The sequence below is a fragment of the Pelophylax lessonae genome, assembly GCF_965119305.1.
Source record: "Pelophylax lessonae genome assembly, chromosome: 9".
NCBI lineage: Eukaryota > Metazoa > Chordata > Amphibia > Anura > Ranidae > Pelophylax > Pelophylax lessonae.
Window position 1 is genome coordinate 4,075,768 of NC_138776.1, and position 576,716 is coordinate 4,652,483.

A 576,716-nucleotide genomic window follows, 5' to 3' on the forward strand; every position below is an offset into this window, starting at 1 on the left:
AAAAACTATGGGTTGTTCCTGCCCATTGACTTCTTGGGATAGAACAGCTCCTAAGCCCTCACTGGTGGCAACTGTTTGGGCAATAAACTCTTTCGAAAATTCTGGAGCAACCTACACTGGATACTGGCATAAGGCTGTTCTAAGCTCCAGGAAAGCCTCCTCATCTTTATCATTCCACCTGACCATGACTGACTTCTTACCCTTTGTCAAGTTAGCCAGTGTTGCAGCAACAGGGGCAAAGTTGGGGACACACCGATGGTAGTACCCGATGCCCAAAAAAGCTCAGACCTGTTTATTGGTGATGGAAGACAGCCAAGGCTTGAATAGCCTCACAAAAAGATAATATATTGATATCGTAGCGCTAAAGGATTCCAGAGAAACCATAGGAACAGCCACAATGGCTGGCAATGCTCATCCCGGACTGGATTTTTAGGCTGATGCAGCCCTCTTAAGATCAGGGAATCTTGCAACTCTATAAACAGAATCCAACAAAAAGGGCACAAACGCCTAGTGCATTATCAAAAGCACTTTATTAAAGGATAAAAAGAGTACATAAGAACAAAAGCAAATGTTTTAACAGTGTTATAACTAAACCAAGGAACCTAAGGGCCCGGTATATGATACAACTCTGACTCAAAGTATGTCAATTTATCAGTTGACGTGTTTCGGGGGACATGCCACGTTTTCAGATTGTTGCTCTGAAGAACGGAGCATCTCCCCCGAAACACTTCAACTGAAAATATGACATGCTTTGAACCAAAAGAGTAGTATCGAGTGCCAAACCCTTCAGCTCCTTGGTTTATGCATAACGCTGTTACAACATTTGCTTTTGTGTCCGTGTACTCTTTTTTTATCCTTCAATAAAGTGCTGTTGATAATGCACTAGGCATTTGCACCCTTTATGTTTGATTCTGCTTCTTGAATACCCTCTACCTTGTTCATTTGGGGTTTCACCAAACCCCTACCCACAATGTACCCCAGTTTCTTGGTCTCCCATTGCAATGGCAAACGTTTCTGGATTAAAGGTAAATCCCTCCTTCTTTAGAGAGAGTGCAAGACGGCCTGCACATGGTGAAGATGCAAAATAAAGTAAAGTGCAGCGCCTATAAATTACACATCGAAGGTAATATGAAAAATACATGCAGGCATAAATGTGACTGATGCATGAAAATAAAAATTCAGTCCTGGCATAAACAGTCTCTGGGATGAAACAAGAATGTGATGATAGGAAGCCGCTCCCCACTGCAAGATGATAATCCACCACCGTGTTGTAAACGAGCAAGGTACCCTTACCAACTTTGGTGGACCCTCAACCTAATGACAGGTCAAACAGGCATGTAAAACAGGGATCAGCTCAGAGGATCATCAACATCCATCGGCTCTCCATACCGGACCGAATATGATTGGATCATATGTATAAAATTTCCCCAACTCTTCCACAGGTTGATCATGCCAGAATAAAGGGAACCCAATGGTGCAGTACGTCCAACAAAGTATATTTTATTGATAAAAAAGGCAGGTACTGACATATTGTTAGATGAGAAACAGCATGTAATGACAAAGATGGCCACGGCGGTAGCGTGCTCACGTGTGTCGTGTGTGCCTGATGTGTTTCGTCATCATAGACGTTGTCAAAGGCGTGTCTGACGGCCGCAAGCACGCTATTGATATAATGACATAACCGTCACTCAAGAAGGCTTGAAGATGGGCCACTACTAAAGATGACAATGTCGTCTAAATACACCAAAGTGTATTTCTGATGTGGGTTTAGTAGCTCTGGCTCTGCTAAGTGGCCACAGCTCAAGGAGCAGCTAACAACTGCAGCGCTACCTTGTAGGGGCTACTGATGAATGTGGTCATCTTCCACCCCAGCACAACCAGGCACGCAGATTTTTCACTCACTTCAAAGTCAAAAAAGTCCTTGCAGATTTGTTTATTTGTTTTTTTATTAGGGGAATTGAATTTTGATAGGGAAGGGATGATATGGGATGATATGGGATGCCCATTTGATCAACAGAACTTGTGAGGGACATTTCTCTTCTACTTCCAGCACAATCACAATACAGAACAACAACTCTCAGGACCAGCTAGCACAACATTCAGATCCAGCACAATCTCAGCTGAATATGGACAAAGGACCTCTGCAGGCAGGGACCTCAGGCCCCTATGGTGAAGCAAAAAGATAGAAGTCTTTGGTGATAGCTGCCCTATCTATGGCTACTGCTCCCAGTACCACTTCTACAGGCACTGCCAGCCATCCTAACTGCAGCTGCCCCTTTCTCCTGCCTGTGCCACTACAGTCCTCCTGACTGGCTCTACATCCATCCCAGACTGGTCCTTCCCAGTCCTCTCAGGCATGCCTCCCAGTCCTCATGACTGCATGTCACCCACCAGTCCTCTTGGCTATTCCTTGTCCTCCTGGAGACTTGCCTGGCAGTGTTCTCCCACTGTCCTCTCCTTGCTCCCGTACCTCCTGGCCAGGACACCTCTGTGTGTCTTGTAGACGGTCCTGTCCGCACAAGAGCCCTGGCCCAAGGTCACCCCCCCAGACTAGGATATCTCCCTCAAAGGCCATGACAGCCTAACACTCCCATCTCCAGCTTCCACCTGAACATACTCCTCCCCAGCTGGGCTGACCCAGAGTATTTAAGGGGGCCTTCCCCCTGCCAACCCAGGTTGGGGATTTGTCAGGGCCCTCAGATTACTGCAGGCATCTCAACCTTACCTCCCCTCCCATTCTTCTGGAAGTTTCCAGCACATTCCAGAAGTAGGGGGGAGGTCTCAGTGATGCTGCCTGTGAGTCATTCAGCTCTCCCTGGATCTCTGCCCAACACATGAAAAACACAGACAGGCTGGGCTGTCAGCTGCAAGACTGTACACATTTACCTACACTAAACAAAAAAATCTATCTACACAACCTCTTGAGGAACCCTAGGCTTCCATGGAACCCTAATTGAGAATGGCTGTCCTAAGTTGACGATCCTTGGTGTAGGAACAAACTAATGGTAGTACCCAACGATGACCAAAAAAAGCTCCGACCTGTTTTGTGGTGATGGGGCTGGGCCATGCCTGACCAGCCTCCACCTTATTCATCTGGGGTTTCACCAAAACCCTACCTACAATGTAACCCAGAAACTTGGTCTCCCCATGGCAATGGCACACTTTTCTGGATTAATGGTAAACCCGACTTCTTTAGAGAGTAAAAAAACAGCCTGCACTCGGGGAAGATGGCACTCTCTATAAGTAGACATGGGCCGAACACCCCCCTGTTTGGTATGCAGCAGAACTAACAAACAGGGGAAATGTTGTAACCCAAACATCAAACCCCATTAAAGTCTATAAGAGCCAAACAAGTGCCCATTTTGAAGGCTTATATGCAAGTAATTGGCCATAAAAAGGGTATGGAGGTCTGGGAACTGCCCTGGGGGACTTGTATCTAACTTTTTTTTAAAAACTTCTGAACCATACCAGGCCACCAGCTCTCAGCATAAGGGGGTGGGTGCCATGTTGATGGGGACAAGGGCCTCTTCCCCACAACCATGGCCTGTGGTTTTGGGGGTCTGCGGGTGGGGGGCTTATCGGAATCTGGAAGCCCCCTTTAACATGGGGGCCCCCACTATGTGAATGAGTATCGGGTACATCATACCCCTTCCAATTTACCAAAAAAGTGTCAAAAAGTAATAAATACGGGACAAGTTTTTGATAATTCCTTTATTAAAAAATAAAAACATAGTGTCCCTTGATGTAATTCCATCGTCAACCAGGCCGCCCGCCGACCCGAAAAAGTAAAAAAATCAAAAAGGCCTCCAGGGATGCCTCCCTCCGTATGCCCGTGCTGCTCTTTGACATTTCTCATATAGGTAAGGGGCTGGGCCACCTGGGCAGTTCACCCGGTGGCACGGCCCCTTCTGACATCACAGGCTGGTGCATGCTGGACATGTGACGTCAGAAGGGGCGGTTTGATCAAGAAGAAAGTTACCGCACTCCGAAATGAAAATCAAACAGGAGTGTATTTATTCCACATCAAAAATAGGCATCAAAACTTCAAACTGTGAGACATAGGACAATAGGTAGACGCGTTTCACGACTAGGAATGTCGCTTACTCATTACCAAGTTGCCAGAAGGGGCGGTGCCACTGGGCCCTCTACCCCAAAGCACCCACTCCCCCATGTTGAGGGCATGTGGCCTGGTATGGTTCAGGGGGGGGGGGGTTTGTGCTTACTACCCCCCCTTTTCTGACCCGCCAGGCTTCATGCCCGGATAAGTGTGTTTTTTCTTTTTTGACTTTTGGGCCTTTTTTTTTATTGTTCAGCTGTCAGCAGGGAAACCCATTGACAGCTGATGACTCAGCTTCCCGGCCCCACTCCTTAACAACCAGCTTACACTGCACCCTGATTGGGCAAAGCTTTGCCCAATCAGGGTGCAGAATTCACTGTGCAGCACTCAGTGCATTCCAGGGTGTTTGTGGGGGCAAACACCCTGCAAATTCGAATGTTCGGCGAATGTCCGAACAGGCAAATGTTCGATCCGAACTCATGCTCAGGCCGAACCGTTCGTCCATCCCTACCCATAAGTACTAAAGATGACAAAGCTGTCCGAATACTCCAAGGTGTATTTTCAAGTTGGGCGTAGGAGATCTGGCTCTGCCAAGTAGCCACAGCTCAAGGGGGCAATAGCAACCTCTTGAGGAACCCTAGGATTCCATGGAACCCTAGTTGAGAATGGCTGTCCTAAGTTGAGGCTCCCTCATGTAGGAACAAACCAATGGTAGTATCCAACAATGCTCAAAAAAGCTCTGACCTGTTTCTTGGTGATGGAATGGGGGTCAAGTCTGACCAGCCTCCACCTTGTACATCTGGGGTTTCACCAAACCCCTACCTATAATGTACCCCAGGTACTTGGTCTCCCATTGCAATGGCACACTTTTCTGGATTAATATTAAACCCTTCCTTCTTTAGAGAGTCGGGGACACCCTGCATATGGGGAAGATGGGACTCCCCATAAGTACTAAAGATGACAATGCTGTCCAAATACTCCAAGGTGTATTTCCAATGTGGGCACAGTAGTGTTGGCTCTGCCAAGTGTCCGCAGCTTTAGAAGCCCCTAGCCACCTCTTGAGGAACGCTTGGATTCCACGGAACCTTGGTTGAGAATGGTTATCCTAGGTTGAGGATCCCTGGTGCAGTGCTCTTGGGCGAGGCAGAGGTTAATTTTGTTGTTATTGTGGTTGCTATAATCGGAGATTATATTGCAGCATGGGCCTGACTGTCACATAATGGGGATTACTGGGAACATTAAAGGCAGGCGGAGCGAGAAGAGAGAGATCATTCACTCAGCAGAAGACGATAGGCGTCTACGCGGACACCGTCCATTCTAGAAGATGAGTTAGAGCGCACTGGTGGAAGATACGAAATTATTCAGAAGAAGACAGACTTGCGTCACACCATGGCCGGGGAACTGACCGGAAAGTTCCAGCTGGTAGCCCAGGAAAATATGGAGGGATATCTCAAGGCATTGAGTAAGAATTTTCATTTTCAGCAGCTTAAAGTTCAAGCCGAAACTTTTCACAACAAAAAAAAATTTTGCCCATAAATACAATTGAAAGGAACACGTAAGCCGCCATTGCTGCCTTATTCTTCTAAAAATGCTAGTTGCCTGGCTGGTATCGGGCATCAGGAGTTGAGAATTAACTTCAATCCAACTTGTTACATTGTTGCAAAGAGAGGAAGTATTAAAACCAAAGGCAGCCAGGGCAGTAGGAGGTCAGTATTAGCAGTATATTCATATAGTCAGTAGCCGGGCTTTATTCTCCGCAGAAAATAGGTGCAGGTACCCCCCCCCCCCCTTCTGAGTCACCCTTTGCACCCTACCCACCTCTGAGCACCATCCCATGGTTCCACATTCTACCCACCTCCCAGTACTGCCATTTAGAGAAAACAGAACCAAGTATCATTTTGTAATGCTAAATAATTTGTATGGAATTTTTTAATAACAAGAAAAAACTTAAAATAGATCACCTTCAGCCGCCACAGCAACAATAGATCCAACACAGGAACAAAAGATTCCCGTCTGCAACAATAGAACACCCAGCAGCCAGGAACAACCGATATTTCCCTTAAAAGTAAGGCCCCGTTCACATTGCAGCGACCCGACTTTGCCGGGCGACCTCACAGGTCGCGGCGCGCTGCTCGCCCCGCAACCTCGGAGCGGCCGGCACGGACTTCATAACATTGAAGTCTATGCAGGTCGCTCCGGGTCGCCCCAAAGAAGCTCCGGACCCTTATTCTAAGTCGGAGCGACTTGTGTCGCTCCTATTAGAACGGGTCCATTGCTTCTGTATGGCAGGCGACGTACGGCGACCTGTGAGGCGACCAGGTCGCCTCACAGGTCGCTCCAGTGTGAACGGGGGCTTAATCTCTTTCAGCAACAATTGGACCCATACCCCAACAGCAACAATAGAACCCCTGCAACAAAATACCCCCACAGCAACAATAGAACCCCTGCAACAAAATACCCCCACAGCAACAATAGATTCATCCCAGAAACAATAGTTCCCCACCAGCAATTTATTGGTTGAGCCAGATGGACTTGTGTCTTTTTTCAACCTGACTAACTATGTAACTATGTAGCAACAATAGCTCTCCCAGCAGCCAGGATCAATAAATCCCTCCTTCAAAAGTAGATCCCTCCGGGCAATGATTGGCCCCCCAGCAACATAAGACCCCCCCCCCCCTTAACAACAATAGACCGGATCATCAATAATAGATATTCCCAGCAACAATAAATCCCCCAGCAGCCACCATCAATAGACCCTCCAAAACAAATCAGCACCCCTTGTCATTACATTGATTTAATGCTGGAGGTGCTGGAGGTGCCGGAACTGCGCTCCCGCGCGTTCCTGCTGAAAAAAAAAAAAAAGCCCCGGTCAGGAGTGCTTTAAAATAAATCCGAAAGAAAATAAGAGGGCTGACATTTCCGATTGGCTTCTTAAAATGCTAATTGGTTGGCTTTCCTGATATTTTTGACTACTTGAAATAAGTATGTACAGTAGATAGGAGATGGAGGTGTAAAGCTGAAGAGTAATCTGCTTAAAGTGGTTCTAAAGCCCAAACATGTTTTAATCTGGATACACACTATACAAGTATTGGTGTTAGATTTCCTTTACAGTTACTTTCAACTATGTAGTGCAATGGCCGGCCTGATTCCATACAAACTGAAAGTGTTTAGGTTTCACCTCACTACAGTATCTCACAAAAGTAAGTACACCCCTCACATTTGTGTAAATATTTTATTCTATCTTTTCATGTGACAACACTGAAGAAATGACACTTTGCTACAATGTAAAGTAGTGAGTGTACAGCTTGTATAACAGTGTAAATTTGCTGTCCCCTCAAAATAACTCAACACACAGCCATTAATGTCTAAACCGCTGGCAACAAAAGTCAGTACACCCCTAAGTGACAATGTCCAAATTGGGCCCAAAGTGTCAATATTTTGTGTGGCCACCACTAATTGGGACCAATTAGCCATTTTCCCTCCCCGGTGTCATGTGACTCGTTAGTGTTACAAGGTCTCAGGTGTGAGTGGGGAACAGGTGTGTTAAATTTGGTGTTATCGCTCTCACTCTCTCATACTGGTCACTGGAAGTTCAACATGGCACCCCATGGCAAAGAACTCTCTGAGGATCTGAAAAAAAGGAATTGTTGCTCTACATAAAGATGGCCTAGGCTATAAGAAGATTGCCAAGACCCTGAAACTGAGCTGCAGCACGGTGGCCAAGACCATACAGCGGTTTAACAGGACAGGTTCCACTCAGAACAGGCCTCACCATGGTCCACCAAAGAAGTTGAGTGCCGTGCTCAGCGTCATATCCAGAGGTTGTCTTTGGGAAATAGACGAATGAGTGCTGCCAGCATTGCTGCAGAGGTTGAAGGGGTGGGGGAGGGGTCAGCCTGTCAGTGCTCAGACCATACGCCGCACACTGCATCAAATTGGTCTGCATGGCTCTCATCCCAGAAGGAAGCCTCTTCTAAAGATGATGGACAAGAAAGCCCACAGTTTGCTGAAGACAAGCAGACTAAGGACATGGATTACTGGAACCATCTCCTGTGCTCTGATGAGACCAAGATAAACGTATTTGGTGTCAGATGGTGTCAGGTGTGTGTGGGGGCAACCAGGTGAGGAGAACAAAGACAAGTGTGTCTTCCTACAGTCAGGCATGGTGGTGGGAGTGTCATGGTCTGGGGCTGCATGAGTGCTGCCGGCACTGGGGAGCTACAGATCATTGAGGGAACCATGAATGCCAACATGTACTGTGACATACTGAAGCAGAGCATGATCCCCTCCCTTCAGAGACTGGGGGGCAGGGCAATATTCCAACATAACGACCCCAAACACCTCCAAGACAACCACTGCCTTGCTAAAGAAGCTGAGGGTAAAGGTGATGGACTGGCCAAGCATGTCTCCAGACCTAAACCCTATTGAGCATCTGTGGGGCATCCTCAAATGGAAGGTGGAGGAGGGGAAGGTCTCTAACATCCACCAGCTGTGTGATGTCATCATGGGGGAGGGGAAGAGGACTCCGGTGACAACCTGTGAAGCTCTGGTGAACTCCATGCCCAAGAGGGTTAAGGCAGTGTTGGAAAATAATGGTGGCCACACAAAATATTGACACTTTGGGCCCAATTTGGACATTGTCACTTAGGGGTGTACTCACTTTTGTTGCCAGCGGTTTAGACATTAATGGCTGTGTGTTGAGTTATTTTGAGGGGACAGCAAATTTACACTGTTATACAAGCTGCACAATCACTAGCCTCTCACCCATCACCCCCCCCCCAGACCTAATACTTACCTAAGCCCTCATTCTATCCAGTGCTGTGTACATCTGCAGCTCTTCTCTCCCCTCACTTCCGGGTCTCATTGGCTTCCCATGGGGGCAGTCATGTGTGCTCGCTCCTGAGCCCCGCTGCTGCGTCCATTGACACAGACTCGGCCTGCCCCCCCCCCCCTAGTCACTGGCTTTGATTGACAGCACTGGGAGAAGGAGGCAAGAACGCTGGAGGGGGACCCGAGAAGAGGAGGTTTGGGGTCACTCTATACAATTCCATTACACAGAGCAGGTAAGTATATAGATGTTAGTTATTTCAAAAAATTACCTTTACAACCACTTAAAATTGTGCCTTCCCCCATCAACATGCTGCTGAGATATTTAAATAAAAGATTTAGGTTTGCATTGCATACCTTAATTTTTCAGACCCAGTGAGTTACATCATCCTTGGGTCCATGGGTTATGGACCGCCTAATGCATTAGAGTGTGCACCCCTAGGGTCAAACACATACAGTATGTGTGCATGCGTATATAAACTGATAAGGTCAGTGGACGGTGTCAGTAGGGGAATGGACGGTGTCAGTAGAGCAGTGGACGGTGTCAGTAGAGCAGTGGATGGTGTCAGTAGAGCAGTGGGCGGTGTCAGTAGGGCAGTGGATGGTGTCAGTAGAGCAGTGGACGGTGTCAGTAGGGCAGTTGGTGGTGTCAGTAGGGCAGTGGACGGTGTCAGTAGAGCAGTGGACGGTGTCAGTAGGGCAGTTGGTGGTGTCAGTAGGGCAGTGGACGGTGTCAGTAGAGCAGTGGATGTGTCAGTAGGGCAGTGGATGGTGTCAGTAGGGCAGTGGGCGGTGTCAGTAGGGCCGTGGACGGTGTCAGTAGGGCAGTGGATGGTGGCAGTAGGGCAGTGGACGGTGTCAGTAGAGCAGTAGACAGGGTCAGTAGAGCAGTGGACGGTGTCAGTAGAGCAGTGGACGGTGTCAGTAGAGCAGTGGATGGTGTCAGTAGAGCAGTGGACGGTGTCAGTAGAGCAGTGGATGGTGTCAGTAGGGCAGTGGATGTTGTCAGTAGGGCAGTGGACGGTGTCAGTAGAGCAGTGGACGGTGTCAGTAGAGCAGTAGACAGGGTCAGTAGAGCAGTGGATGGTGTCAGTAGAGCAGTGGACGGTGTCAGTAGAGCAGTGGATGGTGTCAGTAGAGCAGTGGACGGTGTCAGTAGAGCAGTGGAAGGTGTCAGTAGAGCAGTGGATGGTGTCAGTAGGGCAGTGGACGTTGTCAGTAGGGCAGTGGACGGTGTCAGTAGAGCAGTAGACAGGGTCAGTAGAGCAGTGGACGGTGTCAGTAGAGCAGTGGGCGGTGTCAGTAGGGCAGTGGACGGTGTCAGTAGAGCAGTAGACAGGGTCAGTAGAGCAGTGTACGGTGTCAGTAGAGCAGTGGACGGTGTCAGTAGAGCAGTGGACGGTGTCAGTAGAGCAGTGGACGGTGTCAGTAGAGCAGTGGACGGTGTCAGTAGAGCAGTGGGCGGTGTCAGTAGGGCAGTGGACGGTGTCAGTAGAGCAGTGGACAGTGTCAGTAGAGCAGTGGATGGTGTCAGTAGAGCAGTGGACAGTGTCAGTAGAGCAGTGGATGGTGTCAGTAGAGCAGTGGGCGGTGTCAGTAGGGCAGTGGATGGTGTCAGTAGAGCAGTGGACGGTGTCAGTAGAGCAGTGGGCGGTGTCAGTAGAGCAGTGGATGGTGTCAGTAGAGCAGTGGACAGTGTCAGTAGAGCAGTGGATGGTGTCAGTAGAGCAGTGGGCGGTGTCAGTAGGGCAGTGGACGGTGTCAGTAGAGCAGTGGACTGTGTCAGTAGAGCAGTGGATGGTGTCAGTAGAGCAGTGGACAGTGTCAGTAGAGCAGTGGACGGTGTCAGTAGAGCAGTGGGCGGTGTCAGTAGGGCAGTGGATGGTGTCAGTAGAGCAGTGGACGGTGTCAGTAGAGCAGTGGACGGTGTCAGTAGAGCAGTGGGCGGTGTCAGTAGAGCAGTGGATGGTGTCAGTAGAGCAGTAGACAGGGTCAGTAGAGCAGTGTACGGTGTCAGTAGAGCAGTGGACGGTGTCAGTAGAGCAGTGGACGGTGTCAGTAGAGCAGTGGGCGGTGTCAGTAGGGCAGTGGACGGTGTCAGTAGAGCAGTGGACAGTGTCAGTAGAGCAGTGGATGGTGTCAGTAGAGCAGTGGGCGGTGTCAGTAGGGCAGTGGATGGTGTCAGTAGAGCAGTGGACGGTGTCAGTAGAGCAGTGGACGGTGTCAGTAGAGCAGTGGACAGTGTCAGTAGAGCAGTGGACGGTGTCAGTAGAGCAGTGGGCGGTGTCAGTAGGGCAGTGGACGGTGTCAGTAGAGCAGTGGACTGTGTCAGTAGAGCAGTGGATGGTGTCAGTAGAGCAGTGGACAGTGTCAGTAGAGCAGTGGACGGTGTCAGTAGAGCAGTGGGCGGTGTCAGTAGGGCAGTGGATGGTGTCAGTAGAGCAGTGGACGGTGTCAGTAGAGCAGTGGACGGTGTCAGTAGAGCAGTGGGCGGTGTCAGTAGTCAGTAGGGCAGTGGACGGTGTCAGTAGAGCAGTGGACGGTGTCAGTAGAGCAGTGGATGGTGTCAGTAGGGCAGTGGACGGTGTCAGTAGGGCAGTAGACGGTGTCAGTAGGGCAGTAGACGGTGTCAGTAGGGCAGTGGGCGGTGTCAGTAGGGCAGTGGATGGTATCAGTAGGGCAGTGGGCGGTGTCAGTAGAGCAGTGGGCGGTGTCAGTAGAGCAGTGGATGGTGTCAGTAGAGCAGTGGACGGTGTCAGTAGAGCAGTGGGCGGTGTCAGTAGAGCAGTGGGCGGTGTCAGTAGAGTAGTGGATGGTGTCAGTAGAGCAGTGGATGGTGTCAGTAGAGCAGTGGGCAGTGTCAGTAGAGCAGTGGGCGGTGTCAGTAGAGTAGTGGATGGTGTCAGTAGAGCAGTGGGCGGTGTCAGTAGAGTAGTGGATGGTGTCAGTAGAGCAGTGGATGGTGTCAGTAGAGCAGTGGATGGTGTCAGTAGGGCAGTGGGCGGTGTCAGTAGAGCAGTGGATGGTGTCAGTAGAGCAGTGGATGGTGTCAGTAGAGCAGTGGATGGTGTCAGTAGGGCAGTGGACGGTGTCAGTAGAGCAGTGGATGGTGTCAGTAGGGCAGTGGACGGTGTCAGTAGGGCAGTGGATGATGTCAGTAGAGCAGTGGGCGGTGTCAGTAGAGTAGTGGATGGTGTCAGTAGAGCAGTGGACGGTGTCAGTAGAGCAGTGGGCGGTGTCAGTAGAGCAGTGGGCGGTGTCAGTAGAGTAGTGGATGGTGTCAGTAGAGCAGTGGACGGTGTCAGTAGAGCAGTGGGCGGTGTCAGTAGAGCAGTGGGCGGTGTCAGTAGAGTAGTGGATGGTGTCAGTAGTTTTTATTTTTATTATTTTTATTTACTTTTACATTTGTATTTTTTTAATTTTTCACAAAATCTTTTTAGGAGAGAATGTTTTATTTGGTGAACGATCGGGGTCTAAGTAGGGGGAATCTGCGTCTCCACAGAGTGATTGGGGTGTATCAGGCGTGTGCGCCTACGATTGAGTCTCTGCGCTTCTCTACACAATGCAGGCAGATCATGGCTGGTGGGAGGGGCTATAGAAAGCTTCCTGAAATCATCCCAGCACCCGGCCTCTGTACTCCTCCCAGGAGCTGTTGGTACTGTGATGCAAGCAGTGATTTGGCTGTTAAGAGGAGTTATGCAAATATAAAAGCGTGTTGATGGATGGGTGTCAGTCTGGAAGAATCGGCGTTCCTCTGCACCTCCATGATTGGAACCCAATGAAGGAAAGGGACAATCAGGCTGGGGAGGAAATGGTTTAATGATGCCAGGCGTAGGGTTGCCACCTAACCCTTTAACCACTTCTGGACCAGAAGGATTTGCCCCCTTAATGACCAGGTTTGTTTTTTTTTCGGCACTGCGCTAATTTAACTGACAATTGCGCGGTCGTGCGACGCTGTACCCAAATAAAATGGATGTCTTTTTTCCCCCCACAAACAGAGCTTTCTTTTGGTGGCATTTGATCACCTGTGCGATTTTTATTTTTTGCGCTATAAACAACAAAAAAAAAGAGCGATGATTCTGAAAAAAAGAAAACCAATATATTTCACTTCCTGCTATATAACATTCCCAAAAAAGAAAATTTAAAAATCAAATTTGTTTCATCATTTTAGGCCAATTTGTATTCTGCTACATATTTTTGGTAAAAAAAAAAAAAAAAAAAACCCAATAAGCGTAATTTGGTTTGCTCAAAAGTTATCGCGTCTACAAACCAGGGGAAATATTTTTGGCATTTTATTTATTTATGATTTACCAGTAATGGCGGCGATCTGCGATTTTTTGCGGGACTGCGACATTGCGGCGGACAGATCGGACCCCTAACTGACATTTTTTACACTTTTGGGGTTACCAGTGACATTACTACAGTAATCAGTGCTATACATATGCACTGTCACTAAATGACATGGGAATGGCAGAGAAGGGGTTAACATCAGGGGGCAATCAAAGGGTTAAATGTGTCACTAGGGGGTGCTTTCTAACTGTGAGGGGGATGGGTTTGCTGGATGAACACAGAGATCCGTGTTCCTAAATAGGAGGATCCCTGTGTTCATTACTGACAGAACAGCGATCTGCTGGGTTTACATCGACAGACTGCCGTTCTGTCTCCACGGGGAGCCATCGCGGCTGCCGGACCCGCTGATTGGCCCCCTCTGTGGCACATAGGGGGCGCCGTTTCATGGACATGAGCCGACCTGCCGCAGTATTTGTACAGCGACTGGTCGGCCAGTGGTTAATCCAGGACACATATATATTACACAGGTTCTGAGGCAGATATAATGCACATCAGGCACTAAGTGAGATTAACCACTTCTGGACCAGAAGGATTTGGCCCCTTAATGACCAGGCCATTTTTTTTTTTTTGTGATTCGGCACTGCGGTACTTTAACCACTTAAGCCCCGGAGGATTTGGCTGCTAAAGGACCAGGGGTTTTTTTGCGATTTTTTACTGCGTGACTTTAACGGACAATTGCGCGGTCGTGCGACGCTGTACCTAAACGAATTTGACGTCCTTTTTTTCCCACAAACAGAGCTTTCTTTTGGTGGTATTTGATCACCTGTGCGATTTTTTGATCACGCGCTATAAACAAAAAAAGAGCGTAAATTTTGCAAAAATAACAATATTTTTCACATTTTTTTATATGAAATTCCCCCAAAAAAAAAGTAAAAATCAAAATTTTTTAACATTTTTCGGCCAATTTGTTTTATGCTACCTATGTTTGGTAAAAAAAATCGCAAAAAGCGTATTTTGATTGGTTTGCGCAAAAGTTATCGCGTTTACTAACAAAGAGAAAGATTTTTGTCATTTTTGGTGTTTTTTTTTTTAACGCGTAATGGCGGCGATCTGCGATTTTTTTTTCGGTACTGCGACATTGCGGCGGACAGATCGGACCCTTGACTGACATTTTTGACACTTTTGGGGTTACCAGTGACATTACTGCAGTAATCAGTGCTATACATATGCACTGTTACTGCAAAAATGACACTGGCAGGGAAGGGGTTAACTTTATTGGGAAGGGAGGGGTTAAGTGTGTCCTAGGGGCGTGCTTTCTACTGTGTAGGGACATTGCTATTGGTGTAAAAGCAAAGATCAACCGTTCTACATAGTAGAACGGTCAGATCTTTACTTTTACACAGGGAGAACTGACAGGCAGCTTGTTTACACAAGCTGCTCTGTCTTTCTCCCTTCACAGGAGCGATCGTAGTGTGGCCGGCGGACATCGAGTCCGCCGGTCACACGCACTGACTTGCCTGTGAACGAGCCGCGGCGGGCGCGCGCCTCGGCGGGCGCGCGCCCGCTCGCTATAGGCTCGCAAGTCAGTGACAGGCGAGTGACGTACCGATACGTCACTCTGCCTGGCCGGGGCTGACCGCCGCAGTATATAGTCGTGCGGCGGTCGGCAACCGGTTAACTGACAATTGTGCGAAATGAAACTGATGTCATTTTTTTCCCCACAAATAGGGGGGGGGGGTGACACCATGTTTTCCTATCGCTACTCCTAGCACAAATCTCCCCCAAAATCCACTCCCCTAGCACAAATCTCCCCAATCCCCCCTCCTAGCTCGAATACTCCCAATTCCCTCTCCTCGCACAAATCCCCCCCAATCCCCTCTCCTAGCACAAATCCCCCCAATCCCCCCTCCTAGCACAAATCCCCCCAATCCCTCCTCCTAGCACAAATCCCCCCAATCCCTCCTCCTAGCACAAATCCCCCCAATCCCTCCTCCTAGCACAAATCCCCCCAATCCCCTCTCCTAGCACAAATCCCCCCAATCCCTCCTCCTAGCAGAAGTCCCCCCTCCTAGCACGAATACTCCCAATTCCCTCTCCTCGCACAAATCCCCCCAATCCCCTCTCCTAGCCCAAATCTCCCCAATCCCCTCTCCTAGCACAAATCCCCCCAATCCCCTCTCCTAGCAGGAATACTCCCAATTCCCTCTCCTCGCACAAATCCCCCCAATCCCCTCTCCTAGCACAAATCCCCCCTCCTAGCACTGATCCCCCCAATCCCCTCTCCTAGCTTGAATCCCCCCAATCCCCTCTCCTAGCACAAATCCCCCCAATCCCCTCTCCTAGCACAAATCCCCCCAATCCCCTCTCCTAGCACAAATCCCCCCTCCTAGTACAAATCCCCCCAATCCCCTCTCCTAGCACAAATCCCCCAAATCCCCTCTCCTAGCACAAATCCCCCCCAATCCCCTCTCCTAGCACAAATCCCCCCTCCTAGCACTGATCCCCCCAATCCCCTCTCCTAGCTTGAATCCCCCAATCCCCTCTCCTAGCACAAATCCCCCCCAATCCCCTCTCCTAGCAGGAATACTCCCAATTCCCTCTCCTCGCACAAATCCCCCCAATCCCCTCTCCTAGCACAAATCCCCCCCAATCCCCTCTCCTAGCACAAATCCCCCCTCCTAGCACTGATCCCCCCAATCCCCTCTCCTAGCACAAATCCCCCCAATCCCCTCTCCTAGCTCAAATCCCCCCAATCCCCTCTCCTAGCACAAATCCCCCAAATCCCCTCTCCTAGCACAAATCCCCCCAATCCCTCCTCCTAGCACAAATCCCCCCAATCCCTCCTCCTAGCACAAATCCCCCAAATCCCCTCTCCTAGCAGGAATACTCCCAATTCCCTCTCCTTGCACAAATCCCCCCAATCCCCTCTCCTAGCACAAATCCCCCCAATCCCCTCTCCTAGCACAAATCCCTCCTCCTAGCATGAGGGTTGTGCTGTCTCACAGCTGTCAGTGGAGCGCTCTTCCATACAGCAGATGACACAGGATTGGGCTGTAAACAGTTTGATTACCCCTCCCCCTATCTCCTCCAATGACCGCTCATCTCTCGGCAGCAGGGAATGAAGCAAACACTGTAAGATGTAAGAGCGATCGATCAATCCTGTGTCATCTGCTTTATGGAGGAAGGGGAGAACACAGCCCGCACCTCCCCCCTCTCTGATCTCTGTCCTCTCCTTTACGAACCTCACTGCTCCTGGCTGCTCCCTCCTTGTCCCAGCCGTGAGTGCGGAGATAGGGGGAAGGCACTCAGCAGCCAGGAGCAGCATCCATGAAAAGACAACTAAAATCAGCACCCCCTCTAGATCTGGCCATGGTGTCACCCCTCTGGTGGGTGTCCCCCTGCATCCCCCCTATATATATTGTATGATATCTTGTCATGGTCTGTGTGACTAGGGAACCTAGTGGGGGGGTGTGCATTGTCTCCATGCTTTGTACCAACAGGTGCCTCTCGTTTGTATCTCAGAAAGTCGGGGGGGGGGGGTATAGGGGCAAAACGCACTGGCATCTTCACTGGATATGAATGGACATCCAAACCATGAAAAGTTAGCAACAAGGTGAAATAGGACAACCAACACTGACGCGTTTCATGAGCTATGCATAAGGTCTTCATAGACTGAAATGCATCAGTGTTGGTTGTCCTATGAAACATTTTACTCCTTGTATTTAATAAAGAAGATGAATTTTTACTTTCGCCTCGTTGCTGACTTTTCATGGTTTGGATGTCTATACAGATGGAGGCTGCTAGTCTACCATGGTGATGTATAAGCTCTAGCCTGGGAACTCTGGGATCAGGTTGTAGCACCATACTTTGGTCTTGATCAAGTACCAGAGGACTTTGTACCGTCACTGCGTAGGGCTGCATAGGACCACTGTAATGTGGACCGAGCTTCTCGGCCTTTTGGTCAAGATCAAGTGTAGTATCTGTTACTTTCAGTGTCTAGCAGGGGTGCTCCATCATCATTCTGGCCTTTTAGCTGGAATGGCCGTCTGTATAGTACCCCTCTTGGCATGAGGGACCTTCCTCATGGTAAAGAAACTGAATTTGGTTCCCACTTAGTAAGGTGGGGGTGAGCCCAGTGGCTAACCGATTTGAGTGGTGCTATTGACTGGAAAGCAGAGAGCCCACGGAGTCAAGTACCCCCTGGGGGTGGCGATCCAGGGGTGTCAAAGTAAAATGATGGATTTGGGATCCCTCTATGTAAAACTACACCAGGTAATGGCACCACCTAAATACCTTGCTATTCTCCAGCACATTGGCACTTTTTTTTCTTTAGGTGTTTGTCACTGCACTTCTTTATGTGTATTTTTGACTCCACAAGGTAGGGTGTGGGTCTTTAGGTCTCTAGGGGGAGGATGTGTGGTCCTTAGGTTCCTTCCTTCCCTGCCTGGGGGTAGTCCTTCTTCCGGAAACCCCTAACCTAGTATTCAATAGTCAGCTTTGGCTAGCCATGAGAAAGAGGATCCTGCCAGGTCTCTTGGTTAAGTGAATCAGAATGCCTTGCCCTATTGGGAGTAGGGTAGGGCGTGGGTCTTTAGGTCTCTAGGGGGGGATGTGTGGTCCTTAGTTTCCTTCCTCCTCTGCCTGGGGGTAGTCGTTGTTCCAGAAATTCCTAACCTAGTTCTCAATAGTCAGCTTTGGCTAGCCATGAGAAGAGGATCCTGCCAGGTCTCTTGGTTAAGTGAATCAGAATGCCTTGCCCTATCAGGAGTAGGGCAGGGCGTGGGTCTTTAGGTTTCTAGGGGGGGATGTGTGGTCCTTAGTTTCCTTCCTCCCCTGCCTGGGGGTAGTCCTTCTTCCGGAAACCCCTAAATTAGTACTCAATAGTCAGCTTTGGCTAGCCATGAGCAGAGGATCCTGCCAGGTCTCTTGGTTACGTGAATCAGAATGCCTTGCCCTATCAGGAGTAGGGTAGGGTGTGGATCTTTAGGTCTCTAGGGGGAGGATGTGTGGTCCTTAGGTTCCTTTCTCCCCTGCATGGGGGGTAGTCCTTCTTCCGGAAACCCCTAACCTAGTACTCAATAGTCAGCTTTGGCTAGCCATGAGAGGAGGATCCTGCCAGGTCTCTTGGTTACGTGAATCAGAATGCCTTGCCCTATCGGGAGTAGGGTAGGGTGTGGGTCTTGAGGTCTCTAGGAAGAGTATGTGCGGTTCTTAGGTTCCTTCCTCCCCTGTCTGGGGTTAGTCCCTCTTCCGGAAACCCCTAACCTAGTACTCAATGTTCAGCTTCGGCTAGCCATGAGAAAGAGGATCCTACAAGATTCTTTGGTTAGGTGGACCAGAATGCCTTGCCCTATCAGGAGTCTAAGGTCAGGGTCATGGCATTCTTCGGGAGGAGGGGGGGACCAAAATCACACCAAGGGGTTGATTTACTAAACTGGAGGGTGCAAACTTTGGTACAGCTCAGTATAGAAACCATTCAGCTTCCAGATTTTTTTTGTCAAAGCTTAATTGAACAAGCTGAAGGTAGAAGCTGATTGGCTGCCATGCACAGCTGCACCAGATTTTGCGCTCTCCAGTTTTAGTAAATCAACCCCCAAGTGTACTTTTTTGTGTGTGGTCACTGCACTTTTATGGTTCAATTGGTGTGTAGTTATTGTAATGTGGACTGAGCACTACAATTACTGCACCCCAGAGAATCTCAGGTACCCCTAAATTAAGTCAGACTTTGTCTCTCTTTCCAGACGTTAATATGGCCTTGCGGAAAATCGTGATGCTGCTGAAACCGGAGAAAGAGTTTGTGGTGGATGGGAACCACATGATAATCAAGACGCTCAGCACCTTCAAAAACTACATCATGGATTTTACCTTGGGCGAGGAGTTTGAAGAGAACCTGGCCATCATTGATGGGCGAATCTGCAGGGTAAGACAAACAGGAAGGGACCGTTCACACCTTTCACATAGATGATGGTTGGCCAATCTGGCTAAATCTTTAAAGATTAGTCAACGTTCTCATGTCTACAGTAGGTGGTGGAGGATTCTTCCTGGCCAACTCCTCTCAAGTGGACCAATTACTGCTGGAAAGACAGCACACATTTTTGGTTTTGGAGGTGTCCCCAAAAATAATTTAGAGCATAGTGCAGTGGTCTTAAATTACAGCCAAATGAGGCCCTTTGGTGGCCTTTATCCTGCCCTTTGAGGCAATATTCCTCCCACTGACACCAACAATGGGGCACTATTCCCCCCCTCCCACCGCACGAAGGATAGGGCAATATTCCCCCTACCAACACTAAGGATGGGGCACTATTCCCCCAACCAAAACCAATGATGGGGCACCAATCCTCCCACTGACACCAATGATGGGGCACTATTCCTCCACTGACACCAATGATGGGGCACTATTCCTCCCACTGACACCAATGATGGGGCACTATTCCTCCCACTGACACCAATGATGGGGCACTATTCCTCCCACTGACACCAATGATGGGACACTATTCCTCCCACTGACACCAATGATGGGGGACTATTCCTCCCACTGACACCAATGATAGGACTCTATTCCTCCCACTGACACCAATGATGGGGCACTATTCCTCCCACTGACACCAATGATGGGACACTATTCCCCCCACTGACACCAATGATGGGGCACTATTCCTCCCACTGACACCAATGATGGGGCACTATTCCTCCCACTGACACCAATGATGGGACACTATTCCTCCCACTGACACCAATGATGGGGGACTATTCCTCCCACTGACACCAATGATGGGGCACTAATCCTCCCACTGACACAAATGATGGGACACAATTCCTCCCACTGATACCAGTAATGGGAAACTATTCCTCCCACTTCCCATATTCCTACCACAACCATTTCTAAGGACTACATATCCCATGGTACCTTGCTGCCTGCGAGCAGTGATTCCTTTACTGACTCCGCCTCCTGAAACTCCTCCTCTCAGAAGGCGGGCTCTGGTAAATGTGTGTCACAGCAGTGCTTACTCACAGGGCGTAGTGACCAATGCTGGGACAAGATCATCTAGAGCCCAGGATGAACATGCCAAACTGCCCACCCCCCCCCCCCCCAAGATGTGAGAGCATTATGTGTCAACAAAAATTTGCCCCCCCCCCAAAAAAAATGAATGCAAATCTTCTTGCTTACCCCCTAAGCATAAATCCCCCCCCCCAGGACAAATCCGCCCCCCTGCTAAAATCCCCCCTCCCAGGACATATCTCCCCCCTACTGAAATCAGACCTCCTAGGACAAATCTTCCTCCCTGCTGAAATCCCCCCTCCCAGGACAAATCTGCCCCCTGCTGAAATCCCCCTCCCAGGACAAATCAGCCCCCTGCTGAAATCCCCCCTCCCAGGACAAATCAGCCCCCCTGCTGAAATCCCCCCTCCCAGGACAAATCAGCCCCCCTGCTGAAATCCCCCCTCCCAGGACAAATCAGCCCCCCTGCTGAAATCCCCCCTCCCAGGACAAATCAGCCCCCCTGCTGAAATCCCCCCTCCCAGGACAAATCAGCCCCCCTGCTGAAATCCCCACTCCCAGGACAAATCTCTGCCCCTCCAAAAAAATACCCACAACCCCCCCCCAAAAAAAAACCCTGCTAGCACAAATCTTCCAGTCTTCAAATTTCCCCTCCAAGTACACATCCTCCACCCCCACTGCAAATCCCCCCTCCCAGCACAAATGTCCTTTCCTAGCACAAATACTCCCTAGTCATTCTTACTAACACATACCCCCTCCCCCCCAAAACAAAAAATCCCCCCCCCCCCCACCATAGTACCTCTTCTAGCACAAATCCCGTCAGTGCTGGAAAATAATGGTGGCCACACAAAATATCGACACTTTGGGCCCAATTTGGACATTGTCACTTAGGGGTGTACTCACTTTTGTTGCCAGCGGTTTAGACATTAATGGCTGTGTGTTGAGTTATTTTGAAGGGACAGCAAATTTACACTGTTATACAAGCTGTACACTCACTACTTTACATTGTAGCAAAGTGTCATTTCTTCAGTGTTGTCACATGGGAGGGGTGTACTTACTTTTGTCAGATACTGTATACATATATATATATATATATATATATTAAATGTAATTGTGTATACCCAATACACCCTGATAGTGCGAGAATCACAATACATTTACTGATATATATATATATATATATACTGTACATACAACAATACAACTAATTCCATGTTTGAATGTATATAATTGATGAATACTATGAATACGTTGCACCGCGTTCTCTCTGTACAGAGATAGGGAAGATGGCAGAGCTGTGTATAAAAACAACCTTCCTGTGGAATATAAAAATCCATCAATAAAATATCTCCACCCCTCATTATATCCCAGCAGAGCCTGCAATGCAATCATTCCCCTGTACTACACTGACCCCTGCTGGTGATGATCAGAACACAAGAACTTACTGTGTCCTTTAACCACTTCTGGAGCGGAATTCGAATTGCGATTCGGCACCCCGATGCTGTACCCAAATAAAATTGACGTCCTTTTTTTTCCCACAAATAGAGCTTTCTTTTGGTGGTATTTGATCACCTGTGCGATTATTATTTTTTGCGCTATAAACAAACAAAGAGCGAAAATTCTGAAAAAAAAAAAAAAAAAAAAAACAATATTTTTCACATTCTGCTATATAACATTCCCATAAACAAAATGTAAACATCAAAATTTTTTAACATTTTAGGCCAATTTGTTTTTCTGATACATATTTTTGGTAAAAAAAAAAAAATCGCAATAAGAGTATTTTGATTGGTTTGCGCAAAAGTTGTCGCTTCTACAAACTAGGGGAAAGATTGATGTCATTTTTATTGTTTTTTTTTAAATTGTTACTAGTAATGGAGGCGATCTGCGATTTTTTTGCAGGACTGCGACATTGCGGCGGACAGATCGGACCCCTAACTGACATTTTTGGGGGTATCGGTGACATTACTACAGTAATCGGTGCTAAAAATATGCACTGATTACTGTACTAATGACACTGGCAGGGAAGGAGTTAACACTGTGGGTGTTCAAGGGGTTAAATGTGAGCCTAGGGGAGTAATTCTAACTGTGGGGGGGTGTGGCTTGTGAAATGATCATAGAGAGCTGTGTTCCTATATAGAAGGAGCTCTGTGATCATTCCAGGGAGAAGAACGGTCAGCTGTGATTACAACATCCGACCGTCCTCTCTCAGCGAGGAGCGATCGCGGGTGTCGGGCAGCAATCAGAGCCGCCTGACCCGTGCATTGGAGTCTCCGCTGACGAGTGGGGGCGGGAGCGCGCCGGCAGTGGCGCACGTTCGCCCCCTAGCTGCAGGCGTGCGACCGACGTAGACCTATGGCGGGCGGTCGTTAAACGATTAATAAAGGGTGGAATAAATATCTGGCCCGTCCCTCATCGTTCCTGGTTGTCTCATCTACAAATATAGAAGAACGGCAGATAAGAGACTTAATCTCACCACAAACGTTACAATCTCCCATAGATCCACCAACAACGATGTAGTGGAAGGGTCTGCATTGGACATTGATTGGATTAGGTAGGCCCCGCCCTCACAATACATAGTTTTTGAAGATATAAAGTTGGAGGTACAGAGATTGTAACGTGTATGGTGACCCTCCATCGAACACATTGTAAAGTTGAACTCCAGGATTAGTAAATATTGTATAAATCTATTCATTCTGTGGATTCTTCCATCAATCTCGGTGATCTTTGTGTATTTCTCCCAGATCTGTGCAGTAATCCAGTAATGAAGACCGCCCACTGCTGCCCTCTCTCCTTGTGCGGGGGACTGGTCCTGTCTCCGCCTCCTCCTATAGTTTTCTGTAGTGGGTGGAGTTCTTGGGACCCTCCCACGCCTCTGCTCTCTCTCCTTGTGCGGGGGACTGGTCCTGTCTCCGCCTCCTCCTATAGTTTTCTGTAGTGGGCGGAGTTATTGGGCCCCTCCCACGCCTCTGCTCTCTCTCCTTGTGCGGGGGACTGGTCCTGTCTCCGCCTCCTCCTATAGTTTTCTGTAGTGGGTGGAGTTCTTGGGCCCCTCCCACGCCTCTGCTCTCTCTCCTTGTGCGGGGGACTGGTCCTGTCTCCGCCTCCTCCTGTAGTTTTCTGTAGTGGGTGGAGTTCTTGGGCCCCACCCACGCCTCTGCTCTCTCTCCTTGTGCGGGGGACTGGTCTTGTCTCCACCCCTCCTGTAGTTTTTGGTAGTGGGTGGAGTAGCTGGGCCCCTCCCACAGCTCTTCTCTCTCTCTCCTTGTGCGGTGGACTGGTCGCGTCTCCACCCCCCTGTAGTTTTCTGTAGTGGGCGGAGTTATTGGACCCCACCAACAGCTCTGCTCTCTCTGTGTGTGCAGAGGGACTGGTCTTGTCTCCACCCCTCCTGTAGTGGGTGGTGTTATTTGGCCCCTCCCATGGCTCTGCTCTCTCTCCTTGTGCAGGTAGACTGGTCCTGTTACCGCCCCCTAGTTGTTTTCTGTAGTGGGCGGAGTTATTAGGTCCCACCCATGGCTCTCTCTCTCTCCTTGTGCAGGGTGGCTGGTCTTGTCCCTGCCCCCTCCTGTAGTTTTCTGTAGTGGGTGGAGCCTGTTGAGCCCCTCCCACAGCTCTGCTCTTTGGTAATATCTGGGATTCCAAGGCATTTGGTGCGCAAAGAGGATTTATATCTTTATTTATTTATATCCTTTGTGGCTATTGGAGGTTATATTTAACTGCTTCCCGACCGCCCGCCGCAGTTATACTGCGCAAACCGACGTAGGTCAGCAGCGGCTCTGATTGCCCCCTGACACCCGCGATCGTTCCCCGATGAGAGAGGACGGTTGGATGTTGTAAACACAGCCGAACGTTCTTCTCCCTGGAATGATCACAGAGCTCCTTCTATATAGGAACACAGGTCTCTATGATAATTTCACAAGCCACGCCCCCCCACAGTTAGAAAGCACCCCCTAGGCTCACATTTAACCCTTTGATCACCCACAATGTTAACCCCTTCCCTGGCAGTGTCATTAGTACAGTAACAGTGCATATTTATAACACTGATTACTGAAGTAATGTCATTGGTACCCTGTCAGTTAGGGGTCCGATCTGTCCGCCGCAATGTCGCAGTCCCGCAAAAAATCGCAGATCGCCGCCATTACTAGTAAAAAAAAAAAACAATAAAAATGACATAAATATTTCCCGTAGTTAGTAACTGCGATAAATTTTGCGCAAACCAATCAAAATACGCTTATTGCGATTTTTTTTTTACCAAAAATATGTAGCAGAAAACAAATTGGCCTAAAATATTAAAACATTTTGATTTTTAAGTTTTTTTTTTTTAAAAAAAGGTTATATAGCAGAAAGTGAAAAATAGTTTTCAAAATTGTCGCTCTTTTTTTGTTTATAGTACAAAAAATAAAAATCGCACAGGTGGTCAAATACCACCAAAAGAAAGCTCTGATTGTGGGAAAAAAAGGACGTCAATTTCATTTGGGTACAGCGCCGCACGACTGCGCAATTGTCTGTTAAATTTAAAAAAAAATTAAAAAAAAAAAAAACAGTGTAAAAATAAAAAATAAAATAAAAATGACATAAATCTTTCCCTAGTTTGTAGACGCGATAACTTTTGCACAAACCAATCAAAATACGCTTATTTGGATTTTTTTTTTTTTTACCATAAATATGTATCAGAATACAAATTGGCCTAAAAGGATGAAAAAAATTATTATTTTTTTTTTTTTGGGAATGTTATATAGCAGAAAGTAAAAAAATATAGTTTTTTTTCTTTTTCAGAATTGTCGCTCTCTTTTTGTTTATAGCGCAAAAAATAAAAATCGCAGAGGTGTTCAAATGCCACCAAAAGAAATCTCTATTTGTGGGAAAAAATAGGACATCAATTTTATTTGGGTACAGCGTCGCACGACCGCACAATTGTCTGTTAAATAGCACAGTGCCCAATCGCAAAAAAATGGCCTGGTCATTAAGGGGGCAAATCCTTCAGTCCAAAGTGGTTAAAGTGTCACCTATGGGTATTTTTAAGTATTGTAGTTTGTCGCAATTCCACGAGCGTGCGCAATTTTACAGCATGAAATGTTAGGTATCAATTTACTCGGCGTAACCCCATCTTTCACATTTTACAAAAAGATTGGGGTAAATATTGTGTTTTGTTTTTTTTTTCTAATTTTTTAAAGTGTATTTTTTCCCCAAAAAATTGCGTTTGAAAGAACGCTGCACGAATACAATGTGACATAAAATATTGCAATGATACACCGTTCAAACAACCATTGTTGTATGGAAAACTATATTCTATGTTCTACATTTTTTATAGCAATTTACGCTGTAGTTATTGTTGCTATCTGTATTTCTTTTGCTGATAAAAATAAAAACTTTTGGAAATAAAAAAACAGTATTGCAATGATCACCATTTTATTCTACAGGGTCCCTGCTAAATATATACAGTGGGTACGAAAAGTATTCAGACCCCCTTAAATTTTTCACTCTTTGTTATATTGCAGCCATTTGCTAAAATCATTTAAGTTCATTCTTCTTCCTCATGAATGTACACATAGCACCCCATACTGACAGAAAAACACAGAATTGTTGACATTGTTACTGATTTATTAAAAAAGAAAAACTGAAATATCACATGGTCCTAAGTATTCAGACCCTTTGCTGTGACACTCATATATTTAACTCAGGTGCTTTCCGTTTCTTCTGATCATCCTTGAGATGGTTTTACACCTTCATTTGAGTCCAGCTGTGTTTGATTATACTGATTGGACTTGATTAGGAAAGCCACACACCTGTCTATATAAGACCTTCCAGATCACAATGCATGTCAGACCAAATGAGAATCATGAGGTCAAAGGAACTGCCTGAAGAGCTCAGAGACAGAATTTTGGCAAGGCACAGATCTGGCCAAGGTTACAATAAGATTTCTGCTGCACTTAAGGTTCCTAAGAGCACAGTGGCCTCCATAATCCTCAAATGGAAGACGTTTGGGACGACCAGAACCCTTCCTAGAGCTGGCCGTCCGGCGAAACTGAGCTATCGGGGGAGAAGAGCCTTGGTGAGAGAGGTAAAGAAGAACCCAAAGATCACTGTGGCTGAGCTCCAGAGATGCAGTCAGGAGATGGGAGAAAGTTGTAGAAAGTCAACCATCACTGCAGCCCTCCACCAGTCGGGGCTTTATGGCAGAGTGGCCCGACGGAAGCCTCTCCTCAGTGTAAGACACATGAAAGCCCGCATGGAGTTTGCTAAAAAAACACCTGAAGGACTCCAAGATGGTGAGAAATAAGATTCTCTGGTCTGATGAGACCAAAATAGAACTTTTTGGCCTTAATTCTAAGCGGTATGTGTGGAGAAAACCAGGCACTGCTCATCACCTGTCCAATACAGTCCCAACAGTGAAGCATGGTGGTGGCAGCATCATGCTGTGGGGGTGTTTTTCAGCTGCAGGGACAGGACGACTGGTTGCAATCGAGGGAAAGATGAATGCGGCCAAGTACAGGGATATCCTGGACAAAAACCTTCTCCAGAGTGCTCTGGACCTCAGACTGGGCCGAAGGTTTACCTTCCAACAAGACAATGACCCTAAGCACACAGCTAAAATAACGAAGGAGTGGCTTCACAACAACTCCGTGACTGTTCTTGAATGGCCCAGCCAGAGCCCTGACTTAAACCCAACTGAGCATCTCTGGAGAGACCTAAAAATGGCTGTCCACCAACGTTTACCATCCAACCTGACAGAACTGGAGAGGATCTGCAAGGAGGAATGGCAGAGGATCCCCAAATCCAGGTGTGAAAGACTTGTTGCATCTTTCCCAAAAAGACTCCTGGCTGTATTAGATCAAAAGGGGGCTTCTACTAAATATTGAGCAAAGGGTCTGAATACTTAGGACCATGTGATATTTCAGTTTTTCTTTTTTAATAAATCTGCAACAATGTCAACAATTCTGTGTTTTTCTGTCAGTATGGGGTGCTATGTGTACATTCATGAGGAAGAAGAATGGCTGCAATATAACAAAGAGTGAAAAATTTAAGGGGGTCTGAATACTTTTCGTACCCACTGTATATATAATGTTTGGGGGTTCTAATTAATTTATTTTGCAAAAAATACTATATTAAACTTCTAAACAAAAAGTTCCAGAAAAGGTCCGGTCAGCACGTGGGTAGATGGGGAAATGTGAATGTATTGTAGAGTTTTTTAGGTCTCCCCCAGTTCTCCAGCTATCCTTTTTCTCTCCTTCTATTAGACCACTGTGTTTTGGGAAGGTAACAAGCTGGTGTGCGTTCAGAAAGGCGAGGTGCCGAATCGCGGCTGGAAACAGTGGCTGGAAGGCGACTTGCTGCATGTGGTGAGACCAACGTTATCCAAGACATTAAAATATTCCTTTGCTGTTTTTTCTAACTTTGGAATGAAAAAAAAAAAAAGGGAGAGATAAAAGTAATCTTGTACCAAGAGAGTCACTGCTAATCTCTCCTTCTGAAAATGCTATTTGCTTGGCTGTTATTGAGGGCTGAGTGAAAGGTTTTCTATTATTTCATCCCCCGCCATACCAATTCTTACCTTTCCTGTGCTCCCCTGTTGCTCCAGTTAGTCTAATTCCTGTGGGTCAATGGTTGCCTTAAATTAACCTTTTTTTTTTAGTTTTGTATAGGGTAATCCCTATCCTTTTTCACTTCTTCTAATGTAGACGAATCAGAAAGTCAGAGAAAAATCACAGAGAATTGATCTTATAAAGTTGTGCCTATTAACCACTTCAGCCCCGGAAGATTTTACCCCCTTCCTGACCAGGCCCTATTTTGCGATTCGGCACTGCATGATTTTAACGGACAATTGCGCGGTCGTGCGACGCTGTACCCAAATGAAATTGACGTCCTTTTTTCCCCACAAACAGAGATTTCTTTTGGTGGTATTTGATCACCTGTGCGATTTTTACTTTTTGCGCCATAAACAAAAAAAAAAGCGAAAATTTTGAAAAAATAACAATACCGGTATTTTTCACATTTTTTTCTATGAAATTCCCCCCCATAAAAATGTAAAAATCAAAATTTTTTTAACATTTTAGGCCAATTTGTTTTCTGCTACATATTTTTGGTAAAAAAATCGCAATAAGCGTATTTTGATTGATTTGCGCAAAAGTTATTGCGTTTACTAACTACGGGAAAAATTTATGTAATTTTTATTGTTTTTTTTTTAACAAGTAATGGCGGCAATCTGCGATTTTTTTTTGCGGGACTGCGACATTGCGGCGGACAGATCGGACCCCTAACTGACATTTTTGACACTTTTAGGAGTACCAGTGACATTACTGCAGTAATCAGTGCTATAAATATGCACTGTTACTGTAAAAATGACACTGGCAGGGAAGGGGTTCATTTTATTAGAGATGCAGGGGTTAAATGTGTCCCTAGGGGCGTGCTTCTAACTGTAAAGGGGCGTGGCTTTTGATGTAACCACAGAGACATACGATCCTACATAGCAGGATCGTATGATCTCTGCAGTTACATCAGGGAGAATGACAGGCGGCTTTGTTTACATCAGCCGCCTGCCTTTCTCCCTCTCCAGCGGGAGATCGCGAGTGGCCGGCGGACATCGGAGCCACCGATCACACGTGCGGGGATGCAGGGGAAGGAGCGGGGACGGGAGCGTGCCTCCGGCAGTGCGCGCTCGCCCCCTACAGGCTCCTGGGCGAGCGACGTAGTACTACGTCACTTTGCCCAGGAGGGGCTGACTGCCGCAGTAAATATACTGTGGGCGGTCGGCAAGTGGTTAAAAAAAAACAAAAAACACGAATGCCTCAAGATATCACGAAGGCATCACAAAAAATCCCGTAATGTGTCTAATATGTTTATTACCTATCTTCAGCTCCATCTAGAGGCCATAAAGCAGTATTTTCCTCATTACGGTATGATTGTCAGCCCCATCCAGTGGCTATAATGCTGCATTTTCCTCATTAAAGTATTTAATAGACCCCCACTGGAAGATTGTTCTTCTATTCCTGTTACAGTGACAACTCGGGCTTTTAGATGTTTCTGTATCCGTTGTTTTGCTGTTTGTTCCATTTGCAGAAATAACAGTATTGCCCAAGCAAGGGCTGAGATATTTGGTAAAGGTATCAGGTAATAGATATAAAGAATCAGGTTCCTGTAGAAGCAAATTTACAGGGCCCCAATTCCTGTCTCATCTGGGGGCCTTTTTAAGGCTAGATAGTGCAAGATAGCAAAGCAAGCCTTTGTGGAGGCCCATGGATCCAAGATAGTGAAGGGGTTGGGGAGGGTGAGAGTTGGGAAAGTCAGAGAAGAAAGTAGAAGCAATGAGTATCATTGGTTACATAGTTACATAGTTTGTGAGGTTGAAAAATGACATCAGTCAATCCAGTTCGACCTATGATGTGTGTGTGTGTTTGCTGTTAACCGTACATTGTATACCCCCTGTATGTTGTACATTGTATACCCTGTATGTTGTACATTGTATACCCCCTGTATGTTGTACATTGTATACCCCCTGTATGTTGTACATTGTATACTCCTGTATGTTGTACATTGTATACTCATGTATGTTGTACATTGTATACCCCCTGTATGTTGTACATTGTATACCCCTGTATGTTGTACATTGTATACCCCTGTATGTTGTACATTTTATACCCCCTGTATGTTGTACATTGTATACCCCTGTGTGTTGTACATCGTACACCCCCTGTATGTTGTACATTGTATACCCCCTGTATGTTGTACATTGTATACTCCTGTATGTTGTACATTGTATACTCCTGTATGTTGTACATTGTATACCCCTGTATGTTGTACAATGTATACCCCTGTATGTTGTACATTGTATACCCCTGTATGTTGTACATTGTATACCCCTGTATGTTGTACATTGTATACCCCTGTATGTTGTACATTGTATACCCCCTGTATGTTGTACATTGTATACCCCTGTATGTTGTACATTGTATACCCCTGTATGTTGTACATTGTATACCCCCTGTATGTTGTACATTGTATACTCCTGTATGTTGTACATTGTATACTCATGTATGTTGTACATTGTATACCCCCTGTATGTTGTACATTGTATACCCCTGTATGTTGTACATTGTATACCCCTGTATGTTGTACATTTTATACCCCCTGTATGTTGTACATTGTATACCCCTGTGTGTTGTACATCGTACACCCCCTGTATGTTGTACATTGTATACCCCCTGTATGTTGTACATTGTATACTCCTGTATGTTGTACATTGTATACCCCTGTATGTTGTACAATGTATACCCCTGTATGTTGTACATTGTATACCCCTGTATGTTGTACATTGTATACCCCTGTATGTTGTACATTGTATACCCCCTGTATGTTGTACATTGTATACTCCTGTATGTTGTACATTGTATACCCCTGTATGTTGTACATTGTATACCCCTGTATGTTGTACATTGTATACCCCTTGTATGTTGTACATTGTATACCACTGTATGTTGTACATTGTATACCCCTGTATGTTGTACATTGTATACTCCTGTATGTTGTACATTGTATACCCCTGTATGTTGTACATTGTATACCCCTGTATGTTGTACATTGTATACTCCTGTATGTTGTACATTGTATACCCCTGTATGTTGTACATTGTATACCCCTGTATGTTGTACATTGTATACCCCTGTATGTTGTACATTGTATACCCCCTGTATGTTGTACATTGTATACCCCCTGTATGTTGTACATTGTATACCCCCTGTATGTTGTACATTGTATACCCCTGTATGTTGTACATTGTATACCCCTTGTATGTTGTACATTGTATACCCCCGTATGTTGTACATTGTATACCCCCGTATGTTGTACATTGTATACCCCCTGTATGTTGTACATTGTATACCCCCTGTATGTTGTACATTGTATACCCCCTGTATGTTGTACATTGTATACCCCTGTATGTTGTACATTGTATACCCCTGTATGTTGTACATTGTATACCCCTGTATGTTGTACATTGTATACCCCTGTATGTTGTGCATTGTATACCCCTGTATTTTGTGGTCTTTAAGGTGCCCATCTAATCGTTTTTTTAAACTATCGATGCTCCCTGCTGATACCACTGCTTGTGGAAGAGAATTCCACATCCTTACGGCAGTGAAGAACCCCCTACGTATTTTAAGGTTAAACCGTTTTTCCTCTAGTTTTAGTGAGTGGCCACGTGTCTTATTGTATTCCCTTTCCCTAAAGGGTGGTGGTAGGGAAAATCGAGCTTTCAAGATACTAGTTCATCTCTTATTACTGCTGTCATCTCCTCTTCTCCCCCATCACATGCACTGAAACCCTTGGAGATATCCACTACCTTCAGTTATAGTGAAGAATGTAACCTTCTCCTCTTCCTACCAAGATGAAGCATTGGGCTAAGGTCATTAAAGTTTATCTTAAGTCAAATTGTTTATTTTAATTTTAGAGTAGATGAGGGTTATAAACCCTATGAACTATTGGCTGTCTGTGCCCCTGTCTGTGGCCCTTCTGGGTAGAATTATCTCCATTATTAATCATGGTGACCATTCTCACAGGGACTAAATGTCATGAGAGATCCAACAGTTTTGGTCACTACTCTAATGCTTGATCATTACCCGGAATCAAGCTCATCCACTCTTTGACCACTTAAAAACCATCTGTAGGCTTCTTCCAAGCTTTGGCCATCACTTGGGTAGCGGCCACAAATAAGGAAGAGTCCAATTTCTGATGAAGTGCGAAAAGGCACGGGGCTGTATGGTGCAGAATTGCCATCTTTGCACCCTTTGGGACAACTATGTGGAATTAGGTTTGCAGGAGGCCAGAACATTTGGATTTTCCATGACTTTCAATCCCTGTGACAGTGGTCACCATGACTAATAAAGGAATGAGGGGGGGGGGGGGGGGATTCTGTGAACCCTTTGAGAGAAGAGAGTTGGGAAAACTCCTGGTGAAGAAAAGAGAAAAAAGTTAGGAGAGGGAGGTTAGGAAATGTAAATAAGGGGTAAAGACAAGATCGGTGAGGAAGAGGATATGGGGGAAAAAGTGGGGGTCCCCCTCATATTTGGGACTAGGACTCGATACCGTGAGCTACAAGTGATTCAGGCTGGATGGATTCAAGGATGGAAAGGCGAAAGAAGGCCAAGGTTCCCATATTTTTCTAAATTTTGTTTGGGAAATCATTTAAGATTCGAATTCATTTCTCATTAACCAGCATCATCCACTCTTTGACCACGTGAAAACAGTTCATGGGTTTCTTAAAAGCTTTGGCAATTACTTGGGTAGTGACCAAAATTAAGTATGTAAACAGTTTCTGCTGAAGTATGAAAAGGCTCGGGGCTGTATGGTGCAGAATTGCCATCTTTGCACCCTTTGGGACAACGATGTTGAATTAGGTTTGCAGGAGGCCAGAACATTTGGATTTTCCATGACTTTCAATCCCTGTGACAGTGGTCACCATGACTAATAATGGTATGGGATGGGGGGGGGGGGGTTCTAAGAACCCTTTGAGAGAAGAGAGTTGGCAAAACTGGTGAAGAAAAGAAAAAAAAAAGTTAGGAGAGGGAGTTTAGGAAATGTAAATAAGGGGTAAAGACAAGAGCGGTGAGGAAGAGGATATGGGGGAAAACGTGGGGGGTCCCCCTTGTACTTGGGACTAGGACCCAATACTGTGACCTACAAGTGATTTGGGCTGGATGGATTCAAGGATGGAAAGGCGTAAGAAGGCCATGGTTCCCATATTTTTCTAAATTTTGTTTGTGAATCATTTAGGATTCTAATTGATTTCTCATTAACGAGCATTAAGTTCATCCACTCTTTGACCACGAGAAAATGGTTCATGGGCTTCTTAAAAGCTTTGGCAATCACTTGGGTAGTGACCAAAAATAAGTATGTAGACAGTTTCTGTTGAAGTATGAAAAGGCTCGGGGCTGTATGGTGCAGAAGGGCCATCTTTGCCATCTTTGCTCCCTTTGGGACAACCATGTGGAATTAGGTTTGGAATTTGTGGAAGAGGCCAAACTTTTGGATCTTTATTGACCTTCAGTCTCTGTGACAATGGTCACCATGACTAATAACATAAATACTCAATACTTAATATTAATACTTATATTAAATACTTAATGAAATTAAAGGTTTGGCTTTAGATACACTTTAACCTCTTTGTTGACCAGCCGCCGTAGTTTTACTGTGGCAGGTCGGCTCTGTTACGTGAAACGATGTACATGTATGTCACTCTGTGTAGCAGATGGGGGTGGGGCGGGGGGTGCGCCGGAGGCTCACAGACGCGCCACTAAGCCAGAGGGGGAGCCAATCAGTGGATCCTGTGGACATGATGTCTGCCAGGCACTCGCGATCGCTCCCCATGGAGACAGAACGGCGGTCTGCCGATGTACACACGGCAGACCGCTGTTCTATCAGAGATGAACACAGCGATCCTGTGTTCCTCCTATTTAGGAACACAGATCTCTGTGTTCATACAGTGAGTACATCCCCCTCACAGTTAGAAAGCACCCCCTAGGCACACTTTTAACCCTTTGATCGCCCCTGGTGTTAACCCCTTCCCTGCCAGTGTCATTAATACAGTGACAGTGCCTATTTTTAGCACTGATTACTGTAGTAATGTCACTGGTCCCTTCAAAAGTGTCAAAAATGTCAGTTAGTGTCAGATTTGTCTGCCGCAATGTCGCAGTCCCGCTAAAAATCACAGATCGCCGCCATTACTAGTAAAAAAAAAAAAAAAAATTAAAAATGACATAAATTTTTCCCCTAGTTTGTAGACATGATGGGATTTTTTTTTCACCAAAAATATGTAGCAGAATACAAGTTGACCTAAATTTCTAAAAAAAAAAAAAAATGTTTTTTATTGGGAAAGTTATATAGCAGAAAGTAAAAAATATTTTTTTTTTTTTAGAATTGTCACACTTTTTTGTTTATAGCACAAAAAATAAAAATCGCAGAGGTAATCAAATACCACCAAAAGAAAGCTCTGTTTGTGGGGAAAAAAAGGACATCAATTTTATTTGGGTACAGCGTCGCACGACGGCGAAGTTGTGAGTTAAAGTAACGCAGTGCCGAATTGCAAAAAATGGCCTGGTCATTAACCACTTGCCGACCAGTCACGTTGACTGTACTGCAGCAAATTGGCTCGTTCCCATCCAGCGACGTAGACCTACGTCGCTGGACTCCTCCCCTTGTGGGCGGCGCGCCGCCGGAGGCTCGCCGCCGGAGGCTCGCTCCCGCTGTATTCAGTCACGGCGGGAGTCGGGCCAGGGGAGGAGCGGCGGTGATCACCGCCACTCTTCCCCGATCGCCGGGGAATCGAGTGTTCACACAAGCGGGCGGATCTGAACCTGCGATCTGTCCCTGTGTCATTCAGTCACCTCCCCCCACACACGTTAGTAAGCACCAGGCATACATTAACCCCTTGATCACCAATAAAAATTAACCCCTTCCCTGCCAGTGTCATTTTTACAGTAACAGTGCATATGTATAGCACTGATTACTGTAGTAATGTCACTGGTACCCCCAAAAGTGTAAAAAATGTCAGTCAAGGGTCCAATCTGTCTGCCGCAATGTCGCAGTCCCGCAAAAAAAAACGCAGATCACCGCCATTACTCGTTAAAAAAAAAAACACCAAAAATTACAGAAATCTTTCCCTTAGTAAACGCAATAACTTTTGCGCAAACCAATCAAAATACGCTTATTGCGATTTTTTTTTACCAAACATATGTAGCAGAAAACAAATTGGCCAAAAATGATAAAAAATTTAGATTTTTACATTTTTTTTGGGGGGAATTTCATATAAAAAAATGCACGACCGCGCAATTGTCCGTTAAATTCATGCAGTGCCGAATCCCAAAAAGTGGCCTGGACGTAAGACCGCAAAATCCTCCGTTGGTAAATTGGTTAAGGAAGGAAAACCTTCTGGTCCAGATATAGTTAATGGCCTTAGCCCAATACTTCATCTTGGTTGGAAGGGGAGAAGGTTCCATGTTCCACCATACCTGAAGGTAGTGGATATCTCCAAAGGTTTCAATAGATGTGATTTCCACCACCATCTCCTCTGCTTTCCATCACATACATTGAAACCCTTGGAGATATCCCTCACCTCCAAGTATGGTGGGGGATGTAACCTTCTCCCCTTCCTACCAAGATGAAGTACTGAGCTAACTGTGGCATCAGGGTTTGGAGGAGGCCAAAATTTTTGGATTTCTCATGACTTTCAGTTCCTGTCATGGTCACCATGACTAATACCGAGGATAATTCTACCCAGAAAGGGACACAGTCACAGACAGCCAAAAGTTGGCAGTGTTTTTAACCCTTCTCTATTCTACAATTAAAAGGTTTGGCTTTAGTGTAAGCTTTATTGACCTTAGCCCAATGCTTCAGCTTGGTGGGAAGGGGAGGAGATTACATGTTCCACCATACCTGAAGGTAGTGGGTATCCCCAAGGTTTTTAATGGACATTATTTCCCCACCACTGGTACCCCTGTCTTCTACTCTCCATTACATCCATTGAAACCCTTGGAGACATCCCTTACCTCCAAGTATGGTGAAGCATATAACCTTCTCCCCTTCCTACCAAAATGAAGCACTGGGCTAACTATGTGGGAAAAGGTTTGGAGGAGGCCAAAGCTTTTGGATTTCTCATGACTTTCAGCCCCTGTCACAATCGCCATGGGTAATAACAGGGATAACTCTGCACAGAAAGGGGCACAGAGAGCCAACAATTAAGGGGGCGTATAACCCTTCTCTACTCTAAAATTAAAAGATTTGGATTTAGATAGGCTTTAATGATCTTGGCCCAATGCTTCATCTTCTTAGGAAGGGCAGAAGTTTACCTGCTCAACCATACCAGGAGGTAGTGGATATCTCCAAGGGTTTCACTAGACATAATGGAGAGCAGAGGAGATGAGTATCAGTGGTCAACTATGTGGAATAAGGTTTGGAGGAGGCCATAACTTTGAGGTTTTTCATGACTTGGCTTTAGGTTACACTTTAATGACCTTAGCCCAATGCTTAATCTTGGTAGGAAGGGGAGAAGGTTACATGTTCCACTATACCTGAAGGTAGTGGATATCTCCAAGGGTTTCAATGGATGTGATGGAAAGCAGAGGAGATGAGTATCAGTGGTGGGAAAAATGAGCTTTCAAGAGAACCTGTTACTTGGCCTGAATTGGAAAAGTTAGAGATAACCTGTAAGTCTTAAATTATGAGGCGTGCTACCCAATGACATGACGTTGTCTTTACAGGAACTCACAGCTGGAAATGTGGTCAGCACACAGACCTTCCGGAGGGTCTCGTGAAGAAGACCTGAACCGCTGCTCTTTTGTTTTTAATGCATTTATAGATAATTGGCTCTGGAATTGTATAATAAAGTCTAATTTTACTCTATCTGGTGTATCTTCTTTATGATCTGCTAAAGACCTCAAGAATGAATTAGCTCGAGGGACGATCTGCCTTACCCACAACAAGTAGACTTCTAAAGCCCAAATCCAGCCATGAGGTTCTTTTTTTGCAGAGTTCAGGGAAGAGTTATAATGTCGGTCTGTTTTTTTGACCCCATTGGAGAGATATTCCCTCAATTCCTGTCCCTGTGAAGCCAGAACAAAACATAGGAGGTCGCAGTTGTCACCTGGACAGGATGGTGCAGATGTCAAAGAAACATTGACAGATAAAGACTGTCCCTACTCTACTAAAGATGGGTTTTGTGTGAATTTCCAAGCATTTCATGTATACTTACCAAAATTTCAGCTCTGACCATAGTCTGCCTCAGCCTCGCCCCCCACCCACTTGTGGGAGGAACCCACTCACACCCCACCTCTAATTTTGTGGAGGCCACACACTCAACAGTCCTCCATCATAGTCCTACTGAATACTGTTCTGTCCCTGCTTCATGTTCCCCTGTGTGTAGCTCAACATGCAGCTAAACCCTCCTATTCTGCAATAAGCCAGAGTGTTGTTTTAAAACTTTATTTAAAAAAAACAGGGTGGGTGAAACTATTGAGGAAAAACAAAAACATCCACTCACCGGCCACTTTATTAGGTACACCTTGCTAGTAGCGGGTTGGACCCCCTTTATTAGGTAGACCTTGCTAGTAGCGGGTTGCACCCCCTTTATTAGGTAGACCTTGCTAGTACTGGGTTGGAACCCCTTTATTAGGTAGACCTTGCTAGTAGCGGGTTTGACCCCCTTTATTAGGTAGACCTTGCTAGTAGCGGGTTGGACCCCCTTTATTAGGTAGACCTTGCTAGTACTGGGTTGGAACCCCTTTATTAGGTAGACCTTGCTAGTAGCGGGTTGGACCCCCTTTATTAGGTAGACCTTGCTAGTAGCGGGTTGGACCCCCTTTATTAGGTAGACCTTGCTAGTAGCGGGTTGGACCCCCTTTATTAGGTGCACCTTGCTAGTACTGGGTTGGACCCCCTTTATTAGGTAGACCTTGCTAGTAGCGGGTTGGACCCCCTTTATTAGGTGCACCTTGCTAGTAGTGGGTTGGACCCCCTTTATTAGGTGCACCTTGCTAGTAGTGGGTTGGACCCCCTTTATTAGGTAGACCTTGCTAGTAGCGGGTTGGACCCCCTTTATTAGGTGCACCTTGCTAGTAGCGGGTTGGACCCCCTTTATTAGGTGCACCTTGCTAGTAGCGGGTTGGACCCCCTTTATTAGGTGCACCTTGCTAGTAGCGGGTTGGACCCCCTTTATTAGGTGCACCTTGCTAGTAGCGGGTTGCACCCCCTTTATTAGGTACACCTTGCTAGTAGTGGGTTGGACCCCCTTTATTAGGTGCACCTTGCTAGTAGCGGGTTGGACCCCCTTTATTAGGTGCACCTTGCTAGTAGCGGGTTGGACCCCCTTTATTAGGTGCACCTTGCTAGTAGCGGGTTGGACCCCCTTTATTAGGTGCACCTTGCTAGTAGCAGGTTGCACCCCCTTTATTAGGTACACCTTGCTAGTAGTGGGTTGGACCCCCTTTATTAGGTGCACCTTGCTAGTAGCGGGTTGGACCCCCTTTATTAGGTGCACCTTGCTAGTAGCGGGTTGGACCCCCTTTATTAGGTCCTCCTTGCTAATAGCGGGTTGGACCCCCTTTATTAGGTGCCCCTTGCTAGTAGCGGGTTGGACCCCCTTTATTAGGTGCACCTTGCTAGTAGCAGGTTGGACCCCCTTTATTAGGTGCACCTTGCTAATAGCGGGTTGGACCCCTTTTATTAGGTGCACCTTGCTAGTAGCGGGTTGGACCCCCTTTATTAGGTGCACCTTGCTAGTAGCGGGTTGGACCTCCTTTTGCCTTCATTCTAGTTGGCATAGATACAACAAGATGTTGGAAACTTTTCTCAGAGATTTTCCTCCATAGAGACATGATAGCATCACACAGTTGCTGCAGATTTGTCGGCTGCACATCCATGATGCCAATCTCCCGTTCCACCACATCCCAAAGGTGCTCTATTGGATGAGATGTGGGGAGTTTGGAGGTCATTGGAGGACAGTGACCTCATTGTCATGGTGAAGAAACCAGTGGTGAGATGATTGGAGCTTTGTGACATGGGGCATTATCCTGCTGGGAGGAGCCATCAGAAGATGGGGACACTGTAGTCATAAAGGGATGGACATGGTCAGCAATAATACTCAGGTAGGCCGTTGTGTGTAAACCATGCTCGATTGGTACTAAGGGGTCCAAAGTGTGCCAAGAAAATATCCCCCACACCATTACACCACCACCAGCCTGAACTATCTGAAAGATAGAGAAATACAATGAACAAGCTGGGCTGTAGATGGCGATGAGTAATTCTCACCAATGATGCTGCGTTTGGGGGATGCAACTTTTGGTCCAACATCGGCTCTGATAGCTGGCTTCTTCTTTTCAGTCTCTGAGATTGAGTCTGAGCTCCCATGATGCATCTGCTACCTTTCCTTAATCTGACGATTGATGGGAAGTTTTATTAAAGGTGAACGGTTTCTAGATTTTGCAAAAAAAAAAAACCAGTAAATTTACCACTACTCCATCTTGTGGTCAAATCTGATATTGCAGGCAAAACAACTGAAATAATATCTTGCTGGAGGCAGAACAAACACTTTATTGAGTTATTTTGCATGAGCAGAAACTAAAATAAAGGTGACACTGGGATCCCAGGACATGGCCCGCAGACACAGAATCATCAGAGCAGAAGACCAACATACAGGACACTCCTGGCAGATCCAGGCCAGCTGACATTTATGCTTTCTGTCCTGACAGGAAGTGAGGGGAAATCTCTTTTTTAGGGACACAGATGACAGAATCTAACCCTACCCTGCCCATCTATGTCCCCAACGGGAAGGTTTCCCCTCACTTCCTGTTTGAAGAAAAGCTGGCTTTGGGAGAGAAAGGGACAGGAAATACAAAATAAGTCACCAAAGCACTGAGGGAGGGAAAATCACCCAAAAGAGGGAACCCTTTCCAATGACCTCTATCAAACGTTGGATTTCCCATCATCCTGGAGAGATTGGATTAGCGTGGTCAGCGCAGGATTCACCTATGAGTAAGATGAGGTGCACCCCCAGAAGCAGCCACCAGGAGCTAAAGAACCAGGCACATGGCTCTGCATTACATTGTAAGTCTTTCACATACTGGGTTAAAAAATATACACAATTCTATTTATTTTATGTTTAGCTCACTAATATATTAAAAACAGAACTCCAGCTGAAAAAAAAATGCTTATTAAAAAAAACTAACAATAAATTGGAAAGCCAGCTTTTGCTTTAATAGCCAACCTCAAACCAGAGATCTCCCTGCCACTAGATGTCCTCAGTCTGATGGCCAGCATCATTCAACTCACTTCTTCTGAGCCCAGGTCATCCTGGAAGTAACCCCCCCCAGCCTGTGATCGGACAGTGAAAGGAGAAGCAGCACAGCTATGATCTTACAGTACCCTTCCTCCAGCCCCATAAACACTCGAGGCAAAAGAGGTCCATTTAAATGTATCCAAAAAGATCTGTAAAAATTCCAACAACTTTATTGTGCAATTAAAAGAGAAGTATGTGTTGTTTGGTATTTGACCCCCTGCTGATTTTGTACATTTGCCCACTGACAAAGAAATTATCCGTCTATAATTTTATTGGTCGGTTTATTTTACCAGTGAGAGACAGAATAACAACAAAAATATCCAGAGAAACGCATTTCAAAAAAAGTTATAAATTGATTTGCATTTTAATGAGTGAAATAAGTATTTGATCCCCGATCAATCAGCAAGATTTCTGGCTCCCAGGTGTCTTCTATACAGGTAACAAGCTGAGATGAGGAGGACTCTCTTAAAGGGAGTGCTCCTAATCTCAGCTTGTCACCTGTATAAAGGACACCTGTCCACAGAATCAACCAATCAGATTCCAACCTCTCCACCATGGCCAAGACCAAAGAGCTGTCCAAGGATTTCAAGGACAAGATTGTAGACCTACACAAGGCTGGAATGGGCTACAAGACCATTGCCTATATTGTTACCTATACAGGTAATGAGCTGAGATTAGGAGGACTCTCTTAAAGGGAGTGCTCCTAATCTCAGCTTGTTACCTGTATAAAGGACACCTGTCCACAGAAGCAATCAATCAATCAGTTTCAAATCTCTCCACCATGGCCAAGACCCAAAGAGCTGTCCAAGGATGTCAGGGAGAAGATTGTAGATCTAGACAAGGCTGGAATGGACTACAAGACCACCACCTGTATCGTTACCTATACAGATAACAAGCTGAGATTAGGAGGATTCTCTTAAAGGGAGTGCTCCTAATCTCAGCTTGTCACCTGTATAAAAGACACCTGTCCACAGAAGCAATCAATCAGATTCCAATCTCTCCACCATGGCCAAGACCAAAGAGCTGTCCAAGGATGTCAGGGAGAAGATTGTAGACCTACACAAGGCTGGAATGGGCTACAAGAGAAATCGGCCTTTTGTGTACATAGAAAAAGTCTTCGATCTTCGAGTTCAGCTCATGAAAAATGGGGGGCAAAAACAAAAGTGTTTATATTTGTGTTCAGTGTATTGGACAATTCTCCATGCGGGGACATTTCCTGGTGAAGGTGAATGTCCCACAATGGCTGCACCTTCCATGCGTGGTTGGGTGATGTTCGTTCCGTCGTCTCCATAGATTATTATTCGATGTTATCATACAGCGGGACTGTAGAGACATCCAGACTTAATGGAGAGCTCATGGCTCATTGCACATCCCCAGCATTGTCCTATTCTGTAACGGCAAAAAGAAATAAAATAACCATGGAAACCCCCGGGAGCTTTACAAGTCTGGATGAATGCGTTCCGGATCTGTCACTATACACCGCAACATCGTTATTTCTCCAGACAGCTCCACCTTATAACATTAGGAAGATGTCCTTGAGCTCCGGATAGAGACTTGGCCAAGGCTGAGATGATGCCATCAGCGTCCAATCAGAGCGCCAGACCAAGAAATCCAAAGTCTTCTATTATTGGTGTCCATTTATACCTAGAATACAGAAAACAGCCAACGCGTTTGGGGATTTAACCCTTTCGTTGATAAGTTGGCAGCGGCGGGGTGTAAGTCTAATGAGCCGTCTGCTGTCAGGTGGAAGCAATCCGGCGGTTTTCTTATTATCTGCAACCCGTTTTCCTCCAGAATTCCCTGATATTCCCGAGATTTCATTGTGTCCTGCGCAGATTTAACCACTTCAATACCGGGCACTTTCTCCCCCTTCCTGCCCAGGCCAATTTTCAGCTTTTAGCGCTGTTGCATTTTGAATGACAATTGCGCGGTCATACAACACTGTACCTAAACCACATTTATGTCTTTTTTTCCCACTAATAGAGCTTTCTTTTGGTGGTATTTGATCACCGCAAGGTTTTTTTCCTTTTTGCTACACAAATAAAAAAAGACCGAAACGTTTTTTTGTTAATGTTATAACATTTTGTAAATATAAGTTTTTTTCCTGCACTGATGAGCACTGATGAGGCCGCACTGACAGGCACTGATAAGGAGGCACTGATGGGGTGGCACTAATATGCAGCACTGATGGGCACTGATAGGCGGCACTGATGAGCACTGAAAGGTGACACTGATGGGCTGCACTGATGGGCACTGATAGGCAGCACTGATTGGCACTAATAGGTGACACTGATGGGCACTGATAGGCGGCACTGATAGGTGGCACTGGTGGGCAATAATGGGCACTGGTGGGCAGCACTGATAGATTGCAATAATGGGCACTGGTGGGCGGCACTGATAGATTGCAATAATGGGCACTGGTGGAAGGCATTGATAGATTGCAATAATGGGCACTGGGGGGTGGAACTGATAGATGGAAATCATGGGCAACTCTGATGGGGAGGGCACTGAAAGGGTTCCTGAGCCCTGATTGCCATCCCTGGGGGTCATGGGTGGGCATCCCTGGTGGCCATGGGTGGGCATCCCTGGGTGTCATGGGTGGGCATCCCTGGTGGCCATGGGTGGACATTCCTGGTGGCCATGGGTGGGCAATCCCTGGTGGCCATGGGTGGGCATCCCTGTGTGTCATGGGTGGGCATCCCTGGTGGCCATGGGTGGGCATCCCTGGGTGTCATGGGTGGGCATCCCTGGTGGCCATGGGTGGACATTCCTGGTGGCCATGGGTGGGCAATCCCTGGTGGCCATGGGTGGGCATCCCTGTGTGTCATGGGTGGGCATCCCTGGTGGCCATGGGTGGGCATCCCTGGGTGTCATGGGTGGGCATCCCTGGGTGTCATGGGTGGGCATCCCTGGTGGCCATGGGTGGGCAATCCCTGGTGGCTCTAGTGGCAACCTTCAAGGTTCTGCACTGGTAATCAATGCTCTGATTACAAGCACAGACCCCCCCCCCCCCCCTGTCAGGAGAGCCACAGATCGGCTCTCCTCTACTCGTGCCAGTCAACAACCAACTGAGTAAAGCCGATCAACGGCTCTTCCTATTTACTATGGGACAAGCTGTGATTGGACACAGCTGGTCACATGGTAAAGAGCCTACATCAGTAGGCTCTTTACCGGGATCGGAGATGCGGTGAGTCAGAGTGACACCTCGCATTACCGCTCGCCGCTCTATCCTGCTGGACGTTATATGACGGGATTCGCTGCCATCAATCTGCTATAGGGCGGGTGGGAAGTGGTTAAGTAGAGATGTGCACAACGGAAGAATTTTCAATGACAAAAAATCATCCTACCTTTCTGTATTTATTGCAATATGTTTCCATTTAAATTTCAAAGTTGTTTTATTCTATTCTATTCTATTCTATAAAGCTGCCTAAGTAGGAATCATCCTACCTTTCTGTATTTATTGTACCTGCATGCCTGGGACATTTTTTTTACTCCCACGTGTGAGTTGCCACTTTGTTTTAATCCAGTAACGTTTTTGGGCATTGTTACACTCAGCTTGGCGCCCTCTGCTAACCATTAAGCCACCAGTTCTAATAGCAACTAATGCAGGAGACCGCTGTCATTGTGCGCTGCAAATCCTACAAGCTCCACTGATCGAACGTTCGGCTCATTATGTAACACTTGGCATCTCTGATGGATCCACAAATATAGAATTATTGAATTATTTATATGGGGCGGAGCTGTCACTGATCTGGATTCGGTGAGGATAATAAGCGGGAAATCTGGAGAATATTGTATATTAGGTGCCATCGAGGTGAGGTCGGCTAATGGCTGACCTTGCAGTTGTCTTATTGGGGGCCCTTCATTGGGTACCAGACACAGAAGTAGACTGTCAGCCTTTTCTTCCACGCAGGAAATACAGACTGGGGCCCCTATGGAAGACATTAATTAAAGTTGACCTTAAAATAACATCACAAGTCTGAGTTGATGTCATCAGTCTTCTGCAGGCAGGAGGAAGCATTTCCCCAGTCTCCCCCTCCCCCAGTGATCAGACTGCACATTGTAACTCGGTATTAATTCACAGAGTGAAAGGCTGCAGCAAGGGGCTGATCTGTGTCATACATTTGTGAACACAGCCGAGAACTGCACAGCTATCAGGATTTACATGATTGTGTCATCTCTGAGCTGTCATCTGAGCTCATAAGGTAGATGGCGAGATGGATGATGTCTGAACAAAGATGGCGCTGTCCTTCTTGGGAGCAAAGTCATTGTCAGCACTGTATGTATTTCCTGGGATCATCAGCACCATCTAGTGGCTATAATGTGTTTTATTTATTTATTTTCTCCTGTAATGATGGCCAACGGCCACTAAATGGAGCTGATGATCACAGGGAATACACATATTAGACACATTAGGGGATTATTTGTGGCAGCTTTGTGAATGCCGATGGGATTAAATATTTCTGTCATTTTTTTTTTTTTTTTGCCCACTCATGTCATTTCTTGTTATTACAGCAGAGGGCGGCACAGGACAGGCACTGTTGCTGTTATCAGAGCCTTGTGTACATTGCCCTTCTGCCCTCCCTCTACTTTTCCTATCATCTATTAAAATCTGCCGTTTTGGTGATGAACCGTTCATTTCTGGGAATTTACCCGACATAGTGGAAGAGAGCCGAAAATGTAAGTATTAACCACTTCTGGACCAGAAGATTTTCCCCCTTAATGATTCGGCACTGCGTTATTTTTAACTGACAATTGCGCAGTCGTGCGACGCTGTACCCAAATACAATTGATGTCCTTTTTTTCCCCACAAATAGAGATTTCTTTAGTTTCTTTTGGTGGTATTTGGTCACCTGTGCAATTTTTATTTTTTGCGCTTTAAACAAAAAAAAAAAAAAAAAAAAAAAAAACACAATATTTTTCACTTTCTGCTATATAACATAACCAAAAAAAAAAAAAAAAAAATTAAAAATCTAATTTTTTCATAATTTTAGGCCAATTTGTATTCAGCTACATATTTTTGGTAAAGAAAAAAAAAATACCAATAAGTGAATATTGATTGGTTTGCGCAAAAGTTATCGCGTCCACAAACTAGGGGAAAGATTTGTGATTTTTATTTATTTATTTTTTTACTAGTAATGGCGGTGATCTGCGATTTTTAGCGGGACTGCGACATTGCGGAGGACAGATCGGACCCCTAACTGACATTTTTTACACTTTTGGGGGGACCAGTGACATTACTACAGTAATCAGTGCTAAAAATATGCACTGTCACTGTACTAATGACACTGGCAGGGAAGGGGTTAACACCAGGGGCGATCAAAGAGTTAAATGTGAGCCTAGGGGGTGCTTTCTAACTGCGAGGGGGATGGGCTTGTGAAATCAACGCAGAGACCTGTGTTCCTAAATAGGAGGAGCTCTGTGTTGATAGCTGAAATAACAACGGTCTGCTGTGTTTACAACAGCAGACCACCGTTCTCTCTCTATGGGGAGCGATCGCGGGTGCCCGGTGGCAATCATGGCCGCCAGCCCCGTGGATCGGTTTCCCCCGCTGCTGGCGAGTGGGCATGCGTGCTCCCCCAGGAACCTGTCTACCTGCCATCGTATAACTGCGGCTGGCCGGCAAGTGGTTAACCTTCCAAGGGTTAAATATTGGCCCGTCAACCCAGTTAGAATGAGGTGCAACAGTCTGCAGAATAGTATAGGAGGCTCTGCTGAGATATTCTGCTGGTTGCCAACAACTGTAGGATTTGGAGGATTTTTCCTGGAATTTTTTTATTTCTGGAAATTTCCAAAATTTTATATAATGGGTAATTTTCCAGCATTTTCTATATTAACCACTTGCAGACTGCAATACGTACAGTATAAATATATATATATGTTGTGGCTTGCAAGTGGTTTTTCAGGATTATGGATGAAGATATCGGCCATAACCCCGGTATTTTTATTTTTTTTTATAGCCGGTGGCTGGCTTTCTCATGAAAGCGGTCCAAGTGGCTCATTAGCTGCTGGATCGCCTTCAGAAGGGGGGACGTCCCTCTCCCGCCCTTCGCCAGTGTTTCTCGGGCTTACCGTTTTCATCGGCATTCCTGAGAAATGATCCAAAGGTACAGACGGCTGGTCACAGAGGCATTGAGAGACTAGATCCCCTCTATGACCTTAGAGGGCCGACAACATCAGGACGTCACTTGCAGTCTAGGAAACTAATTTTTTCTTTTCTTTTCTTTTTTTTTTTATCAAAAAAAAAAAAATATATATATATATATATATTTATATATTTTTTATCTTTTGCTTTTAAAGGTAAAGAAGAGATTTGGTGTCTTTTTGACCCCCAGATCTCTCCATAAAGAGGACCGGTCGTCCTTATTTCTATCACAAGATATGATTACATTCCTTGAAACAGGAATAAAAGTGATAAAAAAAAATTAAAGTGATAATGTAAGAATTAAAAATAAAATAAATAAGAAAAAAAAAAAGTGAGGCGCCCCCCATCCCTCCGTGCTCGCCCGCAGAAGCGAACGCATACGTAAACGGTGTTCGCACCACACATGTGAGGTATCGCCGCGATCGTTAGAGTAAGAGTAATAATTCTAGCGCTGGATCACCTCTGTTACTCTAAATTGGTAACCTGTAAAAAAATTTTAAAGCGTCGCCTATGGAGATTTTTAAGTACATGTTGTTTTAAGTACATGCTTGACATGTTAGGTATCTATTTACTCGAAGTAACATCATCTTTCACATTTTATAAAAAAATTGAATATATATTGTGTTTTTTTTTTTTTTTTGTTTTTTTTTTTTTTTTTTTAATCAATGTGTGTTTTTTCTAAAAAAAAAAAAAAAAAAAACGAAACTAAACAAAATATTTTAAAAAACCACTGCGCAAATACCGTGTGACTTACAAAAATTGCAATGATCGCCATTTTATTCTCTAGGGTCTCTGCTAAAAAAAATATATATATATATAATGTTTGAGGGTTCTGAGTAATTTTCTAACAAAAAAATACCGATATAAACCGGAAAAAGCCGGGTCTTCCTTAATGGCACCAACATATACAATTCCCATTGCTAACATGGCAGAGGGGTTTACATTCTAGTGATCACCGTATTTTTATGTACACTAAAGGGTTCATTTAAATGGTTTTGTATGCAAGATTCATACAACTTGCACCTATGATGCACAAAGTTTTCTCATTGGATTGTTGGAAAATTTTGTGGGTCTTGGGTAAAAGTGGTGTGAATCTCAGGTGCAAACATGTAAAAAATAGATGCCTAAGTCTAAGACAACACTTTATTTTTAGTCTTGAATGGAGTAAGGAGGGGTTGGAAGCCCTGTAAGTTTCTGATGCTGTCTGTGTCCCTGCAGGGGAGATTTTTACTCATTGGTGTGGGCACAGGAGCGCACACCGGGTGCGCCGGACGTGCCTGGGCACACTCTAATCACCCTGTGCTGTGCAGATTCCCCCTGCTGCTTGGCTGCAGATAAAGGGAACGGGGAATCTGTGTCCTCAGTCCCTTTCTCTGTCTCAAAAGTGAGACGTCAGGGGTCTGTTTAGACCCCTGATAGTTCACCAATGTCCCCCTATGGGGCTCCTAAATAAATAGTAAAAAACAATAATAATTATTGTAAAAAATAATTTAAAAAAATACAATTGTAAAAAATGTATAATATTAAAATAATAAAAATACTGACACCAATCTCTGCCCTACTGCCATGTGTATAGTATATCACAAAATTAAGTACATTTTTGTAAATATTTTATTCTATCTTTTCATGTGACAACACTGAAGAAATGAGACTTTGCTACAATGTAAAGTAGTGAGTGTACAGCTTGTATAACAGTGTAAATTTACTGTCCCCCTCAAAATAACTCAACACACAGCCATTAATGTCTAAACCGCTGGCAACAAAAGTCAGTACACCCCTAAGTGACAATGTCCAAATTGGGCCCAAAGTGTCAATATTTTGTGTGGCCGCCGTTATTTTCCAGCACTTCCTTAACCCTCTTGGGCATGGAGTTCACCAGAGCTTCACAGGTTGTCACTGGAGTCCTCTTCCCCTCCTCCATGATGACATCACAGAGCTGGAGGATGTTAGAGACCTTCCCCTCCTCCACCTTCTGTTTGAGGATGCCCCACAGATGTTCAATAGGGTTTAGGTCTGGAGACATGCTTGGCCAGTCCATCACCTTTACCCTCAGCTTCTTTAGCAAGGCAGTGGTCATCTTGGAGGTGTTTGGGGTCGTTATGTTGGAATATTGCCCTGCGGCCCAGTCTCTGAAGGGAGGGGATCATGCTCTGCTTCAGTATGTCACAGTACATGTTGGCATTCATGGTTCCCTCAATGAACTGTAGCTCCCCAGTGCCGGCAGCACTCATGCAGCCCCAGACCATGACACTCCCACCACCATGCTTGACTGTAGGAAGACACCCTTGTCTTTGTACTCCTCACCTGGGTGCCCCCACACACGCCTGAGACCATCTGAACCAAATAAGTTTATCTTGGTCTCATCAGACTCATCAGAGCACAGGAGATGGTTCCAGTAATCCATGTCCTTAGTCTGCTTGTCCTCAGCAAACTGTTTGTGGGCTTTCTTGTCCATCATCTTTAGAAGAGGCTTCCTTCTGGGATGACAGCCATGCAGACCAATTTGATGCAGTGTGCGGCGTATGGTCTGAGCACTGACAGGCCGACCCCTCCCCCACCCCTTCAACCTCTGCAGCAATGCTGGCAGCACTCATACGTCTATTTCCCAAAGACAACCTCTGGATATGACGCTGAGCACAGCACTCAGCTTCTTTGGTCAACCATGGTGAGGCCTGTTCTGCGTGGAACCTGTCCTATTAAACCACTGTATGGTCTTGGCCAGCATGCTGCAGCTCAGTTTCAGGGTCTTGGCAATCTTCTTATAGCCTAGGCCATCTTTATGTAGAGCAACAATTCTTTTTTCAGATCCTCAGAGAGTTCTTTGCCATGAGGTGCCATGTTGAACTTCCAGTGACCAGTATGAGAGAGTGAGAGCGATAACACCAAATGTAACACACCTGCTCCCCATTCACACCTGAGACCTTGTAACACTAACGAGTCACATGACACCGGGGAGGGAAAATGGCTAATTAGGCCCCATTCGGAGATTGTCACTTAGGGGTGTACTCACTTTTGTTGCCAGCGGTTTAGACATTAATGGCTGTGTGTTGAGTTATTTTGAGGGGACAGTAAATTGACACTGTTATACAAGCTGTACACTCACTACTTTACATTGTAGCAAAGTGTCATTTCTTCAGTGTTGTCACATGAAAAGATAGAATAAAATATTTACAAACATGTGAGGGGTGTACTTACTTTTGTCAGGTACTGTGTGTGTGTGTGTATATATATATACACACACACACACACACATGCGTGTTTGAGCTTTGGGGTGCACATTCTAATGCAATAGGCTGCGCACACCTATGGGTATAGGGAAATCCCCCGAACATCGACACAGACAGCAATCAAAAACCTAAAAGAGGTTCTAACCCTTCCCCACTCCATCCAAAATTCAAACAAAGGTTTGGGTAGACTTTGGCATTGTATGTTTTGGAGTGGTGGAAGGAAATTCACACATAGAAAGACCATGCAGAGGTCATCCCTGGAACTCCAGTTCTGCAGGTCAAGAGTAGGGATGCACTGAAGTGAGTACTGATACTTTTTTTTTTTTTGTGCTCCCCCCCCCTCCCCCGATACCAATAACCAATACCAACTGAAACTGTTTTGTTTACACTGCAACTGTCAGCAATGGTACAAGGCAGAAATTTTTAAATGTTGCTCTTTTTTCAAAGTAAAATATGTAAATATATGGTAAAGGTGGAAAAATATTAACAAACAAAGCAAGCAAAAAAAAAAAGTTTTAATTACTAATAGTTTATATAATAGAAGTGAAAAAAAAAAAAAAAACAGCAGGAAAATAGTAATTTAAAAGAGCAAAATTAAACCCTGGGTGGCTAAACTCCAACATAAAAATGTATATTAGAGCTAAAGAAAAGGCCTTCAAAAAATACAAGACTGAGGGGTCATTAGCAGCATTTAAGCACTACAAAGAGTGTAATAAGAAATGTAAAGATGAAATCAGGGCGGCTAAAATAGAACACGAGAGACATATAGCGGAAGAGAGTAAAAAGAAACCCAAGAAGTTCTTTAAGTATATAAATAGTAGGAAAGCGAGGCCAGAACACATTGGCCCCATAAAAGATGATAAAGGAAATATGGCCACAGAGGACAGAGAAAAGGCGGAAGTGTTAAATAATTTCTTCTCTTCAGTCTTCACAAAGGAATTGGGGGGCTACACGAACCCAGCTTGTAAGGCCGAACTAAATAATATACCTCAGGAAGTTCCGCCATGGCTAACAGAAGATAGACTTAGAGCTAAACTAGAGAAACTTAACATAAATAAATCACCGGGACCGGTTGGCTTGCACCCGAGGGTTCTTAATGAGCTCAGCCAGGTGATTGCCAGACCGTTATTCTTGATCTTTAAGGATAGTCTACAGACGGGTATGGTGCCAGCTGATTGGAAAAAAGCCAACGTGGTACCAATATTTAAAAAGGGGCCGAGATATATCCCGGGTAACTATAGGCCGGTCAGCCTAACATCAGTAGTCTGCAAGATTTTGGAGGGGATGTTAAGGGACCACATACAAGACTTTAGTAATGAAAACGGTATTATAAGTAGTAATCAGCATGGATTTATGAAAAATCGTTCATGCCAAACCAATCTATTAACCTTCTATGATGAAGTGAGCTGCCACCTAGATAAAGGTAAGCCTATGGATGTGGTGTATCTGGACTTTGCAAAGGCCTTTGACACCGTTCCCCACAAACGATTACTGTACAAACTAAGGAAGGTAGGTTGGACCATAAGGTGAGTACCTGGATAGAGAACTGGCTCCAGGGGAGAGTACAGAGGGTGGTGATTAATGGGGAGTACTCGGATTGGGCGGGTGTGGAAAGTGGGTTCCCCCAGGGTTCTGTCCTGGGACCAATCCTGTTTAATTTATTCATAAATGATCTAGAGGAGGGGATATCTAGTACAATCTCAGTATTTGCAGATGATACTAAACTAGGCATGCCAATATCTTCTATGCAGGATGTGGAAACCTTGCAAGCAGACCTGAAAAAAATAACGGGGTGGGCAACTACATGGCAGATGAGGTTTAATGTTGAAAAATGTAAAGTAATGCACCTGGGGGCCAGAAACCAGAAAGCAAGCTACTCACTAGGGGGGGGGGAACCTCTGGGTGAGTCTAGGATGGAAAAAGACTTGGGGGTACTGGTAGACAACAGGCTTGGCAGTGGCATGCAATGCCAAGCCGCCGCAAGCAAAGCCAACGGAATACTGGGATGCATAAAAAAGGGGATTCACTCCAGAAATAAAGATATTATTCTCCCGCTCTACAAGACTCTGGTCCGGTCACATCTGGAGTATGCTGTCCAGTTCTGGGCACCGGTCCTCAGGAAGGATGTGCTGGAACTGGGGAGAGTCCAGAGAAGGGCAACAAAAATAATTAGGGGAATGGAGGACATCAGCTATGAGGAAAGACTACAAGCACTGAACCTTTTCTATCTGGAGAAAAGACGATTGAGGGGGGATATGATATCAATGTACAAATACTGTACTGGCGACCCGAGCATAAGGAACAAACTATTCAGAGAAAGGAGATACAATAAGACACGTGGCCACTCACTAAAACTTGAGGAAAGGCGGTTTAACCTTAAAGTGCGTAAGGGGTTCTTCACTGTAAGAGCGGTAAGGATGTGGAATTCTCTTCCACAAGCAGTAGTATCAGCAGGGAGCATTGATAGTTTCAAAAAACTATTAGATGGACACCTTAGAGACCACAACATACAGGGGTATACAATGTACAACATACAGGGGTATACAATGTACAACATACAGGGGTATACAGTGTACAACATACAGGGGTATACAATGTACAACATACAGGGGTGTACAATGTACAACATACAGGGGGGTATACAATGTACAACATACAGGGGTATACAATGTACAACATACAGGGGTATACAATGTACAACATACAGGGGTATACAATGTACAACATACAGGGGTATACAATGTACAACATACAGGGGTATACAATGTACAACATACAGGGGGGTATACAATGTACAACATACAGGGGTATACAATGTACAACATACAGGGGTATACAATTTACAACATACAGGGGTATACAATGTACAACATACAGGGGTATACAATGTACAACATACAGGGGTATACAGTGTACAACATACAGGGGTATACAATGTACAACATACAGGGGTGTACAATGTACAACATACAGGGGGGTATACAATGTACAACATACAGGGGTATACAATGTACAACATACAGGGGTATACAATGTACAACATACAGGGGTATACAATGTACAACATACAGGGGTATACAATGTACAACATACAGGGGTATACAATGTACAACATACAGGGGGGTATACAATGTACAACATACAGGGGTATACAATGTACAACATACAGGGGTATACAATTTACAACATACAGGGGTATACAATGTACAACATACAGGGGTATACAATGTACGGTTAAAAGCAAACACACACACACATCATAGGTTGAACTGGATGGACTGATGTCTTTTTTCAACCTCACCAACTATGTAAGTAATTAAATGGAGGAGAATAAGGCGTTAATTAACCACTTAAGGACCAGACCTATTTCTGACAGTATTTTTTGCTATACAAATACTTAGAACCCCAAAACATTACATATCTTTTTTTTTTTTTTAGCAGACACCCTAGAAAATAAAATGGAAATCAATGCAATATTTTATGTCACACTGAATTTGCACAGCAGTCTTACAAACGCAATTTTATTTGGAAAAATTACACTTTTTTCAATTTGAAAAATAAGAAAACAAAGAAGTAGGCCCAATTTTTTTGCTATAATGTGAAAGATAATGTTACGCCGAGTAAATAGATACCCAACATGTCATGCTTCAAAATTGCGCACGCTCGTGGAATGGCAACAAACTTCGGTACTTAAAAATCTCCATAGGCGACGCTTTGAAAATTTCTACAGGTTACCAGTTTAGAGTTACAGAGGAGGTCGGGGGATGGAATTATTGCTCTCACTCTAATGATCGTGGTGATACCTCACATGTGTGGTTTGAACACTGTTTACATATGAGGGTGGGACTTGGAAGGACAGGCGCTCTAGATTTTTTTAATTTTTTTTTTACACTGTCCCAAAAAAGAAATTTTGATCACTTTTATTCCTATTACACGTAATGTAAACATCCCTTGTAATAGAAATAAGCAGGACAGGTCCTCTTTATTGTGAGATCCGGGGTCAAATTGACCTCACATCTCACATTTACACTTTAAAGCAAAAAAAGCAAAAAAAAAAAAAAGTCATTTAAAAAAAAAAAAAAAAAAAATTGGACCTTTAAGGCTGTTGGGCAGAAGTGACGTCGCTCCGGTCCTCCAAGGGCATAGAGTGGAGTGGGGGCCATCTTGCCCTCAGTCAACTTCATGCCCAGCAGCACAGGGAATCAGATAGTTTTCCTCGCTACCGACGGCTCCAGTAAGCAGCGAAAATGACCGGGAAGCGGCAGAAGGGGGAGGTGCACCTCCCCGGCCGCCTATAAAAGTGATCCTGTGGCGAATTTGTTGCTGGGATCACTTTTATGTGAAAGAGGACCACCAGCCGTGTAGGAAAATACCGTGGTTATGCCAGCTATCTGCTGTCATAACTCTGGTATTTAACGTTAAATTAGCGACATAAAAACACAGCGGGCGGTCCCGAAGTGGTTAAAGCTGATTAGAGTAAAAAGGGGTAATAAGGAGTTAAACAGAGAAACATTTAATAAAAAACAAAAAACAGAATTATTTTTTTAGTTGACAGGTTACTTTAAACTGACTTCATCTGCAGGTGGAAATGCATCCCTTTGATCTGTAGATGAAGAAAACAGTGAGATACAAAAAGAAACAACGTTTCTTCTTATCTTTCTGTTTCAGTGGCTGAGCAATGTTGTTGATAAACATTGCCCAGTTGCTTTTGTTTTTTTTTTAGTTTTTTGCAGCTCCAATTGCTGGGACTTCAGAGTACACTGACAGCTAAATGAGTAATCAGGTGGTCAGTGGGGAAATCCGGCTGACAGCTAAAACTTCGAGTTGCCAAGTGACAGCCAAAAACTCATAATGATTTAGAGAAGATCTGTAAAGAAGAGTGGAACAAAATCCCTCCTGAGATGTGTGCAAACCTGGTCACCAACTACAAGAAACGTCTGACCTCTGTGCTTCCAACAAGGGTTTATCCACCAACTACTAAGTCATGTTCTGCTTGGGGGATCAAATACTTATTTTACTCACTGAACTGCAACTCCATTTATAACATTTGTATCATGTGTTTTTTTCTCGATTTTTGGTTGATCTTCTGTCTCTGTCATATAAAATACATCTATGATAAAAATTATACACCCCCCATTTCTTTGTAAATGGGCAGGGGAGCAAATCATTTTTTTTCTTCACTGTATGTACTAACCCTCTATACCACAGGTGTCAAACACAAGGCCTGCAGGCCGAATGCAGCCCCCCCTGGGCCATTTCATGCGGCCCTCGCACCTCTCCTGCAGCTGTAGCACCACCCTTGTCTCAGTAGTCAGCAGCAGAGAGGACAGAACTCCTTTGCCAGATACTGCACTCCTCTGTGCAGCTTCAAAAAGGCTTGTCTTTGCCCCCCCCCTTTCCCAGCAGTCCGCAGCAGAGAGGAGGACAGAATTCCTCCTACAGATCCTGCACCTCTGTGTGAAGCCGCAACACCACCTTGCCTCTGCCTCCCCTGGTCTCAGCATTCAGCAGACTCTGCAAGCTGACTCCAGTCCTCCTCTGGTTCTCCTCCAGACCAGGGCTGGGAAAAGGGGTGGGCAGAAGGGCCGGCTGCCCTGGGCACTGTGGTATCCTATGAGGTGGGGGGTGCCACAAGGAGATTGGGGAGAGGGGATATGTGTTAAAAGGAAGAATTTGGGGGGTGGCAGGGAGTAAGTTTTGTTCTAGGAGAGGAAATCTGGGGGTGGGGGGTGTGGTGATCTAGGAGGATCTGTGTTTGGAGGGGGGACAGGGAGAAGAAGATTTGTGCTGGAAGAAATCTGGAGCGGGGGGGGGGATGTGGGGGGTGGGGGGCTCAGTTTAGCATGGTTGCCTTGGGCTCAAAATGACCTTCTCCCGGGTCTGCTCCAGGCCCTGCACTTTCTTCTTCCCAGATCCACCCGCATCTTCTTCCTGGCAGCAGCAGAAGGTAAGGGGGTGCATTGTGATGTAAGGAAGGATGGGTGACTCATGACTTTTGATGATGGGGGGGGGGGCTCTTGACATCTCATGTAAGGGTATAAGGGGGCGTGGGGTGCTCTGGACATCTAATCTTACAGATATAATCATATTGTAAAGCGCTGCGCAAACTGCTGGCACTATACAATCCTGTATAATAATCATTATTATCTATACATATAAAGTACAAGTGTCTCTGCGTCCAGTCCCTGTGTCCGTGGGACTGCGCTACTGTGCATGTGCCCCACGGACAGCCGTTGGGACTTGGAGCGCAGAGACTTCGGGCGGCCGGGCAAAACTGTTGAAGCGGCTGGTGCGTGCTCGCGTGGACTTACTGCTAAGTCTGTTTCTACAAATGTTTGACCACATATGTTCTAGCGCCCATTAATTTAACAGGCTTAATGTCTAGTGATAATAATAATAACTGGCCCTTTGAGGGCAACCATAATGCTGATGAAGCCCAGGATGAAATTAAGTTGGACACCCCTGCTCTATACATTCCCATCTGGTGTTTCGTTCTTCAGGTTCCTCTCGGTTCTCCTGCTTCTTGGAGGAGTCTCCTGCTCTTCAGCCTCTTCACCCCAATATGGATTCATCACATCCCCTAATTTTCCTGAGATGTATCCAACTGAAAAGCACATTACCTGGAATATTGCCGTCCCTGAAGGGTTCCACATTTCACTGAAGTTCCTGGTGTTTAACATTGAACTCTCTGAAGGATGTACCCGAGACTTTGTGACCATATCGGAGCCGCGTAATGCACGCCAAGAAATAATAATTTCTACATCTCAGGTTTGTGTAAATCCCAGTTCAGTATTAGGCCATGTATTCAGCCAATTCCTGATCTAAATAATCGTTTTTGGGTTAACTGCTCAGAAAGTAATGAAACATATGTAATAGTACAAATTATTTTATTGAAAATAAGAGAGGGGTGAGAGAGATGGGGGGGGGGGGAAAGAGAGGGGGTGAGAGAGAGGGGAGAGAGAGAAAGGGGAGATAGAGGGAGTGAGAGAGAAGGGGGAGTGAGAGAGAGACAGGGGTTGAGAGAGGGGAGGTGTGAGAGAGGGGGGGTGTGAGAGAGGTGGGATGGGGAGAGAGAGAGAGAGGGGATGGGGGGGATAGAGAGAGAGAGGGGGTGAGAGAGGGGAGGAGTGAGAAAGAGGGGGTCAGATAGAGGGGGAGAGAGGGAGGGTATGAAGGAGAGAGATAGTAGTGTGATAGAGGGGGGGGGGTGAGAGAGGGGTGAGAGAGATGGGGGGGTGAGAGAGAGAGGGGGGAAAGAGAGGGGGTGAGAGAGAGGGGAGAGAGAGAAAGGGGAGATAGAGGGAGTGAGAGAGAAGGGGGAGTGAGAGAGAGACAGGGGTTGAGAGAGGGGAGGTGTGAGAGAGGGGGGGTGTGAGAGAGGTGGGATGGGGAGAGAGAGAGAGAGGGGATGGGGGGGATAGAGAGAGAGAGGGGGTGAGAGAGGGGAGGAGTGAGAAAGAGGGGGTCAGATAGAGGGGGAGAGAGGGAGGGTATGAAGGAGAGAGATAGGGGTGTGATAGAGGGGGGGTGAGAGAGGGGTGAGAGAGATGGGGGGGTGAGAGAGAGAGGGGGGAAAGAGAGGGGGTGAGAGAGAGAGGGGAGAGAGAGAAAGGGGAGATAGAGGGAGTGAGAGAGAAGGGGGAGTGAGAGAGACAGGGGTTGAGAGAGAGGGGGTGAGAGAGGGGAGAGAGGGATGGGGGTGTGGGAGAGGGGGATGGGGGGGAGAGAGAGAGAGAGGGAGAGTGAGAGAGAAGGGGTGAGAGAGACAGAGAGAGGGGGTGAGAGATAGGGGAGAGATGCCATAGATGTTTATTGATTTACAAACTAAAGATAGCAAAATGGGTTTTAAAACATTTTACAGTTCGATAAACTGATTAGGCCAAATGCAATTTATCAAAAGTTGCCATTCCCTCTTTGTCTAATCTTCGATGTCATGTTTCGGCGCTCACCACCGTCTCTATTGTCTCGGCAGGTTCAGGTTGACAGAAAGGAACTACGGCGATTCTGCGGCCCTATGAATTCCAGTTCTCACCCCGGTCATCAGCTTTTTGTCTCTAAGGGCAACCAAATGACAATTGAATTCTATTCTGATGTTTCCAACAAGGCCAATGACCCCACCATCCTTTACTCTGGATTTAAAGCTCATTACCAGGCAGTGGGTAGGTAGAGTCAACTAGAGGAGGCTAATGGTTTTCTGAAAAAAGATGGGAGGACTCAGAGGAGAGCCTGGTAACATGTTGCTGTGTGTGTGCAACACATTATAAGAATGGCCGCCGTCACTTTCTAGAATGCTGGTTCTCAGCCTGCCGCCCCTTTAATACCTTCTGTGCAGCCATTTGCAAACAATGGTAATGGGAGAATTGGTTTGCAAAGTGGGTTGTAGTGTCAACAATCTCTATCAGTCTTATGTAATTTGTCCCTGGTCTTTGAATATATCCTGCAGTAGGTCTCTCTTTGTGCTTCAATTCGCACCAACTTAATTCACTGGTGTGAATGTATCCTTAGGGACCAATAATATTGGGCAGTGGATAGGAGGTCCTCCCACTTAGGTACCAACAGACAGAGGCCGGGGCAGGAAGCCATAATACCAGGGGACCAATAATAAGAATCAGGGGGAAAGAAGCCCTCACACCGAGGGGCCAATATTAAGAGTCGGGAGGGAGGAAGCACTCATACTGAGGGGCCAACATTAAGAGTCAGGAGGGTGGAAGCACTCATACTGAGGGGCCAACATTAAGAGTCGGGAGGGAGGAAGCACTCATACTGAGGGGCCAACATTAAGAGTCAGGAGGGAGGAAGCACTCATACTGAGCGGCCAACATTAAGAGTCAGGAGGGAGGAAGCACTCATACTGAGGGGCCAACATTAAGAGTCGGGAGGAAGCACTCATACTGAGGGGCCAATATTAAGAGTCAGGAGGGAGGAAGCACTCATACTGAGGGGCCAATATTAAGAGTCGGGAGGTAGGAAGCACTCATACTGAGGGGCCAACATTAAGAGTCGGGAGGGAGGAAGCACTCATACTGAGGGGCCAATATTAAGAGTCGGGAGGTAGGAAGCACTCATACTGAGGGGCCAACATTAAGAGTCGGGAGGGAGGAAGCACTCATACTGAGGGGCCAACATTAAGAGTCGGGAGGGAGGAAGCACTCATACTGAGGGGCCAACATTAAGAGTCGGGAGGGAGGAAGCACTCATACTGAGGGGCCAACATTAAGAGTCGGGAGGGAGGAAGCACTCATACTGAGGGACCAACATTAAGAGTCGGGAGGAAGCACTCATACTGAGGGGCCAACATTAAGAGTCGGGAGGGAGGAAGCACTCATACTGAGGGGCCAACATTAAGAGTCGGGAGGGAGGAAGCACTCATACTGAGGGACCAACATTAAGAGTCGGGAGGGAGGAAGCACTCATACTGAGGGGCCAACATTAAGAGTCGGGAGGAAGCACTCATACTGAGGGACCAACATTAAGAGTCGGGAGGGAGGAAGCACTCATACTGAGGGGCCAACATTAAGAGTGTAGCACCCTACAGGTAGGTGCTAGGCAAATGTATAGTGGGCCTTGTCTGCCTAACAGTAGGGCCATGTTTTCTTTTTGTCAGGGTGTCATGGCTTCCAGGTGTGTCTGCTGAGAGGGGAGTCTCCCCACTGGGTCCTGTGAGAGGCTTCTCATAGGGCAGTGGAGGAAACCCAATCAGGTTACACATTCAGGCTTGTAACTACCCCAGAAGGCAGATTATGCCGCAAGGGATTCTGGGAGTGGGTATAAGTTTGAGGGAAGTGCGTGACACGACGTCTTTGGCGGGAGCAGCGTCCCAGGAGGGAGAGTACGGCTGTCTCTCCTCCTGTTTGAGGAAGCGGATATCTCGGTGTGTCGCCTGAGAGTCCAGAGAGTGCTGAGCTGAGCTGAGGGGATCCGGTGTGCCGAGAACCAGCGGAGAGCAAAAGGGTTCCAGTCCCAGGAAAGCCTACACAGGTCATGAGTACTGAGGATTGCCCCTGGGGCTCTGCCTGAAGTGTTAGAGGGGACCACTCCGGAAGAGATTCTGGGATCCAGTCATCAGCTAGCTGTAAAGGGGGTACCTAGGTTGAGGACCCTGAAGTGACAGAGGGGGTACATAGTTAGTGGACCATGAAGATTTAAAGGTTAAAGGGGGCACCTGCAGTTTGGGCCCTGAAGAGCAAGTGTGTCAGTTAAGAGTTGCAGCCATACAGGAATTCACAACAAGCTACCTCAAGCCAGTGCAAGGCCGGAGGGAGAAGTCAGTGACTCTGCAGTGCAGCAGTGTCAGCATTTCAATGTTCTACAGTCCTGGGTCTTCTGGACTTAAAGTCAAGGATTCAGCACTTCTTTCAAGTTACAGTGTGTTCCGAGCGTCATTGAGCGTCGGCTGGCATCAAGGCAGCATTAACAGACATTTTTCTTAGAAAGTCCCGAGTTGTACTTAGTTGAGCCTAAAGGAGTATCCCACTCATTCCCTTCTCCCATCCCCTTAAATACAATAAAAACCACAAAACAAAGATGGCGGAGTTGTCCATGTCTCAGTTCTCACACCCAGGGTCGCAGGTCACATGGGCTGGAGAGGTAGCAATGACAGACCCACATCCGGCCCAATGCCTGGAAAACCTGCTACAAGAGTCAGTGAGGAAGCACTCATACTGAGGGGCCAATATTAAGAGTCAGGAGGGAGGAAGCACTCATACTGAGGGGCCAATATTAAGAGTCAGGAGGGAGGAAGCACTCATACTGAGGGGCCAACATTAAGAGTCAGGAGGGAGGAAGCACTCATACTGAGGGGCCAACATCAAGAGTCAGGAGGGAGGAAGCATTCATACTGAGGGGCCAACATTAAGAGTCAGGAGGGAGGAAGCACTCATACTGAGGGGCCAATATTAACAGTCAGGAGGGAGGAAGCACTCATACTGAGGGGCCAATATTAAGAATCAGGAGGGAGGAAGCACTCATACTGAGGGGCCAATATTAACAGTCAGGAGGGAGGAAGCACTCATACTGAGGGGCCAACATTAAGAGTCAGGAGGGAGGAAGCATTCATACTGAGGGGCCAACATTAAGAGTCGGGAGGGAGGAAGCACTCATACTGAGGGACCAACATTAAGAGTCAGGAGGGAGGAAGCACTCATACTGAGGAGCCAATATTAAGAGTCAGGAGGGAGGAAGCACTCATACTGAGGGACCAATAGTAAGCAGAAAGAAGCCTACCCTGAGGGACTAATAGTAACAGGCATTGGGAATGAAGACGTTACAGGGACCAATAGTAAGGGTTGGGGAAGGAAGCCCTGGTACTGAGGGATCAGAGAGATCGATAGTAAGGGACAGGGGGCAGATGTCCCTCAGACTGAGGGACCAATAGTAATGAATAGGATCAGGGAAGCCTTCAAACTGAGGGACCAATAGTAAAGGGTAGAAGGCCTTCATATTGGGGGACTAATAATAAGAGGCATTAGTTGGAAGCCCCTCGCACTGAAGGACCAATATTAGGGACAGGAAGAAGAAAGCCCCCACACTGAGAAACCAGTAGAAGGGGACAAGCAGCAGTAAGCCCTCACACAGAGGGACTAATAGTAATGAGCAGGGGGAAGGAATAGGTAAAGGAGAGGGAGCAGGTAGCCCTCATGCTGAAGACCCAATAATAAAGAGCAGGGGTAAGGAAGCCTTCATACTGAGGGACCAATAGTAAGGGGCAGAAGGCCTCCACACTGAGGGACCAATAGTAAGGGGCAGAAGGCCTCCACACTGAGGGACCAATAGTAAGGGGCAGAAGGCCTCCACACTGAGGGACCAATAGTAAGGGGCAAGGGAAAAGAGAAGGGTGGCAATGGGTCTGAGTGTAAGCTCAGAAACACATTTTCTAGTTCTTTCATTTAAGATCCTACATTTCAGGTTTGCTGTTTAATTATGGAAGTTATTGTCCATGCACCTCTAGGTTCTTCCCTTTCACTCCTAGAAACTCAAAACTTAACCAGAAAGCACAGGTTCACTTTGAAGAAAAACTATTTCACATAGTGGTATATATTCTTTATCCTCAATGACCTTTCTGTAGTCACATCTGTCCCATTATATTCCTAATCCTAGATTGTTTGCTATTCCCCTTAGATAATGATGAGTGTGCTTCCTCACCATGCCAGCATTTCTGCCACAACTATATAGGGGGCCACCACTGCTCCTGCTTCCCGGGGTTTGAGCTACAGAGTGACAAGAGATCCTGCAAAGGTAAGTCTTATATCGGGATGTTCAGATTTATCTTGGATGGAAAACCAAGTGTGAGTGTTCTGGGACCCTACGTTTTAGGATGCCATTATTCTGTGACCCTGTCTTACTATGAGCCTTGTGTATGCATCTGTTCTTACTAGGAAAGGGAAAAATTACCCCTCAGCAACCAATGAGATGCAGAATTCAGGGAAGGAGTGATGCTGGATGGTGGCTATTAGGGATGAACTAAGGTTCAGGCTGATCTCAGTTTGACCCAAACTCACGGGGAACCATCAAATGATAGCAGGCCATATGGTCATATTTGGACAATGTCATTGGCCATGCGGTCATATTCAGTCAATGATGTCACCAGCATCTCCACATTCTTCTTACATGTGGATGCAGAATGGAGAATTCCATGGACGCAGCTGATTGGACGGCCTGCTGTCATGTGACAATTTCTCATGGGTTCAGTTCGGCCTGAACTTTAGCTCATCCTTAGTAGCTAAGAGAAGTGTAGGTCCTATAAAACACATTAATACGAAAAAGTCCTTAGTGCCATGGTTTTAAAACCTTGAGGTTTTTTGTTCTGGGACCACAAGTGTTAGCGTGTCCTTCTTTTGGGTCCCCAAGTGTCAGTGTGTCATTGTTCTGGGAACCCCTGATGTCATTGTGACATTGTTCTGGGACCCCCAGATGTCAGTGTGTCATTGTTCTGGGACCCCCAAGTGTCAGTGTGTCCTTGTTCTGGGACCCCCAGATGTCAGTGTGTCATTGTTCTGGGACCCCCAAGTGTCAGTGTGTCATTGTTCTGGGACCCCCAAGTGTCAGTGTGTCCTTGTTCTGGGACCCCCAGATGTCAGTGTGTCATTGTTCTGGGACCCCCAAGTGTCAGTGTGTCATTGTTCTGAGACCCCCAGGTGTCAGGGAGTCATTGTTCTGAGACCCCCAGATGTCAGTGTGTCATTGTTCTGGGACCCCAGGTGTTGGGGTACTATTGTTCCAGGGGCTGAAATATTAGGGTATAATTATTCTTCCTATGATTACCAGTATTACAAATGTCTTCCAGTGATTGCAGGCAAGGATTGTAAGACACCAGAAGATCTGCTGAATGGTCGTTACACCAATCTGACTGAGCCAGACAAGACGATGCCCCTCCCCTCCATCATCTACAGCTGTACCGAGCCGTACTACAGAATGGTGACGGAAAGAGGTGTGCAGACTGAAGTCTATCCTGACAAAGGGCCTTTAAATAGAATGTATGGACTCAGAATAAGTCATTGATTTTAGATGCTGGGGACTGGGAGTAAAACCAGTAACCAATTTCTTCTATTTCTTGAGGGTTATATTACTGAGTGTAGCACAGTGCAGCACAGTGCAGCAAAGAGTATCTCTGTGCAGCACAGCATAGCAAAGAGTATTAGTCTCCATTCACACTAATACGACTTGGTCAGCCTGAGAAGTCACGCACCGTCACGTTCCATAGTGTAGTACAGGACCGGTTCTAATAGGAGTGACACAAGTCACTCCGACTTAGAAAAAGGGTCCTGTACTACTTTGGGGCGACCTCGGAGCGACTTGCATAGACATTCATTTTATGAAGTCCGTGCAAGTCGCGCCGAAGTCACGCTGCACGCGACTTCACAGGTCGCCCCCGAAGTCGGATCCGACATAGTGCGAACGGAGTCTTACAGTGTAGCACAGCACAGCAAAGTGTATCACAGCGTAGCACAGCAAAGTAAAGTGTAGTATAGCACAGTACAGCAAAGTGTACCACAATGTAGCACAGCACAGCAAAGAGTATCACAGTGCAGCACAGCAAAGAGTATCACAGTGCAGCACATCACAGCAGAGCAAAGCAAAGAGTATCACAGTGTAGCATAGCACAAAGTGGAGTTTATAAGAGCACAGCATAGCACAGCGTAGCACAGCAAAGTAAAGTGTAGTATAGTATAGCACAGTACAGCAATGTGTACCACAATGTAGCATAGTGCAGCAAAGAGTTTTACAGTATAGCACAGCAAAGAGTATCACAGTGCAGTACAGCACAGCACAGCAAAGAGTATCACAGTGCAGCACAGCAAAGAGTATCACAGCAAAGAGTATCACAGTGCAGCACAGCACAGCACAGCAAAGAGTTTCACAGTGCAGCACAGCACACCAAATGCAAGTGTATCACAGTGCAGCACAGCAAAGCATAGAGTATCACAGTGTAGCACAGCACAGCACAACAGAGTGAGGTATAGTATAGCACAGTACAGCAAAGAGTACCACAAGGTAGTACAGCACAGCAAAGAGTATCTCAGTTTAGAATAGCACAACAAAAAATATCACAGTGCAGCACAGCACAGAAAAGAGTATCACAGTGCAGCACAGCACAGCAGAGTGAGGTATAGTATAGCCCAGTACAGCAAAGAGTACCACAGTGCAGCACAGCAAAGAGTACCACAGTGCAGCACAGCAAAGAGTATCACCATGTAGCATAGCACAAAGTAGAGTATATTAGAGCACAGCATAGTGTATATAGTATAGCACACTACAGCAAAGTGTAGCATAGTTTAGCGCAGTGTAGCTCAGCACAGAAAAGTGTAGCATGGTGTAGTACAGCTTAGCAAAGTGTAGCACAGTGTAGTACATTAGAGCATAGTGTAGCAGAGTAAAGTGTAGCATAATGTAGTTCAGCACAGAAAAGTGTAGCACAGTATCTCTCTGTACACAGAATTGTAAGCTCTCTCCAATAACTCCAACACACGCTGAAAATATGGCTGCTGTCACCCCACCTTCCAATAACAAGGAGGCTGTGATATTTATCCCTTCATATAATTGTCTCTCCAGACTCAGCTAAATAGAGACAAAGGCTATGCACTGCATTTTGGGTTATTCCATATTTCTGGTGGTGAACCAGCAAAGTTTTTGTTAAAAATTGAACCCATGGCAGTGGCAAACATTCAGTTTTTTTCAATTTGCCTTATGTATGATTGGGTATTCTTTGCTAAGTGAAGCTTTACCTCATTTACTAAGCTCCTGAGCCACTGCACTTTGCAGAGTGCACAGTCTATTTGCTTTTAGTAAATCAACCCCTTTGTGTTCTTTCCCCTGACCCCCAGTTGAATGACCCCGGATTCGCTGGAATATTGCAAAGTTTTCTTCACAGTGGACTTTGTACGGACACGCCATGAGTCAGAAATGTCTTTCCCTGCTTTCTGCTGTCCCCATAGAGACAAATTTCTGTGACTGTTCAGTAAAGCAAAGTGCAATAATCCATTACATTTTACTTCTAATAACAATGTAACATTTTCTTAGGCTCCGCCACTTTCACGTGTTCCAAGTTTGGAGTTTGGATGGATGAAAACGGGGAAGTCCGTATTCCCACCTGTGTTCCAGGTAAAGTGTTTTGGGGACCACTTAGAGGGACATTTCACTCCTATGGGCGCACTGCTGCTGAGCCGGGATGAGCAAAGGTGACCATTTTCACTGAAATTTAAGTTTTAACTTTAGGTAAAATTTTAAAAAATGTCACATATGGCACAGCCTGTCAGCAACCTTAAACCCAATAGAGCTTTCAGTTTACATCGTTACATAGATAGTCTGGTTGAAAAATAAAAGACACAAATCCACCCAGTTCAACCAACAAAAGGGAAAAAAAACATACAATCCCATATACACAATCCTATACCCTCCCCAACCATACAATCCCATATACACAATCCTATACCCACCCCAACCATACAATCCCCTATACACAATCCTATACCCACCCCAACCATACAATCCCATATACACAATCCTATACCCTCCCCAACCATACACTCCCATATACACAATCCTATACCCACCCCAACCATACAATCCCCTATACACAATCCTATACCCACCCCAACCATACAATCCCCTATACACAATCCTATACCCACCCCAACCATACAATCCCCTATACACAATCCTATACCCACCCCAACCATACAATCCCATATACACAATCCTATACCCACCCCAAGCATACAATCCCATATACACAATCCTATACCCACCCCAACCATACAATCCCATATACACAATCCTATACCCACCCCAACCATACAATCCCATATACACAATCCTATACCCACCCCAACCATACAATCCCCTATACACAATCCTATACCCACCCCAACCATACAATCCCATATACACAATTATATTCCCTCCCCAACCATACAATCCCATATACACAATCCTATACCCTCCCCAACCATACAATCCCATATACACAATCCTATACCCTCCCCAACCATACAATCCCATATACACAATCCTATACCCTCCCCAACCATACAATCCCATATACACAATCCTATACCCACCCCCAACCATACAATCCCATATACACAATCCTATACCCTCCCCAACCATACAATCCCATATACACAATCCTATACCCTCCCCAACCATACAATCCCATATACACAATCCTATACCCACCCAACCATACAATCCCATATACACAATCCTATACCCTCCCCAACCATACAATCCCATATACACAATCCTATACCCTCCCCAACCATACACTCCCATATACACAATCCTATACCCGCCCCAACCATACACTCCCATATACACAATCCTATAACCACCCCAACCATACAATCCCATATACACCATCCTATACCCTCCCCAACCATACAATCCCATATACACAATCCTATACCCACCCCAACCATACAATCCCCTATACACCATCCTATACCCTCCCCAACCATACAATCCCATATACACAATCCTATACCCTCCCCAACCATACAATCCCATATACACAATCCTATACCCTCTCCAACCATACAATCCCATATACACAATCCTATAACCACCCCAACCATACAATCCCATATACACAATCCTATAACCACCCCAACCATACAATCCCATATACACAAACCTATACCCTCCCCAACCATACAATCCCATATACACAATCCTATACCCTCTCCAACCATACAATCCCAAATACACAATCCTATACCCACCCCAACCATACAATCCCATATACACTATCCTATACCCACCCCAACCATACAATCCCATATACACAATCCTATACCCTCCCCAACCATACAATCCCATATACACAATCCTATACCCGCCCCAACCATACAATCCCATATACACAATCCTATACCCGCCCCAACCATACAATCCCATATGCACAATCCTATACCCGCCCCAACCATACAATCCCATATACACAATCCTATACCCGCCCCAACCATACAATCCCATATACACAATCCTATACCCGCCCCAACCATACAATCCCATATACACAATCCTATACCCTCCCCAACCATACAATCCCATATACACAATCCTATACCCGCCCAAACCATACAATCCCATATACACAATCCTATACCCGCCCCCACCATACACTCCCATATACACAATCCTATACCCACCCCAACCATACAATCCCATATACACCATCCTATACCCGCCCCAACCATACAATCCCATATACACAATCCTATACCCGCAGTTGATCCAGATGAAGGTGAAAAAACCCCAGCAAAGCATGATCCAATTTGTTGGAGCAGGGGGAAAAATTCCTTCCTGATCCCCCAAGAGGCAATCGGATATTCCCCTGATCAACTTTCCCTTTAAATATTAGTACCCATTTATATTATGTACACCCAGGAAAGAATCCAGGACTTTTTTAAAGCAATCTACTGAGCTGGCCAGAACCACCTCTGGAGGGAGTCTATTCCACATTTTCACAGCTCTTATTGTGAAGAAACCTTTCCGTATTTGGAGATTAAATCTCCTTTCCTCCAGACAAAGTGTGCCCCCTTGTCCTCTGTGATGACCTTAACCACTTAAGCCCCCGAAGGTTTTACCCCCTTCCTGACCAGGGCCTATTTTGCGATTCCGCACTGCGTGACTTTAACGGACAATTGCGCGGTCGTGCGATGCTGTACCTAAACTAATTTGACGTCCTTTTTTTCCCACAAACAGAGCTTTCTTTTGATGGTATTTAATCACCTGTGCGATTTTTTAATCATGCGCTATAAAGAAAACAAGAGCGTCAATTTTGAAAAAATAGCAATATTTTTCACATTTTTTTATATGAAATTCCCCCAAAAAAATGTAAAAATCAAACTTTTTTTTAACATTTTAGGCCAATTTGTTTTCTGCTACTTAAGTTTGGTAAAACAAAAAATCGAAATAAGCGTATTATTATTATTATATAAAGTTATTGCGTTTACTAACTAAGGGAAAGATTTTTGTCATTTTTGTTGTTTTTTTTTTAACGAGTAATGGCGGCGATCTGCGATTTTGTTTTTGTGGGACTGCGACATTGCGGCGGACAGATCGGACCCTTGACTGACATTTTTGACACTTTTGGGGTTATCAGTGACATTTCTACAGTAATCAGTGCTATAAATATGCACTGTTACTGTAAAAATGACACTGGCAGGGAAGGGGTTAACTTTATTTGAGAGGGAGGGGCTGTGTGTGTCCCTAGGGGCGTGATTCTAACTGTGATTGGCTGTGGCTTGAGGTGTAAGAACAGAGATCAACGGTCCTACATAGCAGAACCGTATGATCACTATTCCTACACAGGGGAGAATGACAGGCGGCTTTGTTTACATCAGCCGTCTGGCTTTTTACCACTGTAACGGACAATCGCGAGTGCCCAGCGGACATCGGGTCCACCGGGCACACGCGCGGGGGGGGTCCGTGAGCGAGCGGGAGAGCGCCTCCAGCGGCGCGCGCTCGCTCACTAGAGCCTCACAGGCTAGCGACGTAGCCCTACGTCGCTTTGCCTGTGAGGGGCTGACTATCGACGTAAACCGTCGTTAGGCAGTCGGCAAGTGGTTAAAGTGAACAACTCAACACCAAGTTCACTATATGGACCCCTTATGTATTTATACATGGAGATCATATCCCCCCTTATGTATTTATACATGGTGATCATATCCCCCCTTATGTATTTATACATGGAGATCATATCCCCCCCTTATGTATTTATACATGGAGATCATATCCCCCCCTTATGCATTTATACATGGAGATCATATCCCCCCTTATGTATTTATACATGGAGATCATATCCCCCCTTATGTATTTATACATGGAGATCATATCCCCCCCTTATGTATTTATACATGGAGATCATATCCCCCCCTTATGCATTTATACATGGAGATCATATCCCCCCTTATGTATTTATACATGGAGATCATATCCCCCCTTATGTATTTATACATGGAGATCATATCCCCCCTTATGTATTTATACATGGAGATCATATCCCCCCTTATGTATTTATACATGGAGATCATATCCCCCCTTATGTATTTATACATGGTGATCATATCCCCCCTTATGTATTTATACACAGAGATCATATCCCCCCTTATGTATTTATACATGGAGATCATATCCCCCCTTATGTATCTATACATGGAGATCATATCCCCCCCTTATGTATCTATACATGGAGATCATATCCCCCCTTATGTATTTATACATGGAGATCATATCCCCCCTTATGTATTTATACATGGAGATCATATCCCCCCTTATGTATTTATACATGGAGATCATATCCCCCCTTATGTATTTATACATGGAGATCATATCCCCCCTTATGTATTTATACATGGAGATCATATCCCCCCTTATGTATTTATGCATGGAGATCTTATCCCCCCTTATGTATTTATACATGGAGATCATATCCCCCCCCCTTATGCATTTATACATGGAGACCATATCCCCCTCATGTATTTATACATGGAGATCATATCCCCCCTTATGTATTTATACATGGCGATCATATCCCCCCTTATGTATTTATACATGGAGATCATATCCCCCCCTTGTGTATTTATACATGGTGATCATATCCCCCCTTATGTATTTATACATGGAGATCATATCCCCCCCTTATGTATCTATACATGGAGATCATATCCCCCCTTATGTATTTATACATGGAGATCATATCCCCCCCTTATGTATTTATACATGGAGATCATATCCCCCCTTATGTATTTATACATGGAGATCATATCCCCCCCCCCTTATGTATTTATACATGGAGATCATATCCCCCCTTATGTATTTATACATGGTGATCATATCCCCCCTTATGTATTTATACATGGAGATCATATCCCCCCCCTTATGTATTTATACATGGAGATCATATCCCCCCTTATGTATTTATACATGGAGATCATATCCCCCCCCCTTATGTATTTATACATGGAGATCATATCCCCCCCCTTATGTATTTATACATGGAGATCATATCCCCCCCTTATGTATTTATACATGGGCGTTCTTGTCAAACCAATCTCTTAACATTCTACGAGGAGGTGAGCTGTGAGCTAGATAGGGGGAGACCAGTGGATGTGGTGTACTTGGATTTCGCTAAGGCGTTTGATACAGTTCCCCACAAGCGCTTAATTTATAAAATAAGGTCTGCTGGCATCGACCACAAGGTTTGCTCTTGGATACGGAACTGGTTAAAAGGGCGTGTCCAAAGGGTGGTAATAAATAGCGCATACTCAGACTGGTCTGGGGTAGTAAGCGGGGTCCCCCAAGACTCAGTCCTGGGACCAACCTTGTTCAATTTATTCATAAACAGCATTGAGGACGGGATCAGTAGTTCGATATCAGTTTTTGCAGATGACACAAAATTGGGCAGAACAATAACTGCACAGCATGAAGCAGATATCCTACAGAATGACCTGGACAAAATAACGGAGTGGGCAACGACATGGCAAATGAGGTTTAATGTGGAAAAGTGTAAGGTTTTGCACTTGGAGACTAAAAACATAAAAGCACAATACACTTTAGGGGGGGAACCCTTGGGGGAATCAAAAATGGAGAAAGATCTGGGAGTCTTGGTTGATGATAGACTAGGCAATAGCATGCAATGTCAAGCGGCAGCTGCCAAAGCCAGCAGAATATTAGCATGCATAAAGAAAGGGATGTATTCCAGAGATAAAACTATAATTCTACCACTTTATAAAACTCTGGTCCGACCGCATCTGGAGTATTCTGTCCAGTTCTGGTCGCCAGTCCTCAGGAGGGATGTGTTGGAGCTGGAGAGAGTCCAGAGAAGGGCAACTAAACTAATTAGGGGATTAGAGGACCTTAATTATGAGGAGCGTCTGCAATCGCTTGATTTATTCTCCCTGGAGAAGAGACGCCTGAGAGGGGACATGATAGCAATTTATAAATATCTCAACGGTGATCTCAGCATAGAAAAAAAACGATTCAGTCGAAAGGATTGCATGAGGACTCGGGGGCATACAATGCGATTAGAGGAGAAGCGTTTTAACCTCAGGCAACGCAGGGGGTTCTTTACAGTAAGGGCTACAAGATTGTGGAATTCTCTACCACAAGAGGTGGTTTCTGCGGGAAGAATGGCTACTTTCAAAAGACTCTTGTACGTACATCTCAAGGATCAGAACATTCAGGGGTATGAGAGATGATTACGGCCACACACAGGTTGAACTGGATGGACTATTGTCTTTATTCAGCCTCAACTACTATGTAACTATGTAAAATCATATCCCCCTTATGTATTTATACATGCTGATCATATCCCCCCCTTTATGTATTTATACATGCTGATCATATCCCCCCCCTTTATGTATTTATACATGGAGACAGTGGCAGCCCGTCCATTGGAGGGCACAGGGGCACCGCCCCCCATATCCATGCGTCCGGCCCACTAATCTACACGCAGGGCATCGGACGCATGGATTCCAATAGGGGATTTTTTTTTAGAAGCACGTGATTAGAGCCAGAGGCTCTAATAGGCTTCAAAAAAGGGTGGGCTTGGGGCGCAGAGCACTGCGCCCTGAGCCTACCCATTTGTATGGCAATAGCGAATGAATATTCACTATTGTTAGACTGACTCTCCTCCCAGCCAATCAAGAAGAGGGTTGTGAGACCCCTTTCCCGATTGGCCAAAAGGAGAAGCGATCTTACTGGCCGGTGGCCAGGAAGAGGCAGAAGACACACGGCTGGAGGAGAAGCGCAGCGACTCAGCCATCCAGCACTCCCCGGCTCGGACAGGGGGAAGGAAGAGGTAAAGAGGCAGACCATTCGGGGGGGGGGGGGGGGGGGAGGAATGTGTTGCCTGCCGACTGACTGACTGACCGACCAACCGAAGGGGGAAGGGACTGTGCATTGGTTTGCCCCCCCCTCCCCGAATTACCGAGCACCAGCTGCCACTGCATGGAGATCATATCCCCCCTTATGTATTTATACATGGAGATATCATATCCCCCCTTATATATTTATACATGGAGATCATATCCCCCCTTATGTATTTATACATGGAGATCATATTCCCCCCTTATTATTATTAATATTATACAGGATTTATATAGCACCAGCAAATTGCACAGCGCTTAACAAAATGAAGGCAGACATTACAGTTACAATACAATTTGATACAGTAGGGAATCAGAGGGCCCTGCTCGTTAAAGCTTACAATCTATGAGGGAGGGTCAATTGATACAAAAGGTAATCCCAGCTGTGGGGGATGCGCTGATGGAGAAAGTTAAACAAAGTATTAGTTAGTAGCCGGATAGGCTTCTTTAAAGAGAAGGGTTTTCAGGGATCGTCTAAAGATGGATAGATTAGGAGACAGTCGGACAGATTGGGGTAGAGAGTTCCAAAAGATGGGGGAAGCTCTGGAGAAATCCAGGAGGTGAGCATGGGAGGAGGTGACAAGGGAGAGCAGGAGGTCTTGGGAGGACCGAAGAGAGTGGCTTGGTTGATATTTTGAGATCAGGTTAGTGATGTAGCTGGGGGCAGAGTTTTGGATGGCATTGTAAACTATTGTTAGTACTTTAAATTTTATTTGTTGGGTGAGTGGAAGCCAGTGGAGGAATTGGCAGAGAGGGGTGGAGGACACTGAACGGTTGGTCTTGCAGCAGCATTCATTATGGACTGAAGGGGGGATAGTCTATTTAGAGGTAATCCAAAGAGGAGGGAGTTGCAGTAGTTGAGGCGTGAGATAACCAGGGAGTGAATTAGGAGCTTAGTGGTGTCGTTGGCTAAAAAGGGGCGTATTCTAGAGATGTTGCGGAGGTTAAGGCGGCATGATTTGGAAAGGGATTGGATGTGGGACTGAAAGGACAGTTCAGAGTCCAGAGTTACCCTTAGCACCCTGGCATGTGTAGTTGTGCCATTGATCTTGACAGAGAATTCAGGGGAAGCGGTGCGTGGGGGAGGAAATATTATGAGGTCAGTTTTAGATAGATTCAGATTGAAGAAGTGGTGTGACATCCATGCTGATATGTCTGTTAGTAAATCAGTGATGTGTGAGGAGACTGATGGGGTGATCTGAGGGGTAGAGAGATAGATTTGGGTGTCAGCAGAAAAGAAATGGTAGGGGAAGCCATGGGAGGCTATCAGCTGACCCAGGGAGGAGGTATAGTAGATTGAGAATAGTAGAGGTCCAAGGACAGAACCTTGGGGGACCCAACGGTAAGCGGAGTTGGAGAGGAGTAAGTGGAGTTGTAAGGTGCGGTGAGATAGGTAAGATTCGAACCAACGGAAAGCGCAGCCGCAGAGACCAAGCAAATTGAGTTTTTTGAGGAGGAGGGGGGTGGTCAACTGTATCAAAGGCAGCGGAGAGTTCCAAGAGTAAAAGTACGGAATAGTGACCGTTGGTTTTAGCTGTGATATGTATCTCCAGGCATCCAAGTTCAACAACACAGCACACAGGTTCAGGGACCCTCAGGCCTTCGTAGTAGATGCTCTGTTGATGCCGTGGGATTAGTTAAATCTGATGTATGCCTTTCTGCCCCTCCAGATTCTTCGCAGGGTTGAGAATTAGGGCAGCCCAGTGGTCCTCATTGCACAAAATCAGCCCAGGAGAACATGTTATTTCGACATACTCAAAGTTCTTTCAGATTTCAAATAGTCTGGACCCCCCTTCCCAATGGGCAATGTTGAATCCTGCTTTTCAATTGTTGGTTTTAAGAGCATGACTTTTGACAAGAGCATTTTCAGACGTAGTCATTTCTACCATTTTGAAGGCTAGGAAGTCAACTTCTTGCAAAGTCTATCATCACACCTTGAAGGCCTGTTTTGCTTGGTGCGAGTCAAAGAAAGTTTATACTACAGAGTACTCCATCAGACTTACCTGTCTTTCCTCCAACCTAGTCTGGACCAACTGTTGGCTTTGAGTATTACCATTAGGGACAAATCTTTCCCTCTTATCCCCTTGGGATCTCAGTCTGGTTCTCTCCTCATTTTCAGAAGCTACCTATCAGGGATATTCCCCTGTCTGACCTTACCTGTAAGGTGGCCTTTCTTGTGACTATTACCTCTAAGTAAGTGGTCTTTCTTAGTGTTGCACAAGGACAAGGTTGTCTTGAGGCCTCAGGCCTCTTTTCTACCTAAGGTGGTTTCTGCCTTCCACCTTAAATAGGATGTTCTGCCCTCCTTATATTCCACTCCAACGATTCCTGTGGAAATTTCTCTTCGATGTCTGGACCTGGGGTGCACTGTAAGAGCCGACTTCTTTAGGAAATCAGATTTTCTCTTTGTGCTTTTGGAGGTTCTGGCAATGGTCTTCCTGCTTCTTACTCCACCATTGTTACTAGATCAGACAAGTTACCATTAGAACCTATAGTCTGAAGTATAGGGTTCCTCCCTTCCCCGGTAAAGCATTCTACTAGATATGTTAGATTTTCATGTTTTATTTTAGCATAACTTCTGTTTGTCAGATTGTCAAGATTGCAACCTTCAGTTCACATGCTTGTTAAAGCGGAGCTCCAACCAAAAGGGGAAGTTCTGCTTTAAGGACTCGTCCTGAAGAATTGGCACTTTTGAGGAGTGGGCGGGAGGAGCGTGTACCCGATTTTGACAGGTGACCGCCTAGATCATGGGAGTCAAACTCAACTTCATCGAGGGCCTCATCTGCATTAGAATTGCCCTTAAAGGGCTGGTTGTATGTGTAATACTAGATTTCCAGAGTATACCACCCCTCTTGCATCAGATGTCAAGGATCCTGCCCTACCCTCCCTTACATCAAAGTGCACTCCCTTACCTTGTGTTGCTGCTGGGAAGAAGCTGGGGTCTGAGCTGGGAAGCAGAAAGTGCAGGGTGTGGAGGAGGCCCAAAGGAGGGCTGGAGCTCTAGGAGACGTGCGAGGGCCACATGAAATGGTTCTGGAGGGCCGGATTCGGCCAGTGGGCCTTGTGTTTGACACATATGGGCGGCACAGTGGTGTAGTGGTCGGCACTTTCACCTAGCAGCAAGAGGGTCGCTGGTTCGAATCCCAACCACGACACTACCTGCCTGGAGTTTGCATGTTCTCCCTGTGCCTGCGTGGGTTTCCTCCAGGCACTCCGGTTTCCTCCCACACTCCAAAGACATGCTGGTAGGTTAATTGGATCCTGTATAAGATTGGCCCTACTGTGTATGTATGTGTGGGACCTTAGATTGTAAGCTCCTTGAGGGCAGGGACTGATGTGAATGTGCAATGTATATGTAAAGCGCTGCGTAAATTGACGGCGCTATATAAGAACCTGAAATAAATAAATAAATGTGGCCTAAATGAGCGGAAGCAGAACCTAAATTCTGCAGGTAAAATGTTTCCTTCATTGCCCCTCCCTGTGAGGGTAACAACAATAAAGAGAACCTATTACTCTGTGTTCTATAGGTAAAGCATAAGATCATTTTAATGTTGTAATGACCATGGTGGAGCAACAAATACTAAATGGTGTAGGCAGTGCCACTCTCAGTGGGGGGGGGGGATTTTCATGGGTTGGATGTGGTGTAACACTTTGTTGTTGGAGCCTCATGGAACTTGAATACTTCTAGACATAGGCGTGCGCACAGTGTGTGCTGGTTGTGCCTGGGTGCACCCTAATCACCCTATTTGGTGCCGATTCCCCCTGCTTCCCATCTCCCCTATGTAGTGCTGTCAGCTTCTCTCCTCTCCTCTCAGGGGCGGGGAAGGGACTGGTAAATATTTCATTAACTGTCCTTCCTTTTCTGGATGAACACAGTGAGTGATCTGTACCGATCTCAGTTGTCTTCATTCTTAACTGAAGCATAGTAAACTATATTTACTAAAGGGTGCAGCGAAAGGGACTGGGGAATCTCTGTCCTCAGTTTCTTTCTCTGTCTCAAAAGTGAGACATCAAGGGTCTGTTTGGGCCCATGATATTTCAGCAAAGCCCCATAACAGGACTCTTAAAAAAAATTGCAAAAAATGTAGCACTGCCCCCATGGGAGCTGCTGAGAATGGATTCCCCAGGGTTACCCATAGCAACAGTCCATGAAATCTTAGTACTTTAACACTTGGCTCAGTCAATGAACAGTCCAGGGGATGTTGCTTTTTGTGTTTTTTTATTTGGAACTGTGATGGGAGAAGGGATGAGTGGTGGGATACTCCAACTTAGTAACTATGCACAAACTTGAGGACATTTAGCTGTGGTGTGTGTGCAGCAAGGCCGCTGCTTCACTTTGCCACTGAGGTGAAGGTATAAAGAATGGACTTTACTTTAGTTTTCTCTTCAGGGTCTAAATTGGCACCCCCTTTTCTTACTCGCTGCGTGGGCTGGCCCCTGTCCACTGACTCTCCCCGGAGTGGTCCCCTTCCTGGCAGACCCCTGGCAAGCTCCCTGGTACTCACGGACACTGTTTCTCCTCAGATCGCTCTGCCGCTGACTCCACAGTCAGTATCCTGGACTTTCTGGCTCAGCGCCCCACTTCTGGCCCACTAGGCCGACTACCTGTGGCCACTTTCCACACCTGACAGGAGGAGAGACCGCCGTCACCCTCCTCCTGGGACCTGGCTTCCCGCCCAAAGACAACCTGTCACATGTGCGCCTGGCTTTTATGGTCAATCCCAGGATGCCCTGTGTTTGTGCCTTCCCACTGGGACATCCACAAAAGCCTGTGTGTCACTGGCTGGTTTTCCTCTGCTGTCCAACAGGCTCCCCTATTGGATACAGTGGGGACACTCCCTCAGACCAAGTTACATAGTTACATAGTTAGTGAGGTTGAAAAAAGACACCAGTCCATCCAGTTCAACCTATGATGTGTGTGTTTGTTGTTAACTGTACATTGTATACCCCTGTATGTTGTGCATTGTATACCCCTGTATGTTGTACATTGTATACCCCTGTATGTTGTACACTGTATACCCCTGTATGTTGTGCATTGTATACCCCTGTATGTTGTACATTGTATACCCCCTGTATGTTGTACATTGTATACCCCCTGTATGTTGTGCATTGTATACCCCCTGTATGTTGTACATTGTATACCCCTGTATGTTGTACATTGTATACCCCTGTATGTTGTGCATTGTATACCCCCTGTATGTTGTACATTGTATACCCCTGTATGTTGTGCATTGTATACCCCCTGTATGTTGTACATTGTATACCCCTGTATGTTGTACATTGTATACCCCTGTATGTTGTACATTGTATACCCCTGTATGTTGTGCATTGTATACCCCCTGTATGTTGTACATTGTATACCCCTGTATGTTGTGCATTGTATACCCCCTGTATGTTGTACATTGTATACCCCCTGTATGTTGTACATTGTATACCCCCTGTATGTTGTACATTGTATACCCCTGTATGTTGTACATTGTATACCCCTGTATGTTGTACATTGTATACCCCTGTATGTTGTGGTCTTTAAGGTGCCCATCTAATAGTTTTTTGAAACTATCGATGCTCCCTGCTGATACCACTGTTTGCAGAAGAGAATTCCACATCCTTACTGCTCTGACAGTGAAGAACCCCCTACGTATTTTAAGGTTAAACCGCCTTTCCTCTAGTTTTAGTGAGTGGCCGCGTGTCTTATTGTATTCCCTTTCTCTAAATAGGTTTTTCCATATGCTAGGGTCGCCAGTACAGTATTTGTACATTGATATCATATCCCCCCTCAATCGTCTCTTCTCCAGAGAGAATAGGTTCAGTGCTTGTAGTCTTTCCTCATAGCTGATGTCCTCCATTCCCCTAATTATTTTTGTTGCCCTTCTCTGGACTTTCTCCAGTTCCAGCACATCCTTCCTGAGGACCGGTGCCCAGAACTGGACAGCATACTCCAGATGTGGCCGGACCAGAGTCTTGTAGAGTGGGAGAATAATCTCTTTATTTCTGGAGTGAATCCCCTTTTTTATACATCCCAATATTCTATTGGCTTTTCTTGCAGCGGCTTGGCATTGCATGCCACTGCCAAGCCTGTTGTCTACCAGTACCCCCAGGTCCTTTTCCATCCTAGACTCACCCAGAGGTTCCCTCCCTAGTGAGTAGCTTGCTTTCTGGTTTCTCGCACCCAGGTGCATTACTTTACATTTATCAACATTAAACCCAGTGGCGGCCGGCCCATAGGGGGCGCAGGGGTGCCGCCCCCCCCCCCCAAAAAAAAGAAAAAGAAAAAAAAAAGATTTAAAAAAAAAAAAAAAAAAAAAAAATTTTTGCCCACAAGGGGCGCCCGTCTCATTGGTGCCTATGGGGGTGGGGTTTTCCACCCGCAGAGGCGCCGATAGACGGCCTTCTGGGGCGTAACTGTAGCGCAGAGCTCTGCGCTCCACCACCCCTCTTTCGGCGTCCGCCGCATTGGTGCCGATGGGGGGTGGGGTTTTCCACCAGCAGAGGCGCCAATTGGCGGCCTTCTGGGGCGTAACTGTAGCGCAGAAAAATGCGCTACACCACCCCCTTTTGTGATGTCTTGGATCATGATTGGTCCAGACTCCAGCCTGGACCAATCATGATTCAGGACATCCATGGTGACCTCGTTGGGGGCGGTGCCGGTGCGTGCATCAGTCACTCACCGTCACCGCCCGGTCACTTTCCCGCCGCAGCCCGCGAAGAAGAGGAGTCGCGAGGAGGGGAGAAGCCGCCGCCAGGAGCCGAGCAGAAGAGGACGGACACCAGAGTCGCGAGGAGGGGAGAAGCCGCCGCCGGGAGCCGAGCCGTCGCCAGGTAAGTGCCTATTCCACCACCTGCGCCATGCCTGTGCCATGCCTATTCCACCACCTGCGCCATGCCTGTGCCATCTGTGCCATGCCTATTCCACCACCTGTGCCATGACCTTACCACCACCTGTGCCATGACCTTACCACCACCTGTGCCATGACCTTACCACCACCTGTGCCATGACCTTACCATCACCTGTGCCATGCCTGTACCATCTGTGCCATGCCTATTCCACCACCTGCGCCATGCCTGTGCCATGCCCATTCCACCACCAGCGCCATGCCTGTGCCATGCCTATTCCACCACCTGCGCCATGCCTGTGCCATGCCTATTCCACCACCTGCGCCATGCCTGTGCCATGCCTATTCCACCACCTGCGCCATGCCTGTACCATCTGTGCCATGCCTATTCCACCACCTGTGCCATGACCTTACCATCACCTGTGCCATGACCTTACCATCACCTGTGCCATGCCTGTACCATCTGTGCCATGCCTATTCCACCACCTGCGCCATGCCTGTGCCATGCCTATTCCACCACCTGCGCCATGCCTGTGCCATGCCTATTCCACCACCTGCGCCATGCCTGTACCATCTGTGCCATGCCTATTCCACCACCTGTGCCATGACCTTACCATCACCTGTGCCATGACCTTACCATCACCTGTGCCATGCCTGTACCATCTGTGCCATGCCTATTCCACCACCTGTGCCATGCCTGTACCATCTGTGCCATGCCTATTCCACCACCTGCGCCATGCCTGTGCCATGCCCATTCCACCACCAGCGCCATGCCTGTGCCATGCCTATTCCACCACCTGCGCCATGCCTGTGCCATGCCTATTCCACCACCTGTGCCATGACCTTACCATCACCTGTGCCATGCCTATTCCATCACCTGTGCCATGCCTGTACCATCTGTGCCATGCCTATTCCATCACCTGCGCCATGCCTGTACCATCTGCGCCATGCCTATTCCACCACCTGTGCCATGCCTGTACCATCTGTGCCATGCCTATTCCACCACCTGCGCCATGCCTGTGCCATGCCTATTCCACCACCTGCGCCATGCCTGTACCATCTGTGCCATGCCTATTCCATCACCTGTGCCAAGCCTTTGCCATGCCTATTCCACCACCTGTGCCATGCCTGTACCATCTGTGCCATGCCTATTCCACCACCTGCGCCATGCCTGTGCCATGCCTATTCCACCACCTGCGCCATGCCTGTACCATCTGTGCCATGCCTATTACATCACCTGTGCCATGCCTGTGCCATGCCTATTCCACCACCTGCGCCATGCCTGTACCATCTGTGCCATGCCTATTCCACCACCTGTGCCATGACCTTACCATCACCTGTGCCATGACCTTACCATCACCTGTGCCATGCCTGTACCATCTGTGCCATGCCTATTCCATCACCTGCGCCATGCCTGTACCATCTGCGGCATGCCTATTCCATCACCTGTGCCATGCCTATTCCATCACCTGTGCCATGCCTATTCAATCACCTGCGCCATGCCTGTACCATCTGTGCCATGCCTATTCCACCACCTGTGCCATGACCTTACCATCACCTGTGCCATGCCTATTCCATCACCTGTGCCATGCCTGTAACATCTGTGCCATGCCTATTCCATCACCTGCGCCATGCCTGTACCATCTGCGGCATGCCTATTCCTCCACCTGTGCCATGCCTGTACCATCTGTGCCATGCCTATTCCACCACCTGCGCCATGCCTGTGCCATGCCTATTCCACCACCTGCGCCATGCCTGTACCATCTGTGCCATGCCTATTCCATCACCTGTGCCATGCCTATTCCACCACCTGCGCCATGCCTGTACCATCTGTGCCATGCCTATTCCATCACCTGTGCCATGCCTATTCCACCACCTGCGCCATGCCTGTACCATCTGTGCCATGCCTATTCCACCACCTGTGCCATGACCTTACCATCACCTGTGCCATGCCTGTACCATCTGTGCCATGACTATTCCACCACCTGCGCCATGCCTATTCCACCACCTGTGCCATGGCCTTACCATCACCTGTGCCATGCCTATTCCATCACCTGCCCCATGCCTGTACCATCTGTGCCATGCCTATTCCACCACCTGTGCCATGACCTTACCATCACCTGTGCCATGCCTGTACCATCTGTGCCATGCCTATTCCACCACCTGCGCCATGCCTATTCCACCACCTGTGCCATGACCTTACCATCACCTGTGCCATGCCTATTCCATCACCTGCGCCATGCCTGTACCATCTGTGCCTTGCCTATTCCACCACCTGTGCCATGACCTTACCATCACCTGTGCCATGCCTATTCCATCACCTGTGCCATGCCTATTCCACCACCTGTGCCATGACCTTACCATCACCTGTGCCATGCCTATTCCATCACCTGTGCCATGCCTATTCCATCACCTGCGCCATGCCTGTACCATCTGTGCCATGCCAATTCCACCACCTGTGCCATGACCTTACCATCACCTGTGCCATGCCTATTCCATCACCTGTGCCATGCCTGTACCATCTGTTCCATGCCTATTCCATCACCTGCGCCATGCCTGTACCATCTGTGCCATGCCTATTCCACCACCTGTGCCATGACCTTACCATCACCTGTGCCATGCCTATTCCATCACCTGTGCCATGCCTGTACCATCTGTTCCATGCCTATTCCATCACCTGCGCCATGCCTGTACCATCTGTGCCATGCCTATTCCACCACCTGTGCCATGCCTGTACCATCTGTGCCATGCCTATTCCATCACCTGTGCCATGCCTATACCATCTGTGCCATGCCTATTCCACCACCTGCGCCATGCCTGTGCCATGCCTATTCCACCACCTGCGCCATGCCTGTACCATCTGTGCCATGCCTATTCCACCACCTGTGCCATGCCTGTACCATCTGTGCCATGCCTATTCCATCACCTGTGCCATGCCTATACCATCTGTGCCATGCCTATTCCATCACCTGTGCCATGCCTGTACCATCTGTGCCCTGCCTGTACCATCACCTGTGCCATGCCTGTACCATCACCTGTGCCATGCCTGTACCATCTGTGCCATGCCTATTCCATCACCTGTGCCATGCCTATACCATCTGTGCCATGCCTATTCCATCACCTGTGCCATGCCTGTACCATCACCTGTGCAATGCCTGTACCATCACCTGTGCAATGCCTATTTCATCACCTGTGCCATGCCTGTACCATCACCTGTGCCATGCCTGTACCATCTGTGCCATGCCTATTCCATCACCTGTGCCATGCCTATACCATCTGTGCCATGCCTATTCCATCACCTGTGCCATGCCTGTACCATCACCTGTGCAATGCCTATTCCATCACCTGCGCCATGCCTATACCATCACCTGTGCCATGCCTATACCATCACCTGTGCCATGCCTATACCATCACCTGTGCCATGCCTATTCTACCACCTGTTCCATGCCTATACCATCTGTGCCATGCCTATTCCATCACCTGTGCCATGCCTGTACCATCTGTGCCATGCCTATACCATCACATGTGCCATGCCTGTACCATGACCTCAAAGTCATGCAATTTTTTTACCTCGTTTTTTGCCGCGAAGCAATACCTATTACATTTTTGTTTTTGCGCCCCCCCAAAAATTTTGAGCACCAGCCGCCACTGATTAAACCTCATCTGCGATGTAGTTGCCCACCCCGTTATTTTGTTCAGGTCTGCTTGTAAGATTTCCACATCCTGCATAGAAGATATTGGCATGCTTAGTTTAGTATCATCCGCAAATACTGAGATTTTACTCGATATCCCCTCCTCTAGATCATTTATGAATAAATTAAAACAGGATTGGCCCCAGGACAGAACCCTGGGGGACCCCACTTTCCACACCCGCCCAATCTGAGTACTCCCCATTAATCACCACCCTTTACACTCTCCCCTGGAGCCAGTTCTCTATCCAGGTACTCACCTCATGGTCCATACCTACCTTCCTTAGTTTGAACAGTAAATGTTTGTGGGGAACGGTGTCAAAGGCCTTTGCGAAGTCCAGATACACCACATCCACAGGCTTACCTTTATCTAAGTGGCAGCTCACTTCATCATAGAAGGTTAATAGATTGGTTTGGCAAGAACGATTTTTCATGAATCCATGCTGATTACTACTTATAATACCGTTTTCATTATTAAAGTCTTGTATGTGGTCCCTTATCATCCCCTCCAAAATCTTGCAGACTACAGATGTTAGGCTGACCGGCCTATAGTTACCCAGGATATATCTCGGCCCCTTTTTAAATATTGGTACCACGTTGGCTTTTTTCCAATCAGCTGGCACCATACCCGTCTGTAAACTATGCTTAAAGATCAAGAATAATGGTCTGGCAATCACCTGGCTGAGCTCTTTAATAACCCTCGGGTGCAAGCCATCCGGTCCCGGTGATTTATTTATGTTAAGTTTCTCTAGTTTAGCTCTAAATCTATCTTCTGTTAGCCATGGCGGTATTTCCTGAGGTGTGTTGTTTAGTCTTACAAGCTGGGTTAGTGTAGCCCCCCGATTCTTTTGTGAAGACTGAAGAAAAGAAATTATTTAACACTTCCGCCTTTTCTCTGTCCTCTGTGGCCAAAACTCCCTTATCGTCTTTTATGGGGCCAATGTGTTCTGGCCTCGCTTTCTTACTATTTATATACTTAAAAGATTTCTTGGTTTTTTTTTTACTCTCTTCCGCTATATGTCTCTCGTGTTCTATTTTAGCCGCCCTGATGTGAAGTGAATCACACCTGGACACATGTAACAGGCAGAACTAGAAATCCTGCTCCCCGATAAGCAGAAGAGCAAACAAATGCCTTTAACTAGCACCTGACTAGGAGGGTGCTACATAAAAAAATAAATAAAAACGACACCATCCACTGCTCTACTGACACTGTCCACTGCTCAGCTGACACCGTCCACTGCCCTACTGACACCGTCCACTGCTCTACTGACACCATCCACTGGTCTACTGACACCGTCCACTGCCCTACTGACACCGTCCACTGCCCTACTGACACCGTCCACTGCCCTACTGACACCATCCACTGCTCTACTGACACCGTCCACTGCCCTACTGACACCATCCACTGCTCTACTGACACCGTCCACTGCTCTACTGACACTCCACTGCCCTACTGACACCGTCCACTGCTCTACTGACACCATCCACTGGTCTACTGACACCGTCCACTGCCCTACTGACACCGTCCACTGCCCTACTGACACCGTCCACTGCCCTACTGACACCATCCACTGCTCTACTGAAACCGTCCACTGCCCTACTGACACCATCCACTGCTCTACTGACACCGTCCACTGCCCTACTGACACCATCCACTGCTCTACTGACACCGTCCACTGCTCTACTGACACTCCACTGCCCTACTGACACCGTCCACTGCTCTACTGACACTGTCCACTGCTCAGCTGACACCGTCCACTGCCCTACTGACACCATCCACTGCCCTACTGACACCGTCCACTGCTCTACTGACACCATCCACTGGTCTACTGACACCGTCCACTGCCCTACTGACACCATCCACTGCTCTGCTGACACCATCCACTGCTCTACTGACACCGTCCACTGCCCTACTGACACCATCCACTGCTCTACTGACACCATCCACTGCTCTGCTGATATACACCCAATGTGTGTTTGTGGTCTGGTGTGCACACTCTAATGCAATAGGCTGCGCACACCAATACTTATAGAATGCTACCAAACATTGTACAGCAATGTGTACTGGTGATGTCAGGTGACTAATTGTGAGCTCTTGTGCCCCCCAGTGTGCGGAAAACCTTCAAATCCCGTCATTGGACACGGCCGTATTATTGGAGGTGAAACAGCAGAACCGGGAAACTTCCCTTGGCAAATGCTACTGGAAGGTGCTACACATAGCATTGGTGGTGGTGTTCTGATAGGAGAACATTGGGTGATGACAACTGCCAGCGCAATAGAAGCTGGAGAGTCAGATGACTATGTCCAAGACACGCATATTTTTATCGGCAACACAAATGTGGTGAAGCTGAAGCAACGAGGTCCTTTGGCAGTTCAGGAAATTTATGTGCATCCAAAGTACACCAAGGGCAATTTTGACCACGACATCGCTCTGATTCGCCTGAAGGAGCCCATCGTCATGAACGAGAACATCTCTCCCATCTGCCTCCCCGAAGACGGTGATGAGTCCTTGTATGATGCCGGCAATGCGGGGTATGTAAGTGGATTTGGAATGACAGAGAGGGGACGTCCTTCCATACTTCTGAAATACGTGGCTTTGCCCATGGTTCGGAGGGACAAATGCCAGCAACAACTAGAGGAGATACAGAGGACCAGGTCTAAAAAAATTCAAGAATTCACAGAGAACATGTTCTGCGCTGGTTATCCAGAAGGTGCGCTTCTGCAGAAAGACGCATGTAATGGAGACGCTGGGGGGGCATTTGCCTCCCTAAATGAGGACAAGTGGGTGGTCACGGGTATTGTGTCCTGGGGTTTTGCTTGCGGTACTCACTATGGGTTTTACACCAAAGTCATAAATTACATGGATTGGATTAAAGGCCATCTGCTCTCATAGAAGAATATTTCTAACACCAGTTATCATTCAGAATAGAATAGAATAGAATAGAATAGAATAGAATAGAATGAGATTTATTGTCATTGTAGAAAACAAATTCACAATTAAATTACATTTCTACTCCTTCTTCGTCTACACATTATTCATACATCACAATCATCAACTGTGCATTCACCCAGGGTCGGGACAAGGGGTGGGCAGAAGGGACAGCTGCCCTGGGCAATATGGAATCATGTGAGGTGGGGGGGGGGTTCCATAGGGAGTTTGGGGGGTAAGTAAGGGTCCTCCATAAGCAACTTACATGTAGATGATTGTGCCTGCACTGGCTGCCCCACACTGCGGTGGGGCAGCAATTGCAGGGACAATCATCTACATGTATGTCATGTGCCTGCTCCGGGTTTAAGAGCACTCTGAGCACCCCCTGAGGCATGCAGCGCCCCCACCCCCTCTCCCCATGACCAGTGGATCCTGACACTTGGGGCCTGGTGAATAATAAAGTCATTCATAACAGCTTTCCTGCCTATGCTGTGATTGGCCTACAGATATTACATGATACCTGGTCCAATCACAGCACTCTGTGCTCAGGACCGGGAAAAGGGGTGGGCAGGAGGGGTGGCTGCCCTGCACACTGTGGTATCATATGAGGTGGGTTGGAGCCACAAGGAGATGGGGGGGTAAGGGGAATTCGGGGAGCAGCAGGGGGCAGAGCCGGGACAAGGGATGGGCAGGAGGGGAAGCTGCCCTGGGCACTGTGGAATCATGTGAGATGGGGGGTGCAACAGGGAGTTTGGAGGTTAGGGGGAAATTGGGGGGGTAAGTAAGGGTCCTCCATAAACCACTTGCGGATCCGCCAGAGTACACATACTGCGGTGGGGCAGCAATTGCAGGCACAATCATCTACATGTACGTCATGTGACTGCTCCAGGTTTAGGAGCACGCTGAGCACCCTCTGAGGCATGCAGCGCCCCCCCCCCCACCTCCCATCCCCATGACCAGTGGACACAGTGGATCCCAAAACTTGGAGCCTGGTGAATAATGAAGTCATTCATAACAGCTGTGTTGCCTATGCTGTGATTGGCCTACAGATATCACATGAGACTGTTTCCAATCACAGGCAGCATTCTGTACTCAGGGCCGGGACAAGGGGTGGGCAGAAGGGACAGCGTTGTGATATCATATGAGGTGGGGTGGCGCCAGAAGGAGATTGGGGGGGTAAGGGGAATTTGGGGGGCAGCGGGGGGCAAGGCCGGGACAAGGGGTGGGCAGGAGGGGAAGCTGCCCTGGTCACTGTGGTATCATGTGAGGTGGGGGGCGCCAAAGTGAGTTTGGGGGAATTTGGGGGGCGGCAGGGGGGTAAGTAAGTGTCCTCCATAAACCACTTGTGGACCCGCCACAGTACACATACTGCAGTGAGGCAGCAAGTGCCGGCACAATCATCTACATGTACGTCATGTGCCTGCTCCGGGTTTAAGAGCACGCTGAGCACCCCCTGAGGCATGCAGTGCCCCCCCATCCCCCCTCCCCATGACCAGTGGACACAGTGGATCCTGACACTTGGGGCCTGGTGAATAATGAAGTCATTCATAACCGCTGTGTTGCCTACAGTATGCTGTGATTGGCCTACAGATATCACATGATACCTGGTCCAATCACAGCACTTTGTACTCAGGGCCGGGACAAGGGGTGGGCAGAAGGTGGCTGCTGCCTTGGGCACTGTGGTATCATATGAGGTGGGGTGGCACCACAAGGAGATTGGGAAGATTTGGGAAGATTGGGAGATTTGGAATCTTTGCCGTGGGTGCTGGATGACCTTGCCCTGGCAATGACAGGGGGTAAGTATTGTTCTGGGAGGGGAAATTAGGGGTGAGGAGTTCCAAGAGTGGTAATTTAGGGGGATTTGTGTTGGTATGGAGGGAAGAAGATTCCTGCTAGGAGGGGAAATTTGGGGGGAAATGTGTGCTGGAGGGGGGATTTGAAGTGGGAGGGAGAAAACGTGTAGTCGGAGGAAACGTCACACCTCACAAGTCTTAGATGGGTACTGAGGAGCCCCTAGGGCAAAGGTTTACATTACTCAAAGGTCTGCTTAAAAATGTTTATCAGTAAAGAACATCAAAGCAAACCAAGACATTTCAGAGGAAGAGCCCCCCCCCCTCCTTCTTCAGGGTAGATGTTCTCAGAATCACAATGCTATGCACTAGAGCAATGGTTCTCAACCACTGGGCCATGGCCAACATCCAGGCTGCAGCTTAATGTGTCCTGGGACTCCACCAAGATGAAGATCTCTAAACTCCCACAGTGCCTGCCAGCTCCCATAGTGCTCTCCAACCTCCAGGCCACTTTAGAGCCTTCAGCCTCCACAGTGCCCCCCCCCCCCCAACCTCCCACAGCCTACTGCAGAACTTTCAGTCCTCCATAGCGCCGACAACCTCCAATTGTGTCCCACAATGCCCTTAAAAACTTCCATGGTGCCCTTCAGCCCCCTCCTTAACCCTCATTACCTAAAGGTCCACCACATCTGATGCATGTGAAAAGCAAGAGAAGGGGGGGGGGGGCTGGGAAGGAAGTGAGCCTGAACTGGTTAGTGTGAAGTCCTCTGCCATCCCTGGACGGAGAGGTGACCCATCTGGACCACATCCTTCCCAGCCCTTTGGACGGTTTTGTGAAAGCCTGCAGGATGGCGGGGATCATAAGGACTGATCAGTTTAAAGATGGACATGAATTTCTTCTGCTTCCTGTAAGTGTTTTTAACCTTGTGTAATAAATACTGATATAATAATTCTACACTTAGTTGGCGCCTCCTCTTCTCCTGCTTTCCACATGACTTACAGAGTTCCTGGACACACTCAGAGGATGGCTGCCTCTTTTTAGTATATTTATTCTTCTGATTGGACTAGTAGACTTTTATTACCCCTATCTGCATATTTGAGAGACGTATACCATATGGAGCGCCAGATCCCCACTCTTGTACGTTTTTTGACATCTGCTGCAGAGTCCCGGAATTCACTCAAGAGCCCCCATCCCCGCAGTGACATCCAGTCCCATCCAGAGTCTTCCAACATTCCAATACATGTCTGCATTCCAATCATTTTATTGCGGGAGCATAAACTTTCATTTTGATTGTTGGGGAATAGAAAGTTTTAGAAGAATTTACTGGGCCCTGGACGCGAAAAGATTGGGAACCCCTGTACTACAGGACCTATGTCAAGGCTTGTTAAAGATTATTGTTTCCAAACGGTACTAAGAACTACCCCATAGAGAATCCAAAAGCCCCATTTTTTTTGTCTCCTCCCGAAGGTATGTAAATCACAAACAACCCCCCTGTCAGGGCTATTATTTCAGGGATTGACTCATTGACCTTCATTCTATCCCAGGTCATCGATCATCATCATCAAAAAGTGCCGCCATCCTTGCTGTGGTTTCCGTCTCCTGATCTACACACGCCCTCATTGTGTGTAGTGTTCGGAAATCCCACACATGCAAGTCACATGGGGTAGTGGAGGATTTTCTGAATGGGGACGGTCGGAGTCTCGCGTGAGCACAGGCTGACGTCCATTACAGGAAATGACGCAGCCCCGGCATAGACCCTGCACCAGAAATGAGTATACTACCGCTTTAAGAATCTACCCATCTATCTCAGAAACATCACAAATTTGCTTTTAACTTTGCAAGAGAAGACATGAACCAAGAAGTTACACTGGTTGACTTTGGATGTGGCTTCAATCAATACCAACATGTAGCCACCCTGCCTTGGTCTCGCTGTATGTAGGGATGTAGCCACCCTGCCTTGTTCTCGCTGTATGTAGGGATGTAGCCACCTTGCCTTGGTCTCGCTGTATGTAGGGATGTAGCCACTCTGCCTTGGTCCCGCTGTATGTAGGGATGTAGCCACCCTGCCTTGGTCCCGCTGTATTAGGGACATAGCCACCCTGCCTTGGTCCCGCTGTATGTAGGGATGTAGCCACCCTGCTTTGGTCCCGCTGTATGTAGGGACGTAGCCACCCTGCCTTGGTCCCGCTGTATTAGGGACATAGCCACCCTGCCTTGGTCCCGCTGTATTAGGGACATAGCCACCCTGCCTTGGTCCCGCTGTATGTAGGGATGTAGCCACCCTGCTTTGGTCCCGCTGTATTAGGGACAAAGCCACCTTGCCTTGGTCCCGCTGTATGTAGGGATGTAGCCACCCTGCCTTGGTCCCGCTGTATTAGGGACATAGCCACCCTGCCTTGGTCCCGCTGTATGTAGGGATGTAGCCACCCTGCTTTGGTCCCGCTGTATGTAGGGACATAGCCACCTTGCCTTGGTCCCGCTGTATGTAGGGACGTAGCCACCTTGCCTTGGTCCCGCTGTATGTAGGGATGTAGCCACCTTGCCTTGGTCCCGCTGTATGTAGGGATGTAGCCACCTTGCCTTGGTCCTGCTGTATGTAGGGATGTAGCCATCCTGCCTTGGTCCCGCTGTATGTAGGGATGTAGCCACCCTGCCTTGGTCTCGCTGTATGTAGGGATGAAGCCACCTTGCCTTGGTCCCGCTGTATGTAGCGATGTAGCCACTCTGCCTTGGTCCCGCTGTATGTAGGGATGTAGCCACCCTGCCTTGGTCCCGCTGTATGTAGGGACAAAGCCACCTTGCCTTGGTCCCGCTGTATGTAGGGATGTAGCCACCCTGCCTTGGTCCCGCTGTATTAGGGACATAGCCACCCTGCCTTGGTCCCGCTGTATGTAGGGATGTAGCCACCCTGCTTTGGTCCCGCTGTATGTAGGGACATAGCCACCTTGCCTTGGTCCCGCTGTATGTAGGGACGTAGCCACCTTGCCTTGGTCCCGCTGTATGTAGGGATGTAGCCACCTTGCCTTGGTCCCGCTGTATGTAGGTGTAGCGGTCAGAGGAGTAGGGGACCGCAATGCAGAATTCAAGTACGCTACAGCAGACAGAGAGGCTGAAGCAGATACCGGCTTTATTAACCAACAGAGTATAATGGCCGGAGAATGATGTTAACAGTAAAAACAGATTACATAGGTTTACAGCAAAGTTAACTGCTAAGTGATACTTAAAATGGCGCTCTCGCCAACGCACACACAGAGATACAGGCTACTCTGTTATATGATCCTATCTGATTCCCGCTAACCGGGACACGTTGCTGCAACGCTCTGTCTACAGAAACCTGCTCTATGCCCTACCACAGGTTAGCACCGGTGCAACTCACAGTTCTGTAGGTACAGCTGCTTTATCTCAGTCTCTGTGATGGTGGATGCAGTCAGGTCTCTGGATCTGTCCCTTGCTGTCTGTAGCTGCAGTCTCTTATGCACTGGTCTGGGTTTCTTTGCAAGTAGTTTATCTTGTTCTGTCACTTGGAGGTCACTGCAGTCTGGCCCCTTGCTCTGTAATTTGCTTGAGGTGCTCTGGGATGTTCTCTCTTCTCCTTCTCTGGTTCTCAGCTACTGTCCGTTGTATCACAGTTCAGTTCTGTCTCCTCTGGCAAGATCCTGTTGTTCTGTCCCAGGATTATACAGTCTATATCCCTCTCAAGGCCACAGCATGCAGTACCTTTCCTCAGCTCAGCACAGCCATAGAGACCCGAACACCACACACTTCCTGGAACTTCCTGCTTCCTCCCTTCACCTAAAGCAACAACAGTGACCTCTTGTGGCTGGAAGATGCTTGACAGTCTGTGGGAATTTCTCAATAGAACTACAGTATAATGGAGTTAGTCATTCAAGGGGCTGACCCCCTACATGCCTCCCCACTTAACGATGGTCGTCCTCGGCCATCCTATATAGTCCATGGGGAAGAAAGTGATTATTACAATCTCTAACAGCAGCACAACATTGTCCACAACACATACAGGTGGACCAAACGAACTGATCAGCATTGTACCTGTTTGGTGGAACCCCTGCAGTAGACCTATTGGATCTCCGGAGGTCTTGACTATCTGTGAGGGACTGACTTTCCTCATTGGGAGCTGCCAACCTGGGTTCCTCCTCATTGCGAGCTGGTGGTGGTTCTGTAGCATAAGCTTCATCCCCTGTGGCCTGGGGACCTTCCGTAGTGTCAGGAACAATCCACCAGTCTTCATCATTGTTTTCATTGGAGATAATGAGTTCTGAGGATGGGACAGAAAGTGTTGTCTCTTCAGCAGGTTTGGGATCTTCAGACCGACATGGCCATAACATATTCCTATGTAGGATCCTTGAGTAGACCGGGCCATTGGGGTACACTCTCCTGATCACTTTGTAAGGTTGTACCTCCCAACGCTCACTCAACTTGCCTTTGGGACGTTTCTCCCGCACCAATACCCGGTCTCCAGGTTGCAGCGGAACCTCCTGGAGGGGAGGACGGTCAGTATGAGTTCTCTCTTGCAAACGCTGGCCTGCTAACCGGCGGATGGTCTGGAGCCGCTGACGGTGTTCTTTCACCCATGAGGTGGTCGATCGTTCTATTAAGTCCTGTGGTTGTTCTAAATTCAGTTCAACAATTTCCCGGCCAGCTCTGCCGAACAATAGCATGTACGGAGTATACCCGGTTGTGTTGTGAACCCGATTATTGTAAGCCCAGACTAATTCATGGAGGTAGTCTGGCCAGTGCATCCTTTTGTCTTCCTCTAATGTCCTCAACATCTGAAGCAGGGTCCGGTTGAAGCGCTCACAGGCGCTCACAGGCCCCATTCCCTTGGGGATGATATGGAGTTGTCCTGGATTTTTCAATGCCATACAGTCGATGTAGCTCCTCCATCACTTTCCCTTGAAAGCACGCTCCTTGATCTGAATGGATCCGCTTCGGACACCCGTAGACTCGGATGAAATCTTGACAGATGGCCCGAGCTGCAGACTCAGCCGTCTGGTCTCGAGTTGGGGTGACCACTGCAAATTTAGAGAAGTGGTCAATCATGACCAGGCAGTATTGTGGACCTCTGGCGGATTGTCCCACGAGAAGATAATCTATCATCAATACTTCCAGCGGTTCTTTGGTCTGTATGGGCTGCATGGGTGCCCTCTGTTCGGTGCTTTTGGTGAGTTCACACATTCGACACTGCCGGCAGACTTCCTCAACCGTGGCCTCCAGTCGTGGACAATATACATAGCGTTGCAGCCACTGGAAGGTTTTAACTGGCCCGAAGTGAGCTCCAAATTCATGAGCCTCCTTGGCTACTTCTCGTGCCATGCTTCTGGGTATTACTACCTGCCACCTTGCCTCTATATCAGCAGGCTGCTGCCATTTGCGGTACAAAACAGCTCCATGAATTTCCAGTCTATCCCATTGGTGTAGAATGGACTTCATCTCGGCATCAAGCTCAGTCCTTTCATCTCTGTCAGGTTTTCTTTGCTGGGACACCCAACCTTTCATCTGCCGCAGTCCGACATCTTCATCCTGTATTCGGCCCCATTCTTCATTGGTTCTTCCTAATGCCTTGGGTAGCACTCGGGCCTCCCCACTTGTCTGTGCTGCAACTGCTGGAGGTGTGAACCTGCGGAAGTCTGGAGTTTCATCCTCTTCTTTTTGTTCATCCAGATCCCCTACTGGAGTCTCAAAAGTAACCCTCGACAGACCATCGGCATTAGTGTTCTCTGTAGCAGAGCGGTAGCGGATCGAGAAGTCATACTTGGCAAGGCGAGCTGCCCAACGCTGCTCCAGGGCTCCCAGCTTGGCAGTATCCAGATGGGCCAGGGGGTTGTTATCGGTCTGTATAAAGATCTTAGCCCCTGTCAGGTAGCCCGCAAATTTTTCTGTCATGGCCCACACCAGGGCAAGGAGCTCCAGCCGGAAGGAACTATAGTTATGAGGGTTTCGCTCTGTATCCCGCAACGACCGACTGGCATAAGCGATAACTCTTTCACGTCCTTCTTGTACCTGTGACAGTACCGCCCCAAGTCCATAGAGGCTGCCATCAGTCGATAAGAGGAATGGTTTGTCAAAGTCAGCATAAGCCAAGATGGGGGCCGATGTCAGGGTTTCTTTCAGGGCCTGGAATGCCTCTTCCTGCTTCTGTCCCCAGGGGACACTTTGACCCTTGGGCCTCCCAGCTGTTCCTCTCTGCAGCTCATTCAGAGGGCCCGCTATCTTTGCGTAGTCTTTGATGAATCGCCGGTAATATCCGGTCAGACCGAGGAAAGCCTTCAACTCCCGCAGTGTTCTGGGCGCTGGCCATTGTTGTATCGCAGCCATTTTGTCTTGAGATGGCAGCACCCCATCTTGGGACACCGTATGGCCTAGGTACTCTATCTTCCTCTTGAAGAGATGACACTTCTTTGGCTTTATCTTCAGGCCATGGGATCGCAACCGCTTGAGTACCTGTCCTAGTCGGTCTAGGTGTTCTTGAAAAGTAGCGGAGTATACAATGATATCATCCAAGTATATCAAGGTTGCTTCAAAATTCAGGTCTCCCAGACACTTCTCCATCAGCCGCTGGAAGGTGCTCGGGGCATTGGATAGCCCGAATGGCATTCTGTTAAATTCGAATAGTCCCATGGGGAGTATGAATGCAGTCTTGGCCCGGTCCTTCTCGGCCACCGGTACTTGCCAGTACCCGCTTGCTAGATCCAGGGTGGAGAAGTATTTAGCCCGCCCTAGGGCTGTTAGGGACTCCTCGATGCGTGGCAGAGGGTATGAGTCTCGTGTGGTGCATGCATTCAACCGCCGATAATCCACACAGAATCGAATAGTGCCGTCCTTCTTCTTGACAAGCACCACTGGGGCTGCCCAAGGACTTTGACTACCTCGTACCACTCCTGAATCTATCATCTGTTTCAACAATGTCTTCACTTCCTGGTACAACTTGGGCGGGATCTGTCGATACCTCTCCCGGATTGGGGCAGCGTCCCCGGTCGGTATCTCATGTGTGATAGCATCTGTGCAGCCAAAGTCATCGGCATGGCGGGCAAACGCAGCCTGATTCTCCCACAGCATGGCTTCAACCGCCCGCAAACGGTCTGGACCGAGATTCTTCACATCTATCTCCATTTGGTCTACAATGGTTCTCCCATTCCATTCTGGGGTTGGAGCCTCTTCGGGTCTGGCAGTAACTGCCAGTGTCCATGCAGCATTGCCTGTTGGAGCTAGAGTCACTTCTTCCCGACTTAGCACTTCTCCCCGATGTAAGTACACACGGGCCAGTTCTACTCCAGGTGCCAAAGCGACTTCCAGATGTCCCACATTCACAGCTCTTATGGGTACTCGTCCATTCTGGACCACTGCCAGTGTCCGGGCCACTAGGGCATCCTGACCTAGTTCTCCTAGACCCCCTGGTTCGATGATCACCTCCATACCTTCAAGGTTGCGGAAGGTTCCCACAGGCAGTGTCAGTATAGTCTCCCGACCAGGAGGAAGACTGAGGGTCGCCTTTCCCGGCACTCGGATAGTTCCCACGGACTGGTGTACTGGGACACTCTTCTGTGTCCCACAGAACCGGATCAACCGTTGGAAAGCTTTTTGCGTGGGTTTGTGTGGGGTGGCTTGCTTCCAATAGCCAGGTCCCCGTTTAGTGAACATGATCTGATCCAATTCTCGTAGAATATTCATGCCCATTATCACCGGTACATCCTCCTTGAACGTCTCGGGGACCAGCAGAATGCCTTTTCTTCCCACTTCCTGTCCACACAGCCGTACGTTCATCCACACGACTCCCGTGACCGGAATTTGCTGATGGTTCGCAGCTGTAACTCGGACCAATGTCTCTCGTTCTGGCTTAGCCAGTGCTTGGAAGTAACGATTGAAGTATGACTCAGGCATGGTCGTCACCTGTGATCCGGTATCTACTAAGCAGTTGACTGGAATTCCTTCAAATTCAGCTTGTATGACGGGGCACCCTGCTCGCAGCGCCACTTGTAGCGGTCAGAGGAGTAGGGGACCGCAATGCAGAATTCAAGTACGGTACAGCAGACAGAGAGGCTGAAGCAGATACCGGCTTTATTAACCAACAGAGTATAATGGCCGGAGAATGATGTTAACAGTAAAAACAGATTACATAGGTTTACAGCAAAGTTAACTGCAACGTGATACTTAAAATGGCGCTCCCGCCAACGCACACACAGAGATACAGGCTACTCTGTTATATGATCCTATCTGATTCCCGCTAACCGGGACACGTTGCTGCAACGCTCTGTCTACAGAAACCTGCTCTATGCCCTACCACAGGTTAGCACCGGTGCAACTCACAGTTCTGTAGGTACAGCTGCTTTATCTCAGTCTCTGTGATGGTGGATGCAGTCAGGTCTCTGGATCTGTCCCTCGCTGTCTGTAGCTGCAGTCTCTTATGCACTGGTCTGGGTTTCTTTGCAAGTAGTTTATCTTGTTCTGTCACTTGGAGGTCACTGCAGTCTGGCCCCTTGCTCTGTAATTTGCTTGAGGTGCTCTGGGATGTTCTCTCTTCTCCTTCTCTGGTTCTCAGCTACTGTCCGTTGTATCACAGTTCAGTTCTGTCTCCTCTGGCAAGATCCTGTTGTTCTGTCCCAGGATTATACAGTCTATATCCCTCTCAAGGCCACAGCATGCAGTACCTTTCCTCAGCTCAGCACAGCCATAGAGACCCGAACACCACACACTTCCTGGAACTTCCTGCTTCCTCCCTTCACCTAAAGCAACAACAGTGACCTCTTGTGGCTGGAAGATGCTTGACAGTCTGTGGGAATTTCTCAATAGAACTACAGTGTAATGGAGTTAGTCATTCAAGGGGCTGACCCCCTACATAGGGATGTAGCCACCCTGCCTTGGTCCCGCTGTATGTAGGAATGTAGCCACCTTGCCTTGGTCCCGCTGTATGTAGGGATGTAGCCACCCTGCCTTGGTCCCGCTGTATGTAGGGATGTAGCCACCTTGCCTTGGTTCTGCTGTATGTAGGGATGTAGCCACCCTGCCTTGGTCCCGCTGTATGTAGGGATGTAGCCACCCTTCCTTGGTCCCGCTGTATCTAGGGATGTAGCCACCCTGCCTTGGTCCCGCTGTATGTAGGGATGTAGCCACCCTTCCTTGGTCCCGCTGTATGTAGGGATGAAGCCACCCTCTCTTGCCCACTCCCTAGATGAATTATGGAATTTAGGATTTTTAGTTTGCACAAAGCAGTGTACTTGACCACAACTAACGCACAAAATAGATTTCTGGACCATGAAGTAGTGAATGTGTGATAGAAGTAGTGAAGTTTTTGGAGAATAAGGATATCATTTACTGCCTCTTCAGGTCGAATGTTGTTAAGGCTTCTGCAGTAATGCTCAGACATTCGCAAAGCAAATATTTTATACACAGAATCCTGTTTGCCACATCCGAGATTTTTATTTTTATTCTCATATTGCAATGTACTGTTCATTCATGCTAATGAATTGTGAGCATTTTGTAAAATATTTACAAAAATGTGAGGGATGTACTCACTTTTGTGAGATACTGTATGTGGCTTTACCCACCTTCACAGAGATATACATTTCATAGCTCAGGTAGAAGATTCCCGCCATATTACAGTTCTGACTGAAAATTTTGCGTTCAACCTTCAAAGTGCACTTCCATCTTCATCCCTCTCTCCCCATCTCCTGTGGAGCAGGCCTCACACTTGGATTGAGCATTAGAACAAAGTCCCGGACACAAAAATTGAGATTTTGAAAATTGTCTTCGGTCATTGCCATTAGCAACCAGACCGGTAACCCAGGATGATATCCCGGACGAGCCCCCAAATGTAGCACTACTCCCTTGGGAGCTGCTAAATACGGGTTCCCCTGGGTTGCCATTAGCAAAAGTAGAACATTCTGACATATTTCCAAGTGTTTTTACTTCAGACAAGGACCAGTTCAGTTTCGTTGGTTTTTAGGATTTATTAGGAACTTGGATAGGAGAAGGGATGAGTGGGATACTCCAACTGAACTGAACTATGCACAATAGGCAGGGACGATCTGAAAAATGCTGATTAACGCTGGTTAACGCTGATTAGTGCTGGTTAATGCAGTGTTGAGCTAGTCACGGCTAGGCCGCTATTTCACTTTGCCCTTGGCTTTGAAAAGAGTCACTTAAGCTTCTTGAAGTATTCCTTTTCTGAGGCAGCTATCCTTTAAAATAAATTGTACTGCTGAACTTCAGGGCCCTTCCTGGCAACCCCTTTACTTCCTATTCTTCGGGGCTACACTACTTGGCACCCCCTTTCACTGTAACACTCTGGGTTAGCTGGCTACTTGATCCCCTTGACCTCTCTGGAGTGGTCCCCTCTCCTAGGTAGACCCCTGGGCAAATCCTTAAGTACTCACAACGCTGCTTTTCCAGAAGTCTTCTGCACAGCAGCTCCACTGGTCAGCACACTTGATCCTCTGCAGCACAGCTCAATCCCTGGTCCCTAGGCTTGGACCAACTCCCTCACTTCAGCAGGAGGAGAGACAGCCGCCACTTCCTCCTGGGACTTTGCTCCCGTCAAAATACACTCTGTCACATACCCCCTCAGGATTTATTCCCAATCCCAGGATGCATTGCAGCAATACCCTCCCACTGGGACAGTCGTAAACCCTGGTGTGCTATTGGCTAGGTTTCCTCCACTGTCCAACAAGATCCCTCATTGGATACAGTGGGGAGACTCACACCTGGAAGCATGTGACAGACTAAACTGACAGATCAGGCCCTGCTCATAAGCAGACAGGGCCACTTTATGTTTTACCTAGCACCTACCTAGGAGGGTGCTACACACATGTAATGAAATCTTTGATCTGATAGGACCTCGAGGTGACTCTAGATTTAGAGGATGCAGTTCTGAAGGTTTTAGAATTTCTGCATTCCTTACAATGCCTGCATGTAAAGATGTAAAATAGGGGTGCGCTGATATAAATGATAGCTGCAACCTGAACTGTGCCTTAGTGAAAATTGTGTGTAAAATAGGTGCGCTAACAATGAATGAATAAATGAATATATCAACACAGTGATAAATAACAATCTTAAATATGGTGATATTCCAAGTGAGTAAATAAAATAAATCAAATGTCCAAAAGAAATCAAAAGTGACAAGTGATGAAACGTTGTGATCCTTGACTTATTAAATACAAAGACTCATATGGTGATGTGAATTCAAAAGTCCACAAAAACTCTTCACCAAAATGTTGAAAAGGTAAAGTAAGTTGCCAGTGCTCTGTGATTGAAGATCCCGCCACCACCACACTATCCTTCTTACCAGATGAATGAATTAGGAAGGCAGAGAAAACTCTGATGATAGTGTTGGGGAGAAGAAAATAATCAATTAATCCACCCTGTGATATGGTGCAGGATTAGCCTCTTACCAAATGGCAGATGGAATCAGCACAGAGAATATGGAGCAGACAATGCCTCTTCACTGTATCTGTAACTGGCAGCTGTGTTTCACTTTCACTAAGAATCCGTCCTCCTATTAGCTCTCCAAGATGAGCATTATGGTAATAGAAAATAAACGGACCATAGTGTAATATCCCCGAGGTAAATTTATTCAAAATAAAGTGTTGCACTTACATTAGGGATGGAAACATTTGCGGCAGTACAGAAACGATACACCTGACTCAGCTGCAGACCGAGCGGTGTTGGACGTTCGTGGCGGCGCGACACGCCTCCTCTCTAACGTGCATGTAAAGAACCCCTTCAACTTCCCAAACATCTCAAAGTTGCACACCACAAGGGCAATTGCTCCAATGCTTAGCAAATGAGCAGAAGATCTGCTGATTTCCATCATCCAATGGCATGCAAACAAAAATGCAATTTTTTTAATTTTCCTTGCATGGGATTGGGTATTCTTTGTCAAATTAAGCATTACCTCATTTACTAAGCTCTGGAGCAACTGCATTTTGCAAAGTGCACAGTCTACTCGCCTTTAGTAAATATACCCCATAGTGTGATAATTCACCTTGTGCCACCACAAATATATTTGACTTCCATTCTATTGGTTGGTTAGAAGTCCTTGTGTTATATGCATTGCACCGATGGTAATTGCCTGCTTAGGGTCATAGATATGACATTAATGATTTTATTTGAATTTATTGCTTTTTTTTAACTTTGATTAACCACTTGCTGACCGCTCACATTGCTGCTACTGCGGCACAGTGGTTCGTTATCGTCCAGCAACGTAGACCTACGACGCTGGACTCCTCCCCTTGTGGGCGGCGCGCGCCGCCAGAGGCTCGCTCCCGCTGTATTCAGACACAGCGGGAGTCGGGCCAGGGGAGGAGCGGCGGTGATGACCGCCGCTCTTCCCCGATCGTCGGGGATCGAGTGTGGAGATCCGCCTGCTTGTGTAAACAAAGCGGGCAGATCTCCTATGTGACAGGCAGGGACAGATTGCAGGGTTAGGCATAGCTCAACCTGCGATCTGTGCCACACAGTCCCCTCCCCCCACACACGTCAGTAAGCACCAGGCATACATTTAACCCCTTGATCACCAATAAAAGTTAACCCCTTCCCTGCCAGTGTCATTTTTACAGTAACAGTGCATATTTAAAGGACTGATTACTGCAGTAATGTCACTGGTACCCCCAAAAGTGTCAAAAATGTCAGTCAAGGGTCCGATCTGTCCGCCGCAATGTCGCAGTCCCGCAAAAAAAAAAAAAAAAACGCAGATCGCCGCCATTACTAGTTAAAAAAAAACAAACAATAAAAATGACAGAAATCTTTCCCGTAGTTAGTAGCTGCGATAACTTGTGCGCTAACCAATCAAAATACGCTTATTGCGATTTTTTTTACCAAAAATATGTAGCAGAAAACAAATTGGCCTAAAATGATAAAAAATTTTGGATTTTTACTATTTTTTGGGGGGGAATTTCATATAAAAAAATGTGAAAATATTGTTATTTTTTCAAAATGGTCGCTCTTTTTTTGTTTATAGCGCAAAAAGTAAAAATCGCACAGGTGATCAAATACCGCCAAAAGAAAGCTCTATTTATGGGGAAAAAAAAGGACATAAATTTAATTTAGGTACAGCATAGCACGACTGTGCAATGGTCCGTTAAATTAATGCAGTGCCAAATCACAAAATATGGCCTGGTCAGGAATGGGGTAAAATCTTCCGGTCTTAAAGCGTTTAAAAATACGCTCATTGAGAATTTTTTTGTCACAGACATGTAGCTAAATACATTTTGGCCTAAATATATGACAAAAATTGAATATATTGGATATTTTTTAACTGTCAATGTAGAAAAATATTGTTATTTTTTCAAAATTGTCGCTTTTTTTTATTATTATCGCAAAAAATGAAAAGCGCAGAGGTGATCAAATACCACCAAAAGAAAGCTCTGTTTGTGGGAAAAAAAGGACATAAATTTCGTTTGGGTACGGCGTTGCATGACCGCGCAATTGTCAGTTAAAGTCGCACAGTGCTGAATCGCAGAAAGTGGCCTGGACGTAAAGCAGGAAAATCCTCCGGTGGTAAAGTGGTTAAGAATTCCTTATCTGTCTACTTTTTATTCCCAGTCTGTGGCAAAACCACCTTGCAGCTCCATTCCAGAATATACGGTGGCTCGGCAGCAGAGAATGGGTACTTCCCATGGGTCATCCATTTTCCATCAGGAGACATCGGAGGGGGATCACTCATATCCGATCAATGGGTCCTCACAGCTGCCCATGTGGTCCAAAACCATGACCAACCCAGTTTACTCATCGGTGATGTCTTCCACCGTAGAGGAGTGGAGGTGATGGCCAAGAAGGTCATTATCCACCCCAGATGGATCCCAGGAAATAACGATAAAAGACAGAATTATGACAATGACGTTGCCCTCGTCCAGCTGAGTCGTAGGATTGAAATGGGTCCCTGTATATGTCCGGTATGTCTGCCGGAAAATATAGCGGACTCCTCCCCAGATATAGATGAAGTCGGGTATGTGGCAGGCTGGGGAAAAATACACAATAATTTCAAGAGACTGAAAACCGCAGCTCTGCGGTATGCTCCTGTTTCTGTCCGCAAAACTGAAGACTGCAAGAAATCGGTAGTCACCAACCAAGTCTTTACCGATAACATGATCTGCGCAGGTGGAGGCGGTAAAGATAGCTGTCAAGGTGACAGTGGCGGTCCGCTCATGTTCAAGTATCTGTCCGAAGAAGTTAAGGACAATAGATTATATCTTGGAGGGATTGTCTCCTGGGGCCTTGAATGTGGCAAATTCGGAATGTACACCAGAGTGAGGAATTATCTGGAGTGGATCAAAGAGACAATAAAGCAGACGGAGAAGGAAGACGGCGAGCAGAAGGCCGAACTGCTGAAGATTTGTAAATAGAATAGTATGGTGCACAGGAAGTGACATCATTTCCTGTCTAGATGATGAATATGAAACGGGATATGTGAGCACAAATCCAAAAATATCATCACAATAAAATCAATATATAAATATTTTACTTATTACTCACTTATTCCTGTCACTAATAATTTCCATAGTATTTTACATATTGTACACGTTTTTTTTGTCATTTATAAAATTCGCACACTTTCCTGTAAAAGGCAAAAAGTAACCCGGTGCTGCCGCAACTGCCAGCTGGAGACTGGAACCAAAAGCCACCGACACACCAAGGATCCTTCAAAGTGTAAATCCACTTTCATGGGGAAAAAAATAGCAAATAAAGAAAAAATAACATAGCGTATATAAATGTGACACAAATCATATTGTAATTGGATGTTATTAAAAATGACCTTTCCTTTTCAATCTGCAGCCGCTGTCATTTTCTGAAAATGCAATATGGCCGCCTGGAAGCGCTCTATACACAAAATGTATACTGACCACACCCCCCCAGAAACATAATTTCCTGCTTGTGTGATTGGCTCACCAATTTTCCCAGAAGTCTGCCTAAGATATGAGTCAGATTTCTGGCATCCCCTGCAACAAAAATTTCATTTTGGTGAGATACTCCCAATAGGAACACGTCTAAAGGGATGCAGGCCCAGCAGCTTTCCTCATTTGAGCCCTGCAACTGCACAGCTGATTGATAATTGTGAAAACACTCCCATTAGACCCACTCAGCACAGAGGAACACACAGGGATTTCTTCAGAATAGCAAAAGGTAGGAATCTGCAACAAAGGTTGCTTTAATCGTTGTAATGTACAGAGATCACCCAGAGGAGAATGTTTCTTTTCTCAACAAAACTGTAGAAAACAGAAAACCTGTTCTGAGTGGAACCTGTCCTGTTATACCGCTGTATGGTCTTGGCCACCGTGCTGCAGCTCAGTTTCAGGGTCTTGGCAATCTTCTTATAGCCTAGGCCAGTGATGGAGAACCTTGGCACCCAGATGTTTTGGAACTACATTTCCTATGATGCTCAACTACACTGCAGAGTACATGAGCATCATGGGAAATGTAGTTCCAAAACATCTGGGGTGCCAAGGCTCGCCATCGCTGGCCTTTATGTAGAGCAGCAATTCTTTTTGTCAGATCCTCAGAGAGTTCTTTGCCATGAGGTGCCATGTTGAACTTCCAGTGACCAGTATGAGAGAGTGAGAGCGATAACACCAAATTTACCACACCTGCTCCCCATTCACACCTGAGATCTTGTAACACTAACGAGTCACATGACACCGGGGGAGGGAAAATGGCTAATTGGGCCCAATTTGGAGATTGTCACTTAGGGGTGTACTCACTTTTGTTGCCAGCGGTTTAGACATTAATGGCTGTGTGTTGAGTTATTTTGAGGGGACAGTAAATTGACACTGTTATACAAGCTGTACACTCACTACTTTACATTGTAGCAAAGTGTAAAAAATAGGCGGGGTCTTTAAGTGGCTAAAATGACGGAGCGCTCTCCCCTCCCCCTCTCTGAGTGTCTGCAGACACATGGGGCTCAGCGGGGGTGGAGTCTGCAGACACTCAGAGAGGGGGAGGGGAGAGCGCTCCGTCACTCCACCCCCGCTGAGCCCCATGTGTCTGCAGACACTCCACCCCCGCGGAGCCCCATGTGTCTGCAGACACTCCACCCCCGCGGAGCCCCATGTGTCTGCAGACACTCCACCCCCGCGGAGCCCCATGTGTCTGCAGACACTCCACCCTCGCGGAGCCCCATGTGTCTGCAGACACTCCACCCCCGCGGAGCCCCATGTGTCTGCAGACACTCCACCTCCGCGGAGCCCCATGTGTCTGCAGACACTCCACCCCCGCTGAGCTCCATGTGTCTGCAGACACTCCACCCCCGCTGAGCCCCATGTGTCTGCAGACACTCCACCCCCGCGGAGCCCCATGTTTCTGCAGACACTCCACCCTCGCGGAGCCCCATGTGTCTGCAGACACTCAACCCCCGCTGAGCCCCATGTGTAATATGCTGCACCCTCTTTTCAGACTCCCCATAACCCCCCCCCCCCCACATACAAGTGAAAAATTTAAATAGAACTAAAGTCAAATAATTTTTTCCCCATTTAGAATAGAGTAAGGGAGGGATAGAACCTCAGGTTTTCTTTGCCATCTGTGTCCCCATTGGGGAGATTTCCCTTCACTTCCTGTCCCATAGCCAAACACAGAAGTTATAGAAATCCCCCCCAAAGTGAGATAATCCCAGCGTGTCACCAGAACTAGTGTCCCCATTGGAAGATTTCCCCTCTAATTCTGCTTCTGGTGACAACCCAAATATTGGAATTTTTTCTTTCACTTTTGGTGATAATTGGTAAACATGAAACACAAAGAGGGTGAATATCCCTAATGGGGACGCACACAGCGATAAAAACCTAACAGGTGTTCTAATCCCTCTCCACTCCATCCAAAACTAAGAATAAAAATGTTTTCCTTTATTCATATTTTAACAAATGGGCAAGAAATGAAAAAAAAAAAAAGATTTGGCAGTAAAATGGTTAAAGTGTGTGTGGAGGGGATTACTTGGTTTGGCAGTGAAAGGGTTAATAAACGAAAGGGGGGGGGGGGGGGAAACATTGATTTTACAGTTAAAAGTTTTAAAAAAATGAATTATATAGTTTGGTAGTGAAAGGGTTAACAGCTGAAAGGAGAAAAAAATGGTTTGCCAGTTAACCATTTCTGTACCGGAAGGATTTTCCCAATTAATGACCCGGCCCTATTTTGCGATACGGCACTGCGTTACTTTAACTGACAATTGCACGGTCGTGCGACGCTGTACCCAAATACAATTGATGTCCTTTTTCCCCCACAAACAGAGCTTTCTTTTGGTGGTATTTGATCACCTCTGCGATTTTTATTTTTTGCTCTATAAACAAAAAATGAGCGACAATTCTGGAAAAAAAAAAAAAAAAAACCAATATTTTTCACATTCTGCTAAATAACATTCCCTAAAAAAAAGAATTAAAAATCAAAATTTTTTTTAACGTTTAAGGCCAATTTGTTTTCTGCTACATATTTTTGGTAACAAAAATCGCAATAAGTGTATTTTGATTGGTTTGCGCAAAAGTTATCGCGTTTACTAACTACGGGAAAGATTTATGTAATTTTTATTTATTTATTTTTTTACTAGTAATGGCGGCAATCTGCGATTTTTTGCGGGACTGCGACATTGCGGCGGACAGATCGGATCCCTGACTGACATTTTTGACACTTTTGGGGGGACCGGTGACATTACTACAATAATCAGTGCTATAAATATGCACTGTCACTGTACTAATGACACTGGCAGGGAAGGGGTTAACATTGTTGGCGATCAAGGGGTTAAATGTGAGCCTAGGGGAGTGATTCTAACTGTGGGGGGGGCGTGGCTTGTGAGATGACCATAGAGACCTGTGTTCCTATATAGAAGGATCACATGACATCTGTGATCATCCGAGGGAGAAGGATGGACGGCTGTGTTTCCATCAGCCGACCGTCCTCTGTCAGCGGGGAACGATCGAGAGTGTCAGGCGGCAATCGGAGACACGCATTAGCTTCCCCGCTGACGATCGGGGGGCGGGAGAGCGCCGCGCTCGCCCCCTAGCTCCTCCCAGGCAAATGATGTACCGATACGTGGTTTTGCCTGGGAGAGCCAGCTTGCTGATATATATATACAGTATACGGTCGGCAGGTGCTTAAAGGGTTAAAAATGGAAAAATAATTGGATTGTAAGAATGATGAAATAAAAGAGAAACGGGAAAGAAATGAGAAGATTTGATCTCTAGCCAGTTATCGATCGCCTAGATTTACTGCGGCAGGCAGCCAATCCTAAGCAAAGCCACGTAGGTCTATGTCGCTCGCTCTCAGGAGGCTACAGGGTGAGCGCACGCGCCGCCGCCGGCACGCTCCCGCCCCCAATCGTCAGCGGGGACTCCGATGCACGGGTCAGGTAGCTCCAATTGCTGCCTGACCCCCGCGATCGCTCCCCGCTGAGAGAGAAGGACGGTCGGATGTTGTAATCACAGCTGACCGTTCTTCTCCCTGGAATGATCACAGAGCTCCTTCTATATAGGAACACATGTCTCTATGATCATCTCACAAGCCACGCCCCCCCCACAGTTAGAATCACTCCCCTAGGCTCACATTTAACCCCTTGATCACTCACAGGGTTAAACCCTGTATAGCACTGATTACTGTAGTAATGTCACTGGTCCCCCTAAAAGTATCAAAAATGTCAATTAGGGGTCCGATTTGTCCGCCGCAATGTCGCAGTCCCGCTAAATATCGCAGATCGCCGCCATTACTTGTAAAAAAAAAAAAAATAAATAAAAATGACAAATCTTTCCCGTAGTTTGCAGACGCGATAACTTTTGTGCAAACCAATCAAAATACGCTTATTGCGTTTTGTTTTGTTTTTTACCAAAAATATGTCGCAGAAAACAAATTGGCCTAAAATGTTAAAAAATTTAGAATTTTTTTTTTTTTTTTGGGGGGGGGGGGGGATGTTATATAGCAGAATGTGAAAAATATTGTTTTTTTTTTTTTTTTTTTAAGAATTGCCGCTCTTTTTTTGTTTATAGCACGAAAAATAAAAATCGCACAGGTGATCAAATAATAAATTAATAAATAGGAAGTCCGGAGTCATTATAGAAATCAGTGAAATAATCAGTGGCAGCAAAGAGTCCAAATATCTGATAATAAAGGAGTAATTAATTTTTTTTCTATATATATTGTTATAAAGCAGAATGTGAAAAATATTTTTTTTTCAGAATTATCGCTCTTTTTTTGTTTATAGCACAAAAAATAAAAATCGCAGAGGTGATAAAATACCATAATTATGGGAAAAAAAGGACATCAATTTTATTTGGGTACAGCGTCACACGACCGCGCAATTGTCCGATAAAGTAACGCAGTGCCGAATTTCAAAAAAAGTCCAGAAGTGGGTGAGATATTCGGATTTGTGTTTGCTGCCACTGATTGTAATCATCGGATTATTTCACTGATTTGTATAATAAATAAGAAGTCCGGAGTCATTATAGAAATCAGTGAAATAATCAGTGGCAGCAAACACAAGTCCGAATATCTTATAATAAAGGAGTAATTCGTTTTTTTTTTTTTTTGGGAATGTTATATAGCAGAAGGTTAAAAAAAAAAAAAAAAAAATATATATATATATTTTTTTTTTCGGAATTGTCGCTCTTTTTTTGTTTATAGTGCAAAAAATAAAAATGGCACAGGTGATCAAATACCACCAAAAGAAATCTCTCTTTGTGGGGAAAGATGGACGTCAATTTAGTTTGGGTACAGCGTCGCACAACCGCACAATTGTCCGTTAAAGTAACGCAGTGCCGAATTGCAAAATATGGCCTGGACATTAAGTAGCAAAATCTTCTGGTCCAGAAGTGGTTAACATATGAAAAAAAGATTTGGCAGTGAAAGGGTTAAAGTGTGTGTGGAGGGGGTTACTTGGTTTGGAAGTGAAAGGGTTAATAAATGAAAGGGGGGAAAACATTGATTTTACAGTTAAAAGTAAAAAAAAAAAAAAAATGAAATACATACTTTGGTAGTGAAAGGGTTAAAAGCTGAAAGGGAAAAAAACCTATTTGGCAGTGAAAGGGTTAATAAATAAAAGGAGGGGAAAACATTGGTTTTGCAGTTAAAGGGTTAAAAAAAATGAAATATATAGTTTGGTAGTGAAAGGGTTAAAAGCTGAAAAGAGGGGGAAAAATGGTTTGTCAGTTAAAGGGTTAAAGTGTGTGTGTGGAGGGGGTTATTTGGTTTGGCAGTGAAAGGGTTAATAAAGAAAAAGGGGGGAAAACGTTGGTTTTACAGTTAAAAGGTTAATGAAATATATAGTTTGGTAGTGTAAGGGTTAAAAGGTGAAAGGAAAAAAAAAGGGTTTGTCAGTTAAAGGGTTAAAAATGGTAAAAATAATAGTTTAGTAAGAATGATGAAATAATTGGGAAGATTTGATGTCGGGGGAGGGGTTTATGAGGCTCCATTCACCGTCTTATCATAGGAATACAGATCATTATTTCAGCCATGGGACTGTAAGGGTTAAATGTCAGTGAAAATAACTGTCACTTCCAGAAAAACCGGTTATTACCGGAGCCGTATCCCTATTAGATCCGTATACTGAGCCTACAGCCTGAATTCACACAGCTCACAAACAAGGACGAGGCTCCTTTAAGAAAAAATGTCAGTTATTTTTTTTGCCACCATGAGATTTAAAAAAAACAAAAGGTCACATGACCAGTGGGAGGAGTCAGAGTAGGCTGAGCCTATATAAGGAGCGGCAGCGGCGGGAGATCGGTGAGACAAGTGTTGACGCTGACCAGTGAAGACCTGTCTTTATCTCTGCTCAGAGATTTCCTGCGATTTCATTGGATTTGATTCGATTTGAATTGAATTTCATTGGATTTCATCGTTGGACGTTTAAAGCGTTTTTCATTATTCTTAATAATGAACCAATTTAAATGTAAAAAGATTTTTTCTCTGAAAAACACCAAAGAGAAACCCCCCATAGGAAGATCAGCTATGGAAGGAGGTATCAGTGAGCCGCCTGCAGATACCCCAACCAAGAAGACCCCCAAAATGAAGAGGGGGAGGGCTTTTGTGCGCGGCTGCGTCAGAGCCGTTCTTAGATGTATCGGTTCCGCCCCTAAAGCCAATGGACCGCCCCGAAATACCGACACCGGGATTGGTAAGTGTTGTGGATATTCATAGATAGAAAATAACTGACACCCTTTCATTGGATCCTTCCACCCCATTGATGACAGGTCACCCCTCCCCCCCCATATGGAGACATGTATAGGGGTTACCATGGACATTGATGATATATTGATTGATATATACCGTATTTATCGGCGTATAACACGCACCTAAATTTTAGGTCAGAAATTTCAGGAAAAAAGCTGAAATTTAAAATAAACAGCTTTGAACTCAGAACATTTTTTTAAAAATTAAATGTAGTCTTACTAGTGCCCACGAATGCAGCCTCATCAGCACAGTGCCCATACATGCATCGGAAGTCCCGGTGCCTATGATTGACGTCGGCATAGGAGGCGGGACTTCCGATGACAGCGGTCCTCCCTTCTCCTCGGCGCCGCCCGTCCCCTTCTACCTCTCGGCGCTGCTAGTGCTTTGTGGACATTTTTTTTTCTCATATCAGCGTAAAACACGCACTGCTACTTTTTCCTCCATTTTTAGGAGGAAAGAGTGCGTGTTATACGCCGATAAATACGGTATATATCAATCTGTTCCTCCATCCCCCACCAGAGAGGAACCTGCAGAGATCAGACAGGAAATGGGAACTAAGCCCCACCCCTGCAGACATTCTGCCCAACCTGCCCATCAGAATCCCACCCATGAGGGAAAACGGCGGCCATTTTTTGGTCAGGTTGGGGCTTTTTTCCGCCGTCTGTTCTGTTGGGGAAAAAATAAAAACAAAGCAGTTAGAGATCCAGAAGGTGAAATTTATGATCTATAAAATATACAAACCGAACAAGATCCATTATATTTATATTATATTTATATTATTATTATATTTATATTATTATTATATTTGTATTATATTTATATTATTATTATATTTATATTATTATTATATTATTATTATTATATTTAGATTATATTTATATTATTGTATTATATTTATATTATTATTATATAGGATTTATATAGCGCCGACAGTTTACGCAGCGCTTTACAACATGAGGGTAGACAATACAAATACAATACACTTCAATACAGGAATCAGATTATATTATATTTATATTATTATTATATTTATATTATATTTATATTATATTATATTTATATTATTATTATATTTATATTAGGGTTACATTGTATCTTCTTATTGGTGAACAGAAGATTATTTACCCCACCCCTAATTATACTCCCTATTCCCATTGGTGGCTTATATTACACCCCATCACTGTGTATCCAAAAATATATACAATTCATCTGTGTGCAGTGCTGCATGATGGAGTAATTGTCAGTCAAACAATCCCAGCATTTTATAATGGGAATGAAGGGGGATTCCCGGCTCATCGTCCAGTCATTGAAGTTCATCTATAGACAAAATGTATTTTTATGGTTATGAAAGAGTAATGAGGGGTTAGACCCCCCTGACAGATCTTTATTGTCAGCTGTGTCCCCCCTGGGGGGGTCTCACCCCTAGATTTATCCATTATCCCGGATACAGAAAGTCATCCAGAAATGTAAGAATATCTCGGGGTTTATGAAGGTTTTCGCTCCGAGTCACACATTCCAGCAGCAACCAATCACAGCCTTCCTATAAATGTAAATCCTGCACAGGAGGTGACAGTTGGAAGCACTTTTATATCTCAGGTTTTTTTCTCATGAGACAATCCCATATCTGTATACTGTACACTGCTGCAGCACCTCTTTACATTCAATTCCCAGCATCCTCTGCACACCAGCTGAAATGTCAGATCAGGCTTCTGGAGAGGATGCACTGACTGTCAGAATGAGGAAAGGGGGCACAGAAGGGGTGACTGACAGTGTTCTATCTGCTGCCTTTCATAAATGAAGCTCTGACAGTGTCATATTTCATGTAGCATTGTTGGATTAGGCAGGTTTAGTCTTATTTAGAGCTAAAACTTTTGATTAAGAAAGAATGTTGATGGGTTAGAAGCCCTGTCAGATGATTATTGCTGGGGATTTCACCCGTATATTTGTCCTGATGACCGTTGTCACTGAAACAGGAAGTGATTTGTCACCAGAAGTGGAGATCAGGGGAGGTCTTCCAGCGGGGACACCGGTCCCATAACAACCGCACAACTTTGTATGGATTTCCTCTCACTTCCTGTCACAGTGACAACCGCACAGAGGGGAACTTCTCCTTACTCTGCAGGGAAAGAATGATATAGATTTTATATAACAACATATCCCCCGTGTACATATATAATGACACAGACACCGCCTATTACCATAACTCCGCCTCTACACATCTATGGACAACCCATAATACCAATGCATAGCTCATAGCAACCATTCAGAGCCCATAGCAACAGTGAAATGTCCATAGCAACAGGGTACAACATAGATAATTACACAGATACCAACCCATTACTATAACTCCGCCTCTACACATCTATATACAACCCATAATACCAATGGATAGCCCATAGCAACAGTGAAATGTCCATAGCAACAGGGTACAACATAGATAGTTACAGAGATACCAACCCATTACTATTAACCACTTCTGGACCAGAAGATTTCCCCCTTAATGACCAGGCCCTATTTTGCGATTCGGCACTGCATTACTTTAACGGACAATTGCGCGGTTGTGCGACACTGTACCCAAATAAAACTGACGTCCTTTTTTTCCCACAAACAGAGCTTTCTTTTGGTGGTATTTGATCACCTGTGTGATTTTTATTTTTTGCGCTATATAAAAAAAAAAAAGAGCGACAATTTTGAAAAAAATAACAATATTTTCACATTCTTTTATATGAAATTCTTAAAAAAAAAATGTAAAAATCAAATTTTTTTAACATTTTAGGCCAATTTGTTTTCTGCTATATATTTTTGGTAAAAAAAAAAAAATCGCAATAATCGTATTTTGATTGGTTTGCGCAAAAGTTATTGCGTTTACTAACTAAGGGAAAGATTTCTGTCATTTTTATTGTTTTTTTTTTTTTCCCTAGTAATGGCGGCGATCTGCGATTTGTTTGCGGGACTGCGACATTGCGGTGGACAGATCGGACCCCTAACTGACATTTTTGACACTTTTGGGGGTACCAGTGACATAACTACAGTAATCAGTGCTAAAAATATGCACTGTTACTGTAATAATGACACTGGCAGTGAAGGGGTTAACAGTATAGGTCAATGATGGGGAACCTTGGCACCCCAGATGTTTTGGAACTACATTTCCCATGATGCTCAACTACACTGCAGAGTGCATGAGCATCATGGGAAATGTAGTTCCAAAACATCAGGGGTGCCAAGGTTCGCCATCACTGGTATAGGTGATCAAGGGGTGAAATGTGACCCTAGGGGCGTGATTCTAACTGTCAGGGGGGCGTGGCTTGTGATGTAATCACAGAGACATGCAATCCTATATAGCAGGATCACATATCCTCTGTGATTACTTCAGGGAGAATGACAGTTGGTTGTGTTTACATCATCCGTCCGTCCTTCTCTGTCAGCTGCGGGAGATCGCAAGTGGCCGCCATCGGAGCCGCTGGTCACACGCACCGGCTGACGATCGTGGGCAGGGACGCGCCAGCGGCAGCGTGTGCTCGCCCCCTGGAGTCTCCTGAGCGAACAACATAGTACTATGTCGGTTTGCCCAGGAGCGGCTGCCTGGCGCAGTAAATCTGCGGTGGGCGGTCGTGTAGTGGTTAAATTTTTTTTTTTTTTTTTTCACAGGTACTTCTGTGGAGGGATCTGGGGGATCAAAAAGACCCCAAACCCCTCCTCTGCACCTAAAAGCATTCAAAACGCCAAGTTTGGCTGTTTTGAATGCTGACATTTTTTTTAATTTGGCGCCGAATACCCGGAAGTGACGTCATGACATCACTTCCAGGTTTGTACATGGAGACCCGATCAGAGCCGAATGCGGCTTTGATCGGGTCTTCTCTTTGGCGGCCGTGCAGGTGGGGCGGGAGACCCGGGCGAGCCATGGAAGGCGGTGGGAAGGGGGGGACGTCCCCTCCCGCTCCTTGTAATGACAGCCGAGTGGCTTCTCAGCTGCATCGATTGTCATTACAAGACAGCCGACCGTCGGCTATGGACGCCGATACCGGGGTGATGCCTCTATCTGCAGACATCACTCCGGTACAGCACTTTCCTGGAATATCGGCAATATCGGTAACCTCCGGGGCCGATTCCGATATATCAGGGAAAGTTCATATTGGCCCTCGATATATCAGCATTGCTGATAATCGGTCGATCCCTATTCTAATCCCTCTCCACTCCATCCAAAACTAAAAATAAAATTTTTTTTTCCTTTATTCATATTTTAATATATGGGCAAGAAATGAAAAAAAAAAAAAAAAGATTTGGCAGTGAAAGGGTTAAAGTGTGTGTGTGTGGAGGGGGGTTACTGGGTTTGGCAGTGAAAGGGTTAATAAAGAAAGGGAGGAGGGGGGAAAACATTGGTTTTACAGCTAAAGGTTTAAAAAAATGAAATAAATTGTTTGGTAGTGAAAGGGTTAAAAGCTGAAAGGAGGGGGGAAAAATGGTTTGCCTGTTAACCCCTTTCAGACCGGAAGCTTATTGCGATTTTTTTTTTTACCAAAAATATGTAGCAGAAAACTAATTGGCCTAAAATGTTAATTTTTCTTTTTTTTTTGAGAATCTTATATAGCAGTAAGTGAAAAATATATATTTTTTTTTTCAGAATTGTCGCATTTTTTTCTTTATATTGCAAAAAATAAAAATCGCAGAGGTGATCAAATACCACCAAAAGAAAGCTCTGTTTGTGGGAAAAAAAGGACGTCAATTTTATTTGGGTACAGCGTCGCACGACCGCGCAATTGTCCGTTAAAGTAACGCAGTGCCGAATCGCAAAATATGGCCTGGTCATTAATGCCCCATACACACGTGCAGATTATCTGCAGACTTACCAAAACCATATAATATCAGGTCAAACCTAAACACTTTCAATTTGTATGCAATCTGGCAGGCCCTTGCACTACATAGAAAAGGTAATTCTGCATACAAAAGTCTGCAGATAATCTGCATGTGTGTATGGGGCATTAGCAGCAAAATCTTCAGAAGTGGTTAACATATATATAAAAAAAAAAAAAAAGATTCAACAGTGAAAGGGTTAAAGTGTGTGTGTGTGGAGGGGGTATTTGGTTTGGCAGTGAAAGGGTTAATAAAGAAGGGGGGGGATATTGGTTTTACAGTTAAAAGTTTAAAAAAATGAAATATATAGTTTGGTAGTGAAAGGGTTAAAAGCTGAAAGGAGGGGAAAAAAAGATTTGGCAGTGAAAGGGTTAAAGTGTGCATGAAGGGGGTTATTTTGTTTGGCAGTGAAAGGGTTAATAAATGAAAGGGGGGGAAAACATTGGTTTTACAGTTAAAGGGTTAAAAAAATGAAATCTATAGTTTGGTAGTGAAAGGAGAAAAAAAATGGTTTGTCAGTTAAAGGGTTAAACATGTAAAAATAATAGTTTAGTAAGAATGATGAAATAATTGGGAAGATTTGATGTCGGGGGAGGGGTTTATGAGGCTCCATTCACCGTCTTATCATAGGAATACAGATCTTTATTTCAGCCATGGGACTGTAAGGGTTAAATGTCAGTGAAAATAACTGTCACTTCCAGAAAAACCGGTTATTACCGGAGCCGTATCCCTATTAGATCCGTATACTGAGCCTACAGCCTGAATTCACACAGCTCACAAACAAGGACGAGGCTCCTTTAAGAAAAAAATGTCAGTTATTTTTTGCTGAGTCATCGCCAGATTTAAAAAAAAAAGGTCACATGACCAGTGGGAGGAGTCAGAGCAGGCTGAGCCTATATAAGGAGCGGCAGCGGCGGGAGATCGGTGAGACAAGTGTTGACGCTGACCAGTGAAGACCTGTCTTTATCTCTGCTCAGAGATTTCCTGCGATTTCATTGGATTTGATTCGATTTGAATTGAATTTCATTGGATTTCATCGTTGGACGTTTAAAGCGTTTTTCATTATTCTTAATAATGAACCAATTTAAATGTAAAAAGATTTTTTCTCTGAAAAACACCAAAGAGAAACCCCCCATAGGAAGATCAGCTATGGAAGGAGGTATCAGTGAGCCGCCTGCAGATACCTCAACCAAGAAGACCCCCAAAATGAAGAGGGGGAGGGCTTTTGTGCGCGGCTGCGTCAGAGCCGTTCTTACATGTATTGGTTCCGCCCCTAAAGCCAATGGACCGCCCCGAAATACCGACACCGGGATTGGTAAGTGTTGTGGATATTCATAGATAGAAAATAACTGACACCCTTTCATTGGATCCTCCCACCCCATTGATGACAGGTCACCCCTCCCCCCCATATGTACACATGTATAGGGGTTTTGTGCTGCTCTAGGCAAGACTAAAATCTGGTGCCCTCCCCCCATCTAAATTTGTCCCACCCCTTCCTGTTTAAGATCCACCCCTTCATCTGTTATTATTATTGAAGCCCCGGGTTCTCCTTGCAGGCAGGCAGACTGGTGGACGGCCCCCTGACCCCCCATTTATTATTCACTGTCTCTCCATCACCCCATGTATTATATATATATACACTGACCCCCCATATATTATATATATATATATACACCGACCCCCCATATATTATATATATACATTGACCCCTATGTATTATATATACACTGACCCCCCATATATTATATATATATACATTGACCCCTATTTGTTATATATATACACTGATCCCCCCATCACCCCATGTATTATATATACACTGTCCCCCATATATTATATATATACACTGACCCCCATGTATTATATATACACTGACCCCCATATATTATATATATACACTGACCCCCATGTATTATATATACACTGACCCCCATATATTATATATGCACTGACCCCCCATATATTATATATTGTGACAGGAAGTCAGGTAAATCTGGGAATGTAGTCACTGAGAGGAGACACATTCCCACCTGCTTTGAAAGTTCACTGATACTATAGGGTGTTGGCTGCAGAGAGAGCCAGCAGGAAGTTGAAAACCATTCAGCTGTTCAGAATGAGGAGATCAAGGACTCTATAATTTGTCCAGAGAAAATCTATTGAGTGCTGCCTCCTGTCGCTGTGTGAGCTGGGAAGAGGAGGACAGACATACGTGTACCTCCTCTTCCCAGCTCACACAGCGACAGGAGGCAGCACTCAATAGATTTTCTCTGGACAAATTATAGAGTCCTTGATCTCCTCATTCTGAACAGCTGAATGGTTTTCAACTTCCTGCTGGCTCTCTCTGCAGCCAACACCCTATAGTATCAGTGAACTTTCAAAGCAGGTGGGAATGTGTCTCCTCTCAGTGACTACATTCCCAGATTTACCTGACTTCCTGTCACAATATATACATTGACCCCCCATATATTATATATATACATTGACCCCTATGTTTTATATATATACACTGATCCCCCCATCACCCCATGTATTATATATACACTGACCCCCCATATATTACATGTATATACATTGACCCCCCATATATTATATATATATACATTGACCCCCATGTATTATATATACACTGACCCCCCATATATTATATATATACATTGACCCCTATGTGTTATATATACACTGATCCCCCCATCACCCCATGTATGATATATACACCGACCCCCCATATATTATATATATACATTGACCCCTATGTGTTATATATACACTGATCCCCCATCACCCCATGTATTATATATACACTGACCCCCATATATTATATATATATACATTGACCCCCCATATATTACATATATATACATTGACCCCCCATATATTATATATATACATTGACCCCTATGTTTTATATATACACTGATCCCCCCATCACCCCATGTATTATATATACACTGACCCCCCATATATTACATGTATATACATTGGCCCCCCATATATTATATATATACACTGACCCCCATGTGTTATATATACACTGACCCCCATGTATTATATATACACTGACCCCCCATATATTCTATATATACATTGACCCCTATGTGTTATATATATACTGACCCCCCATCACCCCATGTATTATATATACACTGACCCCCCATATATTATATATATACATTGACCCCTATGTATTATATATACACTGACCCCCCATATATTATGTATATACATTGACCCCTATGTATTATATATACATTGACCCCTATGTATTATATATACACTGATCCCCCCCATCACCTCATATATTATATATACACTGACCCCCATATATTATATATATATACATTGACCCCCCATAAATTATATATATATATACATATATATATATATGTCAGAATGAGGGAAAGGGGGCACAGAGGGGGTGACTGACAGTGTTCTATCTGCTGCCTTTCATAAATGAAGCTCTGACAGTGTCATATTTCATGTAGCATTGTTGGATTAGGCAGGTTTAGTCTTATTTAGAGCTAAAACTTTTGATTAAGAAAGAATGTTGATGGGTTAGAAGCCCTGTCAGATGATTATTGCTGGGGATTTCACCCGTATATTTGTCCTGATGACCGTTGTCACTGAAACAGGAAGTGAGGTGCGATCCAAAATGTTGGATTTGTTACCAGAAGTGGAGATCAGGGGAGGTCTTCCAGCGGGGACACCGGTCCCATAACAACCGCACAACTTTGTATGGATTTCCTCTCACTTCCTGTCACATCGCCAGCACAGGAAGAGAATTAGACATGTGCGGCTCGTTTCGTTCCGAATAAATATTCGGATGAATTTTCCGTTATTTGGAGATTCGGATATATCCGAATACCCACAATGTAAGTATAAACAAAGTTTACCGAATGCTCCGAATAATGAAATGAAATTCGTCCCAATTTCACAAAAATTGGGATTAATTTTTAGTGATTTGTAGATTCGGATATATCCGAATACCCGCATTGCAGTATAAATAATATTAACCAAATGCTCCGAATAACTAAATGAAATTTGTCTACATTTCGTAACTATTTTTTCATTATTTGGACATTCGGATATATCCGAATAGCGGAATTGCAATATAAATAAATTTTACCAAATTCTCAGAATAATGAAATTAAATTCGTCCGAATTTCACAAATATTCGGATGAATTTTTAGTTATTTGGAGATTCGGATATATCCGAATACCCGCATTGCAGTATAAATAAAGTTTACCAAATTCTCTGAATAATGAAATGAAGTTCATCCAAATTTCACAAATATTCGGATGAATTTTTAGTTAGAGATTCGGATATATCTGAATACCCGCATTGCAGTATAAACCAAGTTTACTGAATGCTCCGAATAGGTAAAGGAGATTCATCCGAATTTCGAAAATAGTTGAAATAATTTTTTGTTATTCGGAGTTTCGGATATATCAGAATTCCCGAATTGCAGTATAAACAAAGTTTACTGAATGTTCCGAATAAGAAAATTAAATTTGTCCGAATTTCAGAAATTCAAATTGAAATTCGAATGGAATTTTACATCGAATTTCCTGTCGAATTCGACCTGTAAACATATTTCTGAAATCAAAGACTGTGCGTCTTATTAGAGAACCATTTGGAAATAATGATGTTTTTTTGTTAAGCCAAAGATGATTTAAAGAGTCATTGTAATCATTTGATGAAGATTTTTCTTTTGTTTGTTCGCTTTGCCGCATTCAAATCGAAAAAAAAAATTGAAAGTTTTCGATTCAACCGATTCAAAATTTATTGATTCAAACTTTTCGAATCAAAAAGAATTGGTAAATTGGAAGAAAATTAGAAAAAGACATAAAACGAATTCCGAATACAAATTGAACGAATCAACCAAATTTAACGAAACAATAACTAGATTAACGAAACAAAACCATTTTTTTCGTAATGCACATGTCTAAAGAGTAGGACACAGATGACTAATAATAATAATAACAATAATAATATTAATAACAATAATAATAATAATTTAAAAAAATAATAATATTAATAATAATAATAATAATAATAATAATAATACAAATAATAATAATATTATTAAAAACAATAATAATAATAATAATATTAATAATGATAATACAAATAATAATAATATTATTAAAAACAATAATAATAATAATAATACAAATAATAATAATATTAATAAAAACAATAATAATAATAATAATAGTAATAATAATAATAATAATAATAATAATAATAATAATAATAATAAAAATAATAATAATACAAATAAAAATAATATTAATAAAAATAATATTAATAATAAGGTTTTAACCCTTTCCTACTCTAGTTTCAGCAATAAATACACTTTACAAACAAAACATAGAAACTCATTTTTAAAAACGGCAGCCAGACAATTGGGCTTTATGTCTGTTCAGCCAGTCATGTGATTTATTTGATTCATTTTTTTTCCTAGTTGATAGTCTAGAAAAACAAATATATGAAAGGAAGTTAATCATTTTTTTTTTTCTCCAGACATAAATGTGATCCTTCCTGAGACTTCCAACAACAGAGACCATGTGCCCGCCCCAGAATGGGAGACTCAGACCACAAGCATCTCAGACAGGATCCATGTTCTAGTAGAGGAGTCTGAGTTCCCCCCTTCTATAGGGGATGTGGGTGCACCAATAGATGGGGTACACATCAGCATCCCGTCGGAGACTGTGTCAATTGCAGAGAGTGGGATTGAGACCACCACTACTACGGACAATGAGTCGGACCGAAAAGGCGAGATCCAATCCGCTAATGCCAAAGACATCGTGGAGACTGTGTCAATTCCAGAGAGCGGGATTGAGACCACCACTACTACAGACAATGAGTCGGACTCAGAAGACACAATCCAAGCCATTGATGCCACAGACTATGAGGAGACCGTGCCCACACCGACTCTGCTCACAACCCTCAAGTCTGTGGGTGGGGTAAATTATGAACTAGAGATCTTCAGCTCTACAAAGACTGTGCCTGTAGGAGGGTGCCGAAAATTTTATTGTACTATATACTTAGTAAGCAAGACTGAGACCACAGGCAGCTTAGAGGAGGCCACAACCATTCCCGAGGGCAGCGGTGCCTCAGGAGACGACATCAGTTCCACCACCATGGTAGGCACTGTGCCTGCCTCAATAGATGGTACTGGGTCCACCACCAGTGAGGAGAGTGAGACTGTGTCAATCCCAGAGAGTGGGATTGAGACCACCACTACTACGGACAATGAGTCGGACCACCAAGGCGAGATCAAATCCGCCAACATCAAAGACATTGTGGAGACTGTGTCAATCCCAGAGAGCGGGATTGAGACCACCACTACTACAGACAATGAGTCGGACTCAGAAGACACAATCCAAGCCATTGATGCCACAGACTATGAGGAGACCGTACCCACACCGACTCTGCTCACAACCCTCAAGTCTGTGGGTGAGGTAAATTATGAACTAGAGATCTTCAGCTCTAACAAGACTGTGCCTGTAGGAGGGTGCCGAAAATGTTCTTGTACTATATACTTAGTAAGCAAGACTGAGACCACAGGCAGCTTAGAGGAGGCCACAACCCTTCCCGAGGGTAGCGGTGCCTCAGGAGAGGACATCAGTTCCACCACCATGGTAGGCACTGTGCCTGCCTCAATAGATGGTACTGGGTCCACCACCAGTGAGGAGAGTGAGACGGTGTCAATCCCAGAGAGCGGGATTGAAACCACCACTACTACGGACAATGAGTCGGACCAACAAGGCGAGATCAAATCCGCCAACATCAAAGACATTGTGGAGACTGTGTCAATCCCAGAGAGCGGGATTGAGACCACCACTACTACAGACAATGAGTCGGACTCAGAAGACACAATCCAAGCCATTCATGCCACAGACTATGAGGAGACCGTGCCCACACCGACTCTGCTCACAACCCTCAAGTCTGTGGGTGGGGTAAATTATGAACTAGAGATCTTCAGCTCTACAAAGACTGTGCCTGTAGGAGGGTGCCAAAAATGTTCTTGTACTATATACTTAGTAAGCAAGACTGAGACCACAGGCAGCTTAGAGGAGGCCACAACCATTCCCGAGGGCAGCGGTGCCTCAGGAGAGGACATCAGTTCCACCACCATGGTAGGCACTGTGCCTGCCTCAATAGATGGTACTGGGTCAACCACCAGTGAGGAGAGTGAGACTGTGTCAATCCCAGAGAGCGGGATTGAGACCACCACTACTACGGACAATGAGTCGGACCGACAAGGCGAGATCAAATCCGCCAACATCAAAGACATTGTGGAGACTGTGTCAATCCCAGAGAGCGGGATTGAGACCACCACTACTACAGACAATGAGTCGGACTCAGAAGACACAATCCAAGCCATTGATGCCACAGACTATGAGGAGACCGTGCCCACACCGACTCTGCTCACAACCCTCAAGTCTGTGGGTGAGGTAAATTATGAACTAGAGATCTTCAGCTCTACAAAGACTGTGCCTGTAGGAGGGTGCCGAAAATGTTCTTGTACTATATACTTAGTAAGCAAGACTGAGACCACAGGCAGCTTAGAGGAGGCCACAACCCTTCCCGAGGGTAGCGGTGCCTCAGGAGAGGACATCAGTTCCACCACCATAGTAGGCACTGTGCCTGCCTCAATAGATGGTACTGGGTCCACCACCAGTGAGGAGAGTGAGACTGTGTCAATCCCAGAGAGCGGGATTGAGACCACCACTACTACGGACAATGAGTCGGACCAACAAGGCGAGATCAAATCCGCCAACATCAAAGACATTGTGGAGACTGTGTCAATCCCAGAGAGCGGGATTGAGACCACCACTACTACAGACAATGAGTCGGACTCAGAAGACACAATCCAAGCCATTGATGCCACAGACTATGAGGAGACCGTGCCCACACCGACTCTGCTCACAACCCTCAAGTCTGTGGGTGAGGTAAATTATGAACTAGAGATCTTCAGCTCTACAAAGACTGTGCCTGTAGGAGGGTGCCGAAAATGTTCTTGTACTATATACTTAGTAAGCAAGACTGAGACCACAGGCAGCTTAGAGGAGGCCACAACCCTTCCCGAGGGTAGCGGTGCCTCAGGAGAGGACATCAGTTCCACCACCATGGTAGGCACTGTGCCTGCCTCAATAGATGGTACTGGGCCCACCACCAGTGAGGAGAGTGAGACTGTGTCAATCCCAGAGAGCGGGATTGAGACCACCACTACTACGGACAATGAGTCGGACCAACAAGGCGAGATCAAATCCGCCAACATCAAAGACATTGTGGAGACTGTGTCAATCCCAGAGAGCGGGATTGAGACCACCACTACTACAGACAATGAGTCGGACCAACAAGGCGAGATCAAATCCGCCAACATCAAAGACATTGTGGAGACTGTGTCAATCCCAGAGAGCGGGATTGAGACCACCACTACTACGGACAATGAGTCGGACCAACAAGGCGAGATCCAATCCGCCAACGTCAAAGACATTGTGGAGACTGTGCCCATCCCGGGAGATGGGACTGAATCAACAACCACAACAGAGAGCGACCTCAGCTCAGACGGTTCCTTTGTGTCAGCAGATGACATGGAGACCACCAGAGCTGCAGAGACTGTGGCTGAGCCAAAAGTCAAGATAAAGACCAGCACCTCTACAGAAAGCGGGATTGCGATCACCGCTACTACAAACAATGAGTCTGACACAAGCCAATCCACTGCCACCTTAGACTATGAGGAGACTGTGCCCATTCCGACTCTGTTCTCAATCCTCAAGTCTGTGAGTGAGCTAAAAGGTAACGTAGATGTAGTCAGCTCTACAAAGACTGTGCCTGTAGGAGGAAACCGAAAATTTTCTTGGGCTTTAAGCTTTGCAAGCAATACTCAGACCACAGCCATCTTAGATGAGGTGACAACCATTCCCGAGGGTAGTGGCACCTCAGAAAAGGACATCAGTTCCACCACCATTGTGGGGACTGTGGCTGCTTCAATAGATGGTACTGGATCCACCATCACTGACGAGAGTGAGTCTACAAGCAGCTCAGACAGTCTCTACTATTCAGCAGAGGAGTTTGCGTTTTCCCCCTCTGTAGATGCTGTGGATGCACTATTTGATGGGCTAGAGATCAGAATCCCGACAGAGACTCTGTCAATCCCACAAAGCAGGATTGAGATCACCGCTACCGCAGTAAATTTGTCTGACTCAGAAGACACAATCCAAACCATCAGCACCATAGACATTCTAGAGGCTATGCCAACCACAGCAGATGGGATTGAATCCACCATGGTAGAGATGGTGGCTGAGCTAGAAGTTTGGAAAAAGATCAGCATCCCTAGAGAGACAAGTAAAGAAAGTATGATTGAGATTGCCGCTTCTGCAGAAAATGTGTTTGACTCAGAGGACACAATCCAACCCACCAAGGCTACAGACATTGTGGAGACTGTGCCCACGCCAGCAGATGGGACTGAATTCACAATTGTAGAGATGGTGGCTGAGCCAAAGGATGGGCTGGAGACTGCATCAATCGCAGAAAGCTTGAGTGAGATCATCACTTCTACAGGCAATGTGCCTAGCTCAGATATCAAGGCTGAGGTTACCAGCGGCATAGACAATGCTTCACACTATTCTCGGACCACCCCAGAGCATCCTGCAGAGGACATGTCCCGCCTCCGAGGAGAAAATGTCCAATCTGCAAAGCATACTTTCACCCCTGCGGGAAAACGTCGGTCGTTCTTCAGTAAGATCAGGACTTCCAAAGGTAAGAATTGTGAACAATGTAACATACAAGTTGGCTGAACAAGAATTATTTTATTTAGAGGCGTTTCATATTGGTGGGGGCTCAGTATACATCTGACCAGACCAGAGAAGGTCTACAAATCATAGGCCCCCAAGGAAATTTTTGATGGAGGCTCCTCCCCCTCCAGCCACCTCTCTGCTTCTAATTGATGGACAGAAGTTTATATAGCACACCCCTAATTATAGCCCTTAATACCAGTGGTGGCCAGAGACTTATAGTACCACCAGTCCTAATGGTCACACTGATGTATCTACTGCAATCCTGAATTGCTCATAGATGTTTAGTGGCCCCTACTATGAGTCCTTTCTAATTGGTTCCATCTTCCTTCTTTCATTGGACCATATTGAAAAATTCTCCTATTGGGCGGGCAGTTAGTAAAATAAAAAAAAGTCCATCCTTTAAGGACAAGTCTACTTTTGAAGAACTTGTCCATAATTAAATCACTCGGCCCCATTTAGTGCAGCCCCCATGTTGGCCATCATCCTGCAGAATACGGCTCGCCCATAGGAATGATTGAGTACAGCGACAAGGTCATCTAGAGCCCAGGGCGAGCATGCCAAATTGTGCCCCCCCCCCTCCAAGATGTATGAGCACTATGTGTCAGCAAAAATCCCCCCCCCCCCACCTCAAAAAAATCAAGCACTAATCTGCATGCTTATCCTCTAAGCCAGGGTTTCTCAACCAGGGTTCTGTGGAAACCTAGGGTTCCTCCTGAGGTTGCTAGAGGTTCCTCCTGAGGTTGCTAGAGGTTCCTCCTGAGGTTTCTAGGAGTTCCTCCTGAGGTTTCTAGGAGTTCCTCCTGAGGTTGCTAGGGGTTCCTTGAGAAATGGGCAATTTCTGCCTCTCACATAAGTTCCCAATGACACCATTGTTCCTTTTAGCTATCTGTAAAGGGGGTAATTCTTCCCAATGATGACAAGAGTAAGGAGCATTCTTCCCACTGACTGTCACACCAATGTATCATGAGTTGTAGATTTTGAATCTTTAGCAGGGGTTCCCCGAGACCTGAAATTTATTTCCAGGGTTCCTCTGTGTTGAAAAGGTTGAGAAAGGCTGCTCTAAGCATAATGCCCTTTTCCTCCCAATAAAAACCCAACCCCCCTGCTGAAATCCCCCCCCCCTCCTGGCACAAATCTTTGTCTCTACCACCCCCCCCAACTTAAATTCTCTCTCCCCATATGCCCCAGCAACCACCCCCCCCCCCACACCAAAAGAAAAAGAAAAAAAAAAACTTCCCAGTCCTAGCACAAATCCTCTGCCCCTCAAATTTCCTCTCCTAGCACAACCCCCCCCCCCCCGTAAAAAAAATAAACAATTCCCTAATCATCCCTACAAGAACAAATTACCCCCCCCCCGAAAAAAAAAACACTCCCATCTTAGCACAAATGACCCCCCCCCCCCAAAAAAGAATATCACCTCTGCTAGCACAAGCCCCTCTTCACCCATCTCCCCTCCCAATACAAATCTCCTCAAATCACCACTCCTAACAACACCGCCCCAAATTCCCTTCTCCTAACACAAATTCCCTCCCCCTAATCTCCTTGTGGTGCCCCTCCACCTCACATGAGACCACCAAGCCCAGGGCAAACACCCCCCCTCCCCCGCCCATCCCTTGTCCCAGCCCTGAGTAGAATGTAATTACTTTGCATCTTACACTTGTTCAGCAAACTTTATGTATATTTGGAGAAACACAATAAAAATCATGAAAACAAATGTAGGTGGAGGAAAACTTATACCTTTTTTTTTTCTTTCTCTTTAGGAACCAGCTCCGCCCCTTTGACCGTAAAAAGCTTCAAGTATCATAAACTTGTCGGAGAAGGAGCGTTTGGGAAGGTAAGTGATCGGATTTACAGTTCCTCTGATTTCTATCCATAGAACAGATAGGGAAGAGCGATGACTCACTTTATCCACTTACGGACCCGCCCGCCGCAGTTTTACCGCGCTACTTTGATGCTAAATACCGGGGTTATGGCAGCAGAGAGCAGATAGCTGCCATAACCCCAGTATTTTTTTTAAACTGGGGGCGGTCCGCTTTAACATAAGCGTGGTCCGCTTTAACATAAGGGTGGTCCGCTTTAACATAAGGGTGGTCCCAGCAGCAGATTCGCCACAGGATCACCCTTATGGGCGGCAGGAGAGGTGCCCCCCCCCTCCCCCCGCCACTTCCCGATAATTTTCCCTGCTTACCAGACCCACCTTATGGTCTGCTGTCCCCTCAGGCAGGAAATCGAGTGAGGGCAAGATGGCCCCCACTCCTCTCTATTCCCTTGGAGGACCGGAGTGACGTCATACGTCGCTTCCTAGCAACCGATTTAACCACTTTACCACCGGAGGATTTTCCTGCTTTACGTCCAGGCCACTTTTTGCAACTTGGCACTGTGCGAATTTAACTGACAATTGCGCGGTCATGCAACGCCGTACCCAAACTAAATTTACGTTCTTTTTTCCCCACAAACAGAGCTTTCTTTTGGTGGTATTTGATCACCTCTGCGCTTTTCATTTTTTGTGATATTAATAAAAAAAGAGCGAAAAGTTTGCGAAAAAATTGACATTTTCTACTTTGACAGTTAAAAAATATCCAATATATTCAATGTTTGTCATATATTTAGGCCAAAATGTATTTAGCTACATGTCTTTGACAAGTGGTATTTGATCACCTGTGCGATTTTTAATTTTTAAAAAAAAAAGAGCGACAATTTTGAAAAAAAAAAAAATATATATTTTTTACATTCTGATATATAACATTCCCAAAAAAATTTTAAAAATCTAAATTTTTTAACATTTTACGCCAATTTGTTTTCTGCTACATATTTTTGGTAAAAAAAATCACAATAAGCGTATTTTGATTGGTTTGCGCAAAAGTTATCACGTTTGCTAACTACGGGAAAAATTTATGTCATATTTGTTTATTTTTTTTTACTAGTAATGGCGGCGATCTGCGATTTTTTTTTGCGGAACTGCGACATTGCGGAGGACAGATCGGACCCCTAACTGACATTTTTGACACTTTTGGGGGGGACCAGTGACATTACTACAGTAATCAGTGCTATAAATATGCACTGTCACTGTACTAATGACACTGGCAGGGAAGGGGTTAACACCAGGGGTGATCAAAGGGTTAAATGTGAGACTAGTGGGTGCTTCCTAATTGTGAGGGGGAGGGGCTTGCTGGATGAACACAGAGATCTGTGTTCCTAAATAGGAGGATCTCTGTGTTCATCACTGACAGAACAGCGGTCTGCCGCATTTACAACAGTAGACCGCCGTTCTGTCTTCACGGGGGAGCGATCTCGGTTGCTCGGCGGCAATGGCGGTTCGCAGACCTGCTGATTGACTCCCGGTGTGGCCAATAGGCGCGCGCGTCTCCAGCGGCGGGCGTGCGCCCCCGCTAGCGGTCCGCTGAAGCGCCGTACAGGTACGGAGTTTCGTGGAACAGAGCCGACCTGCCGCAGTAAAACTATGGCGGTTGGTCAGCAAGCGGTTAATCTGATGCAATATAGAGATGGCTGGGAAGGGGTTTCGCTCTCCCTGGTGGATTTTCCATTGAATTTACATTGCAGAGAACTCAGCAAGAAGCAAAGGCTTTCAGAAAAGAGGGAGGGTGGAGATGGGAACTCCAGGGGGTAAATTTTCCCAATGGAGACCATAAGAGATACAAAACAGGCATCGGGTGATTGGCAAATTTACATCTAACCCCAAAAAGTAATAATCACGGGTGGGTCAGCCGTCCTTCAATTAACATTACTAATATCCTATTCTTCTTTCTCCTTCAGGTGTACCTAGCATCTCATCCTGCCATTGAAAAGGTGATGGCAGTAAAAATGGCCAATAAAGGTGCCATGCCCGCTGATCAGTATTTGGTAGAGCGCAAAGTCCTGGAAGCGATGGAGGGTAGCAGGTTCTTCCCACAGTTATATGCTACTTTCCAGACAGAGGTAAGTTACTTTATATCTCACTTGTTCTGGTGAAAATTTAGGGAGTCCAAATCAATTAGAATATCACCTTCTCCTGCCACTAATAGATCTCCGGTCATTAGTGTTGGTAAATGTTAGTCAACTGGACTGGTTCTGTAACCTTGAAGAGCTCTTGATGGTCATCCAAGCAGGTTCTTCAGTTCTTGCTGCTTGGAAAGGGAGCAGAACGTCTTCAATATTGCAGAACAACCCCAGAAAATGTGACTATTACTAGCTATACCATGACCTGAATAAATGAGACCCTTCATATTGCTAATTATTTCACCCAAAGCCTCCGAATGTGAGAAGACGAAGGTGAAGGGCTGAATATGGACTCCCACAGTAAATATTGAATGCATTATAACTTTTATCTGTTTTATCTTCTAGGTCTCCTTTTTCTTTGTCATGGAGTATGTGAATGGTGGCACACTGAGACAATTCATAGCCACCAGGTCTCCTTTGTTTATTGAAACCATAAGGTAAGTACTACAATGGGGCTGGTTGGTAGTGGAGAGGAGGGTAGACCATATAATTGTAGATAGGTCACATAAGCTACAGGGTCTCCATATTTAAGGGGATGATGGGACATGCTTGCTTTACTTACCCCCCTAGGTACATTTGTCAGGTGTCTGAATCATATGTTTGAATTGGTTCAACATTTTTAATTAGAAAATTCGGAGGGAATAGGGAAGGCAGATAGCTGAGACACCAAACATTGCCTATGTCCATTACATGGAGAAGTAACGCTCACTATTGAATTTATACCCTGACCATTGTAAGTCTGCCAATAGCCATAGGAGGGACTCATAGACCTGAGATCGTAGCTCGATCTTTCCAACAATATACTTTAATATCCATGGGTAGTTTTAGACTGACGTTACTTATGGGATTCGGGAAGATCTAACTAATGAGAGATTGGAATAATGAAGACATTCATGGTTGAGCTCTTAGCTGGATAACAGTCATTTCATTATTACTTAGAAACCTTTAGACCGCATTCACACTGCAGCGGCACGACTTCGGGGGCGACCTGTGAAGTCCCGTGCACCGCGACTTCAGCGCAAATTGCACGGACTTGATATAATGAATGTCTATGCAAGTCGCTCCGAAGTCGCCCCAAATTAGTACAGGACCCTTTTTCTAAGTCGGAGCGACTTGTGTTGCTCCTATTAGAACGGGTCCCGTAGCACTGCATGGGCCGCGACTTGTCAGGCTGACAAGTCGCCTGACAAGTCGCGGTAGTGTGAATGGAGCCTCACAGTAATAACTCCATAATGAGAAGACCTCAGGGTTTGTTCAGAGACACAACAAAAAAAAAAAAACAATATACATATATAAAAACTGAATACCCCTATGGTAATATTTTGTTGAAATGATTTAGCAATATACAAAATGTCTTCCAAATGATACCTATTTCCCGTAGCATTAGGATCAGGTAATATTAATAGGGGACGTAGATTACTATAGGAGAAGTTTATCACTAATATATCTTTTCTTCTTTTTCCATCAGATTTATTGCTGCGGAGCTGCTGTGCGGCATACAATTTCTTCATTCGAAAGGCATCACACATAAGTAAGTAATCCAACAATCATATTTTATTGTTCTAGTGCACTGGTCTCCAAACTTTGTCCTGCAGGCCAGATGTGGCCCTATGCTTGCCTCTATCTGGCCCTTGGGAAGCTATTTCTCCCACTGACCCCAATAATGGGATGCTATTCCTCCCACTGACACCAATGATGGGGCACTATTACTCCCACTGACACCAATGATCGGGCACTATTACTCCCACTGATACCAATGATGGGGCACTATTACTCCCACTGGCACCAATGATGGGACACTATTACTCCCACTGACACCAATGATTGGGCACTATTACTCCCACTGGCACCAATGATGGGGCACTATTACTCCCACTGGCACCAATGATGGGGCACTATTACTCCCACTGGCACCAATGATGGGGCACTATTACTCCTATTGACACCAATGATGGGACACTATTCCTCCCACTGACAAAAATGATGGGGCACTATTCCTCCCACTGACACCAATGATGGGGCACTATTCCTCCCACTGATACCAATGATGGGACACTATTCCCCCCACTGATACCAATGATGGGACACTATTCCTCCCACTGACACCAATGATGGGGCACTATTTCTCCCATAGACACAAACGATGGGGCACTATTACTCCCACTAACACCAATGATGGGGCCCTATTGCTCCCACTGACACCAATGATGGGGCACTATTCCTCCCATTGATACCAATGATGGGCACTATTCCTCTCACGGACACCAATGATGGGGCACTATTCCTCCCATTGATATCAATGATGGGCACTATTCCTCTCACGGACACCAATGATGGGGCACTATTCCTCCCACTGACACCAATGATGGGACACTATTCCACCCATTGACACCAATGATGGGCACTATTACTCCCACTGACACCAATGATGGGGCACTATTCCTCCCACTGACACAAATGATGGGGAATTATTCCTCCCACTGACACCAATGATGGGGCGCTATTTCCACCATTGACACCAATGATGGGACACTATTCCTCCTCCCACTGACACCAATGATGGGACACTATTACTCCCACTGACACCAATTATGGGGCCCTATTCCTCCCACTGACACCAATGATGGGGCACTATTCCTCCCACTGACACCAATGATGGGACACTATTACTCCCACTGACACCAATGATGGGACACTATTACTCCCACTGACACCAATGATGGGATACTATTACTCCCACTGACATCAATGATGGGACACCATTCCTCCCTCTGATACCAATGATGGGGCACTATTCCTCCCACTGATACCAATGATGGGACACTATTCCTCCCACTGATACCAATGATGGGACACTATTCCTCCCACTGACACCAATAACAGGACACTATTCCTCCACTGACAACAATGATGGGACACTATTACTCCCACTGACACCAATGATGGGGCCCTATTCCTCCCACTGACACCAATGATGGGACACTATTCCTCCCACTGACACCAATGATGGGGCACTATTCCTCCCACTGACACCAATGATGGGGCCCTATTCCTCACACTGACACCAATGATGGGACACTATTCCTCCCACTGACACCAATGATGGGGCACTATTCCTCCAATTGACACCAATGATGGGACACTATTCCTCCTCCCACTGACCTCCACGCCTGAGACAATTGTCTACATCCACTGATGTGGGGCATTTTCTACTTCCCCTGGCCGCAGTCCATCTCCCCCAAAGTCTGAAGGCTAGCAATCTGGCCCTTTGTTTAGAAAGTTTGGTGACCCTCTAGTCTAGTCTAGTTGTTCTGGCTGATAACGGCCCACTTACCCTTTTCTTCTTCTTCTTTACAGTGACCTACATGCAGAAAACATCCTCTTGGTTAACACCGGACATGTCAAGATTATTGATTTTGGATTGGCAAAGATGATAGGATATCCTTTCTGCCCGGACAATCCGTGTATTATATCCACACAGGTAAGTACATGCTGTCCTTCTATTGGTGGTGTTGTAGCGTTTTTCTGGCCACAAAGAGATTCTTAACCACTTTTCTTTTTTTTTTGCGCACACTCTTAAAAATATTATATTGAACTCTATTGCTATCATAAGGGTGCTTATAAGCCCCCCCTTTGTGGTCGTATTGGGCAGGTGAAAGGCTTTACCAATGAGACATCAGGGGTTTTCCGGGAGGTGCGGGAGAGCCCAGGAACCAATTAGGGAGAGAGCGTTGGCGGGGGTTGGGACACCCGCAAGTCACCTCAATGTTACTGGGCAGGTCTACAGCCGCCTAGATCACTCTTAGGCCCCTTTCACACATGTGCGACTTGTCCTGCGACTTGCGATGGCAAAGTCTTATGGCAAGTCGTACTCCATGATTTCCAATCAGTACCGTTCATATCTGTGCGACTTCAAGTTCCAACGGCAAAATCACATGACTTTTAGGTTGCACAAGTGTGAAAGGGGCGAATAGTAAAACCAGGGTGGTAAAAAACAGAAACAGCCGTGACCTTGTTTGCCTTCCTCAGACTTTAGACGTACCAGATACGTCCAAAGGGCTGACTAGTTGAATAATGTACTATAAAGGTGGTGAAAATGTAAACTTTGCTTAGACCCCCAGAATGGAGTTGGACCTCTGCTTGGTGTTGCACATAGGTGTGCGCAGCCTATTGCATTAGGGTGTGCACCCCAAAAGCTCAACACACGCCCCTTTCTCTGCAGCCTCAGCTGCACTGCACAGTGAATGATTGGGAAGTGCTCAGTGTTGAGTAGCATCCTGTTCATTCACAAATTGACGCATAGTAAACACAGTTTACTATGCTTCAGTTATGAATGAATGCTGTGTTCATTTAGAAAAGGAAGGGGCTGGTAAATTACATTATGACTAGTTCCTTCCCCTGCTCTCCTTCCTGACACCCCTACAGCAGCTGGGGGGCAATCCAGCAGCACTGCCTGGTGGGGGGGGACATACACAGGGGGTAGCCCGGGCAGTAGGGGGATTTGTCACCATGCGTAGTGATTAGGGTGTGCCCAGGCACACCTGGCACCCCCCCCCCCCCGAGCACACCTATTGTATTGCAGAATCATGACACAGCCAACTGCAGTTATAATGTATACATAATAATTGCTATAGGAAGTGAATAAAATGTATCGTATATTTGTATTTATTTTATTATGCATCAGCTCTAAAAATATCCTTTTTTTTTTTTATTTCTCCAGGAATTTACGAAAACATGGAATGAATATAGCGATGACTACATGAGGTATCGCCGTAATGTCCTTCTTATGACACTTTCCTGCCGCGTGCCGGAAAGCAGTGAGAAGGAAAACTTTCTCTGGAGCTTTCAAAAGGAGGTAAGAAAACGCGTTACTCTAGCCAGAGATAGAAAATGTTTACTTATTCCATTTTTTTTTAAATTGGCTAAATTAAATATTTTCATTATTGCTTCTGTGATCTTAATTATCGATCTTTCTAATATAACTTTTTTTTAATCCACAGACGGCATGTTCACTCATAAATGCGCGACAACACCCATTCTTCAGCGAGATAAACTGGGATGAAATGGAAGCTGGGAACGTGTCTCCACCAAACCTCATGCTGCATGTAAGTATATAGGACTAGGAAATAGGATCACGTCTGTAGTTGTGATACGTCTGTAGTTTTACATTTTTTATTCTGCCCCCTACTGGCGGGTATGAGGAGCTGCATTGCCTTTTGGGTTGTGCCGTGACCTATTGCTATCAATAGATTGGCTGGAAAAACAATCCACATTGGACCGTATACAGGTGCATCTCCTAAAATTAGAATATCATCAAAAAGTTAATTTATTTCAGTAATTCAATTCAAAAAGGTAAACGCAGAGTGAGAGATTTCAAGCATTTCTTTCTGTTAATTTTGATGATTATTATTATCAGTAATTCATGCAAAAGGAGCCCTGACCAAGTATTGAGTGCATACTATACTGTACATGGACAGACTCTTCACTAAGACAACATTTTTATATTAAAAATCCTTTTTTTATTGGTCTCATGTAATATTCATATTTTCTGAGATGCTGAATTTTGGGGTGTCACTCGCTGTAAGCCATAATATGATGAGATGCACCTGAATAAGTAGTCTAAAAAACATGAAACCAACATAATACTTCTACCTGCCAATTTCATGCAGAGAATTTAGAATCAGTGCAGAATATAAACATAATCTATAAACATGCCTGCACAGTTATAATAATATAATGAATATTCCTATTAATGCAAATGTCCAATCGTGACTGGTCCTTTGAAATAGAATTTTTTTTTTCATATATTCACTCAAATAACAGAAGTTGCACAACAATAATATTCCATATAGTGATAATTAGGCATTGTGTGAAATCTTTATTTCCTGTCTATAATATATTTTTTCTCTCCACAGAGCCCAAAGATTAACCAATCAAAGAGGATAAACGTGAAACCTTTCAAACGTATAGAATACCGTCATTATTCAGATGTCCCTGAATTTAACTTTGTCAGCGACCGATGGAGACATATGCTGCAACATCAAGAAATTGGGATCAGCCCGGGTTAAGTCCGAATACTGAACCACTATCAGCAAAACAAAAACCCGGGTCATATATTTCAAATAAAACAAAATAGTGATAAAGCCAAACAGACAAAAATGGTCACAAGTCCCTGCCAATCTTACCAAAATTGTAAATGGCATAAGACGCTCACCTGGGGAAATCCGCTGTAGTAGCCCTCTTGCACTGGTTGGTGGGCCCCTCCATGTGGGCCACTACAGCAGATTTCTCCAGATAAACCCCTGAGTGTCCTATGTCACTTACCATTTTGGTAAGATTGGCAGCGACTTGTGACCATTTTTGTCTGTTTTGCTTTACCACTATTTTGTTTTGTTTAAAATATATGACCCGGGTTTTTGTTTTGGTCATAGTGGTTTTTTTTTTTTTTAAATCCCCTTAGGGCAATTACGATGAGTTTTGGAGCAAGTATATTGCACCCCTAATTCCACCTCTAAACACACCATCGTAAATCAGGTGAGATAAAGAGAGAGAGGAAGCTGAAAGATGGTGTGGCTGAGAAAGAGGGGAGCTGAGATAGAGGGGAAGCTGAGAGAGAGAGAGGGGGCTATGAGATGGGGGATGAGAGAGAGGGGGGCTGAGAGAAAGGGGGGCTGAGAGAGAGGGGGGGTGAGAGAGAGAGGGGGGGCTGAAAGAGAGGGGGGGCTGAGAGAGAGGAGGGCTGAGAGAAAGGAGTGCTGAGAGAGAGGGAGGCTTAGATAGGGGGGGCTGAGAGAGAGGGGTAGCTAAGAGAGAGAGAGAGAGAGAGAGGAGGCTATGAGGCTATGAGGCTATGGGGGGGTTGAGTGGGAGGGGGCTGAGAGAGAAGGCTAGCTGAGGGAGAGAGAGGGCGGGCTGAGAGAGGGTGGGCTGAGAGAGGGGGGCTGAGAGAGATGGGAGCTGAGAGATAGGGGTGGTTGAGAGAGAGGGGTGGCTAAAAGAGAGTGGGGCTGAGGGAGGGGGGCTGAGAGAGAGGAGTAGCTGAGAGAGAGAGGGGGCTATGAGACAGAGGACTGAGAGAGGGGGGCTTAGAGAGAGCGGTAGCTGAGAGAGGGGGCTGAGGGAGAGAGAGGGCATTAAGGGCGACAGAGAGGGAACTGAGAGAGAGGAGTAACTAAGAGAGAGAGGGGGCTATGAGATGGGGGGCTGAGAGAGAGGTGTAGCTGAGAGAGGGGGCTGAGAAAGAGAGGGATGGTTGAGAGAGAGGGGGCTGAAAGAGAGGGGGTGGTTTAGAGAGAGGGGGCTGAAAGAGAGGATTAGCTCAGAGAGAGGGGGCTATGAGATGGAGCTGAGAGAGAGAGAGGGGGGTAGCTAAGAGAGAGGTGTAGCTGAGCAAGAGAGAGGTTGGGCTGAGAGAGAGAGGGGGGCTGAGAGAGAGGGGTGGTTGAGAGAGAGGGAGGCTGAGAGAGGGGGGCAGAGAGAGGGGGGGCTGAGAGAGAGGGGGGCTGAGAGAGAGGGGAGCTGAGATAGGGGGGGTCTGAGAGAGAGGGGTAGCTAAGAGAGAGGAGGCTATGAGATGGGGGTTGAGAGGGAGGGGGGCTGAGAGAGAAGGCTAGCTGAGGGAGAGAGAGGGCGGGCTGAGAGAGGGCGGGCTGAGAGAAGGCGGGCTGAGAGAGGGCGGGTGCTGAGAGAGATGGGAGCTGAGAGAGAGGGGTGGTTGAGAGAGAGGGGTGGTTAAGAGAGAGTGGGGGCTACGAGACTGGAGGCTGAGAGAGAGGGGGGCTTAGAGAGAGGGGTAGTTGAGAGAGGGGGCTGAGGGAGAGAGAGGGGGATTGAGGGCGAGAGAGAGGGGTGGTTAAGAGAGAGGGGGGCTGAGAGAGAGGAGTAGCTGAGAGAGAGAGGGGGCTATGAGATGGGGGGCTGAGAGAAAGTGGGGCTGAGAGAGAGGGGTAGCTGAGAGAGGGGGGCTGAGAGACAGAGGGGTGGTTGAGAGAGAGGGGGGTGGTTTAGAGAGAGGGGGCTGAGGTAGAGAGAGGGGGCTGAGAGAGGGGTAGCTGAGGGAGAGAGAGAGGGAGGCTGAGAGAGAGAGAGGCTGAGAGGGGGGGGGCTGAGAGAGGGGGGCTGAGAGAGAGGAGTAGCTGAGAGAGAGCGGGGGCTGAGGGAGAGAGAGAGGGGCAGAGAGAGAGGGGGGCTGAGAGAGAGAGAGGGAATATGGCAGTGGGTAGTATGTGCAGGGAGAGGAGTGCAGAGTGTACGGCGGTGGGTAGTATGTGCAGAGAAGTGCGGAGTGTATGTGCTGCATTATTACAATTACCCTATGTTCCCTTTCATACATGTTTTTGTTTATTTCAAGCCCTAGGGACTTCTGGATGAATGCCCTCTGGGGACATTCAGCCCCATCTAAGACCCTATGTGTATGGGTAATACTGGATGCGAGGCATACCTTTTTGTTTCATGTAACCAGCTCCAGACCACCCACCGCATATATACTGCGGCAGGGCGGCCCGGCTGCGCAAAATCACGAACAGGTACGTGATGCATGCCTGCACGCGTTTACCATCCCCGCGGTATTATGATTTGGTTTAGAAACGATCAGTCATCAGGTCCAGGCCAATGATTTATGTCCTGGACCCGGTGATCGGTTCTGACCAATGGCAGAACCTCCTGTGCCTGTGTAATGTAAACACAGGCACAGGAAATTATGCAATCTCCTCTCCTGGAGCCCTTTCCGGTTCCAGCGTGAGAAGAGAACACAAGCACCACACTGACACCAGTACACATAGGCACATATTTAACCCCCTGATCACCCCCCCAGTTAACCCTTTCACTTCCTGTCAGTGTCACTATATACAGTCAGTATACAGATAATGTACTGATCACTTTATTGGTGTCACTGGCGACACGGAAAGTTAGCGGTAGTTATCGTCAGTCTCAGATAGGTTTAGGGTACCCGCCATATATCGCCTAATATAGGTTTCACCCCTTGATCACCCCAAGTTAACCACTTCATTGCCCTGTCACATTGTCACTATATACAGTGTACAGATAAGATCCTGATCACTGTATTAGTGTCACTGGTGATGATAGTTAGCTAGTTAGCATCAGCATCAGTCTTAGTATAGCGTCAAGGTCCCACCACATATTTTCTAATAACGTTTGAACCCCCTAAATGCTGCCCAGTTAACCCTTTCACTCCCTCTCACAGAGTCACTAATAGAGTGTACAGATCTTTTTTTCTGATCACTTTATTAGTGTCCCATAAGTGCAGTTCAAGCTGGTGCGGTGGCTAGCACAAGTAGTGTCCCACAGCCACCAAAAATTTGAACAAAGGCCGTAGAGCCCATAGTGTCCTTCCTGATGTGCTTGCAAATCCTGATTGGCAGCCCACAGATTCTGCAGTGCCCATACTTCCCCATTCACTGGCCAACCCGGAATTCAGGCCGAAAACAGCCAATTTTACTCCCCTTGATTGTTTTTAGCTGTTCTGTACAGATCTATTGATCTAAGCGTCAGGAAGAAGTGGATCCTTCCTAAAATTCCAGGAAGAGATCATCACGGCCCTTCTGTATCCAGAAGATGCTGTGGCCCAATTTCCCAATCAAGATGCAGTGAGCTGGCTGCATGAGAGGCATTTTCCGGATGTCCTCCCTGGAATCCCTACCCAAAGAACACACCAAAAAAGATGCCGTGTCTGTAGCAAGCATGGATATAGGCGTGACACTCACTTGTTTTGTCCCTCCTGTCCAGGCCAACCTGGTCTCTGCATCGGGGACTGTTTCCGTCACTACCACACACTAGTATTGGTATAGGGTACAGCACGGCACACTCTAGGGCACACTTTCACAAAGGGTCTCAAAAGATGTTAGATGCCTATCACATTTTGTGAGACCCTAACCTGGAACATTTATAGTTACAATAAAAAAGCTGCAGCACTGATTTGCTTATTTTGACAGCAACAGGGTTTGCTCTCACAATACGTAAAATCAGCGACTCCAGCACTGTAGGAGGTGATTTCACCACCACAGTTAAAAGAAAGAGCATATATGGCGATGCATAGGGGCTGGGGTGGACAAAGGGGCGGATTTCCCTTATGCTTCGCCATATAGTTTGTACTCTTGTTTTGGCACATATTGCAAAAAAAAGTTTTTTTATGAACTTATGATTTTATTGACACTGTGCTTTATTATTAACCAATATTTGCTTTGCAGTTACGCCATTCAGCTGCAGCACTAATTTGCTTATTTTGACAGCAACAGGGTTTGCTCTCACAATATGTAATATCAGCAACTCCAGCACTATAAGAGGTGATTTTACCACCACAATTAAAAAAAGAGCTTATATGGCGAAGCATAGGGGCTGGGGTGGACATAGCGGGTGGATTGCCCCTATGCGTTGCCATATATTTTTTACTCTTTTTTTGGCACAGATTGCAATAAATTAAAAGTTTTATTGAGTTAATATTTTCATTGATACTGTGCTTTATCAGTAACCATTGTTTGCTTTGCAGGTATGCCATATAGCTGCAGCACTGATTTACTTATTTCGACAGCAACATGGTTTGCTCTCACAATATGTAAAATCAGCAACTCCAGCGCTGTAGGAGGTGATTTCACCACCACAGCTAAAAAAAGAGCTTATATGATGAAGCATAGGGGCTGGGGTGGACATAGGGGTGGATTACCCCTATGCGTTGCCATATATTTTTTACTCTTTTTTGGCACAGATTGCAAAAAAAAAAGTTGTTTTATTTAGTTAATGTTTTATTGATACTGTGTTTTATTGGTAACCATTGTTTGCTTTGCAGGTATGCCATTCAGCTGCAGCACTGATTTTCTTATTTTAACCACTTTACCACCGGAGGATTTTCCTGCTAAAAGACCAGGGGTTATTTTGCGATTTTTTACTGCGTGACTTTAACGGACAATCGCGCGGTCGTGCGACGCTGTACCTAAACGAATTTCACGTCCTTTTTTTCCCACAAACAGAGCTTTCTTTTGGTGGTATTTGATCACCTGTGCGATTTTTTGATCACGCGCTATAAACAAAAAAAGAGCGTAATTTTTGCAAAAACAACAATATTTTTCACTTTTTTTTATATGAAATTCCCCCAAAAAAAAATGTAAAAATCAAAATTTTTTAAAATTTTCGGCCAATTTGTTTTACGCTACCTATGTTTGGTAAAAAAAATCGCAAAAAGCGTATTTTGATTGGTTTGCGCAAAAGTTATCGCGTTTACTAACAAAGGGAAAGATTTTTGTCATTTTTGGTGTTTTTTTTTTTAACGAGTAATGGCGGCGATCTGCGATTTTTTTTGCGGTACTGCGACATTGCGGCGGACAGATCGGACCCTTGACTGACATTTTTGACACTTTTGGGGGTACCAGTGACATTACTGCAGTAATCAGTGCTATATATATGCACTGTTACTGCAAAAATGACACTGGCAGGGAAGGGGTTAACAGTATTGGACAGGGAGGGGTTAAGTGTGTCCTAGGGGCGTGATTCTAACTGTGTAGGGACATGTCTACTAGTGTAAAAACAAAGATCAACAGTTCTACATAGTAGAACTGTTTGATCTTCACTTTTACACAGGGAGAACTGACAGGTGGCTTGTTTACACAAGCCGCTCTGTCTTTCTCCCGCTGTAGCGGCGATCGTAGTGTGACCGGCGGACATCGGGTCCGCCAGTCACACTCCCGCACTCCTCCGTGAACGAGCCGAGGCGGGCGCGCGCCTCGGATGGCGCGCGCCCGCCCGCTATTGGCTCTGGAAGGAGTGACAGGCGAGCGACGTAGACCTACGTCACTCTGCCTGGCCGGGGCCGACTGCCGCAGTAAATATACTGTGCGCAGTCGGCAAGCGGTTAACAGCAACAGGGTTTGCTCTCTACAATATGTAAAATCAGTGACTCCAGCACTGTAGGAGGTGATTTCACCACCACAGTTAAAAAAAAGAGCTTATATGGCGAAGCATAAGGGCTGGGGTGGACATAGCGGGTGGATTGCCCCTATGCGTTGCCATACATTTTTTACTCTTTTTTGGCACAGATTGCAATAAATTAAAAGTTTTATTGAGTTAATGTTTTATTGATACTGTGTTTTATCGACAACCGTTGTTTGCTTTGCAGGTATGCCATTGAGCTGCAGCACTGATTTGCTTATTTTGACAGCAACATAGTTTGCTCTCACAATATGTAAAATCAGCGACTCCAGCGCTGTAGGAGGTGATTTCACCACCACAGCTAAAAAAAGAGCTTATGTGACGAAGCATAGGGGCTGGGGGGGACATAGGGGTGGATTGCCCCTATGCGTTGCCATATATTTATTACTCTTTTTTGGCACAGATTGCAATAAAAAAGTTGTTTTATTTAGTTATTGGCACAGTTTGCAATAAAAAAAGTTGTTTTATTTAGTTAATGTTTTATTGATACTGTGTTTTATTGGTAACCATTGTTTGCTTTGCAGGTATGCCATTTAGCTACAGCACTGATTTGCTTATTTTGACAGCAACAGGAATTGCTCTCACAATATGTAAAATCAGTGACTCCAGTGCTGTAGGAGGTGATTTCACCACCACAGTTAAAAAAAAAGAGCTTATATGGCGAAGCATAGGGGCTGGGGTGGACATAGCAGGTGGTTTGCCCCTATGCGTTGCCATATATTTTTTACTCTTTTTTGGCACAGATTACAATAAATAAAAAGTTTTATTGAGTTAATTTTTTTATTGATACTGTTCTTTATCAGTAACCATTGTTTGCTTGGCAGGTATGCCATTCAGCTGCAGCACTGATTTTCTTATTTTAACAGCAACAGGGTTTGCTCTCTACAATATGTAAAATCAGTGACTCCAGTGCTGTAGGAGTTGATTCCCCCACCTCAGTTAAAAAAAGAGCTTATATGGCGAAGCATAGGGGCTGTGGTGGACATAGCGGGTGGATTGCCCCTATGCGCTGCCATATATTTTTTACTCTTTTTTGGCACAGATTGCAATAAATTAAAAGTTTTATTGAGTTAATGTTTTATTGATACTGTGCTTTATCGGTAACCATTGTTTGCTTTGCAGGTATGCCATATAGCTGCAGCACTGATTTGCTTATTTCGACAGCAACATGGTTTGCTCTCACAATATGTAAAATCAGCGACTCCAGCGCTGTAGGAGGTGATTTCATCACCACAGCTAAAAAAAGAGCTTATATGACGAAGCATAGGGGCTGGGGTGGACATAGCGGGTGGATTGCCCCTATGCGTTGCCATATATTTTTTACTCTTTTTTGGCACAGATTACAATAAATGAAAAGTTTTATTAAGTTAATTTTTTTTATTGATACTGTGCTTTATCAGTACCCATTGTTTGCTTGGCAGGTATACCATTCAGCTGCAGCACTGATTTTCTTATTTTAACAGCAACAGGGTTTGCTCTCACAATATGTAAAATCAGTGACTCCAGTGCTGTAGGAGGTGATTTCCCCACCTCAGTTAAAAAAAGAGCTTATATGGCGAAGCATAGGGGCTGGGGTGGACATAGCGGGTGGATTTCCCCTATGAGTTGCCATATATTTTTTACTCTTTTTTGGCACAGATTGCAATAAATAAAAGTTTTATTGAGTTAATGTTTTATTGATACTGTGCTTTATCGGTAACCATTGTTTGCTTTGCAGGTATGCCATATAGCTGCAGCACTGATTTGCTTATTTCGACAGCAACATGGTTTGCTCTCACAATATGTAAAATCAGCAACTCCAGCGCTGTAGGAGGTGATTTCACCACCACAGCTAAAAAAAGAGCTTATATGATGAAGCATAGGGGCTGTGGTGGACATAGGGGTGGATTGCCCCTATGCGTTGCCATATATTTTTTACTCTTTTTTGGCACAGATTGCAATAAAAAAAGTTGTTTTATTTAGTTAATGTTTTATTGATACTGTGCTTTATCGGTAACCATTGTTTGCTTTGCAGGTATGCCATATAGCTGCAGCACTGATTTGCTTATTTCGACAGCAACATGGTTTGCTCTCACAATATGTAAAATCAGCGACTCCAGCGCTGTAGGAGGTGATTTCATCACCACAGCTAAAAAAAGAGCTTATATGACGAAGCATAGGGGCTGGGGTGGACATAGCGGGTGGATTGCCCCTATGCGTTGCCATATATTTTTTACTCTTTTTTGGCACAGATTACAATAAATGAAAAGTTTTATTAAGTTAATTTTTTTTATTGATACTGTGCTTTATCAGTACCCATTGTTTGCTTGGCAGGTATACCATTCAGCTGCAGCACTGATTTTCTTATTTTAACAGCAACAGGGTTTGCTCTCACAATATGTAAAATCAGTGACTCCAGTGCTGTAGGAGGTGATTTCCCCACCTCAGTTAAAAAAAGAGCTTATATGGCGAAGCATAGGGGCTGGGGTGGACATAGCGGGTGGATTTCCCCTATGAGTTGCCATATATTTTTTACTCTTTTTTGGCACAGATTGCAATAAATAAAAGTTTTATTGAGTTAATGTTTTATTGATACTGTGCTTTATCGGTAACCATTGTTTGCTTTGCAGGTATGCCATATAGCTGCAGCACTGATTTGCTTATTTCGACAGCAACATGGTTTGCTCTCACAATATGTAAAATCAGCAACTCCAGCGCTGTAGGAGGTGATTTCACCACCACAGCTAAAAAAAAACCTTATATAATGAAGCATAGGGGCTGTGGTGGACATAGGGGTGGATTGCCCCAATGCGTTGCCATATATTTTTTACTCTTTTTTGGCACAGATTGCAATAAAAAAAGTTTTATTTAGTTAATGTTTTATTGATACTGTGTTTTATTGGTAACCATTGTTTGCTTTGCAGGTATGCCATTTAGCTACAGCACTGATTTGCTTATTTTGACAGCAACAGGAATTGCTCTCACAATATGTAAAATCAGTGACTCCAGTGCTGTAGGAGGTGATTTCACCACCACAGTTAAAAAAAGAGCTTATATGGCGAAGCATAGGGGCTGGGGTGGACATTGCAGGTGGATTGCCCCTATGCGTTGCCATATATTTTTTACTCTTTTTTGGCACAGATTACAATAAATGAAAAGTTTTATTGAGTTCATTTTTTTATTGATACTGTGCTTTATCAGTAACCATTGTTTGCTTGGCAGGTATGCCATTCAGCTGCAGCACTGATTTTCTTATTTTAACAGCAACAGGGTTTGCTCTCTACAATATGTAAAATCAGTGACTCCAGCGCTATAGGAGGTGATTTCACCACCACAGTTAAAAAAAAGAGCTTATATGGCGAAGCATAGGGGCTGAGGTGGGCATAGGGGTGGTTTGCCCCTATGCGTTGCCATATATTTTTTACTCGTTTTTGGCACAGATTGCAATAAAAAAAGTTGTTTTATTGAGTTAATGTTTTATTGATACTGTGTTTTATTGGTAACCATTGTTTGCTTTGCAGGTATGCCATTTAGCTGAAGCACTGATTTCCTTATTTTGACAGCAACAGGGTTTGCTCTCACAATATGTAAAATCAGCGACTCCAGTGCTGTAGGAGGTGATTTCACCACCACAGCTAAAAAAAGAGCTTATATGACGAAGCATAGGGGCTGGGGTGGACATAGGGGTGGTTTGCCCCTATGCGTTGCCATATATTTTTTACTCTTTTTTGGCACAGATTGCAATAAAAAAAGTTGTTTTATTGAGTTAATGTTTTATTGATACTGTGTTTTATTGGTAACCATTGTTTGCTTTGCAGGTATGCCATTGAGCTGCAGCACTGATTTGCTTATTTCAACAGCAACATAGTTTGCTCTCACAATATGTAAAATCAGTGACTCCAGTGCTGTAGGAGGTGATTTCACCACCACAGTTAAAAAGAGAGCTTATATGGCGAAGCATAGGGGCTGGGGTGGACATTGCAGGTGGATTGCCCCTATGCGTTGCCATATATTTTTTACTCTTTTTTGGCACAGATTACAATAAATGAAAAGTTTTATTGAGTTCATTTTTTTATTGATACTGTGCTTTATCATTAACCATTGTTTGCTTGGCAGGTATGCCATTCAGCTGCAGCACTGATTTTCTTATTTTAACAGCAACAGGGTTTGCTCTCTACAATATGTAAAATCAGTGACTCCAGCGCTATAGGAGGTGATTTCACCACCACAGTTAAAAAAAAGAGCTTATATGGCGAAGCATAGGGGCTGGGGTGGACATAGCGGGTGGATTGCCCCTATGCGTTGCCATACATTTTTTACTCTTTTTTGGCACAGATTGCAATAAATTAAAAGTTTTATTGAGTTAATGTTTTATTGATACTGTGTTTTATTGATAACCGTTGTTTGCTTTGCAGGTATGCCATTTAGCTGAAGCACTGATTTCCTTATTTTGACAGCAACAAGGTTTGCTCTCACAATATGTAAAAACAGCGACTCCAGCGCTGTAGGAGGTGATTTCACCACCACAGCTAAAAAAAGAGCTTATATGACGAAGCATAGGGGCTGGGGTGGACATAGGGGTGGATTGCCCCTATGCGTTGCCATATATTTTTTACTCTTTTTTGGCACAGATTGCAATAAAAAAAGTTGTTTTATTGAGTTAATGTTTTATTGATACTGTGTTTTATTGGTAACCATTGTTTGCTTTGCAGGTATGCCATTGAGCTGCAGCACTGATTTGCTTATTTCGACAGCAACATAGTTTGCTCTCACAATATGTAAAATCAGTGACTCCAGCGCTGTAGGAGGTGATTTCACCACCACAGCTAAAAAAAGAGCTTATATGGCGAAGCATAGGGGCTGGGGTGGACATAGCGGGTGGATTGCCCCTATGCATTGCCATATATTTTTTACTCTATTTTGGCACAGATTGCAATAAAAAAAGTTGTTTTATTGAGTTAATGTTTTATTGATACTGTTTTTTATTGGTAACCATTATTTGCTTTGCAGGTATGCCATTGAGCTGCAGCACTGATTTGCTTAATTCGACAGCAACATGGTTTGCTCTCACAATATGTAAAATCAGCAACTCCAGCGCTATAGGAGGTGATTTCACCACCACAGCTAAAGAAAGGAGCTCATATGATGAAACATAGGGGCTGGCGTGGACATAGGGGTGGATTGCCCCTATGCGTTGCCATATATTTTTTACTCTTTTTTGGCACAGATTGCAATAAAAAAAGTTGTTTTATTTAGTTAATGTTCTATTGATACTGTGTTTTATTGGTAACCATTGTTTGCTTTGCAGGTATGCCATTGAGCTGCAGCACTGATTTGCTTATTTCGACAGCAACATAGTTTGCTCTCACAATATGTAAAATCAGTGACTCCAGCGCTGTAGGAGGTGATTTCACCACCACAGCTAAAAAAAGAGCTTATATGACGAAGCATAGGGGCTGGGGTGGACATAGGAGTGGATTGCCCCTATGTGTTGCCATATATTTTTTACTCTTTTTTGGCACAGATTGCAATAAAAAAAGTTGTTTTATTGAGTTAATGTTTTATTGATACTGTGTTTTATTGGTAACCATTGTTTGCTTTGCAGGTATGCCATTGAGCTGCAGCACTGATTTGCTTATTTCGACAGCAACATAGTTTGCTCTCACAATATGTAAAATCAGTGACTCCAGCGCTGTAGGAGGTGATTTCACCACCACAGCTAAAAAAAGAGCTTATATGGCGAAGCATAGGGGCTGGGGTGGACATAGCGGGTGGATTGCCCCTATGCATTGCCATATATTTTTTACTCTATTTTGGCACAGATTGCAATAAAAAAAGTTGTTTTATTGAGTTAATGTTTTATTGATACTGTTTTTTATTGGTAACCATTGTTTGCTTTGCAGGTATGCCATTGAGCTGCAGCACTGATTTGCTTATTTCGACAGCAACATGGTTTGCTCTCACAATATGTAAAATCAGCAACTCCAGCGCTGTAGGAGGTGATTTCACCACCACAGCTAAAGAAAAGAGCTCATATGATGAAACATAGGGGCTGGCGTGGACATAGGGGTGGATTGCCCCTATGCGTTGCCATATATTTTTTACTCTATTTTGGCACAGATTGCAATAAAAAAAGTTGTTTTATTTAGTTAATGTTCTATTGATACTGTGTTTTATTGGTAACCATTGTTTGCTTTGCAGGTATGCCATTTAGCTACAGCACTGATTTGCTTATTTTGACAGCAATAGGGATTGCTCTCACAATATGTAAAATCAGTGACTCCAGCACTGTAGGAGGTGATTTCACCACCACAGTTAAAAAAAGAGCTTATATGGCGAAGCATAGGGGCTGGGGTGGACATAGCGGGTGGATTGCCCCTATGTGTTGCCATATATTTTTTAACTCTATTTTGGCACAGATTGCAATAAAAAAAGTTGTTTTATTGAGTTAATGTTTTATTGATACTGTTTTTTATTGGTAACCATTGTTTGCTTTGCAGGTATGCCATTGAGCTGAAGCACTGATTTGCTTATTTCGACAGCAACATGGTTTGCTCTCACAATATGTAAAATCAGCAACTCCAGCGCTGTAGGAGGTGATTTCACCACCACAGCTAAAGAAAAGAGCTCATATGATGAAACATAGGGGCTGGCGTGGACATAGGGGTGGATTGCCCCTATGCGTTGCCATATATTTTTTACTCTTTTTTGGCACAGATTGCAATAAAAAAAGTTGTTTTATTTAGTTAATGTTCTATTGATACTGTGTTTTATTGGTAACCATTGTTTGCTTTGCAGGTATGCCATTTAGCTACAGCACTGATTTGCTTATTTTGACAGCAACAGGGATTGCTCTCACAATATGTAAAATCATTGACTCCAGCACTGTAGGAGGTGATTTCACCACCACAGTTAAAAAAAGAGCTTATATGGCGAAGCATAGGGGCTGGGGTGGACATAGCGGGTGGATTGCCCCTATGTGTTGCCATATATTTTTTACTCTTTTTTGGCACAGATTACAATAAATGAAAAGTTTTATTAAGTTAATTTTTTTATTGATACTGTTCTTTATCAGTAACCATTGTTTGCTTGGCAGGTAGGCCATTCAGCTGCAGCACTGATTTGCTTATTTTAACAGCAACAGGAATTGCTCTCACAATATGTAAAATCAGTGACTCCAGTGCTGTAGTAGGTGATTTAACCACCACAGTTAAAAATAAGAGCTTACATGGCGAAGCATAGGGGCTGGGGTGGACATAGCGGGTGGATTGCCCCTATGCGTTGCCATATATTTTTTACTCTTTTTTGGCACAGATTACAATAAATGAAAAGTTTTATTGAGTTAATTTTTATATTGATACTGTGCTTTATCAGTAACCATTGTTTGCTTGGCAGGTATGCCATTCAGCTGCAGCACTGATTTTCTTATTTTAACAGCAACAGGGTTTGCTCTCTACAATATGTAAAATCAGTGACTCCAGCGCTGTAGGAGGTGATTTCACCACCACAGTTAAAAAAAAGAGCTTATATGGCGAAGCATTGGGGCTGGGGTGGACATAGCGGGTGGATTGCCCCTATGCGTTGCCATACATTTTTTACTCTTTTTTGGCACAGATTGCAATAAATTAAAAGTTTTATTGAGTAAATGTTTTATTGATACTGTGTTTTATCCATAACCGTTGTTTGCTTTGCAGGTATGCCATTTAGCTGAAGCACTGATTTCCTTATTTTGACAGCAACAGGGTTTGCTCTCACAATATGTAAAATCAGCGACTCCAGTGTTGTAGGAGGTGATTTCACCACCACAGCTAAAAAAAAGAGCTTATATGACGCTTATACGACCTGCTCACGGATATAGAAATACGGGACAACTTAGGGAACAGTGACCATAGGTCAATTGGTTTCAGGATTAATTACAGTAATAGGAAACACAAGGGTAATATAAGGACACTGAATTTCAAAAGAGCCAATTTCCCTAAACTGCGCTCGCTGTTAGAAAATATCAAATGGGATAGAACCCTGGGAACAAAGAACACGGAGGAAAAATGGGAGTGCTTCAAGAGCATACTTAACAAGGGGATTGGCCAGTGCATTCCAAAGGGAAATAAATTTAAAAGAGCAAAACTAAACCCTGGGTGGCTAAACTCCAACATAAAAATGTATATTAGTGCTAAAGAAAAGTCCTTCAAAAAATACAAGACTGAGGGGTCATTGGCAGCATTTAAGCATTACAAAGAGTGTAATAAGAAATGTAAAGATGAAATCAGGGCGGCTAAATTAGAACACGAGAGACATATAGCGGAGGAGAGTAAAAAGAAACCCAAGAAGTTCTTTAAGTATATAAATAGTAGGAAAGCAAGGCCAGAACACATTGGCCCCATAAAAGATGATAAAGGAAATATGGCCACTGAGGACAGAGAAAAGGCAGAAGTATTAAATAATTTCTTCTCTTCAGTCTTCACAAAGGAATCGGGGGGCTACACGAACCCAGCTTGTAAGGCCGAACTAAATAATACACCCCAGGAAGTTCCGCCATGGCTAACAGAAGATAAACGTAGAGCTAAACTAGAGAAACTTAACATAAATAAATCCCCGGGACCGGTTGGCTTGCACCCGAGGGTTCTTAATGAGCTCATCCAGGTGATTGCCAGACCATTATTCTTGATCTTTAAGGATAGTTTACAGACGGGTATGGTGCCAGCTGATTGGAAAAAAGCCAACGTGGTACCAATATTTAAAAAGGGGCCGAGATATATCCCGGGTAACTATAGGCCGGTCAGCCTAACATCAGTAGTCTGCAAAATTTTGGAGGGGATGTTAAGGGACCACATACAAGACTTTAGTAATGAAAACGGTATTATAATTAGTAATCAGCATGGATTCATGAAAAATCGTTCGTGCCAAACCAATCTATTAACCTTCTATGATGAAGTGAGCTGCCACCTTGATAAAGGTAAGCCTGTGGATGTGGTGTATCTGGACTTTGCAAAGGCCTTTGACACCGTTCCCCACAAACGATTACTGTACAAACTAAGGAAGGTAGGTATGGACCATAAGGTGAGTACCTGGATAGAGAACTGGCTCCAGGGGAGAGTACAGAAGGTGGTGATTATTGGGGAGTACTCGGATTGGGCGGGTGTGGAAAGTGGGGTCCCCCAGGGTTCTGTCCTGGGACCAATCCTGTTTAATTTATTCATAAATGATCTAGAGGAGGGGATATCTAGTACAATCTCAGTATTTGCAGATGATACTAAACTAGGCATGCCAATATCTTCTATGCAAGATGTGGAAACCTTGCAAGCAGACCTGAACAAAATAACGGGGTGGGAATCTACATGGCAGATGAAGATTAATGTTGAAAAATGTAAAGTAATGCACTTGGGGGCCAGAAACCAGAAAGCAAGCTACTCACTAGGGGGGGGGAACCACTGGGTGAGTCTAGGATGGAAAAGGACTTGGGGGTACTGGTAGACAACAAGCTTGGCAGTGGCATGCAATGCCAAGCCGCCGCAAGCAAAGCCAACAGAATACTGGGATGTATAAAAAAGGGGATTCACTCCAGAAATAAAGAGATTATTCTCCCACTCTACAAGACTCTGGTCCGGCCACATCTGGAGTATGCTGTCCAGTTCTGGGCACCGGTCCTCAGGAAGGATGTGCTGGAACTGGAGAAAGTCCAGAGAAGGGCAACAAAAATAATTAGGGGAATGGAGGACATCAGCTATGAGGAAAGACTACAAGGACTGAACCTTTTCTCTCTGGAGAAAAGACGATTGAGGGGGGATATGATATCAATGTACAAATACTGTACTGGTGACCCGAGCATAAGGAACAAACTATTCAGAGAAAGGAGATACAATAAGACACATGGCCACTCACTAAAACTAGAGGAAAGGCGGTTTAACCTTAAAGTGCGTAAGGGGTTCTTCACTGTAAGAGCGGTAAGGATGTGGAATTCTCTTCCACAAGCAGTAGTATCAGCAGGGAGCATTGATAGTTTCAAAAAACTATTAGATGGACACCTTAGAGACCACAACACACAGGGGTATACAATGTACAGTTAAAAGCAAACACACACACGCATCATGGGTTGAACTGGATGGACTGGTGTCTTTTTTCAACCTCACTAACTATGTAACTATGTAACTATGCATAGGGGCTGGGGTGGACATAGGGGTGGATTGCCCCTATGCGTTGCCATATATTTTTTACTCTTTTTTGGCACAGATTGCAATAAAAAAAGTTGTTTTATTGAGTTAATGTTTTATTGATACTGTGTTTTATTGGTAACCATTGTTTGCTTTGCAGGTATGCCATTGAGCTGCAGCACTGATTTGCTTATTTCGACAGCAACATAGTTTGCTCTCACAATATGTAAAATCAGTGACTCCAGCACTGTAGGAGGTGATTTCACCACCACAGTTAAAAAAAAGAGCTTATATGGCGAAGCATAGGGGCTGGGGTGGACATAGCGGGTGGATTGCCCCTATGCGTTGCCATATATTTTTTACTCTTTTTTGGCACAGATTACAATAAATAAAAAGTTTTATTAAGTTAATTTTTTTATTGATACTGTGCTTTATCAGTAACCATTGTTTGCTTGGCAGGTATGCCATTCAGCTGCAGCACTGATTTTCTTATTTTAACAGCAACAAGGTTTGCTCTCACAATATGTAAAATCAGTGACTCCAGCGCTGTAGGAGGTGATTTCACCACCACAGCTAAAAAAAGAGCTTATATGATGAAGCATAGGGGCTGGGGTGGACATAGGGGTGGATTGCCCCTATGCGTTGCCATATATTTTTTACTCTTTTTTGGCACAGATTGCAATAAAAAAAGTTGTTTTATTGAGTTAATGTTTTATTGATACTGTGTTTTATTGGTAACCATTGTTTGTTTTGCAGGTATGCCATTGAGCTGCAGCACTGATTTGCTTATTTCGACAGCAACATAGTTTGCTCTCACAATATGTAAAATCAGCAACTCCAGCGCTGTAGGAGGTGATTTCACCACCACAGCTAAAGAAAAGAGCTCATATGATGAAGCATAGGGGCTGGCGTGGACATAGGGGTGGATTGCCCCTATGCGTTGCCATATATTTTTTACTCTTTTTTGGCACAGATTGCAATAAAAAAGTTGTTTTATTTAGTTAATGTTTTATTGATACTGTGTTTTATTGGTAACCATTGTTTGCTTTGCAGGTATGCCATTTAGCTAAAGCACTGATTTGCTTATTTTGACAGCAACAGGGATTGTTCTCACAATATGTAAAATCAGTGACTCCAGCACTGTAGGAGGTGATTTCACCACCACAGTTAAAAAAAAGAGCTTATATGGCGAAGCATAGGGGCTGGGGTGGACATAGCGGGTGGATTGCCCCTATGCGTTGCCATATATTTTTTACTCTTTTTTGGCACAGATTACAATAAATAAAAAGTTTTATTAAGTTAATTTTTTTATTGATACTGTGCTTTATCAGTAACCATTGTTTGCTTGGCAGGTATGCCATTCAGCTGCAGCACTGATTTTCTTATTTTAACAGCAACAAGGTTTGCTCTCACAATATGTAAAATCAGTGACTCCAGCGCTGTAGGAGGTGATTTCACCACCACAGCTAAAAAAAGAGCTTATATGATGAAGCATAGGGGCTGGGGTGGACATAGGGGTGGATTGCCCCTATGCGTTGCCATATATTTTTTACTCTTTTTTGGCACAGATTGCAATAAAAAAAGTTGTTTTATTGAGTTAATGTTTTATTGATACTGTGTTTTTTTGGTAACCATTGTTTGTTTTGCAGGTATGCCATTGAGCTGCAGCACTGATTTGCTTATTTCGACAGCAACATGGTTTGCTCTCACAATATGTAAAATCAGCAACTCCAGCGCTGTAGGAGGTGATTTCACCACCACAGCTAAAGAAAAGAGCTCATATGATGAAGCATAGGGGCTGGCGTGGACATAGGGGTGGATTGCCCCTATGCGTTGCCATATATTTTTTACTCTTTTTTGGCACAGATTGCAATTAATTAAACGTTTTATTGAGTTAATATTTTTATTGATACTGTGCTTTATTGGTAACCATTGTTTGCTTTGCAGGCATGCCATATAGCTGCAGCACTGATTTGCTTATTTCGACAGCAACATGGTTTGCTCTCACAATATGTAAAATCAGCAACTCCAGCGCTGTAGGAGGTGATTTTACCACCACAGCTAAAGAAAAGAGCTCATATGATGAAGCATAGGGGCTGGCGTGGACATAGGGGAGGATTGCCCCTATGCGTTGCCATATATTTTTTACTCTTTTTTGGCACAGATTGCAATAAAAAAAGTTGTTTTATTTAGTTAATGTTTTATTGATACTGTGTTTTATTGGTAACCATTGTTTGTTTTGCAGGTATGCCATTGAGCTGCAGCACTGATTTGCTTATTTCGACAGCAACATGGTTTGCTCTCACAATATGTAAAATCAGCAACTCCAGCGCTGTAGGAGGTGATTTCACCACCACAGCTAAAGAAAAGAGCTCATATGATGAAGCATAGGGGCTGGCGTGGACATAGGGGTGGATTGCCCCTATGCGTAGCCATATATATTTTACTCTTTTTTGGCACAGATTGCAATAAAAAAAGTTGTTTTATTTAGTTAATGTTTTATTGATACTTTGTTTTATCGGTAACCATTGTTTGCTTTGCAGGTATGCCATATAGCTACAGCACTGATTTGCTTATTTTGACAGCAACAGGGATTGCTCTCACAATATGTAAAATCAGTGACTCCAGCACTGTAGGAGGTGATTTCACCACCCCAGTTAAAAAAAGAGCTTATATGGCGAAGCATAGGGGCTGGGGTGGACATAGCGGGTGGATTGCCCCTATGCGTTGCCATATATTTTTTACTCTTTTTTGCACAGATTACAATAAATGAAAAGTTTTATTAAGTTAATTTTTTTATTGATACTGTGCTTTATCAGTAACCATTGTTTGCTTGGCAGGTATGCCATTCAACTGCAGCACTGATTTGCTTATTTTGACAGCAACAGGAATTGCTCTCACAATATGTAAAATCAGTGACTCCAGCACTGTAGGAGGTGATTTCAGCACCACAGTTAAAAAAAGAGCTTATATGGCGAAGCATAGGGGCTGGGGTGGACATAGCGGGTGGATTGCTTCTTTGCGTTGCCATATATTTTTTACTCTTTTTTGGCACAGATTGCAATAGATTAAAAGTTTTTTTGAGTTAATGTTTTATTGATACTGTGTTTTATCGGTAACCATTGTTTGCTTTGCAGGTATGCCATTTAGCTGAAGCACTGATTTCCTTATTTTGACAGCAACAGGGTTTGCTCTCACAATATGTAAAATCATCGACTCCAGTGCTGTAGGAGGTGATTTCACCACCACAGCTAAAAAAAGAGCTTATATGACGCTTATACGACCTGCTCACGGATATAGAAATACGGGACAACTTAGGGAACAGTGACCATAGGTCAATTGTTTGCAGGATTAATTACAGTAATAGGAAACACAAGGGTAATATAAGGATACTGAATTTCAAAACAGCCAATTTCCCTAAACTGCGCTCGCTGTTAGAAAATATCAAATGGGATAGAACCCTGGGAACAAAGAACACGGAGGAAAAATGGGAGTGCTTCAAGAGCATACTTAACAAGGGGATTGGCCAGTGCATTCCAAAGGGAAATAAATTTAAAAGAGCAAAACTAAACCCTGGGTGGCTAAACTCCAACATAAAAATGTATATTAGTGCTAAAGAAAAGGCCTTCAAAAAATACAAGACTGAGGGGTCATTGGCAGCATTTAAGCATTACAAAGAGTGTAATAAGAAATGTAAAGATGAAATCAGGGCGGCTAAATTAGAATACGAGAGACATATAGCGGAAGAGAGTAAAAAGAACCCCAAGAAGTTCTTTAAGTATATAAATAGTAGGAAAGCGAGGCCAGAACACATTAGCCCCATAAAAGATGATAAAGGAAATATGGCCACTGAGGACAGAGAAAAGGCGGAAGTGTTAAATAATTTCTACTCTTCAGTCTTCACAAAGGAATCGGGGGGCTACACGAACCCAGCTTGTAAGGCCGAACTAAATAATACACCCCAGGAAGTTCCGCCATGGCTAACAGAAGATAGACTTAGAGCTAAACTAGAGAAACTTAACATAAATAAATCCCCGGGACCGGTTGGCTTCCACCCGAGGGTTCTTAATGAGCTCAGCCAGGTGATTTCAAGACCATTATTCTTGATCTTTAAGGATAGTTTACAGACGGGTATGGTGCCAGCTGATTGGAAAAAAGCCAACGTGGTACCAATATTTAAAAAGGGGCCGAGATATATCCCGGGTAACTATAGGCCGGTCAGCCTAACATCAGTAGTCTGCAAAATTTTGGAGGGGATGTTAAGGGACCACATACAAGACTTTAGTAATGAAAACGGTATTATAAGTAGTAATCAGCATGGATTCATGAAAAATCGTTCGTGCCAAACCAATCTATTAACCTTCTACGATGAAGTGAGCTGCCACCTAGATAAAGGTAAGCCTGTGGATGTGGTGTATCTGGACTTTGCAAAGGCCTTTGACACCGTTCCCCACAAACGATTACTGTACAAACTAAGGAAGGTAGGTATGGACCATAAGGTGAGTACCTGGATAGAGAACTGGCTCCAGGAGAGAGTACAGAGGGTGGTTATTAATGGGGAGTACTCGGATTGGGCGGGTGTGGAAAGTGGGGTCCCCCAGGGTTCTGTCCTGGGACCAATCCTGTTTAATTTATTCATAAATGATCTAGAGGAGGGGATATCTAGTACAATCTCAGTATTTGCAGATGATACTAAACTAGGCATGCCAATATCTTCTATGCAAGATGTGGAAACCTTGCAAGCAGACCTGAACAAAATAACGGGGTGGGCAACTACATGGCAGATGAGGTTTAATGTTGAAAAATGTAAAGTAATGCACTTGGGGGCCAGAAACCAGAAAGCAAGCTACTCACTAGGGGGGGAACCACTAGGTGAGTCTAGGATGGAAAAGGACTTGGGGGTACTGGTAGACAACAAGCTTGGCAGTGGCATGCAATGCCAAGCCGCCGCAAGCAAAGCCAACAGAATACTGGGATGTATAAAAAAGGGGATTCACTCCAGAAATAAAGAGATTATTCTCCCACTCTACAAGACTCTGGTCCGGCCACATCTGGAGTATGCTGTCCAGTTCTGGGCACCGGTCCTCAGGAAGGATGTGCTGGAACTGGAGAAAGTCCAGAGAAGGGCAACAAAAATAATTAGGGGAATGGAGGACATCAGCTATGAGGAAAGACTACAAGCACTGAACCTTTTCTCTCTGGAGAAAAGACGATTGAGGGGGGATATGATATCAATGTACAAATACTGTACTGGTGACCCGAGCATAAGGAACAAACTATTCAGAGAAAGGAGATACAATAAGACACGTGGCCACTCACTAAAACTAGAGGAAAGGCGGTTTAACCTTAAAGTGCGTAAGGGGTTCTTCACTGTAAGAGCGGTAAGGATGTGGAATTCTCTTCCACAAGCAGGAGTATCAGCAGGGAGCATTGATAGTTTCAAAAAACTATTAGATGGACACCTTAGAGACCACAACATACAGGGGTATACAATGTACGGTTAAAAGCAAACACACACACGCATCATGGGTTGAACTGGATGGACTGGTGTCTTTTTTCAACCTCACTAACTATGTAACTATGTAACTATGCATAGGGGCTGGGGTGGACATAGGGGTGGTTTGCCCCTATGCGTTGCCATATATTTTTTACTCTTTTTTGGCACAGATTGCAATAAAAAAAGTTGTTTTATTGAGTTAATGTTTTATTGATACTGTGTTTTATTGGTAACCATTGTTTGCTTTGCAGGTATGCCATTGAGCTGCAGCACTGATTTGCTTATTTCAACAGCAACATAGTTTGCTCTCACAATATGTAAAATCAGGGACTCCAGCGCTGTAGGAGGTGATTTCACCACCACAGTTAAAAAAAAGAGCTTATATGGCGAAGCATAGGGGCTGGGGTGGACATAGCGGGTGGATTGCCCCTATGCGTTGCCATATATTTTTTACTCTTTTTTGGCACAGATTACAATAAATGAAAAGTTTTATTGAGTTAATTTTTTTATTGATACTGTGCTTTATCAGTAACCATTGTTTGCTTGGCAGGTATGCCATTCAGCTGCAGCACTGATTTTCTTATTTTAACAGCAACAAGGTTTGCTCTCTACAATATGTAAAATCAGTGACTCCAGCGCTGTAGGAGATGATTTCACCACCACAGTTAAAAAAGGAACTTATATGGCGAAGCATAGGGGCTGGGGTGGACATAGCGGGTGGATTGCCCCTATACGTTGCCATATATTTTTTACTCTTTTTTGGCACAGATTGCAATAGATTGAAATTTTTTTTGAGTTAATGTTTTATTGATACTGTGTTTTATCGGTAACCATTGTTTGCTTTGCAGGTATGCCATTTAGCTGAAGCACTGATTTCCTTATTTTGACAGCAACAGGGTTTGCTCTCACAATATGTAAAATCAGCGACTCCAGTGCTGTAGGAGGTGATTTCACCACCACAGCTAAAAAAAGAGCTTATATGACGCTTATACGACCTGCTCACGGATATAGAAATACGGGACAACTTAGGGAACAGTGACCATAGGTCAGTTGTTTGCAGGATTAATTACAGTAATAGGAAACACAAGGGTAATATAAGGATACTGAATTTCAAAAGAGCCAATTTCCCTAAACTGTGCTCGCTGTTAGAAAATATCAAATGGGATAGAACCCTGGGAACAAAGAACACGGGGGAAAAATGGGAGTGCTTCAAGAGCATACTTAACAAGGGGATTGGCCAGTGCATTCCAAAGGGAAATAAATTTAAAAGAGCAAAACTAAACCCTGGGTGGCTAAACTCCAACATAAAAATGTATATTAGTGCTAAAGAAAAGGCCTTCAAAAAATACAAGACTGAGGGGTCATTGGCAGCATTTAAGCATTACAAAGAGTGTAATAAGAAATGTAAAGATGAAATCAGGGCGGCTAAATTAGAAAATGAGAGACATATAGCGGAGGAGAGTAAAAAGAACCCCAAGAAGTTCTTTAAGTATATAAATAGTAGGAAAGCGAGGCCAGAACACATTAGCCCCATAAAAGATGATAAAGGAAATATGGCCACTGAGGATTAAGAAAAGGCGGAAGTGTTAAATAATTTCTTCTCTTCAGTCTTCACAAAGGAATCGGGGGGCTACACGAACCCAGCTTGTAAGGCCGAACTAAATAATACACCCCAGGAAGTTCCGCCATGGCTAACAGAAGATAGACTTAGAGCTAAACTAGAGAAACTTAACATAAATAAATCCCCGGGACCGGTTAGCTTGCACCCGAGGGTTCTTAATGAGCTCATCCAGGTGATTTCCAGACCATTATTCTTGATCTTTAAGGATAGTTTACAGACGGGTATGGTGCCAGCTGATTGGAAAAAAGCCAACGTGGTACCAATATTTAAAAAGGGGCCGAGATATATCCCGGGTAACTATAGGCCGGTCAGCCTAACATCAGTAGTCTGCAAAATTTTGGAGGGGATGTTAAGGGACCACATACAAGACTTTAGTAATGAAAATGGTATTATAAGTAGTAATCAGCATGGATTCATGAAAAATCGTTCGTGCCAAACCAATCTATTAACCTTCTACGATGAAGTGAGCTGCCACCTAGATAAAGGTAAGCCTGTGGATGTGGTGTATCTGGACTTTGCAAAGGCCTTTGACACCGTTCCCCACAAACGATTACTGTACAAACTAAGGAAGGTAGGTATGGACCATAAGGTGAGTACCTGGATAGAGAACTGGCTCCAGGGGAGAGTACAGAGGGTGGTGATTAATGGGGAGTACTCGGATTGGGCGGGTGTGGAAAGTGGGGTCCCCCAGGGTTCTGTCCTGGGACCAATCCTGTTTAATTTATTCATAAATGATCTAGAGGAGGGGATATCTAGTACAATCTCAGTATTTGCAGATGATACTAAACTAGGCATGCCAATATCTTCTATGCAAGATGTGGAAACCTTGCAAGCAGACCTGAACAAAATAACGGGGTGGGCAACTACATGGCAGATGAGGTTTAATGTTGAAAAATGTAAAGTAATGCACTTGGGGGCCAGAAACCAGAAAGCAAGCTACTCACTAGGGGGGGACCACTAGGTGAGTCTAGGATGGAAAAGGACTTGGGGGTACTGGTAGACAACAAGCTTGGCAGTGGCATGCAATGCCAAGCCCCCGCAAGCAAAGCCAACAGAATACTGGGATGTATAAAAAAGGGGATTCACTCCAGAAATAAAGAGATTATTCTCCCACTCTACAAGACTCTGGTCCGGCCACATCTGGAGTATGCTGTCCAGTTCTGGGCACCGGTCCTCAGGAAGGATGTGCTGGAACTGGAGAAAGTCCAGAGAAGGGCAACAAAAATAATTAGGGGAATGGAGGACATCAGCTATGAGGAAAGACTACAAGCACTGAACCTTTTCTCTCTGGAGAAAAGACGATTGAGGGGGGATATGATATCAATGTACAAATACTGTACTGGTGACCCGAGCATAAGGAACAAACTATTCAGAGAAAGGAGATACAATAAGACACGTGGCCACTCACTAAAACTAGAGGAAAGGCGGTTTAACCTTAAAGTGCGTAAGGGGTTCTTCACTGTAAGAGCGGTAAGGATGTGGAATTCTCTTCCACAAGCAGTAGTATCAGCAGGGAGCATTGATAGTTTCAAAAAACTATTAGATGGACACCTTAGAGACCACAACATACAGGGGTATACAATGTACGGTTAAAAGCAAACACACACACGCATCATGGGTTGAACTGGATGGACTGGTGTCTTTTTTCAACCTCACTAACTATGTAACTATGTAACTATGCATAGGGGCAGGGGTGGACATAGGGGTGGATTGCCACTATGCGTTGCCATATATTTTTTACTCTTTTTTGGCACAGATTGCAATAAAAAAAGTTGTTTTATTGAGTTAATGATTTATTGATACTGTGTTTTATTGGTAACCATTGTTTGCTTTGCAGGTATGCCATTGAGCTGCAGCACTGATTTGCTTATTTCAACAGCAACATAGTTTGCTCTCACAATATGTAAAATCAGCGACTCCAGCGCTGTAGGAGGTGATTTCACCACCACAGCTAAAAAAAGAGCTTATATGACGAAGCATAGGGGCTGGGGTGGACATAGCGGGTGGATTGCCCCTATGCGTTGCCATATATTTTTTACTCTTTTTTGGCACAGATTGCAATTAATTAAAAGTTTTATTGAGTTAATATTTTTATTGATACTGTGCTTTATTGGTAACCATTGTTTGCTTTGCAGGTATGCCATATAGCTGCAGCACTGATTTGCTTATTTCGACAGCAACATGGTTTGCTCTCACAATATGTAAAATCAGCAACTCCAACGCTGTAGGAGGTGATTTCACCACCACAGCTAAAGAAAAGAGCTCATATGATGAAGCATAGGGGCTGGCGTGGACATAGGGGTGGATTGCCCCTATGCGTTGCCATATATTTTTTACTCTTTTTTGGCACAGATTGCAATTAGGGTTGAGCGAACACCTAGATGTCCGTGTTCGACGGGTTCGGCCGAACTTTAAAAAAAAGTCCGGGTCCGTGTCCCGGACTTTTACCGAACTTTTCCCGGACGCCGAACCCCATTGAAGTCAATGGGGACCCGAACTTTAAGGCACTAAAATGGCTCTAAAACACCAAAGGAAAGGGCTAGAGTGCTGCAAATGGCAGCAAAACGTAATTAAGAGCATGGCAAGTGCTCTGCAAACAAATGTGGATAGGGAAATAACTTAAAACAACAAAAAAAAACAGAAAAATAAAACAATGTTCTTCTTCATCTCTGAAGGACGAGGCCCATATGGAGTAGGAGGGAGGTTAAGGTGGTGGTGGATGTGGCGGTGACATAGGCGTGCGCACAGGGTGTGCTGGGTGTGCCTGGGCACACCCTAATCACCTAGGGCACATAGCATTGCCAGTGAGGAGATGGGACAGATCTCCCTGGGACCTGCTCTGCTCTATTTCTCCTTGCCTACAGGTACATGGCCCCGATACATTACTCTCCCTGCTGGCAAACACATGCATGTGTATTTCAACTTTGGGGTGCACACCTTAATGCAATAGGCTGCGCACACCTATGGGCGGTGTAGGTGGAAGCGGCGGTGGAGGAGGACCAGGGCCGGATTAACAGCATCATGGGCTTGGTGCTGAGGATTTTGAAGGGCCTTAGGGCCGTGCCTTGCCATGCACCCAGAGGAGGAAGGGTGCAGCCATGCATGCCTAATTCAACATGGGATGCTGTCTCTGAAGCCCATAAACACATCCATGCATCGCCAACTGTCCCTCCTTGTCCGGCCTTCACGCTGTGTGGGGAGGTTCTGAGGGTGCTGCCTGGGGAAGCGAGCATAGAAGCCAGACTTCTGTGTTTACAAGTGACAGAAGAGCGGTAACAGTGAATATGGCCAACCCGGGGCCTATATAAAAGGTAGGGGCCTGGAGCTGCAGCTCCAATAGCCCCTACATTAATCTGGCCCTGAGGAGGAGGACGAGGTAGCCAACACTGCTTCTTTTCACAAATTTTAAATGAGGGTACACCCCAAAAGAGTGAGAAAGAGCAAAAATGGAACAATGGGTGGGTAAGGTCGGTATCCATTGCTATTCTGCATAAGGTACGGAAAAGTCCCGTGGGATCCATGCCTGGTTCATTTTAATGAACGTGAGCTTGTCCACATTGTCTCTGGACAGGCGGCTGCGCTTGTCTGTTATAACGCCCCCAGCCGTGCTAAATACCCGTTCAGATAATACACTGGCTGCAGGGCACGCCAGCACCTCCAAGGCGTAAAGGGCAAGCTCAGGCCATGTGCCCAATTTGGAGACCCAGAAGTTGAAGGGGGCAGACCCGTCATTCACTACATGTAGGCGTGTGCACACATACTGCTCCACCATGTTGGTAAAATGCTGCCTCCTGCTAAGACGTTCCATCTGAGCTGCTGGTGCTGCTGTTTGTTGTGGCGTGCTGACAAAGCTTTTCCACATTTCGGCCATGCTAACCCTGCCTTCTGAGGTGCTGGCGGTGCCCTGGTTGCGTTGGCGACCTCCTCCTCCTCCTCCTCTGCCTTGTGCTTCCACTGTGGCCCCGCTGTCAGATGGGAATGCCAGCAGCATGGCGTCTACCAGCGTGCGCTTGTACTCGCGCATCTTGCGATCGCGCTCCAGTGAGTGAATTAAGGACGGTACGTTGTCCTTGTAACGGGGATCCAGCAGCGTGGCCACCCAGTAATCAGCACAAGTTAGAATGTGGGCAACTCGGCGGTCGTTGTGGAGACACTGCAGCATGTAATCGCTCATGTGTGCCAGGCTGCCCAGAGGCAACGAAAGGCTGTCCTCTGTGGGAGGTGTATGGTCCGTGTCCTCTGTATCCCCCCAGCCACGCACCAGTGATGGCCATGAGCTGGCCTGGGTGCCACCCTGCTGTGAACATGGTTCCATCTCCTCCTCCAGCTCCTCCTCCTCCTCATCCTCCTCATCCTCCAGAACTGTGCCCCTGCTGGACAATTGCGTCCCTGGCGTTTGCGTGTGCAGGAACCCACCCTCGGAGCCCCTTGCGAATGACTGCCCTGAAAGCCTTGGAAATGTTACCTCTTCATCCTCCTCCTCCTCCTCATCCTGTGCCACATCCTCTTCCATCATCGCCCGAATTGTTTTTTCAAGGAGGCATAGAAGTGGGATAGTTAAGCTGAGAACGGCGTCATTGCCACTGGCCATGTTGGTGGAGTACTCAAAACAGCGCAACAAGGCACACAGGTCTCGCATGGAGGCCCAGTTAAATTAAATAGCGGAATAGAAAATATGATCCAAAAAAAGTGTATGTATATCACACGTACACAACCACACTAGGCCCCAATTACTATTGTTTGTACCCCTAAAAGGCTAGATGAGGAGTAGGGGGAGTATGGAACAGGCAGCACCCTCAAACCTTCAGAAGTATGAGATGAACCCCAACAACTTGGAAAGGTGGATCTCTCTCACACGTACCGACACAGACTATCCCGCAATTCAATTGATCCTCAAAGGTTTTTATTGAATAGCGGAATAGGAAATATGATCAAAAAAAGTGTATGTATCTCGCACGTACACAACCACACTAGGCCCCAATTACTATTGTTTGTACCCCTAAAAGGCTAGATGAGGAGTAGGGGGGGTATGGAACAGGCAGCACCCTCAAACCTTCAGAAGTATGAGATGAACCCCAACAACTTGGAAAGGTGGATCTCTCTCACACGTACCGACACAGACTATCCCGCAATTCAATTGATCCTCAAAGGTTTTTATTGAATAGCGGAATAGGAAATATGATCAAAAAAAGTGTATGTATCTCGCACGTACACAACCACACTAGGCCCCAATTACTATTGTTTGTACCCCTAAAAGGCTAGATGAGGAGTAGGGGGGGTATGGAACAGGCAGCACCCTCAAACCTTCAGAAGTATGAGATGAACCCCAACAACTTGGAAAGGTGGATCTCTCTCACACGTACCGACACAGACTATCCCGCAATTCAATTGATCCTCAAAGGTTTTTATTGAATAGCGGAATAGGAAATATGATCAAAAAAAGTGTATGTATCTCGCACGTACACAACCACACTAGGCCCCAATTACTATTGTTTGTACCCCTAAAAGGCTAGATGAGGAGTAGGGGGGGTATGGAACAGGCAGCACCCTCAAACCTTCAGAAGTATGAGATGAACCCCAACAACTTGGAAAGGTGGATCTCTCTCACACGTACCAACACAGACTATCCCCCAATTTAACTGATCCCCAAAGGTTTTTGATTAAATAGCGGAATAGAAAATATGATCCCAAAAAAGTGTATGTATATCACACGTACACAACCACACTAGGCCCCAATTACTATTGTTTGTACCCCTAAAAGGCTAGGAGTAGGGGGAGTATGGAACAGGCAGCACCCTCAAACCTTCAGAAGTATGAGATGAACCCCAACAACTTGGAAAGGTGGATCTCTCTCACACGTACCAACACAGACTATCCCCCAATTTAACTGATCCCCAAAGGTTTTTGATTAAATAGCGGAATAGAAAATATGATCCCAAAAAAGTGTATGTATATCACACGTACACAACCACACTAGGCCCCAATTACTATTGTTTGTACCCCTAAAAGGCTAGGAGTAGGGGGAGTATGGAACAGGCAGCACCCTCAAACCTTCAGAAGTATGAGATGAACCTCAACAACTTGGAAAGGTGGATCTCTCTCACACGTACCAACACAGACTATCCCCCAATTTAACTGATCCCCAAAGGTTTTTGATTAAATAGCGGAATAGAAAATATGATCCCAAAAAAGTGTATGTATATCACACGTACACAACCACACTAGGCCCCAATTACTATTGTTTGTACCCCTAAAAGGCTAGGAGTAGGGGGAGTATGGAACAGGCAGCACCCTCAAACCTTCAGAAGTATGAGATGAACCCCAACAACTTGGAAAGGTGGATCTCTCTCACACGTACCAACACAGACTATCCCCCAATTTAACTGATCCCCAAAGGTTTTTGATTAAATAGCGGAATAGAAAATATGATCCCAAAAAAGTGTATGTATATCACACGTACACAACCACACTAGGCCCCAATTACTATTGTTTGTACCCCTAAAAGGCTAGGAGTAGGGGGAGTATGGAACAGGCAGCACCCTCAAACCTTCAGAAGTATGAGATGAACCCCAACAACTTGGAAAGGTGGATCTCTCTCACACGTACCAACACAGACTATCCCCCAATTTAACTGATCCCCAAAGGTTTTTGATTAAATAGCGGAATAGAAAATATGATCCCAAAAAAGTGTATGTATATCACACGTACACAACCACACTAGGCCCCAATTACTATTGTTTGTACCCCTAAAAGGCTAGATGAGGAGTAGGGGGAGTATGGAACAGGCAGCACCCTCAAACCTTCAGTATGAGATTGTGTTCACTGTACCCCACAAAGATTGAGTTCACTGCACCCCACAATGATTGTGTTCACTGCACCCCACAAAGATTGTGTTCACTGCACCTCACAAAGATTGTGTTCACTGTACCCCCCAAAGATTGTGTTCACTGCACCCCACAAAGATTCTGTTCACTGTACCCCACAAAGATTGTGTTCACTGCACCCCAAAAAGATTGTGTTCACTGCACCCCAAAAAGGATGTTGTTCACTGCACCCCAAAAAGGATGTTGTTCACTCCACCCCAAAAAGATTGTGTTCACTGCACCCCACAAAGATTGTGTTCACTGCACCCCAAAAAGATTGTGTTCACTGCACCCCAAAAATGATTTTGTTCACTGCACCCCAAAAAGGATTTTGTTCACTGCACCCCAAAAAGGATGTTGTTCACTCCACCCCAAAAAGATTGTGTTCACTGCACCCCAAAAAGATTGTGTTCACTGCACCCCACAAAGGATTTTGTTCACTGCACCCCAAAAAGATTGTGTTCACTGCACCCCAAAAAGGATGTTGTTCACTGCACCCCAAAAAGGATTTTGTTCACTGCACCCCAAAAAGATTGTGTTCACTGCACCCCACAAAGGATTTTGTTCACTGCACCCCACAAAGATTGTGTTCACTGCACACCAAAAAGGATTGTGTTCACTGCACCCCAAAAAGATTTTGTTCACTGCACCCCAAAAAGATTGTGTTCACTGCAGCCCAAAAAGATTGTGTTCACTGCAGCCCAAAAAGATTGTGTTCACTGCAGCCCAAAAAGATTGTGTTCACTGCAGCCCAAAAAGATTGTGTTCACTGCAGCTCACACACAGAAAAATGGATGTGGATCACTGACACCTGCCTATCTCCAATCCCACACCACACAGCAATATCGATTGTAGTTTGTAGAACACAGTTTCCCTAAAATTCAGCAGACTCTGTCCCTAACAGGATTGAGAAGAGATCGTAGATCAGGATTGAGTGCAGACCCCACCCCCCACACAGCAATATCGATTGTAGTTTGTAGAAGACACTGACCCTATATAATTCAGCAGACTCTATCCCTAAAATGCCTACAACTCGCCCTGCCTAAACACTCCGACCTGTCCCTCAATTCTATCCGGACACAAATGGTTTTTTCCTGCCTATCTTTCCCTAATCAGCAGCCAGCACGTTGATGTGTGCTCTGTCCCTGAATCTAAGCAGCATAATGACGCCGCTGCGGCTGCCTCGAACTTATAAAGACTTGGTCACATGCTTCAGACGGCCAATCACAGCTACTGAGACATTTGCAGGCATGGCTGGGATGGCTTAAGGCACACCAGTTAAACGATTGTTGATTGGCTGTTGAAAGCCCGCCATGAAAAGAGCGCCAAAGCATGCAAAACCCGGAAATAAAACGACCGAACACGGATTTTTACCCGAACATACAGTAAAGTGTCCGTGTCCGTGTTCGGGTACAAAAAATCCAATTATTCGGTACGAACACGAATAATACAGTCCGTGTTCGCTCAACACTAATTGCAATAAAAAAAGTTGTTTTATTTAGTTAATGTTTTATTGATACTGTGTTTTATTGGTAAACATTGTTTGCTTTGCAGGTATGCCATTTAGCTACAGCACTGATTTGCTTACTTTGACAGCAACCGTGATTGCTCTCACAACATGTAAAATCAGTGACTCCAGCGCTATAGGAGGTGATTTCACCACCACAGTTAAAAAAAAGAGCTTATATGGCGAAGCATAGGGGCTGGGGTGGACATAGCGGGTGGATTGCCCCTATGCGTTGCCATATATTTTTTACTCTTTTTTGGCACAGATTACAATAAATGAAAAGTTTTATTGAGTTAATTTTTTTATTGATACCGTGCTTTATCAGTAACCATTGTTTGCTTGGCAGGTATGCCATTCAGCTGCAGCACTGATTTTCTTATTTTAACAGCAACAGGGTTTTCTCTCACAATATGTAAAATCAGTGACTCCAGTGCTGTAGGAGGTGATTTCACCACCACAGTTAAAAAAAGAGCTTATATGGCGAAGCATAGGGGCTGGGGTGGACATAGCTGGTGGATTGCCCCTATGCGTTGCCATATATTTTATATTCTTTTTTGGCACAGATTGCAATAAATTAAAAGTTTTATTGAGTTAATGTTTTATTAATACTGTGTTTTATTGATAACCGTTGATTGCTTTGCAGGTATGCCATTTAGCTGAAGCACTAATTTCCTTATTTTTACAGCAACAGGGTTTGCTCTCACAATATGTAAAATCAGTGACTCCAGTGCTGTAGGAGGTGATTTCACCACCACAGTTTAAAAAAGAGCTTATATGGAGAAGCATAGGGGCTGGGCTGGACATAGCAGGTGGATTGCCCCTATGCGTTGCCATATACTTTTTATTCTTTTTGGCACAGATTGCAATAAATTAAAAGTTTTATTGAGTTAATGTTTTATTGATACTGTGCTTTATCAGTAACCATTGCTTGCTTTGCAGGTATGCCATTCAGCTGCAGCACTGATTTTCTTATTTTAACAGCAACAGGGTTTGCTCTCACAATACGAAAAATCAGAGACTCCAGCGCTGTAGGAGGTGTTTCACCACCACAGTTAGAAAAAAGAGCTTGTATGGCGAAGCATAGGGGCTGGGGTGGACATAGCGGGTGGATTGCCCCTATGCCTTGCCATATATTTTTTTGCTCTTTTTTGGCACAGATTACAATAAATGAAAAGTTTTATTGAGTTAATTTTTTTATTGATACTGTGCTTTATCAGTAACCATTGTTTGCTTGGCAGGTATGCCATTCAGCTGCAGCACTGATTTTCTTATTTTAACAGCAACAGGGTTTGCTCTCACAATATGTAAAATCAGTGACTCCAGTGCTGTAGGAGGTGATTTCACCACCACAGTTAAAAAAAGAGCTTATATGGCGAAGCATAGTGGCTGGGGTGGACATAGCGGGTGGATTGCCCCTATGCGTTTCCATATATTTTTTAATCTTTCTTGGCACAGATTACAATAAATGAAAAGTTTTATTGAGTTAATTTTTTTATTGATACTGTGCTTTATCAGTAACCATTGTTTGCTTGGCTGGTATGCCATTCAGCTGCAGCACTGATTTTCTTATTTTAACAGCAACAGGGTTTGCTCTCACAATATGTAAAATCAGTGACTCCAGCGCTGTAGGAGGTGATTTCACCACCACAGCTAAAGAAAAGAGCTCATATGATGAAACAAAGGGGCTGGCGTGGACATAGGGGTGGATTGCCCCTATGCGTTGCCATATATTTTTTACTCTTTTTTGGCACAGATTGCAATAAAAAAAGTTGTTTTATTGAGTTAATGTTTTATTGATACTGTGTTTTATTGGTAACCATTGTTTGCTTTGCCGTTATGCCATTGAGCTGCAGCACTGATTTGCTTATTTCGACAGCAACATAGTTTGCTCTCACAATATGTAAAATCAGCGACTCCAGCGCTGTAGAAGGTGATTTCACCACCACAGCTAAAAAAAGAGCTTATATGACGAAGCATAGGTGCTGGGGTGGACATAGGGGTGGATTGCCCCTATGCGTTGCCATATATTTTTTACTCTTTTTTGGCACAGATTGCAATAAAAAAGTTATTTTATTTAGTTATTGTTTTATTGATACTGTGTTTTATTGGTAACCATTGTTTGCTTTGCAGGTATGCCATTTAGCTGCCGCACTGATTTGCTTATTTTGACAGCAACAGGGATTGCTCTCACAATATGTAAAATCAGTGACTCCAGTGCTGTAGGAGGTGATTTCACCACCACAGTTAAAAAAAAAGCTTATATGGCGAAGCATAGGGGCTGGGGTGGACATAGCGGGTGGATTGCCCCTATGCATTGCCATATATTTTTTACTCTTTTTTGGCACAGATTGCAATAAAAAAAGTTGTTTTATTGAGTTAATGTTTTATTGATACTGTGTTTTATTGGTAACCATTGTTTGCTTTGCAGGTATGCCATTGAGCTGCAGCACTGATTTGCTTATTTCGACTGCAACATAGTTTGCTCTCACAATATGTAAAATCAGCGACTCCAGCACTGTAGGAGGTGATTTCACCACCACAGCTAAAAAAAGAGCTTATATGATGAAGCATAGGGGCTGGGGTGGACATAGGGGTGGATTGCCCCTATGCGTTGCCATATATTTTTTACTCTTTTTTGGCACAGATTGCAATAAATTAAAAGTTTTATTGAGTTAATATTTTTATTGATACTGTGCTTTATTGGTAACCATTGTTTGCTTTGCAGGTATGCCATATAGCTGCAGCACTGATTTGCTTATTTCGACAGCAACATGGTTTGCTCTCACAATATGTAAAATCAGCAACTCCAGCGCTGTAGGAGGTGATTTCACCACCACAGCTAAAGAAAAGAGCTCATATGATGAAACGTAGGGGCTGGCGTGGAAATAGGGGTGGATTGCCCCTATGCGTTGCCATATATTTTTTACTCTTTTTTGGCACAGATTGCAATAAATTAAAAGTTTTATTGAGTTAATATTTTTATTGATACTGTGTTTTATTGGTAACCATTGTTTGCTTTGCAGGTATGCCATTTAGCTGCAGCACTGATTTGCTTATTTTGACAGCAGCAGGAATTGCTCTAACAATATGTAAAATCAGTGACTCCAGTTCTGTAGGAGGTGATTTCACCACCACAGCTAAAAAAAGAGCTTATATGACGAAGCATAGGGGCTGGGGTGGACATAGGGGTGGATTGCCCCTATGCGTTGCCATATATTTTTTACTCTTTTTTGGCACAGATTGCAATAAAAAAGTTGTTTATTTAGTTATTGTTTTATTGATACTGTGTTTTATTGGTAACCATTGTTTGCTTTGCAGGTATGCCATTTAGCTGCCGCACTGATTTGCTTATTTTAACAGCAACAGGGCTTGCTCTCACAATATGTAAAATCAGTGACTCCAGTGCTGTAGGAGGTGATTTCACCACCACAGTTAAAAAAAGAGCTTATATGGCGAAGCATAGGGGCTGGGGTGGACATAGCGGGTGGATTGCCCCTATGCGTTGCCATATATTTTTTACTCTTTTTTGGCACAGATTGCAATAAATTAAAAGTTTTATTGAGTTAATATTTTTATTGATACTGTGCTTTATTGGTAACCATTGTTTGCTTTGCAGGTATGCCATATAGCTGCAGCACTGATTTGCTTATTTCGACAGCAACATGGTTTGCTCTCACAATATGTAAAATCAGCAACTCCAGCGCTGTAGGAGGTGATTTCACCACCACAGCTAAAGAAAAGAGCTCATATGATGAAGCATAGGGGCTGGCGTGGACATAGGGGTGGATTGCCCCTATGCGTTGCCATATATTTTTTACTCTTTTTTGGCACAGATTGCAATAAAAAAGTTGTTTTATTTAGTTAATGTTTTATTGATACTGTGTTTTATTGGTAACCATTGTTTGCTTTGCAGGTATGCCATTTAGCTGCAGCACTGATTTGCTTATTTTGACAGCAACAGGGATTGCTCTCACAATATGTAAAATCAGTGACTCCAGTTCTGTAGGAGGTGATTTCACCACCACAGTTAAAAAAGAGCTTATATGGCGAAGCATAGGGGCTGGGGTGGACATTGTGGGTGGATTTCCCCTATGCGTTGCCATATATTTTTTACTCTTTTTTGGCACAGATTGCAATAAATTAAAAGTTTTATTGAGTTAATATTTTTATTCTTTATCGGTAACCATTGTTTGCTTTGCAGGTATGCCGTATAGCTGCAGCACTGATTTGCTTATTTTGACAGCAACATGGTTTGCTCTCACAATATGTAAAATCAGCAACTCCAGCGCTGTAGGAGGTGATTTCATCACCACAGCTAAAAAAAAGAGCTTATATGATGAAGCATAGGGGCTGGCATGGACATAGGGGTGGATTTCCCCTATGCGTTGCCATATATTTTTTACTCTTTTTTGGCACAGATTGCTATAAAAAAAGTTGTTTTATTTAGTTAATGTTTTATTGATACTGTGTTTTATTGGTAACCATTGTTTGCTTTGCAGGTATGCCATTTAGCTGCAGCACTGATTTGCTTATTTTGACAGCAACAGGGATTGCTCTCACAATATGTAAAATCAGTGACTCCAGTGCTGTAGGAGGTGATTTCACCACCACAGTTAAAAAAAGAGCTTATATGGCGAAGCATAGGGGCTGGGGTGGACATTGCGGGTGGATTGCCCCAATGCGTTGCCATATTTTTTTTACTCTTTCTTGGCACAGATTACAATAAATGAAAAGTTTTATTGAGTTAATTTTTTTATTGATACTGTGCTTCATCAGTAACCATTGTTTGCTTGGCAGGTATGCCATTCAGCTGCAGCACTGATTTTCTTATTTTAACAGCAACAGGGTTTGCTCTCACAATATGTAAAATCAGTGACTCCAGTGCTGTAGGAGGTGATTTCACCACCACAGTTAAAAAAAGAGCTTATATGGCGAAGCATAGTGGCTGGGGTGGACATAGCGGGTGGATTGCCCGTATGCGTTGCCATATATTTTTTACTCTTTCTTGGCACAGATTAAAATAAATGAAAAGTTTTATTGAGTTAATTTTTTTATTGATACTGTGCTTTATCAGTAACCATTGTTTGCTTGGCTGGTATGCCATTCAGCTGCAGCACTGATTTTCTTATTTTAACAGCAACGGGGTTTCTTCTCACAATATGTAAAATCAGTGACTCCAGCGCTGTAGGAGGTGATTTCACCACCACAGTTAAAAAAAAGAGATTATATGGTGAAGCATAGGGGCTGGGGTGGACATAGCGGGTGAATTGCCCCTATGCGTTGCCATACATTTTTTACTCTTTTTTGGCACAGATTGCAATAAAAAAGTTGTTTTATTGAGTTAATGTTTTATTGATACTGTGTTTTATTGGTAACCATTGTTTGTGGTTGGGACCTTTCAAGAGGACCTAAAATCAGCCTCTTGCGCTGGGGGGCGTGCCCGGAAGTGACCATGTGAGTGAGGGCTGTGAGACTCCCCGCTGAACACCTCTACCGCCGGAGCTCGTGAAAGCGTTGAGAGATGCTGGGAGAGAGAAAACAGAGCCAGCAAACCGAGATCCACTCACCGATCTATTGAGAGCCTACGCTTCGGGGGAGAGAGGAGTGGAGGTGAAGCGGCTGGACATTGGCGGAAGAGCGGAGCGCCGACGGCTGGCGTGCTTTGCCTAGCGGTCACGAGGTGGCGGGGGCCACCTGCTTCAATCTCCATGCTGAAGCGCCCCCTCCATCGGAGGCTGCAGAGGCACCGAGGGACGCTGTGGGACGGCGGAAGCGCCAAGCTGAGACTCGGCCACCGAACTCCTGAAAGCCTATGCTACAGGCGAAGGAGGGGAGGTGACCGGGATACAGAGAGGGAGCCAGGCTTCCGGAGGAGAGTGCAACCCGCTTGGCGTCCCTGAAGCAACGGAGGCCTTAAGGGGCAGCAGACTAAAGGAACGGACAGATCGGATTACCGACTACAGGGAGTGGAGAGAGAGATCGGAGGAGGCAGAAGCCGAACAGCAGAGCTGGAAATTAAGGCATTACTGGACCAGGCGTCCTCTACACCCTGTACATTCAGCAGAGCGAGGTACCTGGAGGTAGTGGGTCATTGATAACAACGGCGGTGCATGAGAAAAGCAGAAGGGAATCCGTTGGATAGACCTTATGAGATTATTTATCCATATTCCCCTCTACAACTATATCTCTAAGGTAAAGAGCATAGTAACCTGACTGGAAGGAGACGGACACGAACGTGGGTGAGATAACATATTTTCCTCTCTGTGTGATGTTTATCTCCATAGTAAGTCCTGGAGCCGGTGACCGTTATATTAAATACTTCTAAGCAGACTGTGAAGGGAGTAGTATTCAAGAAAAATAGGAGGAGAGAGGACTGTATTCTTTTCCTTTTTTCTTTTGTTTCCTCTCTTGTTTATTTTAAAAGAACTTCCTGGAGGGGCTATTTAAAATTTTTAGGGGTTTAAGACAGAGGAAGATGACGTTATCTAAAAAACGCAAAGGAAAGAAGAATGTGACAAAACCCAAGGCAGGTAAAACAGAGGGAGGAATAGATAGATATTTCTCTAATAGTCACAAAACATCAAGAGAAACAAAAATGGCAGGATGTAGTGCATTAACAAGCCCAGAGTCAGGAGATGCACCTAGCCCATTGACTACCTCCTTGACATCAGAAAGTTGTCCTGAAAGTCCGGAGTCAAGACAAAGGGAGAAGGACATACCTTGTACACATGCACAGAGTCCATATCATAACGCTGAACTTAAAGCTATGCTTCAGGCTCTTCCAACCAAATTGGATATTGAACAGATGATCAGCAAAATAGCAGAAGTACATCAAAGAGAAATACAGGAAATAAGGAAAGACATACAAAATATTACAACATGCGTGGTAGAAGAGTCAACAGCCAGAAAAAATATAGAAAAAAGGGTAACATCATTGGAGGCAACAAGAGACATACAGAGAGAAATAGATGAGATGACACAATTACAAATGGAGGAAATAGAAAACAGAAATAGACGTAATAATCTACGTATACGTGGTATTCCTGAAACGGTAGAGAAGGAAAAGTTGGCAGAAGTAGCAGAGGAGATCTTTAAGAAGATTATGAAAGATAAATATCCAGAACAATTGGAGATAGAAAGGATACATAGGACCCTGGGCCCCAGGAGTAAGGATGAGAGAAGACCAAGAGATGTGATCTGTAGGCTATTTCACTATGTGCATAAAGAGACTATCTTAAGGTTGGCATGGGAAGCCCAGGACATAAGGGTGGAAGGTGCGCCAGTCAAGATATACGCAGATATCGCCAGAGGGACATTGAGGAGAAGGGTTCTCCTGAAACCATTATTAGACCTGGCAAGAAAAGCAGGGTGCACATACAGATGGGGGTACCCGTTCTCTGGAACATTTCGTAGGAATGGACAATTTTTCAATCTCAGGACATACCAAGACAGAATAGCTTTCTTCTCGTTCATAGAGATGGAAGCTATTCAAGTGGTGAATTGGTTGAGCCGTTTACCTAACGAAACCCAGTCGGTATATTATCAACAACGTGAGAAAAGATTAGAGACACTACCAAGAGAGGAGAGAAGATAAAGAGATCTAACTATTAAGAGACGGATGTGAGGTCCCCCCAGGGGAACTATGTTTTATTTATTACCATGCTGACCTAGTCTGATATCTATATAGGGGTTTCTTTTTTTTTTTTTTTTTTACACAGTTTGAGATTTAGGATGGAAGTTATTCCTCTTGTCACTAATCACATGGGTGGTATAGGGGAAAGGGAGGGGGGGTTCCCCCCCTTTTTTTTTTTTTTGACACAATTTTGAAATCTAGGATGGAAGTTATTCCTCTCGTCACTAATTATAGGTGGTAGGGGGAAGGGGGAGGGATGAGTGGGGTTTTTTTTTTTTTTTACACAATTTTGAAATCTAGGATGGAAGTTATTCCTCTCGTCACTAATTATAGGTGGTAGGGGGAAGGGGGAGGGATGGGGGGGGGTTCCTCTTTGAGGTATACAAAGGTTAACTTATAATTAAATTTGGTGGATTTACAGACTAAGTGCCTCCCTCCCCGCTATTGGGGAGAGGAAGGAAGATGAGAAGGGGAGGATTGAACTATTGAATATGAAAATGTTGAGATACTTATATTGTGTTGAATGACGTTGGCATGGAGGGGGGAGGGATGGATGGGGAGGTTGGGGAAAAGGGGAGCTTTCCTCGACCATATGCCCTCCCCACCGATCCCAGGGGTTATTGCTTAAGTGTCTCGAATTTTTTTTTTTTTCTCTTTTCTCTCTCTTGGTAATTTAGTGAGAAGGGAAAGCCACTGCCCGCTAAGGGAAGTTGAAGCCTGTGAAAGGAAAGAGAGAAATGCTGGTAGTCCTCAGAATAAGACATGGTCAAAGATGCTTATAAAAAGCGACGGGAAGAGGTGGGGGGGAGTCCACAGAGGATCACTCCGGGGCATGACCCTATTAATAAAGTCACACAAGTGGCACGAAAGTAGCCGTGTGAAAAAAAGGATAAACTTTTTATTATCCGAAACTACGGTAGAAAAGGCCGTTCTCTTGTAGAGACCGACCTTCTCGAACCCGTAGGAAGGGGATAGAGAAGGGAGGGTTGGGGGGGGGGGGGTTCTTTTTTTTTTTTCCTCCTTATCCACGAGCGAATGATGAAAGATTTAAAGGTGGTCTCGTATAACGTCAAGGGACTTAATGTCCCAGAAAAAAGGCATATATTATTATCTGACCTGAAGAAACTACATACTAGTATAGCGCTGATACAAGAAACGCACTTCAGGACAGATAAACTACCTTTCCTCAAAAATAGATATTTCCCATACGTATACCACTCCACTTATACACAAGCGAAAGCAAGAGGGGTATCCATACTTATTGCAAACTCTGTCCCATGGACTTTCCAGGACAAAATGCAAGATCTGGAAGGAAGATTTTTGTTTATTAAGGGGAAAATAGGGGAAATACAAATAACCATAGCAACAATATATGCACCCAATAATAGACAAGATAGATTTTTATCTAAGACAGTAGAGAAACTTATGAGGTTTTCAGAGGGACAGTTAATCATGGGGGGAGACTTTAATTGCCCACTGACACCAGTACTGGATACATCAACAGGGACATCGACTTCCCCAGCAGGAAGGAATAAAAAGATCTTAAAAACATTATATAATGCTCAACTTATAGATGCATGGTGGTTACAACATCCCTCTGAAAAAGAGTACACTTTTTTTCTACACCGCATAAGGCCTATTCTAGAATTGATTTTTTTACCACATGCCCAATTACAATCAGTTCAAAAGACAAGTATAGGCAGTATCACATGGTCAGACCATGCACCTATATCTTTGTCATATAATTTAACAGCGAATTCGGCACAAGGGAGGAGCTTCTGGAGGCTAAATGAAAGCTTACTACAAAGAGAAGAGATACTAAAGGAAGTCGAGAAAGAAATGAAAAGCTTTTTTGAAATAAATGAGCAACCAGACTGTAAGGTGGGAATACTCTGGGAGGCCCATAAGGTAGTGGTGAGAGGGCTACTTATAAAACATGGAGCACGTATCAAAAGAGAAAGAAATGAGCAACTGTCACAACTTCTAGGAAAACTTAAGGAACTTGAGACAGAACATAAACAAAGACCGATAGATGCAATATTGATTGAGCTAAAACTAGTCAGGAAACAGATAACAGATTTGTTGCAGTATAGAGTAAAAGCTGCCTTACAAAGGTGTCGCAAGTTAAATTATGAGGCGGGTAATAAATGTGGGAAAGTATTGGCTAGATCTGTTAGTGAGCAGAGGACAAGATCTTATATACCATATATTACCTCGAGAGAGGGAATTAAAAAAACTTTACCCACACAAATATTGAAGGAATTTCAGATATATTATACTTCGCTGTATGATTTGCAGGAGACTCCCCCCCAACAAAAAGATATGGATCAGTACCTGGTACAATCACAACTACCTAGACTCTCAGAGGAAGATTGAGAAAGTTTGGAAGCTGAGATTACATTAGAGGAAATAAAACAAGCAGTTAAAGCAATGAACCCTGGGAAGGCACCTGGCCCAGACGGTCTAACGGTACAATATTACCAGGTACTGTTCCATATCTTAAGACCGTATATGGTGAAATTGTATAATGCATCGGGTTTGGAAGGGAAACTGACGAGGGATACACCCATATATCATTGATACTAAAAGAGGGTAAAGACCCAGCTGCATGTGGCAGCTATAGGCCAATATCCCTATTAAATGTGGATTTAAAAGTATTGACTAAAATCTTAGCAAGTAGATTAGCAGAATTCCTTCCAAAGTTGATACACTTAGACCAAGTAGGCTTTATGTCATCCAGAGAGGCAAAAGACAATACCACAAGAATTCTCAATTTGATGCAAATAGCAAAAGAAAAAAAGATTCCCTATGTAGTGCTGAGTACGGACGCAGAGAAGGCATTTGATAGGGTGGGATGGCCGTTTCTGTTTTCCGTACTCAGACACATTGGATTGGGAAAAAATATGCTAGAGAAGATTACCAGGGTATATACAGAGCCGATAGCTAGGGTGAAGGCTAACGGATTATTATCAGAAGCATTCCCAATAAGAAACGGTACCAAACAGGGATGTCCCCTGTCACCTTTATTGTTTGCCCTGACGGTGGAACCTTTCCTGTGCAGAATTAGATTGAATCAGGATATTGAAGGGATAGAGGTAAAGGAGAAGCAGTATAAAGTAGCTGCTTATGCAGATGATTTGTTATTTTCCCTGACTAAACCAGGTATTTCACTGCCGAACCTACTACAGGAATTTAAAAAATTTAATGCTATGTCTTATCTAAAAATCAATTATGGAAAATCAGAGGCAATGGGCGTGGGATTATCTGCGGCTCAAATTAACTTATTAAAAACTAGTTTTGGTTTTAGATGGAGGGACGATGCAGTGAAATACCTGGGGACTCACATACCAGCGAAATTAATACAGGTGTTTGACCTCAATTTTTTACCCCTTTTGGCAACGACCAGGAAATTACTTAAACAATGGCATGGCTGGTTACACTCCTGGTTCGGTAAATGTAATTTATTGAATATGATAGTGCTACCAAAATTTTTGTACTTGGTACGGGCATTACCGATTAAGATACCGAGTGTTTTCTTTAAGATAATGCACTCTCTCTTTGTGAAATATATATGGGGCCATAAAAGACCCCGTATAGCACGTAGAACTTTAACTCTACCGAAGAAAAATGGGGGCTTAGCTTTGCCGGACATTCGAACTTATTATTATGCGGCACATTTGAGTAGGATATTGGATTGGTGGAGCCACTCGGAAAACAAACTATGGATACAGATTGAGCAGACTCAAACAGAGATAGACCTAAAGAGGGCGATATGGGTTTACCAGTGGTTTCAAGTGGTTTCAAGGAATTGAAGCACCATCCAATAATAGGAAATACACTACGGATATGCTCGCACCCAAATATATATAGTAAATTAACAAAGAAGGAATCTCCTTTATTCCCAATATTAGGGAACCCACAGTTCACCCCGGGTTTAGACCCTAGAATTCTTAGGCCACTGAGGGAAAAGAAACAGGAACAAGCTTCATCATTTCTTATACAAAATAACTGGGTCTCAATTAGTGAATTATTAGAGAGAGATGGACCATATGGCTTGACTTTTTGGCAAGCAGTGCAATTACACCATTTCCTGGATTCGATACAGAACTCAGAGGGGTATAGTAGAGAATTAACAAAGTTTGAAAAGTACTGCATAGAACCAGGACATTTATCACATACATTATCAATCTCCTATGATCTACTGATGGACCCAGAGGAGCAATTCAAACCCCCGTGGGTATGAAAATGGGAGAGTGACTTGGAGTGTGAATTAACAGAGGTGCAGGTACAGAGGATAGTAAGACTGAGAAGTTACATAATTGGTATCCAAGAGAATCTAGTGAATGTTGGAGGTGTAAAAAAAGTAGGCACGCTGGTCCATATTCTCTGGACCTGTACAGAGGTAAAACCCTTTTGGAGAAGAGTAAAAGATATAATTCAGAAATTTACGGAAAGTAGAATAGAGGAAAAAGCAGCCTTTTTTCTGCTGCATCCGTCAGATATGAAAACTCGATTGTCCCATATCTGGTAAATGCAGCTAAGGCATGTATACCAAGCAATTGGAAAAAAGTACAGCCCCCCTCGATAAAAGAATGGGTAAACAGAGTAGAGGAAATAAGGAGAATGGAAGAATTGATTGCAACCTCTCAGAATAGACAGGGAAAATATTAGAAAGTATGGGACGTATGGGACCAATTTATAGTTTCAGAAGAAGGGAAGCAACTTATAATAGGATAAAAGCAGCCTGGAAGAGCTTACTGAATGTCTTGGTCATTCGCCGTGGAAGAATGAGTAAATTAAGAAAAGGGGGAGGAGAGGGGGGAGGGGTTTTTTTTCTTTTTTTTTTTTCTTTGAAAGGAGGAGGGAGGGAGGGGAGGGAAAAGAAAGGGAAAGAGGGGGGGAAAGAGAAGGAATATAAGAGACAAAAAGTGGAAAATGAAGATTAAATTATGTGTGAAAAAAAATGGTGTAAATTTCACTTGGAATATAAATGTATGTATTTTTATGAGAAATTCCTGAATAAAAGTTTATATTTGGAAAAAAAAAAAAAAAACATTGTTTGCTTTGCAGGTATGCCATTGAGCTGCAGCACTGATTTGCTTATTTCGACAGCAACATAGTTTGCTCTCACAATATGTAAAATCAGCGACTCCAGCGCTGTAGGAGGTGATTTCACCTCCACAGCTAAAAAAAGAGCTTATATGACGAAGCATAGGGGCTGGGTGGACATAGGGGTGGATTGCCCCTATGCGTTGCCATATATTTTTTACTCTTTTTTGGCACAGATTGCAGTAAAAAAAGTTGTTTTATTTAGTTATTGTTTTATTGATACTGTGTTTTATTGGTAACCATTGTTTGCTTTGCAGGTATGCCATTTAGCTGCAGCACTGATTTGCTTATTTTGACAGCAACAGGGATTGCTCTCACAATATGTAAAATCAGTGACTCCAGTGCTGTAGGAGGTGATTTCACCACCACAGTTAAAAAAAGAGCTTATATGGCGAAGCATAGGGGCTGGGGTGGACGTTGCGAATGGATTGCCCCTATGCGTTGCCATATATTTTTTACTCTTTTTTTGGCACAGATTGCAATAAATTAAAAGTTTTATTGAGTTAATATTTTTATTCATACTGTGCTTTATCGGTAACCATTGTTTGCTTTGCAGGTATGCCATATAGCTGCAGCACAGATTTGCTTATTTTGACAGCAACATGGTTTGCTATCACAATATGTAAAATCAGAAACTCCAGCACTGTAGGAGGTGATTTCACCACCACAGCTAAAAAAAAGAGCTTATATGGCGAAGCATAGGGGCTGGGGTGGACATAGGGGTGGATTTCCCCTATGCATTGCCATATATTTTTTACTCTTTTTTGGCACACAGATTGCAATAAAAAAAGTTGTTTTATTTAGTTAATGTTTTATTGATACTGTGTTTTATTGGTAACCATTGTTTGCTTTGCAGGTATGCCATTTAGCTGCAGCACTGATTTGCTTATTTTGACAGCAACAGGGATTGCTCTCACAATATGTAAAATCAGTGACTCCAGTGCTGTAGGAGGTGATTTCACCACCACAGTTAAAAAAAGAGCTTATATGGCGAAGCATAGGGGCTGGGGTGGACATAGCGGGTGGATTGCCCCCATGCGTTGCCATATATTTTTTACTCTTTTTTGGCACAGATTACAATAAATGAAAAGTTTTAATGAGTTAATTTTTTTATTGATACTGTGCTTTATCAGTAACCATTGTTTGCTTGGCATGTATGCCATTCAGCTGCAGCACTGATTTTCTTATTTTAACTGCCACAGGGTTTGCTCTCACAATATGTAAAATCAGTGACTCCAGTGCTGTAGGAGGTGATTTCACCAAAACAGATAAAAATAAAGCTTATATGACGAAGCATAGGGGCTGTGGTGGACATAGGGGTGGATTGCCCCTATGCATTGCCATATATTTTTTATTTTTTTTTGGCACAGATTGCAATAAATTAAAAGTTTTATTGAGTTAATATTTTTATTGATACTGTGTTTTATTGGTAACCATTGTTTGCTTTGCAGGTATGCCATTTAGCTGCAGCACTGATTTGCTTATTTTGACAGCAGCAGGGATTGCGCTAACAATATGTAAAATCAGTGACTCCAGTGCTGTAGGAGGTGATTACATTGTGCAATGTGCTGGGTGTTCAGTGTGTCCCTGCGCCTTTAAGGAGGGCTGGGCTCTCTCCAGTCAACTGTCCTCCATCTATCCATCAGAATACATGTGCTCTCACTGTGGAGACTCTTTAAAAGTAGAGTTAGGGTCTGCAGATATCAGGGTGCCTTGCCGTGGCCTGCAGCTCATGCATGTATTTGCAAATGTGTGCAACTAAATCCCTGTTTTTAATGCAAAGCAACACAAAAAAATCGGGTATGATGGCGCTCCCGGACAAAATGACATGAAAAGAAAGAAAAAACTTGGATGCTGCTCGGGATCTGGATGATAAACTTGTTTATTAAAATCAATAAAATAGGCTCCTGGTCAAGGAAAAACCAATGGTGTGCCAGGGAAGTAATACTGAGCATGTAGACATGGTACCAAAGGAGATAACTCAAAAAGCAAGGAGGACCCAGAGGCAGGAAAACAACGCCTTACCACCAGTAAGGTCTGGACAGTGTGTCACCTGTTGATGGACTGACTGACAGCCTCGATCGGATCGGGAGCCTTCGCTGCGGGTGAGTCTCCGGATGGGGCGATGCCTGGGGGGAGAAGAGGTTGATGGAGGGGTGGTATCCTCAAACCCCGACCTACAGCTCCGGTGGTGGTGCGCGCCCGAGGTGGCAGCGGCCGCTGCTCGTCAGTCCCTGCTGACGCGGCGCCGGGAGATGACGTCACCAGGTGCCTAGCGCCGACATGCGCACCAGGGGCTGGACCCACGATATAGCCGGAAGTGTGGAGGTGGCTCCCCCACGACCCGGCTCTTGCACCACCAAAGGGTCACCTGGCGGAGCTATTGGGGAATGCCACAATTGGAGGGAAATGTTTCCCTCCAATTGTGGCATTCCCCAATAGCTCCGCCAGGTGACCCTTTGGTGGTGCAAGAGCCGGGTCGTTGGTGAGCCACCTCCACACTTCCGGCTACATCGTGGGTCCAGCCCCTGGTGCGCATGTCGGCGCTAGGCACCTGGTGACGTCATCTCCCGGCGCCGCGTCAGCAGGGACTGACGAGCAGCGGCCGCTGCCACCTCGGGCACGCACCACCACCGGAGCTGTAGGTCGGGGTTTGAGGATACCACTCCTCCATCAACCTCTTCTCACCCCAGGCATCGCCCCATCCGGAGACTCACCCGCAGCGAAGGCTCCCGATCCGATCGAGGCTGTCAGTCAGTCCATCAACAGGTGACACACTGTCCAGACCTTACTGGTGGTAAGGCGTTGTTTTCCTGCCTCTGGGTCCTCCTTGCTTTTTGAGTTATCTCCTTTGGTACCATGTCTACATGCTCAGTATTACTTCCCTGGCACACCATTGGTTTTTCCTTGACCAGGAGCCTATTTTATTGATTTTAATAAACAAGTTTATCATTCAGATCCCGAGCAGCATCCAAGTTTTTTCTTTCTTTTCATGTCATTTTGTCCGGGAGCGCCATCATACCCGATTTTTTTGTGTTGCTATTCTCTCCACCCAGTTGGAATCTGGGATAGGGTAGGCAGCAGCCCAGACTTGGACGTGACATTTAAGGTGGACCCCCTTGGGACATTGTCCGACCCCATTATCCCAGCCCCGCCGTCTGATCACCGCAACCACAGCGCCAGGACTTTTTGTTTATACTGTTTTTAATGCATACTGTTAGAAAGGTTAATCTGGTTGGTCACAGGCTGGTTGGTAAGTTGTGACTGGAATCTCCTTGGTTTTTTTTTACATGCTTTTGCCCTTCCAGTGGTCCTTGCTGTAAAGACAAGTTATAGGTGGGGGAAGTGACCATTTTTTTAATTTTGTTGTTATATTGGTCAGGTAACGCACTGACACCTTTGCTGCCATTGTGCAATGTGCTGGGTGTTCAGTGTGACCCTGCGCCTTTTAGGGAGTGGTGGGCTCCTCCAGTCACCTGTCCTTCATCTATCCATCAGAACACATGTGCTGTCACTGTGGAGACTCTTTAATGGTAGAGTTAGGGTCTGCAGATATCAGGGTGCCTTGCCGTGGCCTGCAGCTTATGCATGTATTTGCAAATGTGTGCAACTAAACCCCTGTTTTTAACACATACTATTAGACAGGTTATTTCAGTTGGTCGCTGGCTGGTTGGTAAGTTGTGACTGGAAACTCTTTGGCTTTTTTTGACATGCGTTTGCCCTTTCAGTGCTCCTTGCTGTTAAAACCAGTACATTGGTCAGGTAATTCAACGACACCTTTGCTTCCATTGTGCAATGTGCTGGGTGTTTATTGTGACCCTGTGCCTTTAAGGCGGGGTGGGCTCCCTCCAGTCACCTGTCCTCCATCTATCCATCAGAATACATGTGCTCTCCCTGTGGAGACTCTTTAAAAGTAGAGTTAGGGTCTGCAGATATCAGGGTGCCTTGCCGTGGCCTGCAGCTCATGCATGTATTTGCAAATGTGTGCAACTAAATCCCTGTTTTTAATGCAAAGCAACACAAAAAAATCGGGTATGATGGCGCTCCCGGACAAAATGACATGAAAAGAAAGAAAAAACTTGGATGCTGCTCGGGATCTGGATGATAAACTTGTTTATTAAAATTAATAAAATAGGCTCCTGGTCAAGGAAAAACCAATGGTGTGCCAGGGACGTAAAACTGAGCATGTAGACATGGTACCAAAGGAGATAACTCAAAAAGCAAGGAGGACCCAGAGGCAGGAAAACAACGCCTTACCACCAGTAAGGTCTGGACAGTGTGTCACCTGTTGATGGACTGACTGACAGCCTCGATCGGATCGGGAGCCTTCGCTGCGGGTGAGTCTCCGGATGGGGCGATGCCTGGGGTGAGAAGAGGTTGATGGAGGGGTGGTATCCTCAAACCCCGACCTACAGCTCCGGTGGTGGTGCGCGCCCGAGGTGGCAGCGGCCGCTGCTCGTCAGTCCCTGCTGACGCGGCGCCGGGAGATGATGTCACCAGGTGCCTAGCGCCGACATGCGCACCAGGGGCTGGACACACGATGTAGCCGGAAGTGTGGAGGTGGCTCCCCCACGACCCGGCTCTTGCACCACCAAAGGGTCACCTGGCGGAGCTATTGGGGAATGCCACAATTGGAGGGAAATGTTTCCCTCCAATTGTGGCATTCCCCAATAGCTCCGCCAGGTGACCCTTTGGTGGTGCAAGAGCCGGGTCGTTGGTGAGCCACCTCCACACTTCCGGCTACATCGTGGGTCCAGCCCCTGGTGCGCATGTCGGCGCTAGGCACCTGGTGACGTCATCTCCCGGCGCCGCGTCAGCAGGGACTGACGAGCAGCGGCCGCTGCCACCTCGGGCGCGCACCACCACCGGAGCTGTAGGTCGGGGATTGAGGATACCACCCCTCCATCAACCTCTTCTCACCCCAGGCATCGCCCCATCCGGAGACTCACCCGCAGCGAAGGCTCCCGATCCGATCGAGGCTGTCAGTCAGTCCATCAACAGGTGACACACTGTCCAGACCTTACTGGTGGTAAGGCGTTGTTTTCCTGCCTCTGGGTCCTCCTTGCTTTTTGAGTTATCTCCTTTGGTACCATGTCTACATGCTCAGTATTACTTCCCTGGCACACCATTGGTTTTTCCTTGACCAGGAGCCTATTTTATTGATTTTAATAAACAAGTTTATCATCCAGATCCCGAGCAGCATCCAAGTTTTTTCTTTCTTTTCATGTCATTTTGTCCGGGAGCGCCATCATACCCGATTTTTTTGTGTTGCTATTCTCTCCACCCAGTTGGAATCTGGGATAGGGTAGGCAGCAGCCCAGACTTGGACGTGACATTTAAGGTGGACCCCCTTGGGACATTGTCCGACCCCATTATCCCAGCCCCGCCGTCTGATCACCGCAACCACAGCGCCAGGACTTTTTGTTTATACTGTTTTTAATGCATACTGTTAGAAAGGTTAATCTGGTTGGTCACAGGCTGGTTGGTAAGTTGTGACTGGAATCTCCTTGGTTTTTTTTTACATGCTTTTGCCCTTCCAGTGGTCCTTGCTGTAAAGACAAGTTATAGGTGGGGGAAGTGACCATTTTTTTTAATTTTGTTGTTATATTGGTCAGGTAACGCACTGACACCTTTGCTGCCATTGTGCAATGTGCTGGGTGTTCAGTGTGACCCTGCGCCTTTTAGGGAGTGGTGGGCTCCTCCAGTCACCTGTCCTTCATCTATCCATCAGAACACATGTGCTGTCACTGTGGAGACTCTTTAATGGTAGAGTTAGGGTCTGCAGATATCAGGGTGCCTTGCCGTGGCCTGCAGCTTATGCATGTATTTGCAAATGTGTGCAACTAAACCCCTGTTTTTAACACATACTATTAGACAGGTTATTTCAGTTGGTCGCTGGCTGGTTGGTAAGTTGTGACTGGAAACTCTTTGGCTTTTTTTGACATGCGTTTGCCCTTTCAGTGCTCCTTGCTGTTAAAACCAGTTATAGGTGGGGGAAGTGACCATTTTTTGTATTTTTGTTTTTACATTGGTCAGGTAATTCAACGACACCTTTGCTTCCATTGTGCAATGTGCTGGGTGTTCATTGTGACCCTGTGCCTTTAAGGCGGGGTGGGCTCCCTCCAGTCACCTGTCCTCCATCTATCCATCAGAATACATGTGCTCTCCCTGTGGAGACTCTTTAAAGGTAGTGTTAGGGTCTGCAGATATCAGGGTGCCTTGCCGTGGCCTGCAGCTTATGCATGTATTTGCAAATGTGTGTAACTAAACCCCTGTTTTTAACGCCTACTGTTAGACAGGTTAATTCGGCTGGTCGCAGGCTGGTTGGTAAGTTGTGACTGGAAACTCCTTGGCTTTTTTTGACATGCGTTCCAGTGCTTCTTGCTGTTAAGACCAGTTATAGATGGGGGAAGTGACCATTTTTTGTAATGCCATTCAGCTGCAGCACTGATTTGCTTATTTTGAAAGCAGCAGGGTTTGCTCTTGCAATACATAAAATCAGTGAATCCAGTGCTGTATGAGGTGATTTCACCATCACAGTTAAAAAAAAGAGCATATATGGCGAAGCATAGGGGCTTGGTTGGACATAGCAGTGGATTGTCCCTATGCTTTGCCATATATTTTTATACACTTTTCTTGGCTTTCTTGAGACTTCTTCGTCCACATCGATCAAAGTGATTGGAGGAATCTATTAGGTTCTTTTTTTTTTCATTCAGCCAATAGGCTGAATGAAAAAAAAGAACAGTACATGTATGCCCATCACTAGAAGTGGGTGGATGCAGGGCGGTATTCTAATGTTGGGCATACCACAGATTGATCAATGTGAATAGAGGAATCTGTTAGGTTCTCTTTTTTCATTCCCACAGGCTGCATGAAAAAAGAACATTACAATATATGCCCAACAAGGACAACAAGGAAAAAAGAGAACCTAACAGATTCCTCCATTCGCATTGATCAATCGGTGGTATGCCCACCATTAGAATACTGCCCTGCATCAACCCATTTCTAATGACTTTGAGTGGTTATACCGGAATGATGCCTGCAGGTTTAGGCATCAACTTGGTATCGTTTTTTTTCAGCCGGCGGTCGGCATTCATGCAAAAGCAATCCTAGCAGCTAATATGCTGCTAGACTGCTTTTACAAGCAGTGGGAGGGAATGCCCTCTTCCCCCCGGCTTCCTCGGTTTTGTCTGGCTTTCCTGTCCCACCGGGGGAACCTGAAAATTCAGCCGGTGGTTCCGCCAGCTAACCATAGAGCCGATTGGAGACCAGAATGGCTCAATTCATCTCTATGGCCTAAAAGACTGGAGGCTACGAGCATTTCATAACTTTGATTTTCCCGGATATAAACAGCGCCATTGGGAAATTGTGAAAGCATCTTATCACATCGATCTTGGTGTGTTTAGATGCTTTAAGGGCAGAGGAGAGAGCTAAAGTGTAATAGACCCCAAATTTTTCAAGTCAAGACCAGAGTTGATCGAACATCTGGATGTCCGGGTTCGGCGGGTCGGGCCGAACTTGAAAAAAAAAGTCTGTGTTCGTGACTTGGACTTAACCCGAACTTTACCCCTATCCCGAACTCCATTGAAGTCAATGGTGACCCTAACTTTTGAGCACTAAAATGGCTCTAAAACAAACATGGAAAGGCCTAGTGGGCTGCAAATGGCAGCAAAATCACCTTAAGAGTAGGGATGATCGAACGGTTCAGGTCGACCATCGGTTCGACCCGAACATTGACTGTTCGAGGTTCGGCCGAATTTAGAACTTTTTGGTGAAAAAGTTCGGAATTCGGCCACCAGAACCGACCAAAATGCAATGGGACAGGAAATGGGCTTTAAAAGCCTGTGATTGGACCAAAACCATTAGTAAAAGCCAATTCAGGGGGCAGGAGAATGCTAGGAATGTGATTGGAGTGAGTAGGGGGTCCATAGTCCAATCATTAGTGAATACGCCCCCCCAGTATATAAGATAGCCCCCACCAAATTCCTAGCATTGTTATACAGGGACATGGAAGAGAGTGGAAGCAGTTCTGTTAATTTTACTTTAAAAGTGTCATTTAGCATTTATTAGTGTGAAGAAAGGGATATCTAGTGTAGTTAGGGTGCTCTTTTACACTTTAGTTAGATGCAAAAATTTAGTTTCTGTAGGGAAAGTGTTAAGTGCCAGGGTGACCGTAATGTAGTGTAGGGTGAACTGATAGTGACTGCCATGGCAGGGTGACCAAACCCTTCCATGTCAGGGTGACTGCTATAGAGAAAAGCTAGTTTCTCTGAAGTCACTTTCGCTGCAGTAATATGGCTTCGCCCCTGTTAGCTTGCTTTTTGGCTGCAGGCGTCTATAGGGATTTTTTGAGCACATGTTTGGAGTCAGGCATGACATCTGAACATGTGTATAGGGGGTATATATACACACCCATGTATGTATATATACACCTGCACATATATAGGTGTGAAAGGAGCAGAAAAAACTACTTGCGCTAATGAAATAATTAACACCAATATAGTTACGCTCCTATCACACCTATATATATGTCTAAGTGTAAAATACATATAAGGATGTGTGTATATATACCACTATACACAAGTTCAGATGTTTTGCCTGCCTCCAAAGAACCCAAAAAAATGCCCAAAAAAACGCTAGCGTCAAAAAAAATGCCCAGGTGTGTTGTTGCAGGCATTTTTTGGGGGGTTTTTGGAGGCAGGCAAAACATCTGAACTTGTGTATAGTGGTATATATACACACATACTTATATGTATTTTACACTTAGACATATATAGGTGTTATAGGAGCGTAACCATATTAGTGTAAATGATTTCATTAGCGCAAGCATATATTTCTGCTACTATCACACCTATATATGCCTAGGTGTATATATACAGTGGGTACGGAAAGTATTCAGACCCCCTTAAATTTTTCACTCTTTGTTATATTGAAGCCATTTGCTAAAATCATTTAAGTTCATTCTTCTTCCTCATGAATGTACACATAGCACCCCATACTGACAGAAAAACAGAGAAACTGGACTGATTCTTGTCTGATTCTTGTCTGAGGTAAAAACACTTGGAAAATGCCAGATTCTTCTACTGTTGCTAATGGTAACCCAGAGGGACCTGTAACCAGCAGCTCCCTTGGGAGTAGTGCTACACCACCAAAAGAAATCTCTAATTGTGGGGAAAAAAGGACATCAATTTTATTTGGGTACAGTGTCGCACGACTATGCAATTGTCAGTTAAAATAACGCAGTGCCGAATTGGAAATAATGGCCTGGTCATTAACCACTTCTGGACCTGAAGATTTTCCCCCTTAATGACCAGGCCATATTTTGCGATTCGGCACTGCGTTACTTTTACGGACAATTGCGCGGTCGTGCGACGCTGTACCCAAATAAAAGTGATGTTCTTTTTTTCCCACAAATAGAGCTTTCTTTTGCTGCTATTTGATCCCCTGTGAGATTTTTATTTTTTGCGCTATAAATAAAAAAAGAGCGACAATTCTGAAAACAAAAACAATATTTTTCACTTTCTGCTATATAACATTCTCCAAAAAAAAATTAAAAATCACAATTTTTAACATTTTAGGCCAATTTGTTTTCTGCTACATATTTTTGGTAAAAAAAAATCGCAATAAGCGATATTTTGATTGGTTTGCGCAAAAGTTATCGCGTCTACAAACTACGGGAAAGATTTATGTCATTTTTATTGTTTTTTTTTTTTTACTAGTAAAGGCGGCGATCTGCGATTTTTAGCGGGACTGCGACATTGCGGTGGACAGATCTGACCTCTAACTGACATTTTTGACACTTTTGGGGGGACCAGTGACATTACTACAGTAATCAGTGCTAAAAATACGCACTGTCACTGTACTAATGACACTGGCAGGGAAGGGGTTAACATTGTGGGTGATCAAGGGGTTAAATGTGAGCCTAGGTGAGTGATTCTAACTGTATGGGGGCGTGGCTTGTGAAATGATCATAGAGACCTGTGATCCTATATGGCAGGATCACAGGAGCTCTATGATCATTCAAGAGAGAAGAACAGTCAGCTGCGTTTACAACATCCGACCGTCCTTCTGTCTCAGCGGGGAACGATCGCTGGTTTCAGGCGTCAATCGGAGCCACCTGTGCTGGCATCGGCTTCCCCGATGCCGAGTGGGGGCGGGAACACGCCGCGGGCGGCGCACGCCCGCCCCCTAGCTGCGGGCGCACGACCGACGTAGGTCTTAGTCGGTTTGCACAGGGGGGCAGCACTGCCGCAGTAAAAAGGCGGCAGGCGGTCGGGAAGGGGTTAAGGGGGAAAATATTCTAGGCCAGCAGTGGTTAATGCAAAAGTATTCACCCTTTTGTAATCCTATAAATAATCTTTGGCACAAGCATTTGCCTTCAAAGGTCACATGATAAAGATGAATGGAGACCACCACCTGTGTGCCATTAAAGTGTCAGATGATCCCAAAATCAATACATCTGTATCTGGGGGGACTACAGAGCTTGTAAGGGAATGTGTCTAAAATGAATTGCAAGGGCCAAGGAACTATCAAAATAAATATAGGATAATGTCCTGGAGAAGCACCAATCAGGATCAGGTTATACCTAAATACCCCACAATTTACAATTCCATTTTTTAAAAATTTTGGGAATATTTTTATTTTTTGCATACATTAAAATTTGAATTTTTGGCTTGAAAATGACTTAAAACAATTCTATATTTTCTGAAAGCAGAGGCCCTGTAGAAGAGAAATATGGTAGTTGCAATTTTATTATGTCCCATGATTTTTGCAAAATAATGTTTATCAAATCAATATTTTAAGAAAAAAACCCCCACAAAAATGAATTAAAGTGAAGCAAACACAAAACAATACCCTAAAGGTAAAAGCTGAGGTTGTATCAAGTAAACAGATACCAAACACGTCAAGCTTTAAAATTGCGTGTGCTCATGAAATGGGGAAAAACATTTGACCCAAAATTGCTTGTAGACAACACATTAAAAGCCTTTACAGCGCACATTTAGGGTAACGGCGAAGGATGGCCTTAGAATCATTACTCTCACTCTGCAATATGTAACATGTGTGGAACAGTTGTCGCCTGTTGTTGTTGTTCAGTTGTTTAGTCGTGTCCGACTCTTCGTGACCTCATGGACCATAGCGCTCCAGGCTTTTCTGACCTCCACTGCCTCCCGGAGCTTGCTTAACTTCATATTCATGGTTAGGATGATGCTATCTATCCATCTTGTTTTCTGTTGTCCTCTTCTCCTTTTTCCTTCTATGTTTCCCAGCATCAGGGTCTTTCCTCTCTTCTCATTAGGTGGCCAAAGTATTTAAATTTCAGCTTCAGGATCTGTCCTTCCAGTGAATATTCAGGGTTGATTTCCTTCAGGATTGACTGGTTTATTCTTCTTGCTGTCCAAGGGACTTTCAAGAGACTTCTCCAACACCATAGTTCAAAAGCATCAATTCTTTGCGTTCAGCCTTCCTTATGGTCCAACTTTCACAGCCATAGGTTACTACTGGGAATAGCATAGCTTTGACTATACGGCACTTTGTCGGTAGGGTGATGTCTCTGCTTTATATAATGTTGTCTAGGTTTGCCATTGCTTTCCTTCCAAGAAGCTAATTTCATGGCTACAGTCACCATCTGCCGTGATCTTGGAGCCTAGGAAGATAAAATCTGTCACTGTTTGCATTTCTTCTCCTTCTATTTGTCAGGCAGTGATGGGACCGGTTGCCATGATCTTAGTTTTCCTAATGTTCAATCTCAGGCCAGCTTTTGCGCTCTCATCTTTCACCTTCATTAACTTCTGCATATCCGCGCTATAGCCGAAGTACGGCTACAGCGCGGACTCACATTTCCGGGAGGCCGTCTTTAAACGGCCTACCAGAGACAGGCTCCCCGCGCGCTCCCGCGAGCGCGCATCGGGGAAAATCTGTGTCGGCCGTGTCCCTTGGACACATCCAATCACAGATCGTGGTAAATGGCCAATCACAGCGGCCATTTACCACGTGATCGGCCCATGCAATGAGAGATGATCTCATATGTAAACATATGAGATCATCTCTCATCGCCAGCTCTCCTTTCTCACACAGAGCCTGCAGTATGAGGAAGGAGAGAGGCGATCAGCCGTTCGGGGACAAAGAAAAATGTAATCAGGGCACTGATCACCAGTGCCCTGATTACAACAAAGGTAAATAAAATAAAATGTGCCCACCATCAGTACCCACAGTGCCCTCCATCAGTGCCCACAATCAGTGCCCATAGTGCTGCCAGTCAGTGCCCATCAGTGCCTGCTCATCCAAGCACTGATGAGCACTGACTGGCAGCACTGTGGGCACTGATGGTGCTGCTCATCAGTGCCGCCCATCAGTGCTCATCAGTGCCCCCCGTCAGTGTCCATCAGTACCACCCATCAGTGTCCATCAGTGCCACCCATCAGTGTCCAGCAGTGCCGCCTCTCAGTGCCCATCAGTGCCGCCTCTCAGTGCCCATCAGTGCCACCCGTCAGTGCCGCCTCTCAGTGCCCAGCAGTGCCACCTCTCAGTGCCCAGCAGTGCCGCCTATCGGTGCCGCCTATCAGTGCGGCATATTAGTACCTCCTCATCAGTGCCACCTCATCAGTGCCCATAAGTGCCACCTCATCAGTGCCCATCAGTGCAGCCTATCAGTGCCCATCAGTGCCGCCTCATCAGCGCACATCAGTGAAGGAGAAAAATGTATTTATTTTCAAAATTTACTCGCAGAAAATAAGAAAAACTTTTTTTTTTTCAAAATTTTCTGTCTTTTTTTTTTTTGTAAGAAATAAAAAACCCAGAGGTGATTAAATACCACCAAAAGAAAGCTCTATTTGTGTGAAAAAAATGATAAAAATTTCATATGGGTATAGTGTAGCATGACTGCGCAATTGTCATTCAAAGCGTGAGAGCGCTGAGAGCTGAAAATTGGCCTGGATGAGAAGGGGGTGAAAGTGCCCGGTAGGCAAGTAGTTAAGAGACTCTTTAGTTCCTCTTCACTTTCTGTCATTAGTGTGGTATCGTCTGCATATCTCAGGTTGTTGATATTTCTCCCTGCGATCTTAATCTCGCCTTGTGATTCGTCGATCCTGGCATTTCGCACGATGTACTCTGCACATAAGTTAAATAAGTAGGGTGACAATATCCATCCTTTCTCAATTTTGAACCAGCCAGTTGCTCCATGTCATGTTATAACTGTTGCTTCTTGACTTGCATACAAGTTTCTCAGAAGACAGGTAAGGGGTCGGGTTTTCCCATTTCTTTCAGTATTTGTGTTGTGATTCACACAATTAATGGCTTTTCTGTAGTCAATAAAGCAGAAGTAGAGATTCTTCTGGAACACCCTTGCTTTCTCCATGATCCAGCGAATGTTGGCAATTTGATCTCTGGTTCCTCTGCCTCTTGGAAATCCAGCTTGTACTTGTGGTAGCTCTCGGTTCACACGCTGCTGAAGCCTAGCTTGTAGAATTTTCAGCATAACCTTGCTAGCATGTGAGGTGAGTGCGATCGTATGGTAGTTTGAACATTCTTTGACGCTGCCCTTCTTTGGTATCGGAATGTAATGTTCCAGTCCTGTGGCCATTGTTGAGTTTTCTAAGTTTGTTAGGATATTGAGTGCAGCACTTTTGCAGCATCTTCTTTTAGGGTTTCAAATAACTCGGCTGAGATACCATTACTTCCACTAGCTTTGTTATGAGCAATGCTTTCTAAGGCTCACTTAACTTCACTCTCCAGGATATCCGGTTCAAGGTCAGTAACCACATCATCGTGGTTTAATAGGACATTCAGAGCTTTCTTGTATAGTCCTTCTGTGTATTCGCATGTAGGCTCACCCAAAACGTGTTTGCCTTTGTATGTGTGTATACATAGGGGGGCTTTACCTTTTTTTGTGTTTTTTTTATGTATTATATTTTGCTTTATTTTTTTATACTTTTTTTTTTTTACATTTAACTTTATTGATATTACATAGGGCAGGGGCTTCCAAACTTTCTAAGCAAAGGGCCAATTTACTGTCCTTCAGGCTTTAGGGGGGACAGATTGTGCCTAGTGGGTGTACAAAATGCCCCAGGATCAGTGTCCCATTGTTGGTTTTATGGGGAAAATAGTGCCCCATTGTTAACCACTTCCCGCCCACCCTATAACAGATTAACGGCGGGAATGTGGTTGTATTATCCTGAGCGGCGATCGGTGATGCGAGGTGTCAGCCTGACACCCTGCATCTCCGATCTCGGTAAAGAGTCTACTGACGTAGCTCTTTACCATGTAAACAGGAAGAGCCGTTGATCGGCTTTCCTTAGTTCGTGCCTGACAGGCACGAGTAAAGGAGCGCCGATCGGCGGCTCCCCTGACGGGGGGGGGGGGGTCGGCACTGGTAATCAGATCATTGATTACCAGTGCAGACCCTCCGGGGGGGTGCCAGTAGAACCACCAGGGATGCCCACCCATGACCCCTGGGATGCCCACCTATGACCCCAGGGATGCCCACTATGGCCACCAGGGATGGCAATCAGGGCTCAGGGAGCCCCCCATTGCCCTCCCCATCAGTGCTGCCCGCCAGTGCCCTCCCTATCAGTGCTGCCCACCAGTGCCCATCATTGCCATCTTTCAGTGTCGCCCACCAGTGCCCATTATTGCCCACCAGTGCCGCCTATCAATGCCCATTAGTGCCCATCAGTGCCGCCCATCAGTGCTGATCAGTGCCACCCATCAGTGCCCACCAGTGCCGCTTATCAGTGCCCATTAGTGCCCATTAGTGCCCATCAGTGCCACCTATCAGTGCCCATCAGTGCCACCTATCAGTGCCCATCAATGCCGCCTATCAGTGCCTAGCAGTGCCGCCTATCAGTGCCCACCAATGCTGCATATCTGTGCTACCTATCAGTGCCACATATCAGTGCCTATCAGTGCCGCCCCATCAGTGCCGCCCCATCAGTGCCTCCTCATCAGTGCCTGTCAGTGCAGTCTCATCAGTGCAGGAAAAAACATATTTATTTACAAAATTGTATAACATAAACCAAAAAACTTTTTTTTTTTTTCAAACTTCTCTGTCTTTTTTTATTTGTTTAGCAAAAAGGAAAAACCCAGAGGTGATCAAATACCACCAAAAGAAAGCTCTATTTGTGGAGGGGAAATGACATAAATTTGGTGTAGGTACAGTGTTGTATGACCGCGCAATTGTCATTCAAAATGCAACAGCGCTAAAAGGGGAAAATTGGCCTGGGCAGGAAGGGAGGAAAGTGCCCTGTATTGAAGTGGTTAATATCAATAAGAAGACTAGTGCCCCATCACTGGTGTCAGTTGGTGGAATAGTGCCCTATCATTGGTGTCAGGTGGTGGAATAGTGCCCCATCATTGGTGTCAGTTGGTGGAATAGTGCCCCATCATTGGTGTCAGTTGGTGGAATAGTGCCCCATCATTGGTGTCAGTTGGTGGAATAGTGCCCCAAGGGCCAGATAAAGACAAGCAAAAGGCCACATCTAGCCCTGGGCCACAGTTTGGAGACTACTGACAAAGGGGGATAACACACCCCTATACGATAGCATAATGGAAGTGACAAGTCCTCTTTTTGGAGACATTAGGGGACTTTTAGATCCATGATGTCACCTATGGACCCTATTGAAGCTGATGAAGTGAAGCACAGATTATGCTTCAGAAGCTTCTTTTCTGACCACAGCAGCCAGAGTAATGACAGCCCAAAACCAGAGGTGGTTAAATCCTCGTCACTTCCAGGTTCTTTCACCAGAGGTGAGATTAGTGAATGAAGTTTTTCTGATCTCCCACCCCTCTACCTACAGACTCCCGCCATGCCTGTCACAAGCCCACAAGAGGGACAGCAGAGCCCAGGATACATAGCGAGAGTTTCAGTGGCGCATGGGTTCGGCGGCACATTCTCAGCCCAAATTGTAAGGTAAGAAGGACATTAGAGAAGCAACCAAAAGGCCAATGGTAAGTTTGAAGGCTTTGCGGATCCATCTACGGCACAACTATGACCTAAACACTCCAAAAAGCTACAATTTATTTTGAGCAAGAAGCCGCACCTGTAAAACAAAGTCACTATTGTAGATGGGGATTCTCATGTCAAACAGAGAAGATAAATTGTGAAGAACGCCACAACAGATACCCGAAGATAATTCAGCTCTGCCTTATTGGTTAAAATAAGTTAAAAGCCAACACATTTTGGAGGTCTTAGAATGTCCCCTTCTTCATAGCTACACAACGAGGAACATTCACAAAACTAAGTGGTTAATTTCTTTAAAAATTGCAAAGCTATTCATCCTAAAAGACTGCGTGTACCTTCGTTCTGTGCGAATGGCGGCAAAATGAATTGTTAATAAGCTATATTCTCTCCAGGTTGAATCTTTTTTATTCATACACAGTAGAGTGAATCAGAAAAATACCACATAATGGCCACCACATGGAACCGACTATCATGGTATTATTTATTATAATATTTAAGTATTTATTTTATTATGACCTTTAACTCCATCTAGTGGCCCAAATGCAGTATTATCCTTGTAGGCAGGTGCAGTCTTCTTTCTCCACTGCAGGTGGTGCTCTATGTGCAGCAGCACTGCAATTGGAGAGGAAGTCAAGGGGTACATGGTTCCTCTATGGTTTCCTGGATCACTGGAGAAGCATCCAACTCAATGCTACAATAATAATAAAAAAGTGTAGCGCTAAAAATAACATGAATAAATGTTACATTAAAAAAATCATCATCTAAAGGAATGGAAGAAATGTCCAAGGGAATTATAGTGAATAAAGTCCCAAAAAAGAATATAGTAATGGTGAAAGTCCAAAAAAAAAAATTCAAGTGAAAATAATGTGAAAGCAATCCTTCCCGTGACACCCAGGAATGTGTGGGATGGGGACACCTCGGTGCACAAGTAATAAGAGCAGCTTACCAAAGTGCCATGGCTACTCAAATAAATGAGAGAGCCTCGCCAAGCAAAGGGATGTTTTCACTTAAATTCAATGGATCCAAGGGAAAGTGGATAGCACCATGGAACGATCAATCCCTCTTAGTCACCCCATGATGGTCAAATGAATGTATGGAGGAAAGTAAAACAAAGGACCATAGCGTAATCCCGTAAACACATATGTATAATTTTATTAAAAAACTACTGACAATAGTACGAACATAAGCAGGCACATAGATATGGCAAATAAATGGTAAAAAGGCGCTGGTAATCTTGAGTAGAAATTATAAATATTTAAAATTGTGTGATCTAAAAAACTTTTTTAAACCTTCACATAATTTGGTACAAATATCAATGGTGCAAACATATACAATATATATAAAACTCATTAATATATAAAGTGCAAGTGCCGTACAACAATTTGTGCAAAGATAAAGTGCTTAAATGTGCAACCACGCATAAATTAATTGGTTATCATAAACTCTTGTACCAAAGAAATAGATAAATTATATCTCAAAAAATCATAAACAAATATTGTGACCACTAACGTGGTGTTTTAAGTGATTAAAGTGCTATATGTGCTGTATGGGTAATTAATAGTCCAAGACAATTCATGCAGGGAAACAAACTGAATAAATCAATTGCTTGGATCTTGAGTGCTCCAGGTGATGGGGTGTGTCACTCTTTGCTTCTTACCAGATTGAAGCAGGTCTCAAGGACCTCCAACGCCTGCGATCCCTTTATATAGGTGGATCAGACCTCACATGTGTTCGTTCAAACACCCTTACCTGGATGCTAACCTTGCTTGAAGCTTCCATGCTTGCAAGCTTACTTCGCTGACGGAACCTCGCTGCGCTGATCCCTGTATCCCGCTACTGGATCATCCGTCTCTCCTGAACCACCCTTCGGCTGTATCGCTAATAGTGCTAAGTACCCCACAGGGGAATTCTCTATAAACTTATACTAAGCTTACACTATCTAGCTCTGCATAGTAGAGACTGTTTATCACATCTGCATAAACTAAATTGCTAGCTCTTGAGACTACTGCTACTTTTCTGCACTGGGTTGATCTCTTTTGTATGTCCACCTGCTATTCTATCATCTGCTATCATACAACATTGCTAAACCTTCCTGCATCCATCTGCTACTGTCTCACCTTCAAGTGTCTATCACCTACCACCTCCACTCAACCTTCATCATTGTGTTACCACATGCATAAAGTCACTCTAAGAACCAGCTTGCTAATTGTGTGTATTTACTGGCTGAAATAAGACCTTCCACACATGATGAGTCATTGAGGTTGGGAATGGTGTCTCAGCATATCTTTTACATGACTACTGACGTGGAACTATTTCTGCAGCTGAAAATCCACACCATATAAAAACGCAGGAGCGTTACAGATTGAACGAACCTAAAAATGGATTCAGCAGAAATAGTTCCAGAAATAACCATTCAGGTGACACAATTAAAACAGCAAGTATCTGCGTTAATACACGCACTTGCTGAATTAAAAGAAGACAATCAGGCTCTGTCGCAGCAGGTAATTAGACTGACACAACTTACCTCTGCTCAGTCCCCTGAACCCAAGATAAATCCCCCTTTGGTATTTACAGGCGATCGCAAAAAATTTCGCGAATTTAAAAACGCATGTGAGTTACTTTTTTTGCTAAAACCTCGTACCTACCTTACTGATCACATTAAGGTTTGTACTATTATTTCTTACCTATCAAGCGATCCTCGAGCCTGGGCAGATTCTCTTTTTGAGAAAAACGACCAGCTTCTCAACTCCTATGCCTTGTTCCTGGCAGAGCTCACTAGCCTATATGATGACCCCAATAGGCAGAGTACTGCTGATCTTCAGTTAAGATCCTTGAAACAAGGAAGGAGGCCTGTGGAAGACTTTGTCGCAGAGTTCAAGAGATGGACCCTTGATTCAGAATGGAATGATGCATCTCTGAAAACCCAATTTAGGCTTGGCCTATCAGAAGCCGTTAAGGACGAGCTCGCCCGAGCGGATCTGCCAAAAACCCTGGATGCATTAATACAACTCAGTATTACCATAGATAGAAGACTACGAGAAAGAAAGGCTGAAAAGATGGGAATGCCATTATCCGTTTCCTCTCGGAGTCTGGCCGTTCCTATGGAGGTAGGAACCATACGCCCACCGCTATCAACTATGGAAAAAGCCAAAAGACGAAATGAAAATCTCTGCTTGTACTGTGCATCCCCGGATCACAAGATAAACGTCTGTCCCCTAGTCAACAAAAAGAAGGGTGAGTGTTCACATGTCTCTCTAGGAGGATTGACAACTTCATTCACTAACCCCTACATTTCTGTTTTTTTGACATTACAGTGGGACCAGGGCCGGACTGGCCGACCGGGATACCGGGAAAATTCCCGGTGGGCCGCCGGCCCTGGGGCCGCTTTAAGATTGGGGCCGCCCGCTTTAAGATTCATGGGGCCGCTTTAAGACGCGGCCGCTATTGGGACCGCGCCGCGGCCGCGCTGTGATGGCCGCTGCAGCCCCGAAGTCTTTCCAACGTGACGTCAGCCGCTATGAGCGGCAGGACATCACATCTGGCGGGAGCAGCTGCGCGGCGCCGGCGGTGGATCATGTGACTCAGGCTCAGCAGCAAGACGGACCGTCACGGCGCCGAGAGTCCCACACCACATCCAGTAATGTGTCTGTCAGTACACACACAGACACCAGCAGCATGATCGACGGACCAAGTCAGTAATAAAAATCAGCAGCAGTGCAATTATTGGTCCCATCCTCCGACCTCCACCAGACCACCACTGCCCCCTGGCCCCTGCTGCCCCCTGCTGATCTCACCACCCCCACTGATTCCCCCCCCCACCACCCCTGCCACTAATGCCCCCCACCACCCCTGCCACTGATGCCACCACCCCTGTCACTGATCCCCCACCACCCCTGCCACTGATGCCACCACCCCTGTCACTGATCCCCCCCACCACCCCTGCCACTGATGCCACCACCCCTGTCACTGATCCCCCCCACCACCCCTGCCACTGATGCCACCACCCCTGTCACTGATCCCCCCACCACCCCTGCCACTGATGCCACCACCCCTGTCACTGATCCCCCCCACCACCCCTGCCACTGATGCCACCACCCCTGTCAGTGATCCCCCCACCACCCCTGCCACTGATGCCACCACCCCTGCCACTGATGTCACCACCCCTGCCACTGATCCCCCCCACCAGCCCTGCCACTGATCCCCCCCACCAGCCCTGCCACTGATCCCCCCCCACCACCCCTGCCACTGATCCCACCACCACCCCTGCCACTGATCCCATCCCCCTCACCACCACCACTGCCACCGATCCCATCCCCCCACCACCCCTGCCACTGATCTCACCACCACCACTGCCAGCAATCCCATCAACCTCACCACCACCACCGATCCCACCCCCCTCACCACCACCGCTGCCCCCGACCCCACCCCCCTCATCACCACCACCGCTGCCACCGATCCCACCCCCCTCATCACCGCTGCCACCCCCCTCATCACCACCGCCGCTGCCACCCCCCCTGTTGCCACCCCCTCACCACCACCCCTGCTGCCACCGATCCCACCCCCCTCACCACCACCGCTGCCACCTATCCCACCCCCCTCACCACCACCACCGCTGCCACCGACCCCACCCCCCTCATCACCACCACCGCTGCCACCCCCTCACCACCACCCCCGCTGCCACCAATCCCACCCCCCTCATCACCACCACCGCTGCCACCCCCTCACCACCACCCCTGCTGCCACTTATCCCACCCCCTTCACCATCACCACTGCTTCCACTGATTCCACCCCCCTCACCACCACCCCTGCTGCCACTCATCCCACCCCCCTCATCATGTCTACAACCTCTGACATCTCCTGTTCCATGTCCACACAGCCCCTGACCTCTCCTGTACTATGTCCGCACAGCCCCTGACATCTCCTGTATCATGTCCACACAGCCCCTGACATCTCCTGTACCATGTCCGCACAGCCCCTGACATCTCCTGTACCATGTCCGCACAGCCCCTGACATCTCCTGTATCATGTCCGCACAGCCCCTGACATCTCCTGTATCATGTCCGCACAGCCCCTGACATCTCCTGTACCATGTCCGCACAGCCCCTGACATCTCCTGTATCATGTCCGCACAGCCCCTGACATCTCCTGTACCATGTCCGCACAGCCCCTGACATCTCCTGTACCATGTCCGCACAGCCCCTGACATCTCCTGTACCATGTCCGCACAGCCCCTGACATCTCCTGTATCATGTCCGCACAGCCCCTGACATCTCCTGTATCATGTCTGCACAGCCCCTGACATCTCCTGTACCATGTCCGCACAGCCCCTGACATCTCCTGTATCATGTCCGCACAGCCTCTGACATCTCCTGTACCATGTCCAAACAGCCCCTGACATGTCCTGTACCATGTCCACACAGCCCCTGACATCTCCTGTACCATGTCCTCACATCCTCTGACATCTCCTGTACTATGTCCGCACAGCCCCTGACATCTCCTGTACCATGTCCGCACAGCCCCTGACATCTCCTGTATCATGTTTGCACTTTTACCACTTTTAACTATAATTTGCTCTTTTATATATAAAGCCCTGCTTTTATATCTATCTTATCTATGATAGTACACTCTTCAAATTTGCTTTAAAATGCATGGTTTTCCCTTTTATGAACAAGAAAATAATGGCGTTATGGTGTTGGGCCGGTATAATAATGCTATGGGGCTGGTATGACATTTTTTCCAGGGCTGAATTTTATGCCTAGTCCGGCCCTGAGTGGGACCAGAACAGGATTACTACTAAGGCCATGATTGACACAGGATCTTGTGGAAATTATATGGATATATGTTTTGCTGCTTTAAATAAAATTCCTATTATTTCTAAACTCAAACCTGTCTCAGTAAGTCTTATTACCGGTGTTCCGTTATCCTCTGGTCCGATCACCGATCAGACACAAGCACTTCTAGTCACTATTAACGAGTCTCATAGGGAGACTTCTACCTTCGATTTAATACCATCACCCCACTTTCCCATTGTGTTGGGACTTCCCTGGTTGCACACACACCAACCAACCATAGATTGGAAGAAATGGTCCTTGACCTTCCCTTCTTGTTATTGCGAGGAAACGTGTAACCTCCCGTTTTCCGGGAAGATTCTGTCTGTGGTGACAGATGAGATTGCACCACTATGTTATCAGGATCTTTCTGAGGTTTTTCTTGAGAAAAATGCTCAAGCATTACCTCCTCATCGAGACTATGATTGTAGCATTGATCTACTCCCAAATAGCAAATTGCCGTTCGGTCATGTTTATCCTCTTTCACAGGATGAACTTGCCCATCTCAAAACCTATTTGGATGAGAACTTGGAAAAAGGTTTTATTAGACCTTCCACTTCTTCCACAGCAGCAGGACTCTTTTTTGTTCGCAATAAAGATTCAAGTCTCAGACCTATCATCGACTACAGGAAATTGAATGCTATCACAATAAAAGATCGCTATCCTCTACCACTTATCCCTGAGCTCATTGAGCAGGTGCGTGGAGCTACCTATTTTTCAAAATTAGACCTGAAAGGAGCATACAATCTCATTCGAATCCGTGATGGACACGAGTGGAAGACTGCGTTCAGAACTAGATACGGATTGTTCGAATATCTTGTGATGCCATTCGGCCTATGCAATGCCCCTGCAGTTTTCCAACGATTTATAAACGATATTTTTAAAGACTTACTAGATGTCTGTGTTGTGGTATATCTGGACGATATACTTATATATTCACGGACCCTGTCTGAACACATAAGACATGTAAGACTTGTATTATCGAGATTGCTTGCACATAATCTTTATGTGAAGCTGAAGAAATGCTTGTTTCATAAAGACGAGGTACTCTTTCTAGGCTACATCATATCCAAAACAGGAATCGAGATGGACATAAGTAAAATATCCTGCATTCAGGATTGGCCTACACCAACTACACGCAAGGCGCTACAACGATTCCTGGGATTTTCAAATTTCTACAGGAAGTTCATAAAAAACTTTTCTGCTATTGTGAGACCCCTCACACAGCTCACTAGCATAAAAATACCATTTAAATGGTCAGAAGAAGCAAATAAGGCTTTCCACTTGTTAAAGACAAGGTTTACTTCCGCTCCCATATTACGCCATCCAGACCCATCCCTCCAATACATTCTGGAGGTAGATGCGTCAAACATGGCAGTAGGAGCAATACTCTCCCAACGACCTACCCACACTTCACCACTTCATCCAGTCGCCTTTTTATTCTAAATCCCTGAGCAGTCCCGAGATAAATTACCCCATGGGTGAGAAGGAACTGCTTGCTATAAAATTGGCTCTGGAGAATTGGCGACATTTACTCGAAGGCACCCAATTACCAATAATTATATACACGGACCATAAAAACCTCCAATATCTTCAGACTAGCAAAACTCTCTCGCATCGACAGGTACGATGGTCACTATTCTTTCTAAGGTTTAACTTCCTAGTGACCTACACACCTGCAGATAAGAACAAAAAGGCGGATGCACTATCACGACTAACTGAAGAAAACTACTTTGAAATCCCTTCCGTTCCTATAATACCTCACAAACGCATTATTGGAGTTGTCCGTTCCTTGAAGGAAGAGGTTCTGCATGGTATAAGGTTGGATTCACCCCCACCACAACTAACTACCGATGCAGAAGGCTTCCTCTACTACAACGACAAACTTTACATACCACCTACCCTACGCACCAAGATCTTGGAATTATCGCATGATGTGCCTATGGCAGGACATATGGGTATGACAAAGACTTTCAATTTGATTTCTCGGCAATTCTGGTGGCCTGACATGAAAACATCTATACAAAAATTCGTCTCTTCATGCAATGTCTGTGCCAGGTCCAAAATTGACACTACGAGACCATCCGGTCTACTATGCCGTCTACCAATACCCCAAACTCCATGGGAGGTTCTGTCATTGGACTTCATCGTAAAATTGCCTCCTTCCAAAGGATTTAATACCATCTTGGTGTCAGTGGACCATCTGACAAAGATGGCACATTTCACTGCTATTCGCAGACTACCTTCGTCCAAACAAACGGCAGAACTCCTGATGAAACATGTCTTCAGATTACATGGTATCCCAAAAACTCTTTTGTCTGACCGTGGATCCCAATTTATTTCTAAATTCTGGCAAGAACTATGTCACATACTACGGATTGAGCGGAAGCTCACTTCTCCTTACCATCCGCAGACCAACGGACAGACTGAAAGAGTCAACCAATGCATCGAGCAGTATTTACGTTGTTACACTTCTTACCAACAGGATGATTGGTTGGATCTTCTCCCCCTGGCAGAATTTGCCTACAACAACGCAACTCACAGTACAACCAAGCAGAGTCCGTTCTACTTGAACTATGGGTTCCATCCCTCTATTCTCCCTCCACGCATCCTTCCTTCAAATAACCCAGTAGCCTCAGACTATCTTTCCCAAATAAAGGATTCTCTGGGTTTACTAAATACTACCATTGCACACGCTCACAGTCAACAAAAGAAGTACTATGATCTTCGTAGAAGACCTTCTCCACAGTATACTATCGGGGACCTCGTTTGGCTCTCAACAAAAAACTTGAGACTGAAGATCCCTAGCAAAAAGCTTGGACCTCTGTTCTTGGGACCTTTCCCAATCAAGAAACTTATTGGAAAAGCTGCAGTGCAGCTTACATTGCCAATGGACCTAAAAATCCATCCCATTTTCCATGTGTCGCTACTAAAACCCCATGTTCCGGACCAAGGAATAAGGCCTAATATTCCACCTCCCCCTCCTGTACAAGTTGAAGGTGGAGAAGAATACGAGATAAAAGAGATTCTGGATTCTCGTATCTACAGAAGAAGACTTCAGTACTTGGTTAGATGGAAGAACTATGGGCCCCAAGACGACACCTGGCTAAACACCTCTGACATACATGCCCCTAGATTAATCCGCAATTTTCATGCGAGATACCCAGACAAACCAGCTCCAGAGGCCTTCAGGAGCAGGCCTTAAGGGGGGGGTATTGTAATGTTCCGGTACCTTTGGTACCCTAAATTACACTTTCCACAAGTGTATGCGCCCTACCATTTACTTTTGGAAAGGTGCGCATACACCTTTAAGACTGGAGCTGTCATCACTCAGCGCCGGACTAGATGGCTATTTAAGGCGTCGGTTCTCACTCACATGTGTTCGTTCAAACACCCTTACCTGGATGCTAACCTTGCTTGAAGCTTCCATGCTTGCAAGCTTACTTCGCTGACGGAACCTCGCTGCGCTGATCCCTGTATCCCGCTACTGGATCATCCGCCTCTCCTGAACCACCCTTCGGCTGTATCGCTAATAGTGCTAAGTACCCCGCAGGGGAATTCTCTATAAACTTATACTAAGCTTACACTATCTAGCTCTGCATAGTAGAGACTGTTTATCACATCTGCATAAACTAGATTGCTAGCTCTTGAGACTACTGCTACTTTTCTGCACTGGGTTGATCTCTTTTGTATGTCCACCTGCTATTCTATCATCTGCTATCATACAACATTGCTAAACCTTCCTGCATCCATCTGCTACTGTCTCACCTTCAAGTGTCTATCACCTACCACCTCCACTCAACCTTCATCATTGTGTTACCACATGCATAAAGTCACTCTAAGAACCAGCTTGCTAATTGTGTGTATTTACTGGCTGAAATAAGACTTCCACACATGATGAGTCATTGAGGTTGGGAATGGTGTCTCAGCATATCTCTTACATGACTGCTGACGTGGAACTATTTCTGCAGCTGAAAATCCACACCATATAAAAACGCAGGAGCGTTACAGGAGTGGCTGGGGTCTTACAAGGAAGGTCTCCTAGACACTCCCCCCCTTAGCCCAGGTTACAGTGGGGAAAATAATGATTTGATCGCTTGCAGATTTTGTAAGTTTGCCCACATACAAAGAAATGGCGGGTCTATAATTTTTATCATAGGTGTATTTTATATGATAGAGACAGAATATCAACCAACAATCCAGAAAAAAACACATGATACAAATGTTATAAATTGAGTTGCAGTTCAGTGAGTAATATAAGTATTTGATTCCCCAAGCAAAACATGACTTAGTAGTTGGTGGAGAAACCCTTGTTGGAAGCACAGAGGTCAGACGTTTCTTGTAGTTGGTGGCCAGGTTTGCACACATCTCAGGAGGGATTTTGGTCCGCTCTTCTTTACAGATCTTCTCTAAATCCTTAAGGTTTCTTTCCTGTTGCTTGGCAACTCAAAGTTTCAGCTCCCTCCACAAATGTTCTATAGGATTAGGATCTGGAGACTGGCTAGGCCACTCCGTGGCCTTAATGTGCTTCTTCTTGAGCCACTCCTTTGTTGCCTTGACGATATGTTTTGGGTCATTGTCAAGATGGAAGACCAATCCAGGACCCATCTTCAGTGTTCTGGCTGAGGGAAGAAGGTTCTTATCAAATCCTGTATAATAATAATAATAATAATAATCAAAGATTTTACAATACATGGCCATCTCCATTGGTCCTTGAATGCAACAAAGTCAGCCCGTAACTTTAGCAGAGAAACATCCCCAAAGCATAATGTTTCCACCTCCGTGCTTGAGGCTGTGGACACAGGAGACAGTACAGGAGACAGAGATAGGGGACACAGTACAGGAGACAGAGATAGGGGACACAGTACAGGAGACAGAGATAGGGGACACAGTACAGGAGATGCTCAGAGATGGGGGACACAGTACAGGAGATGGTCAGAGATGGGGGACACAATACAGGAGACACAGATGGGGGACACAGTACAGGAGACAGATTGGGGACACAGTACAAGAGACAGAGATGGGGGACACAGTATAGGAGACAGAGATGGGGACACAGTACAGGAAACAGATTGGGGACACAGTACAAGAGACAGAGATGGGGGACACAGTAAAGGGGAGACAGAGATGGGGACACAGTATTGGAGACAGAGATGGGGGACACAGTACAGGAGACAGAGATGGGGGACACAGTACAGGAGATGGTCAGAGATGGGAGACACAATACAGGAGACAGATTGGGGACACAGTACAAGAGACAGAGATGGGGGACACAGTATAGGAGACAGAGATGGGGACACAGTACAGGAGACAGAGATGGGGGACACAGTACAGGAGACAGAGATGGGGGACACAGTATAGGAGACAGAGATGGGGGACACAGTATAGGAGACAGAGATGGGGGACACAGTACAGGAGACAGAGATGGGGGACACACATGAGACAGAGATGGGGGACACAGTACAGGAGATGGTCAGAGATGGGGGACACACATGAGACAGAGATGGGGGACACAGTACAGGAGATGGTCAGAGATGGGGGACACAGTACAGTAGATGGTCAGAGATGAAGGACACAGTACAGGAGACAGAAATGGGGGACAAAGTACAGAAGATGGTCAGAGACCTTTCAGAAATGCACAGATTTGCACTTGAACAGCGCAGGGTTTCAGGTTAGCAATCATGCTGTCTATAGAGGGAAAAACATACCTGGCCATCAGGCACTTTTAGAGGTCCGGGGGCGGGGCATCCACTCAAATCTTCTCTCCTTCTACTCCATCCAGAGTACATAGGCTGCATGGGGCGGGGTCAGAGCATCAGTGGAGCTCCTGGCCCTGCCCCCTCTTTGCTGGCTGAGCAATGCAGAAGTCCGGGGGCGGGGCTCTCGGCTCCTATTACAATGGTTCAATACCGAGTGCACAGGCTGAAAGGGGTGGAGTCAAAGCATCAGTGGAGCTCCCGGCCCCACCCTCTCTCTGCTGGCTGTGTAATACAGTGCTGCTTCCTGTGTGCTCTGCGGTGCTATTGTCAGGGCCACTTTCAAGGCAAATAGGGAAGCTCCTTTGGATGTCGGGGGGAGGGGCAATTGACCCGTTGCCCCCCCCTTGGATCCACCCCTTACCTGAGAGTGTATTATCCAGTAGTCCTCAAGGGGGCAGTGCTACACAAGTAAATATAATACATCTTCTATCTATTTACTAATGCTAGCAGCATGAGAATTAAAAATTGTTACGCTGAGAATCTGAAAGATTAGTTGATGTGACTTCGCAATTTTTTTTTTAAGAAACCCCCCCCCCCCCCGGGTGGTCTCTGTACATTGCAGGCACGTACAGGGGGGGGGGCTTGAGCACCTGCCTCTTTGCCCCTTAATGCCCAAAGCGCCCTTTTATCAAACCCAAATTTCCGAAGTGGGGCCCATAAACAGTATGGCGGTGGGCTGACAGTGCCTGCATGTGCCTATCGTGAAGCCTGCTGGGCTCGGGAAAGCTCGTACATGCACGGTAGAGGGGGCGCATACGTAGTGACGTAATGGCACCACCTGGTGCCAATTTGTGAAAGTGAAGCCCTTGGTCTCAGCACAGCAACGGTGCCTCGTTGTCACATCAGCAGGTAAGACCAGACCCTGAACCACTCCACAGCCTCTGACCACCCCCTGCACCATGTCCGCAGCCTCTGACCAGACCACCACCTGCACCATGTCCGCAGCCTCTTACCACCCCCTGCACCATGTCCGCAGCCTCTGACCACCCCCTGCACCATGTTCGCAGCCTCTGACTAGACCACCACCTGCACCATGTCCGCAGCCTCTTACCTACCCCTGCACCATGTCCGCAGCCTCTGAACAGACCACCACCTGCACCATGTCCGCAGCCTCTTACCACCCCCTGCACCATGTCCGCAGCCTCTGAGCAGACCACCACCTGCACCATGTCCACAGCCTCTTACCACCCCTTGCACCATGTCCGCAGCCTCTTATCATCCCCTGCACCATGTCTGCAGCCTCTTACCATCCCCTGTACCATGTCCGCAGCCTCTGAACAGACCACCACCTGCACCATGTCCACAGCCTCTTACCACCCCCTGCACCATGTCCACAGCCTCTTACCATCCCCTGTACCATGTCCGCAGCCTCTGACCAGAGCACCATGTCCACAGCCTCTTACCACCCCCTGCACCATGTCTGCTGCCTTTTACCAGACCACCTCCTGCACCATGTCCGCAGCCTCTGACCACCACCTGCACCATGTCCACAGCCGCCAACCACCCCCTGCACCATGTCCACAGCCTCTTACCACCCCCTGCACCATGTCTGCTGCCTCTCACCAGACCACCTCCTGCACCATGTCCGCAGCCTCTGACCACCACCTTGAGCACCTGCCTCTTTGCCCCTTAATGCCCAAAGCGCCCTTTTATCAAACCCAAATTTCCGAAGTGGGGCCCATAAACAGTATGGCGGTGGGCTGACAGTGCCTGCATGTGCCTGCACCATGTTCGCAGCCTCTGACTAGACCACCACCTGCACCATGTCCGCAGCCTCTTACCTACCCCTGCACCATGTCCGCAGCCTCTTATCATCCCCTGCACCATGTCTGCAGCCTCTTACCATCCCCTGTACCATGTCCGCAGCCTCTGAACAGACCACCACCTGCACCATGTCCACAGCCTCTTACCACCCCCTGCACCATGTCCACAGCCTCTTACCATCCCCTGTACCATGTCCGCAGCCTCTGACCAGAGCACCATGTCCACAGCCTCTTACCACCCCCTGCACCATGTCTGCTGCCTTTTACCAGACCACCTCCTGCACCATGTCCGCAGCCTCTGACCACCACCTGCACCATGTCCACAGCCGCCAACCACCCCCTGCACCATGTCCACAGCCTCTTACCACCCCCTGCACCATGTCTGCTGCCTCTCACCAGACCACCTCCTGCACCATGTCCGCAGCCTCTGACCACCACCTGCACCATGTCTACAGCCGCCGACCACCCCCTGCACCATGTCCACAGCCACTGGCCAGACCACCCCCTGCACCATGTCCACAGCCTCTTACCAGACCATCACCTGCACCATGTCAGCAGCCTCTTATCACCCCCTGCACCATGTCCGCAGCCACTGACCACCATCTGCACCATGTCCACAGCCTCTTACCACCCCCTACACCATGTTCGCAGCCTCTGACCACCCCCTGCACCATGTCTGCAGCCTCTGACCACCATCTGCACCATGTCCACAGCCTCTGACCACCCCCTGCACCATGTCCGCAGCCCCTGACCAGACCATCACCTGCACCATGTCTGCAGCCTCTGACCACCCCCCGCACCATTTCCATTGCCTCTAACCAGACCACCACCTGCACCATGTCCACAGCCTCTTATCTCCCCCTGCACCATGTCCACAGCCTCTTATCATACCCTGCACCATGTCCGTAGCCCTTGATCACCCCCCCACACCATATCCGCAGTCACTGATCACCCCCCAAACCTGCCCTATTTAAAGCCCTGTTCCATATGCCCCTTTTATACTCTGACCACCTGCCCCTCCAAAGGTCTCTGCACGGCCCTGCAGGGATTTCAATAAACCTTGTAGCAGATTCCTACCTTTTGTTATCCTGAAGAAATAGTTGTTTGTTTCTTTGTGTCCATGTGCCAAGTGAATGTAAGCCCAGGTTCACACTGAGGCCGTTTTGAAATTATGCGAGTTTAGCTGAACTCGCACGATTTCAAGCCGAGCCGGCATTTCAGTCTGACTTCGGGGGCAATTTCACAGACATCTGTGCAGGTTGCTGCACAGATGTCTATGGAACTCATCCCCCCCCCCCCAAAAGTAGTACAGAAACTACTTTTTTGAATTGGTGCTGCACCACAAACTTGGCGTCGGACCTATTCAGACGGTGCAATTGCCAGAAAATCGCATGTCAAATTGGACCAATGTGAACATGGGCTAAATGGGAGTGACTTTATCATTATCAATCAACTGCTTCACTTGCAGGGCTCTAATGAGGAAAGTGGTAGGGTTTGCATTCCTTTTGATGTGATTTCCCTTTTGAAGTATCTCACCAAAAATGTTGCAGGGGATGCCCAAAATCTGACTTGTATCTTAGTGCAGATTTTATGAAAACCAGTGAGCCAATCACACTAGCAGGTTCTGTATACATTCTGCGTACAGAGCGCCTCCAGGTGCCCATATTTCATTTTACAGAAAATGACAGCTGCTGCAGGCTGAAAAGGAAAAATAATTTTTAATTACTTTCAATTACAATTTGACTTGTGTAGCAATTGGATACGCTAGATTATTTGTGCTATTTGCTATTTTTTCCCCCACAAAAGTGGAGTTACCTTTTAAGTCCCTGTTCACGCCAATGCGACTTGTCATGCGATTTGAGAGTTTCAAAACGCATGACAAGTCACAGCCTATTGTCGGCAATGGAACTGTTCAAAAGTGCGACTCCGACTTTGGGGTGCCACACTGATTTGAAAAAAGTCAAATTGGTGTGGCACCCCAAAAGTCAAATGGGTGTGGCACCCCATGACAAGTCACACCCTATTGTCGGCAATGGAACTGTTCAAATTAGTGCGACTCCGACTTTGGGGCGCCACACCGATTTGAAAAAAAGGATCCTGCACCATTTTTTGCGATTTCACGTGCGAATTGCATAGACGTCTGTTCATGAAGTCGCACCTGAAATCGCATTGATCCGTGGTTTTAAAATCGTGTGACTTAAAGTGAAGTAGCACGATTTCAAAGTCGCATTCAGAGTCTATAATTTCCTTGGCCACACTGTAATTCTCTGTTTGTACAGCAGAGGTCAGCACAGGACAGAGACTGAAACTCCAGCAGAGATTTTGGGTCATTAATGTTCTCTTCAATCTTCTGATCTCCTCCTCTTCTCCACCCTCCCGACCCCCCCCCCCCCCCCCCATCCACCGTTTGCTGCTGAAACTTTCATTTCTAAGGAATTAACTCGCAAGAGGCACAGGGAGAATGTAAGTATTACAGTCGCATGGATCACATTTTTGATATTACCAGCTAAAACTGATTAGATGCAATAGTCTGCAGAATAAGATGAAATGATCTGTTCAGAGGCTGCACCGGTGTAGCTTCTGGCAATTCCAGAATTTATGAAGTCATTGGTCCAGAAATATCCCTGATTTCAAACATTGAACACTCTCCCTGTGTTCAAATGATACAATTGTATCCTGTTGTTTATTTATTTGTTTATTTATTTGTTTATTTATTTGTTTTTTATTGATTGCAGCATTTTATATAGCAACCAACAATTTACATATTGTACGTTCACATCAGTCCCCGCCCCCCAGGAGTTTACATTCTCCTATTTGGTTTGATACTGTATTGGCTTTTAAACTTAAAAGTATCAAGAGTGGCTAATAACAAGAGAAACAAAGTATTTTATAACCCAGTAATTACAACCTAGAGCCATAGCGGATCATGTGAGTGCTATGGGGCCCAGCGACACCGGGGACCCAGTACTGTCTGATGTATACAAATGTATCCTTGTATCAAAAGTATTCAGCTAATAATTGTAGATATGAAATACAAAGTTCTGGCACCTCTAAGATTCCTATAAAATCATGTACAGCTTGTTAACACGTGCAACAATTATTGCCGCACCTCTGAAAAGCGATGTGAGCTCTGTAGCGCAATGAAGTTACAGGGTGCACAGGGGTCAGTAGAGACACAGGATGCTTTGGGGTGCACTGCAGTCATGGGATGCATAGGGGAGCACAGGCTTTACTAAAAGACACTGGATACTCCGGGGTGCACTCAAGTCTTGAGGTGCCTAGGGACCAGTGAAAACACCAGATGCTCTGGGGTGCACTGCAGACATGGGGTGCATAGGAGTCAGTAGAGACACAGGATGTTCTGGGGTGCTCTGCAGTCATGGGGTGCATAGGAGTCAGAAGAGACACAGGATGTTTTGGGGTGCATTGCAGTCATGGGGTGCATAGGGGTGAATAGGGATCATTAGAAGATACTGGGTGCTCTGGGGTGCACTGCAGTCATGGGGTGCATATGAGTCAGTAGAGACACAAAATGCTCAGCAGATGGCACAGGATACTCTGGGGTGGACTGGAATCTTGGGGAACAGTGGTGTCAATAGCTAAAACAGGATACTTCGGAGTGTACTGCAGACATAGAATGCATAGAGATACACAGGGATGCCTGGAAGACACTGGATGCTCTGGGGTGCACTGGAGTCAATGCATGCACAGGGACATGCTGGAGTCAGTAGATGGCACAGGATACTCTGGGGTGGACTGGAATCTCGGGGGATAGTGGTCTCACTTGCTAAAACAGGACACTCTGGGGTGCACTGCAGACATGGGGTGCATAGAGATACACATGGATGCCTAGAATACACTGGATGCTCTGGGGTGTAATGCAGTCATGGGGTACAGTGAAGTAATTAAAGACACAGGATGTTTTGGGATGCCCTGCTACCATGGGGTGAGTATGGATCACTAGAAGACACTAGATGCTCTGGGGTACACACAAGTCATGGGGTGCATAGGGGTCAGTGAAGACACCGGATGCTCTGGAGTGCACTGCAGTCATGGGATGCATAAGAGTCAATAAAGACACAGGATGTTCTGGGATGCCCTGCTGGCATGGGGTGTATATGGGTGAGTAGATATCACTAGAAGACACTGGATGCCCCGGGGTGCACTCAAGTTTTGAGATGCATAGGGACCAGTGAAAATACCAGATGCTCTGGGGTGCACTGCAGTCATGGGGTGCATAGGAGTCAGTAGGGATCACAAGAAGACACTGGATGCTCTGGGGTGCACTCAAGTGATGGGGTGCATAGGGGTCAGTTAAGACACAGGATGTTCTGGGATGCCCTGCTGGCATGGGGTGCCTGGGGGGGGGGCGAATCACTAGAAGACACTGGATGCTCTGGAGTGCACTGCAGTCATGGGGTGCATAGGAGTCAGTAAAGACACAGGAAGTTCTGGGATACCCTGCTGGCATGGGGTGCCTAGGGGGGGAAAGGAATCACTAGAAGACACTGGATGCTCTGGAGTGCACTGCAGTCATGGGGTGCATAGGAGTCAGGAAAGACACAGAATGTTCTTGGATGCCTTGCTGTCATGGGGTGCATAGGGGTGAATACGGATCACTGGAAGACACTGGGGTGCACTCAAGTCATGGGGTGCACGGAGGTCAGCAAAGACACTGGATGCTCTGGGGTGCATTGGAGTCGTGGGGTGCATAAGAGTCAGTAGAGACACAGGATGCTCTGGAGTGCACTGCAGTCATGGGGTGCATAGGAGTCAGGAAAGACACAGAATGTTCTTGGATGCCTTGCTGTCATGGGGTGCATAGGGGTGAATACGGATCACTGGAAGACACTGGGGTGCACTCAAGTCATGGGGTGCACGGAGGTCAGCAAAGACACTGGATGCTCTGGGGTGCATTGGAGTCGTGGGGTGCATAAGAGTCAGTAGAGACACAGGATGCTCTGGGATGCACTGCACTCATGGGATGCATAGGGGTGCACAGGAATCACTAAAAGACACTGGATGCTCTGGGTGCACTGGAATCAGCGGATGGACAGGAACGCACTGAAGTCAGTAGATGAAACAGAATACTGTGGGTTGGACTGGAATCTCAGGGATCACTGTGGTCAGTGTGGACTTGGGGTTGGAGGCAGCCACAGATGAAGCACCCAAACACTGGAGCACAGTGGAACTAAGGAGGTACAAAGACTGAAGTGGCAAGTACCAAAGACACTTGGCACGAGGATACAGTCAAGCCAACACTATGCTGGTTCTTATGTGTAATGGTGCACTGCTTGAACTCTAAGCCACATTTCCCTTACAATTTAAAGCTTCAAATCAGGAGAACTATCTCCTGATTGGCTGTGGTGCCAGCATTCCAGGTAAAATACCCGAAGTGCTAGCGGCTATGCACCAGAAAAAACACAGATGCTGGTTTATGGGTCTTCCTGTCCCGGTGGTGCCTTCCCACTCATTTCATGTCCCGTTGTCATAAAAAGTGAGGGAGATCTTCCTAATGACTGCAATAAATAAGTAACAGAAGTTCTACCTTTGTGGCACCAACCATAGTTTTCCCTGGCATGAAACTTTTGGCTTTGTTGTTTAGGTTATTTTTGGTGCTTCTTCTTCTTCTTGGAGGTGTCTCCTGCTCTCCAGCCAAGAGATCTCAGTATGGGCTCATCACATCCCCCAATTACCTGAAAACATATCCCAACAACAATCACAGCACCTGGAATATTGCCGTCCCCAAAGGATACCACATTTCCCTGAAGTTCCTGGTGTTTGACATCGAGCCATCGGACGGATGTACCTATGACTTTGTTAAGGTATCAAAGGCACATATATATATATATATACTAAGAAATGTATTTTCCTTATTGTTTTTATTAACAATGTTTGCAGTACAGAAAGATAAATTATTTACAGTCTCTTCGGTAATGGGCAGAAACCAGCGTTCTTGTAGGAACCCAAAAACAAGCATGGGGAAAACTCGCCAACTTGCACACAGGCGCTGCTAGGTCAAAGTGTTCATCGTTCCTGACCCCAAATATTCGACTAATTAAGGAAAGTGAAAAGACAGCTCTGGAGCAGCAAGGTTATCTTATTGGGATTACCATACATTTTTAATGTAATGATGTTGATGTAGGTGAGACGTGACAAACTCAAATTCATCACGGGCTGCATCAGAATTATGGTTGCCCTCAAAGGGTCGGTTGGATCTGTAGGACTCGATGTCCAGAGCAACCCCCCCCCCCCCCTCCAGCTTACATTTGAAGTCAAGAATCTCCCACCATCTCTTCCATCTTAGTGCACTCTCTTTTACTTTGGGCTGCTGGGATGAAGCTGGGGGAAAATTTGGGAAGCAGAAAGTGCAGGGTCTAAAGGAGGACCAGCAGAGGGCTGGAATCAGCTGGTCTTCTGAAGGCTGAGACCAGGGGAGAAGAGGGGGTTCTGCAGTTGCTGAGAGAAGCACAGGATCTGTAGGAGGAATCCTGTATTCCTCTCTGCCGCCAACAGCTGAGACAAGTTTGGGGGTTGAGATAAGGAGGGACAAGTTGAGACAAGGTTGGGGGTTGAGACAAGGAGAGATAGGTTGAGACAAGGTTGGGGGTTGAGACAAGGAGGGTTCCACAGCTACAGGAGAGGTGCAACGGCCACATAAATGGCCTGGTGGGCCAGATTTAGTCAGCGGGCCTTGTGTTTTACACATATGATGAAGGTGATCTGGTTCCTGGGTTTCTACAAACAAGAGGATCTGCTTGGTCTCCTCGGCTTGTAGTGGATTGTAAATTGAAGTTCTAGACCAATACTAAAAGGCCCAGATATGACTTTATTCCAGCATGGGTCAGGGGGGCAATGAAAAGAGGAGCCAGTCTGTTTCAAGGGTCCAAAAACATCCATTTCTTTAGGGTTTCAGATAGAAAACAATGTACATGGACTAGATGTTAACTGGACCTTTAGTGGTATTTCTTTAAGTGTGATTATCTGCACAGGTCTTCTCAGCAACTGGTTTAGCAGCTCAAATATTTTACTTTTTATACAAGGACTTCTTGGCTGAACAGCTGCTGAGATAACAGGATAAACCACAGCGACTGTTTCAGTTCAGTAAAGCCCCGTACACACGATTAGAAATTTGGCCGGGAAATTTCGTCCGACGACCGATCTGCCGATTTTCGGCTTGTTAGTATGATGCTTCCGACAACCGACTCCGACTTTTCGGCCAAAAAAATTCTGGTGTGCAGGCTATAAAATTTTTGTCGTCCGTCAACACACGTCCGATTTTCGTCTCATTAGTACAGATTTTGACGGGGAAAAATCTTATGAGCAAGACTAGGCATGCTCAGAGATGAAAAAACACATAGAAAGCAATCCAACACATGACATCACTTCTAAAATAGAATTCTGTCGTACGGGAAAATTTGTGTGCAGTCTAAAACACATTCCAACCAACAAACACCACTCTGGACAAAAGACGGACGACCGGTCGGCGGAAATTCGTTGCGTGTGTACGAGGCTTCAGTCTGTGTGACATAGGATTGCTCAGCATTGCCAGTCCACATGGGGTTGATTTACTAAAACTGCAAAATCTGGTGCAGCTGTGCATGGAAACCAATCAGCTTCCAGGTTGTTTTGTCAAAGCCTAATCAAAGAAGCTGAAGTTAGAAGCTGATTGGGTGCCATGCACAGCTGCACCAGGTTTTCCACTCTCCAGCTTTAGGAAATCTCTGATATGTCTACCTTTTCAATTCTATTGCTGCCAGACAACCTGATGTAAAGTAGAATCATAGGCAAAATAGACTAAGGTAGGAGTTATAACTTTTGTTAAATGTTTTTGTTTTTTTTTGCCATTGGTGTTCCATTGGGGAGAATTCCCCTTCACTTCCTGTCCCATAGCCAAACAGCAAGTGAGAGGAAATTGCTGCAAATTAAGGGAATTCCTTGGGGCCCCCCAGGTCACTAGTGTCCACATTGGAAGATTTCTCCTGTAATACTTTTCTGGGGACAACCCAAAAGTTAGAGTTTTCTTTCACTTTCAATGATAATGGTAAACAGAACAAACAGAGAGGACCAAGACAGCAATAAAAACTGACAGGGGTTCTAATCCCTCACCACTCTATCGAAAACTAAAACAAATGTTGCCTTATGATATACTTTGATAAACTTTCTAACTACAGATTACTATGAATTAAACCCAAACATCAATCAACGGTCCAGATTTCTCCTGCCCAATAAACCTAATGGGCCATACACACTATAAGATTTTCTGAAGACTTTTTCCTTTAGACTTACCAAAACCATATAATATGAGGTCAAACCTAAACACTTTCAATTTGTATGCAATCTGGCCGGCCCTTGCACTACATAGAAAAGGTAAATCTGAAGGAAATCTAACCACAAAAGTTGGATAGTGTGTATCCAGCTTAAGCCCGGATGAAGAGGTATTTGTGGATAACTCCCCAAACGCGTTGGGAGTCAACTCTTGATAGACTCTTTTATTGTAGTAAATAATTATTATATCTGGACCAGTCCCTGTGGCTTGATACCATCATCATTTCACTTCACATACATTGATTCTCCCAGGGAACCTATAGGAGCCCTGTCAACCATACGAGAGCTGCCTCAGTAATCATCTAATTCATTTGGAACGTCCACCAAGCTTGAAGTCCAACACCCTAACTCAATGATAAGTTACATTTAAATAAGTGGGAAAATAAAGAAATTACTTTTCTTTAAGTTTTTACTTTTTTGTGATCAGTTTCATATTTTGCACCCACCAATTTTATCCCAATCTTCTTTCGGCAGGTTTGGGCAGACAACAAGGAACTGGGGCAGTTCTGTGGTCCACCCAAGTCTAAGTCCCACCCTGGTCACCGGCTATTTCTCTCTGAAGGCAACCAAATGAGAATTGAATTCCAGTCTGACTTTTCCAATGAGGAGCATGGCTCCGCCATCCTTTACCCAGGATTCCAAGCCTATTACCAGGCAGTGGGTAGGTATTGGGCTCCTGTTTAGGTTGCTTTGTGTATAATCTGGCTGCGGTCCCTACACCTCTCTGGTTGTGCAGATCAGAATTACAGCTAAAGACGTAGATGATCGGAGTGGTTGGCGATTTTCATTTTGTCATGGCTCTACCTTATCACACTTCCCTAGTACAGGGGTCTCCAAACATTTTAGGTAAAGGGATAGTTTACTGTCCTTCAGGCCTTAAGGGGCAGACAATGGTCAGTGGGAGTAGAATATGCCCCAGCATCAGTGAGAGTAAACAGTGACCCATTATTGGTTTTAGTGGGAGGAATAGTGCCCCTTCGATGGTGTCAGTGAAAGAAAGAAAGCCCCATCAATAATGTCAGTGGGAGGAATAATGCCCCATCAATGGTTTCAGTGGGAGAAATAGTGCCCCATCAGTGGAATCAGTGGGAGGAATAGTGCCCCACCATTGGTATCAGTGGAAGGAATAGTGCCCCATCATTGGTATCAGTGGGAGGAATATTTCCCTATCATTTGTATCAGTGGGAGGAATAGTGTCCCATCATTGGTGTCAGTTAGAGGAATAGTGCCCCATCATTGGTGTCAGTGGGAGGAATAGTGCCCCATCATTGGTATCAGTGGGAGGAATAGTGCCCCATCATTGGTGTCAGTTAGAGGAATAGTGCCCCATTATTGGTATCAATGGGAGGAATAGTGTCCCATCATTGGTGTCAGTTGGAGGAATAGTGCCCCATCAGTGGTGTCAGTGGGAGGAATAGTGCCCCATCGATGGTGTCAGTGGAAAAATTGTGCCCCTATCAAAGGTGTCAGTGGGAGAAATAGTGCCCTATTGATGGTGTCAGTGGAAGAAATAGTGCCTCATCATTGGTGTCAGTTGGAGGAATAGTGTCCCAGTAGCTGGGGAAACTCCAGCAAAGGGCAGCATCTGACCCCTGGGCCGCAGTTTGGCCCATCAATAGTGTCAGCGGGAGGGATTGTGTCCCATCAATGGTGTCAGTGGGAGATAAAGTGCTTCATCAATAGTGTCAGTGGAAGGAATAGTGCCCCATGGATGGTGTCAATGGAAGGGATAGTGCCCCATTGATGGTGTCAGTGAAAGGAATAGTGCCCCATTGATGGTGTCAGTGAAAGGAATAGTGCCCCATTGATGGTGCCAGTGGGAGAAATGGTGCCTCATCACTGTTGTAAATTGGGGGAATAGTGTCCCAGGCACGTAGGGGTGCAGTTTGGAGACCAATGCTCTAGACTAGTGTTGAGGTTGGGTTTAGTCACGTTGGTTTGGTCCCAATGTGGGTTCAGCCAAACCCGGAAGGCAGCTGTCATTCCTGGGCCGATCATTCACTGCCTCGCAGCTGAACATTCACAACAGTAAGGATGCTACAAGGTCATATTAGGTCAATGATGTCATGAACATCCCAACTTCTTTGGCCTCCACTCGCAGCTCATTGGCCCGAAAGCTGACTTCTGAGTTGACCCGAACATGGGTTCTGACTGAACCCAGAGCCAAACCCAACCTCATCCCAACTTTGGACACAATAGAATGATGAGGAACTTGTAGAAGCTCCATTCCTGGTGTCATGTGGTTATTAAAATAAAAACTATTGTTAAAATGCATTTGGAAGCAGTGTGAGGTTTACTTTATATGCAGAGCTCCATTCCAAACAAATAATGGTTTCATCTTTCTGAACCATAGCTCCCAACTGTCCCTGATTTTAAGGGACGACCCCTCATTCAGCACAGAGTCCCTCTGTCCCTCTTTCCTCCTCATCTGTCCCTCGTTTTGGTCTGATCTATATAGTTGTATATAAAATGCACCGCATATACACTATATTGCCAAAAGTATTGGGACGCTTGCCTTTACACACACTTGAACTTTAATGGCATCCCAGTCTTAGTCCGTAGGGTTCAATATTGAGTTGGCTCCGCCCTTTGCAGCTATAACAGTTTCAACTCTTCTGGGAAGGCTGTCCACAAGGTTTAGGAGTGTCTATGGGAATGTTTGACCATTATTCCAGAAGCGCATTTGTGAGGTCAGGCACTGATGTTGGACAAGAAGGCCTGGCTCGCAGTCTCCGCTCTAATTCATCCTAAAGGTGTTCTATCGGGTTGAGGTCGGGACTCTGTGCAGGCCAGTCAAGTTCCTCCACCCCAAACTCGCTCATCCATGTCTTTATGGACCTTGCTTTGTGCACTGGTGCACAGCCATGTTGGAACAGGGAGGGGCCATCCCCAAACTCCTCCCACAAAGTTGGGAGCATGAAATTGTCCAAAATGTCTTGGTATGCTGATGCCTTAAGTGTTCCGTTTACTGGAACTAAGGGGCCCAACCCCTGAAAAACAACCCCACACCATAATCACACCTCAACCAAATGATTTGGACCAGTGCACAAAGCAAGGTCCATAAAGACATGGATGAGCGAGTTTGGGGTAAACAAAATGAGGAAAGTCAATACAATGTGTACATTTCAAGGCACTCCTCTAAACCTCCTGGCCTGGGCACTGGCCTATGGGTGCCATTATGTTAAATATTAACTTTGTGTCTATCAACAAACTCTGATCATTACCTTGAAATGAGATTGTCCAGGGACATGGCAGGAAGAACAGACAGATTTTTAAAACCTTCCCCTTTATTAGACATCGGATGACCGGAAAAATGTGTTTTGTTTTGTTTCGGATAAATTCGTTATGTTACCAATTACGTTTCATTATGGAAGTCGTTTAGTTTGGTTTCAGAATTAGTTTGGTTTAATTTTCCTAAAAGTTTGTTTTATTTATTAATTTTCTAACGAATTCCAGTTTTTTAGAACGATTAGAATTCAGATTGGTCGAAAAACTATCAACCGATTTGAATACTGTGTTAAGCAGCAGTCTGGGAAGCCGGCCGCCCGCGTCCTTAACAACCCTGAGTCATCATCTGTCAGCGGGCTTCCCCACTGACAGATGAATGTATAGAAAACAATGCCGGCAATAGAATAAAGTTTAAAAAAATGCAGCGGAATCTCCCCCCCCAGTCCATACCAGGCCCAAAATTGAAAAAAAAAAATAACGTGCCCCCCCCCCCCCCCCAAAATCCATACCAGACCCTTATCTGAGCATGGAGCCCAGCAGGTCAGGAAAGTCTTCCCGAGAACCCTGTGCTGTGGTTGTCGGTGGTCTGTGGGCGGGGGACTTATCAGAATCTTGAAGCCCCCTTTAACAAGGTGCCCCCAGATCCTGGCCCCTCCCCTATGTGAATGGGTATTGGGTACATCATACCTCCACCCATTCACCAAAAAGTGCCAAAAAGTAAGAACCACAGGAAACAGTTTTTGACAAATCCTTTATTAAAAAAAAAAAAGATTGCCGGAAATTGCCTGGCAATAGAATAATGTTTAAAAAATGGCATAGAATCTCTCCCCCTCCCCCCAAGTCCATACCAGGCCCAAAATTTTTTAAAAAATGGCGTGCCCCCCCCCCCCAAAATCCATACCAGACCCATATCTGAGCATGGAGCCCGGCAGGTCAGGAAATTCTTCCTGAGAACCCTGTGCTGTTGTTGTCGGGGTTCTTCTGGTGGGGGGCTTATCAGAATTTGGAAGCCCCCAGATCCCATCCCCCCCCCCATGTGAATGGGTATTGGGTATATCATACCTCTACCCATTCACCAAAAAAGTGCCAAAAAGTAAGAACCACAGGAAACAGCTTTTTATTTTAAAAAAGTGTCCCTCAATGTAAATCCATCGTCAATCATGACGCCCGCCGGACCCGAAAAATAGAAAAAATAAAAAACGCTCCGTCTCCTATTTTTCGGGTCACCGGGTGTGGTAATTGACAATGGTTTTACATTTAGGGACACTATTTTTAAAAAGGACTACCCATTCCAATCGGGGGGAGGATGGAGTTTCTGATAAGCCCCCAGCCCGCAGACCCTGACAACCACAGCCCAGGTTTATGGGGAAATGGCTCTTGCCCCCCCCACCCCAAAGCACCTACCCCCCATGTTGAGGGCATGTGGCCTGGCATGATTCAGGAGGGGGGCGCTTGCTTGAAGCCACTCTCCCTTTTCCTGACCTACCAGGCTGCATGCTTGGATAAGGGTCTGGTATGGATTTTTTGGGGGGGGGGGGCGCCATTTTTTTTTTTCATGACCCCACGCCGTTTTTTTTTTTTTTCAATTTTGTCGTTACCCCACGCCGTTTTTTCGATTGCGGGGCAATTGCCGCCATTTTTTTCTTTTTTTCTTTACATTCCTCTGTCAGTGGGGAAGACCGCTGACAGCTGATGACTCGTGGTTGTTAAGGACGCGGGCGACCGGCTTCCCGGCCTGCCGCTTAACAACCAGCTATTTCTTCACACAGAATTCGAATCTGGCGATCGTTATTTGACCGACCCGAATTCCAATCTTTTTGAAAAGTTGGAATTTGCTAGAAAACGAATAGACAAAACTAATTTTAATGGATTCCAACAAAATTCGTTACTTTTCGTTACTATTTCATTCCAAATCTCTGAATAATCGAAAATTCATCCAAATTTGTATGCGGAACAAAACGAATTGCACACGTCTGCTCTTTTATGTGAGTAACTAATGATAGGAATTCCCAAATCTCTGCTATGTGAGTACCGCTCCATTCACAGAACAATTCCCACCGTCTCTTCTTATCCTCCATGTGCATTCTTTTTACCTTTTATTTCAATGTTCTAACGTTTATCTTGGACCCTCTGTTGTCCCAATGCAGACAATGACGAGTGCGCCCTCCCCAATGATATCAGTGCTTCATGGACCCCGCCATGCCAGCATGTCTGCCACAACTACATAGGGGGCTACTTCTGCTCCTGTCTGCCGGGATACAAACTACAGAGTGACAAGAGAACCTGCCGAGGTAAGTCTCCAATCTGCGATCTTCCGCTTTCTTTAGATAAGACCCCAAGTGTCAGTGAGTCATTGTTCTGGGACCCCCAAGTGTCATTGTGTCATTGTTCTGGGACCCCCAAGTGCCAGTGTGAGATTGTTCTGTGTCCCCAAGATCCAGTGTGTCATTGTTCTAGGTCCCTAAGTGTCATTGTGTCATTGTTCTGGGGACCCCAAGTGTCAGTGTGTCATTGTTCTAGGTCCCTAAGTGTCATTGTGTCATTGTTCTGGGGACCCCAAGTGTCAGTGAGTCATTGTTCTAGGTCCCTAAGTGTCATTGTGTCATTGTTCTGGGGACCCCAAGTGTCAGTGTGTCATTGTTCTGGGACCCCTGAGTGTCAGTGTGTCATTGTTCTAGGTCCCTAAGTGTCATTGTGTCATTGTTCTAGGTCCCCCAAGTGTCAGTGTGTCACTGTTCTAGGTCCCTAAGTGTCATTGTGTCATTGTTCTAGGTCCCCCAAGTGTCAGTGTGTCACTGTTCTAGGTCCCTAAGTGTCATTGTGTCATTGTTCTGGGGACCCCAAGTGTCAGTGTGTCATTGTTCTGGGACCCCTGAGTGTCAGTGTGTCACTGTTCTAGGTCCCCCGACTGTCAGTGTGTCATTGTTCTGGGACCCCCAAGTGTTAGTGTGTCAATGTCCGGGGACCTCAAGTGTCAGTGTGTCATTGTTCTGGGACCCCCAAGTGTCAGTGTGTCAATGTCCGGGGACCTCAAGTGTCAGTGTGTCATTGTTCTAGGTCCCCAAGTGTCAGTGTGCCATTGTTCTGGGACCCCAAGTGTCAGTGTGTCATTGTTCTGGGACCCCCAAGTGTCAGTGTGTCATTGTTCTGGGACCCCCAAGTGTCAGTGTGTCATTGTTCTGGGACCCCCAAGTGTTAGTGTGTCAATGTCCGGGGACCTCAAGTGTCAGTGTGTCATTGTTCTGGGACCCCCAAGTGTCAGTGTGTCATTGTTCTAGGTCCCCAAGTGTCAGTGTGCCATTGTTCTGGGACCCCCAAGTGTCAGTGTGTCATTGTTCTGGGACCCCCAAGTGTCAGTGTGTCATTGTTCTGGGACCCCCAAGTGTCAGTGTGTCATTGTTCTGGGACCCCAAGTGTCAGTGTGTCATTGTTCTGGGTCCCCCGACTGTCAGTGTGTCATTGTTCTGGGACCCCCAAGTGTCAGTGTGTCAATGTCCGGGGACCTCAAGTGTCAGTGTGTCATTGTTTGGGACCCCAAGTGTCATTGTGTCATTGTTCTAGGTCCCCAAGTGTCAATGTGTCATTGTTCTGGGACCCCAAGTGTCAGTGTGCCATTGTTCTGGGACCCCCGAGTGTCAGTGTGTCATTGTTCTGGGACCCCCAAGTGTCAGTGTGTCATTGTTCTGGGACCCCCAAGTGTCAGTGTGTCATTGTTCTAGGTCCCCAAGTGTTAGTGTGTCATTGTTCTAAGACCGCCGAGTGTCAATATGTCTCTTTTCTAGGACCATAAGTGCTCGTATGTCATTGTTCTGGAACCCTGAGTGTCAGTGAGGACATACAGTGCCTTGAAAAAGTATTCACACCCCTTGACATTTCCCACATGTTGTCATGTTACAACCAAAAATGTAAATGTATTTTATTGGGATTTTATGTGATAGACCGACACAAAGTGGCCATAATTGTGAAGTGGAAGGAAAATGATCAATGATACAAGGGGTGTGAATACTTTTTCAAGGCCCTGTAGATCTGACTATAGAACGTTGTAATAAGGATAACAGATGGACAATTCTGTGTATTGTTTCTCTCAGTGGATTGTAGCAGTCAGCTGTTCACGGAGGACACTGGATATATCTACAGTCCGGGATACCCCAAGCCTTACCCTGCAGACCTCAACTGCAACTACAGCATCCGCGTAGAAGAAGGGTTCCGCATCTCCATCTCCTTTGTGGAAACTTTTGACATAGACTTCCACCCGCGGGCTCCGTGTCCCTACGACACCCTGAAGGTAAATGCTGGCCACACAACTTGCAATCGTATTGTACAAGCTCAGTATTTACTCCTTAAAGAGGATCTTCCCCCTAGAAAGAAAATAACAAAAGGACACTTACCTGTCCAGGGATCCAGCATTGTCCTCAACCGAGCCAGTTTTTCGCTGGTCTTTTGGGTCACCATCATGTTTAATGTGGGAAGCTGGATGTGAGTCCTTGTGGCTTCCCGCTCTGCATCCAGGAGCCATGCTGCACTTTGTGGTTGGTACCACAGCCTTCTGGGACCTGTGACGTGTCCTAGAAGGCTGTAGCCAGAGAGAGGGTGAGGGGGGAGGGGGGCTGAACTTCTGCTAAGTGATCCGGGTGAAAGTGGGAGCAGGAAGCTATCATATCATTTAATGCATAAGGAGCTAAAGAGTAAAGAGTGGAAGTAGCCTCAGCCTAGACTCCCTCCAGACCACGCCACCCAACATGTTTCGCCTCACCCACAGGGCTTAGTCATGAGAAGCCCTGTGGGCGGGGAAAAACTTGTTAAGGGTGTGGCCTGGACACAGTCTAGGCTGACGATGCTTCCACTCTTTACATGAGGGTTTTGTGTGATGTGCCGGCTCCTGGGACTTCTTTTCCTACTTCACAGGCTTACTTGTCAGTATACCTGGGGTAGTCATTTCCCATAACCCTCTACGCTAGGCTCCTCCTGCCCTATAATATATAGAGCTCACTAACTCCACCCACCCAGGGGAGGGGCCTTACTAAAAAGGATACTAACCCCTGGTTACAAAAGGAACATCAATAAAAATAATGAAAATACCAAAAAGAAGGAGCACTTGGTTTAATAGCCTACTTGAATACACCTCAAAAAAACACCATCTAGTCAAAAAAAGTACATTTTGCCCCAGCAGCTCAATAAGCTAAAATGTGGCAATAGGATTTACCTTCTTTTTTTTTTTAAATCATATCCTGCTTGAAACTCGGTTGGTGTCCTTGCATAGTCACATTCAACCAGACTTGTTCTTTAACGTAAAAGACGTTTTGTAGTTTCTCCAAGCCAGTTCTTCAGCCCTAAAGTGAGGCCCGGAGTAAAAAGAGAAGCATAGACGCAGGGCCGGCATGACTGGGTAGAAAGGGTTTTTTGGGAATAGGAGGAGTTGGGGGAGTAATAGTTAACTAAATAGGTAGTTTTACCGTATTGGTGGAAAGTTAGGAGCAGGAGGGGCTTCAGGATTTGGGAGCATAGGAAGTAGTTGGAAGGAGTCAGTCTGGAGAAGAGCCTGGAGGGGACAACTCCCCCCCCTCCTTTACAGTAAATGGTTTAATGGCGTTTTGGTCTTTGCTGTTTTATCAGTCATTGGTTGGCGATTTGTCATAGCGCCTGGCGGGGCACGAGGTCCTTAGATGTGTCATGATTAGGTGAGAAAAGGTAGGTTTTGTAGGGACCTGTCTTGGGTACGGCTCCCGTTATTATGGATGGTGGTACCTGTGATAATGGTTTGTCTCTGAGCCAGTGTTTTCTGCGGCTGGGGGCCTATAATGGTGTTTCACAGGTACTTGAAGTGTATGCATATGAGGACCTTGGGGCCCCTGGGAATACTATTTGTGTGTTAATTAGAGATGTCCCGAACTATTCGCCGGCGAACATCGCTTGTTCGCGTTCGCCTCGGCAGGCGAACATATGCGATGTTCGGTCCGCCCCCTATACATCATCATTGAGCAAACTTTGACCCTGAACCTCACAGTCAGCAGACACATTCCAGCCAATCAGCATACCCTCCCTCCCAGACCCTCCCACCTCCTATAAGAAAGCAAGGACAGCATCCATCTCAGAGTCATTCTGAAGCTGCAGTGTTAGAGCAGGGAGAGTGCTGCTCCTGCTGAATTAATAGGGAATTCATTAGCTAGGCCAGTGTTCTCTGTCCACTCCTGCTGTAAGGACAGCATCCTGACAGCACCCCAAAAAGCCCTTTTTAGGGCTGGTATATCAGTCTGCTTTTTTTTATATTTTATATATATATATATATATATATATATATATATATATACAGACTGTACTGTGTGCACACCACTCATATCGGGTGGCACAGTACCTTGCAGATAAAAAAGTCATTACATTTTTACCCTTTAATATAATTGCAGTTGCCTGCCAGTGTGTGTCAGGTCCACAGACCGTACTGTGCCCACTGCCCACCACTCATATAGGGTGGCACAGCACCTTGCAGATAAAAAATTCATTTAATTTTACCTCTGTAATATAATTGCAGTTGCCTGCCAATGAGTGTCAGGTCCACAGACCGTACTGTGCCCACTGCCCACCACTCATATAGGGTGGCACAGCACCTTGCAGATAAAAAAATCATTTAATTTTTCCTCTGTAATATAATTGCAGTTGCCTGCCAATGAGTGTCAGGTCCACAGACTGTACTGTGCCCACTGCCCACCACTCATATAGGGTGGCACAGCACCTTGCAGATAAAAAATTCATTTAATTTTTCCTATAATAAAAAATAAAATTCATCCAGAAAAAACAGGAACTGGCTTTTTCATTCGAATTTCAGTAGCGCAGGGATAGTGATAACCTCTTACTAAATAAATAGGATGATAACATATATCAAAATATATGAATCAGATGTGATAAATATAAGCATAAAATCATAAATACATAAAAGCATGAAATCCCATCAATAGGAGTCCATAAAGTCCATAGGTATAAAGTGCATAGAGCAATGAAAGTGCAAACATGAAGGATCATAGGTGCGACTTATGGGGACCACCCTTGCTTGCCACCACCCAGGGCCGGTTTTAGACAAAGTGTGGCCCTGGGCAAACCTAAAAGTGGGGCCCCAAATTTTTTTATATTCTACCAAAAATATAGGCGCATTTAATCAATTTAGCCAAATAAAACATACAACTACATGAAAATATGCTTTAATTAAATAACATTAAATAGAATAAATAGGAAATCAAGTGAGCTTTGCACCTTCACAAATCAGATCACCCCAATTCCTGCACCTTCACACCTCAGACAGCCCCAATTCCTGCACCTTCACACCTCAGACCACCCCAATTCCTGCACCTTCACAGCTCAGACCACCCCAATTTCTGCACCTTCACACCTCAGACCACCCCAATTTCTGCACCTTCACACCTCAGACCACCCCAATTTCTGCACCTTCACACCTCAGACCACCCCAATTTCTGCACCTTCACACCTCAGACCACCCCAATTTCTGCACCTTCACACCTCAGACCACCCCAATTTCTGCACCTTCACACCTCAGGCCACCCCAATTTCTGCACCTTCACACCTCAGACCACCCCAATTTCTGCACCTTCACACCACCCCAATTCCTGCACCTTCACACCTCAGGCCACCCCAATTCCTGCACCTTCACACCTCAGATCAGCCCCAATTCCTGCACCTTTACACCTCAGATCAGCTCCAATTCCTGCACCTTCACACCTCAGATCACCCCAATTCCTGCACCTTCACACCTCAGATCAGCCCCTGGTAGGCTGGCACTGGCAGCAAATATTTTATTCAAATGAGGATTTCTTCTGCAAAAAGGCTGGCATCAGAGTCAGACAATTACCAAAACCATCATCAAAAAATGAGGAAAAATAAGGATTTCTTCTGCAAATAGCCTGGCAGTGACATCATCAGATCAGACAAGGCACTGGCAGGCATTGTACTAGACTAGTACTATGCCTGGCTGCCAGTGCCAGGCCAGCCTATTTGCAAAAGAAATCCTGATTTGAATTAAATTGTTGCTGCCAGTGCCAGTATATTTGCAGAAGAAATCCTGATTTCTTTGAATAAAATTGTTGCTGCCAGTGGCAGCCCAGCCTATTTGCAAAATAAATCCCTAAGTAGAAGTCACTCATCTCTCCAGTCCTCCACTTACCTTGGGTGTGCTGTGCGGTGTGGCTGCAGAGTGTTCCCGCTGGACATAGTACAGGAGATGGTCAGAGACTGCAAACATGATACAGGAGATGGTCAGAGACTGAAGACATGATACAGGAGATGGTCAGAGACTGAATACATGATACAGGAGATGGTCAGAGACTGAAGACATGATACAGGAGATGGTCAGAGACTGAAGACATGATACAGGAGATGGTCAGAGACTGAAGACATGATACAGGAGATGGTCAGAGACTGAAGACATGATACAGGAGATGGTCAGACTGAAGACATGATACAGGAGATGGTCAGAGACTGAAGACATGATACAGGAGATGGTCAGAGACTGAAGACATGATACAGGAGATGGTCAGAGACTGAAGACATGATACAGGAGATGGTCAGAGACAGAAGACATGATACAGGAGATGGTCAGAGACTGAGGACATGATACAGGAGATGGTCAGAGACTGAGGACATGATACAGGAGATGGTCAGAGACTGAAGACATGATACAGGAGATGGTCAGAGACTGAAGACATGATACAGGAGATGGTCAGAGACTGAAGACATGATACAGGAGATGGTCAGAGACTGAAGACATGATACAGGAGATGGTCAGAGACTGAGGACATGATACAGGAGATGGTCAGAGACTGAAGACATGATACAGGAGATGGTCAGAGACTGAAGACATGATACAGGAGATGATCAGAGACTGAGGACATGATACAGGAGATGGTCAGAGACTGAGGACATGATACAGGAGATGGTCAGAGACTGAGGACATGATACAGGAGATGGTCAGAGACTGAAGACATGATACAGGAGATGGTCAGAGACTGAAGACATGATACAGGAGATGGTCAGAGACTGAAGACATGATACAGGAGATGGTCAGAGACTGAAGACATGATACAGGAGATGGTCAGAGACTGAAGACATGATACAGGAGATGGTCAGAGACTGAAGACATGATACAGGAGATGGTCAGAGACTGAAGACATGATACAGGAGATGGTCAGAGACTGAAGACATGATACAGGAGATGGTCAGAGACTGAAGACATAATACAGGAGATGGTCAGAGACTGAAGACATGATACAGGAGATGGTCAGAGACTGAAGACATGATACAGGAGATGGTCAGAGACTGAAGACATGATACAGGAGATGGTCAGAGACTGAGGACATGATACAAGAGATGGTCAGAGACTACAGACATGATACAAGAGATGGTCAGAGACTGAAGGCATGATACAGGAGATGGTCAGAGACTGAGGACATGATACAGGAGATGGTCAGAGACTGAAGACATGATACAGGAGATGGTCAGAGACTGAAGACATGATACAGGAGATGGTCAGAGACAGAAGACATGATACAGGAGATGGTCAGAGACCGAAGACATGATACAGGAGATGGTCAGAGACCGAGGACATGATACAGGAGATGGTCAGAGACCGAGGACATGATACAGGAGATGGTCAGAGACCGAGGACATGATACAGGAGATGGTCAGAGACTGAGGACATGATACAGGAGATGGTCAGAGACTGAGGACATGATACAGGAGATGGTCAGAGACTGAGGACATGATACAGGAGATGGTCAGAGACTGAGGACATGATACAGGAGATGGTCAGAGACTGAGGACATGATACAGGAGATGGTCAGAGACTGAGGACATGATACAGGAGATGGTCAGAGACTGAGGACATGATACAAGAGATGGTCAGAGACTAAAGACATGATACAAGAGATGGTCCGAGACTACAGACATGATACAAGAGATGGTCAGAGACTACAGACATGATACAGTAGATGGTCAGAGAGTGCAGACGTGATACAGTAGATGGTCAGAGAGTGCAGACGTGATACAAGATATGGTCAGAGACGATACAAGAGATGGTCAGAGACTGCAGATGTGATACAGTAGATGGTCAGAGAGTGCAGACGTGATACAAGAGATGGTCAGAGACGATACAAGAGATGGTCAGAGACTGCAGACATGATTCAAGAGCTGGTCAGACTGCAGACGTGATACAAGAGCTGGTCAGAGACTGCAGACGTAGTACAGGAGATGGTCCAGAGACTGCGGATGTGATACAAGAGAAGGTCAGAGACTGCAGATATGATAGAAGATAGAAGGACACTAGGGGGGGCCGGAGAGCACAGGGAAAGCAGATAGCACTGGAGGAGCGGAAGGGCAGGGGGGGGGGGACTGGAGAGAATTAAGGGGGGGGGGGAGTTTGGAAAGCATTGCAGAAGGGTTGGAAGGTGCAGGGTGGGGATAGCACTGGGGAGGGGGGGTGGCGGGCAGGGAAAACCAGGGGGATGGAGAGCATGGGGGGGGGACTGGAGAGCACTGGAAATCACATAGGGGGGAGCCAGGGAGCACAGGGGGGTGGAGAGCACTGGGGGAGCCAGAGAGCATAGGGGGAGATGAAAAGCACTGTGGGGACTTGAAGAGCACGGGGGGGCTAAGGAGCACAGGGCGGGGGGCTAAAGAGTACTGGGGGGGCTAAGAACATGGGGGGGGCTAAGAACATGGGGGGGCTAAGAACATGGGGGGGGCTAAGATCACTGGGGGGGCTAAGATCACTGGGGGGACAGTAAAAGAATTTGAATAGGAGGGGGATGGGACAGCTCAGCTGCATATAGAGAAATTGATATTTCCATATTTCTCCTGCAGCCGCAGAATGCCTGCAGAAGGGAGGAGAAGAATCCATCCCTCCATCCAGCGGCATAAGGAAACATCAAATCCTCTATATGCAGCCGAGCCGCCCCACCCCCTCCTATTCAGCACACACGGCCGGGGCTGCACTGCAGGCAGTCTCTTACCTTCCCTCTCCCCGCCGCCGCCCCCCGCGAGCAGCCCGAAGTCGGGCTGAAGGAGCTCCCATCTGCAGCAGCTTCGCCGCGGGAAGGAACACACACGCTGACTACATGACTTCCGGACCGGCTCCGCGGCCAATCAGCCTTCTGCTCAGGGGGGTGTGACTCACACGGTCACACCCCCCCTGAGCAGAAGGCTGATTGGCTGCGGAGCCGGTGTAGCTGGCAAGTACACATCGGCCGGCGGCCGCCCGCACTAACGGAACGTCTGTGAATCTGAGCACCGCGGCCCACCGGGACTCTGACAGTGACACGGGGCCCGGGGCCCCTGGACATTCGGGGCCCTGGGCAGTTGCCCAGTTTGCCCCCCCTAACGCCGGCCCTGCCACCACCACACAGTGCCGGGAGAAGTATCTGAAATTCAGACTCACTATAAATTTACCAGGAAATCTTCCAGAGGAGTCTTTGCAGCACAAATCAGAGATCTGGAGGAAACCTGATTTTACTATATGCTGTTGTTGTCCAGTCCATGAGAGTGGTTAGGCATAGGCGTCTGGTGAGTCTGAATTTCAGATACTTCTCCCGGCACTGTGTGGTGGTGGCAAGCAAGGGTGGTCCCCATAAGTCGCACCTGTGATCCTTCATGTTTGCACTTTCATTGCTCTATGCACTTTATACCTATGGACTTTATGGACTCCTATTGATGGGATTTCATGCTTTTATGTATTTATGATTTTATGCTTAGATTTATCACATCTGATTCATATATTTTGGTATATGTTATCATCCTATTTATTTGGTAAGAGGTTATCACCATCCCTGCGCCACTGAAATTCGAATGAAATAGCCAGTTCCTGTTTTTTCTGGATGAATTTTATTTTTTATTATATTTACTCAATTAAGTAGCAGCAATTTGTGTTATTTGTGTTATTCTGTCAGGTTTGTGTTACCTGTATTTCCTAAAGCGCAGTGGATTACAACATTGTCTATTAATTTAGTACAAGTAGTGATATTTATATATTTAATTTTTCCTCTGTAATTTAATTGCAGTTGCCTGCCAGTGAGTGTCAGGTCCACTGACTGTACTGTGCCCACTGCCCACCATTCATATAGGGTGGCACAGCACCTTGCAGATAAAAAATGAATTTAATTTTACCTCTGTAATATAATTGCAGTTGCCTGCCAGTGAGTGTCAGGCCCACAGACTGTACTGTGCCCACTGCCCACCACTCATATAGGGTGGCACAGCACCTTGCAGATAAAAAAATAATTTAATTTTACCTCTGTAATATAATTGCAGTTGCCTGCCAGTGAGTGTCAGGCCCACAGACTGTACTGTGCCAACTGCCCACCACTCATATAGGGTGGCACAGCACCTTGCAGATGAAAAATTCATTTCATTTTTCCTCTGTAATATAATTGCAGTTGCCTGCCAGTGAGTGTCAGGCCCACAGACTGTACTGTGCCCACTGCCCACCACTCATATAGGGTGGCACAGCACCTTGCAGATGAAAAATTAATTTAATTTTACCTCTGTAATATAATTGCAGTTGCCTGCCAGTGAGTGTCAGGTCCACAGACTGTACTGTGCCCATTGCAAATGGACTATTTGCGGTTGTTTGCGGTGCCTTAAATGGGGAGTTTGGTCTGTCAGAGTTTGGTCTGTCACTGTGAAGCGGGCATAACCCTTACACTACCTGATCAATACAACATCATACCTGATCGTATACACACACTGGATGTTTTAAAGCACGTTATTCCAAACAATTTAGGAATGTTAGGTGATTTATGCCCTTTATGGATTAAAACCCGACTCTGCGTCAACTACGTAATTTTCCATGGGAGTTTTGCCATGGATCCCCCTCCGGCATTCCACAGTCCAGGTGTTTGTCCCCTTGAAACAACTTTTCCATCACTATTGTGGCCAGAAAGAGTCCCTGTGGGTTTTAAAATTCGCCTGCCTATTGAAGTCTATGGCGGTTCGCCCGGTTCGCGAACATTTGCGGAAGTTCGCGTTCGCGAACATAAAATTTTATGTTCGCAACATCTCTAGTGGCCACTAAATGGAGCTGATGATCACAGGGAATACACATATTAGGCACATTAGGGGGATTATTGGTGGCAGTTTTGTGAATGCCGATGGGATTAAATATTTCTGTCACTTTTTTTTTTTTTTGTTTTTTTTTGCCCACTCATGTCATTTCTTGTTATTACAGCAGAGGGCGGCACAGGACAGGCACTGTTGCTGTTATCAGAGCCTTGTGTACATTGCCCTTCTGCCCTCCCTCTACTTATCCTCCCATCTATTAAAATCTGCCGTTTTGGTGATGAACCGTTCATTTCTGGGAATTTACCCGACTTAGTGGAAGAGAGCAGAAAATGTAAGTATTAACCACTTCTGGACCAGAAGATTTTCCCCCTTAATGATTTGGCACTGCGTTATTTTAACTAACAATTGCGCGGTCGTGCGACGCTGTACCCAAATAAAATTGATGTCCTTTTTTTTCCCCACAAACAGAGCTTTCTTTTGGTGGTATTTGATCACCTGTGCGATTTTTATTTTTTGTGCTATAAACAAAAAAAGAGCGACAATTCTGAAAAAAAATATATTTTTCACTTTCTGCTATATAACATTCCCAATAAAAAAAATAAAAAATCTAATTTTTTCATAATTTTAGGCCAATTTGTATTCTGCTACATATTTTTGTTAAAAAAAAATAAATAAATAAATACCAATAAGCGTATTTTGATTGGTTTGCGCAAAAGTTATTGCGTCTACAATCTAGGGGAAAGATTTGTAATTTTTATTCATTTATTTGTAATGGCGGCGATCTGCGATTTTTAGCGGGACTGCGACATTGCGGCGGACAGATCGGACCCCTAACTGACATTTTTGACACTTTGGGGGGACCGGTGACATTACTACAGTAATCAGTGCTAAAAATATGCACTGTCACTGTACTAATGACACTGGCAGGGAAGGGGTTAACCCAGGGGTGATCAAAGAGATACATGTGAGCCTAGGGGGTGTGAGGGGGGGTGGGCTTGTGAAATCAACACAGAGACCTGTGATCCTAAATGGGAGGAGCTCTGCATTGATTGCTGAGACAACAACAGTCTGCTGTTTTTTCAACAGCAGGCCGCCAGCCCCGTGGGTCGGCTTCCCCGCTGGCGAGTGGGCGTGCACGCTCCCCCAGGATCGCTCCTACAAACCGCCAAACAGGTACGGTGAGTCGCAGGTACCTGCCGCTGTATAACTGCGGCTGGTCGGCAAGCGGTTAACCTTCCAAGGGTTAAATATCGGCCCGTCAACCCAGTTAGAATGAGGTGCAACAGTCTGCAGAATAGTATAGGAGGCTCTGCTGAGATATTCTGCTGGTTGCCAACAACTGTAGGATTTGGAGGATTTTTCCTGGAATTTTTTTATTTCTGGAAATTTCCAACATTTTATATAATGGGTAATTTTCCAGCATTTTCTATATTAACCACCTGCTGACTGCAATACGTACAGTATAAATATATGTATATGTTGTGACTTGCAAGTGGTTTATCAGGATTATGGATGAAGATATCGGCCATAACCCCGGTATTTTTTTTTTTTATTTTTAGCCGGTGGCTGGCTTTCTCATGAAAGCGGTCCAAGTGGCTCATTAGCTGCTGGATCGCCTTCAGAAGGGGGGACGTCCCTCTCCCGCCGTTCGCCAGTGTTTCTCGGGCTTACCGTTTTCACCGGCACACCCGAGAAATGATCTAATTGTACAGACGGCTGATCACATGGGCTTTGAGAGACTAGATTGCCTCTATGACCCTGGAGGACAGGGTCTAGGAAACACATTTTTTATTTTTTGTTAAGCAAAAGATCATTTTTATTTTTTTTATTTTTTTTTTGCTTTTAAATGGTAAAGAAGAGATCTGGTGTCTTTTTGACCCCCAGATCTCTCCATAAAGAGGACCGGTCATCCTTATTTCTATCACAAGATATGATTACATTCCTTGAAACAGGAATAAAAGTGATAAAAAAAAAAATTAAAGTGAAAATGTAAAAATAAAAAATAAAATAAATAAGAAAAAAAAAAGTGAGGCGCCCCCCATCCCTCCGTGCTCGCCCGCAGAAGCGAGCGCATACATAAACGGTGTTCGCACCACACATGTGAGGTATCGCCGTGATCGTTAGAGTGAGAGTAATAATTCTAGCGCTGGATCACCTCTGTTACTCTAAATTGGTAACCTGTAAAAAAGTATTAAAGCGTCGCCTATGGAGATTTTTAAGTACCGCAGTTTGTTAAAGTTTAACCGCTTGCCGACTGCTCACAGTATATTTGCTGCGGCAGTCAGCCCCTCACAGGCAGAGCGACGTAGGTCTACGTCGCTAGCCTGTGAGGCTCTGGGGAGCGAGCGCGCGCCGCCGGTGGCGCGCTCCCGCGCGGTCACGGACCCCCCCGCGCGTGTGACCGGCGGACCCGATGTCCGCCGGTCACTCGGCGATTGTCGGGGGAGAGGGAGAAAGTCAGGCGGCTAGTGTAAACAAGCCACCTGTCATTCTCCCCGGTGTAGAAACACTGATCACACGGTTCTACAATGTAGGAGCGTTGATCAGTGTTCCTACAGCTCAAGCCACAGCCAATCACAGTAAGAATCACGCCCCTAGGGACACACACAGCCCCTCCCTCTCAAATAAAGTTAACCCCTTCACTACCAGTGTATTTTTACAGTAACAGTGCATATATATAGCACTGATTACTGTAGAAATGTCACTGGTACCCCCAAAAGTGTCAAAAATGTCAGTCAAGGGTCCGATCTGTCTGCCGAAATGTCGCAGTACCGCAAAAAAATCGCAGATCACCGCCAGCACGCGTTAAAAAAAACAACAAAAATGACAAAAATCTTTCCCTTTGTTAGTAAACACGATAACTTTTGCGCAAACCAATAAAAATACGCTTTTTGCGATTTTTTTTTTTACCAAACATATGTAGCATAAAACAAATTGGCCGGGGGGCGTGGCTTGGCACCGGACCTGAATGGCCGCATGGTAGAGGAGCTCTCTGCACTGGGGGATTAATATTAGCTTTTTGGTGTCTCATCTATCACCCCAACATGGTCAGATCGGGCCGCAGCGCATCAGCCAGCCGAGTACCACCCGACCAGACGATCCAAAACTCTGGCAACATTCCAGCGATCTTTAGAGCTCAGCGGGAAGGCCTACGAGCGGCCTCATCATCTCCAGCACCCCGCTCTCCTGAAGTACAGCCTGCCTCCTCCTCACCGCTCCAACTGGGGACGAACATGGCGACTCCACTACCCAGCCTGGCGGACCTACAAACAGTTGCGGCCGATATAAAACATACCCTGGAATCAGCTATCACGGAGCTTTCAGTCGAGCTGCGTTCTGTAACAGCCCGCCTCACAGAGACAGAGAAGTCATCGATTACCCAGGCGACCGCCATTAAACAGCTTCAGCGATCAACTGATGCCCAAACAACACACCTTATCGAGATCAACAGACACCTGGAAGATCTCGATAATCGGGGTCGGAGGCACAATATTCGCCTGAGAGGTCTCCCTGAATCAGTGGAACCACCCGCTCTGGTGCCTGCACTGACCGCCATCTTCAATGACCTACTCGAGCGCCCTGCAGACACTCCAGTAGAATTTGAAAGAGCACACCGCGCCCTCAGACCGAGAGGAGCGGATAATGATCCCCCGAGAGATGTGGTGGCATGCCTGGTCAGCTATCAAGTTAAGGAGGCTATCCTGAAGAAAGCGAGAGCCCGAGATCGCATCTCCTATGAAGGTTCTGAGGTAAAGCTCTTCCAAGACTTATCTACCATAACCCTGCAAAACCGACGGGCTCTTCGTCCCCTGCTGGAAACCCTGCGTTCAAAAGGCATTACTTACAGATGGCGCTTTCCCTTTTGCCTATCTGCATCATTCCGGGGCAGATCTGCAGCTCTCAGAGTCCCAGATGATTTACCCGCCTTCTGCGATGCCATGGAGGTCCCTATAATAGACTTACCTGACTGGTACAGCACCTTCTACACTCCGGAACCCTGGATCTCAGTGACATCCTCTTCAACTCCGAAGTCCCAACGCCACCGACACAGACGCCGTCAATCACACCCTGGCTCCACACCTAACCGTGGAAGAGATGATCACCGGAACAGCCCTCGTCGTTCCCCAACCCAGCAGAGGGAACATGTAGACCTATAACTTCATTCCTACATGCAGCCTGGATGCCTGCCAATGTGAGTCTCTCCTTTCTCCCTGCTCTACCCTAAGATGCCCTTTCCCCAGATTTATAGACTTCCTAACCACCCCATGCCCTCTATAGTTCCTGGGAATATTACCCCCCCAATTCTCCTCCTCGATCACAAGCTCTGAATACCCTGAACTGGAATTGCAAGCAGACTCTGTCTCGCTCGCTTTTGGCCCTCCCCCCCCTCCCCCCATCGATCTGTCTGTGAGACTGTTTGCATCGCCTGCTGCTTATTTCCCTATACACGATCCATCACCATTCTTCACCTTAGCAATACATACTATCCCTGTCATCCTGAATTACCGATGTCACCGATCCAAGCTGAACTGAACTTTTTGCAGGAACTGTCTGGCACCAGAGAGGATGCTCAAAAATCATTCAAGTTCAGATTACCAATCTGTAACCCTTGACCATCTGGAGAGACAGAGCACTCAGGCTGAAAGATGGTTAACGTTCTCGCAACAGGATCTAATGTAATGTATGACTTAGGAAGATAGTGCAGGCTCGTGAAATCCGGCTTCTACACCTCTCAACTGTTGTTTAGTTGGTGGATGGTGACCTGGGTTTGGTGGTGGGGGGGGGGGGGGGGGGACGGATGTAAGGGGAGTCTGATAATCAGACTTCTAGCTGCAGAAAATGCAATTCTATATGCCTCTTCAGATATCTGTCGGCTGTCACTTCCCTATCTTTTTGCTCAAATCACTCCATCATTCTATTCACCTCCTCTCCCTTTCTTTTCTCCCTTCCCCTTCCCTCCAGTCCCTTCCCTTCCCCCCTCCTTCTCCTACCCCCTCCTCATTCCCCCCCTAATCCTTTCCCCTCAATACCCTCCCCAACTCCTATTTTTCCAACTCCTATTTCCAATTACTATCCCTATATTTTCTATATTCTATTTTTCCAACTCCTATATCTATAATCTATGGGACTGATGATGTATACTTTGTTATGCTATACAATACAAGGTAATATTATGTTACACTAAGTTATATTTTAAGATGGGGATTGTACATATGGCCTATGGGACTTTTATGGACTTCCATGATCCCCTCAGCGATATGTTCTTACTCCTTCCTTACTTAAATCCTGCTTATCTTCATATTGAAATGCAACTATACTTCTAGGCTCAATAGTACTGTATTACTAAACCAGTGGTGTTTTGTTAAATTTTCATATACCGATAATAACCACCACCAGGTTAAAAAGGTATTGCAAACATTAATGTAATATTTGCCTGATGCTCCAACTTGACTTCAGATCACAATCAATAAGCTCCAGTACCGAAATACAAAATCGGCACCCAGCCATGATACGATCTGGAGTTATCGAACCTTGACTCCATAGATTATTTCCCCTCTCCCCATCCCTGCTCCCTCCCACCTTCCTTTCCCCCCCATTTCCCCTCTTCCCTCCTTTCCCCCCCCGTCCCCCCTCCCCCCTTCCCCCTCCACCCCTCTCCTTCTCCCTTCCCTTCCCCTCCTCCCTCCCCCCTTCCCCCCCTCCCTCCCCCCTTCCCCCTCCCCCCTCTCCCCCCCCATCCCTAGCCTCACTCTCTCATCCCTCTTCCCCTATAATCCCCTCATCCCAATTACCCCACATGTCCCCTTCATCTTCATTTCCCTATACCCTCCTCAGTAATCTGGCTCTACTCCCTACCCGTTCAACATTGCCAGACCTCACAGTCAACTACTTCTCGGCATCCAGGCTCACCAAAACTTCTCAGCCAATCTAATACAATTGTTTAAATGTTCATACTCTCTTGTTACTAACTGTCAAGTTGATTTAAATACCTTAGCGGTTATGCAATTTTGTCTATATGTGATGTTACATCCACCCTTAAGGTTTCACTACTCTACATTATTTACCTTTCGCTTGAGCCGGTCACCGTTCCATTTGATCTGGACCAAATATGAACACAGGGACGCTCATAACCCTATACTACATATATCTCTAGGTATACCGGAGACAATTTTCTCCTTTTTGCATTCCATACAGGCTCCCAGAAGAGCCCCTGATGACCCGGGCTCCTGAAGACCATTATCTGCAATTGTTTTTGTACAATTCACTTTCTTTTTTTTTTTATCTACATTTTGAGACACCAAAGATTTTTGTTTCCCTACATTTCCCTGCTATTCCCCCAGTGCCGTGCAGTCCCACGGTTATCTGGTTTTTGTTCTAAGACCCCTCCCCGCACCACAGCGGGTGCCTGTGCTTGACCCCGGGCGCCCGTTGAACCTAGCACCAAGTGCGCATTTCTTCGCCCCCCAGAATAAAATTTTCCTGGTAATCTTGGTGAGCTTTCTGGGGGCGTCTCCTTCTATATCTCTTTTCTGTCACTCTCAATAACTCCTCCACCCTTCCTATCTCTACTCTTCTCCTCTTCCCTCCCCCCCCTTTTTTTTTTTTTTTTCTTTCTCCCAGATTTTACCCCCCTTTCCCTATTCCCCTTCCACCATGACCAACCCCAAGTTGACACAAATTCAAAACCGTGTCAAAATTCTCTCACTGAATGCACATGGCCTAAATGTGCCAGAAAAACGTTCGCAAACGCTATCAGAAGCCCATAGACTACGGGCACAAATTATTTTATTGCAGGAAACCCATTTTCGAACCGGAGACCCAATTTATCTTTCCAACAAACGATACCCTACGGGATTCCACTCCACGACAGAAGGCACCAAATCACGAGGAGTCTCGATTCTATTTGCACGTCAATTAGACTTTAAACTGGTTGACATCAAAAGAGATCCTAATGGTAGATTTCTTTTTGTAAAGGGACTTCTTGCCTCTCGCCCAATTACAATCGCAAACGTATATGCCCCTAACACCAAGCAGGTGGCCTTTTTTCGTTCAACCTTACAGGAACTTCAGGACTTTACAACTGGGCTTCTAATTCTTGGAGGGGATTTCAACGCCCCACTGAACCCCTTAATTGACTCCTCCACAGGTAATTCGGTCCTTCCCTATAAGGCTTTACGACAAATCACTACACAACTTCAATCCCTCCGTCTCCACGACACTTGGAGATTGACCCATCCAGACACCAGAGATTACACCTTTTTTTCTTCACCTCATCAAAAATTCTCTAGGATCGACTACCTTTTCCTATCCCAACCAGATCTTCCTTATCTCTCCTCCTCCTCGATAGAAACCAGTGTGCTATCCGACCACAATCCTATCACCTTAACTTTGAGGTTTCCAGAAGTAGAAACAAGAAGTAAGACTTGGAAACTAAATGCCTCACTCCTAAAAGACACACAGGCAATCACCAGGATCCAAAACACCCTGAAAGATTATTTCAATTTGAATGATACCCCAGATACCACAGCTCTCACCCAATGGGAGGCTCACAAGTGTGTGATCCGGGGAGAATTTTTGGCACTATCTGCAACACTTAAACGGGCCCGACAGAAAGACCTTACGGACCTATACTCTAAACTCGAAGCACTTGAAAAATCCTACAAACGCTCACAGGCACAATCCACTCTATCAGAATTGACAGCGATACGAACTGAACTGCGAAATAAGTTGGGCTTACAAGCCCACCGCAGACTCGTTCTTTCTCGCAAATTATTCTACGAACAGGGGAATAAAAGTGGTCGCCTTCTGGCGTGTTCTATACGCCCACAGCACACGTCCTCCCCAGTACACTTTATTAAGGATGCTTCTGGCAAGGACCACCACTCTAACCCTGACATTGCAAAACAATTTGAGTGTTACTATAGGAAACTATATAATCTCACAGACTCACTTGCCACTAAACCTTCTCCAGAAGCCAGGAAAGCTCAATTAGATAAGTTCTTCCATGATCACGGCATGAGCCCCATTTCCGAGTCCGATGCGATTTCCATGGAAGCTCCCATAACTGGTGAAGAACTACACCGCGCCCTCAAAGAAATGAAGCCGGGGAAATGCCCAGGCCCCGATGGGCTCTCGCTTCAGTACTATCGTTCTTTTGCTGTTACCCTCACACCACATTTTCTCCGTGCATTTGGGAGCTTAGCTACATCCCCTAACCACTCACCTTCTCTCTTGGAGGCACATATCTCTGTTATCCCGAAATCAGGAAAAGACCCCTCCCTAGTCACTAGTTATAGACCAATCTCCCTCCTAAATGTAGATGCCAAGCTATATGCAAAAATTTTGGCCAATAGAATACTCCCCTTTCTGCCATCTCTCGTTTCCCTTGACCAAGTAGGCTTTGTTCCCGGCAGGGAGGCGAGAGATAATACCACAAAGGCCCTAAATATCCACCACTGGTTGACAACAAAGAAAACCCCTGGGTTCTTTCTCTCTTTGGATGCAGAGAAGGCGTTCGACAGGGTGGTCTGGGACTACCTAATTAAGACCCTGGAGTCCATTGGATTCCGTACCAGGATGCTCTCGAACATCCAGGCACTTTACACAGATCAAACTGCTAGAGTCAAGGTCAATGGTCACCTGTCGGATGCCTTCCGACTATCCAACGGCACAAGACAGGGATGCCCACTCTCTCCTATCCTTTTCATTCTATCCCTCGAACCCTTTCTGAACATGCTTCGCCAAAACCCCAACATCCACGGGGTACAGATTAGTAATACCACCCATAAAGTAGCTGCGTTCGCGGACGACATGCTTCTTTTTTTGTCGCAACCGCACATTTCCATTCCGAATTTATTGAAAGACCTGGAATATTATGGTTCTATATCCAACCTCAAAGTTAACCATTCAAAATCAATGGCTCTCAACGTCTCCTTACCTATTACCGAGGTGAATCGTTGTCAATCTAATTTCCCCTTTCTTTGGGCAAACACAACACTCCCATACTTAGGCATACATATTCCCCGTGACCTGTCACATCTTTATGCTTCCAACTATCAACCCCTCCTGTCAGCAATCAATACAGATTTAAAATCTTGGAGGAATATTCAGGTTTCATGGTTTGGAAGGGCTGCCATTCTTAAAATGTCTATTCTCCCCAAATTGTTGTACCTTTTCCAAACAATCCCCATACATATTCCCCCAGCCTTTTTCTCTACCCTACGCATTTCATGGCGGAACTTCATTTGGCAAGATAAACCACCTAGGATTAAGTTTTCTCGTCTTACAGCCCCCAAACACAGAGGAGGTCTCAACTTGCCAGATGTGACCAGTTATTACAAAGCATGCCTTCTCGGCAGAATAGTTGATTGGACCCTTCATGCTGAACATAAAGAGGTGGTTAAGATGGAGAATGTCTGGACATCCACTCCGCTGCATCTTCTACCGTGGCTTCCGTTATCAGACATACCTCAATCTATTAAAATACACCCCTTCATTGGGCCTCCGCTACTCATCCATGATTCATGGCGTAAGAAGTTGAAAATTGATCCCCGCTGTGGCCCACTGACCTCCCTTAGGCTAAATCCAGCCTTTCCACCAGGCATGTCTACCGGCTTTCTGCGTTCCCTTTGGCCCCACAAAGAAATCCTAGCCAAACACTTTTACAAAGATGGAGCATTCATCTCATGGGAAAGTCTTAACTCCTCACTACACCCCTCAAGCATACCATTGTGGACTTTTTTTCAAATACGCCACTTCCTCTCTTCCAAAGGCACCCCGGCTTTATGGTCAAGACCCAGGACACCATTGGAAAACATATGTGAACGTTCCCATCCTCAAAGACACACAATCTCAGACCTATATGGTCACATACTTGATGCCCCATCTGCATCCTCTGCTACTTTTTCCCTTGCCTGGTCGAAAGACTTACAACTGTCCCTTTCTGAAAAAGACTGGGAAGCAATCTGCCGCTCACCCCACCGCACCTCGATTAATGTCACTGCACAAGAAAATGGATACAAAATCCTTACCCGCTGGTACAGGACGCCAGACAAAATTCATAGATTCGCCCCAACAGTTGACAACACCTGCTGGAGATGCAATGAATCTCCGGGCACCATGCTTCACCTATGGTGGACATGCCCAGTGTTGCAAACCTTCTGGGAAAAGGTACAAAAAACCATAAAAAAAGTCACATCCAGTGAAATTCCTCTCACCCCGGAAAAATTCCTTCTTAACTATTCCCCTAGAACCTCCAATTTCTCTCAAACTACACTAGCACGACACATGATGAACGCTGCCAAACTTTGTGTGCCGTGCCACTGGCGCACATCTGACATACCCTCGCTTAAAGAATGGTTTCGCAGACTAAATAGAACTGTAGAAATAGAAGAACTGATAGCTATTTCAAGAGAAGACATATCCAAGTTTTCTACAGAGTGGCTGGATTGGATCTGATACAAAGAGACGAACGAATACAAATCCATTGCCAGCTCTTCATAATCTGAATTCATAGATTTATTATTTTTTTGGAGCCGGCTTCCCTGAAGTAGCAGGAGCTGGGAAGCTGAGCACATTGTCACCATAAGGTCCATTACTTCCGGATATCCCCCCTTGACCCTCATGTACACACCCCCCCCCCCCCCAACCCCTTTTTACTTCCCCTTATTAATTTGGTTTTTTTTTTTTTTCTCTCTCACCTCTCCTCTTAATCTTCTTATCTATTTTTTCTTTCTATCACGCCTCTCTACCTATCCTTTTCTATCTCTTTGACAAGCTATACTTCGGCACTCCCACAGATGGTTACCAAGAAGCCAGCTCCCTTGTTTCAGACACATGAAGGAAGCAGACTCATGAATAAAATAACAAACAAGAACTCCTACCCCACCAGTTGGACACTAATCCAATTTTTTCTTTTTTCTCCTTTTATTTCTCAACACATCTTTTTGCCAGAATACTACTTAAAGCCCCACTTCTATCTTAATAGAGTGCTTCCACTTTATACGTTTTTGATTATGTCTTCTTGTGTCTGTAACCACGCAATCTCATATGTTTTTATGCCATTATGTTTCTTGTTATTACGTGGGATCATTGTCCCTCATTCTATTGTACTGTATACATTTCTTGTTACTTTTTGCTTTTATCAAAATAAAAATTTGTTTATGGAAAAAAAAAAAAAAACAAATTAGCCGAAAATGTTAAAAAATTTTGATTTTTACATTTTTTTGGGGGGAATTTCATATAAAAAAATGTGAAAAATATTGTTATTTTTGCAAAATTTACGCTATTTTTTTGTTTATAGCGCATGATCAAAAAATCGCACAGGTGATCAAATACCACCAAAAGAAAGCTCTGTTTGTGGGAAAAAAAGGACGTCAAATTAGTTTAGGTACAGCGTCGCATGACCGCACAATTGTCCGTTAAAGTCACGCAGTGCCGAATTGCAAAATACCCCCTGGTGTTTTAGCAGCCAAATCCTCCGGGGCTTAAGTGGTTAAGGGGCATGCACAATTTTAAAGCTTGACATGTTAGGTATCTATTTACTCGGAGTAACATCATATTTCACATTTGATAAAAAAAATGGGATATATATATTGTGTTTTTTTTTTTTTTTTTTTTTTTAATCAATGTATGTTTTTTCTAAAAAAAAAAAACTGTACTTGGAAAACCACTGCGCAAATTCCGTGTGACCTACAAAAATTGCAATGATCACCATTTTATTCTCTAGGGTCTCTGCTAAAAATTATATATAATGTTTGGGGGTTCTGAGTAATTTTCTAACAAAAAAATACCGATATAAACCGGAAAAAGCCGGGTCTTCCTTAATGGCACCAACATATACAATTCACATTGCTAACATGGCAGAGGGGTTTACATTCTAGTGATCACCGTATTTTTATGTACACTAAGAGCCGGTTCACATTGCCACGACTTGTCAGGCGACTTGGCTGCCTGATAAGTAGCGCTCCATTCTGTGCAATGGAACCGTTCTAATCAGAGCGACTCAAGTCTTAGAACTTAGAAAAAGGTTCCTGCACTACTTGGGGGTGAAGTGGGAGCGACCTGGATTGACTTCTATTAGAGAAGTCGTTTGCAAGCCGCGATTAAAGTCGTGCTGCACGGGCGGCTTCAAAGTCGGGGTGAACCAGGTCTCAAGGGTTCTTTAAATAGTTGTTTACTCAAGATTCACACAACTTGCACCCATGATGCACAAAGTTTTCTCATTGGATTGTTTGAAAATTTTGTGGGTCTTGGGTAAAAATGGTGTGAATCTCAGGTGAAAACACGTAAAAAATAGATGCCTAAGTCTACACGACACTTTAGTTTTCGTCTTGAATGGAGTAAGGAGGGGTTGGAAGCCCTGTAAGTTTCTGATGCTGTCTGTGTCCCTGCAGGGGAGATTTTAACTCATTGGTGTAGGCATAAGAGCGCGCACCGGGTGTGTCAGGTGTGCCTGGGCACACCCTAATCACCCTGTCCTGTACAGATTCCCCCTGCTGCTTGGCTGCATAGAAAGGGACTGGGGAATATCTGTCCTCAGTCCCTTTCTCTGTCTCAAAAGTGAGACATCAGGGGTCTGTTTAGACCCCTGATAGTTCACCAAAGTCCCCCAATAGGGCTTCTAAATAAAGTGTAAACAATAAGGTCCCTTTCACACGGGCTTTCCGATCCGGTCCTCCATGCAGCCCTATGAAGCAGCGGATGTCAGCGGAGAGACCTCCACTAAAACCCGCTACTGTCCGATCCGATCCTGTCCGTGAATTCCGGATGGATGGAAACCCTATTTTCTATCTGCCTGGAGGATCGGATGAAAATGGACAGGCAGACTGTTCTCATCTGATCTCCCCATAGAGGAGAGCGGGGATCTGACAGCTCCGTCTCTGCACACAAAGAGAGATCGATCCCCGCTGAGCAAAACGGAGTGTGCCGGGTGCACCGCTCATGTGAAAGGGGCTTTTTTAATAAATGTAAAAAATTATAAAAAAATACAATTGTAAAAAAGTAATTAAAAAAAAATACTAACACCAATCTCTGCCCTACTGCTATATATACAGTATCTCAAAATAGTAAGTACACCCCTCACATTTTGGTAAGTATTTGAATATATCTATATGCATGAGTGCTGCCGGCACTGAGGACATGGATGTCCGCAGGTAGGGGCAAGGGGGGGCAAATACCCCCCTCTGGAATCTCAACTTCCCCCTTTAAAGTGGTTGTTAAAGTGGAGTTCCACCCTATTTTTATACTTACCTCCATCTTCTCGCTCCGGGTCACCTGAAAAAGAAATGGATAATCGCATATTTTTTTTTTTTTTACTTACCTCGTAGCGAAGAAAATATACTTACCTTACTTCCTTCTTCCTCCTTCCTCGGCCGCGGCCCGTCGTCACTTCCTGGCTCTGCAATGATTCCTGGGAGCTGAACGTCATAGCTCCCAGGAATCATTGCGTCTGCACCGGCCCCGACGTCAGTTCCGGGTCGCGCGCGTCATCCCCTTCTAAACAGCTTCTGGGCATGCCCAGAAGCTGTGGAGGGATGATGCACGCGACCCGGAAGTGACGTCGGGGCCGGCGCAGAGCATCGTGGGACCAAAGAAGGCGGAAGAAGACGCCGAAGAGGATCTCGCTGGCTTCAAGCTGCCCACATCTGAGATGGCAGCGCTGGACAAGACGTTTGCAAGGTAAGTATTTGTCCTAACAGGTAAGTGCAACCCGGGACAGATCAGAGGCTAGCCATTGTGGAATGCACTAGCCCTGACTGTCCCGGGGGTATTAAAAAAAAAAAAAAAAATCCAGGGTGGAACTCCACTTTAAGCCACTTTATACCATCCTTTCTGGTCTGTTTAATAATCCTGTGTGCCCCTGTGTCTGTGTTTTAAAAAAATAAGGCGTTATTTACCAGTTTTCAGAGCGCTGAGCACGTGACCCGTCGGCTCTCTTCTCTCCCCGTCCTGAGAGCTGCCTGCAGCGGGTGGGGCCAAGGATTCCTTGCTGTCGTCAGTCACTAGGGGAGGGGGAGAGGTGGCAGGTCATGTGAGCGGCAATTGGCGCTCTGAAAACTTGTAAAGAACGGCTTATTTTTAGAAAACACAGACACAGGGGCACACAGGATTATTAAACAGACTGTAGACAAGATATGAAACTTTAAATGAAATTACAGCAGTAGGAGGGGCACCGGCACAGGAGCAGACAGGCAGGGGGGAGGGGGGAGAGAGGACAGAGGAGGAAAGGAGAGCTGCAGATGACGGAGGCACGTAAACTGACCGCGGTGTCAGGGCTCAGCAGCCAAGATATACCGTGGTCAGTTTACAGAGGGGAGGGTAGAAACTGGCAGGATCAGCCAGGTATTTTAGGTGATAGAAGAGGCCAATTACACAGCGCAAGCACTGTGCTTTAAGGGAACAGGGTCCATTTCTTTTTTTTAGGTTAACAAATGCTTTAAAAATAAATGCTGCTGTTTGCCCTCTAAAAAAAAATACTGGAAATCAGTATAATGACTAAGCCCCTCCCCTTCAACACATTGTTAAAAAGGGGCGAAGCATGGGTGACCTTAAGATGATGCCTCCCCCTGAAAAAAGTTCTGCGGATGCCAATGACTGGGGAGCTGCAGTTCATTGAGGGAACCATGAATTCCAACATGTACTGTGACATACTGAAGCAGAGCATGATCCCCTCCCTTCAGAGACTGGGCCGCAGGGCAGTATTCCAACATGATAATGACACCAAACACACCTCCAAGATGACCACTGCCTTGCTAAAGAAGCTGAGGGTAAAGGTGATGGACTGGCCAAGCATGTCTCCAGACCTAAACCCTATTGAGCATCTGTGGGGATCCTCAAACAGAAGGTGGAGGGGCGCAAGGTCTCTAACATCCACCAGCTCTGTGATGTCATCATGGAAGAGGACATCAGTGGCAAACACATAGATGAGTTCTTGCTGGAAAAAAATAGTTAAAGCAACAGACAGCATGGACTCATGAGAGAAAGACGTTGTCAAACAAACCTGATTTCTTTTTATGAGGAGGTAAGTAAAACCTTGGACAGAGGGGTGGCTGTGGGCGTAGTATAATTGGACAGAGGGGTGGCTGTGGATGTGGTATAGTTGGATAGAGGGGTGCCTGTGGACGTGGTATACTTGGACAGAGGGGTGGCTGTGGACGTGGTATACTTGGGCAGAGGGGTGGCTGTGGACGTGGTATACTTGGATAGAGGGGTGGCTGTGGTATACTTGGACAGAGGGGTGGCTGTGGTCGTGGTATACTTGGATAGAGGGGTGGCTGTGGTATACTTGGACAGAGGGGTGGCTGTGGATGTGGTATACTTGGACAGAGGGGTGGCTGTGGGCGTAGTATAATTGGACAGAGGGGTGGCTGTGGGCGTAGTATAATTGGACAGAGGGGTGGCAGTGGATGTGGTATACTTGGACAGAGGGGTGGCTGTGGATGTGGTATACTTGGACAGAGGGGGGGCTGTGGACGTGGTATACTTGGATAGAGGGATGGCTGTGGACGTGGTATACTTGGACAGAGGGGTGGCTGTGGACATGGTATACTTGGACAGAGGGATGGCTGTGGACGTGGTATACTTGGACAGAGGGGGTTGTGGATGCGGTATACTTGGACAGAGGGGTGGCTGTGGACGTGGTATACTTGGACAGAGGGGTGGCTGTGGACGTGGTATACTTGGACAGAGGGGGTTGTGGATGCGGTATACTTGGACAGAGGGGTGGCTGTGGACGTGGTATACTTGGACAGAGGGGGTTGTGGACGTGGTATACTTGGACAGAGGGGTGGCTGTGGACGTGGTATACTTGGATTTTGCAAAAGTGTTTGACAGAGATTCCCCACACATGGCTAATGTGTAAGGTAAAGTCTACTGGCTTGGAAAGATGGGTTTGTAATTGGATAGAAAATTGGCTACAAGATAGAATTCAGAGAGTAGTGGTTAATGATTCTTACTCTGAATGGTGTAAGGTTATCAGTGGTGTACCCCAAGGTTCAGTGTTGGGACCCTTACTTTTTTATACCTTTATAAATGATATTGGGTCTGGGATTAAAAGTAACATTTCAGTCTTTGCAGATGAAACCAAGCTTTGCAGTGGAATAACTTCCTTACCGGATGTCTCCAACGTATAAGCTGATCTCAATGCACTGTTTTATTGGGCAACTATGTGGCAAATGAGGTTTAATGTTGATAAATGTAAAGCTATGCACTTGGGGGCTAAGAATATGCATGCATCATACATACTAGGGGAAGTACAACTGGGGGAATCCATAGCGGAGAAGGATCTGGGGGAATCCATAGCGGAGAAGGATCTGGGGTAATCCATAGCGGAGAAGGATCTAGGGGAATCCATAGCGGAGAAGGATCTGGGGGAATCCATAGCGGAGAAGGATCTGGGGGAATCCATAGCGGAGAAGGATCTGGGGTAATCCATAGCTGAGAAGGATCTAGGGGAATCCATAGCAGAGAAGGATCTGGGGTAATCCATAGCGGAGAAGGATCTGGGGGAATCCATAGCGGAGAAGGATCTGGGGGAAGCCATAGCGGAGAAGGATCTGGGGTAATACATAGGGGAGAAGGATCTGGGGGAATCCATAGCGGAGAAGGATCTGGGGTAATCCATAGCGGAGAAGGATCTGGGGGAATCCATAGCGGAGAAGGATCTGGGGGAATCCATAGCGGAGAAGGATCTGGGGGAATCCATAGCGGAGAAGGATCTGGGGTAATCCATAGCGGAGAAGGATCTGGGGGAATCCATAGCGGAGAAGGATCTGGGGGAATCCATAGCGGAGAAGGATCTGGGGGAATCCATAGCGGAGAAGGATCTGGGGGAAGCCATAGCGGAGAAGGATCTGGGGTAATCCATAGCGGAGAAGGATCTGGGGGAATCCATAGCGGAGAAGGATCTGGGGGAAGCCATAGCGGAGAAGGATCTGGGGGAAGCCATAGTGGAGAAGGATCTGGGGGAATCCATAGCAGAGAAGGATCTGGGGTAATCCATAGCGGAGAAGGATCTGGGGGAATCCATAGCGGAGAAGGATCTGGGGGAAGCCATAGCGGAGAAGGATCTGGGGTAATACATAGGGGAGAAGGATCTGGGGGAATCCATAGCGGAGAAGGATCTGGGGTAATCCATAGCGGAGAAGGATCTGGGGGAATCCATAGCGGAGAAGGATCTGGGGGAATCCATAGCGGAGAAGGATCTGGGGGAAGCCATAGCGGAGAAGGATCTGGGGTAATCCATAGCGGAGAAGGATCTGGGGGAATCCATAGCGGAGAAGGATCTGGGGGAAGCCATAGCGGAGAAGGATCTGGGGGAAGCCATAGTGGAGAAGGATCTGGGGGAATCCATAGTGGAGAAGGATCTGGGGGAATCCATAGCGGAGAAGGATCTGGGGGAATCCATAGCGGAGAAGGATCTGGGGGTTCTGGTAGATCATAAGCTTAATAATAGCATGCGATGCCAAGCTTCGATTTCCAAAACAAGCAAAGTCCTTTCTTGTATTAACAGAGGCATGGACTCCAGAGAGAGAGATATAATTTTGCCCCTGTACAAATCATTAGTAAGACCTCATCTGGAATTTGCAGTTCAGTTTTGGGCTCCAGTTCTTTAAAAGGATATCGGGGAACTGGAGAAAGTGCAGAGAAGGGCAACCAAACTGATAAGAGGCATGGAGGAGCTCAGCTATGAGGAGAGATTAGAGGAACTGAATGTATTCTCTCTTGAGAAGAGAAGATTAAGGGGGGATATGATCTCCATGTATAAAAACATAAGGGGGGATATGATCTCCATGTATAATACATAAGGGGGATATGATCACCATGTATAAATACATAAGGGGGGGGGATATGGTCTCCATGTATAAATACATAAGGGGGGATATGATCTCCATGTATAAATACATAAGGGGGATATGATCTCCATGTATAAATACATAAGGGGGGATATGATCTCCATGTATAATACATAAGGGGGATATGATCACCATGTATAAATACATAAGGGGGGGGATATGGTCTCCATGTATAAATACATAAGGGGGGATATGATCTCCATGTATAAATACATAAGGGGAGATATGATCTCCATGTATAAATACATAAGGGGGATATGATCACCATGTATAAATACATAAGGGGGGATATGATCTCCATGTATAAATACATAAGGGGGATATGATCACCGTGTATAAATACATAAGGGGGGATATGATCACCATGTATAAATACATAAGGGGGGATATGATCTCCATGTATAAATACATAAGGGGGATATGATCGCCATGTATAAATACATAAGGGGGATATGATCTCCATGTATAAATACATAAGGGGGATATGATCACCATGTATAAATACATAAGGGGGGGGGGGATATGATCACCATGTATAAATACATAAGGGGGATATGATCGCCATGTATAAATACATAAGGGGGATATGATCTCCATGTATAAATACATAAGGGGGGATATGATCTCCATGTATAAATACATAAGGGGGGGGGGGGATATGATCACCATGTATAAATACATAAGGGGGGGATATGATCTCCATGTATGAATAAGGGGGATATAATCACCATGTATAAATACATAAGGGGGGGGGATATGATCTCCATGTATAAATACATAAGGGGGGATATGATCTCCATGTATAAATACATAAGGGGGGATATGATCACCATGTATAAATACATAAGGGGGGGTATGATCACCATGTATAAATACATAAGGGGGGGGGGGGATATGATCTCCATGTATAAATACATAAGGGGGGATATGATCACCATGTATAAATACATAAGGGGGGATATGATCACCATATATAAATACATAAGGGGTCCATATAGTGAACTTGGTGTTGAGTTGTTCACTTTAAGGTCATCACAGAGGACAAGGGGGCACTCTTTGTCTAGAGGAAAACAGATTTAGTCTCCAAATACGGAAAGGTTTCTACACAATTAGAGCTGTGAAAATGTGGAATAGACTCCCTCCAGGGGTGGTTCTGGCCAGCTCAGTAGATTGCTTTAAAAAAGTCCTGGATTCTTTCCTGGGTGTACATAATATAACTGGGTATTAATATTTATAGGTAAAGTTGATCCAGGGAATCTGATTGCCTCTCGGGGGATCAAGAAGGAATTTTTTTCCCCTGCTGTAGTAAATTGGATGATGCTTTGCTGGGGTTTTTCGCCTTCCTCTGGATCAACTGCTGGTATAGGATTGTGTGTATGGGATTGTATGGTTGGGTTTTCATTACTTTGTTTTTTTTTGTTTTTTTTGTATAGGTTGAGCCAGATGGACTTGTGTCTGTTTTCAACTTAACTATTTAACCTGTGAAGCTCTGGTGAACTCCATGCCCAAGAGGGTTAAGGCAGTGCTGGAAAATAATGGTGGCCAAAAACAATATTGACACTTTGGGCCCATTTTGGACATTGTCACTTAGGGGTGTACTCAGTTTTGTTGCCAGCGGTTTAGACATTAATGGCTGTATGTTGAGTTATTTATACAAGCTGTACACTCACTACTTTACATTGTAGCAAAGTGTCATTTCTTCAGTGTTGTCACATGAAAAGATAGAATAAAATATTTACAAAAGTGTGAGGGGTGTACTTACTTTTATGAGATACTAACTGTGTATATATATATATATATACTGTATATACATATATACTGTATTTGTATGTACAGTATATATACACCTGCATGCATGTTTGAGCATTGGGGTGCACACCTATGGGTGTACGGAAATCCCCCGAACATCGACACAGCAATCAAAAAATCTAAGGCTCCGTTCACATGTCAGCGTTTGGATCGCGGGCAGAACCGCCGCGGTTCCGCCCGCGATCCGGAGATTTATTGCAAATCGCGGGACGCCTAGCGTTGCCCGTTGATTTGCAATAGCCCCCCAAACGCCGAGCGATGTTGCCGCGATTTCCGCCTGCCGAATCGCGGCAACATCGCGCAAACAAAATCGCGGGACGCAATACGCTCCAAAGAAGCTCTTGTACTTCTTTGGAGCGTATTGCGTCCCGCGATTTTGTTTGCGCGATGTTGCCGCGATTCAGCAGGCGGAAATCGCGGCAACATCGCTCGGCGTTTGGGAGGCTATTGCAAATCAACGGGCAACGCTAGGCGTCCCGCGATTTGCAATAATCTCCGGATCGCGGGCGGAACCGCGGCGGTTCTGCCCGCGATCCAAACGCTGACTTGTGAATGCAGCCTTAAAGAGGGTCTAACCTTTCCCCACTCCATCCAAAACTCAAACAAAGGTTTGGGTAGACTTTGGCATTGTATGTTTAGGAGTGGTGGCAGGAAACTCACACATAGAAAGACCATGCAGAGGTCATCCCTGGAACTCCAGTTCTGCAGGTCAAGAGTAGGGATGGAAAGAAGCGAGTACCAATTTTTTTTTTTTTTTTTTTTTTTAGTACCCCCCCCCCCCCCCGATACCAATAACCGATACCAACTGCAACTGTTTTGTTTACACTGCAACTGCCAGCAATGGTACAAATCAGAATTTAAATGTTGCTCTTTTTTCAATATCAAACATGTAAATATATGCTGTAAAAATATTAACGAACAAAGCAAACGAAAAAAAAAGTTTTAATTAGTAATAGTTTATAAAATAGAAGTGAACAAAAAAAAAAAAAAAGCCAGCAGGAAAATAGTAATTAAATGGAGGAGAATAAGGCATTAATTAACCACTTAAGGACCGGGCCTATTTTAGACACTTGTTGTTTACAAGTTAAAAATCAGTATTTTTTACTTATTTACTTAGAACCCGCAGCGGTCTTACAAACGCAATTTTTGGAGAACGTTACCCTTTTATTTTTCAATTTAAAAAATAAGAAAACAAAAAAGTTAGCCCAATTTTTTTTTTCTATAATGTGAAAGATGATGTTACGCCGGGTAAATTAATACCCAACATGTCATGCTTCAAAATTGCGCACACTCGTGGAATGGCGACAAACATTGGTACTTAAAAATCCCCATAGTCAATGTTTAAAAATTTCTACAGGTTACCAGTTTAGAGTTACAGAGGAGGTCGGGAGATAGAATTATTGCTCTCGCTCTAACGATCGCGGCGATACCTCACATGTGTGGTTTAAACACTGTTTACATATGTGGGCGCGACTTGGAGGAACGGGCGCTCTAAATTTTTTTTTTCTTATTTATTATACTTTTATTTTTACACTGTCCCTTTAAAAAAAAATGGTGATCACTTTTATTCCTATTAGGAATGTAAACATCGCTTGTAATAGAAATAAGCAGGACAAGTCCTCTTTATTGTGACATCTGGGGTCAAAAAGACTGAACTGCGACTCCATTTATAACATTTGTATCATGTGTTTTTTCTGGATTTTTGATTGATATTCTGTCTCTATCCTATAAAATACATCTATGATAAAAATTATACACCGGCCGTTTCTTTGTAAGTGGGCAAACTTACACAACCTGCAGGGGATTAAATCATTATTTTCTTCACTGTATGTACTAACCCTCTATACTCTATATACATTCCCATCTGGTGTTTCGTTCTTCAGGTTCCTCTCGGTTCTCCTGCTTCTTGGAGGAGTCTCCTGCTCTTCAGCCTCTTCACCCCAATATGGATTCATCACATCCCCTAATTTTCCTGAGATGTATCCAACTGAAAAGCACATTACCTGGAATATTGCCGTCCCTGAAGGGTTCCACATTTCACTGAAGTTCCTGGTGTTTAACATTGAACTCTCTGAAGGATGTACCCGAGACTTTGTCACCGTATCGGAGCCACGTAATGCACGGCAAGAAATAATAATTTCTACATCTCAGGTTTGTGCATATCCCAGTTCAGTATTAGGCCATGTATTCAGCCAATTCCTGATCTAAATAATCGTTTTTGGGTTAGTTGCTCAGAAAGTAATAAAATATATGTAATAGTACAAATTATTTTATTGAAACATTTTTACAACTGAACATTGTCTCCTTCAAAGTTTGCACCTTTTCGCTGTTCCAAACTGGCTTGCATTTTTCTTAAAACGAGGCACATGAACAGGGGGTCTGGACTCTGACAGGGCTGCAATGCAGTTGATCAGTGTTCTAACATACACTATATTACCAACAGTATTGGCATGTTTCACAGTGGGGATGGTGTGTTCAGGATGATGTGCAGTGTTAGTTTTCCCCCACACATAGCGTTTTACTTTTAGGCCAACAAGTTCAATTCTGGTCTGATCTGAGCAGAGCTCCTTCTTCCTTCCACATGTTTGCTGTGTCCCCCACATGGCTTCTCCCAAACTGCAAACAGGACTTCTCATGGCTTTCTTCCACCAATGGCTTTCTTCTTCTCACTCTTCCATAAAGGGCAGATTTGTGGCGTACACGACTAATAGTTGTCCTGTGGACAGATTCTCCCACCTGAGCAGTGGCGGCTGGTGCTCAAAATTTTTTTTTGGGGGGGGGGGGGGGCGCAAAAATAAAAATGTAATAGGTATTGCTTCGCGTCAAAAAACTCGGTAAAAAATTGCGTGACTTGAGGTCATGGTACAGGCATGGCACAGGTGATGGTATAGGCATGGCACAGGTGATGGTACAGGAGATGGTATAGGCATGGCACAGGTCATGGTAAGGGCATGGCACAGATCATGGCACAGGTGATGGTATAGGCATGGCACAGATATGGTATAGGCATGGCACAGGTCATGGTACAGGCATGTCACAGGTCATGGTACAGGAGATGGTATATGCCCCCTTTCAATGCAGAGACCAGCGTACATGCCCCCTTTGAATGCAGAGACCAGCGTACATGCCCCCTTCAATGCAGAGACCAGCGTACATGCCCCCTTTCAATGCAGTGACCAGCGTACATGCCCCCTTTCAATGCAGAGACCAGCGTACATGCCCCCTTCAATGCAGAGATCAGCGTGCATGCCCCCTTCAATACAATGAACATTGTGCCGTGCCCCCTTCAATGCAGAGATCAGCGTGTGTGCCCCCTTCAATGCAATGAACACTGTGCTGTGCCCCCTTCAATGCAGAGTTCAGCGTGTGTGCCCCCTTCAATGCAATGAACACTGTGCTGTGCCCCTTTCAATGCAATGAACACTGTGCTGTGCCCCACTTCGATGCAATGAACACTGTGCTGTGCGCCCTTCAATGCAATGAACACTGTGCTGTGCCCCCTTTAATACAATGAACACTGTGTTGTGCCCCCTTCAATGCAATGAACACTGTGCTGTGCCCCCTTCAATGCAATGAACACTGTGCTGTGCCCCCTTCAATGCAGAGTTCAGCGTGCATGCCCCTGTGTATGGCTCCTGCAAGGGCTGTAGTGGTGTACAAAGGCAGGCAGTATATAGATGGAGGGATGATGGTGGGTTGCTGGGCTCTGGCTGTGTATGGCTCCTGCAGGGGCTGTAGCGGTGTACAGAGGCAGGCAGCATATAGATGGTAGGATGATAGTGGGTTGCTGGGCCCTGGCTGTGTATGGCTGCCCCCTGGGCTGTAGCGGTGTACAGAGGCAGGCAGTATATAGATGGAAATGCAGTGTGCCACCCCCCGAGACCAGTGCACTTACCTGGAGCAGGTCCCGGACTCCCGGCGTGCGGCTTCTTCTCACTACGGCGACTGCTTCAGCGGGCGGCTTCTTCTAACTCCGCCGACGGCTTCGGCGGGTGGCTTCTTCTCACTCTGGCGATGGCTTCAGCGACGGCTTCGGCAGGCGGCTTCTTCTCACTCCGGCGGCGCGTCTTCTCTGGTCCTCCCGCTCCTGCCTCCTCCTCGGCCAATGGCATGGGGTTTGCCATGCAGCCAATCAGGAAGCCGGTATTAGACCGGCTTCCTGATTGGCCAGGAGGAGGATCGGTGTGACAATAGCGAATTTTTATTCGCTATTGTCACACAATGGGTGGGCTCGGGACGCACTGCTCTGCGCCCCACGGGACCACCCTTTGCATTGCCCTATTAGAGCCTCTTGCTCTAATCAGGTGATTGAAAAAAAAACCATTGCACTCCATGCGTCTGGCGCCCTGCATGCAGATTAGGGGGCTGGGTGCATGGATGTGGGGGCGGCGCCCCTGCGCCCTCAACACACCAGCCGCTACTGCACCTGAGCTGTGGATCTCTGCGGCTCTTCCAGAGTTCCCATGGGCCTTTTGGCTGCTTCTCTGATGAAGGCTCTCCTTGAGAAAGACGGGTGAGTGAGAGAGAGGGGGTGAGAAAGAGAGGGGATGAGAGAAAAATAGGGGGATAGAGAGAGAGAGAGGGGAGAAAGGGGGGGGAGGGGATGAGAGAGAGAGAGAGAGGGGGTGAGAAAGAGAGGGGATGAGAGAAAAAGAGGGGGATAGAGAGAGAGAGAGGGGAGAAAGGGGGGGGGGATGAGAGAGAGAGAGAGAGGGGGTGGGAGAGAGTGAGGTGAGAGAGAGAGGGGGAGAGAGAGAGAGAAAGCGGGGAAGAGAGAAAGATGGACAGAGAAAGAGGGGGAGAGAGAGAGGGAGTGAGAGGGGTGAGAAAGAGGGGGTGAGAGAGAGAGTATTGTGAGAGAGAGGGGGCGAGAGGGAGCGATAGAGAGAGAGAGAGAAGGGAGAAATAGAGGGAGAGAGAGGGGGTGAGAGAGGGAGAGAGAGAGGAGAGAGAGAGGGGATGAATGAGAGAGAGGGGGTGAGAAAGAGAGGGGATGAGAGAAAAAGAGGGGGGGAGAGAGGGGTGTAAGAGAAAGAAGGGGGAGAGTGAGATGGGAGAAAGGGGGGGGGAGAGGGGATGAGAGAGCGAGGGGGGGGGTGGAAAAGAGTGAGGTGAGAGAGAGGGGGAGAGAGAGAGAAAGCGGGGGGAAGTGAGAAAGAGAGAAAGAGAAAGAGGGGGAGAGAGAGAGGGAGTGAATGGGGGTGAGAAAGAGGGGGAGAGTGTTGAGAGAGAGGGGGGCAAGAGAGAGAGATAGAGAGAGGGAGGAAGAAATAGGGGGAGAGCGAGAGAGGGGTGAGAGAGCGGCGGGTGATAGAGAAAGACTGAGAAGGGGGTGAGAGAAACAGAGTGAGGTGAAAGAGAGGGGGAGAGAAATAAAACGGGATGGAGAGAGAGAGGGAATGAGAGAGAGAGGGGGGAGAGAGGGAGTAAAAGAGAAAGAGAGGGGTGAGAGAGAGAGGGGGGAGTGAGAGAGACGGAGAGAAAGAGGAAGGGGGTGAGACAGGGGGGGAGTGAGAAAGAGGGGGTGAGAGAGAGGGGGGGATAGAGGGGGTGAGAGAGAGGGTATGAGAGAGAGAAAGGGGGAGAGAGGGGGGAGTGAGAGAGAGGGGGTGTGTGTGTGAGAGAGAGAGGGGGGGGTGAGAGAGAGGAGAGAGATGAGAGAGAGAGGGGGGGTGAGAGAGAGGGGGAGAGACAGAGGGGTGTGAGAGAGAGAGGGGAGGAGAGAGAGGGAGAGGGTAAGGGGGTTGACTTCTGTGAGAGAGGTACGGAGAGTTGAGTAAGAGACGAGTGAGAAGTATCACTGGATTTGAACATCTGTCCTTGATCAGTATTAGCTAATGACTAAGTAGAGATGAGAGAGAGAGAGAGGGGAGGAGAGAGAGAGTAGGGGAGAGAGAGAGAGCGAGGGAGAGGGGGGGTGAGAGAGAGGGGGGAGAGAGAGAGAGTGAATGAGAGTGGGGAGGGGCTCCTCTATCCCCCTATAATACAACAAGAGACCCCCCAAAAAACAAATTACACCTATTTATTGTTCGACAGCTTTCAGATACCTGTAAGATACCCAGATCCTTTTAACAGGGTTCCCTGATCACTACATTAGCCCTGGTAAAGGAGTCAGTGTCTTGTCATATCATCTAATATCACGGACTCCTCTAACCTTCCCGCTGCCCGTTGGCGCAATCACCAGCTGCAGTAGCTAGGCACAACAGCCTGGGACCCTGACCCGCTCTGCCACTACTTCATAGGAGGTGAGCTTCTTCCAGTAGGTAGTACAGGTGCCGCCACTGTCTCCACCGCCGATCCCCTCACCATCTCCCGCAGTCCCCGCTCATCTGACCTCCTCGTCCTTTCCCAGCTCGCACTCTCCCCACCTTCCCGCCAGGTCCTGCTCTGAGCCGCATTCCTCTCTAAAAAACCTGTCAGGCAGACCCATTATTTAGACAGACCTAAATATACTGCCCCTGTATGGCATGTGGAGCCTCTCATGGGGCCTCCTACGGACCCCGGGCCCTCAGGTAGTACCTGAGTGCCCAAATGGTCAGTACGCCCCTGGGTATGAATAATTTTCAAGGTACTGTATATACACTGTGATTTTAGTAGTAAACTTACCCTTAATAACAGTCTTCCATTCAGGTATCGGCGGCTGTTGCTGGCCCAGGTGGGGTGCATTGGGTATAGCTCAGCCGGCGCTATACAGGAAGAGTCGGGTTATGCGGCTCTGCTCCAAAGCCTCTTGCTTCCTCTACCACTGGCTTCATTCACAACACTGATGCTCTGGTATGGTGGGTCAGTAACCCCCGTTCTGGGCTTGCTGACCCTCATCACAGAGCAGCAGGGCCACTGGTTGGGCACCCCTGCCATAGATATTTATTGATTTACAGATTAAATATAGCAAAATGGGTTTTCAAAACATTTTACAGTTCGATAAACTGATTAGGCCAAATGCAATTTATCAAAAGTTGCCATTCACTCTTTGTCTAATCTTCGATGTCATGTTTCGGCTCTCACCACGGTCTCTATTGTCTCGGCAGGTTCAGGTTGACAGCAAGGAACTACGGCGATTCTGCGGCCCTATGAATTCCAGTTCTCACCCCGGTCATCAGCTTTTTGTCTCTAAGGGCAACCAAATGACAATTGAATTCTATTCTGATGTTTCCAACAAGGCCAATGACCCCACCATCCTTTACTCTGGATTTAAAGCTCATTACCAGGCAGTGGGTAGGTAGAGTCAACTAGAGGACGCCTAATGGTTTTCTGAAATAAGATGGGAGGACTCAGAGGAGAGACTGGTAACATGTTGCTGTGTGTGTGCAACACATTATAAGAATGGCCGCCGTCACTTTCTAGAATGTTGGTTCTCAGCCTGCCGCCCCTTTACTACCTTCTGTGCAGCCATTTGCAGACCCTGGTAATGGGAGCATTGATTTGCAAAGTGGGTTGCAGTGTCAACAATCTCTATCAGTCTTCTGTAATTTGTCCCTGGTCTTTGAATATATCCTGCAGTAGGTCTCTTTTTGTGCTTGCAGCCGTGAGAAACTGCAGCCGCCAAAGATAGTAAATAGGGCAACCGGCAGCACCTAGCCGCTCAGAGATTCCTGTTGCTTCAATTCGCACCGGCCTAATTCACTGGTGTGAATGTAGCCTTAGGGACCAATAGTATAGGGCAGAGGAGAGGAGGTCCTCCCACTTAGGTACCAACAGACAGAGGCCAGGACAGGAAGCCATCATAGCAGGGGACAAATAATAAGAATCAGGGGGAAAGAAGCCCTCACACTGAGGGGCCAATATTAAGAGTCAGGAGGGAGGAAGCACTCATACTGAGGGGGAAATATTAAGAGTCAGGAGGGAGGAGGCACTCATACTAAGGGGCCAACATTAAGAGTCAGGAGGGAGGAAACACTCATACTGAGGAGCCAATATTAGGAGTCAGGAGGGAGGAAGCACTCATACTGAGGGGCCAACATTAGGAGTCAGGAGGGAGGAAGCACTCATACTGAGGGGCCAACATTAAGAGTCGGGAGGGAGGAAACACTCATACTGAGGAGCCAATATTAGGAGTCAGGAGGGAGGAAGCACTCATACTGAGGGGCCAACATTAGGAGTCAGGAGGGAGGAAGCACTCATACTGAGGGGCCAACATTAAGAGTCGGGAGGGAGGAAGCACTCATACTGAGGGGCCAATATTAGGAGTCAGGAGGGAGGAAGCACTCATACTGAGGGGCCAACATTAAGAGTCGGGAGGGAGAAAGCACTCATACTGAGGGGCCAACATTAAGAGTCAGGAGGGAGGAAGCACTCATACTGAGGGGCCAACATTAAGAGTCAGGAGGGAGGAAGCACTCATACTGAGGAGCCAACATTAAGAGTCAGGAGGGAGGAAACACTCATACTGAGGGGCCAACATTAAGAGTCAGGAGGGAGGAAGCACTCATACTGAGGGGCCAACATTAAGAGTCAGGAGGGAGGAAACACTCATACTGAGGAGCCAATATTAGGAGTCAGGAGGGAGGAAGCACTCATACTGAGGGGCCAACATTAGGAGTCAGGAGGGAGGAAGCACTCATACTGAGGGGCCAACATTAAGAGTCAGGAGGGAGGAAGCACTCACACTGAGGGGCCAACATTAAGAGTCAGGAGGGAGGAAGCACTCATACTGAGGGGCCAATATTGAGAGTCAGGAGGGAGGAAGCACTCATACTAAGGGGCCAATATTAAGAGTCAGGAGGGAGGAAGCACTCATACTGAGGGGCCAACATTAGGAGTCAAGAGGGAGGAAGCACTCAAACTGAAGGGCCAATATTAAGAGTCAGGGGGGAAGCCTACCCTGAGGCACTAATAGCACCAGGCATGGTGAATGAAGACGTTACAGAGGCAGGAATACCTCATTCTAAGGGACCAATGTTAAGGGTTGGAGAATGAAGCCCTCATACTGTGGGACTAATAGTAAGGGGCAGTAAGCCTCCACACTGAGGGACCAATAGTAAGGGGCAAGGGAAAGGAGAAGGGTGGCAATGGGTCTGAGTGTAAGCTCAGAAACACATTTTCTAGTTCTTTAATTTAAGATCCTACATTTCAGGTTCGCTGTTTAATTATGGAAGTTATCTAATTGTCCATCCATGCACCTCTAGGTTCTTCCCTTTCACTCCTAGAAACTCAAAATGTAACCAGAAAGCACAGGTTCACTTTGAAGAAAAACTATTTCACATAGTGGTATATATTCTTATCCTCAATGTCCTTTCTATCGTCACATCTGCCCATTATTTTCCTAATCCTAGATTGTTTGCTATTCCCCTTAGATAATGATGAGTGTGCTTCCTCACCATGCCAGCATTTCTGCCACAACTATATAGGGGGCCACCACTGCTCCTGCTTCCCGGGGTTTGAGCTACAGAGTGACAAGAGATCCTGCAAAGGTAAGTCTTATATCGGGGATGTTCAGATTTATCTTGAGTGGAAAACCAAGTGTGAGTGTTCTGGGACCCTACATTTTAGGATGCCATTATTCTGTGACCCTGTCTTACTATGAGCCTTGTGTATGCATCTGTTCTTACTAGGAAAGGGAAAAATGACCCCTCAGCAACCAATGAGATGCAGAATTCAGGGAAGGAGTGATGCTGGATGGTGGCTATTAGGGATGAACTAAGGTTCAGGCTGATCTCAGTTTGACCCAAACTCACGGGGAACCATCAAATGATAGCAGACCACATGGTCATATTTGGACAATGTCATTGGCCATGCGGTCATATTCAGTCAATGATGTCACCAGCATCTCCACATTCTTCTTACATGTGGATGCAGAACAGAGAATTCCATGGATACAGTTGATTGGGTGACCTGCTATCATGTGACAATTTCTCACGGGTTCAGTTCGGCCTGAACTTTAGCTCATCCTTAATAGCTAAGAGAAGTGTAGGTCCTAGTAAAACACATTAATACCTAAAGTCCTTAGTGCCATGGTTTTAAGACCTTGACTTGTTTTGTTATGGGAACCCAAGTGTTAGTGTGTTATTGTTTTGGGACCCCAAGTGTCAGTGTACAATGGTTCTGGGATCCAAGACTCAATGTGCCCTTAATTTGGGCTCACAATGGGGTACTCAAAATGCCAGTGCGTCATTATTCTGGGATCCCAGGTGTCAGTGTGTCATTGTTTTGGTGCCCCAAGAGTCAGCATGTAATTGTTCTGGGACCCCAAGTGTCAGTGTGTCATTGTTCTGGGACCCCAATTGTCACTGTATCATTGTTCTGGGACCCCAAGTGTCAGGGTATCATTGTGCTGGGACCCCCAAGTGTCAGTGTGTCATTGTTCTGGGACCCCAAGTGTCAATGTGCCATTGTTTTGGGACCCCAGGTGTCAGTATGTCACTGTTCTGGGACCTCATGTGTCAGTGTGTCATTGTTCTGGGACCCCAAGTGGCAGTGTGTCATTGTTCTGGAACCCCAAGTGGCAGTGTGTCATTGTTCTGGGATCCCAAGTGGCAGTGTGTCATTGTTCTGGGATCCCAAGTGTCAGTGTGTCATTGTTCTGGGATCCCAACTGGCAGTGTGTCATTGTCCTGGGACCCCCCAACTGTCAGTGCATCATTGATCTGGGATCCCAAATCTCAGTGTGTCATTGTTCTGGGACCCCAGGTGTCAGTTTGGCCTTTTCCTGGGACCGCTAAGTGTCAGTGTGTCATTGTTCTGGGACCCCCTAGTGTCAGTGTGTCATTGTTCTGGGACCCCCAAGTGTCAGTGTGTCATTGTTCTGGAACCCCCAAGTGGCAGTGTGTCATTGTTCTGGGATCCCAAGTGTGAGTGTGTCATTGTTCTGGGACCCCCAAGTGTCAGTGTGTCATTGTTCTGGGACCTCAAGTGTCAGTGTGTCATTGTTCTGGGACCTCAAGTGTGAGTGTGTCATTGTTCTGGGACCTCAAGGGTCAGTGTGTCATTGTTCTGGGACCCCCAAGTGTCAGTGTGTCATTGTTCTGGGATCCCAAGTGTGAGTGTGTCATTGTTCTGGGACCCCCAAGTGTCAGTGTGTCATTGTTCTGGGACCTCAAGTGTCAGTGTGTCATTGTTCTGGGACCTCAAGTGTCAGTGTGTCATTGTTCTGGGACCCTCAAGTGTCAGTGTGACATTGTTCTGGGACCCCAAGTGTCAGTGTGTCCTTGTCCTGGTACCCCAAGTGTCAGTGTGTCCTTGTTCTGAAATCCAAGAGTCAACATGCCCTTAAATTGGGACCCCAGATGTCAGTGTGTCATTGTTCTGGGACCCCAGATGTCAGTGTGTCATTGTTCTGGGACCCCAGGTGTTGGGGTACTATTGTTCCAGGGGCTGAAATATTAGGGTATAATTATTCTTCCTATGATTACCAGTATTACAAATGTCTTCTAGTTATTGGATTGTAAGACACCAGAAGATCTGCTGAATGGTCGTTACACCAATCTGACTGAGCCAGACAAGACGATGCCCCTCCCCTCCATCATCTACAGCTGTACCGAGCCGTACTACAGAATGGTGACGGAAAGAGGTGTGCAGACTGAAGTCTATCCTGACAAAGGGCCTTTATATAGAATGTATGGACTCAGAATAAGTCATTGATTTTAGATGCTGGGGAGTAAAACCAGTAATCAATTTCTTCTATTTCTTGAGGGTTATATTGCTGAGTGTAGCACAGTGCAGCACAGCGCAGCAAAGGGTATCACAGTGCAGCACAGCGCAGCAAAGACTATCACAATGTAGCAAAGTGCAGCAAAGAGTATCACAGTGTAGCATAGCACAAAGTGGAGTATATTAGAGCTCAGCGTAGCACAGCAAAGTGTAGTATAGTATAGCACAGTACAGCAAAGTGTAGTATAGTTTAGCACAGTGTAGCTCAGCACAGCAAAGTGTAGCACAGTGTAGTACAGCTTAGCAAAGTGTAGCACAGTATAGTACATTAGAGCATAGTGTAGCACAGTAAAGTGTAGCATAATGTAGTTCAGCACAGAAAAGTGTAGCACAGTATCTCTCTGTACACACAATTGTAAGCTCTCTCCAATAACTCCAACAGACGCTGAAAATATGGCTGCTGTCACCCCACCTTCCAATAACAAGGAGGCTGTGATATTTATCCCTTCAGATTATTGGCTCTCGAGACTCAGCTAAATAGAGACAAAGGCTATGCACTGCATTTTGGGTTATTCCATATTTCTGGTGGTGAACCAGCAAAGTTTTTGATAATAATTGAACCCATGGCAGTGGCAAACATTAAGTTTTTTTTTAATTTGCCTTACGCATGATTGGGTATTCTTTGCTAAGTGAAGCTTTACCTCATTTACGAAGCTCCTGAGCCACTGCACTTTGCAGAGTGCACAGTCTATTTGCTTTTTGCAAATCAACTCCTTTGTGTTCTTTCTCCTGACCCCCAGTTGAATGACCCCGGATTCGCTGGAATATTGCGAGGTTTTCTTCACAGTGGACTTTGTACGGACACGCCATGAGTCAGAAATGTTCTGCTGTCCCCATAGAGACAAATTTCTGTGACTGTTCAGTAAAGCAAAGTGCAATAATCCATTACATTTTACTTCTAATAACAATGTAACCTTTTCTTAGGCTCCGCAACTTTCACGTGTTCCGAGTTTGGAGTTTGGATGGATGAAAACGGGGAAGTCCGTATTCCCACCTGTGTTCCAGGTAAAGTGTTTTGGGGACCAATTAGAGGGACATTTCACTCCTATGAGCACACTGCTGCTGAGCAGGGATGAGCAAAGTTGACCATTTTCACTGAAATTTAAGTTTTAACTTAAGGTAAAATCTAAAAAAATGTCCCATATGGCACAGCCTATCAGCAACCTTAAACCCAATAGAGCTTTCAGTTTACATCGTTACATAGATAGTCTGGTTGAAAAAAAAGACACAAATCCACCCAGTTCAACCAACAAAAGGGAAAAAAAACATACAATCCCATATACACAATCCTATACCCTCCCCAACCATACAATCCCCTATACACAATCCTATACCCACCCCAACCATACAATCCCCTATACACAATCCTATACCCACCCCAACCATACAATCCCATATACACAATCCTATACCCACCCCAACCATACAATCCCATATACTCAATCCTATACCCACCCCAACCATACAATTCCATATACACAATCCTATACCCTCCCCAACCATACAATCCCATACACAATCCTATACCCTCCCCAACCATACAATCCCCTATACACAATCCTATACCCACCCCAACCATACAATCCCCTATACACAATCCTATACCCACCCCAACCATACAATCCCATATACACAATCCTATACCCTCCCCAACCATACAATCCCCTATACACAATCTTATACCCACCCCAACCATACAATCCCATATACACAATCCTATACCCACCCCAACCATACAATCCCATATACTCAATCCTATACCCACCCCAACCATACAATCCCATATACACAATCCTATACCCACCCCAACCATGCAATCCCATATACACAATCCTATACCCGCCCCAACCATACAATCCCATATACACAATCCTATACCCACCCCAACCATACAATCCCCTATACACAATCCTATACCCACCCCAACCATACAATCCCATATACACAATCCTATACCCACCCCAACCATACAATCCCATATACACAATCCTATACCCACCCCAACCATACAATCCCATATACACAATCCTATATCCACAGTTGATCCAGCGGAAGGCAAACCCCCCCCAGCAAAGCATGATCCAATTTGCTACAGCAGGGGAAAATATTCCTTCCTGATCCCCCGAGATGCAATCAAATATTCCCTGGATCAACTTTACCTATAAATATTAGTACCCAGTTATATTGTGTACACCTAGGAAAGAATCCAGGACTTTTTTAAAGCAATCTACTGAGCTGGCCAGAACCAACTCTGGAGGGAGTCTATTCCACATTTTCACAGCTCTTACTGTGAAGAAACCTTTCTGAATTTGGAGATGAAATCTCCTTTCCTTCAGATGTAAAGAGCGCCCCCTTGTCCTCTGTGATGACCTTAAAGTGAATAACTCAACACCAACTTCACTATATGGACCCCTTATGTATTTATACATGGTGATCATATCCCCCCTTATATATTTATACATGGAGATCATATCCCCCTTATGTATTTATACATGGTGATCATATCCCCCCTTATATATTTATACATGGAGATCATATCCCCCCTTATGTATTAATACATGGTGATCATATCCCCCCTTATGTATTTATACATGGAGATCATATCCCCCCTTATGTATTTATACATGGTGATCATATCCCCCCTTATGTATTTATACATGGAGATCATATCCCCCTTATGTATTTATACATGGAGATCATATCCCCCCCTTATGTATTTATACATGGAGATCATATCCCCCCTTATGTATTTATACATGGTGATCATATCCCCCCTTATGTATTTATACATGGAGATCATATCCCCCTTATGTATTTATACATGGTGATCATATCCCCCCTTATGTATTAATACATGGTGATCATATCCCCCCTTATGTATTAATACATGGTGATCATATCCCCCCTTATATATTTATACATGGAGATTATATCCCCCCTTATGTATTTATACATGGTGATCATATCCCCCCTTATGTATTAATACATGGTGATCATATCCCCCCTTATATATTTATACATGGAGATTATATCCCCCCTTATGTATTTATACATGGTGATCATATCCCCCCTTATGTATTTATACATGGAGATCATATCCCCCCTTATGTATTAATACATGGTGATCATATCCCCCCTTATATATTTATACATGGAGATTATATCCCCCCTCATGTATTTATACATGGTGATCATATCCCCCTTATGTATTTATACATGGAGATCATATCCCCCTTATGTATTCATACATGGTTATTATATCCCTCCTTATGTTTTTGTAGCACTACCCCCTTGGGCACTGCTGGGTAATAGCACCTCCTCTGCACTCCCTGGACCCTGAGAAACCTCCGACGCGCTGGGCACTACAGGTTCAGACATGTTTAAGCAGTAATACTCTTGACACTTGAATATTCGTGTAACTGTTTACTAGAACAGGTACAATAATACCACACCAGGATATACAACAATGAAACAGGATATTAGTCTTACAAATCCCAATGACCCATATGGGATCTGGGAGACAAATACCAAATTGGATTAAACGAGTAGTGATATATAGATATATATAGATTGGAATATAGTAAGTGAGAGTAACTGCAATATGCTATGATATTACATAGTTACATAGTTACATAGTAGGTGAGGTTGAATAAAGACAATAGTCCATCCAGTTCAACCTGTGTAGGTGTGTGTGGCTGTACTCATCTCACATACCCCTGAATGTTCTGATCCTTGAGATGTAAGTCTAAGAGTCTTTTGAAAGCCACCATACTACCCGCAGAAACCACCTCTTGTGGTAGAGAATTCCACAATCTTGTAGCCCTAACAGTAAAGAACCCCCCACGTTGCCTGTGGTTAAAACGCTTCTCCTCTAATCGCATTGTATGCCCTCGAGTCCTCATGCAATCCCTTCGAATGAACAGCTTTTTTTCTAAGCTGGGATCCCCATTAAGATATTTATAAATTGCTATCATGTCCCCCCTCAGACGTCTCTTCTCCAGGGAGAATAAATCAAGCGATTGTAGACGCTCTTCATAGTCAAGGTCCTCCAATCCCCTAATTAGTTTAGTTGCCCTTCTCTGGACTCTCTCCAGCTCCAACACATCCCTCCTGAGGACTGGCGACCAGAACTGGACAGAATACTCCAGATGCGGTCGGACCAGAGTTTTATAAAGTGGAAGGATTATAGTCTTATCTCTGGAATACATCCCTTTCTTTATGCATGCTAATATTCTGCTGGCTTTGGCAGCTGCCGCTTGACATTGCATGCTGTTGCCTAATCTATCATCAACCAAGACTCCCAGATCCTTCTCCATTTTTGATTCCCCCAAGGGTTCCCCTCCTAACGTGTATTGTGCTTTTATGTTTTTAGTCCCCAAGTGCAAAACCTTACACTTCTCCACATTAAACCTCATTTGCCATGTCCTTGCCCACTCTGTAATTTTGTCCAGGTCATTCTGTAGGATATCTGCTTCATGCTGTGCAGTTATTTATATATTAATATTATTCACCAATGAACAAACTTAGACTTAGGATCTTCAGTAATGAACCGTTCTTCCTGTCTGTCTGCAGATTCAGTCTAACTAACTGGCATAAACACTCTAAAACTGGGGGCCCCCTTTAGGATTAACCAAATATAGTCACTGCGCTAGCAAGGCCTTGCGGTTCTTCACCGGCAGTTGGAGCTCTAATCACTTATTTAAGTGATATTTGTAATCCAGAAAAGGGGTGTAGGCAGTATCCAGATCCTAATGTAAATGTATGCTGTGTACAGTTATAGGTATACTTGCTATTCTCCACAGATAGCCAGGTACTTTACTGTAGCGGCAGTGTCCAGCAGTGATCTTCTCAGCCTTTCACAGGGCTCTCTCTCTCTCTTATGCTGCGTCACAGGTAATCTCAGCACTCTCAGAATGTTGACCTCTCTCTCTCTCTGCACCGCTCTCTATCCTTTCAATCCCCGCACTTGACCGGTCACCTCACCATGACTTCCGCAGTCCTTCTCTCTCAGGATGCGCTCTCTCTGCAATCTAGGCCTTGTCCTCCGGCTTCTCTCCTGGTCAGTCCATTCTGCTGCTCTTCTCCGCACACCCGCACTCCACGAGTTCCCCGAAGCAAGAGAGCGCATATCCGACCCCGTCCCCAATTTATCTCCTCTTCCATGATCCTCCGTGGATCCCTCAAGGCTCCCTGGGAGTGTGGTCCAGTCAATCCTTCAATGCATGGTCCCTGCCTTCTTTCAAACAACATCCCCCATAATCCAGTTCACCGCTCCTTGGGAGAAACCATCTTCTTTCCATAGTTCTTAAAGTAGCAACCGGTCCAGACCTAAATCGCAATTCACTACTATAACGCCATGTTTCCACCTGGCTACATCTTTTTTTCTTCTTTCCTCTTTTTTCTTCTTCTTCCTTCTTTTTATTTATTCTTCTTTCTTCTTCCTTCTTCTGCTTTGTCTTCTTTTCTCTTGTTCTTCCTTCTTTTTCCCCTTTCTTCTCCATCCTCCCTTTCTTCTTTTTTTCTCTTTCTTCTTCCTTCTCCTACTTCTCTTTTTTTCTTTCTTCGCTATCCTTCTTTTTTTTTTTCTTTTTTTTCTTCCTTCCTCTTCCTTCTTCTTTTATCTTTTTCTTCTTTCTTCTTTTTTCTTTCTCCTTCTTCCCCTTTCTTCTCCATCCTTCCTGTTTTTTATTTTTTTTATTTTTATTCTTCATCCTTTTTTTCTTCCTTCTTCTTCTTTCTCCTTCTTCTTCCTTCTTTTTTTTTTCTTTTTCTGTTTACTTCTACTTCCTTTAATCCTACCAGAATAAAGGAAGGTGTGTGGGGGAGGGGATATACCACCTAAGTGCAGTATTTAAAAGTAAGATTTATTAACACAAGTTTAAAAAGACTCACAAGATATCAGTGGGAAAGATCGCCCATCACATAATAAATGTCGGCAGGTCATCTCCATCCTGCAGGCTTCTCTTGGTGGCCAGCCAGAAGATGGTAGGGAAAGGACGGACGCCCTGCAGATGATCAGTAAATTTACAATGGTTCCTATCCTCAAAGAGCTAAGTTCCTAACTTACATACAGTCACAGCGCCAGAAAGTATTCACAGCGCTTTACTTTTTCTACATTTTGGTATGTTACAGCTTTATTCCAAAACGGATTAAATTCATTATTTTCCTCAAAATTCTACAAACAATCCCCCATAATGACAACGTGAAAGAAGTTTGTTTGAAATCTTTGCAAATTTATTCAAAATAAAAAACAATAAAAATCCCATGTACATAAGTATTCACACCCTTTGCTCAATACTTTGGTGAAGCTCCTTTGGCACCAATTCCAGCCTCAAGTATTTTTGAGTATGATGCTACAAGCTTGGCACTCCTATTTTTGGGCAGTTTCTCCCATTCTTCTTTGCAGGACCTCTCAAGCTCCATCAGGTTGGATGGGGGAGGGTTGGTGCACAGCCATTTTCAGATCTCTCCAGAGATGTTCAATCGGGTTCAAGTCTGGGCTCTGGCTGGGCCACTCAAGGACATTCACAGAGTTGTCCCATAGCCACTCCTTTGTTATATTGGCTGTGTGCTTAGGGTCATTGTCCTGTTAGAAGATAACCCTTCACCCCAGCGTGAGGTCCAGAGGGCTCTGGAGCAGGTTTTTGTCAAGGATGTCTCTGTACATTGCTGCATTCATCTTTCCCTCAATCCTGACTAGTCTTCCAGTCTCTGCAACTGAAAAACATCTCCACAGCATGATGCTGCCACCACCATGCTTCACTGTAGGGATGGTATTGGCCAGGTGATGAGCGGTGCCTGGTTTCCTCCAGACATGACGCTTGCCATTCAGGACAAAGAGTTCAATCTTTGTTTCATCAGAGCAGAGAATTTTGTTGCTCATGGTCTGAGAGTCCTTCAGGTGCCTTTTGGTTAACTCCAGCTGGGCTTCTATGTGCCTTTTACTGAGGAGTGGCTTCCGTCTGGCCACTCTTCCATACAGGCCTGATTGGTGGAGGGCTGCAGAGATGATTGTTCTTCTGGAAAGTTCTCCTCTCTCCATAGAGAAATGCTGGAGCTCTGTCAGAGTGACCATTGGGTTCTTGGTCATCTCCATGACTAAGGCCCTTCTATCCCAAGAGCAAGAGTCCTGGTGGTTCCAAACTTCTTCCATTCACGGATGATGGAGGCCACTGTGCTCATTGGGACCTTCAATGATGCAGAAATGTTTCTGTACCCTTCCCCCAATCTGTGCCTCCATACAATCCTGTCTTGGAGGTCTGCAGACAATTCCTTGGACTTCATGGCTTGGTTTGTGCGCTGACATGCACTGTTACCTGGGGGACCTTCTATAGACAGGTGTGTGCCTTTCCAAATCATGTCCAATCAACTGAATTTACCACAGGGGGCCTCCAATCAAGTTATAGAAACATCTCAAGGATGGGATGATCAGTGGAAACAGGGTGCACCTGAGCTAAATTTTGATACTTATGTACATGAGATTTTTTACTTTTTTATTTTTAATACATTTTCAAAGATTTCAAAAAAACGTTTTTCATGTTGTCATTATGGGGGATTGTTTGTAGATGTTTGAGGAAAATAATGAATGTAATCCGTTTTGGAATAAGGCTGTAACATAACAAAACGTGGAAAAAGTGAAGCGCTGTGAATACTTTCCGGATTCACTGTACATACACAGGTCAATTTAGACAGGATTCAATGAACCTATCAGCATGTCTTAGGAGAGAAACCCACACAAGCACAAGGGGAACATGCAAACTCCATGCAGACAGGGTACCTATTAGGATTTGGAACAAGGACCCTAGTGGAAGGCAGGAGTGCTAATCACTAAGCCACTGTGCTGCCTTATAAAGTATAAAGACTAAAGAAATAAAGGCCTGAAACAGCCACCACATCTAAGGACTGGTAGGCTGTGATATATGACATTTTTGTTTTTGGGTATACACCATATTACCAAAAGTATTGGGACGCCTGCCTTTACACACACATCAACTTTATTGGCATCCCAGTCTAAAGCCTCGTACACACGCTACGAATTTCTGCCGACCGGTCGTCCGTCTTTTGTCCAGAGTGGTGTCCGTTGGTTGGAATGTGCTCTAGACTGCACACAAATTTTCCCGTACGACAGAATTCTACTTCAGAAGTGATGTCATGTGTTGGATTGCTTTCTATGTGTTCTTTCATCTCTAAGCATGCCTAGTTTTGCTCATAAGATTTTTCCCCGTCAAAATCTGTACTAATGAGACGAAAATCGGACGTGTGTTGACAGAGGACAAAAATTTTAATGCCTGCACACCAGAATTTTGTCAGCCAAAAAGTCGGAGTCGGCTGTCGAAAGCACCGTACTAAAAATCCGAAAATCGGCAGATCGGTCGGCGGACGAAATTTCCCTTCCGAATTTCTTATCCTGTGTATGGGGCTTTAGTCGGTAGGGTTAAATATTGAGTTGGCCCACCCTTTGTAGCTATAACAGCTTCAACTCTTCTGGGAAGGCTGTCCACAAGGTTTAGGAGTGTCTATGGGAATGTTTGACCATTCTTCCAGAAGCTCATTCGTGAGGTCAGGCACTGATGTTTGACGAGAAGTCTCTGCTCTAATTCATCCCAAAGGTGTTCTATGAGGTTAAGGTTAGGACTCTGTGCAGGCCAGTCAAGTTCCTCCACACCAAACTCGCTCATCCATGTCTTTATGGACCTTGCTTTGTGCTCAGTCATGTTGGAACAGGAAGGGGCCATCCCCAAACTGTTCCCACAAAGTTGGGAGCATGAAATTGTCCAAAATGTCTTGGCAGGCTGACGCCTTAAGAGTTCCCTTAACTGGAACTAAGCTCAACCCCTGAAAAACAACCCCACACCATAATCCCCCCTCCACTAAATGATTTGGACCAGTGCACAAAGCAAGGTCCATAAAGACATGGATGAGCGAGTTTGGGGTGGAGGAACTTGACTGGCCTGCACAGAGTCCTCACCTTTTGGATGAATTCGAGTGGAGACTGCGAGCTAGGCCTTCTTGTCCAACATCAGTGCCTGACCTCACGAATGCACTTCTGGAAGAATGGTCAAACATTCCCATAGACCAGTGATGGTAAACCTTGGCACCCCAGATGTATTGGAACTACATTTCCCATGATGCTCATGAATTCTGCAGTGTAGTTGAGCATCATGGGTAATGTAGTTCCAAAACATCTGGGGTGCCAAGGTTCACCATCACTGCCCATAGACACACCCTTAAACCTTGTGGACAGCCTTCCCAGAATAGTTGGAGGAAAAACAGGCGCCACACTAAGTGCAGTATATCTGGATAAACGTTTAATAAACCAAATAGAAAGGTACTCACAAACGATGATATAAAAACAGCATATCAGTGGTAAAGGAATGGTAATCCCAGTGTCCAAATTCAGGATGGCACAAGCGGTCTCAAAGCATCGGGCTGTAGCGAGTGGAGGATCGTACGTATCCCGGAAGTGACGTCAGAGCGGCCAGCGCTGTGTCCCCAGTAGACGGGAAGTATCGATCCTCCACTCGCTACAGCCCGATGCTTTGAGACCGCTTGTGCCATCCTGAATTTGGACACTGGGATTACCATTTCCTTTACCACTGATATGCTGTTTTTATATCATCGTTTGTGAGTACCTTTCTATTTGGTTTATTAAACGTTTATCCAGATATACTGCACTTAGTGTGGCGCCTGTTTTTCCTCCTACAGTTCGCCACAAGTCTCTTCTACTTGTTTACAGAGCAGCCTGCGGAGTGTAGCATATGGAGTCGTATGTACATGGACTTTTTATGGACTCTTCTAATCCAATTTAATATCTTTAGGCTACTGTGTCATTTAAGTAGCATATGTCCGTATTGGAGCTTGTGGAAGTTTTTGGACACTCATTTCCCCAGTTGTGCGCCAGGTCTAACCCCCCTCTTTCTTTCCCAGAATAGTTGAAGTTGTTAACCTGCAAAGGGTGGGCCAACTCAATATTGAACTCTACGGACTAAGACTGGGATGCCATTAAAGTTCATGTGTGTGTAAAGGCAGGCGTCCCATGGCTGTTTTATGTCTTTTTGACCAACAATCTTGGACTCCTTAATCTGGTTTGGAATTGACACTCCTTTCTGTATTTTTATGGTTTGAGCTACTGTTGGGTGCAAGGGGTGGGCCAACTCAATATTAAACTCTACGGGCTAAGACTGGGATGCCATTAAAGTTCATGTGAGTGAAAAGGCAGGCGTCCCAATACTTTTGGTAATATAGGGTGGTTCGGTGAAGTCACAGTTTTCTATGAGTCCACCCAAATGTATCCAGTATTGAGCCCTAATGACAGGAGAGTGGTGTTGCCCCCAAAACGTGTTGGCTGTTTTATGTTTTTTTGACCACTAATCTTGGACTCCTTAATCTGGCTTTGATTTGACACTCCTTTCTATATTTCTGTGGTTTGATTTACTGTTGGGTGCAAGGGGTGGGCCAACTCAATATTGAACTCTACAGACTAAGACTGAGATTCCATTAAAGTTCATGTGTGTGTAGAGGCAGGCGTAGTGTAGGTACACTTTAACACTGACAAACCCTAAGATATTGACAAATACACTGAAGTGACCCCAATGGACGGAGTTAAATGTGGATGGATATTACAAATTGCAGTCTAGCATATCTTCGGATTGCTACCAACCATTGTTGTAAAATGTTCTTGATGTCAGGTGGTTAATTGTGAGCTCTTTTGCCCACAGTGTGCGGAAAGCCTTCGAATCCCGTCACCGGACATAGCCGCATCATCAATGGTGCAGAGGCAGAAGTGGGGAACTTCCCTTGGCAAGTTTTACTGATTACATCTGGGCGTGGTGGTGGCATTCTGATAGGAGAACATTGGGTGATGACGGCTGCCCACGTGATAAGGGAAAAGGAAAATGAAGAAAATGTAGATGACGCCAATAACCTGCATGTTTTCATCGGTGACACAGATGTAGAGAAGCTAATAAAACGAAGTAACTTAGCAGTTCGGGAAGTTCATGTGCATCCAAGTTATGTCCCCGGCTACCATGACCACGACATCGCTCTGATTCGCCTGCAAGATCCCGTCACCATGGACCAGAACACCTCTCCCATCTGCCTTCCCGAAGACGGTGATGAGTCCTTGTATGAAGCCGGCACTGTGGGGTATGTAAGTGGATTTGGAATGACGGAGAGGAACAGAATTTCCAATCTTCTGAAATACGTGGCTTTGCCCACGGTTCAGAGGGACAAATGCCAGCAACAGCTAACCAAGAAACAAAGCACGCTGTCTTCACAAAGTAGAATCAAAGGGGAGAAATTCACAGAGAACATGTTCTGCGCTGGTTTTCCAGAGGCTGAGAAACGTCAGCAAGACTCATGCCAAACAGACAATGGGGGGCCATATGCCTCTCGAAACGAGGACAAGTGGGTGGCCACCGGTATTGTGTCTTGGGGTATTGGTTGTGGTACTGGCTATGGCTATTACACCAAAGTCAGCAACTACATTGATTGGATAAGAGGCCATCTGAACAGTTAAAGTGTATGGAAACCCAACATTAATACGAGAGAGAAGGGTTGAATGCTTTATAAAGTTAATATTTTCTTTTTTGCTGCCTGTGTCTTCTTGGGGAGATCTCCTCTTACTTCCTGTCCTGGGGATTCAACAGGAAATGAGAGGAAATTACCCAAAACCTTCAATGTCGGCACTTTGCTGGGGGAAACCACTCCAGGCTTGCAAACAATACAGGAACCAGCCTTCATCTAAAATCAACAAGAAGATTTAGGAGATGGACGCATTTTGCCCTTAACAGGAGTTAGTGGTAGAGTTACCTCCACCAATAACCCTTGTTCAGGGTAGACATGGGCAGAACGAAAAAATTTGTTTCGTTTCGATTCATTATTTACATAAATTTGTTTAATTTGTTTTCGGAATTCGTTTTGTTTATTCAAATTCGAATAGATTCAAACTTTCCGAATTCGGTTAAATTGAACTCAATTTGACCAAATTTGGAGAATTTGAATCAATTCGAAATTGAATTTACTATATTTCAAATTAAAATTTTAGAAAAGGGTTATATTCTTTCTATTCCATTCTATTGTTTTTTCTATTCTTTTATTTCCTATTCTATTCTATTTGAAATTAAAATTTTAGAAGTTGTTATATCCTTACTAGTTTATTTTATTCTATTGTTGTTTTAAATTCTTTTCTATTCTTTTATTTTCGTTTCTATTCTAATCTATTATTTTCTATTCTAATCAAATTTTGGAAAATGGTTATATTCTTTCTATTCTATTCTTTTCTATTCTTTTGTTTTTTTCCTATTAAATTATATTCCATTCTGTTCTTTTCAAATTCAAATATATTCAATTTGAAATTCGAATTTCAGAAGAAGTTATATTCTGTTTTATTCTATTCTATTGTTTTTTTTTCTATTCAATTTTTTTTCTATTAAATTCTTTTCCATTCTGTTATTTTCTATTCTTTTCAAATTCCAATTTATTCTATTTGAAATTAAAAATTTCGAAAGAAGGTTATATTCTATTCTATTCTATTCTGTTGTTGTTTTCTATTCTATTCTTTTCTATTCTATTGTAATTTGAATTTACTCTACTTAAAATACAATTTTATTTATTTTATTCTATGCTTTTCTTTTTTTTATTCTGTTTTATTCTATGCTTTTCTTTTATTTATTCTGTTTTATTCTATTCTTTTCTTTTTTTTATTCTATTTTATTCTTCTTTTATTTTCTATTCTATTTTATTCTGTTCTTTTATTTTCTATTTTATTTTGTTCTGTATTTTTCTCTTCTATTCTTTTATTTTCTATTTTATTCCTTTACTTTCTATTCTATTTTTTCTATTCGTTTATTTTGTATTCTGTTCAGTTTTACTCAATTCTATTCTTTTATTTTTTTATTCTGTTCTTTTCTATTTTATTCTTTTCTATTCTATTCCTTTGTTTTCTATTCTATTTTATTCTATTTGGACTACTTAAAACACAATTGTATCTATTTTATTCTATATGTTTCTCTTTTTTCTTCTGTTTTATTCTATTCTTTTTTATTCTATTCTTTTATTTTCTATTCCTTTATTTTCTATTCTATTTTTTCTGTTCTTTTATTTTTTATTCTGTTCTTTTCTATTTTATTATATCCTTTTCTATTCTATTCCTTTGTTTTCTAATCTATTTTTGTTCACTTTGGAAATTTGAATTCTATTCGAAAGCTATTCCAATTCTATCAAAAACAATTCATATTCTATTTGAAAAGGATTCAAATTCTATCAAAAAACGATTCGAATTTGAATTTAGTTTCGTTATTTCAGATTCATTTAAATTAATTTGAATTATATTTGAAAAGGATTCAAATTCTATCCAAAAATGATTTGAATTTGAATTTAGTTTCGTTATTTCAAATTAGTTTAAATTCATTACCATTGTCATTCGGAAATTCTGAATAATTCAAATTTCCAAATAACAAAAAATTTGTCCAGGTCAAGAATGCTATCCGTATCCCCGCTCAGAAGATTCACCTTCACTTCGAAGTACTGATAATACCCAAAACACAGAGTGGTGGGACGTTTCTCCATTGGGGACCTCATGGAGATTCTAACCCTTCCACACTCTATTCAAAACCAAAGAAAAGGCTGGACTTGTATGTATTTCGGAGGGGGAAACCAGTAGAACACGCTTTGCAAAATTCAGTTATAACTGCACGAGATGTAAAACTAATAATCTAGATTTGTATCTTTTACTCGGATGTACTATATGGAAGAAATTAATAAAGTTGAATTAAATGTTGGGATTGAGCCAGGCAATAAGTCCTGTTTTGAACAATGTTTTTCTCTTGCTGGTTCTGGACAATAAAGCAAAAACTAAACCTACAGTATCTGGGAAGTATCTGCTAAATGTAAGAGTGACCGTGTAAGCCAGGCTCCTGATTAAACTTTGCCTGCAGTCGATCGGACTGTGTTGTGTTACACTATTTGGTTTATCATTGCTCTGTGTCTTTAAGCTTTGTTCTGCTGTCTAAGCTGAACTCTTCCTCTCACCGTACTTCTCTACCTCCCCTTCCTTCTCTCTGGAATCATTCCACTGTATCCTGTCATGGTGTAGACGTCTTTCCATGTGGTTACAACATCAACGTTTTTCTACCTATGAGCAGGGATTTTTTTTCTCAGAAAATAGGTGCAGGAACTCAACCATGACCCTGTCAGAACTATTGGGGTTAAAAGGAATCATATAAGGCCCATACATATTATATTATACATATTGTTATATTGGGCATCCTGGCAGCTATTTTGTCATGAGGTGAATGTAAGTTCATTGTCCTTGGGTAAAGATTCTTACAGAAAAGAGTCTCAGCAAAGACCTTCTCAAGCAATAAATTAAAGAGGCCCGGACAACACCCCCAAGATAAGGACTAGCCATGGTGCCAGGCCGGGTTATAATGAGAGTGATGTCATTCTTGTCTGGATTTCAACAATGAACAAGAGATCAGAATGTTTCATTTTTTTTTAGGGCTCATTTAAAAATATGCTTGAGGAAACATTATTATTATTTGTAGTAATTGTATTAGCAACAATATTATTATGTCGTTGTTTTATATGAAGCATATACATAGGCCTACTTAATTGAATAAGTTCTAGGAATGTTTTATATATATATATTACTTTTATAATATTCAACTGATATTCATTTTATATTGGAGGGGAGGTACTCCTTGAATTATATGTGTATTATTATGGATATAATAGGTATAAGCTTCAAATATATAGAATAGGGTGATATGTATACCATTGTTTTTTTTTGTAAAGAACGTATTGGTATACAGAGATTCCACTTTAACCACTTTACCACCGGAGGATTTTGCTGTCTTACGTCCAGGCCACTTTTTGCGATTCGGCGCTGTGCGACTTTAACTGACAATTGCGTGGTCATGCAATGCCGTACCCAAACGAAATTTACGTCCTTTTTTTTCTCACAAACAGAGCTTTCTTTTGGTGGTATTTGATCACCTGCGCAATTTTTACTTTTTGCGCTATAAACAAAAAAAGAGCGACAATTTTGAAAAAATAACAATATTTTCACATTTTTTTATATGAAATTCCCCCCCCCCCCAAAAAAAATTTAAAAATCAAAATTTTTTATCATTTTTGGACAAGTTTTCTGCTACATATTTTTGGTAAAAAAATCAAAATAAGCATATTTTGATTGGTTTGCGCAAAAGTTATTGCGTTTACTAACTAAGGGAAAGATTTCTGTCGTTTTTGGTGTTTTTTTTTTTTTTTAACGAGTAATGGCGGCGATCTGCGATTTTTTTTTGTGGGACTGCGACATTGCGGCGGACAGATAGGACCCTTGACTGACATTTTTGGGGTTACCAGTGACATTGCTACAGTAATCAGTGCTATAAATATGCACTGTTACTTTAAAAATGACACTGGCAGGGAAGGGGTTAATTTTATTGGAGAGGGAGGGGTTAATGTATGCCTGGTGCTTACTGACATGTGTGGGGGGAGGTGACTATGTGACACAAGGACAGATCGCAGGTTCAGCTATGCTGAACCCTGCAATCTGACACTGCCTGTCATTTAGGAGATCCGCCCGCTTTGTTCACACAATCGGGCGGATCTCCAGACTCGATTCCCCGACGATCGGGGAAGAGCAGCGGTGATCGCTGCTGCTCCTCCCCTGGCCCGACTCCCGCTGTGACTGAATACAGTGGGAGCGAGCCTCCGGCGGCGCACACGCGCCGCCGAGAAGGGGGAGTGTCTGGCGACGTAGGTCTACGTCGCCAGAAGATAACGAACCACTTTGCCGCAGTAGAGCTTTAGTGAGCAGCGGTAAAGTGGTTAAATTGCTCACTTACAAGGAATGTTAATTGCGGTGGTTTTAAAATCCTATACTGGCAAAACAAAATCCACGCCCACATTCCCATAGGATAAATGTTTAGTGTAAGTGAGAGACAGGAAGAATTGAAAAGATCAGGAAGGAAGTAAGATGGTCGGATGAGGTTCTGACACACTGATGGGAGAAATTTGAAGCTGAGGCAAACTACTCAATAGTGACATCCCAGGCAACAGACATAGACGTTTTTGGTAAAGTATACATTTCTATATTTTCTATAGGCAATTTATTTGCCATATACATCTGACTGAATCATTATTATTCTTATAGCATCAAGATTTGAATTTAGATCATTCTAACTGCAGTATGATTGGTCTATTTTCCAATCTTGGGGTAATTATACAATTGTATGTGTAGATTCCCTTTAGGCTGATTTCAGTCCATTGTAAAATGGGGCAGTTGTGATGTATTCTTAAAATAAATTAACTTAATAGAAGTTTATTTTTCCAAAAACAATCTTGACTTCTAGCAAGTCTCGGTGCATGGTGTAACAATGTTGTCCATGCAATTTTTTTTAAATATTGAGTTTTGAACATCTGTAGGCTGAGAGAGGTCACGTGTCAAATCTGCCAAATTTTGTTTCCCTATTTCGTGAGCTCATGAGAAGCTATCACTAGTGATGAGCCGAAAACCCTCCCCCCCCCCCCCACCCGGGTCGGTTCGCACAGGAAAACACCTCAAACAGAGGAAAAGTTTGTTCGAATAAACAAACCCCATTGAAGTCTATGGGACTCGAATCTCAAAAATCAAACGGCCTCATTTTGAAGGCTTAAATGCAAGTTATTGCCACAAAATAGTGTATGAGGGTCCGGGTACTGACCTGGGGAACATGTAGCAATGAAAAAAAAGTTTTTTAAAAATGATCATTTTTAAAGGAGCACTGACTTACTGATTTTAATGAGACTTAAAGTGAAACTATAAAAATGAAAAATTCCTTCAAATATCGTGCCTGGGGGGGGGTCCCCTGAATGGGCCTGTAAAGTAGTGCATCTCTACGATGTATGTAGCCTGCTGCAGCAATACTGACATTTCCAAAGCACAAAAAGTCATATACAAATATACATACAAATTTCAAATCACATGTTCTTGTCATATGGGTGCAGAAAAATTGGGCCTTGGTTGTTGGTGGTGCCTGAACACCGTAACCCCTCAAAGTTACTCTTGCTGGATGCCGGGCCCTGCTGCTAAAAAATCCATACAAATTTCAAATTGCATGTACTTGTCATATAGGTGCCAAAAATTGGGCCTTTGCTGTTGGTGGTGCCTGAACACCCTAACCAAGCCCTCAGAGTTACTCTCGCTGGGTGCAGGAACAGGACCTGCTGGTAAGAATTCCATACCAATTTGAAATTGCATGTGCCATACAGGTGCGAAAAATTGGGCCTTTGCTGTAGGTGGTGCCTGAACACCGTAACCAAGCCCTCGCAGTTACTCTTGCTGGATGCAGGAACGGGACCTGCTGGTAAGAATTCCATACAAACTTGAAATTGCATGTACTACACAGGTGTCAAAAAATGGGCCTTTGCTGTTGGTGGTGCCTGCACACCGTAACCAATCCCTCACAGTTACTATTGCTGGGTGCAGTAACGGGACCTGCTGGTAAGAATTCCATACAAATTTGAAATTGCATGTGCTATACAGGTGCCAAAAAATGGGCATTTGCTGAACACCGTAACCCCTCACAGTTAGCAGGGCACAGGGACAGGGCCTGCTGTTAAAAATTCCATATGGCATTTAAATTGTATGCACCTGTCATACAAGTACAGAAAAATTAGGCCTTGGGGGTTGGTATTGACCTAAACCAAAAACATTGTTGGAAGCTAGCAGAATCAAGGTAGAGGAATAGGATGGGCAGCATATGCAGTCTTCAAGGGATGGCAGACCCCTAGCAAATTCAATCAGTTCCATCAGCATCAGGGGCTTGATAGCTCTTGTTGATCCAGGACTGGTTCATTTTGATAAAAGTCAGCTGGTCAACAGAGTCTGTAGACAGACACACTCTTTTTTTTCTGTCACAAAACCTCCAGCAGGACTGAATGTCCGTTTGGAAAGCACGCTGGAAGCAGGACAGGCCAGTAGCTTCATTGCATATTGAGCAAGTTCTGGCTAGTGGTCCATCCTCAAGACTCAATAAGCCAGTGGATGCTAAGCTGGAAAGGTCTCCAAGTCTGCTCTTGAGCCTAGATAATCATGCACCCTATGATGGAGACGCTGCTGATGATTGCCTAAACCTAACAGCCCTGGGTGCTGCTGAGGACTAAAGAACTGTTTAAAGGCATCGGTCAGCCGGCCGCCTTCTCCACTGCTCCTCCTTTGGCTAAATGATGCCTCAGAAACACGTCCAGAGAATGTTGACCTCCCAGTGTCTAGAAAGGAGGTACACAAATTTTTTTTCAAGGCCTCCTCAAGATATTTCATCCTCTGCTCTCTCTGTGAAGGCATGATGAGCTCTGCAACTTTATCCTTGTAACGTGGATCAAGAAGGGTTGCCAACCAGTAATTATCCCTCTCCTTGATAGCACTAATCCTCATTAGTGATGTCGCGAACCTAAAATTCGCCGTTCGCGAACGGCGAACGCGAACATCGGCAAATGTTCGCGAACCGGCGAACCGGGCGAACCGCCATAGACTTCAATAGGCAGGCGAATTTTAAAACACACAGGGACTCTTTCTGGCCACAATAGTGATGGAAAAGTTGTTTCAAGGGGACTAACACCTGGACTGTGGCATGCCGGAGAGGGATCACGCAAAAAAAAGTTCTTAAAAATTATAATTTTTTGATAGAGAGCCAATTATTGGAAAAATTAAAAAAAAATAAAAATAAAAAATTTTGGATTTAGCATCTGGGGGGTCTAAAAAGTGTACCTGTGAAATTTCAGCTCTGTGGCATGTCCAGAACCCCTAAAAAACAGCATTTGTCTTATATTTTCAGGAATATGGCTTCTCTGCGGCTGGCTTTTTCTCTTGCAGGCATTTATCGGGCATTTTTTTAGGCAGGCATGTCATTTTTTGTATTTAGTGTCTGGGGGGTCTAAAAAGTGTACCTGTCAATTTTCAGCTCTGTAGCATGTCCAGAACCCCTAAAAAACAGCATTTTTCTTATATTTTCAGGAATATGGCTTCTCTGCGGCTGGCTTTTTCTCTTGCAGGCATTTAGCGGGCATTTTTTTAGGCAGGCATGTCATTTTTTTGTATTTAGTGTCTGGGGGGTCTAAAAAGTGTACCTGTCAAGTTTCAGCTCTGTAGCATGTCCAGAACCCCTAAAAAACAGCATTTTTCTTATATTTTCAGGAATATGGCTTCTCTGCGGCTGGCTTTTTCTCTTGCAGGCATTTAGCGGGTATTTTTTTAGGCAGGCATGTCATTTTTTGTATTTAGTGTCTGGGGGGTCTAAAAAGTGTACCTGTCAAGTTTCAGCTCTGTAGCATGTCCAGAACCCCTAAAAAACAGCATTTTTCTTATATTTTCAGGAATATGGCTTCTCTGCGGCTGGCTTTTTCTCTTGCAGGCATTTAGCGGGCATTTTTTTAGGCAGGCATGTCATTTTTTGTATTTAGTGTCTGGGGGGTCTAAAAAGTGTACCTGCCAAGTTTCAGCTCTGTAGCATGTCCAGAACCCCTAAAAAACAGCATTTTTCTTATATTTTCAGGAATACGGCTTCTCTGCGGCTGGCTTTTTCTCTTGCAGGCATTTAGCGGGCATTTTTTTAGGCAGGCATGTCATTTTTTGTATTTAGTGTCTGGGGGGTCTAAAAAGTGTACCTGTCAAGTTTCAGCTCTGTAGCATGTCTAGAACCCCTAAAAAACAGCATTTTTATTATATTTTCAGTAAAACGGCTTCTCTGCGGCTGGCTTTTTCTCTTGCAGGCATTTATCGGGCATTTTTTTAGGCAGGCATGTCATTTTTTGTATTTAGTGTCTGGGGGGTCTAAAAAGTGTACCTGTCAAGTTTCAGCTCTGTAGCATGTCCAGAACCCCTAAAAAACAGCATTTTTCTTATATTTTCAGGAATACGGCTTCTCTGCGGCTGGCTTTTTCTCTTGCAGGCATTTAGCGGGCATTTTTTTAGGCAGGCATGTCATTTTTTGGATTTAGCATCTGGGGGGTCTAAAAAGTGTACCTGTGAAATTTCAGCTCTGTGGCATGTCCAGAACCCCTAAAAAACAGCATTTGTCTTATATTTTCAGGAATATGGCTTCTCTGCGGCTGGCTTTTTCTCTTGCAGGCATTTATCGGGCATTTTTTTAGGCAGGCATGTCATTTTTTGTATTTAGTGTCTGGGGGGTCTAAAAAGTGTACCTGTCAATTTTCAGCTCTGTAGCATGTCCAGAACCCCTAAAAAACAGCATTTTTCTTATATTTTCAGGAATATGGCTTCTCTGCGGCTGGCTTTTTCTCTTGCAGGCATTTAGCGGGCATTTTTTTAGGCAGGCATGTCATTTTTTGTATTTAGTGTCTGGGGGGTCTAAAAAGTGTACCTGTCAAGTTTCAGCTCTGTAGCATGTCCAGAACCCCTAAAAAACAGCATTTTTCTTATATTTTCAGGAATATGGCTTCTCTGCGGCTGGCTTTTTCTCTTGCAGGCATTTAGCGGGCATTTTTTTAGGCAGGCATGTCATTTTTTGTATTTAGTGTCTGGGGGGTCTAAAAAGTGTACCTGTCAAGTTTCAGCTCTGTAGCATGTCCAGAACCCCTAAAAAACAGCATTTTTCTTATATTTTCAGGAATATGGCTTCTCTGCGGCTGGCTTTTTCTCTTGCAGGCATTTAGCGGGCATTTTTTTAGGCAGGCATGTCATTTTTTGTATTTAGTGTCTGGGGGGTCTAAAAAGTGTACCTGTCAATTTTCAGCTCTGTAGCATGTCCAGAACCCCTAAAAAACAGCATTTTTCTTATATTTTCAGGAATATGGCTTCTCTGCGGCTGGCTTTTTCTCTTGCAGGCATTTAGCGGGCATTTTTTTAGGCAGGCATGTCATTTTTTGTATTTAGTGTCTGGGGGGTCTAAAAAGTGTACCTGTCAAGTTTCAGCTCTGTAGCATGTCCAGAACCCCTAAAAAACAGCATTTTTCTTATATTTTCAGGAATATGGCTTCTCTGCGGCTGGCTTTTTCTCTTGCAGGCATTTAGCGGGCATTTTTTTAGGCAGGCATGTCATTTTTTGTATTTAGTGTCTGGGGGGTCTAAAAAGTGTACCTGTCAAGTTTCAGCTCTGTAGCATGTCCAGAACCCCTAAAAAACAGCATTTTTCTTATATTTTCAGGAATATGGCTTCTCTGCGGCTGGCTTTTTCTCTTGCAGGCATTTAGCGGGCATTTTTTTAGGCAGGCATGTCATTTTTTGTATTTAGTGTCTGGGGGGTCTAAAAAGTGTACCTGTCAAGTTTCAGCTCTGTAGCATGTCCAGAACCCCTAAAAAACAGCATTTTTCTTATATTTTCAGGAATACGGCTTCTCTGCGGCTGGCTTTTTCTCTTGCAGGCATTTAGCGGGCATTTTTTTAGGCAGGCATGTCATTTTTTGTATTTAGTGTCTGGGGGGTCTAAAAAGTGTACCTGTCAAGTTTCAGCTCTGTAGCATGTCTAGAACCCCTAAAAAACAGCATTTTTATTATATTTTCAGTAATACGGCTTCTCTGCGGCTGGCTTTTTCTCTTGCAGGCATTTATCGGGCATTTTTTTAGGCAGGCATGTCATTTTTTGTATTTAGTGTCTGGGGGGTCTAAAAAGTGTACCTGTCAAGTTTCAGCTCTGTAGCATGTCCAGAACCCCTAAAAAACAGCATTTTTATTATATTTTCAGGAATACGGCTTCTCTGCGGCTGGCTTTTCCTCTTGCAGGCATTTAGCGGGCATTTTTTTAGGCAGGCATGTCATTTTTTGTATTTAGTGTCTGGGGGGTCTAAAAAGTGTACCTGTCAAGTTTCAGCTCTGTAGCATGTCTAGAACCCCTAAAAAACAGCATTTTTATTATATTTTCAGTAAAACGGCTTCTCTGCGGCTGGCTTTTTCTCTTGCAGGCATTTATCGGGCATTTTTTTAGGCAGGCATGTCATTTTTTGTATTTAGTGTCTGGGGGGTCTAAAAAGTGTACCTGTCAAGTTTCAGCTCTGTAGCATGTCCAGAACCCCTAAAAAACAGCATTTTTATTATATTTTCAGGAATACGGCTTCTCTGCGGCTGGCTTTTTCTCTTGCAGGCATTTAGCGGGCATTTTTTTAGGCAGGCATGTCATTTTTTGGATTTAGCATCTGGGGGGTCTAAAAAGTGTACCTGTGAAATTTCAGCTCTGTGGCATGTCCAGAACCCCTAAAAAACAGCATTTGTCTTATATTTTCAGGAATATGGCTTCTCTGCGGCTGGCTTTTTCTCTTGCAGGCATTTATCGGGCATTTTTTTAGGCAGGCATGTCATTTTTTGTATTTAGTGTCTGGGGGGTCTAAAAAGTGTACCTGTCAATTTTCAGCTCTGTAGCATGTCCAGAACCCCTAAAAAACAGCATTTTTCTTATATTTTCAGGAATATGGCTTCTCTGCGGCTGGCTTTTTCTCTTGCAGGCATTTAGCGGGCATTTTTTTAGGCAGGCATGTCATTTTTTGTATTTAGTGTCTGGGGGGTCTAAAAAGTGTACCTGTCAAGTTTCAGCTCTGTAGCATGTCCAGAACCCCTAAAAAACAGCATTTTTCTTATATTTTCAGGAATATGGCTTCTCTGCGGCTGGCTTTTTCTCTTGCAGGCATTTAGCGGGCATTTTTTTAGGCAGGCATGTCATTTTTTGTATTTAGTGTCTGGGGGGTCTAAAAAGTGTACCTGTCAAGTTTCAGCTCTGTAGCATGTCCAGAACCCCTAAAAAACAGCATTTTTCTTATATTTTCAGGAATATGGCTTCTCTGCGGCTGGCTTTTTCTCTTGCAGGCATTTAGCGGGCATTTTTTTAGGCAGGCATGTCATTTTTTGTATTTAGTGTCTGGGGGGTCTAAAAAGTGTACCTGTCAAGTTTCAGCTCTGTAGCATGTCCAGAACCCCTAAAAAACAGCATTTTTCTTATATTTTCAGGAATACGGCTTCTCTGCGGCTGGCTTTTTCTCTTGCAGGCATTTAGCGGGCATTTTTTTAGGCAGGCATGTCATTTTTTGTATTTAGTGTCTGGGGGGTCTAAAAAGTGTACCTGTCAAGTTTCAGCTCTGTAGCATGTCTAGAACCCCTAAAAAACAGCATTTTTATTATATTTTCAGTAATACGGCTTCTCTGCGGCTGGCTTTTTCTCTTGCAGGCATTTATCGGGCATTTTTTTAGGCAGGCATGTCATTTTTTGTATTTAGTGTCTGGGGGGTCTAAAAAGTGTACCTGTCAAGTTTCAGCTCTGTAGCATGTCCAGAACCCCTAAAAAACAGCATTTTTATTATATTTTCAGGAATACGGCTTCTCTGCGGCTGGCTTTTCCTCTTGCAGGCATTTAGCGGGCATTTTTTTAGGCAGGCATGTCATTTTTTGTATTTAGTGTCTGGGGGGTCTAAAAAGTGTACCTGTCAAGTTTCAGCTCTGTAGCATGTCCAGAACCCCTAAAAAACAGCATTTTTCTTATATTTTCAGGAATACGGCTTCTCTGCGGCTGGCTTTTTCTCTTGCAGGCATTTAGCGGGCATTTTTTTAGGCAGGCATGTCATTTTTTGTATTTAGTGTCTGGGGAGTCTAAAAAGTGTACCTGTCAAGTTTCAGCTCTGTAGCATGTCCAGAACCCCTAAAAAACAGCATTTTTATTATATTTTCAGGAATACGGCTTCTCTGCGGCTGGCTTTTTCTCTTGCAGGCATTTATCGGGCATTTTTTTAGGCAGGCATGTCATTTTTTGTATTTAGTGTCTGGGGGGTCTAAAAAGTGTACCTGTCAAGTTTCAGCTCTGTAGCATGTCCAGAACCCCTAAAAAACAGCATTTTTCTTATATTTTCAGGAATACGGCTTCTCTGCGGCTGGCTTTTTCTCTTGCAGGCATTTAGCGGGCATTTTTTTAGGCAGGCATGTCATTTTTTGTATTTAGTGTCTGGGGGGTCTAAAAAGTGTACCTGTCAAGTTTCAGCTCTGTAGCATGTCCAGAACCCCTAAAAAACAGCATTTTTCTTATATTTTCAGGAATATGGCTTCTCTGCGGATGGCTTTTTTTCTTGCAGGCATTTAGCGGGCATTTTTTTAGGCAGGCATGTCATTTTTTGTATTTAGTGTCTGGGGGGTCTAAAAAGTGTACCTGTCAAGTTTCAGCTCTGTAGTATGTCCACAACCCAAAAAAAACAGCATTTTTCTTATGATTTTTAGTAGAAAACTAATGCAGTGTCTTTCCAGCTGTCTTTTTTTCTTTCTGGCAAGCTGAAATATGATATGCCAAGGCAAACATGCCTATCAGTTGAGCTATGACACAGACAACACTGCACACATGGGGAAATATGTAAAACAAAAAACAGGAAAAGGAAATTAGGTGACGGTCACAAAACATGATATTGTGATTGGCCAAATAAAAAGTCGCCTTGCGATGAGGTCGCGCCAAAGTCGCGCTAAGTCGCGCCAAAGTCGCACTGGAAGCGACGCTACTTTAGTGGTAGCGGCAGTGTAAACCAGTACTAAAACATCCAGTGTGTGAATACGATCAGGTATGATGTTTTATCGGTCAAGTAGTGTAAGGGTTACGCCCGTCGCCCGCTTCACAGTGACAGACCAAACTCTGACAGACCAAACTCCCCGTTTAACAGTCAGTCAGTCCATTTGCACAACCGCAAACTCCCCATTTGCACAAGGTTGGATACCAAGCTAGCCATGTCCCGTTCCTTGTCCTCACTGACATCATTGAAGGTCTCTTCCTCCACCCAGCCACATACAACACCAAGGGTCCCCGAAAGGTGAGAACAAGCCCCCTGGGACGCCTGCTGTGGCTGGTATTCCACCTCCTCAAAGCCACCTTCCTCCTCTGACTTCTCTTCTTCAGACTCCTCTCTCTGCGTTGCCACAGGTCCAGCAATTGACAACGACAAGGCTGCTTCTGGTGGTGATGAGGACCACAACTCTTCCTCTTCATGCTCATCTACAGCCTGATCCAGTACTCTTCGCAGGGCACGCTCCAGAAAAAACGCATATGGGATGAGGTCGATGATGTTGCCTTGGGTTCGACTGACCACCAGGGTTGTCATCTCTGCAAAAGGACGCATGAGCCTACAGCCATTGTTCATGAGCATTCAGTAACGCGGCCAAAAAATACCCAGCTCCGCAGAAAGAATGAAAGAAAATGAATGGTTTTTTTATGAAAAATTATCCTGCGGATCGCTTTTGGTCTGTACACAATGAAGCAACGACCTTATCATCTGGGGTGTGCCAACACAATCCTAGAGGTGATCGCTTCATTGTGATACGCAAGCCCCTTCACCACGACAAGGTAACGATCACGAAGGGGAATTGACACATGTATGTGCCTTTTTTTTTTGTTTTTTGTTTTTTTGCAGCCACAGTGTAGCACCAGAGGCCAGAAAAATTAGGCATGTACACATGCATGAAAAAGTAGGTATTGATGCAGCCGCTGCTGTAGCAGCGGCCTGAAAAATTGAGGTTTTAAGGCAGAAAGTGCACTAAAACATTGCGGCTTGAACCGTAGTTGGTGGCGGAGACGTCACGTAAGTCATCCAGCATGCAGAGAATGATTATATACAGCAGCGTGTGGACCATTTTTAGGCCAAGGCATCTCAGTCATCACCAGGCCTTTTTTAGTCAAATGCATCCCCCACTGTCAGTCCCTTCGGGATCCATGCCTCATTCATCTTAATAAACGTGAGGTAATCAAGCCTTTTTTCACCTAGGCGACTTCTCTTCTCAGTGACAATACCTCCTGCTGCGCTGAAGGTCCTTTCTGACAGCACACTTGAAGCGGGGCAGGCCAGAAGTTCAATGGCAAATTGGGATAGCTCAGGCCACAGGTCAAGCCTGCACACCCAGTAGTCAAGGGGTTCATCGCTCCTCAGAGTGTCGATATCTGCAGTTAAGGCAAGGTAGTCTGCTACCTGTCGGTCGAGTCGTTCTCTGAGGGTGGACCCCGAAGGGCTGTGGCGATGCATAGGACTAAAAAAGCTCCGCATGTCCTCCATCAACAAGACGTCTGTAAAGCGTCCTGTCCTTGCCGGCGTGGTTGTGGTGGTAGGAGGAGGATTACTTTCACCTCTTCCCCTGTTGGATTCCCGTTGTGCTGTGACATCACCCTTATACGCTGTGTAAAGCATAGTTTTTAACTTATTTTGTAGCTGCTGCATCCTTTGCGACTGCCGGTAATTGGGTAACATATCACAGACTTTCTGCTTATACCGGGGGTCTAGTAGCGTGGCCACCCAGTACAGGTCGTTCTCCTTCAGCCTTTTTATACGAGGGTCTCTCAACAGGCATGACAGCATGAAAGACCCCATTTGCACAAGGTTGGATGCCGAGCTACTCATGTCCAATTCCTCGTCCTCACTGATGTCATTGAAGGTGTGTTCTTCCCCCCAGCCACGTACAACACCACGGGTACCAGATAGGTGACAACGAGCACCCTGGGATGCCTGCTGTGGTTGGTGTTCCTCCTCCTCAAAGCCACATTCCTCCTCTGACTCCTCTTCCTCACACTCCTCTTCCAGTGTTGCCGCAGGTCCAGCAATCGATGGTAAGGCTGTTTCTGGTGGTGGTGATGGTGACCACAACTCTTCCTCTTCCTCTTCACGCTCATCTACGGCCTGATCCAGCACTCTTCGCAGGGCACGCTCCAGGAAAAAAACATATGGGATGATGTCGCTGATGGTGCCTTCAGTGCGACTCACTAGGTTTGTCACCTCCTCAAAAGGACGCATGAGCCTACAGGCATTGCGCATGAGCGTCCAGTAGCGTGGCAAAAAAATACCCAGCTCCGCAGAGGCTGTCCTAGCACCCCAGTCATACAAATACTCGTTGACCGCTTTTTCTTGTTGGAGCAGGCGGTCGAACATTAGCAGTGTTGAATTCCAACGTGTCGGGCTGTCGCAAATCAAGCGCCTCACCGGCATGTTGTTTCGCCGCTGAATATCTGCAAAGTGCGCCATGGCCGTGTAGGAACGCCTGAAATGGCCACACACCTTCCTGGCCTGCTTGAGGACGTCCTGTAAGCCTGGGTACTTCTGCACAAAACGTTGCACAATCAGATTCAACACATGTGCCATGCACGGCACATGTGTCAACTTGCCCAAATTCAATGCCGCCAACAAATTGCTCCCGTTGTCACACACCACTTTGCCGATCTCCAGTTGGTGCGGGGTCAGCCACTGATCCACCTGTGCATTCAGGGCGGACAGTAGTGCTGGTCCGGTGTGACTCTCTGCTTTCAGGCAAGTCAACCCCAAGACAGCGTGACACTGTCGTATCCGGCATGTGGAATAGCCCCTGGGGAGCTGGGGGGGTGCAGTTGGTGTGGAGCAAGACGCAACAGCAGAAGAGGACTCAGCCGAGGAGGTTAGCAAAGAGGATGGAGTAGGAGGAGTAGAGGAGGTGGCAGCAGGCCTGCCTGCAAGTCGTGGCGGTGTCACCAACTCCTCTGCAGCAGAGCCACGCATTCCATGCTTGGCAGCCGCCAGCAGGTTTACCCAATGCGCAGTGTACGTTATATACCTGCCCTGACCGTGCTTTGCAGACCAGCTATCAGTGGTCAGATGGACCCTTGCCCCAACACTGTGTGCCAGACGTGACATGATTTCCTTTTCCACAATAGAGTACAGGTTGGGGATTGCCTTTTGTGAAAAATAATTTCGGCCGGGTACCTTCCACTGCGGTGTCCCAATAGCGACAAATTTTTTGAAGGCCTCAGACTCCACCAGCTTGTATGGTAAAAGCTGGCGGGCTAAGAGTTCCGACAAGCCAGCTGTCAGACGCCGGGCAAGGGGGTGACTCTGCGAGATTGGCTTTTTACGCTCAAACATTTCCTTGACAGACACCTGACTGTGGGCAGGTGACGAGCAGGAACTGCTGAAGGTGAGAGGCGGAGGGGCGGGTTGTTGATAGGGGGCATGGAGGACAGCAGTGGTTGACGTGGCTGAAGATGCTGGACCAGGAGGAGGATGGTGGCTTTCAGTTTGTGTGCTGCTTTTACTCATGTGTTGATCCCATAGGCGTTTGTGATGTGAGATCATGTGCCTTCGCAAAGCAGTTGTACCTAGGTGGGTGTTGGACTTCCCACGACTCAGTTTCTTTTGGCACAGGTTACAAATGGCATCGCTGATATCAGAGGCAGACACACAAAAAAAATGCCACACTGCTGAGCTTTGCAAGGACGGCATTCTGGTGGTGGCAACAGCTTGCGTTGATTGGCGTGCTGTCTGGCTGATCCCGGGTGCCGAATCTACATGCTGTCTGACTGCGCCACTAGCTCCTTGCGATGACCTCCTCCCCCTGCTTCCAACTCGTCTCCTCCTCCTCTCTGCCTCCCCATCTGAACTTTCCCCCTCTTCTTCTGCTCTTCGAGCAGGCACCCAGGTGACATCCACAGACACATCGTCATCATCAGCCGCTTCACTTGACAACTCAGCAAAGGCAGCAGCAGCAGGTACAACATCATCATCATCACAATGTACGTCCATGTGTATAATGCTGCCTGACTGAGACATATCCCCGTTATCTACATCCTCTGGCACTAATAGTTGCGCATCACTTATTTCTTCAAACTGATGTGAAAATAACTCCTCTGACGGATCAAGTGAAGCGGCTGTGGTGCTAGTGTTGGTGGTGGTGCCGGCGGGCTGGCGAGTGGTAAATTGAGAGGTGCCCGAAGCTGAGCTGGAGGAGGATGGTGCATTAGGGTTCCGAGCGGAAGCTGTAGACGATTGGGTGTCTTGTGTAAGCCAGTCAACTATGGCCTCAGAATTTTTTGAGTTCAGGGTCTGTGGTGGCCTCTGAACACTGGGCATTATTCTAGGGCCTAAGGAAATCACAGCACCACGACCACGACGACCCTTGCGGGGTGGCCTGCCTCTGCCTGTCATTTTCTTTTTTAATGTGTTGTGTACTATGAGTGCAAGGTGCTGTGCCACCCTATAGGAGTGTTGGGCAGTGGGTACAGTACACTCTGTGGACCTGACAGTCACTGGCACTCAGGCACCTGCAATTTAAAAATATATATATTTTTTTTACTTGGCAAGCTGCTGTGCCACCTTATATATCAGTGGTGGGTGGGCAGTGGCACAGTACACTCTCTGTGGACCTGACAGCAGTCACTGGCACCCAGGCAACTGCAATTTTAAAAAATATATATTTTATTTTACTTTGCAAGCTGCTGTGCCACCTTATATATCAGTGGTGGGTGGGCAGTGGCACAGTACACTCTCTGTGGACCTGACAGCAGTCACTGGCACCCAGGCAACTGCAATTTTAAAAAATATATATTTTATTTTACTTTGCAAGCTGCTGTGCCACCTTATATATCAGTGGTGGGTGGGCAGTGGCACAGTACACTCTCTGTGGACCTGACAGCAGTCACTGGCACCCAGGCAACTGCAATTTTAAAAAAATATATTTTATTTTACTTTGCAAGCTGCTGTGCCACCTTATATATCAGTGGTGGGTGGGCAGTGGCACAGTACACTCTCTGTGGACCTGACAGCAGTCACTGGCACCCAGGCAACTGCAATTAAAAAATATATATATTTTTTTTTACTTTGCAAGCTGCTGTGCCACCTTATATATCAGTGGTGGGTGGGCACACAGTGGCACTGCAGTGGGCACAGTACACTCTGTGGACCTGACAGTAACTGGCAGCCCAGGCAACTGCAATAATAAAAAATATTTTTTTTTTTCAATTTATTGCAACAAGATGCTGTGCCACCGTATATATATCAGTGGTGGGCAGTGCACTGCAGTGGGTACAGTGCACTCTGTGGACCTGACACAGCACTCACTGCAATTATGACAGAGGAAAAAAAAAATATTTTTTAAAATGCCAGGTACTGTGCCTGTGCCACCCGAAATGAGTGTGGTGTGCACACAGTACAGTCTGTGGTAGGTCTGTGGCCTCTCACACACAGCGGGCAGGCAACTGCAGTGTACAATAGATATATATAGATATATATATAAAGAAAAAACTCTATTACCTTACCAGCCCTTAAAAGGGCTTTTGGGGACACTATATATATATATATATATATATATATATATATGTATATATATAAATAAAAAAAAAAACCTCAATTACCAGCCCTTAAAAGGGCTTTTGGGGACACTAGATAGATATAGATATATATATATATATATGAAGAAACAACTCAATTACCAGCCCTTAAAAGGGCTTTTGGGGACGCTAGGTATATATATATATATATATATATATATATATATATAAAAAAAAAAAAAAACACAAATACCAGCCCTTAGAAGGGCTTTTTGGGGTGCTGATATTACAGCAGTAGTGGACCAAGAACACTGCAAGACCAGGAACACTGGCTAACTGTCCCTAGCTTAACAGCAGCAGCAGCAGCAGCAGCTCTCTCCCTACTCTCACTACACACACTGCTTCAGAATGATCTAAGATGGATGCTGCCCTTGCTTATTTATAGGAGGTGGGAGGGTGTGGGAGGGAGGTATGCTGATTGGCTGGAAATGTGTCTGCTGACTGTAAAGTTTAGGGTCAAAGTTTGCCTCAATGATGTCTTATGGGGGGCGGACCGAACATCGCATATGTTCGCCGGCAGCGGCGAACGCGAACATGCTAAGTTCGCCGGGAACTGTTCTATACATCTCTAATCCTCATGTCCTTTCGCAGGCTTTGTAGAATCAGGGAGCCCATGCAACGTAAGTTGGAGAAGGCATGAGTTTCTGAGTCCTCTGGGTCACTAAGGATGACATTGTCAGCAGGAGCAACCTCTCCCCAACCACGCACAACTCCTGGGGTTTATGGGGAATCAAAACCATCCCTTGAAGACTGCTTTATGCTATCCTCTACATTAATGCTGCCGAAAATCCTCATCCTCCTCTTCCTGTGTGTTTTGTGGCCATGCAGGAATGATATCTGTTTAAAGGGGGACTTGTGAGGAAAGGAAATCCTCCTCTTCCTGCCGCTGTTCTGCCTCAAGTGCCCTGTCCATAAATCCATGCAGCGTGTGCTCCAGCAGGTAGACTAGCAGGATAGTGTCACTGATGCATGCATCGCCCCGGCTCACCATCCTTGTGGCCTCCTCAAATGGTGACAGGACGATGCATGCATCCTTAATCAAAAGCAACTGGCGTGGCGAAAAAAAAGAAAAGCTCCCCTGACCCTGTCCTTGTGCCATACTCGCACAGGTACTGATTGATGACCCTCTGCTGTGTGTGCAGCCACTGCAGCATTGCCAACATTGAGTTCCACCTGGTGGGCATGTCACAAATGAGGCGGTTGATGGGCAGGTTGAATTCCCGTTGAATGTCAGATAAGTGAGCACTGGCATTGAACGAACGGTAGAAATGGCCACAGACTTTTCTGGCCTACCTCAGGAGATCTTGGAAGCCTGGGTATCTACTCAAGAAATGCTGCACCACCAGATTCAGAACATGTGCCAAGTATGGAACATGTGTCAAGTGTCCCTGTTGGGGGGGCGGAGAGAAGATTGGTGCCATTGTCGCATACAACCATTCTTGGCTCAAGCTGTCGTGGCGTCAACCATCTCTGAGCCTGCACCTGCAGAGCTGACAGAATCTCTGCCCCCGTGTGACTCCTATCCCCTAGACAGACGGATGGCTTGCACCCGAGGGTTCTTAAAGAGCTCAGCCAGGTGATTGCCAGACCATTATTCTTGATCTTTAAGGATAGTTTACAGACGGGTATGGTGCCAGCTGATTGGAAAAAAGCCAACGTGGTACCAATATTTAAAAAGGGGCCGAGATATATCCCGGGTAACTATAGGCCGATCAGCCTAACATCTGTAGTCTGCAAAATATTGGAGGGGATGTTAAGGGACCACATACAAGACTTTAGTAATGAAAACGGTATTATAAGTATTAATCAGCACGGATTCATGAAAAATCGTTCGTGCCAAACCAATCTATTAACCTTCTATGATGAAGTGAGCTGCCACCTAGATAAAGGTAAGCCTGTGGATGTGGTGTATCTGGACTTTGCAAAGGCCTTTGACACCGTTCCCCACAAACGCTTACTGTACAAACTAAGGAAGATAGGTATGGACCATAAGGTGAGTACCTGGATAGAGAACTGGCTCCAGGGGGGAGTACAGAGGGTGGTGATTAATGGGGAGTACTCGGATTGGGCGGGTGTGGAAAGTGGGGTCCCCCAGGGTTCTGTCCTGGGACCAATCCTGTTTAATTTATTCATAAATGATCTAGAGGAGGGGATATCTAGTACAATCTCAGTATTTGCGGATGATACTAAATTAGGCATGCCAATATCTTCTATGCAGGATGTGGAAACCTTGCAAGCGGACCTGAACAAAATAACGGAGTGGGCAACTACATGGCAGATGAGGTTTAATGTTGAAAAATGTAAAGTAATGCACTTGGGGGCCAGAAACCAGAAAGCAAGCTACTCGCTAGGGGGGGAACCTCTGGGTGAGTCTAGGATGGAAAAGGACTTAGGGGTACTGGTAGACAACAGGCTTGGCAGTGGCATGCAATGCCAGGCCGCAGCAAGCAAAGCCAACAGAATACTGGGATGTATAAAAAAGGGGATTCACTCCAGAAATAAAGAGATTATTCTCCTGCTCTACAAGACTCTGGTCCGGCCACATCTGGAGTATGCTGTCCAGTTCTGGGCACCGGTCCTCAGAAAGGATGTGCTGGAACTGGAGAAAGTCCAGAGAAGGGCAACAAAAATAATTAGGGGGATGGAGGACATCAGCTATGAAGAAAGACTACAAGCCCTGAACTTATTCTCTCTGGAGAAGAGACGATTGAGGGGGGATAAGATATCAATGTACAAATACTGTACTGGCGACCCGAGCATAAGGAACAAACTATTCAGAGAAAGGAGATACAATAAGACACGTGGCCACTCACTAAAACTAGAGGAAAGGCGGTTTAACCTTAAAGTGCGTAAGGGGTTCTTCACTGTAAGAGCGGTAAGGATGTGGAATTCTCTTCCACAAGCAGTCGTATCAGCAGGGAGCATTGATAGTTTCAAAAAACTCGTTAGATGGACACCTTAAAGACCACAACATACAGGGGTATACAATGTACGGCTAAAAGCAAACACACACACACATCATAGGTTGAACTGGATGGACTGATGTCTTTTTTCAACCTCACTAACTATGTAACTATGTAACAGACCAACAAAAGCACAGCATGGCATCTTTTTGCCTGACTGCTTGCGTAGCCCCTTGAACGCTTAGGGAGCACGAGTCTACCAGATGAAAAGGCAGCAACTGTAATGCTAGAAATTTGGCCAAGCTAGCATTACGAGGCTGAGCATGTGGATGACTGGGACAGTATTTCTTTCTACGGTTCAAAAACTGGGGTAGTGAAGTTTGCCTGGTGCTCAAATCAAGCGGTGGTGTACTGCTAGGAGATTGGGTGCAAACCTCGGTGCCACTCATTGCTATACCATCACCCCTCTCAATGCTGGTATTTGAGAAGGCATGAGGTATAGTAGGGTTAGAGATCGTAGATGAGGAGCAAGGTGATGTATGCTTGTTTTGATCTGGTGCCTCTTTCAGGTGCTGTTGCCAACGGACTGCATGGCAGATCGTTATATGCCTTGTCAAGCATGTGGCGCCCAAGCGGCTGGTGTTCTGGCCATGCTTGATCCACTTTAGACATATGTTGCAAAAGCAACGCTGCGGTCTACTGCACATGTACTGAAAAAAGCCCACACTAATGAACTTTTTGGAGTCGGTGGGGATTTTGCAGCACCCTGCACCTGTGAAGCTCTGTGCTGTGACGCAATAGGATGGCTACTGCTATGGCGGCCCCTAGAGCACATCCTGCCTCGTTGGAGTTGTGCATCCTCCTCATCCTCCCCTCCTCCTCCTCTATCCTGTCAGGCACCCAAGTACAGTCAGTGACCTCATCATCCCCTCCCTCCTCGTCACTGGAGCAAACTTGGCAATATGCTTCAGCTGTGGCAACATTACTTCTGGTTTCTTGTCCGTCATTGTCACCCCCTCTCTCTAGGCTCACGTTATCCCCTTCATCAAACCTGGGAAACAACATCCCAGCTTTCAAATAGATTGCGCATCCTCCAGCAGTATGTCACTGACACTATGATCGAATAGTTCAGGTGACTCCTCTGTGCATGATTGTGGGGCAACTGAAGGAGTAGCTGTGGAGAAGGAGCCTATGGAATGGGCCGCTTTGGCAGCTGCGGTGGAAGGCAAACTACTGGGAGTGTGGGTGTCAGAGGACGAGGAGGATGAGGACGGCTTTTTGACCCACTCCACCACCCTTCCACATGTTGTGGCTGAATAGCACGGGCAGCACAGGAAATAAAGGATGGGCGTGCCCCGCCTGCAGAGGATGCACTAGTCGACTGTGACCACCACTTTTCACAATGGACACAGAGGCTGCTTGCTCTGTTTTCGTGGCCTGTGAGCATTGGCCTCTCCTTGTCGGCCTTTCGGACATGATGTTGATACAGATCAATATAGGGTATACGCAACTGACCAATAGATACTCAATGATCTGATATGATGTAATCTATAGCCCTATAGATGATCTGTGCTGCATATAGGATGTACGCAAGTGACCGATGAACAATACTCTCACTGATATCTGATGTAATCTATAATCCTATAGATGGATGATCTGTGATGCTTATAGAATTTTCCACAACTGACAAATGAACAATACTCTGACTGATATCTGATGTGGTCGATAATCATATTGGTCTGTGATGCTTATAGAATTTTCCACAACTGACCAATGAACAATACTCTGACTGATATCTGATGTGATCTATAATCCTATAGGTCTGTGATGCTTATAGAATTTTCCACAACTGACCGATGAACAATACTCTGACTGATATCTGATGTGATCTATAATCCTATAGGTCTGTGATGCTTATAGAATTTTCTACCACTGACGAATGAACAAAACTCTGACTGGTATCTGATGTAATCTCTAATCCTATAGGTCTGTGATGCTTATAGAATTTTCCACAACTGACCGATGAACAATGCTCTCACTGATATCTGATGTAAAGAAAGAAATCTCTCCCTGCCTGACACACGTTCCTGGCCCTCCCTACACTGCTAGCAATGTCTCTGCACTGTCTGACAAACTCCAAAAAAAGCTACTCTCTCCCTGCCTCACACGCGTCCCTCTCCCTGCCTCATCGCCTGCACAATGACACTACACGCTGCGGCTGAGCGAGCAGCCTTTATGTAGTGTGGGGCGTGTACTTGGCAATTGATTTACCACAAATAATGGCTTTATTGGACGCAGGTAGCCATGCAACCATTTTATCTCAGAAGTATTTTCCAACAAATCCAGGATTTATCTTCTGAGAAATACAAGCTGAAAATGTTACAGCTAACCTTATAAATGGCACTGCTTTAAAGGTCAGAGGAGAAGCTTGGTCGAATCTCAACTTGGGAAATAAAATAATTTGCCATCCCACACTGATAGTTGATTTGCCCTATGAACGTTTGATTATTGGCATAGATCTCTGTAACGGATCAACTGGCACCCTGACTGAGTCCCTCCATTGACAGATACTCCTAGTGCTTCCCAAGGGCTCCAAGCACTCCACCAGACACCATAGCCACCTCAGACTCCACGAACCGCCGCAGCTTGGTTGGGGTCTCGCCGTCTCCTACCCACCCTGGACCTACGACAAGGCTCCAGGTTCCAGTGGGTGAACCTCTCTTTCCCCAGAGATTGAAGCAGGAACAGGAACAAGCTCATACAAGAGCTTAGTGATTATTCAAGGGAGTATGAAGAGCATAGCAATCCCTTGTAGAAGATTCCCCCAATAAGAGACAGAACTCTAGATTGAGGGTGCAGTAGAACGATTTATTAAACAAACATAATTTATATACAGCATGGACCTCCCCCTCCTGATCATATTACCACACACAGGTCAGGGGTTGCCTGATTACATTATCATATGCAGATAAAATTGTATACAAAACAGAATTAACCTAAACTAATTATCTAGCCATCTAGACAGAACAATGTGAGGTCATTAACATTTAACAATGGAACAGGCGGACTTAACACAATACACATTATCTCAATACACAAACAATAAGGGGGGAGCCTGTCTGACATTGAAGTTCAATACACATTAGCACAAGTGTAAATACAGACCCCATTTGAAGCAATCCAAACCATTAAGTATCTGTCTTTCACTCCCAGTGACGGTTAATACCGTCACAATCTCCTTAAGAGATTCAATCCCATTGTGGATTTTATCAATAAGGTTATTTGGTCGCAAGTAAAAATGCCCATTAACTATGAGCATTCACAGTCCTATTGGAAGGAGAAGGGGGTGCACACCGCTTAGAGGCTGCCTGTAGTGGATAATTCCAATGAAGGACTGCAGTATTCTTCACAGCTGGGTGCTCGCTATGAGGGGGGTAAACCCTTTTATCTGGAGAGTGGTTTTACAAATCTCAGTATCATTGCTGTACTGTGTCTAAAACAAGACAAATTGAACAAGGTCATCGCATATGCCAGCAAGTCCCTGCCACCTGTAGAGGTAAAATTTAATGATGGTGAAAAAGCCCTATTAGCCACAGTCTGGGCCCTTCAAAACTTTAGAAGTTACAGTCAGGGTGAGAAAATCATAATTGAAATGGCACACCAACCATTACAATATTTACAAAGTGACAAAATCAGAGATGGCAATTTGTCCAACAGAAGAATAAATGTGTGGACGTTATCTTTACAAGGTTGGCCATTAGAAGTCCGGTATAAACAAAATAAAGAGTCCAGTAGCTCAAGGACTTGCCGAACTTCATGATTGTGTGGCTCATTCTCATAAAGAGGAGCTGTTAGAGGAATGTCTTTAGAGGAACAAATCTCTTCCCTTTACAAAGCATATGATGAGGATTACTGTCCTTTACTCCCATGTGTATATATTGAGGGTTGTGCTTATCACACCACCGCAGGGGGTGAGAGAAAACTAGTAGCAGGTATTGGAATCACTTGGACAAGTGAATTCCCAAATGTTTCGGTAGGATACAGCATTGGTGCTAAAAGCAGCCAAGTGGCCAAATTAGCAGCTGTATACAAAACTGTTCAAATTGCTATAGAGCATTATATTACCGAATTTGTTATAGTCACCGACTCCAATTATGTACGTAACAGTTTTGTTGGATACCTGCCTACTTGGAAAAGAAATAACATGTTACGGTCTAATAACAAACCTGTAAAACATGCCAAGTTGTTCTGTGCCATTGATGCATTATTCAAAAGTAATGGTCTAACCATTTATTGGAAGAAAACTAAAGGTCATTCTAAAACCCAGAACATGGACAAAGAAGGCAGTGATCTAGTCGATCAACTTGCCAAACAAGGTGCCATCAATGGAGCAAATGTAGACATAGATCATCTACTAGGACTGATACACATTGAAGCTGTCACTAGACAACGAGCTAGAGTGCAGACTACAAATAATGTGGCATCCACAAGTGAGGATCTAATTAAAAGCCAAAAGGAAGATCCTATACTAAAGCCTATACACACGCAACGGTTATCGGCCGACCGGTCGTCCATCTTTTGTCCAGAGTGGTGTTTTGTTGGTTGGAATGTGCCTAGACTGCACACGAATTTTCCCGCACGACAAAATTCTACTTCAGAAGTGATGTCATGTGTTGGATGGCTTTCTTTGTGTTATTTCTTCTCTGAGCATGCCCAGTCTTGCTCATAAGATTTTTCCCTGTCGAAATCTGTACTGACTGCACGAAAATCTAACGTATTTTAACGGAGGACAACAGTTTTATAGCCTGCACACCAGATTTTTTTCGGCCGAAAAGTCGGAGTCGGTTGTCGGAAGCATCATACTGACAAGCCGAAAATCAGCAGATCGGTTGTCGGATGAAAATTCCCTGCCGATTTTCGACGCGTGTGTACGAGGCTTTAGGAACTTTTATAAGCACATTGAAGATCCTAGTAACAACCCCATATCGGAGGAGGATTATGCCCACAAAGAAGACCTCCGATTACTTGTGAAAATGAAATCTCAATTTAATATCCAAGATGGTTTACTAATGAGGACATCTAAGAATGGTCTTCAACATTGGGTAGTTCCCGCTATATTTAGAGGCCTAATGTTACAACATGCTCATGACGCACCCACAGCAGGTCACTGTGGTGAGAAGATTACCTATGAATTACTACGTGATTATGCCTTCTGGCCTCATATGTGTAAAGATGTCCAAACTTACTGTCAGGGTTGTCTGGTCTGTGCTCAGTTCCAACATCAAGCTCCTACACATCGTGCCCCACTTCAGAGAAAGGGTTTCTCATTGCCATGGTCCGATATACAGATTGACTTTATAGGTCCTGTTACAAAGTCATCCAGGGGAAACAAATACATGTTAACAGTCACTTGTGTTTTTACCAAGTGGATTGAGTGTTTACCAGCTCATAATAACACTGCAGAGAAATGTGCCACTTTGCTTATTAACCATGTATTTTCCAGATTTGGCCTACAATTAAGGACCGAGTTGGATCAGGGCCGGCACTTTACAAGTGAGGTAATGTCTAAGCTGTGGAAAATCTTGGGGGTCAAACGGAAACTACACATTGCGTATCATCCAGCATCTAATGGAGCAGTGGAGCGCTATAACCAGTCAATTGTCAACATCATTAAGAAATTCTTTAAAGAATCAGGTAAAGACTGGGACATAAAGTTGCCTTTAGTTCTCATGGCTATTCGAGCCACGCCCAGCGCTGCTACCAAGATGTCACCCTTTGAACTGATGACAGGTAGGAACATAGTCCTTCCACAACATCTGTTGTATCACACATCAGATCATAACCTGATCAATGCAGCCACGACACATCAGTATGTGGAAAACCTACGTCAACAATTTCAGCATGCTTTTGCTTTTGCACAGAAGAATCTCGAGAAAGCAGCCGTAAGTAACAAAGCCTATTATGATCTCAAAAACCACCAAGAAGGAGTACGAGACAGGTGATAACTGATAAGGTGTATTTGTACAATTTTGCACGAGATAGAGTAAAAGAAAATACGTTTCTTCCTTCATGGAAAGGTCCTTACAACAGCATTGACAAGATCTCCCCTGTGGTTTACAAAATAAAAATTGTCAAGACGGATGGTTTTGTAGAAAAATGGATTCAGGTCAATCAATTACGTGCTTGTCATCCTAGGTCTCAACTGAGAATACTGAAGGGTGAAGCCAAAGAAGAAACCTAATAAGTATATCCAGAGGATGTATATATATTGATTTGACATAGCTTTACATGTGAAGCTTCTCCATAGTTGCATTGATCTTTCAAATTATCAATTGATAAGAATATATATATTTATACTGTCTGTTTTATCTAATAGGAGGAAATTGACCTTCCAAACCAGGTCGTTGATTGTTACAGTCCAGACGATGATGAATACCAAAAACGCAGCAATCGGATGGGTCGCCTTAATCCTTGGTGCCCAGTTCAGGACTGAACCTATTATTGAGTCAAGTCCTTCATCAGGAATCATTTTGAAAGATGTCCCAGGATTCCTATTAACGGAAAGGAAGATTTTGCTTCAAAAAGGTCTTTGTGAGTTTGGATCCAAAGGTATCCATTGAGAGGAATTACAATACATCCTATTTTCAGTGGGAGGAGATGCGAGAATGGTATATTGCACGTGAGCAGAGCTCAATCTAGTGTGGGAGACATTCTAGAACATGCAAGGAAACTATTCATTATCCAACCAACATCCAAGATTGAACGTCCAAAGAGATTCCTCGGATTCCTGATTGCTAGCATTGTTTTCACTACGCTTGGGATGGTAGTGTCTACCACCACCTCGGCAGTCAATTCTGTCTCCATAAAGATTTTACAAGCTGAAGTAGGAGATTTGAGGGAAAATATTGAGTATCTATACCAGGAAATTGAAATTCAAAAGACTAATATGGAACAATTGGTTGGCATAGTTAACAATATTATAGCTACTACAAACTTACATTCGGAACTGATTTTGCGTTCTACCAAACTACTTAAAAGTCATGAACAATTCCAATATGAACTCTTATCTTTTAAAAAGAGGACAAGACATTTCTTCTGACCTTTTTTTCCAGATATGTCTAAGGTTGCTCACCTGAATACTGGGAAGAACTATTGGGGCTAAAAGGAATCATATAAGGCCCATACATATTCGTTTTTATACATATTGTTATATTGGGCATCCTGGCAGCCACTTTGTCATGAGGTGAATGTAAGTTCATTGTCCTTGGGTAAAGATTCTTACAGAAAAGAGTCTCAGCAAAAGACCTTCTCAAGCAATAAATTAGAGGCCCAGACAACATCCCCCAAGGTAAGGACTAGCCATGGTGCAAGGCTGGGTTATAATGAGAGTGATGTAACACTGAACAAAAGATCAGAATGTTTCATTTTCTTTTTTTAGGACTCATTTAAAAATATACTTGAGGAAACATTATTATTATTTGTAGTAATTGTATTAGCAACAATATTATTATATTGCATTATATGAAGCATATACATAGGACTACATAATTGAATAAGTTCTAGGAACATTTTATATTATATATATATATATTACTTTTATAATATTCAACCAATATTCATTATATATTGGGGGGGAAGTACTCCTTGAATTATGTGTAATATTATGGATATAATAGGTATAATATTCAAATATATAGAATAGGGTGATATGTATACCATTGTTTTTTTGTTTTTTTTTGTAAAGAACTAATTGGTATACAGAGATTCCACTTTAAATTGCTCACTTACAAGGAATGTTAATTGCAGTGTTTTTTAAATCCTATACTGGCAATATAAATCCTACAAGGTAGACGCTATTCTTGACAGAAAGTGACATGGGGGTAAACATACTAGGATTCAAGTTTTTCTCCAAGGCTAAGGTCAGAAGGTTATCTTTCAGAAAATAGTTGAATTATATAGAAATTCCGGAATGTGCTACACATAGAAGGCAGAGCTCAGGGGTGCTCTATGTGCAGAGTTCCAGAGTGCGCTAAACACAAAGTGTAGAGTTCAGGGGTGTGCTACACATAGAGTGCAGAGCTCAGTCTTCTTCCACAGCTGCTTACCTCTGCATCCCCCATCCACATCTCACTTTCACCCCTCTTCTTCTCTAGTACCTCTATGCACACTGTGGGTGGCTCCGCCTCTCTCATTTGCAGGGAGATCATCCAGTAGGAGTGTCAGCATCCCCACTGCACACTGGGCACCTGCATCTCCCTTGTCCCCTGTGACACTACTCACTGTCACTGGAAGTTAAAGACAGATGATTAATGGTTTGAATTGCTTCAGATGGGACGGTCATATTTGCCAGCCATATCTCCATATAGGAATATAAAGATTTATCCCCATTTACCATGAAATCTGTTCTTCCTAAATGCTGTGTATCTTACATATCTTTCAATGTCAGACAGGTTTTCCTTTTGTTGTGTATGGGGAGGGAATGGTGATTTGTAACGCTCCGGCGTTTGTTTAGTGAACTGGATTTGCAGCTGCAGAATTTCCACTCAGTAGTCGTGTAGAGATGTGTTGAATCACCATATCCAACTCTCCAGACTCATCATTGTGGCCCAGCCTGCTTCAGCATGCAAATATACAGACACTCAGATAGGGTGTTCCTGGAGTGATAGTTTGTATATGATAGTGTAGAGGTGATGTGCTGAAAGGACAGGCGTGAGTAGATAACAATGATAGGCACTAAACAGTAATGTTCAGGAGTGTAGCAGATGGTGATAGATAGTATGCAGATAGGTTAGCAATCATGTACAAGTAACAGGTGGTAGGGGACAGCAGATGAAGTGTACAGGAGATGCTAACTTAGTGCAAGGATATAGATGGTAGTAGACTCAAGAGCTAGCAATCTATGTAACAGTGCAGATGATAGGAATAGTAATGCATAGATAGCAACAGTCTTTAGTATGCAAGAGTAGATAGTGTAAGTTGATAGGAAGGAATCCCCTGTGGGGTACTTATCACTAGTTGGTTAGAAAGATGAAGGGTCCGGTAATGAAATAGTGATCAGGTAGCGAGATACAGGATCAGTAGCGAGGTACAGGATCAAGTAGTGAGACTCCGGTCTATCCAGATATTGGGGAAATAGCTGGAGGCTTCGGCAGCGTCAGACAAGGCTGTATAACATGCGGTTTGAACGAACACCTTGTGAGTGAAAGCCGGCGATTGAAATAGCCGCTCAGAGCGGCGCCTAGTGATGACGTCATGCGGCTTAAAGCGATAGGCAGGTATATGTGTTCCACCTAGCTGAAAAGGTGGGACGCAATTGTAGAAGAAATGGGCTATAAGGGTACCGAAGGTACCAGAATCTTACATGATTGCCCTTTCGCATTGTTAAGTGTTAATGACCTTCCATTGTTCGGTGTCTGGCTATTGTGTACATTGATAGCCCCCTGGGGGCTTCTGTCTCATTACACATAACAGTTCTTCTAATCAAGCTATCGGACCAATCCTTGCTGACTAATTTTCAAGTCCTCATTTGCATGGCTAAGGAGGACCTGAAGGAGGACTACATGTACTTTACAATTGACCAATAGGAAAACGGTTGTTGGGGGTGGGATGTTCCAAATTCTGTATAAAAGTGTGTTGTTTACTTTCAATAAATGTCTTCCTGCTTGAACTTACATACAGCCTGCCTGGTGTTTGTTCTAATGGATTCTGAACGGCACATAGCTGTAGTTCAGATCCCGGAGCCTTGGATGAGCGAACCATCAGATGTTGCGATCTGCAAGCTGACTCACTAGTAGCAGAGGAGTGTCTGGAGAGCGGAAGCGAGCGAGCAAGGGTCTCGTTACATTGGTTGGCAGCGGTGGGATTTGCTCTCCAGGTACTGGGACACTCCAAACCACCACAGACAATGACCAGCTATGCAGCATGCAGGAGAGCCACGCTGAAAGACTTACTTGAGAGCCGTGGAGGGACCGGTGGGACAAAGAAAAAGGCCACCCTGATCAGTGAGCTAGAGATGGATCAGAGGGATGGTGATGCAGGACCCCAGTCAGTTGAAGACTTGTTTCAGCAACGAATTCAAGGTTGGCATTATATGGTGCTAACCCATCAGAGACCGCCATACAGAATGCCATTAGAGACATCCAGCTGCAGGATGAGCGACAAGAGAAAGAACTAGAACGACAAGAGAGAGAACGAGAGCGGCAACATGAGCAGAGAATGGCAGAAATACGGCAATCGGAAAAAACGCCTAAAGATGCAGCGTCCCCATATGAGGAGGAGTTTCTCTGTAGGTTACAGCAAAACACTTGGTCCAACAGGATGGGCCTGTATGAGAGGAATCCATACTGGACTGGAGAGATTTCACTCGAAAGGAAATGTGGTATAAGGCCTTAGAGCAGGGGTGGGGAACCTTTTTTCTGCCAGGGGCCATTTGGGTTTTTATAAAATCATTTGGGGGCCGTACAAAATGATCAACTTAAAAATGTGCCTATTATATTTGGTCAAACATTTAATTAACTCACCCCTAATGTGATGGCTGCAACTGCTTCTCTTTGGTGAGGTGTGTGATGTTAGCTGGTATTGATGATGTTGCTACTCGCAACTGGTTTTCCAGGTTTGTGTCGGTCAGTCTGGAGCTTAGTCGACTCTTTGTGGTGGTAAGTTTTGAAAAGAACTGCTGGCGGGTAATGCTGGTGGGTATAGCTGACTGGTACTGCTGGTGGGTACAGCTGGCTGGTACTGCTGTGGGTACTGCGGGCTCAGGCTGGTACTGCCGGCTTGTATTGTGCTGTGGGTATAGCTGGCTGGTATTGCTCTGGGTACTGCTGGCTCAGACTAGTACTGCTGTGGGTACTTCTGATTCAGGCTGGTACTGTGCTGTAGGTACTGCTGGCTGGTACTGCCTTGGGTACTGCTGGCTCAGGCTGGTACTGCGCTGTGGGTACTGCTGGCTGGTACTGCTGGCTCAGGCTGGTACTACCAGCTAGTACTGCTGGCTGGTACTGCTGGCTCAGGCTGGCACTGCTGTGGGTACTTCTGGCTGGTATTGCTGTGGGTACTGCTGGCTCAGGCTGGTACTGCTGGCTGGTACTGTGCTGTAGGTACTGCTGGCTAGTACTGTTGTGGGTACTGCTGACTCTGGCTGGTACTGCTGTAGGTACTACTGGCTCTGGGTGGTACTGCTGTGGGTACTGCTGGTTCTGTTATGGGTACTACTGGCTCTGGCTGGTACTGTTGTGTGTACTGCTGGTTCTGGCTGGTACTGCTGTGGGTACTGCTGGCTTTGGCTGGTACTGCTGGCTCTGGCTGGTACTGCTGTGAGTACTGCTGGCTCTGGCTGGTACTGCTGTGAGTACTGCTGGTTCTGGTTGGTACTGCTGGCTCTGGCTGGTACTGCTGTGAGTACTGCTGGCTCTGCATGGTACTGCTGGCTCTGGCTGGTACTGCTGTGTGTGCTGCTGGCTCTGGCTGGTACTGCTGTGTGTGCTGCTGGTGGGAAATGCTGGCTAGCAGCGGCGCCGCGCTGGAGGAAGCGGCGATGTTTCCTGTATTGGTCACAGGCAGAGTGCATTTGATATCACTCTCCGCCTGTGACTTACTCAGACTGTCAGAATGGAGTCGGAACAATACAGGAAGCATTGGCTCCGTTCTGACAGATCAGCTGAGAGACATAGACTCAGCTGCATGGGGGGCCGGACCAAATGACTTTGAGGGCCGCATACGGCCCCCGGGCCTTAAGTTCCCCACCCCTGCCTTAGAGGATGTGCAGTGGAGGCGGAGAGAGAACCTTCCCTAGTAAGAACAGTGGTTCCAGGTATACGTTGCCCTGCAGTTACCTTTCCTAGGAGAGCAACCCCTGAAAGAGTGGGTGACAGAGCTGTGGAACCTGATTTGGAAGGAGTTGTGGCTGGATGAAGCTTACCAGGCACTAAAATGGTACGCCACCCGGCACTGGATGGCTGATTACAATATGCCGGAAGGTGAGGACTATAGTGGCCCGAGCTTGCTGTGGGAGGCCTTTGAGGAGAGGGACTTTGGATGTCCAGCAGAGTTTCGGTGCTGGGAAATCCAGGACACCAGGGAAGCCCTACTGGGTCTCCCCAAAGCAGATGACCTGGGGTCAGACCTGATTCATCTGGTCAGAATAGAGTGGGAACTAGAGCAGGACTACCAACGCCTGCTCTGCTCTGTTGCACCCCAATCTACCCTGCAAGCAGAGTCATAGGTGGCAGATCAAGACCCACAACCCTTCAGTTGGAGAGACAGTACAGACTGGTGGTACTTGGAAGACCCACCGATGGCAGGTGGAGATGGGACCGAGGTCTCTCTACCGGCCTAACAGGGAGGCTGGACAGTTGGCTCAGGTCCCCAGCTACAGCAGGAGTTACAGGGAGCCGAAGGTGTCGTCCTTCCTTCTAAGCAGCAGTGTACCTTCCAGGGAGAGGAGACAACTAATCCTTCTCCCTAACCACAGGGAGACAACAGCCCTGACCCCAATGGTACAGATGGGACCGCAGTCTCTGCACAGACCTACAGGGATGCTGGACGGCCGGTCCAGATCCCCAACCTGCCCCGCAGGAATACCAGGAGGAGGAGGTAGGCGATCCTTCCTCTCTACAGCAGACCCCCAACCAGGTCCTGGGGGTAGTATTCGTCAACCTCAACCCAGCAGAAGAGCTGGCAACAGGGCAGAGTGTTACCGACCTCTGCCCAGCACCTGCAAAAGCTACAGTCTTCACTTGTACACCCCAGGGAGACAACAGACCTGATCCCAATGGTGCAGATGGGACCACAGTCTCTGCACCAGACCTACAGGGATGCTGGGCGGCCGGTCCAGTTTCCCAACCTACCCCGCAGGAATACAAGGAGGAGGAGGTAACCGATCCCTCCTCTCTACAGCAGACCCCTAAACAGGTTCTGGGGGTAGTATTCGCCAACCCCAACCCAGCAGAAGAGCTGGCAACAGGCAGAATTCTACCAACCTCTGCCCATCACCCGCAAATTCTGTATAAAAGTGTGTTGTGTACTTCCAATAAATGTCTTCCTGTTTGAACTTACATACAGCCTGCCTGGTGTTTGTTCTAATGGATTTCGAACGGCACATAGCTGTATTTCGGATCCCGGAGCCTTGGATGAGCGAACCATCAGACGTTGCGATTTGCAAGCTGACTCACTAGAAGCAGAGGTGTGTCAGGAGAGCGGAAGCGAGCGAGCAAGGGTCTAGTTACATCCCCATCCTGCACTCAGTGGGAGCCGCTCAGGAGATCAGATCTATGGAAGCGGTTGGGAGACAAGCTGTAACTTGTAAATACAGAAGCCGGACCCCTGTGTTTACAAGTGATAGTGGTGAGCAGGGAGAAGAGGGCCTGAGCAAAAGGTGGTGGAACTGAGTTCCACCAAGTTCCAGCTGAAAAAAAAGCCCTGCATATGAGTATCCTCCATTAAACGGATCATTTGAAATGCTTTATTGTCTGTTTCCTCAACATGTGAGTTTATTCATGGAATTAAACCAGGGATCCTTAAACTACGGCCCTCCAGCTGTTGCGGAACTACACATCCCATGAGGCATTGTAAAACTCTGACATTCACAGACATGACTAGGCATGATGGCAATTGTAGTTCTTGAACAACAGGAGGGCCATAGTTTGAGGACCCCAGAGTTAAACTGTCTGAATTGTTGCAAGGGATAAATAGATCATCGGGTTGTGTAAGCCCTATATGTCGCTGGAGATAAAGCTTATGGCCTTGTAGTTGGGTCAGGACAGACTGAGATATGTTGACCTTCCCCAGGAGAAGATATTTTTTAACCTATTGGAAATTTCCAGTGTAGGCAGGCATTGATAGTACCTTCTACCTTCTACTACCTTTTTTTCAAAAAAATTGAAAAAAGGTACAGTGAGGGAAAAAAGTATTTGATCTCCTGCTGATTTTGTACGTTTGCCCACTGACAAAGAAATGATCAGTCTATCATTTTATTGGTCAGTTAATTTTACCAGTGAGAGACAGAATAACAATAAAAATATTCAGAAAAATGCATTTCAAAAAAGTTATAAATTAATTTGCATTTTAAATGAGTGAAATAATTATTTTATCCCCTATCAATCAGCAAGATTTCTGGCTCCCAGGTGTCTTCTATACAGGTAATGAGCTTAAATTAGGAGGACTCTCTTAAAGGGATGCTCAATAGGGTTTAGGTCTGGAGACATGCTTGGCCAGTCCATCACCTTTACCCTCAGCTTCTTTAGCAAGGCAGTGGCCGTCTTGGAGATGTGTTTGGGGTTGTTATGTTGGAATACTGCCCTGCGGCCCAGTCTCTGAAGGGAGGGGATCATGCTCTGCTTCAGTATGTCACAGTACATATTGGCATTCATGGTTCCCTCAATGAACTGTAGCTCCCCAGTGCCGGCAGCACTCATGCAGCCTCAGACCATGACACCCCCACCACCATGCTTGACTGTAGGAAGACACACTTGTCTTTGTACTCCTCACCTGGTTGCCCCCACACACGCTTGACACCATCTGAACCAAATAATTTTATCTTGGTCTCATCAGAGCACAGGAGACAGTTCCAGTAATCCATGTCCTTAGTCTGCTTGTCTTCAGCAAACTGTTTGCGGGCTTTCTTGTCCATCATCTTTAGAAGTGGCTTCCTTCTGGGATGACAGCCATGCAGAACAATTTGATGCAGTGTGCGGCGTATGGTCTGAGCACTGACAGGCTGACCCCCCACCCCTTCAACCTCTGCAGCAATGCTGGCAGCACTCATACGTCTATTTCCCAAATACAACCTCTGGATATGACGCTGAGCACGGCACTCAACTTCTTTGGTGGACCATGGCGAGGCCTGTTCTGAGTGGAACCTGTCCTGGTAAACCGCTGTATGGTCTTGGCCACCATGCTGCAGCTCAGTTTCAGGGTCTTGACGATCTTCTTATACCCTAGGCCATCTTTATGTAGAGCAACAATTCTTTTTTTCAATACCTCAGAGAGTTCTTTGCCATGAGGTGCCATGTTGTAACGCTCCGGCGTTTGTTTAGTGAACTGGATTTGCAGCTGCAGAATTTCCACTCAGTAGTCGTGTAGATATGTGTTGAATCACCATATCCAACTCTCCAGACTCATCATTGTGGCCCAGCCTGCTTCAGCATGCAAATATACAGACACTCAGATAGGGTGTTCCTGGAGTGATAGTTTGTATATGATAGTGTAGAGGTGATGTGCTGAAAGGACAGGCGTGAGTAGATAACAATGATAGGCACTCAACAGTAATGTTCAGGAGTGTAGCAGATGGTGATAGATAGTATGCAGGTAGGTTAGCAATCATGTACAAGTAACAGGTGGTAGGGGACAGCAGATGAAGTGTACAGGAGATGCTAACTTAGTGCAAGGATATAGATGGTAGTAGACTCAAGAGCTAGCAATCTATGTAACAGTGCAGATGATAGAAATAGTAATGCATAGATAGCAACAGTCTTTAGTATGCAAGAGTAGATAGTGTAAGTTGATAGGAAGGAATCCCCTGTGGGGTACTTATCACTAGTTAGTTAGAAAGATGAAGGGTCCGGTAATGAAATAGTGATCAGGTAGCGAGATACAGGATCAGTAGCGAGGTACAGGATCAAGTAGTGAGACTCCGGTCTATCCAGATATTGGGGAAATAGCTGGAGGCTTCGGCAGCATCAGACAAGGCTGTATAACATGCGGTGAAGATCAGGTAGCGAGATACAAGATCAGAAAGTGAGGCACAGGATCAGGTAGCGAGATACAAGACCAAGTAGCGTCAGGCATAGCTGCATACAGGTGGCTTGAATGAACACCTTGTGAGTGAAAGCCAGCGATTGAAATAGCCGCTCAGAGTGGCACCTAGTGATGACGTCATGCGGCTTAAAGCGATAGGCAGGTATATGCGTTCCACCTAGCTGAAAAGGTGGGACGCAATTGTAGAAGAAATGGGCTATAAGGGTACCGAAGGTACCAGAATCTTACAGTACCCCCCCCTTAAGGCCGGCTCCGGAAGGCCTATAGCACTGGTCTCTCCGGGTATTTGGAGTGGAACCTTCGTATAAGCCTGGGAGCGTGAACGTCAGAAGTATCCAACCAGGTGTCGTCTTGGGGTCCATAATTTTTCCATCTTATGAGATATTGGAGTTTTCCTCTGTGGATACGAGAATCCAAAATCTCCCTAATCTCAAATTCCTCTCCGCCTTCAACTTGTACTGGATGTGGAGGCGAGATGGTAGGTCTTATTCCTTGGTTGGGAACATGTGGTTTCAGTAACGACACGTGAAAGATGGGGTGTATTCTAAGATCTGCCGGTAACGTGAGTTGAACTGCAGCTCTCCCAATGAGCTTCTTAATTGGGAAAGGTCCCAGAAACAAAGGTCCAAGCTTTTTACTGGGGATCTTTAACCTCAAGTTTTTCGTAGATAGCCAAATGAGATCCCCAATAGCATATTGAGGAGAAGGTCTTCTACGAAGGTCGTAGTACCTTTTTTTTTGGCTATGAGCATGTGAGATGGTGTTGTTAAGTAAACCCAGAGAGTCTTTTATTTGGGTAAGATAGTCAGAGGCTACTGGGTTACTTGATGGTAGGATGCGTGGTGGAAGAAGTGTGGGATGAAACCCATAGTTTAGGTAGAACGGACTTTGCTTAGTAGTACTGTGGGTTGCATTGTTATAAGCAAATTCTGCCAGAGGGAGGAGGTCCACCCAATCATCCTGTAGGTATGAGGTGTAGCAACGCAAATATTGTTCAATGCACTGGTTGACTCTTTCAGTTTGTCCATTGGTCTGAGGGTGGTAGGGAGAAGTAAGTTTTCGCTCAATACGTAGTATATGACATAGAGCTTGCCAAAACTTGGAGATGAACTGTGAACCTCGGTCAGATAAAAGAGTCTTTGGAATTCCATGTAGCTTGAACACATGTTTCACTAGTAATTCCGCTGTTTGCTTAGATGAAGGTAGTCTGCGAATAGAAATGAAATGTGCCATCTTTGTCAGATGGTCCACTGACACTAGAATGGTAGTAAATCCTTTGGAAGGTGGTAATTCTACTATAAAGTCTAAGGACACAACTTCCCATGGAACCTTGGGTATTGGTAGACTGCAAAGTAGACCAGATGGTTTTGTAGTGTCAATTTTGGACCTTGCACAGATGTCACATGAGGAGACAAATTTTTGTACAGACGTCTTCATATCAGGCCACCAAAACTGCCTGGTGAGCAAATTAAATGTCTTAGTCATACCCATATGTCCTGCCATAGGTACATCATGTGATAATTCCAAGATCTTGGTACGCATACCAGGAGGTATGTAGAGTTTGTCGTTGAAGTAGAGGAAGCCTTCTGCATCAGCACTTAGTTGTGGTGGTGGTGAATCCAGTCCTATACTGTGCAGAATCTCTTCCTTCAAGGAACGAACAACACCAATAATACGATCATGGGGTATTATAGGAAGTGAAGGGATTTCGGCACAGTTATCTTCGGTTAATCGTGATAGCGGATCCGCTTTTTTGTTTTTGTCTGCAGGCGTGTAGGTCACTAGGAAGTTGAATCTTAGGAAGAATAATGACCAACGTACCTGCCGGTGGGAAAGAGTCTTGTTAGTCTGAAGGTATTTGAGATTCTTATGATCTGTATATACCTGTATGAGTATTGGCAACCGGGTACCTTCAAGTAGATGTCGCCAATTTTCTAGTGCCAGTTTTATGGCAAGCAACTCTTTTTCACCCACTGGGTAGTTCACCTCTGGGCTACTTAGTGATTTAGAGAAGAAAGCAACTGGGTGGAGTGGTGAAATATTTGTTGGTCGTTGGGAAAGAACTGCTCCTACTGCCATATTTGACGCATCTACCTCCAGGATGTATTGGAGGGATGGGTCTGGATGGCGTAGTATGGGAGCAGAAGTGAAGCTTGATTTTAACAAGCGGAAAGCTCCATTTGCTTCTTCAGACCATTTGAATGGTTTCTTTACACTTGTAAGTTGTGTGAGAGGTCTCACAATAGAAGAGAAGTTCTTGATGAACCTTCTATAGAAGTTTGAGAATCCGAGGAATCGTTGTAATGCTTTACGAGTTGTTGGTACAGGCCAATCCAGAATACACGATATCTTGCTCATATCCATCTTGATACCGTTCTTAGATATGATGTATCCTAGGAATAGTACTTCTTCCTTACGAAATAAGCATTTTTTCAATTTTACATATAAATTGTGTGCGAGTAATCTGGACAACACAAGTCTTACATGTCTTACATGTTCAGACAAAGATTGAGAATAAATGAGTATATCATCCAGATATACCACAACACAAACATCAAGTAAGTCTCTGAAGATGTCATTTATGAGTCGCTGAAATGCTGCGGGAGCATTACACAACCCGAAAGGCATCACAAGATATTCGAATAGTCCGTATCTGGTTCTGAATGCTGTCTTCCACTCATCCCCGTTACGGATTCGGATGAGGTTGTATGCCCCTTTTAGGTCCAATTTTGAAAAGTAGGTAGCTCCGCGCACTTGTTCAATGAGTTCAGGAATGAGAGGTAAAGGATAGAGATCCTTTATCGTAATGGTATTTAATTGCCTATAGTCAATAATAGGCCTGAGACTTGAATCCTTATTGCGGACAAAGAAAAGTCCTGCAGCTGTGGAAGAAGTAGAGGGTCTAATAAACCCTTTCGCTAAATTCTCATCCAAGTATTCCTTGAGATGAGAAAGTTCATCCTGAGAAAGAGGATAAACATGACCGAAAGGTAGTTTGCTATTAGGGAGTAGATCAATAGAACAATCATAGTCCCTATGGGGAGGCAATACTTGAGCATTTTTCTCAAGGAAGACTTCTGATAGATCCTGATAGCATGGTGGTGGTGTAATTTCATCTGACACCATGGACAGGATTTTTTTATATGATTGGAGGTTACACGTGGTCTCGCAATAGTGAGAGGGGAAGGTTAGAGTCCGTGTTTTCCAATCAATGGTTGGTTGATGTATGTGTAACCAGGGAAGTCCCAAAATAATGGGAAAATGTGGTGAAGGTAATACATCAAAAGTGGTGGTCTCAGCATGAGACTCGTTAGCAGTAATAAGGAGTGCTTGTGTCTAATTGGTGATTGGACCAGAAGATAACGGAATACCGTTAATAAAACTAACAGCGACAGGTTTAGATTTTGAAATAATAGGTATTTTATTTAAGGCAACAAAACTAGTGTCGATGTAGTTCCCACAAGATCCTGTGTCGATCATAGCCTTGGTGGTGATCCTAATTTGGTCCCACTGTAAGGTCAAATGAATAAAAAGATAGGGATTAGAAAAAGAATTTGTTAATCCGCCTAGCAAGACATGTGAACACTCACCCTCTTTTTTGCGGACAAGGGGACAGACGCTTATCAAATGATCCGGGGATGCGCAGTACATACAGAGATTTTCAGATCTTCTCCTGGCTCGTTCAGTAGACGATAAAGGTGGGCGTATGGTTCCTACCTCCATAGGAGTAGGGTCAACGGGGAAACCCGAGAAGGATTGGATAATGGTATTCCCATTTTCTCAGCCTTTCTCTCTCGCAGTCGCCTGTCAATATTGATGCTGAGTTGTATTAAGGCATCCAAAGTGCCAGGTAAATCCGCTCGGGCGAGCTCGTCTTTAACGGCTTCTGATAACCCGAGTCTGAACTGGGTTCGCAGAGATGTATCATTCCACCCTGAATCAAGGGTCCATCTTTTGAACTCTGCTACGAAGTCTTCAACAGGTCTCCTTCCTTGTTTTAAAGCCCTCAATTGGCTGTCAGCAGTACTCTGCCTATTTGGGTCTTCATATAAGCTAGAGAGTTCTGCTAGGAATAAAGGATAGGAGTTGAGAAGAGGGTCATTTTTCTCAAAGAGAGAGTCTGCCCAAGCCCGTGGATCACCGGACAAATATGAGATAGTGGTACAGACTTTAATTTGGTCTGTAGTGTAAGTACGAGGTTTTAAATTAAAAAGCAATTGACATGCGTTTTTAAATTCACTAAATTTTTTCCGATCACCTGTAAACACTAGAGGAGGGTTTATTTTAGGCTCACGAGGTTGAGCAGCAGTGGGCTGTGAAACACGGGCTATCTGCTGTCTCAAAGTCTGATTTTCATTTTTTACTTCAGTAAGAGCAAGGATTAATGCATCTACCTTTTGTGTTAATTGTATCACTTGAGTGGCTAATTCTGCTGAATCCATTTTTTATGGTTCGTTCAATCTGTAACGCTCCGGCGTTTGTTTAGTGAACTGGATTTGCAGCTGCAGAATTTCCACTCAGTAGTCGTGTAGAGATGTGTTGAATCACCATATCCAACTCTCCAGACTCATCATTGTGGCCCAGCCTGCTTCAGCATGCAAATATACAGACACTCAGATAGGGTGTTCCTGGAGTGATAGTTTGTATATGATAGTGTAGAGGTGATGTGCTGAAAGGACAGGCGTGAGTAGATAACAATGATAGGCACTCAACAGTAATGTTCAGGAGTGTAGCAGATGGTGATAGATAGTATGCAGGTAGGTTAGCAATCATGTACAAGTAACAGGTGGTAGGGGACAGCAGATGAAGTGTACAGGAGATGCTAACTTAGTGCAAGGATATAGATGGTAGTAGACTCAAGAGCTAGCAATCTATGTAACAGTGCAGATGATAGAAATAGTAATGCATAGATAGCAACAGTCTTTAGTATGCAAGAGTAGATAGTGTAAGTTGATAGGAAGGAATCCCCTGTGGGGTACTTATCACTAGTTGGTTAGAAAGATGAAGGGTCTGGTAATGAAATAGTGATCAGGTAGCAAGATACGGGATCAGTAGCGAGGTACAGGATCAAGTAGTGAGACTCCGGTCTATCCAGATATTGGGGAAACAGCTGGAGGCTTCGGCAGCGTCAGACAAGGCTGTATAACATGCGGTGAAGATCAGGTAGCGAGATACAAGATCAGAAAGTGAGGCACAGGATCAGGTAGCGAGATACAAGACCAAGTAGCGTCAGGCATAGCTGCATACAGGTGGCTTGAATGAACACCTTGTGAGTGAAAGCCGGCAATTGAAATAGCCGCTCAGAGTGGCGCCTAGTGATGACGTCATGCGGCTTAAAGCGATAGGCAGGTATATGCGTTCCACCTAGCTGAAAAGGTGGGACGCAATTGTAGAAGAAATGGGCTATAAGGGTACCGAAGGTACCAGAATCTTACACATGTTGAGCTTTCAGTGACCAGTATGAGAGAGTGAGAGCGATAAAACCAAATTTAACATACATGCTTCCTGTTCGCACCTGAGACCTTGTAACACTAACGAGTCACATGACACCGGGGAGGGAAAATGGCTAATTGGGCCCAATTTGGACATTGTCACTTAGGGGTGTACTGACTTTTGTTGCCAGCAGTTTAGACATTAATGGCTGTGTGTTGAGTTATTTTGAGGGGACAGCAAATTTACACTGTTATACAAGCTGTACACTCACTACTTTACATTGTAGCAAAGTCTCATTTCTTCAGTGTTGTCACCTGAAAAGATAGAATAAAATATTTACAACAATGTGAGGGGTGTACTTACTTTTCTGAGATACTGTATCCTCAGCGCCATCTAGTGGCTATAATGTTTGTTTTTTTGTTTTTTTTTCCTGTAATGATGACCACTAAATGGAGCTGATGATCACAGAGAATACACATATTAGGTACATTTGGGGGATTTTTTGGGGCAGTTTTGTGAATGAGATTCAATTTTTTTGTTACTTTTTTTTTTTGCCCACTCATGTAATTTTCTTTCTATTACAGCAGAGGGCGGCACAGGACAGGCACTGTTGCTGTTATCAGAACCTTGTGTACATTGCCCTTCTGCCCTCCCTCTTCTTTTCCTCTCATCTATTAAAATCTGCCGTTTTGGTGATGAACCGTTCATTTCTGGGAATTTACCTGACATAGTGGAAGAGAGCCGAAAATGTAAGTATTAACCACTTCTGGACCAGAAGATTTTCCCTCGTAATGATTTTGCACTGCGTTATTTTAACTGACAATTACGCGGTTGCGCAATGCTTTACCCATATAAAATTGATGTCCTTTTCCCCCACAAATAGAGCTTTCTTTTGATGGTATTTGATCACCTCTGCGATTTTTATTTCTTGCCCTATAAACAAAAAAAAGAGAGATAATTGTGAAAAAAACCCCAATATTTTTCACTTTCTGCTATATAACATTCCCAATTAAAAAAAAATTAAAAATCTAATCATCATTTTAGGCCAATTTGTTTTCTGCTACATATTTTTGGTAAAACAAAAAATCCCTATAAGTGTATTTTGATTGGTTTGTGCAAAAGTTATCGTGTCTACAAACTACGGGAAAGATTTATGTCATTTATACCGTATTTATCGGCGTATAACATGCACTTTTTCCTCCTAAAAATGGAGGGCAAAACACCAGTGCGTGTTATACGCCGATCTCAGGCAGCGCTGAGAGGCAGAGGAGGGGGGCGGGCCGGGCCAAGTAGAAGGAAGGAAGAGCGGTTGCTGTCATAGGAAGTCCCGCCTCCTATAATAGACAGCACAGTGATCCAATGCCGGGATGTGGGACGTGTGACGCCTATCATAGGCTCCGGGACTACTGATGACAGCGGCCGCTCGTCCTCGCTTCTCCTCGGTCCGGCCCGCCCCGCCCCCCTCTGCCTCGCAGCGCGGCCTTTTTAAAATACTGGTATGTCACCGCTCTCTGCAATGGCGCTGGCGAGGCTGCTGTTACTTTGCCCTGCATTGATGGACACTGTGCTGGCGAGGCTGCACTGGGGGACACTGCGCTGGCGAGGCTGCATTAGGGGACACTGCGTTGGCGAGGCTGCATTGATGTACACTGCGCTGGCGAGGCTGCACTGGGGGACACTGCGCTGGCGAGGCTGCATTAGGGGACACTGCACTGGTGAGGCTACACTGGGGGACACTGCACTGGTGAGGCTGCACTGGGGGACACTGCGCTGGCAAGGCTGCATTGATGTACACTGCGCTGGCGAGGCTGCACTGGGGGACACTGCACTGGCGAGGCTACACTGGGGGACACTGCGCTGGCGAGGCTGCATTGATGTACACTGCGCTGGCGAGGCTGCACTGGGGGACACTGCACTGGCGAGGCTACACTGGGGGACACTGCGCTGGCGAGGCTGCATTGATGTACACTGCGCTGGCAAGGCTGCATTTATGTACACTGCGATGGCTAGCTGCATTGATATACACTGCGCTGGCGAGGCTGCACTGGGGGACACTGCACTGGCGAGGCTGCACTGGAGGACACTGCGCTGGTGAGGCTGCATTGATATACACTGCGCTGGTGAGGCTGCATTGATGTACACTGCGCTGGGAAGGCTGCATTGATGTTCACTGCGCTGGCAAAGCTGCATTGATGTACACTGCGCTGGCAAAGCTGCATTGATGGACACTGCGCTGGCAAAGCTGCATTGATATACACTGCGCTGGCGAGGCTGCATTGATGTACACTGCGCTGGCAAGGCTGCATTGATGGACACTGCACTGGCAAGGCTACATTGATGTACACTGCGCTGGCGAGGCTGCATTGATGTACACTGCGCTGGCAAAGCTGCATTGATGGACACTGCACTGGCAAGGCTGCATTGATGAACACTGCGCTGATGAGGCTGCATTGATGTACACTGCGCTGGCGAGGCTGCATTGATGTACACTGCGCTGGCGAGGCTGCATTGATGTACACTGCGCTGGCAAGGCTGCATTGATGTACACTGCGCTGGCAAAGCTGCATTGATGGACACTGCACTGGCAAGGCTGCATTGATGTACACTGCGCTGATGAGGCTGCATTGATGTACACTGCGCTGATGAGGCTGCATTCATGGGCACTGGTAAGACTGCATTTGATTAAAAAAAAAAGTTTTGAGTTCAATGCTGTTTATTTCAAATTTAAGCTTTTTTCCTAAAATTTCCCTCCTAAATTTGAGGTACGTGTTATACGCCGATTGATTCGGTATTTATTTATTTATTTTTACTAGTAATGGCAGTGATCATCGATTTTTAGCGGGACTACGACATTGCGGCGGACAGATGGGACCCCTAACTGACATTTCTGACACTTTTGGGGGGACCAGTGACATTACTACAGTAATCAGTGCTAAAAATGTGCACTGTCACTGTAATAATGACACTGGCAGGGAAGGGGTTAACCTAGGGGGTGATCAAATGGTTAAATGTCAGCCTAGGGGGTGCTTTCTAACTTTGTGGAGGAGGGGCTTATGAAATCAACACGGAGACATTGCTTCCTAAATAGGAGGAGCTCTGCATTGATTGCTGAGACCACAACAGCCTGCTGTGTATACAACAGCAGGCCGCCGTTCTCTCTCCACTGGGCATCACTGATGGGCACTTTTGGGGCTGCATTGTGATCAATGCCATTTACATGTAATCCCTGTGAGGAAATGCCGCTTATCAGCTCTCCTCACCTCACACTCTGTCAGTGTGAGAGAGGAAAGGCCGATAAATGCCACTTCCTTGTATACGTGTGATAGGCTTTGATTGGACACAGTCGATCACATGGGTAAGGAGTTGTGGCCGTCTTTGCTGGAACACAGCACGGGGGTGTGCGATTGCGACCTTTCTGGGCGCCGTCATTTGACATCATCCCAGAATGAGAGCCGCCCCCCCTCCCCCGTCATTGGTAACCAGCGAATGGTTAGGCTTACTGATGCCATCATCATTCAGAATGCACTGAGAGGTGCACTTGACCTGATAAAGGAAAAGGAATTGGCAGCACTCAAGGTTGAGTCAAAATCCAGATTTATTGACTGGACATCCAAATATGACAATCGTGACAAGGTGCTTAAGCACGCAGTCAGTGTGTGAAACGCGTCTACCTTGTCACGATTGTCATATTTGGATGTCCAGTCAATAAATCTGGATTTCGACTCAACCTGGAGTGCTGCCAATTCCTTTTCCTTTATCAAGTTTTCACGGAGGCGAGCCGGGGCATGCACCGGTGTGAGTCATCAGGCAATTACACCACCTTGAGCAGTGAGTTCTTGTCTCTTCAATTGCACTTGACCTGCTTCAAGCGGGTTCTGCACCCCCGTAGACTTACATAGGAATGCAAATCCTGCTTGAGGCGAACAAACATCCTTCAGCAAAAACCCGAGGGGCTGATTTATTTAAAAAGAAAATAAAGCTTGCGGAGCTATTCACCCCGACATGTACATGTGTTCTGGGCAAAATTCAATATTATTGGGCTATGTTCTCTCCAGGCTGAAAGTTCATCATTTATACCGAATAGCGAGAATCAGGAAAATACCTCATTTTGCACACCAGATGAAGAAAAAATACCTATCTACAGTACTATGATCATCAGCGCCATCTAGTGACCATAATGTGATATTTTCCTGACTTCCGTATAAATTAATTACATTGGACAGGGAAAGTATAAATGGAAATAAACCTGGGCACCCTGCTAAGCACCAGCAGCTAGCCTATATACTGGCAAAAAAAATACAATAAAATAAACTCACAAGCAGCGCTAGTTGAAGTAAAACGCAATAGTATGAAAAATGTTCATCAAAGTCCAACATGCATAAAGATAATCCAAGAAGGTTTGGAGCACGAACTTCCACCCAGGTGTTGGAAACTGCAGAGTAGTGAGATAGAGCCGCCACCACACACTGACTCTTATCGACAGGCAGGGCTTTTCTTCAGCGGGAACGCGAGAGAACGCAGTGCCGGCACCTCCAGCACTGAAAGTATTTTATGGCAAGGATTGCTGGGGTGTGCTGGAGGGTCTATTGATGCTGGTGGGGATCTATTTTTGTGTGGGAGTTTATTGTTGCTAGGTAGGTCTATTGTCGCTGGCAGGGGTCTTATGTGGCTAGGAAGGATCTACTGTTGAGGGAGAGGTATATTGTTGCTGGCTGTTGGAGGATCTATTGATGCTGGCTGCTAGGAGATCTGTTGTTGGTGGTGGGGTCTATTGTTGCTGGGGTGGTGATTGTTGTGGGGGGTACATTGTTGCTTGGGGGCAGGTCTGATGTTGTGTGGGGGACCTATTGTTGCTGTGGTGGGGGTCTATGTTTGCTGGGGGGTCTGTTGTTGCTGGGGTGGGGTCTATCAAATTCCATACAAATTACTTAGTGGTACAAAATTATAATTAGTTCTGTATTCTCTAAAAGGGGCGATACTGGAAGGTGGGTGGGCGTGGAGCCAATAGACAGTACTCAGTGGTGGGTAGGGTGCAGAGACGAAGGGTGACTCGAGGGGGGTTCCTGCACCTATTTTCTGAGAAAATAAGCCCTGCCGACAGGTATGGACCTTCAGTGGTCCATCAAAGTCCAACATGCATAAAGATAATCCAAGAAGTTTTGGAGCACGAACTTCCACCCAGGTGTTGGAAACTGCAGAGTAGTGAGATAGAGCCACCACCACACACTGACTCTTACCGACAGGTATGGACCTTCAGTGGTCAAATACAGCAGTGGGTGATTTGAAGGATCACTCAACCTAGCATCTCCTGGATGGTAAATAGGAACATCCGTGATTACAATCGGCCAGCAGATAGGAACCTTCAATAACCAGGTCCAGCATTGGGTGAATTATGAAATCAATCAGCCTTACACCTCCCGTAAAACATCCGTTTTCCAACCGACCTTCTTTGGCGTGTTACAGAACGTCCATAAAAATCTCTTCCTCTGTACACAAAGCATCTCCTGTATGTCCAGGAGACTGCCTGCAGCTTCACCTATCCACTGCTTATTCCTGTGCACAGATCCATGAGATGTGGTGTCTGTAGAAAGAGGAGCTCCCAATCCTAGAAATGTCATAATTCACCCAATGCTGGACCTGGTTACTGAAGGTTCCTACCTGCTGGCTGATTGGAATCATGGATGTTCCTATTTACCATCCAGGAGATGCTAGGTTGAGTGTAGTGATCGACCGATATCGTTTTTTTATTGCCGGTACAGATATTTTGGTCATTGGATATCGGTATCGGACGATATTGGCCGATATTTTCGGACATTTAAAAAACAAATGTTTTTTTTTTTTTTTTACAAGTACTCTTGTGGAGGGATCTGGGGGTCTAATGGCGCTTTTCCACTGCATGGAACCAAACGGTTCGGCTCGCTTTTGTGCTTTTCCACTGCTGGTACCGCATGGTATAGTGTAGGAACGGTTCGGTACGGTACGGCGGCGCTTTTCCACTACATGGAACCGAACGGTACGGCTCGCTTAAACAGTACCACCTCAGTTGTGGTTCCAACAGGGCCGTACCGGTACCATATCCCACAATCCTTTGCATGCAGCCTTGACTGTTTGTCACTACTAGCCACTGATTGGTCAGAGAATCATTGTTATCCCACCCACTTACTTTGGAAAAGCAAACCGTACCAAACCGTACCGAACTGTTCCAACACCGTACCATGCGGTACCATACAGTGGAAAAACCAAACCGGGCCGAGTAGAGCCGAGCCGGTACTTGCAGTGGAAAAGTGCCATAAAAGACCCCAAACCCCTCCTCTGCACTTAAAAGCATTCAAAACGGCAAGTTTGGCTGTTTTGAATACTCGCATTTTTTTGAATTTGGCGCCGAGTACCCAGAAGTGATGTCATGACATCACATCCAGGTTTTTTACATGGAGACCCAATTAGAGCCGAATGCGGCTTTGATCGGTTCTTCTCTTCGGCGGCTATGCAGGTAGGATGCCCGGGTCTCCCGGTGGGACGGGAGACCTGGGCGAGCCACGGAAGGTGGCGGGAGGGGGGACGTCCCCTCCCGCTCCTTGCAATGTCAGCCGAGTGGCTTCTCAGCTGGAGACCCGATCAGAGCCGAATGCTTTGATCGGGTCTTCTCTTCGGCGGCTGTGCAGGTAGGATGCCCGGGTCTCCCGGTGGGACAGGAGACCCGGGTGAGCCACGGGAAAGGCGGGCGGGAGGGGGGGACGTCCCCTCCGGCTCCTTGTAATGACAGCCGAGTGGCTTCTCAGCTGCATCGGTTGTCATTACAAGACAGCCGACCGTCGGCTATGGACGCCGGCACCGGGGTGATGCATTGAAGGAATATATGTAACTCCATTTTGTATATAACTATCTGTCCCCATTTCATGGTGATTGAGTTACACGTAGCAGTGTTTGAAGTTACACGTAGCACCTCTTGACCTATTGAAACCCAAGGTCCATCTTTGAGATAAATGTTCCTTATCTAGTTTCTATATGATCTCAGCTAAATTTCACCCTTTGTACTAGCCTATAGAATGTGTCCATCTCGGCTTGTTTCCTGATAAGGAAACCACATTTCCCCCTGCTTGTGTATATAAAAACCCCTAAGAACAATAAAGAGACAGAGACTGATTTCACCTGTGTTCCTTTGGGTGGAATCCATCTCCGAGACGCCTGCATTACACAGAACTGACTGACTGATTAGCCAAGGGCTATAAAGGGAAGGGTCAAGCCGACCACCAACAGGTATCAAGCACTTTCCCAAAATATCGGCAATATTGGTAACCTCAGGAGCCGATTCCGATATATCAGGGAAAGTGCATATCGGCCCCCCGATATATCGGTGTTGCCAATAATCGGTGGATCCCTAGTTGAGTGATCCTTCAAATCACCCAATGCTGTTATTTGACCACTGAAGGTCCATACCTGTCGGTAAGAGTCAGTGTGTGGTGGTGGTGCACAGGAATAAGCAGTGGATAAGTGAAGCCACAGGCAGTCTTCTGGACATACAGGAGATGCTTTGTGTACAGAGGAAGAGATTTTTATGGACGACTCTGTAACACGCCAAAGGAGGTCGGTTGGAAAACGGATGTTTTACAGGAGGTGTAAGGCTGATTGATTTCATAATTCACCCAATGCTGGACCTGGTTATTGAAGGTTCCTATCTGCTGGCTGATTGGAATCACGGACTATTTACCATCCAGGAGATGCTAAGTTGAGTGATCTTTCAAATTACCCACTGCTGTATTTTACCACTGAAGGTCCATACCTGTCGGTAAGAGTCAGTGTGTGGTGGCGGCTCTATCTCACTACTCTGCAGTTTCCAACACCCGGGTGGAAGTTCTTCTTGGGTTATCTTTATGCATGTTGGACTTTGATGGACCACTGAAGGTCCATACCTGTCGGTAAGAGTCAGTGTGTGGTGGTGTTATAACTGAAGGGTTTCACATGTACTGTCACTTTAAGGCTGGCTCCACCCAGGAGTGATGACAAGGGTCAAGGGGCAGAGTGGCCATCTTAGAGACATGTAAGAGATGCATGGATATACAGAGCTGTCCTGTAATGCATGTTAGAGTGTACAGTGAGTCCTGAATAAACAACTGTTGTTCCAGATCAGAGTCCTGTATCTCTCACACAATATAACAGGTGGCGGCTCTATCTCACTACTCTGCAGTTTCCAACACCCGGGTGGAAGTTCGTGCTCCAAAACATCTTGGGTTATGTTTATGCATGTTGGACTTTGATGAACATTTTTCATACTATTGTGTTTTACCAGGGGTGTATTTTGGTTTTGTGCTGCCCTAGGCAAGACTACAATTGGGCGCCCCCCCATGTAAATTTTCCCCACTCCTTTTTTAACGCATGTGTCTTCCTACAAAATTGAAGGACTACAAGTCCCAGCATGAACCCCTGAGATGGGGGGTGAGAGGGGGTGGGAGAGAGAGAGGGTGGGTGAAGGAGAGAGAGAGAGAGAGAGAGGGGATGAAAGAGAGAGAGAGAGGGATTGGGTGAGGGAGGGAGGGAGAGAGAGAGAGAGAGGGGTTGGGTGAGGGAGGGAAAGAGAGAGGGGGGATGAGAGAGTGGGGGATGAGAGAGAGAGAGGGGGATGAGAGAGAGAGAGTGGGGGATGAGAGAGAGAGAGGGGGAATCGAAAAGAGAGAGAGGGGGAATAAGAGAGAGAGGGGGGATGAGAGAGAGAGTGGGGGATGAGAGAGAGAGAGTGGGGGATGAGAGAGAGAGGGGGGAATCGAAAAGAGAGAGAGGGGGGATGAGAGAGTGGGGGATGAGAGAGAGAGAGGGGGAATCGAAAAGAGAGAGAGGGGGAATAAGAGAGAGAGGGGGGATGATAGAGAGAGAGGGGGGAATCGAAAAGAGAGAGAGGGGGAATAAGAGAGAGAGGGGGATGAGAGAGTGGGGGGATGAGAGAGAGACAGGGGGGATGAGTGAGAGAGGGGGGGTGAGCGAGAGAGAGAGAGGGGGGATGAGAGAGAGAAAGTGAGAGAGAGTGGGGATGAGAGAGAGAGTGAGAGAGGGGGAATGAGAGAGAGAGAGGGAGATGAGAGCAAGAGAGAGAGAGAGAGGGGGATGATAGAGAGAGGGGGGGATGATAGAGAGAGAGGGGGATGATAGAGAGAGGGAGGTGAGAGGGAGGGAGAGAGAGAGAGGAGGGGTGAGAGAGTGAGAAAGTGGGGTGAGTAAGAGAGAGAGGGGGTGAGAGAGGTGGTTCTAGCAACCAGTGGCCAATAGAGTCTCATGTGGTGGGAGGGGGGCTTTTTTGCTGCCCCCCTGCAAAGTGCTGCCCTAGGCCTGGGCCTTGTTGGCCTAGGCCAAAATACAGCACTGTGTTTTACTTCAACTAGCGCTGGTTGTGAGTTTATTTTATTGGACAGGGAAAGAAAACGGCCGAATAACATTCGATTTTGCCCCCATTTGCACAGAACGAATGTACATGCACAGGGTGATTACCTCTGCAAGTTTTTATACACCCAGTACATGATTGCACAAGGCCCACCACAGCTCTAAGACCACATAGTTTTACTAACTTTCTGAAGAACTGTGAAATTTGCGGAGTCAGAAGAGGAAGCGCTGATGCCGCTTTTGTTTTACAAGTGAATCTACAGATTATCCGGATATTACTGAGGAAGCAAAAAATAATCAAATAAATCTGCACAGATCTGTCAGCGGTGTCAGAATATTAGATAACGATCTTCCATGATGATGTACTTTTAATTTTCTAATAATATACAGTGCCTTGCAAAAGTATTCACCCCCTTGACTTTTTTACCTATTTTGTTACATTACAGCCTTAAATTCAATGTTTTGTTAATCTGAATTTTATGTGATGGATCAGAACACAATAGTCTAAGTTGGTGAAGTGAAATGAGAAAGATATATGCAAAAAAAATATTTTTTTAGAAATAGAAAACAGAAAATTGGCGTGTACGTATGTATTCACCCCCCTTTGTTATGAAGCCCATAAAAAGCTCTGGTGCAACCAATTACCTTCAGAAGTCACATCATTAGTGCAATGATGTCCACCTGTGTGAAATCTAAGTGTCACATGATCTGTCATTACATATACACACGTTTTTTGAAACGCCCCCAGAGGCTGCAACACCTAAGAGGCACCGCTAACCAAACACTGCCACGAGGTACCACTAACCAAACACTGCCAAGAGGCACCACTAACCAAACACTGCCAAGAGGCACCACTAACCAAACACTGCCAAGAGGCACCCCTAACCAAACACTGCCAAGAGGCACCACTAACCAAACACTGCCACGAGGTATCACTAACCAAACACTGCCACGAGGTACCACTAACCAAACACTGCCAAGAGGCACCACTAACCAAACACTGCCAAGAGGCACCACTAACCAAACACTGCCACGAGGTACCACTAACCAAACACTGCCAAGAGGCACCACTAACCAAACACTGCCACGAGGTACCACTAACCAAACACTGCCAAGAGGCACCACTAACCAAACACTGCCACGATGTAACACTAACCAAACACTGCCACGAGGTACCACTAACCAAACACTGCCAAGAGGCACCACTAACCAAACACTGCCATTCTCTATTGTCACACAACTGGGTGGGCTCGGGGCGCAGTGGTCTGCGCCCCGAGCCCACCCTTTTTTGAAGCCTATTAGAGCCTATGGCTCTAATCACATGCTTAAAAAAAACCCATTGGAATTCATGCGTCCAGCGCCCTGCATGTGGATTAGGGGGCCGGACGCATGGATAGGGGGGGGGGGCGGCACTCCTGTGCCTCCAATGCACCAGCTGCCACTGCAAGTAAGGGACAATGTTGTTGAGAAGTACAAGTCAGGGTTAGGTTATAAAAAAATATCCAAATCTTTGATGATCCCCAGGAGCACCATCAAATCTATCATAACCAAATAGCCAGAAGAAAGCCATTACTTTCAGCAAAAAAATAAAAAAAATGCCGCGTTTTGAGTTTGCAAAATTCATGCGGGAGACTCCCAAAATGTATGGAGGAAGGTGCTCTGGTCTGATGAGACTAAAAATTCAACTTTTCGGCCATAAAAGAAAACGCTATGTCTGGCGCAAACCCAAAGAACACCATCCCAACTGTGAAACATGGTGGTGGTGGTGGCAGCATCTTGCTGCAGGGAGGTTTTTCAGCAGCCGGAACTGGGAAACTGGTCGGAGTTAAGGGAAAGATGGATGGTGCTAAATTCAGGGATATTCTTGAGCAAAACCTGTACTGTAATAAAGAAAGCACAGTGTCCCCTATATGAGCGCCCCCACATGGGCAGACCGCTATTTCTTCAGAGATATGGCAGAACTGATGGTCCTTGAAGTTTATCCAAACCCAATCTAAAATAATATATGTATTGCATATCACTGTATTATATAGGATTATATGTAATACTATAATAATATATTGTAGTGCACCACAAAACAGATAAAGCGTTATAGTAGAACACCCCTGACTGGCACCGGAATCTCTCACCCGGGGGGTGCCTAGGCACTGTGGTGTGCCATCCGGACTCCTCAGGGGTACTGCACTGCATCTGGTATTTTCGCAAGGCATAAAGCGTTTCTATGGTGCAGGTCAGCCAGCCATCAGCACCATGGCAATGCATGACGCTAATCCGGGGCATTCAGGACTGCCCCAGCATTCAGAAAGGTATGGAAGTCCGCCCCCGCTTAACCTACTGAGCCTCCTGCCCACTGCTGTGCTGCAACAGCTGAAGAATGTGAAGATTGGAAGGTGGGACTCTCCTGTGAAAAAAGGGAGGGGAGGGATCTTAGGACTCTGATGTGGGGGGGGGGACCAAGGATTCTTATGGGAGGGGATAGGAGAGGAACTGAGGACAGAAGTGAAAAGGTGGGGCGGGGTGGGGCTGACAACTATGATAGAAGGGGGGGAGCTGAGAGGAAAGGGGAGGCAATTAGGGCTCTGATGTGTGTGTGTGTGTGGGGGGGGGGGGGGGCTCAGATGTCAGGGTCAGGATAGGGACCCTGATGTGAAAAAAGGAGGGGGGCAATTAGGGCTCTGATGTGTGTGGGGGGGGGGACTCAGATGTGAGGGTCAAGATGGGGACCCTGATGTAAAAAAGGAGGGAGGGGGGCAATTCGGGCTTTGGTGTGTGTGTGTGGGGGTTGGGGGCTCAGATGTGAGGGTCAAGATGGGGACCCTGATGTAAAAAAGGAGGGAGGGGGGCTCAAATGTGAGGGTCAGGATGGGGACCCTGATGTGAAAAAAGGAGGGGGGGCAATTAGGGCTCTGTTGTGTGTGTGTGTGGGGGGGGGGCTCAGATGTCAGGGTCAGGATAGGGACCCTGATGTGAAAAAAGGAGGGGGGGGGCATTTAGGGCTCTGATGTGTGTGGGGGGGGGGACTCAGATGTGAGGGTCAAGATGGGGACCCTGATGTAAAAAAGGAGGGAGGGGGGCAATTCGGGCTTTGGTGTGTGTGTGTGGGGGTGGGGGCTCAGATGTGAGGGCCAGGATGGGGACCCTGATGTAAAAAAGGAGGGGGGGCCATTAGGGATCTAAGGTGTGTGTGTTGGGGGGGGAATCAGATGTGAGGGTCAGGATGAGGACTCTGTTGGGAAAAAAGGAGGGGGGCAATTAGGGCTCTCATGTGTGTGGGTGTGGGGGGGCTCAGATGTGAGGGTCACGATGGGGACCCTGATGTGAAAAAAGGAGAGGGGGCAATTAGGGCTCTGATGTGTGTGTGGGGGGGGGACTCAGATGTGAAGGTCAGGATGGGGGCCCTGATGTAAAAAAGGAGGGAGGGGGCAATTGGGGCTCTGGTGTGTGTGTGTGTGGGGGGGGGGCTCAGATGTGAGGGCCAAGATGTGGACCCTGATGTAAAAAAGGAGGGGGGGCAATTAGGGCTCTAAGGTGTGTGTGTGTGGGGGACTCCGATGTGAGGGTCAGGATGAGGACTCTGTTGGGGAAAAAGGAGGGGGCAATTAGGGCTCTGATGTGTGTGGGGGGACCAGATGTGAGGGTCAGGATGGGGACCCTGATGTAAAAAAGGAGGGGGGGCAATTAGGGCTCTAAGGTGTGTGTGTGGGGGGACTCAGATGTGAGGGTCAGGATGAGGACTCTGTTGGGAAAAAAGGATGGGGGCAATTAGGGCTCTGATGTGTGTGGGTGTGTGGGGGGGGGGCTCAGATGTCAGGGTCAGGATAGGGACACTGATGTAAAAAAGGAGGGGGGGGGCAATTAGGGCTCTGATGTGTGTGTGTGTGTGGGGGGGGGGCTCAGATGTCGGGGTCAGGATGGGGACCCTGATGTGAAAAAAGGAGGGGGGGCAATTAGGGCTCTGATGTGTGTGTGTGGGGGGGGCTCATTTGTGAGGGCCAGGATGAGGACTCTGTTGGGAAAAAAGGAGGGGGGGCAATTAGGGCTCTGATGTGTGTGGGTGTGTGGGGGGGGGCTCAGATGTCAGGGTCAGGATAGGGACACTGATGTAAAAAAGGAGGGGGGGGGGCAATTAGGGCTCTGATGTGTGGGGGGGGGGGGGGGAATCAGATGTGAGGATCAGGATGGGGACTCTGATGTGAAAGAGGGTCTGAGAATTCTGATGGAGGGGACTAAGGACTCTGATGTAGGAAGGGGGGGGAGGCTTAGGACTCTGATGTGGTTCATACACAGGACCCCCATCATACGCTCCGTCCCTCCTCCCCTGCCCCTCCCCCCATCCCAGGTTGCTATTGCCAGTAGCCATGGCTCTGAAAACTAGCAGGTCATTTGCAGGTCATTGAAAAAAAAGAAAAGATTTTCTTATGTATTTGTCTATAGATTACATGGATAACCCATAGCAACCGCACACAGCCCATAGCAACCGCACACAGCCCATAGCAACCGCACACAGCCCATAGCAACCGCACACAGCCCATAGCAACCGCACACAGCCCATAGCAACCGCATACAGCCCATAGCAACCGCATACAGCCCATAGCAACCGCACACAGCCCATAGCAACCGCACACAGCCCATAGCAACCGCACACAGCCCATAGCAACCGCATACAGCCCATAGCAACGGCACACAGCCCATAGCAACCGCACACAGCCCATAGCAACCGCATACAGCCCATAGCAACGGCACACAGCCCATAGCAACCGCATACAGCCCATAGCAACCGCATACAGCCCATAGCAACGGCAGACAGCCCATAGCAACGGCACACAGCACCCATAGCAACCGTGCAGGGCACATACGTTATATGTGTTATAGTACTGTATACAACATATGTATAACATATACCTGTATACTATAAATATACATAAAAAAGTAACAAATATATTTTTATATATACAGACATCTCAAGTCTCCCGCAAGTCGCGGGAAACTCCCGCTTTCCGCCCTGAGCTCACGAACCCCCGCAAGTCACTGACAGTGAGTGTTCAGCAGGCCTGCAGTGAGAATGCCAGAGCCGCTGTAGGTCCGGCTCACAATCCGAGTGATATCACATGCACTCCGCCTGTGGGAGGGGCGGCAGAGAGGAAGCAGCGACTTTGCTCTCTACTTCAGCCGCATGAGTCCACTCCAGGAGGCATTTTGGCGCCATCGATCGGATCGGCCACAACACAGTGAGTGACCTCGCCAGGCATCTGTAGTAACCTCCTCTAACCAACTCTGTGACCTAACCCAGTGACCAATACCCACACCAGTGACCAGTACCAGCACCAGTGACCAGGCCAGCACCAGTGACCAGGCCAGCACCAGTGATCAGTACCCGCACCAGTGACCAGTACCCACACCAGTGACCAGTACCAGCACCAGTGACCAGGCCAGCACCAGTGACCAGTACCAGCACCAGTGACCAGTACCAGCACCAGTGACCAGTACCCACACCAGTGACCAGTACCCACACCAGTGACCAGTACCCACACCAGTGACCAGTACCAGCACCAGTGACCAGGCCAGCACCAGTGACCAGTACCAGCACCAGTGACCAGGCCAGCACCAGTGATCAGTACCAACACCAGTGACTGTACCAGCACCAGTGACCAGGCCATGACCAGTACCAGCACCAGTGACCAGTACCCACACCGGTGACCAGTACCAGCACCAGTGACCAGGCCAGCACCAGTGACTGTACCAGCACCAGTGACCAGGCCATGACCAGTATCAGCACCAGTGAGCAGTACCAGTGACCAGGCCGTGACCACTACCCGCACCAGTGACCAGTACCCACACCAGTGACCAGCACCAGTAACCAGGCCAGCACCAGTGATCAGGCCACCACCAGTGACCAGTAGCAGCACCAATGACTGTACCAGCACCAGTGACCAGGCCATGACCAGTACCAGCACCAATGACCAGTACCAGCACCAGTGATCAGGCCAGCACCATTGACCAGTACCAGTGACTGTACCAGCACCAGTGACCAGTACCAGTGACTGTACCAGCACCAGTGACCAGGCCAGCATCAGTGACCAGCACCAGTGACCAGGCCATGACCAGTACCAACACCAGTGACCAGTACCAACACCAGTGACCAGTACCAACACCAGCTCACAATCCGAGTGATATCACATGCACTCCGCCTGTGGGAGGGGCGGCAGAGAGGAAGCAGCGACTTTGCTCTCTACTTCAGCCGCATGAGTCCACTCCAGGAGGCATTTTGGCGCCATCGATCGGATCGGCCACAACACAGTGAGTGACCTCGCCAGGCATCTGTAGTAACCTCCTCTAACCAACTCTGTGACCTAACCCAGTGACCAATACCCACACCAGTGACCAGTACCAGCACCAGTGACCAGGCCAGCACCAGTGACCAGGCCAGCACCAGTGATCAGTACCCGCACCAGTGACCAGTACCCACACCAGTGACCAGTACCAGCACCAGTGACCAGGCCAGCACCAGTGACCAGTACCAGCACCAGTGACCAGTACCAGCACCAGTGACCAGTACCCACACCAGTGACCAGTACCCACACCAGTGACCAGTACCCACACCAGTGACCAGTACCAGCACCAGTGACCAGGCCAGCACCAGTGACCAGTACCAGCACCAGTGACCAGGCCAGCACCAGTGATCAGTACCAACACCAGTGACTGTACCAGCACCAGTGACCAGGCCATGACCAGTACCAGCACCAGTGACCAGTACCCACACCGGTGACCAGTACCAGCACCAGTGACCAGGCCAGCACCAGTGACTGTACCAGCACCAGTGACCAGGCCATGACCAGTATCAGCACCAGTGAGCAGTACCAGTGACCAGGCCGTGACCAGTACCCGCACCAGTGACCAGTACCCACACCAGTGACCAGCACCAGTAACCAGGCCAGCACCAGTGATCAGGCCACCACCAGTGACCAGTAGCAGCACCAATGACTGTACCAGCACCAGTGACCAGGCCATGACCAGTACCAGCACCAATGACCAGTACCAGCACCAGTGATCAGGCCAGCACCATTGACCAGTACCAGTGACTGTACCAGCACCAGTGACCAGTACCAGTGACTGTACCAGCACCAGTGACCAGGCCAGCATCAGTGACCAGCACCAGTGACCAGGCCATGACCAGTACCAACACCAGTGACCAGTACCAACACCAGTGACCAGTACCAACACCAGTGATCAGGCCATCACCACAGTGACCAGGAACACTGATTACATTTCATTTAATTATTCTCTGGTTGTGTTTATGTAAAGGATTTATTTTGTGTTTTATTTTATTTTGATGTTTTGAGGCTTGCACTTGTGTGAAGACAATTGCATGAATAAACCAAACTGTTGTTTGCAACCACTTCTCGGCTATCTCCCTGTGTAACAAACCCCCCCAAGGGTTCATCCATACCCGCCACCGAGCTAATCTCCCACAATATATATATATACACACACTGTAGATTGATCATATTCCCTACAGGACAGTAAATATAAATATTTGAATCTAAATAAACTTCTTTATGGGAATCTGATTATTATTGGGATCTGTGGAGGACCCCCATGACATGCTCCAACCCCCCCCCCCTCCCCTCAATCCCAGGTTGCTATTGCCAATAGCCATGGTTATGGTTCTGAAAACTAACAGGTCAATATTTGGGAAATATATATATATTTTGATTTTTGTCTATCGATTGCAATAAAAAAAAATAATAATCCCATCCCAATATCCCCCCAGGTAATCCCACTGTTATATTATATAATGGTGAACTTATTACCCAATCCACAGGCTGATGGCAGAAATGTGACGCTTTCTCTGCTCTGTAAGAGAATGTATCCCATTGGCAGACCTGAGCCACAGCTCAGCCAATCAGAGCCTTCCTAGAGATTGGAAGTTGATGACATCACAGTGTAAGCTGTATTTGGTTGCACCAGTGCTGGAATCGGTCATTCTTTGACTTGCAGTGTAAGGAGAAGAAAGCGTTTTTTGTGCTCTCAGAGAAAATTGTATTCTTGGAGAATGAACCGCAAACTTATAAGAAATCAATCTGTTCTCCCATTCCCCACCAGAGAGACATGGCAACTAAGCCCCACCCCTGCAGACATTCTGCCCAGCCTGCCCATCAGAATCCCACCCATGAGGACAAACTGCGGCCATTTTTTGGCCAGGTTGGGGCTCTTTTCCGCCGTCTGTTCTGTTGGGGAAAAAATAAAAACAAAGCAGTTAGAGATCCAGAAGGTAAAATTTATGATCCATAAAACATACAAACCGAACAAGATCCATTATATTTATATTATTATTATATTATATTTATATTATATTTATATTATATTATATTTATATTATTATTATATTATATTTATATTAGATTTATATTATTATTATATTATATTTATATTATTATTATATTATATGTATATTATATTTATATTATATTATATTTATATAGGATTTATATATATTTATATTATATTTATATTGAATTTATATTATATTTATATTATATTTATATAGGATTTATATTATATTTATGTTATTATTATATTATATTTATATTATATTTATATTATTTTATTATATTTATATTATATTTATTTTATTATTATATTATATTTATATTTATATTTATTTTATTATTATATTATATTTATATTATTATTTTATTATATTTATATTATATTTATTTTATTATTATATTATATTTATATTATTATTATATTTATATTAGGGTTACATTGTATCTCCTTATTGGTGAACAGCAGATTATATACCCCACCCCTAATTATACCCCCTATTCCCATTGGTGGCTTATATTACCCCCCATCACTGTGTATCCAAAAAGATTTATACAATTCATCTGTGTGCAGTGCTGCATGATGGAGTAATTGTCAGTCAAACAATCCCAGCATTTTATAATGGCAATGAAGGGGGATTCCCGGCTCATCGTCCAGTCATTGAAGTTCATCTATAAACAAAATGTATTTTTATGGTTATGAAAGAGTAATGAGGGGTTAGACCCCCTGACAGATCTTTATTGTCAGCTGTGTCTCCCCTGGGGGGTCTCACCCCTAGATTTATCCATTATCCCGGATACAGAAAGTCATCCAGAAATGTAAGAATATCTCGGGGGTTATGAAGGTTTTCGCTCCGAGCCACACATTCCAGCAGCAACCAATCACAGCCTTCCTATAAATGTAAATCCTGCACAGGAGGTGACAGTTGGAAGCACTTTTATATCTCAGGTTTTTTTCTCATGAGACAATCCCATATCTGTATACTGTACACTGCTGCAGCACCTCTTTACATTCAATTCCCAGCATCCTCTGCACACCAGCTGAAATGTCAGATCAGGCTTCTGGAGAGGATGCACTGACTGTCAGAATGAGGAAAGGGGGCACAGAAGGGGTGACTGACAGTGTTCTATCTGCTGCCTTTCATAAATGAAGCTCTGACAGTGTCATATTTCATGTAGCATTGTTGGATTAGGCAGGTTTAGTCTTATTTAGAGATAAAACATTAATAAAGAGTGTTGATGGGTTAGAAGCCCTGTCAGATGATTATTGCTGGGGATTTCACCCGTATATTTGTCCTGATGACCGTTGTCACTGAAACAGGAAGTGAGGTGCGATCCAAAATGTTGGATTTGTCACCAGAAGTGGAGATCAGGGGAGGTCTTCCAGCGGGGACACCGGTCCCATAACAACCGCACAACTTTGTATGGATTTCCTCTCACTTCCTGTCACAGTGACAACCGCACAACTTTGTATGGATTTCCTCTCACTTCCTGTCACAGTGACAACCGCACAACTTTGTATGGATTTCCTCTCACTTCTTGTCACAGTGACAACCGAGGGGAACTTCTCCTTACTCTGCAGGGAAAGAATGATATATATTTTATATAACAACATATCCCCCGTGTACATATATAATCACACAGACACCGCTCATTACCATAACTCCGCCTCTACACATCTATGGACAACCCATAATACCAATGCATAGCCCATAGCGAGCTGTTCAGACTGCATAGCAACAGTGCAATGTCCATAGCAACAGGGTACAACACAGATAGCTACAGAGATACCAACCCATTACTATTAACCACTTCTGAACCGGAAGATTTGCCCCCTTCCTGACCAGGCCCTATTTTGCGATTCGGCACTGCTTTACTTTAACGGACAATTGCGCGGTCGTACAACGCTGTACCCAAATAAAATTGATGTCATTTATTTCCCCACAAACAGAGCTTTCTTTTGGTGGTATTTGATCACCTGTGCGATTTTTATTTTTTGTGCTATAAACAAAAAAATGAGCGACAATTCTGAAAAAAATAACAATATTTTCACATTCTTTTATATGAAATTCTCAAAAAAAAATACAAAATAAAAGTATAAATCAAAATTTTTTAACATTTTAGGCCAATTTGTTTTCTGCTACATATTTTTGGTAAAAAAAAATTGCAATAAGCGTATTTTGATTGGTTTGCGCAAAAGTTATTGCGTTTACTAACTACGGGAAAGATTTGTCTTTTTTTTTTTTTACTAGTAATGTCGGCGATCTGCGATTTTTTTTGCAGGACTGCGACATTGCGGCGGACAGATCGGACCCTTGACTGACAATTTTTGACTCTTTTGGGGGGACCAGTGACATTACTGCAGTAATCAGTGCTATAAATATGCACTGTCACTGTACTAATGACACTGGCAGGGAAGGGGTTAACATTGTGGGTGCTAAAAATATGCACTGTTACTGTAAAAATTTAACTGGCATGAAAGGGGTTAACAGTATTGGTGATCAAGGGGTGAAATGTGACCCTAGGGGCGTGATTCTAACTGTCAGGGGGGCGTGGCTTGTGATGTAATCACAGAGACATGCGATCCTATATAGCAGGATCACATATCCTCTGTGATCACTTCAGGGAGAATGACAGACGGTTGTGTGTACATCAGCCGTCCGTCCTTCTCTGTCAGCTGCGGGAGACTGCGATTGGCCAGCAGCCATCGGAGCCGCCAGTCACACGCACTGTCTCCCCGGCTGACGATCGTGGGCAGGAGCGCGCCGGCGGCGTGTGCTCGCCCCCTAGAGTCTCCTGAGCGAACGACGTAGTACTATGTCGGTTTGCCCAGGAGCGGCTGTCTGCCGCGGTAAATCTGCGGTGGGCAGTCGTGTAGGGGTTAAAAACATTTATTTTTTTTATTTTATTTTTTTTTCACAGGTACTTCTGTGGAGGGATCTGGGGATCAAAAAGACCCCAAACCCCTCCTCTGCATCTAAAAGCATTCAAAATGCCAAGTTTGGCTGTTTTAAATTCTCGCATTTATTTGAATTTGGCGCCGAATACCCGGAATTGACGTCATGACATCACTTCCAGGTTTTTACATGGAGACCCAATCAGAGCCGAATGCGGCTTTGATCGGGTCTTCTCTTTGGCGGCCGTGCAGGTGGGGCGGGAGACGCAGGCGAGCCATGGAAGGCGGTGGGAGGGGGGGGGGACGTCCCCTCCCGCTCCTTGTAATGACAGCCGAGTGGCTTCTCAGCTGCATCGATTGTCATTACAAGACAGCCGACCGTCAGCTATGGACGCCGGTACCGGGGTGATGCCTCTAGCTGCAGCCATCACTCCGGTACAGCACTTTCCGGCAATATCGGCAATATCGGTAACCTCCGGGGCTGATTCCGATATATCGGGGAAAGTGCATATTGGCCTTCGATATATCGGCATTGCTGATAATCGGTCGATCCCTATTCTAATCCCTCTCCACTCCATCCAAAACTAAACATAAAAAAATATTTTCCTTTATTCATATTTTAATATATGGGTGAGAAATGAAAAAAAAAAAAAAAAAGATTTGGCAGTGAAAGGGTTAAAGTGTGTGCAAAATAGGGCCTGGTCATTAAGCAGCAAAATCTTCCGGTCCAGAAGTGGTTAACATGAAAAAAGAAAAAGAAAAAAAAAAGATTTGGCAGTGAAAGGGTTAAAGTGTGTGTGTGTGGAGGGGGGTTACTTGGTTTGGCAGTGAAAGGGTTAATAAAGAAAGGGAGGAGGGGGAAAACATTGGTTTTACAGTTTAAAGTTTAAAAAAAAATGAAATATATTGTTTGGTAGTGAAAGGGTTAAAAGCTGAAAGAGAAAAAAAAAATGGTTTGCCAGTTAACCTCTTTCAGACCGGAAGCTTATTGCGATTTTTTTTTTTTTTACCAAAAATATGTAGCAGAAAACTAATTGGCCTAAAATGTAATTTTTTTTTTTTTTTGAGAATCTTATATAGCAGAATGTGAAAAATATATATTTTTTTTCAGAATTGTCACTTTTGTTTGTTTATAGCGCAAAAAATAAAAATTGCACAGGTGATCAAATACCACCAAAAGAAATCTCTGTGGGAAAAAAAAGGACGTCAATTTCTTTGGGGTACAGCGTCGCACAACCGCACAATTGTCCGTTAAAGTAACGCAGTGCCGAATCGCAAAATATAGCCTGGTCATTAAGCAACAAAATCTTCCGGTCCAGAAGTGGTTAACATATGAAAAAAGAAAAAGAAAAAAAAGATTCAGCAGTGAAAGGGTTAAAGTGTGCGTGGAGGGGGAGTTATTTGGTTTGGCAGTGAAAGGGTTAATAAAGAAAAGGGGGGGAAACATTGGTTTTACAGTTAAAAGTTTAAAAAAATGAAATATATAGTTTGGTAGTGAAAGGGTTAAAAGCTGAAAGGAGAAAAAAATGTTTTGTTAGTTAAAGGGTTAAAAATGGTAAAAATAATAGTTTAGTAAGAATGATGAAATAATTGGGAAGATTTGATGTCGGGGGAGGGGTTTATGAGGCTCCATTCACCGTCTTATCATAGGAATACAGATCTTTATTTCAGCCATGGGACTGTAAGGGTTAAATGTCAGTGAAAATAACTGTCACTTCCAGAAAAACCGGTTATTACCGGAGCCGTATCCCTATGAGATCCGTATACTGAGCCTACAGCCTGAATTCACACAGCTCACAAACAAGGACGAGGCTCCTTTAAGAAAAAATGTCAGTTATTTTTTTGCTGAGTCATCGCCAGATTTAAAAAAACAAAAGGTCACATGACCAGTGGGAGGAGTCAGAGTAGGCTGAGCCTATATAAGGAGCGGCAGCGGCGGGAGATCGGTGAGACAAGTGTTGACGCTGACCAGTGAAGACCTGTCTTTATCTCTGCTCAGAGATTTCCTGCGATTTCATTGGATTTGATTCGATTTGAATTGAATTTCATTGGATTTCATCGTTGGACGTTTAAAGCGTTTTTCATTATTCTTAATAATGAACCAATTTAAATGTAAAAAGATTTTTTCTCTGAAAAACACCAAAGAGAAACCCCCCATAGGAAGATCAGCTATGGAAGGAGGTATCAGTGAGCCGCCTGCAGATACCCCAACCAAGAAGACCCCCAAAATGAAGAGGGGGAGGGCTTTTGTGCGCGGCTGCGTCAGAGCCGTTCTTACATGTATCGGTTCCGCCCCTAAAGCCAATGGACCGCCCCGAAATACCGACACCGGGATTGGTAAGTGTTGTGGATATTCATAGATAGAAAATAACTGACACCCTTTCATTGGATCCTCCCACCCCATTGATGACAGGTCACCCCTCCCCCCCCCCATATGTACACATGTATAGGGGTTACCATGGACATTGATGATATATTGATTGATATATATATATATCTCTCTGTTCCTCCAACCCCTACCAGAGAGGAACCTGCAGAGATCAGACAGGACATGGGAACTAAGCCCCACCCCTGCAGACATTCTGCCCAGCCTGCCCATCAGAAGCCCACCCATGAGGGCAAACGGCGGCCATTTTTTGGCCAGGTTGGGGCTCTTTTCCGCCGTTTGTTCTGTTGGGGAAAAAATAAAAACAAAGCAGTTAGAGATCCAGAAGGTGAAATTAATGATCTATAAAATATACAAACCGAACAAGATCCATTATATTTATATTATATTTATATTATTATTATATTATATTATATTTATATTATATTTATATTATTATTATATTATATTATATTTATATTATATTTATATTATTATTATATTTATATTAGGGTTACATTGTATCTCCTTATTGGTGAACAGAAGATTATTTACCCCACCCCTAATGATACCCCCTATTCCCATTGGTGGCTTATATTACCCCCCATCACTGTGTATCCAAAAGTATATATAATTTATCTGTGTGCAGTGCTGCATGATGGAGTAATTGTCAGTCAAACAATCCCAGCATTTTATAATGGGAATGAAGGGGGATTCCCAGCTCATCGTCCAGTCATTGAAGTGCCTCTATAGACAAAATTTATTTTTATGGTTATGAAAGAGTAATGAGGGGTTAGACCCCCTGACAGATCTTTATTGTCAGCTGTGTCCCCCCTGGGGGGTCTCACCCCTAGATTTATCCATTATCCCGGATACAGAAAGTCATCCAGAAATGTAAGAATATCTCGGGGGTTATGAAGGTTTTCGCTCCGAGCCTCACATTCCAGCAGCAACCAATCACAGCCTTCCTATAAATGTAAATCCTGCACAGGAGGTGACAGTTGGAAGCACTTTTATATCTCAAACTGATTTATTTTTTTCTTTTACATGAAACAAACTTTAAACAATCCCATATCTGTATACTGTACACTGCTGCAGCACCTCTTTACATTCAATTCCCAGCATCCTCTGCACACCAGCTGAAATGTCAGATCAGGCTTCTGGAGAGGATGCACTGACTGTCAGAATGAGGAAAGGGGGCACAGAAGGGGTGACTGACAGTGTTCTATCTGCTGCCTTTCATAAATGAATCTCTGACAGTGTCATATTTCATGTAGCATTGTTGGATTAGGCAGGTTTAGTCTTATTTAGAGCTAAAACTTTTGACTAAGAAAGAATGTTGATGGGTTAGAAGCCCTGTCAGATGATTATTGCTGGGGATTTCACCCCTATATTTGTCCCCATGGCCGTTGTCACTGAAACAGGAAGTGATTTGTCACCAGAAGTGGAGATCAGGGGAGGTCTTCCAGCGGGGACACCGGTCCCATAACAACCGCACAACTTTGTATGGATTTCCTCTCACTTCCTGTCACAGTGACAACCGCACAGAGGGGAACTTCTCCTTACTCTGCAGGGAAAAATTATATTTTATATAACAACATATCCCCCGTGTACATATATAATCACACAGATACCGCCCATTACCATAACTCCGCCTCTACACATCTATGGACAACCCATAATACCAATGCATAGCCCATAGCAACCATACAGAGCCCATAGCAACAGCAATATGTCCATAGCAACAGGGTACAACATAGATAATTACACAGATTCCGCCCCATTACTATAACTCCGCCTCTACATATCTATGGACAACCCATAATACCAATGCATAGCCCATAGCAACCATACAGAGTCCATAGCAACAGTGAAATGTCCATAGCAACAGGGTACAACATAGATAGTTACACAAACCCCAACCCATTACTATTAACTACTTCTGGACCAGAAGATTTCCCCCTTCCTGACCAGGCCCTATGTTGCGATTCTGTACTGCATTACTTTAACTGACAATTGCGCGGTCGTGCAACGCTGTACCCAAATAAAACTGACGTCCATTTTTTCCCACAAACAGAGCTTTCTTTTGGTGGTATTTGATCACCTGTGTGATTTTTATTTTTCGCGCTATAAACAAAAAAAAAGAGCGACAATTTTGAAAAAATAACAAATTTTTTAACATTTTAGGCCAATTTGCTTTGTGCTACATATTTTTGGTAAAAAAAAAAAATATCGCAATAAGCGTATTTTGATTGGTTTGCGCAAAAGTTATTGCGTTTACTAACTATGGGAAAGATTTATGTCATTTTAATTGTTTTTTTTTTTCTAGTAATGGCGGTGATCTGCGATTTTTAGCGGGATTGCAGCGGACAGATCGGACCCCTAACTGACATTTTTGACACTTTTGGGGGTACCAGTGACATTAGTACAGTAATCAGTGCTAAAATATGCACTGTCACTGTAATAATGACAGTGGCAGGGAAGGGGTTAACAGTATAGGTCATCAAGGGGTGAAATGTGACCCTAGGGGCGTGATTCTAACTGTCAGGGGGGCGTGGCTTGTGAAGTAATCACAGAGACATACGATCCTATATAGCAGGATCACATATCCTCTGTACTTACATCAGGGAGAATGACAGACGGTTGTGTTTACATCATCCGTCCGTCCTTCTCTGTCTGCTGCGGGAGACTGCGAGTGGCCGGCGGCCATCGGAGCCACCGGTCACACACACTGGCTCCCCAGCTGACGGGCGGGGGCGGGAGCGCGCCGCTGGCAGCGTTTGCTCGCCCCCTAGAGTCTACTGAGCAAACTACTTAGTACTATGTTGGTTTGCCCAGGAGCGGCTGCCTGCCGCGGTAAATCTGCGGTGGACGGTCATGTAGTGGTTAAAATTTTTTTTTTTTTTTATTTATTTTTTTTTTCACAGGTACTTCTGTGGAGGGATCTGGGGGATCAAAAGACCCCAAACCCCTCCTCTGCACCAAAAAGCATTCAAAACGCCAAGTTTGGCTGTTTTATATTCTTGCATTTTTTTTAATTTGGCGCCGAACCTCACTTCCAGGTTTTTACATGGAGACCCAATCAGAGCTGAATGCGGCTTTGATCGGGTCTTCTCTTCGGCGGCCGTGCAGGTGGGATGGGAGACCCGGGCGAGCCATGGAAGGCGGCGGGAGGGGGGGGATGTCCCCTCCCGCTCCTTGTAATGACAGCCGAGTGGCTTCTCAGCTGCATCGATTGTCATTACAAGACAGCCAACCGTTGGCTATGGACGCCGGTACCGGGGTGATGCCTCTATCTGCAGACATCACTCCGGTACAGCACTTTCCTGGAATATCGGCAATATCGGTAACCTCCGGGGCCGATTCCGATATATCGGGGAAAGTGCATATTGGCCCTCGATATATCAGCATTGCTGATAATCGGTCGATCCCTATTCTAATCCCTCTCCACTCCATCCAAAACTAAAAATAAAAAAATATTTTCCTTTATTCATATTTTAATATATGGGCAAGATATGAAAAAAAAAAAAAAAAAAAAGATTTGGCAGTGAAAGGGTTAAAGTGTGTGTGGAGGGGGGGGTTATTTGGGTTGGCAGTGAAAGGGTTAATAAATGAAAGGGGGGAAAACATTGATTTTACAGCTAAAGGTTTAAAAAAATGAAATAAATTGTTTGGTAGTGAAAGGGTTAAAAGCTGAGAGGAGGAAAAAACAAAATGGTTTGCCTGTTAACCTCTTTCAGACCGGAAGATTATTGGGATTTTTTTTTTTTTTTTTTACCAAAAATATGTAGCAGAAAACTAATTGGCCTAAAATGTTAATTTTTTTTTTTTTTTTTTGAGAATCTTATATATCAGAATGTGAAAAATATATATATAGTTTTTTTTTTTTTAGAATTGTCGCTCTTTTTTTGTTTATAGCGCAAAAAAAAAAAAAATCACAAAGGTGATCAAATACCACCAAAAGAAAGTTCTGTTTGTGGGATAAAAAGGACGTCAATTTCGTTGGGGTACGGCGTCCGCTCGACCGCGCAATTGTCTGTTAAAGTAACGCAGTGCCGAATCGCAAAATATGGCCTGGTCATTAAATCTTCCGGTCCAGAAGTGGTTAACATATGAAAAAAGAAAAAGAAAAAACAAGATTTGTCAGTGAAAGGGTTAAAGTGTGTGTGTGGAGGGGGTTACTTGGTTTGGCAGTGAAAGGGTTAATAAAGAAAGGGAGGAGGGGAGAAACATTGGTTTTACAGCTAAAGGTTTAAAAAAATGAAATATATTGTTTGATAGTGAAAGGGTTAAAAGCTGAAAGGGGAAGAAAAAAAGATTTGGCAGTGAAAAGGTTAATAAAGAAAAGGGGGGGGGTATTGGTTTTACAGTTAAAAGTAAAAAAAAAAGAAATATATAGTTTGGTAGTGAAAGGGTATAAAGCTGAAAGAAAAAAAAAAAAGATTCAGCAGTGAAAGGGTTAAAGTGTGTGTGGAGGGGGTTAATTGGTTTGGCAGTGAAGGGGTTAATCAATGAACAGGGGGGGGGCATTGGTTTTACAGCTAAAGGGTTAAAAAAATGAAATACATATTTTGGCATTGAAAGGGTTAATAAAGAAAGGAGGGGGGGGGGGGGTCATTGGTTTTACAGTTTAAAAAAAATGAAATATATAGTTTGGTAGTGAAAGGGATAAAAGCTGAAAGGAAAAAAAATGGTTTGTCAGTTAAAGGGTTAAACATGTAAAAATAATAGTTTAGTAAGAATGATGAAATAATTGGGAAGATTTGATGTCGGGGGAGGGGTTTATGAGGCTCCATTCACCGTCTTATCATAGGAATACAGATCTTTATTTCAGCCATGGGACTGTAAGGGTTAAATGTCAGTGAAAATAACTGTCACTTCCAGAAAAACCGGTTATTACCGGAGCCGTATCCCTATTAGATCCGTATACTGAGCCTACAGCCTGAATTCACACAGCTCACAAACAAGGACGAGGCTCCTTTAAGAAAAAATGTCAGTTATTTTTTTGCTGAGTCATCGCCAGATTTAAAAAAACAAAAGGTCACATGACCAGTGGGAGGAGTCAGAGGAGGCTGAGCTTATATAAGGAGCGGCAGCGGCGGGAGATCGGTGAGACAAGTGTTGACGCTGACCAGTGAAGACCTGTCTTTATCTCTGCTCAGAGATTTCCTGCGATTTCATTGGATTTGATTCGATTTGAATTGAATTTCATTGGATTTCATCGTTGGACGTTTAAAGCGTTTTTCATTATTCTTAATAATGAACCAATTTAAATGTAAAAAGATTTTTTCTCTGAAAAACACCAAAGAGAAACCCCCCATAGGAAGATCAGCTATGGAAGGAGGTATCAGTGAGCCGCCTGCAGATACCCCAACCAAGAAGACCCCCAAAATGAAGAGGGGGAGGGCTTTTGTGCGCGCCTGCGTCAGAGCCGTTCTTACATGTATTGGTTCCGCCCCTAAAGCCAATGGACCGCCCCGAAATACCGACACCGGGATTGGTAAGTGTTGTGGATATTCATAGATAGAAAATAACTGACACCCTTTCATTGGATCCTTCCACCCCATTGATGACAGGTCACCCCTCCCCCCCCCCCATATGTACACATGTATAGGGGTAGCCATGGACATTGATGATATATATATATATCTCTGTTCCTCCAACCCCCACCAGAGAGGAACCTGCAGAGATCAGACAGGACATGGGAACTAAGCCCCACCCCTGCAGACATCAGAATCCCACCCATGAGGGCAAACGGCGGCCATTTTTTGGTCAGGTTGGGGCTTTTTTCCACCGTCTGTTCTGTTGGGGAAAAAATAAAAACAAAGCAGTTAGAGATCCAGAAGGTGAAATTTATGATCTATAAAATATACAAACCGAACAAGATCCATTATATTTATATTATATTTATATTATATTTATATTATTATTATTATATTATATTTATATTATTATATTATATTTATATTATTATTATATTTATATTAGGGTTACATTGTATCTTCTTATTGGTGAACAGAAGATTATTTACCCCACCCCTAATTATACCCCCTATTCCAATTGGTGGCTTATATTACACCCCATCACTGTGTATCCAAAAATATATATAATTTATCTGTGTGCAGTGCTGCATGATGGAGTAATTGTCAGTCAAACAATCCCAGCATTTTATAATGGGAATGAAGGGGGATTCCCGGCTCATCGTCCAGTCATTGAAGTCCATCTATAGACAAAATGTATTTTTATGGTTATGAAAGAGTAATGAGGGGTTAGACCCCCTGACAGATCTTTATTGTCAGCTGTGTCTCCCCTGGGGGGTCTCACCCCTAGATTTATCCATTATCCCGGATACAGAAAGTCATCCAGAAATGTAAGAATATCTCGGGGGTTATGAAGGTTTTCGCTCCGAGCCACACATTCCAGCAGCAACCAATCACAGCCTTCCTATAAATGTAAATCCTGCACAGGAGGTGACAGTTGGAAGCACTTTTATATCTCAGGTTTTTTTCTCATGAAACAATCCCATATCTGTATACTGTACACTGCTGCAGCACCTCTTTACATTCAATTCCCAGCATCCTCTGCACACCAGCTGAAATGTCAGATCAGGCTTCTGGAGAGGATGCACTGACTGTCAGAATGAGGAAAGGGGGCACAGAAGGGGTGACTGACAGTGTTCTATCTGCTGCCTTTCATAAATGAAGCTCTGACAGTGTCATATTTCATGTAGCATTGTTGGATTAGGCAGGTTTAGTCTTATTTAGAGCTAAAACTTTTGACTAAGAAAGAGTGTTGATGGGTTAGAAGCCCTGTCAGATGGTTATTGCTGGGGATTTCACCCCTATATTTGTCCCCATGGCCGTTGTCACTGAAACAGGAAGTGAGGTGCGATCCAAAATGTTGGATTTGTCACCAGAAGTGGAGATCAGGGGAGGTCTTCCAGCGGGGACACCGGTCCCATAACAACCGCACAACTTTGTATGGATTTCCTCTCACTTCCTGTCACAGTGACAACCGCACAACTTTGTATGGATTTCTTCTCACTTCCTGTCACAGTGACAACCGAGGGGAACTTCTCCTTACTCTGCAGGGAAAATTTATATTTTATATAACAACATATCCCCCGTGTACATATATAATCACACAGACACCGCCCATTACCATAACTCCACCTCTACACATCTATGGACAACCCATAATACCAACGCATGGCCCATAGCAACAGTGCAATGTCCATAGCAACAGGGTACAACACAGATAGTTACAGAGATACCAACCCATTACTATTAACCACTTCTGGACCAGAAGATTTTCCCCCCTTAATGACCCGGCCCTATGTTGGGATTGGGCACTGCTTTACTCTAACGGACAATTGCGCGGTCGTGCGACGCTGTACCCAAATAAAATTGACGTCCTTTTTTTCCCACAAACAGAGCTTTCTTTTGGTGGTATTTGATCACCTGTGTGATTTTTATTTTTTGCGCTATATATAAAAAAAAAAAGAGCGACAATTTTGAACAAAATAACAATATTTTCACATTCTTTTATATGAAATTCTCAAAAAAAAAAATGTAAAAATCAAAATTTTTAACATTTTAGGCCAATTTGTTTTCTGCTACATATTTTTGATAAAAAAAAAAAAAAAATCGCAATAAGCGTACTTTGATTGGTTTGCGCAAAAGTTATGGCGTCTACTAACTAAGGGAAATTTATGTCATTTTTTATTGTTTTTTTTTTTCCTAGCAATGGCGGCGATCTGCGATTTTATGCGGGACTGCGACATTGCGGCGGACAGATCGGACCCCTGACTGACATTTTTGACACTCTTGGGGGGACCAGTGACATTACTACAGTAATCAGTGCTATAAATATGCACTGTCACTGTACTAATGACACTGGCAGGGAAGGGGTTAACATTGTGGGTGCTAAATATATGCACTGTTACTGTAAAAATGTAACTGGCATGGAAGGGGTTAACAGTATAGGTGATCAAGGGGTGAAATGTGACCCTAGGGGTGTGATTCTAACTGTCAGGGGGGGCGTGGCTTGTGATGTAATCACAGAGACATGCGATCCTATATAGCAGGATCACATATCCTCTGTGATCACTTCAGGGAGAATGACAGAGGGTTGTGTTTACATCAGCCGTCCGTCCTTCTCTGTCAGCGGCGGGAGATCGCGAGTGACCGGCGGACATCGGAGCCGCCGGTCACATGCACTGGCTCCCCGGCTGATGAGCGGGAACGCGCCGGCGGCAGCGTGTGCTCGCCCCCTGGAGTCTTCTGAGCGAACTACGTAGTACTATGTTGGTTTGCCCAGGAGCGGCTGCCTGCCGCGGTAAATCTGCGGTGGGCGGTCATGTAGTGGTTAAAATTTTTTTTTTTTTTTTTTTTTTTCACAGGTACTTCTGTGGAGGGATCTGGGGATCAAAAAGACCCCAAACCCCTCCTCTGCACCTAAAAGCATTCAAAACGCCAAGTTTGGCTGTTTTGATTGCTCAAATTTTTTTAAATTTTGCGCCGAATACCCGGAAGTGACGTCATGACGTCACTTCCAGGTTTTTACATGAAGACCCAATCAGAGCTGAATGCGGCTTTGATCGGGTCTTCTCTTTGGTGGCCGTGCAGGTGGGACGGGAGACCCGGGCGAGCCATGGAAGGCGGTGGGAGGGGGGGGGGACGTCCCTCCCGCTCCTTGTAATGACAGCCGAGTGGCTTCTCAGCTGCATTGATTGTCATTACAAGGCAGCCGACCGTCAGCTATGGACGCCGGTACCGGGGTGATGCCTCCAGCTGCAGACATCACTCCGGTACAGCACTTTCCGGCAATATCGGTAACCTCCGGGCCGATTCCGATATATCGGGGAAAGTGCATATTGGCCTTCGATATATCGGCATTGCTGATAATCGGTCGATCCCTATAATCCCTCTCCACTCCATCCAAAACTAAACATAAAAAAATATTTTCCTTTATTCATATTTTAATATATGGGTAAGAAATGAAAAAAAAAAAAAAGATTTGGCAGTGAAAGGGTTAAAGTGTGTGTGTGGAGGGGGTTATTTGGTTTGGCAGTGAAAGGGTTAATAAAGAAAGGGAGGAGGGGGGAAACATTGGTTTTACAGTTAAAGGTTTAAAAAAAATGAAATATATTGTTTGGTAGTGAAAGGGTTAAAAGCTTAAAGGAGGGGGGAAAAATGGTTTGCCAGTTAACCTCTTTCAGACCGGAAGCTTATTGCGATTTTTTTTTTTACCAGAAATATGTAGCAGAAAACTGATTGGCCTAAAATGTTAATTTTTTTTTTTTTTTTTGGGAATGTTAAATAGCAGAATGTGAAAAATAGCGCAAAAAATAAAAAATTACAGAGGTGATCAAATACCACCAAAAGAAATCTCTATTTGTGGGAAAAAAGGACGCCAATTTCGTTGGGGTACAGCGTCGCACGACCGCGCAATTGTCTGTTAAAGTAACGCAGTGCCGAATCGCAAAATATAGCCTGGTCATTAAGCAGCAAAATCTTACGGTCCAGAAGTGGTTAACATATGAAAAAAGAAAAAGAAAAAAAAGATTCAGCAGTGAAAGGGTTAAAGTGTGTGTGTGGAGGGGGTTATTTGGTTTGGCAGTGAAAGGGTTAATAAAGAAAAAGGAGGGGCATTGGTTTTACAGTTAAAAGTTTAAAAAAATTGAAATATATAGTTTGGTAGTGAAAGGGTTAAAAGCTGAAAGGAAAAAAAAAAGACTTGGCAGTGAAAGGGTTAAAGTGTGTGTGTGTGTGGGGGGGGGTTATTTGGTTTGGCAGTGAAAGGGTTAATAAATGAAAGGGGGGAAAACATTGGTTTTGCAGTTAAAGGGTTAAAAAAATGAAATCTATAGTTTGGTAGTGAAAGGAGAAAAAAAAAAGGATTTGTCAATTAAAGGGTTAAACATGTAAAAATAATAGTTTAGTAAGAATGATGAAATAATTGGGAAGATTTGATGTCGGGGGAGGGGTTTATGAGGCTCCATTCACCGTCTTATCATAGGAATACAGATCTTTATTTCAGCCATGGGACTGTAAGGGTTAAATGTCAGTGAAAATAACTGTCACTTCCAGAAAAACCGGTTATTACCGGAGCCGTATCCCTATTAGATCCGTATACTGAGCCTACAGCCTGAATTCACACAGCTCACAAACAAGGACGAGGCTCCTTTAAGAAAAAATGTCAGTTATTTTTTGCTGAGTCATCGCCAGATTTAAAAAAAAAAAAGGTCACATGACCAGTGGGAGGAGTCAGAGTAGGCTGAGCCTATATAAGGAGCGGCAGCGGCGGGAGATCGGTGAGACAAGTGTTGACGCTGACCAGTGAAGACCTGTCTTTATCTCTGCTCAGAGATTTCCTGCGATTTCATTGGATTTGATTCGATTTGAATTCAATTTCATTGGATTTCATCGTTGGACGTTTAAAGCGTTTTTCATTATTCTTAATAATGAACCAATTAAAATGTAAAAAGATTTTTTCTCTGAAAAACACCAAAGAGAAACCCCCCATAGGAAGATCAGCTATGGAAGGAGGTATCAGTGAGCCGCCTGCAGATACCTCAACCAAGAAGTCCCCCAAAATGAAGAGGGGGAGGGCTTTTGTGCGCGGCTGCGTCAGAGCCGTTCTTACATGTATCGGTTCCGCCCCTAAAGCCAATGGACCGCCCCGAAATACCGACCCCGGGATTGGTAAGTGTTGTGGATATTCATAGATAGAAAATAACTGACACCCTTTCATTGGATCCTCCCACCCCATTGATGACAGGTCACCCCTCCCCCCCATATGGAGACATGTATAGGGGTTTTGTGCTGCTCTAGGCAAGACTAAAATCTGGTGCCCCCCCATCTAAATTTGTCCCACCCCTTCCTGTTTAAGATCCACCCCTTCATCTGTTATTATTATCGAAGCCCCCGATTCTCCTTGCAGGCAGGCAGACTGGTGGACGGCCCCCTGACCCCCCATTTATTATTCACTGCCTCTCCATCACCCCATGTATTATATATACACCGACCCCCCATATATTATATATATATATATATATACACCGACCCCCCATATATTATATATACATATACACTGACCCCCCATATATTATATATATATACACCGACCCCCCATATATTATATATATATACATTGACCCCCATATATTATATATATACATTGACCCCTATGTATTATATATACACTGACCCCCCATATATTATATATATACACATTGACCCCTATGTTTTATATATATACACTGATCCCCCCATCACCCAATGTATTATATATACACTGACCCCCCCATATATTACATATATATATATATACATTGACCCCCCATATATTATATATATACACTGATCCCCCCATCACCCCATGTATTTTATATACATTGACCCCCCATATATTATATATATACACTGACCCCCATGTATTATATATATACACTGACCCCCCATATATTATATATATACATTGACCCCTATGTTTTATATATATACACTGATCCCCTCATCACCCCATGTATTGTATATACACTGACCCCCCCCATATATTACATATATATATATATATATATATATACATTGACCCCCCATATATTATATATATATACACTGATCCCCCCCCATCACCCCATGTATTATATATACACTGTCCCCCCATATATTATATATATACATTGACCCCTATGTATTATATATACACTGACCCCCCATATATTATATATATACATTGACCCCTATGTATTATATATACACTGATCCCCCCCATCACCTCATGTATTATATATATACACTGACCCCCCATATATTATATATATACATTGACCCCTATGTATTATATATACACTGATCCCCCCCATCACCCCATGTATTATATATATACACTGACCCCCCATATATTATATATATACATTGACCCCTATGTGTTATATATACACCGACCCCCCATATATTATATATATACATTGACCCCTATGTATTATATATACACTGATCCCCCCATCACCTCATGTATTATATATATATATACACTGACCCCCCATATATTATATATATATACATATATATATGTCAGAATGAGGAAAGGGGGCACAGAAGGGGTGACTGACAGTGTTCTATCTGCTGCCTTTCATAAATGAAGCTCTGACAGTGTCATATTTCATGTAGCATTGTTGGATTAGGCAGGTTTAGTCTTATTTAGAGCTAAAACTTTTGATTAAGAAAGAATGTTGATGGGTTAGAAGCCCTGTCAGATGATTATTGCTGGGGATTTCACCCGTATATTTGTCCTGATGACCGTTGTCACTGAAACAGGAAGTGAGGTGCGATCCAAAATGTTGGATTTGTCACCAGAAGTGGAGATCAGGGGAGGTCTTCCAGCGGGGACACCGGTCCCATAACAACCGCACAACTTTGTATGGATTTCCTCTCACTTCCTGTCACATCGCCAGCACAGGAATAGAAGTAGACATGTGCGGCTCGTTTTCGTTCCGAATAAATATTCGGATGAATTTTTCGTTATTTGGAGATTCGGATATATCCGAATACCCACATTGCAGTATAAACAAAGTTTACCGAATGCTCCGAATCATGAAATGAAATTCGTCCCAATTTCACAAATATTGGGATTAATTTTTAGTGATTTGGAGATTCGGATATATCCGAATACCCGCATTGCAGTATAAATAATGTTAACCAAATGCTCCGAATAACTAAATGAGATTTGTCTACATTTCGTAACTATTTTTTCGTTATTTGGAGGTTCGGATATATCCGAATAGCGGAATTGCAATATAAATAAATTTTACCAAATTCTCCGAATAATGAATTTCACAAATATTCGGATGAATTTTTAGTTATTTGGAGATTCGGATATATCCGAATACCCGCATTGCAGTATAAACAAAGTTTACTGAATGCTCCGAATAAGTAAAGGAGATTCATCCGAATTTCGAAAATAGTTGAAATAATTTTTTGTTATTCGGAGTTTCGGATATATCAGAATTCCCGAATTGCAGTATAAACAAAGTTTACCTAATGTTCCGAATAAGTAAATTAAATTTGTCCGAATTTCAGAAATTCAAATTGAAATTCAAATGGAATTTTACATCGAATTTCCTGTCGAATTCGACCTGTAAACATATTTCTGAAATCAAAGACTGTGCGTCTTATTAGAGAACCATTTGGAAATAATGATGTTTTTTTGTTAAGCCAAAGATGATTTAAAGAGTCATTGTAATCATTTCATGAAGATTTTTCTTTTGTTTGTTCGCTTTGCCGCATTCAAATCGAAAAAAAAAATTGAAAGTTTTCGATTCAACCGATTCAAAATTTATTGATTCGAACTTTTCGAATCAAAAAGAATTGGTAAATTGGAAGAAAATTAGAAAAAGACATAAAACGAATTCCGAATACAAATTGAACGAATCAACCGAATTTAACGAAACAATAACTAGATTAACGAAACTAAACCAATTTTTTCGTAACACACATGTCTAAAGAGTAGAGAAATTCTCTCAGTGGGACACAGATGACTAATAATAATAATAATAATAATAATAATAATAATATTAATAACAATAATAATAATAATAATAATAATAATTTAAAAAAATAATAATATTAATACAAATAATAATAATAATAATAATAATAATAATAATAATAATAATACAAATAATAATAATAATAATACAAATAATAATAATATTATTAAAAACAATAATAATAATAATAATACAAATAATAATAATATTAATAAAAACAATAATAATAATAATAGTAATAATAATACTAACAATAATAATAATAATAATAATAAAAATAATAATAATACAAATAAAAATAATATTAATAAAAATAATATTAATAATAAGGTTTTAACCCTTTCCTACTCTAGTTTCAGCAATAAATACACTTTACAAACAAAACATAGAAACTCATTTTTAAAAACGGCAGCCAGACAATTGGGCTTTATGTCTGTTCAGCCAGTCATGTGATTTATTTGATTCATTTTTTTTCCTAGTTGATAGTCTAGAAAAACAAATATATGAAAGGAAGTTAATCATTTTTTTTTCTTTTTTTTCTCCAGATATAAATGTGATCCTTCCCGAGACTTCCAACAACAGAGACCATGTGCCCGCCCCAGAATGGGTGACTCAGACCACAAGCATCTTAGACAGGATCCATGTTCTAGTAGAGGAGTCTGAGTTCCCCCCTTCTATAGGGGATGTGGGTGCACCAATAGATGGGGTACACATCAGCATCCCATCGGAGACTGTGTCAATCCCAGAGAGCGGGATTGAGACCACCACTACTACAGACAATGAGTCGGACTCAGAAGACACAATCCAAGCCATTGATGCCACAGACTATGAGGAGACCGTGCCCACAACGACTCTGCTCACAACCCTCAAGTCTGTGGGTGAGGTAAATTATGAACTAGAGATCTTCAGCTCTACAAAGACTGTGCCTGTAGGAGGGTGCCGAAAATGTTCTTGTACTATATACTTAGTAAGCAAGACTGAGACCACAGGCAGCTTAGAGGAGGCCACAACCCTTCCCGAGGGTAGCGGTGCCTCAGGAGAGGACATCAGTTCCACCACCATGGTAGGCACTGTGCCTGCCTCAATAGATGGTACTGGGTCCGCCACCAGTGAGGAGAGTGAGACTGTGTCAATCCCAGAGAGCGGGATTGAGACCACCACTACTACGGACAATGAGTCGGACCAACAAGGCGAGATCAAATCCGCCAACATCAAAGACATTGTGGAGACTGTGTCAATCCCAGAGAGCGGGATTGAGACCACCACTACTACGGACAATGAGTCGGACTCAGAAGACACAATCCAAGCCATTGATGCCACAGACTATGAGGAGACTGTGCCCACACCGACTCTGCTCACAACCCTCAAGTCTGTGGGTGAGGTAAATTATGAACTAGAGATTTTCAGCTCTACAAAGACTGTGCCTGTAGGAGGGTGCCAAAAATTTTCTTGTACTATATACTTAGTAAGCAAGACTGAGACCACAGGCAGCTCTACAAAGACTGTGCCTGTAGGAGGGTGCCGAAAATTTTCTTGTACTATATACTTAGTAAGCAAGACTGAGACCACAGGCAGCTTAGAGGAGGCCACAACCATTCCCGAGGGAAGCGGTGCCTCAGGAGAGGACATCAGTTCCACCACCATGGTAGGCACTGTGCCTGCCTCAATAGATGGTACTGGGTCCACCACCAGTGAGGAGAGTGAGACTGTGTCAATCCCAGAGAGCGGGATTGAGACCACCACTACTACGGACAATGAGTCGGACCAACAAGGCGAGATCAAATCCGCAAACATCAAAGACATTGTGGAGACTGTTTTAATCCCAGAGAGCGGGATTGAGACCACCACTACTACAGACAATGAGTCGGACCAACAAGGCGAGATCCAATCCGCCAACATCAAAGACATTGTGGAGACTGTGCCCATCCCGGGAGATGGGACTGAAGCAACAACCACAACAGAGAGCGACCTCAGCTCAGACGGTTCCTTTGTGTCAGCATATGACACAAGCCAATCCACCGACACCTCAGACTATGAGGAAGATGTGCCCATTCCGTCTCTGTTCTCAATCCTCAAGTCTGTGAGTGAGCTAAAAGGTAACGTAGATGTAGTCAGCTCTACAAAGACTGTGCCTGTAGGAGGAAACCGAAAATTTTCTTGGGCTTTAAGCTTTGCAAGCAATACTCAGACCACAGCCATCTTAGATGAGGTGACAACCATTCCCGAGGTCAGTGGCACCTCAGAAAAGGACATCAGTTCCACCACCATTGTGGGGACTTTGGCTGCTTCAATAGATGGTACTGGATCCACATTCACTGACGAGAGTCTCTACCATTCAGCAGAGGAGTTTGCGTTTTCCCCCTCTGTAGATGCTGTGGATGCACTATTTGATGGGCTAAAGATCAGAATCCCGACAGAGACTCTGTCAATCCCAGAAAGCAGGATTGAGATCACCGCTACCGCAGTAAATGTGTCTGACTCAGAAGATGCAATCCAAACCATCAGCACCATAGACATTCTAGAGGCTATGCCAACCACAGCAGATGGGATTGAATCCACCAGTGTAGAGACTGTGGCTGAGCTAGAAGATTGGAAAAAGATCAGCATCCCTAGAGAAACAAGTAAAGAAAGCATGATTGAGATTGCCGCTCCTGCAGAAAATGTGTTTGACTCAGAGGACACAATCCAACCCACCAAGGCTACAGACATTGTGGAGACTGTGCCCACGCCAGCAGATGGGACTGAATTCATAATTGTAGAGATGGTGGCTGAGCCAAAGGATGGGCTGGAGACTGCATCAATCGCAGAAAGCTTGAGTGAGATCATCACTTCTACAGGCAATGTGCCTAGCTCAGATACCAAGGCTGAGGCTACCAGCGGCATAGACAATGCTTCACACTGTTCACAGACCACCCCAGAGGATCCTGCAGAGGACATGTCCCACCTCCGAGGAGAATATGTCCAATCTGCAAAACATACTTTCACCCCTGCGGGAAAACGTCAGTCATTCTTCAGTAAGATCAGGGCTTTTTTCCGTAAAAAGAGAAGAGGAGATACTTCTAAAGGTAAGAATTGCGAACAATGTAACATACAAGTTGGCTGAACAAGAATTATTTTATTTAGAGGCGTTTCATATTGGTGGGGGCTCAGTATACATCTGAACAGACCAGAGAAGGTCTACAAATCATAGGCCCCCAAGGACATTTTTGATGGAGGCTCCTCCCCCTCCAGCCACCCCTCTTCTTCTAATTGATGGACCAAAGTTTATATAGCACACCCCTAATTATAGCCCTTAATGCCAGTGGTGGCCAGAGACTTATAGTACCACCAGTCCCAATGGTCACACTGATGTATCTACTGCAATCCTGAATTGCTCATAGATGTTTAGTGGCCCCTACTATGAGTCCTTTCTAATTGGTTCCATCTTCCTTCTTTCATTGGACCATATTGAAAAATTCTCCTATTGGGCGGGCAGTTAGTAAAATAAAAAAAAAGTCCATCCTTTAAGGACAAGTCTACTTTTGAAGAACTTGTCCATAATTAAATCACTCGGCCCCATTTAGTGCAGCCCCCATGTTGGCCATCATCCTGCAGAATACGGCTCGCCCATAGGAATGATTGAGTACAGTGACAAGGTCATCTAGAGCCCAGGGCGAGCATGCCAAATTGCGCCCCCCTCCAAGATGTATGAGCACTATGTGTCAGCAAACATCCCCCCCCCCCACCTCAAAAAAATCAAGCACTAATCTGCATGCTTATCCTCTAAGCCAGGGTTTCTCAACCAGGGTTCTGTGGAATCCTAGGGTTCCTCCTGAGGTTGCTAGAGGTTCCTCCTGAGGTTGCTAGAGGTTCCTCCTGAGGTTGCTAGGGGCTCCTCCTGAGGTTGCTAGGGCTTCCTCCTGAGGTTGCTAGGGGTTCCTTGAGAAATGTGCAATTTCTGCCTCTCACATAAGTTCCCAATGACACCATTGTTCCTTTTAGCTATCTGTAAAGGGGGGTAATTCTTCCCAATGATAAGAGTAAGGAGCATTCTTCCCACTGACTGTCACACCAATGTATCATGAGTTGTAGATTTTGAATCTTTAGCAGGGGTTCCCCGAGACCAGAAATTTATTTCAAGGGTTCATCTGTGTTGAAAAGGTTGAGAAAGGCTGCTCTAAGCATAATGCCCTTTTCCTCCCAATAAAAACCCAACCCCCCTGCTGAAATCCCCCCCCCCTCCTGGCACAAATCTTTGTCTCTACCACCCCCCCAACTTAAATTCTCTCTCCCCATATGCCCCAGCAACCATCCCCCCCCCACCAAAAGAAAAAGAAAAAAAAAACTTCCCAGTCCTAGCACAAATCCTCTGCCCCTCAAATTTCCTCTCCTAGCACAACCCCCCCCCCCCAAAAAAAAATTAACAATTCCCGCACAATTACCCCTAATCATCCCTACAAGAACAAATTACCCCCCCCCCCCCGAAAAAAAAAAAAAAACACTCTCATCTTAGCACAAATTACCCCCCCCCCAAAAATATCACCTCTGCTAGCACAAACCCCTCTTCACCCATCTCCCCTCCCAACACAAATCTCCTCAAATCACCACTCCTAGCAACACCGCCCCAAATTCCCTTCTCCTAACACAGATTCCCTCCCCCTAATCTCCTTGTGGTGCCCCTCCACCTCACATGAGACCACCAAGCCCAGGGCAAACGCCCCCCCTCCCCCGCCCATCCCTTGTCCCGGCCCTGAGTAGAATGTAATTACTTTGCATCTTACACTTGTTCAGCAAACTTTATGTATATTTGGAGAAACACAATAAAAATCATGAAAACAAATGTAGGTGGAGGAAAACTTATACCTTTTTTTTTTCTTTCTTTTTAGGAACCAGCTCCGCCCCTTTGACCGTAAAAAGCTTCAAGTATCATAAACTTGTCGGAGAAGGAGCGTTTGGGAAGGTAAGTGATCGGATTTACAGTTCCTCTGATTTCTATCCATAGAACAGATAGGGAAGAGTGATGACTCACTTTATCCACGTACAGACCGCTCGTCGCCGTTTTACCGCGCTACTTTGATGCTAAATACCGGGGTTATGGCAGCAGATAGCAGAGAGCAGATAGCTGCCATAACCCCGGTATTTTTTTTAAACTGGGGGCGGTCCACTTTAACATAAGGGTGGTCCGCTTTAACATAAGGGTGGTCCGCTTTAACATAAGGGTGGTCCGCTTTAACATAAGGGTGGTCCCAGCAGCAGATTCGCCACAGGATCACCCTTATGGGCGGCAGGAGAGGTGCCCCCCCTCCCCCCGCCACTTTCCGATAATTTTCCCAACTTACCAGACCCGCCTTATGGTCTGCTGTCCCCTCAGGCAGGAAATCGAGTGAGGGCAAGATGGCCCCCACTCCTCTCTATGGCCTCGGAGGACCGGAGTGACGTCATACGTCGCTTCCTAGCAACCGATTTGACCACTTTACCACCGGAGGATTTTCCTGCTTTACGTCCAGGCCACTTTTTGCAACTTGGCACTGTGCGAATTTAACTGTCAATTGCGCGGTCATGCAACGCCGTACCCAAACTAAATTTACGTTCTTTTTTCCCCACAAACAGAGCTTTCTTTTGGTGGCATTTGATCGCCTCTGCGCTTTTCATTTTTTGCGATATTAGTAAAAAAAGAGCGAAAAGTTTGCAAAAAAATTGACATTTTCTACTTTGACAGTTAAAAAATATCCAATATATTCAATGTTTGTCATATATTTAGGCCAAAATGTATTTAGCTACATGTCTTTGACAAAAAATTCTCAATTAGTGTATTTTTAACCGCTTTAAGACCGGAAGATTTTACCCCACTCCTCACCAGGCTATATTTTGCGATTTGGCACTGCGTTACTTTAACTGACAATTGCGCGGTCGTGCGACCCTGTACCCAAATAAAATTTATGTCCTTTTCCCCACAAATAGAGCTTTCTTTTGGTGGTATTTGATCACCTGTGTGATTTTTAATTTTTTAAAAAAAGAGCGACAATTTTGAAAAAAAAAAAGAAAAAATATTTTTTACATTCTGATATATAACATTCCCAAAAAAAATTTAAAAATCTAAATTTTTTAACATTTTACGCCAATTTGTTTTCTGCTACATATTTTTGGTAAACAAAATCACAATAAGCGTATTTTGATTGGTTTGCGCAAAAGTTATCACGTTTGCTAACTACGGGAAAGATTTATGTCAGTTTTATTGTATATTTTTTTTTACTAGTAATGGCGGCGATCTGCGATTTTTTTTTGCGGGACTGCGACATTGCGGCGGACAGATCGGACCCTTAACTGACATTTTTGACACTTTTGGGGGGAGCAGTGACATTACTACAGTAATCAGTGCTATAAATATGCACTGTCACTGTACTAATGACACTGGCAGGGAAGGGGTTAACACCAGGGGTGATCAAAGGGTTAAATGTGAGACTAGTGGGTGCTTCCTAATTGTGAGGGGGAGGGGCTTGGTGGATGAACACAGAGATCTGTGTTCCTAAATAGGAGGATCTCTGTGTTCATCACTGACAGAACAGCGGTCTGCCGCATTTACAACAGTAGACCGCCGTTCTGTCTTCACGGGGGAGCGATCTCGGGGGCTCGGCGGCAATGGCGGTTCGCAGACCTGCTGATTGACTCCCGGTGTGGCCAATAGGCGCGCGTGTCTCCAGCGGCGGGCGTGCGCCCCCGCTAGCGGTCCTGCGAAGCGCCGTACAGGTACGTAGTTTCGCGGGACAGAGCCGACCTGCCGCAGTAAAACTATGGCGGTTGGTCAGCAAGCGGTTAATGTGATGCAATATAGAGATGGCTGGGAAGGGGTTTCGCTCTCCCTGGTGGATTTTCCATTGAATTTACATTGCAGAGAACTCAGCAAGAAGCAAAGGCTTTCAGAAAAGAGGGAGGGTGGAGATGGGAACTCCAGGGGGTAAATTTTCCCACTGGAGACCATAAGAGATACAAACAGCCATCGGGTGATTGGCAAATTTACATCTAACCCCAAAAAGTAATAATCACGGTGGGTCAGCCGTCCTTCAATTAACATTACTAATATCCTATTCTTCTTTCTCCTTCAGGTGTACCTAGCATCTCATCCTGCCATTGAAAAGGTGATGGCAGTAAAAATGGCCAATAAAGGTGCCATGCCCGCTGATCAGTATTTGGTAGAGCGCAAAGTCCTGGAAGCGATGGAGGGTAGCAGGTTCTTCCCACAGTTATATGCTACTTTCCAGACAGAGGTAAGTTACTTTATATCTCATTTGTTCTGTTGAAAATTTAGGGAGTCCAAATCAATTTGAATATCACCTTCTCCTGCCACTAATAGATCTCCGGTCATTTGTCTTGGTAAATGTTAGTCAACTGGACTGGTTCTGTAACCTTGAAGAGCTCTTGATGGTCATCCAAGCAGGTTCTTCGGTTCTTGCTGCTTGGAAAGGGAGCAGAACGTCTTCAATATTGCAGAACAACCCCAGAAAATGTGACTATTACTAGCTATACCATGACCTGAATAAATGAGACCCTTCATATTGCTAATTATTTCACCAAAAGCCTCCGAATGTGAGAAGACGAAGGTGAAGGGCTGAATATGGACTCCCACAGTAAATATTGAATGCATTATAACTTTTATCTGTTTTATCTTCTAGGTCTCCTTTTTCTTTGTCATGGACTATGTGAATGGTGGCACACTGAGACAATTCGTAGCCACCAGGTCTCCTTTGTTTATTGAAACAGTAAGGTAAGTACTACAATGGGGCTGGTTGGTAGTGGAGAGGAGGGTAGACCATATAATTGTAGATAGGTCACATAAGCTACAGGGCCTCCATATTTAAGGGGATGATGGGACATGCTTGCTTTACTTAACCCCCCTAGGTACATTTGTCAGGTGTCTGAATCATATGTTTGAATTGGTTCAACATTTTTAATTAGAAAATTCGGAGGGAATAGGGAAGGCAGATAGCTGAGACACCAAACATTGCCTATGTCCATTACATGGAGAAGTAACGCTCGCTATTGAATTTGTACCCTGACCATTGTAAGTCTGCCAATAGCCATAGGAGGGACCCATAGACCTGAGATCGTAGCTCGATCTTTCCAACAATATACTTTAATATCCATGGGTAGTTTTAGACTGACGTTACTTATGGGATTCGGGAAGATCTAACTAATGAGAGATTGGAATAATGAAGACATTCATGGTTGAGCTCTTAGCTGGATAACAGTCATTTCATTATTACTTAGAAACCTTTAGACCGCATTCACACTGCAGCGGCACGACTTCGGGGGCGACCTGTGAAGTCCCGTGCACCACGACTTGCACGGACTTGATATAATGAATGTCTATGCAAGTCGCTCCGAAGTCGCCCCAAATTAGTACAGGACCCTTTTTCTAAGTCGGAGCGACTTGTGTCGCTTCTATTAGAACGGGTCCCGTAGCACTGCATGGGCCGCGACTTGTCAGGCTGACAAGTCACCTGACAAGTCGCGGTAGTGTGAATGGAGCCTCACAGTAATAACTCCATAATGAGAAGACCTCAGGGTTTGTTCAGAGACACAACAAAAAAAAAAAACAATATACATATATAAAAACTGAATACCCCTATGGTAATATGTTGTTGAAATGATTTAGCAATATACAAAATGTCTTCCAAATGATTCCTATTTCCCGTAGCATTAGGATCAGGTAATATTAATAGGGGACGTAGATTACTATAGGAGAAGTTTATCACTAATATATCTTTTCTTCTTTTTCCATCAGATTTATTGCTGCGGAGCTGCTGTGCGGCATGCAATTTCTTCATTCGAAAGGCATCACACATAAGTAAGTAATCCAACAATCATATTTTATTGTTCTAGTCCACTGGTCTCCAAACTTTGGCCTGCAGGCCAGATGTGGCCCTATGCTTGCCTCTATCTGGCCCTTGGGAAGCTATTTCTTCCACTGACCCCAATAATGGGGTGCTATTCCTCCCACTGACACCAATGATGGGGCACTATTACTCCCACTGACGCCAATGATGGGACACTATTCCTCCCACTGACACCAATGATGGGGCACTATCACTCCCACTGACGCCAATGATGGGGCACTATTCCTCCCACTGACACCAATGATGGGGCACTATTCCTCCCACTGACACCAATGATGGGGCACTATTCCTCCCACTGACACCAATGATGGGGCACTATTCCTCCCACTGACACCAATGATGGGGCACTATTCCACCCACTGACACCAATGATGGGGCACTATTCCTCCCATTGATACCAATGATGGGCACTATTACTCCCACTGACACTAATGATGGGGCACTATTCCTCCCACTGACACCAATGACGGGGCACTATTCCTCCCACTGACACCAATGATCGGGCACTATTACTCCCACTGATACCAATGATGGGGCACTATTACTCCCACTGGCACCAATGATGGGACACTATTCCTCCCACTGATACCAATGATGGGACACTATTCCTCCCACTGACACCAATAACGGGACACTATTCCTCCCACTGACAACAATGATGGGACACTATTACTCCCACTCACACCAATGATGGGGCCCTATTCCTCCCACTGACACCAATGATGGGACACTATTCCTCCCACTGACCTCCACGCCTGAGACAATTGTCTACATCCACTGATGTGGGGCATTTTCTACTTCCCCTGGCCGCGGTCCATCTCCCCCAAAGTCTGAAGGCTAGCAATCTGGCCCTTTGTTTAGAAAGTTTGGTGACCCTCTAGTCTAGTCTAGTTGTTCTGGCTGATAACGGCCCACTTACCCTTTTCTTCTTCTTCTTTACAGTGACCTACATGCAGATAACATCCTCTTGGTTAACACCGGACATGTTAAGATTATCGATTTTGGATTGGCAAAGATGATAGGACATCCTTTATGCCCGGACAATCAGTGTATTACATCCACACAGGTAAGTACATGCTGTCCTTCTATTGGCGGTGTTGTAGCGTTTTTCTGGCCACAAAGAGATTCTTAACCACTTTTCTTTTTTTTTTGCGCACACTCTTAAAAATATTATATTGAACTCTATTGCTATCATAAGGGTGCTTATAAGCCCCCTTTGTGGTCGTATTGGGCAGGTGAAAGGTTCTACCAGTGAGACATAAGGGGGTCTTCCGGGAGGTGCGGGAGAGCCCAGGAACCATTTAGGGAGAGAGCGTTGGCGGGGGTTGGGACACCCGCAAGTCACCTCAATGTTACTGGGCAGGTCTACAGTAGTGATGTCGCGAACATAAAATTCGCCGTTCGCGAACGGCGAACGCGAACATCGGCAAATGTTCGCAAACCGGCGAACATTGCGAACCGCCATAGACTTTAATAGGCAGGCGAATTTTAAAACCCACAGGGACTCTTTCTGGCCACAATAGTAATGGAAAAGTTGTTTCAAGGGGACAAACACCTGGACTGTAGCATGCCGGAGGGCGATCCATGGCAAAACTCCCATGAAAAATTACGTAGTTGACGCAGAGTCGGGTTTTATTCCATAAAGGGCATAAATCACCTAACATTCATAAATTGTTTGGAATAACGTGCTTTAAAACATCCAGTGTGGGTATACGATCAGGTATGATGTTGTATCGATCAGGTAGTGTAAGGGTTACGCCCGCTTCACAGTGACAGACCAAACTCCCCGTTTAACGCACCGCAAACAACCGCAAACAGACCAGAACCGACCAAAATGGGACAGGAACTGGGCTTTAAGGGTTAGGGTTAGGTTTAGTGTTAGGGGCTAGGGTTAGGGTTACGGTGAGATACTTAGGGTTAGAGTTAGTAACCCTACCCCTACGCCTCTAACCCTAACCGTCTAACCCTAAGCACTAAAAATAACCCTAACCCTAGCCCTAACCCTAACCCTAGCCCTAACCCTAATTCTAATTTTTTTTCTGGTTCTGGACATGCTACAGAGCTGAAACTTCACAGGTACACTTTTTAGACCCCCAGACACTGAATCACACAAAAAAAGTTCTTAAAAATTGTAATTTTTTGTTAGAGAGCCAATTGGAAAAATTAAAAAAAAAAAAAAAAATGTCTTTGGATTTAGCATCTGGGGGGTCTAAAAAGTGTACCTGTGAAGTTTCAGCTCTGTAGCATGTCCGGAACAAGAAAAAAATACGAATTAGGGTTAGGGCTAGGGTTAGGCTTAGGGCTAGGGTTAGGGCTAGGGTTAGGGTTAGGGTTATTTTTATGGCTAGGCTTAGAGGGTTAGGGTTAAGGTTAGAGGGTTAGGGTTATGGTTAGAGGGTTAGGGTTAGGTTTAGTGTTAGGGGCTAGGGTTAGGGTTACGATGAGATACTTAGGGTTAGAGTTAGTAGCCCTACCCCTACCCCTCTAACTCTAACCCTCTAACCCTAAGCACTAAGAATAACCCTAACCTTAGCCCTGACCCTAACCCTAGCCCTAGCCCTAACCCTAACCCTAGCCCTAACCCTAATTCTATTTTTTTTCTGGTTCTGGACATGCTACAGAGCTGAAACTTCACAGGTACGCTTTTTAGACCCCCCCAGACACAAATCCAAAAAAAGTCATGCCTGCCACCGTATATATCAGTGGTGGGTGGGCAGTGGCACTGCAGTGGGCACAGTACACTCTGTGGACCTGACAGTCACTGGCACCCAGGCAACTGCAATTATAAAAAAAATATATTTATTTTTACTTTGCAAGCTGCTGTGCCACCGTATATATATCAGTGGTGGGTGGGCACGCAGTGGCACTACAGTGGGCACAGTACACTCTGTGGACCTGACAGTCACTGGCAGCCCAGGCAACTGCAATAATAAAAAATATTTTTTTTTTTCAATTTGCAACAAGATGCTGTGCCACCGTATATATATCAGTGGTGGGCAGTGCACTGCAGTGGGTACAGTACACTCTGTGGACCTGACACAGCACTCACTGCAATTATGACAGAGGAAAAAAAAAATATTTTTTAAAATGCAAGGTACTGTGCCTGTGCCACCCGAAATGAGTGTGGTGTGCACACAGTACAGTCTGTGGTGGGTCTGTGGCCTCTCACACACAGCGGGCAGGCAACTGCAGTGTACAATATATATATATATATATATAAAAAGAAAAAACTCAATTACCAGCCCTTAAAAGGGCTTTTGGGGACACTAGATATATATATATATATATATATATATATATATATATATATATATATATATATAAATAAAAAAAATCCTCAATTACCAGCCCTTAAAGGGGCTTTTGGGGACACTAGATATATATATATATATATATATATATATAAATTACACAAATACCAGCCCTTAGAAGGGCTTTTTGGGGTGCTGTCAGGATGCTGTCCTTACAGCAGTAGTGGACCAAGAACACTGACTAGCAAGACCAGGAACACTGACTAACAACTGTCCCTAGCTATTAACAGCAGCAGCAGCAGCAGCTCTCTCCCTGCTCTCACTACACACACTGCTTCAGAATGATCTAAGATGGATGCTGCCCTTGCTTATTTATAGGAGGTGGGAGGGTGTGGGAGGGAGGTATGCTGATTGGCTGGAAATGTGCCTGCTGACTGTGAAGTTCAGGGTCAAAGTTTGTCTCAATGATGTATTATAGGGGGCGGACCGAACATCGCATATGTTCGCCCGCAGCAGCGATGATAAGTTCGCCCGGAACTGTCCGCCGGCGAACAGTTCAGTACACCTCTAGTCTACAGCTGCCTAGATCACTCTTAGGCCCCTTTCACACATGTGCGACTTGTCCTGCGACTTGCGATGGCAAAGTCTTATGGCAAGTCGTACTCCATGATTTCCAATCAGTACCGTTCATATCTGTGCGACTTCAAGTTCCAACGGCAAAATCACGTGACTTTTAGGTTGCACAAGTGTGAAAGGGGCGAATAGTAAAACCAGGCTGGTAAAAAACAGAAACAGCCGTGACCTTGTTTGCCTTCCTCAGACTTTAGACGTGGTGGTGAAAATGTAAACTTTGCTTAGACCAACAGAATGGAGTTGGACCTCTGATTGGTGCTGCACATAGGTGTGCGCAGCCTATTGCATTAGGGTGTGCACCCCAAAAGCTCAACACACGCCCCTTTCTCTGCAGCCTCAGCTGCACTGCACAGTGAATGAATGGGAAGTGCTCAGTGTTGAGCGGCATCCTGTTCATTCACAAATTGACGCATAGTAAACACAGTTTACTATGCTTCAGTTATGAATGAATGCTGTGTTCATTTAGAAAAGGAAGGGGCTGGTAAATTACATTATGACTAGTTCCTTCCCCTGCTCTCCTTCCTGACACCCCTACAGCAGCTGGGGGGCAATCCAGCAGCACTGCCTGGTGGGGGGGGCATACACAGGGGGTAGCCCGGGCAGTAGGGGGATTTGTCACCATGCGTAGTGATTAGGGTGTGCCCAGGCACACCTGGCACCCCCCCCCCTCGAGCACACCTATGGTATTGCAGAATCATGACACAGCCAACTGCAGTTATAATGTATACATAATAATTGCTATAGGAAGTGAATAAAATGTATCGTATATTTGTATTTATTTTATTATGCATCAGCTCTAAAAATATCCTTTTTTTTTTTATTTCTCCAGGAATTTCCGAAAACATGGAATGAATATAGCGATGACTACATGAGGTATCGCCGTAATGTCCTTCTTATGACACTTTCCTGCCGCGTGCCGGAAAGCAGTGAGGAGGAAAACGTTCTCCGGAGCTTACAAAAGGAGGTAAGAAAACGCGTTACTCTAGCCAGAGATAGAAAATGTTTACTTATTCCATTTTTTTAAAATTGGCTAAATTAAATATTTTCATTATTGCTTCTGTGATCTTAATTATCGATCTTTCTAATATAACTTTTGTTTTATCCACAGACGGCATGTTCACTCATAAATGCGCGACAACACCCATTCTTCAGTGAGATAAACTGGGATGAAATGGAAGCTGGGAACGTGTCTCCACCAAACCTCATGCTGCATGTAAGTATATAGGACTAGGAAATAGGATCACGTCTGTAGTTGTGATACGTCTGTAGTTTTACATTTTTTATTCTGCCCCCTACTGGCGGGTATGAGGAGCTGCATTGCCTTTTGGGTTGTGCCGTGACCTATTGCTATCAATAGATTGGCTGGAAAAACAATCCATTGGACCGTATACAGGTGCATCTCCTAAAATTAGAATATCATCAAAAAGTTAATTTATTTCAGTAATTCAATTCAAAAAGGTAAACGCAGAGTGAGAGATTTCAAGCATTTCTTTCTGTTAATTTTGATGATTATTATTATCAGTAATTCATGCAAAAGGAGCCCTGACGAAGTATTGAGTGCATACTATACTGTACATGGACAGACTCTTCACTAAAACAAAATTTTTATATTAAAAATCCTTTTTTTATTGGTCTCATGTAATATTCATATTTTCTGAGATGCTGAATTTTGGGGTGTCACTCGCTGTAAGCCATAATATGATGAGATGCACCTGAATAAGTAGTCTAAAAAACATGAAACCAACATAATACTTCTACCTGCCAATTTCATGCAGAGAATTTAGAATCAGTGCAGAATATAAACATAATCTATAAACATGCCTGCACAGTTATAATAATATAACGAATATTCCTATTAATGCAAATGTCCAATCGTGACTGGTCCTTTGAAATAGGATTTTTTTTTTCATATATTCACTCAAATAAAAGAAGTTGCACAACAATAATATTCCATATAGTGATAATTAGGCATTGTGTGAAATCTTTATTTCCTGTCTATAATATATTTTTTCTCTCCACAGAGCCCAATGATTGACCAATCAAAGAGGATAAACGTGAAACCTTTCAAACGTATAGAATACCGTGATTATTCAGATGTCCCTGAATTTAACTTTGTCAGCGACCGATGGAGACATATGCTGCAACATCAAGAAATCGGGATCAGCCCAGGTTAAGTCCGAATACTGAACCACTATCAGCAAAACAAAAACCCGGGTCATATATTTCAAATAAAACAAAATAGTGATAAAGCCAAACAGACAAAAATGGTCACAAGTCCCTGCCAATCTTACCAAAATTGTAAATGGCATAAGACGCTCACCTGGGGAAATCCGCTGTAGTAGCCCTCTTGCACTGGTTGGTGGGCCCGTCAATGTGGGCCACTACAGCAGATTTCTCCAGATAAACCCCTGAGTGTCCTATGTCACTTACCATTTTGGTAAGATTGGCAGCGACTTGTGACCATTTTTGTCTGTTTTGCTTTACCACTATTTTGTTTTGTTTAAAATATATGACCCGGGTTTTTGTTTTGGTCATAGTGTTTTTTTTTTTTTTAAATCCCCTTAGGGCAATTACGATGAGTTTTGGAGCAAGTATATTGCACCCCTAATTCCACCTCTAAACACACCATCGTAAATCAGGTGAGATAAAGAGAGAGAGGAAGCTGAAAGATGGTGTGGCTGAGAAAGAGGGGAGCTGAGATAGAGGGGAAGCTGAGAGAGAGAGAGGGGGCTATGAGATGGGGGACTGAGAGAGAGGGGGGCTGAGAGAAAGGGGGGCTGAGAGAGAGGGGGGGTGAGAGAGAGAGGGGGGGCTGAGAGAGAGGGGGGGCTGAGAGAGAGGAGGGCTGAGAGAAAGGAGTGCTGAGAGAGAGGGAGGCTTAGATAGGGGGGCTGAGAGAGAGGGGTAGCTAAGAGAGAGAGAGAGAGGAGGCTATGAGGCTATGGGGGGGTTGAGTGGGATGGGGCTGAGAGAGAAGGCTAGCTGAGGGAGAGAGAGGGCGGGCTGAGAGAGGGTGGGCTGAGAGAGGGGGGGCTGAGAGAGATGGGAGCTGAGAGATAGGGGTGGTTGAGAGAGAGGGGTGGTTAAAAGAGAGGGGGGCTGAGGGAGGGGGGCTGAGAGAGAGGAGTAGCTGAGAGAGAGAATGGGCTATGAGACAGAGGACTGAGAGAGGGGGGCTTAGAGAGAGCGGTAGCTGAGAGAGGGGGCTGAGGGAGAGAGAGGGCATTAAGGGCGACAGAGAGGGAACTGAGAGAGAGGAGTAACTAAGAGAGAGAGGGGGCTATGAGATGGGGGGCTGAGAGAGAGGTGTAGCTGAGAGAGGGGGCTGAGAAAGAGAGGGATGGTTGAGAGAGAGGGGGCTGAAAGAGAGGGGGTGGTTTAGAGAGAGGGGGCTGAGAGAGAGGATTAGCTCAGAGAGAGGGGGCTATGAGATGGAGCTGAGAGAGAGAGAGGGGGGTAGCTAAGAGAGAGGGGTAGCTGAGCAAGAGAGAGGTTGGGCTGAGAGAGAGAGGGGGGCTGAGAGAGAGGGGTGGTTGAGAGAGAGGGAGGCTGAGAGAGGGGGGCAGAGAGAGGGGGGGGCTGAGAGAGAGGGGGGCTGAGAGAGAGGGGAGCTGAGATAGGGGGGGTCTGAGAGAGAGGGGTAGCTAAGAGAGAGGAGGCTATGAGATGGGGGTTGAGAGGGAGGGGGGCTGAGAGAGAAGGCTAGCTGAGGGAGAGAGAGGGCGGGCTGAGAGAGGGCGGGCTGAGAGAGGGCGGGTGCTGAGAGAGATGGGAGCTGAGAGAGAGGGGTGGTTGAGAGAGAGGGGTGGTTAAGAGAGAGGGGGGGCTATGAGACTGGAGGCTGAGAGAGAGGGGGGCTTAGAGAGAGGGGTAGTTGAGAGAGGGGGCTGAGGGAGAGAGAGGGGGATTGAGGGCGAGAGAGAGGGGTGGTTAAGAGAGAGGGGGGCTGAGAGAGAGGAGTAGCTGAGAGAGAGAGGGGGCTATGAGATGGGGGGCTGAGAGAAATTGGGGCTGAGAGAGAGGGGTAGCTGAGAGAGGGGGGCTGAGAGAGAGAGGGGGTGGTTTAGAGAGAGGGGGCTGAGAGAGAGTAGTTGCTGAGAGAGAGAGGGGGGTAGCTGAGAGAGGGGGGCTGAGGTAGAGAGAGGGGGCTGAGAGAGGGGTAGCTGAGGGAGAGAGAGAGGGAGGCTGAGAGAGAGAGAGAGGCTGAGAGAGGGGGGGCTGAGAGAGGGGGGCTGAGAGAGAGGAGTAGCTGAGAGAGAGAGGGGGCTGAGGGAGAGAGAGAGGGGCAGAGAGAGAGGGGGGCTGAGAGAGAGAGAGGGAATATGGCAGTGGGTAGTATGTGCAGGGAGAGGAGTGCAGAGTGTACGGCGGTGGGTAGTATGTGCAGAGAAGTGCGGAGTGTATGTGCTGCATTATTACAATTACCCTATGTTCCCTTTCATACATGTTTTTGTTTATTTCAAGCCCTAGGGACTTCTGGATGAATGCCCTCTGGGGACATTCAGCCCCATCTAAGACCCTATGTGTATGGGTAATACTGGATGCGAGGCATACCTTTTTGTTTCATGTAACCAGCTCCAGACCACCCACCGCATATATACTGCGGCAGGGCGGCCCGGCTGCGCAAAATCACGAACAGGTACGTGATGCATGCCTGCACGCGTTTACCATCCCCGCGGTATTATGATTTGGTTTAGAAACGATCAGTCATCAGGTCCAGGCCAATGATTTATGTCCTGGACCTGGTGATCGGTTCTGACCAATGGCAGAACCTCCTGTGCCTGTGTAATGTAAACACAGGCACAGGAAATTATGCAATCTCCTCTCCTGGAGCCCTTTCCGGTTCCAGCGTGAGAGGAGAACACAAGCACCACACTGACACCAGTACACATAGGCACATATTTAACCCCCTGATCACCCCCCCCCCCAGTTAACCCTTTCACTTCCTGTCAGTGTCACTATATACAGTCAGTATACAGATAATGTACTGATCACTTTATTGGTGTCACTGGCGACACGGAAAGTTAGCGGTAGTTATCGTCAGTCTCAGATAGGTTTAGGGTACCCGCCATATATCCCCTAATATAGGTTTCACCCCTTGATCACCCCAAGTTAACCACTTCATTGCCCTGTCACATTGTCACTATATACAGTGTACAGATAAGATCCTGATCACTGTATTAGTGTCACTGGTGACGATAGTTAGCTAGTTAGCATCAGCATCAGTCTTAGTATAGCGTCAAGGTCCCACCACATATTTTCTAATAAAGTTTGAACCCCCTAAATGCTGCCCAGTTAACCCTTTCACTCCCTCTCACAGAGTCACTAATAGAGTGTACAGATCTTTTTTTCTGATCACTTTATTAGTGTCCCATAAGTACAGTTCAAGCTGGTGCGGTGGCTAGCACAAGTAGTGTCCCACAGCCACCAAAAATTTGAACAAAGGCCCGTAGAGCCCATAGTGTCCTTCCTGATGTGCTTGCAAATCCTGATTGGCAGCCCACAGATTCTGCAGTGCCCATACTTCCCCATTCACTGGCCAACCCGGAATTCAGGCCGAAAACAGCCAATTTTACTCCCCTTGATTGTTTTTAGCTGTTCTGTACAGATCTATTGATCTAAGCGTCAGGAAGAAGTGGATCCTTCCTAAAATTCCAGGAAGAGATCATCACGGCCCTTCTGTATCCAGAAGATGCTGTGGCCCAATTTCCCAATCAAGATGCAGTGAGCTGGCTGCATGAGAGGCATTTTCCGGATGTCCTCCCTGGAATCCCTACCCAAAGAACACACCAAAAAAGATGCCGTGTCGGTAGCAAGCATGGATATAGGCGTGACACTCGCTTGTTTTGTCCCTCCTGTCCAGGCCAACCTGGTCTCTGCATCGGGGACTGTTTCCGTCACTACCACACACTAGTATTGGTATAGGGTACAGCACAGCACACTCTAGGGCACACTTTCACAAAGGGTCTCAAAAGGTGTTAGATGCCTATCACATTTTGTGAGACCCTAACCTGGAACATTTATAGTTACAATAAAAAAGCTGCAGCACTGATTTGCTTATTTTGACAGCAACAGGGTTTGCTCTCACAATACGTAAAATCAGGGACTCCAGCACTGTAGGAGGTGATTTCACCACCACAGTTAAAAGAAAGAGCATATATGGCGATGCATAGGGGCTGGGGTGGACAAAGGGGCGGATTTCCCCTATGCTTCGCCATATAGTTTGTACTCTTGTTTTGGCACATATTGCAAAAAAAAAAGTTTTTTTATGAACTTATAATTTTATTGACACTGTGCTTTATTATTAACCAATATTTGCTTTGCAGTTACGCCATTCAGCTGCAGCACTAATTTGCTTATTTTGACAGCAACAGGGTTTGCTCTCACAATATGTAATATCAGCAACTCCAGCACTATAAGAGGTGATTTTACCACCACAATTAAAAAAAGAGCTTATATGGCGAAGCATAGGGGCTGGGGTGGACATAGCGGGTGGATTGCCCCTATGCGTTGCCATATATTTTTTACTCTTTTTTTGGCACAGATTGCAATAAATTAAAAGTTTTATTGAGTTAATATTTTTATTGATACTGTGCTTTATCAGTAACCATTGTTTGCTTTGCAGGTATGCCATATAGCTGCAGCACTGATTTGCTTATTTCGACAGCAACATGGTTTGCTCTCACAATATGTAAAATCAGCAACTCCAGCGCTGTAGGAGGTGATTTCACCACCACAGCTAAAAAAAGAGCTTATATGATGAAGCATAGGGGCTGGGGTGGACATAGGGGTGGATTACCCCTATGCGTTGCCATATATTTTTTACTCTTTTTTGGCACAGATTGCAATAAAAAAGTTGTTTTATTTAGTTAATGTTTTATTGATACTGTGTTTTATTGGTAACCATTGTTTGCTTTGCAGGTATGCCTTTCAGCTGCAGCACTGATTTTCTTATTTTAACAGCAACAGGGTTTGCTCTCTACAATATGTAAAATCAGTGACTCCAGCACTGTAGGAGGTGATTTCACCACCACAGTTAAAAAAAGAGCTTATATGGCGAAGCATAAGGGCTGGGGTGGACATAGCGGGTGGATTGCCCCTATGCGTCGCCATACATTTTTTACTCTTTTTTGGCACAGATTGCAATAAATTAAAAGTTTTATTGAGTTAATGTTTTATTGATACTGTGTTTTATCGACAACCGTTGTTTGCTTTGCAGGTATGCCATTGAGCTGCAGCACTGATTTGCTTATTTCGACAGCAACATAGTTTGCTCTCACAATATGTAAAATCAGCGACTCCAGCGCTGTAGGAGGTGATTTCACCACCACAGCTAAAAAAAGAGCTTATGTGACAAAGCATAGGGGCTGGGGGGGGACATAGGGGTGGATTGCCCCTATGCGTTGCCATATATTTTTTACTCTTTTTTGGCACAGATTGCAATAAAAAAAGTTGTTTTATTTAGTTATTGGCACAGTTTGCAATAAAAAAGTTGTTTTATTTAGTTAATGTTTTATTGATACTGTGTTTTATTGGTAACCATTGTTTGCTTTGCAGGTACGCCATATAGCTGCAGCACTGATTTGCTTATTTCGACAGCAACATGGTTTGCTCTCACAATATGTAAAATAAGCGACTCCAGCGCTGTAGGAGGTGATTTCATCACCACAGCTAAAAAAAGAGCTTATATGACAAAGCATAGGGGCTGGGGTGGACATAGCGGGTGGATTGCCCCTATGCGTTGCCATATATTTTTTACTCTTTTTTGGCACAGATTACAATAAATGAAAAGTTTTATTAAGTTAATTTTTTTTATTGATACTGTGCTTTATCAGTACCCATTGTTTGCTTGGCAGGTATACCATTCAGCTGCAGCACTGATTTTCTTATTTTAACAGCAACAGGGTTTGCTCTCACAATATGTAAAATCAGTGACTCCAGTGCTGTAGGAGGTGATTTCCCCACCTCAGTTAAAAAAAGAGCTTATATGGCGAAGCATAGGGGCTGGGGTGGACATAGCGGGTGGATTGCCCCTATGCGTTGCCATATATTTTTTACTCTTTTTTGGCACAGATTGCAATAAAAAAAGTTGTTTTATTTAGTTAATGTTTTATTGATACTGTGTTTTATTGGTAACCATTGTTTGCTTTGCAGGTATGCCATTTAGCTACAGCACTGATTTGCTTATTTTGACAGCAACAGGAATTGCTCTCACAATATGTAAAATCAGTGACTCCAGTGCTGTAGGAGGTGATTTCACCACCACAGTTAAAAAAAGAGCTTATATGGCGAAGCATAGGGGCTGGGGTGGACATTGCAGGTGGATTGCCCCTATGCGTTGCCATATATTTTTTACTCTTTGTTGGCACAGATTACAATAAATGAAAAGTTTTATTGAGTTCATTTTTTTATTGATACTGTGCTTTATCAGTAACCATTGTTTGCTTGGCAGGTATGCCATTCAGCTGCAGCACTGATTTTCTTATTTTAACAGCAACAGGGTTTGCTCTCACAATATGTAAAATCAGTGACTCCAGTGCTGTAGGAGGTGATTTCCCCACCTCAGTTAAAAAAAGAGCTTATATGGCGAAGCATAGGGGCTGGGGTGGACATAGCGGGTGGATTGCCCCTATGCGTTGGCATATATTTTTTTACTCTTTTTTGGCACAGATTGCAATAAAAAAAGTTGTTTTATTTAGTTAATGTTTTATTGATACTGTGTTTTATTGGTAACCATTGTTTGCTTTGCAGGTATGCCATTTAGCTACAGCACTGATTTGCTTATTTTGACAGCAACAGGAATTGCTCTCACAATATGTAAAATCAGTGACTCCAGTGCTGTAGGAGGTGATTTCACCACCACAGTTAAAAAAAAGAGCTTATATGGCGAAGCATAGGGGCTGGGGTGGACATAGCGGGTGGATTGCCCCTATGCGTTGCCATACATTTTTTACTCTTTTTTGGCACAGATTGCAATAAATTAAAAGTTTTATTGAGTTAATGTTTTATTGATACTGTGTTTTACCGATAACCGTTGTTTGCTTTGCAGGTATGCCATTTAGCTGAAGCACTGATTTCCTTATTTTGACAGCAACAGGGTTTGCTCTCACAATATGTGAAATCAGCGACTCCAGTGCTGTAGGAGGTGATTTCACCACCACAGCTAAAAAAAGAGCTTATATGACGAAGCTTAGGGGCTGGGGTGGACATAGGGGTGTATTGCCCCTATGCATTGCCATATATTTTTTACTCTTTTTTGGCACAGATTGCAATAAAAAAAGTTGTTTTATTGAGTTAATGTTTTATTGATACTGTGTTTTATTGGTAACCATTGTTTGCTTTGCAGGTATGCCATTGAGCTGCAGCACTGATTTGCTTATTTCGACAGCAACATAGTTTGCTCTCACAATATGTAAAATCAGCGACTCCAGCGCTGTAGGAGGTGATTTCACCACTACAGCTAAAAAAGAGCTTATATGACGAAGCATAGGGGCTGGGGTGGACATAGGGGTGGATTGCCCCTATGCGTTGCCATATATTTTTTACTCTTTTTTGGCACAGATTGCAATAAAAAAGTTGTTTTATTTTGTTATTGTTTTATTGATACTGTGTTTTATTGGTAATCATTGTTTGCTTTGCAGGTATGCCATTTAGCTGCCGCACTGATTTGCTTATTTTGACAGCAACAGGGATTGCTCTCACAATATGTAAAATCAGTGACTCCAGTGCTGTAGGAGGTGATTTCACCACCACAGTTAAAAAAAAGAGCTTATATGGCGAAGCATAGGGGCTGGGGTGGACATAGCGGGTGGATTGCCCCTATGCGTTGCCATACATTTTTTACTCTTTTTTGGCACAGATTGCAATAAATTAAAAGTTTTATTGAGTTAATGTTTTATTGATACTGTGTTTTACCGATAACCGTTGTTTGCTTTGCAGGTATGCCATTTAGCTGAAGCACTGATTTCCTTATTTTGACAGCAACAGGGTTTGCTCTCACAATATGTGAAATCAGCGACTCCAGTGCTGTAGGAGGTGATTTCACCACCACAGCTAAAAAAAGAGCTTATATGACGAAGCTTAGGGGCTGGGGTGGACATAGGGGTGTATTGCCCCTATGCATTGCCATATATTTTTTACTCTTTTTTGGCACAGATTGCAATAAAAAAAGTTGTTTTATTGAGTTAATGTTTTATTGATACTGTGTTTTATTGGTAACCATTGTTTGCTTTGCAGGTATGCCATTGAGCTGCAGCACTGATTTGCTTATTTCGACAGCAACATAGTTTGCTCTCACAATATGTAAAATCAGCGACTCCAGCGCTGTAGGAGGTGATTTCACCACTACAGCTAAAAAAGAGCTTATATGACGAAGCATAGGGGCTGGGGTGGACATAGGGGTGGATTGCCCCTATGCGTTGCCATATATTTTTTACTCTTTTTTGGCACAGATTGCAATAAAAAAGTTGTTTTATTTTGTTATTGTTTTATTGATACTGTGTTTTATTGGTAATCATTGTTTGCTTTGCAGGTATGCCATTTAGCTGCCGCACTGATTTGCTTATTTTGACAGCAACAGGGATTGCTCTCACAATATGTAAAATCAGTGACTCCAGTGCTGTAGGAGGTGATTTCACCACCACAGTGAAAAAAAAGAGCTTATATGGCGAAGCATAGGGGCTGGGGTGGACATAGCGGGTGGATTGCCCCTATGCATTGCCATATATTTTTTTACTCTATTTTGGCACAGATTGCAATAAAAAAAGTTGTTTTATTGAGTTAATGTTTTATTGATACTGTGTTTTATTGGTAACCATTGTTTGCTTTGCAGGTATGCCATTGAGCTGCAGCACTGATTTGCTTATTTCGACAGCAACATGGTTTGCTCTCACAATATGTAAAATCAGCAACTCCAGTGCTGTAGGAGGTGATTTCACCACCACAGCTAAAGAAAAGAGCTCATATGATGAAACATAGGGGCTGGCGTGGACATAGGGGTGGATTGCCCCTATGCATTGCCATATATTTTTTACTCTTTTTTGGCACAGATTGCAATAAAAAAGTTGTTTTATTTAGTTAATGTTCTATTGATACTGTGTTTTATTGGTAACCATTGTTTGCTTTGCAGGTATGCCATTTAGCTACAGCACTGATTTGCTTATTTTGACAGCAACAGGGATTGCTCTCACAATATGTAAAACCAGTGACCCCAGCACTGTAGGAGGTGATTTCACCACCACAGTTAAAAAAAGAGCTTATATGGCGAAGCATAGGGGCTGGGGTGGACATAGCGGGTGGATTGCCCCTATGTGTTGCCATATATTTTTTAACTCTTTTTTGGCACAGATTACAATAAATGAAAAGTTTTATTAAGTTAATTTTTTTATTGATACTGTGCTTTATCAGTAACCATTGTTTGCTTGGCAGGTATGCCATTCAGCTGCAGCACTGATTTTCTTATTTTAACAGCAACAGGGTTTGCTCTCACAATATGTAAAATCAGTGACTCCAGTGCTGTAGAAGGTGATTTCCCCACCTCAGTTAAAAAAAGAGCTTATATGGCGAAGCATAGGGGCTGGGGTGGACATAGCGGGTGGATTGCCCCTATGCGTTGCCATATATTTTTTACTCTTTTTTGGCACAGATTGCAATAAAAAAAAGTTGTTTTATTTAGTTAATGTTTTATTGATACTGTGTTTTATTGGTAACCATTGTTTGCTTTGCAGGTATGCCATTTAGCTACAGCACTGATTTGCTTATTTTGACAGCAACAGGAATTGCTCTCACAATATGTAAAATCAGTGACTCCAGTGCTGTAGGAGGTGATTTCACCACCACAGTTAAAAAAAGAGCTTATATGGCGAAGCATAGGGGCTGGGTGGACATTGCAGGTGGATTGCCCCTATGCGTTGCCATATATTTTTTACTCTTTGTTGGCACAGATTACAATAAATGAAAAGTTTTATTGAGTTCATTTTTTTTATTGATACTGTGCTTTATCAGTAACCATTGTTTGCTTGGCAGGTATGCCATTCAGCTGCAGCACTGATTTTCTTATTTTAACAGCAACAGGGTTTGCTCTCTACAATATGTAAAATCAGTGACTCCAGTGCTATAGGAGGTGATTTCACCACCACAGTTAAAAAAAAGAGCTTATATGGCGAAGCATAGGGGCTGGGGTGGACATAGCGGGTGGATTGCCCCTATGCGTTGCCATACATTTTTTACTCTTTTTTGGCACAGATTGCAATAAATTAAAAGTTTTATTGAGTTAATGTTTTATTGATACTGTGTTTTATCGATAACCGTTGTTTGCTTTGCAGGTATGCCATTTAGCACTGATTTCCTTATTTTGACAGCAACAGGGTTTGCTCTCACAATATGTGAAATCAGCGACTCCAGTGCTGTAGGAGGTGATTTCAATACCACAGCTAAAAAAAGAGCTTATATGACGAAGCATAGGGGCTGGGGTGGACATAGGGGTGGATTGCCCCTATGCGTTGCCATATATTTTTTACTCTTTTTTGGCACAGATTGCAATAAAAAAGTTGTTTTATTTAGCTATTGTTTTATTGATACTGTGTTTTATTGGTAATCATTGTTTGCTTTGCAGGTATGCCATTTAGCTGCCGCACTGATTTGCTTATTTTGACAGCAACAGGGATTGCTCTCACAATATGTAAAATCAGTGACTCCAGTGCTGTAGGAGGTGATTTCACCACCACAGTTAAAAAAAGAGCTTATATGGCGAAGCATAGGGGCTGGGGTGGACATAGCGGGTGGATTGCCCCTATGCATTGCCATATATTTTTTACTCTATTTTGGCACAGATTGCAATAAAAAAAGTTGTTTTATCGAGTTAATGTTTTATTGATACTGTGTTTTATTGGTAACCATTGTTTGCTTTGCAGGTATGCCATTGAGCTGCAGCACTGATTTGCTTATTTTGACAGCAACATGGTTTGCTCTCACAATATGTAAAATCAGCAACTCCAGCGCTGTAGGAGGTGATTTCACCACCACAGCTAAAGAAAAGAGCTCATATGATGAAACATAGGGGCTGGCGTGGACATAGGGGTGGATTGCCCCTATGCATTGCCATATATTTTTTACTCTTTTTTGGCACAGATTGCAATAAAAAAAAGTTGTTTTATTTAGTTAATGTTCTATTGATACTGTGTTTTATTGGTAACCATTGTTTGCTTTGCAGGTATGCCATTTAGCTACAGCACTGATTTGCTTATTTTGACAGCAAAAGGGATTGCTCTCACAATATGTAAAATCAGTGACTCCAGCACTGTGGGAGGTGATTTCACCACCACAGTTAAAAAAAGAGCTTATATGGCGAAGGATAGGGGCTGGGGTGGACATTGCAGGTGGATTGCCCCTATGCGTTGCCATATATTTTTTACTCTTTGTTGGCACAGATTACAATAAATGAAAAGTTTTATTGAGTTCATTTTTTTATTGATACTGTGCTTTATCAGTAACCATTGTTTGCTTGGCAGGTATGCCATTCAGCTGCAGCACTGATTTTCTTATTTTAACAGCAACAGGGTTTGCTCTCTACAATATGTAAAATCAGTGACTCCAGCGCTATAGGAGGTGATTTCACCACCACAGTTAAAAAAAAGAGCTTATATGGCGAAGCATAGGGGCTGGGGTGGACATAGCGGGTGGATTGCCCCTATGCGTTGCCATACATTTTTTACTCTTTTTTGGCACAGATTGCAATAAATTAAAAGTTTTATTGAGTTAATGTTTTATTGATACTGTGTTTTATCGATAACCGTTGTTTGCTTTGCAGGTATGCCATTTAGCTGAAGCACTGATTTCCTTATTTTGACAGCAACAGGGTTTGCTCTCACAATATGTGAAATCAGCGACTCCAGTGCTGTAGGAGGTGATTTCACCACCACAGCTAAAAAAAGAGCTTATATGACGAAGCATAGGGGCTGGGGTGGACATAGGAGTGGATTGCCCCTATGCGTTGCCATATATTTTTTACTCTTTTTTGGCACAGATTGCAATAAAAAAGTTGTTTTATTTAGCTATTGTTTTATTGATACTGTGTTTTATTGGTAATCATTGTTTGCTTTGCAGGTATGCCATTTAGCTGCCGCACTGATTTGCTTATTTTGACAGCAACAGGGATTGCTCTCACAATATGTAAAATCAGTGACTCCAGTGCTGTAGGAGGTGATTTCACCACCACAGTTAAAAAAAGAGCTTATATGGCGAAGCATAGGGGCTGGGGTGGACATAGCGGGTGGATTGCCCCTATGCATTGCCATATATTTTTTACTCTATTTTGGCACAGATTGCAATAAAAAAAGTTGTTTTATTGAGTTAATGTTTTATTGATACTGTGTTTTATTGGTAGCCATTGTTTGCTTTGCAGGTATGCCATTGAGCTGCAGCACTGATTTGCTTATTTCGACAGCAACATGGTTTGCTCTCACAATATGTAAAATCAGCAACTCCAGCGCTGTAGGAGGTGATTTCACCACCACAGCTAAAGAAAAGAGCTCATATGATGAAACATAGGGGCTGGCGTGGACATAGGGGTGGATTGCCCCTATGCATTGCCATATATTTTTTACTCTTTTTTGGCACAGATTGCAATAAAAAAAAGTTGTTATATTTAGTTAATGTTCTATTGATACTGTGTTTTATTGGTAACCATTGTTTGCTTTGCAGGTATGCCATTTAGCTACAGCACTGATTTGCTTATTTTGACAGCAACAGGGATTGCTCTCACAATATGTAAAATCAGTGACTCCAGCACTGTAGGAGGTGATTTCACCACCACAGTTAAAAAAAGAGCTTATATGGCGAAGCATAGGGGCTGGGGTGGACATAGCGGGTGGATTGCCCCTATGTGTTGCCATATATTTTTTACTCGTTTTTGGCACAGATTACAATAAATGAAAAGTTTTATTAAGTTAATTTTTTTATTGATACTGTGCTTTATCAGTAACCATTGTTTGCTTGGCAGGTATGCCATTCAGCTGCAGCACTGATTTGCTTATTTTGACAGCAACAGGAATTGCTCTCACAATATGTAAAATCAGTGACTCCAGCGCTGTAGTAGGTGATTTAACCACCACAGTTAAAAAAAAGAGCTTATATGGCGAAGCATAGGGGCTGGGGTGGACATAGCGGGTGGATTGCCCCTATGCGTTGCCATATATTTTTTACTCTTTTTTGGCACAGATTACAATAAATGAAAAGTTTTATTGAGTTAATTTTTATATTGATACTGTGCTTTATCAGTAACCATTGTTTGCTTGGCAGGTATGCCATTCAGCTGCAGCACTGATTTTCTTATTTTAACAGCAACAGGGTTTGCTCTCTACAATATGTAAAATCAGTGACTCCAGCGCTGTAGGAGGTGATTTCACCACCACAGTTAAAAAAAGAGCTTATATGGCGAAGCATAGGGGCTGGGGTGGACATAGCGGGTGGATTGCCCCTATGCGTTGCCATATATTTTTTACTCTTTTTTGGCACAGATTGCAATAAATTAAAAGTTTTATTGAGTAAATGTTTTATTGATACTGTGTTTTATCGATAACCGTTGTTTGCTTTGCAGGTATGCCATTTAGCTGAAGCACTGATTTCCTTATTTTGACAGCAACAGGGTTTGCTCTCACAATATGTAAAATCAGCGACTGCAGTGTTGTAGGAGGTGATTTCACCACCACAGCTAAAAAAAGAGCTTATATGACGCTTATACGACCTGCTCACGGATATAGAAATAAGGGACAACTTAGGGAACAGTGACCATAGGTCAATTGGTTTCAGGATTAATTACAGTAATAGGAAACACAAGGGTAATATAAGGACACTGAATTTCAAAAGAGCCAATTTCCCTAAACTGCGCTCGCTGTTAGAAAATATCAAATGGGATAGGACCCTGGGAACAAAGAACACGGAGGAAAAATGGGAGTGCTTCAAGAGCATACTTAACAAGGGGATTGGCCAGTGCATTCCAAAGGGAAATAAATTTAAAAGAGCAAAACTAAACCCTGGGTGGCTAAACTCCAACATAAAAATGTATATTAGTGCTAAAGTAAAGGCCTTCAAAAAATACAAGACTGAGGGGTCATTGGCAGCATTTAAGCATTACAAAGAGTGTAATAAGAAATGTAAAGATGAAATCAGGGCGGCTAAATTAGAACACGAGAGACATATAGCGGAGGAGAGTAAAAAGAACCCCAAGAAGTTCTTTAAGTATATAAATAGTAGGAAAGCGAGGCCAGAACACATTGGCCCCATAAAAGATGATAAAGGAAATATGGCCACTGAGGACAGAGAAAAGGCGGAAGTGTTAAATAATTTCTTCTCTTCAGTCTTCACAAAGGAATCGGGGGGCTACACGAACCCAGCTTGTAAGGCCGAACTAAATAATACACCCCAGGAAGTGCTGCCATGACTAACAGAAGATAGACTTAGAGCTAAACTAGAGAAACTTAACATAAATAAATCCCCGGGACCGGTTGGCTTGCACCCGAGGGTTCTTAATGAGCTCATCCAGGTGATTGCCAGACCATTATTCTTGATCTTTAAGGATAGTTTACAGACGGGTATGGTGCCAGCTGATTGGAAAAAAGCCAACGTGGTACCAATATTTAAAAAGGGGCCGAGATATATCCCGGGTAACTATAGGCCGGTCAGCCTAACATCAGTAGTCTGCAAAATGTATTCATAAATGATCTAGAGGAGGGGATATCTAGTACAATCTCAGTATTTGCAGATGATACTAAACTAGGCATGCCAATATCTTCTATGCAAGATGTGGAAACCTTGCAAGCAGACCTGAACAAAATAACGGGGTGGGCAACTACATGGCAGATGAGGTTTAATGTTGAAAAATGTAAAGTAATGCACTTGGGGGCCAGAAACCAGAAAGCAAGCTACTCACTAGGGGGGGAACCACTAGGTGAGTCTAGGATGGAAAAGGACTTGGGGGTACTGGTAGACAACAAGCTTGGCAGTGGCATGCAATGCCAAGCCGCCGCAAGCAAAGCCAACAGAATACTGGGATGTATAAAAAAGGGGATTCACTCCAGAAATAAAGAGATTATTCTCCCACTCTACAAGACTCTGGTCCGGCCACATCTGGAGTATGCTGTCCAGTTCTGAGCACCGGTCCTCAGGAAGGATGTGCTGGAACTGGAGAAAGTCCAGAGAAGGGCAACAAAAATAATTAGGGGAATGGAGGACATCAGCTATGAGGAAAGACTACAAGCACTGAACCTTTTCTCTCTGGAGAAAAGACGATTGAGGGGGGATATGATATCAATGTACAAATACTGTACTGGTGACCCGAGCATAAGGAACAAACTATTCAGAGAAAGGAGATACAATAAGACACGTGGCCATTCACTAAAACTAGAGGAAAGGCGGTTTAACCTTAAAGTGCGTAAGGGGTTCTTCACTGTAAGAGCGGTAAGGATGTGGAATTCTCTTCCACAAGCAGTAGTATCAGCAGGGAGCATTGATAGTTTCAAAAAACTATTAGATGGACACCTTAGAGACCACAACATACAGGGGTATACAATGTACGGTTAAAAGCAAACACACACACGCATCATGGGTTGAACTGGATGGACTGGTGTCTTTTTTCAACCTCACTAACTATGTAACTATGTAACTATGCATAGGGGCTGGGGTGGACATAGGGGTGGATTGCCCCTATGCGTTGCCATATATTTTTTACTCTTTTTTGGCACAGATTGCAATAAAAAAAGTTGTTTTATTGAGTTAATGTTTTATTGATACTGTGTTTTATTGGTAACCATTGTTTGCTTTGCAGGTATGCCATTTAGCTGCAGCACTGATTTGCTTATTTTGACAGCAACAGGGATTGCTCTCACAATATGTAAAATCAGTGACTCCAGCGCTGTAGGAGGTGATTTCACCACCACAGCTAAAAAAAGAGCTTATATGACGAAGCATAGGGGCTGGAGTGGACATAGGGGTGGATTGCCCCTATGCGTTGCCATATATTTTTTACTCTTTTTTGGCACAGATTGCAATAAAAAAGTTGTTTTATTTAGTTATTGTTTTATTGATACTGTGTTTTATTGGTAACCATTGTTTGCTTTGCAGGTATGCCATTTAGCTGCAGCACTGATTTGCTTATTTTGACAGCAACAGGGATTGCTCTCACAATATGTAAAATCAGTGACTCCAGTGCTGTAGGAGGTGATTTCTCCACCACAGTTAAAAAAAGAGCTTATATGGTGAAGCATAGGGGCTGGGGTGGACATAGCAGGTGGATTGCCCCTATGCGTTGCCATATATTTTTTACTCTTTTTTGACACAGATTGCAATTAATTAAAAGTTTTATTGAGTTAATATTTTTATTGATACTGTGCTTTATTGGTAACCATTGTTTGCTTTGCAGGCATGCCATATAGCTGCAGCACTGATTTGCTTATTTCGACAGCAACATGGTTTGCTCTCACAATATGTAAAATCAGCAACTCCAGCACTGTAGGAGGTGATTTCACCACCACAGCTAAAGAAAAGAGCTCATATGATGAAGCATAGGGGCTGGCGTGGACATAGGGGTGGATTGCCCCTATGCGTTGCCATATATTTTTTACTCTTTTTTGGCACAGATTGCAATAAAAAAAGTTGTTTTATTTAGTTAATGTTTTATTGATACTGTGTTTTATTGGTAACCATTGTTTGCTTTGCAGGTATGCCATTTAGCTACAGCACTGATTTGCTTATTTTGACAGCAACAGGGATTGCTATCACAATATGTAAAATCAGTGACTCCAGCACTGTAGGAGGTGGTTTCACCACCACAGTTAAAAAAAAGAGCTTATATGGCGAAGCATAGGGGCTGGGGTGGACATAGCGGGTGGATTGCCCCTATGCGTTGCCATATATTTTTTACTGTTTTTTGGCACAGATTACAATAAATGAAAAAGTTTTATTAAGTTAATTTTTTTATTGATACTGTGCTTTATCAGTTTCCATTGTTTGCTTGGCAGGTATGCCATTCAGCTGCAGCACTGATTTTCTTATTTTAACAGCAACAGGGTTTGCTCTCACAATATGTAAAATCAGTGACTCCAGCGCTGTAGGAGGTGATTTCACCACCACAGTTAAAAAAAGATGCTTATATGGCAAAGCATAGGGGCTGGGGTGGACATAGCGGGTGGATTGCCCCTATGCGTTGCCATACATTTTTTACTCTTTATTGGCACAGATTGCAATAGATTAAAAGTTTTTTTGAGTAAATGTTTTATTGATACTGTGTTTTATCGGTAACCGTTGTTTGCTTTGCAGGTATGCCATTTAGCTGAAGCACTGATTTCCTTATTTTGACAGCAACAGGGTTTGCTCTCACAATATGTAAAATCAGCGACTCCAGTGCTGTAGGAGGTGATTTCACCACCACAGCTAAAAAAAGAGCTTATATGACGCTTATACGACCTGCTCGCGGATATAGAAATACGGGACAACTTAGGGAACAGTGACCATAGGTCAATTGGTTGCAGGATTAATTACAGTAATAGGAAACACAAGGGTAATATAAGGATACTGAATTTCAAAAGAGCCAATTTCCCTAAACTGCGCTCGCTGTTAGAAAATATCAAATGGGATAGAACCCTGGGAACAAAGAACACGGAGGAAAAATGGGAGTGCTTCAAGAGCATACTTAACAAGGGGATTGGCCAGTGCATTCCAAAGGGAAATAAATTTAAAAGAGCAAAACTAAACCCTGGGTGGCTAAACTCCAACATAAAAATGTATATTAGTGCTAAAAAAAAGGCCTTCAAAAAATACAAGACTGAGGGGTCATTGGCAGCATTTAAGCATTACAAAGAGTGTAATAAGAAATGTAAAGATGAAATCAGGGCGGCTAAATTAGAACACAAGAGACATATAGCGGAGGAGAGTAAAAAGAACCCCAAGAAGTTCTTTAAGTATATAAATAGTAGGAAAGCGAGGCCAGAACACATTGGCCCCATAAAAGATGATAAAGGAAATATGGCCACTGAGGACAGAGAAAAGGCGGAAGTGTTAAATAATTTCTTCTCTTCAGTCTTCACAAAGGAATCGGGGGGCTACACGAACCCAGCTTGTAAGGCCGAACTAAATAATACACCCCAGGAAGTGCCGCCATGGCTAACAGAAGATAGACTTAGAGCTAAACTAGAGAAACTTAACATAAATAAATCCCCGGGACCGGATGGCTTGCACCCGAGGGTTCTTAATGAGCTTAGCCAGGTGATTGCCTGACCATTATTCTTGATCTTTAAGGATAGTTTATAGACGGGTATGGTGCCAGCTGATTGGAAAAAAGCCAACGTGGTACCAATATTTAAAAAGGGGCCGAGATATATCCCGAGTAACTATAGGCCGGTCAGCCTAACATCAGTAGTCTGCAAAATTTTGGAGGGGATGTTAAGGGACCACATACAAGACTTTAGTAATTAAAACGGTATTATAAGTAGTAATCAGCATGGATTCATGAAAAATCTTTCGTGCCAAACCAATCTATTAACCTTCTACAATTAAGTAAGCTGCCACCTAGATAAAGGTAAGCCTATGGATGTGGTGTATCTGGACTTTGCAAAGGCCTTGGACACCGTTCCCCACAAACGATTACTGTACAAACTAAGGAAGGTAGGTATGGACCATAAGGTGAGTACCTGGATAGAGAACTGGCTCCAGGGGAGAGTACAGAGGGTGGTGATTAATGGGGAGTACTCAGATTGGGCGGGTGTGGAAAGTGGGGTCCCCCAGGGTTCTGTCCTGGGACCAATCCTGTTTAATTTATTCATAAATGATCCTGAGGAGGGGGATATCTAGTACAATCTCAGTATTTGCAGATGATACTAAACTAGGCATGCCAATATCTTCTATGCAAGATGTGGAAACCTTGCAAGCAGACCTGAACAAAATAACGGGGTGGGCAACTACATGGCAGATGAGGTTTAATGTTGAAAAATGTAAAGTAATGCACTTGAGGGCCAGAAACCAGAAAGCAAGCTACTCACTAGGGGGGGGGGGACCTCTGGGTGAGTCTAGGATGGAAAAGGACTTGGGGGTACTGGAAGACACCAAGCTTGGCAGTTGCATGCAATGCCAAGCCGCCGCAAGCAAAGCCAACAGAATACTGGGATGTATAAAAAAGGGGATTCACTCCAGAAATAAAGAGATTATTCTCCCACTCTACAAGACTCTGGTCCGGCCACATCTGGAGTATGCTGTCCAGTTCTGGGCACCGGTACTCAGGAAGGATGTGCTCGAACTGGAGAAAGTCCAGAGAAGGGCAACAAAAATAATTAGGGGAATGGAGGACATCAGCTATGAGGAAAGACTACAAGGACTGAACCTTTTCTCTCTGGAGAAAAGACGATTGAGGGGGGATATGATATCAATGTACAAATACTGTACTGGTGACCCGAGCATAAGGAACAAACTATTCAGAGAAAGGAGATACAATAAGACACGTGGCCACTCACTAAAACTAGAGGAAAGGCAGTTTAACCTTAAAGTGCGTAAGGGGTTCTTCACTGTAAGAGCGGTAAGGATGTGGAATTCTCTTCCACAAGCAGTAGTATCAGCAGGGAGCATTGATAGTTTCAAAAAACTATTAGATGGACACCTTAGAGACCACAACATACAGGGGTATACAATGTACAGTTAAAAGCAAACACACACACGCATCATGGGTTGAACTGGATGGACTGGTGTCTTTTTTCAACCTCACTAACTATGTAACTATGTAACTATGCATAGGGGCTGGGGTGGACATAGGGGTGGATTGCCCCTATGCGTTGCCATATATTTTTTACTCTTTTTTGGCACAGATTGCAATAAAAAAAGTTGTTTTATTGAGCTACTGTTTTATTGATACTGTGTTTTATTGGTAACCATTGTTTGCTTTGCAGGTATGCCATTGAGCTGCAGCACTGATTTGCTTATTTCGACAGCAACATAGTTTGCTCTCACAATATGTAAAATCAGTGACTCCAGCGCTGTAGGAGGTGATTTCACCACCACAGCTAAAAAAAGAGCTTATATGACGAAAAATAGGGGCTGGGGTGGACATAGCGGGTGGATTGCCCCTATGCGTTGCCATATATTTTTTACTCTTTTTTGGCACAGATTGCAATTAATTAAAAGTTTTATTGAGTTAATATTTTTATTGATACTGTGCTTTATTGGTAACCATTGTTTGCTTTGCAGGTATGCCATATAGCTGCAGCACTGATTTGCTTATTTCGACAGCAACATGGTTTGCTCTCACAATATGTAAAATCAGCAACTCCAGTGCTGTAGGAGGTGATTTCACCACCATAGCTAAAGAAAAGAGCTCATATGATGAAGCATAGGGGCTGGCATGGACATAGGGGTGGATTGCCCCTATGCGTTGCCATATATTTTTTACTCTTTTTTGGCACAGATTGCAATAAAAAAAGTTGTTTTATTTAGTTAATGTTTTATTGATACTGTGTTTTATTGGTAACCATTGTTTGCTTTGCAGGTATGCCATTTAGCTACAGCACTGATTTGCTTACTTTGACAGCAACAGTGATTGCTCTCACAACATGTAAAATCAGTGACTCCAGCGCTATAGGAGGTGATTTCACCACCACAGTTAAAAAAAAGAGCTTATATGGCGAAGCATAGGGGCTGGGGTGGACATAGCGGGTGGATTGCCCCTATGCGTTGCCATATATTTTTTACTCTTTTTTGGCACGGATTACAATAAATTAAAAGTTTTATTGAGATAATTTTTTTATTGATACCGTGCTTTATCAGTAACCATTGTTTGCTTGGCAGGTATGCCATTCAGCTGCAGCACTGATTTTCTTATTTTAACAGCAACAAGGTTTGCTGTCACAATATTTAAAATCAGCAACTCCAGCGCTGTAGGAGGTGATTTCACCACCACAGTTAAAAAAAGAGCTTATATGGCGAAGCATAGGGGCTGGGGTGGACATAGCGGGTGGATTGCCCCTATGCGTTGCCATATATTTTTTATTCTTTTTTGGCACAGATTGCAATAAATTAAAAGTTTTATTGAGTTAATGTTTTATTGATACTGTGTTTTATTGATAACCGTTGACTGCTTTGCAGGTATGCCATTTAGCTGAAGCACTAATTTCCTTATTTTGACAGCAACAGGGTTTGCTCTCACAATATGTAAAATCAGTGACTCCAGTGCTGTAGGAGGTGATTTCACCACCACAGCTAAAAAAAGAGCTTATATGACGAAGCTTAGGGGCTGGGGAGGACATAGGGGAGGATTGCCCCTATGCATTGCCATATATTTTTTACTCTTTTTTGGCACAGATTGCAATAAAAAAAATGTTTTATTTAGTTAATGTTTTATTGATACTGTGTTTTATTGGTAACCATTGTTTGCTTTGCAGTTATGCCATTTAGCTGCAGCACTGATTTGCTTATTTTGACAGCAACAGGGATTGCTCTCACAATATGTAAAATAAGTGACTCCAGTGCTGTAGGAGGTGATTTCACCACCACAGTTTAAAAAAGATCTTATATGGAGAAGCATAGGGGCTGGGCTGGACATAGCAGGTGGATTGCCCCTATGCGTTGCCATATACTTTTTATTCTTTTTGGCACAGATTGCAATAAATTAAAAGTTTTATTAAGTTAATGTTTTATTGATACTGTGCTTTATCAGTAACCATTGCTTGCTTTGCAGGTATGCCATTCAGCTGCAGCACTGATTTTCTTATTTTAACAGCAACAGGGTTTGCTCTCACAATACGAAAAATCAGCGACTCCAGCGCTGTAGGAGGTGATTTCACCACCACAGTTAGAAAAAAGAGCTTGTATGGCGAAGCATAGGGGCTGGGGTGGACATAGCGGGTGGATTGCCCCTATGCCTTGCCATATATTTTTTACTCTTTCTTGGCACAGATTACAATAAATGAAAAGTTTTATTGAGTTAATTTTTTTATTGATACTGTGCATTATCAGTAACCATTGTTTGCTTGGCTGGTATGCCATTCAGCTGCAGCACTGATTTTCTTATTTTAACAGCAACAGGGTTTGCTCTCACAATATGTAAAATCAGTGACTCCAGCGCTGTAGGAGGTGATTTCACCACCACAGCTAAAGAAAAGAGCTCATATGATGAAACATAGGGGCTGGCGTGGACATAGGGGTGGATTGCCCCTATGCGTTGCCATATATTTTTTACTCTTTTTTGGCACAGATTGCAATAAAAAAAGTTGTTTTATTGAGTTAATGTTTTATTGATACTGTGTTTTATTGGTAACCATTGTTTGCTTTGCAGGTATGCCATTGAGCTGCAACACTGATTTGCTTATTTCGACAGCAACATAGTTTGCTCTCACAATATGTAAAATCAGCGACTCCAGCGCTGTATAAGGTGATTTCACCACCACAGCTAAAAAAAGAGCTTATATGACGAAGCATAGGGGCTGGGGTGGACATAGGGGTGGATTGCCCCTATGCGTTGCCATATATTTTTTACTCTTTTTTGGCACAGAATGCAATAAAAAAGTTGTTTTATTTAGTTATTGTTTTATTGATACTGTGTTTTATTGGTAACCATTGTTTGCTTTGCAGGTATGCCATTTAGCTGCCGCACTGATTTGCTTATTTTGACAGCAACAGGGATTGCTCTCACAATATGTAAAATCAGTGACTCCAGTGCTGTAGGAGGTGATTTCACCACCACAGTTAAAAAAAGAGCTTATATGGCGAAGCATAGGGGCTGGGGTGGACATAGCGGGTGGATTTCCCCTATGCATTGCCATATATTTTTTACTCTTTTTTGGCACAGATTGCAATAAAAAAAGTTGTTTTATTGAGTTAATGTTTTATTGATACTGTGTTTTATTGGTAACCATTGTTTGCTTTGCAGGTATGGCATTGAGCTGCAGCACTGATTTGCTTATTTCGACAGCAACATAGTTTGCTCTCACAATATGTAAAATCAGCGACTCCAGCGCTGTAGGAGGTGATTTCACCACCACAGCTAAAAAAAGAGCTTATATGACGAAGCATAGGGGCTGGGGTGGACATAGGGGTGGATTGCCCCTATGCGTTGCCATATATTTTTTACTCTTTTTTGGCACAGATTGCAATAAATTAAAAGTTTTATTGAGTTAATATTTTTATTGATACTGTGCTTTATTGGTAACCATTGTTTGCTTTGCAGGTATGCCATATAGCTGCAGCACTGATTTGCTTATTTCGACAGCAACATGGTTTGCTCTCACAATATGTAAAATCAGCAACTCCAGCGCTGTAGGAAGTGATTTCACCACCATAGCTAAAGAAAAGAGCTCATATGATGAAGCATAGGGGCTGGCGTGGACATAGGGGTGGATTGCCCCTATGCGTTGCCATATATTTTTTACTCTTTTTTGGCACAGATTGCAATAAAAAAAGTTGTTTTATTTAGTTAATGTTTTATTGATACTGTGTTTTATTGGTAACCATTGTTTGCTTTGCAGGTATGCCATTTAGCTACAGCACTGATTTGCTTACTTTGACAGCAACAGTGATTGCTCTCACAACATGTAAAATCAGTGACTCCAGCGCTATAGGAGGTGATTTCACCACCACAGTTAAAAAAAAGAGCTTATATGGCGAAGCATAGGGGCTGGGGTGGACATAGCGGGTGGATTGCCCCTATGCGTTGCCATATATTTTTTACTCTTTTTTGGCACGGATTACAATAAATGAAAAGTTTTATTGAGTTAATGTTTTATTGATACTGTGTTTTATTGATAACCGTTGATTGCTTTGCAGGTATGCCATTTAGCTGAAGCACTAATTTCCTTATTTTGACAGCAACAGGGTTTGCTCTCACAATATGTAAAATCAGTGACTCCAGTGCTGTAGGAGGTGATTTCACCACCACAGCTAAAAAAAGAGCTTATATGACGAAGCTTAGGGGCTGGGGAGGACATAGGGGAGGATTGCCCCTATGCATTGCCATATATTTTTTACTCTTTTTTGGCACAGATTGCAATAAAAAAAATGTTTTATTTAGTTAATGTTTTATTGATACTGTGTTTTATTGGTAACCATTGTTTGCATTGCAGTTATGCCATTTAGCTGCAGCACTGATTTGCTTATTTTGACAGCAACAGGGATTGCTCTCACAATATGTAAAATAAGTGACTCCAGTGCTGTAGGAGGTGATTTCACCACCACAGTTTAAAAAAGAGCTTATATGGAGAAGCATAGGGGCTGGGCTGGACATAGCAGGTGGATTGCCCCTATGCGTTGCCATATACTTTTTATTCTTTTTGGCACAGATTGCAATAAATTAAAAGTTTTATTGAGTTAATGTTTTATTGATACTGTGCTTTATCAGTAACCATTGCTTGCTTTGCAGGTATGCCATTCAGCTGCAGCACTGATTTTCTTATTTTAACAGCAACAGGGTTTGCTCTCACAATACGAAAAATCAACGACTCCAGCGCTGTAGGAGGTGATTTCACCACCACAGTTAGAAAAAAGAGCTTGTATGGCGAAGCATAGGGGCTGGGGTGGACATAGCGGGTGGATTGCCCCTATGCCTTGCCATATATTTTTTACTCTTTCTTGGCACAGATTACAATAAATGAAAAGTTTTATTGAGTTAATTTTTTTATTGATACTGTGCATTATCAGTAACCATTGTTTGCTTGGCTGGTATGCCATTCAGCTGCAGCACTGATTTTCTTATTTTAACAGCAACAGGGTTTGCTCTCACAATATGTAAAATCAGTGACTCCAGCGCTGTAGGAGGTGATTTCACCACCACAGCTAAAAAAAGAGCTTATATGACGAAGCATAGGGGCTGGGGTGGACATAGGGGTGGATTGCCCCTATGCGTTGCCATATATTTTTTACTCTTTTTTGGCACAGAATGCAATAAAAAAGTTGTTTTATTTAGTTATTGTTTTATTGATACTGTGTTTTATTGGTAACCATTGTTTGCTTTGCAGGTATGCCATTTAGCTGCCGCACTGATTTGCTTATTTTGACAGCAACAGGGATTGCTCTCACAATATGTAAAATCAGTGACTCCAGTGCTGTAGGAGGTGATTTCACCACCACAGTTAAAAAAAGAGCTTATATGGCGAAGCATAGGGGCTGGGGTGGACATAGCGGGTGGATTTCCCCTATGCATTGCCATATATTTTTTACTCTTTTTTGGCACAGATTGCAATAAAAAAAGTTGTTTTATTGAGTTAATGTTTTATTAATACTGTGTTTTATTGGTAACCATTGTTTGCTTTGCAGGTATGCCATTGAGCTGCAGCACTGATTTGCTTGTTTCGACAGCAACATAGTTTGCTCTCACAATATGTAAAATCAGCGACTCCAGCGCTGTAGGAGGTGATTTCACCACCACAGCTAAAAAAAGAGCTTATATGACGAAGCATAGGGGCTGGGGTGGACATAGGGGTGGATTGCCCCTATGCGTTGCCATATATTTTTTACTGTTTTTTGGCACAGATTGCAATAAATTAAAAGTTTTATTGAGTTAATATTTTTATTGATACTGTGCTTTATTGGTAACCATTGTTTGCTTTGCAGGTAGGCCATATAGCTGCAGCACTGATTTGCTTATTTCGACAGCAACATGGTTTGCTCTCACAATATGTAAAATCAGCAACTCCAGCGCTGTAGGAGGTGATTTCACCACCACAGCTAAAGAAAAGAGCTCATATGATGAAACATAGGGGCTGGCGTGGACATAGGGGTGGATTGCCCCTATGCGTTGCCATATATTTTTTACTCTTTTTTGGCACAGATTAAAATAAATTAAAAGTTTTATTGAGTTAATATTTTTATTGATACTGTGTTTTATTGGTAACCATTGTTTGCTTTACAGGTATGCCATTTAGCTGCAGCACTGATTTGCTTATTTTGACAGCAGCAGGGATTGCTCTAACAATATGTAAAATCAGTGACTCCAGTGCTGTAGGAGGTGATTTCACCACCACAGTTAAAAAAAGAGCTTATATGGCGAAGCATAGGGGCTGGGGTGGACATAGGGGTGGATTGCCCCTATGCGTTGCCATATATTTTTTACTCTTTTTTGGCACAGATTGCAATAAAAAAGTTGTTTATTTAGTTATTGTTTTATTGATACTGTGTTTTATTGGTAACCATTGTTTGCTTTGCAGGTATGCCATTTAGCTGCCGCACTGATTTGCTTATTTTAACAGCAACAGGGCTTGCTCTCACAATATGTAAAATCAGTGACTCCAGTGCTGTAGGAGGTGATTTCACCACCACAGTTAAAAAAAGAGCTTATATGGCGAAGCATAGGGGCTGGGGTGGACATAGCGGGTGGATTGCCCCTATGCGTTGCCATATATTTTTTACTCTTTTTTGGCACAGATTGCAATAAATTAAAAGTTTTATTGAGTTAATATTTTTATTGATACTGTGCTTTATTGGTAACCATTGTTTGCTTTGCAGGTATGCCATATAGCTGCAGCACTGATTTGCTTATTTCGACAGCAACATGGTTTGCTCTCATAATATGTAAAATCAGCAACTCCAGCGCTGTAGGAGGTGATTTCACCACCAAAGCTAAAGAAAAGAGCTCATATGATGAAACATAGGGGCTGGCGTGGACATAGGGGTGGATTGCCCCTATGCGTTGCCATATATTTTTTACTCTTTTTTGGCACAGATTAAAAAATAAAAAAGTTGTTTTATTTAGTTAATGTTCTATTGATACTGTGTTTTATTGGTAACCATTGTTTGCTTTGCAGGTATGCCATTTAGCTACAGCACTGATTTGCTTATTTTGACAGCAACAGGGATTGCTCTCACAATATGTAAAATCAGTGACTCCAGCACTGTAGGAGGTGATTTCACCACCACAGTTAAAAAAAAGAGCTTATATGACGAAACATAGGGGCTGGGGTGGACATAGGGGTGGATTGCCCCTAAGCGTTGCCATATATTTTTTACTCTTTTTTGGCACAGATTGCAATAAAAAAGTTGTTTTATTTAGTTATTGTTTTATTGATACTGTGTTTTATTGGTAACCATTGTTTGCTTTGCAGGTATGCCATTTAGCTGCAGCACTGATTTGCTTATTTTGACAGCAACAGGGATTGCTCTCACAATATGTAAAATCAGTGACTCCAGTGCTGTAGGAGGTGATTTCACCACCACAGTTAAAAAAGAGCTTATATGGTGAAGCATAGGGGCTGGGGTGGACATAGCGGGTGGATTGCCCCTATGCGTTGCCATATATTTTTTACTCTTTTTTGGCACAGATTGCAATTAATTAAAAGTTTTATTGAGTTAATATTTTTATTGATACTGTGCTTTATTGGTAACCATTGTTTGCTTTGCAGGTATGCCATTGAGCTGCAGCACTTATTTGCTTATTTCGACAGCAACATGGTTTGCTCTCACAATATGTAAAATCAGCAACTCCAGCGCTGTAGGAGGTGATTTCACCACCACAGCTAAAGAAAAGAGCTCATATGATGAAGCATAGGGGCTGGCGTGGACATAGGGGTGGATTGCCCCTATGCGTTGCCATATATTTTTTACTCTTTTTTGGCACAGATTGCAATAAAAAAAGTTGTTTTATTTAGTTAATGTTTTATTGATACTGTGTTTAATTGGTAACCATTGTTTGCTTTGCAGGTATGCCATTTAGCTACAGCACTGATTTGCTCATTTTGACAGCAACAGGGATTGCTCTCACAATATGTAAAATCAGTGACTCCAGCACTGTAGGAGGTTATTTCACCACCACAGTTAAAAAAAAGAGCTTATATGGCGAAGCAAAGGGGCTGGGGTGGACATAGCGAGTGGATTGCCCCAATGTGTTGCCATATATTTTTTACTCTTTTTTGGCACAGATTACAATAAATGAAAAGTTTTATTAAGTAAATTTTTTTATTGATACTGTGCTTTATCAGTAACCATTGTTTGCTTGGCAGGTATGCCATTCAGCTGCAGCACTGATTTGCTTATTTTGACAGCAACAGGAATTGCTTTCACAATATGTAAAATCAGTGACTCCAGCGCTGTAGTAGGTGATTTCACCACCACAGTTAAAAAAAGAGCTTATATGGCGAAGCATAAGGGCTGGGGTGGACATTGTGGGTGGATTGCCCCTATGCGTTGCCATATATTTTTTACTCTTTTTTGGCACAGATTGCAATAAATTAAAAGTTTTATTGAGTTAATGTTTTATTGATACTGTGTTTTATTGGTAACCATTGTTTGCTTTGCAGGTATGCCATTGAGCTGCAGCACTGATTTGCTTATTTCGACAGCAACATAGTTTGCTCTCACAATATGTAAAATCAGCGACTCCAGCGCTGTAGGAGGTGATTTCACCACCACAGCTAAAAAAAGAGCTTATATGGCGAAGCATAGGGGCTGGGGTGGACATAGGGGTGGATTGCCCCTATGCGTTGCCATATATTTTTTACTCTTTTTTGGCACAGATTGCAGTAAAAAAAGTTGTTTTATTTAGTTATTGTTTTATTGATACTGTGTTTTATTGGTAACCATTGTTTGCTTTGCAGGTATGCCATTTAGCTGCAGCACTGATTTGCTTATTTTGACAGCAACAGGGATTGCTCTCACAATATGTAAAATCAGTGACTCCAGTGCTGTAGGAGGTGATTTCACCACCACAGTTAAAAAAGAGCTTATATGGCGAAGCATAGGGGCTGGGGTGGACATTGTGGGTGGATTGCCCCTAGGCGTTGCCATATATTTTTTACTCTTTTTTGGCACAGATTGCAATAAATTAAAAGTTTTATTGAGTTAATATTTTTATTCTTTATCGGTAACCATTGTTTGCTTTGCAGGTATGCCGTATAGCTGCAGCACTGATTTGCTTATTTTGACAGCAACATGGTTTGCTCTCACAATATGTAAAATCAGCAACTCCAGCGCTGTAGGAGGTGATTTCACCACCACAGCTAAAAAAAAGAGCTTATATGATGAAGCATAGGGGCTGGCATGGACATAGGGGTGGATTTCCCCTATGCGTTGCCATATATTTTTTACTCTTTTTTGGCACAGATTGCTATAAAAAAGTTGTTTTATTTAGTTAATGTTTTATTGATACTGTGTTTTATTGGTAACCATTGTTTGCTTTGCAGGTATGCCATTTAGCTGCAGCACTGATTTACTTATTTTGACAGCAACAGGGATTGCTCTCACAATATGTAAAATCAGCGACTCCAGTGCTGTAGGAGGTGATTTCACCACCATAGTTAAAAAAAGAGCTTATATGGCGAAGCATAGGGGCTGGGGTGGACATTGCAGGTGGATTGCCCCAATGCGTTGCCATATATTTTTTACTCTTTCTTGGCACAGATTACAATAAATGAAAAGTTTTATTGAGATAATTTTTTTATTGATACTGTGCTTCATCAGTAACCATTGTTTGCTTGGCAGGTATGCCATTCAGCTGCAGCACTGATTTTCTTATTTTAACAGCAACAGGGTTTGCTCTCACAATATGTAAAATCAGTGACTCCAGTGCTGTAGGAGGTGATTTCACCACCACAGTTAAAAAAAGAGCTTATATGGCGAAGCATAGTGGCTGGGGTGGACATAGCGGGTGGATTGCCCCTATGCGTTGCCATATATTTTTTACTGTTTCTTGGCACAGATTACAATAAATGAAAAGTTTTATTGAGTTAATTTTTTTATTGATACTGTGCTTTATCAGTAACCATTGTTTGCTTGGCTGGTATGCCATTCAGCTGCAGCACTGATTTTCTTATTTTAACAGCAACAGGGTTTCCTCTCACAATATGTAAAATCAGTGACTCCAGCGCTGTAGGAGGTGATTTCACCACCACAGTTAAAAAAAAGAGATTATATGGCGAAGCATAGGGGCTGGGGTGGACATAGCGGGTGGATTGCCCCTATGCGTTGCCATACATTTTTTACTCTTTTTTGGCACAGATTGCAATAAAAAAGTTGTTTTATTGAGTTAATGTTTTATTGATACTGTGTTTTATTGGTAACCATTGTTTGTGGTTGGGATCTTTCAAGAGGACCTAAAATCAGCCTCTTGCGCTGGGGGGCGTGCCCGGAAGTGACCATGTGAGTGAGGGCTGTGAGACTCCCCGCTGAACACCTCTCCCGCCGGAGCTCGTGAAAGCATTGAGAGATGCTGGGAGAGAGAAAACAGAGCCAGCAAACTGAGATCCACTCACCGATCTATTGAGAGCCTACGCTTCGGGGGAGAGAGGAGTGGAGGTGAAGCGGCTGGACATTGGCGGAGGAGCGGAGCGCCGACGGCTGGCGTGCTTTGCCTAGCGGTCACGAGGTGGCGGGGGCCATCTGCTTCAATCTCCACGCTGAAGCGCCCCCTCCGTCGGAGGCTGCAGAGTCACCGAGGGACGCTGTGGGACGGCGGAAGCGCCAAGCTGAGACTCGGCCACCGAACTCCTGAAAGCCTATGCTACAGGCGAAGGAGGGGAGGTGACCGGGATACAGAGAGGGAGCCAGGCTTCCGGAGGAGAGTGCAACCCGCTTGGCGTCCCTGAAGCAACGGAGGCCTTAAGGGGCAGCAGACTAAAGGAATGGACAGATCGGATTACCGACTGCAGGGAGTGGAGAGAGAGATCGGAGGAGGCAGAAGCCGAACAGCAGAGCTGGAAATTAAGGCATTACTGGACCAGGCGTCCTCTACACCCTGTACATTCAGCAGAGCGAGGTACCTGGAGGTAGTGGGTCATTGATAACAACGGCGGTGCATGAGAAAAGCAGAAGGGAATCCGTTGGAGAGACCCTATGAGATTATTTATCCATATTCCCCTCTACAACTATATCTCTAAGGTAAAGAGCATAGTAACCTGACTGGAAGGAGACGGACACGAACGTGAGTGAGATAACATATTTTCCTCTCTGTGTGATGTTTATCTCCATAGTAAGTCCTGGAGCAGGTGACCGTTATATTAAATACTTCTAAGCAGACTGTGAAGGGAGTAGTATTCAAGAAAAATAGGAGGAGAGAGGACTGTATTCTTTTCCTTTTTTCTTTTGTTTCCTCTCTTGTTTATTTTGAAAGAACTTCCTGGAGGGGCTATTTAAAATTTTTAGGGGTTTAAGACAGAGGAAGATGACGTTATCTAAAAAACGCAAAGGAAAGAAGAATGTGACAAAACCCAAGGCAGGTAAAACAGAGGGAGAAATAGATAGATATTTCTCTAATAGTCACAAAACATCAAGAGAAACAAAAATGGCAGGATGTAGTGCATTAACAAGCCCAGAGTCAGGAGATGCACCTAGCCCATTGACTACCTCCTTGACATCAGAAAGTTGTCCTGAAAGTCCGGAGTCAAGACAAAGGGAGAAGGACATACCTTGTACACATGCACAGAGTCCATCTCATAACGCTGAACTTAAAGCTATGCTTCAGGCTCTTCCAACCAAATTGGATATTGAACAGATGATCAGCAAAATAGCAGAAGTACATCAAAGAGAAATACAGGAAATAAGGAAAGACATACAAAATATTACAACATGCGTGGTAGAAGAGTCAACAGCCAGAAAAAATATAGAAAAAAGGGTAACATCATTGGAGGCAACAAGAGACATACAGAGAGAAATAGATGAGATGACACAATTACAATTGGAGGAAATAGAAAACAGAAATAGACGTAATAATCTACGTATACGTGGTATTCCTGAAACGATAGAGAAGGAAAAGTTGGCAGAAGTAGCAGAGGAGATCTTTAAGAAGATTATGAAAGATAAATATCCAGAACAATTGGAGATAGAAATGATACATAGGACCCTGGGCCCCAGGAGTAAGGATGAGAGAAGACCAAGAGATGTGATCTGTAGGCTATTTCACTATGTGCATAAAGAGACTATCTTAAGGTTGGCATGGGAAGCCCAGGACATAAGGGTGGAAGGTGCGCTAGTCAAGATATACGCAGATATCGCCAGAGGGACATTGAGGAGAAGGGTTCTCCTGAAACCATTATTAGACCTGGCAAGAAAAGCAGGGTGCACATACAGATGGGGGTACCCGTTCTCTGTAACATTTCGTAGGAATGGACAATTTTTCAATCTCAGGACATACCAAGACAGAATAGCTTTCTTCTCGTTCATAGAGATGGAAGCTATTCAAGTGGTGAATTGGTTGAGCCGTTTACCTAACGAAACCCAGTCGGTATATTATCAACAACGTGAGAAAAGATTAGAGACACTACCAAGAGAGGAGAGAAGATAAAGAGATCTAACTATTAAGAGACGGATGTGAGGTCCCCCCAGGGGAACTATGTTTTATTTATTACCATGCTGACCTAGTCTGATATCTATATAGGGGTTTCTTTTTTTTTTTTTTTACACAAAAAAAAGGGGAATAGGGGAAGGGGAGGGGGGTTTTCCCCCCCCTTTTTTTTTTTTTTTTTCGACACAATTTTGAAATTTAGGATGGAAGTTATTCCTCTTGTCACTAATTACAGGTGGTATGGGGAAGGGGGAGGGATGGGGGGGGAGGGCCCTTTTTTTTTTTTTTCTTTCACAGTTTGAGATTTAGGATGGAAGTTATTCCTCTTGTCACTAATCACATGGGTGGTATAAGGGAAAGGGAGGGGGGGTTCCCCCCCTTTTTTTTTTTTGACACAATTTTGAAATCTAGGATGGAAGTTATTCCTCTCGTCACTAATTATAGGTGGTAGGGGGAAGGGGGAGGGATAGGTGGGGTTTTTTTTTTTTTTGACACAATTTTGAAATCTAGGATGGAAGTTATTCCTCTCTTCACTAATTATAGGTGTTAGGGGGAAGGGGGAGGGATGGGGGGGGGGGGTTTGAGGTATACAAAGGTTAACTTATAATTAAATTTGGTGGATTTACAGACTAAGTGCCTCCCTCCCCGCTATTGGGGAGAGGAAGGAAGATGAGAAGGGGAGGATTGAACTATTGAATATGAAAATGTTGAGATACTTATATTGTGTTGAATGATGTTGGCATGGAGGGGGGAGGAATGGATGGGGAGGTTGGGGAAAAGGGGAGCTTTCCTCTACCATATGCCCTCCCCACCGATCCCAGGGGTTATTGCTTAAGTGTCTCGAATTTTTTTTTTTTTCTCTTTTCTCTCTCTTGGTAATTTAGTGATAAGGGAAAGCCACTGCCCGCTAAGGGAAGTTGAAGACTGTGAAGGGAAAGAGAGAAATGCTGGTAGTCCTCAGAATAAGACATGGTCAAAGATGCTTATAAAAAGCGACGGGAAGAGGTGGGGGAGAGTCCACAGAGGATCACTCCGGGGCATGACCCTATTAATAAAGTCACACAAGTGGCACGAAAGTAGCCGTGTGAAAAAAAAAGGATAAACTTTTTATTATCCGAAACTACGGTAGAAAAGGCCGTTCTCTTGTAGAGACCGACCTTCTCGAACCCGTAGGAAGGGGATAGAGAAGGGAGGGTTGGGGGGGGGGGTTTCTTTTTTTTTTTTTTTCCTCCTTATCCACGAGCGAATGATGAAAGATTTAAAGGTGGTCTCGTATAACGTCAAGGGACTTAATGTCCCAGAAAAAAGGCATATATTATTATCTGACCTGAAAAATCTACATACTAGTATAGCGCTGATACAAGAAACGCACTTCAGGACAGATAAACTACCTTTCCTCAAAAATAGATATTTCCCATACATATACCACTCCACTTATACACAAGCGAAAGCAAGTGGGGTATCCATACTTATTGCAAACTCTGTCCCATGGACTTTCCAGGACAAAATGCAAGATCTGGAAGGAAGATTTTTGTTTATTAAGGGGAAAATAGGGGAAATACAAATAACCATAGCAACAATATATGCACCCAATAATAGACAAGATAGATTTTTATCTAAGACAGTAGAGAAACTTATGAGGTTTTCAGAGGGACAGTTAATCATGGGGGGAGACTTTAATTGCCCACTGACACCAGTACTGGATACATCAACAGGGACATCGACTTCCCCAGCAGGAAGGAATAAAAAGATCTTAAAAACATTATATAATGCTCAACTCATAGATGCATGGCGGTTACAACATCCCTCTGAAGAAGAGTACACTTTTTTTTCTACACCGCATAAGGCCTATTCTAGAATTGATTTTTTTACCACATGCCCAATTACAATCAGTTCAAAAGACAAGTATAGGCAGTATCACATGGTCAGACCATGCACCTATATCTTTGTCATATAATTTAACAGCGAATTCGGCACAGGGGAGGAGCTTCTGGAGGCTAAATGAAAGCTTACTACAAAGAGAAGAGATACTAAAGGAAGTCGAGAAAGAAATGAAAAGCTTTTTTGAAATAAATCAGCAACCAGACTGTAAGGTGGGAATACTCTGGGAGGCCCATAAGGTAGTGGTGAGAGGGCTACTTATAAAACATGGAGCACGTATCAAAAGAGAAAGAAATGAGCAACTGTCACAACTTCTAGGAAAACTTAAGGAACTTGAGACAGAACATAAACAAAGACCGATAGATGCAATATTGATTGAGCTAAAACTAGTCAGGAAACAGATAACAGATTTGTTGCAGTATAGAGCAAAAGCTGCCTTACAAAGGTGTCGCAAGTTAAATTATGAGGCGGGTAATAAATGTGGGAAAGTATTGGCTAGATCTGTTCGTGAGCAGAGGACAAGATCTTATATACCATATATTACCTCGAGAGAGGGAATTAAAAAAACTTTACCCACACAAATATTGAAGGAATTTCAGATATATTATACTTCGCTGTATGATTTGCAGGAGACTCCCCCCCAACAAAAAGATATGGATCAGTACCTGGTACAATCACAACTACCTAGACTCTCAGAGGAAGATTGAGAAAGTTTGGAAGCTGAGATTACATTAGAGGAAATAAAACAAGCAGTTAAAGCAATGAACCCTGGGAAGGCACCTGGCCCAGACGGTCTAACGGTACAATATTACCAGGTACTGTTCCATATCTTAAGACCGTATATGGTGAAATTGTATAATGCATCGGGTTTGGAAGGGAAACTGACGAGGGATACACCCATATATCATTGATACTAAAAGAGGGTAAAGACCCAGCTGCATGTGGCAGCTATAGGCCAATATCCCTATTAAATGTGGATTTAAAAGTATTGACTAAAATCTTAGCAAGTAGATTAGCAGAATTCCTTCCAAAGTTGATACACTTAGACCAAGTAGGCTTTATGTCATCCAGAGAGGCAAAAGACAATACCACAAGAATTCTCAATTTGATGCAAATAGCAAAAGAAAAAAAGATTCCCTATGTAGTGCTGAGTACGGACGCAGAGAAGGCATTTGATAGGGTGGGATGGCCGTTTCTGTTTTCCGTACTCAGACACATTGGATTGGGAAAAAATATGCTAGAGAAGATTACCAGGGTATATACAGAGCCGATAGCTAGGGTGAAGGCTAACGGATTATTATCAGAAGCATTCCCAATAAGAAACGGTACCAAACAGGGATGTCCCCTGTCACCTTTATTGTTTGCCCTGACGGTGGAACCTTTCCTGTGCAGAATTAGATTGAATCAGGATATTGAAGGGATAGAGGTAAAGGAGAAGCAGTATAAAGTAGCTGCTTATGCAGATGATTTGTTATTTTCCCTGACTAAACCAGGTATTTCACTGCCGAACCTACTACAGGAATTTAAAAAATTTAATGCTATGTCTTATCTAAAAATCAATTATGGAAAATCAGAGGCAATGGGCGTGGGATTATCTGCGGCTCAAATTAACTTATTAAAAACTAGTTTTGGTTTTAGATGGAGGGACGATGCAGTGAAATACCTGGGGACTCACATACCAGCGAAATTAATACAGGTGTTTGACCTCAATTTTTTACCCCTTTTGGCAACGACCAGGAAATTACTTAAACAATGGCATGGCTGGTTACACTCCTGGTTCGGTAAATGTAATTTATTGAATATGATAGTGCTACCAAAATTTTTGTACTTGGTACGGGCATTACCGATTAAGATACCGAGTGTTTTCTTTAAGATAATGCACTCTCTCTTTGTGAAATATATATGGGGCCATAAAAGACCCCGTATAGCACGTAGAACTTTAACTCTACCGAAGAAAAATGGGGGCTTAGCTTTGCCGGACATTCGAACTTATTATTATGCGGCACATTTGAGTAGGATATTGGATTGGTGGAGCCACTCGGAAAACAAACTATGGATACAGATTGAGCAGACTCAAACAGAGATAGACCTAAAGAGGGCGATATGGGTTTACCAGTGGTTTCAAGTGGTTTCAAGGAATTGAAGCACCATCCAATAATAGGAAATACACTACGGATATGCTCGCACCCAAATATATATAGTAAATTAACAAAGAAGGAATCTCCTTTATTCCCAATATTAGGGAACCCACAGTTCACCCCGGGTTTAGACCCTAGAAATCTTAGGCCACTGAGGGAAAAGAAACAGGAACAAGCTTCATCATTTCTTATACAAAATAACTGGGTCTCAATTAGTGAATTATTAGAGAGAGATGGACCATATGGCTTGACTTTTTAGCAAGCAGTGCAATTACACCATTTCCTGGATTTGATACAGAACTCAGAGGGGTATAGTAGAGAATTAACAAAGTTTGAAAAGTACTGCATAGAACCAGGACATTTATCACATACATTATCAATCTCCTATGATCTACTGATGGACCCAGAGGAGCAATTCAAACCCCCGTGGGTATGAAAATGGGAGAGTGACTTGGAGTGTGAATTAACAGAGGTGCAGGTACAGAGGATAGTAAGACTGAGAAGTTACATAATTGGTATCCAAGAGAATCTAGTGAATGTTGGAGGTGTAAAAAAAGTAGGCACGCTGGTCCATATTCTCTGGACCTGTACGGAGGTAAAACCCTTTTGGAGAAGAGTAAAAGATATAATTCAGAAATTTACGGAAAGTAGAATAGAGGAAAAAGCAGCCTTTTTTCTGCTGCATCTGTCAGATATCCCGACAAAGAGATATGAAAACTCGATTGTCCCATATCTGGTAAATGCAGCTAAGGCATGTATACCAAGCAATTGGAAAAAAGTACAGCCCCCCTCGATAAAAGAATGGGTAAACAGAGTAGAGGAAATAAGGAGAATGGAAGAATTGATTGCAACCTCTCAGAATAGACAGGGAAAATATTAGAAAGTATGGGACGTATGGGACCAATTTATAGTTTCAGAAGAAGGGAAGCAACTTATAATAGGATAAAAGCAGCCTGGAAGAGCTTACTGAATGTCTTGGTCATTCGCCGTGGAAGAAGGAGTAAATTAAGAAAAGGGGGAGGAGAGGGGGGAGGGTTTTTTTTTCTTTTTTTTTTTTCTTTGAAAGGAGGAGGGAGGGAGGGGAGGGAAAAGAAAGGGAAAGAGGGGGGGGGAAGAGAAGGAATATAAGAGACAAAAAGTGGAAAATGAAGATTAAATTATGTGTGAAAAAAAATGGTGTAAATTTCACTTGGAATGTAAATGTATGTATTTTTATGAGAAATTCCTGAATAAAAGTTTATATTTGGAAAAAAAAAAACATTGTTTGCTTTGCAGGTATGCCATTGAGCTGCAGCACTGATTTGCTTATTTCGACAGCAACATAGTTTGCTCTCACAATATGTAAAATCAGCGACTCCAGCGCTGTAGGAGGTGATTTCACCTCCACAGCTAAAAAAAGAGCTTATATGACGAAGCATAGGGGCTGGGTGGACATAGGGGTGGATTGCCCCTATGCGTTGCCATATATTTTTTACTCTTTTTTGGCACAGATTGCAGTAAAAAAAGTTGTTGTATTTAGTTATTGTTTTATTGATACTGTGTTTTATTGGTAACCATTGTTTGCTTTGCAGGTATGCCATTTAGCTGCAGCACTGATTTGCTTATTTTGACAGCAACAGGGATTGCTCTCACAATATGTAAAATCAGTGACTCCAGTGCTGTAGGAGGTGATTTCACCACCACAGTTAAAAAAAGAGCTTATATGGCGAAGCATAGGGGCTGGGGTGGACGTTGCGAATGGATTGCCCCTATGCGTTGCCATATATTTTTTACTCTTTTTTGGCACAGATTGCAATAAATTAAAAGTTTTATTGAGTTAATATTTTTATTCATACTGTGCTTTATCGGTAACCATTGTTTGCTTTGCAGGTATGCCATATAGCTGCAGCACAGATTTGCTTATTTTGACAGCAACATGGTTTGCTATCACAATATGTAAAATCAGAAACTCCAGCGCTGTAGGAGGTGATTTCACCACCACAGCTAAAAAAAAGAGCTTATATGGCGAAGCATAGGGGCTGGGGTGGACATAGGGGTGGATTTCCCCTATGCATTGCCATATATTTTTTACTCTTTTTTGGCACACAGATTGCAATAAAAAAAGTTGTTTTATTTAGTTAATGTTTTATTGATACTGTGTTTTATTGGTAACCATTGTTTGCTTTGCAGGTATGCCATTTAGCTGCAGCACTGATTTGCTTATTTTGACAGCAACAGGGATTGCTCTCACAATATGTAAAATCAGTGACTCCAGCGCTGTAGGAGGTGATTTCACCACCACAGTTAAAAAAAGAGCTTATATGGCGAAGCATAGGGGCTGGGGTGGACATAGCGGGTGGATTGCCCCCATGCGTTGCCATATATTTTTTACTCTTTTTTGGCACAGATTACAATAAATGAAAAGTTTTAATGAGTTAATTTTTTTATTGATACTGTGCTTTATCAGTAACCATTGTTTGCTTGGCATGTATGCCATTCAGCTGCAGCACTGATTTTCTTATTTTAACTGCCACAGGGTTTGCTCTCACAATATGTAAAATCAGTGACTCCAGTGCTGTAGGAGGTGATTTCACCAAAACAGCTAAAAATAAAGCTTATATGACGAAGCATAGGGGCTGTGGTGGACATAGGGGTGGATTGCCCCTATGCATTGCCATATATTCTTTATTTTTTTTTTTGGCACAGATTGCAATAAATTACAAGTTTTATTGAGTTAATATTTTTATTGATACTGTGTTTTATTGGTAACCATTGTTTGCTTTGCAGGTATGCCATTTAGCTGCAGCACTGATTTGCTTATTTTGACAGCAGCAGGGATTGCTCTAACAATATGTAAAATCAGTGACTCCAGTGCTGTAGGAGGTGATTACATTGTGCAATGTGCTGGGTGTTCAGTGTGTCCCTGCGCCTTTAAGGAGGGCTGGGCTCTCTCCAGTCAACTGTCCTCCATCTATCCATCAGAATACATGTGCTCTCACTGTGGAGACTCTTTAAAAGTAGAGTTAGGGTCTGCAGATATCAGGGTGCCTTGCCGTGGCCTGCAGCTCATGCATGTATTTGCAAATGTGTGCAACTAAATCCCTGTTTTTAATGCAAAGCAACACAAAAAAATCGGGTATGATGGCGCTCCCGGACAAAATGACATGAAAAGAAAGAAAAAACTTGGATGCTGCTCGGGATCTGGATGATAAACTTGTTTATTAAAATTAATAAAATAGGCTCCTGGTCAAGGAAAAACCAATGGTGTGCCAGGGACGTAATACTGAGCATGTAGACATGGTACCAAAGGAGATAACTCAAAAAGCAAGGAGGACCCAGAGGCAGGAAAACAACGCCTTACCACCAGTAAGGTCTGGACAGTGTGTCACCTGTTGATGGACTGACTGACAGCCTCGATCGGATCGGGAGCCTTCGCTGCGGGTGAGTCTCCGGATGGGGCGATGCCTGGGGTGAGAAGAGGTTGATGGAGGGGTGGTATCCTCAAACCCCGACCTACAGCTCCGGTGGTGGTGCGCGCCCGAGGTGGCAGCGGCCGCTGCTCGTCAGTCCCTGCTGACGCGGCGCCGGGAGATGATGTCACCAGGTGCCTAGCGCCGACATGCGCACCAGGGGCTGGACCCACGATGTAGCCGGAAGTGTGGAGGTGGCTCCCCCACGACCCGGCTCTTGCACCACCAAAGGGTCACCTGGCGGAGCTATTGGGGAATGCCACAATTGGAGGGAAATCCCTCCAATTGTGGCATTCCCCAATAGCTCCGCCAGGTGACCCTTTGGTGGTGCAAGAGCCGGGTCGTATGTGAGCCACCTCCACACTTCCGGCTACATCGTGGGTCCAGCCCCTGGTGCGCATGTCGGCGCTAGGCACCTGGTGACGTCATCTCCCGGCGCCGCGTCAGCAGGGACTGACGAGCAGCGGCCGCTGCCACCTCGGGCGCGCACCACCACCGGAGCTGTAGGTCGGGGATTGAGGATACCACCCCTCCATCAACCTCTTCTCACCCCAGGCATCGCCCCATCCGGAGACTCACCCGCAGCGAAGGCTCCCGATCCGATCGAGGCTGTCAGTCAGTCCATCAACAGGTGACACACTGTCCAGACCTTACTGGTGGTAAGGCGTTGTTTTCCTGCCTCTGGGTCCTCCTTGCTTTTTGAGTTATCTCCTTTGGTACCATGTCTACATGCTCAGTATTACTTCCCTGGCACACCATTGGTTTTTCCTTGACCAGGAGCCTATTTTATTGATTTTAATAAACAAGTTTATCATCCAGATCCCGAGCAGCATCCAAGTTTTTTCTTTCTTTTCATGTCATTTTGTCCGGGAGCGCCATCATACCCGATTTTTTTGTGTTGCTATTCTCTCCACCCAGTTGGAATCTGGGATAGGGTAGGCAGCAGCCCAGACTTGGACGTGACATTTAAGGTGGACCCCCTTGGGACATTGTCCGACCCCATTATCCCAGCCCCGCCGTCTGATCACCGCAACCACAGCGCCAGGACTTTTTGTTTATACTGTTTTTAATGCATACTGTTAGAAAGGTTAATCTGGTTGGTCACAGGCTGGTTGGTAAGTTGTGACTGGAATCTCCTTGGTTTTTTTTTTACATGCTTTTGCCCTTCCAGTGGTCCTTGCTGTAAAGACAAGTTATAGGTGGGGGAAGTGACCATTTTTTTAAATTTTGTTGTTATATTGGTCAGGTAACGCACTGACACCTTTGCTGCCATTGTGCAATGTGCTGGGTGTTCAGTGTGACCCTGCGCCTTTTAGGGAGTGGTGGGCTCCTCCAGTCACCTGTCCTTCATCTATCCATCAGAACACATGTGCTGTCACTGTGGAGACTCTTTAATGGTAGAGTTAGGGTCTGCAGATATCAGGGTGCCTTGCCGTGGCCTGCAGCTTATGCATGTATTTGCAAATGTGTGCAACTAAACCCCTGTTTTTAACACATACTATTAGACAGGTTATTTCAGTTGGTCGCTGGCTGGTTGGTAAGTTGTGACTGGAAACTCTTTGGCTTTTTTTGACATGCGTTTGCCCTTTCAGTGCTCCTTGCTGTTAAAACCAGTTATAGGTGGGGGAAGTGACCATTTTTTGTATTTTTGTTTTTACATTGGTCAGGTAATTCAACGACACCTTTGCTTCCATTGTGCAATGTGCTGGGTGTTCATTGTGACCCTGTGCCTTTAAGGCGGGGTGGGCTCCCTCCAGTCACCTGTCCTCCATCTATCCATCAGAATACATGTGCTCTCCCTGTGGAGACTCTTTAAAGGTAGTGTTAGGGTCTGCAGATATCAGGGTGCCTTGCCGTGGCCTGCAGCTTATGCATGTATTTGCAAATGTGTGTAACTAAACCCCTGTTTTTAACGCCTACTGTTAGACAGGTTAATTCGGCTGGTCGCAGGCTGGTTGGTAAGTTGTGACTGGAAACTCCTTGGCTTTTTTTGACATGCGTTCCAGTGCTTCTTGCTGTTAAGACCAGTTATAGATGGGGGAAGTGACCATTTTTTGTAATGCCATTCAGCTGCAGCACTGATTTGCTTATTTTGAAAGCAGCAGGGTTTGCTCTTGCAATACATAAAATCAGTGAATCCAGTGCTGTATGAGGTGATTTCACCATCACAGTTAAAAAAAAGAGCATATATGGCGAAGCATAGGGGCTTGGTTGGACATAGCAGTGGATTGTCCCTATGCTTTGCCATATATTTTTATTCACTTTTCTTGGCTTTCTTGAGACTTCTTCGTCCACATCGATCAAAGTGATTGGAGGAATCTATTAGGTTCTTTTTTTTTTCATTCAGCCAATAGGCTGAATGAAAAAAAAGAACAGTACATGTATGCCCATCACTAGAAGTGGGTGGATGCAGGGCGGTATTCTAATGTTGGGCATACCACAGATTGATCAATGTGAATAGAGGAATCTGTTAGGTTCTCTTTTTTCATTCCCACAGGCTGCATGAAAAAAGAACATTACAATATATGCCCAACAAGGACAACAAGGAAAAAAGAGAACCTAACAGATTCCTCCATTCGCATTGATCAATCGGTGGTATGCCCACCATTAGAATACTGCCCTGCATCAACCCATTTCTAATGACTTTGAGTGGTTATACCGGAATGATGCCTGCAGGTTTAGGCATCAACTTGGTATCGTTTTTTTTCAGCCGGCGGTCGGCATTCATGCAAAAGCAATCCTAGCAGCTAATATGCTGCTAGACTGCTTTTACAAGCAGTGGGAGGGAATGCCCTCTTCCCCCCGGCTTCCTCGGTTTTGTCTGGCTTTCCTGTCCCACCGGGGGAACCTGAAAATTCAGCCGGTGGTTCCGCCAGCTAACCATAGAGCCGATTGGAGACCAGAATGGCTCAATTCATCTCTATGGCCTAAAAGACTGGAGGCTACGAGCATTTCATAACTTTGATTTTCCCGGATATAAACAGCGCCATTGGGAAATTGTGAAAGCATCTTATCACATCGATCTTGGTGTGTTTAGATGCTTTAAGGGCAGAGGAGAGAGCTAAAGTGTAATAGACCCCAAATTTTTCAAGTCAAGACCAGAGTTGATCGAACATCTGGATGTCCGGGTTCGGCGGGTCGGGCCGAACTTGAAAAAAAAAGTCTGTGTTCGTGACTTGGACTTAACCCGAACTTTACCCCTATCCCGAACTCCATTGAAGTCAATGGTGACCCTAACTTTTGAGCACTAAAATGGCTCTAAAACAAACATGGAAAGGCCTAGTGGGCTGCAAATGGCAGCAAAATCACCTTAAGAGTAGGGATGATCGAACGGTTCAGGTCGACCATCGGTTCGACCCGAACATTGACTGTTCGAGGTTCGGCCGAATTTAGAACTTTTTGGTGAAAAAGTTCGGAATTCGGCCACCAGAACCGACCAAAATGCAATGGGACAGGAAATGGGCTTTAAAAGCCTGTGATTGGACCAAAACCATTAGTAAAAGCCAATTCAGGGGGCAGGAGAATGCTAGGAATGTGATTGGAGTGAGTAGGGGGTCCATAGTCCAATCATTAGTGAATACGCCCCCCCAGTATATAAGATAGCCCCCACCAAATTCCTAGCATTGTTATACAGGGACATGGAAGAGAGTGGAAGCAGTTCTGTTAATTTTACTTTAAAAGTGTCATTTAGCATTTATTAGTGTGAGGAAAGGGATATCTAGTGTAGTTAGGGTGCTCTTTTACACTTTAGTTAGATGCAAAAATTTAGTTTCTGTAGGGAAAGTGTTAAGTGCCAGGGTGACCGTAATGTAGTGTAGGGTGAGCTGATAGTGACTGCCATGGCAGGGTGACCAAACCCTTCCATGTCAGGGTGACTGCTATAGAGAAAAGCTAGTTTCTCTGAAGTCACTTTCGCTGCAGTAATATGGCTTCGCCCCTGTTAGCTTGCTTTTTGGCTGCAGGCGTCTATAGGGATTTTTTGAGCACATGTTTGGAGTCAGGCATGACATCTGAACATGTGTATAGGGGGTATATATACACACCCATGTATGTATATATACACCTGCACATATATAGGTGTGAAAGGAGCAGAAAAAACTACTTGCGCTAATGAAATAATTAACACCAATATACTTACGCTCCTATCACACCTATATATATGTCTAAGTGTAAAATACATATAAGGATGTGTGTATATATACCACTATACACAAGTTCAGATGTTTTGCCTGCCTCCAAAGAACCCAAAAAAATGCCCAAAAAAACGCTAGCGTCAAAAAAAATGCCCAGGTGTGTTGTTGCAGGCATTTTTTTGGGGGTTTTTGGAGGCAGGCAAAACATCTGAACTTGTGTATAGTGGTATATATACACACATACTTATATGTATTTTACACTTAGACATATATAGGTGTTATAGGAGCGTAACCATATTAGTGTAAATGATTTCATTAGCGCAAGCATATATTTCTGCTACTATCACACCTATATATGCCTAGGTGTATATATACAGTGGGTACGGAAAGTATTCAGACCCCCTTAAATTTTTCACTCTTTGTTATATTGAAGCCATTTGCTAAAATCATTTAAGTTCATTCTTCTTCCTCATGAATGTACACATAGCAACCCATACTGACAGAAAAACAGAGAAACTGGACTGATTCTTGCCTGATTCTTGTCTGAGGTAAAAACACTTGGAAAATGCCAGATTCTTCTACTGTTGCTAATGGTAACCCAGAGGGACCTGTAACCAGCAGCTCCCTTGGGAGTAGTGCTACACCACCAAAAGAAATCTCTAATTGTGGGGAAAAAAGGACATCAATTTTTATTTGGGTACAGTGTCGCACGACTATGCAATTGTCAGTTAAAATAACGCAGTGCCGAATTGGAAATAATGGCCTGGTCATTAACCACTTCTGGACCTGAAGATTTTCCCCCTTAATGACCAGGCCATATTTTGCGATTCGGCACTGCGTTACTTTTACGGACAATTGCGCGGTCGTGCGACGCTGTACCCAAATAAAAGTGATGTTCTTTTTTTCCCACAAATAGAGCTTTCTTTTGCTGCTATTTGATCCCCTGTGAGATTTTTATTTTTTGCGCTATAAATAAAAAAAGAGCGACAATTCTGAAAACAAAAACAATATTTTTCACTTTCTGCTATATAACATTCTCCAAAAAAAAATTAAAAATCACAATTTTTAACATTTTAGGCCAATTTGTTTTCTGCTACATATTTTTGGTAAAAAAAAATCGCAATAAGCGATATTTTGATTGGTTTGCGCAAAAGTTATCGCGTCTACAAACTACGGGAAAGATTTATGTCATTTTTATTGTTTTTTTTTTTTTACTAGTAAAGGCGGCGATCTGCGATTTTTAGCGGGACTGCGACATTGCGGTGGACAGATCTGACCTCTAACTGACATTTTTGACACTTTTGGGGGGACCAGTGACATTACTACAGTAATCAGTGCTAAAAATACGCACTGTTACTGTACTAATGACACTGGCAGGGAAGGGGTTAACATTGTGGGTGATCAAGGGGTTAAATGTGAGCCTAGGTGAGTGATTCTAACTGTATGGGGGCGTGGCTTGTGAAATGATCATAGAGACCTGTGATCCTATATGGCAGGATCACAGGAGCTCTATGATCATTCAAGAGAGAAGAACAGTCAGCTGCGTTTACAACATCCGACCGTTCTTCTGTCTCAGCGGGGAATCGGCTTCCCCGATGCCGAGTGGGGGCGGGAACACGCCGCGGGCGGCGCACGCCCGCCCCCTAGCTGCGGGCGCACGACCGACGTAGGTCTTAGTCGGTTTGCACAGGGGGGCAGCACTGCCGCAGTAAAAAGGCGGCAGGCGGTCGGGAAGGGGTTAAGGGGGAAAATATTCTAGGCCAGCAGTGGTTAATGCAAAAGTATTCACCCTTTTGTAATCCTATAAATAATCTTTGGCACAAGCATTTGCCTTCAAAGGTCACATGATAAAGATGAATGGAGACCACCACCTGTGTGCCATTAAAGTGTCAGATGATCCCAAAATCAATACATCTGTATCTGGGGGAACTACAGAGCTTGTAAGGGAATGTGTCTAAAATGAATTGCAAGGGCCAAGGAACTATCAAAATAAATATAGGATAATGTCCTGGAGAAGCACCAATCAGGATCAGGTTATACCTAAATACCCCACAATTTACAATTCCATTTTTTAAAAATTTTGGGAATATTTTTATTTTTTGCATACATTAAAATTTGAATTTTTGGCTTGAAAATGACTTAAAACAATTCTATATTTTCTGAAAGCAGAGGCCCTGTAGAAGAGTAATATGGTAGTTGCAATTTTATTATGTCCCATGATTTTTGCAAAATAATGTTTATCAAATCAATATTTTAAGAAAAAAAACCCCACAAAAATGAATTAAAGTGAAGCAAACACAAAACAATACCCTAAAGGTAAAAGCTGAGGTTGTATCAAGTAAACAGATACCAAACACGTCAAGCTTTAAAATTGCGTGTGCTCATGAAATGGGGAAAAACATTTGACCCAAAATTGCTTGTAGAACACATTAAAAGCCTTTACAGCACACATTTAGGGTAACGGCGAAGGATGGCCTTAGAATCATTACTCTCACTCTGCAATATGTAACATGTGTGGAACAGTTGTCGCCTGTTGTTGTTGTTCAGTTGTTTAGTCGTGTCCGACTCTTCGTGACCTCATGGACCATAGCGCTCCAGGCTTTTCTGACCTCCACTGCCTCCCGGAGCTTGCTTAACTTCATATTCATGGTTAGGATGATGCTATCTATCCATCTTGTTTTCTGTTGTCCTCTTCTCCTTTTTCCTTCTATGTTTCCCAGCATCAGGGTCTTTCCTCTCTTCTCATTAGGTGGCCAAAGTATTTAAATTTCAGCTTCAGGATCTGTCCTTCCAGTGAATATTCAGGGTTGATTTCCTTCAGGATTGACTGGTTTATTCTTCTTGCTGTCCAAGGGACTTTCAAGAGACTTCTCCAACACCATAGTTCAAAAGCATCAATTCTTTGTGTTCAGCCTTCCTTATGGTCCAACTTTCACAGCCATAGGTTACTACTGGGAATAGCATAGCTTTGACTATACGGCACTTTGTCGGTAGGGTGATGTCTCTGCTTTATATAATGTTGTCTAGGTTTGCCATTGCTTTCCTTCCAAGAAGCTAATTTCATGGCTACAGTCACCGTCTCCCGTGATCTTGGAGCCTAGGAAGATAAAATCTGTCACTGTTTGCATTTCTTCTCCTTCTATTTGTCAGGCAGTGATGGGACCGGTTGCCATGATCTTAGTTTTCCTAATGTTCAATCTCAGGCCAGCTTTTGCGCTCTCATCTTTCACCTTCATTAACTTCTGCATATCCGCGCTTTAGCCGAAGTACGGCTACAGCGCGGACTCACATTTCCGGGAGGCCGTCTTTAAACGGCCTACCAGAGACAGGCTCCCCGCGCGCTCCCGCGAGCGCGCATCGGGGAAAATCTGTGTCGGCCGTGTCCCTTGGACACATCCAATCACAGATCGTGGTAAATGGCCAATCACAGCGGCCATTTACCACGTGATCGGCCCATGCAATGAGAGATGATCTCATATGTAAACATATGAGATCATCTCTCATCGCCAGCTCTCCTTTCTCACACAGAGCCTGCAGTATGAGGAAGGAGAGAGGCGATCAGCCGTTCGGGGACAAAGAAAAATGTAATCAGGGCACTGATCACCAGTGCCCTGATTACAACAAAGGTAAATAAAATAAAATGTGCCCACCATCAGTACCCACAGTGCCCTCCATCAGTGCCCACAATCAGTGCCCATAGTGCTGCCAGTCAGTGCCCATCAGTGCCTGCTCATCCAAGCACTGATGAGCACTGACTGGCAGCACTGTGGGCACTGATGGTGCTGCTCATCAGTGCCGCCCATCAGTGCTCATCAGTGCCCCCCGTCAGTGTCCATCAGTACCACCCATCAGTGTCCATCAGTGCCACCCATCAGTGTCCAGCAGTGCCGCCTCTCAGTGCCCATCAGTGCCGCCTCTCAGTGCCCATCAGTGCCACCCGTCAGTGCCGCCTCTCAGTGCCCAGCAGTGCCACCTCTCAGTGCCCAGCAGTGCCGCCTATCGGTGCCGCCTATCAGTGCGGCATATTAGTACCTCCTCATCAGTGCCACCTCATCAGTGCCCATAAGTGCCACCTCATCAGTGCCCATCAGTGCAGCCTATCAGTGCCCATCAGTGCCGCCTCATCAGCGCACATCAGTGAAGGAGAAAAATGTATTTATTTTCAAAATTTACTCGCAGAAAATAAGAAAAACTTTTTTTTTTTCAAAATTTTCTGTCTTTTTTTTTTTTGTAAGAAATAAAAAACCCAGAGGTGATTAAATACCACCAAAAGAAATTGTCATTCAAAGCGTGAGAGCGCTGAGAGCTGAAAATTGGCCTGGATGAGAAGGGGGTGAAAGTGCCCGGTAGGCAAGTAGTGAAGAGACTCTTTAGTTCCTCTTCACTTTCTGTCATTAGTGTGGTATCGTCTGCATATCTCAGGTTGTTGATATTTCTCCCTGCGATCTTAATCTCGCCTTGTGATTCGTCGATCCTGGCATTTCGCACGATGTACTCTGCACATAAGTTAAATAAGTAGGGTGACAATATCCATCCTTTCTCAATTTTGAACCAGCCAGTTGCTCCATGTCATGTTATAACTGTTGCTTCTTGACTTGCATACAAGTTTCTCAGAAGACAGGTAAGGGGGTCGGGTTTTCCCATTTCTTTCAGTATTTGTGTTGTGATTCACACAATTAATGGCTTTTCTGTAGTCAATAAAGCAGAAGTAGAGATTCTTCTGGAACACCCTTGCTTTCTCCATGATCCAGCGAATGTTGGCAATTTCATCTCTGGTTCCTCTGCCTCTTGGAAATCCAGCTTGTACTTGTGGTAACTCTCGGTTCACACGCTGCTGAAGCCTAGCTTGTAGAATTTTCAGCATAACCTTGCTAGCATGTGAGGTGAGTGCGATCGTATGGTAGTTTGAACATTCTTTGACGCTGCCCTTCTTTGGTATCGGAATGTAATGTTCCAGTCCTGTGGCCATTGTTGATTTTTCTAAATTTGTTAGGATATTGAGTGCAGCACTTTTACAGCATCTTCTTTTAGGGTTTCAAATAACTCGGCTGAGATACCATTACTTCCACTAGCTTTGTTATGAGCAATGCTTTCTAAGGCCCACTTGACTTCACTCTCCAGGATATCCGGTTCAAGGTCAGTAACCACATCATCGTGGTTTAATAGGACATTCAGAGCTTTCTTGTATAGTCCTTCTGTGTATTCGCATGTAGGCTCACCCAAAACATGTTTGCCTTTGTATGTGTGTATACATAGGGGGGCTTTACCTTTTTTTTGTGTTTTTTTTATTTATTATATTTTGCTTTATTTTTTTATATTTTTCTTTTTACATTTAATGATATCACATAGGGCAGGGGCTTCCAAACTTTCTAAGCAAAGGGCCAATTTACTGTCCTTCAGGCTTTAGGGGGGACAGATTGTGCCTAGTGCGTGTACAAAATGCCCCAGGATCAGTGTCCCATCGTTGGTTTTATGGGGAAAATAGTGCTCCATTGTTAACCACTTCCCGCCCACCCTATAACAGATTGATGGCGGGAATGTGGTTGTATTATCCTGAGCGGCGATCGGTGATGCGAGGTGTCAGCCTGACACCCTGCATCTCCGATCTCGGTAAAGAGTCTACTGACGTAGCTCTTTACCATGTAAACAGGAACAGCTGTTGATCGGCTTTCCTTAGTTCGTGCCTGACAGGCAAGAGTAAAGGAGCACCGATCGGCGGCTCCCCTGACGGAGGGGGGGGGGGGTCGGCACTGGTAATCAGATCATTGATTACCAGTGCAGACCCTCGGGGGGGGGTGCCAGTAGAACCACCAGGGATGCCCACCCATGACCCCTGGGATGCCCACCTATGACCCCAGGGATGCCCACTATGGCCACCAGGGATGGCAATCAGGGCTCATTGAGCCCCCCATTGCCCTCCCCATCAGTGCTGCCCGCCAGTGCCCTCCCTATCAGTGCTGCCCACCAGTGCCCATCATTGCCATCTTTCAGTGTCGCCCACCAGTGCCCATTAGTGCCCACCAGTGCCGCCTATCAGTGCCCATTAGTGCCCATCAGTGCCGCCCGTCAGTGCTGATCAGTGCCGCCCACCAGTGCCGCTTATCAGTGCCCATTAGTGCCCATCAGTGCCACCTGTCAGTGCCACCTATCAGTGCCCATCAATGCCGCCTATCAGTGCCTAGCAGTGCTGCCTATCAGTGTCCACCAATGCTGCATATCTGTGCTACCTATCAGTGCCGCCCCATCAGTGCCACCCCATCAGTGCCATCCCATCAGTGCCTCCTCATCAGTGCCTGTCAGTGCAGTCTCATCAGTGCTCATCAGTGCAGGAAAAAACTTATTTTTTTAACAAAATTGTATAACAAACAAAAAAACTTTTTTTTTTTTTCAAACTTCTCTGTCTTTTTTTATTTGTTTAGCAAAAAGGAAAAAACCCAGAGGTTATCAAATACCACCAAAAGAAAGCTCTATTTGTGGGGGGGGAAATGACATAAATTTGGTGTAGGTACAGTGTTGTATGACCGCCCAATTGTCATTCAAAATGCAACAGCGCTAAAAGGGGAAAATTGGCCTGGGCAGGAAGGGAGGAAAGTGCCCTGTATTGAAGTGGTTAATATCAATGAGAAGACTAGTGCCCCATCATTGGTTTCAGTAGGGGAAATAGTGCCCCATCATTGGTGTCAGTTGGTGGAATAGTGCCCCATCATTGGTGTCAGTTGGTGAAATAGTGCCCCAAGGGCCAGATAAAGACAAGCAAAAGGCCACATCTAGCCCTGGGCCACAGTTTGGAGACTACTGACAAAGGGGGATAACACACCCCTATACGATAGCATAAAGGAAGTGACAAGTCCTCTTTTTGGAGACATTAGGGGACTTTTAGATCCATGATGTCACCTATGGACCCTATTAAAGCTGATGAAGTGAAGCACAGATTATGCTTCAGAAGCTTCTTTTCTGACCACAGCAGCCAGAGTAATGACAGCCCAAAACCAGAAGTGGTTAAATCCTCGTCACTTCCAGGTTCTTTCACCAGAGGTGAGATTAGTGAATGAAGTTTTTCTGATCTCCCACCCCTCTACCTACAGACTCCCGCCATGCCTGTCACAAGCCCACAAGAGGGACAGCAGAGCCCAGGATACATAGCGAGAGTGGCAGTGGCGCATGGGTTGGGCGGCACATTCTCAGCCCAAGTTGTAAGGTAAGAAGGACATTAGAGAAGCAACCAAAAGGCCAATGGTAAGTTTGAAGGCTTTGCGGATCCATCTACGGCACAACTATGACCTAAACACTCCAAAAAGCTACAATTCATTTTGAGCAAGAAGCCGCACCTGTAAAACAAAGTCACTATTGTAGATGGGGATTCTCATGTCAAACAGAGAAGATAAATTGTGAAGAACGCCACAACAGATACCCAAAGATAATTCAGCTCTGCCTTATTGGTTAAAATAAGTTAAAAGCCAACACATTTTGGAAGTCTTAGAATGTCCCCTTCTTCATAGCTACACAACGAGGAACATTCACAAAACTCAGTGGTTAATTTCTTTAAAAATTGCAAAGCTATTCGTCCTAAAAGACTGCATGTACCTTCGTTCTGTGCGAATAGCGGCAAAATGAATTGTTAATAAGCTATATTCTCTCCAGGTTGAATATTTTTTATTCATACACAGTAGAGTGAATCAGAAAAATACCACATAATGGCCACCACATGGAACTGACTATCATTGTATTATTTATTTATTTATTATAATATTTAAGTATTTCTTTTATTATGACCTTTAACTCCATCTAGTGGCCCAAATGCAGTATTATCCTTGTAGGCAGGTGCAGTCTTCTTTCTCCACTGCAGGTGGTGCTCTCTGCACAGCAGCACTGCAATTGGAGAGGAAGTCAAGGGGTACATGGTTCCTCTAGTCTATGGTTTCCTGGATCACTGGAGAAGCATCCAACTCAATGCTACAATAATAATAAAAAAGTGTAGCGCTAAAAAAACCATGAATAAATGTTACATTAAAAAAATCATCATCTATAGCAGGGATCCTCAAACTACCGCCCTCCAGCTGTTGCGGGACTACATGTCCCATGAGGCATTGTAAAACTATGACATTCATAGACATGAATAGGCATGCTGGGAATTGTAGTTCCTGAACAACTGGAGGGCCATAGTTTGAAGACCCCTGATCTAAAGGAATGGAAGAAATGTCCAAGGGAATTATAGTGAATAAAGTCCCAAAAAAGAATAAAGTAATGGTGAAAGTCCACAAAAAATTCAAGTGAAAATAATGTGAAAGCAATCCTTCCCGTGACACCCAGGAATGTGTGGGATGGGGACACCTCGGTGCACAAGTAATAAGAGCAGCTTACCAAAGTGCCATGGCTACTCAAATAAATGAGAGAGCCTCGCCAAGCAAAGGGATGTTTTCACTTAAATTCAATGGATCCAAGGGAAAGTGGATAGCACCATGGAACGATCAATCCCTCTTAGTCACCCCATGATGGTCAAATGAATGTATGGAGGAAAGTAAAACAAAGGACCATAGCGTAATCCCGTAAACACATATGTATAATTTTATTAAAAAACTACTGACAATAGTACGAACATAAGCAGGCACATAGATATGGCAAATAAATGGTAAAAAGGCGCTGGTAATCTTGAGTAGAAATTATAAATATTTAAAATTGTGTGATCTAAAAAACTTTTTTAAACCTTCACATAATTAGGTACAAATATCAATGGTGCAAACATATACAATATATATAAAACTCATTCATATATAAAGTGCAAGTGCCGTACAACAATTTGTGCAAAGATAAAGTGCTTAAATGTGCAACCACGCATAAATTAATTGGTTATCATAAACTCTTGTACCAAAGAAATAGATAAATTATATCTCAAAAAATCATAAACAAATATTGTGACCACTAACGCGGTGTTTTAAGTGATTAAAGTGCTATATGTGCTGTATGGGTAATTAATAGTCCAAGACAATTCATGCAGGGAAACAAACTGAATAAATCAATTGCTTGGATCTTGAGTGCTCCAGGTGATGGGGTGTGTCACTCTTTGCTTCTTACCAGATTGAAGCAGGTCTCAAGGACCCCCAACGCCTGCGATCCCTTTATATAGGTGGATCAGACCTTACCGACTCCTCTTTCTTTATAGAATATCCTGCTCCTTTTCCTCCTATTTTTCCTTATGTGTTACTCATACAGATAGAGCCCACATAAAGAAAGACACATAAGACAGCCAAACATAGTGTAATACTGCTTGATTTAATAAAAATGCATAATCATTACAGTGATTGGCTCCTTACATTTAGTTGTGCCCTCCTGGCACTGGGCAATTCGCATTGGTTGCTGCGGGTATCAGGGAACAAAGCTCTGCGAGGATCTGCAGTACCTCTTCTTGAGTCTCCTTCCCCCCTGCTAGCGTGCGGCAGCCGGTGTACGTCCTAGCCTGTATCCCAATGCTTCTACTCGCTACTTCTGGGTTTAGCAAGATTTGGCCGGTTAGCTCAGTTGGTTAGAGCGTGGTCCTAATAACGCCAAGGTCGCGGGTTCGATCCCCGTACGGGCCATTTTCTCTGCTAAACCCGGAAGTAGCGAGTAGAAGCATTGGGATACAGGCTAGGACGTACACCGGCCGCCGCACGCTAGCAGGGGGGAAGGAGACTCAAGAAGAGGTACTGCAGATCCTCGCAGAGCTTTGTTCCCTGATACCCGCAGCAACCAATGCGAATTGCCCAGTGCCAGGAGGGCACAACTAAATGTAAGGAGCCAATCACTGTAATGATTATGCATTTTTATTAAATCAAGCAGTATTACACTATGTTTGGCTGTCTTATGTGTCTTTCTTTATGTGGGCTCTATCTGTATGAGTAACACATAAGGAAAAATAGGAGGAAAAGGAGCAGGATATTCTATAAAGAAAGAGGAGTCGGTAAGGTCTGATCCACCTATATAAAGGGATCGCAGGCGTTGGGGGTCCTTGAGACCTGCTTCAATCTGGTAAGAAGCAAAGAGTGACACACCCCATCACCTGGAGCACTCAAGATCCAAGCAATTAATTTATTCAGTTTGTTTCTCTGCATGAATTGTCTTGGACTATTAATTACCCATACAGCACATATAGCACTTTAATCACTTAAAACACCACGTTAGTGGTCACAATATTTGTTTATGATTTTTTGAGATATAATTTATCTATTTCTTTGGTACAAGAGTTTATGATAACCAATTAATTTATGCGTGGTTGCACATTTAAGCACTTTATCTTTGCGCAAATTGTTGTACGGCACTTGCACTTTATATATTAATGAGTTTTATATATATTGTATATGTTTGCACCATTGATATTTGTACCTAATTATGTGAAGGTTTAAAAAAGTTTTTTAGATCACACAATTTTAAATATTTATAATTTCTACTCAAGATTACCAGCGCCTTTTTACCATTTATTTATTGTTATTTAACAATTAAAAGGGCAGCAGGTTTTAACATCTTCAAAAAAGGGCCAGGCGCCTTCGCATTTTTCTCTACATAGATATGGCAGCTGAAGATCCAACAGCGGCGTCACGCATGTATCCAATCAGCGTAGAAAACAGTACAAAAGCAGTAGGCCGGCTCAGTAAGGGGGCGTGTGGACGTTATGTCTGGAGTCACCAACGTTTCGTCATCAAAAGACGTCGTCTGGGCGTTTATTTGCTATTTATTTGCTATTTATCCAATTCAATGCTGCTGCCCTATGGGACTCTGCCGGCCATCATGGGTCAAGCAGAGCCTATTTAAGGCCCTGGCTCCCAGGTTTTGAGTGCATTTGCGAGTTGGGAGAGTAGGGACAGATACCCCCCCTGTTAGGGACAGCACTAGCAGCAGGGAAAGGCTCCTGATGAGAAGGGAAAGTGTAGGGTTCGCAACCTCTCTGGAAACCTGCCTGTCGGGCACAAGATGACCAGGCTGCATTCTTCCTCTCTCTACAGACGCTGACATTCAGCTACAGTCTGCTCTCTACATGCTGTTGGACCTGTGAGTGCTCCCGGTCGGGGTGTCTTCACTGGGTTATTTTTTTAACAGTCTCTACATTATTTCAATCCATGTTCTTTCATTGCACCGGGACTGAGAGTGTTATTCTGCCACACCACGCTGCACCCCACCTACATCCTTATTCATGAAGATTATCCAACCTGGAGAAAATATAGCCTAGCAACATTTGACTTTGCCGGCATTCACACAGAACGAATGTACATTTTTGCAGGACAAATAGCTCTTTCTAGAAACATGGAGATGAGGAGTGGCTGGGGTTTTACAAGAAAGGTCTCCTAGACACTCCCCCCCTTAGCCCTAGTTACAGTGGGGAAAATAATGATTTGATCGCCTGCATATTTTGTAAGTTTGCCCACATACAAAGAAATGGCTGGTCTATAATTTTTATCATAGGTGTATTTTATATGATAGAGACAGAATATCAACCAACAATCCAGAAAAAAACACAATTATACAAATGTTATAAATTGAGTTGCAGTTCAGTGAGTAAAATAAGTATTTGATTCCCCAAGCAAAACATGACTTAGTAGTTGGTGGAGAAACCCTTGTTGGAAGCACAGAGGTCAGACGTTTCTTGTAGTTGGTGGCCAGGTTTGCACACATCTCAGGAGGGATTTTGGTCCACTCCTCTTTACAGATCTTCTCTAAATCCTTAAGGTTTCTTTGCTGTTGCTTGGCAACTCAAAGTTTCAGCTCCCTCCACAAATGTTCTATAGGAGACTGGCTAGGCCACTCCGTGGCCTTAATGTGCTTCTTCTTGAGCCACTCCTTTGTTGCCTTGACGATATGTTTTGGATCATTGTCAAGATGGAAGACCAATCCACGACCCATCTTCAGTGTTCTGGCTGAGGGAAGAAGGTTCTTATCAAATCCTGTATAGTAATAATAATAATAATAATCAAAGATTTTACAATACATGGCCATCTCCATTGGTCCTTGAATGCAACAAAGTCAGCCCGTAACTTTAGCAGAGAAACATCCCCAAAGCATAATGTTTCCACCTCCGTGCTTGAGGCTGTGGACACACTCTAGGAGATGGCCAGAGGCTGTGGACACAGGAGACAGTACAGGAGACAGAGATAGGGGACACAGTACAGGAGACAGAGATAGGGGACACAGTACAGGAGATGCTCAGAGATGGGGGACACAGTACAGGAGATGGTCAGAGATGGGGGACACAATACAGGAGACACAGATGGGGGGCACAGTACAGGAGACAGATGGGGGACACAGTACAGGAGACAGATTGGGGACACAGTACAAGAGACAGAGATGGGGGACACAGTATAGGAGACAGAGATGGGGACACAGTATTGGAGACAGAGATGGGGGACACAGTACAGGAAACAGATGGGGGACACAGTACAAGAGACAGAGATGGGGGACACAGTATAGGAGACAGAGATGGGGACACAGTACAGGAGACAGAGATAGGGGACACAGTACAGGAGACAGAGATGGGGGACACAGTACAGGAGATGGTCAGAGATGGGGGACACAGTACAGGAGACAGAGATGGGGGACACAGTACAGGAGATGGTCAGAGATGGGAGACACAGTACAGGAGACAGATTGGGGACACGGTACAAGAGACAGAGATGGGGGACACAGTATAGGAGACAGAGATGGGGACACAGTATTGGAGACAGAGATGGGGGACACAGTACAGGAGACAGAGATGGGGGACACAGTATAGGAGACAGAGATGGGGGACACAGTACAGGAGACAGAGATGGGGGGACACAGTACAGGAGACAGAGATGGGGGACACAGTACAGGAGATGGTCAGAGATGGGAGACACAGTACAGGAGACAGATTGGGGACACAGTACAAGAGACAGAGATGGGGGACACAGTACAGGAGACAGAGATGGGGGACACAGTACAGGAGACAGAGATGGGGGACACAGTATAGGAGACAGAGATGGGGGACACAGTACAGGAGACAGAGATGGGGACACACATGAGACAGAGATGGGGGACACAGTACAGGAGATGGTCAGAGATGGGGGACACAGTACAGGAGATGGTCAGAGATGGGGGACACAGTACAGGAGACAGAAATGGGGGACACAGTACAGAAGATGGTCAGAGACCTTTCAGAAATGCACAGATTTGCACTTGAACAGCTCAGGGTTTCAGGTTAGCAATCATGCTGTCTATAGAGGGAAAGACATACCTGGCCATCAGGCACTTTTAGAGGTCCGGGGGCGGGGCATCCACTCAAATCTTCTCTCCTTCTACTCCATCCAGAGTACATAGGCTGCATGGGGCGGGGTCAGAGCATCAGTGGAGCTCCTGGCCCTGCCCCCTCTTTGCTGGCTGAGCAATGCAGAAGTCCGGGGGGCGGGGCTGTCAGCTCCTACTACAATGGCTCAATACCGAGTGCACAGGCTGAAAGGGGCGGAGTCAGAGCATCAGTGGAGCTCCCGGCCCCACCCTCTCTCTGCTGGCTGTGTAATACAGCGCTGCTTCCTGTGTCCCCAGTGCGCTCTGCGGTGCTATTGTCAGGGCCACTTTCAGGGCAAATAGGGAAGCTCCTTTGGATGTCGGGGGGAGGGGCAATTGACCCGTTGCCCCCCCCTTGGATCCACCCCTTACCTGAGAGTGTATTATCCAGTAGTCCTCAAGGGGGCAGTGCTACACAAGTAAATATAATACATCTTCCATCTATTTACTAATGCTAGCAGCATAAGAATTAAAAATTGTTACGCTGAGAATCTGAAAGATTAGTTGACGTGACTTCGCAATTTTTTTTTTAAGAAACCCCCCCCCCCGGGTGGTTTCTGTACATTGCAGGCACGTACAGGGGGGGGCTTGAGCACCTGCCTCTTTGCCCCTTAATGCCCAAAGCGCCCTTTTATCAAACCCAAATTTCCGAAGTGGGGCCCATAAACAGTATGGCGGTGGGCTGACAGTGCCTGCATGTGCCTATCGTGAAGCCTGCTGGGCTCGGGAAAGCTCGTACATGCACGGTAGAGGGGGCGCATACGTAGTGACGTAATGGCACCACCTGGTGCCAATTTGTGAAAGTGAAGCCCTTGGTCTCAGCACAGCAACGGTGCCTCGTTGTCACATCAGCAGGTAAGACCAAACCCTGAACCACTCCACAGCCTCTGACCACCCCCTGCACCATGTCCGCAGCCTCTGACCAGACCACCACCTGCACCATGTCCGCAGCCTCTTACCACCCCCTGCACCATGTTCGCAGCCTCTGACCACCACCTGCACCATGTCCGCAGCCTCTGACTAGACCACCACCTGCACCATGTCCGCAGCCTCTTACCTACCCCTGCACCATGTCCGCAGCCTCTGAACAGACCACCACCTGCACCATGTCCGCAGCCTCTTACCACCCCCTGCACCATGTCCGCAGCCTCTGAGCAGACCACCACCTGCACCATGTCCACAGCCTCTTACCACCCCTTGCACCATGTCCGCATCTGCTGCACAGATGTCTATGGAACTCACCCCCCCCCCCCAAAAGTAGTACAGAAACTACTTTTTTGAATTGGTGCTGCACCACAAACTTGGCGTCGGACCTATTCAGACGGTGCAATTGCCAGAAAATCGCATGTCAAATTGGACCAATGTGAACATGGGCTAAATGGGAGTGATTTTATCATTATCAATCAACTGCTTCACTTGCAGGGCTCTAATGAGGAAAGTGGTAGGGTTTGCATTCCTTTTGATGTGATTTCCCTTTTGAAGTATCTCACCAAAAATGTTGCAGGGGATGCCCAAAATCTGACTTGTATCTTAGTGCAGATTTTATGAAAACCAGTGAGCCAATCACACTAGCAGGTTCTGTATACATTCTGCGTATAGAGCGCCTCCAGGTGGCCATATTTCATTTTACAGAAAATGACAGCTGCTGCAGGCTGAAAAGGAAAAATAATTTTTAATTATGCCCCATACACACGTGCAGATTATCTGCAGACTTTTGTCTTCAGATTTACCTTTTCTATGTAGTGCAAGGGCCTGCTGGATTGCATACAAATTGAAAGTGTTTAGGTTTGACCTCATATTATATGGTTTTGGTAAGTCTGCAGACAAAAGTCTGCAGATAATCTGCACGTGTGTATGGGGCATTACTTTCAATTACAATTTGACTTGTGTAGCAATTGGATACGCTAGATTATTTGTGCTATTTGCTATTTTTTCCCCCACAAAAGTGGAGTTACCTTTTAAGTCCCTGTTCACGCCAATGCGACTTGTCATTCGATTTGAGAGTTTCAAAACGCATGAAAAGTCACAGCCTATTGTCAGCAATGGAACTGTTCAAAAGTGCGACTCCGACTTTGGGGTGCCACACTGATTTGAAAAAAAGTCAAATTGGTGTGGCACCCCAAAAGTCAAATCGGTGTGGCACCCCATGACAAGTCACACCCTGTTGTCGGCAATCGAACTGTTCAAATCAGTGCGACTCCGACTTTGGGGCGCCACACCGATTTGAAAAAAAGGATCCTGCACCATTTTTTGCGATTTCATGTGCGAATTGCATGGACGTCTGTTCATGAAGTCGCACCTAAAATCGCATTGATCCGTGGTTTTAAAATTGTGTGACTTAAAGTGAAGTAGCACGATTTCAAAGTCGCATTCAGAGTCTATAATTTCCTTGGCCACACTGTAATTCTCTGTCTGCACAGCAGAGGTCAGCACAGGACAGAGACTGAAACTCCAGCAGAGATTTTGGGTCATTAATGTTCTCTTCAATCTTGTGATCTCCTCCTCTTCTCCACCCTCCCAACCCCCCCCCCCCCCCCCCCCCCCATCCACCGTTTGCTGCTGAAACTTTCATTTCTAAGGAATTAACTCGCAAGAGGCACAGGGAGAATGTAAGTATTACAGTTGCATGGATTATATGTTTGATATTACCAGCTAAAACTGATTAGATGCAATAGTCTGCAGAATAAGATGAAATGATCTGTTCAGAAGCTGCACCGGTGTAGCTTCTGGCAATTCCAGAATTTAGGAAGGCATTGGTTCAGAAATATCCCTGATTTCAAACATTGAACACTCTCCCTGTGTTCAAATGATACAATTGTATCCTGTTGTTTATTTATTTGTTTATTTATTTGTTTTTTATTGATTGCAGCATTTTATATAGCAACCAACAATTTACATATTGTACGTTCACATCAGTCCCCGCCCCCCAGGAGTTTACATTCTTCTATTTGGTTTGGTACTGTATTGGCTTTTAAACTTAAAAGTATCAAGAATGGCTAATAACAAGAGAAACAAAGTATTTTATAACCCAGTAATTACAACCTAGAGCCATAGCGGATCATGTGAGTGCTATGGGGCCCAGCGACACCGGGGACCCAGTACCGTCTGATGTATACAAATGTATCCTTGTATCAAAAGTATTCAGCTAATAATTGTAGATATGAAATACAAAGTTTAGGCGCCTCTAGGATTACTATAAAATCATGTACAGCTTGTTAACATGTGCAACAATTATTGCCGCACCTCTGAAAAGCAATGTGAGCTCTGTAGCGCAATGAAGTTACAGGGTGCACAGGGGTCAGTAGAGACACAGGATGCTTTGGGTGCACTGCAGCCATGGGGTGCATAGGAGTCAGTAGAGACACATAATGCTTTGGGGTGCACTGCAGTCATGGGATGCATAGGGGAGCACAGGCTTTACTAAAAGACACTGGATGCTCCGGGGTGCACTCAAGTCTTGAGGTGCATAGGGACCAGTGAAAACACCAGATGCTCTGGGGTGCACTGCAGTCATGGGGTGCATAGGAGTCAGTAGAGACACAGGATGTTCTGGGGTGCACTGCAGCCATGGGGTGCATAGGGGTGAATAGGGATCATTAGAAGACACTGGATGCTCTGGGGTGCTCTGCAGTCATGGGGTGCATAGGAGTCAGAAGAGACGCAGGATGTTCTGGGGTGCATTTCAGTCATGGGGTGCATAGGGGTGAATAGGGATCATTAGAAGACACTGGATGCTCTGGGGTGCACTGCAGTCATGGGGTGCATATGAGTCAGCAGAGACACAAAATGCTCAGCAGATGGCACAGGATACACTGGGGTGGACTGGAATCTTGGGGAACAGTGGTGTCAATAGCTAAAACAGGATACTTCGGAGTGTACTGCAGACATAGAATGCATAGAGATACACAGGGATGCCTAGAAGACACTGGATGCTCTGGGGTGCACTGGAGTCAACGCATGCACAGGGACATGCTGGAGTCAGTAGATGGCACAGGATGCTCTGGGGTGGACTGGAATCTCGGGGGATAGTGGTCTCACTAGCTCAAACAGGACACTCTGCGGTGCACTGCAGACATGGGGTGCATAGAGATACACATGGATGCCTAGAATACACTGGATACTCTGGGGTGTAATGCAGTCATGGGGTGCAATGGAGTAATTAAAGACACAGGATGTTTTGGGATGCCCTGCTACCATGGGGTGAGTAGGGATCACTAGAAGACACCGGATACTCCGGGGTGCACACAAGTCATGGGGTGCATAGGGGTCAGTGAAGACACCGGATGCTCTGGAGTGCACTGCAGTCATGGGATGCATAAGAGTCAATAAAGACACAGGATGTTCTGGGATGCCCTGCTGGCATGAGGTGTATATGGGTAAGGAGATATCACTAAAAGACACTGGATGCCCCGGGGTGCACTCAAGTTTTGGGATGCATAGGGACCAGTGAAAATACCAGATGCTCTGGGGTGCACTGCAGTCATGGGGTGCATAGGAGTCAGTAGAGACACAGGATGCTCTGGGGTGCACTGCAGTCATGGGGTGCATAGGAGTCAGTAAGGATCACAAGAAGACACTGGATGCTCTGGGGTGCACTCAAGTGATGGGGTGCATAGGGGTCAGTTAAGACACAGGATGTTCTGGGATGCCCTGCTGGCATGGGGTGCCTGGAGGGGGGGGAGGAATCACTAGAAGACACTGGATGCTCTGGGGTGCACTCAAGTGATGGGGTGCATAGGGGTCAGTTAAAACACAGGATGTTCTGGGATGCCCTGCTGGCATGGGGTGCCTGGGGGGGGGGGGTAATCACTAGAAGACACTGGATGCTCTGGGGTGCACTCAAGTGATGGGGTGCATAGGGGTCAGTTAAGACACAGGAAGTTCTGGGATACCCTGCTGGCATGGGGTGCCTAGGGGGGAAAAGGAATCACTAGAAGACACTGGATGCTCTGGAGTGCACTGCAGTCATGGGGTGCATAGGAGTCAGGAAAGACACAGAATGTTCTTGGATGCCTTGCTCTCATGGGGTGCATAGGGGTGAATAGGGATCACTGGAAGACACTGGATGCTCTGGGGTGCACTCAAGTCATGGGGTGCACAGAGGTCAGCAAAGGCACTGTATGCTCTGGGGTGCATTGGAGTCGTGGGGTGCATAAGAGTCAGTAGAGACACAGGATGCTCTGGGGTGCACTGCAGTCATGGGATGCATAGGGGTGCACAGGAATCACTAAAAGGCACAGGATGCTCTAGAGTGGACTGCAGTCATGGGGTGCATAGGAGTCAGGAAAGACACAGAATGTTCTTGGATGCCTTGCTCTCATGGGGTGCATAGGGGTGAATAGGGATCACTGAAAGACACTGGATGCTCTGGGTGCACTCAAGTCATGGGGTGCACAGGGGTCAGCAAAGGCACTGTATGCTCTGGGGTGCATTGGAGTTGTGGGGTGCATAAGAGTCAGTAGAGACACAGGATGCTCTGGGGTGCACTGCAGTCATGGGATGCATAGGGGTGCACAGGAATCACTAAAAGACACCGGATGCTCTGGGGTGCACTGGAATCAGCGGATGGACAGGAACGCACTGAAGTCAGTAGATGAAACAGAATACTGTGGGGTGGACTGGAATCTCAGGGATCACTGTGGTCAGTGTGGACTTGGGGTTGGAGGCAGCCACAGATGAAGCACCCAAACACTGGAGCACAGTGGAACTAAGGAGGTACAAAGACTGAAGTGGCAAGTACCAAAGACACTTGGCACGAGGATACAGTCAAGCCAACACTATGCTGGTTCTTATGTGTAATGGTGCACTGCTTGAACTCTAAGCCACATTTCCCTTACAATTTAAAGCTTCCAATCAGGAGAACTACCTCCTGATTGGCTGTGGTGCCAGCATTCCAGGTAAAACACAAAAGTGCTAGCGGCTATGCACCAGAAAAAACACAGACGCTGGTTTATGGGTCTTCCTGTCCCGGTGGTGCCTTCCCATTCATTTCATGGTCCCGTTGTCATAAAAAGTGAGGGAGATCTTCCTAATGACCGCAATAAATAAGTAACAGAAGTTCTACCTTTGTGGCACCAACCATAGTTTTCCCTGGCATGAAACGTTTGGCTTTGTTGTTTAGGTTCTTTTTGGTTCTTCTTCTTCTTGGAGGTGTCTCCTGCTCTCCAGCCAAGAGATCTCAGTATGGGCTCATCACGTCCCCCAATTACCCGAAAACATATCCCAACAACAATCACAGCACCTGGAATATTGCCGTCCCCAAAGGATACCACATTTCCCTGAAGTTCCTGGTGTTTGACATCGAGCCATCGGACGGATGTACCTATGACTTTGTTAAGGTATCAAAGGCACATATATATATATATATACTAAGAAATGTATTTTCCTTATTGTTTTTATTAACAATGTTTGCAGTCCAGAAAGATAAATTATTTACAGTCTCTTCGGTAATGGGCAGAAACCAGTGTTCTTGTAGGAACCCAAAAACAAACATGGGGAAAACTCGCCAACTTGCACACAGGCGCTGCTAGGTCAAAGTGTTCATCATTCCCGCCCCCAAATATTCGACTAATTAAGGAAAGTGAAAAGACAGCTCTGGAGCAGCAAGGTTATCTTATTGGTATTACTATACATTCTTAACGTAATGATGTTGATGTAGGTCAGAGGTGACAAAGTTTCTTTGTGGGCTGCATCAGAATTATGGTTGCCCTCAAAGGGTCAGTTGAATCTGTAGGACTCGATGTCCAGAGCACCCCCCCCCCCCTCCAGCTTACATTTGAAGACAAGAATCTCCCACCATCTCTTCCATCTTAGTGCACTCTCTTTTACTTTGGGCTGCTGGGATGAAGCTGGGGGAAAATTTGGGAAGCAGAAAGTGCAGGGTCTAAAGGAGGACCAGCAGAGGGCTGGAATCAGCTGGTCTTCTGAAGGCTGAGACCAGGGGAGAAGAGGGGGTTCTGCAGCTGCTGAGAGAAGCACAGGATCTGTAGGAGGAATCCTGTATTCCTCTCTGCCGCCAACAGCTGAGGCAAGTTTGGCGGTTGAGACAAGGAGGGACAAGTTGAGACAAGGTTGGGGGTTGAGACAAGGAGGGACAAGTTGAGACAAGGTTGGGGGTTGAGACAAGGAGGGTTCCACAGCTACAGGAGAAGTGCAACGCCTACATAAATGGCCTGGTGGGCCAGATTTAGTCAGCGGGCCTTGTTTTTTACACATATGATGAAGGTGATCTGGTTCCTGGGTTTCTACACTCAAGAGAATCTGCTTGGTCTCCTCGGCTTGTAGTGGATTGTAAATTGAAGTTCTAGACCAATACTAAAAGGCCCAGATATGACTTTATTCCAGCATGGGTCAGGGGGGCAATGAAAAGAGGAGCCAGTCTGTTTCAAGGGTCCAAAAACATCAATTTCTTTAGGGTTTCAGATAGAAAACGATGTACATGGACTAGATGTTAACTGGACCTTTAGTGGTATTTCTTTCAGTGTGATTATCTGCACAGGTCTTCTCAGCAACTGGTTTAGCAGCTCAAATATTTTTATTTTTTTTCCCAAAAAGCAAAAATTTTACTTTTTATACAATGACTTCTTGGCTGAACAGCTGCTGAGATAACAGGATAAACCACAGCGACTGTTTCAGTTCAGTTAGTCTGTGTGACATAGGATTGCTCAGCATTGCTAGTCCACATGGGGTTAATTTACTAAAACGGCAAAATCTGGTGCAGCTGTGCATGGAAACCAATCAGCTTCCAGGTTGTTTTGTCAAAGCTTAATCAAAGAAGCTGAAGTTAGAAGCTGATTGGGTGCCATGCACAGCTGCACCAGGTTTCCCACTCTCCAGATTTAGGAAATCTCCGATATGTAAGGAAGGTGTTATAACCTCTGTCAAATGTTTTTGTTTTGTTTTTTTGCCATCAGTGTCCCATTGGGGAGATTTCCCCTTCCTTTCCTGTCCCATAGCCAAACAGGAAGTGAGAGGAAATTCCTGCAAATTAATGGAATTCCTTGGGGCCCCCTAGGTCACCAAAACTAGTGTCCACAATGGAAGACTTCCCCTCTGTTACTTTTCTGGAGACAAACCAAGAGTTGGGATTTTCTTTCACTTTCACTTTCAATGATAATGGTAAACAGAACAAACAGAGAAGACCAAGACAGCAATAAAAACTGACAGGGGTTCCAATCCCTCACCACTCTATCAAAAACTAAACAAATGTTGCCTTATGATATACTTTGATACATTTTCTAGCTACAGATTACTATAAATTAAACCCAAACATCAATCAACGGTCCAGATTTCTCCTGCCCAATAAACCTAAGCCCGGATGAAGAGGTATTTGTGGATAACTCCCCAATTGCGTTGGGAGTCAACTCTTGATAGACTCTTTTATTGTAGTAAATAATTATTATATCTGGACCAGTCCCTGTGGCTTGATACCATCGTCATTTCACTTCACATACATTGATTCTCCCAGGGAACCTATAGGAGCCCTGTCAACCATACGAGAGCCGCCTCAGTAATCATCTAATTCATTTGGAACGTCCACCAAGCTTGAAGTCCAACACCCTAACTCAATGATAAGTTACATTTAAATAAGTGAGAAAATACAGAAATTACTTTTACTTTTTTGTGATCAGTTTCATATTTTGCACCCACCACTTTTATCCCAATCTTCTTTCGGCAGGTTTGGGCAGACAACAAGGAACTGGGGCAGTTCTGTGGTCCACCCAAGTCTAAGTCCCACCCTGGTCACCGGCTATTTCTCTCTGAAGGCAACCAAATGAGAATTGAATTCCAGTCTGACTTTTCCAATGAGGAGCATGGCTCCGCCATCCTTTACCCAGGATTCCAAGCCTATTACCAGGCAGTGGGTAGGTATTGGGCTCCTGTTTAGGTTGCTTTGTGTATAATCTGGCTGTGGTACCTACACCTCTCTGGTTGTGCAGATCAGAATTACAGCTAAAGACGTAGATGATCGGAGTGGTTGGCGATTTTCATTTTGTCATGGCTCTACCTTATCACGCTTCTCTAGTACAGGGGTCTCCAAACATTTTAAGTAAAGGGATAGTTTACTGTCCTTCAGGCTTTAGGGGGAAGATAATAGCCAGTGGGAGTAGAAAATGCCCCAGCATCAGTGAGAGTAAACAGTGACCCATTATTGGTTTTAGTGGGAGGAATGGTGCTCCTTTGATGGTGTCAGTAAAAGAAAGAAAGCCCCATCAAAGGTGTCAGTGGGAGTAATAGTGCCCCATCATTGGTATCAGTGGGAGGGATAATACCCCATCATTGGTATCAGTGGGAGGGCTATTGCCCCAATCATTGAGGTCAGTGGGAGGAATAGTGCCCCATCAGTATTGTCAGTTGGAGGAATAGTGCCCCATCATTGGTATCAGTGGAAGGAATAGTTCCCCATCATTGGTATCAGTGGGAGGGATAATACCCCATCATTGGTATCAGTGGGAGGGCTATTGCCCCAATCATTGAGGTCAGTGGGAGGAATAGTGCCCCATCAGTATTGTCAGTTGGAGGAATAGTGCCCCATCATTGGTATCAGTGGAAGGAATAGTTCCCCATCATTGGTATCAGTGGGAGGGATAATACCCCATCATTGGTATCAGTGGGAGGAATAGTGCCCCATCATTGGTATCAGTGGGAGGGATAATACCCCATCATTGGTATCAGTGGGAGGAATAGTGGCCCATCAGTGGTGTCAGTTGGAGGAATAGTGCCCCATCAGTGGTGTCAGTGGGAGGAATAGTGCCCCATCGATGGTGTCAGTGGAAAAATAGTGCCCCTATCAAAGGTGTCAGTGGGAGAAATAGTGCCCCATTGATTGTGTCAGTGGGAGAAATGGTGCCTCATTATTGGTGTCAGTTGGAAGAATAGTGTCCCAAGGGCTGGATAAAATCCAGCAAAGAGCAGCAATCTGACTCCTGGGCCGCAGTTTGGCCCATCAATAGTGTCAGCGGGAGGGATTGTGTCCCATCAATGGTGTCAGTGGGAGATAAAGTGCTTCATCAATGGTGTCAGTGGGAGATAAAGTGCTTCATCAATAGTGTCAGTGGAATGAACAGTGCCCCATTGATGGTGTCAATGGAAGGGATAGTGCCCCATTGATGGTGTCAGTGAAAGGAATAGTGCCCCATTGATGGTGTCAGTGGAAGGAATAGTGCCCCATGGATGGTGTCAGTGGAAGGAATAGTGCCCCATTGATGGTGTCAGTGGAAGGAATAGTGCCCCATTGATGGTGCCAGTGGGAGAAATGGTGCCTCATCACTGTTGTAAATTGGGGGAATAGTGTCCTAGGCAAGTAGGAATGCAGTTTGGAGACCAATGCTCTAGACTAGCGTTGAGGTTGGGTTTAGTCACGTTGGTTTGGTCCCAATGTGGGTTCAGCCAAACCCGGAAGGCATCAGTCATTCCTGGGCCGATCATTCACTGCCTCGTAGCTGAACATTCACAACAGTAAGGATGCTACAAGGCCATATTAGGTCAATGATGTCATGAGCATCCCAACTTCTTTGGGTATATGCGGCCCTCCACTCGCAGCTCATTGGCCCGGTACTGAAAGCTGACTTCTGAGTTGACCCGAACATGGGTTCTGAGTGAACCCAGAGCCAAACCCAACCTCATCCCAACTTTGGACACAATAGAACGATGAGGACCTTGTAGAAGCTCCATTCCTGGTGTCATGTGGTTATTCAAATCAAAATGATTGTTAAATTGTTAAAATGCATTTGGAAGCAGTGTGAGGTTTACTTTATATGCAGAGCTCCATTCCAAACAAATAATGGTTTCATCTTTCTGAACCATAGCTCCCAACTGTCCCTGATTTTAAGGGACGACCCCTCATTTGGCACAGAGTCCCTCTGTCCCTCTTTCCTCCTCATTTGTCCCTCGTTTTGGTCTGATCTATATAGTTGTATATAAAATGCACCGCATATACACTATATTGCCAAAAATATTGGGACGCTTGCCTTTACACACACATGAACTATAATGGCATCCCAGTCTTAGTCCATAGGGTTCAATATTGAGTTGGCTCCGCCCTTTACAGCTATAACAGCTTCAACCCTTCTGGGAAGGCCGTCCACAAGGTTTAGGAGTGTCTATGGGAATGTTTGACCATTCTTCCAGAAGCGCATTTGTGAGGTCAGGCACTCATGTTGGATGAGAAGGTCTGGCTTGCAGTCTCCGCTCTAATTCATCCTAAAGGTGTTCTATCTGGTTGAGGTCAGGACTCTGTGCAGGTCAGTCAAGTTCCTCCACCCCAAACTCGCCCATCCATGTCTTTATGGACCTTGCTTTGTGCACTGGTGCGCAGTCATGTTGGAACAGGAAGGGGCCATCCCCAAACTCCTCCCACAAAGTTGGGAGCATGAAATTGTCCAAAATGTCTTGGTATGCTGATGCCTTAAGAGTTCCTTTCACTGGAACTAAGGGGCCCAACCCCTGAAAAACAACCCCACACCATAATCACCCCTCCACCAAATGATTTGGACCAGTGCACAAAGCAAGGTCCATAAAGACATGGATGAGCGAGTTTGGGGTAAACAAAATGAGGAAAGTCAATACAATGTGTACATTTCAAGGCACTCCTCTAAACCTCCTGGCCTGGGCTCTGGCCTATGGGCGCTATTATGTTAAATATTAACTTTGTGTCTATCAACAAACTCTGATCATTACCTTGAAATGAGATTGTCCAGGGACATGGCAGGAGGAACAGACAGATTTTTAAAACCTTCCCCTTTATTAGACATCGGATGACCGGAAAAATGTGTTTTGTTTCGGATAAATTCGTTATGTTACCAATTACGTTTCATTATGGAATTCGTTTAGTTTGGTTTCAGAATTAGTTTGGTTTAATTTTCCTAAAAGTTTGTTTTATTTATTCATTTTCTAACGAATTCCAACTTTTTAGAACGATTAGAATTCGGATTGGTCGAAAAACCACCAACCGATTTGAATACTGTGTTAAGCAGCAGGCTGGGAAGCCGGCCGCCCGCGTCCTTAACAACCTTGAGTCATCATCTGTCAGCGGGCTTCCCCACTGACAGATGAATGTACAGAAAAGAATGCCGGCAATAGAATAATGTTTAAAAAAAAAGCCGTAGAATCTCCCCCCCCCCAGTCCATACCAGGCCCAAAATGTAAAAAAAAAATAACGTGGCCCCCCCCCCCCCCCCAAAATGCATACCAGACCCTTATCTGAGCATGGAGCCCAGCAGGTCAGGAAAGTCTTCCCGAGAACCCTGTGCTGTGGTTGTCGGTGGTCTGTGGGCGGGGCACTTATCAGAATCTTGAAGCCCCCTTTAACAAGGTGCCCCCAGATCCAGGCCCCTCCCCTATGTGAATGGGTATTGGGTACATCATACCTCCACCCATTCACCAAAAAGTGCCAAAAAGTAAGAACCACAGGAAACAGTTTTTGACAAATCGTTTATTAAAAAAAAAAAACAGAATACCGGCAATTGCCCGTATTGGCATAGAATCTCTCCCCCTCCCCCCAAGTCCATACCAGGCCCAAAATTTTTAAAAAAATGGCGTGGGCCCTCCCCCCCCCCCCCCAAAATCCATACCAGACCCTTATCTGAGCATGGAGCCCGGCAGGTCAGGAATTGTTGTCGGGGGTCTGCGGGTGGGGGGCTTATCAGAATTTGGAAGCCCCCAGATCCCATCCCCCCCCCCCCCCATGTGAATGGGTATTGGGTATATCATACCTCTACCCATTCACCAAAAAAGTGCCAAAAAGTAAGAACCACAGGAAACAGCTTTTTATTTTAAAAAAGTGTCCCTCAATGTAAATCCATCGTCAATCATGACGCCCGCCGGACCCGAAAAATAGAAAAAATAAAAAACGCTCCGCCTCCTATTTTTCGGGTCACCGGGTGTGGTAATTGACAATGGTTTTACATTTAGGGACACTATTTTTAAAAAGGACTACCCATTCCAATCGGGGGGAGGGTGGAGTTTCTGATAAGCCCCCAGCCCGCAGACCCTGACAACCACAGCCCAGGTTTATGGGGAAATGGCTCTTGCCCCCCCCACCCCAAAGCACCTACCCCCCATGTTGAGGGCATGTGGCCTGGCATGATTCAGGAGGGGGGCGCTTGCTTGAAGCCACCCTCCCTTTTCCTGACCTACCAGGCTGCATGCTTGGATAAGGGTCTGCTATGGATTTTGGGGGGGGGCGCCGTTTTTTTTTTTTGTCATGACCCCACGTCGTTTTTTTTTTTTTTCAATTTTGTTGTGACCCCACGCCGTTTTTTCTATTGCGGGGCAATTGCCGCCATTTTTTTTCTTTACATTCATCTGTCAGTGGGGAAGACGGCTGATGACTCATGGTTGTTAAGGACGCGGGCGACCGGCTTCCCGGCCTGCCGCTTAACAACCAGCTATTTCTTCACACAGAATTAGAATCTGGCGATCGTTATTTGACCGACCCGAATTCCAATCTTTTTGAAAAGTTGGAATTTGCTAGAAAACGAATAGACAAAACTAATTTTAATGGATTCCAACAAAATTCGTTACTTTTCGTTACTATTTCATTCCAAATCTCTGAATAACCAAAAATTCATCCAAATTTGTATGCGGAACAAAACGAATTGCACACGTCTGCTCTTTTATGTGAATAACTAATGATAGGAATTCCCAAATCTCTGCTATGTGAGTACCGCTCCATTCACAGAACAATTCCCACCGTCTCTTCTTATCCTCCATGTGCATTCTTTTTACCTTTTATTTCAATGTTCTAACGTTTATCTTGGACCCTCTGTTGTCTCCAGACAATGACGAGTGCGCCCTCCCCAATGATATCAGTGCTTCATGGACCCCGCCATGCCAGCATGTCTGCCACAACTACATAGGGGGCTACTTCTGCTCCTGTCTGCCGGGATACAAACTACAGAGTGACAAGAGAACCTGCCGAGGTAAGTCTCCAATCTGCGATCTTCCGCTTTCTTTAGATAAGACCCCAAGTGTCAGTGAGTCATTGTTCTGGGACCCCCAAGTGTCATTGTGTCATTGTTCTGGGACCCCCAAGTGCCAGTGTGAGATTGTTCTGTGTCCCCAAGATCCAGTGTGTCATTGTTCTAGGTCCCTAAGTGTCATTGTGTCATTGTTCTGGGGACCCCAAGTGTCAGTGTGTCATTGTTCTAGGTCCCTAAGTGTCATTGTGTCATTGTTCTGGGGACCCCAAGTGTCAGTGAGTCATTGTTCTAGGTCCCTAAGTGTCATTGTGTCATTGTTCTGGGGACCCCAAGTGTCAGTGTGTCATTGTTCTGGGACCCCTGAGTGTCAGTGTGTCACTGTTCTAGGTCCCTAAGTGTCATTGTGTCATTGTTCTGGGTCCCCCAAGTGTCATTGTGTCATTGTTCTGGGACCCCCAGTGTCAGTGTGTCATTGTTCTAGGTCCCTAAGTGTCAGTGAGTCATTGTTCTGGGACCCCCAGTGTCAGTGTGTCATTGTTCTGGGTCCCCCAAGTGTCAGTGTGTCACTGTTCTGGGTCCCCCAAGTGTCAGTGTGTCATTGTTCTAGGTCCCCAAGTGTCAGTGTGCCATTGTTCTGGGACCCCAAGTGTCAGTGTGTCATTGTTCTGGGACCTCCAAGTGTCAGTGTGTCATTGTTCTGGGACCCCAAGTGTCAGTGTGTCATTGTTCTGGGTCCCCCGACTGTCAGTGTGTCATTGTTCTGGGACCCCCAAGTGTCAGTGTGTCAATGTCCGGGGACCTCAAGTGTCATTGTGTCATTGTTCTGGGACCCCAAGTGTCAGTGTGTCATTGTTCTGGGACCCCCAAGTGTCAGTGTGTCAATGTCCGGGGACCTCAAGTGTCATTGTGTCATTGTTCTGGGACCCCAAGTGTTAGTGTGTCATTGTTCTGGGACCCCCGAGTGTCAATATGTCTCTTTTCTAGGACCATAAGTGCTTGTATGTCATTGTTCTGGAACCCTAGGTGTCAGTGAGGACATACAGTGCCTTGAAAAAGTATTCACACCCCTTGCAATTTCCCACATTTTGCCATGTTACAACCAAAAATGTTAATTTATTTTATTGGGATTTTATGTGATAGACCGACACAAAGTGGCCATAATTGTGAAGTGGAAGGAAAATGATCAATGATACAAGGGGTGTGAATACTTTTTCAAGGCCCTGTAGATCTGACTATAGAACGTTGTAATAAGGATAACAGATGGACAATTCTGTGTATTGTTTCTCTCAGTGGATTGTAGCAGTCAGCTGTTCACGGAGGACACCGGATATATCTACAGTCCGGGATACCCCAAGCCTTACCCTGCAGACCTCAACTGCAACTACAGCATCCGCGTAGAAGAAGGGTTCCGCATCTCCATCTCCTTCGTGGAAACCTTTGACATAGACTTCCACCCGCGGGCTCCGTGTCCCTACGACACCCTGAAGGTAAATGCTGGCCACACAACTTGCGATCGTATTTTACAAGCTCAGTATTTACTCCTTAAAGAGGATCTTCCCCCAAGAAAGAAAATAACAAAAGGACACTTACCTGTCCGGGGATCCAGCGTTGTCCTCAACCGAGCCAGGTCTTCGCTGGTCTTTTGGGTCATCGGCATGTTTAATGTGGGAAGCTGGCTGTGAGTCCTTGTGGCTTCCCGTTGTGTTTGGTACCACAGCCTTCTGGGACCTGTGACGTGTCCTAGCAGGCTGTGGCCAAAGAGAGGGGGGACTATCATACTACTTAATGCATACCACTGTGTGTTTTGATCTTCGGGGTCAACTGCTATGAGTTCGCTCTGCTAGTAGAGCTATCTGTAGGGTAACATTCTTCCCACTGACCACCAATGTAAGGAACATTCTTCTTACTGACCACCAATGTAAGGAACATTCTTCCCACTGACCACCAATGTAAGGAACATTCTTCCCACTGACCACCAATGTAAGGAGCATTCTTCCCACTGACCACCAATGTAAGGGACATTCTTCTCACTGACCACCAATGTAAGGGACATTCTTCCACTGACCACCAATGTAAGGGACATTCTTCCCACTGATCACCAATGTAAGGGACATTCTTCCCACTGACCTCCAATGTAAGGGACATTCTTCCCACTGACCACCAATGTAAGGGACATTCTTCCCACTGACCACCAATGTAAGGGACATTCTTCTCACTGACCACCAATGTAAGGGACATTCTTCCCACTGACCACCAATGTAAGGAACATTCTTCTCACTGACCACCAATGTAAGGGACATTCTTCCACTGACCACCAATGTAAGGAGCATTCTTCCACTAACCGCCAATGTAAGGAACATTCTTCTCACTGACCACCAATGTAAGTGACATTCTTCCCACTGACCACCAATGTAAGGAGCATTCTTCCCACTGACCACCAATGTAAGTGACATTCTTCCCACTGACCACCAATATAAGGGACATTCTTCTCACTGATCACCAATGTAAGGGACATTCTTCCACTGACCACCAATGTAAGGAGCATTCTTCCCAATTTTTGTTTATTAAAAGTCTTGCAATCAATAATCATAAAATCAATATACATAAATAAATATATACATATTTACATGAAAAGGGAAAAAAATACATAGCAAGTTCTGCTCTCAAATAAAGAATGGCTTTACAGCAAAAACAAAACTCACATCATGAAACACATCATTACCGGGAAAAATAATCTTAATAAGACTCACACCACCACACCAGACATCAAACCTGCGAGGTCAAGAAACAAAAACCACTCCCATTATGCATGCAGCCCTTCTTCAAAAATGAAGATATTAACTAACAAAAGCTAAGGGCGTGAAAGAAATAGCATAGGAAAAAAGCTTTTCACCCAGAGATGGACAGTTCACCAAAAGCAGGTCTGATATTCCTCCACGCCCTTATCCAGACCGCTCGAGGCTCCCTGCCCTTCTCAAGACCCCGAATCTTCCCAACCTCACCCAGAATATCGTACACCACCACCTCGACAGGGAGGACTTTCTTCCGCAGGGTAATCTGGCACCGTGCATTCCACGTGAAGTAACGGACAACTATACTAACTAGAAAAAGTGTATCCAAATCAAAATCCCAGCGAGTCGGGAATGCCCCGTAAACCCACTCCGCATAACTCATGCGATAGAGAAAGGGGATGCCTAGAGCCCTCCCCACCCTTTTATACACCTCTATGTTAAAGGGACACTGGAGCAAAAAGTGGTCCATAGACTCCACTTTACCAACACACTCCGCTCTAGGACAATCCCGATCATCCACAGGGCGATGCTTCAGGTTCCCTCTCACATAGAGCCTTCCATGGAAAGCGAGCCAGGCTTGATCCCTAAACTTCAAAGGGATTCTTCCTAAGTTAATTAAACGCAACCCCTCCCTCATTACAGGGCCTGGGCAATCCCTTAAGGTCAGCGACACACTGAAAGCAGAGCCCAAAATCCTCTTCTCCAGAAGCTTTCTGGGGAGGGACTTGATATCCCCCACTGTCACCTGCCACTGCCTAAGTATTTTCAGACACGGGGCAACATAAGCCGGAAGCTTGCCATGTCGGACTCTCAGACTTTTCACTGGCCCGCCATCTTCCCAGCATCGCAGAAAAGGCCTAAACCAAGATTGAAAAATACCCACCCATCCCGGCGGGGTCTCTGCTAACATATTACCAAGATTATACTTTAAAAAAAGCAGAGAAAAGAAAACTATAGGGTTGACCATTCCTAGACCACCCTCCCGCCTGGACAGGTAAGTTACATTGCGTTTGATCAGGTTCAGCCTATTTCCCCATAACAGTTGGAAAAAGCAGCTGTACACCCTTGCATAGAGAGATTCCGGCAAGATACAGACAAAGCTGACATATAAAAAGATTGGGATCAGGTAAGTTTTAATCAAGTCAACCCTTTCCCTCAAGGAAAGTTTCCATTTCTTCCAGCTTGCCACCTTGGCATTGGCATTCAACAACCTGCTTTCCCAATTTCGATGACCATAGTCACCAGGACCAAATTTGATGCCCAACACTTTAATTTCCTGCTGGGGCTCTGGGAAGGCATCCAGAAGTTCGAAGCTTTCACCCTCCTCACCTATCCAGAAAACTTCACTCTTTTCATGATTGATTTTAGAGCCAGAAGCCTCAGTGTACTGCTCTATCAGAGAGACCACCTCCTGCGCCTCCTCCATCCCAGAGATAATAACAGACACATCATCGGCATAGGCCACGACCTTCAAAGGCGGCACACCAGCAATGCCCAAAGGCACCCCACACAACGATCCACTCTCTAACCTTCTTATGAAGGGGTCGATTGCGAATACATATAGCAGGGGGCTCAAAGGACACCCCTGGCGCACCCCAGAGCCAACCTCAAAAGGCCGTCCAACCCAACCATTAACAAGTGGGAAGCTCTCAGCCCCTTTATATAATGTTTTCAGCCAATCAATAAACCTCCCCTGCAGGCCGTATCTACCAAGTAGCAAATACAGGTACTCATGATTGACTCGATCAAAAGCCTTCGCCTGATCCAATGCCAGCAAGTACTTTCTCCATCCAGCAGCCCTGCATCGCTCCAAAGCCTCCCGGACAGCTAAAATTGCTGAAAAGGTACTTCTGCCCTGGACCGAGCAGTGCTGATGATTGGACAACAAATCGCCTGCTACTGACGACAAGCGCCAAGAAAAAGAATCTTCGCCAAGATCTTTCTATCAACATTGAGAAGACTGATGGGGCGCCAGTTCTCAATTATTGAGGGGTCTTTACCTTTTGACAGAAGAATCACAGCGGATTGCCTCATGGAGGGAGGGAGGGAACCCTCATCTAAACAGCTGTTATAAACCTCCGTTAAAAAGGGAGCCAGAATGGACTTAAAACACTTGTAAAATTCAGCTGTCAACCCATCTGGCCCAGGCGACTTTTTGGTAGCCAGCTTCTCTATAGCACGAACTACCTCATCCGCTGAAATTGGTTCTGTCAAATCCATCAAAGGCAATGTATCATTTCCCAATCCTGGAGTAGAATCCAGAAAGCTTTCCATCCTATCCCGACTAAGGTCCTTTCTTCCCAGAAGGTCTGCGTAATATGACCTGAAGATCTCCAGGATCCCTGATCTGGACTTCACCAGGGAACCCGTACTATCCCTCAGACCTATGACCGTCTTAACTGCTATGCCTTGCTTACAGTTCTGGTAAGGATCAGGCGAGGGATATTTCCCATAATCTCTCTCCAGAACCAAGGAGGCATGCCGGTCGTATTGACACTTCCTAAGAAGAAGCTTTACCTCCGAGATCTCCCCTGGATCTCCTCCATACGAGACAAGACGATCAAGCTTCCTCCGCAAATGCTGGTAGGCAATATACATACCAAGCTGCTTCTTCTTACTTATGGCCTTGAAAAGTCCAATCGCCCTTTGTTTCACAAGCTCCCACCACTCTGACTTACTGCTGCAAAAGTCCAGAATAGAAACCTGTGCCTGAAAAAAATCCTCAAAGGATTGTCTTACCTCTACATCTTCCAGGAGAGCCGAATTCAGTTTCCAGGTACCCCTTCCCCTGGGTGGAGTGTCCGAGGCATTCAGAGTCACAGACAGCATACAGTGGTCAGAGAACTCCACCGCCCTCAACTCAGGAGCCGAGAAAGCAGAGTTCTCCTTTAAAAAAAACCTATCTATCCTACTCTGACTATTCCCTCTCTGAAACGTGAATCCCGTGCTGCCAGGGCAGTGCTTAATGTGCACATCTACCAGGCCTGCTTGTCTAACCATATCTCTAAGAAAAACGCTATCATAACCCAGCCTGTCTATGGAGACCCTCCTGTCTTCAGGCCTAATTATGGTGTTAAAGTCACCTCCAAAGACAACCTGCTGGGATGTAAAAAGGAAGGGCTTGATCTTTGTGAAGAGGCATTTCCTGTCCCATTTTGACTGCGGTCCATAGATATTGATCAGGCGCAGGTCCTGCCCCCTAACAGAGACGTCTAAGACCATGCATCTCCCCATTTCTACCTCAATTATCCGCCGGCACGTTACCATATCGGTTTTAAAAAGAACCGCTACTCCGCTGCAAGGCTCAGCCGCAAGAGACCAAAAGGAGGGACCGCATCTCCACTCCCTTTTTGCTAGATGGACATCGGCCAAAGTATTGAGCCAGGTCTCTTGCAAAAATAAAATCTCAGCATCAAACTCACTGAGCAAAAATAAGGCAATATCACGAGCTCTTGCAGATTTCACGCTGGCGACATTAATGGTCGCCACCTTTATCAGAGCGGGCACTGCCATCAGGATGATTGGGGTAGTCGTTTCTTAACCTCCACCACACTCTCATCACCCGAAACAGCTCTCTTTACACTATGTGACTCCCCCTCATCCATAGATGATAAACAAATAGATAAATCTGACACCAACTTCTCCCCTGATAAAACCGAAAATGTGTTGCCAAGAGGAACCCCTCCTGGCTCTAACTGTAAGGAAGAAACGACCACTTTACTGGTCTTCCTCTTCTTCTTTTTCTTCCTCTTTGTCCTCTCCCACCCCTCCTCATCCGAATCCTCCACAACAGAGGGTGAGACATGGGACATGGACACCCCTCCCTCAACCCCATCGACCCCACCACCATCCAGCACCCCTGCACCCTCTTGGCCGCGTTTGCGGTGTCGAGAGACAGGGACTGGAGGTGGAGTAGGCCGAGGGGGAAGATCCACTATACCCGCCCCCCCAGCAGCTTCCGCTAGTCTGGAGGATCTACGCACAGTAGATGTAGGAACAACCACAGGAGGGACAGACTCAGGGACCACATCACCAGGGGAAACAAAATCTGACACAACAGACACAGGAAGGACAGACTCAGGGACCACATCACCAGGGGAAACAGAATCTGACACAACAGACACAGGAGGGGCAGCAACAATTTCCTCTCTAACTTCAGCTGCTTCATCTTCTTTATCAAGCCTCTGCAGCTCAGTCTCCAATCCTGGCAAGTTATGCAGTGCCTCTGGGCACTGGCTATATGGATGACCCAGCTGCTGGCACAAATTGCACCGAATCTGGGTGCATTCTCTGGCCAAATGGCCTAAATCCTGGCACAGTGAGCACTTCTTGTGGGTGCAGGACGATGCAAAGTGGCCTTTATCACCACATTTATTGCACACCTTAGGCTGACCTTGGTAGAAAATGGTCAGCCTATCCCTACCCAGAAAGGCTGAGCAGGGAAGGTGCTGAACTACATCGCCCAGCACCCCCAATTTTAGTGACACTGTCCAGGCCCCTGTCCATATCCCATGCTCATCAAGGACCTTCCGCAGTGGAGTGAGGACCTCGCCATATCGGCGTAGCCATACTAATAAATCAGCCTCTGGTATGGATTCGTTACGCACCAAAATGGTCACTGATTTTATCAGAGGCTGTCTTGAAATCACTTTTGGCACCAAACCACTCCACTGCTGAAGGCCCTTGCACCTCCTAAATCTCTCCCAGAAGAGATCCAAACTTTCAGGTTTTACAAACGACAAATCAAATTCATAACTCCCCACCGGGCAAATTAAAGCAAAAATATCACAGACTTTAAACCCCATTTCCAAAATCAACTCAGCCACCCTCCCCCTTACTGGTGGAGTTCCATCCCCCACCCACCTCAACTGTACCACATTCCTCCTCCTATACCCACCAAACCTCCCTGAATTTTGACCAATAACAGAATTCCCACCACCCACCCTGGTGTGACTCCCCAAAGCTGAAGCATAGCTTCCAACATTCCTCCCAGCAGAAAATCCATCCGTTTTTTTTAAATTATCTGACACACACTTAGCAGATAACGATTGCACAGATTCGGGATTGATCTGTGCAATCGAATCTTTCCTCTGCTGAGCAGGAGGAGAAATGTCATTTTTATTTTTCCCAGCATTACTAACCCCTTCACCACCACCCACCACATTCATTGCTTTAACATTAATGTCATTTTTTATACTTGCTGGGATATTTATTATTGCTGTTGTCTTCACAGCAGAATCCATAGCTGCTGCTGCACTGGTAAAAACTCCAGCTGTCATCTCCTCTTCCACTAGGACAGGGTTTTCAGCTGTGGAAATAGCATTCTGTTTTAACACAGCAGCAGGTAAAGCATTGCAGGATATTTCCATTGCTACTTCAATTCCACTTCCAGAACCATGTTGATCCCCTCCCCCATCAGCACTCAGCTGGTCAATCAGCACTGGAAGACTGGGAGGCTCAGGTGAACATGAAGCAGGCTCTTTGGAGCTGGCAGCCATTTTGCTTGCCGTGGGACTACTGGTCTCAGCCAGACCAGCAAAATCCATGCCTGGGGTGTTTAATGCAGGTCCATCCACATTCATCTGATGGTCCGGGGATTCCACGGTCAGGGATTTTCCTTGCATGTCTGTCGGTTTCTCCACAGCGGTAACTCCCATAGGTAGCTGTATGCAGAGCTCCTTCTCACCTGGGACACCATCCACTACAGCAGATGGGGCAGACATGTTGGATGGCAGCATGGTGTACTGGGATTTCTCCACCATTACTGGCTTTGCTGGCCTGTATCTCCTCTGCCCATCCTCAGGGATTTCTGATGGATCATCAGAAAAGACAAACTTGTCTGCTTTCAGGGGTGACTCCATCTGCTGGATGAATGTCAGGGATCCATGTCCACTCTCAACCCCCTGGCTGGTTGCCGCTGGTGATTCCCAGTTCTGGCATGGGGGGAGAGGTGCAGAGGCAGATGGAGCCTGGTCATCCATTAACTGAGCCTGCTGATCCACAGAACTTGCTGATGCTTGGCTGGTAAAACGCCTCTCATTGTCAAACTTTTCTTTAAATGCTCCACTTCTATCTTTCAGCCTTTCCAATAATAAAGATTGTTCCTTTACCTTTTCTTCCAATTCCTGTAACTCAGGCTTCATGGCTGTGCGATTTTTACTCCAGGCCTGGAAATACTTGGTTTTGAAGGATTTGTGTTCAGCCTTCAAAACTTTAAGTTTTTCTTCCGCTCTCCCAATCGCCCTAAAACGATTGATAACCTTCTGGCTGAAGACATCCGCATTCTCACCAGGGCCTGGACCCACAGACAGGTCCTCCACCTCCTCCTCACTAGGCCCTGTGTCATCAGGGGGATCCCTCCCAGGGCCTCCCCCAGGATCAGGCATTGTTCCTGGGCCAAGCTAGCAAGCAGGGCCCAGGCTTGAAAAGGGCTGGTTCTCACAGAGAGCTCCTTGGGTGTGTCCTCCTCCTTCTTCCCACTGACCACCAATGTAAGGGACATTCTTCCCACTGACCACCAATGTAAGGGTCATTCTTCCCACTGACCACCAATGTAAGGGACATTCTTCTCACTGACCACCAATGTAAGGGACATTCTTCCCACTGACCACCAATGTAAGGGACATTCTTCCCACTGACCACCAATGTAAGGGACATTCTTCCCACTGACCACCAATGTAAGGGACATTCTTCTCACTGACCACCAATGTAAGGAACATTCTTCCCACTGACCACCAATGTAAGGAACATTCTTCTCACTGACCACCAATGTAAGGGACATTCTTCCACTGACCACCAATGTAAGGAGCATTCTTCCACTAACCGCCAATGTAAGGAACATTCTTCTCACTGACCACCAATGTAAGTGACATTCTTCCCACTGACCACCAATGTAAGGAGCATTCTTCCCACTGACCACCAATGTAAGTGACATTCTTCCACTGACCACCAATGTAAGGAGCATTCTTCCCACTGACCACCAATGTAAGGAGCATTCTTCCCACTGATCACCAATGTAAGGGACATTCTTCCCACTGACCACCAATGTAAGGAACATTCTTCCCACTGACCACCAATGTAAGGGACATTCTTCCCACTGACCACCAATGTAAGGAACATTCTTCTCACTGACCACCAATGTAAGGAGACATTCTTCTCACTGACCACCAATGTAAGGAACATTCTTCCCAATGTTCTGGATAATGCTTGCACACAATGTCTTCTGAGCCAAAATTGGACCCAAATTTAGCAACTGAAATAATAACAAGTGACGGAGAGGAGAGGAGAAGAGACAGAGGGGCTGATAATATGTAAATTATTTTTCTGGCCGGAGTTTGTCTTTTGGGAGACAGAACAAGGGGTAAAGTATCAGGGCCGCGGAGGTCACAATTCAAAAAAGACAAAACAGTTGGTGAATATTTAATTTCTATTGCACAGACGGTCCGGAGGGTCAGGTCTGCTTCCATAAACTTGTTTTGTGAAAAACAATAAATGTGGAAAGAAAAGGATGAAATCTTGACAAATTGACTAATTAAAAATGCTTAAATGAGATGGAAACCCTAACTGGGCGACATTTGTTGCCCCTTGTTGGCCCCCTTGTGATAGCAAAAAAGTAATTATTAATTTTGTATTTTTTTTTTTCAGTTTTGTTTTTTTACACTTTTTAATACCTTACGTAATTAAATTAAGAAATTAAAAAGTGTAAAAAAACAAAACAAAACCGAAAAAAAAAATACAAAAAGGTGTATAAAATTAAAAAAAAAATTAAGAAGGGGAAACTTGATGGACCACTTGGCCCCTTTTCTGCCATTACTTTTTTACATTTTTGAATAATGTATGAATAAATAATAAGATATAATAAGATAGAAATAAATAATATAAAAAAAATTAGATTACTCTTGCACACACTCCATGATATAAATAAATAATATAAAATAAATAAAAAAAAAAAAATAAATAAAAAATAAATAAAAGAAAATTGAATTACTCTTGCACACACTCCATGTAAAAAGCGCAGTGTAGGGTGAGCACATGTATGTAGTGAGTGAGAGCAATTATTCTGGGGCCGTAATTCACAGTTAACTCTAAACGAATGAAAGAAAAGTAATCACAATAGTGATACCTATAGCGCTTGCTAGTGGAAATTAATAAATCACAATAGTGCTAAATATACAATGCTCAAAATGAATAAATCAAATGCACTGATAAATATAAATAGTAAATAAATTAATTAATAAATTAATAAACCACTCATAAATAAATGTCCACCCAGTGTATGGTGATAAAAGTGATCAATTACTAAAAATATTCCGAACCTGGAAAGGATCTCCTATTAAGCACGAATGGCTCTAATGTCGTAAGGCATATAGGACCCACAGTATCTGGTGAGTGGGCATTTCATTTATTTTTCACGGTGAAGGAAGCACCAAAGAAGTCAAGGAAGAAGCACCAGCACTTTAGTCATCTAAGTTGTGTTTGGACTGTATACTACAATTAATATTTTTAGTAATTGATCACTTTATCACCATACACTGGATGGACATTTATTTATGAGTGGTTTATTAATTTATTAATTAATTTATTTACTATTTATATTTATCAGTGCATTTGATTTATTCATTTTGAGCATTGTATATTTAGCACTATTGTGATTTATTAATTTCCATTAGGGAGAACACAGCAAGCGCTATAGGTATCACTATTGCGATTACTTTTCTTTCATCACTAGCACCCGCACTTTATATAGCAGCTGCTATTAATTTATTAATCACAGAATTTATTTATCTACACATATATTTATTCATACCAGGTTTCTGATACAACCTCCTTGGCGCGCTAATATACATAGTATATTTTTTCTATAACTCTAAATTAATGACCTCTAAAGGCTAATAACCAGTTCTGGACCCGAAGGATTTGCCCCCTTAATGGCCAGGCCATTTTTTGCGATTCGGCACTGCGTTACTTTAACTGACAATTGCGCCTTTGTGCGACGCTGTACCCAAATAAAATTGATGTCCTTTTTTTTCCCCACAAATAGAGCTTTCTTTTGGTGGTATTTGATGCAATTTTTATTTTTTTTTTGCGCTATAAACAAAAAAAGAGTGCCAATTCTGGGGGGAAAAAAAAGAACTTCCTGCTATATAACTTTCCCAAAAAAATATTTAAAAATCAAAATGTTTTCATCATTTTAGGCCAACTTGTATTCTGCTACATATTTTTTTTTGGGGGGGGGAATCCCAATAAGCGTATTTTGTTTGGTTTGCGCAAAGGTTATCACGTCTACAAACTAGGGGAAAGATTTATGCACATCCCTTCCAGCTGACCCGCCAGCAACATAAGACCCACTCCAGCAACAATAGATCCCCCACGAGCAACAGAAGAACCCCTCAACAACAATAGACCCCTTTCTTCACAAAAATAGATCCCCTCCAGCAACATTAGATTCCCCAGCAGCCAGCATCAATAGACCCTCTAGCAGCCAGTATCAATAGACCCTCCAGCACACCCCAGCACCTCTTGCCATTACTTACATTCAGTTCTGGAGGTGCTGGAACTGCGTTCCTCCACATTCCCGCTAAAAAAAAGCCTTGCCCTGGGCTATTCACATCAGCCAGCTCCAGAGGAGCTGAAATTCTCATAAAGCACAGTCATACAAGAACACAACACAATTTGTTAGAAGGCTTGAACCCACAACCCCAGTGCTGTAAGGTAAGTGCTAACATCGTGTTGTACTCTATGTGGCTCTAACATTGCCATTCCTGCCATCAGGTGATTGCCGGTGGTACCCTGCTGGGTACTTATTGTGGACGGAAGTCTCCTGGAACTCTGAAGACTGTGAGCAACAAGGTGGATGTTCTGTTCCACACCGATGACTCCGGTGACAGCAAAGGGTGGAAACTGCACTACACGACCAAAGGTAAGACGCTGTCCGTCCTTCAGTCTCACATTTATGATTTATTTAACCACCTAATTGTAGGAAAGCCAAATGTCCCCGCAGTGCACCAGCTACCAGAGCCATGTCTTGTTTTTAATTAGCTTCACGAACGCCTTGCCAAAAGCTTTGCATAAACTTGCCGAAACCTTGTAAATGCTTTATGTACATACGACTCATCTTATTTTTTGGTTGTGTGTGCGGCCGGGCCAGGAGGGATGAGCCAAATTGAGAGTTTTAATTTCTTCCAAACTTTCGAAAAAGTTGGGAGATTTTTCCAGTTTGGTAAAATCCATTGGAGTCAACGTAGAAGGCAAAAAATGAAGGTAGTTGTTGGCTTTTAGCTCATTCACACGTCCTGAATTGGCGAAGTATATTGGGAATACCTGTGGGTGGATCCCAGATGTTCAGCCAGTAGGACTTAATGTAAGGCTGAAAGGAGCTGGGGCTGCCTGCGGCAGAAAGCATATATCCCCATATCTATCGGTAGCCTGCCATTAGGGGCAGATGTTCAGTCCTGGACACAGGGCCAGACATTACAGGGCAGTACTGGGACAGGTTCATCTAGCGTCCAGGGCAAGGATGCGAAACTGCAACCTTCCCCAATGTTAATGCATACCGTAGAATGGATTTGCTGCTCTGTGTCCATTCTCTGCCCCCCTTCTCGGCCCCCCTTGTTCTGCTGTGCCCAGGGGAGCTTCTCCTCCTGCTCACCCCTTGCCCCAGCCCTGTTACAAGTTCAGACATTTATCCCTAGTCACAGTTAACTGCTGGTTGTGTGTCTACAGAAATGTGTAGATCTTTACAACATGGCCTTCACCTTTTCTCTTCCAGACCTAACATACACATTCTGCACAGTGCAAGTCCAACACTAACAACAGGATGGCCTCACAGCTCCTCCAATGTCCTCAGTCTAGGTCCCCCATAGGTGGGTTCTCCACCAGAGCCTGTTATGGGCCTAAGGGTTCATTTCCAAAGGCCACAAACCCATGCAAAGAAATAGAGGGTGTTGCTTCCGGCTCTAGTAGGTCTTTATAGGCAGTGAATGAACTCGTCTCAGCTCCATAGAAGTCAATAAAGACGAAAAAGAAGTCAATGAAGACAAAAAAGAAGTCCCGGGAGCCAATGTAAAGAGTGGAAGTAGCCTCAGCCTAGACTCCCTCCAGACCACGCCACCCAACATGTTTCGCCTCACCCATCGGGCTTAGTCATGAGAAGCCCTGTGGGCGGGGAAAAACTTGTTAAGGGTGTGGCCTGGACACAGTCTAGGCTGAGGATGCTTCCAGTCTTTACATGAGGGTTTTGTGTGATGTGCGGCTCCTGGGACTTCTTTTCTTACTTTACAGGCTTACTTGTCAGTATACCTGGGGTAGTCATTTCCCATAACCCTCTACGCTAGGCTCCTCCTGCCCTATAATAAATGGTCGCCAGTCCTCAGGAGGGATGTGTTGGAGCTGGAGAGAGTCCAGAGAAGGGCAACTAAACTAATTAGGGGATTGGAGGACCTTAATTATGAGGAGCGTCTGCAATCGCTTGATTTATTCTCCCTGGAGAAGAGGCGCCTGAGAGGGGACATGATAGCAATTTATAAATATCTCAATGGTGATCTCAGCATAGAAAAAAGCTATTTAGTCGAAAGGATTGCATGAGGACTCGAGGGCATACAATGCGATTAGAGGAGAAGCATTTTAACCTCAGGCAACGCAGGGGGTTCTTTACTGTTAGGGCTACAAGATTGTGGAATTCTCTACCACAAGAGGTGGTTTCTGTGGGAAGTATGGTTGCTTTCAAAAGTCTCTTAGACGTACATCTCAAGGATCAGAACATTCAGGGCTATGTGAGATGATTACGGCCACACACACCTACACAGGTTGAACTGGATGGACTATTGTCTTTATTCAACCTCACCTACTATGTAACTATATGTATTTAACATTCAACCAGACTTGTTCTTTAATGCAAAAGACGTTTTGTAGTTTCTCCAAGCCAGTTCTTCAGCTCTAATGAGTGTCAGGAACCTACCCCAGAATTTAAATCGATAAGGCAACTCCAACTCCTTCATCCAATCATCATGGAAGGTGTCAAGGCAGATACTGATTTCCCAAGAACAGGATGGGAGGTGTGAAAGATTCTGAAATCGCTCTTTTCTAGTTACATTATTATAGTAACCTTGGTGGTAATCCTTCTATGCACATGGCTGAAGGTGTGAATTGTTGCCAAATTGCCGGGGTAGAGATGTTAACGCGGCATTATATGTTAAAGAAAAAAGGTGTTCAAGACCCCCATCCTTGTTCAGGAGGGTAAATTCTACAGGTCAGGACTCCTACATCTTAACCACTTAAGCCCCGGAAGATTTTACCCCCATTCCGACCAGGGGGTATTTTGCGATTCGGCACTGCGTGACTTTAATGGACAATTGCGCGGTCGTGCGACGCTGTACCTAAACGAATTTGGCGTCCTTTTTTTCCCACAAACAGAGCTTTCTTTTGGTGGTATTTGATCACCTGTGCGATTTTTTGATCACGCGCTATAAACAAAAAAAGAGCGTCAATTTTGCAAAAATAGCAATATTTTTCACATTTTTTTATATGAAATTCCCCAAAAAAAAATTTAAAAATCAAAATTTTTTTACTTTTTCGGCCAATTTGTTTTATGCTACCTATGTTTGGTAAAAAAAATCGCAAAAAGCGTATTTTGAATGGTTTGCGCAAAAGTTATCGCGTTTACTAACAAAGGGAAAGATTTCTGTCATTTTTGTTGTTGTTTTTTAACGCGTAATGGCGGCGATCTGCGATTTTTTTTGCGGTACTGCGACATTGGGACGGACAGATCGGACCCTTGATTGACATTTTTGACACTTTTGGGGTTACGAGTGACATTTCTACAGTAATCAGTGCTATATATATGCACTGTTACTGTAAAAATACACTGGTAGTGAAGGGGTTAACTTTATTTGGGAGGGAGGGGCTGTGTGTATCCCTAGGGGCGTGCTTTCTACTGTGATTGGATGGGGCTTGAGCTGTATGGACACTGATCAACGGATCTACATAGTAGATCCGAGTGATCAGTATCCTAACAGCAAGGAGAATGACAGGTGGCTTGTTTACACAAGCTGCCTGACATTCTCCCTCTCCCCCGCCGATCGCCGAGTGACCGGCGGACATCGGGTCCGCCGGTCACACGCGCGGGGGGGTCCGTGACCACGCGGGAGCGGGAGCGCGCCTCCGGGAGCGCGCGCTCGCTCCCTAGACCCTCACAAGCTAGCGACGTAGCCCTACGTCACTTTGCCTGTGAGGGGCTGACTGCCGACGTAGATCGGCGTTAGGCAGTCGGCAAGTGGTTAAAGTGGTTCCAAAGGCTCTAGTTTTTTTTTTTACCCTCATGCATTCTTGACCTTCTCTGTTCAGCTGCCCTCCCAGCCCCCTAATACTTACCTGAGCCCCATTGTGATCCAGCAATTTGCACAAGAGCCTCGGCTCTCTGGGGACTCTACCTCTGCTGTCAATCACAGTCAGTGAGCCAAAGAGAAGAGAGAGGGGGCGGGACTGAATGGACACACAGAGCACTGGCTCGGGAGCGAGCCTTCTTCGGTGCCCCCATTGCAAGCTGCTTGCTCTGGGGGCATTCGGAAGAAGGGTGGGGCATAGCTGTATTGACTGTAATTTACGCAAATATGCGGCCTCTCGGCACCAAGGCCCAGGCACAGAAAGGCCGCATGTTTGCATGCAGCCGGCGCCAAGGAGTTAAGGAAAAGGGACATTGTTTCGAGAACAGTGAGGGACACATTTTGGACAGAGAGGTCAACTATTCACAAAAGGTGTGAAAGAGGTGCATTGCAAAAGTATTCGGCCCCCTTGAACTTTGCGACCTTTTGCCACATTTCAGGCTTCAAACATAAAGATATAAAACTGTCATTTTTTGTGAAGAATTAACAACAAGTGGGACACAATCATGAAGTGGAACAAAATTTATTGGATATTTCAAACTTTTTTAACAAATAAAAAACTGAAAAATTGGGCGTGCAAAATTATTCAGCCCCCTTAAGTTAATACTTTGTAGCGCCACCTTTTGCTGCGATTACAGCTGTAAGTGGCTTGGGGTATGTCTCTATCAGTTTTGCACATCGAGAGACTGAAATTTTTGCCCATTCCTCCTTGCAAAACAGCTGGAGCTCAGTGAGGTTGGATGGAGAGCGTTTGTGAACAGCAGTTTTCAGTTCTTTCCACAGATTCTCGATTGGATTCAGGTCTGGACTTTGACTTGGCCATTCTAACACCTGGATATGTTTATTTGTGAACCATTCCATTGTAGATTTTGCTTTATGTTTTGGATCATTGTCTTGTTGGAAGACAAATCTCCGTCCCAGTCTCAGGTCTTTTGCAGACTCCATCAGGTTTTCTTCCAGAATGGTCCTGTATTTGGCTCCATCCATCTTCCCATCAATTTTAACCATCTTCCCTGTCCCTGCTGAAGAAAAGCAGGCCCAAACCATGATGCTGCCACCACCATGTGTGACAGTGGGGATGGTGTGTTCAGGGTGATGAGCTGTGTTGCTTTTATCGCTTGCACAGTGCTCCTTGGGATGTTTGAAGCTTGGGAAATCTTTTTGTATCCAAATCCGGCTTTAAACTTCTCCACAACAGTATCTCGGACCTGCCTGGTGTGTTCCTTGTTCTTCATGACGCTCTCTGCACTTTAAACGGACCTCTAAAACTATCACAGTGCAGGTGCATTTATACGGAGACTTGATTACACACAGGTGGATTCTATTTATCATCATTAGTCATTTAGGTCAACATTGGGTCATTCAGAGATTCTCGCTGAACTTCTGGAGAGAGTTTGCTGCACTGAAAGTAAAGGGGCTGAATAATTTTGCACGCCCAATTGTTCCGTTTTTTATTTGTTAACAAAGTTTGAAATATCCAATAAATTTCGTTCCACTTCATGATTGTGTCCCACTTGTTGTTGATTCTTAAAAAAAAAATTACAGTTTTATATCTTTATGTTTGAAGCCTGAAATGTGGCAAAAGGTCGAAAAGTTCAAGGGGGGCGAATACTTTCGCAAGGCACTGTATACCATGAACTGAATCAATGAGAACCTTCACAGACATTGTTGGTGTCATTGCAACCTTCTTTACGTTCTTGTCATTAAAGCAAAGCTCCATCCAAAAGGTGAAGCTCCCCTTGTTTGCACCCCCCCACTGCCACATTTGGCATTTTTTGGCACCTCCATCCCCTGCAGTCTTCTGGGACAAATCACAGGTCCCAGAAGACTATGGGACCATTTACAAAGCACAGCACATTAGGGAACCGGCTGTGAAGCCACTTCCTTTTTCCCTTACCTGCTATGCCGGCGCTTGCACTCGAAGGCCATTGAAGAATTAGTTCGGGTGAGGACATCACTGGATACCTGGATAGGTAAGTGTCCTTACCTTTAAAGTCAGCAGCTACAGTATTTGTAGCTGCTGACTTCCAATTTTTTTTTTTGGGGGGGGGGGGGAACCTGGAGCTCCTCTTTAAAGTATTACTAAAGGCAAAACTTTTTTTTTTCAGTTTTGGATAGAGTTTAGAAGGATTCGAATGATTGTCAGTTTTTATTGCTGTCTGTGGCCCCTTTAGGGAGATTCACCCTCTCTATCTGTCCTGTTTACTGTTATCATTAAAAGTGAAGTAAAAGAAAATTCTAAATTTTGGATTGTCCCCAGAAAAGCAATAGAGGGTAAATCTTCCAATGGGGACACTAGTTCTTGTGACCTGGGGGTCCCCAAGGAATTCCCTTAACCACTTTACGACCGCTCACATTGCTGCTACTGCGGCAATGTGGCTCGTTATCGTCCAGCGACGTAGACCTACGTCACTGGACTCCTCCCCTTGTGGGCGGCGCGGCGCGCCGCCGGGGGCTCGCGCGCGCCGCCGGAGGCTCGCTCCCGCTGTATTCAGTCACAGCGGGAGTCGGGCCAGGGGAGGAGAGGCGGTGATCACCGCTGCTCTTCCCCGATCATCAGGATCGAGTGTGGAGATCCGCCCGCTTGTGTAAACAAAGCGGGCGGATCTCCTAAGTGACAGGCAGGGTCAGATTGCAGGGTTCAGCATAGCTCAATCTGCGATCTGTCCCTGTGTCACTCAGTCCCCTCCCCCCACACATGTCAGTAAGCACCAGGCATACATTAACCCCTTGATCGCCAATAAAGTTAACCCCTTCCCTGCCAGTGTCATTTTTACACTAACAGTGCATATGTATAGCACTGATTACTGTAGTAATGTCACTGGTACCCCCAAAAGTGTCAAAAATGTCAGTCAGGGGTTCGATCTGTCCGCTGCAATATCGCAGTCCCGCAAAAAAAAAATCGCAGATCGCCGCCATTACTAGTTTAAAAAAAAACAATAAAAATAACATAAATTTCCCGTAGTTAGTAGCTGCGATAACTTTTGTGCAAACCAATCAAAATACGCTTATTGCAATTTTTTTTACCAAAAATATGTAGCAGAAAACAAATTGGCCTAAAATGTTAAAAAATTTTGATTTTTACATTATTTTGGGGGGAATTTCAATAAAATAAATGTGAAAAATATTGTTATTTTTTCGAAATTGTCGCTCTTTTTTTGTATATAGCGCAAAACGTAAGAATCGCACAGGTGATCAAATACCGCCAAAAGAAAGCTCCATTTGTGGGGAAAAAAGGACATAAATTTAATTTGGGTACAGCATCGCACGACCGCGCAATTGTCCGGTAAATTAACACAGTGCCGAATCGCAAAATATAGCCTGGTCAGGAAGGGGGTAAAATCTTCCGGTCTTAAAGCGGTTAAAAATACGCTCATTGAGAATTTTTTTGTCAAAGACATGTAACTAAATACATTTTGGCCTAAATATATGACAAAAATTGAATATATTGGATATTTTTTAACTGTCAAAGTAGAAAATGTAAATTTTCTTCGCAAAATTTTTGCTATATTTTTATTAATATCGCAAAAAATGAGAAGTGCAGAGGTGATCAAATACCACCGAAAGAAAGCTCTGTTTGTGGGGAAAAAAAGGACGTAAATTTAGTTTGGGTACGGCGTTGCATGACCGCGCAATTGTCAGTTAAAGTCGCGCAGTGCCAAGTTGCAAAAAGTGGCCTGGACGTAAAGCAGGGAAATCCTCCGGTGGTAAAGTGGTTAGGGAGATTCACCCTCTCTATTTGTCCTGTTTACTGTTATCATTGAAAGTGAAGTAAAAGAAAATCCCAAATTTTGAGTTGTCCCCAGAAAAGTAATAGAGGGGGAATCTTCCAATGGGGACACTAGTTCTGGTGACATGGGGGTCCCCAAGGAATTCCCTTAATTTGCAGGGATTTCCTCCCAATTCCTGTTTGGCTATGAAACAGAAAGTGAAAGGAAACACCTGCAAAAAAAAAAAATCTGACAGAGGTTATAACCCCACCCCTCATTCCATCAAAAATGGGAGAAAAACGTTTTGCTTTTACTTCTACTTTAGGTAGCCCAAAGGCTGATTTCCAAGAAAAGGCAAGTGTTAGGAAAATATCCTTTGTAACCTGTAGCAATGCAGCTCTGATAACTGATTCCTTAATTCTTACTTATTGTCTTCCAGCTGTCACATGTCCACAGCCTAACGCCCTGGATACGTTTTCCATAATCAGTCCCGTTCAGAGAGAGTATCAGATGAGAGATTATTTTGTGGTGTCTTGCAAAACAGGATATCAGCTGATGGAGGTCAGTATAACCATTTGGAAATCTTCTGGAAATCTGTCTGGCGGGGATTGTTGGGATTTTACTGCATGCACTGGATAACTCCAACATGGAAGCTGTAATGACAAGGTCTACTATACCTATAAGTGTGAAATCCTTCTAACATCGTCTGTCTTTTGGGCTGCTAAAATGGGCCACATGCTTGTAAGGTTGGCATAGCATGCCTACCAGAATTCCTAGTTTGGCCCAACTCACTGCTGTTATGGTGGTGTCATTTTTCCCCCGATGGCTTCTTCATTAAGTAGAATAGATCTACCCAAAAGACAGAAGTGCCTTTATGATTGCCACGTGAGAAAAGGTTGGAGAACCAAAGTAATTTTGGGAATGCTTGCCATGGATACTCTGTAAGATCCACTATATGGCCAAACGTGTGTAAGCACCTGACCATCACACCTATGGGATGCAGGGCCGGTGCTAGACTATTTTACGCCCTAGGCGCCCCCCCTTCCCCCCCAAAAAAAAATAAAACAAAAAAGGGAAGGGTTTAAAAACTCCTCTATGTCATATTCAGTGACCCTGATCTGATGGTTCCTCCATGTAATTCTTTCATACCCAGTGATCCCAATATTCCTCCATGTCACACCCAGAGACCCTGATGTCCCCCTATGTCCCACCCAGGGACCCTAATGTTTTCCCATGTCACATTCTGGGACCCCAATATTCCTCCACATTGTGCTGTCATACCCACTGACCCGATGTTCCTCAATGTCACACCTAGGGACCCCTGTGTTCCTCCACGTCGTGCTGTTATACCCAGTGACCCCAATGTTCCTCTATGTCACACCAGGGGCTCCTGATGCTCCTCCATGTCATACCCGGAGACCCTGATGTTTTTCCATGTCACACCTGGGGACCCTGATGTTCCTCCATGTCACACCTGGGGACCATGATGTTCCTCCATGTCACACCTGGGGACCCTGATGTTCCTCCATGTCACACCTGGGGACCATGATGTTCCTCCATGTCACACCTGGGGACCTCAATCCCCCATGGCATACCAAGGGGTCACAATTCCTCATTGCACACCTGGTGACCCCGAACCCCTGTTACACTTGTGACCCCTATCCCCCATGTCACACCTGGTGACTCAGATTCCCCATGGCATACCTGGTGACCCCAATTCTCTTTCACACCAGGGATGCTCCATGTCACACCCAGGGACCCTGATCCCCTGTTCTGGGCACACTCACTGGGCAGTATGAAGAGAGTGGCCCGCACTCTGCCCTCCTTCATTGGGATCCTGCTAAATTCCTTCTCCCAGAACGCTCCTCTCCTGGACCACAGTGCTCACCACAGCTCCAACCGGCTCCTGGTGGAGGGAGAAGCAGCAGTCAGAGAGCTCCTCCTGTCCTTCATCACCAACCTCCTCAGACCATTCCGGTACCTCGTCGCTTCTGCTCCAGTAAAGGTGCCGCCCTCCAGTGCCCAGCTCCGGCTCATGTTCAGCTCTCCTCCCCTCCCTGCTTAATACCAACCCAGAGAAATGAATGGCTGCCCACCAGCTCAGTGTAGAGATTCACGTCCTGCCCAGGGTTTAGGCCGCTCAGCTCCAGCTGAAGAGGATCATCATGCAGGCAGCACTCCGGTGGGCTCCCTTCCTGCCTCTTGGGCCCCCCCCCCGACAATGGTGGAAATACAGGGCCTGGTAGTTCCACCATTGCCCCAGACACCTGGAATCTTCCTCTGTCCCTTCTTCATCCCCCACTGCCGCACCTCCCCTCAGCTCCCAAGGATCATTTATGATGGAGAGAGAATGCTGACTCGTGGCTGCGCCCCTAGGTGGCAATGCGCCCTTGGCGGCTGCCTAGTTTGCCTAGTGGAAGCACCGGCCCTGATGGTATGGCTAAATGTATGTGAACATCCTTCCAAATGATAAAGTTCAAGTATCTCTAGTGAAGGGTCCTGTTGACTCTACAGCTTGCAAAGACATTATGGACCATTGTGCCCTTCCAACCATGTGGTAACAATTTGAGACCCTTTTCTGTTCCAGTATGACTTTGCCACTGTGTACATAGTCAGCTCCATGAAGACACGGTTTAGCCAACTTAGTGTGGAGGAACTTGGGTGGCCTCCACAGAGCCCTGGCCTCAACCATACTAAATACCTTTGGGATGAATTGGAACGTCAACTGTGAGCCAGGTCTTCTGATCCAACATCAGTACCTGACCTCAATAAATGGGCATTCCCATGGACACTCTAAAATCTTGTGGAAAGCCTTCCCAGAAGAGTGGAGGATGTGATAGCATGGTTTGACCAGTTTGGTGTGGAGGGACTTAAGTGTCCTGCACAAAGCCCTGACCTCATCCCTATTGAACACTATTGGGATATATTGGAACTCCAATGGTGAGCCAGGTCTTCTCACCTAACATCAGTACCTGACCTACCAAATGGGCACAAATTCCCACAGACGCCCTCCAACATATTGTGGAAGACTTCTCCGAAGAGTAGAGGCTGTTATAACCACTGTGAGGAGCAACCATCGTTTTTTAGAATGGGATGTCTAACAAAGTTGTAGTGGTCAGGTGGTCGCAAAAATGTGGCCATAACTTGTGTAAGAAGAGAAGTATAGATTACTTAGCATCCACCTAAAGGAAAATAAGGGTAAATCTAAGCATTGTTTAGACTTGTCCAGTGATCAAATAAACCTGCAGCTTTCAAAATGATATTTTAGTTCGCTAAAACACCCAATCTTTCACCCAAACTTTCACATGCATCTGCTTGGGAGGACACCACAGAAGGAACATCAACAACTCGACAGATGTGCATGCAGCTTCACATCAAAGAAATGTAGAAAACCAAGTACAAACTTTTGCAGAGTCAGTTCAATAACATATTCAAGTGGGCTTATAATAGAGAAAGGTAGACATGTCTTCCTGTGTCTGTAACCAAGCATTCACATAAGTTTTTTCTATGCTATTATGTACCTTGTTAACTTGTTATTATGTGGGATCTTTACCTCCCAATATACTGTACTGTATACATTTCCTGTTACATTTTGCTTTTGACAAAATAAAAATGTGTTTATGGAAAAAAAAAATAATAGAGAAAGGTATAGACCACAAAGGGTCCCATAATTGTATATACAATTGAAGTAGAGGAGGTCACCCCCCCTGCACCCCCCATGGTATCAGGTAAGGCGGGGTACGTGGCCAGCAGCCACCCAACTTAGTATATAAGACTTTATGTCAGTGGTCTCCAAACTATGGCCCGTGGGCTAGTTGTGGCACTTTGCTTGTCTTTATCTGCCCCTTGGGGCAGCATTCCCCCCACTGACACCAGAGATGGAGAACTATTAATCCCACTGACACCATAGATGGGGCACTATTCTTCCCACAGACACTAATGACTGGGATTGTTCTTTCCACTAATACCAATGATGGTGCACTATTCTTCCTACTGGTACCAATGATGGGGCACTATTCCTCCCACTAACACCAATGATGGGGCACTATTCCTCCCACTGACACCAATGATGGGGCACTATTCCTCCCACTAACACCAATGATGGGGCACTATTCCACCCACTGACACCAATGATGGGGCACTATTCCTCCCACTAACACCAATGGTGGGGCACTATTCCTCCCACGGACACCAATGATGGGGCACTATTCCTCCCACTGACACCAATGATGGGGCACTATTCCTCCCACTAACACCAATGATGGGGCACTATTCTGCCCACTGATACCAATGATGGGGAACTATTCCTCCCACTGACACCAATGATGGGGCACTATTTCTCCCACTAACACCAATGATGGGGCACTATTCCTCCCACTAACACCAATGATGGGGCACTATTCCTCCCACTGACACCAATGATGGGGCACTATTCCTCCCACTGACACCAATGATGGGGCACTATTTCTCTCACTAACACCAATGATGGGGAACTATTCCTCCCACTGACACCAATGATGGGGCACTATTTCTCCCACTAACACCAATGATGGGACACTATTCTGCCCACTGATACCAATGATGGGGCACTATTCCTCCCACCGACACCAATAATGGGTCACTACTCCTCCCACTAAAACCAATGATAATGCACTATTCTTCCCGCTGATAGCAAAAATGGGGCACTGTTCCTCCCACTGACACCAATGATGGGGCACTATTCCTCCCACTGACACCAATGATGGGACACTATTCCTCCCACTGACACCAATGATGGGGCACTATTCCTCCCACTGACACCAATGATGGGGCACTATTTTTCCCTCTGACACCAATGATGGGGCACTATTCCTCCCATTGACACCAATGATGGGGCACTATTCCTCCCACTGACACCACTGATGGGGCACTATTCCTCCCATTGACACCAATGATGGGGCACTATTCCTCCCATTGACACCAATGATGGGGCACTCTTTTTCCCTCTGACACCAATGATGGGGCACTATTCCTTCCACTGACACCAATGATGGGGCACTATTTTTCCCTCTGACACCAATGATGGGGCACTATTCCTCCCACTGACACCAAACATGGAGATGATTCTTCTCACTAATACCAATACTTCCTACTGCCCACAAGCATTATATAATTATTTTACCCCCACTGACCACCAAGTCTGAGGCATTTTCTACTCCGCATGGCCACAGTCCAGCCCTCCTAAAGTCTGAAGCACAGTCAACTGGACCTTTGCTTAGAAAGTTTGGATACCCCTGATCTAAGTAAATGCAATCCAGTAGAGCAGGACATATATAAAAAGAAAACTTCTCCAATATGCTCTTTTGCTCCCCAACTTTTGGTATGGTGTCACAATGAACTAGTCCGGGGTTAGATACACAACTCACCAGGCTAGAAAGTAGAAGAAAGGATGGAGTAAATAGGATAGACTGAGCAACCATGCTTCTCCATACCATGTTGTAGGGCTACCTGTGGGCTCCAGGTGTTACTTGAGAGATATTTGATCCAGGGATACCAATAACTTTTGGTATGGTGTCACAATGAACTAGTCCGGGGTTAGATATACAACTCACCAGGGTAGAAAGTAGAAGAAAGGATGGAGTAGACTGAGCAACCATGCTTCTCCATACCATGTTGTAGGGCTACCTGTGGGCTCTAGGTGTTACTTGAGAGATATTTGATCCAGGGATACCAATAACTTTTGGTATGGTGTCACAATGAACTAGTCCGGGGTTAGATATACAACTCACCAGGGTAGAAAGTAGAAGAAAGGATGGAGTAGACTGAGCAACCATGCTTCTCCATACCATGTTGTAGGGCTACCTGTGGGCTCTAGGTGTTACTTGAGAGATATTTGATCCAGGGATCCAATGTATTTTCGAATCAGTGCAGCTTATCATTCAGGATGGCCGAGAGTTTCTCATTAATCATTATCCAAGAGAGTTTGGTCTAAACAAGATCAAATGAGATGATGGGAGACTTCCAGAGCTGGGCTAGTGCAATACGTGCAGCTATGAACACGAAAGGGACCAATCTCTGTACACGTTTCCGAGCCTCTAGAATTGGTTGGCCCAACAGAGCTCATTGGGTCTTTTTAGGATTTGTGCTCATCAATGAGTATATAAAATTGTACACTTGAATCCAAAATCTGCAAACTTTTGGGCGGTCCCACCAGATATGGAGGAACAAACCCTCCCGTGCTGCTTATTTTCTGAACTTATGAAGGAAATAAAACTGGACACAGTGATAAAATGCTGGGGAAAGATTTGAGTGAGCTTTTACTGTTGGCGTTCCCTTTAACCAAGAAACCCATGGCTGTAGCTTTATTCGTGCATTTGCTGTCTCCTTCTCCTGCAGAACGACAAGGAACTGAAGACCTTCACCTCCCTCTGTCAGAAAGATGGAACCTGGCACCGTCCTATGCCCCGATGTCAAAGTAAGACTATCAGTTTATGCTGCTGTTGTTGTCAGTGTTAGCTTTGGGCCCCGTTCACACATTTTCAAAACTTTGACACGCATTTGATTAAGTTTGCTGCAAAACACAAGAAAAGGCATGCAAACACATGCCAAAAATTTACAAAAACCAGCAACAAGTGTTCCTGCACTGCATCTGGGATACAGCCTGGACCTACTGGACCCTGGGACTATGATTAACTCCCAATACAGTCCTGCAGAGTTCTGCAAAACCTCCTCCTCTCCATGCACTAAGAGGGCACCGCCTGTGGCAAGTTCTCACTTTAGCCAAGGCAGGTGTGCCTATGACAATAACGTATGTCATCACAAATAGTAAAAATTCAGAATTGTAAAGTGGACCCAATGTCACATATGCACTATATTGTCAAAAGTATTGGGACACCTGCATTTACACGCACATGAACTTTAAGATTAAGAAGTCCAAGATTGTTGGTCAAAAAGACATAAAACAGCCAGCACGTTTTGGAGGCAACACCGCTCTCCCATCATTAGGGCTCAATACTGAATAAATTTGGGTGGACTCCATCCCAACAACTTTGGGATGAATTAGAGCGGGGACTGCGAGCCATCATTCCATCCCATGCCTGACCTTACGAATGCACTTCTGGAAGAATGGTCAAACATTCCTATTGACGCACTCCTAAACCTTGTGGACAGCCTTCCCAGAAGAGTTGAAGATGTTATAGCTGCAAAGGGTGGACCAACCCCATATTGAAGCCTACGGTCTAAGTCTGGGATGCCATTAAAGTTCATGTGCGTGTAAAGGCAGGCGTCCCAATACTTTTAAAGATATAGTGCATGTTTTTATGTTAAAGAAGTAATTTCAATACTTATATAAGGTCAACTGTTGATTGGTTGATTCATGTTTCAATAATTATCTCTGTTTTAGAAAAGAAACATTGAGTGATTCTTTGGAAAGGAACATCTTTATGTTATTTTTGTATTGTGAGCTCCTCCCCTGCATGAAGCCCTATTTGTGAGCTCAAGCAGAGATCATTTGCCAGTACTGCCTCATGTGTGCACGCCGGTCTGCTGTGCTGTGGTCAGTACTATGTATGTACTCTGCTGGGAGCAGGACAGTTGCACTATCATGGCCCCTCCCTCATAAATGATAAGGGCGCTGGTCTTAAGCGTGTAAATGCTCTTGGAGGCAAGCGCTGGAAATCATAATTAATTATGTATTCTTCTCAGATTTCACTGCTTTTAACGATTAAAAGTGGAGTTTTATTCTTAGAAAAGATACTGTTGCTGTAAACTGTAACATGTCAGGAATGTATTCATGTAGACGTTGTAAAGTTACTGAAAGATCCACTCTGAGGTGTGAATGGGGCCTTGGTTAGTGATATTTTTTATTCTTGTATCTTTTTATGTTATTATATTCATGGGATTTAGGTCGATTTCTGTTGTGCAAAATTGGTGGCTGAGATGTGAAAGGTAGGACGTTAAGTGTCAGCACTGACATATATGTTACGGTCTCAGCATCGTTGGAGCCACTCTGTTACTGTCACGGCCAGTCACTGTCAGTATTACATCTCTCTCATCTCTCTATTTTTTGCAGTTGTAAGCTGTAAGAGTCCGGACACTCTGCGCAATGGTCAATACACCTTCCTGACCAAGCCCAACACACTGACGTACCTCTCCGCCTTTACCTACAGCTGTAATGAGCCGTACTACAAGATGGTGACTCAGAGAAACAGCGGTACGCACATGATGGTCAATTCTGCTGAAAGGGGGCTTGTGTAGAGGGGAAATTATGGGGTCTACAGACTGGGTATCTTGCTATTAATGTGGGTCTCCAGGAACTCATGTCCTGGTAAAGGTTTCATTTTCCTGCCATATTTATAAAGGGTTTGGATGGAGGGGACATTATGGGGTCTACATCCTGGGCCCCATGCTAGTAGTAAGGGTCTCCAGGCACTCATGTCCTGGTATAGGTTTTATTTTCCTTCTGTATTTATAATGGGGTTTGGGGGGAGAGAACATTGCAGGGTCCACATCATGGGCTCCAAGCTAGTAGTGGGGGTCTCCGGGCACTCATGTCCTGGTATAAGTTTTATTTTCCTGCCATATTTATAAAGGGTTTGGATGGAGGGGAAATTATGGGGTCTACATCCTGGGCTCCAAGCTAGTAGTGTGGGTCCCCGGCACTCATGTCCTGGTAAAGGTTTTCATTTCCTTCTGTATTTATAATTGGGTTTTGGGGGAGAGAACATTGCTGGGTCCACATCATTGGCTCCAAACTAGTAGTGTGGGTCTCTGGGCACTCATGTCCTGGTAAAGGTTTAATTTTCCTGCCAAATTTATAAAAGGTTTGGATGGAGGGGACATTATGGGGTCTACATCCTGGGCTCCAAGCTAGTAGTGTGGGTACCCCGGGCACTCATGTCCTGGTATAGGTTTTTTTTTCCTTCTGTATTTATAATGGGGTTTGGGTGGAGAGAACATTGCCGGGTCCACATTCTGGGCTCCAAGCTAGTACATTAGTGTGGGTCCCTGGGCACTCATGTCCTGGTAAAGATTTTAATTTCCTTCTGTATTTATAATAGGGTTTGGGTGGAGAGAACATTGCCAGGTCCACATAATGGGCTCCAAGCTAGTAGTGTGGGTTTCCAGGTACTCAGGTCCTGGTAAAGTTTTCCTGCCAAATTTATAAAGGGGTTTGGGTGGATGGGACATTATGGGGTCTACATCCTGGGTACCACGCTAATAGTGTGGGTCCCCAGGTACTCATGTCCTGGTATAGGTTTTTTTTTTCCTGCCATATTTATAAAAGGGTTTCGGGTAGAGGGGACATTATGGAGTCTACATCCTGAGCACCATGCAACTAGTGTGGGTCACTGGGTATTCAGGTCCTAGAATAGGTTTTATTTTCCTTCCATGTTTATAAAGAGATTTGGGTGACTGAAGATGACATTATGGGGTCCACATCCTGGTCACCATGCTAGTAGTGTGGGTCTCTGGGCACTCACGTCCTGGTATAGGTTTTATTTTCCTGCCATATTTATAAATGGGGTTTGAATGGAGGGGACATTATGAAGCCTACATCCTGGGCACCATGCTAGTAGTGTGGGTCACTGGGTATTCAGGTCCTAGTATGGGTTTTATTTTCCTGAAGTATTTATAACGGGGTTTGGGTGGGGGGGGGGGGTACATTATGTTCAATATTATTATTTTATTATTATTTTTGTTGCCCTGTTGCTGGTATAGGTTTTATATTCCTTCCATGTTTATAACGTGGTTTGGGGGAATGGGACATTATGGGGTCTGCGTCCTGGGTATCAGGCTAGTAGTGTGGGTCCCCGGGCACTCATGTCCTGGTATAGGTTTTATTTTCCTGCCATATTTACAAAAGGGTTTGGGTGGAGGGGACATTATGGGGTCTTCATCCTGGGCACCATGCTAGTAGTTTGGGTCTCTGGGCACTCAGGTCCTGGTATAGGTTTTATTTTCCTGCTATATTTATAAATGGGGCTTAGATGGAGGGGACATTATAGAGTCTACATCCTGGGCCCCATGCTAGTAGTTTGGGTCTCTGGGCACTCAGGTCCTGGTATAGGTTTTATATTCCTGCCATGTTTATAAAGGGGTATGGGTTGAGGGGACATTATGGGGTTCACATCCTGGGCACCATGTTAGTAGTGTGGGTCACTGGGCATTCAGGTCCTAGTATAGTTTTTTTTTTTTCTTGAAATATTTATTATTATACCATTATTATTATTGTTATTGTTATTATTATTAATAATAATAATTACTATTGTATCATTATTTTTGTTGCCCTGTTGCTATTTTTGTAAGGTGACCTTGAGTGTGACCTTGGTGTCTCAGCATTACTTTACTGTTCCGAACAGCAAGCACAAAGATGCGCCCTGACCTGATGCGTTTCACCCAAATCAGTGCATATCATGGAGCTAACCTTGATGTAAATTAGCTTATCAATGTGCAGTAATATTGTAAAGTGGAACTCCAGGGAAAAAAATGAGAAGGTAGATTGTGCCAGCTTATTCTGGAGGGCTGAAATTCTCAGTTGTGTTCTGTGACGATTGCAGTGTAAGCTACAACGTTCTGGGTGCTGCTGCTGTGACTTCCCATCTTGTACAGCTATGATAGGAGGGTTCGCTCACTCGGCACCTCCTCCATTTAAAAAACATCTTGTATTGCTAATGAATACAAGGTATTCTGTGATTGGACGAGGGTAGATGGCAATGTTCATCCTTCTCTCTTTTCCCCTCGTCCAATCACAGAATGCCTTGTTTGCATTGAGAGGGATGCAAGATGTTTTCTGGATGGACGAGGGGGACCAAGCGAGCAGGGCCGCTGATAAGGCAGTACAGCCAGCCCTCCTGTACTGGGCCCAGACCCCATCAGTTCAAAAGGGAGGCCCGGGCACCTGCTGAGCAGGAGTTCTGGCTGTACTGTCTTATTGCAGACACTGATCCTCTTCTGCCTCCGCTTGCAGCACTGCCATATTCTCCTCTTCTTTCACTGCAGGGGGATTGGTTCTAGCACATGCTCCCCTTCCATCTGCTGTCCAGGACCCCTTTATGTGCCCCTTTCCCCCCTCAGTGCCTCCGGCTTCCCTCTTCTCCTCTCCTTCCGGCAGCAGCTGCTGCGGGCTCACAGGGGGATGTTTCAGGATGGAGAGGGGGAAAGGGGTAGTAAATATGTAATTTACCGCCCCCCTTCCACTCCTGAATGAACACAGTGAACAGTCGGTACCAATCACTCCTGTGTCCATTCTTCACTGAAGCATAGTAAACAGTGTTTACTATGCTTCAGTTTGTGAATGCTCAAGATACCTTGGAGTTCATCCTATTCATTCATCTGTGCAGCTGAGGCTACACAGGAAGGGACTGATAAATCTATGTCCTCAGTCACTCCGTTGGAAGGGGGGGTCCTGTCAGTAAGGCTGTATGGGGCCCCATGATTTCCAACAGCAGCCCTGCAAGTGAGTGACTCCCTATCATCAATGTAGAAGACGGGAAGTAGGAGCAGGGGTGCCAAGAGGATCATAGTGCATACTGTATCTGTCACAGAATACAATTTTAGCATCCCCAGCAGCCCTCCAAATGTTAGGTACCAAAACTAAGCTAAGCCAATTCCCCTTCTAAAAATACAGTTTGCACATTTGTGCCTTTGTTTCTATATATAGATTGACATGTGAACATGTTGGCAGCTGTATTTTGCTATAAGGTATTTGAACCCTATGTCTTACTTTTGCAGCTCTACACAGTGGTTGTGCCTTACAGCTCTCTTCCTCAATCCAAGTCAATGAGACGGCGCTGCTCTAATCTTTACTAAAAATGATGACTCCCGAAAATCCTGCTACCTGTACTAACATCATAATGTTTGTATCTTCTCTAGCTAAGTTCACCTGTACAGAAGATCGAATCTGGAAGGATGAGAACGGGGGAGTCCATATTCCCATTTGTGTGCCAGGTAAATTATTAAGGTTCAAATATAGTCCTGCACTGAACCGGGGGAGTCCAGGATATAACACCATGGAATCAAATGATACAAATGTAGCAAACTCACTATATTTCTATCTTTTATTTTTAAAGTTGAAATCTTCTTTCTACTCTCTCCTAAAGGTCCTTTTCACACGGGCTTTCCAATCAGGTCCCCCTGGCAGTTTTTCAGGCGGACCGGATCGGATGCTCAATGCAGCCCTACGGAGCAGCGGATGTCAGTTGTGACATGTCCTCTGACACCCACTGTTATCCAATCCGATCCTGTCCGTGAAATCCGGATGGAGGAAAACCCTATTTCCAGTCGTCTGGAGGATCGGATTGGATTGGATGAAAACAGACAGGTGGTTCATTTTCATCCGATCTCTCTATAGAGGAGTGCAGGATTCTGACAGGTCTGTCTCAGCACAGTGAGCGGATATGGACCTGTCATCCGCCTGCTCAGCGGGGATCAGCGGATTAATCAACGCTGAGAAAAACGGAGTCCGCGGGGCAGAAAGACGGTGTGAAAGGACCCTCATTCTTCTTTTTTTTTTCTTATTTCTACTTTTTCCCTCTTCTTCCTTCTTCTTTAGTTTTGTTATTAATTCTTCTTCTTCCCTCTTCTTTTATTTCTTTCTTTCTTTTTCTTCTGTCCTCTTCTTTTTTCTTCTTCCTTCTTTTTATTTATTCTTATTTCTTCTTCCTTTTGCTTTCTCCTTCTTTTTCCCCTATCTTCTTTTTTTTCTTTCGTCTTCCTCCTCCTACTTCTCTTTTTTTTCTTCTCCATTCTTTCTTTCTTCTTCTTTATTCTTCTTCCTTCTTCTTTTCTGTTTTTATCTCTACTTCCTTTCTTTACTTTCTGCTTTTTCTTTCTTTCTTCCTCTTCCTTCTTCTCCTATCTTTTTCTTCTTTCTCCTTCTTCCCCTCCCTTCTTTTTTTTCCATCCTCCCTTTTTTTTTTTTTACTTCCTTCTTCATCCTTCTTCTTCTTTCTTACTTCTTTCTTCCTTCTTCTTTCATTTTTCTTAAGTTCTCGTCTTCCCTTGTCTTTCATTTCTTTTTTTCTTCTTTCCTCTTCTTTCTTCTTCTTCCTTCTTTTTATTCATTCTTATTTCTTCTGCTTTCTTCGTCTCCTTTTCTCTTCTTTTTCTTCCTCCATCTTTTTCCCCTTTCTTCTTTCTTCTCCATCCTCCCTTTCTTCTTTTTCTCTTTTTCCTTTTTTTCTTCTATTTATTCATTCTTATTTCTTTCTCCTTTTTCCCCTTTCTTCTCCATCCTCCCTTTCTTCTTTATTTTCTTTATTTTTCCTCCTCCTACTTTTTCTTTTTTTTTCCTTTCTTCTCTATCCTTTTTCTTTCTTTTTCTTTTTTCTTTCTTCCTCTTCCTTTTTCTTCTTTCTTCCCATTTCTTCTTTCTTCTCCATCCTTCCTTTTTTCTTTTTTTCTTCTTCCTTCTTTTTATTCATTTCTTTTTCTTCTTCTTTCTCCTTCTTTTTCCCCTTTCTTCTTTCGTCTCCATCCTCTCTTCTTCTTCTTTTTTTCTTCCTCCTTCTCCATCCTCTCTTCTTCTTCTTTTTTTCTTCCTCCTTCTCCATCCTCTCTTTCTTCTTTTTTATCCTTTCTTTCTTCCTCTTCCTTCTTCTTCTTCTTCTTTGATTCATTTTTCTTCATTCTTCTTCTTCCCTTGTCTTTCATTTTTTTCTTCTTTCTTCTTCTTCCTTCTTTTTATTTATTCTTACTTCTTCTTCTTTTTTCTGCTTTCTTCGTCTTCTTTTCTCTTCTTCCTTCTTTTTCTTTCTCCTTCTTTTTCCCCTTTCTTCTTTCTTCTCCATCCTCCCTTTCTTCTTTTTTTCTTTTTCCTTCTTTTTTATTAATTCTTGTTTCTTCTTTTTTCTTTTTTTCCTTCCTTTTCCCCTTTCTTCTCCATCCTTCCTTTTTTTTTTCTTCTTCTTCCTTCTTTTATTTTTCTTCCTTCGTCTTCTTTATCCTTCCTTTTTCTTCTTCTATTTTTTCTTTCTTACTTTCTTCTTCCTCTTTCTTCTTCTTTCTTCTTTTTCTGTTTTCTTCTACTTCCTTTATTGTTACCAGACTAAAGGAAGGTGTTTGGGGTGCAGTATTTAAAAGTAAGATTTATTCACACAAGTTTAAAAAGACTCACAAGATGTCACATGGAAAAAGTCGGCAGGTCGTCTCCGTCCTGCAGGCTTCTCTTGGTGGCCCGGACAGCTGGAAGATGGTAGGGAAGGGACGGATGCCCTGCAGATTGGGGGATTGTTTGTAGATGTTTGAGGAAAATAATGAATGTAATCCATTTTGGAATAAGGCTGTAACATAAAACATGGAAAAAGTGAAGCGCTGTGAATACTTTCCGGATTCGCTGTACATACACAGGCCAATTTAGACAGGAGTCAATGAACCTACCAGCATGTCTTTGGAGAGAAACCCACACAAGCACAAGGGGAACATGCAAACTCCATGCAGACAGGGTACCTATTAGGATTTGGAACAAGGACCTTAGTGGAAGGCAGGAGTGCTAATCACTAAGCCACTGTGCTGCCTTATAAAGTATAAAGACTAAATAAGTAGAGACCTGAAAAAGCCACCACAGCTAAAAACTGGTAGGCTGCCATATATGACATTTCTGTTCTTGGGTATACACTATATTACCAAAAATATTGGGACGCCTGCCTTTACACACACATGAACTTTATTGGCTTCCCAGTCTTAGTCCGTAGGGTTCAATATTGAGTTGGCCCACCCTTGGTCATAGTCACTAGAAGAAATAGAGAGTAAATCTCCAGGGGTGACATGCATAGCAAAAAAATAGGAGGGAATACTACCTTTCCCAATCCCACTATTAATAGGAGTTTTCATTGATGTTTCTTTTACAAAGAAAGGAACACCAGACCAAAACCCAGATGAAGGAGTTCCTGCTCAGCAACTGATGTCAAATTGTTAATGATAAGAGTTCAATACTGGTTCTGATATACACTATATTACCAAAAGTATTGGGACGCCTGCCTTTAAACACACATGAACTTTAATGGCATCCCAGTCTTAGTCCGTAGGGTTCAATATTGAGTTGGCTCCACCCTTTGCAGCTATAACAGCTTCAACTCTTCTGGGAAGGCTGTCCACAAGGTTTAGGAGTGTCTATGGGAATGTTTGACCATTATTCCAGATGCGCATTTGCGAGATCAGGACTGATTTCGGACGAGAAGGCCTGGCTCGCAGTCCAGGGGTATAACTACAGAGGTTGAAGGGGGCACTATTCCTTCCACTGACACTATTAATGAATCACTTTATCTCCCACTGACACCATCAATGGGGCACTATTCCTCCCACTGACACCATCGATGGGGCACTATTCCTCCCACTGACACCATCGATGGGGCACTATCCCTCCCACTGACACTATTGATGGGCCAAACTGCAGCCCAGGGGTCAGATGCTGCCCTTTGCTGGACTTTATCCAGCTATTGGGGCACTATTCCTCCAATTGACACCAATGATGAGGCACCATTTCTCCCACTGACATCATCGATGGGGCACTATTCCTCCCACTGACACCACTGATGGGGAACTATTCCTCCAGAGGCGTAACTACAGGGGTTGCAATTGCAACTGGGCCCCATGCTCCAGGGGGCCTGTGCGGCTCCCCTATACACACCGGGATAGGAGGGTCGGTGGGGGCAGCATGTAGAGAAATCACTGTCCTCCTTTTTACTCCTGTAGCTGCAGGAGGAAAATTGAGGAGATTGGTTCCTCTGTATGCTGCCCCCACCTCCTATCCAGTTCACTTGTGTTCTGTTGTCTCTGGGACCCTGTATGCTCCCCTGGTTCCCCCCCCCCTACTGTGCTGCCCCCCCACTATGCTCCCTTCCCTCTTCTGCAGGCTGCTGCAGGGGATGTGTCACAATAGAGAACCAGAAAGGGGTCAGTAAATATGTAATTTACCAGCTCCTTCCTTTTCTGAATGGACAGAGTCATAGTCAGTCACATTGTAAAAAAATAAAACAAAATGATAAAAAATAATACAATTAAAATACTGTAATGGGACCACCCACACTGTGTTTGTGGGCTTCCGTCAGTATACGGCTTCCTACAGTCTTGAACATAGCTAGAGATTCCAGCCGCCCTACATACAAAAACTAGCCTGAACTTAGCTTGTATGTGTCTGAAAAACAACTGTTTATTAAAACACAGGCACAAACAGATATACACTGTGGGACAACCCCCCCCCCCCCCTTAGCAGCCAATCCACATACATATACACATCCCATAATAAGTTGCTCTTAAGGCAGACAGAGCAACAATAGAACAAAGGGATACAGGTACTTAACAATAACAAACCCCACCCCGCCTCACTATCTAGCAAGCGTCTATGAGACACTCCTGCAATATTCTAGCAATCTGAAAAGTCAAACCATTCATCTTCATATATTTCCTGAGGGATATTGTTCAGAAATATTATTGTCCCAAGTGAAAGAGCCCCTCACTCTTTCAACACAAACCCCACATATAGAACCCAGGATAACCGGGGTAACATGGAAAGGGTGAGTCCAGTGTGGTTGTACAGCGAGTCTGATTAGTGCAGACCAGATTGGGGTTCTTGGTCACCCTGTGCCCCTAATAGACACAGGGTGACTTACACATAAGAGGGGCCAGGGAAGCTGGACAAGAAGTTTCCCAACCTCTCTAACATAATCTGGGTTCCACAAGCCCCCAACCAAAGTGACTCCCGTCACATCTCTCCCCTTTTCGAAGGAGACTAACGCAAGAGGAGACTCCAAACGGGTTGACTTTCAAGTTAGTCCATAGTTCCCGTCCCCCAATGTCTGTACCCACACAGTACCCCAATCAAATTGTCCGGAACACAGCGCTACTCACCCAGCCAACCTCTGACTCTCTCATAGAACATACCCGCCGCTGGGGAGAAGTGTGGACTGGCCATTCTCCCAGGAGTCCTTTCAGCCGCAGGAGAGAAGCCAGGGTGGCTGGGCTCACTTTGTCAGGCTGTTGGGGATCTGGGCCAACTCCCCAGCATCCCTGGGGTATGCAAGTGAAGACTGTAGTCCCATCCACTTTCTCAGGAAACCCATCCTTTGTTAGTTGAGGGCACAGGCCAGCAGCACTCTGCCCTGTTGCCAGCTCTTCTGCTGGGTTGGTGTCATCATTTGGGGGTGCCGTCTGCTGCTGGGGAGTGACTGCCACCTTCTCACCCTGGGCCTCCGGAACTACCGCAGGTGTGGGGCAGAGGTCTTGGACCCTCTGTCCAGTTGTTAGCGCTTCAGCTGGAGATGGAGAAGTTTTTTGTAACTCCACAGATGCTGCTAGCAGGAAATCCCATGTCCCCTCCAGTGGTGTTACATGAAAGGCCCGTTGCTTCTTCTCTTAGGGATGCTGAAGTTGCTGTTGGTGTTGGGCAGAGTTCAGTGATGTTAGGCCCTGATGCCCGCTGTTCCGTAGGGAAGTAAACTGAAAAGTCAGTGGCCTTGCGCACATCTTCCTGGGCCACCAATTGTTGCAGGCAGAGGTTAGCAGCGCTAGGCCTGGATGCCCGCTCTTCTGCTAAAGCTCACTGGAATGTTCCTCCTCAGCAGAAAAGTCTATTAAATCCCCAGTCTCTGGAATTGCTGAAATTCCAGGGCATAGGCTGGTGGCGCTCGGGCCCAGTGCCAACACTTTGGCAGGTGAGTTATCACCCATATCATCTTCCGATGAAATGTCAGTAAAATTTGTAATCTGTGGCTGGGGCTGAGTAGTGGGACCGACCACCTCCACCCAGGGCCGCTGATAGGGGGGGACCACCAGCCCTCTTGTAGGGGGCCCGAGCACACAGGGGGGCCCACACAGAGAGGGGGATTAGTGATGGACAACAAATACAGAAATCTTCCTCCAGCACCTGAATCTGATCTGTCCCTCTCCCTGCTATCAGCTTTTATCTGTTAAAAAAGAGACAGTTGTCTCTCACTAATCCCCCTCTCTTGTGTGGCCCCCCTCCCAGCACTTATCTCTGCTCAGGAGTTTATTTGTAAATTGTAACTTTGTTTCTCTCTCTCTCTATCTCTCTGATCACTGAGCTCCAACTGCCCAGCCTGTATATTTTTCTCATCTCATCTTTTTTATTTAAAATATTTTTTTTTTTTTTAGATTTAGCAGGAATTATGCGAGTTATGTTATATTATGTTATGTTATATTTGTGTCTAAAGTTGTAACTTTAGCTAAATATATCTAATATTTTCTTGGGGGGCCCTGCCAGGTAGTCTGTACGGGGCCCCGTGATTTCTAACAGCAGCCCTGCCTCCACCCCCAGTGCTGTTGGCTGCTGCTGGGACAAGGGACCTACAATCTCCTCTCCCAGTAACACTGGCTGGTGCTGGGTAGGGGAACCGACCGTCTCCACTCCCAGTGCTGTTGGCTGTTGCTGGGACAAGGGAACTACAATCTCCTCTCCCGGTAACACTGGCTTGGGCTGAGCAGAGTCTAGCAGCCGTCTGTAGGCGATCTCCAGCTCCCATTCCTGAATGGCCAGAAAATCCATATCTTCCAGTGCCCAGAGCACTTCTGAGATGTTCAGGATTTTTCCTCTGGAATCCATAATTTCATCTAACCGCCACTCCAAATCACTCCCAAAGTTAGGGTCCTCTGACCACTTCTCTAATGACAGTCCCAGGCCGCCGTAGCGAAAGCCTTCCATTGGGCTGTCATCTGCTGTCCATTGGCACACTTGGGTTACATAGCAGCGGAGAGCTCTGTAGCTCTCGTCCAATCGTTTCTCCTCCTGGACAAGCCTGCTTAACTCAGCTTTCCATTCCTTGTTCGGTTTATCTCCCAAAACCAGCACCATCAATCCATACTGTGAACAGTACCTTTCCTGGATGAAGGGGAGGATTTTTCCCTGGTGTCGCTGCTCACTGGCTAGCGCTTCCTTCCAGAGTTCAAAGCGGATCAAATCATACCATCCTAACAGGACCTGCTCTCACAACCTCCTTCCGAATTCCTCTTCCATGGCGGCTGATATCTGTACCTCTTCTCTTCTGTTATCTGGACCTTGGATCCCAGTGGATGTTTGGATGTCCCAGACTGCAGGAAGCATCCCGCCACTGCCAACCAGTGTTAAAGAACCGAGACCCACACTGTGTTTGCGGGCTTCCGTCAGTATACGGCTTCCTACAGTCTTGAACATAGATAGAGATTCCAGCCGCCCTACATACAAAAACTAGCCTGAACTTAGCTTGTATGTGTCTGAAAAACAACTGTTTATTAAAACACAGGCACAAACAGATATACACTGTGGGACAATCCCCCCTCCCCCTTAGCAGCCAATCCACATACACATATACATCCCATAATAAGTTGAGCTTAAGGCGGATAGAACAACAATAGAACAAAGGGATACAGGTACTTAACAATAACAAACCCCCCCCCCCCCCTCATTATCTAGCAAGCGTCTATGAGACACTCCTGCAATATTCTAGCAATCTGAAAAGTCAAACCGTTCATCTTCATATATTTCCTGAGGGACACTGTTCAGAAATATTATTGTTCCAAGTGAAAGAGCCCCTCACTCTTTCAACACAAACCACACATATAGAACCCAGGATAACCGGGGTAACACAAAAGGCTGAGTCCAGTGTGGTTGTACAGCGAGTCTGATTAGTGCAGACCCGACTGGGGTTCTTGGTCACCCTGTGTCTATCAGTGTCTTACACATAAGAGGGGCCGGGGAAGCAGGACAAGGAGTTTCCCAACATCTCTAAAGTAATCTTGGTTCCACAAGCCACCCAACCAAAGTGACTCCCGTCACAAATACCAAAAGATAAAAACTACTGACACCAGTGGGTGAACTTCCAGGATCGCAAAGGTCACACTTGCGACCAGGACCTGGAATTCCACCACCGTTGGGAGGCCCCAAGATGGCAGGAAGGGGGCCCACTGCAGAACTTGTGAAAGGGTCCTGCAACGAGAGTAAAGGGCTCCAGGATCAATGGGAAGAGCCCCACGCTTGAAGGGAAGGGCCCCGGCCAGAGGTCTGGGGGGGCCTTTATGGTTTCTTGCACCGGGGCCCTGAAGGTTCTAGTTATGCCTCTGTCGCAGTCTCTGCTCTAATTCATCCCAAATGTGTTCTATCAGGTTGAGGTTAGGACTCTGTGCAGGTCAATCAAGTTTCTCCACCCCAAACTCGCTCATCCATGTCTTTATAGACCTTGCTTTGTGCACTGGTGTGCAGTCATGTTGGAACAGGAAGGGGCCATCCCCAAACTCCTCCCACAAAGTTGAAAGCATGAAATTGTTCAAAATGTCTTGGTATGCTGACGCTTTAAGAGTCTGGAACTAAGGGGCCAAGCCCAACCCCTGAAAAACAACCCCACACCATAAACCCCCCCTCCACCAAATAATTTGGACCAGTGCACAAAGCAAGGTCTATAAAGACATGGATGAGCGAATTTGGAGTGGAAGAATGTAACACAGAGTCCTCACCTTTTGGATAAATTAGAGTGGAGACTGCGAGCCAGGCCTTCTCATCCAATATCAGTGCCTGACCTCACTAATGCACTTCTGGAAGAATGGTCAAACATTCCCATAGACACACCCTTAAACCTTGTGGACAGCCTTCCCAGAAGAGTTGAAGCTGTTATAGATGCAAAGGGTGGGCCAACTCAATATTGAACCCTACAGACTAAGACTGGGATGCCATTAAAGTTCATGTGCGTGTAAAGGCAGGCGTCCCAATACTTTTGGTAATATAGTGTGGATTGGTGAAGTCACAGTTTTCTGTCCACCCAAATTTATCCAGTATTGAGCCCTTATGACAGGAGAGTGGTGTTGCCGCCAAAATGCGTTGGCTGTTTTATGTCTTTTTGACCAACAATCTTGGATTCCTTAATCTGGTTTTGGTTTGACACTCCCTTCTGGATTTCTATGGTTTGAGCTACTGTTGGGTGCAAAGGGTGGGTCAACTCAATATTAAAGCCTACGGACTAAGACTGGGATGTCATTAACTTTCATGTGCGTGTAAAGGTAGGCATCCCAATACTTTTGGTAATATAGGGTGGTTCGGTGAAGTCACAGTTTTCTCTGAGTCCACCCAAATGTATCCAGTATTGAGCCCCAATGATGGGAGAGTGGTGTTGCCCCCAAAACATGTTGGCTGTTTTATGTCTTTTTGACCAACAATCTTGGATTCCCTAATCTGGTTTTGGTTTGACACTCCCTTCTGGATTTCTATGGTTTGAGCTACTGTTGGGTGCAAAGGGTGGGCCAAATCAATATTAAACCCTACAGACTTAGACTGGGATGCCATTAAAGTTCATGTGCGTTTAAAGGTAGGTGTCCCAATACTTTTGGTAATATAGTGTGGATTGGTGAAGTCACAGTTTTCTGTCCACCCAAATTTATCCAAGTATTGAGCCCTTATGACAGGAGAGTGGTGTTGCCGCCAAAATGCGTTGGCTGTTTTATGTCTTTTTGACCAACAATCTTGGATTCCTTAATCTGGTTTTGGTTTGACACTCCCTTCTGGATTTCTATGGTTTGAGCTACTGTTGGGTGCAAAGGGTGGGTCAACTCAATATTAAAGCCTACGGACTAAGACTGGGATGTCATTAACTTTCATGTGCGTGTAAAGGTAGGCATCCCAATACTTTTGGTAATATAGGGTGGTTCGGTGAAGTCACAGTTTTCTCTGAGTCCACCCAAATGAATCCAGTATTGAGCCCCAATGAAGGGAGAGTGGTGTTGCCCCCAAAACATGTTGGCTGTTTTATGTCTTTTTGACCAACAATCTTGGATTCCCTAATCTGGTTTTGGTTTGACACTCCCTTCTGGATTTCTATGGTTTGAGCTACTGTTGGGTGCAAAGGGTGGGCCAAATCAATATTAAACCCTACAGACTTAGACTGGGATGCCATTAAAGTTCATGTGCGTTTAAAGGTAGGTGTCCCAATACTTTTGGTAATATAGTGTGGTTCGGTGAACTCACAGTTTTCTCTGAGTCTACCCAAATGTATCCAGTATTGAGCCCCAATGATGGGAGAGTGGTGTTGCCCCCAAAACGTGTTGGCTGTTTTATGTCTTTTTTGACCAACAATCTTGGACTCCTTAATCTGGTTTTGGTTTGACACTCCTTTCTGTATTTCTATTGTTTGAGCTACCGTTGGGTGCAAAGGGTGTGCCAAATCAATATTGAACCCTACAGACTTAGACTAGGATGCCATTAAAGTTCATGTGCGTTTAAAGATAGGTGTCCCAATACTTTTGGTAATATAGTGTATGTACACTTTAGCACTGACAGACTCTAAAATATTGAGAAATACACTGAAGGGGCCACAATGGATGGGGTTAAATGTGGATAGATATTAATTTAACAAACTGCAGTCTAGCATATCTTCGGATTGCTACCAACCATTGTTGTAAAAAGTTCTTGATGTCAGGTGGTTAATTGTGAGCTCTTTTGCCAACAGTGTGCGGAAAGCCTTCGAATCCCGTCACCGGACATGGCCGCATCATCAATGGTGCAGAGGCAGAAGCGGGGAACTTCCCTTGGCAAGTTTTACTGATTACATCTGGGCGTGGTGGTGGCATTCTGATAGGAGAACATTGGGTGATGACGGCTGCCCACGTGATAAGGGAAAAGGAAAATGAAGAAAATGTAGATGACGCCAATAACCTGCATGTTTTCATCGGTGACACAGATGTAGAGAAGCTAATAAAACGAAGTAACTTAGCAGTTCGGGAAGTTCATGTGCATCCAAGTTATGTCCCCGGCTACCATGACCACGACATCGCTCTGATTCGTCTGCAAGATCCCGTCACCATGGACCAGAACACCTCTCCCATCTGCCTCCCCGAAAACGGTGATGAGTCCTTGTATGAAGCCGGCACTGTGGGGTATGTAAGTGGATTTGGAATAACGGAGAGGAACAGAATTTCCAATCTTCTGAAATACGTGGCTTTGCCCACGGTTCAGAGGGACAAATGCCAGCAACAGCTAACCAAGAAACAAAGCACGCTGTCTTCACAAAGTAAAATCAAAGGGGAGAAATTCACCGAGAACATGTTCTGCGCTGGTTTTCCAGAGGCTGAGAAACGTCAGCAAGACTCATGCCAAGGAGATAGCGGGGGGCCATATGCCTCTCTAAACGAGGACAAGTGGGTGGCCACTGGTATTGTGTCTTGGGGTATTGGTTGTGGTACTGGCTATGGCTATTACACCAAAGTCAGCAACTACATTGATTGGATAAAAGGCCATCTGAACAGTTAAAGTGTATGGAAACCCAACATTTTACGGTAATACGAGAGAGAAGGGTTGAATGCTTTATAAAGTTTATTTTTTGCTGTCTGTGTCTTCTTGGGGAGATCTCCTCTTACTTCCTGTCCTGGGGATTCAACAGGAAATGAGAGGAAATTACCCCAAACCTTCAATGTCTGCACTTTGCTGGGGGAAACCACTCTAGGCTTGCAAAAAATACAGGAACCAGCCTTCATCGAAAATTACCTCCACCACTAACCCTTGTTTGGGGTAGACATGGGCAGAACAAAAAAAAAATTGTTTTGTTTCATTATTTACATAAATTAATTTAATTAGTTTTCGCAATTCGTTTTGTTTAATCAAATTCGAATCAGTTCAAATTTTCAGAATTCGGTTAAAATGAATTCGGAAAATGTTATCAATTCGAAATCAAATTTACTGTATTGTTTTTCCACTCTATTTTATTATTTTCTATTCTATTCTTTTATTTTTTTATTCTTTTATTTTCTATTCTATTCAAATTTAAATATATTATATTTGAAATTCGAATTTTGGAAGAAGGTTATATTCTTATTTTATTCTATTCTATTCTATTGTTTATATATATATATATATATATATATATATATATATATATATATATATATATATATATATATATATATATATACAGTATTTTTTTCAATTCTATTGTTTCTTTCTATTCTATTGTTTTTTTTTTCTATTAAATTCTATTCTATTCTGTTATTTTCTATTCTTTTCAAATTCTAATTTATTCTATTCGAAACTCGATTTTTGAAAGAAGGTTATATTCTATTTTATTCTATACTGTTGTTTATTTCTATGCTATTATTTTCTGTTCTATTGTAATTTGAATTTACTTTGCATTCATTTTTATTGAGTTTTAGTCTCTTCTTTTCTTTTATTCTATTTTATTCTTTTCTTTTATTTTCTTCTCTTTTTTTATTCTGTTCTTTTATTTTCTATATTTTATTTTGTTCTGTTTTACTCTATTCTATTCTTTTATTTTCTATTCTATTCCTTTATTTTTTTTCTATTCTTTTATTTACTATTCTCTTCTGTTTTACTCTATTCTATTCTATTGTTTATTTTTTTGTTCATTTCTATTTTTATTATATTCTTTTCTATTCTATTCCTTTGTATTCTATTCTATTTTATTCTCTTTGGGCTACTTTAAATACAAAGTTATCTATTTTATTTTATTCTTTTCTTTTTTTTATTCTATTTTATTTATTTCTTTTATTTTCTATTCTTTTTTTAATCTATTATTTTATTTTCTATTATTTTCCTTTACTTTCTATTCTGTTCCTTTATTTTCTATTCTGTTTTTTATATTATTTTATTTTGTATTCTGTTCTGTTTTACCCTATTTTATTTTTTTTATTCTGTTCTTTTCTATTTTATTATATTTTGTTATGTTCTATTCCTATGTTTCCCATTCTATTTTATTCTCTTTGGAAATTCGAATTCTATTCCAAAAACGATTCAAATTCTATTCAAAAACAGTTTGAATTCTATTTGAAAAGGACTCGAATTCTATCCAAAAACGATTCGAATTTCAATTTAGTTTTGTTATTTCGGATTTGTTTAAATTCATTACCATTGTCATTCGGAAATTCTGAATAATTCAAATTTCCAAATAACGAAAAATTTGTCCAGGTCAAGAATGCTGTCCGTATCCCCGCTCAGAAGATTCACCTCCCCTTATAATTACTGATACTACCCAAAACACAGAGTGGTGGGACGTTTCTCCATTGGGGACCTCATGGAGATTCTAACCCTTCCACACTCTATTCAAATCCAAAGAAAAGGCTGGACTTGTATGTATTTCGGAGGGGGAAACCAGTAGAACACGCTTTGCAAAATTCAGTTATAACTGCATGAGATGTAAAACTAATAATCTAGATTTGTATCTTTTACTCGGATGTACTATATGGAAGAAATGAATAAAGTTCAATTAAATGTTGGGATTTAGCCAGGCAATAAGTCCTGTTTTGAACAATGTTTTCCTCTTGCTGGTTCTGGACAATAAAGCAAAAACTAAACCTACAGTATCTGGGAAGAAGCCAGGCTCCCCATTAAACTTTGTTTGCAGTCGATCAGACTGTGTTGTGTTACACTCTTTGGTTTATCATTGCTCTGTGTCTTTAAGCTTTGTTCTGCTGTCTAAGCTGAACTCTTCCTCTCACCGTACTTCTCTACCTCCCCTTCCTTCTCTCTGGAATCATTCCACTGTATCCTGTCATGGTGTAGACATCTTTCCATGTGGCTTACAACATCAACCTTTGTTCTACCTATGAGCAGGGCTTTTTTTCTCAGAAAATAAGTGCACGAACTCCCCCCCCCCCCCCAACACATACACCCTCCAAACTGCATCAAATAGTGGGTATGGTTAAATTTCAATAACAGTGGGAGGGTCTTAAAGGGGCATCAAATACCAGGAGTGCATTATGTACAGAGTGCAGAGTTTGGTGGGGTTACACACAGAGTGCGGAGTTCAGGGGTGCGCAATGTGCAGACTTCCGGAGTGCGCTAAACACAGAGTGCAGAGTTCAGGGGTGCTCTATGTGCAGAGTTCCAGAGTGCGCTAAACACAAAGTGCAGAGCTCAGGGGTGCTCTATGTGCAGAGTTCCGGAGTGCGCTAAACACAAAGAGCAGAGCTCGGGGGTTCTCTATGTGCAGAGTTCTGGAGTGCGCTAAACACAGAGTGCAGAGTTCAGGGGTGCTCTATGTGCAGAATTCCGGAGTGCGCTAAACACAAAGTGCAGAGCTCAGGGGTGCTCTATGTGCAGAGTGCGCTAAACACAGAGTGCAGAGTTCCGGAGTGTGCTAAACACAAAGTGCAGAGTTCAGGTCAGGGGTGCTCTATGTGCAGAGTTCCGGAGAGCGCTAAACACAGAGTGCAGAGTTCAGGGGTGCACTACACATAGAGTGCAGAGCTCAGTCTTCTTCCACAGCTGCTTACCTCTGCATCCCCCCTCCACATCTCACTTTCACCCCTCTTCTTCTCTAGTACCTCTCCGCACACTGTGGGTGTCTCCGCCTCTCTCATTTGCAGGGAGATCATCCGGTAGGAGTGTCAGCATCCCCACTGCACCCCGGGCACCTTCATCTCCCTTGACTCCATCCTGCACTCAGTAGGAGCCACTCAGGAGATCAGATCTATGGAAGCCATTGGGAAACAAGCTGTAACTTGTAAATACAGAAGCCGGACCCCTGTGTTTACAAGTGATTGTGGTGAGCAGGGAGAAGAGGGCCTGAGCCAAAGGTGGTGGAACTGAGTTCACCAAGTTCCAGCTGAAAAAAAAGCCCTGCATATGAGTATCCTCCATTAAACGGATCATTTGAAAGGCTTTATTGTCTGTTTCCTCAACATGTGAGTTTATTCATTGAGTTAAACCAGGGATTCTTAAACTACGGCCCTCCAGCTGTTGCAGAACTACACATCCCATGAGGCGTTGTAAAACTCTGACATTCACAGCCATGACTAGGCATGATGGGAATTGTAGTTCCTGAACAACTGGAGGGCCGTAGTTTGAAGACCCCAGAGTTAAACTGTCTGAATTGTTGCAAGGGGTAAATAGATCATTGGGTTGTGTAAGCCCTATATGTCGCTGGAGATAAAGCTTATGGCCTTGTAGTTGGGTCACTACAGATTGAGATATTTTGACCTTCCCTAGGAGAAGATATTTTTTAACCTATTGGAAAATCCCAGTGTAGGCAGGCACTGATAGTACCTTCTACTGTGGCTAAAAAATGGAAAAAAGGTACAGTGAGGGAAAAAAGTATTTGACCCCCTGCTGATTTTGTAAGTTTGACCACTGACAAAGAAATTATCAGTCTATAATTTTATTGGTCGGTTTATTTTACCAGTGAGAGACAGAACAACAAGAAAAATATCCAGAAAAAAGCATTTCAAAAAAGTTATAAATTGATTTGCATTTTAATGAGTGAAATAAATATTTCATCCCTTATCAATCAGCAAGATTTCTGGCTCCCAGGAGTCTTCTCCACAGGTAACAAACTGAGATTAGGAGAACTCTCTTAAAGGGAGTGTTCCTAATCTCAGCTTGTTACCTGTATAAAAGACACCTGTCCACAGAGGCAATCAATCAGATTCCAATCTCTCCACCATGGCCAAGACCAAAGAGCTGTCCAAGGATGTCAGGGAGAAGATTGTAGACCTACACAAGGCTGGAATGGACTACAAGACCATTGCCTATATCGTTACCTATACAGGTAATGAGCTGAGATTAGGAGGATTCTTTTAAAGGGAGTACTGAGTCCTAATCTCAGCTTGTTACCTGTATAGAAGACACCTGTCCACAGAAGCAATCAAGCAATCAGATTCCAATCTCTCCACCATGGCCAAAATCAAAGAGCTGTCCAAGGACATCAGGGACAAGATTGTAGACCTACACAAGGCTGGAATGGATTACAAGACCATCACCTGTATCGTTACCTATACAGGTAACAAACTGAGATTAGGAGGACTCTCTTAAAGGGAGTGTTCCTAATCTCAGCTTGTTACCTGTATAAAAGACACCTGCCCACAGAAGCAATCAATCCATCAGATTCCAATCTCTCCACCATGGCCAAGACCAAAGAGCTGTCCAAGGATGTCAGGGAGAAGATTGTAGACCTACACAAGGCTGGAATGGGCTACAAGACCATCGCCAAGCAGCTTGGTGAGAGGTGACAACAGTTGGTGGGATTATTCGCAAATGGAAGAAACACAAAAATAACTGTCAGTCTCCCTCGGTCTGGGGATCCGTGGAAGATCTCACCTCCTGGAGTTCCAATGATGATGGAGAACGGTGAGGAATCAGCCCAGAACTACACGGGAGAATTTTGTCAATGATCTCAAGGCAGCTGGGACCATCGTCACCAAGAAAACAATTGGTAACACACTACGCTGTGAAAAACTGAAATCCTGAAGCACCCGCAAGGTCCCCCTGCTCAAGAAATCACATGTACAGACCTGTTTGAAGTTTGCTAATGAGCATCTGAATGATTCAGAGGAGAACTGGGTGAAAGTGTTGTGGTCAGACAAGACCAAAATCAAGCTCTTTGGGATCAACTCAACTCGCCGTGTTTGGAGGTTATTCATTGGGTTAAACTGTCTGAATTAGCGCAAGGGGTAAATAGATCATCGGGTTGTGTAAGCCCTATTTGTCGCTGGAGATAAAGCTTATGGCCTTGTAGTTGGGTCAGAACAGACTGAGCTATGCTGACCTTCCCTAGGAGAAGATATTTTTTAACCTTTTGGAAATTCCCAGTGTAGGCAGGCACTGATAGTACCTTCTACTGTGGCTAAAGAAATGTAAAAAAGGTTCAGTGGGGGAAGGGAAAAAGTATTTGAATCCCTGCTGATTTTGTACATTTGCCCATTGACAAAGAAATGATCAGTCTATAATTTTAATGGTCAGTTTATTTTACCGGTGAGAGACAGAATAACCTCAAAAATATCCAGAAAAGGGCATTTCAAAAAAGTTACGAATTGATTTGCATATTAATGAGTGAAATAAGTATTTGACCCCTTCACAAAACATGATTTAGCACTTGATGGTGAAACCCTTATTGGCAATCACAGAGGTCAGACATTTCTTGTAGTTGGCCACCAGGTTTGCACACATCTCAGGAGGGATTTTGTCCCACTCCTCTTTGCAGATCCTCTCCAAGTCATTAAGGTTTCGAGGCTGATGTTTGGTAACTTGAACCTTCAGTTCCCTCCACGTATTTTCTAAGGGATTAAGGTCTGGAGACTGTCTAGGCCACTCCAGGCCACTCCAGGACCTTAATGTGCTTCTTTTTGAGACACTCTTTTGTTGCCTTGCCCGTGTGTTTTGGGTCATTTTCATGCTGGAATACCCATCTATGACCCATTTTCAATGCCCGGCTGAGGGTTCTCACCCAAGATTTGATGGTACATGGCCCCTTCCATCGTCCCTTTGATGCGGTGAAGTTGTCCTGTCCCCTTAGCAGAAAAACAAAGCATAATGTTTCCACCTCCATGTTTGACGATGGGAATGGTGTTCTTGGGGTCATTGGCAGCATTCCTCCTCCTCCAAACACGGCAAGTTGAGTTGATCCCAAAGAGACCAATTTTGGTCTTATCTGACCACAACACTTTCACCCAGTTCTCCTCTGAATCATTCAGATGTTCATTATCAAACTTCAGATGGGCTGTACATGTGATTGCCTGAGCAGGGGGACCTTGCAGGTGCTGCAGGATTTCAGTCCTTCACAGCGTAGTATGTTACCAATTGTTTTCTTGGTTACTATGGTCCCAGCTGAGATCATTGACAAGATTCTCCCGTGTAGTTCTGGGCTGATTCCTCACCGTTCTCATCATCATTGAAACTCCATGAGGTGAGATCTTGCATGGAACCCCAAAACCGAGGGAGACTGCCAGTTATTTTGTATTTCTTCCATTTGCAAATAATCCCACCAACTGTTGTCACCCTCTCACCAAGCTGCTTGACAATGGTCTTGTAGCCCATTCCAGCCTTGTGTAGGTCTGCAATCTTCTCCCTGACATCCTTGGACAGCTCTTTGGCCATGGCCACGGTGGAGAGATTGGAATCTGATTGATTGCTTCTGTGGACAGGTGTCTTTTATACAGGTAACAAGCTGAGATAAGAAGCACTCCCTTTAAGAGAGTGCTCCTCATCTCAGCTCATTACCTGTGGAGAAGACACCTGGGAGCCAGAAATCTTGCTGATTGATAGGGGGTCAAATACTTATTTCACTCATTAAAATGTAAATCAATTTATAACTTTTTTGAAATTTTGAAATGCGTTTTTTTTGGATATTTTTGTTGTTATTCTGTCTCTCACTGGTAAAATAAACCGACCAATACAATTGTAGACTGATCATTTCTTTGATCCTTTCCCTACAAATAGTACTTTCCCTGACAAGCGGGATACTCCCTACGCTACCTACTCGCATAAAGCTCACCAAACACGGGAGCCAGGGCCTTAAATAGGCTCTGTTTGACCCAAGATGGCTGCTAGAGTCACATGGGATGGCAGCATCAAATGGGATAGCTTCTTCAGTGACCCAAGGAAACCATAGAGGAGCCCTATTCTTCTTGAGTTCCCCCTCCAACAACAGTGCCGCTGCAAGAGAGTGCCACCTGTCTTGGACAAAGTAGACTGCACCTGCCTACATACCTATGTCTGAACAGAGGGCGGAACGTGACCTGGCCATCTCATGCCCAATCAGAAAGAGGAAACACCTCCTCCTCCTGAACCTTTCCCTACAACTAGTACTGTCCCTGACAAGCAGCGTACCTCTCCCTACGCTACCTACTCGCAGAAAACACGGGAGCCAGGGCCTTAAATAGGCTCTGTTTGACCCAAGATGGCTGCTAGAGTCGCATGGGTTCGCAGCATTGGATGGGATAGCTTCCCCAGTGACCCAAGGAAACCATAGGGGAGCCCTGTTTTTCTTGAGTTCCTCCTCCAACAACAGTGCTGCTCATGGACAAAGTAGACTGCACTGGCCTACATACCTATGTCTGAACATTGCTTGTGCTTGGTGGGACATATATTGTATCTTCATTACCTTAAAGGATTTTTTTTTTTTTTTTTCAGGATAAGTACATTTTTTGCACATATAGAAAAAAATACCTTGTGATCTTGTAGGAATTCCAAAGTCTTTGTAGCTTCATATGCACAGAAATCTCAAACAATATTTTCAGCTTTCCCAGTTAGCTTCTATGAACTACACAACCGTTCCTCTTTATGTAATGGAGATAAAGAAAGGAGGAGGCGTATGCAGTCCCAATCAGGATAACCACCTCCCACCCAGCCTATAGTCAATCGACGGCTGGATGGGATATTTGTCGATCAGGGTGGACGTCATATGATGTCCTCCCGAATTGCACCTCGCTGTGGCACAATCTGTCACCGGCCGTGTCCATCACTGCCAGTACCATGTGATTGCTGTGACCAATCACAACAGATCACATGACAATTGTAAACAATGGATGGCTTCCTTTCATACACTTCCATTGTATACAATTGTGTTGCTGGCTATGTGTCAGGGAAATTGCCGTAGGAGAGCTGGCAACATTGCCAGTAATACTAATGGGTGCTTTTGGCGCATCTCTGTATGCCCTGGCGTAAGAACGGCGAACGCGTGCATGCAATGGCGCGAAGGCGCGAAGGCGCAATGCGTGACAGACACAGCCTCCTGCTGGCCTATAAAAGGTGGCTGTGGGATCCTACTCATTGCTGGGTTATCATCAGCTTCCCTTTGTTCCTGTGCCTCCTGTATTCTGCTTTTGGATCTCCTGTTGTGACCTGGCTTGCTCCTGACTCTGCTTGATCTCCTCCTCCTGATTTGACCCTTTGGCTTGCTCCACCAACCTCGCTCCTGTTTACCTACTGTGTATGACCCCCAGCTTGCATTAAGGACTTCTCTCTATTATTTTGTGAGTCTCCTGTGTATGACCCCGGCTTTCACTACGGATTCTGCTACCTTCTCCAGCCCAAGACCTCGGCCAGTTCCTGTCTCTTCTACCAAAGACTTCCCCTGGATTACCTTCCAGTGTTTGACCCTCTGCCTGGACTTACCATTGCACAAGGTTGCCTAGCTCCCCCCGGAGCTGTTTAGAGACTTCCACCCTGCTGTGCTTCCAGTTCTTCCAGCACGCTCCTGGAATCCTTCGGATCTACCCACCTGCATCCAGCTGGTAACCCGTGCCACTTGGGGCGCTACACCTCCTGTACCACCTTCAGGGGTGTGCCACACTGAGCCGCAAGGGGAGCCCTCTCAGCACCTCGGACTCGGATCAGGTGTCTGACACTATGATTGGTCACAATGATCACATGGTACAAACAGGGCCAATCACAGCTAATCACAAAAAAAGAGACTGAACAAATCAGTTTTATTCAGCAAAAATGTTTGCTTATACCAGTAAAATTCACTGGTATAAGCAACCATATTGTAAAAAAAAAATCCCAATCACTTCCCCAGAGCAATACAATACAATGAGCAATATCCGTATTCTCCTGAAGAAGCTATAATTATGTAGCGAAACATGTTGAGAAATGTTGGGTTAATTGCCTGATTCAACATGCAGAGAATATATTTTTTATATGTACATGTATGTTTTTAATATTTATGAGTAATAAAAATTGATATTTTTTTAATAATGTCTTTTGTTTTTCGCACCTTAAAAACCCTACCCAGTGTACTCTTGCTTTGTGTTTAAGTGATCCAGGGTGTGCTGGGTTATTTACAGTATCTATTGGTACATTCATCCTTATCCAAGTTTATAATACACTGTTACTATGGTAACACTGTATTGCTCTGGTCACAGTAAGTAAAAAAAAAAAAATCATAAATAAAATGTAATAAAAAAATAAATAAATAAAATAATTTAAAATAATTATTATTATTATTTTTTTTTTTTTACATACTGTCACGAATCAGTGTCCCTGATCACTGCCACACCAGTTATATGATGAGACACTTTACTGCACTGGTGACAGTATGTAAAAAAAAAAATGAATGTTTTTTCTTTTTTAACTTCTTCATTTTCCCAAAAATTGTGACAAAAAAATGATAACTTCCAAAAACTCACTATACCTCTTACTAAATACCTCGGACTGTCTACTTTCCAAAAATGAGTCATTTGGTGGGTATTTGAACTGTCCTGGCATTTAAGGGCCTAAAAAATATTAGATCGGCCGTCACTATCATCAGTATTGATCAATATTCAGATATATATCCCATAGATGGTGGACTCTATAACTTTCCTACAGACTAAATATTATACACTGATTTGGGTTATTTTCACCAAAGAAATGTAGCAGAATACATTTTGGCCTAAATTTTAAAAAGAAAGATTATTTATTTGCAAAATTCTATAACAGAAATGAAGAAAAATGCATTTTTTTTTTACATTTCAGTCTTTTTTTGTTTATTTAGCAAAAAATAAAAACCACAGAGGTGATTAAATACCACCAAAATAAAGCTCTATTTGTGTGAAAAAAATGATAAAAATGTCATATGGGTACAGTGTAGCATGACCGCGCAATTGTCATTCAAAGTGTGATGGCGCTGAAAGCTAAAAATTGGCCTGGGCAGGGGGGGGGTGTGTCCGGTATTGAGGGGGTAAAGCAGCACTAGTGGGACGTAGGCTAAGATCTGCACATACATATCACCTGTCTATTACGGTATCTAACAAGTCCAATAACCAGAGATGTATAAAGTACTAGAGACCCAGACTTGAGTAAAAGTACAAGTGCTCTATCAAAAAAGTGACTTGAGTAGAAGTTGAAGTGCTCTTTAAGCTCCACACTTAGAGTAGGCCAGGGTCCCCCTCCCATTATAGATCCCCCTTAGAGCAGGCCAGGGCCCCCCTCCCATTACAGATCCCCCTTAGAGTAGGCCAGGGTCCCCCTCCCATTATAGATCCCCCTTAGAGCAGGCCAGGGTCCCCCTCCCATTATAGATCCCCCTTAGAGCAGGCTAGGGTCCCCCTCCCATTATAGATCCCCCTTAGAGCAGGCCAGGGTCCCCCTCCCATTATAGATCCCCCTTAGAGCAGGCCAGGGTCCCCCTCCCATTATAGATCCCCCTTAGAGTAGGCCAGGGTCCCCCTCCCATTACAGATTCCCTTTAGAGTAGGCCAGGGTCCCCCTCCCATTATAGATCCCCCTTAGAGCAGGCCAGGGTCCCCCTCCCATTATAGATTCCCCTTAGAGCAGGCCAGGGTCCCCCTCCCATTATAGATCCCCCTTAGAGCAAGCCAGGGTCCCCCTCCCATTATAGATTCCCCTTAGAGCAGGCCAGGGTCCCCCTCCCATTATAGATTCCCCTTAGAGTAGGCCAGGGTCCCCCTCCCATTATAGACCCCCTTAGAGCAGGCCAGTGTCCCCCTCCCATTATAGATTTCCCTTAGAGCAGGCCAGGGTCCCCCTCCCATTATAGATCCCCTTAGAGCAGGCCAGGGTCAGCCTCCCATTATAGATCCCCCTTAGAGCAGGCCAGGCTCCCCCTCCCATTATAGATCCCCTTAGAGCAGGCCAGGGTCCCCCTCCCATTATAGATTCCCCTTAGAGCAAGCCAGGGTCCCCCTCCCATTATAGATCCCCCTTAGAGCAGGCCAGGGTCCCCCTCCCATTATAGATGCCCTTAGAGCAGGCCAGGGTCCCCCTCCCATTATAGATCCCCTTAGAGCAGGCCAGGGTCCCCCTCCCATTATAGATTCCCCTTAGAGCAGGCCAGGGTCCCCCTCCCATTATAGATCCCCCTTAGAGCAGGCCAGGGTCCCCCTCCCATTATAGATCCCCCTTAGAGTAGGGCAGGCCAGGGCAGGTCCCTCCCCCCATTGAATAGATCTGATGCCCTTAGTGAGTGACTTGACTTCAAGACAGTTCTTACTTCTCCTACCTTAGGCTGCCTCGAGTCCTCCAGCCTCTCTCTCCACAGTCCCCCCAGTCCAGTCCCCCCTGCTGAAAGAAGAATATATTCCTACCTCCATCCAGTTCTCCCGCGCTGGGCGGCCGCGCTGCACAGGGCCCAGAGACAGTCTAGTAGTCTAGAGTCTAGTAACTCACAGTCCCTTCCCCTGCCAGGGCCCAGAGAGATCACTCCGCAGGCAGGTGTCTCTCCTCTCTTGCCACCACCACTTCACTTGAGAGCCTAGCGGGAGGCGGGACTCGGGCCGAGCCGAGGGAGGGCAGAGGAGGCGAGGCTCTGCCCCTGAGCCATCGCATCGGGTCAGGGATTGGTCGTGACTTGTGAGTCTCAGAGACAGTGAGACTCGAGTAAAAAAAGTCAGCGGCGGTGCGGGTTCGGAATGGAATGATTCGTAACATTTTTATAATTGTAACGAGTAACGATGCAGCACATAAAAAAAAATATCGGAGTAAAAGTATTAAACTCATCGAAAATATGTAGTGGAGTAAAAGTGGAAGTAGGAGAAAAAAATTCTACTCCAGGAAAGTACAGATACCGCCTTTCCGTACTTAAGTACAGTAGTGAAGTAGTTGTACTTAGTTACTATACATCTCTGCCAATAACCAATCAATATCAATACTCCATGTTGGCCTTGAGCTTGAGAAGGTTTCCTCCGGGTACTCCAGTTTCCTCCCATACTCCAAAGACATGCTAGTAGGCTATTTGGCTCCTGTAAAAATTGGCCCCATTATGTGTATGAGAAAGGAGCTTAGATTGTAAGCTCTTTGTGGTCAGTGACTGGTGCAAATATACAAGAAGTGAAATAAAGTATATGTCGCCAGCACACAAATTATATTTGGTGATCACCTCACAGTGTTAACCAGGGCCGCTGATAAGGCAGTACAGCCAGCCCTCCTGTGCTGGGCCCCATCAGTTCAAAAGGGGGGGCCCTGGGCACCTGCTGAGCAGGAGGTCAGGCTGTACTGTCTTATTGCAGACACTGATCCTCTTCTGCCTCCTCCTGCAGCACTTCCGGCTTCTCCTCCTCTCCCTCCTCCAGGCTGCACTGCAGGGGATTTGTTCTAGCACATGCACCCCTTCCATCTGCTGTCCTGGCTCTCCTGTGTGCTTCTTTTCCAAGCAGCACTGCCGGCTTCTCCTCCTCTCCCTCCTCCCGGCAGCACTGCAGGGGGATTGGTTTTGGCACATACACCTCTTCCATCTGGTGTCCTGGCCCCCCATGTGCCCCTTTCCCCCTCAGTGCTGCCCTCTTCTCCCTCCTCCCAGATGCACTGCAGGCTGTACTGTCTTATTGCAGACACTGATCCTCTTCTGCTTCCCCCTGCAGCGCTGCCGGCTTCTCCTCCTCTCCCTCCTCCCGGCTGCACTGCAGGGGGATTGGTTCTGGCACATACACCTCTTCCATCTGGTGTCCTGGCCCCCATGTGCCCCTTTCCCCTGCAGTGCTGCCGGCTTCTCCTCCTCTCCCTCCTCCCGGCAGCACTGCAGGGGGATTGGTTCTGGCACATACACCTCTTCCATCTGGTGTCCTGGCCCCCATGTGCCCCTTTCCCCTGCAGCGCTTCCGGCTTCTCCTCCTCTCCCTCCTCCCGGCAGCACTGCAGGGGGATTGTTTCTAGCACATGCACCCCTTCCATCTGCTGTCCTGGCCCCCCATGTGCCCCTTTCCCCCTCAGTGCTGCCGGATTCCCCTCTTCTCCCTCCTCCCGGGTGCACTGCAGGGGGATTTGTTCTAGCTTATGCACCCCTTCTATCCGCTGTCCTGGCCCCCCTGTGTGCCCCTTTCCCCCTGCAGCGCTGCCGGTTTCTCCTCTTCTCCCTCCTCCCAGCTGCATTGCAGGGGGATTGGTTATAGCACATGAGCCTCTTCCATCTGCTGTCCGGACCCCCCTGTTTGCCCCTTTCCCCCGCAGTGCTGCTGGCTTCTCCTCCTCTGCCTCCTCCCACCTGCACTGCAGGGAAATTGGTTCTAGCTCAAGAGCCTCTTCCATCTGCTGTACGGGCCCCCCTGTGTGCCCCTTTCCCCCGCAGTGCTGCAGACTTCTCGTCCTCTCCCTACTCCCAGCTGCATTGCAGGGGGGGGGATTGGTTATAGCACATGCGCCCCTTTCATCTGCTGTCCGGGCCCCCACCCGTGTGCCCCTTTCCCCTGCAGCGCCGCCAGCTTCCCTCCTCTCTTGCCTGCAGCTTCTGCAGGCACACAGGGGGAGGTTTCAGGATTAAGAGCGGTGGAAGGGGCTTCCTTTCCTGAATGAACACAATGAGCGATCAGTGCCAATCACTCCTGTGTCCATTCATCACTGAAGCATAGTAGACTGTGTTTACTATCCTTCAGTTTGTGAATGAGCAGGGAGCCTATTCATTCATCTGTGCAGCTGCAGCTACAGGGAAAGGGAGTGATAAATCTGTGTCCTCAGTCACTTTTTGGCCAAGGGAGGGCCTGTCAAGTAGGCTGTATGGAGCCCCATGATTTCTTACAGCAGCCCTAATGTTAAGTGCCACATTTTGGGGCCACACAGGACCCTTTGGTCAGGAATGTGGTATGACTACCTGACGAAGGGGTCTTGCATGGCCCCAAAATGTTGCACTTAACACTGCGATGTGGTCACCTACCGGGCAATTCTCACATACATATAAGAATCATTTTTTTTTTCCCTAGAAAATGACTTAGAACCCCCCCACCCATTATATATATATTTGGCAGAGGCCCTATAGAATAAAATAAAATGGTGGGTGTTGCAGTTTTTTATGTCACACGGTATTTGTGCAGCAGTTCTCCATACGCACTTTTTTTTAAAAAACAAAATACACTTTAATGAATTTTATTGCACACAAACAATATAATACCCAATTTTTTGGGAAAAAGTAAAAGATGATGATGCACAGAGTAAGTAGATACCTAGCATGTCACGCTTTAAAATTGTGTATGCCTGTGGAATGGCACCAAAATACGGTAATTCTCCATAAGCGACACTTTAAACGCCTTTACAGGTTACCAATTTAGAGTTACAGAGGAGATCTGGGCTAGAATTATTGCGCTCGCTCTAACGATCGTGGCGATACCTCACATGTGTGGTGTGATCACCGTTTACTTATGCGACCGCCACTCATCTCTATGCCCTTAGAGGACCAGAGCGACCTCTGACATCACTTCCAGTTCGCAGGCAAAAGCAAATAATTTTTTTTTTTTGGCAAAATGCAAAATTTTTTTTTTTTTCTTGCTTTTAACCACTTAAGCCCCGGAAGATTTTACCCCCATTCCGACCAGGGGGTATTTTGCGATTCGGCACTGCGTGACTTTAACGGACAATTGCGCGGTCGTGCGACGCTGTACCTAAACGAATTTGACGTCCTTTTTTTCCCACAAACAGAGCTTTCTTTTGGTGGTATTTGATCACCTGTGCGATTTTTGGATCATGCACTATAAACAAAAAAAGAGCGTCAATTTTGCAAAAATAGCAATATTTTTCCCATTTTTTTATATGAAATTCCCCCCCAAAAAAATGTAAAAATCAAAATTATTTAACATTTTCGGCCAATTTGTTTTATGCTACCTATGTTTGGTAAAAAAAATCGCAAAAAGTGTATTTTGATTGGTTTGCGCAAAAGTTATCGCGTTTACTAACAAAGGGAAAGATTTTTGTCATTTTTGTTGTTGTTTTTTAACGCGTAATGGCGGCGATCTGCGATTTTTTTTGCGGTACTGCGACATTGGGGCGGACAGATCGGACCCTTGACTGACATTTTTGACACTTTTGGGGTTACCAGTGACATTTCTACAGTAATCAGTGCTATACATATGCACTGTTACTGTAAAAATACACTGGTAGTGAAGGGGTTAACTTTATTTGGGAGGGAGGGGCTGTGTGTGTCCCTAGGGGCGTGCTTTCTACTGTGATTGGCTGTGGCTTGAGCTGTAAGGACACTGATCAACGGATCTACATAGTAGATCCGTGTGATCAGTGTTTTTACAGCGAGGAGAATGACAGGTGACTTGTTTACACAAGCCGCCTGACTTTCTCCCCCTCCCCCGCCGATCGGCGAGTGACCGGCGGACATCGGGTCCGCCGGTCACACGCGCGGGGGGGTCCGTGACCACGCGGGAGTGGGAGCGCGCCTCCGGGAGCGCGCGCTCGCTCCCTAGACCCTCACAAGCTAGTGACGTAGCCCTACGTCACTTTGCCTGTGAGGGGCTGACTGCCGACGTAGATCGGCGTTAGGCAGTCGGCAAGTGGTTAAAGGTAGATGAGGTCCTCAATAAAGAGGATCTGTCATGCTTATTTCTAATACGAGCAATGTTTGCATTCCTTGTAATATAAATAAAAGTGATAAAAAAAGAAATATATATATATATATGTGATAAAAATAAATAAATAAATAAAGGGCCAGTGTAAAAATAAAAAGTAAAATAAATAAGAAAAAAAAAAACAAATTTAAAGCACCCCGTCCCTCCGTGCTCGCGTGCAGAAGCAATCGCATACAGTACGTAGGTCACGACCGCATACGTAAACGATGTTGAAACCACACACGTGAAGTATGGCGGCGATCGTTCCAGCGAGAGCAATAATTCTATCCCCAGACCTCCTCTGTAACTCTAAGCTGGTAACATGAGTCCCCGTTCACACTAAGGCGACTTGGTCACCTCACAGGTCGCCGTAGGTCGCCTCCCATAGGGAAGCTGCGGACCCGTTCTAATAGGAGCGACACAAGTCGCTCCGACTTAGAAAAAGGGTCCGGAGATTCTTTGGGGCGACCCGGAGCGACCTGCATAGACTTCAATGTTATGAAGTCCGTGGCGGCCGCTCCGAGGTCGCGGCGCGCTGCTCGCACCGTGACCTCGGAGGTCGCGGTGCGAAGTAGCGTCGCCCCTATGTGAACGGGGCCTGAAAGCTGAATGTTGAATCTCATGTTTGTAACTTTATTGTGAAAATTTAAATAAAAAGAATTTTCAAAAACATTGAACATGTAAATTGCGTGCGCAATTTTAAAGCGGGACATGTTATGTATCTATTTATTTATAACATAATCTTTCACAATATACAAAAAAATGTGGGGTAACTATTGTGTTTTTTTTTTTTTTTTAATTTATTAAAGTGTATTTTTTACAAAAAAATTGTGTTTGAAAGACCGCTGCGCAAATATAGTGTTACATAAAATATTGCAATGATCACCATTTTATTCTCTAGGGTCTCTGCTAATATATATATATATATATATATATATATATATATATATATATATATACAGTATCTCACAAAAGTGAGTACACCCCTCACATTTTTGTAAATATTTAATTCTATCTTTTCATGTGACAACACTGAAGAAATGAGACTTTGCTACAATGTAAAGTAGTGAGTGTACAGCTTGTATAACAGTGTAAATTTACTGTCCCCTCAAAATAATTGCTGCTTTTTATATAATAATAATAATAATAATTATTATTATTATTATTAAAAAAATTATTATAATAATATTAATATAATAATATTATTATTATAATATTATTATAATATTATTATGATTATGTTATTATATTATTATTATATTATATTATTATAATATTATTATTATAATAATTCATTTTTTTATTTAAAAAAAATATTAATAAAATTATTTTTAAATATTTTATTGTGATAGTGTGTATGTAGTAAGTACACCCTCACATTTCTGTAAATATTTTATTCTATCTTTTCTTGTGACAACACTGAAGAAATGACACTTTGCTACAATGTAAAGTAGTGAGTGTACAGCTTGTATAACAGTGTAAATTTACTGTCCCCTCAAAATAATTGCTGCTTTTTATATAATAATAATAATAATTATTATTATTATTATTATTATTATTATTAAAAAAATTATTATAATAATATTAATATAATAATATTATTATTATAATATTATTATAATATTATTATGATTATGTTATTATATTATTATTATATTATATTATTATAATATTATTATTATAATAATTCATTTTTTTATTTAAAAAAAATATTAATAAAATTATTTTAAAATATTTTATTGTGATAGTGTGTATGTAGTAAGTACACCCCTCACATTTCTGTAAATATTTTATTCTATCTTTTCATCTGACAACACTGAAGAAATGACACTTTGCTACAATGTAAAGTAGTGAGTGTACAGCTTGTATAACAGTGTAAATTTACTGTCCCCTCAAAATAACTCAACACACAGCCATTAATGTCTAAACCGCTGGCAACAAAAGTGAGTACACCCCTAAGTAACAATCTCCAAATTGGGCCCAATTAGCCATTTTCCCTCCCCGGTGTCATGTGACTCGTTAGTGTTACAAGGTTTCAGGTGAGAATGGGGAGCAGGTGTGGTAAATTTGGTGTTATCGCTCTCACTCTCTCATACTGGTCACTGGAAGTTCAACATGGCACCTCATGGCAAAGTACTCTCTGAGGATCTGAAAAAAATAATTGTTGCTCTACATAAAGATGGCCTAGACTATAAGAAGATTGCCAAGACCCTGAAACTGAGCTGCAGTATGGTGGCCAAGACCATACAGCGGATTACCAGGACAGGTTCCACTCAGAACAGGCCTTGCCTGTTTTCTCAACTTTTGTTGAGAAAATAAACATTCCCCTCTGGGTGATCTCTGTACATTACAATGATTAAAACAACCTTTGTTGCAGATTCCTACCGTTTGCTCTTCTGAAGAAATCCCTGTGTGTTCCTCTGTGCTGAGTGGGTCTAATGGGAATGGTTTCATAATTATCTATCAGCTCTGGCAGCTGCAGAGCACCAATGAGGAAATCTGCTGGGCCTGCATTCATTTATACCTGTTCCTACTGGGAAGATCTCACCAAAAATGAAATTTTTGCTGCAGGGGATGCCAGAAATCTGACTCGTATCTTAGGCAGACTTCTGGGAAAATTGGGGAGCCAATCACACAAGCAGGAAATGATGTTTCTGGGGGTGTGGTCAGTATACATTCTGTGTACAGAGCGCCTCCAGGCAGCCATATTGCATTTTCAGAAAATGACAGCGGCTGCAGATTGAAAAGGAAAGGTCATTTTTAATAACATTCAATTACAATATGATTTGTGTCACATTTATATACGCTATGTTATTTTTTCTTTATTTGCTATTTTTCTTCCACATAAAAGTGGATTTACACTTTGAAGGATCCTTGGTGTGTCGGAGGCTTTTGGTTCCAGCCTCCAGCTGGCAGTTGCGGCAGCACCGGGTTACTTCTTGCCTTTTACAGGAAAGTGTGCGAATTTTATAAATGACGAACAAAACGTGTACAATATGTAAAACAATACGGAAATTATTAGTGACAGGAATAAGTGAGTAATAAGTAAAATATTTATATATTGATTTTATTGTGATGATATTTTTGGATTTGTGCTCACATATCCCGTTTCATATTCATCATCTAGACAGGAAATGATGTCACTTCCTGTGCACCATACTATTCTATTTACAAATCTTCAGCAGTTCGGCCTTCTGCTCGCCGTCTTCCTTCTCCGTCTGCTTTATTGTCTCTTTGATCCACTCCAGATAATTCCTCACTCTGGTGTACATTCCGAATTTGCCACATTCAAGGCCCCAGGAGACAATCCCTCCAAGATATAATCTATTGTCCTTAACTTCTTCGGACAGATACCTGAACATGAGCGGACCGCCACTGTCACCTTGACAGCTATCTTTACCGCCTCCACCTGCGCAGATCATGTTATCGGTAAAGACTTGGTTGGTGACTACCGATTTCTTGCAGTCTTCAGTTTTGCGGACAGAAACAGGAGCATACCGCAGATCTGCGGTTTTCAGTCTCTTGAAATTATCGTGTATTTTTCCCCAGCCTGCCACATACCCGACTTCATCTATATCTGGGGAGGAGTCCGCTATATTTTCCGGCAGACATACCGGACATATACAGGGACCCATTTCAATCCTACGACTCAGCTGGACGAGGGCAACGTCATTGTCATAATTCTGTCTGTTATCGTTATTTCCTGGGATCCATCTGGGGTGGATAATGACCTTCTTGGCCATCACCTCCACTCCTTTACGGTGGAAGACATCACCGATGAGTAAACTGGGTTGGTCATGGTTTTGGACCACGTGGGCAGCTGTGAGGACCCATTGATCGGATATGAGTGATCCCCCTCCGATGTCTCCTGATGGAAAATGGATGACCCATGGGAAGTACCCGTTCTCTGCTGGAGAGCCACCATATATTTTGGAATGGAGCTGCAAGGTGGTTTTGCCACAGACTGGGAATAAAAAGTAGACAGATATTAAAGAGTTCTTAATCAAAGTGAAAAAAAGCAATAAATTCAAATAAAATCATTAATGTCATATCTATGACCCTAAGCTGGCTCACGGCACACCGGTTCCCCTCAGCAATACATATAACACAAGGACTTCTAAACAACCAATAGAATGGAAGTCAATTATATTTGTGGTGGCACAAGGTGAATTATCACACTATGGGGCATATTTGCTAACGGCGAATAGACTGTGCACTTTGCAAAATGCAGTTGCTCCAGAGCTTAGTAAATGAGTTAATGCTTCATTTGGCAAAGAATACCCAATCCCATGCAAGGAAAATTTAAACAACTGCATTTTTGTTTGTGTAGCAGCCTCCTAGGTAGGTGCTAGAGAGTGAGTATAGTTTTTGGCTCTGTCTGCCTATCAGAGGAGCAGCAGGTAAATTCTATATTGCACTCTGCTTAACAAGGAGCGGGATCTGTGAGTTAGGTTTGCTTAATGTGCGGGGAGTGTCCCCACTGGTCCAATGGGGAGGCACATTGGACAGTGGAGGAAACCTGACCAATGGGCACACAGGATTTGATATAACCCCAGTGATTGGCACAGACTGGCTGTCTTGGTGCATTGTGGGGTGTGGTATAAAAGCCAGGAGCACATGTGCTCGGGGTCTTTGGCTGGTGAGCAGAGTCCCGGAAGGAGGGTGGTGGCTGCCTCCTCTTATGCAGTGGTTGGTGTGTGGTCACAGGCAGTTGGCTTGGTGAGCCAGATGTAAGGAGCTGAACCCAGGTCCAGAAGAGCTGACTAGGAGGAGTTGAGACACTGGAGAACCTGAAAAGCAGTATCGTGAGTACAGGGGATCGAGTCTAAGGGCCTGACCAGGAAGGGGGCCACTCCGGAGTAGAGTAGTCAGAGGACAGGTTTTAGCTGGTGGATAGAAAGGGGGTGCTAGGCGAGTACCCTGAAGATAAGTGTTCAAGAACATTACCTCAGATTCATCTAGTGGTGGATGAAGCACTGGAGCAACTGCCCTTGTAGTGTGCAACTTTGAGATGTTTGGGAAGTTGAAGGGGGTTCTTTCCATGCAGGCATTGTGAGGTATGCAGAAATGCTAAAACTTTCAGAACTGCATCCTCTAAATCTAGAGTCACCTCGAGGTCCTATCAGATCAAAGATTTAATTACATGTGGAACAAAGGGGGTTGTGTACCTCTTGGGATGCCCGTGTGGCCTACAGTATGTGGACAGAACCACAGGGGCACCCAGTGTAAGAATAGGTTAACACTTGACCAACATAAAAAAGGGATTTGTGGCACATAGTGTCTCCATATATTTCTGTCTTTGTCACAGTAGGGATCCATCTCTTCTACAGGTTATGGCCGTTGAAAAATGTACACATTGGAGAGGAAGTAATCTTAAAAGGCAAATATCCTGTTGTGAGACCTGGTGGATTTATGACCCACAAACTTTTAATCCATTGGGTCTCAACCTCGAATGGAATATAAACTGTTACATTAGAACAGTTAAAGTGATAAGAAATAAAATATTAAATGCACCCCTACTTGCCAGGTAGAGGTATGGACCACTTTAGGGGCCAAGTAAGCAGGGATGAAGCAGACTATAGGGACACTCATAATGTATTAGTACCTGTATTTGTATTTTAGTGTATTTTCGGTTTTCATGTGTTTAATATTGTTATTTGCATGCCAACAATTTTAGTTTTTTTCAGGTATTTACCAAAACATATTCATGCTATAGTTATATAATGGATATGGTCTGAAAGTGCACACTCTCAGGTTTAATTTGAGGGTATGTACACCAAATCAGAAGAAGGGTTTAGGAATTACAGCCCTTAAGAATAGCCACCCCCCTTTCTCAAGGGACCAAAAGTAATTGGACAATTGAATCAAAAGTAGTTTTATGGCCAGGTGTGGGCTACTCCTTCATTATTTCTTCATTAATTAAGCAGGTAAAGGGTCTGGAGTTGATTCTAAATGTGGTATATGAAATGTGGAATCTATTGCTGTGAACTTACATTATGCGTTCAAAGGAGACTCGTTTCCTGATTGGCCGAAAGGCGAACCCATGCCATTGGCCAAGGAGGAAGAGGAGGTGGGAGGATGAGGCCGGAGGACTCGAGGAGACGCAGGGAGACGCGGGGGACTGAGGAGAAGCCATCGCTGCACATCGGGTAAGTGCACTGGTCACTCTGCATTGAAGGGGGCAAGCTGGTCACTCTGCATTTATGGGGGCACGCTGGTCACTCTGCATTGAAGGGGGCACGTTGGTCTCTCTGCATTGAAGGGGGCACGCTGGTCAATCTGCATTGAAGGGGGCACGATGGTATCTCTGCATTGAAGGGGGCACGATGGTCTCTCTGCATTGAAGGGGGCACGATGGTCTCTCTGCATTGAAGGGGGCACGCTGGTCACTCTGTATTGAAGGGGGCACGCTGGTCACTCTGCATTGAAGGGGGCATGATGGTCTCTCTGCATTGAAGGGGGCACGATGGTTTCTCTGCATTGAAGGGGGCACAATGGTCTCTCTGCATTGAAGGGGGCACGCTGGTCACTCTGCATTGAAGGGGGCACGCTGGTCACTCTGCATTGAAGGGGGCATGATGGTCTCTCTGCATTGAAGGGGCACGATGGTCACTCTGCATTGAAGGGGGCATTCTGGTCACTCTGCATTGAAGGGGGCATGCTGGTCACTCTTCATTGAAGGGGGCACGATGGTCTCTCTGCATTGAAGGGGGCACGATGGTCACTCTGCATTGAAGGGGGCACGATGGTCTCTTTGCATTGAAGGGGGCACGCTGGTCACTGTGCATTGAAGGGGGCACAATGGTCTCTCTGCATTGAAGGGGGCACAATGGTCTCTCTGCATTGAAGGGGTCACAATGGTCTCTCTGCATTGAAAGGGGCACGCTGGTCACTCTGCATTGAAGGGGGCACTATGGTCTCTCTGCATTGAAGGGGGCACTATGGTCTCTCTGCATTGAAGGGGACACGCTGGTCACTCTGCATTGAAGGGGGCACGCTGGTCACTCTGCATTGAAGGGGGCATGACGGTCTCTCTGCATTGAAGGGGGCACGATGGTCACTCTGCATTGAAGGGGGCACGCTGGTCACTCTGCATTGAAGGGGGCACGATGGTCTCTCTGCATTGAAGGGGGCACGCTGGTCACTCTGCATTGAAGGGGGCATGCTGGTCACTCTGCATTGAAAGGGGCATGGTGGTCTCTCTGCATTGAAGGGGACACACTGGTCACTCTGCATTGAAGGGGGCACGATGGTCACTCTGCAATGAAGGGGGCACGATGGTCACTCTGCATTTAGGGGGGCACGCTGGTCACTCTGCATTGATGGGGGCAGACTGATCACTAGTCACTCTGCATTGATGGGGGCACACTGGTCACTGGTCACTCTGCATTGAAGGGGGCACACTGGTCACTGGTCACTCTGCATTGAAGGGGGCACACTATACCTTGATTACTGAAGGCCCCTTTCACACTTTTGTGACCTCAAAGTCACGCAATTTTTTACCGCGTTTTTTGCCGCAAAGCAATGCCTATTACATTTTTCTGTTTGCGCCCCCCCAAAAATGTTGAGCACCAGCCGCCACTGTTTATAACATTTGTATCATGTGTTTTTTTCTGGATTTTCGGTTGATATTCTGTCTCTATCCTATAACATACACCTATGATAAAAATTATACACCCCTCATTTCTTTGTAAGTTGGCAAACTTACACAATCTGCAGGGGATAAAATGAATATTTTCTCCGCTGTAAATGACAAGAATAAATTTGAGACCATTGACTTTGTTAAAATCTGACTTACTCTGCAATGAATTGGACTCCGCCAGAACCAAAGACCAGGAGAACCTTGTTAGGGACTTTCATTTTTAATCCCATTGCTATTTTTCTCTGTAATTGATTTTTGCACCATTTTCTTATCTTTTCATCCAACTATATTTAAAAATGTTAAAATGTTAAGTTGATGCTCTAAGCAAGAGGTTAAAGAATCCTTACCTCTCTGAATTGCATTAATATAAATTAAACTCTGTTCCCTCCCTGTCTGTGTTGCAGTGAGTATCAGAGACATTCTCTAAACATAGAGACATTCTCTAGAGCAGTGATGGTGAAACCTATTGAGCCCGAGTGCCCAAACTTCAACACAAAACCAACTTATTTTTTCAAAGTGCCAACACTGCAATTAAACTGCAGACACCCAGCCACCCAGGTGATGATCGCACACTCCAAAAGGGTTTCAGCACCCACCCGGCTCCGATGTCAGAGGCATATACCGGGAAATTATAGGCCTGTCAGCCCCCATAAGCGCTTAATTTATAAAATAAGGTCTGCAGGTATCGACAGCAGGGTTTGCTCTTGGATACGGAACTGGCTAAAAGGGCGTGTCCAAAGGGTGGTAATAAACAGCGCATACTCAGACTGGTCTGAGGTGGTAAGTGGGGTCCTCCAAGGCTCAGTCCTGGGACCAACCTTGTTCAATTTATTCATAAACAGCATTGAGGACGGGATCAGGAGTTCTATATCAGTTTTTGCAGATGACACAAAATTGGGCAGGGCAATAACTGCACAGCATGAAGCAGATATCCTACAGAATGACCTGGACAAAATTACAGAGTGGGCAACGACATGGCAAATGAGGTTTAACGTGGAGAAGTGTAAGGTTTTGCACTTGGGGACTAAAAACATAAAAGCACAATACACGTTAGGGGGGGAACCGTTGGGGGAATCAAAAATGGAGAAAGATCTGGGAGTCTTGGTTGATGATAGACTAGGCAATAGCATGCAATGTCAAGCGGCAGCTGCCAAAGCCAGCAGAATATTAGCATGCATAAAGAAAGGGATGTATTCCAGAGATAAATCTATAATCCTTCCACTTTATAAAACTCTGGTCCGACCACATCTGGAGTATTCTGTCCAGTTCTGGTCGCCAGTCCTCAGGAGGGATGTGTTGGAGCTGGAGAGAGTCCAGAGAGGGGCAACTAAACTAATTAGGGGATTGGAGGACCTTAATTATGAAGAGCGTCTGCAAACGCTTGATTTATTCTCCCTGGAGAAGAGACGCCTGAGGGGGGACATGATAGCAATTTATAAATATCTCAATGGTGATCTCAGCATAGAAAAAAAGCTGTTCAGTCGAAAGGATTGCATGAGGACTCGAGGGCATACAATGCGATTAGAGGAGAAGCGTTTTAACCTCAGGCAACGGGGAGGAGGGGGGTTCTTTACTGTTAGGGCTACAAGAGGTGGTTTCTGCGGGAAGTATGGTGGCTTTCAAAAGACTCTTAGACGTACATCTCAAGGATCAGAACATTCAGGGGTATGAGAGATGATTACAGCCACACACACCTACACAGGTTGAACTGGATGGACTATTGTCTTTATTCAACCTCATCTACTATGTAACTATGTAACTATGATGTCCAGTGTCGTTGTGCCTGGCAGCAGTTTCCCCTTTTGTTGGTGCCTTTGATCACCCTCCTCACTTTTGATCATGTACTCTCACCATCATCCTCATGCTCCTCTCTGGCTGCTTCAAATCCAGGGGCTGCTCTCTCCCCCCTGAACCACCTCAGCCTCCGCTCACTCTTGTCTCCACACTCCTCTCAACCTTGCTCTCCCTTCCCCCTTAGCCATTTTTGTTTCCTGGGCTCCAGGCTGTCCCTGCTCTTATTTTCTCGGGGCACACTGAGGCTGTAGTTTTTAACTGATTAAAATGGAGCCATAGTCTTCAGGGACTACATGTCTCATGGTGCACTTGTCCTGGCTCCTCATTGGTGAGGAATCAGAGTGGCCAGCGATCCCTGCAAGAGCCGCTCTGTCCAAGTCCTGCGCTGCCCAGTCCCTTCTCCCCTTGTCACAGTGCGGGCAGTGTTGGCGGCTCTCGTGTGCCTACAGAGAGGGCTCTGCGTGCCAACTGTGGCACGCCTGCCATGGGTTCGCCATCACTGCTCTAGACATTCTCTAAAATCTTAATTATTTTGAGTGCAAAGCATTCTCTGATTGAACAAGGTGGAGTGGCGATATCACAATCTACATCTCATCCTATCAGAGAATGCTTTGCATTCATAGAGAAAACAGAAAGTGTTCTCGGAATGGTGCCCATGCCAAGCTGGTGACCTCCTGTGTTCAGAATGCAGCAGGACAGCCGCTCAGCACAGGACCTCAAAGCTAGTGGAGACCATTGTAGTTATGGTGCTTACTTCAGTGATTTTCAGCATCTACAGCAGCCTTTTTCAACCAGGGTGCCCAGGCACCCTGGGGTGCCTTGAGGCTTTCTAAGAGGTGCCATGACAAAATGTTTAATAATTGCCCCAAAATTGCATACAAGCTAGTGGGTGGATGAAACCTGCCCACAAAGCCAACAGATTTCATTGTACACAATTACAACCTTCTACCTGCCAACCTTAGACCAATGACATCATCAGTTGATAAGGAGAATGTCAGTTTCCTGCAAATCATCCTTGTTTGACCCTCCCTTTCCTCTCTGCATCAGCTTTGGGCTCTCATTAGCTAAGTATTGGAGAAAAACTGAGGGAGAGGAGAAAAACTGGAATACTAGTAAGGACTAGTCTGCAAAAGTGTATTGGCTTTTAAATAATTCACCTCTAACTTTGGGTGTCCTACGAGTATTGATGTTGCTGCATTATGTAAAACATTTATAATAGTTTTTACATTTTAGAATGGGGTGCCTCAAGACTGTCCATAATTATTGGAGGGTGCCTCAAGACTTCCCATAATTTTGGAGGGTGCCTCAAGACTGCCCATCATTTTGAAGGGTTCCTCAAGACTGTCCATAATTTTGGAGGGTGCCTCAAGACTGTCCATCATTTTGAAGGGTGCCTCAAGACTGTCCATCATTTTGGAGGGTGCCTCAAGACTGTCCAAAATTTTGGAGGGTGCCTCAACACTGCCCATAGTTTTGGAGGGTGCCTCAAGACTGCCCATACTTTTGGAGGGTGCCTCAAGACTGCCCATGATTTTGGAGGGTGCCTCAAGACTGCCCATAATTTTGGAGGGTGCCTCAAGACTTCCCATAATTTTTGAAGGGTGCCTCAAGACTGCCCATAATTTTGGAGGGTGCCTCAAGACTGCCCATGATTTTGGAGGGTGCCTCAAGACTGTCCATAATTTTGGAGAGTTCCTCAACTTTCCATCATTTTGGAGGGTGCCTCAAGACTGCCCATACTTTTGGAGGGTGCCTCAAGACTGCCCATGATTTTGGAGGGTGCCTCAAGACTGTCCATAATTTTGGAGAGTTCCTCAACTTTCCATCATTTTGGAGGGTGCCTCAAGACTGCCCATACTTTTGGAGGGTGCCTCAAGACTGCCCATGATTTTGGAGGGTGCCTCAAGACTGCCCATACTTTTGGAGGGTGCCTCAAGACTGTCCATAATTTTGGAGGGTGCCTCAAGACTGTCCATAATTTTTGAAGGGTGCCTCAAGACTGCCTATAATTTTGGAGGGTGCCTCAAGACTGCCCATAATTTTGGAGGGTGCCTCAAGACTGTCCATCATTTTGGAGGGTGCCTCAAGACTGTCCAAAATTTTGGAGGGTGCCTCAAGACTGCCCATACTTTTGGAGGGTGCCTCAAGACTGCACATAATTTTGGAGGGTGCCTCAAGACTGCCCATAATTTTGGAGGGTGCCTCAAGACTGCCCATAATTTTGGAGGGTGCCTCAAGACTTTCCATCATTTTGGAGGGTGCCTCAAGATACTGTCCATAATTTTGGAGAGTGCCTCAAGACTGTCCATAATTTTTGAGGGTGCCTCAAGACTGTCCATAATTTTTGAGGGTGCCTCAAGACTGTCCATAATTTTGGAGGGTGCCTCAAGACTGTATATATTTTTGGGGGTGCCTCAAGATGGTCCATAATTTTTGAGGGTGCCTCAAGACTGCCCATAATTGTGGAGGGTGCCTCAAGACTGCCCATAATTTTGAAGGGTGCCTCAAGACTGTCCATAATTTTGGAGGGTGCCTCAAGACTGTCCATAATTTTGGAGGGTGCCTCAAGACTGCCCATAATTTTGGAGGGTGCCTCAAGATACAAGACTGTATATATTTTTGGGGGTGCCTCAAGATGGTCCATAATTTTGGAGGGTGCCTCAAGACTGTCCAAAATTTTGGAGGGTGCCTCAAGACTGCCCATAGTTTTGGAGGGTGCCTCAAGATTGTATATATTTTTGGGGGTGCCTCAAGACTGTTCATACTTTTGGAGGGTGCCTCAATACTTTCCATAATTTTGGAGGGTGCCTCAAGATACAAGACTGTATATATTTTTGGGGGTGCCTCAAGATGGTCCATAATCTTTGAGGGTGCCTCAAGACTGCCCATAATTTTGGAGGGTGCCTCAAGACTGTCCATAATTTTGGTGGGTGCCTCAAGACTGCCCATAATTTTGGAGGGTGCCTTAAGACTGCCCATAACTTTGGAGAGTGCCTCAAGATACAAGACTGTATATATTTTTGGGGGTGCCTCAAGATGGTCCATAATTTTGGAGGGTGCCTCAAGACTGCCCATAATTTTGGAGGGTGCCTCAAGATACAAGACTGTATATATTTTTGGGGGTGCCTCAAGATGGTCCATCATTTTGGAGGGTGCCTCAAGACTGCCCATAATTTTGGAGGGTGCCTCAAGACTGTCCATAATTTTGGAGGGTGCCTCAAGACTGCCCATAATTTTGGAGGGTGCCTCAAGATTATATATATTTTTGGGGGTGCCTCAAGACTGTTCATACTTTTGGAGGGTGCTTCAAGACTGTTCATATTTTGGAGGGTGCCTCAAGTCTGTCCATAATTTTGGAGGGTGCCTCAAGACTGTATATATTTTTGGGGGTACCTCAAGTCTGTAATACTTTTGGAGGGTGCTTAAAGACTGTCATATTTTGGAGGGTGCCTCAAGACTGTTCATAATTTTAAAGGGTGCCTTGGCTGAAAAAAGGTTGAGAAACACTGATCTAGAGCGATCTTGCAGGTGTAGTATATACATAGTTACACTGGTCCAATTTGGAACAATGTACTGTAACCATGTATAAATATCCATACCTAGCATTCTTTAAATATCTCCATATGTTATAACTATTGGTAGCATTGGAGCATTGGGACCTCATAAATACATTTTTCTGCTTAAAGAGCATCTCCCCCTGCCCCCCCCCCCCCCTGATTTTTCTTTTATGACCCCCCTTACCTGAAGGGTGTATCTGCACATTTCAGATACTCACCCATCTATTGGATCAAGCGTTGTCCTGCTGTGATCTTCTTGCGCCCGTCCACAGCTCCGTCCCACGCCCCCATGTTATCTCTGATATCATCGAGAGGCCCGCTGGCTCTTCTAGGTTCAGTAGGCAAGCCTCTCGATGAGACGCCAATAGGCCTGCCCCTCCCCCTTTCCTTGAATGAAAGGTGTGACAGAATCCGGACACCCCTGACTGGGTATCTCCGCCATTACCTGCTTCCTAAGCTCTGGAGCACGGGATCAGTGAATCTGGCTATAGTTACCCCAAGAACTAAACAGTACACGTTTTGGAGTGAAACCAGTATCAAACTGTTTGTTCAAACACAAAGCAGAAGGAGATATACACTTCTGGGATAACCCCTCCCCCTTTACCCAATCCACCCAAACATACACATCCCATAATAAGCTTACTCAAGACAGACTGGAACAATAGAACAATGGAATGCAGGTATTCAACAATAACAAACCCCCACCCCACTAGCAAGGCTCTATGAAACACTTTTGCAATATCTTAGCAATCTGCAATATCTTCATATATTTCCTGAGGGACATTGTTCAGAGATATTATTGTCCCAAGTGAAAGAGCCCCTCACTCCCCCAACACAAACCACACATATAGAACCCAGGATAGCCGGGGGAACACAAAAGGCTGAGTCCAGTGTGGTTGTGCTGCGAGTCTGATTAGTGCAGACCCGACTGGTCACCCTGTGCCCCTAACAGACACAGGGGGACTTACACATAGGAGGGGCTGAGGCAGCTGGACAAGGAGTCTGCCAACCTCCCTAAAGCAATCTGGGTTCCACAAGACCCCCAACCAAAGTGACTCACATCACAAAAGGCTAGGACTTCTGGGATATGGGAGGTGCACAGCGGACCTAAGGTGCATGACGTGCATGGGGAGGTGGGGGGGGCAGACTTTTTCTTCCAATAAAAGGTAAACCAAAAAAAAACAAACAAAAAAAGCTGATACTTCTTCAGGATGGGAGGAGGAGTGGAATGGGAGGAACTTGAGGAAGAGGGTGACAGGGAAGATTTACCTGTTTCCTGGAAATTAAATTGGAGTTATGTTAATTGATCAACTTAAATACAAACAATGGTCTCCATTAGATGACGATCGCTGAAAACGTTTTTATAAAGACATAAAAATAAAAATCACAAATGAATAACCCGCATAAAAATATATTCACCTGGTCTGCATATGGGGGGATCAGTTTGATTTTTGCGGTTTACCCAGTCTCCACCCAAGGAACAGTGATAGGTATCTGCAAAAAAAGAGAAACAAGTATGTATGCTGAAAGCCTAAAGAGAACCTGTCCCTTAAGCACCGCAATGCCTGGAGCCATGCAAACAACCCATAGTCCTCTAGCCAGAAGGGAGAAGACAAAAGTGAATTGATCGATTCCATTGTGAAATGACCGTAAATAATATTTGGGATTTTCTTGGAGCTACCTAACACTATCAACATTAAACAGAACTTTTCTGTGCCGGGTCGTCGTTAAACAAAGACTACATTACCGTGCTATCAGATAAAAACACATCTATACAGGAAATACAAATTCTCACTAACCCTATGTGCATGGTAGAGGAGAGAATATACACTGCTCAAAAAAAAAAAAATGAAAGAAACACTTTTTAATCAGAGTATAGCATCAAGTCAATTAAACCCCTGGGATATTGATCTGGTCAGTTAAGTAGCAGAGGGGGCTGTTAATCAGTTTCAGCTGCTTTGGTGTTAATGAAATTAACAACATGTGCACTAGATGAGACAACTTCCAAAACAGGAATGGTTTCACAGATGGAGCTACTGACTTTTTTTCCTTACTCATCTTTTCTGAGTGTTTTTCACTAGTTTGGCATTTGGCTAGGGTCAGTGTCACTACTGGTAGCATGAGGCCATACCTGGACCCTATAGAGGGGGGTCAGTGTCACTACTGGTAGTATGAGGCCATACCTGGACCCTATAGAGGGGGGTCAGTGTCACTACTGGTAGCATGAGGAGATACCTGGACCCTATAGAGGGGGGTCGGTGTCACTACTGGTAGCATGAGGCCATACCTGGACCCTATAGAGGGGGGTCAGTGTCACTACTGGTAGCATGAGGCCATACCTGGACCCTATAGAGGGGGGTCAGTGTCACTACTGGTAGCATGAGGCCATACCTGGACCCTATAGAGGGGGGTCAGTGTCACTACTGGTAGCATGAGGCCATACCTGGACCCTATAGAGGGGGTCAGTGTCACTACTGGTAGCATGAGGCCATACCTGGACCCTATAGAGGGGGTCAGTGTCACTACTGGTAGCATGAGGCCATACCTGGACCCTATAGAGGGGGGTCAGTGTCACTACTGGTAGCATGAGGCCATACCTGGACCCTATAGAGGGGGGTCAGTGTCACTACTGGTAGCATGAGGCCATACCTGGACCCTATAGAGGGGGTCAGTGTCACTACTGGTAGCATGAGGCCATACCTGGACCCTATAGAGGGGGGTCGGTGTCACTACTGGTAGCATGAGGCCATACCTGGACCCTATAGAGGGGGTCAGTGTCACTACTGGTAGCATGAGGCCATACCTGGACCCTATAGAGGGGGTCAGTGTCACTACTGGTAGTATGAGGCCATACCTGGACCATTTAGAGGGGGGTCAGTGTCACTACTGGTAGTATGAGGCCATACCTGGACCCTATAGAGGGGGTCAGTGTCACTACTGGTAGCATGAGGCCATACCTGGACCCTATAGAGGGGGCTAGTGTCACTACTGGTAGCATGAGGCCATACCTGGACCCTATAGAGGGGGGTCAGTGTCACTACTGGTAGCATGAGGCCATACCTGGACCCTATAGAGGGGGGTCAGTGTCACTACTGGTAGCATGAGGCCATACCTGGACCCTATAGAGGGGGTCAGTGTCACTACTGGTAGTATGAGGCCATACCTGGACCCTATAGAGGGGGTCAGTGTCACTACTGGTAGTATGAGGTCATACCTGGACCCTATAGAGGGGGTCAGTGTCACTACTGGTAGCATGAGGCCATACCTGGACCCTATAGAGGAGGTCAGTGTCACTACTGGTAGCATGGGGCCATACCTGGACCCTATAGAGGGGGTCAGTGTCACTACTGGTAGCATGAGGCCATACCTGGACCCTATAGAGGTTGCACAGGCAAAGGAGTCCAACTCCTTCAGGATGGCACATCAATACGTACCATTGGCAGAAGGTTTGCTTTGTGTCTCCCAGCACAGTCTGAAGAGCATGGAGGAGATTCCAGGAGACAGGCAGTTACTCTAGGAGAGCTGGACAGGACCGTAGAAGGTCATTAACCCATCAGCAGGACCGGTATCGGCTCCTTTGTGCAAGGAGGAACAGGATGAGCGCTGCCAGAGCCCTACAAAATGACCCCCAGCAGGCCACTGGTGTGAATGTCTCTGACCAAACAATCAGAAACAAACTTCATGAGGGTGACCTGAGGCCCCGACGTCCTCTAGTGGGCCCTGTGCTCACTGACCGTCACCGTGGAACTCGATTGGCATTTGCCATTGAACACCAGAATTGGCAGGTCCACCACTGGCACCCTGTGCTTTTCACAGATGAGAGCAGAGTTCACCCTGAGCACATGTGACAGACATGAAAGGGTCTGGAGAAGCCATGGAGAACGTTATGCTGCCTGTAACATCGTTCAGTATGACCGGTTTGGTGGTGGGTCAGTGATGGTCTGGGGAGACATATCCATGGAGGGACGCACAGACCTCTACAGGCTAGACAATGGCACCCTGACTGCTATTAGGTATTGGGATGAAATCCTTGGACCCATTGTCAGACCCTACACTGGTGCAGTGGGTCCTGGGTTCCTCCTGGTGCATGACAATGCCCGGCCTCATGTGGTGAGAGTATGCAGCCAGTTCCTGGAGGATGAAGGAATTGATACCATTGAATGCCCCCCCCATGCTCACCTGACCTAAACCCAATAGAACACCTCTGGGACATTATGTTTCCGTCCATCCGAGGCCTCCAGGTTGTACCTCAGTCTGTTCAGGAGCTCAGTGATGTCCTGGTCCAGATCTGGGAGGAAATACCCCAGGACACCATCCATCGTCTCATTAGGAGCATTCCCCGATGTCAGACATGCATACAAGCACGTGGGGGCCATAGAAACTACTGAGGGCCATTCTGAGGTCCTGCAATGAAATTTCAGCACAATGGACTCGCCTGCTGCATCGTTTCTTCACTTTGACTTTTTGGGATGTCTTTGAATTCAGCCCTCTTTAGGGTGATAATTTTCATTTCCATCAAACATCCTAACACATTACCCAGTCCATACCAGTGCAGATCCTAACACATTACCCAGTCCATACCAGTATAAATCCTAACACATTACCCATTCCATACCAGTATAAATCCTAACACATTACCCAGTCCATACCAGTATAGAGCCGAACATATTACCCAGTCCATACCAGTATAGATCTTAACACATTACCCAGTCCATACCAGTATAGATCCTAACACATTACCCAGTCCATACCAGTATAGATCCTAACACATTACCCAGTCCATGCCAGTATAGATCCTAACACATTCCCCAGTCCATATCAGTATATATCCTAACACATTACCCAGTCCATACCAGTATAGATCCTAACAAATTACCCAGTCCATACCAGTATAGATCCTAACACATTACCCAGTCCATACCAGTGCAGATCCTAACACATTACCCAGTCCATACCAGTATAGATCCTAACACATTTCCCAGTCCATATCAGTATAGATCCTAACACATTACCCAGTCCATACCAGTATAGAGCCTAACACATTACCCAGTCCATACCAGTATAGAGCCTAACACATTTCCCAGTCCATACCAGTATAGAGCCTAACACATTACCCAGTCCATACCAGTATAGAGCCTAACACATTACCCAGTCCATACCAGTATAGATCCTAACACATTTCCCAGTCCATACCAGTATAGATCCTAACACATTACCCAGTCCATACCAGTATAGAGCCTAACACATTACCCAGTCCATACCAGTATAGAGCCTAACACATTACCCAGTCCATACCAGTATAGATCCTAACACATTTCCCAGTCCATACCAGTATAGATCCTAACACATTACCCAGTCCATACCAGTATAGATCCTAACACATTACCCAGTCCATACCAGTATAGAGCCTAACACATTACCCATTCCATACCAGTATAGATCCTAACACATTACCCATTCCATACCAGCATAGATCCTAACACATTACCCAGTCCATACCAGTATAGATCCTAACACATTACCCAGTCCATACCAGTATAGATCCTAACACATTACCCAGTCCATGCCAGTATAGATCCTAACACATTCCCCAGTCCATATCAGTATAGATCCTAACACATTACCCATTCCATACCAGTATAGATCCTAACAAATTACCCAGTCCATACCAGTATAGATCCTAACACATTACCCAGTCCATACCAGTGCAGATCCTAACACATTACCCAGTCCATGCAAGTATAGATCCTAACACATTTCCCAGTCCATATCAGTATAGATCCTAACACATTACCCAGTCCATACCAGTATAGAGCCTAACACATTACCAAGTCCATACCAGTATAAATCCTAACACATTACCCAGTCCATACCAGTATAAGTCCTAACACATTACCCAGTCCATACCAGTATAGAGCCTAACACATTACCCAGTCCATACCAGTATAGAGCCTAACACATTACCCAGTCCATACCAGTATAGAGCCTAACACATTACCCAGTCCATACCAGTATAGATCCTAACACATTTCCCAGTCCATACCAGTATAGATCCTAACACATTACCCAGTCCATACCAGTATAGAGCCTAACACATTACCCAGTCCATACCAGTATAGAGCCTAACACATTACCCAGTCCATACCAGTATAGATCCTAACACATTTCCCAGTCCATACCAGTATAGATCCTAACACATTACCCAGTCCATACCAGTATAGATCCTAACACATTACCCAGTCCATACCAGTATAGATCCTAACACATTACCCAGTCCATGCCAGTATAGATCCTAACACATTACCCAGTCCATACCAGTATAGATCCTAACACATTACCCAGTCCATACCAGTATAGATCCTAACACATTACCCAGTCCATACCAGTATAGATCCTAACACATTACCCAGTCCATATCATCCTAACACATTACCGAGTCCATACCAGTATAGATTCTAACACATTACCCAGTCCCTACCAGTATAGATCCTAACACATTACCCAGTCCATATCAGTATAGATATCCAGCATGATATTTTGAGATCTGATGTGTTTTCAAAGTGTTCCTTTAATTTTTTGAGCAATGTAAATGTATTTTATGCAGGATTTGTTTCGACCAGATGGTGGCAATTTTCTGTGCCCTGCACTCACTGACCTGGTAATTGTAAACACAGAAGCCAGGACTCACTCTCCCTGCTGGCTTCTGTGTTTACAATGATGGGGTGCTTCTCAGGCAGCTATGGTGCACAACTCTTCCTGCCACAGGAAACACAGAAGAGGAGGTCAACGGCAACAGCCTTGCATCAGCCGCTCCTCTAGCAGCCCTCACCGCCAGCCAGGACTGAGGACTTCCCCTAATATGTACTTGTTGTTCCACAGCAACACCTATTTCTGCCACTCAGTACTGGGAAGGGGCGGGGAAGAGCTCTGTACTGGGTGGGATGTTAGGGAGCACTCTGCACTAGGAGGGGGGGGGGTTGTATTGGAGGTAAAGTTCTGTACTGGGGAGGGGTATTGGCAGGATATTGGGGGAGAGTTCTGTACAGAGTAGGGTATTAGGCATAGAGCTCTGTACTAAGGGGGGTATCAGCGGGGGGAGTTCTGTAATTTAAAGGGGGGGGGTGTATTGGGATGACATCTCTATACAAATGAGGGTATTGGGGGTAGAGCTCTGTACTTGCAAGGGTATTAACAGAAGAGCTCTGTACAGAGGGGGCTATTGGGGGGTAGAGCTATGTAGAGAGGAGGGTATTGGGGTTAGAGCTCTCTAGTGAGGAGGGTATTGGGGGGGAGAGCTCTGTACTTGGGGAGGTATTGGGGGGAAAGTTCTGTACAGAGGGGGGTTTTGGGGGTAGACCTCTGTACTGAGGGTATTGGGGGTAGAGCTCTGTACTGAGGGGGGTATTAACAGGAAAGCTCTGTAGTGAGGGGGGTAGAGCTCTGTACTGAGGAGGGTATTGGGGGGAGAGCTCAGTACTGAGATGGGTATGGGTGGGAGAGCTCTGTACTTGGGGAGGTATTGGAGGGAAAGTTCTGTACTGAGGGGGGTTTTGAGGGTAGACCTCTGTACTGAAGGGGGTATTGGGGGTACAGCCTGTACTTAGGGGGGGTACCGGCGGGAGAGTTCTGTACTTGGGAGGGTATTAACAGGAGAGCTCTGTAATGAGGGGGTTAGATCTGTACTTGGGTGGGGGGGGGGGTTCGGGCTATTGGGGGGAGAGCTCTATACAATGGAGGGTATTAGGGGGTAGAGCTCTGTACTGAGGATGATATTGGTGACAGATCTCTGTACTTGGGAGGGTATTAACAGGAAATCTCTACTGAGGGAGCTATTGGGGGTATAGCGTTGTAGTGAGGGGGGTATTGACAGTAGAGCTCTGTAGTGAGGGGGTATGGGGGGTTTTGAGGGTAGACCTCTGTACTGAGGGGGGTATTGGGGGTACAGCCTGTACTTAGGGGGGTACTGGTGGGAGAGTTGTGTACTTGGGAGGGTATTAACAGGAGAGCTCTGTAATGAGGGAGTTATATCTGTACTTGGTGGGGGGGGGGGGGCTATTGGGGGAGAGCTCTATACAATGGAGGGTATTGGGGGGTAGAGCTCTGTACTGAGGAGGATATTGGTGGCAGATCTCTGTACTTGGGAGGGTATTAACAGGAAATCTCTACTGAGGGAGCTATTGGGGGTAGAGCTCTGTAGTGAGGGGGGGTATTGGTGGTAGAGCCCTGTAGTGAGGAGGGTATTGGGGGGAGAGTTCTGTACTGAGGAGGAAATTGGGAGAAAGCTCTGTACTGAGGGGAGGGGGGGGGGGTTTAGGGGTAGACCTCTGTACTTAGGGGGTTTTGGGGGTAGAGCTCTGTACTGAGGGGATATTGGGGGTAAAGCTCTGTACTGAGGAGGAAATTGGGAGAAAGCTCTGTACTGAGGGGTGTATCGGCGGGAGAGCTCTGTACTTGGGAGGGTATTAACAGGAGAGCTCTGTATTGAGGAGGGTATTGGGGGGAGAGCTCTGTAGTGGGGAGGGTATGGGTGGGAGAGCTTTGTACTTGGGGAGGTATTGGTGGAAAGTTCTGTACTGAGGAGGGTTTCGAGGGTAGAACTGTGTACTTAGGGGCTATTGGAGGTGGAGATCTGCATTGAGGAGGGTATTGGGGAGGAAGCTCTGTACTGAGGAGGGTATGGGTGGGAGAGCTCTGTACTTGGGGAGGTATTGGGGGGAAAGTTCTGTACTGAGGGGGGGGGGTTTGGGGATAGAGCTCTGTACTGAGGTGGATATTGGGGATAGAGAGAGCTCTGTATTGAGGTGGATATTGGGGATAGAGAGAGCTCTGTATTGAGGTGGATATTGATGATAGAGAGAGCTCTGTATTGAGGTGGATATTGATGATAGAGCTCTGTACTGAGGAGGGTATTGGGGATAGAGCTCTGTACTGAGGAGGGTATTGGGGATAGAGCTCTGTACTGAGGAGGGTATTGGGGATAGAGCTCTGTACTGAGGAGGGTATGGGTGTGAGAGCTCTGTACTTGGGGAGGTATTGGGGGGAAAGTTCTGTACTGGGGGGGGGGGTTGGGGATAGAGCTCTGTACTGAGGTGGATATTGGGGATAGAGAGAGCTCTGTACTGAGGTGGATATTGGGGATAGAGCTCTGTACTGAGGAGGGTATTGGGGATAGAGCTCTGTACTGAGGTGGATATTGGGGATAGAGCTCTGTACTGAGGTGGATATTGATTGGGGATAGAGCTCTGTACTGAGGAGGGTATTGGTGGGAAAGCTCAGTACTTGGACGGTACTGGGGGCAATGTTTTGTACCGAGGGGGGTTTTGAGAGTAGAACTCTGTAGTAAGGAGGGTATTTGGGGTAGAGCTCTCTACTGAGCAGGGGAATGGCAGGAGACTTCTGTACATGGGATGGGGGGGGGGAAGAGGTACTGGAGGGAGAGTTCTGTACTGAAGGGAATTTTGATGGTAGAGCTCTAAAGGAAGGTATTGGTTTGAGAGCTCTGTACTTGGGGGGGGGGGGGTATTTGGGAAAAAGCTCTGTACTAACAGGGGGAATTGGTTTGAGAGCTCTGTACTTTGGAGGTATTGGGGAAAATGTTCTGTACGGGGGGGGGGGGGTTGAGGGTAGAACTCTGTATTGAGAGGGGTATTGGAGGTAGAGCTCTGTACTGAGGAGGGTATTGGCAAGAGAACTCTGTACTTGGGGGAGGGGGGTAGGAAGACTTCTGTACTGAAGGGGGTTTTGGGGGTAGAGCTCTGTCCTGAGGGGTAAATTGGGGAGGGGGCTCTGTATGGGGGAGAGCTCTGTACTGAAATGGGAATGGAGGGGCTCTGCACTGAAGGGGGTATGGAGGGGCTCTGTACTGTGGGGGCTATTGGTGAGAGAGCTTTTTACTGAGGGGGGTATTTGGGGAGATTGTAGGCTCCTTGAGGGCAGGGAGTGATGTAAATTGTCTGTGTTGTATAAATTCCTGTAATAAATACATTGATTATACTAGCTTTATGCATTTGTGTTATGAGGCCTTTCTTTGGGTGTGTTGTTATTCATTGACAGTGACATGAAAACACACATCACAAGACTACTATGGGCCTACCAATGAACATCAATGTGCTAATTATTATTATTTTTTTTAGAATGCATGTCGATGCATACATATTAATTAGCCCACTGGAAGCAATGGCTCATCTGTATACATGCATTAAGAATGGGCCCCTAAAGAGGTATGAATGGGCCCCTTACGGCATTAGAATATTAGAGGGTCCTTGGTTGGGGTTTGGGGCCCAGTCATCACCATCGTTACTCAAGCTCCATCTAATCTCTAATAATAACATATGGATTACCACAGTTGAATGGTTCCGGTTCTCACCTTCACCGAGGAGGGAATAATAATCGGACTTGCAGTTGTATTTGGCTTCTGATTGATAAGTGGTCGATTCAAACTTCAATTCCGCAAAGTCAGCTCCCTTGGGAACTCCACAGTCCACAGCTGGAGAAGAGGAAGACCAAAAATGAGAAATATTACATTCCAGCTTCTCCGAAGGTTGAGGGGGGCCAGGTTCACAATCTTCTAGTCTATGTGCACCGAGCTGTACATTCACATCTCAATGGACACTTTCGGCATCAGCCTGAGATGAATGAACTCCCATGCATGCCCAGGAGTTACATCATCCTAGTATGACCATCCAATAGGACTGAATATTCTGAACCTGGCAGGAGACTGAGCAAAGATGTCTGCATCAGCGAGTGAGCTCATGGACCTCACTGAAGGGCAGGTAAGAATAGTTCTGCTTTACCCCTTGTCCACCAAGGTACCTTTAAAAACCTCCTGGTAGCCAAGGGGTTGATGCAAGCTCAAGGCTGCTGCTCCAGCACTGTACTTGGTATTGGCTTCTTCAGCTGACTCTTGGCTGTTATGGAAAAGCGACCCCCCCCCCACTTCCCCTGCTGGTGCCTCCTGCTGAGGTTTCTGGTCTCTTCCTGAGCCCAGGACACTCTTCTTCCCACTAAGACTAATAACGGGGCACTATTCCACCCACGGACACCAATGATGGGGCACTATTCCTCCCACTGATACCAATGATGGGGCACTATTCCTCCCATTGACACCAATGATGGGGCACTATTCCTCCCACTGACACCAATGATGGGGCACTATTCCTCCCACTGATACCAATTATGGGGCACTATTCCTCCCACTGAAACCAATGATGTAACACTATTCCCCCCACTGACACCAATGATGGGACAGTATTCCTTCCACTGATGCCAATGATGGGGCACTATTCCCCCCACTGACACCAATGATGGGGCACTATTCCTCCCACTGATATCAATGATGGGCCACTAATCCTCCCATTGACAACAATGATAGGACACTATTACTCCCACTGATACCAATGATGGGACACTATTCCTCCCATTGACACCAATGATGGGACACTATTCCTCCCACTGACACCAATGATGGGACACTATTCCTCCCACTGACACCAATGATGGGACACTATTCCTCCCACTGACACCAATGATGGGGCACTATTCCTCCCACTGATACCAATGATGGGACACTATTCCTCCCACTGACACCAATGATGGCACACTATTCCTCCCACTGATACCAATGATGGGACACTATTCCTCCCACTGATACCAATGATTGGGACACTATTCCTCCTACTGACACCAATGATGGGGCACTATTCTTCCCACCGAGGCCAACAAAAGTGAAAAGCGAACCGGGCTCTTTGATAACCCCCCCCCCCTCCCCTGCTGGTCTGGTCTGGTCTCTTCCTGAGCCCAGGACCCTCTTCTTCCCACTGACACCAATGATGGGACACTATTCCTCCCACTGACACCAATGATGGGACACTATTCCTCCCACTGACACCAATGATGAGGCACTATTCCTCCCATTGACACCAATGATGGGGCACTATTCCTCCCACTGACACCAATGATGGGACACTATTCCTCCCACTGACACCAATGATGGAGCGTTACACTTTCCGCTGACACCAACAATGGGGCAGTTCACTTTGAATATTTTGAGCAATGTAAAATATCTGATGCGACGAGAACTTACGGTCACATTGCAGGTGGGAGTTGCTCCAGGTTCCATCTGCTTGGCATTTGGCCTGGAACGACGGAATTTTTTCCTAAAAAAGAGGCGAGGGAAGAGGATTCATGGTAGGAAGCCATCTATAGCTTTGTTGTCTGCATACTCTTTCTATGATGGCCACTTACATCTGCCACAATCTCGAATCCTTCCTCGCACCTGACCGTCACCACGTCTTTAAATATATATTTGTTATTTTGAGGACTCAGAATGGAATTCTCTGTCACCTGATTGGGGCAAGGAATAGCTGTGGAGTAAAGAGAATAAATACAAAGATGATATACATTTTATCATTAGTACATTAAAACAATTTAAGGCTAATTAGTCCGATTCTTGCAGAGGTCCCATGGTGATCCGTTCTCTTTAAGGCCCGCCCCCACCAAATTGGTCTGGCTGCCAGTTTAACCACTTAAGGACAGGACCTACTTCTGACACTTGTTTGCAAGTTAAAAAACATATATTTTGCTAGAAAATTACATAGAACCCCCAAATATTATATATATATATATTTTTAGCAAAGATCCTAGAGAATAAAATGGAGATTGTTGCAAAATTTTTGATCACGCCGTATTTGCGCAGCGGTCTTACAAACGCAATTTTTTAAATTAAAAAATAAGAAAACAGTAAAGTTCGCCCAATTTCTTTCTATAATGCAAAAGAGAATGTTACGCCGAGTAAATAGATCCCCAACATGTCACGCTTCAAAATTGGGCACGCTTGTGGAATGGTGACAAACATTGGTACTTAACCACTTAAAGCGGAGTTCCAGCCATTCACTCACCTGTCCAACGGTCCAGCGATGCGGCCGCCCGAAGCATCGATCCTCTCCCTCGGCGCCGGCATCACTGCTGTGGGCACCCGGCTGTGACAGTTTGCGGCTTCACAGCCGGGTACCCACTGCGCATGCGCGAGTCGCGCTGCGCGTCTTGATTGGCCGGCAATCTTCTGGGACCTCTGACGTGTCCCAGAAGATTGCAGGGAGAGAGGGGGAGAGGAGAACTTCCGTTCAGGGCGCAGCGGCGCTCCGAGCAAAAGTGGGAGCGGGTACATGTCAAAACTAGATACCCGCTCCCCCCCCCCCCCAAAAAAAAATTACATGCCAAATTTGGCATGTCAGGGGGTCAGGACTCCCTAAAGCGGAAGTTCCACTTTTGGGTGGAACTCCGCTTTAAGCCCCGGAGGATTTGGCTGCTGAAAGACCAGTATGACAAAAACCGTATGATCATTGTTTCTACACAGGGGAGAATGACAGGCGGCTTGTTTACATCAGCCGCCTGCCTTTCTCCCTCTCCCCCGACGATAGCTGAGTGACGGGCGGACATCGGGTCCGCCGGTCACACGCGCGGGGGGGTCCGTGACCGCGCTGGAGCGCGCCGCCGGCGGAGCGTGCTCGCTCCCCAGAGCGTCACAGGCTAACGACGTAGTACTACATCACTCTGCCTGTGAGGGGCTGACCGCCGCAGTATATGTACTTGTGGCGGTCGGCAAGCGGTTAAAAATCCCCATAGCTGATATTTTAAAAATTTCTACTGGTTACCAGTTTAGAGTTACAGAGGAGGTCTAGGGATAGAATTATTGCTCTCGCTCTAACGACCACGGACATACCTCACATGTGTGGTTTGAACACCGTTTACATATCTGGGCGCGACTTGCGTATGCATTTGCTTCTGAGCGCGAGCTAATGGGGACGGGGCGTTTATTTTTTTTTTTCCTATTTATTTTATCCTTTAATTTTTATTTTTACATTGTCCTTTTAAAAAAACATCCCTTTTAATAGAAATAAGCAGGACAGGTCCTCTTTAATGTGAGATCTGGGGTCAAAAAGACCTCACACCTCACTTCTACACTAAAAAGCCCCAAAAAAATGTCATCTTTTTTCATGATGAAAAAAATGGGCTCTTTAAGGCTGTTGGGAGGAAGTGACGTATGACGTCACTCTGGTCTTCCAAGGCCATAGAGTGGAGTGGGGGCCATCTTGCCCTCACTCGACTTTCTGCTTAGGAGGAGAGCGGACCGGATCGTTTTCCCCGCTACCGACGGCTCCGGGTAATTGGAAAACAACCAGGAAGCAGCGGGGGGAGGGGGGGGTTGCACCTCTCCTGCTGCCCATAAAGGTGATCTGGCAGCAAATCCGCCGCTGGGACCACCCTTATGTTAAAGCGGACCGCCGCCATTTAAAAAAATACCGGGGTTATGGCAGCTATCTGCTATCTGCTGCCATAAGCCCGGTATTTAACATTAGAGTACCAACGTAAATACACGGTGGGCGGTCCGTAAGTGGTAGAATGGAGGTTTGAATGGGTGGCACCACAGAGGGTGCCCCATTTCACCCCAGTACTTATTCAGTGAATCCCCTGTGCCTCGCCACCAGTGTCTATTCATATGTTGCAGTCTACGGTCACACATTTCAGTCACTTCGCGCCGACAGTGTCTGTATCTGTCAACAGGGCCGGGACAAGGGATGGGCAGGAGGGGGCGTGTGCCCTGAGCAGTGTGGTATCATGTGAGGTGGGGGGGGGGGGGGGATTTGTGTTGAGAAGGAAAAGTTGGGGGGCAGCATAGGGTAAGAATTGTTCTAGAAGGGCAAAGTTGGGGGGTGTGCTAGGAGTGGCAATTTGGCGGGATTTTTGTTGGGAAGGGGGACTGGAGAAGGAGATTTGTGTTAGGAAAGGGGATTTGGGGGGTTTGTGCTATAAAAGTAACATGGTAGAAGGGATTTTATTTTTTTTGGGGGGGGGGGTTGTGCTAGTAGGGATGTTTTGGGGGTATTTGTGCTAGGATGGAGGATTTGGGAGGGGAATTTGTGCTGGAAGTGGGGGTTTTGGAGTGGGGGGGGATTTGTGTTAGAAAAGGGGATTTGGGGAGTTTGTGTTAGAAAAGTAATATGGCAGAGGGGAATTATTATATTTTTTTTTGGGGGGGGGCAGATTTGTGCTAGTAGGGATGTTTGGGGGGATTTTAGTGCTTGCAGGGGAAATTTGAGGGGTAGAGGATTTGTGCTAGGAGGGGAAAGATTTTTCTTTTTGAGGGGGGTGGGTGTGATTTGCGCTGGGGGCATATGGGGAAAGAGAGGATTTGAGCTGGGTGCAATTTGGCATGTTTGCCCTTGGCTCTAGAATACCTTGTCCCGGCACTGTCTGTCAATACCTAAAAGTATGAGTTTTGGTGTATTATTTATAAGGGATAATGAGCCTCCTGTAATAAAATATGAAAGATATTAAAAGCCACACCCTGAAGTACGATTTATTGAAAGCTTGTGATGTTATATGTAGATAACCACAATACGATTTTATATTCAATGGTCACAAAGTTAAAAAAGTCTATAGCTGGCCCCATGGGACTTGGTGGACTTTTTTCTACAGAGATGTGGAGCTTCCAGATATTGGTGCTCCCAAGCTGGGGGATAAAAGGAGAGGTCCTGGTACCATAGATAGGAGAGAGTTGGGGACAGGACATAGAGCGCCCAACCTGGGAAACTGCTGATGCCCACTACCATGATGGTGAGAAACGGTATGCCCTGAAATTGTTTTCCAAAGAATTTAATTGAATTTCAAGTGTAACGGATCTTAGTACCCCAGGTGGGCACATCCGCTGGACCTGGGTCTCCTGTCCTCCAAATGCACCCACAGCCTGCGGAGAAGCCATACCCAGCCCTTCCACCCAATCCACACAGGTGTTGAGTTTTCAACATGCAGAGCTTAAACTGTTTATTAAATTCCAAGACATACAGTTTTACCCACAGTTAGGGAAACTCCCCTTAGCCTTGCCAAAGGGGGGAAGGGGACAAGGAACAACCAATGGGGACTGAACATTTGTACATTGAAACAGGCTACAAATAATCTAATGAGATTATGGTAAACAGGCAGTCTCTCAATACCCACCCCCTGCGGAGAGATATCTCCAGTCCAGACCATTGCCTATGTGTCATGAATCAACACAATTAAACACATCAACAAGAGGGGGGGGGGTGGGGGGAGAAGGGCTGTAGCATTACATTACATTAACTCAATGCCAGCATGTCCCCAGGTGTCCAATATTTTCTGGCCCATAGTCTGTCGGTAGGAGGCACGCGCACAGTCCCTTCCAAAACACACAGTGACAGTGGGTTTTGTCACATCAAGTATTGCAACAGAGATATACAAATCATCATGTACGAAAGAACACAATAGGAGCAAAAGGAAAACAATTTCTGAGGCAGATACATAACCATAGGCGTGCGCATGGGGTGTGCCAGGTGTGCCTGGGCACACCCTAATCACCCTGTGTCTGTTAGTGTAGGGTCGGCTGCCTTCCGAGATCTCCATCTTTGGCACTGAGGGTAGTGAGATACTCGGTGGAGAGGCGGCTGTGCTGTTGGCTCCAGCAGACAGTGAGGCTTGCCATGTGTGTGACACTGTCAGGTAATGTTACTGCTTGCAGGGGGAAAGACGAGCTGTCAAAACTCAGCGGTGATGTCGGGGATGGGCGGGACCGAACAGCTATCAAACACCAGCCAATGGGATGGGGTCTGGGTGGCTGCTTCATTTATGTGGCTCCGCCCCTTTCTTAAGCAGCCCAATCATTGGCTGGTGTTTGACAGCTGCTTGTACCGCCCACCCCCGACATCACCGCTAAGTTTTGACAGCTGGTCTTTCTCCCTGCAAGCAGCTACATGACAGTGACTGTGTCACACACACAGTGGGGTACCAATAGGGGGGCGCACTTGGGGGTATCAGCCAGCGTCCTCTGAGAGATCCTGTATGGCAGTGTGAAGGCAGCTGCAGTGGCAGCTCCTTCAATCCGTGCTGCAAGCGGGGGGGGGGGGGGGCGGAGACGCGGCGGGATGAAGGGGCGGAGCCAAGGCGGGAAGAAAGGGGCGGGCCTCTGTGGGAAGGAGGGGGCGGAGCCTTGACCGAAAGAAGGGGGCGGAGCCTTGACCGAAAGAAGGGGGCGGAGCCTCGGCGGGAAGAAGGTGAGTGCCCATTGCCCAAGTGTGTGTGCTCTGTGCTGGATAGGAGGAGGATGGGGAAGCTGCATATAGAGGAATTCATCCTTCCCTATCCTTCCTGCAGCTGCTGAATAACTGATTGTCCTCCTCTCCCTCCTGCAGGAAGAATGGTGAAAGATCAATTCCTCTATATGCAGCTGCCCCATCCCCCTCCTATACAACTTCCTTTGCTGGCCCCCCAGTGCTCTATTAACCCCCCCTCCAATGTTCTTATCCCCCCTCAGTGCTCTTAACCCCCCCCCCAGTGCACTAGACCCCCTGTTCTTTAGCCCCCCCCATGCTCTTTAGCTCCCCACAGTGCTTTTTATCTCCCTCCCCCCTATGCTCCCTGTCCCCCCCCCCCAGTGCTCTCCACCCCCCTGGTTTTCCCTGCCCGCCCCCCAAGTGCTCCCTGTCCCCCCCAGTGCTCTCCACCCCCCTGGTTTTCCCTGCTCGCCCCCCCCAGTGCTCTCCACCCCCTGCACCTTCCAACCCCCCTACAATGCTTTGCAAACCCCCTCTTAATTTTCTCCTGTACCCCCCGCCCACCGTGCCCTTCACCTCCTCCAGTGCTCTCTGCTTCCCCTGTGCTCTCCGGCCCCCCTAGTGCTCTTCTATCTTCTATCATGTCCTCAGTCTCTGAGCATCTTCTGTATCATGTCTGCAGTCTCTGACCATCTCCTGTATCATGTCTGCAGTCTCTGACCATCTCTTGTATCATGTCTGCAGTCTCTGACCATCTCCTGTATCATGTCTGCAGTCTCTGACCATCTCTTGTATCACGTCTGCAGTCTCTGATCATCTCCTGTATCACGTCTGCAGTCTCTGATCATCTCCTGTATCACGTCTGCAGTCTCTGACCATCTCCTGTATCACGTCTGCAGTCTCTGACCATCTATTGTATCACGTCTGCAGTCTCTGACCATCTCCTGTATCATGTCTGCAGTCTCTGACCATCTCTTGTATCATGTCTGCAGTCTCTGACCATCTCCTGTATCACGTCTGCAGTCTCTGATCATCTCCTGTATCACGTCTGCAGTCTCTGACCATCTCCTGTATCACGTCTGCAGTCTCTGACCATCTATTGTATCACGTCTGCAGTCTCTGACCATCTATTGTATCATGTCTGCAGTCTCTGACCATCTACTGTATCATGTCTGCAGTCTCTGAACATCTCCTGTATCATGTCTGTAGTCTCTGACCATCTCCTGTATCATGTCTGCAGTCTCTGAACATCTCCTGTATCACATCTGCAGTCTCTGAACATCTCCTGTATCACGTCTGCAGTCTCTGACCATCTATTGTATCACGTCTGCAGTCTCTGACCATCTATTGTATCATGTCTGTAGTCTCTGACCATCTACTGTATCATGTCTGCAGTCTCTGAACATCTCCTGTATCACGTCTGCAGTCTCTGACCATCTATTGTATCACGTCTGCAGTCTCTGACCATCTATTGTATCACGTCTGCAGTCTCTGACCATCTATTGTATTATGTCTGCAGTCTCTGACCATCTACTGTATCATGTCTGCAGTCTCTGACCATCTATTGTATCATGTCTGCAGTCTCTGACCATCTCTTGTATCATGTCTGCAGTCTCTGACCATCTCCTGTATCATGTCTACAGTCTCTGACCATCTCTTGTATCATGTCTGCAGTCTCTGACCATCTCCTGTATCATGTCTGCAGTCTCTGACCATCTCCTGTATCATGTCTGCAGTCTCTGACCGTCTCATGCCAAGGTTCGCCATCACTGCTCTATATATATATATATACACGCATGTGTGTTTGAGCTTTGGGGTGCACACCCTAATGCAATAGGCTGCGCACGCCTATGTACATAACATTTCCATCAGGTCAAGAGAGTGGTACACACAGTAGTGTTGCCAGCTGTACAGGGTTACAAGCAGGTCCTAGGGCCCGCAACACAGAGGACGGGCTAGTAGGCATAGGCAGTTGGCCGAGATAATGGGCATGACTAGGTGGAAAAAGAGAGAAAGCAGTCCCAAGGAGAACTCCGGGTGAAAGGAGAGGAGGGAAAGAATAGAAACCAGAAGGCCTCAGAGTGCAGTACAGAAGGGGGAGAGAGTAGGAGAAAGTATTTGCCTGGGAAAGAAGGAGGGGGACAGAGAGAGGTTCCCACGTGGTGCGGACCATAGCGCAACACAGAGGACGGGCTGTCCAATCAATCAAATGGAAAGCACGGAGTGGTCCAAGTTAAGATGATCATTGTAGGATAACCATGGGTCCCAAATTTTCAAGAATTTTGGGAATCAATCAGTATGGAGGTGAGCTTTTCGTGGATCATAGTTCCCATGAGCCGCTGTCTAACCTCAGCAAAGTTGACAAACTGTTGGCGCCTTTGCAAGAGTCTCCTAGGCTGCCCTGTATGTATGTCTTGAAGTTAACTACCTTGAAGTTGTGAAAGTAAAGGCTTGAAAAGTTTATTGGACTCCCCTCTTCTTGTTACTAATGGCCAACCCTAGGAACTGGTTCTGCTGGGAAGAATGCGGGGTGAAGTGTCGGGCATGGTAATGTACATGTGCTCCTCAATGTACAATATTTGGCTCCCTCTGGGAGCAGGGATCCACAAAAACGTAAAGTTGGGGCAAGAGGCCTGTTAGTGGTATCCAGGAATGAAACATTATGCCCAAGCTCTAATGGCCTGGCCTACGTGTGTAGTTGCCTCAGATTGGTTGACAACTATATAATTGTTTCCTTTCTCTACTCACTTTTGGTTAGACATGCACTTTTGATTTTTGATATAAGTTGTAAAAAACAATCGAATTTAAAATCACCCATCTCTTATGCAATAGGCACATCTGCTATTGTGTACGTGTTGGACGATTTCCAGTAGTGCTGGTCATCTTTAGTCATCTCACTAGAGATCAGACTGGAAATAAACATACTTCTCTATCTCTGCTGCGCCACCTCCAATGGTTTATGCCCTGTATACAGCCTAACCGCTACACAGTCCACTGTACTTTGCAACAGTAAATGTCTATGCTTTTATCTCAATTCTAATGCAATGTTTTATCTATTATTTGGTTAAAGAATGAGGCAAGGATCAGGGTCAGACCTAAAGGCTTGACAGTTATTGTTGCTTCTAACTGTGAGGCAGCAGATAAAGTATCTGCTATTCAGGATCAGAGGGAGTCTCTGAGCAACTGTTACACAGTGATCCTCTGTTTCCCTAGTGGTAGGCCTGGGTTGCTCGGTAATGCTGAGTTGAAGAAGTGCCTGGCTCTGGCTTTTGCATTGTTACTCCAGAAGAATGCTTGGATTTTGCTTGGGACAAGTGGTAAGCCTAGAGACCCCTTAAATATAAGAACTGAATGGCCAAGTAAAGGGTATTCCATAAACAGGCAATGGTTGAGGAAAGTGATATTCGGGTACAGTCCCAATTGAACCAAAAGGGAAATAGAGTCCCAACATAACCAGAGGGTCAATAGAGGACCAACACGCAGAAGGTTCACAATCACAATAGTCCCAATACAACTAAAAAGTCAATAGAGTCCCAACACAACCAGAAGGTCAATAGAGTCCCAACACAACCAGAAGGTCAATAAAATCTCAATGCAATCAGAAGATCAATAGAGTTTCAGTACAACCTGATGGTCAATAGAGTCTCAATAAAACCAGAATGTCATTAGAGGACCAACACACGAAAAGGTCAATATAGTCTCAATACAACCAGATTGCCAATAGAGTCCCAACTCAACCGGGTGCTCTCATTGTAGAGTAAGGGACTGCAGATCACAGGGTGCCTTGTGGGACTGCAGATCACAGGGTGCCTTGTCGGGGCCTGCAGCTTATGCATGTATTTGCCAATGTGTGCAACCAAACCCCTTTTTTTAACGCATACTGTTAGACAGGTCAATTCAGTTGGTCGCTGGCTGGTTGGTAAGTAGTGACTGGAAATTTCTTTGTTTTTTTTGATCTGCGTCCGCCCTTCCAGAGCTTCTTACCACTAAGACCAGTTATAGGTGGAGGCGGTGACCACTTTTTGCATTATTGATATCAATATTGAGCCAGGCAACGCACTGACACCTTTGCCGCCATTGTGCGATGTGCTGGGTGTTCAGTGTGACCCTGTGCCTTTAAGGAGGGGTGGGCTCCCTCTAGTCACCTGTCCTCCATCTATCCCAGGGGTCTTCAAACTATGGCCCTCCAGTTGTTCAGGAACTACAATTCCCATCATGCTTAGTCATGTCTGTGAATGTCAGAGTTTACAATGCCTCATGGGATGTGTAGTTCCACAACAGCTGGCGGGACGTAGTTTGAAGATCCCTGATCTATCCCATTAAATGCATGTGCTCTCATTGTAGAGACTCTTTAAATTGTAGAGTTAGGGACTGCAGATCACAGGGTGCCTTGTCGGGGCCTGCAGCTTACGCATGTAGTTGCAAATGTGTGCAACCAAACCCCTGTTTTTAACGCATACTGTTAGACAGGTTAATTTGGTTGGTCGCTGGCTGGTTGGTAAGTAGTGACTGGAAATGTCTTCATTTTTTTGATCTGCGTCCACCCTTCCAGTGCTTCTTACCACTAAGACCAGTTATAGGTGGAGGCGGTGACCACTTTTTGCACATGACTTTCCAAAAAATAACACCCTGCAAGAGCAGAAGATCAACAGTCCATCTTAATCCACTTAAAAAAGCCAACCTACATGGAATGGTATGTTGTACAGGGCCACAGAACATGATTACATCATATAAATCCCGAATAGTAATAATAAGGAGGACAACTGTAAAATTATAGCTGCCATGTTTTATATAATGGGGCCGCTTTTTAGGTCCACTCTGATATTGCTGATGTACAGCTATTGGATGCATTTAAAAAATCTGGACCAGTGTCCAAACCAGGGTGCTCCAGAACCCTGGGGTGCCACAATTACAGGGCCCAGTTAGCACTGGAGCAGTGTCACGAGATGTGGGCGGGCAGGTTGGCAGCACCATAACAACCAATGCCGCTCTAGGGCTAGGACGCACAATGACATTTGTTGCTATGGTGAGGGTGGCTGGCACACCAACACCATGGCAACATATGACTCTGATCCAGAGCAGATGGCATGCGTGGCTGCCCCCTGGCATTCCAGAGAAGATAGAAAAGATAGAAGAAGTCTGTTTCCTCCAGACCTTCTACACTTTCCACCCTCTGCTGGAGACAAAAGTTAGGGCTCTGATGTGAAGAGGGGATTGTGTGATTGGGTGGTTCTATGATTGGGGCAGACTGTGTGATTGGGGGCTCTGTGATTGGGGAGCTCTGTGATGAGGGAACTTGTGAGGATGGTGGACTCTGGTGGGATGGTGATACTCTGATGTGATGGGGAGGGGCTGATGTGATGGGGGCCTGACTTGATAGGGGCCTCGGATGTGACGGGGATGGGGCTCTGATGTAATGGGAGGACCCTCTGATGTAAAAAGGGTGGGGCTTTGATGTAATTGCAGAACCTCTGATGTAAAGGGGGTTGGGGCTCTGATGTAATGGAGGAACCTCTGATGTGAAGAGGGTGGGCCTTTGATGTAATAGAGGAACCTCTGATGCGAAAAGGGTGGGGCTTTGATGTAATGGAGGAACCTCTGACGTAAAGGGGGGGCTGTGATGTAATGGAGGAATCTCTGATGTGAAGAGAGTGGGGCTTTTATGTAATAGAGGAACCTCTGATGTGAAGGGGGTGGGAATCTGATGTAATTGCGGAACCTCTGATGTAAAGGGGGTTGGGGCTCTGATGTAATGGAGGAACCTCTGATGTGAAGAGGGTGGGCCTTTGATGTAATGGAGGAACCTCTGATGTTAAGAGGGTGGGGCTTTGATGTAATGGAGGAACCTCTGATGTGAAGGGGGTGGGGCTCTGATGTAATGGAGGAACCTCTTATGTAAAGACCGTGGTCTTTGATGTAATGGAGGAACCTCTGATGTGAAGGGGGTTGGAGCTCTGATGTAATGGAGGAGCCTCTGATGTTAAGAGGGTGGGGCTTTGATGTAATGGAGGAACCTCTGATGTGAAGGGGGTGGGGCTCTGATGTAATGGAGGAACCTCTTATGTAAAGACCGTGGTCTTTGATGTAATGGAGGAACCCCTGATGTGAAGAGGGTGGGGCTCTGATGTAATGGAGGAACCTCTGATGCGAAGATGGTGGGGCTCTGATGTAATGGAGGAACCTCTGATGTAATGGGGGGCTTCTGATGTCGAATTAATTATATCAAGATGGATGTGAGCATTTTCCAAGGCTCAGGTTTCCCATTAATAAAAACTAGCGGCTGAAACATGATCAGTTAATGTTGACAACATAGATATTTCCTTCTGACTTTGTTTCTGTTCAATAGTTCCCTTTAAATTACAGTATAAATCTGATATTAACTCACCGTCCTCTGAGTAGCGTAACTTCCAGCCTTTGTTGTCCCCGCCGCTGTCTGTTTGGAAGATGATATCCACTTCGTAGCTCCCCGTCTCAATGCGGGGAGGGGGATTTTTCCCACAGAAAGGACCAAACTTCTGGCCTTTGGCTTTTATCTAAAAGGGGAATTAAACATACGCCGCAATTAAACTTTAATATTTTAAGTGTCATAGGGCATGACCTGTTTGCTGAGTGGCTGCCCCAAATGGATGCCCCCATTTGGTAACCCCCCGGGGCTACCAATGTCCTTATTCTCTTATTGACTCTGAAAGTGGAGTTTGAGAAAATACAGGCCAAGCGTTCCCTTATTCCAGCACCACCCTTCCACCGTGACCTCCATAGGCCCCCCTCTTCATTGAAACATGGAAAGTAGAAGCTGCGCAATGCAGAATCCTAGACAAGAGGTTGTAAGTCATAGCAAAGGCATGAAACTAGTAAAGAAACTTCCTTTCCAATGGAACTTGCTAATTTCTTCATTATCTTGTGCACAAGACAAGGCTGGTAGAATTGGTCTTTGATGGGAGCAAGTGTCAACTGACTGATGCATGTGTCCTTCACACCTACATTTTCCACAGGCTAACCTACAAGTTTGTAATTTTAAGAGACAAACAGTATGAAAGTACAAAAAAATGAGGAGGCCATATACTGGACAAAATTATGCTGAAGTTTATAGAAGAATTTTCCTTCATGGGTTCTTTTTCCCCCCTCATGTTAATGGAATTATGAAATAAAAATCTTTCCATTTTCATTTTTCACACGCCATATGTCAGGGTCAGGAGTCAGAAGTCAGGCTTGGAGACCAGTAGCTATAGCAGTAGAGAGGCTCACACCGACCAGCTGGATAAGTACAGAAGCCAGTCACCCCGGCGGATGACATGGGCTCACCCAAGGTGCAGAGTCTAAGTACTAACCGATGGCCACCAGAACTCCTGATCCTGAAGATGGGATTTGCTGAATGTTAGTACCAGGTTGTGGTCCTCAGGATCACCCTACCAGGAGGCGAGCAAGCCGGGGTCTAATAGCAGATATAGCAGCTAGGGATCAAGCAGAAGTGTAGTCTTTAAACAAGCCAAAAGTCGGTAACAAGTGGTTGCAGGTTGGGATCAAGCAGAGGCATAGTCAAGGAACAAGCCAAAGGTCGGTAATGAGTGGTTGCAGGTTGGGATCAAGCAGAGGCATAGTCAAGGAACATGCCAAGGGTCAGGAGCAAGTGGTAGCAAAGATTTGAATGGCAGCAGGACTGACAAGAGCAATATATTGGCAGGAGGGGGTATAATAATCTGGCAACCAGGAAGTGCAAAGGCATTGCTTTATTAGGAAGTTCATGGAGGAGCAAAAGGTTCAAGGTTCAAGAGAAACAAGGTTAAAGGCAGGATCATTCAAGGAATTGTACAGGGAGCTGTCCCACATTCCAGATTGTTCCACAAGAAGAGACATTGCCAGACACAACAGGGTTCAGATCTGGGACCGGATGGCTTTTCTTAGACCTAATAGTGACCCATGACCGGTTCTCTGTGCTTCTGCATTAAATGCAGGCATAAAGGGTAGTCTGGGTATTGTACATAGCTTCCTGAAAAACAGGAACCTGTGGTAACACCTAGATGTGATGCTGAGCAGCCATGACTAAAAGAACTGGAATCCAATAAATGAAAGCGGGAAGGGGGGTAACGTTAGTGAGTAAAGTGCTAGATGATGCCGGACACTGTGTTATGGTGAAGGTAAGGCTGGAACTATGATGCCTTTTTGGAATGAGGTTCCCTAATTGATACTCACCGTCAAACTGTCGTAAGAACAGCTCCCATCATTTGCCTCCTCAACATCGAAATCTGTTGGCTGAAAGGTGAGGATGACCTGGTACCCTGGCTCGAGCAGCACTTTATATTCACAAAGAGAGTTCTCAGGGTACGGCGAGGGGTATCCAGGGCTGCTGATCTGGCCTCTTAGTTCTGTATACCGACCCCCGCTACAGTTCACTGCAAAATATAAAAACATTTGGCTTGCATTACACATTAATCAGTGTTTTTCTTTCTTTGATTCCTTTATCATCAAAAAATGAAAGGACAGTAGCAGCCTCCCAATTACAATATATCATCTATGTACAGTGGGTACGGAAAGTATTCAGACCCCCTTAAATTTTTCACTCTTTGTTATATTGCAGCCATTTGCTAAAATCATTTAAGTTCATTCTTCTTCCTCATGAATGTACACATAGCACCCCATACTGACAGAAAAACACAGAATTGTTGACATTGTTGCAGATTTATTAAAAAAGAAAAACTGAAATATCACATGGTCCTAAGTATTCAGACCCTTTGCTCAGTATTTAGTAGAAGCCCCCTTTTGATCTAATACAGCCAGGAGTCTTTTTGGGAAAGATGCAACAAGTCTTTCACACCTGGATTTGGGGATCCTCTGCCATTCCTCCTTGCAGATCCTCTCCAGTTCTGTCAGGTTGGATGGTAAACATTGGTGGACGGCCATTTTTAGGTCTCTCCAGAGATGCTCAGTTGGGTTTAAGTCAGGGCTCTGGCTGGGCCATTCAAGAACAGTCACGGAGTTGTTGTGAAGCCACTCCTTCGTTATTTTAGCTGTGTGCTTAGGGTCATTGTCTTGTTGGAAGGTAAACCTTCGGCCCAGTCTGAGGTCCAGAGCACTCTGGAGAAGGTTTTTGTCCAGGATATCCCTGTACTTGGCCGCATTCATCTTTCCCTCGATTGCAACCAGTCGTCCTGTCCCTGCAGCTGAAAAACACCCCCACAGCATGATGCTGCCACCACCATGCTTCACTGTTGGGACTGTATTGGACAGGTGATGAGCAGTGCCTGGTTTTCTCCACACATACCGCTTAGAATTAAGGCCAAAAAGTTCTATTTTGGTCTCATCAGACCAGAGAATCTTATTTCTCACCATCTTCGAGTCCTTCAGGTGTGTAACGCTCTTGCGTTTTTTGTTAGTGAATGGATTTGCAGCTGCAGAATTATTACACTCAGCAGTCATGTAGAGATGTGTTGAACAAACATATACAACTCTCAGGACTCATCACCATGCACAGCCTGCTTTATGCAAATATACATACACTCAATATGATGTTCCTGGAGTGATAGGATGTATATGATAGTATAGAGGTGAGAGACAGGCGTTAGAAATGGTGAGCACTCAGTAGTTATATTCAGGAGAGTGGTAGGTGATGATAGGTAGTATGCAGATAGGTTTAGCAATCATGTTTAGTAACAGGTGGTAGGGGACAGCAGATGAAGTATACAAGAGAGAGTAACCTAGTGCAATGATGCAGATGATGGTAGGCTCAAGAGCTAGCAATCTATGAAGTTATGCAGATGATAGAAATAGTGCTTACATAGTAACAGTCCTTAGTATGCAGAGGTAGATAGTGTAAGTTAGTTAGGAAGAAATCCCCTGTGGGGTACTTATCACAAGTTGGGTTAGTAGTAGCAAGAGAGTGATCCGGTAGCGAGATACGGGATCGGTAGCGAGGTTCCGGTTTTGTTCAGGCAAAGGAATAGCTAGAAGCTCCGGCAGCATAGGACAAGACTGGTCAAGCATGCGGTTTGAACGAGCAATGAGTGAGAGAAAACCGGCGATTGAAATAGCCGCTCATAACGGCGCTCGGCGATGATGTCATCGTTCTTAAAGGTGTATGCGTTCCACCTAGTTAGCAAGGTGGGACGCAATATTAAGGTAGAAATGGGAAATAAGGGTACCAAAGGTACCAGAATCTTACAAGGTGTTTTTTAGCAAACTCCATGCGGGCTTTTATGTGTCTTACACTGAGGAGAGGCTTCCGTCGGGCCACTCTGCCATAAAGCCCCGACTGGTGGAGGGCTGCAGTGATGGTTGACTTTCTACAACTTTCTCCCATCTCCTGACTGCATCTCTGGAGCTCAGCCACAGTGATCTTTGGGTTCTTCTTTACCTCTCTCACCAAGGCTCTTCTCCCCCGATAGCTCAGTTTGGCCGGACGGCCAGCTCTAGGAAGGGTTCTGGTCGTCCCAAACGTCTTCCATTTGATGATTATGGAGGCCACTGTGCTCTTAGGAAACTTAAGTGCAGCAGAAATCTTTTTGTAACCTTGGCCAGATCTGTGCCTTGCCACAATTCTGTCTCTGAGCTCTTCAGGCAGTTCCTTTGACCTCATGATTCTCATTTGCTCTGACATGCATTGTGATCTGGAAGGTCTTATATAGACAGGTGTGTGGCTTTCCTAATCAAGTCCAATCAGTATAATCAAACACAGCTGGACTCAAATGAAGGTGTAGAACCATCTCAAGGATGATCAGAAGAAATGGAAAGCACCTGAGTTAAATATATGAGTGTCACAGCAAAGGGTCTGAATACTTAGGACCATGTGATATTTCAGTTTTTCTTTTTTAATAAATCTGCAACAATGTCAACAATTCTGTGTTTTTCTGTCAGTATGGGGTGCTATGTGTACATTCATGAGGAAGAAGAATGAACTTAAATGATTTTAGAAAATGGCTGCAATATAACAAAGAGTGAAAAATTTAAGGGGGTCTGAATACTTTCCGTACCCACTGTATCTCTCTTGGTGGCCCTAGATATTGCAGTAGCAGCATCCCAAAAGGAATTAGCTCTCTGATTCTTGGAGAGTAGTCATCTGAACCCAAAGGAGCTGAGTAATGAGGTCTGCATGCATTGTCTATCCAGGAGTAGTTTCCCATAAACTCTCCTGGACATTTTTCGGGATTAGTAGACCCCTCTACAGATGCTCCAGATAGGCCGTCATCTTTCTAGTTCTCCAGAACCCAAACACAGGCCATCTTAGATTCCTTCAGTCTTGGTTTAGGTGCCTCAGCCTTGGCTAAGGCCCTAAGGAACAATAATTTCACACTGACATCCTCTGCAGGCAAAGGCCTTCCAGGGAAGACTGACTCACAGCCACATCTTCTCTAGGCCAAAGCCTGGGTGTGGAAGACCCTTCTATTAGGTTGCTCCAAACATTTGTCCCTCTTCTCAGCTCACATTATTGGAACAAAACCCTCAGTGATTGGCCGAGGCAGATATATATTAAAAAAAAAAAGTAAAAAAAAAAAAAAAAGTCAGATAAATATTCATAACTCAATACTTTGTTACTTCTCACAAAAACTACTAGAGACAACTCAATGGTAACAGACAAAAATAAATAATGTTCTAAACTTAGGAGGAACCCAACAAACAAAGAAACTTAAACAGAGCTCAGGCTTAGTTACATCCTAGCTGCAACACTTGGGTTAGGAATCTTGTAGGCAAGTTCAGTGTTGTTGGAGAGGAAGTCAAAAGTAACAGGGTTCCTCTGTGGTTTCCTGGGTCACTGAGGAAGCTATCCCATTTTTTTTATATATCGTATATACTCGGGTATAAGCCGACTTTTTCAGCATGTTTTTTTTATGCTGAAAATGCCCCCCCCCCCCCGGCTTATACTCGAGTCACGGTGTCACTTACCTGTTCTCCAGTCAGTGCGCTGCCGCCGCTCGGGAAAGCCCATACACGTTCAGCTATTCCCGGGCAGATGGTGCATGCGCAGTGACGTGTTAAGTCGGAAGGCGGAAAGGTAAGTTAGACTCCTCCGCAGCCCCTGCATCTCCTCAGGATTCTCCTGTACCATGCCCGCAACAATGCATCTCCTGTACCATGCCTGTACCATCTGTGCCATATCTGTGCCATGTCTGTACCATCTGTGCCATATCTGTGCAATGCCTGTACCATCTGTGCCATGCCTGTACCATCTCCTGTGCCATGCCTGTACCATCTCCTGTACCATCACCTGTGCCATGCCTGAACCATCTCCTGTACCATGCCTGTACCATCTCCTGTGCAATGCCTGAACCATCTCCTGTTCCATGCTTGTACCATCTCCTGTGCCATGCCTTTACCAACTCCTGTGCCATGCCTGAACCATCTCCTGTGCCATGCCTGAACCATCTCTTGTGCCATGCCTGAACCATCTCCTGTGCCATGCCTGAACCATCACCTGTTCCATGCCTGTACAATCTCCTGTGCCATGCCTTTACCATCTCCTGTGCCATGCCTGAACCATCTCCTGTGCCATGCCCGAACCATCTCTTGTGCCATGCCTGTACCATCTCCTGTGCCATGCCTTTACCATCTCCTGTGCCATGCCTGTACCATCTCCTGTACCATCACCTGTGCCATGCCTGAACCATCTCCTGTACCATGCCTGTACCATCTCCTGTTCCATGCCTGTACCATCTCCTGTGCCATGCCTGTACCATCTCCTGTACCATCTCCTGTGCCATGCCTGAACCATCTCCTGTACCATGCCTGTACCATCTCCTGTGCCATGCCTGAACCATCTCCTGTGCCATGCCTGAACCATCTCCTGTTCCATGCCTGTACCATCTCCTGTGCCATGCCTTTACCATCTCCTGTGCCATGCCTGAACCATCTCCTGTGCCATGCCTGAACCATCTCTTGTACCATGCCTGAACCATCTCCTGTGCCATGCCTGTACCATCTCCTGTGCCATGCCTGAACCATCTCCTGTGCCATGCCTGAACCATCTCTTGTGCCATGCCTGAACCATCTCTTGTGCCAAGCCTGAACCATCTCCTGTGCCATGCCTGAACCATCTCCTGTACCATCTCCTGTGCCATGCCTGAACCATCTCCTGTGCCATGCCTGTACCATCTCCTGTGCAATGCCTGTACCATCTCCTGTGCAATGCCTGAACCATCTCCTGTTCCATGCTTGTACCATCTCCTGTGCCATGCCTTTACCAACTCCTGTGCCATGCCTGAACCATCTCCTGTGCCATGCCTGAACTATCTCTTGTGCCATGCCTGAACCATCTCCTGTGCCATGCCTGAACCATCACCTGTTCCATGCCTGTACAATCTCCTGTGCCATGCCTTTACCATCTCCTGTGCCATGCCTGAACCATCTCCTGTGCCATGTCCGAACCATCTCTTGTGCCATGCCTGTACCATCTCCTGTGCCATGCCTTTACCATCTCCTGTGCCATGCCTGTACCATCTCCTGTACCATCACCTGTGCCATGCCTGAACCATCTCCTGTACCATGCCTGTACCATCTCCTGTTCCATGCCTGTACCATCTCCTGTGCCATGCCTGTACCATCTCCTGTACCATCTCCTGTGCCATGCCTGAACCATCTCCTGTACCATGCCTGTACCATCTCCTGTGCCATGCCTGAACCATCTCCTGTGCCATGCCTGAACCATCTCCTGTGCCATGCCTGAACCATCTCCTGTGCCATGCCTTTACCATCTCCTGTGCCATGCCTGAACCATCTCCTGTGCCATGCCTGAACCATCTCTTGTACCATGCCTGAACCATCTCCTGTGCCATGCCTGTACCATCTCCTGTGCCATGCCTGAACCATCTCCTGTGCCATGCCTGAACCATCTCTTGTGCCATGCCTGAACCATCTCTTGTGCCAAGCCTGAACCATCTCCTGTGCCATGCCTGAACCATCTCCTGTACCATCTCCTGTGCCATGCCTGAACCATCTCCTGTGCCATGCCTGAACCATCTCCTGTACCATGTCCGCAGCCCCTGTTTTGGGTCTCGTGGTGGTCCAGTTGGGTCCAGTAGCTGCTGCATTTCCCGCCCTAGACTTATACTCGAGTCAATACGTTTTCCTATTTTTTTGTGGTAAAATTAGGTACCTCGGCTTATATTCGGGTCGGCTTATACTCAAGTATATACGATAAGCCTTATTTAACATATTAGGCAATACGAATCGTAAATAAAATGAATGAAACAAAAAAAAAAGGAGTCATTATTTTCCATTCAGGTGATAACTAATAAAGTTATATCCGCACTATAAAACATATGGAGGTCCTCCTATGTCCCGGACAGTCCTGTGGACATAACCCCTCTCCCATGGCAAGAGGATAGGAGGACCTTATTAACATTGAGCGCCATCTTTCACAGACATAAGACTCAAGGAATAAACAGAGTGCTGCTGACCTGAAACTAGTATGAAATTGAACTAGTGTTCACACAACAAGAACATGATGTTCACACCCGGTTCGTTGCCTGGTTAGATAGAGCAAAAGAAAAGGTGTCACCTGTGGAACTTTGGTTCGCCAGAGCCAGTTGTTTAAATGTGAGGTCAGTCAGGGCCAGCAAGGCAATGTCCAAGCTGGAAGAAGCTGGAGATGTCTCAGGCATGTGGTCTCTCCAGAATGCCCAGATGGAGTCAATTTTTTCTCGAGTACCTGGAAGCTATTCCATTTGATGGTGCCACCCCATGTGACTCTGGCAGCCATCCTGGGTCAGGCAGAGCCTATTTTAGGCCCTGGCTCCCGGGTTTGGTGCGCATTTCGCGATTGGGCAGTGTAGGGAAAGGTACCCTGTCTTTTAGGAACAGTGTAAGTGGTAGGGAAACGTTCCTGATGAGGAGGGAAAACATAGAGTCTGCAACTCCTCTGGACATCTTCCCGATTGGTCACGAGACAGCCAGGCCGCATTCTGCCCTCTTTACGGAGGCTGTCAGTCTGGCTGAGCATTGCTCCATTCTTATTGCTGAAAACCGTAAGCAGGGGTGTATCTAGAGCATTTGGCACCCAGGGCGGATCCTATATCTCGCACCCCCGAAACCTATATCTAGCACTCCCCTCGACGCAGATACTATAACAGGCACACCCTCCCCAACTTTAAAGCGGAGTTCCGCCTCCCCCTCCAAAAATTAAAAGTCAGCAGCTACATGGACTGTAGCTGCTGACTTTTAATATTAGGACACTTACCTGTCCTGGAGTCCAGCGATGTCGGAGTCCAGGTGCTGCCGCCGCCGCCGTTTCCGGTGAGGGAACCCGGCTGTGAAGCCTTGCGGCTTCACAGGTAGGACCCTACTGCGCACGCGCGAAGCGCGCTGCGCAATCCTCTTGGCTCGGTGGCAGATGAGGGGGCCGAACTTCCGAGGGACGGCGTTGCGGCACCGTATCCCGAAAGTGGGGAAGGGTAGCTGTCAAAAACAGGTACCCGTTCCCCCCTCCCCCCTGAAAGGTGCCAAATGTGGCACCGGAGTGGGGGAGGAAACAAATGAGCGGAATTTCCACTTTAGGGTGGAACGCTGCTTTACCATTTTTTAGTACACCAGGTTTTCATCATACAAGTCATTAATTGGCTTTACCATACAACAACCCCTATAATGGGTCCTATAGTCCTTTCACATCACACTGGGGACAATTTAACACCAGGAGCAGCTATATAGTACGGTATATATGTATAGTGACCAAGCATCCAATCAACAGCTACAAGTCCAATGATGCCCCAGCAGCCTGTATCTGGCTAGGCATGCTGGGATGTGTAGTTCCTGAGCAGACACAGGGAGATGGGAAGTGACAGGCAGGACTCACATAACCTTTTTTTCCCTTGATTCTTGCTACCCCGAGTCATGTCTGCAGTGTGCTGGCTTGGTGCAGGATTGCACACCGGAGTACACCCTGTAGAGAAGATCAGGGACCCGCAGCAGGCATCACCTGTACAGGTTCTTCAGACAGCAGGATATCCGAGGTGCAGGGGAGAGGGGGAGGAGCCGGCAAATAGGAGGACTGCCTACTGACCCTGATTAGTCAGCCCTGACCGGGAAAACGTCTTGCGGACGGCGCGATGGGCTCCATTTCAATGGCAGGACCTCAGGCAGCTTCCACCGGTCTGACACCCCCTTGTGTGTGGCACCCGGGCCGGACCACCCCCCAGGGGAGGACTGGGCTAGGGGACAGGGGGGCAAATGCAGATAGGGGGGGCTGCTCTGATGCCCCATAAAAAGGCTGCACCGCCTAAAGGATTCCTGGTGAAGAGAAGTAAAAAGTCCCTGCCGCTGACCTACTGACAAGGACAAAGCGCAAGCCGCCCCCCCCCCCCCCCCCACTAGCATGGATGGTGTAAACTGTGTCTGAGCAGAGGCCAGTTCCATGCTCACTGGAGACTCTTCTGCCCCGGCCAGCCCCAACCGAACTGTCCCAGCTCCCCCCAACCTCCCCCTGCTGGCCAGGTCAGGAACTCTGGTTCAGCCGGTAAGTAGAGAGTATCTGGAGCAGGGCTTCAGCTTATAATGGAAGTCAGGTGGAGGATTTGGATAGTGGGAGGGGGGGTGAGGGAAAGTGGGAGGGGGGCCGAGTCACTCCACCATGGGCCTCTGGTTTGTACTTGCCCCCTGGGCCGAAAGTTGCCAGTCTGCCCCTGCCGTCCCCCTGTTGGTACGACATTGACCGTGAGTGCACACGGATAGGTGGTCCTCCCTCTGGCTTCTGTTGTGAAATGTTTCTGCATACTTCAATACAAGTTCTTTATTGCACCCGTCTGTGTGAATTATTGCTGCTGCACCACGCTGCACCCCACCTACATCTAGCTCAGGGTTTCTCAAACAGGATTCCATGGAACTGTAGGGTTCCTCCAGAGGTTGGTAGGGGTTCCTTGAACAATGAGCAAGCCTCTTTTTAGCTATCTGTAAGGGGGCAATTCCGCCCAGTGACCACAAGTGTAAGGAGCATTCCTCCCACTGACCATCACACTAATGTATCATGGGTTGTAGATATAATCATTATTAGCAGAGGGTTCCCTGAGACTAGTAAGTTATTTCAAGGGTGTGTTGAAAAGGTTGCAAACGGCTGCTCTAGCCCTACTTTCGGGGGGCTGCTGTTAGAAATCACAGGGCCCCGTACAACCTCCCTGGCAGGGCCCCTTCCCCTGAATATATCAAGACAATATTTTCACTAAAATCAATAAAATAATTTTTAGTGGACACAAACATAACAGTGAACCTGTGTGAATTAGCCCTTTTTAATTGTTTTTTACATTAACCACTTCCGCACTGCTCACTGTGCTGCTACTGCGGCACAGTGGCTCGTTATCGTCTGGCGACGTAGACCTACGTCACCAGACATTCCCCTCTCTCTTGGCGGCGCGCGCGCGCCGCCGGATGCTCGCTCCCGCTGTATTCAGTTACAGCGGGAGTCGGGCCAGGGGAGGAGCGGCGGTGATCGCTGCTGCTCTTCCCCGATCGTCGGGGATCGAGTCTGGAGATCCGCCCACTTGTGTAAACAAAGCGGGCGGATCTCCTAAGTGACATACAGGGTCAGATTACAGGATTCAGCATAGCTGAACCCTCGATCTGTCCCTGTGTCACTCAGTCACCTCCCCCCACACACGTCAGTAAGCACCAGGCATACATTAACCCCTCCCTCTCCAATAAAATTAACCCCTTCCCTGCCAGTGTCATTTTTACAGTAACAGTGCATATGTATAGCACTGATTTCTGCAGTAATGTCACTGGTACCCCCAAAAGTGTCAAAAATGTCAGTCAAGGGTCCGATCTGTCGGCCGCAATTTCGCAGTCCCGCTAAAAAAAAAAATCGCAGATCGCCGCCATTACTCGTTAAAAGAAAAAAAACACCAAAAATGACAGAAATCTTTCCCTTAGTTAGTAAACGTGATAACTTTTGCGCAAACCAATCAAAATACTCTTATTGCGATTTTCTTTACCAAAAATATGTAGCAGAAAACAAATTGGCCTAAAATGTTAAAAAATTTAGATTTTTAAATTTTTTTGGGGGGAATTTCATATAAAAAAATGTGAAAAATATTGTTATTTCTTCAAAATTGTCGCTCTTTTTTGTTTAGAACGCAAAAAAGTAAAAATCGCACAGGTGATCAAATACCACCAAAAGAAAGCTATATTTGTGGGGAAAAAAAAGGACATAAATTTAATTTGGGTACAGCGTCGCACGACCGCGCAATTGTCCGTTAAATTAACGCAGTGCCGAATCGCAAAATATGGACCTGGTCAGGAATGGGGTAAAATCTTCCGGTCTTAAAGCGGTTAAAAATACGCTCATTGAAAATTTTTTTGTCAAAGACATGTAGCTAAATACATTTTGGCCTAAATATATGACAAAAATTGAATATATTGGATATTTTTTAACTGTCATAGTAGAAAAATATTGTTATTTTTTCAAAATTGTCACTTTTTTTTAATTAATATCGCAAAAAATAAAAATCGCAGAGATGATCACATACCACCAAAAGAAAGCTCTGTTTATAGGGAAAAAAGGACGTAAATTTTGTTTGGGTACGGCGTTGCATGACCGCGAAATTGTCAGTTAAAGTCACACAGTGCCGAATCGCAAAAAGTGGCCTGGACGTAAAGCAGGAAAATCCTCCGGTGGTAAAGTGGTTAAAAAATATACATATCATTTTTTTTTAAATGTTTACAATTATTTTATTTTACAATTTTCCTAAATTATTTATTATTATTATTATTACATTTTTTATTATAAAGTTTAATTACTATTATTATTTTTTTTTTAGAATTTATTATTATTTTTTTATTTTTTTTAGTTTTACAGGAATGATGCCCTGTGTCTGTGTCTCTCCCTGCAGCAGCTGAAAGCTGGCAGGAGGGGGATAGATTGTCTTTCAGCTGCTGCAGAGAGCCGCACAGGGCTTCCTTCTGTAATTGTCCCTCTGCCCGACCGCACCAATTCACCGTGCTGTTGCCCCCCCCCCGTGCGCATGGGCCCCCTACAGGAGGACTGGTGGTCAACCCCTATCAGCAGCCCTACCTACATTTGCTATTGGAAACAGGGACCATAAGATTGCTTTTCTTTCAGGTATGTCGATAAATGAGGTTGGATAAAACCATTCAGCGCCTGATAAAGGGCGTGTTGGAAACTGTTTAGCAACACTTTGTCTGGGATTTGAGATTTCAGAAACGAAACCCATTTTATACTGCATGTATAGCACTGCTAGACTCATGCAGGAGTTCTTACCCATGACGAAGGGTTGGCACAGAAAAACGGTCAAGTTCTTACATGCCCGCTGCTTGGCACTGGATGGATTTTTATTCTTGTTTAAACAAAAGTGACATTTTATTGGAGATTATAGAGGCAAGATATAAAACTAAGTCATCTTCCAATCCGCCTTTATTGTTTGATTTAAAGAGCACATGTCATGATATATTCATGAATATAAAGTTGACCTTCACTCAATTGTGAAGGTACTGCCCATCCTCCTGAACCCCCACGCCTAACACCTTCGTGGCTTCTTTTTTTTAATGGGTCCCACTTCCTCAGTTTTTGCCTAGTTGAGAATAACATGATGGGGGGGAAATCAGGTACCGCCAGTGATGAGAAGCTGTGACAGTGCATAGTGCTGTCACCATCCTGACTATGCAGTGTGGAATGGATTTGTGAACCTCAAGAGTATGTAGCACCCTCCTAGGTAGGTGCTAGTGAGGACATGGCTTGGTTTGGTGGGGGGTGAGTGTAGCATCCTCCTAGGTAGGTGCTAGTGAGGACATGGCTCGGTTTGGCGGGGGGTGAGTGTAGCACCCTCCTAGGTAGGTGCTAGTGAGGACATGGTTTGGTTTGGCAGGGGGGGGGGGTAAGTGTAGCACCCTCCTAGGTAGGTGCTAGTAAGGACATGGCTCGGTTTGGTGGGGGGTGAGTGTAGCATCCTCCTAGGTAGGTGCTAGTGAGGACATGGCTCAGGTTGGTGGGGGGTGAGTGTAGCACCCTCCTAGGTAGGTGCTAGTGAGGACATGGCTCGGTTTGGTGGGGGGTGAGTGTAGCATCCTCCTAGGTAGGTGCTAGTGAGGACATGGCTCAGGTTTGTGGGGGGTGAGTGTAGCACCCTCCTAGGTAGGTGCTAGTGAGGACATGGCTCGGTTTGGTGGGGGGTGAGTGTAGCATCCTCCTAGGTAGGTGCTAGTGAGGACATGGCTCAGGTTGGTGGGGGGTGAGTGTTGCACCCTCCTAGGTAGGTGCTAGTGAGGACATGGCTCGGTTTGGTGGGGGGTGAGTGTAGCATCCTCCTAGGTAGGTGCTAGTGAGGACATGGCTCGGTTTGGTGGGGGGTGAGTATAGCACCCTCCTAGGTAGGTGCTAGTGAGGACATGGCTCGGTTTGGCGGGGGGGGGGGTGAGTGTAGCACCCTCCTAGGTAGGTGCTAGTGAGGACATGGCTCGGTTTGGCGGGGGGGGGGGGGTGAGTGTAGCACCCTCATAGGTAGGTGCTAGTGAGGACATGGCTCGGTTTGGCGGGGGGGGGGTGAGTGTAGCACCCTCATAGGTAGGTGCTAGTGAGGACATGGATCGGTTTGGCGGGGGGTAAGTGTAGCACCCTCCTAGGTAGGTGCTAGTGAGAGAGTATAGTTTTTAGCTCTGTCTGCTTATCAGAAGAGCTGCAGGTAAATCTATATTGTTCTCTGCCTGCCAGAGAGCAGGATCTGTTAGTGAGGTCTGCTCATTGTGCCCAGTATGCAATTCATTGTGTCTAGAGAGTGTTTCACATTGGTCCAATAGGGAGGCATGTTGGACAGTGGGAGGAAACCTGACGAATGGGTGCATAGGTGTTTGATACAGTCCTGATGATTGGCAGAGGGCAGATCGCCTGGGTGCATTCTGGGATACTGTATAAAAACCAGGAGCACATAGGCTGTGGGGTCATTGGCTGGAGAGCAGAGTCCTGGAGGGAGGGGGACGGCTGCCTCCTTCTCTATAGAGGTGCCAAGCAGTCGCAGAAGGTCGTCCTGAGGGCCAGAGGAGCTGTTGAGAGGAGCTGAACCCAGAGGTCCAGGGAAGCTGACTGAGAGGGGAGACACTGGAGACCCTGGGACTGCAGTATTGTGAGTACAGGGAGTCGTGTCGAGGGACCTGACCTGAGGGGGGCCACCCCTGCTCGTAGGATAGTCAGTGGACGGGTGTCAGCAGGGGAAGAGAGAGGATACTATGGAGAGTGTCCTGAAGATAACTAATTGTTCATCAAGTCGTCTTAAAGATAAGAGACTTAATTCCTATTCATCCGGAGTGGCAGGATGAATCAACAGCCTGGCTGTTCCATACCTATTAAAAAGCAGAGAAGTCCTCAACCACTGTGAATATTTAAGATTGGAGTATCCCACTATTTCCTTCTCCCATCCCCATTCTACAATAAACAACAAAAACAGCGAAATACCCCTGGACTAATTATTGGAGTGTGAGCCAAGGAGAATTAAGGAATTGTCTTTGCTTTCGGCCATGTGCTGGTAAGGTAACCATGGGGAACCCACAGAGTGAATATCAAGTGGTCCTTTCAGGGGCAGTGCTACAAGTATTTGTCTATCTGTCTAACTTGAGTTTCACTTTAAGGACGGGGCCTTTACCTCCACAGGTGTGTTGGTCTTCATGCAGGTCATATTCAGGTGGGCAGGAGCAGAAGTAACCTCCAATGTAATTGTTGCAGAAATGTGAGCAGGGATTAATGGCGCTATCGTCACACTCGTCCACATCTGAGAATAAAAGACACAGAGAAAAATATAACAGCAGAAGACATGTTGTCAGAGCCTGGACTTGAACCTGAGACCTTTGCTGTATGTGGCCATGACTCTTCTTGCTGAGCTACCTAAGATGTTGAACAGTACCCTCTCTGATCCATTGGACAACCTTGCCTTTACATTTACAAGGGGTGTGAATACTTTTACAAAGCACTGTATAGCGTACTAGGATTCCCCAAAGCTTCTATCCTTCCCAGAGCAGCAGGTGGACTGAATGGACCTGCTGTGGTCCTCACCCTGCAGTGGACACGTGGTACTTTGACCTTCCCTTCTCTCTATAGCCTAGGAAGGGAGAAGGCCACTCTTGGAATGCTATGTCAACAAATTATTCAGTTTACATTATGATGTTCTGTATCTGACCACCTACTAGGTTAAATACGGCCAAAATTTTGATTTGGCCAAAGGGCGTCTTCTCTCTCTTTGACACCGGTCAGTCAATGGAGACAGTAGGGTAATTCAGTGAAGGGATTTGTTAAATTGACTCAACTTATTATCAGTCTAGATTGATCAATCTATCTATCTATCTATCTATCTATCTATCTATCTATCTATCTATCTATCTATCTATCTATCTATCTATCTATCTATCTATCTATCTATCTATCTATCTATCTATCTATCTATCTATCTATCTATCTACAATTAAGCAACAGTTTAATGGTTCCAAAAATGATACGTGCATAGTGGCCCTATGGTGACCATATCTTCTACTAGGTGGAGCACAGGTAAGACAAAGACGTATTCCACACATACCGACTGCTATGTAGTAGGCAGAGAATCCTGTGTATCGCTCCTGGTTGGAGAAGTCAGATGTGAAAAGCAGTTTTAGTCTGTTTGAGGGGTAGTATCTTTCTTTTATGGGGTGTCCTAGGTCTCCACCCAAATTGCGTCCACACAACGAGTCCTGCACGGCATCTCCGATTACTACCTGGACCAGAAAGAGACCCGTCACACCAACGATACAGGTAAACCTAAATACTCTTCAAAATTACCACTTTTGGGGGGACCAGTGACCTTACTACAGTAATCAGTGCTAAAAATATGCACTGTCACTGTACTAATGACACTGGCAGGGAAGGGGTTAACACCCGGGGCAATCAAAGGGTTACATCTGTCCCTAGGGGTGCTTTCTAACTGTGTGGGGGATGTGCTTATGGAATGAACACAGAGACCTGCGTTTCTAAATAGGAGGATCCCTGTGTTTATTGCTGACAGAACAGCAGTCTGCCATGTTTACAACAGCAGACCACCGTTCTGTCTCCACGGGGAGCGATTGTGGGTGCACTGCCGCCGAACCCACAGATCAGCTTCCCCTGTGGTGAATGGGTGTGTGGGGTCTTTGACTGGTGAGCAGAGTCCCAGAGGGAGGGTGGCGGCTGCCTCCTCCTCTTGTCATGGAAGTGCAATAGTGTTTGGCAGCTTACCTGTTCCTTCATGTCTGTATTATAGGGCAGACTTCACTTCTGGTTCCCTTTTATCATCTCTCCTTCCTGTTCCTGCCCCACCCCAGGTCATCACAGGAAGTCTATATTAACCAGTGCACTGCAGGTCTGCTTTGCTGTTCAACAGTGTTTGTTTCTTGTCTGCCGTGTGCCTTGATCTACCTTTCTGTGTACCGACTTTGGCTTGTCTCTGACTATTCCTGTTTGCCTGTTACCCTGACCTTTGGCCTGTCCCTTGGTTACCCTCGTCTGCCTGTTACCCCGACCTCGGCTTACCCATCACCATTCTGTGTGTCCTGAGTGTCTGCTTCCCTTCTCTCCCTACGGAGCGTGACCCGGGGGACCCCAGGGGCCGCGACCTGGGCCCAGCTGAAGCCAAGTCCATCCTCACCACTAGATGCTCTGGTGAACACCTGCTGGGTCTTACACTCCGAGCCCTGGGGAATCTTGGGCTCACGTTCCGGTCAATCCGTCGCAGTCTGCTATTGGGTTCACTACCTTGCGCTGCACCCCTGCCTCCAACAGGGTGCAGTTGTCACCTGGCCACATGTGACCTGACACCTCTGCAATGGTGGCACATGGTCGCAGGCGGTCGGCCTAGGGACCAGAGGAATGGATCTGAACCCAGAGGTCCAGGAGAGCTGACTGGAGGGGTAGTGACACTAGAGACCTTTGAAAAACAGTATCATGAGTAAATGGGGATCGTGTCTAGGGCCTGACCTGAGGGGGGCCACCCCAGTGTAGGATAGTCAGAGGACGGGTGTCAGTGTGTCGAGTGAAGAGGGATACTATGAGAGTATCCTGAGGATAATCTAGCCTTTCAAGTCATCTCTATAGAGATGTATTCAAAATTCAACTAGTGGTAGGGTGAATCAGCAGCCTGGCTGCATTGCAAGTAAGGAGTCCTCAATCATTATGACTAGTTTGATCTGGAGTATCCCACTGTTCCCCTCTCCCATCCCTAACTTAAATAAAACACCAAAAACAAGCTCATACCCCGGGACTGATCATTGACTGAGCCTGCAAGTGTTAACTTGCACATGCTGGAGTCCCTAATGGTAACCCAGGGGGACCCAGTGGTGTATTTTGGTTTTGTAGTGCCCTAGGCAAGACTAAAATTAGATGTCCCCTCCTCCTCCTATGTAAATGTGCCCCACCCCTTCCTGTTTGATGGATTTGACTCCCTCCAGAACTGAAGGACTCCAAGTCCCAGCAAGGACCCCTGAGATCTCACGAGAGGGGGGGGAGAGAGAGGGGGGGTGGGTAAGGGAGGGTGAGGGGAAGATGAGAGAAAGAGGGTGGGAGAAAGAGAGAGAGAGAGGGAAGGTGGGGAGAGAGAGAGAGGGTGGTTGGGGAGAGAGAGAGGGGGTGATGGGAGAGAGAGAGGGTGGTGGGGGAGAGAGAGAGGGGGTGATGAGAGAGAAAGAGGGTGGTGGGAGAGGGAGAGAGAGAGAGAGGGGGGTGAGAGAGAGATGGGGGATGAGAGATAGAGAGCATGGTGGGAAAGAAAGAAAGAGGGTGGTGGGAGAGGGAGAGCGAGAGGGGGGGGGGGTGAGAGAGAGAAAGGGGGAATGAGAGCGAGAGAAAGGGGGAATGAGAGAGAGAGAAAGGGGTATGAGAGAGAGGGGGTGGGTGAGAGAGAGGGGGAATTTAGAGAGGGGATGAGAGAAAGAGAGGGGGAGTAGGAGAGAGAGTGGGGTAGGAGAGAGAGAGGGGGGGTGGTGGGAGAGAGAGGGGGGTGGGAGAGAGAGAGGGGGGTGGGGGAGCTCTAGGCATGGAGGAGGAGGAAGTTAAATCCTCCTCCACTTTGAATTATGGGCAGGGCCAGAGAGTCACAGCCGTGACTCCACTGGTTGCTAGACGCCAGGCGGCTCTATCAACCAGTGGCCAATAGAGTTTCAGATGGAGGTGGAAGCCGCTATTTTGATGCCCCCCGGCAAAGTGCCGCCCTAGGCCTGGGCCTTGTTGGCCTAGGCCAAAATACAGCACTGGGGGGACCCATAAGTGTGAAATCTGGCAGCCCTCAAGGGGGCAGTGCTACATACAATAAACTGAATTGTAAAATATTTTGTCAAAATTTGGCAGATTTTGGAGCAGGTTCATCATCTTTTTCTGTTAGCAGGCTCCTTGTTCCTCCGTGTGCACTACAGCATTGAGGTGACAAGCGGAAGGCAGTGAGGGAGCAGCCATACAGTAAAGCACATTTTTTTTTAAAAGGTTGGAAAAATTTGGTAGATTCTGGTGACGTTTCGTCATCTTTTTCGGTTTCTTCTCAGCACATGTGCACTGCAGCAGAACCTAATTGGCTCCTTGTGCTCCCCCTTTCTCCCCCTGTCTGATTATCTGCTGATTATAGGAAGAAGATATCCAAACAGATTCCTGTACTTATACTTGCTGCATTTAAAACAATGCATGCAGGGATTTTTTAACCCCTTCCGTACCGCGTCATGTAAAAAGACGTCGGCACAAATCCTTTCTCGATCCGGGCGGACGTCATATGACGGCGCCCGGATCTCCCCGCTACTGCGCGCCCCCGGGGGCGCGCAGTGCGGCGATCGGGGGTGAGGCTTGTCCCTCGGACAGAGCCCACCCCCGATCTAGGTAAAGAGCCAATGAAATTGGCTCTTTACCACGTGACCGGCTGTGTCCAATCACAGCCGGTCACAAATGTCATCAGAGAACACGGTAACTAGCTGTCACCGTGTTCTCCTCCTCACACACTGATCCTGTGTGAGGAGGAGATTGCGGTAACAGTTAGTTACCAAGTACAGTGCACCCCAAACACACTGATTGCCCCCCCCCCCAATAAAGAGCACCTGTCACTAGCCCATCAAAGTACCCGAGTACCTGTCACCAGCCCATCAGGTACTCTGATGACAGGTACTCGGGTACTCTGATGGGCTGATGACAGGTACTCTGATGGGCTGGTGACAGGTACTCGGGTACTCTGATGATGGGTACTCAGGTACTCTGATGACAGGTACTCGGGTACTCTGATGACAGGTACTCAGGTACTCTGATGACAGGTACTCGGGTACTCTGATGACAGGTACTCGGGTACTCGGGTACTCTGATGACGGGTACTCGGGTACTCTGATGACGGGTACTCGGGTACTCTGATGACAGGTACTCGGGTGCTCTGATGACAGGTACTCTGGTACTTTGAGTACCCGTCATCGGAGTACCCGAGTACCTGTCACCTACCCATCAGAGTACCCGAGTACCTTCCACCTGCTCATCAGAGTACCTGACACCTGAAGTACCCGAGTACTTGCCACCTGCTCATCAGTACCCATCACTACTCATCAGTACTCATCAGTACCCATCAGTACCTATCACCTATCAGTATCAGTACTGATCATCCGTACCCATCAGTACAGTATCAGTATCACCTATCAGTATCAGTACTACTCATCAGTACCTATCACCTGCCTGTCACCTGCCCATAAGAGTACCCGAGTACCTGTCACCTGCCTATCGGAGTACTCGAGTACCTGCCACTTGCTCATCAGTACCAGAGTACCTGTCACCTGCCCAGCAAAGTACCCGAGTACCTGTCACCCTTCATACAGCCACCATGTCTATGTCCAAAAAGGTTTATATACGTCCTCCGTTTAAACCTAAATACCGGTGTTATGGCAACAGATAGCTGCCATAACCCTGGTATTTTTTTAAACAGTTGACGGTTGGCTTTCCGATAAGGGTGGTCCTAGCGGCGGATTCGCCACGGGATCACCCTTCCGGGGTGGCGGAAGAGGTGCCCCCCTCCCGCTGCATTCTGGTCCTTTTCCCCGCTTACCAGACCCGCCGGCAGCGGGGAAAACGATCCGGTCCCAGATCCTCACAGACAGGATGTCGAGTGAGGGCAAGCTTGCCCTCACTCGACTCTATGGTCTTGGAGGACCGGAGCTACGGCAAACGTCGTTGCCTAGCAACCAGTTTAAAGGTCCCTTTTTTTTTTTTTCATTTTATTTAATTTTTATTTTTTTTTTATTTTTTTTCTATCTTTTAGTGTACTTGTGAGATCTGAGGACTTTTTGACCCCAGATCTCACAAAAAAGAGGTCCTGTCGTGCCTTTTTCTATTACAAGTAATGTTTACATTTCTTGTAATAGAAATAAAAATGATCAATTTTTTTAAAAAAAAAAAAACAGTGTAAAAATAAAAAATAATAAATAAAATAAATAGTAAAAAAAAAAAAAAAAAAAACATTAAAGCGCCCTGTCCCTGCGAGCTCGCGCGCAGAAGCGAACGCATACGGAAAACCCGCCCACATATGTAAACAGTGTTCAAACCACACATGTGAGGTGTCGCGATCGTTAGAGCAAGAGCAATAATTTGAGCCCTAGACCTCCTCTGTAACTCTAAGATAGCAACCTGTAGAAATTTTTAAAATGTCACCAATGGGGATTTTTAAGTACCAAAGTTTGTCACCATTCTGTGAGCGTGCGCAATTTTGAAGCATGACATGTTGGGTATCTATTTACTCGGCGTAACATTATCTTTTACATTATGGAAAACAATTGGGCTAACTTTACTGGTTTCTTATTTTTTAATTCAAAAAAGTTAATTTTTCCCCAAAAAATTGCGTTTGGAAGACCGCTGCGCAAATACGGTGTGATAAAAAATATTTCAATAATCTCCATTTTATTCTCTAGGGTCTCTGCTAAAAAAAATATATAATGTTTTGGGGTTCTAAGTAGTTTTCTAACAAAAACAACTGATTTTAGCTTGTAAACAACAAATGTCAAAAATAGGCCTAGGCAAGTGGCTAGGATGCATGATGGTGCTCCTTGGATGTTGGGCCCCTCTATATGGCTAGGCTGTGAAAAAGTCTCACACATGTGGTATTGCCATACTCAGGAGGAGTGGCAGAATGTATTTTGGGGTGTCATTTTTGCTATGTACATGCTATGTGTTAGGAATATCCTATAAATTGACAACTTTGTGTAAAAAAAAAAAAAGTTTTTATTTTTTTCCCACATTTTCCAAAAACTTGTGGAAAAAAATGACATGTTCAAAGGACCCATAATGCCTTATAGAATATACGTTGGAGTGTTTGCTTTCCAAAATGGGGTCATTTTGTGGACTTTTCCATTGTATTGGTGCTCTAGGGCCTTGAAAAGTGTGATAGGTAGTAAGAAAGTTTTATGTGTATTTATGCTCCTGGTGCTACTTGGATGTGGAGTCTCTTTTTGTGGCCAGGCTGTGTAAAAGTCTCACACATGTGGTATCACCATACTCAGAAGGAGTAGCAGAATGAATTTTGGGGTGTCATTTTTGCTGTGTACATGCTATGTGTTAGAAATAGCTTATAAATTGACAAAGTTTTGGGAAAAAAAAGAAAAAAAAAATTTTTTCTTCATTTTCCCAAGAATTGTGGGAAAAAAATATAACTTCAAAAAACTCACCATGCCTCTTACTAAATACCTTGGACTGTCTACTTTACAAAAAGGAGATAGGCCATCAGTACATCTGGTGTGATCAATTTTCAGTAATTGGTACCATAGCTTCTAGACTCAATAACTTTCACACAGACTAAATAATATACACTAATTTGGGTTAATTTTACCAGAGATATGTAGCAGTATAAATTTTGGCCCAAATGTATGAAGAAAAATTAATTTTTTGCAAAATTTTATAATAGAAACTATAAAAAAGTGTTTTTTTTTGCAAAATTTCTGCTCTTTTTTTGCATATATCACGAAAAAAAAAAACCCCAGTTGTGATCAAATACCACCAAAAGAAAGCTCTATTTGTGTGGAAAAAAATGATAAAAATTTTGTTTGGTTACAGTGTAGCATGACTGAGCAATTGTCATTCAAAGTGTGAGAGTGCTGAAAGCTGAAAATTGGTCTGGGCAGGAAGGGGGTCTAACTGCTCTGTATGGAAGCGGTTAATGAATGCATAATTATATATTTTCATCTCTGCCACAAATTTTGTTTTAAGGCAAGCAGTGACCACTTTGTTTTCTGGATAGCATGAGTGTTACACTAAACCAGGGGGTCTCCAAACTCTCTAAACAAGAGGGGCCAGTCCTTGCCGACCAGTGGGAATAGAAAATGTCCAGTGGAAGTAAAGAATGCACTATCTTTGGTGTCAGTGGGAGGAATAGTGCCCTGTCATTGGTGTCAGTGGGAGGAATAGTGCCCCATCATTGGTGTCAGTGGGAGGAATAGTGCCCCATCATTGGTGTCAGTGGGAGGAATAGTGCCCCATCATTGGTGTCAGTGGGAGGAATAGTGTCCCATCATTGGTGTCAGTGGGAGGAATAGTGCCCCATCATTGGTATCAGTGGGGGGAATTGTGCCCCATCATTGATGTCAGCGGGAGGAATAGTGCCTCATCATGGGAGGAATAGTGCCCCATCAATGGTGTCAGTGGGATGAATAGTGTCCCATCATTGGTGTCAGTGGGAGGAATAGTGCCCCATCATTGGTGTCAGTGGGAGGAATAGTGCCTCATCATTGGTATCAGTGGGAGGAATAGTGCCCCATCAATGGTGTCAGTGGGATGAATAGTGTCCCATCATTGGTGTCAGTGGGAGTAATATTGCCCCATCATTGGTGTCAGTGGGAGGAATAGTGCCCCATCATTGGTGTCAGTGGGATGAATAGTGTCCCATCATTGGTGTCAGTGGGAGGAATATTGCCCCATCATTGGTGTCAGTGGGAGGAATGTTGCCCCATCATTGGTGTCAGTGGGAGGAATGTTGCCCCATCATTGGTGTCAGTGGGATGAATAATGGCCCATCCTTGGTGTCAGTGGGAGGAATATTGCCCCATCATTGGTGTCAGTGGGAGGAATATTGCCCCATCATAGGTGTCAGTGGGAGGAATAGTGCCCCATCATTGGTGTCAGTGGGATGAATAGTGTCCCATCATTGGTGTCAGTGGGAGGAATATTGCCCCATCATTGGTGTCAGTGGGAGGAATATTGCCCCATCATTGGTGTCAGTGGGAGGAATAGTGCCCCATCATTGGTGTCAGTGGGATGAATAGTGTCCCATCATTGGTGTCAGTGGGATGAATAGTGTCCCATCATTGGTGTCAGTGGGAGGAATAGTGTCCCATCATTGATATCAGTGGGTGGAATAGTGTCCCATCATTGGTATCAGTGGGAGGAATAGTGTCCCATCATTGGTGTCAGTGGGATGAATAGTGTCCCATCATTGGTGTCAATGGGAGGAATAGTGTCCCATCATTGGTATCAGTGGGAGGAATAGTGCCCCATCATTGGTATCAGTGGGAGGAATAGTGCCCCATCATTGGTATCAGTGGGAGGAATAGTGCCCCATCATTGGTGTCAGTGGGAGGAATAGTGCCCGATCATTGGTGTCAGTGGGAGGAATTGTACCCAAGGGCCGGCTAAAGGCAAGCATAGGGCCACATTTTGAGGACCCCTGTGCTAAACTGTGTTACAGTACTTCCTGTCTGGAGCTCCGCTTTAACTCTGTAGGCTTAGAAATGGCTTGCAATGAGCACAGTACCATGTTTACCTTCAGGGAGTCATACTCGCACCCATCGGAGGGCTCGATGTCCAGGTGAATGAAATACAGTCGGATGCCGTAGCCCTCAGGCACCTGCACATCCCAGGATTCCTTGGCGTTATCGGGGTAACCTTGTGGGTAATTGGGGGACGTGATCTCACCAAACATAGGGGGTGAATCCGCACTGACGCACCCCAGGAGCGCGAGAAGCAGCCACCTGCTAAAAAATAAAAATCTGTCTTAGCTTTAAAGGATCTGAAATAAAAACTGTCTATACTGTATTGCTTCATAGCCATTGGTTACAAGTCAAGTGTTCATTCCCCAATCAATTTTGCAGTGCAGACCTCATTGGTGTCCAGTCAAAAATGCTTTTTTAAGTTTTAGATTTTTAGAAAAAATAACAATGTATATTAAAAAAATAAACATTGTAATAAATAATTTAAAAAATTGTACAATAAATTAATTGTAAACATTTTTAACATTTAAAAAAAATATTATAATTTTTTTTTTTTTTAATGTAAAAAAACAATTAAAAAGGGCTAATTCACACAGGTTCTCTGTTATGTTTGGGTCCGCTAATAATGATTTTAGTGTATTTTCAGTGAAAATATTGTCTTGATACATTTGGAGTGGGGGGCCCTGCCAGGTAGGCTTTACGGGGCCCTGTGATTTCTAACAACAGCCCTGCCTGTCTTCTTCCTGGCTTCTGATCCCCCCCCCCCCCATGTGCCTCCTATAACTGTGCCGCATTCCCCCTCCCGCAGCGCTGCAGGCTTCCCTGTTTTTGTAAAAAAAAAATAAACAAATTGTGAAAAAAAAAATAACATTAAATATTGTAATAAATAATTAAAAAAAAATTGTAATTGTTTAACATTGTAACATTGTTTAACATTTAAAAAAAATTATAAATATAAATAAATGTAAAAAAAAAAACAATTAAAAAAGGGCTAATTCACACGGGTTCTCTGTTATGTTTGTGTCCGCTAATAATGATTTTAGTGTATTTTTTGTGAAAATATTGTCTTGATATAAATCAGAGACAGTTGGGGGCTATGCTGTCCTGTAAAAAAATAACAATAAACATTGTAATAAATAATTTAAAAAAAATTGTACAATAAAATAATTGTAAACATTTAAAAAAAAAATTATAATTTTTTTTTATGTAAAAAAACAATTAAAAAGGGCTAATTCACACGGGTTCTTTGCTATGTTTGTGTCCGCTAATAATGATTTTAGTGTATTTTTAGTGAAAATATTGCCTTGATATATTCGGGGGGGGGGGGGGGTTGCCAGGTAGGCTGTACGGGGCCCAGTGATTTCTAACAGCAGCCCTGCCTGTCTTTCTCCTGGCTTCTGATCCATCCCCCCATGTGCCTCCTATAACTGTGCCGCATTCCCCCTCCCACAGCGCTGCAGGCTTCCCTGTTTTTGTAAAAAAAAAAATAAACAAATTGTGAAAAAAAAAATAACATTAAATATTGTAATAAATAATTAAAAAAAAATTGTAATTGTTTAACATTGTAACATTGTTTAACATTTAAAAAAAATTATAAATATAAATAAATGTAAAAAAAAAAACAATTAAAAAAGGGCTAATTCACACGGGTTCTCTGTTATGTTTGTGTCCGCTAATAATGATTTTAGTGTATTTTTTGTGAAAATATTGTCTTGATATAAATCAGAGACAGTTGGGGGCTATGCTGTCCTGTAAAAAAATAACAATAAACATTGTAATAAATAATTTAAAAAAAATTGTACAATAAAATAATTGTAAACATTTAAAAAAAAAATTATAATTTTTTTTTATGTAAAAAAACAATTAAAAAGGGCTAATTCACACGGGTTCTTTGCTATGTTTGTGTCCGCTAATAATGATTTTAGTGTATTTTTAGTGAAAATATTGCCTTGATATATTCGGGGGGGGGGGTTGCCAGGTAGGCTATACGGGGCCCAGTGATTTCTAACAGCAGCCCTGCCTGTCTTTCTCCTGGCTTCTGATCCCCCCCCCCCATGTGCCTCCTATAACTGTGCCGCATTCCCCCTCCCGCAGCGCTGCAGGCTTCCCTGTTTTTGTAAAAAATAAAAATAAACAAATTGTGAAAAAAAATAACATTAAATATTGTAATAAATAATTTAAAAATTTTTTAATTGTTTAACATTGTTTAACATTTAAAAAAAATTATAAATATAAATAAATGTAAAAAAAAAACAATTAAAAAAACAATTAAAAAAGGGATAATAAAGTGTCCGCTAATAATGATTTTAGTGTATTTTTTGTGAAAATATTGCCTTGATATAAATCAGAGACAGTTGGGAGCTATGCTGTCCTGTAAAAAAATAACAATAAACATTGTAATAAATAATTTAAAAAAATGTACAATAAAATAATTGTAAACATTTTTAACATTTAAAAAAAAAATTATATATATACTTTTTTAAATGTAAAAAAACAATTTAAAATGGCTAATTCACACAGGTTCTTTGCTATGTTTGTGTCCGCTAATAATGATTTTAGTGTATTTTTAGTGAAAATATTGCCTTGATATATTCGGGGGGGGGGGGGGGGGTTGCCAGGTAGGCTATACGGGGCCCAGTGATTTCTAACAGCAGCCCTGCCTGTCTTTCTCCTGGCTTCTGATCCATCCCCCCCCATGTGCCTCCTATAACTGTGCCGCATTCCCCCTTCCGCAGCGCTGCAGGCTTCCCTGTTTTTGTAAAAAAAAAATAAACAAATTGTGAAAAAAAAATAACATTAAATATTGTAATAAATAATTAAAAAAAAATTGTAATTGTTTAACATTGTAACATTGTTTAACATTTAAAAAAAATTATAAATATAAATAAATGTAAAAAAAAAACAATTAAAAAAGGGCTAATTCACATGGGTTCTCTGTTATGTTTGTGTCCGCTAATAATGATTTTAGTGTATTTTTTGTGAAAATATTGCCTTGATATAAATCAGAGACAGTTGGGGGCTATGCTGTCCTGTAAAAAAATAACAATAAACATTGTAATAAATAATTTAAAAAAATTGTACAATAAAATAATTGTAAACATTTAAAAAAAAAATTATAATTTTTTTTTTTTTAATGTATAAAAACAATTAAAAAGGGCTAATTCCCACTGGTTCTTTGCTATGTTTGTGTCCGCTAATAATGATTTTAGTGTATTCTTTGATAAAATATTGTCTTGATATGTTAGGGGTGGGGGGGGCAACAGTGTTAATATAAAATAAATTAATATTAATAAAAAAAAAATTAAAGTGCCCGGTCGAAACCCCCCCCCCCCCCCCCCGTGCTCGCACGCAAACAGTCCTGTCACGAAGGGTGCTTACATTCCTTTTGACGGCAATAAAAGTAATAAAAAAATGAAGGCAACAGTGTTAAAATAAAATAAATTAATATAAAAAAAAAAAAATGAAAGTGCCGGACCTCCTCTGTACATCTAAAGTGGTAACCTGTAAAGGCTTTTAAATTATCGCCTATGGATATTAAGATTTATATCGTTTTTCGCCATTGCACGGGCGTGCGCAATTTTAAAGCGGCTGGGATAGGACAAATGTAGATTGGGGGGTGGGGGGGGGGGATGCCTGATTTTAGTCTTGCCTAGAGCAGCACGAAACCAAAATACACCACTGACCAGCTCCATATAAAATAAAGACCCAAAGTGCATCCTGTCGATTGCTAGCTCTGTGGGCTAACGGATGCATCGTGTGTCTGAGGGTCAAAAGAGGGATCTTACTCACCTTGTGCCCATTGCTGAACCCCGGTGGTCAAATTTTAGAAGGCTGAGAGAAGGGAAAATTCTGCAAGAAATTTGGATCTAACTTTTTGCAGTTGTGATTTAGCTTGTCTCCCTCACAGACGCATCTATGAACCCCCCCCCCCCCCCCACCAACCACCCCCCCTAACAGGAGTGCAGAACGAGGGACTTTAATTCTGTCCATGTTCTGAACTTTGGAGTCCCCCAGCGGCCAACAACGGCTACAGCTCTCCTGTATAACAAAGCAGAGGAGGGATGGGGGGGTTGGGGTGGTGGAGGGGGGGGGGTGTCTGCTTATAATGACTTAAGACTCTGTGGGGAATTTCCCAGTTCCCGAGAAATAAAGAAACGGGGAATCCAGATGTGCGGGAAAAGGTGGGGGTCAGCCGGGCCTGAAGGGAAAAGACGGGTCAAATGTAAACAGCCAATGGGATTCCGTATGAAAATGTTCCGGGATTTCACAAGACTTGGGAAGAATTTGGTTGAAAGCAGCTGATTTCCAATAAATGAGTACAGGGGGGTAGGAGAGACAACGACCCCGTCCAATCAAATTTGCCCTGACTATCTTTAAATACATAAACACATGGCCCGGTTCCAGGAGGGAGAGAGAAGCCAACATGATAGAACTTGTTCAATAAAAAAAGAAATAGAAAGAAAACTGTTGCAAGTAAATGTCTTTATTATTATTATTATAAAGGATTTATATAGCGCCAACAGTCTGCGCAGCACTTTACAATATGAGGGAAGACAAAACAGTTACAATACCGGAGGAATTAGATGGCCCTGATCCTTAGAGCTTACAATCTGGAAGAGTTAAAAAGGCCATAAAAAAAAAAGTTTTCGTTTTATCTGAAAGCTGAGCTCCGGGAATGAGACTAATTATACATTTTCGGTGGGGCCCTCTGGCACTGCAAGGGTTAAGTGCTCATTTAGTCTGTGGGGTGCAGGGGGGAGGTGTATTATTACTCCTCTCAATGGCTGCCTTCCTTACTCCAGCAGTCTTCCTCAATTTGTCCCCAGCAGCATCCTTTCTGAACAGCTTTGGACTGCAAGGGTTAAATGCTCATTTAGTTTAGGGGTGCAGGGGTTGGGTGTATTACTCATCTCAATACTGACTCCAGCAGGCTTCCTAAATTCATGTGACTGGTCACCCTTCGCAGCATCCCCTCTAAGCAGCTTTGGGCTGCAAGGGTTAAATGCTCATTTAGTTTAGGGGTGCAGGGGTGAGGTGTATTACTCATCTCAATACTGGATCTGGCAGGCTTCCTAAATTCATGTGACTGGTCACCCACCGCAGCGTCCCCTGTAAGCAGCTTTGGGCTGCAAGGGTTAAATGCTAAGTTAGTCTAGGGGTGCAGGGGTGAGGTGTATTACTAATCTTATTACTGGATCTGGCATGGCAGGCTTCCTAAATTAATTGTCCAATGCTATAGTGTCCCCTATAAGCAGCTTTGGGCTGCAAGGGTTAAATGCTCATTTAGTCTAGGGGTGCAGGGGTGAGGTGTATTACTAATCTTATTACTGGCTCCGGCAGGCTTCCTAAATTCATGTGACTGGTCACTCATCGCAGTGTCCCCTCTAAGCAGCTTTGGGCTGCAAGGGTTAAATGCTCATTTAGTTTAGGAGTGCAGGGGTGAGGTGTATTACTAATCTTCTTACTGGATCTGGCATGGCAGGCTTATTAAATGAATGGTCCAATGCTATAGTGTCCCCTTTAAACAGCTTTGGGCTGCAAGGGTTAAATGCTCATTTAGTTTGTGGGGTGCAGAGGTGAGGTGTATTATTGCTCATCTCAATGGCTGCCTTCCTGGCTCCAGCAGTCTTCCTCAATTCGTCCCCCGCAGCATCCTTTCTAAGCAGCTTTGGACTGCACGGTTAAATGCTCATTTAGTTTAGGAGTGCAGGGGTGAGGGGTATTACTAATCTTATTACTGGATCTTGCATGGCAGGCTCCCTAAATTAATGGTCCAATGCTATAGTGTCCCCTCTAAGCAGCTTTGGGCTGCAAGGGTTAAATGCTCATTTAGTTTATGGGTGCAGGGGTGAGGTGTATTACTCATCTCAATTATGGTTCTGGCAGGCTTCCTAAATTCATGTGACTGGTCACCCACCGCAGCGTCCCCTGTAAGCAGCTTTGGGCTGCAAGGGTTAAACGCTCAGTTAGTCTGGGGGTGCAGGGGTGAGGTGTATTACTCATCTTATTACTGGATCTGGCATGGCAGGCTTCCTAAATTAATGTAGCTGGTCCAACGCTATAGTGTCTCTTCTAAGCAGCTTCAGCATGCAAGGGTTAAATGCTCAGTTAGTCTAGGGGTGCAGGGGTGAGGTGTATTACTAATCTTATTACTGGCTCCAGCAGGCTTCCTAAATTAATTTAACTGGTCCAATGCTATAGTGTCCTCTAAGCAGCGTTGGGCTGCAGGGGTTAAATGCTTATTTAGTCTAGGGGTGCAGGGGTGAGGTGTATTACTCATCCCAACTGCCAACGTCCTGGCTCCAGCAGGCTTTCCCAGTTCATCCCCCGCAGTATCCTTTCTGCACCACATTGGGCTGCAAGGGTTAAATGCTTATTTAGTCAGGGGGTGCAGGGGTGAGGTGTATTACTGACTCTGGCAGGCTTCCTAAATTCACGTGGCTGGTCTCCCACCACAGTGTCCCCTCTAAGCAGCTTTGGGCTGCAAGGGTTAAATGCTCATTTAATGTGGGGGTGCAGGGGTGAGGTGTATTACTCCTCCTATTCCTGGCTCCGGTGAGCTTCCTAAATTCATGCAACTGTTCCAACACTGTAGTGTCCTCAGTAATTCTCAGTGATGTCACCGCTCTCTAGTGAATGGATAGGCTCCATTCTCAGTGATGTCACCGCTCTTTAGTGAATGGATAGGCTCCATTCTCAGTGATGTCACCGCTCTCTAGTGATTGGATAGGCTGCATTCTCAGTGATGTCACCGCTCTCTAGTGAACGGATAAGCTGCATTCTCAGTGATATCCCCGCTCTCTAGTGATTGGATGGGCTGCATTCTTAGTGATGTCACTGCTCTCTAGTGAATGGATTGGCTGTATTCTCAGTTATGTATAAAATCCAAAAATTTTGAGACAAGACTCACTTTATTGTGTCTCCACATCCCTATATAGAATAAATAAAAATGGAAAGACAAGGAAAACTTGGGACTTTGAAGGTAGCCACTCATCATAACCCCCGGGAGATATAGACTCAGTGTTTATATAAAAATATTATTTATTGGAACATTTTAAAAGGTTATGTAAAATCATTACAAAAACACATAAAATGTCTCCTCATATAACATTAGAAAAGCAGGCTCTCCCCTATAACATAGGGAAGCAGCCTGTGGGGATACCCATAGTGTGTCAAATGTCGTGTACTAGGAAAGGATGAGATAAATTCCCTGGGTTCCACGGGTATCTCCGAAAATGGCAGGATCGCTACGCGTTTCGCTAGCAGCTTCTTCAGGAGATCCTGAAGAGATTTTTTTCAAAACACTTGAGTTACAGTACAGAGATATACTTATAATACTTATATACTTATATACTTAATTGAATGAAAAATTCACAGGGTACATACCCAATGTTTTCTTTTTTTTGTGTGTGTTTGTAAATGTGATGTAATAAGATTCATGATGATTAATGTATTGTACAATTACATCTCCCAGCTTTGACAGGATCTCCTGAAGAAGCTGCTAGCGAAACGCGTAGCGATCCTGCCATTTTCGGAGATATCCGTGGAACCCAGGGAATTTATTTCATCCTTTCCTACTACACGATGTTGGACACACAATGGGTATCCCCAAAGGCTGCTTCCCTATGTTATAGGGCAGAGCCTGTTTTTCTAATGTTATATGAGGAGACATTTTATGTGTTTTTGTATTGATTTTTACATAACCTTTTAATAATGTTCCAATAAATAATATTTTTATATAAACACTTGAGTCTATTTCTCCCGGGGGTTATGAGTGGCTACCTCCAAAGTCCCAAGTTTTCCTTGTCTTTCCTTTTTTATGTATTCTCAGTCATACTGCCAGTAATTAGGAGAATTTTCAGTAGTTGGGGAACTGAAGTGTTGTATTCCTAGTAATATTCAATATATGCAACACATATAAAACATTTCCCCCAGCAATGAATTTCTGATTTATAAATCATAATTACAGATTCCCACTTTGTGGTTATGCTGAGCTGCACCATGTGTTATTTTATTATGTACTGCCATCTTGAGGCCAAAGTGGAAACTGCAGATGATTCAAGAAAAAAGAAAAAAAAGAAAAGAAAAAAAAAAATATATATATATATATATACAGTAAAACCTTGGATTGGGAGCATAATTCGTTCCGGAAACATGCTTGTAATCCAAAGCACTCTTATGTCAAAGCGAATTTTCCCATAAGAAATAATGGAAACTCAGATGATTCGTTCCATGACTATTTATTCATAAGTCTTTCAGTTTATAGTCTATATACAAAGATTATAGCAATGTGATTGGTTGCGTCATCATAAAATGTCCACCCACAAATGGCGCCTCCACAAGTGGATTAGAAGCAAAATCCATCAGGAGCTACAGAGTATAAAAGAGAAGAGAGGTGCCGCTAAGTGTAGTAGTATGGGGACATTTAACCACTTTACCACCGGAGCATTTTGCTGTCTTACGTCTGGGCCACTTTTTGCGATTCGGCGCTGTGCGACTTTAACTGACAATTGCGTGGTCGTGCGACGCCGTACCCAAACGAAATTGACGTCCTTTTTTTCCCACAAACAGAGCTTTCTTTTGGTGGTATTTGATCACCTGTGCGATTTTTACTTTTTGCGCTATAAACAAAAAAAGAGCGTTTATTTTGAAAAAATAACAATATTTTTAAAATTTTTTTATATGAAATTCCCCCCAAAAAAGATGTAAAAACCAATTTTTTTAAAAAATTTTGGCCAATTTGTTTTCTGCTACCCATGTTTGGTAAAAAAAAAAAACGCAATAAGCGTATTTTGATTGGTTTGCGCAAAAGTTATTGCGTTTACTAACAATTTTTGGTGTTTTTTTAAAAAAAAGTAATGGCGGCGATCTGCGATTTTTTTTGCGGGACTGCGACATTGCGGCGGACAGATCGGACCCTTGACTGACATTTTTGACACTTTTGGGGTTACCAGTGACATTACTGCAGTAATCAGTGCTATAAATATGCACTGTTACTGTAAAAATGACACTGGCAGTGAAGGGGTTAATTTTATTGGAGAGGGAGGGGTTAATGTATGCCTGGTGCTTACTGACGTGTGTGGGGGGAGGTGACTGTGTGACACAGGGACAGATCGGATGTCCAGCTATGCTGAACACTCCGATCTGTCACTCCCTGTCACTGAGGAGATCCGCCCGCTTGTGTTTACACAGGCGGGCGGATCTCCACACTAGATCCCCGACGATCGGGGCAGAGCAGCGGCCATCGCCGCTGCTCCTCCCATGGCCTGACTCCCGCTGTGAATGAAAACAGCGGGAGCACGCCTTCGGCGGCGCGCGAGCGCCGCCTACAGGGGAGGAGTCTGGCGACGTAGGTCTACGTCGTCAGACAGGAACGAGCCACTCTGCCGCAGTACTATTCAAGTACTTAGCGGTAAAGTGGTTAATGAAGGTACAACATTTAGCAACTCACATGGTTGATGATTAAGAGGCACATCTAAGTATGCCGGCATCCGGGGTAGACCATCTTCTGAACCACCGGCTCTCACCGATGTTTGTCTGCAATTGTGATTGGGAAGACTACCCTGCAGTAGAGTGATCTGAAAGCGAGACTTTGAATCGCTCATGGAGCGCAGCGTGGAAGGGTGTGAAGAAGATGGCAGTGCAGAGGACGGTCTATATGGACAGCTTTACCCCAGGATGCCTGCATTCTTAGATGTGTCTGTTTAAATCATCAACCATGTGAGCTGCTAAATATTGAACCTTCATTAAATGTAACAATATTGCTACACTTAGAGGAACCTCTCTTCTCTTTTATACCCAGTTGTGACATGACGCTACTTGTATATGAAGACATCGCTTGTATATCAAGTCAAAATTTATTTTAAAAATTTGCTTGTCTTGCAAAGCGCTCTCAAACCAAGGTTTTACTGTGTGTATATATATATAGATAGATAGATAGATACATAGATAGATAGATATATATATATATATATATATATATATAAAGATATAGACAGATATATATATAGCTATAGATATATATATGTATATATATATAAATAGAGATATATATATAAATAGATATATTCATAAATATATTATATATTATATATTCATAAATATAATATATATTATTCATAGATATATATATATAGAGAGAGAGAGAGAGACAGATATAATAATTTATGAATATATTTGTAAACATTCTAACTCACCGCTTTAATAAAAAAATGTTTTTTTTTTTTTGTTTTTGACCGTGTCCCCGTTGTAGAGATTTCCCATCACTTCCTGTCCATATAAGACCAATGTTGGAGGGATTCTGTAGAAAATGGCACGTTTTGCATAAAAATAAGTCCCAAATTACTCCAAAATGTGTCTCACGAGGAATAATAAACCACAGAGATGATACCAAGAGAGCGATGGACAGCATGGATTCATTGCTCCAACAGCATGATTAAACTCATGAAAACAATATATAATATTATAATATGCTCATTGATATAGCAAAGGGGGGGGGGGGGGCACACCCGATTTTTTTTTTTTTTTTATTAAAGTTGAATTGTGCAGCAGGAGTCTCCAAACTACAGTCCATCCAGTCTACAAAAAAATTAAGGATTAAGGTCAGCAATGGCTGCCACTGCTCCCCCCAGACCTGCACCCTGACCCTGTAAGGGGAGACTCTGCTGGGGACCCTGATGTAAGAGGGGACTCTAAAAGTGATCCTAATGTAAGGGGTTGGAGTGGGACCCTGACGTGGGGGGAGATTCTGGTTTAAGGGGGACTATGATTGAGACCCCCTATGTAAGGGGGACTCTGAAATAAGAGTGGACTCTAATGGCTACTTTGATGTAAGGGGGGACTATAATGGGGACATTGATGTAAGGGGGGACTCTGATGTGGATTCTGATGTAAAGGGGACACTTATAGGGACCCTGATGTAAAAGGCAATCTAATGCGGACCCTAATGTAAGGGAGGGCAGCTGACTGAATGAAATCAGCATCTCCATAAAGCTGGTCAGCAGAGGGAAGCATGAAGAGCTCTAGAATTTCCTGCTAGAGAGCTGCACTGACTTTGGACTTGATGAAACTCAGTGGCCCAACACCAGCAGATGACACGGCTCCCCAAATCATCACTGACTGTGGAATATTTTGCATTTCATTTGGAAGTCATGGTCCCGGAGTCTGGAGGAGGAGTGGAGAAGCACAGAATCCATGTTGTATGAGGTGCAGTGTGAAGTTTCCACAGTCAGTGATGATTTGGGGAGCCGTGTCATCTGCTGGTGTTGGTCCTCTGTGTTTTATCAAGTCCAAAGTCAGCTCCGCCCTCTAGCAGGAAACTCTAGAGCACTTCATGCTTCCCTCTGCTGACCAGCTTTATGGAGATGCTGATTTTTTCATTTTCCAGCAGGACTTGGCACCGCCCACACTGCCAAAACTACCAAAAGACGTCCTCTGATGAAACGCGTGGGGTGGAGTCATACGTCATATGTCACTTCTGGTTTTGGAGCTAGGGCCGTGGAACGCGGAAGCTTCCTGGCTTCTCTACTGATCGTGGACAGCCGTAACTGTGAGTCACTACCTCCGTCATTTGAGATTGCACTATATACTATACCAAGGGGCCCCCCTCTCTCTTTATATTTTTGAGGAACAAGGAGGGAGATCGCATCGGAGGAACCCCGGGATACTACTATCGGTCCCACTATATTTAATATACAGCAGGTTGTATAAGAGGTGCGACACCAAGTGGTTACACTGGTGATTGCAACCAAAGTCTTTCTTTTTACCACTTGCCTATTCACTTATATACACATTTCTTTCGGTTCTTATCGTTGGTTATTATTTATTATTTTTTATTTTTTACCAACAAGAGCTGGAATCTATTTCATTTATTTATTGAATTGGTTTTATGAACTTTTATCACTATTATCACTGGTATATCACGCTGTTTAACAGCAGGCTCCTTTTAAATAAATTCACTGTTCTTCTATTCAATTTTCATTGATTTATTTGCACCCTATCAGTATGCAGTTTTCAGGGGTCAAAAAAGTCGGTCATTCCATTGACCATCAATCACTTGAGCACTTTATGATATAAAATACACACAATATCACTATTTATTTATTTATTCACTTGGCACTTTATCACTTGAAAGGTAGCGCCGTTTCAACCTTTTGCACCGGTTAACCTCTGGATATGACGCTGAGCACGGCACTCAACTTCTTTTGTCAACCATGGCGAGGCCTGTTCTGAGTGGAACCTGTCCTGTTAAACCGCTGTATGGTCTTGGCCACCGTGCTGCAGCTCAGTTTCAGGGTCTTGGCAATCTTTTTATATCCTATGCCATCTTTATGTAGAGCAGGGGTGGGGAACCTAAGGCCCGCGGGCCGTATGCGGCCCCCGAAGCCATCTGATCCGGCCCTGCCATTGGGCTGCCTCCAGAGGGGAAGAGGAGGGGTAACGCCTCCTGATTACACACAGAGCGGGTTCCTCTGCTTACCCGGCGCGGCTGCTGTCATACAAAGTCACGCCTCCTACCTATGATAGACAGCACAGTGGTGACGTCTAGCACAGGAGTCGGTCCAGGAGGCGTGACTTTGTATGATAGCGCCCGCGCCAGGTAAGTAGAAGAACCCTGCTCTGTGTGTAATCAGGAGGCGCTCTAATCCCCATGCGCTCTGCATTGATGGGGCCACTCATCCCTCTGCATTGATGGGGCCACTCATCCCTCTGCAATAAGGGGGGCACTAATAACTCTGCATTGATGGGGGCACTAATCACTCTGCATTTTGAGAGGGGAAACCTGGAAAACCAGTTGCCAGTAGCAACATCATCAATACCAGCAACGTCACACCCCTCACCAAAGGGAAGCAGTCGCAGCCATCACATTAGGGGTGAGTTAATTAAATGTTTGACCAAATATAACAGGCACATTTTTAGGTTGATAATTTTGTACGGCCCCCGAATGATTTTAAAAATACCCAAATGGCCCTTGGCAGAAAAAAGGTTCCCCACCCCTGATACTTTTTTTAAGATCCTCAGAGTTCTTTTCCATGAGGTGCCATGTTGAACTTCCAGTGACCAGTATGAGAGAGTGAGAGCGATAACACCAAATTTAACACACCTGCTCCCCATTCACACCTGAGACCTTGTAACACTAACGAGTCACATGACACCGGGGAGGGAAAATGGCTAATTGGGTCCAATTTGGACATTGTCACTTAGGGGTGTACTCACTTTTGTTGCCAGCGGTTTAGACATTAATGGCTGTGTGTTGAGTTATTTTGAGGGGACAGTAAATTTACACTGTTATACAAGCTGTACACTCACTACTTTACATTGTAGCAAAGTGTCATTTCTTCAGTGTTGTCACATGAAAAGATAGAATAAAATATTTACAAAAATGTGAGGGGTGTACTTACTTTTGTGAGATACTGTAAATACATAAGGGGTGATATGATCTCCATGTGTAAATACATAGAAACATAGAATGTGTCGGCAGATAAGAACCATTTGGCCCATCTAGTCTGCCCAATATATCTGAATCCTATGAATAGTCCCTGGCCCTATCTTATATGAAGGATAGCCTTATGCCTATCCCATGCATGCTTAAACTCCTTCACTGTATTTGCAGCTACCACTTCTGCAGGAAGGTTATTCCATGCATCCACTACTCTCTCAGTAAAGTAATACTTCCTCATATTACTTTTAAACCTTTGCCCCTCTAATTTAAAACGGTGCCCTCTTGTGGTAGTTTTTCTTCTTTTAAATATGCTCTCCTCCTTTACCGAGTTGATTCCCTTTATGTATTTAAAAGTTTCTATCATATCCCCTCTGTCTCTTCTTTCTTCCAAGCTATACATGTTAAGGTCCTTTAACCTTTCCTGGTAAGTTTTTTCCTGCAATCCATGTACTAGTTTAGTAGCTCTTCTCTGAACTCTCTCTAGAGTATCTATATCCTTCTGGAGATATGGCCTCCAGTACTGCGCACAATACTCCAAGTGAGGTCTCACCAGTGTTCTGTACAGCGGCATAAGCACTTCTCTCTTTCTACTGCTTATACCTCTCCCTATACATCCAAGCATTCTGCTGGCATTTCGTGCTGCTCTATTACATTGTCTTCCCACCTTTAAGTCTTCTGAAATAATTACTCCTAAATCCCTTTCCTCAGATACTGAGGTCAGGACTGTGTCAAATATTCTATATTCTGCCCTTGGGTTTTTACTCCCCAGGTGCATTATCTTGCACTTATCCACATTAAATTTCAGTTGCCAGAGTTCTGACCATTCTTCTAGTTTTCCTAAATCCTTTTCCATTTGGCGTTTCCCTCCAGGAACATCAACCCTGTTACATATCTTTGTGTCATCAGCAAAAAGACAAACCTTACCATCGAGGCCTTTTGCAATATCACTTATGAAGATATTAAACAAAATTGGTCCCAGTACAGATCCCTGAGGTACCCCACTGGTGACATGACCTTGTTCTGAATGTTCTCCATTGACTACAACCCTCTGTTGTCTGTCACTCAGCCACTGCCTAATCCACTCCACAATATGGGAGTCCATGCTCAATGACTGCAGTTTATTGATAAGTCTTCTATGTGGGACAGTGTCAAAAGCCTTACTAAAATCTAGATATGCAATGTCTACTGCACCTCCACCGTCTATTATTTTAGTCACCCAGTCAAAAAAATCTATAAGATTTGTTTGACATGATCTCCATAAGAGGGGATATGATCACCATGTATAAATACATTAGGGGGGATATGATCTCCATGTATAAATACATAAGGGGGGATATGATCACCATGTATAATACATAGGGGGGATATGATCACCATGTATAATACATAGGGGGGATATGATCACCATGTATAAATACATAAGGGGGGATATGATCTCCATGTATAAATACATAAAGGGGGATATCTTCACCATGTATAAATACATAAGGGGGGATATGATCACCATGTATAAATACATAAGAGGGGGGGATATGATATCCATGTATAAATACGTAAGGGGGGATATGATCGCCATGTATAAATATAGAAGGGGGGGTATGATTTTCATGTATAAATACATAGGGGGGGATATGATTTCCATGTATAAATACACAGGGGGGGATATCATCTCCATGTATAAATACATAAGGGGGGATATGATCACCATGTATAAATATAGAAGGGGGGATATGATTTTCATGTATAAATACATAGGGGGGGGGGGGATATCATCTCCATGTATAAATACGGGGGTACATACAGTGAACTTGGTGTTGAGTTATTGACTTTAAGGTCATAGAGGACAAGGGGGCACTCTTTGCAACTAGAGGAAAACAGATTTAGTCTCAAAATACGGAAAGGTTTCTTCACCATAAGAGCTGTGAAAATGTGGAATAGACTCCCTCTAGAGGTGGTTCTGGCCAGCTCAGTAGATTGCTTTAAAAAAGTCCTGGATTCTTTCCTGGGTGTACATAATATAACTGGGCAGTGGCGTAGCGTGGGTTGTCAGCGCCCGGGGCAATGCAAGTAATTTGCGCCCCCTACACAAACCTACTAGACCACTACACAGGCCACTACACTGACCACTACAGAGACCTACCTTATTCCTACACTAACCTACCTGATTACTATACTGACACCTACACAGACCTACCTGACCACTACACGGAGCTGCCTAATTACTATACTGACCTACCTGACACCTTCACTGAACCCCCTACACTGACACCTTCACTGACCCCCCCCCCCTACACTGACCACTACACTCACCCCCCCCTACACTGACTCCTTCACTGACCCTCCCTACACTGACCCCCCTACACTGACACCTACACCGACCCCCCCATACACTGACACCTATACTGACCCCCCTCTACATTGACCCCCTCATACACTGACACCCCCATACACTGACACATACACTGACCCCCCTACACTTATCCCCCTATACTGACACTGACACTGACCCCCCCATACACTGAGCCCCCCATACATTGACCCCTTTACACTGACCCCCCTACACTGACACCGACACTGACCCCCCCACATTCTCACACTGACCTCCCCTACACTGACCCCCCCATACACTGACACCTACACTGAGACCTATACTGACCCCCCCCATACACTGACACCCCCCTACACTGAGACCTATACTGACCCCCCCCCCCATACACTGACACCTACACTGAGACCTATACTGACCCCCCCATACACTGACACCTACACTGACCCCCCCCATACACTGACACCCCCCATACACTGACACCTACACTGACATCCCCCCCTACACTGACCCCCCCCCATACACTGACCCCCCATACACTGACACCTATACTGACCCCTCCTACACTGACACCTATACTGACCCCCCCCCCATACACTGACAACCCCCATACACTGACATCCCCCCTACACTGACACCTACACTGACCCCCCTACACTGACACCCCCCATACACTGACACCTACACTGACACCCCCCCATACACTGACACCTACACTGACCCCCCCCTACACTGACCCCCCCCATACACTGACACCTATACTGTCCCCCCCTACACTGACCCCCCCATACACTGACACCTACACTGAGACCTATACTGACCCCCCCATACACTGACACCCCCCATACACTGACACCTACACTGACATCCCTCCTACACTGACACCTACACTGACCCCCCTACACTGACACCCCCCCATACACTGACACCTACACTGACCCCCCTATACTGATACCCCCCCATACACTGACACCTACACTGAGACCTATACTGACCCCCCCATACACTGACACCCCCCTACACTGACACCTATACTGACACCCCCTACACTGACCCACCTCACCCCCTCCCATGTCCACTTTACTGGGCCCCGGGGGCAGGCAGCAGATCACTTACCTTGTTTTGTGTCCAAACACTGGCGACTCGAGAAGGTGATCTGGAGTGGAGGGAACAGCGTGTCGGCGGCCGGCCCGGATAGCAGGGGGAGACTCCGGAAGCAGTGCTGCACATGCACAAGACTGTCATCTTCACCCACGAGTCCGACCAGCCCCGCCCCCTGGCCGCACGTAACACCTTCAGCAGTCCGCCACTCTTCCTGCACTAAGCAGCAGTCACGGAGCCGGAGCCAAGAAGAGAAGTGCGGGCGGGCGGGCCGCTGGACGGGGCATCATAAAAATAAAGGGACACTATGATCCCCGCGGATGGCGGGCGTGGGAATGCGCCCCCATAAATGTTGCGCCCGGTGCGAGTGGCCCCCTCAGCACCCCCCACGCTACGCCACTGTAACTGGGTACTAATATTTATAGGTAAAGTTGATGCAGGGAATCTGATTGCCTCTCGGGGGATCAGGAAGGAATTTTTTCCCCTGCTGTAGTAAATTGGATCATGCTTTGCTGGGGTTTTTTCGCCTTCCTCTGGATCAACTACGGGTTGTGTATATGGGATTGTATGGTTGGGTTTTCTTTTTTGTTTTTATTGGTTGAGCCAGATGGACTTGTGTCTTTTTTCAACCTGACTAACTATGTAACTATGTAGCTATGTAACTGTGTAACTATGTAACTAAGTAACTATGTAACTATATAACTATGTAGCTATGTAACTATGTAACTATGTAGCTATGTAACTGTGTAACTGTGTAACTATGTAACTATGTAACTATGTAACTATATAACTATGTAACTATGTAGCTATGTAGCTATGTAACTGTGTAACTATGTAACTAAGTAACTATGTAACTATGTAACTATATAACTATGTAACTATGTAACTATGTAGCTATGTAACTGTGTAACTATGTAACTATGTAACTATGTAATACAGAGCTGGATTAATTTTCTGCTGTACAAATTGGCCGCAACATCATCAAAACCCCACAAGATGGTGCCACTGCGCCGCTCAATGGTCTGCCCAGCTCTGACAGCGGCCGGTGAGCGGAATACAGACAAACACTCTGTATCTCACAATTCCCATCATTCGCAGCACCTTGCGCTCTGTGATATGCAGAGCCCAGAATCACCAGCCAGCTATATCACTCGTTCCAATCTAGGAAAATAAAACCACTTTTCTTGAGCAAAGGAAAGAGAAACAATTCATCATTCTGGTGCAATGAAAACAACAGAATGATATAAAATAATAAACTCGTACAATATACACTGCTCAACAATATTAAAGGAACTGATGGATCAAAACAGAATGTCCCAGAGGTGTTCTATTGGATTTAGTTCAGGCGAGTGTGGGGGCCATTCAATGGTATCCATTCCTTCATCCTCCAGGAACTGGCTGCATACTCTCACCACATGAGGCCGGGCATTGTCATGCACCAGGAGGAACCCAGGACCCCCTGCACCAGCGTAGGGTCTGACAATGGGTCCAAGGGTTTCATCCCGATACCTAATGGCAGTCAGGGTGCCATTGTCTAGCCTGTAGAGGTCTGTGTGTTCCTCCATGGATATTCCTCCCCAGACCATCACTGACCCACCA

The 576,716-nt window shown here is 45.0% G+C and overlaps 6 protein-coding genes across 6 annotated transcripts; 5 read left to right on the top strand and 1 right to left on the bottom strand.

The window, feature by feature from the left end:
* Positions 1–5,446: 5,446 nt before the first annotated feature.
* Positions 5,447–36,494, top strand: RBP5 (retinol binding protein 5; the record flags this gene model as incomplete). Its single annotated transcript, XM_082267386.1, has 4 exons — positions 5,447–5,519; positions 18,916–19,094; positions 27,413–27,514; positions 36,422–36,494. The coding sequence occupies 4 exons, from the start codon at positions 5,447–5,449 to the stop codon at positions 36,473–36,475; spliced, it is 408 nt and encodes a 135-aa protein (XP_082123512.1). The 3' UTR covers positions 36,476–36,494.
* A 19,375-nt stretch (positions 36,495–55,869) lies between these two features.
* On the top strand, positions 55,870–85,155 carry LOC309563076 (complement C1r-A subcomponent-like). The gene is made up of 6 exons (XM_082267379.1): positions 55,870–56,133; positions 57,338–57,524; positions 61,483–61,599; positions 62,648–62,791; positions 64,882–64,962; positions 84,366–85,155. Exons 1-6 carry the CDS (start codon positions 55,960–55,962, stop codon positions 85,148–85,150), a joined length of 1,488 nt encoding a protein of 495 aa, XP_082123505.1. The 5' UTR covers positions 55,870–55,959; the 3' UTR covers positions 85,151–85,155.
* A 125,163-nt stretch (positions 85,156–210,318) lies between these two features.
* Positions 210,319–222,413, top strand: LOC309564141 (complement C1r-B subcomponent-like; the record flags this gene model as incomplete). Its single annotated transcript, XM_082268770.1, has 5 exons — positions 210,319–210,323; positions 211,983–212,202; positions 215,180–215,366; positions 220,081–220,224; positions 222,022–222,413. The coding sequence occupies 5 exons, from the start codon at positions 210,319–210,321 to the stop codon at positions 222,411–222,413; spliced, it is 948 nt and encodes a 315-aa protein (XP_082124896.1).
* Positions 222,414–231,303: 8,890 nt separating this feature from the next.
* LOC309563073 (complement C1r-A subcomponent-like) lies at positions 231,304–482,063 on the top strand. Its single transcript, XM_082267376.1, has 11 exons — positions 231,304–231,317; positions 252,534–252,801; positions 257,679–257,865; positions 259,944–260,060; positions 440,045–440,241; positions 451,318–451,465; positions 459,075–459,196; positions 465,011–465,089; positions 466,686–466,826; positions 470,489–470,563; positions 481,039–482,063. Coding segments are annotated over exons 1-11 (2,136 nt in total). The 5' UTR covers positions 231,304–231,315; the 3' UTR covers positions 481,839–482,063.
* On the top strand, positions 260,079–274,120 carry LOC309563263 (complement C1r-A subcomponent-like; the record flags this gene model as incomplete). Its single annotated transcript, XM_082267669.1, has 4 exons — positions 260,079–260,111; positions 262,021–262,156; positions 263,221–263,301; positions 273,015–274,120. 4 exons carry the CDS (start codon positions 260,079–260,081, stop codon positions 273,812–273,814), a joined length of 1,050 nt encoding a protein of 349 aa, XP_082123795.1. The 3' UTR covers positions 273,815–274,120.
* An 18,560-nt stretch (positions 482,064–500,623) lies between the features above and the next one.
* Positions 500,624–562,151, bottom strand: LOC309564591 (complement C1s subcomponent-like). The gene is made up of 11 exons (XM_082269239.1): positions 562,039–562,151; positions 558,303–558,513; positions 550,116–550,290; positions 549,192–549,317; positions 535,822–536,021; positions 534,017–534,164; positions 522,809–522,927; positions 522,648–522,720; positions 520,932–521,051; positions 511,985–512,059; positions 500,624–501,536 (listed from the first exon to the last, which is right to left on the bottom strand). The coding sequence occupies exons 1-11, from the start codon at positions 562,047–562,049 to the stop codon at positions 500,737–500,739; spliced, it is 2,058 nt and encodes a 685-aa protein (XP_082125365.1). The 5' UTR covers positions 562,050–562,151; the 3' UTR covers positions 500,624–500,736.
* Positions 562,152–576,716: the final 14,565 nt, after the last annotated feature.

Bases quoted from the DNA above. Each gene is read 5' to 3' on its own strand.
- LOC309564591 (XM_082269239.1), bottom strand. The intron at 550,291-558,302 runs GTAAACATGGTA...TTTCTGGTCCAG, and splicing joins GCGAGTATGACTCCCTGAAG to GTAGTAATCGGAGATGCCGT. The intron at 534,165-535,821 runs GTGAGTATCAAT...TTCCCCTTTTAG, and splicing joins GTTCTTACGACAGTTTGACG to ATAAAAGCCAAAGGCCAGAA.
- LOC309563076 (XM_082267379.1), top strand. From the start codon at position 55,960: ATGTATCCAACTGAAAAGCACATTACCTGGAATATTGCCGTCCCTGAA. The intron at 56,134-57,337 runs GTTTGTGTAAAT...TTGTCTCGGCAG, and splicing joins TAATAATTTCTACATCTCAG to GTTCAGGTTGACAGAAAGGA. The intron at 64,963-84,365 runs GTAAAGTGTTTT...TGTGCCCCCCAG, and splicing joins TATTCCCACCTGTGTTCCAG to TGTGCGGAAAACCTTCAAAT.
- LOC309563073 (XM_082267376.1), top strand. The intron at 465,090-466,685 runs GTAAGACTATCA...TATTTTTTGCAG, and splicing joins TCCTATGCCCCGATGTCAAA to TTGTAAGCTGTAAGAGTCCG. The intron at 470,564-481,038 runs GTAAATTATTAA...TTTTGCCAACAG, and splicing joins TATTCCCATTTGTGTGCCAG to TGTGCGGAAAGCCTTCGAAT.